The sequence below is a fragment of the Sarcophilus harrisii genome, chromosome 1 (assembly GCF_902635505.1).
Source record: "Sarcophilus harrisii chromosome 1, mSarHar1.11, whole genome shotgun sequence".
Taxonomy (NCBI): domain Eukaryota; kingdom Metazoa; phylum Chordata; class Mammalia; order Dasyuromorphia; family Dasyuridae; genus Sarcophilus; species Sarcophilus harrisii.
The window spans coordinates 287,164,895-287,741,610 of record NC_045426.1 but is presented as its reverse complement, the minus strand read 5'-3'; the positions used below and the strand labels follow the sequence as shown (position 1 = coordinate 287,741,610).

Here is a 576,716-nt window from a genome sequence, read left to right as displayed (position 1 = left end):
GCATTATTTGCGTTTGTGTGCGAATGTGTTACCCATAGAATCCTTAGAGGTAGAATAGACCCTAGAGATCATTTCACCCCAAACCCTTCATTTTGTAGATTAAGGCCTGGAGAGAAAAATGGACTTTTCTATGCTTACATACCTTATTGTGGGTTCTGAAATTCTAGCTCTGAGTAGCAAAAAGCAACAACTAAATCTTTACACTCAACAAAAAGTATAAGTAAATCTGAATCATTTTTAGATAACAAAAGTTTTCCCCATGGCAAAAAAATTCCTATATCTCAGATGATTAATATATATATATGATATTAATATATTAATAACACTCTATTTTCTACATATGATATTACACAATATAATACAACAAATGTTTATGCAAGGTACCAGGCAAGACAAAATAGTTTAGAGAGGACATAATCCTTTATTTTGTAGTCTAGTAAAACTACCCTGCTTTAAGATACATCATGCTATCAGTTAATCAGCTATCAACAAGCATTTATTGAATACCTATTATATTCTAAACAGCAGCTAGGTGCTAGGTATATGAAAACAAAAATAAAACTCTCCTTGTCCCTAAGGAGCTTACATTTTCTTAGAGAAGACAACGTGTCATTCCCCAACTCCCCAACACTGTTTGCCAAATAAATAATGAAGGAAGGGTAGCACTAAGAGAAATTAGGAAAGATTTCACAAAGTTGAAGCTAGGTACTTTAAATAGAAACCTCTGTTGCAATTCAAAAATTCTATTTGGTTTCCTTATTTTTTTTCTTTTTGGTCATTGCTTTGTTACATTGAGATATGGACTCCAAAATTCTTCTGGGACTCTAGAACAACAGTTCTCAGAGTGTGATCTAGGGGCCAAGCCCCTAAAACCCTTTTAGGGAGTCAGCAAGGTCAAACTATTTGTGTAATAAGACTAAGATTTTAATTTCTAATATGGTAAATATCAGTAAATATAATCCACATAAACAAAAGCTCTTTGAGAGGGTCTTCAGTAATTTTTAGCATGCTGAGATCAAAACATTTGAGAACTGCTTCTTTAGAAGTAAAATGGGGAATAGTCAGGTAGTATTGCATTCTATAAACTTCAATTGCTTTTTTCTGGAAATCGGTTGAAGTCTCTGAACTTTCCCAATTCAACCAACCTCCCTTTAAAAAATAGACTTTTATTATATCTAGTTTTAATGATATTGTTTGTATATAAGTAGATTTCCCTTCATTTCTCTACCAACCTTCTTCTTTGCCACCATCCTCTTATGAGGAAATATCTCTTATAAATTCAACAAAACCAATTAACACATTAAAAACAGTCATGATATGCAATGTTCTATAATATGGATTCCAACCCCTGCAAAGAATCAGGAAAAGGATTCTCTAGTATCTTCTTTGGACAACTTTATTTTTCAGTTATATTGTTGTAATTATTGCATATATTGTTTTCTTAGGTCTTATCTTACTTTGCTTGAGTTCTTCTAAATGTTCTCATGATTCTCTGTGTTCGTTATTTTTTATTGTATGACAATATTCCATTATACTCATATGACATATGTTTTTTTAGCCACCCCCCCCCCCAACAACTACTTTGTTTCCAATTCTTTTTTGTTACTATGGAAGGTACTGCTATAAATATGTTAGTGCATACAGAGACTTTTTTTTAGTGATCTCCCTGAGCTATATGCTTAGCAGTAAAATCTGTGGGTCAGAAGATACAGCCATTTTTGCATTTTATTTTCATAATTCCACTTTGCTTTCCAGAATGTTTATGCCAATTCACAACTTCACCAATCATACCCTTCTAAACTGGGCCACTTCTACCCTTGTTAAAATAATCCTAGGAACTTTCATTTGAGTTTTGGTTCCTATAAGGAGTTGGGAAATATTCCCTAGAGCACTTTACTGTATCATTTAAACCAATGAACATTAGGAATAAACCTCTCTTCCACACAAGATAAATTAACTGATCCTGGGCTATAAGGTACTATTTAGTGCCCTTAACTACTATTTAGATTTACAAACACCTATCATCATCATGGGAAAAATGTTAAGAATTTTTCTCCTTAGAGTCTTAGCAATACTCTTATTTTATGTGACCAATTGTGGCAGAAAAGTTCTAATATCTCATACCATTTGGCCCACCTGTTCAAATTTATTTTTAAGATGTAAAGTCACTTAGACTTGGGGAAGTTTTATTTTGATAGTTTTTTTTTCTTATAGGTCCACTGCTTTGTGGAGTAAATGTGGTAAAAAGAGTGTGTTTTCCCAAATACTATAGGGAGATTTAATGCCTTAAAACCATAATATTTAAATGTGATTACTAGAAAACATCAATCATGGTGACAGAAGGAAAGGGAGAGAGACAGACAGACAGACAGACAGAGACAGAGAGAAAGAAGAAAGAAAGAGAGAGAGTGAGAGAAAGGGAAGGGTGGAGAGAGGAAGGGGAGGAGGGAAGGAAGGAAGGAAGGAAGGAAGGAAGGAAGGAAGGAAGGAGTGAGAGAGTGAGGGAAGGAATGGAAGGAGGGAAGGGGGAATGGAGGGAGGAAGGGGAAGAAGAAAGAAAGGAAGAAAGGAAGAAGGAATGAAGAAAAGAGTTAAGGAAAATGTCAAAAGGGAATCATCCCTCTCCAACCCCCTGAAACTTGTTAGGTAGAGGCCTTTTAAATAAGTCAAAATGATTTACCTTTGCAGGAACATGTTCATATGTTCATGCTGGAACATATAGTTAGATGCCTTATTATTTTGAGATTTTGGGAATATGCATTCTCTTAAGTAGATGATTATCAACTCATATTCTGACTCTGAGCTAAATTAGACTCTCATTAGGAAGGATTTTTCATGATAACTATATAAGAATTTTCTGTAGTTATTTTGTTTGCAAGTTTCATCTTTGTTCATTTTTAATATGGAAGTATTACCTCATGTAGATCAATTACACAGGAGATTAGCCCAAAAAATGAAACCCCCAAGTTCTCTACCTATAGAATAAAGCAACTTTAGAATGTTATGACTCTATATATATATATATATATTTTTTTATCATCTGAGTGTCTTACTTGGCAATCTTGTCAATTCCATCATGTCAAATCTTGCTGATTCGATGAAAAAGCAATTGTTAAGTGTCTCCTATGTCCAAGATTTCTTCTTTTGGGTATTCATTGGATCATTTTATGGTTGAAAGGAAACTTAGAGGTCATTTAGTCTAGCTTAATCATTATCATCAGGAAATACAATGAGAGCTTAAATGGCTTTACATATAGTAGTTTTGAACTATTTGAACAAGAACCAAGATTTGAACCCAGGACCTTTGAGTCCAAATCCAGAATTCTTTACAAGCATACTACTTTGTTTTTGTCTCTTTGTTTTACAATCAGAATCAGTTTGTATTTGTGTGTGTATGCTTTTCAAACTTTTGATTTCACTAGGATAGGAAACTCCCAGTGAGGGAATTTCCTTTCCTAATGCAAATCCACAAGTATTCTGAAACTTATAGTTTACAGAGTTGCCCTAGCACCTAGAGACTACTAGGTTCATCATAATACATATTCATAAATTCATATATATATATATATTCATATATGTGTCAGAAGTGGGACTTGGAATAGGCTTTTTTGTCTCCAAGGATGATTTATCACCTACTACAACAAGCTGTTTCTATCAAATATTTTTTAGAAAGCAAAGCTATTAAGAGACTATTCATGAATTTTTTTTCAAAAGAAAGTTTAAGCATTTAATATAGCTGATAGAATATGAATTGCTTATAGCAGCAATTTCCCCTTAAAAGTTCACAAACTTATTGGTATTTGCAACTCTGGTATGCAACTTTGTTTTTACAGAGATTCAAAACCATCATGATCAAGTGCACAATGATTATGGCATTTATGCAATAATTAGATGAAAGACTGATTATTTCTGACAAGAAAAAAAAATCTTGCAGTTTCTCAACCTGTCATCAAATTGTTTCCAAAGTATCATTAGAGTTTGAAATTCAATCATAAATTGCTTATCTTCTAAACATTGCACTAGAGTAGCCCCTCTGTCTCTTACCCTATAATCATATCTCATCAGCTTAATCATATGATAAAGGATGGTACATATGTTTTTTGTTCTTACAGTACAATGTCAGGATGTTTGAAAATCATTATCCCTGGGCATGTGTTTACAAGTCATCCTGAAACTCTTGCAATCAACCACAAATGTTTTGCTGAAACAAATCTTATATTTCTTCTTACTGTAATAAAATTCATGCCTTTTCAACTTTACAATTAGAATTATCATAATCTTTTTATCTGGAAAGATAGTGTAGAGCTAGATTGTGAAGGTCTTGACAAATTATGGAGTTCATACTTTATTCTGAAAACAATGAGGAGTTGCTGAAATTTTGGGGGCAGAAGAATGATATGCTCAGTCTTAAACTTTAGGGTTTGGCAAGTATGTGGAGGATACATTGGAGAAGAGAGGGAATGGTTACAGAGAGACCAGTTGGAAGATGATTTACAATAATCCTAACAATAGGTGATGGTGGCCTGGCCTACAATGGTTGTGTTGAAACTAGAGAGAATGGAATGAATAAAATTATGTAGAGATGAAAGAATTGACAAGGTTTGGCAAATTATGTTATATATATTTATTTGTGAGTGAATATAAAGAGACAAGGAGGTTGTAAACCTAGGTTACTAGTACCTTTAGACAGAAATAAGGAAATTAGAAATATGAATGAGTTCAGAGAACAGTTCATTTTTGGATTTGTTTGAGATGCTTATGGGACAACTAAGTACTTAATAAATGTTTATTGAACAAAACTAAAAAGCATAGCAAAAATTAGGGCTAAGGGGTTGAGTCATGGATTCATGAAATACAGGATGGGCAGGAAGAATGATTCTCTAGAGATCTATCAGAATATAATAACAACCTACTCTGATTTGGGCTACAAAACAAAAAACAAAACAACAAACCAACAAATATAAGCCTTCAGGCACACAATGAATCCATGCAGGAGTAGAATTTTCTGAATGCTGCCCATAAATTCACCTCCATATAATTCACTTCTGAACATTTAGGAGTTGGCTACATGTCAGTAGTTACCAAATATTTTTGCTGAAATAGATATGATGGAAGTGATGGATAGGGAAAATACATATATAAATCTGAACAGTTATTTTTTCCCTTCAAGGATAATATTCAAAATGCTGAATATTTTCTTCAATGACTAGGTGATTTATTTGGCTCTTTTTGGCTTCAATCTAATATAATTTCTAGTTTTCATTCTTTGTTATTCTAAAATATTTTACAGAATTCAATACTACTTCAAAAGCCAGTTCCTTCCCTTGTATTTGCATTTCATTAGGTTTTCTAGCTTTTAAAAAGTAGAAACAATTGAAGTTTTTTCTAAGGCCATGAGACAGATTTTCCTCACCAAACTGTTTGCAACAGTATTTTGGTCCCTATGGTTGGAAATGTTTATCTATGTATTTTTGTAATTCCCAATAACATGGTATCTAAGCACCTGGAAAATCTAATTAGCCTTTTTTTGATTTACTGTGGAGGAGAGAATGTCATAATTCTAGCTCTCTTCTCCATCTCCATTAACACCATTATTGAAAATGAAGACTTAGTAAGATTTTTCATTTATAGTATCACTGTAGGCTTCTTGTGTGATCTTGTCTGTGTAGAATAATTGCAAATAAATGATAAGGCAAGCTTACCAACCAGCAACTAGAAGGAAGGCTCTTCTTGAGGAGAAATCCTGGCAGTACACTTTATTAAAATCCAGTTTTGCCATTGGCAGCAAACATCTTTCCCACATCCCACTCCCATCCCCACTTCTGTGTAGAGAATAGCTTCAAATCAAACTGCCTGGACTAGTGTTTCATCGCTAAAACATTGCAAAGAGGAGAATGAACTATGGCTTTTAATAATCCATAGTAATAATCTTAATAATAAAATAAAGTCACCAAATTTGACACAGGCCATGAAAGGATGCCAGAATCCACCACACAAGCTGATGGGTCATAGCATTCGCTCACCACTTTTTGTTTCTCTTCCAAACTGGCTTTGTTCCTACTATGTCAGACTTATCTTGCAGTGAAGGCAGAGGAAGTACCTTTTTTGTCACGATGCACTAAGTTTAAGCTTGAAAAGTGAGTAAATGGATATTAACCAAAATACTCATTTTATGCATACCATTTGTCTAGGAAGATTGTGCAGTAGACTTATACTTTGTTTATGTTTGCAATGAAATCAACTAAGAAAAGTTTTACATGCATTTATTAATGGCCTTAGAAGAAGTGTTAGAACATTGCATCTTATTTCTAATTATCTTGATGTAAAAGGAAGTACAACTAAGTGGATGGGAATAGCTTAAACATTATATACTTTAAACAAGTATTTGGAATGATAGTCATTTTCTGAAATCAAAACATAACAACTATATGTGTATCTAGAAATGTATATAGAAATAATATATTTGAGTGTATGTATGTATAATACATAAACACTCTCCCCTTCCCTCAGCTTCTCTCTCTGTATATGTACACACACGTATGTATACATATATAAAGACACATAAATATGCATGTATATAACACACACACACATATATATGCAATGAAACAATGAAAAGAATCTATGATTTGGGGAAACAAGATATGGAATGTATTTACCCCTATCTATTACTGTAAATGAATCAGATACCAGAGGAATGATAGGAAGGAGTGTTGCTTGTTCTGTAGCATCAAAAATATGATTTCATGCATAGATAATTGGTTATTTGAGTAACTTATGTATTCTATACTATAGTATATACTGCACACATACACTCTCTCTCTCATATACACACATACACACATATATATGATATGTAATCTATACTATGATCTTTATATATTAGACTATATGTACTATATATAATATATGATAATATATATCTAACATACTACACAAGTATAGCATAAACTATAATATATAAGTATATATGTATACACATTTATACATACATATATAGTTGCTATTTTATGCTTTCAGAAAATAAATATCCTTTTAAGTACTTGTTTTCACAGTTTTTACAGTTTTTAACCTGTTCCCATTCATTATCTATATATATGTAGATATCAACATTTCTCTCTATGTGTATATCATTATCCACTATGATTTTATTAATTTTGTCAGTGTAAGAAAAATCTTAGAGTTAAAATTCTCTCCATCAATGTAGATTGATAATTTGTCTTTAACTTGTACCCCTATAGTCACCTGGAAGCACTGATAGATTGAGCAATTTGTTTATCAGTCAGGACTAGAACCTGAGTCTTCCTGACTCCAAGTTCAGGACTCTAAATACAATGCTAACACAACTCTTAACAGCAATTTAATAGAGATAAATGTATAAGGGAATATTAATTAGGATAATCTTTGATTAATTTAATAAGTTTCCATGGGATGAGACTTTGTCCTAAGCCAAGAAGGAATCCACTTAAAGAGAGTAGACATACTCAGTGGATAATGTGTTTTGAGGACACAAATAATTCATTACTATAAGAAATCACTCTTTTGTGCTGGCCATAATAGAGAAGGGCAGACTAATCTCTTTTTTAGTATTTTAATTTTTTTAAACTTTCTTTTTTTATGTTAAAGTATAGGTTAAATACAATATATGTAAACATATCCATACAGTTATTTTGTTGCATAAGAAGAATCGGACTTTGAAATAACGTGTGAAGGAAATCAAAAATGCAAGCGAACAAAAACACAGGGACTGAAAATGCTATGTAGTGGTTCACACTCATTTCCTAGAGTTCTTTTTCTGGGTGTAGCTGCTTCTATTCATTATTGAACAAATGGAACTGATTTGGTTCATCTCATTGTTGAAGAGAGTCACATCCATTGGAATTGATCATCACATGGTATTGTTGTTGAAGTATATAATGATCTCCTGATCCTTCTCTTTTCACTTAACATCAGTTCATCCAAGTCTCTTCTATCCTCTCTGTATTCATCCTGTGGGTCATTTCTTACAGAACAATAATATTCCATAACATTCATATACCACAATTTACTCAACCATTCCCCAATTGATGAACATCCATTCAGTTTCCAGTTTCTAGCCACTACAAAGAGGGCTGTGGGCAAATCTCAAAACTTTTAAACTCTATTTTGTGTGTTTTTATACTTTCCTCTTTTTTTATCTTCTAGATTTCAATGAGGGTGGGCATGGGGAAAGTATTTCTCCCTTTCTCCTCCAGGAGCAGTTGATAGTAACTTTCAGAGTATTAGAGGAAGAAATGTGCTTTCATGTGGCCTACAAGAAAATTCTTGAGAATAGATTTTCCCAGTAGTCTGAAGCACATGGCATAAGTTCACATAAACAAATATAGCCTATGGAGGGAGTTCATGGACAATATTCTAGAACCCTGACCATTTAAGGGATGGTTTTGATTTCTTAAGCACTGTGATAGATAAAAGAATTACAAGAGAGAGGATGTATAGCCAGATAAATAGTTCATGGAAAAAGTGTTGGGGGAGAGGAGGGGTCTAGAAACCTGAAAGCTTTATATGTATCAAATGAGATATGGCTGTTGTAAGAGCTAATGGATTTGGACTATGTTAAAAAAAAGTTACACAATCAGAAAAATGTAGGTCAAAATCTCGTTGTGTTTTGCCCTGATCAAATATATGTTCAGATATAGAAACTACATGCTAGCGAAGAGTTTACAAACTGGAGCTTATATCAAGGAGAGCAACCTGGATCACATGGAGATAAGACATCATTATGTACAGATGATAAAACTAAGGATATTTAAATTAAACATAACAAAGCTTGAATAAATATTGTTTTCCTTAAGATGATAAGCAACATCTATCTAAAACCATCATCAAGCATCTTTATTATCATCACTATTATGCAATATTGTACTAGAAATATTGGCTTTAACAATAAGAAAAGAAAAAGAAATTAAAGGAATTGGAGTAGGCAATGAGGAGATAAAACTATCACTCTTTGCAGCTGATATAATGGTATACTTAGAAAATCCTAGTGAATCAACTAAGAAACTACTTTAAACAATTAACAATTTTAGCAAAATTGCAGGATATAAAACAAATCATCACTATTTCTACATGTTACTAACAAAGCCCAGAAGCAAGAGGTAGAAAGAGAAATTCCACTTAAAGTAACTATAGACAAAAATAAAATATTTGGTTGTCTACCTGCCAAGACAATTATATGAACATAATTATAAAACAATTTTCACAAAAATAATCAGATCTAAACAATTGGGAAAATATAAATAGCTCATGAATAGGCTGAGCTAATATAATAAAAATGATAATTCTACATAAATTAGTCTACTTGTTTAGTGTCAAACCAATTAAATTGCCAAATTTAGGGAAAAAAATAACAGAATTCATCTGGAAGAACAAAGGGTCAAGAATATCAAGGGAATTAATTTTAAAAAAGAAAAGGCTGGTGGCCTAGCAGTACTAGACATAAAGTTCTATTATTAAGTAATGGTCATCAAAATCATTTAGTACTGGCTAAGAAATAGAGATCCATGGAATAAGTTAGATACACATGGCACAATAATCAATGATTACAATACTCTACAGTTTGATAAACCCAAAGACTCCAGCTTCTGGGATGAGAACTTAGTATTTGACAAAAATTTCTGGGAACACTGGAAAATAATATGTCAGAAACTCAGTATAGGCCTACATCTTATGCCCCACATCAAAAAATGTCAAAATGAGTATGCCAACTCATATATAATATAATATAATAATATTATAATATAAATTATAATATTTATAATATTATAAATAATATAATATAATATAATAACAATATTATTATTATATATTATATCATATAAATAATATAAATATAAATAATAAAAATAATATAAATAAATTAGAGAGAGTTTCAGAAAAGGGAGGAATTTATGGCCAAAGAAGAATTAGAGAACATTATGAAATACAAAATGGATAATTTTTATTACATTGAATTAAATTACATATAACTGCAGAAAATAAAAATAACCAAAAAAAGTGCATTGAGTTCAAGAGTGGGGAGGAGACTTGTTTTGTTTAGTTCCAAAGGAATGACCAGAATAGGAGCATGTTGCAAAGAGGACAATTTAATGTTAATTTCAGGAAGGGTTGTTTAATAATAACAACTGTCCAGAAGTGAAATGGGTCAAAAGTGGAAACATAATGCATTTATTCCCTACAATTCAAGAAGAAGCTGGCCTCATAAGGACATGAGGATTTTTTGAAAGAACTAGGGATGGTACTTAGCTCTCACAAGAGACTTGAACATAAGTGGAAATTGTTTTCAAACATTTGAAGATCACTTAAGTAGAAAAGGAAGAGTTAGGCTCAATATGCTTGATGCTGGTGAGGCTTTTGAGCATTGAATGAAAGTTGCAGAATTAAATTTCAACTCAGTCCTGTTATGAGCCAGAACTTGAAACAAGGTGATAACTCAAGGGAGATGTTAGAATCCTAGTGATAACTCAATGGAATTGATACAATGCTTATTGGTTCACACATTAGAGCAAATCCTTACAAGGTGTTAAGTCACTAGTACTGCTAGAAATAATGCTTAACACCTTTGAGAGTTCACACATTAGCTCACACATTAGTTCACACTTTTGGGAGATTTCAGGGTTCAGTATGAGATATCCAAATTCACACCTCCCATAATCCCACTCTCAGAGGAAGAGTCAATCTTTAAGTTTACACCTCTAAAAGAGCATAAAAAGAGCTTCAGTCAGTCAGTCAGTCAGCCACTTCGGAAGATTGCCAGGAGTCGGAGTTGAGCTAGAGGCAGAAGCTGGCAGAGACAAAAGACAAGCTGCAAAAGTTCTAACCGGGCTCAAGGAAAGAGATAAGACTTGGAAGGAGAAAATAAACATTTGATTTTATCAGCTGGCTGCATTTGGAGTGATTATTATTCTGAACTGAAACTAAGGCAGTCTCCAGAAAACCTCCATAAGAAACCTGCTCCCAGAGAGATCCATTATATTATATAACAGAAGAACACCACACAGTCCAAAAGTATATATATATAAATTCAAGCTGTTTTCAAGTGCACAGTGTTAGAGGCATTAAACTCTTTCAGAGTTCTTTGAAACAGCCACTTGCCAGGGATGTCAAATAAAGAGGACTCCTATTCAAATCCAGGCTGATCTAGGTCTGTGAGGATCTATCTGACTGTGCTTCTATAATTCTTTGAAAGGAAATTTGAAGCAATAAAGAAACATCCATAGAGAATTTAAAAATCTACCTGAGGAGAGAAAAGTATACATTAGAGAAAGATTAAGTTTTAAATTATTGGTACTGACTAAAGTTCAATATAACTCAGAGAAAAATGCTATCTAAACAGCTTGTTTAGAACAGTAGTGATAAACTCAAATAGAATCAAATGCTTGCAGGGTGTATATTGACTTAGAAAACCATAAATTAACATTACCTATGTTGCATTGTATAGGGCAGCTAGATATAGAAGTGGATAGAGCACTGGCCTTAGAATCAGGAAGACTCTTATTCATGGGTTCAGATCTGTAGTGAGATACTAGCTGTGTGATTTTGGGAAAGTCACTTAACCTTGTTTGCCTCAGTTTCTTCATTTGTAAAATGAACTGGAGAAGGAAATGGCAAACCACTTTATTATCTTTGCCAAGAAAACTGCAAAATGGAATCATGAAGAGTCAAATATGACTGAATACCAACCGACAATGATATTTTCTCACATTTTTTCATTTATTTTGTTAATTTTCCAATTACATTTTAATCAAGTAGTTTGGGCCACTTAGAGTTGTACCTTAGAGTATAGAAAGTTGAACTTTCAAACTGAAGATTTGGATTCAAATTCTGATTTTAATCTTTATTAGCTAGTTGTGTAACATTATATACTCAGCCTTTTCTAGTCTGCTCATTTTCAAAATGAGAGAGTTGGACTAAATGTACTCTAAATTTCTAATCTTATTGTGCTAACAAGACCTGGAATATTCAGAAGGGACTTCATGTAAGAGCTAAAAACTAAGGTGGGTCTGGAAGGATTTATTTTTGAGAAGATGAGGAGAGTGGGAAAAACAGGATGATGGAAGTTAGAGAGGCAGGAATGAATATGGCTTATGTAGGAAACAATGTGAGAGCCTGATCTTAATACATTTTAATAAATGTTCTTTCAGATCAGGGCTGGGAAAAGGCAATTATGGCAGCTGGCATGATAAAAACAAGTATCTCATCTCATTAAACAAATGGCCTGCCCTGAGTTTAGGTTCCAAGTCAATAATGAAAAGTTCAAATGTGAGAGGCCCATACCATAGACAAACAGAAATGCTGTCATTCTTTTAAGCTGGTGATTCTCACACTCTCTTGTCATTCTTGGGCCTCTTCCTTCTCTTTTCTCTCTCTTTCATTTTCTCTATTTTTGTTGTGAATTTCTCATCAGCTTAAATTCTCAGCAGAACAAACTTAGAATTATGTGAAGCTTCCCCTCCCCCCCACATTTACATACATACAGACCTAGACCTGGATGAGGAAGACTTAGAGTGGCCTTTTGGCTCTTACTAGCTGTGTGAAATGAGCAAGTTGTCAAACCTCTAGAGGCCTCAGTTTACTAAAGAATAGCTAAAGAATAGCAATATTTATTTAACTTAAAGATATACAATTTTATCTTATCAACCATTTAAGAGGGAATGATTATAGCCTGGGTTTGAGGGCAGAACAACTGGTAGGTAGGTAGACCTTTATCTCATCAAACATTAAGAGGGAAAGGTTACAAACTGAGGCAGAATAACTAAATAGGACAATGGGGAAACTAGGTCAGGACATCAAAAGGGAACTTTGGCACAACACAACATAACAATATTCCATTATCTTTAAATAGAGACCCTAACTCTTTAGGCACTATTCTCTGAAGAGCGTATGTAGAATGAATTTAAGTGAGTTTAAGAGATCTGATAGGGCTAGGTGGAAGAAAAAACTTGGTTTCCGCAATACCAACATCAGGGCCAGGGTCTCTTTCTTTTGTGTTGCCACTGAAGTATGTAAGGATGTTTGTTAGGGACCAGAACTCTGAAACAAGGATTCTTACAAGGTATTAAGTCAGTGGAATTGATAAATACAAGGGTTATCTAGTTTAACATGGTGCTTAATAGTTGTCTAGTTCCATACATGTACTTAGTATTTAATATAATTGTACAAGATTCACACCTAAGAGCATATAAGCTTGGACAAACTCGGACATTGAGAGCCAGAGACAGACTCCGAAGGGCTCAGAGCAAGACTTGGAAGAGCCAGGCAAGGAGGAACTGAGAGCCAGATTCACTCACTTCATCTCACACCACCGTGGTGTCTGGCCTAGCATCCTGCACTTCCCCCACTGAGACCACAACCTGTCTGAAAGGCCCTCCAGAAATCAGGTCCCAGGCAAGGAAACTAGATTGTGAAGGAGATAATAAAGGATTTGGACTTTAACATCTGGCTATTCTTATAGTGATTACTCTGCTGGAAAGAAGGCTGCTCCAAGAGTTCCAGAAAACCAAACAAGAACATTAAATTTTGGAATCTGAACTGGGACTAAGGACCTACATCTATGACCCAGAAATTAGGGTGAGTACAAAAACAGACAAGAAGGAAACTTTGTTAAGAGCTAAATTAGTGTTTCAGCTGAAATGGGACAAATGTTTAGAAAACAGCCTTCTTTTCCACCTCAAGGAAAATGTGTTGAAAGCTTAGTTAAATTCATAAAAAAAAAACCAAGGTTTGATTGTACCTTGGATGCAGATCATTGAACTCTCTGACATATTAAAATATACATTTCTTTGGTTCTCTAAGGAAAAAGTATTAGATCCAGAGGAGTGGAAATTAGTAGGAGAGCAATTATATGAATATTACAATGATAATGGTCCTAATTCAATTCCCAAAGAAACATTTTATACATATAACTTAATACAATTGACTTTAAGGAACTATATAAGTATTAGAATAAGGAAAAAGAAGAACAAACAGGAGGGGGAAGTTACTAAAAAAACAGTTTAAAAAGATGAAGAATTAAACAAAAAAGGAGTTAAGTACAATTCTGATGAAATTAAGGAGTATGGTGCTTCATAGAAGTCATTAGGGCATTCTCCATCCCCTAACACTCCTGCCCTCAATTAGCCCGTCCTGGGTGGAGGAAGAAGGAGGCGGGGGAGGAGCAGTGGCACAATCAGCACCACCTATAAAGCAGCTTATGACAATTACAAAAGGCACTAGTTAAAGTTAAAAAAGGACAGGATATATCTGATTTGATAAATGCATATCCTGTTATTGAGGAGTTTGACTCTTCAGGTCAACAAAGGAGAAGATATACTCCTTTTGATCTGGAAAAAATCGAGTATTTGAAAAAGGGTTACACTCTTTATGGGGCTACATCATCTTATGTTAAGATGGTATTAGAGAATTTGGCTTAAGAAATTTTAACCCCAAGTGATTGGAAATCTATATCAAGGTCATGTTTAGAATCTAGACAAAACTTATTGTGGCTTTCAGAGTATAGTGAACTATGTAGAATATAAACCCAATGAAATAGGCAAACTGGAGTTAATATACAAATCACCTTTGACCAATTAGCAGGTAAAGGTCAGTATGCAGACACTTCAGTACAGATTAATTGCCCTTTGATAGCATATGAATAAATTGCTGCTTCAGCTATAAAAGCTTGGGGCTCCCTCCCAGGAAAAGATGGAGGTGAAGCCTTCAAGAAAATAGAGCAAGGTCCAAATGAAGCCTTTTCTGATTTTGTGGGATGTTTGCAAACAGCTTATTGTCATATGAACAATTGGAGAAAGTGCAGCTATAGGAATTATAAGACAACTGGCTAAGGAAAATGCTAATGAGGTTTGTAAAAGAATTATTCTGGGACTACACAAGGATGCTCCTTTAGAGGAGATCATAAGATGCTGTGCCACAATGGGCACAAATGCCTTTTATACCCAGGCTACGATGCAGAACATGGGAAGACAGAGTCCCTCTTGGCAAGGGACTTCCAGAGAGACTTGTCAATGCTTTCAATGTGGTAAAGTAGGGCATCTGAAAGCTCAAAGTAGGCACAGAGATAGAATGAAAAGACAGGATGAGAGAAGACCCAAAACCTTATGTTCAAAATGCAACAAGGGCTTCCACTGGGCCTCAGAATGTACATTGACCCAGGGAAATGAGAAGTGGAGTCTAGCTTCAAGACCTCAAACAAAAAATAGGTGGGGGATGATGGCAGCCGAGGTTACACCCAGAGAGTCTTTGGAAGTTCAGGACTCTTATATGATCAATCATCAGAGAAGCAGTCAGATGGGAGAAAAGGATTACAATTGGGGAGAATATAGGCTTTTTAACCAAACAGAAGGGCAGTGTCCAATGCAAGTAGCTCCAATGTAATCCAGGAGTGGAGAGATCCAGAAAGTGGTGAATAGAAGGGACTAGATAGGTTAACTGCTTGTGGGAAAGGATTTGCTTGTATCTCTACAGATAGAGAAGGAATCAGATGGGTGCCAATGAGCTGTATTCACCTTGTGCATCAAAGAGAGACAGAAAAAGAGAAAAACCTCAAGACAAAGGAGAAGACCTAAGAAACATCTGACACTGAAAGAGCATGGCTGATAATGAGACTGTTGCAGAACTTCAAAACCCACAGGAATCATTAGATTCTCTGAGATGAAAAATGGTTGATAAGACTATTTCAGGACTTCAAAATCTGCAGGATCATTGGATTCTCTAACACAAAAATAATGAGATTATTTTAGGACTTCAAAACTAGCAGGAATCATTGGATTCCTGACACATGAAGTAATGAACAACAGATTGGTTTTGGACTATTTCTAGGACTTATGGACATGTATAATTTCCTCATGTTGTATTGTATAACAATCCACCATGTTGGTGGATTTATGTATACCTGTTTCAAGTGAGACCCTTCAGAAACCTGCTAATCTGGTTTGATTCCCCATTTCCTTTGGTGTTTTCATCTCCCTTCCTGAGACGTCAGGGAGAGTGTGATCACCTCCTTTTTTGGTGTTTTCACTCTTTTTTTGAGGAGTCAGGGTAGGCTTATTCACCAATTCAGCCAAAGGAGGCAGAGACAGATTCATTCCATTGTCCACCTTTCTGGTGGCTGGAGGCTGAAGCACAAATCCTTGGACTCAGACTCACTTCATCTCACAACACCATGGTGGCCTATCCATTTTCTCCATTGAAACCAAGTCCCCTCTGAAGGCCATGAGAAAGCTTGCTGAGCACCAGGGGAAGGAGACAATAAAGACTTAAAGATTTTAACACTTGGCTATTCTTGTGGTGATTATTCTGCTGAAAAGAAGGCTGTTCAAAGACTTCAAGAAAAAACAAAAAAGAACATTACACTGGTATTCTTGTGGTAATTAATCTACTGAAAAGAAGGCTGCCACAGAGACCTCCAGAAAAAACAATAAGAACATTACAGGTCTTAGGTCATAATTTGTGCTGTACCAGAATGTACACAGAGTGCTTCAGAAATGGTAATGATAATGAAAACTATGACTGGATTCAATCAGGAGTTACCTATGTGAATTAAACCCACTTGCTCTCCTAACTTTCTGTCCCTAGAAAAGACATTTAGTGCATTTAGGTGTACTAAAATGCAAATTATAATGAAGGCTAGAAAAAGGCAAAGTAAATTAGCTTTTTTTTTTTTTTTTTTTTTTTTTTTTTTTGTGGGGGAAGAGGAGGAAAGGCACAACATCATTTTATGCATATGCTTTTTTATAATTCTGTTTATCACCAAAATGCCAAGGACTTCAGTTTCTGTTAGGAGTAAAGGAGGCAGACTTAATTAAAACCATATGCAGTAAGCAAATGACATATTCACTGAACAGCAGGATTACAGGGTTGCACTCAACACAAAGAGAAAAGGGGAGTGTGTGGGCAAAGTAACCAAGCAAGGTCTGCAACTATCTAGGGCCTCCTTAACTTGTTTACTGTTAACTGATATAAAAGCTTTGAGTAAACAGAGAATAAAATCCCAGGGCAGAGATGAATGATGCTGGTAGAGTTAGAATTAGAGATGGTTGACTTAGGATAGTCGGGGCAAGTTTTTGGATCAGGATAGATATGGAATTTGTGGAGGGAAAACTTAAGATAGAAAGATTTAGGAGATTTTGTTTGGTGGTTTTGGATTAGTTTTTCTTCACATGCCTCATATGAGCTCACATACCTCCCCAATGTTAATTTCTGCCAGGTGTGGATTTAGAGAGACATCTCCTGTCTACTTGGCCCTGGAATAGAGACCTTTGGGTAGCAAAGTGTTTGCTATTCTTGTCAGAAACAAGAAAGCAGGGCCCTGTCCTGGGCAGATTAGATTATAAACATAGGCAGGTAGCAATGATATCTGGTCACAGACTCTGATGTTGTCAGAGATGGTGTGTGTGTCTGGAGGTCCTTCTGTCTTGATTCTTGAAAAATGATTTTTGGCATTGAGAGAAGTTCTTTCTGACATTTTTATTTAAATATTATTTACTTCATGAGCAGGTCACCCATAAATAGACTCATTAATGTTGTGTCTTTTTTTGTGAGTGCTTTATTGATACCTAGTATTCTAGGATTATGATAATGAGGAAATGTATCAGATTGCTAAAATACTAGAGGCTCCATACTGAGATTTAGTCGGCCTGCTATAATCCCAAAGAAAATAGTTAAAGATTCTTGAACAAATTGTTTGCAAAAAATCCAGAATATGTTAGGAGAATTAAACTATTCTAGACATTTGAGGGAAGAGTGGTGAGCAGGAAGTTACTTACAGGGTGGATAGTCCTTGTTCAAAGCTGTGTTTTGCATTGTTTCTGGGATGACCAACAAAGGAGTTGAATTTTTATATTCACAATAAGTATACATAACTAGTACCACGATACAGAGACAAGTAGAGACTGAATTAATTTAAAGGAGAGACTGAATTAATTTAAATTGCCAGTGGCCTAAGGGGGTTCAGTTTACCTAAATCAAATGGCACCAGAAAGAAAACGCAAGATTTATATAGAGTGTTCTAATTAATTATTGGGCAAGCAGGATACAGAAGCTGAACAAGCAGCTAGCCTAATATCCTTGCAGCTATTATCATTAGTGAAATGCTTCAAAGGTCTGAGTAGAAAGACAAGGGAGGAACCATGACTCAAGGTTTGTCAGGCCAGGAGACAAGGGAGATAAAGTAAGGTCCCTCCTGGTATGATAGGCCCTGATTCTAATAAGCTTGTTAAAATATGAAAACATAACTGGAGTCTTGATAGGACAGGAGGTAAGATAGGAAAACAAAACTCGATGACTTGTCAAGGACAGGAGGAGACAAGGAGATGAGGGGCTACAACTCAAGTCTTAGGGAGGTCAGAACAAGGAGTCAGAGAGGCAGACACCTGAACAATATTTTTCTTTGCTATCCTTTCTTGTGCCAGAACGGTATGTGAATGGAGGGTCAGAGCCTCAAGATTTAGGGTTTTCTTTTAAACTCAGTTTTCCCAGACCTAATTGCAAGAAGGGATTGGGGGGGTGGGGGGTAGGGGTGGCAACCCTATATCCAGGGCTTAACAACATCTATCCACTTTTCAAGGAGATATGGTAAAAATTATAACCATAACCAAAAACAAAAACCACTGGGGTCAGAATGCATATTTAGTCAATTGTGTATGAGTTTAAGAAAATAATAAATAGTAGCTTAGATTTTAAATATGTGGACATGGTTCTAATTCATATGTAATTAAATCAGAGATCTATAAAATGTAATCAAATCTAGTTCTTTGGCAGAAGTAGGATTCAGGGAATAAGAAGAATAACAGCTTTTTTATCTAGTGCAAGTTAAAAATTTGATATTGGAAAAGAACAAATTATAATAATGAAATGCAATGTTCTAGTTCAGTTTTCTGGGGGTCTCTGGAGCAGCCTTCATTTCAATTAAATAATCATCACAAGAACTTTATTGTCTCCTTTTCTGGGCTAGACAGCTTTCTTAAAGGCCTTCCAGAGTCTTGGTTTCAGTGGAGAAAATGTAGGAGGAGAGCCTGTCACCAGGAGCCTGACCAAAAATCAAATGATACCTGTTTATGCTGGCATCTATATGTTTATATATCATTATATATTAGTTAAATCTTATATAAAAGGGAAAAGATTATACAAATTTAATTTATCCTGATTCCTATTACTTTAATAGGAATAAACATGAACACTCACTAATAATTCAAGAAAGATAAGAAATCTATGATTTCTCCAACGTGAATAAGTTTCTAAGTTCATATATTTTATATTTTTCATATTTACTTATTGTTGGAATCTTTACAAAGTGCTAAGACATTGGAGTTGATAGAGACAATAATTATCTAATTTGGCATGGTTCAATATGAATGATTTGATCTTAGAAGGAGATATTTTGGGCCAGAACTTGAAACAAGGTCCTAAGTACAACTGATAGAAACGATGCTTGTATTCACACCTTTAGAAAGCTCATAAGTAAGTACTCAATGGAGTTCACACGTTTGGGAGATTTCAGGGCTTAGTATAGCTTAGTATGAGATATCCGAATTCACACCTCCTTTAGGACCAGAGAGCACTCTGGGAGATAACCCAGAATCCCTCTCTCTCCAGAAGGAGGAGTTAACCTTTGGGAGATCATATATATATACAGGAAGCTCTTAGAACTTGAGAGAGTTTTCTTGGGAACATTGACTGGGGTCGGAGAGGAGCACTCTGGGAGGAAGCCCACAAGCCCTATCTTCGAGGCAAGAGATTCATTGCATCTTCCAACTTGGTGCTGGCTGGAGGCTGAAGAAAGCAGAGGCAGAAGCCAAGGACAAAGCTGCAAGATCTCTTGGAACCAAGCAGAGAGATAGGTCTGAGCTAACCCGGGCTATATTGTAGGACACAATAAAAGATCTGAACTTTTATCACCTGGCTGTGTTTTGGAAAAAGAACACCACAACTTATTTTATTTTTAATTTATGGAATAAAACAAGCATTTCCATAAAATATATAATAAAAAATGATTTCATATGAAACTGCTAATCTATTATATAAAATTTGGTATTCCTTTTAAATATATAATAAAGTTATCATGTAAATTTTTCCCCCTTTTTTCTCCCCCCTCCAAAATGGCTACCACTTGACATATGTATGTGTATGTGTGTGTGTGTGTGTGTGTGTGTGTGTATAAAATTATATATATTTTCTATATATTTCTATTTATAAATTTTTTCTCTGGATGTAGTATGTGTCTTTCTTCATATGTCTTTTATAGCTAATTTAGATATTTATAATAGTCAAAATGACTTATTTACTCAAAATAACTCTTTTTTCCCCAAAAATAATTCTTAAAATAATATTGCTGTTATTGTATTTTCTTGGTTTTACCCATTTTATTCTTCATTATCTCATGAAAATCATAATCCAAAAAAGATTATGGAGCTCTTATAGCATAATATTATTCCATCACAATTATATACCATAACTATGTTCAGCCATTATTTCCAATATGATTAGCCTTATATGTTTAATTTTAATTTTGTTTTTCTTTTATTTTTTTCTAACACAAATTTTTTTTTTCAAAGCACTTTCATTTGCTCTCCTTTAGTTAGTCATACTATTTAGTTTCCTTTAGTAAAATAATGATAATGATAATAATAATAATATTTCTGGAGTTACTTTGATCTTTCTGGGAGAAAAGCCATTTCTTCTCTGTGAACCCATGATGATTTCAATACAGGTGTGTGTGTGTGTGTGTGTGTGTATGCACAGACACAAAGTGACTGGGGGAGGAACAAAAAGGGTTTTGTATGGAAGGTGACTCTTAGGTTAAGCTTTGAATGAAGCTAGTCATCCTAAGAAGCAGAAGAGAGGAGTCAGAGCATACTCATTATGAGGGTGTGGGGACATGGCCTTTGCAAAGGCACATAAATTGTAGATGATGAGTTTAAAAGATTTAAAGCCTGTTTCTTTTGCATCCTTCCACAATGTTGAGCAGACTAATTAGCATTCACAGTAGTGCTATAATTAGTAAACTAATTTTTCTTAAGTCTCTGACCTAAACACTATTACTGAGGAGGAAGAAAGTATGTACTCAATTTTACCCCCTTTAGACAACTAAGGAATGCACATAAAGCTCCTTGGAATAAATGCTATACTAGGTGATGGAGGAGCTACATTCACTTCCAGTCTTTTTTCCCTCCCCCAAACACTCAAAACACATTCAAAGAGTCTTCAACTTCTCTTGCTTTGTTGTTGGTTTCAACTATTTTCTGATGGGTCTGTTTAAAAACCTCACTAGGATGAGATAACTCAAATACAATGGGAAAACAATCTAAACCAGGGCAGTCTAGTTTATCTAATCAGGAGAGAGCAGAGACATGACAGCCAACTAGAGCTAGTCCATCCAATAAAAAATAGCTTTAAAGAGAAGTGTTTCCAGATTTTCAGGAGAACCATTTTGCCAAATAAATGTTCATTCAGGGATGTAATTTTTTAGTTGTCTGCTTAGAAAACTTCCCTTCCTGAATATGCTTAGAGAATGTGAGACTTGCTAATCCAATCAGGGATTATACTTTATGGAAGTTAATGATGCCTTCAGTTGCTATTGTCACCAGGTAAGAGAAAAGAAGTGAATGGGATAGAGTGAAGACTTCTCATAAGAATGTGGCCTCCACCTATGCCATCACTGAGGGTTTGCAATAGCAAGTTGTGCTATAGACAAAATTGCAAATGTTTAATTACCTTAGATAAACTTATATTCTCCTTCTGTCTGTCCTCACGTTTTTATTAGCATTAAGTTCCTAATATGGTAAAAGGTGTGTCATTGGCTAGTATTCTTTGTCTGCAGGGTAGATTTTCACATTCAGTATGAGAATCCAGATTCCCAGCCAATGGGAAGAAGGGAAAGGGTGGGTTGGGTTTCTGAGTTAGGGTCTATATAATCCTTTATTTTGCAGCTTGTGCTTTGTGCTCCTCTGCAGATGACAACTTATCTATTGTGAGTTGCCCTTTTTTTTTTTTTTTTTTTTTTTTTTTGAGATAGTAATGAATCCTTTTTGCTTTTTATCTTGAAAGTTTCTGATTTTAAATTGGGTAAGGATTGCTGATCCACACAGGAGGGATAGAATGGCTGATATGGCAAAAGAGAGAGTGTCTTCCCTTCTGTTTAGAAGACTTCCTTACTCTATGGGTTTTACTAGTTGGGTGCTTTAGTTTCAACTCTCAGATTTCTTGATCCTATGGATAAAAAGTTTCCTGTGTTCCTTTCTTCCTTCCTCCTTCCCTTTTCTTTTCCTTCCCTCTCCCTTCCTTCCTTCTCCCCCCCCCCCCACTTTTCCCCTCTCTCCTTTATTCTTTCTTTTTCCCCTTAATTTCCTTATTTGTAATTTGAGCAATTTTGACTAGATAAGCTCTAATGTTTCTTTCAACTTTAAAATTTAATCCTTATTTGAAGGCATAAATAATTGGTGATTTTATTACTATAATGGAAAAGAGCATGGGATGTAGGGTCAAGAAGACTTGGGTTCCAATTCCACATCAGATACTTTTATAACCCTCCATAAGTACTTAATCTCTTTGAACTTTTGTAAACAGGAGATGATAACACCTACTTTATAGATTTTCTTTTTGTGTAAGGATCAGGTGAAGCGTTTTGTAAATATAAGGCATTTTTAAAAACTTATTAAGGTTCCATGTAAATATCATTATTATCATTGTTGTTATTACTTTGTTGGTGTGAATACTCACACAACCTATGCAGATTGCAATCCCTCTATCAGTTAGAACCTGAGCTCTTAGCCAGGGGACTGAAAATTTAGTTTGGGATTTGTTTTTTTAAGTATTTTGATAATTGTTGTCATTTTCTACTTTTAATGACTGGGATTTTCTTGGCAAAAATATTAGAGGAGTTTGCTATTTCTTTCTCTAGCTCATTTTATAGATGAAGAAACTAAGGTTAAGTGATTTACCCAATGATTCACACAAAGTAGTAAATGTCTGAGACCAAATTTGAACTCAAGATGAGTATTCCTGACTCCAAATCTGGCACTCTGTGTGCTATGACACCACCCACCTGCCCTTCAATATCTTGATTTCTTTTATAATCCTACTTTTTTTTTTGCATTAAAAAATACAGTAATGAGGAGAGATCCAAAGGTTTAATCAGATTTTCAAAGGAGTCTGCAGCCCACAAAAGGTTAAAAATATCTTACTTTGGGGAGGGTCTTTGAGAAAGGCTGTGGCCACAAATCCTATCACCATGTGAACAAATAGGTAATAAGTCTCTCCAATTTATGTTAGTAGGCAACAGACATGTGTGGCCCAAGCCTTCCTGGCTTGGTAAATCCTGCCCAAGCTTGGGCTTAAAAGCTAGCATAGATTCAGAGGACCTAGGATCAACTCCATGCTATAACAAAGCATTATAGTAAAAAGGATTGCTGTTGGGGCATTTATATAGCAGCTACTATTGCTTTCCAGGCACTGCTCTAAGTGTGTTTACAAATATAATCTTATTTGAGACTTTGAATAATCCTTGGAAGAAAGTGTTATTTTTATCCTCATTTTATCATGAGGAAACTGAGGTAAATTGAAATTTGGTGACTTACCCAGGATCACACAGTTCATATCAGAAGTCAGATTTAAATTCAGATCTTCCTGATCTAGGCATGATGCTCTATTAAGCCACAAATTACTTTCAGGAAAACGGTCAACTTTCAGTAAATTATGTCCTAAAATGTTTACATCATTTTGTATTTGCTCTTTGTTTCTTTTCCTATCTTCTAGTTTCAAATTCTAGGGATATAGGGATCAAATTCCCTTATTACTCAAGGAATATAAATTGTCCAGATTTCACTGGGAGGAAAGGCATGTCCTACTAACCTTTCCCAATGTTCTATTCAAGAAAGGATCCAGGATCCCTCCATAACATCTAGGGCCCCTGAAAACTATTCTAGATGTGAGATTAGCAGCCACCCAAAGCTATAATTCTCTGGCCAACCAGAAAGCACATTAACTCAAAGCAAAATAGACTGGTCAGAAAGACCAAAGACAAAGAACTTCAAAGTCCTGCCATTTAACTGTATGCTGAATGCAAGTTGGTTGTGTAGCTAATTCTTTTATATCTCAGTGCCCTGGGCAACTGTTACAAAAGACGTTTTGATCCTCTTCTGGCAGAGGGAATTTACTCATTTAAAAAGTTTTTTATTTGTTTTTGGTGGGCCATCTAGCTATCCCAGGAGTTCTTTACATTAGTGAAACCATAGGTCTAGTTTATTCTTCCCCATAGCAAATACAGTGACAAGAATAGATCTCACTATGCAAACATGGACTATTCTTCCTATAGATTATCATACCTCCAATGTATAGGAACACATTCAGAGGACTTGCATGATGAAGAAATACTCATGGAGTGCACACATAATAGAAAACAGAGGATACCTTTTATTTACAACACTGCAACTAGCTTTAGTGATGTCTCTGTGCTGATGATATCTATTAGCCATTTTATGTTTCTTCATGCCCTTCAGCAACTCCTTGCTGCCATCTACTGGGCATGAGCTGACTGGTAAGCTTCTCTCTAACAAAGATAAGATGCTCTTTGGTAAGAATCCTAAGGCTACAAGTTATCACAAGAAGCCCAGAAACCTTTCAAATTCCCCAGGATAAGATTTAAATCTTTAAAAATTTTTTTTAATTTTTTGAGTTCTTTCTCTACAAAGTCCTTAGGCCCAGAAAAATCATTTGTCTTAGTTTAAAGAAATTTTCCATTAAATCTCCAAGTCTCTGTTCCCAAAATACATTTTATGTACTCCATATCTAGTCAATAAATCAGTCAACATACATTTATCAACTGCCTCCAATGTACCAGGTATTTCCCTAAAAATACTACAGGATCTGAGGGAAGGGAAGGTAGCTACTTTGGTAATGCCTCTTAATCAGGATGTAAACACTGGACCAGAAACCAAAGGTTTGGTGAAACAGGGAGGTCCATTAGAGCGTTATCCTTGAACAACACTCTTGCCTTTGTTGTATATACATACTACAGTTTAGGGACACAAAACTCCTGGACTTAGGAGGACCTGAGTTTAGATTTGGCCTCAGACACTTACTAGCTGTTTGACTCTACACAAGACATTTAACCCCAATTGCCTCCAAAAAAATTCATGGATGGGGTCATTTTATAGATGAGGAGACTGAGGTATCCAGAGGTGAAATGACTTGGTTTCTAATGTCAGAAAAACTGAGACAAGATAGAGATTAGAGTTTTTAATATTTTAATAGTGGAGAATGTGGAAGCCATGGCCAAGCAGCTGAATGGGACTCTTGTCTCAAAGCATCCAGCCATAAGCAAATAATTCCAAATAAGGCTCCAGCTATATAAAAGGGGGAATAAAAAGGGGGGGGGGGGAAGAGCACTGGGTGAGTGGAAATTCCAGGAAGGACCATAACTTTTTAATTCTGACCGGTTGGGAGTCAAAAGCCTGAGACAGGAAGTCTGAGCCAGAAAGAGAGAGTGCCATCTAGGTATTTGAGATAAGCCATCTGGAGTTTTATGACTCTTTGGAATGTGAGAGCAGTTAGAGACCCCTATTCTCTCAGTCCTAATGGGGCAAGGAAGGGAGGGTTGCTACCAGGGAAACTGAGGCAGAACAATTCAGGGAAACTGAGGCATAACATTCCATATTATCTCTCCTGAATATTCAAATAATTGAATTATCTTGGAGGGTCTCAGCACCATGATTTTGACAGACTGTACCTGGAATGGATAAGTCAAAATAAAATTAGAAAAAGTGCAAGAACCTATGGTGAAGGCAAGTCTCCCTGATAATCCAAAGTTGCTAACAGCATTCCTTGTTTAGGGCAGCACAGAGGTCTCCTTGTTGCAAGCATGTCCTTTTTAGTTCTGGAGCACCATCTCAGCCAGGGAATCCAGTTTGAGATGGGCAATTCAATGTGAGTTAGTTCTGCAGTCATTTGTGCACTTAATTCAGCATCTGCTTATAGAGGGAGCACCAGTGCTCAAGCAGTTGTACTAGCCCTTCTAGCAGGGGCACTGCATAGCTGTCAGAGACTCTAAGGGGGTAAGGGTGAGGCCTGAAATTGCTCCACCTGTCCCTGCCCAGAGGAACAGGCAGGCTATGGAATACTACTACAGAAAGGATCCAGATTATTGAGCAGAGTATGAGAATATGCACACTTAGTCAGACCATCAAGGCAGGCAAACCATGAACTTTCAGGGGCTTGACACCAGATTGCAATGTATCTTCGAGGATACTGAAATACTAATTGAGGAACTGGGGTTACAGGACTGGAGAAGTGGATCAGAGAGACAGGTGCCTGTACCTTGAAGATTTCCAAAGTTGATTTCTGGTTGTTCCCAAGAACAAGTGATCAAAAAGTGGTCCCAGAAACTGAGTCTGCCAGGGCAATTTCAACAGAATAAGGGGTTCAAAGTTAAAGCAGAACCAGCAATCACAGTCCAGCTGGGGCTACAAATAATAAACCAAGCAAAGAGTAAAGACAAAAAAGGACTGCTGGGAGGGCTTCCAATTTGAACTGGTAGGTTGGGAGTTAGGCAGAAGTGCCTGGGGCAAAGTGAACAGGAATTAATGGCATTATGGGTGATATGGGCTGAACAGAGTTAGACAGGACTGAGATTGTGAGAAGGATTACTATGGTGGCCAGAGAGATGACTGTAACCTGCTGCCTGAAGTTTAACTTTTGTCTAATGCACTTCCCACCTCTCCCTCGGCTACTGTCCTTTTAATCTAATCCCTAGGTGAGTTGTTTGATGAAGGTGTTTTTCTTTCTAGTGCTTTTGGGAAAACCCACCAGCTTTCCTGGTCCTTTATCTCTTATTCTCACCTTTTGTTTTACCACAGGAATCATCCAAGGGGAAGTAAACAGGGCTCCAATTGTCAAGTAGCCACCTCACATACAAATCCTGAAAGTGAATTGAAGTTCTTTACATAAAAGACTAGTACAATAGGGGTTTTCTACCCTGGAACTTATCCAAAGATCCCTCAAATAATTACATGTTCTGAAGGGAAGATTGTGGTCAATTAGATAATGAAGATACATACTATGAGCATCTTTTACAGCAAATTACCCAAATTTTTCCCAACATTTTTCATCCTAAATCCTAAATACACAGTAATAAGGGAAATCCTAAATACACAGTAGTAGGAGACTCAATCAGAATTTGGCATTCATTCATTCATCAACCACTTTCAACTCCCAAATCAATGAGGCTCAAAGTCCATTAGGGGCAGGGGCAAAGATGGTTTCATCTTCTGAAACTGCTTCCTACTGAGAATGATCACAGTGCTGAATCCTATTCCAGGGATGGGATGTGGTGTGGTGTGCTGAAAGCATCCAACGGGCTAATCTAGGTCCCAGAAGCAGGTCAGTACAGCTGTAACATGACCAAAATCTAGAACAGAAAACAAATCTATCAAATAAAAGTTAGAATAATTTGATATATAATATGTGTATTATATATATAAAACATATATATCAATAATTACTATATAATTTAATATTACATATATAATTATAATAATAATTCACAAGGACTGCTACAAAATGTGGAAAGGCCTATATAGATTAATTAACCCCAGCGAGATATGAGATCTGAGAGCAAGATTAGAGATTAGAGAACAGATCTCTGTAATGTTCTCTTGTTTCAGTTTTCTTTGGGTCTCTGGGAACAGCCAGTTTCAGTTCAGAGTAATCAGACTCTGAAATATTGTACAATTAGCCTGTGAAGGAAATTAAAAATGCAGGCGGGCAAAAATAGAGGGACTGGGAATTCTATGTAGTGGTTCATAGTCATCTCCCAGAGTTCTTTCACTGGGCGTAGCTGGTTCAGTTCATTACTGCTCCATTGGAACTGATTTGGTTCATCCCATTGCTGAGGATGCCCAGGTCCATCAGAATTGGTCATCATATAGTATTGTTGTTGAAGTATATAATGATTTCCTGGTCCTGCTCATTTCACTCAGCATCAGTTCATGTAAGTATCTCCACGCCTTTCTGAAATCATCCTGTTGGACATTTCTTACCGAATAATAATATTCCATATTATTTATATACTACAATTTATTCAGCCATTCTCCAATTGATGGGCATCCACTCAGTTTCCAGTTTCTGGCCACTACAAAGAGGGCTGCCACAAACATTCTTGCACATGCAAGTCCCTTTCCCTTCTTTAAGATCTCTTTGGGATATAAGCCCAGTAGTAACACTGCTGGGTCAAAGGTGTGGGGAATAGATAAGGTGAAGAACTTACAGGAACGTATTAATTCTTTTTCTGTATTTTATTATTTCTGTGTTCCCCCTATGACCTGTATAATATGTGCAGGCTCATATCTACTTGAGCCTTGGCCAGCTAGAAACATATTTGCTTAACCTGAGCTGATGACATTTATTGGTATTTGATATTTATCGATATTTAGTCTATTAGTTAGACCACTATCTGCTTGATTAAGCCTGAAGGCCTGATTTTCTGTTTCCCTGAAATCAGGAGATTTCAGGGAAACAGAAACCTTCCATTCCAATCTCCCCAAATAGCAACAACCAATTAGATGCCTCCCCCTCCCCTTCTCAATGCTCTCTTACTTGTGATGTAATTTCTTGTATAAAAGCTATGTATCTTTACTACTTCTTTAACCCTCCTACCACGAGCTTTTTCTTTCTTATCTCGTGATGGGATGGCTCATCCTCTGGAGGTTTTAAATAAACAACTTTTCTGCCTTCTACTGAGTGATCTCTGAGTAGTCCTTTTGGGTAAGGGTCTTCTACATCCCTCACAAAGGGTATGCACAGTTTGATAACTTTTTGAGCATAGTTACAAAGTGCTCTCCAGAATGGCTGGATGTATTCACAATTCCACCAACAATGTATTAGTGTCCCCGTTTTCCCACATCCTCTCCAACATTTCACATTATTTTTCCCTGTTATTCTAGCCAGTCTGACAGGTGTGTAGTGGTATCTCAGAGTTATCTTAATTTGCATTTTTCTGATTAATGACTTGGAGCATCTTTTCATATGGCTAGATATAGTTTCAATTTCTTCATCTGAGAATTGTCTGTTCATATCCTTTGACCATTTATCAATTGGAGAATAGCTTGATTTTTTATAAATTAGAGTCAATTCTCTATATATTTTGGATATGAGTCCTTTATCAGGACCTTTGACTGCAAAAATGTTTTCCCAGTTTATTGCTTCCCTTCTAATCTTGTCTGCATTAGTTTTGTTTGTACAAAAACTTTTCAATTTGATATAATCAAAATTTTCTATTTTGTGATCAGTAATGATCTCTAGTTTTTCTTTGGTCATAAATTCCTTCCTCTTCCACAGGTCTGAGAGGTAAACTATCCTGTGTTCCTCTGATTTATTTGTAATCTCATTCTTTATGCCTAGGTCAACAAGGGTACTTATAACAAGGTGTTAACTCAGTGGAATTGATGAGATGATGGTTCTTTGGTATACATATGTTTCATACTTATGATGATGTAATGGTTCTCTAGTTCACACATATTCAGTATGCTGTAATGATGTAATTGTAATAGGGTATATAAGGGCTGAGAGGACTGGAAAGGAGACATTCCATTTTTGACCATCCTCCTGGTGGCTCTCCTGCCTCCTGCACTCCTCCACTAAGATCAAGACTGGGCCAGAATAAAGAATCTAGCCTCTATTCCTGACTATTCTCATGTTGTCTATCCTGATGAGACCAAGGCTCATTCAAAGAACCTTCAGAAAGCTAGCCCAAACATTACACTTCATGACCCTTGTGGAGCATAGTAGGTTGATACTATTGTCCATGAAGTTTTCTTGGCAAATGTATTAAAGTGCTTTCCCATTTCTTCCTCCAATGAATTAAAACCAATAGGATTAAGTGACTTGCCTAGGATCACACAGATGATGTTGAACTCAGATCTTTCTGACCAGTCCAGAATTCTTATGTATTGGGCCACCTAAATAGCCATTTAACGATCATTTTGATTATTTTCTTTCTTAAATTACACACAGAAGGACAACAAATGTGAATATTCAGTCCCATAGCCATGAAATACCACATAAACAACAGCATAAATTTAAAAGCAATTACATAAAATTAGAGACACAAAATACTGTTCTGTTCAGAAAGAGATTCCTAGGAAGAACAACAAATTTTAAGGTCTGTCAATACAGAATAAGGAAACAGGAGGAGGGGAGGAGCTCTGTGGAAAATCAGCCAAAAGGAAGTAACTTTTGGTGCATCAAGTAGATAGACTTAGACATGCAAAAAGAACACCCAATAAATCCCCAACCTCAAAGAAATTGTTTTGCTTTGGACAAAATCTCTTAGAAAAACTGTGATAGTGTACATAACTTTGTATCTTCTAAAGTCATAAGCAAAATGCCTGGCTCTGTCTCCTACATTATTTCTCCCAGGATCTTATATCCTTTTAGAGACTTCTTAGAGATTTCTTAACCTGGAGTTTGTGAATTAAAAACAAAAATATTAATAATAATTTTGATAATTATATTTCAATTATTTATTATCAAATAATAAATTTAATCATTTTAATTTTGATACTATATTTTAGTGTGATTGATTTCCTTGGTTAATACTATGAGTATCCCAAAAGTCTTAGCATTGTTGAATTTTATGCATTAAAAGAATTATTCCAAGAAGGGGATTATAGACTTCCCCAGGCTGCCAAAAGAGTCCTTGACTTCAAAATATAGATTAAGAGCTCCTGGTCTAGAGGTATGCATGCTAATTAATCCTTTTTATTCATGCCTTCTCCTCCACTTTCTCAGTTTTGTTGGGTCTAGTTCGGGCTAGTCCAATGATTCAGACTAAGGACTGGAATGAAAGGAAAGACTAGTGGTCTTTCAAAGACTTGTGGTCATAAGATGCAATAAAACTTATTTTACTTGCAATGAAAGATTTAAAAGAATACTTTCTATAATTTACTAAAGTATAGATGCTGCTCCCATTTGCCTGTATATTCATTGCCACAGTACTGAATCAGAAAGACCTCTAGTAAGGCTGTAAGAGTTCCAGAAAAACCTCTAGCACTTTAGCTTTCCATAGATTTTGCTTTATGTCTCCCAAGTGACAAGGAAGACCATCAATGGTTCATGCCCAAATCCTGTGGAACAGCTAACCCTGTGGCATCTCTGCCCCCTTCTTGGGGAATCAACTCAACGTATATGGGACAAATAAAGTCCTTCCTATACTCCCTTTTCCCCATAAGAGATACTACCGTTCAAAATTCTCTATACAAAGGGTTATGTTAGTAAACAATTTAATTGGGTTAGAAATAAGGAATAATAAAATGTAAACAGCAAACACATATATGTCAGCAGTAATACCTCCTACAGGGCAAGAATTCTCTGTCCAGGCTTGAATTTCCTAATGAAAGAAACAATGGTCCAATACTAATGTATTGTTGGTGGAGTTGTGAAATGATCCAACCATTCTGGAGAGCAATTTGGAATGATGTCCAAAGAGCTATCAAACTGCACATACCTTTTGACCCAGCAGTATCACTACTGGGTCTGTATACCCAGGGAATCATAGAGGAGAGGAAAGGACCCACATATGCAAAAATGTTTGCAGCAGCTTTTTTTGTGGTTGCAAAGAACTGGAAAATGAGTAGATGCCCATCAGTTAGGGATTGTAGATGGCCAATATTGAATAAGTCCATGATCAGCAAGAGACTGGTCCAAGTATTATTTGAGACCTGCTCTTTGTTAAAGCTAGTGATTCAAAATATTGGCTCACCATCTCCCTAACCATGAATTATAAAAAAATACTTGATAAATTGGGAATAATCTTGATGGAGAATGCATGCCATAGGAACAAGGCATTTCAACTATACAATTTATCCCTTAATAATGAATTAAAGACATACTTGAAGTAAATACATTAGTATGATATTTCTGCTATTTACTACTCTTTTTCAACAAGTACTTTTCTACTGATAAAACATCACAACTATTTACAATTCTGTGTTGATGAGTATTAATACTGAAATGTCAAAGTATGGATTGTGCTGGATACCTAGAAGGTATATGATGTCACCTAGAGTTAGCTAATAATATTATAACACTAGCCTAATAGATACATAAACACTGGCACTCAGATTAATAAATGGAGATTGCAAAGCATATTTTCTGCCTGGCCTCAAATATTCATTCATACTCAGTATTCACTAGAGCTGGACTCTAACAGATGTCACCTGAACAGACAGGACTTTTAGATGTCCTGGCAGAAGAATGCCTTCTTGGTGAGCTCAACACTTAAGGCGAAGATAAATTACATGGGAAATAAGATAAAGTAAGGAAGAGATGATCACGAAAAATAATTTATCACCAGGGTGACACAAGGAATAAGATATAAAATATCACATATAAAATATAAATGATAATGTGAGGGATAGAAATCCTATCCAAAAATGATTACTCAGAGACCTCTCAAAGTAAAAAGCAGAAAAGTTGTTTATTTAATTAATTCTCATGAGAATGAGCAGTTCCACCGCAAGGAGGGAAAGAGAGAGAGCTCACGGTAGAAGGGCTAAAGAAGGGGATAAGGTATACAGTCTTTATAGGGTCTTTTAGATTACATCATGTGTTTGAGGAACATTAAGAGGTAGGTGCCCCCCCCCCTTTTTTATTGGATGTTTTTCGTACCAAAAACAGCAGACTCCTAGTTCCGGGAGGAACCACACATCAAGCAACCATTTGTTTAAACATCAATGGTTTGAACAGCAATAAACCCCATCATTCTAGGTTGGATACATCCTTTGAAATTCTTTACCTTATCTTTACTGCAGGAAGCTGCTGGAAGTTCTTCAATTACACACACACACACACAGAGCTCTCCCCCTCTTATATGTAAATGATTTTTATCATGTTATCTATGAAGAACTTACACATTGCTCAAAGTCAGTTAACAGACTTACACATTGTTTGTCAAATTCACTATCAGAATCATCTCCTTCTAGCGCCCTCCTTCCTCTTTTCTGGAGAATCATCATCTTAATAGCATCCTCTGGATGCAATAATTTCGATAGGGACCGTTGAACTATTCTGGTTATTAATGTAATTATACAGGGCAAACATAATGGTAACAATGTAATATCACTGATTGCAATTAGTCCATACCATAAAAATTGTTTCCACCAGCTACCATCAAACCAGGACCACCAACTATTAGAAAAAGGGGATTTCCACTCTTGGCAGGGCAGGCATGAACTATTCTCTGAATGCCTTTTGTAATTTCTTTTACTACTTGCCCATTATCATCAATTTGCATGCAACAAGTAGACAAATTTAACTTTCCACAGACCCCTCCTTCCTCTGCTTAGCAATAATCTAAGAAGAGTCGTGTGTATAAAACAGCTTCTACGTTTTGAGTGGCTTGATCGGCTAGCAAATCAAAAGCTTGAGCAGTTTGATTAGTTATTATCTCAGAACTTTGTAATCTAATTAGCCTATTTAATATATATATGGTGTCCTATAACCCCAGCTTCCATCCTAGAGCCCATGTATTGGCCCATACTCTTTGACTAATTCTTTCTGAGGGGCCTATGTATCTCCCCATCCATTAGCATCACCTGTTTGGATCAGAAGTATCTATACTAGTCATATTCCTAATTGTTTGTCACTATCTTCTGGAAGGAGGAAAAACTTGGGTCTTATTGTACTTACATAACAACTCCCAGTCCAATTTCTTGAGAGGCGAGTATATGCCATCTGGCCACAAATCCAATAGTGTCCCCTTAAAGCTGGGTTTTTCCTCATGCCAGAAGATAAAAACTCCTGTTGAGGGTGGGAAATATATAACATCCCATGGGCCTAACGGTCCCCCTTTCATGGTTTTTGAATTACGCTTCCAAAGTTGCTTTTCAGACATCCAAGTGCAATTACAATAATTTTCCCCAGTAAAATCTATATTACTCCAAAAGTTGCCAAACATTTTTCTAATAGTTCCATTACTATTTTCCCACTTCCATCTCATTACAATACTAGCAGTACCTGACTTTGTACTATTTAACCTTAAACATCTCCATAAATCTCAGGGTGTTTGACAAGTTGGTTTCTTTCTAAATTCCCTCAAGCATTCTTCACTCCCCTCTATTGCATGTTGATGAGTATATTTAATCACTGACCCATCATCACAAACAATACTTGTTTTATCCCATCTATTTTTATATTTACTACAATCTATAATATCTATCTTTTCTGGCCTGCGCATTTACTTTCTCCCATCCAAGGCCCTGTGCCTGTTTGATTTAAATAATGCCCTCCTGGGACAGCATTAGTCAGTCTACACTGATGTTCCTCCTGATCTGACCAAAATCCTGCACCATCATGTACAATAATAATAATAACTCAATATCCAGGCTGGAAATAAAGGGACAAGTACTCATGTGAGTCTGGTCCCCTCCATATCCAGCAGTCAGTCAATTTAAAACTAGTGGCTATTGTTTGGATCAGGGTTTGAAAGATATTTTCATATCTCACTGTTCTCGAGGTACCAATACAAAAGGTGTATCTGCATAAAATCATACATGCATATATACAAGACACAGTCTCCAACCCCTTGGGTTTGGTTCACATCCCATTCTTCCTGATAGTATATAATACCCCTAATCCTAACAATACAGTTCAACAAAATGTAATATCTAGTACAAACAAGAAAAGTCCCAAAAAAGTTCCCCAGATGAGACAAGTCAAAAAGATTTTACATGCACAATTCATCAGCCACACTTTCAATGTTCCTGGATCAGTCTCTCCCGCCCACTTCTTTGGTGCATCCACGGGACCTTTGACTCAAGTGCGATGTGTCCAACCTCTCTCTTTGGTATGTATTGCCGTATCTGAAGTCAACAGGATCTGGAACAGTCCTTCCCAGCTCAGGGTCAGCTTGTCTTCCTTCCACATCCAAAGCAGGACCCAGTCTCCAGGCTAGAACTTATGCACTGTGAATCCTAAGGGAGGAGTCTGAGCAATAAGTCCTTTCAGTTGTAAAGTTTTCAGATGTTACAGTAAAGACAGAACACATTCCTTTAAAAAAACAAATCCTTGGTCTCAAATATCGGATCCAAGGAAGAATTTTGAATCCCTTTTGGATAAGGGTGACCATACAATAATTCATAAAGTGATAATCCTACATCCCTTTGGGGTTTTGCTCTAATTCTTAAGAAGGCAAGGGGAGGGCACTTGGTCCAGGGCAATTGTGTCTCTAACGCCAATTTAGTCAGTTGCTGTTTAATTTCCTTATCCATCCTTTCCACTTTACCTGATAAGGGCAGATGCCACAGGGTATGTAAGTCCCAGGATATTTCTAGAGCTTGGGCCACAGATAGGAGGATCTTAGCTATAAAACAGGTGCCTTGGTCCGAATCTACCTGCTCCACCATCCCACACCTCAGAATGATATGCTCAAGGAGGACTTTTATGACTGCTGAGGCAGTTGCCCAGGCAAGGGGGGAGGCCTCCATCCATGAAGTCAGATGGTCCACTACGACCAACAGGTATTTGAGACGCCCCACTAATGGCAGCTCGGTAAAGTCCACCTGAATGCTTTGGAAAGGCCTGATACCAGGGGGCCTTCCTCCTTTCTGGACTTGTCATTGGGCCGCCCTATTTGTCCTCTGACAAACAGGACACCCGCTGACCTATTGCCTGCTATTGTGTACAAGCTGGTGCCACCAACTTAGCACCACATCACACAGGTCTTGGACACTTCAATGACTACCCTGATGTAAATGTGGGAATACATGTCTCATACCTGCTGTGGTCAGTACCTCTCTGCCGTCAGGGAGGAGCCAGTGCCCCTCTTTATCCTCCTGAGTGTCAAGGCTTTAGATTTCCTGCTTCTCTTCTGGGTAAGGGAAGGTGGAGGCATTGGAGGCAGGAATGCCAGAATTAGCACCATCATCTCCTTCGTACTTACAGATTCCTCTTCTCCAGCCCGTTTCCCCTCCTATCCGCAAAGCAGTTTCCCCTTGTCTCAAATGAATCTCCTCTTTGGTGCCCCTGCACATGAATCACTGCAATGTTCTTAGGTAACATAAGATTAGTCAAAATTTTAATGACCAATGCCCTGTGTGCCAATCCCTTACCTTTACTGTTTCCATTCTTTCCCTCAAATAATTTACAGGATCTAATTTCTTTCTTTTTTTCTTTTTTTTTTATCTTCACTTATACAATGAACTAAAATGTTTTACCTCACGTTTCACAAATTGCAATTGGTCTTGAGAAATTCTCAGTCCCTGTGCTCCTAAATAATTTAACAAACTGATAGTGACTTGGACAAGGTCACTCTTTTCCCTCCCTGCTACAAGAGGATCATCTACATATTGTAAGACTTTTAACAGTAAGAAATTTATCCCAGAATGTTCACACAATTTTTACATACCCAAGTAGATGTTTCATAAATTGAATATTATACCAATCATTTTGCTTTTAAAATATCCAATACACAGAAAAATCCCAAACTGCATATTGTCCATAACAAAAACATTACCAAAAGGACAGAGGCAAAAACTATTATCCTTGGAGTCCCTTTTAAATAATTGGCATCAATACAGTTAATTAAACCTTCCTATTTTTACATAAAAGTATCTGAAAAGTTCTTTAAAACATCAATTAAACCTTTTTGAAATAACCCTTTCAAAGTATATATCACATTTCTGATTATATTCTTTAAACACAAAAACCATTATGTATCTAAAGAAACAAATGTTCAATCAATTAACATCTTGTAAGAGCAGTGTGTTCCCTTTAAATCAGTTTCAGCCAAAAATGGCTCAAGCTTTCCACTGCTCTCTCCCCCTGCAAAAACACATCCTGTCTCACAGCCGTCTCTCTGTGACCCTTCTGACTAGATGCTCCATTTAAACTATTAATTGCTTTTATAAGTCAATCTCTCTTTTCCCTTGTCTTTAAATCACCTTTTTTTTTAACTTTAAACTTTAAGATTCACAATTAATTTTGAACCAAATTTCATAAAACTTATAATATAGTTTACAAATTACCCAATACTTTTAAAAAGCAATATACCATTTAAGTAGGGAGATACAAACATGACTCCCCCAAGGTAAACTACTGGCATATTTTGTTTAATAACAATACTTTTGAATTTCAATTTGAAGTCCAACCAAATAATAAAAAAAGAAAAGTTTTTCTTTCTTTAGTTGTAAAGGCCACAATATTCAAACAATTCTTAAAATTTTTACCCAGAATAAATCTAACATGTGCAAGGCCACAGTAAAATTATTTTCCCCAATTTCAGTTTTATTTCAATTTCAAAATTATAGTATCTCTTTAAAATATAGTAAATTCCCAAAATTCTTAATCAAATGTTGCAGACAAACAATTACCCAGTTTAGTCTTCTTAAACTCTCTGTTCTAATTTCATGAAAACAAACTTGCTACTAATGATTTTTCTTTCTTCTCCTGGCACAATTTTTAGAAACACGCTTAGTTTTCCCACAAGTCCAAGAAGTCAGAGAGCCCCCATGTTCAGCTACTTTACCTCTCATAATCTATTTTTATTTCTCCCTTCCAATACCTGCAGTTTCTTGTTTCCAATTTAAAATTATTTTAAAATTAACCCATACTTTAGTTCATGAGATTTCCTGAAATCTACCTAGATATTCCATTCAATCTTCTTTCCTTTAGTAAGCCTTCTCCCCACAAAGCTGAAGCTGTTAGCTAGAGGTAGAGGGAGAGAGAAAAAAGATTTTTCAAACTTCTTTTCTTACCTAACCCACTGCCTGCAACACAGAGGCTGGATTCGTATCTCTTATGCGCTCGCTAACTTTTAACACAGAACAGAATGCAGAGCAGACAAACATACACACACAGACAGACAGACCCAGAGCTCTATTTTTCTTGAATTTCCTAGCTAACGTCCTGACATATATCTTTGGACTGCTTCTGCCCCATTTTACAACTTGGTTTCAAACCAAGTTGTCAGCGGAGGGTCCTTCGTTACCCTCACGCCTGCAGTCACCCGAGAGAGGCCTCCTTAGAAAGTCCTTTACATTGGGTTAATAGCAGCCCACCAAAACAATTTTTAGGAGGGCTAGTCCCTCGGGTCTCCCTTGACCCAGCCAATAGACCCCAGACTTTCCAAGCTCACCTCGGGAACAATTGTTTCTTTTCAGACTGCCGCCGGCTGTCAGGACTCTATTTCTCCTTTTCGTCTTCAATTCTGCTTTTCACTGAGTATCTCTGCCTCGGGTCATTTGTCAGAGAGGGAGGGAGGCTACACACTCAGAGCCATATTACAGATGAAGAGAGATTTAAGTGAGGGATGGCAATAAATAGGATGAGGGTTATAAGTATAAGGGCTCATGTTTGACCAAGGTTATTATGTATTGTTATTATTTGCTTGGTGATGAGGTGGATAAGTCAGATTTGTAGAATTTGGATTCGATTAGGAAGTCAACTTTTGGGTGTTGTAAAAACAAGAAAAGGGAAAAGTATAATAATAGGTAAGGTAGAGATGCGTATAATAGTAGGGCAGATGAAAGGGGCAAATACATTTTTGTTCATTTTTTTTCTCAAGGGAATGGAATTTCTTGGAGTTTGAGGATTTCTTCTGGAGGATAGATATAAATTATTTCGATACTGATGAGTTGTAGTTGGAATAAACAGAAAATGTTAATGATGGTTAGGCCGGAAACATGAAATCATGCTGATGCCTCTAATTGAGGCATGGCTTTGAGGAGATATTAAGCTCTGCTAATACTTAAGTATCATATTAGTTTCTCAAAGATGTTTGCATTATATGTGACCAGCTTTCAAAATATTTTAGGGTCGACATTTCTAGTATGATAGGCATGAAGCTGTGGTTGGATCCACAAATCTCTGAACATTGACCAAAATAAACTCCAGGGCAAGTGGAGGTTATGTAATGCCGGAGAAACTGAGGCATAGTCCCAGGAGGCGGTGTCTGACCCCAGGTACCATGTCTCCCTCCTTAGTGTTCTCAAAGCCTAGCACGCCTTCCTCCTTCTTCTTGGGCCAATCCCATTATGCCAGCTTCCTAGAGGACCTCCCCTTCCCCCAGAACCTCAAGGGGGTATAAATATGTGCTATCTAAGAATAAAGTTCTCTTTCGCTTCCTCCTCCTGGTGGTCTGTCTCTATGGGATCCAGGTTGGTGCCCGAAGGTGGGTAAGTGTGGCCTAGCCGTGCTGTCAATGGACCGGCATTAAGAATAGCTCAAAGAGGAGCTACTGGGTTAGAGTAGTCCATAGGGGCGTAACAGGGTTGAAAATTTCATCTATTATATAAAGAATACGGAGGGAAGGGAGGGCGATTAGGACTAGGATGACTGCTGGTATAATTGTTCAAATAGTTTCGACTTCTTGGGAGTCTATAGTACTGGTATGTGTTAGTTTTGTTGTAAGCATTAAAATTAATACATAAAGTACTAATGAGCTAATTAAGAAGACGATTATGAGTGTGTGGTCATGAAAATATATGAGTTCTTCTATGATGGGGGAGCATCTTGAAAGCCCAGCTGTATAGGATATGGCATGATAAGATATACAGGCTTAAACCTATAATTTAACTATGGCAAAGTTATGTAATGGTTGTTACTAATATCTTTTGGAGAAAGTCATAATGGTTATGGGGTTGACTTGAAATCAACTTTTTGGGGGTTCGATTCCTTCCTTTCTTGTTCGTTTAAGTTTTAATGAAAACTGGTTGTTCGAATGTGTGGTATGGTGGAGGGTAATCATAGAGTCACTCGATGTTAGTATTAGTTAGCTCTACAGAAGAAACTTCTCGTTTAGATGCAAAAGCCTCTCAGATAATGAAGACTATTAGGATGACGGCTGTGAGAGAGATGAAGGAGCCAGTTGAAGATAGTACGTTTCATGCTGTGTAAGCATCTGGATAGTCTGAGTATCGTCGAGGTATGCCTGAAAGTCCTAGGAAATGCTGTGGAAAAAAGGTTATATTGATGCCTACGAATAATGGAGAAGTGGATTTTTGCCCACATGTCATTTAGTATGTAGCCTGTGAAGAGTGGAAATCAGTGGACAAAGCCTCCTATAATTGTAAAGACAGCGCCTATAGATAGGATGTAGTGGAAGTGAGCTACTACATAGTATGTGTCATGAAGAACAATATCCAGGGATGAGTTGGCGAGTACGATTCCTATTAAACCTCTGATTGTAAAAAGGAAAATGAAACCCAGGGCTTATAGCATAGCTGGAGATCATTTAATGTTACCTCCATGTAGTGTGGCCAGTCAGCTAAACACTTTAACACCTGTAGGGATTGCAATAATTATTGTGGCTGATGTGAAATATGCTCATGTATCAACATCTAGCCCAACAGTAAATATGTGGTGTGCTCATACAATGAAGCCTAGGAAACCAATGGATATTATTGCTCAAACTATTCCCATGTAGCTGAAAGGTTCTTTTTTTTACCTGTATAGTATGTAACAATATGAAAAATAATTCCAAAACCTCATAGAATTAGAGTATATACTTCGGGGTGGCCAAAGAATCAGAATAAGTGTTGATACAGAATTGGGTCGCTTCCGCCAGCAGGGTCAAAAAATGTCATATTGAGGTTATAGTTTGTTAAGAGTATTGTGATGCCGGCTGCTAGTACGGGTAGTGATAGAAGAAGTAGTACTGCTGTGATTATTACGGATCAAACAAATAGTGGTGTTTGATATTGGGACGTTGCAGGGGGGTTTATGTTGATGATTGTTGTGATAAAGTTAATAGCCCCTGAGATAGATGAGATCCCTGCTAGGTGAAGTGAGAAAATAGCTAGATCTACAGATGCCCCTGCATGGGCGAGATTGCCTGTTAGAGGGGGGTAAACTGTTCATTCTGTTCCAGCGCCTGCCTCAACTGTTGAAGACGCTAAAAGGAAAAGGAATGATGGTGGTAGCAGTCAGAAACTCATATTATTTATTCGGGGGAATGCTATATCAGGTGCTCCAATTATTAAGGGGACTAGTCAGTTACTGAAGCCTCCTATCATAATGGGTATTACTATAAAGAAAATTATTACAAAGGCATGGGCTGTGACGATAACATTGTAGATTTGGTCATCACCGATCAGAGTGCCTGGTTGGCCAAGTTCTGCTCAGATTAGGAGATTTAGGACTGTGCCAATTATGCCTGCTCAGGCGCCGAATAGTAGATAAAGAGTTCCAATGTCTTTATGATTTGTAGAGAAAAGTCATCGAGTAATGAACATAGGTAAAATGGCCGAGGATAAGCGATAAGCATTGAACTGTAAATTCAAAGACAGAGACTAGATATCTCTTTTTACCAGCATCTTAAATTGAAGCCAAATGTTGAGGCGCTTAGCTGTTAACTAAGAAGTAGGGGGATAGATACCCTCCAGTTTAGAGGTAAAGGCAATTTATTGAGACTGCCCCGGGACTCCCTGCCTTTTTTTTCTTATAAGGTGGGGAGTCTCTGGATGTCTGCAAAGGCTAGGTGATTTAACACCAGCTTAAGGCTTTGAAGGGCTTTGGTCTAGCTTGAACCTAAGCCTTTAAATGGGCTCTGAAGTATATATTAAGTTGAATTGCAAATTCGAAGAAGTAATTTAAGTGCTGCCAAGGTTTGTTTGGAGAACTTAGCTTAATTAAAGTGTTTAATTTGCGTTGGAGTGATGCAAGGTAAAGTCTTGTAGTTCTTAGTTAAGAGAGTGTGATGAATAGGAGGGTCAGGGGAAGTAGCAGGGCTGAGATAACTGTAGCTGTTGGAATTAGTGTGGTAGTTTGTGTTGAGCTACTGTATCATTGTATTTTGGAGTTATTGGTAGATGGAAATATGGTAAGGCTTGATGCATAGATGATTTGTATATAGAGAAATAGGTTTAGTAGGGTTGAAAGAACTATTGTGGCTGTTATGATGATGTCATTGTTAATTAGTCCTTGTAAGATTAGTCATTTGGGTATAAAGCCGGTGAGAGGTGATAGGCCTCCTAGGGACAGGAGTGTGAGAAGGATGATGATGGTTGCTGGGGCTGATTTATTTCATAGGCCCCCTAGGGATTTGATTTTGGTGGTGTTTGATAGGTTGAAGGTTAGGAATGTGGTTAGAGTGGCTATGACATAAATAGTGAGGGTTAGGATGGTTAGGGTGGGGTTAATTTGTACAATGATTGCTATTCAGCCTATATGGGTAATGGACGAGTAGGCTAGAATTTTTCGTAGGTGGGTTTGGTTGAGACCTCCTCAGCCACCTACGAGGGTGGATAGGATTTCGAGAGTGATGAGAACTTTTATATTTAGGCAAGAGGCAATTTGGAAAAGGATAGCTGTGGGGGCAATTTTTTGTCATGTTAGAAGAATTATTCTGGTTAGGAGTGGAATTCCTTGTGTTACTTCTGGCAGACACTCAGAAGTGGAAAGGGGCAAGGCCTAATTTGATAGCTAGAGCTAAAGTTATTGAAAGGGAGGCTCAATTGTCGGAGAGTTGAAATAGGGCTCATTGGTTCGTTGATCATGCGTTGTAGATGATGGCAAATATTATTATTATGGAGGCAGTAGCTTGTGTAAGGAAGTATTTTGTGGCTGTTTCGGTGGCTCATGGGTTGTTTGGGGCAGTTATTATAGGGATGATAGCTAGTATGTTGATTTCTAGTCCTATTCAGGCTGTGAATCAGTAGTTGCTGAAAAGGGTTAGGCAGGTTCTGATAAAGAGGCTTAGTGTTAAAATAATGAGTATGTAAGGGGACTTCCCCTTACTAATGTATGGGAAGGGTGTGAATCAACATTTTTGGGGGATGGGCCCGATAGCTTATTTAACTGACCTCACTAGGATGTGGTGCAATGGGAGCACAAAGGGTTTTGAGTTCTTTGGTATAGGTTCGAGTCCTGTTGTCCTAGAAATAAGAGGGCTTGTACCCCTATTTTTACCCTATCAAGATAATTCTTTTGTCAGACATATTTCTTTTTTTTTTTTTTTTATTTAATAGCCTTTTATTTACAGGATATATGCATGGGTAACTTTACAGCATTAACAATTGCCAAACCTCTTGTTCCAGTTTTTCACCTCTTACCCCCCACCCCTGCTCCATTGGAAATGATTTGGTTGATCTCGTTGCTGAGGATGGCCAGGTCTATCAGAACTGGTCATCATATAGTATTGTTGTTGAAGTATATATAATGATCTACTGGTCCTGCTCATTTCACTCAGCATCAGTTCGTGTAAGTCTCTCCAGGCCTTTCTGAAATCATCCTGTTGGTCATTTCTTACAGAACAGTAATATTCCATAATATTCATATACCACAATTTATTCAGCCATTCTCCAACTGATGGACATCCATTAAGTTTCCAGTTTCTAGCTACTACAAAAAGGGCTGCCACAAACATTCGTGCACATACAGGTCCCTTTCCCTTCTTTATAATCTCTTTGGGATATAATCCCAGTAGTAACACTGCTGGATCAAAGGGTATGCACAGTTTGATAACTTTTTGAGCATAGTTCCAAACTACTCTCCAAAATGGTTGGATTCGTTCACAACTCCACCAACAATGCATCAATGTCCCAGTTTTCCCGCATCCCCTCCAACAATCATCATTATTTTTTCCTGTCATCTTAGCCAATCTGACAGGTGTGTAGTGGTATCTTAGAGTTGTGTCAGACATATTTCTATATTTGTGGTGGAATGCAGGATAGAGCAGTTGATAGGGAGATGAATCATAGACACATTGCTAAAGTTATAGATAAGAAATTTTTTCATAGACGATGTATTAGTTGGTCATAGAGGAATCGTGGGTACGATGCTTGGACTCATAGAAAAGCTATGGTAAGTAGGAGTGTTTTTAGTATAAATGATAAGAGTGTTTATGTGGGAGAAGTTTGGCGTAAGGGAGGGTCTTAGGAATAGGATGGTTGTGATGGCATTTATAGCAATAATGTTTGCGTACTCTGCTAAGAAGATAGCAAAGGGGACAGCAGCGGATTCTATGTTAAAGCTAAATACTAGTTCGGATTCTCCTTCGGTTAGGTCAAATGGTGCTCGGTTTGTTTCTGCTAGTGTGGAGATATATCATATTATGGCAAGGGGTCATGTTGTAATGATCAGTCAGAAGTTTTCTTGAGTGATTGAAAGTGTTTTTAATGTAAATTACCCATTAATTAGCATAATTGATAGGAGGATAATAGCTAAGGAGACTTCGTATGAGATAGTTTGTGCAACTGCTTGTAGAGCCCCAATTAGGGCATATTTTCAGTTGGAGGCTCATCCTGATCATAAGATTGAATATACTGATAGGCCAAATAGGGAAAGGACGAAGATAAGTCCAAGGTTAAGGTCTAGTAGGGTGTTGGTATAGATAGTGGGGTTCAAATTGTTAGGACAATGGAAAGGGCTAGAATAGGGGCGATGATAATTATTGAAATGGAAGAAGTTAGTGGACAAAAGGGTTCTTTTGTAAATAGTTTTACTGCATCAGTGAATGGTTGTAGGAGGCCATAGGGACCTACAATGTTTGGTCCTTTTCGGAATTATATGTAGCCCAGCACTTTGCGTTCATTAAGTGTCAGGAAGGCTACTGCTAGGAGGATGGGGACGATATAGAGTAGAAGATTTATTGTGAACATTTGTTAAGAAGAGGGTTTGAACCTCTGGGAGTAAAGGCTTAAACTTTATGCGATTATCAACTCTGCCATCTTAATAGCCCTGTTCTTGGGGAGAAGTATAAATTGAGTTAGTATATTTAGATTGATTCATATGTTAGTTCTAGGGCTTATTGGGGACGTTGGCCCTATTTCTCTTGTCCTTTCGTACTGGGAGAAATGAATTTACAGATAGAAACCGACCTGGATTTCTCCTGTCTGAACTCAGATCACGTGGGACTTTAATCGTTGAACAAACGAACCTTTAATAGCGGTTGCACCATTTGGGTGTCCTGATCCAACATCGGGTCGTAAACCCTAATTTTCGATATGGGCTCTCAAATAGGATTGCGCTGTTATCCCTGGGGTAACTTGTTCTGTCAATCAAGAGATGGGTTAATTACTGTTATTGTTACATTTAGATTGGTTAATCTAGGTTATATTCATTCGGAGGTTGTTTTATGTTCCGAGGTCACCCCAACCAAAGACTATAGTCTTTGAACTCAGTGGCTTATACAGTTTGTTCCGATAGGTTGGATGTTAGTATGTGTTGAATTATACGACTTAAGTTCCACAGGGTCTTCTTGTCTTGTATAAGCATTCCTGCCTCTGCACGGAAAGGTCAATTTCACTAATTGGGAATAAGAGACAGTTGAACCCTTGTTGTGCCATTCATACTAGTCCCCAATTAAGAGACGAATGATTATGCTACCTTTGCACGGTCAGGATACTGCAGCCGTTAAAGTCACAACTCACCAGACAGGCAGTGCCTCTAATACTGGTAAATGCTAGAGGTGATGTTTTTGGTAAACAGGCAGGGTTCATGTTTGCCGAGTTCCTTTTATTCCTTTTAATCTTTCCTTTATATGCATTCCTGGGCTGAATTAACAGTATGTGTAATAGGGTGCTAGTATGTGGTTATAATTATTTGTTTGGTTAAGTGTAAGTGGTTGTTCCGATCTATATTTATGCTTGTGCAAGGAGAATATGTTCAGGTTACTCATATTAGCATTATATCTTCTAAATGGTTATAGAATTGTCCAATATAGAGCTTAGGGATTTTGATTGATTAAATATTAGGTATTAAATGTTAGGTAAGTTTGAGCTTTAATGCTTTCTTAATTGATGGCTGCTCTTAGGCCTACAATATTTTGTGTGTGTTTCATTATCCTCTAGGTAAGTTTGTCTACATGTCAAAAGAGTTGTCCCTCTTTTGAGTAACATTTAAATTTAAATAGTGTTGTTAGTACTTGAATTAAATTTAAAGTTGAACTTATATTTGTTTTTTTGATAACCAGCTATCATTAAGTTCGATAGGCTTTTCACCTCTATTGTAAAATCATCTCACTATTTTGTTACATAGACGAGTTCGTTCTGACAACTTAATTTCGGAAAGGCCGGCTTTCATTCTTTTTGTCCGGTTTGACTAGCTAAATCATTATGCAAAAGGTAGAAAGTACAATCTTTGCTTTTTGCCTACAGGTTAGTCTGTTCTATCATCTATACTAGGGCTTATAAATGTTTTGTAGGGTGTTATAAATAGTTTAATTGGGCATGTCTAGGACTAGATCTAGCTCAAAATGGTCAGGATTAGCTGAAATCTTTTAGGTGTAAGCTGCATCCTTTATTTAAGCTACATTTTGATTGTCCAAGTGCACTTTCCAGTACACTTACCATGTTATGACTTTTCTCCTCTTTTTGGCGTATTCTTAATAGGTATTTAAAGTTACTTTATTGAGGAGGGTGACTGGCGGTGTGTACACACCTTATTTCATTATTTATTGCCTTATTTATTGCCTATTTCAATTAAGCTCTCTATTCTTAATTTACTACTAAATCCTCCTTCATGTCTTTGTTTCAATAGACAATCCATTGTGTTCTAACATAGAAAATGTAGCCCATTGCTTCCCCCTTCATATGCTACACCTTGATCTAACGTTTTTTTGGTTTCATGATTTTGCTCACTTTGGAACCCTGTTGGTGTGAGCTGATGATGGCGGTATATAGACTGATAAGCAAGAAGGGGTGAGGTGTATCAGGGTTTATCGATTATAGAAGAGGCTCCTCTAGGAGGGTCTAGGGCACCGCCAAGTCCTTTGAGTTTTAAGCAGTGGCTAGTAGTTCTCTGGCAAGTAGAACTCTGGCAAGTAATTTTGTTATTTAATTACCTTAGTTTACGGCTAAGCATAGTGGGGTCTCTAATCCCAGTTTGTGCCTTAGCTTTAGTGTCTTCAGCATGGGTAAAGTCACGTAAATTGCGTATTTTAATATCAACTAGGGCGTATTACAGCACAGTTGAGGTTTAACTTTATTTGGTAGATTGAATGCTTAAACATCCTTTACGCCGTTCTTCTGTTCAGCAAAGCAGGAATAGTCTTCTTCCATGTCATTTTTGTCCATGTCTGTGTGTGTGTTTCTGTGTAGAATGTCCATGTCATGTTTGTTCTGTAAGTTAGATTTGTTGCCTGGAAAGATTTTTTAACATCCTTAATTCTCATTTTAAAAAAGGAAATAGCCTAACTTTTTCCTATGCATCCCAGTTCCGGTCATATGTGGGGCTGTAGAAAAGAAATTAGCTATCAAAATTATAGAGCTGCAAAAATGACAGCAAATTTTCAAGGTTTTGAGACAAAAGGAATTTGGAAACAAGTCAAAACAACAATTAGGGAAAGCAGCAACTTCTTTCCCCCCAGGCAATTGGGGTTAAGTGAGCTGCCCAGGGCCATACAGCTAGGAAGTGTTAAGTGTTCAAGGCCAGATTTGAACTCAGGTCCTCCCAACTTCAGGGCTGTTGCTCTATCCACTACCTACCTACCTGTCCTGAAAACAGCAACTTCTTACTACTCCTTCTTTGACTTCTCTTTTGTCTGGAGTCTCCTTTTTTCCCATTGGGAAAGCACCCTAGGTCGGATTAAGGATTGTTAACAAGATTGATAGAATCTGAGTCTATTGGCTAACTTCTTTCATCTCAGATCATATTAAGAAAAGAGAATGCTAAAGTATTGTAGAGAAAGCAGCAATAGCCTTGAGCTTACGACCTTGCCCAAACACCTCCCTAACCCTGTTTGGGGGAATGGGGATAGAATAGAGGTCAGGTTCCATGCTCAGCATTTTCTGAGCTCTGGCACCTGAAACTGCCATCAAAAGGAAATCCTTGCTGCAGTTACTCCAGCCTTCATCAGGTTGTGTCCCAGAAGCTGCTTGGCAATCCAGCATAGCAGTATGGGGTGAACTCCTCTGTTTTCAGTAAACCCACTATTCTCTGCTTCAGTTACAGAAATGTAATTTATGGCAAATTATTTTATCTCTGTTCAGTTTTCTGATTTGTAAAGATAATTGATGATTGTTGTTGTGAAAATCACATGATTGCAAAAGTGCTTAGTATAAAATAAATGCTATATGAGTGTTAACTGCTTTATTGGATAATTGCTTCATAGTTGATAACTTTGTGTGCAATGGAGATAAAATGAAGAACTTCCAGGAATGTTTAAATTCCTTTTCTATATTTTATTTTTCATTATTTCTATGTCTCTGTGACCTGCATAAGTTTGTTGTGTGTTAGCCAATATTTACTTAAACTTTAGATATATTTACTTAATCTGAAATGATGACATTTATCACTATTCAATGTCATCAATATTTAGACTATTAGTTGAATGTTGTTAGCTTAGTAATCTAAATTTTGAAGGTCTGTTGGCACCCATGTCTAACATTCAATTAAGGGGAGAGGGCACCTATTTTCTTAATGCTCCCCAACCTATGATGTAATCCTTTGTAACCAAACCTATAAAAACTGTATATCTTTCCTAAATCTTTAGCCCTTCTACCGTGAGCTTTCTCTCTTTCCATTCTTACAGTGGAATTGCTCATTCTCATGAGAATATATAATAAACAACAACTTTTCTGCTTTTTACTTTGAGAAGTCTCTGAGTAGTCATTTTTGGATAGGAGTTCTATCCCTCACAACTTCATGGGTTTTTAAATGTGACCAATATACAATGCCAGTGTTGATAAACAATTTTTGGGTGTATGTAAATTAAATTAAGCAAATTCAACTAAATTTAGGCGTCACTAGGCCTAAGAAGATAGTGCATAGAATCTCTTTCCTTCTCATTCACTCCTTCCCTGACTAGAAGAAGGGGTAAGAGGGAGAGAAAGAAAATATACATAATTCAGTGAAATTTGTTGAGATATGATAATAAAAGCCATTTTAAAGGAATTCTAATCAAAGCCACTAAAGGGAATTATAATTTATTTGCACTAAATTTAGGAAAACAGAAAAGCAATTCACGGCTACTTAAAAACTGCCCCCAAACCAGCCTGCTTTTGAATTATCTAGAGTCAGGCTTCTCAGGGCCCAGTCACAAAAAATTCACATCAACTCTTTCCTGGCTCACAAAAGAGAAATGATTTGTGTAAATTGGAAAATATCCAAATGGCAATTACATTGTCTGGAACATTTAATTGATATTTAGGAAATCTCCTGAACTAAAGTTAAGTAAATTTTAAAATCTGTTCTATCTCAATTTTAAAAGTTATAATATGTATAATATTATATATTATGTAATTACATATTTTATAATTATATATATATATATATAATTATACATATAGTCTTTTTTTCTCTCTAAAACAAAAATGAAAATTATTTAAGAGAATGGAACTTCTCAGTTCAACAGTTTGGAGACAGAATAGATTTGTCAGCTAAAAGAAGATGGAAAGTTTATTTAGCCTTGCTAATCCTGTTTTATATTATTTTGTAAATGCAATTTAGGGAATTAGGTATTTATTAACTAAGTTTTTGGAGCTATTGTTGTCATGTTAAGCTTAAGTCTGATAATTACTATATACAGCACAGCCCATAAAAACTTTAAGAAATGATGGGGGTGGATAACAAATAGCACAACCCCTTCCCTGAGGCCTCTGTCAACTCAATTTGTAAGCTTGACAGTTTTCTTAACCTTCAGGCTAAATAATGTTATCAACCCTGAGAAATGAGCCTGTTTAGAAGATATAGTTATATATATATATATATACATATATATATATATATATACATATATATATATATATATATGTATATATATATATATAATGTTTACTAAAAATCTATAAGGTTGTTTAATGAGTAATCCTTTGTGCCAGGATGAGTTTAAACATATAAAGCAAGTTAAACAATATCCTATGTCTAAGTTTTGGTAAACTTAAAAAATTTTATCTAGCCCTAAGCTGCCGATTAGTAGAATTTCCTATTAGAGATAAAATCTCTTAGGATTGTAACTGATATTCCTTTGAGTTTTGAATTTGATTGCCCTGATCATTAAGTCACTAATCCACCACTTGAGAGAATTATCATAAGTTATTCAGAGAAACTTGATCCTGAACAGGCAGAGGTCTGTATCTGGACAAGAGTTGGTAGCTTCTGCTCAAAGTGGGATCCTTCTGACTCAGTTCCCCAGTTGTGTCTCTTTGATTAAGAACCCACCTGATTATTCCTGAGTCTGATAGGGTAAGAATAATTGGATATGAAACTGAACTAAGGAATCTTTATTTTGTCATATGTATGCTCCTAGGCTGAGGCCTAAAGAACCAATTCTGATGGTATTATAATCATATCCCTGTATTTTCCTTCTATAACAAATAATTTCTATAATCAGAGCAAATGGTTAACACAAGCCATGAACACCATTCAATTATATACTAAATAATTTGGTGAATGAGTATTTGACAGTCATCAATCTATTATAGATACATATAGATGTTTGTGTCTGTATGAAATAAAGTAAGAACAATTCACATGATTGTCCCTAAGATCTGTTATTTTATTGTTTATTGAAACTAAAGCTGAAACATCTTTAACATTTGTATATACTATGTGTCCTGTGACACAAATATAGTTCATTACATGAAAAGTTGCTGGCCAATCTCCACTGGTCTCTCTACATCTTATAGCAGTCCTTGTGGACTTATCTTTTATCTCAAATTATACTAAATTCTATCTGTTAGATTTGTTTTGTATTCTAGATTTTGGTTAATTACAGCTGCATTAGCCAGCTTCAAGATGCCAACTCAAACACTGGATACTTTAGTCAGTTCAATCAACTTACTTCCCCAATCAACAAAGACTGGGACCCTGCAGGTGACTCAGCTCTATGACCATTCTCAGCAGGAGATAGTTTCAGAAGATGAGATCATTGCCCCTACTCCCAGAGGACTTTGGGCCCCAATGGTTTGAGGAGGAAGTGGAACTAATTGGTGAATTGGACCCCAAATTATCCAGTGTCTGGATGGGTCTCCTGTTATTTAGGGTGGCACAAATTTTCACATCTCAGATATGGGATTCCATGATGTTTTCAGTCATCTTAGCAATATACTGTACAAGCATATTTAAAAATATCTACAGACGTTTTTAACTACAGATACTGTTTTAAGAAATGGCACTGGAATCCAAATCATGAATGTGCTAGGAGGATATATTATAAAAATGTTACAATTGTGTTATATCTCAATGTCTTAATTCTATCCCAATGTCTTCTAATTTGCTACCCATGATTCTTATTATTGAACACCCATTCTATGTGATCCATATTGTAATATTCTGGCTTTTAATTCAGTCTGCTATCTGCTTTTATTTTATGGGTGAGTTTACTCCATTTACATTCACAGTTAAAATGACTAATTCTGTATTACTTGCCATCTTATTTACTCCAAATTATGCTTTTCTCCTGACTCTCTTTCCCTCCTCTTCAGAATTTTGCTTCTGACCACCACTTCTCTCAAATAGCCCTTCCCCCTTTAGAGTCCCTTTCCCTTTCTTATACCTTTCCACTACTACTTGTATTTTCCCTTCTATTAGCCTCCTCCTTTCCTTTCCCCTTTCCCCTCCCACTACCTTATAAGGTGAGAAAAATTTCTCTGTGAAATCAATATGTCTACTATTCTCTTTTTGAGCCAAATTTGAGTCACACAATGGAGTAAACTCTCCCATAAACCCTAAATTCGCGCTGCATTGGGTCAGTACTAGTTAACTTCCTATACTGGGTGGGCATTGCCAGGTCCCATGATATTCTAGAGTTTAGGGGCTCACTATTTGCCTTTTGTATTTGCGTTGAATGTTTTATAGCTAATTGGCTGATCTACTGGCTTGCAGCCAGGTCAGAGTAGCCAACACTGCTGTAGATTCCTCCCGGTAGATTATCTGGTGCATGAAGCCCACACCTCCCTGGGTTTGTACATTGACTGCACTCAGGTTTCCTCACAGCTGCCTGTGCTCAGCCACCTCCCTTCAAGCCCAATTGAAACAGACGTTCTCTGGAGATCTTACAAATTATCTTCTGCTGGAAATTTATTACACTCCAAATATTTGTGGGTTCTGTCACTCCAAAAATAGTTCAGAGGCTGGATTTGCTGTTAATTTAAGGGACATGGGAAGAGCTCAGGAATAAATGTGTCTCCTCTTCACCATCTTGGCTCTCCCCCCGACATTTGTTCCAATTCATAAACCTATTTTCTGAAGGGCTATCTTCTGGGACACTAGATAGATTTTTAGAGCCAGCTACCTTAGCTTGTTCCTTTCCCATGGTTCACAATGTCTTGTTCCTTCTGATGGAGGATTCACCAAAAGGAAAAAGGGTGCTCTCTTAGAGATTAGCATTGTTTAAGAGTCTTCCAACACTAAAGGGAAATAGGAGTACTTTTACATATTTAAACTATTTAGAGTCCCTCAGTTTAACAATTTCTTGCTTACCTATGCACAACTTATGTGACTGATTCCAAACTTTTCTCTGCCAGCGTATCTCCTGAGCTGAATTAATTCTCTATCTTCATTAGTCCACTTTAGAGTTCTATTTACTTTAATTTTTGCTTTCTCCAAGTGTCTCTCTTTGGGAATTTATCCGATTGGAGCAGGGGTTCCCAAACCGAGTCCAAGGAGAACTCTCTGGATGGTGTCTGCTCAAGGATTCAGTACAAGAGAGACCCCTCAAGAACAGGAAATATCCCACAACAAATCCTTAAAATTGTGTGGGCTAACAACCATTACCCAAATTAAAATCAGAGACTCTCAAGGTAAAAAGAAAAAATGATTTATTATGATCTCAGGAGAAAAGGCAGCTCCCAAAGCAAGTTGCAGAACATAGAATTATAAAGATGCTAACGTGGAAGCCCCCACGTCCTGCTGACCTTTTTTTTTTTTTAATTGTCTATAAACCCAGGCTTATATTCTAAAACACAAAAATCTACTCAGAAACTAAAAATCTACTCAGAGACTAACAAAAAATCTAGCTAGAGATAAAGAATACCAGTCAATGACATTCTTTTTTTTTTTTTTTTTTTTAATTTAATAGCCTTTTATTTACAAGTTATATGTATGGGTAACTTTACAGCATTGACAATTGCCAAACCTCTTGTTCCAATTTTTCACCTCTTACCCCCCCACCCCCTCCCCCAGATGGTAGGATGACCAGTAGATGTTAAATATATTAAAATATAAATTAGATACACAATAAGTATACATGACCAAACTGTTATTTTGCTGTACAAAAAGAATCAGACTCTGAAATATTGTATAATTAGCTTGTGAAGGAAATCAAAAATGCAGGTGGGCATAAATATAGGGATTGGGAATTCAATGTAATGGTTTTTAGTCATCACCCAGAGTTCTTTCTCTGAGCATAGCTGGTTCAGTTCATTACTGCTCCATTGGAAATGATTTGGTTGATCTCGTTGCTGAGGATGGCCAGGTCCATCAGAACTGGTCATCATATAGTAATGTTGTTGAAGTATATAATGATCTCCTGGTCCTGCTTATTTCACTCAGCATCAGTTTGTGTAAGTCTCTCCAGGCCTTTCTGAAATCATCCTGTTGGTCATTTCTTACAGAACAATAATATTCCATAATATTCATATATCACAGCCAATGACATTCTTTACCATATTAGGAACTTAATGCTATTTATCTAAGATAAGTCAACACCTGTGGCTTTTGGCTATAGCACAACTTATTATTGCAAAATTTCAAGTTATAATTAGGATATAAGTAGAAGCCACATTCTTATGAAAGGTCTTGGGGATTCTACTAGAGTAGATGGCCTCTAAGGTAACTTTTGACTTACTCAGCTTATTAGTCATCATTTAGGATTCTTGATTCTTTTCCTGTTCTCTTCATCTTGGACCATTTTGTAGTAGCTCAGTGCCTTCTTGACTGGGTAGAGAAGACAAGATAATTTTCTAAAAAGTCTATTTTGCTACTAGTTTGGTAGGTAACTTGATTAGGAAACAGAACATTTAGGTTTTAGTACTTATTTAGTTACTGATAAGCTGTGTGACCCCATAAGTCACTTTTCCTCTCTGAGCTCAGTTTATTCATCTACAAATTTGTTTGTATTAGTTGATTTTTTAATAATCTCTTTCAGTGCTAGAATTCTCTGATTCAATTCAGTTCCTTTGGGAAAATGTTGAAAGGAAGAAAAATGAGCACTAGTATTTCATAGGAATGTTTGAATTATCTGGGAACTTAATTTATAAGTTCTTTTCCTATTCCCAGTTATCACTAAGAACTAAAAATTGATTTCATTTCAATTATGATTTAATGTAAGTCTCTGAGAGCAATGCAATTCTATATTTTCCTATTAATTTTTTTTCAATTAGTATTTATTTTGTCTCTCTTTTCTCCCTTCCCACATTGGGAAAAATTGGGGGTACATCTCTTATATAATAAACATGCATAATCAATACAGATGCCCATTATAGTTATGCTCAAAAATATGTCTTGTTTTTCAGGTTGAATCCATCCCCTTTATGGTCAGTAAAGGGGCATTTTTAGATGTGTGAAATTATTTTTTAGACATCAGAGGGCACAAGCATGGCCTCATAGATACATCAGTCCCATTGAAGTTTTGGTTCAATATTTCTTTTTTTCCTTCTCCTTTTCTTTCTCTTTCTTTCTTCCTTCCTTCTCCTCCTCCTTCTTTCCTCTTCCTCCTCCTCCTCTTCCTTCCTCTTGGAACCAAGCAGAGAGGCCTCTAAGAAAGCTAACCAGGCTATTTTGAAAGAGACAATAAAGGATTGAACTTTTAACACCTAGGTGCATTGAGGTGATTATTATTTTGAACTGAAATGAAGGCTGCCTCCAGAAGCCCCCCAAGAAAGCTACTCCCAGAGAACCATTATATTTTAGAAAAGAAGAACATTACACTTCTTTCCATTACAAATTTAAGAAAAAAACTTTATTCTTAAAATGAGATTCAGAAATCAAAGAAACAAATGACAGCAGAAAAAGCTAAGAACCCTGAACTAGGATAAATTCTTATTATGTCATATAATATTGAATCCTGTCATTTATGACTTTATTGAAACCACTGATAAAAGATATTGAACAATAATTTTTCCCCTTAAAATAACTAAGATGAAATTGTTTTTTATTTTTGTGATAGATAGAGGGAATAAAATTTGGAACTCAAAGCTAAAAATATCCCAATTTATATTAAAAATTGCTTTTACATAAAATTAGGGGAAAATAAAATATTCTTTTAAAAAAAGGAAAATAAACTTTTTAAGATACTAAATAAGACCAAGCTGAGGATACTGATGTCATCCAAAGTGACACAAAGCTGGGAGGGACTATATGTTAACTGTATAACAGGATCAATACCCAAAAGATCTTGGCCAATAGACTATAACAGATAGCCTGAGGGTCAAATATATCCTGTTGCCTATTTCTATATGACCTGTCAGTTAGGAATGGGTTTCAAATTTTAAAAATATTATCATACCAAAACATGTTTAGTCTATGGCAGTTTGTGGACCCAGGGCTAAAGAAATGAACCAGATCTAATAAGATAACATTTAGTGGGATGAAAGTAAATCCCTGTATTTATTTGTATTTAAAATCAGCTTCACAAATATAAGATTGAGGAGATGTAGCTAGGCAACAGTTTATATGGAAAAAAAAAATCTGAGGATTTTAGTGAACTACAGTATATATGGTACAATGTAAAGAGTGCTAGTTTTGGATAGAGAAGTGTTATTCAGTCTTCTTTCAGTTTTTTAAACTGAACCCCCCCATTTGGGGAACTGAGACAAACAAGGTACAATGATTTGCCCAGAGTCACACAGCTAGTAAGTGTATGAAGTTAGACTTGAACTCAGAAAGATGAGTCTTCCATTCTGTACATTCTGGAATCACCTAGGCTTACCTAGTTAGAGAATACCTGGATTTAAATGCCAGTTCTGACCTATGTGGTCTTGGGCAAGTCCATTAGACTTTCTGCACCTCACTACTTCATTTGTAAAATGAACAATTTGATCTTAATTGCCAACAATCTTAAATCCATAGGTGCATCATAAGGCTCAGTGAAATTGGGCTGCATGAATGAAGACATAGTGGTCAGAAGAAGGGAGATGACAATTCACCCCTGGATTATTGTATTTAGCTAATTGCCACACTTTAGGAAGAATATTGACAAACTGGAATGTGTTCAGAGAAGGTGAGAAGGTGAGATTGAGAGAAGATATGAGGGTAGTTTGAAGCAGGGAGTGTGCTGAAATTAGCCTGAACTGGCTAGGGAGAGCTGATTGTTAAATGTTTTTACCTTTATTCCCTTTTGTTTATTTTTTCTTTCTCATGGTGTTTTTCTCTTCCAAAATGACTCATATGGAAATAGGTAAAAAATGAATGTACATATATAACCTAAAAAAAAAAGACTCATTCAGTCAAGATGGTGGAATGAACCAAGGAAGTTAGTTGCCCTTGAAAAACACATGAAACCAAACCTCTGAACAGAGTGTAATGAAATGAAACCACTCTCTAGCTCAAGATAGATTGCAAGAACTTCAAGAAATGTCAATCCTTCTGGGATGAAAGGGGTGTTGATCTCAGCTCAGATAGTGTTTTGGAAAACCAGTGAGAGACTCTTAATCACAACAGATCAGCAACTGACATCCTCGGTCCTGGCTAAGTAGCAGAGCACACCAGTGGGATAGCCTTCAGTCCCATCCCAGGAAGCAAATTCTGAAAAACCAAGCTGTTTCTGTGAGCAAGACATTAAACACAAGGTACCTCTGGGCTCAAAGACAAGGCTCAGAGCTACATGGGAAGCTTGGGACAGTGCCTCCTTTACCCCAGGAGCAGAACTCTACCATAAAAGGCACAAAAAGTACTGCAGGCTGCTAGACAAAAACAATTCAAGTATCAAGGAGCAATAGTCATTATTACCCAGGATCTGAAAGTGTCTATAATAAAGAATTGGAGGGCCTAGAATACCATTTTCCAGAAGGATTAACTATCCAGCAAGACTGAGTATCATCTTTCAGAGGAGGAGATGGATCTTCTATGGAATAAGAGACTTTCAATCATTTCTATTGAAACAAATAGAACTAAACAGAAAATTTGATCTTCAAATATGGGACTCAAGAGAATCATAGAAAGGTAAACAGGGGGAAATTTTATACACACACACACACACACACACACACACACACACACATTATTTAAAGATTAAAATGTTAGCATTCCTAGATGTGAAAATGATATCTATAACCCTTGGGGCAGTTAGAGGGAGCATACATGGATAGAAGATATGGTTATGAATGGACTCTGATGTAATGATATCAAACAAAAAGACATTAGGAAGTGGAAAAAGGAATGTAGGGATGTATAATGGTACAAATTAGATCACATGAAGAGTCATAAAGAGCTTATTACAATAGAAAGAAGGGAGGGAAATGAGCATTATCTGAAACTTAACCTCTTTGATTTGGGCTTGGGTATAGAAATTTATCTGACTATAAAGAAATAGAAGGAGAAAGAGGAAAGAAAAAGGAGAAGCTGGATAGAAGGGTGAATAGACTGTAAATTCCCTGAGAGCAGGGACTGTCTTCTGAGACTGGATTTGAACTCTGTTTCTTTTAAATCCAGAGTTGGTATTCTATCTATTGTGTCATCTAGTTGTTCCCCAACCTTCTCATTTTATAAATACAGAAACAGGGGCTTAGAGTGGGAACCAAACATATCCTAGATTATATATGTTGATGGAGTAAATGGGACAAGGATCCAGACTCCTGATTTTCACTCAGTTTGCCTGAGAATCTGGGAGGTAGAGAAGGGAGATAGAATATAATTTTTTTTTCAGGATAAGTAAAGGGATGCAAAGAAGACTAGTTTCGAATCTTCTCCACTGCAGTTCTGCTAACTTGACTCCTTTCTGGTACTGAGCAAAATATTAGCAATCGGAAGACTGGGTTCTATCACAGTGAGAACTGACTACAATGGGGAAGAAGAAATAATATAATCCTGACATACACCTATGTGCCCTACAACATATTTGACATTCAGTCAGCCAACAAACATTTATTAAACACTTACTATTTGCTAGACACTATGATAAGTGCTGGGGACACAAAGAAAAGTTAAAGCCAAAATTCTTGCTATTAAGAGGCTCACATTCTAATGCCATGGATTGTTTGCTCTAATCTCTGTCTGTAGATTTAAGATGCTTCTTAGCAACAAAAGGGACCTCTGCTACCACCTAAACTATGTATGGCCAATATTTGGCTAAATTCTACCCAAACAACAACTGTTAGACAAAATGTTTCTCAGAGACAAAAAAATATAATTCTTTCCCTTGATTTTTAGGAAGATTCATACTCCTAATCCCTGCCCTTAAATGAACAGATTAGTGGTCATTCCTCAGGAGGTTTTAACCAAAATTGTCCAATTAAACATTAAATAATTACAGGGATAAGATTTCATTCTTTTTTGGCAACTTTTTTTTGGGTAACTGTATGGCGATGGGAACAGAATCTGGTCCTCTGATTTCATTGATATAAAGAGATTATAGGATTATAGATTTAAGGGTGGAAGGAACCTTGGTGCCCATATAATTCCACCCTCTTATTTTACAGATAAGGAAGTTTACAAACTCCAGAATATTAAGATTATAGGATTATAGCCAAACATGTATGTGATGAAGGACTTTAAATCAAATAATCCTGACATCACAGTTGATTCCTAATCCAGAGAACCACTCTGCCTGACATTTAGGAGAGCATAGTTTACTAGTTCCTTAAGAGAAACACACACACACACACACACACACACAGAGCAGGACAGAGACACAGAGAGATAGAGATAGAGAGACAGAGACATAGATAAAGAACTCAAAAGCATTCAGCATTTAATTCAGATGAATGTTAAAAATTAGTAAAAATACTAAAATCTCACCCAACAATTAATTTGAAGAATGTCATAATCTTAATGTCTTCTAAATGGGTGCAAAATATTATTGATATTCTAACATTACCATGTTAATATTTAACAATGCTCTAAACTTTATATATAAATATATAAGCACATGCAGTGCATGCTGCATTCTTCTAAAATAGCCTTTAGGTGGTGGTATGACTATATGAATCCCACTGCCCAAAAGCGATCCATCTGAGGCATATCCAAGAGCTTTCTGTTTGAACTATATTTTGCAAATAGGACTCTTCTGACTTCATTTTGTTACTCTGCTCATATCAGATCTACTCTTTATAGAAGTTGAAGATTAGCTTTTTCCAAATGCTTGTGACCTGACACACATAACTGCAGCAGAGTAACTTCAGTGAATGAGTACAATGCAGTTTGCAAAAACTAAACAGAGTGGGCAAGTTATGTCTGGGATCTCTCAGGGTGAGAAGTTATGATGGTTTTTAACATCACAATTTTTTGCAGAAAGGTTAAACCAAAGTGACAAGATGATGATCTTGTTCTTCCCTTGAAACAGTTCTTCCCTTGAAAGAAGGAATATATTGGGCCTTCTAGGCCTGGGCCTCCCACTCCCTTGGATGGTGTCATCTCTGAAGCATGTTTGTTGGAAGCAACTATAAAGAGCGATGCTTTCATAAGCAACTGACCTCTGGACAATATTCTTCACTGCCACTCTTGGCTGAAAGCTTATATGTTGATTAAGTTGAATACATAAATGAGTCCTTTTGGTGGGAAAAAAAAAAAACAACAAACAAACCTTTCTTCATTTTATCTTCATTGTTTTTCTGATTAACAAGAATTTGCTTTCTCTTGGTTCATCCTCCCACCCTCCCCCAAATAAATGGTTAAAAAGAAAACCTCCATAACAAATACACAGTCAAATGAAACAAATTACCACCTTGGCCATATGATAAAATGATACTCATTCTGTGTTTTAATTCTATCACTTCTTTAGAAAGAGATAAGTGGGATGAATTCATCTTCAGTCCTAGGGAATCATGATAGTCATTATACTGATCAAAGTTTTAAAGTCTTTCAAAGTTGTTTTTCTTTATAAAGTTGTCATGGAGTAAATTATTTTCCTAGATCATTCTGCAACTGTACATTTCATTAATTTTTGTGGCACAATAATACAGTTATATATATATATATATATACATATATATGTATTTATATATATGTGTGTATATATACATATATATGTGTATATATATATATATAAATTTGTTTAATCACTCCCCAATATAGGGCACCTTGTAAGCAGCTACTTTTTGCTATCATAAAAAGAGCTGCTGTAAATATATGTATATTTTAAATATGTGTCCTTTTCTTCTTCTTCTTTTTATCTCTTTGTGGTGTATGTTTAGTAATAGTAGTGTCGAGTTGAAGAGCATGCATGTTTTGACTTTGTGGGCATAATTCTAAATTACTTTCTAGAATGGCTGGACCACTTCATATCTTACTACTGTACTACCTCCATTTCCCCACAGCTCCTCTGGCATTTGTCATTTCCTTTTTTTGGTGATATTTGGCAGTTTTATGGGTGAAAAATAAACATCTTAAAATTGCTTTGAATTTCTTTAACTATTAATTAATTGAAGAACTTTAATATGATTTTGATATTTTACTTTGGGAGAAAAAAGCCTGTTCATATCCTTTGGTCATGGTTTTTTGAAAAATGTCTTTTATTCTTATAAATTTGAATTAGTTCCTTATATGTCTTGAATATAATATTCAGAGAAATATAATGATTATAATCTTTCCTATGATATGTTAAGAAGAGGATTTTTTTTTTTTTTTTTTTTTTTTACAATTCTGGTATTCCTCTCACCTCTTCCAATTATCATTTTAAATTTCAGAGTTTGCTATAGTGGAAAGACCTGATTTGAAGTCCTGCCTTAGACACTTTCTAGACACTTAGACACTTTCATTCTCTTCTAAACTTTTTCCAATCTGATTAGTCATCTCATTACTTTATATTTGTTGCAGAGTTAAAAGTGTGCTTTGGCAGTTCATTTGTTTGGGAAGTACATGTGTTCAGAGTTCTAAACTAAATAACTACTCTGACTCAGAGATCTGAGACAGTTGTTGCTTTTTGAATGTGACAAGTACACTATGCTTGAAAGAGGGAAGCTGGAGGGAAGGAGAGAAGAGGAAGGGAGGGAGAGGGAGAGGGAGAGGGAGAGGGAGAGGGAGAGTGAGAGGGAGAGGGAGAGGGAGAGGGAGAGGGAGAGAGAACGAGAACAAGTGTACCCTCTCTAATCTGTTTAAAAATCTCAACTCCAAATTGGTACTTCCATAATTCTCTGATTTTAGCCTTTTAGAAAACAGTGTTTGTTTCAACTCTCCCGTTATGGGCCAGAACTCTGAAACAAGGATTCTTACAAGGTGTTAAGTCAGTGGAATTGATAAAGATAATGGTTATCTAGTTTAGCATGGTGCTTAATAGTTCTCTAGTTGGAAGGGAAAGGGGAATGGGAGGAGTGCTGACTTCTGATACATCCTATGTGATCTTAGGCAAAATACAATCTCCCTGGAACTTAGTTTCTTCCTTTGTAAAATGAATGGGTTTAACTAGATAGCTTTTAAGACTTCTTCCTGCACTGAATCTTATGACCATTTTTTTTTCTTACCCGTGGCTGTTTACATTTTGAAATGATAGTTCTAGGTAATTACTATGAATTGCAACAAATATTAATTAAGAGCTTAACATATTGTGGCACTGTTCTAATTGCTGAGGACATTTATAGGAGATGACATTTTGTAAAATGTACACAGATATTTAGTCCATGATAATTTGAGAAGAGATTAGATAGTAGTCAGAGCCTGAAATACTTAATCAATGTTCACTGACTAAACTAACAATTGATAATTAAAGCAAAAACTATCCAAAGGACCATAGCAACTGAGCTGAGTCAAGAAGGAAGACAAGAATTCTGAGAGGTAGAGATGAATGCATTCCAGGCAGGGGAGAGAGATAGTTTTTGTGAATGTGCAAAAATGAAAGATCGAAAGCTGAGTTTGGAAATGTATATTGGAATTAAATTGTAGAGGGGTTTAAATGCCAGGCTAACAAGTATGTATTCTAAGGGAGTAGGGAGCCTTTGACACTTTTTTGAGTTGTAGAATGACATGGTCAAAACGTAAACTTTAGGAATATTATTTTGACATGTTGGGGATAAAGTGTTAGGGGAGCTACCTGCTAGTGGCTGCTGGGAATCTAATTCTGACCAGCAGAATAGATCCCTTCCTGTGACAGGATGATAACAATACAAGGAGACTGGAAAGCAGTTGCATTCTTTGACCTCTATCACTCTTCCCTCTAGCCTCCAATTTATTTCATTCTTAATTCACAAGCAACACTGTGTCAGTAAAGACTGATTTTCAATTCCTTCAAGTGTGCTATGATTCACAGCTGTGGGGGCTTTTGAAGAACTGACCCACCCCTTCACACTTAGGCAGGGTCCTTAACAATAGAGGAGGAAGTAAGTAGAAGAAAGGAGACCATTTAAGAGGTCATTATAGTAGTCTAAATGAAAGTTGATAAATTAAATGGGGAGTACCACATGAACGGTAAAAAAGGAATTAATATGAAAGAAGCAAAGGGAGAATTGACACAATTCAGTAGCAAATTGCTTATGGTCATTTTTGGAGGGTATGACATTGGATGACTGAGAAGATGATGATAATGGGTAGCAGAAATGTTGGTCAGCAAAATGGATTGATCACATAGGACTGGCTCATTTCCAGAGAATATGGTTTAGTGTTGGACATGGAATCAGGAGACCTGGGTTCAAATTCTATCACAGATGCCAGGGGACTCTGAGCAAGTTATTTAACCTTGTTTTCTTATCTATGAACTGAAGATTTGGACTCCCTTTCTGTTCTAATGATCTTACAGAAAAGTACTTAATTCACTTTTCAGTCTCTTGTTTCCTCATCTAGAAAATGGGAAGGATAATATTGTAAAGGTTGTTGTAAGAAAAATTTTTTCTACCTGCCAGGCAGTACAGAAATGTGAGATAATATAATTACTCCTTGTTTCTCTACTATTCCCTTCACTTTTCCCCAAACATGAAGCCAGTCAAAAGGAAATTATTATTCATTATTATAAGAGAGGATATAGAATGGATTTCTAGGAAATAGCTGGTGTCTCAGAGTCATGACCATATAGTTATTATTTGAATAGAAGGTAGAGGAATGGTCCAGTATTGATGTCTGGCAGACTGTAAATTAAAGGGATCTGTTGGGCTATGATGGGAGAGTGCTTGAAAGTATGGGAAAAAAAGTAAGAAAATCTCATTTCTTTTAGGCTCCTTGTATATTTATTTTCTTATCAAAACCTATTTCACCAACTTCTATGCTAGGAGAGGACATAAGAGAGGTCTATGTATGACACTTGTCTGGATTACTTTTCCATGATTCGGCCCCAGCATTGTGATTCTATAGAATCCAATCTGACTACAGAACTGTCTCATTCATTTCCTAACACTTATAGCTCTTCCTAGAAAAAAAAGAAAAATATAACTTTCTTCCAAGAATTAATTGCACCAATATTTCAATAAACACATTCTCATGAAAGGATAATGCTTTTTTATTTTGGACTTTATAAGCTCCCTTGAAACTGTTTTGTATCCCCTGAGAAGTATTAGCGAACATCAAGATGAAAAAACAAAACAAAACAAAAACACTGTCCTTCCAGCATAAGGGAATCAGGAGATAAGAGGCAAAGTTGAAGTAAGATTTACTAGCAAAATACTGAATAGACTAGAGTCCACAATGGTCTAAAAATGTCAGAAGTTTGGCCTTCCTAAGTCCTCAGAAACAGAGGTGCTACAATATTTTTTCCAAGGGGGAAAAAAAAAAAGGAGAAAAAATGAGTGTTTTATCACTAGGAAATGGCCAAACTGAACCATGTTAAAGTAATAGAATATTATTGCACTACAAAAAATTACGAATATGAGGACTTAAGAGAAATGTAGAAGACATGTATGAATTGAAAGAGAAGTAAACAGAGCCAAGAGGACATGGAGCACGATGATTACAATAATATTATTGAAAAGAATACTAAGGCAGCACTGAACATTGTTTAATTGTAATGATTAATCTTGGTCCTGGAAAATAGAGAAAGAAATGCTTTTCCTTCCTTTTCTTTGGGGAGCTAAGGGACTATGGGATGCAGAACATTGCATATGCTGTCAGATATGTTTGCTGTTTGACTTTGTTTTGTTTAACTGTTCTTTGTTTCAAGAGAAGGCTCATTAAGAAGTGGATTTTTTTTTTTCAGGTGGGTGGGGTAGGATAATGGTAGGGCAGTGGATAGAATGCCAGAAATGGAATCAAGAGAACTGAATCAAAATCTGGTCTACACTAGCTGTGCAGCCTCAGTTGGCCTTGGTTTCCTCAGCTGTATATGGTACAGTAATGGCACCTACCTTCTAGGGTTGTTATTAAGGATCAAAGGAGATAATAATTATAAAGCACTTAGCAAAGAGCCTGCACATAGTAAATACTATATTAATGTTAGTGATGATGATGATGAAAACAAATGTAGTCAATAAAAATCTTAATTTTTAAAATAGGAGTTCTGCAAGATTCTGTGAAGGACTTGGCTCTTCTCAACAATGAGGTGATTCAAGGCAATTCCAATAGACTTGGAATGAATAGTGCCATCTGCATCCAGAGAGAGAACTATGGAGATGAAACAGCATTTTCACCTTTTTTGTTTGTTTCCTTGTGTTTTTTTCTTTCTTGTGTATTTTCTCCCTTTTGATCTGATTTTTCTTTTTCTTGAATACAAATATGGAAATATGTTTTAAAGAATTTTACATATTTAACCTATATTAGATTGTTTGCTGTCTTGGGAGGTGAAGAATGGAGGGAAAAAATTTGGAATACAAAATTTAAAAAATGAATCTTGAAATGTTTACATGTATTTGGAAAAATAATATACTATTGAAAAAAAATAAGTTCTGTGAAGCATAGATTTAGAGCTAGAGAGGCCTTAGAGGCCATTCATAATTTGAGAGTATAAAGAAACCCTAGCTGCCATTTAATCCAACACATACATGAAAGGAATCCTCTAGCCACTTGTTGCTGAAATTTCAAAGAACACACTACCTCTCCCAGCAGCCACTTCCTCTTATGAGCTGCTCTAATTGTAGAGAGATTGTTCTGATTAAAAATTTAAATCTGTCACTTTGTAATGTAGAAGTCCTGGTCTCCTTTTTGGAAATACTAAGAAATGTAATGTAACATTATTGTATCATAAAAAATGATAGAAGGGATGATTTCAGAGAAACCTGGTAAACCTTGTTATGTATTGATGAGAGTGAAGTGACCAAAGCCAAGAGAATAATTCATGCATTAACAGTATAAGACAAAAACTTTTAAAGACTTAAGAACTCTCATCAATGAATTGACCAACCACAACTCCAGAGGCCTAATGAAAAAGCATACTATTGTCATATCAGTCATGTCTGATTCTTTGTGACCCAATTTGGAATTTTCTAAAAAGATGTTGGAGTGGTTTGCTATTTCCTTCTTTAGTCTATTTTACAGATGAGGAAATTGAGGCAAATAGGGCAAAGTGACTTGCTCAGAATCACACAGCTAATAAATGTCTGATGTCAGATTTGAACTCACAAAATTAAGTATTCTCAGTTCAAGTCCAGCACTCTCTCCACAATGCCATCTAGTTGCCCAGGGAAGCATGCTACCCATCTACTGACAGAGCTAGTTGATAGACTAAAAGTGATGAACTCAAGATGCAGAATGAGACATGGATTATTAGACATGACTAATATGGGAATTTATTTTGCTACAAGATTTTTGTTGTTATTTTTATTTTCATTGGAGGGAAGAGGAAGAGGAAGGAGAGAAAACAAATGCTTGTTACTTGGAAAAAAATTTTAAGAAATCAAAAAAGAAAACATTAAAAAGGTATACTGGTCTGTATCCTGTGCTTTAACCCCAAAATTTTCCTGTTCTTCCTTCTTCTGATCAGTCCAGGAAGGGCTCCCCCCCCAAAAAAAAAATAATTAGGGCATTTGACAAGGGCAAGAGGCCTTTGATTGACCCACTTAAAAGTAGTACCCTCTGTTGCCTGACCTCCCTACTGAGAGGCTGTTGCATTGTATGACCTCTTTCCTCTTTCCTCTGCCTCCAATTTATTTAATTCCTAGTCCACAAGCAACATCTGTGTCAGTAAAGGCTGTTTTGCAACTCCTTCATATATTATGATCCACAGCTATGGAGGTTCTCAGAGAATTGACCTGCCCCTTCACTTAGGCATGGTCCTTAACAACTGACTAGCTGTGTGACCTTGGGCAAGTAATTTAATCTCTTTAGGAGCCACTTTCATCATCTATAAAATAAAGGTGTTAAACTTCATTGTCAGGAACCAACACCCCCTCCTTTAACAATCTTTGTTCAGGTGGCCTTCTCCCCTCCCCAAAGGCAACTGCACTCTTAGTTAAACACACCTGTTTGAAGAAGAATGCTTTTAGAGCACAATGATTCGAGGGGTCCCAGGAAGAACATTAACCACAGAGCACAATGACCCAAGGGGTCCTAGGAAGAACATTAACTACAAGGACCATGTGAACTTTGACACAGAGATAATGGTCTCACGTAGCAGTATAGCATAAAAACAAGACCCTTTGCATGAATAAAGTTGAGCCGTGACAAAATTTGCTCGGTCTCCCTCCTCTTTCTCGCCCGTTTCTCTTTCAGGCTGGGTCCCCCTCGATCCCCCGAATAACTGAGTCCTGCTGGACGGGACAGGTGGCGCCCAAACGTGGGGCCCGAGGTACGGACCCTTGCCAGACGGACCCCCACCCGAAGAAGTCGTTGCGACCCCTAATGTGAGGACCTCTTTCGCCACTTGCGGAAGCTCCAGTCCTGGTAAGTTGATTTCGTCCGTCTCATAGAAATGGGCCATAAGTTGTCTAAAGAACAGGCTTTCATAAAGGATCTCAAAGCCTCCCTCAGGGAAAGAGGAGTTAGAATAAAAAAGAAAGATTTGGTGAAGTTCTTTATTTTTATCGATGAAGTCTGTCCTTGGTTTCTCGTTACTGGGCCAGAGATTCATCCCCAGAAATGGCAGAAGGTAGGCAAAGATTTAAATGACAAACTACGAAAGGAGGGACCTGATTCCGTCCCCACAACTGTTTTTTCCTATTGGGGCTTAATTCGTGATATTGTAGATTCAGCATCTGATGACCCCGATAAGCAGCAATTTTTATCAGTTGCAGAGTTTTGTCTCCGCCCGCTTTCTCAGACAGCCTCTGTGGCTTCCATTCCTTCGGCAGATAAAAATCCTTCCAGGCCCCCTTCTATTATTGAGATGCCTGCCATTCAAAGAGAGTCCCTCTCCTTCCAGGCCCCCTTCTATTATTGAGATGCCTGCCATTCAATGAGAGTCCCTCTATCCCCCTCTGCCTCAAGAAACCCCTCCATCAGATTATCCGCTAAATCTCCCCATATTTACTAAGAATTCTGACGATGATACCCTTGAGCCCGGGGACGCGGCCGTCTTAGAAGAAGCGGTCCATTACCATAACCCCGATGGGCCCCCTCTTACGGCCCAGTCCTCGCAATATCCCCCACCTTATGCAGTTCGAACCTGTGCTCCCGCACTTTCTGCCCCTACGCTCCCCCCTGCTACCCTTATTGAAGCTAAAAATCAGCTCTCCGCCCAAGTTAATGATCTCAAGGAGGTCCTTGATCTCCAGCGGCAGTTTGTTCAGCTTTCTACAGAACTTTCTTCCTTGCAAAATTCGCTTAAAGAGACTATCCTCCTCCAGGCTTCAAGCCCAGCAGCCACTCCTCCTTCATTGCCTTACAAAAAGGGCCCCCCTCACAAATCTAAAGACCTGATTAATAAATCAAAAAACCTGAAATTGACTTTCCCTGTCATGACACAGGCTCATAAATCCAGTGCCCCTTCCCTGGATGATCCCCCGTCATCCTCCAGGGAGGAACGTGTCCTTACCTCCCCCTCTAGGGGCTCCCCCTTTCCTTCAGATAGTGAGGGAGAAAGTGAAAATGAAAAGGGAAATGAGGAGGATGATCAGGCAGTGCAGGATGCCCCTCCGAGGGAGTTTTGTAAGCTCCATTTTAAAACCTTAAAGGACTTGAATGCCGCAGTCAAGGCTTACGGACCTAATGCCCCGTTTACTCTTTCGGCCCTTGAGGCCATGTCTTGTGGCTGCTACTTGCTCCCCTCTGAATGGATTCTTGTAGTGCAAGCAGTTCTGTCACGCGACCAATTCCTGACTTGGAAGGCAGACTTTTTTGACCGCTGCCAGTCCACAGCTGCTGCTAACTTAAAATCTCCACACTCGCCCTCTGCGAGTTGGACGTTTGAGAAACTTAGCGGACAAGGGAAATACGCCTCAGAGGCCCAACAGCAACGTTTTCCTGTCGGCCTTTTGGCTCAGACTGCTAATGCTGCCCTTGCGGCATGGAGAACCCTGCCTAACACGGGCTCACCTTTTGCCCCCCTCAACAAAATCGTTCAGGGTAGCCAGGAAGACTTTTCTGAATATGTCAGCCACCTACTTGAGGCTGCTGAAAGGACCTTAGGGCATGAGGCAGCCAGCGACCAGCTTGTCAAGCGCTTAGCATATGAAAATGCCAATTCTGCCTGCAGGGCTGTGTTGCGTGGCAGGTTTAGAGATAAGACCCTTGATGACATGGTACACATGTGCCGCGATATCGACCTCCTCTCCACAAAAATGTCGCAAGCTGTGCATCTTGCGGTGGGCGCGGCCCTCCATGCCAGTGGCCCTCCCATGCCCAAAACTTGCTTCCGTTGTGGTCAACCTGGGCATTTTGCCCACCAGTGCCCTGCCAACACCCCGCTATCCGCGGATCCCCCAGCCCAGCCAAGCCAACCCTCCACTGTATGCCCCCGCTGCAGGAAAGGGAAACATTGGGCTAACGCATGCCGCTCCACCGAGGACATTAAAGGACAGCCTTTGCCCACCCATCAGGGAAACGGCCAGAGGGACCAGCCCCGGGCTCCTCAGACCATTCCATTTGTTCGGGCCTCGGGGACCAGCCCACAGCCTCCTTCTCCCTACTCCGAGCCACAGCAGGCAGTACAGGAGTGGACCTATGTGCCTCCACCTCTACAATATTAAGACCTGAGGACGGGTGCAAATCATTCCCACAGGAGTCCATGGCCCTCCCCCGCCTTCCACCTATTTTCTTATCTTAGGACGGGCCTCCTCTACCCTGAAGGGCCTCTCCGTCCACCCCTCCTTAGTAGATAATGACTACACTGGAGAAATCAAGTTGTTAGTTTCCGCCCCCTATGGCCCTGTTCACATTAGACAGGGACTCCGCCCGGCTCAAGCATTGCCTCTTCCCTTGATCAATGACTACCCCTCTGTCTCCACTAAAAGGGGAGCTTCTAACCCTGGCTCCTCCGACCTCTATTGGGTTCATAAAATATCTGAGGAGCGTCCCACCCTTAGGCTCACCATTCAGGGGAAGGTTTTTGAGGGCATTCTTGACTCTGGGGCCGATTCTACTGTTTCACAAGGTGCTTGGCCTTCCTGCTGGCCTTTGCAGCAGTCCATGACCCACTTGCGCTGTATCGGCCAATCTAAAAATACCCTCCACAGTTCGCAACTGTTAACCTGGTCAGATGAGGAAGGAAATTCAGGCACTGTGCGGCCCTTTGTTGTCCCAGGGCTGCCCATCAATTTATGGGGAGGGGATATATTATCTCAAATGGGAGTATTTATGTGTAGCCCAAATGCGGTTGTAACACAGCAAATGCTCTCCCAAGGATTCCTTCCAGGTCAGGGACTGGGGAAGAAGGGCCAGGGAAGTGTAACACCCATAATGACTGCTCCCAAGACAGATCGTGCAGGGCTAGGCTTCCAGAAGCATTTTTCATAAGGGCCATTGATCCCCCTGCACACCAGGCAGATAAGATTACTTGGAAGGATGACCTCCCTGTCTGGATTGATCAATGGCCCCTCCCCACAAAGAAATTGTCTGCAGCCATAGAGTTAGTGCAGGAACAACTGGCCGCAGGCCACATTGAACCATCCATATCCCCTTGGAATACGCCCATTTTTGTTATTCAGAAACGCTCAGGTAAATGGCGCTTGTTACAAGACCTTAGGGCTGTGAATAAGACCATGGTTCCCTTGGGGGCACTTCAGCCTGGACTCCCCTCCCCAGCAGCTATTCCAAAAGGATTTTTCAAAATAGTCATAGACCTCAAAGACTGCTTTTTTTCCATTCCTCTCCACCCCCATGATTGTAAACGCTTTGCTTTTAGTCTCCCTAGAGTTAATTGTGTGGGCCCTTCCCCACGCTTTCAATGGAGGGTCCTCCCTCAAGGTATGGCTAATAGCCCAACCCTTTGTCAGAAATATGTGGCTCAGACTATTGACCCATTCAGGTTATCTCATCCTGCTATGTATATCATCCATTACATGGATGACATCCTCCTAGCAGGTCCCAATGAGCCACACCTCTCTCAGGTTTGTCAACTGCTTATCTCTGCCCTCCAGACATGAGGCCTTTTGATCTCTCCAGAAAAAATCCAAACCCAACCTCCTCAGCTATTCTTAGGTTTTGAGCTACTTTCCAACAATATCCTTTCCCAAAAACTTCAATTGTGGACAGATCGTTTACACACCCTTAATGCTTTCAAAAACTTCTCGGTGATATCAATTGGCTTAGGCCCTATCTGAAACTTACTACAGGGGAATTAAAACCTCTCTTTGACATACTAAGGGGAGACTACCATCCCTCCTCCCCTGCGCTCACTTACCCCTGAGGTGCGAAAATCCCTGATTACAGTAGAACAGGGCCATCAGCAAACAGCACATAGGATATTACGCCCCTGATAAACCTTTTTGGCTCCTTATATTTCCGATTCCCTTTGCCCCCACAGGCTTGCTTTGGCAACAAAAGCCATTGTTTTGGGTCCACTTACCGGCCTCCCCCTCCAAAATTCTACCCACATATCCTCACTTAGTTGCTCTTCTCCTACGCCTCGGTAGAGGGGTCTCATAAACTTTTTGGAAAGCCCCAACCACGTTTCCCCTACGCTTCCCAAATTTAAATCATTCAGAATGAGTGATTGGGCCCAGCTCCATTTCTTTTCAGGGAACCATTGACAATCACTTTCCCTCTGATAAATTGATCCAATTTCTACAAAAAACGCCTGTCGTCTTCCCTAAAGGAACAAAGTCTAATCCGATCAAAGGTGCCCAACTAGTTTTCACTGATGGGTCATCCTCAGGCATTGCGGCATTCAGTATTGATGGTGAAGTCTCCCGCTTTAGCACAGATTTTACTTCTGCACAGCTGGTTGAGCTTGCAGCCATTATTAAAGTTTTTGAATTATTGGAAGAGCCTTTTAACTTATATACTGACAGTGCCTATGTAGCTCGCTCTGTCCCTCTTTTAGAAACAGTACCTTTCATTAGCCCTTCAACCAATGCATCCCCCCTATTTGCAGAACTTCAGCACCTCATCCTTGCCCGCACTGCACCTTTTTTTGTTGGTCACATTCGTGCCCATTCTGGCCTCCCTGGGCCACTGGCAGAGGGAAATTACAAGGTAGATCAGGCCACTCAACTTATGGCTGCTGCCCTCTCAGTCACCCTGCTTACTGCCGCACAGCAGGCCCATGCCTTACATCATCTCAATGCCCATACACTCAGACTTCGTTATTCCATCACTCGTGAACAGGCCAGACAGATTGTCCGCCAATGCAAGGGCTGTTTAACACTCTTGCCCGAACCCCATTTGGGAGTTAACCCTCGTGGATTGGTCCCTGGCGACCTATAGCAGATGGATGTCACCCACTACCCACCTTTTGGTAAATTAAAGTACATTCATGTTTCCATTGATACCTTCAGTGGTTTTATTTTTGCATCCTTGCAGACAGGGGAAGCTTCCAAACATGTAATCTGTCACGTTCTTGCCTCCTTAGCGACAGTCCCAAAACCCAAGATTCTTAAAACTGACAATGGTTCCGGATACACTAGCTCCTCCTTTAAACAGTTCTGTGCTCAGATGGAAATTAAACACATTACTGGCATACCTTATAACCCCCAGGGTCAAGGGATCGTTGAAAGGGCTCATCAAACCTTAAAAAATATGGTCTCAAAATTACAATTAGGGGGAGAGATGTTATATCCCAAAGCAGGTAATTTTAAAACTCTTCTAAATCATGCAATGTTTGCATTGAATTTTCTTACTTATGATACTGATGGCAAATCTGCCGCTGACCGCCTCTGGCATTCATCTACAGCCAATACTTATGCACAAGCCATATGGAGAGACCCTCTGTCAAATAAATGGCAGGGTCCTGATCCAGTCCTTATCTGGGGTAAAGGACATGCATGTATTTATGACTCACAATCACAAAATGCCAGGTGGCTTCCGGAGCATCTGATAAAACCTTATAATCCACCCAGGGAGCCCCCTGAGAAATCTTTCTCATGTGTTTCCTTTCAGAAGACGTCATGAATCCGTACATCGTCAAGATCCTCCTCTGCCTGCTTTTCGCCCCAGCTGTTCTTCATGGATCCTCTCCATATCGATGTTTTACACTTGGGTATTTTTGGGGCGGATACACTGTTTGGAGCCGTCTGCGTCCAGGTGCGCATGGTGGCCCCCTCTAAACCTCTGTAAACTTGCTCTGGGGGACCTTTGGGATTTGAAGGGGTATGGCCCTGGGTTCCCCATAAAACCCCCCTGGGCGGATGGAGGCCGATCCCGGGGAGGATGCAACCATTTTTGGAGGGCATGTTTGTGTCCCTTTTTATGTATGCCCTGGTCATCACAGAGACCCCTCTTTGGGCCCTAAGTGCGGAGGTATAGGCGACTACTATTGCCGCAGCTGGGGCTGTGAAACCTCAGGTAATACTTACTGGGCTCCCTCCTCTACTTGGGATTTTATTCAAGTTACTTCCAATTACCCACTATCCACTGCTGGCAACCCGGGGTGGACAAGCATCCCTCAATGTGTAGGGTGGTGTCATCCATTACGTATTCAATTCACAGACTCCGGCAAAAAATACAACAATTGGCAAAAGGGCATCTCATGGGGCCTGAGGCTTTTTAAGGAGCGTTATGACGATGGCCTTTCCTTCACCATCAAACTTTCAAAAACTACCCCCCACACCGGTACCGTGGCCATAGGGCCTAACACTGAACTTCATTCGGGCCCTGACCAAGGGAGACCGATCCAGCCCGGTCCTCCAAAACACAGTCCTACCCCTCCCCTTTATACAGAGACAGGGACGTTCCGCCCGACTATCCCCATCGGCCCTCCCTCTTCTGCTACACTCATTCTCTCCTTGGTTAATGCCTCTGTCCACGCTATTCGCAAAATCAGCAATACCTCTCTTGACGATTGTTGGGTTTGTTATTCCTCCTCTCCCCCTTTCTATGAAGGCATTGCTCACTTTGGAAACCTCACATTTACAAATGACTCCTCCATCTTACGTTGGGGTATTAATGATAAGCACAGCCTGACCCTTAGTAGGATTTCTGGCTTGGGATTGTGTCTTTTGGGCCCTCGTATGCTACCCCCCCTTCAGCTGGAAGGGATTTGTAATCGAACAGTCACAATCACCACGTCCTCTACATATGTGGCAGCTCCTAATAACTCCTACTTTGCCTGCTCCTCTGGTCTAACCACCTTTGTAGTCACTTCCTCCTTTATCAGCAATAGGGACTATTGTGTTGAGGTCTCGCTCCTCCCTCATTTAACCATTCGCTATCCAGATGAGTTCCTAAGATTTTGGGAACAGGGTACTGACCATAGTGTAAGAGAAAAAAGGGAACCTCTAACAGCCGTTACCTTGGCTGTACTTATTGGCCTAGGGGCAGTTGGCACAGGCACGGGTATTGCATCCCTTGTAACATCCAATACGCAGTATGCACAGCTAAGTGCTGCTATAGACAGAGACCTCCAGGAACTTCAATCTGGCCTAGAGAATCTCAAAGATTCAGTTGCTTCCCTGGCCGAGGTAGTCTTACAAAACAGGAGAGGTTTAGATCTCCTCTTCCTGCAACAGGGTGGGCTCTGTGCAGTCCTAAAGGAAGAATGTTGTTTCTATACTGATAAGCTTGGCCTTGTAGAAGATAGTTTGCAAAAGGTCAAAGAAAGTTTGGAAAAAAGGAAGAAAGAAAGGGAACAGAAGGAGTCTTGGTACCAAAACTGGTTCCCCACATCCCCCTGGCTTACCACCTTACTCCCCAGTCTTCTGGGGCCCCTTGTAAGTATTCTCCTTCTCCTCTCCTTTGGCCCATGGGCCTTTAACAGATTAACTACCTTTATCAAGTCTCAGGTCGATTCTGTCCTACAGAAACCCGTTCAAGTCCTCTACCACCAGCTCAACACCAATGGATCATGTGAAGATCTCCCCCCTAGTATGGTCTTGGAGGGTCTACAATTTTCTACTCTTGCTACTGAGATCGAGACCCCGTGGTATTTAAGGATGTGGCGGTACCCCCGAAGAACGTGATTTTACTTGTGGGCTAGCGCTGTGAGAGAGCCAACTCCCAGGGGGAGTGGGGGCCACCCACATAGCCTAAGACAGGGATCCTGCCTTCTCTGGCCTTGCTGGTCTAGATATTCGGGTACCAAGCATGGGTGCAAGTCACATAGCCTAAGACAGGCCTTTCACCGAGCCCTCATTTTAACCCTTTGATTTAAAAGAAAAAAGGGGGACATGTCAGGAACCAACACCCCCTCCTTTAACAATCTTTGTTCAGGTGGCCTTCTCCCCTCCCCAAAGGCAACTGCACTCTTAGTTAAACACACCTGTTTGAAGAAGAATGCTTTTAGAGCACAATGATTCGAGGGGTCCCAGGAAGAACATTAACCACAGAGCACAGTGACCCAAGGGGTCCTAGGAAGAACATTAACTACAAGGACCATGTGAACTTTGACACAGAGATAATGGTCTCACGTAGCAGTATAGCATAAAAACAAGACCCTTTGCATGAATAAAGTTGAGCCGTGACAAAATTTGCTCGGTCTCCCTCCTCTTTCTCACCCGTTTCTCTTTCAGGCTGGGTCCCCCTCAATCCCCCGAATAACTGAGTCCTGCTGGACGGGACACTTCATGGTCTCTAAGATACCTTCAAGTTCTAATAATATTATCCTATGAGGCCCTCTCTCCTCTATCTTTGCTTGCTTATGAACATTCCTTCCTTCAAAACTCTACTCAAAGTTATGTCCCAAATGAAGCCTGCTTTGATCTTTCCCCCATGTCTCCAGCTGAAAATGATCTGTCATGAAATTTCTTATAGTATTTTCCATATATCACACTCTTCTTTGTATTATAGTCAATTGTTTGCATATCTTTTGCTTCACAATGTGAAGCATTTTTTTTTTTTTAAATTATAGTAACTTTTTATTAACAGAATCCATTCCAGGATAATTTTTTTACAACATTATCCCTTGCACTCACTTCTGTTCCAATTTTTCCCTCCCATCCTCCATCCCCTCCCCCAGATGACAAGCAGTCCTATATATGTTGAATATGTCCTAGTATATCCTACATACAATGTATGTGTGCAGATCCAAACAGTTTTCTTGTTGCACAGGGAGAATTGGATTCAGAAGGTAAAAATAACCCGGGAAGAAAAACAAAAATGCAAACAGTTTACATTCATTTCCCAATGTTTTTTCTTTGGGTGTAGCTGCTTCTGTCCATCATTGATCAATTGAAACTGAATTAGGTCTCTTTGTCAAAGAAATCCACTTCCATCAGATTACATCTTCATACAGTATCATTGTTGACGTATATAATGATTTCTTGGTTCCGCTCATTTCACTTAGCATCAGTTCATGTAATTCTCTCCAAGCCTCTCTGTATTCATCCTGCTGGTCATTTCTTACAGAATAATAATATTCCATAACATTCATATACCACAATTTACCCAAGTATTCTCCAATTGATGGGCATCCACTCAGTTTCCAGCTTCTAGCTACTACAAACAGGGCTGCCACAAACATTTTGGCACATACTGGTCCCTTTCCCTTCTTCAGTATCTCCTTGGGGTATAAGCCCAGTAGAAACACTGCTGGATCAAAAGGTATGCACAGTTTGATAACTTTTTGGGCATAATTCCAGATTGCTCTCCAGAATGGTTGGATTCTTCTTCAGTATCTCCTTGGGGTATAAGCCCAATAGAAACACTGCTGGATCAAAAGGTATGCACAGTTTGATAACTTTTTGGGCATAATTCCAGATTGCTCTCCAGAATGGCTGGATTCGTTCACAACTCCACCAACAATGTATCAGTGTCCCAGTTTTCCTGCATCCCCTCCAACAATCATCATTACTTTTTCCGGTCATCTTAGCCAATCTGACAGGTGTGTAGTGGTATCTCGGAGTTGTCTTAATTTGCATTTCTCTGATTAATAATGATTTGGAACACTCTTTCATATGAGTGGTAATAATTTCAATTTCATCATCTGAAAACTGTATGTTCATATCCTTTGACCATTTATCAATTGGAGAATGGCTTGGTTTCTTATAGATTAGAGTCAGTTCTCTATATATTTTGGAAATGAGGCCTTTATCAGAACCTTTAACTGTGAAGAGTTTTCCCAGTTTGTTGCTTCCCTTCTAATCTTGTTTACATTAGTTTTGTTTGTACAGAAGCTTTTTAATTTGATGTAATCAAAATTTTCTATTTTGTGATCAATAATGGTCTCTAGTTCATCTTTAGTCACAAATTTCTTCCTCCTCCACAAGTCTGAGAGATAAACTATTCTATGTTCCTCCAATTTGTTTATAATCTCGTTCTTTATGTCTAAATCATGGACCCATTTTGGTCTTATCTTGGTATACGGTATGGGTCCATGCCTAATTTCTGCTATACTAATTTCCAGTTATTCCAGCAGTTTTTGTCAAATAATGAATTCTTATCCCAAAAGTTAGGATCTTGGGGTTTGTCAAACACTAAATTGCTATAGTTGACTATTCTGTCTTGTGAACCTAACCTGTTCCACTGATCAACTAATCTATTTCTTAGCCAATACCAAATGGTTTTGGTGACTGTTGCTTTATAATATAGTTTTAGATCAGGTACAGCTAGGCCACCTTCATTTGATTTTTTTTTCATTAATTCTTTTGAGATTCTTGACTTTTTATTATTCCATATGAATTTTGTTGTTATTTTCTCTAGATCATTAAAATATTTTCTTGGAAGTCTGATTGGTATAACACTAAATAAATAGATTAGTTTAGGGAGTATTGTCATCTTTATTATATTCGCTCGACCTATCCAGGAGCACTTAATATTTTTCCAATTGTTTAAGTCTGACTTTATTTGTGTGGAAAGTTTTTTGTAATTTAGCTCATATAATTCCTGACTTTCCTTTGGTAGATAGATTCCCAAATATTTTATGCTGTCGACAGTTATTCTGAATGGAATTTCTCTTTGTATCTCTTGCTGTTGGATTTTGTTGGTGATGTATAAAAATGCTGAGGATTTATGGAGATTTATTTTATAACCTACAACTTTGCTAAAGTTATGGATTATTTCTAATAGCTTTTTAGTAGAATCTCTAGGGTTCTCTAAGTATACCATCATATCATCTGCAAAGAGGATTAGGATCTTAAACCTCTGAGTCAGGGGTCCTCAAACTAGGGCCTGTGGGCCAGATACGGCAGCTGAGGACAATTATCCCTCTCACCCAGGGCTATGAAGTTTCTTTATTTAAAGGCCCACAAAACAAAGTTTTTGTTTTTACTATAGCCCCGGCCCTCTAACAGTCTGAGGGACAGTGAACTGGCCCCCTATTTAAAAACTTGCTATTAAGATGAAATCTCTTGGGATTATGACTGATACTGTTCTGACTTTTGAATCTGGGAATGATTATCTGAATTAAGTTAGTAACTTACCATTTGAGAGAAATACCATTAAGTTACTCAAATGAATTCCTGAGTTGGCTATAATGTCAGATTGTTAGCTATTATAATCAGGCCCCTGCTTTTTCCCCTTATAGCAAATTTCTATAATCAGAGTAAGTGGTCAATAGAAATCATAAGCACAGTTCAAGTATATAATCTCTTGCTGTTTTTCAATCTAAAAACATGTAGTAATTATATTTTATAATTCTGTAAATGAATATCTGGCCTAGTCATCTTATTTGTTGCTATATATATATATATATATATATATATATATATCTGTATTAAATAAGGTCCTTAATATGTAAATATAAGAACAATTGATACAACTGTCTGTGGGACCTGTTATTTTATTGATTAATGAAACAACAGCTGAAAAATCTTTCATATGGTTTAGAAAAGAGGATGTTCAAGTTTTCTTAGAGGGATGTAATTCATGGAATATTTTGTCACAACAATGAGAAAATCACTTTTATTTAATTTTGTTACCAATGTGGAAATAACATTTGTTTGTATAGTGTATATAGTGTTTTCTTTTGAATAATTTATATTGAAGATCAATCTACATTGGCCTTCTCAATCCATCCTACAACAGACAAAAGAGGGGTAATATTAAAAAAAATACTGGCAGAGGCTTTACACATATCCTTCATGCAGATGTCTGGGTTAATTTCTATCACTATCCCACTTTTGACCAGTAAATGAGACCTGTTAATGAAGGATTTTGTGAAAACCTCTGTTATTCTGATGGGCTTCCCCTTTTCTCAAAATTGCTTTTGGGTTATAATGTAATCCCTATTAAAAGGAAATGATGCTTAACTAACTTTTTGCAGAATCTTCAGGGAAAATATAAGCATACCTCCCAGTAAAGGGGATTCTGTTCTTTGTACTTGCTATTTCTCTCTTTTTCTTTTAGATTTGTTTTCCTCTAGGCTTTGAGCAATTCACCTTCAAATGACCAACACTAGATAGCTATATTGACCAGCTTCAGGAGTTTTATTCAACCCTGTTATGGGCCAGAATTCTGAAATAAGGATTCTTACAAGGTGTTAAGTCAGTGGAATTGATGAGACAATGGTTACCTAGTTTAGCATGGTGATTAATAGTTCTCTAAATTCAGTATGATTGATTTAATCTTGCAACAAATAATAGTTTCCTAGTGATATGATTGATTTCTACTCAGTGTAGAGCATATAAGTTGGGACCCAGATCAGAGACAGACTCAGAAGGACTTGGAGAGAGAGATTCATTCCATCTTCATCAGCTTCATGGTGGCTGGTCTGGCCTCCTGCACTTCCCCCACTGAAACCAAGACTCTGGAAGGCCTCTATGAAAGCTAAACTGGACCCCAGGAAAGGAAACTAGATTGTGAAGGAGATAATAAAGAACTTGGACCTGGCTGTTCTTGTGGTGATTACTTTACTGAAAAAGAAGGCTGTTCCAAAGACCTCCAGGAAAACCAAACAGAACATTACATTTTGGCGTCCAAACATGGGGCTAAGGACCTACATCTGTGACCCAGAAATTAGGGTGAGTACAAAAACAGACAAGAAGAAAACTTTGTTAAAGGTTAAAGTAGTGTTTCAGCTAAAATGGGACAAATGTTTAGAAAGGAGTTCTTTCCACCTTAAGAAAAATGTGTCAAAAGTTTAGTTAAACTCATAAAAAAAACAAAGTTTGATTGTAACTTGGATGCAGATCATTGAACTCTTCAAAATATTAAAATACACATCTCCTTGGTTCTCTAAGGAAAAAGAATTAGATCCAGAGGAGTGGAAATTAGTAGGAGAGCAATTAAGTGAATATTACAATGATAACGGTCCTAATTCGATTCCTAAAAAAACTTTTATACATAGAACTTAATACAACTGGCTTTTAAGGAATTGTATAAGTATTAGAATAAGAAAAAAAATAAAGAACAGAAGGGGGAGGATGCTTACAAACTAGGTGAAAATCATGAAGAATTAGACAAGAATGGAATTAAGTACAATTCTGATGAAATTAAGGAATGTGGTGCTTCACAGCAGGAGCCATTAGGACATTCCCCAACCCCTGACCTACCCCACTCAATTAACCCTTCGTGGATATAAAGAGAAGGAGGAGAGGGAGGGGCAGTGATACCATTAGCACTACCCAAGCAGGAGTTTTGTCTACTCCTTATGACAAGATTACAAAAGGCACTAATTAAAGCTAAAAAAGGACAGGATATATCTCATTTGATAAATGCATACCCTGTTATTGAAGAGTTTGACTCTTGAGGTCAACAAAGGAGAATATACACTCCTTTTGATCTGGAAAAAATCGAGGATTTGAAAAAGGGTTACACTCTTTATGGGGCTACATCATCTTATGTTAAGATGATATTAGAGAATTTGGCTTATGAAATTTTAACCGCAAGTGATTGGAAATCTATATCAAGGACATGTTTAGAACCTGAACAAAACTTGTTGTGGCTTTCAGAGTATAGTGAATGTGTAGAATATAAGCCCAATGAAATAGGCAAACTGAAGTTAATATACAAATCACCTTTGACCAACTAGCAGGTAAAGGTCAGTATGCAGACACTTCAGTACAGATCAATTCCCTTTGATACCATATGAGTAAATTGCTGCTGCTATCAAAGCATAGGGCTCCCTCCCAGGAAGACATAGAGGGGAAGCCTTCAAGAAAATAGAGCAAAGTCCAAATGAACTCTTTGCTGATTTTGTGGGACATCTGCAGACAGCTGTCATATGAATGATTGGAGAAAATGCAGCTACAAGAATTATAAGACAACTAGCTAAAGAAAATGCTAATGAGGTTTGTAAAAGAATTATATGGGGACTATACAAAGATGCTACTTTAGAGGACGCTGTGCCACAATGGGCACAAATGCTTTTTATACCCAGGTTATGATGCAGAACAGGGTCCCTCTTGGCAAGGGACTTCCAGAGAGATTTGTCAATGTTTCCAGTGTGGTAAAGTAGGGCATTTGAAAGCTCAATGTAGGCAAAAAGATAGAGTGAGAAGACAAGGTAAGAGAATAAGACTCAAAACCCCATGTATAAAATGCAACAAGGGCTTCCACTGGGCCTCAGAGTATAAATTCACCCAGAGAAATGGGGGCAAAGCCCAGCTCCAAGACCTCAAACAAAAAAAACACGTGGGGACATGATGGCATCCAAGGTTACACACAGAGAGTCTTTAGAAATTCAGGACTGTGATACAATCAATCAGCAGAGAAGCAATCTGATGGAAGAAAGGGATTACATGATCAATTAGCAGAGAAGCCATCAGATGGAAGAAAGGAATTACAATTGGGGAGAATACAGGGTTTTTAACCTGACAGAAGGGCAGTGTCCAGTGCAAACAGCTTCAATATAATCTCCAGGTAATATGGAGAGATCCAGAAAATGGTGAATGAAGGGACAAGATAGGTTAACTACTTGGGGGAAAGGGTTTGTTTGTATCTCCACAGATGGAGAAGGAATCAGATGGGTTCCAACGAGCAACTTGGAGACAGAAAGAGAGAAAAAACTTTGAAACAAAAGAGAAGACCTAAGAAACATCTGACACTGAAAGAGCATGGCTGATAATGAACTGTTACACAACTTTAAACCAGCAGGAATCTTTGGATTGCTTGAAAGAAAAAATTGTTGATAAAAGTATTGCAGAACTTCAAAATCCACAGGAATCATTGGATTCCCTAAGATGAAAAATTGTTGATAAGACTTTTTGCAGGACTTCAAAACTTGCAGGAATCATTGGATTCTCTAACACATGAAATAATGGACAATAATAGATTGGTTTTGGACTATTTCTAGAATTTATGGACATGTATAATTCCTCATGTTGAATTTTGTTGTTTGATACATCACTACTAGCCTGTACTATATTGCTTTGTGCTTATATAATACCTCCCATGTTGATGGATTTATGTATATCTGTTTCAAGTAAGACCCTTTAGAAACCCACTAATCTAGTTTGATTCCCCACTTTCCTTTGGTGTTTTCATCTCCCTTCCTGAGATGTCAGGGAGGATGTGATCACCTCCTTTTTGGTGTTTTTGCCCCTCTTTTGAGGAGTCAAGAAGGGCTTGATCACCTACCTTTCCATTCTGTGAGAGAATAAATCAGGCTATATTAGTCCCTTAGTTCTGGAGATCAATGAGCTTGCCTTTCATGGAAGGGTAAAAGATTCTAAAACTGCTTTGCCTAGGAAGTGAATGGGCACCTGTGCACCAATCCAACTGGCTATTCCTTTACCCTGGTATTCAATGAAGTAAGAAAGACTGAATCAGGAAGAATTAAGTCAAGTATAGTAACTGATGGATTCAAGGCTAGAAATCTAGTTGTGGATTAAGATCATTTCTACTCTGGTGAGTAAATATTATTGGATAAGTTACACCAGAGAAGCAGTAAAGGGAATAACAGAGTATAGCAGAATGGCATGAAAAAATAGAATAACTCTAGAAAAGTTATTGACAGGAACATAATTTACAAATAAAAGTAGTTTCACTTCTGGTACAGTCCTATCAGAAGAATTAGCAGAGAATTCAGGGATTAATTATCCTGGGTAAGGAGATCTGTGAAGGGATTAATAGATTTTTATGAAGTGGAATGTGAAAAGTATTACCCACATTTGAGGAGTTCAGAAAGTATGTGGAAACCAAATTATTAAAAATAAGAAAAATGGGGAAATTGTGAGAAATGAACTGGTATTTGGTTTCCACAGTAATGAAAATTAAATTGGAGAAATGAAACTGAAATTAGAAAACTGAAACTCACAAGGCCATCAAAGAATAATCAAGGGTGGAAGTTATCTTCCCTCAAATAAGCTCCTTGGGGGCAGGGATTGACATTTGTTAACAAATGTTAACAGAGGTGGTGACCTGAGATTTGAAAAGAATCTTTTGTTCTTTGTCCTTAGCCCCTTGGGAGCAAGGACTGGATATGTAATGAGGGTGGCGATTCATGTCTTGTAAATTGTGTAACATCCAATTAATGGGGAATAGGGGAGGGACTTGTGCTTCAGGATAGGAAATAAAATGCTGCCTTTGGAGTTTCAAAGGTATGGCTATTCACCTAGACACCTATTCTTACAGGAATGCAAAATAAATATTTCATACATTTATCAGTGAGTCAGTGGAGTTCTTGATATTTTATTTCTTACATTGTCACCTGAATTCTAGGACAATTGGGAGATATATAATCAATTAAACACAGATTTATTTCACTAACTATTCTGAAGTAAGCACTTAATAGATTCTTGCTGACTGATTGATTGATTCGAGAAAACTCTTTCTTTTTTAAATAGATTTTTATTTTAAAAATATATGCAATGATCGTTTTCAACATTCATCCTTCCAAAACCTTTTGTTCTAGTTTTTTTTCCCCTCCTTTTCTCTCTCCCCTCCCTTAGATAGCAAGTAGTCCAATATATGCTAAACATGTGCAGTTCTGCTATATATATTTCCACAATTATCATGCTGCACAAGAAAAATCAGATCAAAAATGTGTGGTTCACATGGGGCAGTGACCCACTATGTAATAAAATAGTCAGAGATATCTCTAGGAGCAAAATGAAGGTTTATTATACATTCTCATGAGAAGCGGGTATCACTCCAGTGGAATAAGCAATCGAAGGGAGTAAGTACTTTACAAAGGCAGAACAGCAAATTAGATAGTCCCTACTGCAGAAGGTTCCTCCCACCACTTATCCTCATCCTCCCTGGCTAAAGGAATGTGGTCTTACATTCTAAATGAAGGCACAACCATCCTTCCTATTGATTTTTTAAAAAAATTCATTGGATGGATTTAAAAAGTAACCATTGACCAATGGCTAGCTACACTGTCTACTTTCTGTGGACCACTTGACTTCTTAGAGCTTATACCTAAGATCTGACTTTTTCTGCCCTACAATCCTTTGAGAATAGGGATCATATGACTTCCTGAAACTTAGCCTAAGGTTGACCCTTCAGCCTCTGAGAAATCTTTACTTGGTCCATTCACTCCCTCCTCTTTATTTCATACCTTTGAAGATTACTCACACAAATTCTGATACATTTCTTCCACTAGGACATACTTGTTATCTAGGCCTTCAGGTTTGTTCCTCTCTTCAATATGAACTATAACCCAGTTTTTACCATTTAAAACCAACACCTGCACATCAGTGGAAGCTTTCAGGAACCATTTTAACTAAGAAAACTTAATTTATTCTAATGATTAAGTGCATAAGCAAGTGGGTGATAGGATAATGCTGCTTAAAACTATGAGCAGGAATCAAAAACCTCACTTCCACCAACTCCCACAATTTGTCTTGAAACCTTGTCATCACGGACCAACAGACTGGCATCTGGCAGCCATTGTTATTCATGGAACTACAGCATTATAGAGACTGGTGACCTTAGAGCCATTATCCCATCATTCTCTTCTCAAGCAGTCCAGATCCAAATTCACTGGGACAAAAGGATGAGAGTCTTATTTTCTGGAGCTGCTTCAGGCTGATAAGGGGTGTAGAGCTGAGCCTGCCTAATGGGGTCCAGATTGAAACAGCATGCAGGTGCTGCTGAATGTCAGAATTAGGTATTAAATGATTTCAGGTTGATCAAGTAATTGTATTTCATGACTTAGAGTCTGGAAGAAACAACTCTCTGGGAGAGAATTGTTTCTGGGGGAAACAACTCTCACAAATAGATTAAAAATGCAAGGACCAAATATAAGCAAAAAAAAAGAATAAACAAAAATAGAATTAGTATGGAGGTTACTAGGAAATCCCAGGAAACCATCCAGAGGAAGACTAGGGTGGGGTGAGGATGAAGGAGATGAAGCTATCATGAATATTTCTCATTCAGATAGCATTTCCTTGAATAAATACTAAAGAATATTTTCCCCAAATTCCTGGTTTTGTTTCCTTAAGAGATGCGGCAATGGGTGGAACACTGTGGCCCTATACACAATGAAAGGAGTGCTCATGCAGAGTGAAGATAATGATTAATCTTAAGTAGATATGATCTTTTTTTTTTTTTTTTTTTTTTTTACAAGGGATTTAGTAAAAGTGTCAACAAAACCCAAAAGCAGTTTGAAGCCTATGCCAGGGAGCATATGTGCAAAATTCATCTGCTAATCCTCTCCTAAGTATGTAGTTCTCCTCCAAATAGGCTTCAGTATGGGAGGTTTAACAGCTCTTTTGAAATTTACTTGCCTGGGAGATATATGAGGGAGTATAGGAGTCGGGAATTAAAGGTGCCATAGTCAAGGGCAAACAGGCAGCAGCATGGGCAGCTGAATCTCCATGCCTTTTTCCCTTGGCCTGAAGTGAATCCTCCTTCTGTTGTCCTTTACAAAACATAACATAAATCTCTCTAAGTCCAAGGACAACTTGCAGTAATTGTTCCCCTGCATATTTAAAGGGGGAATGTTTGCTGTCACAAAATCCCCTTTCTTAGGGACCCACATGTGCAAAAATGTTTGTGGCAGCTTTTTTTGTAGTGGCAAGAAACTGGAAATTGAATGCATGCCCATCAGTTGGAGAATGGCTGAATAAGTTATGGTATATGAATGTTATGGAATATTATTGTTCTATAAGAAACTCTCAGGAGGATGATTTTAGAGAACTCTGGAGAGACTTACATGAACTGATGCTAAGTGAAATGAGCAGACATAGGAGATCATTGGACATGGCAACATCAATATTATATGATGGTCAATTCTGTTGAATGTGACTCTTTTCAGCAATGATATGACTGATGCCAGTTTCAATGAACTTGTAATGGAGATAGCCATCTACACCCAGAGAGAGGACTGTGGGAACTGAATGTGGGCCACAACATAACAATCTCACCCTTTTTGTTGTTGTTCACTTGCATTTTGTTTTCTTACTCATTTTCTTTCCTTTTTGATCTGATTTTTCTTGTGCAGCAAGATTTAATATATATTTTAGATATGTAGATTTAATATATATTTTAACATGTATAACATAGACTGGATTGCTTGCCATCTAGGGGAGGAGGGAAAAATCTGAAACACAAGGCTATACAAGGGTCAGTGTTGAAAAATTATCTGTGCATATGGTTTGAAAATAAAAAGCTTAAAAAAATCCCCTTTCTTTCCATATAGCCCCCATGAGCATGCAAAACATGAAAGGTAGTATAGATATTCACTCTAGACAAAAATGCTCTGAACCTGGTGGGGAGCTAGGATCTCCAATGATAGACCTAGGGTCAGTTTAGAGGTGTTGTGCCACAGTTTTATTGTCCTGATTCAGTTTCCCTAATTTTCCTGATTCACTTTCCCTAAATTGTTCTGCCTCAGTTCCTAATTGTAATGCTCAATCCTGCAACATCACTCTTCCCTCTTAATCATCAGAATGTTTGATAGGATAAAGATCTTATATCTTAGACATCATTAGAACATCAGGTGTTTCTCCCCATCACAAGGCCTGGAGAGGCTGGCCCTCTGGATTTTTTTCCAGAGTCTCCAGGGAAAGAGAGTTTTCAGCTTCAGCCATGTTGATGGTGGACACCTTAATTTGGCCACTGGAGTCTGGATGTCTTAGGACGTAATCTGATCTGTTTACCTGTTCTGTCTGTCTGTGCTAGCATCTAAATTCTCAGAATAATAAAATGACGATGGGCATTAAATTCTGAGAAGGGTATATTTCCAGGACACTGGATGATCCCTTCTGGTTTGGGTGTCTTCTAAGACACATCTGGTCTGATCTGATTCTGAGAGCCTTTTTGGGCACTCTCTGGTTAAATGTGTGTGTGTGTTTTTTAATTATACCTTTTTATTTACAAGATATATGCAAGGGTAATTTTTCAGCATTGACAATTGCAAAACCTTTTGTTCCAATTTTTCCCCTCCTTCCCTCACCTCCTCCCCCAGATGTCAGGTTGACCAATACATGTCCATACAGGAGGGAATTCAGGTTAGATTATGAACCCCTCAAATAGGGAAAACTATCATCTGCAGAAGTTTATCTTAGAAAGGACTTTCCCCTAATGTTTTAATGTTCTCCCTTCAATATCCATCATTCTTATGTCATAAGAATAACTGACCTTTCTTTTTAAGGTTTTAACTGACTTTTTTTAAAGGTTTACAAAGTATTTTTCATATTATCTCATTTAATCCTTATAACTCTCCTAGAAGCTAGATGCTTCTGGGATTCTTATCTTCCTTTTACAGATGAGGAAAGTGAGGCTCCAGAGAGATTCACAGACCAAGAATTGAATGGCTTCCAAGACCATCTAAGCCAAACTCTTCTTTTCATGGAGGAAGAAGATATAACCAAGGACAGTTAAATAACTTTTCCAAGATCATACACACAAACAAGAAATATCAGAAGTGAGATTTGTATCTAGGTTTTCTGAACTCAGAAGCCAAAGTATCCTTCCTCCCCTCAAAGACTTGTCTAGTATTCCAGAGAAAGTAATTGTCAGATAACAAATTTGAAGCTTGGTCTTCCTGACCCCCAAGGTTCACGCTATCTCCATTAAACCATGTTGTCCTCTATTCTCCATGTTTGTTTGCTTGGAAGCTCTAAAAGATGAACCGAGAAAAAAATTTCAAAGGACTGAAACTCTTTTGGAGGCATTTCAAATATTTGATGTCTGGCTCAGGGGGTTGGTAGAAGTGCAGATTTTTTGGTGCTGGGTATCTATTCTCCCACCCAAATCACATCATTGAGAGAAGTGTTGTTTGTGCCCATGGATGAGTCTGGTCTTGCCCCCTCCCTCCCAAAAGAGTCATAGATCCTGTTCCTCATGAAAAAAAAATGTCCTAATAATAGACATCTTGGCAAACTCTAGCAAGCTTAGCTATTCAGGCTGTGCTCCAATTGGAGATCTGCCTTTCTTTCCATCAAGGGTAAGCGAGGATAATGATTTTCAGTACTTTACATAGGTGACTCTGAGTCCTGGGTGTATTTACACCAAGAAAGAAATAGTCTGAGCTATTTTTGAGTGATGACTGAGAAGAATGCTATACAGTAGATAGCTCCTTCAGCTACTTGGCCTTGGCCCTGATAATATTTGGAGAGGGGTTTTTGGTTACAAATAACAGTTCCTGCTCTGTTGTGGTTACAAGGCCACACTTATTTTAGGTCCTATCATGGATAGGTCTATAAATACAAAGCTGAGCAAAGCTCTCTTGTCACTCTTGCCCCACCCCTTTTCTCATTCATGACAGAGAAGTCAAGATTTATAGCTGAGGAAAATTGGAAGTAGAGGGATAAGATAAAAAAAAAAAAAACAGCTTCAAAAGATTTTTTTACGATCATTGAAACTTATCACACTTTTTATCACTCTATGCATTTTCCATATTCAATTTTGTAGTGTAGCTATGGGTGCATGATAAGTGATGACTAAGGTAGAAATTGTTTTTTTTTAAATGTATCTCTTGCAAAGGGCCTTGAATATAGTAGATGTTTGATGAAGATATTGTCAATGAATAAATAAATAAATGAATGAGTGAATGAAACAAACAGCAGGAAATTATCTTTTTTTTTTGCCAATGAAAAGCAAATTACACGTGTTTTCAGCCATAAACATGCTGCCATTTGCAGAAGACTATTGGGACACTTGCTTTGAAAACGATCTTTTGTCTATATGGTTTTGTAAAACCAAGTGATTATGATTATTACTGCAAGGTTGGTCATTAGATCATTTTCTTCAGTCATAGCAGCCCATCAAGTGGACAATAACTTAGTCCTATGCAGTTCCTTTCACTTCTGCTGAATCACACAGGTCTTGGGCCGTGTGCAAAAATTAATTGAACTCTTAATAATCTTAAAGAATCATCCTTATCCAGCAAATTGCACGTTAACACAGTTTTGGCCTTGGGGAACTCCTTATAACCAGGAGAGGACCTGTTTGTTAAAGTTATGGAAAGAAAGAGACAAGATGAGAAGATATATTGATTATATTATAGAACTATTCAAGTACTTCAAGTTAAGGACTTTGAAAAAAAATGGGAAGTGGCTGGTACAGAGTATCCATACTCTTTCATCTTGCACTTAATATGTCTTAATGGTGAAGGTCTGGACCAATTGGCTTCATGGGTTAGAACAGGGGTCCATAAACTATACTCCATGGGGTGATTTTGGGCTCTGAACCATATTTTGGAAATTCCTGGGTTGAAGTATTGTTAATATCAGAGATTGTTTGGAATGGTATTATAATCCCAGGTTTATTCTCTGAATGGTGTCATTACTCTGAACAGAAAGGAATTGTTTCAATGTGCTACCATGAAAACAGAGGAGGTGGGTTCAAATTCCAACTGGGATACTATTTGTGTAACCTTAGGGGAGATACTTAACTTCTTAGACTTCAGTCTCCTTATCTAGAATATGAGAAGGTTGGAGTAGAGAGTTTCCAAGTCTCTTTCTAACTCTAGATCTTTGACTCTATGAACTAGAAATTTAATCTTGATAGGCATCTAAAGAGAATATGTCAGTGATAGAAAGTGGGAATTAGCAAGATGATGTGGTTGAGTCAGTAGCACTATCTCAAACCAAATCACATAGATAAGGTGATGAAAAAGGATGTCTATTTCAAAATGAAAATTTCATTAGTATTGGCATCATCTGAAGCAAATTTTTGAAAGCATTTTCATATGTCTATGTGTGCTTTATTGAATAGGCCAGATTTTTATCTTTCATCTTATCTTCATAAGCATTGATTTTGAAAAGCAGATCTTTCTGGAGCAGGAGACCTTCAACATTCCCCCAGCCCTGTATACTGAGAGCAGACTACAATGCATGAACAACACTGACAGTCACTGAGATATCCTACCATCCTATGAAGTTTCAGTGAGAGGCATGTTGGTGGCAGAGATGGCTGCTGTAGTAGCAATAGAAGGAAGAGGAGGAGAAGAGGCAGCAGGAGAACAAGGCCAAGAATGCCTGAGACATTAAGAGCTCCCAGGGACTTGTGACACATGTGTACCAAGAATTAGGTGCTAGTAATAAGAATTGTCAAAAGACTTTGGAAGGAAAAACCATGTCAGTTATCCCAAGTTAGAGTTAGTAGTGAGAAGATACCACGTATAAAAATATAATGGTACTTGAAAGGACATGCCAGAGCATTCATACAACCCATGGCAGGGTCGATGTTTTGGTGACAGGACTGGATGTAGACATTTGAGACTGCCCAAGAATTGAAAATGAAGGGACTAAGCTTTAGCTTATAAAAGAGATACCTAGGGAAAGAGCAATCTCAAGAATTGCTTGCCTCTTGCAGCCAAATCCATATAAAGCTATACAAATATTCTTTTCTTATTCATGTTGAGAAAAATGAAAATGAACCAGTAAAGATCTCAACTGTGACTTTACTACTTCAAGGGAGAAAGAGGATAGGAAATGCATTGTTGTTATTTTCCCCCTGGATGAGAATACTGAGTTTAATAGTTTACCATCTCATCAGGCAAACCCAATTTCACTAATGCCATGTTAGTAACAAATTCCACTGGGCTATTGTGATCCATATCTTTTTAGGACTCGATGTGATTACAAATCCTGTAAATATTTAAAAGCGACAAAGATATTATTGGACATTCCCTCCTATGAAGAACCAATAATATAACTCCTGGAGGAGTAAGAGATCAAGTACCATTTGTTGCTGAGTTTCTAGGGCCTCTCAAAAATAGGAAGACAATACTCAATGTTTTTTGCTGCTTTGGTTCATTCCCAGAAGAAGCTACTTCAAGAGGCATTGATATTACTTCCTCTTTTTTTTTCACTAATAATTTCCCTAGGGTGTTGTGCCATAATTCCCTTTTATTGTCCTGACTCAGTTTCCCTAATTGTCCTGACTCATTTTCCCTAAATTGTTTTGCCTTGGTTTCCCTGAATTGTTCTGCCTCAGTTCCTAACTGTTCTACAACACCGCCTCTCCCTCCTAATTATGATGATCCAGATCTATCTTCTATTTTAGACATCTTGATCCCAGCCCTTCCCTACTTATCAGAATATCTCCCCCTACCCTGTCAGAACCAGATTGATAGTCCTGTTCCTGCTCTCAGCTCTCTGACTCCACCCCTGCCTCAGTCTACACCTGTGGCTGAGCCACGTGTATATATAAGTCATTGAGAACTCACATTGAGAACTCACAAGAACTCCATTCTTGGGAGACCATAGTCTCATTCAACCCTGGACCAAACCATGGATCCATTTGGTCCCAGTAAATCTCTCCCTTTCAAATAAAATATTAAAACTCTGTAATCTCTATCTTGCTTCAGTTTCTCCAACATTACAAGGGGTGGACAAATTGAACCTATTTCCCTTACAAGACCTTCTCATCTTGGCTACAACATTTTCAGCTTTATAAATTATTCACTTTCTGGCACCCTTTGGTCCATTAAAATTAGTCTTCTTCTTGTTCCTCATACATGGCTCTCTATCTACGGTTTCTGTGCCTTTTTAATGTCTGGACACTCTATCCCTGGGAGGCTCTCCCTCCTCCTCATCTTAAGAAATCCCCAACTTAATTCATAACTCAGTTACTGTCTTTTCCAAATGCGAAGACCGTGTATTTTTAAATCAGCAGGAGTCCGGAGTTCAGGTTAGGGGAAAATCGTCAGTCTTTATTCTCAGTGAAGAAGGATCGGAGGTGGAAGAGAATCGGCGATAGCAATGTGTGCAGCTGAGTCAAGAAGCTAGCTAGATCACCAGCCACACGACCAGCAGCTAGGAGAATGGAACCCAGGCCCCATCTCTCCCAGCTTCTCTTCCTGTTCCTCTCTCTGCCTCCACCCACCAAAATCATCATTTCCTGTACAACACATCAGGACTTGCACAGAGAGTGGGCAGGGACCATTCTTTATCCAATCATGTATAGAGTATAGTCCAATTACTATTTAGCCTCATGTACTTGGGACCTCAGTGCATCAACTCAAACCTCAGCCCATTACATCCAAATGAAGACTTTCCCAAATCTCTTCTCCCTTCAACTGTGTTATCCTTCTCTACACTTCCTTGTATTTATTTTTCATATGTGTTCTCTATATGGTTATATGTACATGTTATATCTTTGTATAAATTATAAATAACTTCTTGAGAGCAGAGACAGATTTTTCTTCTTCATTTTTTCGTATCCTCAGAGCTTAGCCAGTGCCTAGCATATAGTAGCTATTTAATAAATGCTAGTTGATTAATTTAATCAATAGTTTTCTTCCCAGTCAATATGAGAGGATTTTTAAAATAAATTCTATTGATTACCTAAAGATGGGAACCTCAGGGTATCTGCCACTTGTTCTTCCTTTGTTCTTCGAGAAGACCAGCGGCATCAGGAAAATGATATTTTGACTTGCAAGTGAATTGTATTTCAGTGAGGCAGAGCTGTGCAAAGTCATCAGCCTCACTCTCTCCTCCAAAGTCATTAAAATCTAGTGGCAAGTCCCAGGTCAAGACTACTTGTGATAGTTCTGGATGCAGTGAAAGAACTCGGCCTTTTTAAGCTAAGTTCTTTCCCAGGTTTTTTAGTTTGTGGCAAAGCCCATTCAGTAATTAAAAACTAAGTAAGAACTGAGGCAAACAGTGGCCTGGTTTGCCTCCATAAAAGATTCAGTCTAGGAGGGATTTTGCTCACTCTTCCAGAGCAGAGGAGCCTCGAGTAAAAGTTATCTCTAAGAAATACAAAAAAATAGAACATATTTGAAAATTTTAAGTTTATTTGGGAGACACATGCAAGGGTCAATGTGGTAGAGGGAGAGGTCATTCTATATAATGTAAAGAGAGGCATAAAGTTCATGGCAAGGTGAGAGAAAGGGACCTGAAACTAAGCTTTTGTTTCTCTAATAATTAGAAATGAATATACAAAGTATCCCAAAAATCTTAATGTAGGCTTAAGTTTTAAAGTTTTAAAATGCACTAAGACTTTTGGGACATGCTGTATAATCACAAAATACCTCTATAAAATCTTTATTCTTAACATTAAAGAGATAGCATGTCAATTGTTTGCATAGCAATGAGAGGATAAATGAGCAGAGTTGGGAAATAATCTCAGACTCTGGTTTTACTGATAACTAGCTGTAGTAGAAGGTGACATAACCACTCTAGGCATCCATCTCTCCACTTATTTATAAAGGGTATACACCACAGGGTCTTTAAAAACCTTCACAACTTTAAGCTTTTATGATTATAACTGAAGGTGGGAGGGGAGAATAGGGTTGTAATTGAGGAAGTCCACCAAAGATAATATTCTATTCAAAATTGTCCTGAGGCTAGCTCTGTTCCCCTTCTCTCCTTTTGGAAAATGAGGTCAGAGAGAGAAGCTCCATTTCCAGGTATATTTTCCTCCCTTCAAAGATCTGAAGTATAGTTAAGTGCTGGGTGGGGAGTGAAGGGTGTGGAAGAAATAGAGAATACATTTGCTTTGAAAATCCTTTCTTCCAAGGGCAGCTAGGTGGCACGATGAATAGAGCCACAGTCCTTAGTTCAAATTTGGCCTCAGATACTTGACACTTGTAGTTGGATGACACTAGGCAAGTCATTTAACCCTGATTACCTCACCAAAAAAAAAAAAAAAATTCCTTTGTAAATATCCAGTTGATGAGGTTCGGCTTCCCTTGATTCCTGGTCAGGGAATTCCCTGACCAGGAAACCAAAATTGATGAGGTTCAGTGTAGGGCAGAGAGTTGTGGGAATCCCCTTCTGGTTGGTGCAGGTCCTTCATAAATGAATTTACAAACCCAAAAAGTTAGACTGGCAAAAGAAGTTTATTGGCACTAGGAAGTCAGCTTTTGCAGGCTGACTTCCTTAGTGGCAAGGTCTCGACAGAGAAGTAAAGGTGTAGCAGAGAAGTCCTGGCAGAAGGAGAGAGATAATGTTCCTAGAAGAGAAATCCCCTAGCAGAGAAATTTCCTAGCAGAGAAATCCTGACAGAGAGGTAAATAGGGGTATAGTCCTGTTAGGGAAATGTGTGAGAGAGACAAAGAGAGGTTAATGCTGAAAAGAGAATGTCTTTTCAGCAGGCAGAGAAATCTTTGCAGGCAGCTATGCCAAGGGAGGTTTCTTGGCCTGGCATGATTCCTGCTTTGGCCTCTCTGCAAGATGTTGAGCCCAGTTGTCCCTTTTTATAATTGAAACTTTAGCTAGGGGCTGGGTGCAGTTTGAGTTGAAATCAGAGATTTTCACAAAGTGAATAGAAATTTTTCATTTGAATGTGTGTCCCTGGACTAATCTCCAGCTCAATGGAAGTCCATAGAAATCTAGATCTACAGCTCAGGCTAAGTAGGAGTGGTCCCGGAGTCAATTAGTCCCACCCAGATAAACAGAATGAAACCACTTATCTTGATTCCCTGGGGTGGGTCTTTTGCAGAGGGAAGGGTTCAATCAGACTTTCTCCTTCAAGGAGTTTCTATCTCAATCCTCCCCCTCCCCAAGTCAGAGAGAGAGAGAGAGAGAGAGAGAGAGAGTGTGTTTGGGGGCTCCCCTCATCACAATTACTTCCACATGTTTAAATAGATACTGTACATAGATTGTTGACATCTAATGGAGAGATGGATTGATATGGAGGGGAGCCAGAGAGCAAAAAAGAATTAATTTCTGAGAATTTTGGGGAAGAGCGAGTTACCTCTGAGAAGGTTCTAAACATTTGGAGAGCAAGCTGAAGAAACTGAAGCAGAAAGAAGGTAATGACTTGGTCAGGAATTACATAGCTGGTAAGTGTCACAGATTGCCTGGATCTGTAATGCTGGAGAAACTGAGCAAGACAGAGATTAGAGACCAATTCAATAGTTTATTAAATGGAGAGATTTACTGGGACCAGAGTCCAGCCACTAAGTATCAGAGGGCAAGGTTTTTATAGGATAGCAAGAACAATGACATAATGGGAGAGGTACCTGGATAGGGATAACCTAATGCGGGGGGGGGGGGGGGGGGGGGGGGAGGCCCCTAGGATGACATAATGGAGGGATATTCTAATGACATCTAAAATGGATAAATCTTTATCCTGTCAAACATTAAGAAGGAATGCCTATAACCTAAAGATATAAAACCTTTATCTCATCAACCATGTAAGAGGGAATGATTATAGCCTGGGGTTTTGGAGCAGAGCAGCTGAGGTAGACCTTTATCTCACCAAACATTAAGAGGGAAAGGTTATAACCTGAGGCAGAGTAAATAGGACAATGGGGAAACTAGGTCAGGACAACAAAAGGGAACTATGGCACAACATTCCACACACTCTCTCTTTGAACTATTCAAATTTTTGAATTACCTTCCTCTAGAAGGTCTTAGCACCATAATTTTAAACAAGATGATATGAAGTAAATAGACCAAATCAAAATAAAGCTAGAACAATGCAAGGATAAGTCTTCCCTAATAACCCCAGAGTTAATCATCAATACACAAAATTCCTTATTTCAATCATGTCAGATCCTCTGCAGTTGGGGAGCACATGCTGTGGTTATTTGTGCATGACTAGGCCTCTGCTTACAGAGCAGCAGGGCTCAAGACAGTTGTGCTGCCCATTCAGAGGGGCAACCTGCTCCAGGGGAGAAGGGTGAGATTTGGAGTAGCTCCACCTGTCCTTGCCCAGAGGAACAGACAGTGCTGCAGAAAGGATCAGATTTCTGAGCAGATTATGCACAGTTAGGCCAAGGCAGGCAAAGCCCAAACTTTTAGAGGCCCAATATTGACTACAAGATCCTTTTAAGTACACTGAAATACTAATTAAGGACCTGGGGTAAGAGGAGTGGAGAAACAGATCAGAGAGACTGACAGTTCCAAGACAGGTATCCAATTTCTGGTTGTTTCTAAAAAATAATTCCCAAAACTGAGTCTGCCAGGGCAAGTCCAACAGAATAAGGGATTTCAAAGTTAAAGCACAATCAGCAAATCATAGTCTAGTAAATTTAAGCAAGGAGTAAAAAATGAAAACGACTGTTTAAAGGACATCCAATTAAATCCGAACTAGTAAGATAGGGGGTAGGGCAGAAGTGCCTCAGAAAATATACAAGTTTCGAGATGTCAGGGGTGGAAGCCAAGATGGCGGAGAAGGTATTTAGGGTTAGCTCCTCTCATTCCCTTCATAACCAACTATTTAATGCAGCCTCAAAAATAACTCTTCACTGCTTAAATTCATGAAGATCAGCAAAACAACTTACCAGCTGAAATCAATCTGGAAGATCGCCAGAAAAGGTTTGTCCTGAGGGACCAGGAACAGACTAGCACAGGTAGTGAGAGACTAGCGTCCTGAGTAGACCAAAGGCTGGGGTGATCTCTGTGGCTAGAGAAGTTATAGAGACCACTCTGCTATAGGCTAACTGCTCTGCCTTGATTACAAGGCAGTAAACTGGCAGAGAAATTAAAGCCTAAAACAGAGGGTACTCTAAAAAAACTGCCAGAACCTAACAAGACCTGGCTGTAGCTACTCAAACCCGGAAGTGACTCAGGCAGACTGAAACGTAGCCCTGCAGCCACATCCTGCAGTTCAGGGCTTTTGCGGGGGCAGTTACAAACCCTCAGGACAGGGGGGCACAGCCTGGGCAGCCTCTAATCAGCACAGTGGGAGCTCAGCCTAGGGCAATAGAACTTCCCCAAAAGGACTGTGATTCCCCGGGCAGAGACATTTCTGGTCCCTGCAAATCCATTCACTGCTCAACTGCTAATACCAACAGCCCCAGGGCGGGATTTGGCTTGGGGTAATGAAACTCTCACTGCTCAGCGTCTAGCCCCAGGGCAGTCATTATCTCACACACAGGGATTCTTTGCAGGGCACTTTCCCAGCTCTGCCCTGCAGGCCTGAGTTACTTCTGGGTGGGGAACTCTTTCCCAGAGCACTCCAGTACCTCACTGCTTTTTGCAGCTGGATAGCAGGACAGCTACCCATCCATACACCTTTCACTGCTCTGCAGAGGAAGCTGGTAACCTCCTGGCCTTGAAGGCAGACCCTACAGACTTTAACAAAATGAGTAAGAAAATCAAAAGGACAATTGATAGTTTCTACTCAGAAAAAGAACAGCTTTTCAACCCTGAAAAGACTAATAGCAGACAGTCTCCGACAATTGTTGGTCCCCAATACAAAAGGCTCTCCTAGAAGAGACTATTAAAAACCTTAAAAGAGAACTAGAAGAAAAATGGGGAAAGGAAAGAGAAGCTATGCAAGAGAGTACAGAAAAGACATATAACTCACTAAAAGAAAAATTTGATAAAGTGGAAAAAGAAAACAACTTCCTGAAATGTGAATTGGAAAAGGTAAAAAACTCCCATGAAGTGCAGGGAAACAGAATTTGTGAAATGGAGAAAGAAAATAACTCACTAAAAAAGAAAATTAGTGAAATGGAAAAAAATTCCATAGAGCAAAATGACTCATTTAAAAACTCAATTGGACATATACAAAAAGAAGTAAGAAAAGCTAATAAAGAAAATAACTCACTAAAAATCAGAACTGAACAAATAGAAATGACTGATTCATTGAGACAGGAATAATCAGTCAATCAAAACCAAACAAAAATGAAAGATTGGAAAAAATGTCAAATATTTACTTGGAAAAACAACAGACTTGGAAAATAGATTAGGAGAGATAACCTGAGGATCATCGGACTACCTGAAAATTACGATGAAAAAAAGAGCCTAGATAATATTTTACAGGAAATCATCAACAAGAACTGCCCAGAAGTAATAGAACCAGAAGGTAAAATAGGTGTTGAAAGAATCCATCGAACACCTTCTGAAAAAGACCCTAAAATAAAGACTCCGAGGAATATTGTGGCCAAACTTCAGAATTTTCAGACTAAAGAAAAAATTCTACAAGCAGCCAGGAAAAAACAGTTCAAATTGACACCATAAGGGTCACACAAGATTTGGCTGCCTCAACATTAAAGGATCGAAGGGCTTGGAATTTGATATTTTGAAAGGCAAAAGAACTTGGAATGCAGCCAAGAATAAACTACCCAGTTAAGTTGAGTATTTTTTTCCATGGAAGAAGATGGACATTTAATGAAACAGAGGAATTCCATCTGTTTCTAAAGAAAAAACCAGACTTAAACAAAAAATTTGATATCCAACAACAGAACTCAAGACAAGTAGAAAAAGATAAAAGGAACTCTTGAGAACTGTATTTCTGTTATAGATATACATAAAAACCACATGTACAATTTGATTTTAACTGATATAGAATAAAAAAAGGGAAGTAGAAATGGAAAGGGGATAGTGTCAGAAAAAGGGAAAAGGGGAGATAAAAAGAGGGAAACTACATGTGACAATGAGGCAAAGGAAATATATCATATCTGAGGGAACTTAGAGAGGGGGAGGAACATTGTGCAAATCTTACTCTTATCAGAGTTGGCTCAAAGAGGAAATAATTGACACATTTGTTTTACAGAGAATTTTCTCTTACCTCATTAAAAAGTGGGAGAGGAAAAGGGAAAAGTAAAAAGAGTAATAGGAAAGGGTACAAGAAAGGGGAAGGGATTCAAAGGGAGGAGGGAGAGATACTAAGGAGGGAGAGCTGGGTGACGCAAGTGGGACCAATAAGTTTAATACTAAAGAAGGGGGGAAGGAGGGCAAGAAAAAGAAAAGCATTATCTGGGGATATTAGAATGGCAGGAAATACTTAGTCATTTTAACTATAAATGTGAATGGGATGAACTCCCCCATAAAGAGGAGGCAGATAGCAGACTGGATCAAAAGTCAGAACCCTACAATATGTTGTTTACAGGAAACACATTTAAAACAGGGAGATACATACAGAGTAAAGGTAAAAGGCTGGAGCAGAATCTATTATGATTCAGGTGAAGTCAGAAAAGCAGGGGTAGCCATCCTTATCTCACATCAAGCAAAAGCAAAAATTGATCTAATTAAAAGAGATCAGGAAGGAAACTATATCTTGCTAAAAGGTACTATAGACAATGAAGCAATATCAGTATTAAACATATATGCACCAAGTGGTATAGCACCTAACTTCCTAAAGGAGAAGTTAAGAGAGTTGTGAGAAGAAATAAACAGCAAAACTATAATAGCAGGAGATCTCAATCTTACACTCTCAGATTTAGATAAATCAAATCACGAAACAAATAAGAAAGACATTAAAGAGGTAAATAGAATATTAGAAAAATTAGGTATGATAGATCTCTGGAGAAAATTGAATGGTGACAGAAAGGAGTATACTTTCTTATCAGCAGTTCATGGAACCTACACAAAAATTGATCATATAGTAGGACATAAAGACCTCAAAATTAAATGCAGGAAGGCAGAAATAGTAAATGCTTTCTTTTCAGATCATGATGCAATAAAAGCTACATTCGACAAAAAGTTAGGTGTGAATAGATCAAAAAGTAATTGGAAACTAAATAATCTCATCTTAAAGAATGATTGAGTGAAATAGCAAATTATAGACACAATTAATAATTTCACTCAAGATAATGACAACGGTAAGACATCATACCAAAATTTGTGGGATGCAGCCGAAGTGGAAATTTTATATCCTTAGAGGCTTACTTGAACAAAATAGAGAAAGAGAAGATCAATAAATTGGGCTTGCAACTAAAATGCTAGAAAAGGAACAAATTAAAAACCCCCAGTCAAACATTAAACTTGAAATTCTAAAAATAAAAGGAGACATCAATAAAATTGAAAGTAAAAAAACTATTGAATTAATTAATAAAACTAAGAGTTGGTTCTATGAAAAAAACCAATAAAATAGATAAACCCTTAGTAAATCTGACGTAAAAAAGGAAAGAGGAAAATCAAATTATTAGTCTTAAAAATGAAAAGGGAGAACTTGCCACTAACAAAGAGGAAATTGGAGCAATAATTAGGAATTACTTTGCCTAACTTTATGCCAATAATTCAACAACTTAAATGAAATGGAAGAATACCTTCAAACATATAGCTGGCCCAGATTAACAGAGGAAGAAGTAAATATTCTAAACAGTCCCTTTTTAGAAAAAGAAATAGAACAAGCTATTAACCAACTCCCTAAGAAACCTCCTCCCCCCAGACCAGATGGATTTACATGTGAATTCTACCAAACATTTAAAGAACAATTAACTCCAATGCTATATAAACTATTTGAAAAAATAGGGATTGAAGGGTCCTATCAAACTCCTTTTACGACACAGACATGGTACTGATACCTAAACCAGGCAGGTTGAAAACACAGAAAAGTTGGATTCGTTCACAACTCCACCAACAATGCATCAGTGTCCCAATTTTTCCGCATCCCCTCCAACATTCTGCATTATTTTTTCCTGTCATCTTAGCCAATTTGACAGGTATGTAGTGGTATCTCAGAGTTGCCTTAATTCGCATTTCTCTGATTAATAACGACTTGGAGCATCTATTCATATGGCCAGAAATAGTTTCAATTTCTTCATCTGAGAATTGTCTGTTCATATCCTTTGACCATTTATCAATTGGAGAATGGCTTGATTTCTTATAAATTAGAGTCAATTCTCTATATATTTTGGAAATGAGACCTTTATCAGAACCTTTAAGTGTAAAAATTTTTCCCAGTTTATTGCTTTTCCCTAATTTTGTCTGCATTAGTTTTGTTTGTACAGAAACTTTTCAATTTGATATAATCAAAATTTTCTATTTTGTGATCAATAATGATCTCTAGTTCTTGCATTAGTTTTGTTTGTACAAAAACTTTTCAGTTTGGTATAATCGAAATTTTCTATTTTGTGATCAATAATGATCTCTAGTTCTTCTTTGGGCATAATTTTCTTCCTCTTCCACAGGTTTGAGAGGTAAACTATCCTGTGTTCCTCTAATTTATTTATTTATTTATTTTTTTTTTAATAGCCTTTTATTTACAGGATATATGCATGGGTAACTTTACAGCATTAACAATTGCCAAACCTCTTGTTCCAATTTTTCACCTCTTACCCCCCCCCCCCCTCCCCTAGATGGCAGGATGACCAGTAGATGTTAAATATATTAAAATATAAATTAGATACACAATAAGTATACATGACCAAAACGTTATTTTGCTGTACAAAAAGAATCAGACTCTGAAATATTGTACAATTAGCTTGTGAAGGAAATCAAAAATGCAGGTGTGCATAAATATAGGGATTGGGAATTCAATGTAATGGTTTTTAGTCATCTCCCAGAGTTCTTTTTCTGGGCATAGCTAGTTCAGTTCATTACTGCTCCATTAGAAATGATTTGGTTGATCTCGTTGCTGAGGATGGCCTGATCCATCAGAACTGGTCATCATCTAGTATTGTTGTTGAAGTATATAATGATCTCCTGGTCCTGCTCATTTCACTCAGCATCAGTTCGTGTAAGTCTCTCCAGGCCTTTCTGAAATCATCCTGTTGGTCATTTCTTACAGAACAGTAATATTCCATAATATTCATATACCACAATTTATTCAGCCATTCTCCAACTGATGGACATCCATTCAGTTTCCAGTTTCTAGCCACTACAAAAAGGGCTGCCACAAACATTCGTGCACATACAGGTCCCTTTCCCTTCTTTATAATCTCTTTGGGATATAATCCCAGTAGTAACACTGCTGGATCAAAGGGTATGCACAGTTTGATAACTTTTTGAGCATAGTTCCAAACTACTCTCCAAAATGGTTGGATTCGTTCACAACTCCACCAACAATGCATCAATGTCCCAGTTTTCCCTCATCCCCTCCAACAATCATCATTATTTTTTCCTGTCATCTTAGCCAATCTGACAGGTGTGTAGTGGTATCTTAGAGTTGTCTTAATTTGCATTTCTCTGATTAATAATGACTTGGAGCATCTTTTCATATGACTAGAAATAAGTTTCAATTTCTTCATCTGAGAATTGTCTGTTCATATCCTTTGACCATTTTTCAATTGGAGAATGGCTTGATTTTTTATAAATTAGAGTTAATTCTCTATATATTTTGGAAATGAGGCCTTTATCAGAACCTTTGACTGTAAAAATATTTTCCCAGTTTATTGCTTCCCTTCTAATCTTGTCTGCATTAGTTTTGTTTGTACAAAAACTTTTCAGTTTGGTATAATCGAAATTTTCTATTTTGTGATCAGTAATGATCTCTAGTTCTGCTTTGGTCATGAAGACCTTCCCCTTCCACAGGTCTGAGAGGTAAACTATCCTGTGTTCCCCTAATTTATTAATAATTTCATTCTTTATGCCTAGATCATGAACCCATTTTGACCTTATCTTGGTGTATGGTGTTAAGTATGGGTCAATGCCTAATTTCTGCCATACTAGTTTCCAATTTTCCCAGCAATTTTTGTCAAATAATGAGTTCTTATCCCCAATTTCTTAGTCAATACCAAATGGTTTTGGTAAACGCTGCTTTATAATATAATTTTAGATCTGATACAGCTAGGCCACCTTCAGTTGATTTTTTTTCATTAATTCCCAAGAAATTTTTGACCTTTTGTTTTTCCATATGAACTTTGTTATTTTTTCTGTTATCAAAATAGTTTTTTGAGAGTCTGATTGGTATAGCGCTAAATAAATAGATTAGTTTAGGTAGTATTGTCATCTTCATTATATTTACTTGCCCAATCCAAGAGCATTTAATATTTTGCCAGTTGGTTAGATCAGACTTAATTTGTGTGGAAAGTATTTTGTTGTTTTGCTCATAAAGTTTCTGATTTTCCCTTGGCAAATAGATTCTAAATATTTTATACTATCAGTAGTTACTTTAAATGGAATTTCTCTTTGTAACTCTGACTGTTGGATTTTGTTAGTGATATATAAGAATGCTGATAATTTATGTGGCTTTATTTTGTATCCTGCAACTTTGCTAAAGGTGTGGATTATTTCTAATAACTTTTTAGTATAATCTCTGGGGTTTTCTAAGTATACCATCATATCAACAGCAAAGAGTGATAATTTGGTTTCTTCAATGCCTACTCTAATTCCTTTAATCTCTTTCTCAACTCTTATTGCCAAAGCTAGCATTTCGAATACAATATTGAATAGTAACGGTGATAGTGGGCAACCTTGTTCCACTCCTGATCTTATTGGGAATGGTTGCAGTTTATCCCCATTACATATGATGCTTACTGATGGTTTTAAACAGATGCTATTGATTATTTTAAGGAAAAGTCCATTTATTCCTATGCTCTCAATTGTTTTTAATAGGAATGGATGTTGGATTTTATCAAATGCTTTTTCTGCATCTATTGAGATGATCATATGTTTTTTGTTAATTTGGTTATTAATATGGCCAATTATACTGATAGTTTTCCTAATATTGAACCAGCCTTGCATTCTTGGTATTAATCCTATTTGATCATGTGGTATTATCCTGGGGATGATTTTCTGTAGTCTTATTTAAGATTTTAGCATCAATATTCATTAGGGAGATTGGTCTATAGTTTTCTTTCTCTGTTTTCAACCTACCTGGTTTAGGTATCAGTACCATGGCCGTGTCATAAAAGGAATTTGGTAGGACTCCTTCATTCCCTATTTTTTCAGATCGTTTATATATCACTGGGGCTAATTGTTCTTTGAATGTTTGGTAGAATTCACATGTACATCTATCTGGTCCTGGGGAGTTTTTTAAGGGAGTTGATTAATAACTTGTTCTATTTCTTTTTCTGAAATGGGACTATTTAAGCAATTTACTTCCTCCTTTGTTAATCTGGGAACCCTATATTTTTGGAGGTAGTCATCAATTTCACTTAGGTTATCAAATTTATTGGCATAAAGTTGGGCAAAGTAACCCCTTATTATTTTTTCAATTTCCTCTTCATTAGTGGAAAGTTCTCCCTTTTCATTTTTAAGACTACTAATTTGATTTTCCTCTCTTATTTTTCTAATCAGATTTACCAAATGTTTATCAATTTTATTGTTTTTTTTTTCATAAAAGCAAAGTTTTATTTATTACTTCAATAGTTTTTTTACTTTCAATATTATTAATTTCTCCTTTTAATTTTAGAATTTCAAGTTTAGTTTCAATTGATCGGCGGGTTTTAATTTGACTTTTTGCCTAGCATTTTAAATTTCAAGCCCAATTCATTGATCTTCTCTTTCTCTATTTTATTCAAGTAAGCCTCTAAGGATATAAAATTTCCCCTTATTAGGGCTTTGGCTCCATCCCACAAATTTTGGTATGATGTCTCATCATTGCCATTATCTTGGGTGAAATTACTAATTGTGTCTCTAATTTGCTGTTTTACCCAATCATTCTTTAAGATGAGATTATTTAGTGTCCAAATATTTTTTCGTCTATTTACCCCTAAGTTTTTGCTGAATGTAGTTTTCATTGCATAATGATCTGAAAAGAAAACATTTACTATTTCTGCCTTCCTGCATTTAATTTTGAGGTCTTTATGTCCTAATATATGGTTAATTTTTGTATAGGCTCAATGAACTGTTGAGAAGAAAGTATACTCCATTCTGTCACCATTCGGTTTTCTCCAAAGACCTATCATATGTAATTTTACTAATATTCTATTTACCTCTTTAATTTCTTTCTTATTTGTTTTGTGATTTGATTAATCTAATTATGAGAATGCAAGATTGAGATCTCCCATTATTATAGTTTTGCTGTCTATTTCTTCTTGCAACTCTCTTAACTTATATGTTTAATAGTGATATTGTTTCATTGTCTATAGTACCCTTTAGCAAGATATAGTTTCCTTCCTTATCTCTTTTGATTAAATCAATTTTTGCTTTTGCTTGATCTGAGATAAGGATGGCTACCCCTGCTTTTTTGACTTCACCTGAAGCATAATAGATTCCTCTCCAGTCTTTTACCTTTACTCTGTATGTAATTCCCTGCTTTAAATGTGTTTCTTGTAAACAACATATTGTAGGGTTCTGACTTTTGTTCCAATCTGCTATCTGCTTCCGCTTTATGGAAGAGTTCATCCCATTCACATTTACGGTTAAAATTACTAATTCTGTATTTTCTGCCATCCTAATATCCCCAGGTTATGTTTTTCTTTTTCTTACTCCACCTTACCCCCTTCTCTCGTATTAAATTTATGGGTCCCACTTGCATTATGCAGCTCTCCCTCTTTAGGATCCCTGCTTCCTCCCTTTGAATCCCTTCCCCTTTTTTGTACCCTTCCCTTATTACTCTTTTTCCTTTTCCCTTTTCCTCTCCCACTTTTTAATGAGGTGAGACGAGATTCTCTGTAAAACAAATATGTCAATTATTTCCTCTTCGAACCAACTCTAATGAGAGTAAGATTCACACAATGTTCCTCCCCGTCTCTAAGTTCCCTCAGACATAATAGGTTTCCTTTGCCTCATCGTGTGATGTGGTTTCCCTCTTTTTATCTCCCCTTTCCCCTTTTTCTGACACTATCCCCTTTCCATTTCTACTTCCCTTTTTAAAAAAACATTATATCAGTAAAATCAAATTATACATGTGGTCTTTATGTATATCCACAACAGAAATACAATTCTCAAATGTTCATTTTACCTTTTTCTGCTTTACTTGAGTCCTATGGTTAGAGATCAATTTTTTTTGTTTAAATCTGGTTTTTTCCTTAGAAACAAATGGAATTCCTCTGTTTCATTAAATGTCCATCTTCTTCCATGGGAAAAAAAAATGCTCAGCTTAGCTGGGTAGTTTATTTTTGGCTGCATTCTAAGTTCTTTTGCCTTTCGGAATATGCGATTCCAGGCCCTTCGGTCCTTTAATGTTGAGGCAGCCAGATATTGAGTGACTTTTATTGTGGCACCTTTTTCCTGGATGTTTGTAATATTTTTTCTTTAGTCTGAAAATTTGGAAGTTTGGCCAGAATATTCCTCGGAGTCTTTATTTTAGGGCCTTTTTCAAAAGGTGTTCGATGGATTCTTTCAACGCCTATTTTATCTTCTGGTTCTATTATTTCTGGGCAGTTCTCATTGATGATTTCCTGTAAAATATTATTTAGGCTCTTTTTTTCATCACAATTTTCGGGTAGTGCAATGATCCTCAGGTTATCTGTCCTTGATATATTTTCCAGGTCTGTTGTTTTTCCAAATAAATATTTGACATTTTTTTCCAATCTTTCATTTTTTTTTTTGCTTTTGTTTGACTGATTCTTGATGTCTCAATGAATTGGTCATTTCTATTTGTTCAGTTCTGATTTTTAATGAGTTTTTTCTTCATTAGTTTTTTTTTTTAAACTTATTTTTGTATATGTCCACTTGAGTTTTTAAATGAGTTGTTTGGCTCAATGGAATTTTTTTCCATTTCATTAATTTTTTTTAGTGAGTTATTTTATTTTTCCAATTCACAACTTCTGTTTCCCTGTACTTCTTGGGAGTTTTTTATCTTTTCCGATTCACATTTCAAGAAGTTGTTGCTCTCTTGCACAGCTTCTCTTTCCTTCCCCCATTTTTCTTCTAGTTCTCTTTTAAGGTTTTTAATAGTCTCTTCTAGGAGAGCCTTTTGTGTTGGGGACCAACAATTGTCTGGAGACTGTCTGCTATTAGTCTCCTTGGGGTTGAAAACCTGCTCTCTTTCTATATACAAACTATTGATTGTCCTTTTGATTTTTTTACTCATTTTTTAAAGCCTGTAAGGTCTGCCTTCAGGGCCAGGAAGTTACCAGCTTCCTCTGCAGAGCAGTGATAGGTGTATGGATAGGTAGCTGTCCTGCCAACTGGCTACAAAGAGCAGTGAGGTACAGGAGTGCTCTGGGAAAGAGTTGCCTAACTGTAAGTAACTCAGGCCTGCAGGGCCGAGCTGGGAAAGTACCCTGCAAAGAACCCTGCTGTGCGGGTTCTTGGGTTCTTACAACTGCCCTGGGACTAGAAGCTGAGCAGTGAAAGTTTCACTATCCCAAGCCATAGCCTGCCCTGGGGTTGTGGGTATTAGTGGTTGAGCAGTGAATAGCCATGCAGGGACCGGAAGTGTCTCTGCCCTGGAACCACAGTTGTGCTGGGAAAGTTATATTGCCCCAGGCTGAGCCCCACACTGTGCAGATTAGAGGCTGCCCTGGGCTGTGCCCCCCTACTGTGCAGATTTGTAACCCCTTCTCTCCCCCCCCCCCCTCCCCGCCACCATCTCCTCCTCCCCTGCAAAAATCCCATACTGCAGGATGTGGCTGCAGGGCTGTGCTACAGGTCTGCCTGATTTACTTCCAGGGTTGGGTGGTTAAAGCCAGATCTTGGTAGGTTGTGGTGTTTTTTAGAGTACCCTCTGTTTTAGGCTTTAATTTCTCTGCCAGTTTACTGCTTTGTAATCAAGGCAGAGCAGTTAGCCTATAGCAGAATGGTCTCTATAGCTTCTCTAGCCACAGAGATCAATCCCACCAGTGGTCTGATCAGGGTTCTCCCTGACTGCGCTGGTCTGTTCCTGGCCCCTCAGGACAAATCTTTCCTGGTGATCTTCCAGATTATCTTCGGCTGGTAAGTTGTGTGCTTCTAATCTTCATGAATTTTAGCAGTCAAGCGCTATTTTTGAGGCTGGATTTAATAGTTGGTTGTGAGGGGATGAAAGGAGCTTAGAAAGTCGTATGTGCTTTCTCTGCCATCTTAGCTCGGCCCCTCAAATTTTCTATTTTGTGAACAATAATGATCTCTAGTTCTTCTTTGGTCACAAATTCCTTCCTCCGCCACAAGTCTGAGAATCCTATGTTCCTCTAATTTATTTATAATCTCGTTCTTTATGCCTAAATCATGGACCCATTTTGATCTTATCTTGGCAGACAGTGTTAAGTGTGGATCCATACCTAATTTCTGCCATACTAATTTCCAGTTTTTTCAGCACTTTTTATCAAATAATGAATTCTTATTCCAAAAGTGGGATCTTTGGGTTGCTCAAACACTAATTTGCTATAATTGTTGACTATTTTGTCCTTTGAACCTAACCTATTCCACTGACCAACTAATCTATTTCTTGGCCAATACCAAATGGTTTTGGTGACTGCTGCTTTATAATATAGTTTTAGATCAGGTACAGCTACGCCACCTTCATTTGATTTTTTTTTTTTTCATCAATTCCCTTGAACTTCTCGACCTTTTGTTCTTCCATATGAATTTTGTTGTTATTTTTTCTAGGTCATTAAAATAGTTTCTTGGGAGTCTGATTGGTGTAGCACTAAATAAATAGATTAGTTTAGGGAGTATTGTCATCTTTATTATATTTGCTCAACCTGTCCAAGAGCATTTAAAATTTTCCAATTATTTAAATTTGACTTTATTTGTGTGGAAAGTGTTTTGTAATTTTGCTCATATAAATCCATCTGGTCCTGGAGACTTTTTCTTAGGGAGTTGATTAATAGCTTGTTCTATTTCTTTTTCTAAGATGGAACAGTTTAACCAGTTTACTTCTTCCTCTGTTAATTTGGGCAAGCTATATTTTTGAAGGTATTCTTCCATTTCATTTAAGTTGTTGAATTTATTGGCATAAAGTTGGGTAAAGCAACTCGTAATTATTGCTGTAATTTCCTGTTCATTAGTGGTGAGTTCTCCCTTTTAATTTTTAAGACTAACAATTTGATTTTCCTGTTTTCTTTTTTAAATTAGATTTACTAAGGGTTTGTCTATTTTTTTTCATAGAACCAACTCTTTGTTTTATTAATTAATTCAGTAGTTTTTTTTTACTTTCAATTTTATTAATCTCTACTTTTATTTTTAGAATTTCAAGTTTAGTGTTTGATTGGAGTTTTTTAATTTGTTTCTTTTCTAGCATTTTTAGTTGCAAGCCCAATTCATTGACCTTTTCTTTTTCTTTTTATGCAAGTAGGCCTTTAGAGAGATATGAAATTTCCCCTTATTACTGCTTTGGCTGCATCCCACACATTTGGTATGATGTCTCATTATTGTCATTTTCTTGGATGAAGTTATTAATTATGTCTATGATTTGCTGTTTCACCCCATCATTTTTAGTATTAGATTATTTAGTTTCCAATTATTTTTTGGTCTATTTTCCCCTGGCTTTTTATTGAATGTAATTTTCATTGCATTGTGGTCTGAAAAGGATGCATTTACTATTTCTGCTTTATTTCATTTGCATTTAAGGTTTTAAAATCCTAATATATGGTCAATTTTTGTATAGATTCCATGAACTGCTGAAAAGAAAGTGTACTCCTTTCTGTCTCCATTTCGTTTTCTCCAGAGATCTATCATATCTAACTTGTCTAGATTTCTATTTACCTCTTTGACGTCTTTCTTATTTATTTTGTGGTTTGATTTATCTAATTCTGAGAGTGCAAAGTTCAGATCTCCCACTATTATAGTTTTGCTGTCTATTTCTTCTTGCAGCTCTCTTAATTTCTCTTTTAAGAATTTAGATGCTACATCACTTGGTGCATAAATGTTTAATATTGATATTGCTTCATTATCTATGCTACCCTTTAGCAAGATAAAGTGCCCTTCCTTATCTCTTTTAATTAGATCAATTTTTTCTTTTGCTTGATCTGAGATCAGAATGGCTACCTCTGCTTTTTTGACTTTACCTGAAGTGATCTGCTCCAATCTTTTACCTTTACTCTGTATGTATCACCTTGCTTCAAGTGTGTTTCTTGTAAACAACATATTGTAGGATTCTCACTTCTAATCTAGTCTGCTAAGTGCTTCCTCGTTTTGGGGGAGTTTACCCCATTAACATTTATGGTTAAAATTACCAATTCTGCATTACTTGCCATCTTGTTAACCCCTGCTTATGCTTTTCTCCTTTCCTTCCCTCTTAACCCTCTCCCCAGCATTAAACTTGCACCATTTGCTCCTCACAGCCTTCCCTTTTTAGTATTCTTTTCCCCACCTTAGAGTTCCTCCCTGTATCTTACCCCTTCTCCTCACAATTTCTGTATTCCCTTCCTCTTACCTTACTCCTTCCCTTTTCCCTTTTCCTTTCTCACTTTTCAATGAGGTAGAAGAAGTTTCACCATAAATCGAATATCTAATATTTTTCTCTTTAAGCCAGTTCTGATGAGAGTAAGATACCCACAATGTTCATCCCCCTCCATTCTTTCTCTGAGATATAATAGCTTTCCTGTCCTTCTTTGTGAGATGTAGTACTTCCACTTTACTCTTTTTGTGGTACAGTTTCCTTTACACCTCTAGTTTCTAGAACAAATTATACATGTATTCTTTATATATCTTCATAACAGAAATATAGGTCCCAAGATTTCTTTTTACCTTTTTAGGTTTCTCTTGAGATCTATATTTGGAAATCAAAGTTCTTGTTTAGTTCCAGTTTTTTCTTCAGAAATAGATGAAATTCCCCCATTTCATTGAATGTCCATCTTCTTCCCTGGAAAAAAAAATGCTCCTTTTGGCTGGGTAAGTTATTTTTGGCTGCATACCAAGTTCCTTAGCCTTTTGGGATATCAGATTCTAGGCCCTTTGATCTTTTAATGTGGACACTGCTAGATTCTGAGTAATCCTTATTATAGCTCCTCTATATTTGAATTGCTTTTTTCTAGCAACTTATAATATTTTTTCCTTGGTCTGATAGTTCTGGAATTTAGCCACTATATTTCTTGGTGTTTTGATTTTAGGGTCCCTTTCAGTAGGTGATTGATGAATTCTTTCAATGTCTATTTTACCCTCTGTTTCTATAACATCTGGAAAATAGTGTCCAGGCTCTTTGTTTCATCATGTTTTTCAGGAAGTCCAATATTTCTCAGATTATCTCTCCTAGATCTATTTTCCAGGTCTGTTATTTTCCCAAGAAGGTATTTGACATTTTTTCCATTGTTTCATTTTTTTGGTTTTGTTTGACTGATTCTTGGTGTCTCCTTGAATCATTCAATTCTATTTGTTCAATTCTGATTTTTAATGAATTATTTTCTTCACTCACTTTTAAAATATCCTTTTCTAATTGTTCAATTGAGTTTTTAAGTGAGTTGTTTTGTTCTATGGAACTTTTTTCCACTTCACCTATTTTATTTTTTAGAGAACTATTTTCTTTTTCTAATTCATTAATTCTGCTTTTTAAGGATTTGATTTCTTTATCCACTCTATCTTTAAATGAGTGGGATGACTCATACAGACTCTCTTGCCAAGCTTCCCTTTCCTTTTCTCATTTTTCTTCTAGCTCTCTTGTGAGAGCCTTTTAAATTTCTTCTATGAGATTTCTGATTGTTGAGGACCAGATCATATTCCCCTTTGGGGATTCATCTATAGACAGTCTGTTTTTAGTCTCCTCAGGGTTTAAAGTGTGCTCTTTATCCATATAGAAGGTATCAATAGTTAGAGCCCATTTTAATTTTTTGCTCATTTTGTCAAAGAAGAATCAAAGAAAACAAATTAACAACAACAACAACAAAAAAGTAACAAACGCAGTCTGCTTTTCTTTGGGGGGGTGGGGTGGGGCTGGATGGTATTACTGAGTTTCCTTTATAGACTGCAGGGGGTAGCAGTGAGGCATAGCAGAACAGCAATGACTGTGCTGTGTATGCACTCTGAGATTCTGAGAGGGTGCTGAGACACTCCAGGTGGGTGTGGACAGGTCCCAAGAGACCCTAGCTTTTTGGGGTTATAGTCTTTACCCCCTGTGTTTATAGCTTTCTGTGCTGATCTACTGGTTTACTACCAGGGCAAAGTGGCCATACTGTGGTAAAATTCTCCCTGAAGAAACGGCTGAGATCACATCCTACCCCCTTTCCAGTCTGCTCAGTGTGAGCTGCCTGCCATACTCTTGCTAGCTGCCTGTCTTCAGTCTGTGCTTGATCTAACCATACCCACCCATGAGCTTTTCTGAAGAATTTCAAGGATATCTTCTATTGGTAATTATTTGTGTTTTTTTTCAGTCAAGTGTTAATTTGGAGGCCTTGTCATGAAATAAAGTATTCTGAGAGCAAAGAAGAAGTTTAAGTAGAGACGTGTGTCCTTTCCTCCATCTTGGTCAGAAGTCCCATGAATTTTTAAAAACACATTTTCCTGAGTGTATTTCAATATAAATGATTTGCTTTGCATTCCTCTGTATTTTAGTTTATGGATCTAGAAATATTATTTTGAAAAGGGATTATCTTTACTAGACTTCCAAAGGGTCCATGACACAAGAAAGGATAAAAAATTCTTTTTAAAGTATCACTTTGAGAAATGGTAGAGGAAAAATTCACAACTCTTGATGTAGACTGAAATATAGCATTCCAATTTTTAATTAACTACTAAATATCATTGTGAATTTTGACAGATGCATACATAGAAAACAGGAAAATTTTTACTTCTTGGGGACATTTTTCCAATCGAGCACACTTTCACCATAGCCATAAGTATTTTACCATGCAATCAGACTACCCCAAGCTATCTCCATAAGTGAGTTGATGAGTGTGTTTATTCCCAAGGAAGCAAAATATGCAAATAAATCTCATGCATAAGATGTTTGTGTTTCTTGTGGAATACAGAGGCATGTCACTACAACTGCAGTATCGTTTCCCCAGTGAAGAAAGCAAGATGTGTCCATCTGTTTTCCAAATTCTTACAAGGATTTCCTGGCTCTTTTTCTATCCCAAGGTCTATAAATAAGTCAAGTGTCACTCTCAGCAGCCATTTCAAGGTCAGACGGATACACTATTCAGCATAATCAACAAGATAGTGTTGGGGGATTTTGACCTCCCAGAATGACGTGTCTTATGACATGTTCAAAGCTTGGGAAAATTAAATATGCCTATTTCCATATAGATTTCCCAATGAAGAGTTTCTCCTCATTGCCAACAAATGATAGATTTGTAAGTTTAGGAGAACTTTGGTATTTCAACCAAAATTCTCATTTCTTTCCATTCTTTAGATAGTAAATGGTTAGATACCCCATTGATATGTACTATTAGAAGAGTGCAAATGTATTTGAGAGGAAGCTTTGGTGGGGATTCAAGAAGAAGATAGGAAGATAAGAATTGATGGGAACAGGCAGCTAGTGATCAGTGGGGTCTTATGGAAACAGTCTGCTCTTTCCATATGATCTGCTATAGACACTGAAATCCTCCTCCAAATTACTGAGGTCCAGTTGCCCTGGATAACTACTTCTAGTTGCCCCAGGGACTCTATGGTTTTTAAATTCATTTAGCACCCTCCATACTGGCACTGCTTTTACTCTCTCTCCTTAATTATGAATGTTTTGTCATGCTGAGCTAGTATAAAACAAATAGGCCACTCAACTTGTTTCTCAACTCACTTCTTTTCTCTTTGTGAGTGCTGAGATCTAGAGATGGAAAGGGGGAGGGGGGAATTTAATTGTTTATTGTGAATTACTTATGAGGGAAGGTCTGAAAAGATATTGCAGCTCTAATAGACTATTAAATACATAATTGCATTAGTGAGCCAATGCAATTGGCTAAGGCTGAAATGAAATTAAAGTCTTCTTTTCCCACCCATCTCACTTCCCTTCCCAACAACAAAATACCATTTCAAAGTCATAAAAGACACAGTCAGGTAGCAAGAAGGCATCAGGAAAGACAGGTCTCCCTCTTGATGCTCTCTTGTGACCCTGGAGCTATGAGCCATCCTTAGTTCAGGTGATGACAGTAGGTCCCCGACGACCTGTCCTCTCATGGATCTGAGAAATTTTCAAAGCAATAGCTATGAGAGGACTCAGCACAGCCTGAAATGGAAAAAAAAACATGGTAAACAAAGTTGTATTCATTCTTATTTTATATTAAATTGCTTGGTTATTAATTAACCTAGCAATTAAAATAAAAATTGATAGGTTATACAGTATGGGCAGCAAGGTGGCACAGTTGATAAAAATACTGAAACTGGAGTTAGGAAGATCTGAGTTTTAATCCTGTACCAGATAATAACAGCTGTGTGACTTTGAGCAAGTCACTTAGCCTCTGCCTCAGTATCTTCATTTATAAAATAAAGATGATAATAGGTTGGAATAACAGCATACAGATATGGTATTGAAAGGGTGAGCTAGAATACTTTGGTGGATCTATCAGGTCCAGTGGACTTTAACTATTCCCTCTCACTACATAATGCTGGCTTTAGGCTAAACGAATATGTAGCCCAAAGTCAAGAAAGGAAGGGATGGCTAAGACTTTAAGCATAAGCAAAAGACAAGAGATTCAGGAGTATAAATCAGAATCCTAGCTTTGAGTAGTTTAAGGCTAGTTATGAGCACTGGCATAGGCTGAATGCTATTAAGAGCCTAGGACACCAACCCCTGAGGGCAGAGACCCTATAACAATACAGGGTTTCTGTCATGGAAGTGGGTCATTCAGCAGCTTTCTATTCTAGTTGGTTCATCTTAAAAATTAAATTCTAAAAAAAGTTGTTTCTTCCTTTGGCATCCAAGAAGCTTGTTTACTAGAGTTAAGAATAGAGTGAATGACATCTACAAGTAAGGTATTAATTTGTCTTTCAAAAGGTGATATATACTAAGTACTTTCACTAACAGTTTATTTAAGGAAGAGACAACTGAGTTCAAATTCAGCCTCAGACTTTGACAAATGGATTTACTGGAGAAGAAAATTTTCATTATTTACATCTTGGACACCCCTGAAATTATCTAAGACACAACTTTGAGAATCTGCACAAAACTTTCTAGCTACCTCATCTTCCCCTTATTAAACCTACTTCTAAAGCCCAATGGGATGTAAATTTTCATTTCCTAAAAAAATTGTTTCAATTGCAACAAGAAGAAAGTGCAAAATCATACTATGGCAACAATAGTTAACTACAGAACTATACTATATTTACAGAAAAAAAATACAGTTGAATAATGTGACTTATTTGTCTCAAATGATGATGTTTCAATTGACTTTAATTCAGCCAACATTTTTTTAGCATCTGCTATATATGAGTACTATCCTCAATTCTAGACATAAAAAAAGAAAATGAATTTACATCCCATTGGGCTTTAGGGGAAGTAGGTTTAATAAAAGGAAGGTAAGAGATAGCTAGAGGGTTTTGTGTAGGTTCTCAAAGTTGTGTCTTAGATACTTTGAGGAGTATCCAAAATATAAACAATGAAAATAATTATTTTATATTAAGCAAATATATGTATGAAAAGATGAAATGAACATGCAGCCTAGCATAAAAGAAGTTCAGAACTCTGATTTCAAGCAGCTCAAATTGCAGATTCAGTTCAGTTTGTCACTTTACATTCTATTTTACTCCTATCTTTTCTTTTTGCTCCCTTATTTTTCACTAAAGATTTCTTTCACCATATCATAGCCAGATTTTTGTTTGTACCATTATTGCTCTGTGAATTGATGGGACTATTCTGAATAGACAAATAGATTGGAGATAGATGGATGGATGGATAAATCTAGATAAATTTGATGTGTTGTTTAGTCATATTTTCAGTCACATTCAACTCTTTGTGATCCCATTTGGAGTTTTCTTGGCAAAGAGAGTCTAGTGGTTTGCCATTTCCTACTCCAGCTCATTTTACAGATGAGGAAATTGAGGAAAACAGCATTGAGGACTTACCCAGAATTACATAGTTAGAGAAGTGCCTTGGGATTAGAAAAGTGCCTTGGGATGGATTTGAACTTAGGAAGAGTCTACCTAACTCCAGGCCCATCACTATAGCCACCGCAGCACATTGATAGATAGATATGATAGATAGATAGAGGGCTGGATGAATGCATAGATAGATAGATAGATGATAGATTGATGTATAATACACACACACATATATATATATATATACATATATATATATATATATGATAGATGGATGTATACATAGATAGATAGGCAAAATAGAGAGATAGACAAAGAGAGAAATCAAGCCTTTCTTAAGCATGAATGGTAATTCATAGTGCACTTTTACCCTTGGGTACCTAACACAATGTCTTGACCAAGAAATTAATTGCTCAAGGAATATCTATGGACTGAATTAATAGGGGTCCGAAGAGAAGGAAGGAGGCTAAAAAGTATGTTTGCATTGTAAGAAGTACCATCTAAGGCAGAATGAAATTAACTATACAAGGTCAAGGAAAGTGATAGGACCTGTTATTAGGGAACTACCAAGTGAGGAAAGGCCATCTATGGAAGTTGGCAGCTTCATTTCATCTTAAATAGTTGCCTATAGCATTGAGAAGTTAAGGACTTGCCTGGGGTCATATAGCCAGTATGTGTCATAGGCAGAACTCGAACCCAGATCTTTCTGATTCTGAGATCAGCTATATATCTATTACACCACTCTGCCCATTGATTTTTTAAGAGGTGGAGAAGGGAAAAGGAAATGATCTATGCAAAATCCCTGAGAGGTAAGAAAGCAGATGGTGGAAAAGAGAGGAAAGCAGTATTTCTTTTTTCGTTGTTTTTCAGTTATGTCCAATTTTTTTGTAACCTCATTTATGGTTATTTTGATTTGCCATTTCCTTCCTGAGCTCATTTGACAGATGGGGAAACAGGCTAAATAAGTGGATAAAACAAAGGAAAAATCAGTGGAGAAAGACACTTAAGTTTTCTAATTCTTAAGCAGCAGCACTACTAATTGGAAAGTCAAGCCAATAAAATTCTGATGAATAATAATTAAATTCATTCAATTTTTTTTTATTCAGCACTATTTGGGGAAATATATGCTTATTCTGAAATGTAACTAAAATTAACAATATCACTTTCCTGGAATTTTTTTTAGACTTTCCATAATGGTCTAAATGCTAGCCAAGAGGAGGAAAAATATTTTTTCCTCCAAAGCTATAAGCCTAAAGAATCATATTCTGACTCTATCATCAACATCTCAAAGTTTAAAGTCATTCCTAATTACATTGACCTTCAAATCCACAGATATTTTTAAGAATCAAGTATAATGTATCCAGAAACTAAGTCTTAAGAATTCCAGGTTGATTATCAGTTTATAGGGTTCTAGGTTTCCAGAAATAAAGTAAATTATCCCCCAACAGTATAATACACTGAAATGGAAATACTGAATATGGGAGCAATTTACATCTATTATAAATCAACTCATTATCATCTGAAAGAAAATGCCATTTTTCCATAGTGTAAGCCTATTTAGCAGTCTTGAATTGGAATAGGCCTGAAGTTGTTAATCAATATGGACATTGTAAAAGATTAGTGAGGATAAAGTGAAACAAAATTAAATTGCTCCTGGCTCACATGGACTGAATTATTTCTCAAAATACAAAGCTGTCCAAAAGTCCTTGTGTGAAGAAAGGGGGAAGGGATGTTATTTCAAAGTTTGAAGTGAATAAAACATTCCAAAAAAAACTTGAGCAGAACTAAAAAGAAGCTATAGTTTTGAACATGCTCAGCAGTAACAAGCCTAACAAAAACCAGACTGGCCAGACAAGGTCTATTTTTTTTTAATTTACCCTTTCCTGCCTTTGATAATTGTTTTGGAATTCCAGGAGCTGGATAGCATTTAGATGACAAATCCAAACACAAATGAAAGTATATGAAGTGGCTTTTTTCTTTATTCAAATATAAGCTCTATTTGGCTTTAAGAGCACAGGAGTTGTGTCAAGATAGAGAGAAGAAAGAGAGATGCTCTAATCTGACAAGAGATATATTTACTCATACATCTGAAAGATATTAAGGGAAATCCTACTGTCCTCTTTGAATATAAATGAGCTGATGCTACTAATTTGCAAACGAGGCATAAATACTCTTTTCTATATCCCTCTCCTTTCCACCTTCCTTTTGAGAAGAGCTAGATTCTTCCAAAAGCTGAGACCAACCAGGAGATCATCACAACCCCTGTATAGTTTGGAGTAAATAGAAAGTTGAACCAAATTCCTGTGAAGATAAGAACTGTGGACCAAAACAGGACAATCAACAACCAGGTGGACAGTTACATAACTGAAAAGTTAAAAAGTGGAAATCTATATCTGAAATCTTTGAGCATACCCTAGGATGTGTGTGATGGCTCCATACTCCAAAGTCCAATAGAGTTCCTTTAGCTGGAGAGCTTATGGTACCACTGCCTTACTGATGATTGGAAATCTGGACAGCTTCAGCCACTGCCATCATGCTGTAGAATTTGTTATTATTATCCTGTAAATTTCTGTGGATGCTATTATTATTTCATTGACTTTTCCCCCTTCCCAAACTATAATTTAAAAAGGGGTAGACTCAATATTTGAAATAGCAACATCTTTATCCTTTGTTGCTCCCACATATCTCTCTTTTGGGAGGATATTTACTGAGTATGAGAGCTTGCTTTTATGAAGAATATGCATGGGGACATCAAGAGAAACTAAAATCAAGTTCATTGCTATAAAATGGTCAACAGAAACGAGATTGCATAATTAAAACCAGAATTAAATTAAAACAACTGGAGGCTTCTACTCTGCATTTTTTTCAGTCTTGAAAGACTCACCTTAAACACCTTGCCAACATTTGGTTTATGATTTGTTTTATATTCCTTTATGAATTCCAAAGGAACATTTCCATGATGTAAATCACTACAGTCAGTTTTTATTTTCTTTAAAGAGTGACTTATATTTGGAATAATAATGACACTTACCTCATAGGGTTGCTATGAAGACAAAATGAGATAATATTATAAAGTGCTTTGTAAACCTTAAATTTCAAGAAATGAATCAGTCAGCTAAAGTAAATATCTTTTGGAGAACGATTGCCCACATCAGGGATCTCCTTGACATTTATATCGATCTTTTCTCACTCTTAATCTGCTCCCTATCCCATGTGCATTGGTGTCATTCAATTAAGATTTCAAGTGTCCAGAGAAGTTAAAGTTACAGCATTTCCAAATTAATGATGATAGTTTGCATGGGCCTGTGCTTTCCATCTAATTCATTAGGATAAATGAGTAGGTAAAAGGATTAAGGGATATGGTGTGGAGTTAAGGGATGTAAGGAAATGAATATGATTTTTGATGGAGAGTCCAGTGGCTTAAAAGCCAGAAGACCTGAGTTCTAATCCCAATTCTGTCACCAAGAATGTGACCTCGGTCAGACACTGAGTTTCTATATTAATATACATTAATATTAATATTAATATATTAATAACAGAATCCTGTCATGGGATAAAATAAGATCACAAACATCCAAAGTTTTTAGTTCTGTGAGGGAAAAGGAGATTAAAATCAAAGGCATTATGTCTAAGTGTAGAAAATAAGTTCTTCCATTCTTTATATGGGTACTCTCCCCAGTTCAATCAATCAGCTAGGAGAATATAATCAGATCTCAGGTGGATAATACAATGCATAGATTTCCTGACTTTGGAAGTTATTCTTTTGTTAGTTTCTAAAGTAGCAAGTAAGTTGTAGAAGCACATTGGAAAGAAGACAAAAGGATTTCCTTTAAATGCTACCCGAGACCATCAGAAAGACCCCATTTACCAGGATTTGCCATATCTAGTAACTATAAAGGTACTGAGAAGAGGATTAAAAGAAAGACATGTCACTGTGATCAAAACAATGATCCAAAAGAATTTCAAATGACAAATGATGAAGGCTATGTACCTCCAGAGAGGGAAAACTGAAATATAATTTTCTAATTTTTAAAAAATTCTTTTTTGTTGATAAATGGTCAAAGGATAGGAACAGACAATTTTCAGATGATGAAATTGAAACTAATGCCCATCCATTGGAGAATGGTTGGGGAAATTGTGGTATATGAATGTTATGGAATATTATTGTTCTGTAAGAAATGACCAGCAGGATGAATACAGAGACTTGGAGAGACTTACATGAACTGATGCTAAGTGAAATGAGCAGAAGCAAGAGATCATTATATACTTCAACAATGATACTGTATGAAGATGTATTCTGATGGAAGTGGATTTCTTTGACAAAGAGACCTAATTCAGTTTCAATTGATCAATGATGGACAGAAGCAGTTACACCCAAAGAAAGAACACTGGGAAATGAATGTAAACTGTTTGCATTTTTGTTTTTTTCCTGGGTTATTTTTACTTTCTGAATCCAATTCTCCCTGTGCAACAAGAGAACTGTTTGGTTCTGCACACATATATTGTATCTAGGATATACTGCGACATATTCAACATATATAGGACTGCTTGCCATCTAGGGGAGGGAGTGGAGGGAGAGAGGGGAAAAATCGGAACAGAAGTGAGTGCAAGGGATAATGTTGTAAAAAATTGCCCTGGCATGGGTTCTGTCAATAAAAAGTTATTATAATAAATTTTAAAAAATTCTTTTTTGGGGGATGGGGGAGTGGAGCCAAGATGGCAGAGAAGACACACATGACATTCTAAACTCCTCTCATACCCTCAGTACTAATTACTAAATTCAGCCTCAAAAATAGTGCTTCACTGGTAAAATTCATGAAGATTGGAAGTACAACTTACCAGCCGAAGAAAATCTGGAAGAACGCAGAAAAGGTTTGTCTTGAGTGACAGAAGCAAGCCAATGCAAGTAGGGGATAGAACCAGAGGCTAGCATACAGAGCGGACTGGGGCGGGGGTGGTCTCTGTGGCTGGAAAATTTACAGGGAGGACTCTAGCACAGGTTGGCTGCTCTGCTTTGGTTGCAAAGTAGTAGATGAGCAGAGAAATTAAAGCCAAAGGGAGAGGGTACTGCAAAAAATGCCAGAATCTAACAGGACCTGGCTACACCCACACAGCACCGGAAATGAGTGACTTACCACAGACCACAGTACAGCTGTGCAGCCCATAGCACAGGGCTTGTGTTCCAGGCAGTCACAAATCTGCACTGCAGGGGGGCTCAGCCCAGGGCAGCCTCTAATCTGCACTGGGTGGGGGGGTCTCATCCTGGGGCAATAGAACTTCCACAGTGCGACTGCACTCCCCAGGGCAGAGACACTTAGTGCTTTGAAAAGATGAAACTGAAATTTATTCTGAGACTGTCAATTCACTATTTCAAAATTTTCAATTTGATTAGTATATCACTGAAGAAAAAGATGGTTGATTGGGTTTTTTTATAATGAAATTCATAGGCTTTCTATATATTTTTTGCTTACTGAGCTAAAATTAGACATCTGCCCAGATCAAGAATCAAAAAAGAGCCTGGTGTTTCTGCCCATACTGAGTGATACTGTCCTGGAGGAAATCAAATCCTAATAAGAAGAGACCCAAGCAGAGGCTACAAAGGCTGTCCAAAATGATTTTAGTAGTATGATGAAAGCAAGTGACTTTTCAAATGATTGACTTGTGTACAGAAGACAGTGAATTATGTATAACTTATAATTTTTTAATAATAGCTTTTTATTTTCAAAATACATGCAAAGAGAGTTTTCAATATTCACTTTTGCAAAATCTTGTTCCAATTTTTCCCTCCTTTCCTCTCACCTTCTCCCCAAGACAGCAAGTAATCCAATATATGTTAAACATGTTTCCATAATTATCATGCTGCACAAGAAAATTCAGATCAAAAAAGGAGGAAAAAAGAGAAAGAAAACAAAAATTAAGCAAACAAAACAAAAAAGGTGAAAATACTATGCTGTGATTCACATTTAGTCCCCACAGTCCTCTTTTTGGCTTTCTCCACCACAAGTTTATTGGAATTGTCCTGAATCACTTTATTATTGAAAAAAGCCATATGCATCAGAATTGATCATCACATAATCTTGCTGTTGCTGTGTATAATGTTTTCTTGGTTCTATTCACTTCACTTAACATCAGTTTATGTAAGTTTCTCCAGGCCTTTCTGAAATCACCCTGCTGATCATTTCTTACAGAATAATAATATTCCATAGCATTCATATACCATAACTTATTCAGCAACTCCCTAAGTGATGGGCATCCATTAAGTTTCCAGTTCTTTGCCACTATGAAAAGAACTGCTAAAAACATTTTTGCACATATGGGTTCTTTTCCCTTTTATGATCTCTTTGGGATACAGGCCCAGTAGAGACACTGCTGGAATGATCTCTTTGGGATACAGGCCCAGTAGAGACACTGCTGGATCAAAGGGTATGCACAGTTTGATAGCCCTTTGGGCATAGTTCCAAATTGCTCTCCAGAATAGTTAGATCAGTTCACAACTCTACTAACAATGCACTAAAATATCCCAGTTTTCCCACATCCCCTCTAACATTTATCATTATTTTTTCCTGTCATTTTAGCCAATCTGAGAACTGTTTAGTGGTGCCTCAGAGTTGTATGACTTACAATTTTGAGAAATTTTAGTGCAAAGTATATATATACCAGGGCATAGATTTAGAATTACTGCTAAACAGCTAATGTGTAAATTCCTACAGCATCAGGAGTTTTAATAATATGGCAGAATTTTCGTAAAACTTGATTTAAAGAAGTGTTGTATTGGAGTAACACTGGAGTAACCATTCCATGAATGTTTCAAAAATGTTTTAAAAAATGATTTTTAAAAATTTAACCTAAATCATGGATTTACTAAAGAATTGTTTTTTTTTCATAGTAGAATCTGGAGGAACTTTAGAGAATATTTTGTCTAACTCCTTTATTTTATATGTAATTGAAGATATGGGAAAAACAAATAATTTGACCAAGGTCAAATGGGTAACAATGAGGGACAGAGCCAGAATTCAAACTCTGATCTAATTCTAAATTTGGTGCTGCTATACCACACAGTATCTGTTGGAATTAAATTTGGTTATCTCTAAGAACACTTTAAATGATTTGGTTGCAAATTATTAAGTATTAATTACTTGGTTGCAGATTTTGATTATTCACAGGGGGTCTTCTTTGAAGTTTTCTATCTATTTGCCCATATGTACTTTGTAACTATCTTTTCTTTGTCCTTAGGTATCCTTGAATCACTGATCAACTGAATATTAATAAAAATTTTTTAAAATTGCAAATCTCCTAAAAGAAACCAAGAACTTAAAAAAGTGATTTAACTCCATGAGTGAAAAAATACTCTATAAAATGTTCTTTTATAAATTCAAAAAATCAAGAAGAGAGCAGTTCTATCTTGAGACAGCATCTTAAAAAAATCAATTTCCAAGGCTACTTCACATCTTTTCCAAAGTCCTTTAAATTCCTTCTAATATCTTTAAAAATACAAATGGAATTTTATTTTTTTGTGGAATTTGCCACTTAGGCTCTACTGGAGAACTACTTCCCTGCAGTTAATCAGAAATACTCTATGGGCATACTCTATGCTATATATCCAACTTATAGGGGATCAGTTTTGGTGCTCAACATACTGAATGCTTCAGTGCTTCACTTTAGTGAAAGGTTCTCCTAAAGCTGCATTGAAACAAGCCATTCTTCACATCTTCCCCACCCTCTGAATCTCTTTCCTTTACACAATAAGATAATACCATTCAATGAACAGTAAAGTAGATTTGTACCATGAGAAGTATGACAATCTCCCAGCCCTCCCCAGCCCCAATTTCTTGGGCTCTAAGTTCAAGTTCAATGAAAAACTCAAACAATAAATCCTAAATATTCCTTAACTCTTGTATAAAAGGAAGAAACAATGACAATAATGATTACCCACATTTATGTTGTAAGAACCAAATAATATAACACATGGAATAAGCCCCAAAGGAGCCCAAAGATATCACTTTATTTTTAAATCACCATATAGATTCTAGCAATTATTATTACATAATGGCTTAAAGTTTGCAAAGCATTTTTATTTTTTAAAAAAATGTCTCTATGAGTTAGACAGCATAAATCTCATTATTATTCATCATACCAATTTTTTCATATGATGAAACTGAAGTAGATTAAGCCAGTAAATTTGAACTCAGAGTTCAAAACCAGGTCGCTCCATTTTTCTAGCACTGTTATCTTGTAAAGAGGAAAATTAGGTATCATCACCTAAAAATCTCAAAGCATTTTGAAAACATTTTAGTATTATCTTGACCTAGGATCGAGGTTACCAGGACATTGGGCACCCTGGCATCCTATGCTAGGTATTTATGTACTGTCAATGAAAGTAGTACCAAGGAGAGGAACCCATTTCCTTGTCCAGTCAACTATCTAAGAAGGAGAAAAGAGAAGAGCAGACAAAACAAATGGACTTATTTATACAGCTTCTGTAAATAAAAGGACACCAGAATTGAAGTTGGGTGACCTGAATTCTAATCTAAGTTTTGACATGCATCAGCTCTGTGACTCTGGACACATTTCCCCACCTCTCCAACTTTCAGTTTTCTCAAATATGAGATTAGATTAGCCCTACTCTAAATGTTTTTATCTTATATAGCTAAACCTGAGATATCTCCACCAACCTGTAGGATTGACACTTGTTTTTATTCACTCTTATCACTTTCTCTGAAGTGGCTACCTGACTCTGCAGATAGATCACTGGGCTTGAAATGAGGGAGATGTTGAGTTCAAATCCATCTTCAGATACTGGTTGTATAATCCTGGTCAAATCACTTAACCCTGTTTGTCTCAGTTTTCTCATCTGTAAAATGAGCTGGAAAAGGCCATGGCAAACACTGATGTGTCCCAGTTTTCCCGCATCCCCTCCAACATTTATCATTATTTTTTCCTGTCATCTTAGCCAATTTGACAGGTGTGTAGTGGTATCTCAGAGATGTCTTAATTTGCATTTCTCTGAAGATCAATAGTGATTTGGAACACCCTTTCATATGAGTGGGAATAGTTTCATTTTCATCATCTGAAAATTGTCTGTTCATATGCTTTGATCATTTATAAATTGGAGAATGGCTTGATTTCTTATAAATTAGAGTCAATTCTCTATATATTTTGGAAATGAGGCCTTTATCAGAACCTTTGACTGTAAAAATGTTTTCCCAGTTTATTGCTTCCCTTCTAATCTTGTTTGCATTAGTTTTGTTTGTGCAAAGGCTTTTTAATTTGATATAATCAAAATTTTCTATTTTGTGATCAATAATGATCTCTAGTTCTTCTTTGGTCACAAATTCCTTCCTCTTCCACAAGTCTATGTTCCTCTAATTTATTTATAATCTCATTCTTTATGCCTAGATCATGGGCCCATTTTGATCTTATCTTGGTATACGGTGTTAAGTGTTGGTCTATACCTAATTTCTGCTATACTAATTTCCAGTTTTTGTCAAATAGTGAATTATTATCCCAAAAGTTGGGATCTTTGGGTTTATCAAACACTAGATTGCTATAGTCATTGACTATTTTGTCCTGTGAACCTAAACTATTCCACTGATCAACTAATGTATTTCTTGGCCAATACCAAATTGTTTTGGTGACCATTGCTTTGTAATATAGTTTTAGATCAGGTACAGCTAAGCCATCTTCATTTCAGTTTTTTTTTTCATTAATTCCCTTGAAATTCTTGATCTTTTGTTCTTCCATATGAATTTTGTTGTTTTTTTTCCTAGGTGATTAAAATAGTTTCTTGGGAGTAGCACTAAATAAATAGATTAGTTTAGGGAGTATTGTCATATTTATTATATTCGTTCAGGCTATCCAAGAGCACTTAATATTTTCCCAATTATTTAAATCTTACTTTATTATGTGGAAAGTGTTTTGTAATTTTGTTTATACAATTCCTGACTTTCCTTTGGTAGATAGATTCCCAAATATTTTATGCTATCAACAGTTATTTTGAATGGAATTTCTCTTTGTATTTCTTGTTGTTGGATTTTGTTGGTGATGTATAAAAATGCAGAGGATTTATGTGGATTTATTTTTTATCCTGCAACTTTGCTAAAGTTGTGAATTATTTCTAACACCTTTTTTAGTAGAATCACTGGGAGTTTTCTAAGTATATCATCATATCATCTGCAAAGAGTGGCAATTTGGTTTCCTCATTACCTTCTCTAATTCCTTTCATCTCTTTCTCAAGTATAATTGCTGAAGATATCATTTCTAATACAATATTGAATTAATGGTGGTAGTGGGCAACCTTGTTTCACTCCTGATTTTACTGGGAAAGGTTCCACTTTATCCCCAGTACATATGATGTTTAATGATGGTTTTAAATATATGCTCCTGAGTATTTTAAGGAAAAGTCCATTTATTCCTATCCTTTCAAGTGTTTTTATTAGGAATGGATAAAGCATTTTATCAAATGCTTTTTCTGCATCTATTGAGATGATCATATGGTTTTTGTTAATTTGGTTATTGATATAGTCAATTATACTAATAGTTTTCCTAATATTGAACCAGCCCTGCATTCCTGGTATAAATCCTACTTGGTCATTGTGTATTATCCTGGGCATGATTTTTTGGTAATCTTTTTGCTAATATTTTATTTAAGATTTTTGCATCAATATTCATTAGGGAGATTGGTCTATAGTTTTCTTTCTCTATTTTCAACCTACCTGGTTTAGGTATCAGTACCATGTCTGTATCATAAAAGGAATTTGGTAGGACTCCTTCAATCCCTATTTTTTCAAATAGTTTATATAGCATTGAAGTTAATTGTTGTTTAAATATTTGGTAGAATTCACATGTAAATCCATCTGGTTCTGCAGATTTTTTCTTAGGAAGTAGATTAATAGCTTGTTCTATTTCTTTTTCTAAAATGGGATTGTTTAACCAATTTACTTCTTCCTCTGTTAATCTAGGCAAGCTATATTTTTAAGGTATTCTTCCATTTCATTTAAGTTATCAAATTTATTGGCATAAAGTTGGGCAAAGTAACTTCTAATTATTGCTCTAATTTCTTCATTAGTGGTGAGTTCTCCCTTTTAATTTTTAAGACTAACAATTTGATTTTCCTCTCTCCTTTTTTAAATCAGATTTACTAAGGGTTTGTCTATTTTGTTGGTTTTTTCATAGAACCAACTCTTAGTTTTATTAATTAATTCAATAGTTTTTTTACTTTCAATTTTGTTAATCTCTCCTTTTATTTTTAGAGTGCCTTCCTTCATGGAGGGAAAAAACTGGATTCAACTTACTCCACTTTACATTTCTGTCCTTCCTGGTTTGAACTCCACAAAACAAGAAGCCCCTGAACCAAGTATCCCCATCCTATCACTAGCCCTCTTTGTTACCTTCTTTTGTGTGTTGTCTCCCCCTTTAGGTTGTAAGCTCTTCGAGATCAGAGACTGTCTTTCTTTTTATTATATCCCCATACATAGTACAGTGCCTATACATAATAGTTACTTAAACTTTTGTTGAATCTAAAATATTTTCAAATTTATCAGTTTTAATTCCTAACATGGTAAATATTGATAGGTATAACCCACATAAACAAAAGCTTTTTAGCATCCTCAATATTTTTTAAGAATGTAAAGGGTTTTTGAGATCAAAAAATTTGAGAAGCACTGCCCTATACCAACAATATCAGATAGTCCCTATCTCCTAACCCCAACTCAAATAGAACTGGGGGGCTACTAAACCATTTATAAGAATCTTTATCTGTATATTTAGACTTATAAAATTACTTATTACACCCAATTATATTTGTATTTATTTTGTTAAATATTTCTCAATTACATTTCAATCTGGTTCAGGTTGCCTTCCAGAGTGTTGTAGGCTAAATAGGGTTAGTGAGGGATGAATTTGATACCTCTGTTCTATATGCACAATAGTCATTATCAAAATAAGTACTTGTGCCTTGTCACAGAGGAAAGGTAACATCTGCAATCAAAACCTTTGGAATGATGGGCTAATTTTATCATGGCTACTAAATGGCTGTATATGGTCACCATGAGGCAAGGCAGCATTTATCTTCTAATTTGGGACTGAGTTTCTTGAACTTTCCAAGGGAAAAACTAAGCATGCTTCCTGTTTCAGGAGTACTACCATCCTCAAAGACTCCTTACTTACATTTACCCTTGTGTGCCTAATCAATTGTCCAATTTGTCATGCTTAATTCCACAACAACTCTAGCATAAATGTCCTCCCTTCCATTTACATAACCAGTACCCTAATTCAGGAATTCATTACCTCTCTCTTATATTATTTCCATAACTTCCTATTTGGTCTTTTAACCTTAAACTTTTCTCTGTAGAGGGTCGGAACTCTGAAAAGGTATACTTGAATCAAGGACAGGAGGGCACTTATATAGTTAAGCACCTACTCAATGTGAGATAATTGTTCTCTAAACATGTACTTAATGTGATATGGTGATGTAATGATTGCACAATCTCAGTGTGCTGTATGATGTAATCATACTGAGGTATTTAAGGGAGGCTCAGACACAGAAGGAGTCTCTCAGCCACAGACACAAGAGAAGACGCCAGACTCCAGACTCCAGACTCCATTTTTGACCAGCCTCGTGGTGGTCTTCCTGCTTCCTTCACTCCTCCACTAAGACTAAGGAGGATCCTGAGGTCCTCCAGAGAGCTAGTTCAGACATTACATTTCCCCATACCAATCCATTTTTTACCCAGCTGCCAAATTGGTTTTCCTAAAGTACAATTCTGATTATATAACCCTCATACTCAATATATATCATCAGTTCTCTATTACCTCTAGGATCAAAATTAAATTTTTGCCCCTCAGAACCTGGCTCCACCATATCATTCCAGCATCCTTCCATATTAGTTCCCTTCACATACTCTAAATCTGGCCATGTTGATCTTCTTGCAGCTCTGGGTACACACAATGTTCCCTCTCCTACCTCAGTTCCTTTCAATGGTGATTTCTCATGCCTAGAAAGCTTTACCTTCTAAACTCTGCTTCTTCAAATCTCTTGTCTTCTTCAAGACTCAACTCAAATGCTATCTTCTATAAGAAGACTTTTCTGAATTTCCTAACTGCTAATGTATCCCTGCATCAAGCTATCTAATATTCATATTTCATATTTAATTTACATATTTACATGTTGTCTCTTATAGAATACAAGCTCTTTCATGGTCTGTTGAATTTTTGCCATTGTATTTTCAGTGCTTAGAATAATGCATGGTATACATAGGCACTCAATAAATTCTTACTGATTGATTGATTTGAACCTCAACTTTTCATTCAGTCACTTATAAGATCCAATTATTACCTCCACAATACCTTTTGCAGCCATGTACCCCCTTCTCTCCACCTACCTTTCTAACATCTCAATTCAGTCCCCTATGCTCTCTTTCCCAGACTAGTACAAAAATCTCCTCCAGAGAAAAACCAAGCAACAAAGAAAAATCCTAACATGCTTTTGAAATAGAACAGGTATCATGTTGCATAAAATATCACAAAATTTAAAGTCAGACATATGCCAGGTGCCAAAAAACCCATTTGCTTTTGTTACCTGTGGTTCTCTATCATGATTGCATGGGTCCTTCTCATAGCTTTCTGCATAGATCCTGATTGTAGTTCTCCTGCCACTGGATGAACTGAGCCTAAATATGAGCCTGGAGGCATTAGAGAAAATGATTCGGAGTCCCTAGGAAAGAGGAAATACAAAACAAGTGAATTAATAAATAAATACACAAAATAGAAACCAGCTGTGGAAACCAGTACATAACTATGTCCTCAAAGACATCACAGCTGGTTTTGAACAAAAAAAGACAAATCTACACTAAATGTGGCCTAGAAAGTACTTAATGTTCTGTAGAGAATAAAGAGAGAATAAAAACAAAGTTTAGGGAATTATCATTAAAATGGTATTTAATAGATATTTATGTAATCAGTTAATTTTATGGTATAGTATTGTCATCAAATTGCCACCATAGAATGATTTTCTCTAATCTCAGGGGCTTAAACTTGTGTGGGGAGGAATAGGTAAATTCATAACCCTTAGGCTAAATCTATAGGACACATCATTATTACTCAAGCTCCCTTTTAGATGTATTCTGTATCCTAGAGATTTACAGGATAAGAGTACAGATCATACCAGATAAACTCATCTATTAACAGATGAGTTCTTAATAACTTTGGCTAAAGGGACACTAGCCAAGATTGCATACAAAATTAAGTAAGACAAAAGGGCAAATGAGTTGCTGCAAGTTTGGATCTATGTATTCAAGCTTCCCAACTTCGACTCATCTAGATTACATTAGCACTCAAAGTGACACAAAGCCTTTGTATATGATTGCTTTTCCCCCTAATTAGGTATGAGTGGGAATTCAGAAGCATCTTTTCCTAAAATCATTGTCAACAGATGTTTAATGGATAACATCAATATAGTAGCTAATATTTATATAGTACTTACTATATGCCAGACCTTGTGCTAAGCACTTTACAATTATTTCATTTGGCATTTGCAAAAACTCTGGGATGTTCAATACTTTTATTACCTCCATTTTACTGAGAAGGAAACCAAAGCAAATAGAAGTTATGTCAATCAGCCAGCATACAGTAATAGAAATTAATGCGTTAACCATGTTAGAGTAACTTAATTTGATGTTAAACTCTTCCTCCCCACTACTATTATCCCCACTAACACCTTTATTTCTAATTAAGTTTTATTTTTTCAATAAACAAAAATCCTGTTTCTTATACTCCCACATTCCCATCATCACTGAAAAAGAAAAAGTTACAAAATCTTGTAACGTGTCTAGTCAAGAAAAAACCAAATTCCCACACTGATTATGTCCCACTACAAAATATTTCTCAGTCTGCACTCTGAGTCCATCACCTCTTTATCAAATAGTGGTTCACATTCATCATGAGTCCTCTGAAACCATGGTTGGACACTGTTGATTTGAGTTCTCCAGTCTTTGAGATTGTTTGTTTTCATGCTATTGTTGTTATTGCACAGATTATTCTTTTAGTTCTGCTTAGTCCACTTTACTTCAGGTCATACAAATTTTTCCAGGTTTCTCTGAAGTTATTCCCTTCATCATTTCTTACTATATCATCACATTCATATAACATTCATAACTTGTTCAGCCATTCCTCAATTGATGAACACCCCCTCAATTTCCAGTTCTTTTCCATTATAAAAACAGTTATTATAAATATTATTGGTCTTTTATATATAAATATAAAATATATATGTATATATAAATATAAATAAATATGGGCCCTTTTTAAAAAGTCTTGGATTTAGTCTTCATATCAACTGCCTCCTATTAATGCATCTCTTTCTGTTTTGGCTAATTTCCACATTCCAGTTAGATGAAAGGGTAGAATTGATTGCTCAGTGCCAGAGCCCCACTGGCTCTAAAAAGGACCACTGGGTACCTCTTCAGATCTTTGATCTACTCTCATTCTTACCCCAAAATACTTGTTACTAAGATAGGTCATAAAGGCAAAGATATTGCTACTTCACTTTGACCAAGAAAGTTCAAATTCTATTTCCTTTATAAATCCCTGTTGTATTTCACTTATTTCTGATTCTTGCTCCTTCCTTCTCCAGCTCATCTTATGGATGAGGAAACTGAGGCAAATAATCATAAGTGATTTGTCTAGATTCATTCTATGAAGATGAGTCTTCCTATTCTAAACCTGATGCTCTATCAATTGTACCACCTAGTTGCCCCCTTGTAAATACCTACCTTGAACCTAACTGCTGATGTTAACTAGTTTTGTGACTTTAAGTTCCTTCACAATTGTGGGACATCTTTTCTCATTTGTAAAATGAAGACATTCAAAGAAATGATCTTTCTGTGCCTTTAACTTCTATGAATTTTTCCTTTTTTGTGATTACATAATATTTAGAAGTTATACTGTGCTTAAAGCTTTAAAAAATGCCTTTCACTAGTTATCCCATTTGGAATTCAAAACACCTTTGAAGTAGGTGCTGCATGTGGAGCCAGATCTCAAAAACAAATTGTTAAATTTTCAGTATGAGCATTTATAACTTAGAAATCAATAAATGCTACAAATCTGAGTTCAATTTATTATTGATTATTTAAACTTCAGAAAATGATAGAAAAAATTAATGATACAGATTAAAATGAAAACTATGCACCGTTTTTTTGCCCTAGAAAGCCAGTTAAACATTTATCAATGCACCACTGCCTATTTTCATTCCCATTGATAGATGGAGGAAATGTAGCTAAGATTAATTGACCCATTTAGGGACACATATCTATTTAAATATCTTTTTTAAAATGAAGTAGGATTCAAGGATTCTAAATTGAGTACCCTGTCCAGTGTAGCTACTATCTAGCTTCCTGGGATTCTTTTTGTTCTGCTTTTCTTAGACTTTTCCATTAATACCCAGCTTTTGGGATGTGATAGTCCAACTCTATCTCATTGAACACTGTCACTTGAAAAACACCATAAACATCTTTTCATCCAATTTATTCAGGCCAGGAATCAGTGACTAGCTGATGGCTGGAACCTAATTGCCCATGGTTGGATTGAGTGGCCTTAGTTTTTTTTTTTTTTTCCTATAAAATAGAGACAAGAACAATTGTACTAACTTATAAGATTGTTGTGAGGATCAAATGTAAGATATATTATTCACAGCTGTAAGGCAAAGAGCAAGGACTATCCTATCTATATATCCTTTATATTATTTCTCTCATCTCATCCCACCCCACCGAAGCTTGGAGATAGTCATCAGCACAATTCTAGATAAACTTTGGTGTAATGAATGAACAAAAGATTGTAAGATGAGAACAATAAAAAGAGAACATTCTTTACATGTGTGTTGTAATCCTCCTATTTGCTCTTCTCTTCTTGCTGACTAATGAGAATAGTGGCTCATGAGAATTGTATCCTAACAGAATTCCTAGAAGAGAGAAAATAATATGGCGGAAGGAATGAGGCCAAGAAAATACAAGGATCTCAGGAGTGAGGGAATTAATTACTTTAAAAGAACAGCTAGTCTTGATTAGCTATCTAGACTTAAGTCCCAGTATCCTCCATACTGAAGCCTATTCATGTTGAAAGAAACCTGAACATTCAATTTTGGATCCAGGAGAACAATGTTCTTATAAATTCTAATCATCTGGGACATTTGTTTATGCCAAAAAGAACTACAGAGAGGAAGGCATACAAAATTAGAATCTTGGTGAGAGACTAGAATCCAAATCCCTTGGAGGGATACGAGACAATAACACCAAACACTTAAAAACTAATAGTAAAGATGATGATGATGATGATAATTTTAACAATAATATTGTATCCACTTTAAAATAGATATTGCTCTTTGGTATATTGTGCATAATGCAAGTATACATCAAAGAGCTCTAAGATTTTTGAAGCATTTTGCACATCTTATTTAATCCTCAAAACAAAACTATAAAGTAGGTGCTATTATATTTTATACATAAGGAAACTGAGGCACAAAGAATTTAAATTTCTATTTGTCCATAGTCACATAGCTGATAAGGATCTGAGATGGGATTTGAACTCAATTATTCATGATCCCAAGTCTGGCACTATATCTTCTTTGACACCTCCCTCTCTCCATACCAGTCATGCTTAACTTTTTTGTGTCATGGACCCCTTTAGCAATCTGATGGGGTAACCCTACTGTGATTACTGATTACATTCATAATTGAAGGAAATGCTAAATTTAAGTAATAAAATAAAGATATAACATTTTCCCCATTCAGATTCAAAAATCTTTTAAAATACTTCTGTGGACTCCACCCACAGTCCCTGAATTAAGAACCTTTAACTATATAGAACTGACATGTATTGTATAAGACAGAAAAACAGGGATTATAGGCCAACAAAGACCCAAGCACCAGGTGGAGGAACAAGGAAATTTTCTAATATAAATACATGAATGGTATTAATAAGAAACCTTTGCTTTCATCAGCTCTCCTGCTGAAATTACCTCGACCAGTTGTCTACACAAGTAATATGATTCAAGGAGGTCAGAAAAACCACAGTGAACAAATAGCTGAACTTAAATTAATATATTATTATTTTAAGTTTGACAAAAGCCCTTTATACACACTCACTCAATGAAGTCTTTATGAATGTATACTATATGCTAGGGCATTTCATTAATTACTCAGATGATCAGCATTTGCAGTGAAAATTTCTATTTACATTTTATTATATATCATGATATCCAGTCTTGTCCCTGAAGAAGTAAAAAGAAAATATAACTTCCTCTTTTTTGTGGGAGAGAGAGGGCAGTTGCAATAGAAAATTGCGTGTTTAGTCAGATGCATATTTAATCATTGCTTTCAATTGTCTGGTTTCCTTATTACAAAGTAACAAGTATAAACAGGTAGATGGGTTGAGGATATATGCAGAAATATTCCCAACAAATTCCCAAATATCAATAAAACTTTTTTAAAAAATAAGAAGGATCATTCAAATCACCGTTAGAGAAGTTTCTATTTGAATAGACTGTAAGTTTATCAAGGGATAAATCAAAGAGATAATTTTGTCTTTTCTTTGTCTCAGCAAAAGTTATTACAGCTTGTGGGGTGAAGCCAAGATGGCAGGGAGGACACATGCTGTGTGCTCTCAGCCAACGGAAAATTTGTGGGGAGAACTTTACAACAGTGTGAGCTATTTTGCCCTGGCAGCAAGCCAGTAGATGAGAAGAAAAGCTTTAAACACAGGAGGTAAAGACTATAACCCCGAAATGCTAGAGTCTATCGGGACCTGGCCACATCCACCCAGAACCCAGAGTGCCTCAACATGGTCTCAGAGTCTCAGAGCACAACTGCTATGCAAATACAGTGCAGCTATTGCTGTTCCACTGCTGCTTCACTGCTACTTCTTGTTGTGTGTAAAGGAAGCTTGGTAATACCATACTGCCCAAAAAGCAGACCGCACTTCCTTTTCTTTCTTTTTTTTTTTTTTTTTTTTTTTTGTTTGTTTTCTTTGTTTCTTTTTTGCCAAAATGAGTAAAAAGTTAAAGTGTGCTCTAACTATAGATAGCTTCTATATGGATATGGACTTCCAAGCCTGAGGAGACTAAAAACAGATTGTCTCTAGATGAAACCCCCAAGGGGGACATGATCTGATCCCCACCACACAAGACTCTCATAGAAGAAATTAAAAAGGCTCTCACAAGAGAGCTAGAAGAAAAATGAGGAAAAGAAAGGGAAGCTTGGCAAGAGGGTCTGGATAAGTCATCCCACTCATTAAAGATAGAGTGGATAAAGGAATAAAATCCCTGAAAAACAGAATTATTTCAAGGAATTGAAATTCCAAAGAAAACAGAATTAGTGAATTGGAACAAGAAAATAGCTCTCTAAAAAATAAAATCGGTGAAATGGAAAAAAATTCCAAAGAACAAAACAACTCATTTAAAAATCCAATTGGACAATTATAAAAAGAAATAAAAAAGCAAATGAAAATAATTCATTAAAAATCAGAATTGAACAAATGGAAATGAATGACTCAAGAAGACACCAAGAATCAGTCAAGCAAAACCAAAAAAAAATGAAAAAGTTGAAAAAAAAATTTAAATACCTACTTGGGAAAACAACAGACCTGGAAAATAGGTCTAGGAGAGATAATCTGAGAATAATTGGACTTCTTGAAAATTATGATGAAAAAAAGAGACACTATTTTTCAGGAAATTCTCAAAGAGAACTGCCCAGATGTTATAGAAACAGAGGGCAAAATAGACATTGAAAGAATTCATCGATCACTTACTGAAAGAGACCCCAAAATCAAAACTCCAAGAAATATTGTGGCTAAATTTCAGAACCAAGGAAAAAATACTATAAGCAGCTAGAAAAAAATTCAAAGACAGAGGAGCCACAATAAGGATTATTTAGGATCTAGCAGTATCCACATTAAAGGATCAAAAGGCCTAGAATCTGATATTCCAAAAGGCTAAGGAATTTGCTATGCAGTCAAGAATAATTTACCAGCCAAAATGAGCATTTTTTTTCCAGGAAAGAAAATGGACATTTAATGAAATAGATGAATTTTATCTATTTCTGATGAAAAAAAAAAAAAAAAACAGAACTAAACAAAAAGTTTGATCTCTCCAACTATAGGACTCAAGAGAATCACAAAAAGGTAAAAAGAAATCTTGGGAATTATATTTCTGTTATGAGTATACATAAATAATACATGTATAATTTGGTTTTACTGTTATAATATAAAAAAGAAACTAGAGGTGGAAAGGAAATTGTACCAAAAAAAGAGAAAAGTGGGGGTACTACATCTCAACAAGAGGTAAAGGAAACCTATTATATCTGAGGGAAAGAAGGAAGGCAGATGAATATATTGTGAATCTAACTCTCATCAGGTTTGGCTTAAAGAGAAAAATATTAGACATACTCCATTTACAGAGAAACTTTTCCCACCTCATTGAAAAGTGGGAGGGGAAAAGTGAAAAGGGAAGGAATAAGTTAAGGAGAAGGGAATACAGAAATTGTGAGGAAAAGGGGTAAGAAAAGGGGAGGAACTCTAAGGTGGGGGGAGGGATCCTAAAAATGGAGAGCCGTGTGAGGCAAGTGGTATTCACAAGTTTAATACTGGGGTGGGGGGTAAGGGAGAAGGAAAGGAGAAAAGCATAAGTTGGGATTAACAAGATGGCAGGAAATACAGAATTAGTAATTTTAACTATAAATGAGAATGGGATGAACTCCCCCATAAAGAGGAAGTGGTTAGCGGACTGAATTAAAAGCAAGAATCCTACAATATGTTGTTTACAGGAAACACACTTGAAGCAGGGTGATACATATAGAGTAAAGGTAAAAGAATCTGCTATTCTTCAGGTGAAGTCAAAAAGCAGGGGTAGCCATCCTGATCTCAAATCAAACAAAAGCAAAAATTGATCTAATTAAAAGACAGAAGGAAGGGCACTATATCTTGATAAAGAGTAGCACAGATAATGAAGCAATATCAATATTAAACACATATGCACCAAGTGGTATAGCATCTACATTCTTAAAAGAGAAATTAAGAGAGCAGCAAGAAGAAATAGACAGCAAAACTATAATAGTGGGAGATCTCAACCTTGCACTCTCAGAATTAGATAAATCAAACCACAAAATAAATAAGAAAGAAACCAAAGAGGTAAATAGAATGCCAGAAAAGTTAGATATTATAGATCTTTGGAGAAAACTAAATGGAGGCAGAAAGGAGTACACTTTCTTCTCAGCAGTTCATGGAACCTATACAAAAATTGACCATATATTAGGACATAAAAACCTCAAATTCAAATGTAGTAAGGCAGAAATAGTAAATGCATCCTGTTCAGACCATAATGCAATGAAAATTACATTCAATAAAAAGCCAGGAGAAAATAGACCAAAAATAATTGGAAACTAAATAATGTCACACTAAAGAATGAATGGGTGAAACAGCAAATCATAGGCATAATTAATAACTTCACCCAAGAAAATGACAATAATGAGACATCATGCCAAATGTGTGGGATACAGCCAAAGTGGTAAGAAGGGGAAATTTTATATCTCAGAGTCCTATTTGCATAAAATTGAGAAGGTCAATGAATTGGTTTTGCAACTAAAAAAGCTAGAAAAGGAGCAAATTAAAAACCCCCAATCAAACACTAAACTTGAAATTCTAAAATTAAAAAGAGATTAATAAATTGAAAGTAAAAAAAAAACATTGAATTAATAAATAAAACTGAATTGGGTCTATGAAAAAAACAACAGAATAGATAAACCCTTAGTACATTTGATTAGAAAAAGGAAAGAGGAAAATCAAATGGTTAGTCTTAAAAATTAAAAAGGAGAACTCACAACTGATGAAGAGGAAATTAGAGCAATAATTAGGAGTTACTTTGCCCAACTTTATGCCAATAAATTCAATAACTTAAATGAAATAGGAGAATACTTTCAAAAATATAGCTTGCCCAGATTAACAGAGGAAGAAGTAAATTGGTTAAACAGTCCCATTTTAGAAAACAAGCTATTAACCAACTCCCTAAGAAAAAATCCCCAGGAGCAGATGGATTTACATGTGAATTCTAAACATTTAAAGAACAATTAACTCCAATGCTATATAAATTATTTGAAAAAATAGGGATTGAAGGAGTCTACCAAATTCCTTTTATGACACAGACATGGTACTGATATCTAAACCAGGTAGATTAAAAAGAGAAAGAAAATTATAGACCAATCTCCCTAATGAATATTGATGCAAACATCTTAAATAAAATATTAGCAAAAAGACTACAGAAAATCATCCTCAGGATAATAATACACCATGACCAAGTAGGATTTATACCAGGAATGTAGGGCTGGTTCAATATTAGGAAAACTATTAGCATAATTGACTATATCAATAATTAAATTAACAAATACCATATGATCATCTTAATAGATGTAGAAAAAGCATTTGATAAAATTCAACATCCATTGCTACTAAAAACACTTGAGAGTATAGGAATAAAAGGACTTGTCCTTAAAATAGTCAGGAGCATCTATTTAAAACCATCAAAAAGCATCATATGTAATGGTAATAAACTGGAAACATTTCCAATAAGATCAGGAGTGAAATAAGGTTGCCTACTATCATCATTACTTCAGCAATAAGAGTTGAGAAAGAGATTAAAGGAATTACAGTAGGTAAGGAGGAAACCAAATTATCACTCTTTGCAGATGATTTGATGGTATACTTAGAGAACCCCAGAGATTCTACTAAAAAGCTATTAGAAAGAATCCACATCTTTAGCAAAGTTGCAGCATACAAAATAAATCCACATAAATGCTTAGCATTTTTATACATCACCAACAAAATCCAACAGCAAGAGATACAAAGAGAAATTCCATTTAAAATAACTGTTGATAGCATAAAATATTTGGGAATCTACCTGCCAAAAGAAAGCCAGGAACTATATGAGCAAAACTACAAAACACTTTCCACACAAATAAAGTCAGATCTAAACAAGTGGAAAAATATTAAATGCTCTTGGATAGCCCGAGCGAATATAATAAAGCTGACAATACTCCTTAAACTAATCTATTTATTTAGTGATATACCAATCAGACTCCCAAGAAACTATTTTAATGACCTAGAAAAAATAACAACAAAATTCATATGGAAGAACAAAAGGTCGAGAATTTCAAGGGAATTAATGAAAAAAAAAATCAAATGAAGGTGGCCTAGCTGTACCTGATCTAAAACTATATTACAAAGCAGCAGTCACCAAAATTACTTGGTATTGGCTAAGAAATAGACTAGTTGATCAGTGTGTAATCAGTAGAATTAAGTTCACAGGACAAAATAGTCAATAACTGTAGCAATGTAGTATTTGACCAACCCAAAGATCCCAACTTTTGGCATAAGAATTAACTCTTTGACAAAAACTGCTGGGGAAACTGGAAATTAGTATGGCAGAAACTAGGCATGGACCCACACTTAACACTGTACACCAAGAGAAGATCAAAATTGGTTGATGATTTAGGGATGAAGAACGAGATTACAAATAAATTAGAAGAACATAGGATAGTTTATCTCTCAGACTTGGAAGAGGAAGGAATTTGTGACCAAAAAACTTGAGACCATTATTGATCACAAAATAGAAAACGTTGATTATATCAAGTTAAAAAGCTTTTCTACAAACAAAACGAATGCAAACAAGATTAGAAGGGAAGCAACAAACTGGAAAAACATTTTTACAGTTAAAGGTTCTGATAAAGGCCTCATTTCCAAAATATATAGAGAATTGACTCTAATTTATAAGAAATCAAGCCATTATTAACTGTGAATACATCCAACCATTCTGGAGAGCAATTTGGAACTATGCTCAAAAAGTTATCAAACTGTACATACCCTTTGATCTAGCAGTGTTACTACTGGGCTTATATCCCAAAGAGATCATAAAGAAGGGAAAGGGACCTGTATGTGCACGAATGTTTGTGGCAGCCCGCTTTGTAGTGGTCAGAAACTGGAAACTGAGTGGATGCCCATCAATTGGAGAATGGCTGAATAAATTGTGGTATACGAATATTATGGAATATTATTGTTCTGTAAGAAATGACCAACAGGATGATTTCAGAAAGGCCTGGAGAGACTTACACGAACTGATGCTGAGTGAAACGAGCAGGGCCAAGAGATCATTATGTACTTCAACAACAATATTATATGATGACCAATTCTGAAGGACCTGGCCGTCCTCAGCAATGAGATGAATCAAATCAGTTCCAATGGAGCAGTAATGAACTGAACCAGCTACGCCCAGCAAAAGAATTCTGGGAGATGATGACTAAAAACCATTACATTGAATTCCCAATCCCTATATTTTTGCCCACATGCATTTTTTATTTCCTTCACGGGCTAATTGTATAATATTTCAGAGTCTGATTCTTTTTGTACAGCAAAATAACAGTTTGGTCATGTATATTTATTGTGTATCTAATTTATATTTTAATATATTTAACATCTACTGGTCATCCTGCCATCTAGGGGAGTGGGTGGGGGGGAAGGAGGGTTTGGCAATTGTCAATGCTGTAAAGTTCCTCATACATATAACCTATAAATAAAAGGCTATTAAAAAAAAAAAAAAAGAAATCAAGCCATTCTCCAATTGATAAATGGTCAAAGGATATGAACAGACAATTTTCACATGATGAAACTGAAACTATTACCACTCATATGAAAGAGTGTTCCAAATCACTATTAATCAGAGAAATGCAAATTAAGACAACTCTGAGATATCACTACACACCTGTCAGATTGGCTAAGATGACAGAAAAGATAATGATGAATATTGGAGGGAATGCATGAAAACTGGGATACTGATGCATTGTTGGTGGAGTTATGAGCAAATCCAATCATTCGGGAGAGCAATCTGGCATTATGCCCCAAAAGTTATCAAACTGTGCATACCCTTTGATCCAGCAGTGCTACTATTTGGCTTATTTCCCAAAGAGATACTAAAGAAGGGAAAGGGACCTGTATGTGCCAAAACATTTGTGGTAGCCCTTTTTGTAGTGGCTAGAAACTGGAAAATGAATGGATGCCCATCAATTGGAGAATGGTTGGGTAAATTATGGTATATGAATATTATGGAAAATTATTGTTCTGTAAGAAATGACCAGTAGGATGAATACAGAGAGTCTTGGAGAGACTTATATGAGCTGATGATAAGTGAAATGAGCAGAACCAGGAGATCATTATATACTTCAACAACAATAGTATATGAGGATATATTCTGATGGAAGTGGATATCTTCAACAATGAGAAGATCCAATTCAGTTCCAGTTGATAAATGATGGACAGAATCAGTTCCCCCAGAGAAAGAACACTGGGACTACTTGCATTTTTGCTTTTCTTCCCAGACTATTTTTACCTTTCTGAATCTGATTTTCTTGTGCAACAAGAGTACTGTATGGATCTGAACACATACATTGTACTTAAGATATATCTTAACATATTTAACATGTATGAGACTGCCTGCCATCTAGGGGAGAGAATGGAAGGAGGGAAGGGAAAAGTTGGAATAAAAATGAGTGCAAGTGATAATATTGAAAAATTACCCATGCATATGTTCTGTCAATAAAAAGCTATTTAATAAAAGTTATTAGAGCTCCTAGCACATTCAGTTCAGTTGTTTTTCAATCATATCCAACTCTTTGTGATTCCATTTGGGGTTGTCTTGGCAAAGATATTGGAATGGTTTGCCATTTCTTTGTCCAGCTTGTTTCACATATAAGAAAAATGAGGCAACCAGGGTGAAGTGACTAGCCCATTACTACCTTTGGCACGCTATCCACTGTGCCATCTACCTGCCTGGCATATAGTTGGTACTTTCAAAATGCTTATTAATATGAATTTAGTTAAACTGGATGCTTTTCAGTGTCCAGAACATATTAACCTCATCACAATCTCAAATCACTAAATCCAACTTGCTTATGACCTTCCCCGAAACTTAATATTTTCCCACAGAGGTTTCTGTTTTAGAATTATAAAGTCATAAATTTTATTGTTCCATATGTGGACTTTCTGTTGAAGTTGTCCTCTAAAACATCTAATAAAGTAGTTTATAATAAATATCCTATATATACTCCCATATCACCTCCTCTCCAATATCTAGGAAAATTGCCAAAATATAATAGTGTTCAACAAACATTTTATGAGTTAATATAGAATAAAATTCATATATTAATCAGGACAAAAAACTGGGCATGATTTTATTAGATTTTTTGTTTGAAGAGCCCAAGACATACATATATGTACTAATACACACATATATCTATAAACAATTATACATAACATACATATTAGAAGTAAATGTAGAATGAGGATAATTTGGAGGGGGGGGTGAGCAATTTGTGAATGGGATGTTAGAAATTCAAGTGAATTTAAGTCATGTAGTTTAGGAGTTTTAAGCTCTTTTTTGTATCATAGACTCTTTTGGCAGTCTGGTGACATATCTGAGCCCCTTCTAAGAACAATGTTTTGTTGCCCATATCAACAATGAAAGGAAATGCTACATTTCAGCTTGCAATTAATGAAAATAAAGATTTAATTTTTTATCATCTAAATTCACACACATCCTGAAATCTATCCACCAGACTGTTTTAGAAGAGAGTATGTTCTATATGCCCAACTTAAAAACCCTTGTTCATTTTCCCCTCATTTTTAAGGTAAAGAGACTCAAGACAGATCAGTGATGTACCCAATATTATATTGGTAATAAGGCCTGAGCTATGATTTAAACTATGTTTATCTAGAGGTAGCTACAAATTGCAATGTGTGGAGTGCTAAGACTGGATTCAGGAAGACACTAGTTTAAATTTGACCTCAGACATTTACTTGCTGTGTAATCCTGGGCAAATCAATTAACCTCTATTTGCCTCAGTTTCCTCAACTGTAAAGTGGGTATATCTTGTAGGCTTGTTGTGAGGATCAAATAGATAATTATTTTCAAAGCATTTAGCACAGTGCCTGGAACATAAATGCTCATTCCCTTCCCATTGTGTCCAAAATGAGCACCATTTCCTTGATAGGCTCTATTTCATATATTATCTCTCACAGGACATCTCATATGTCTCTAAAGTGTTAAGGGAAAAATATTGCTATATAACATGTGAACTATATTTCATAAAGGAAAGCATTCAGTCTCTTAAGGATACTATAAAAGGCTTGGATTAAAATGATACATTCTCCAGTGAAAAGACTGGTCAGAACTCTCCATCCTTTTTTAGTTTATATCACAGAGTTAACCATGAGCTCTCATTCAGAACTTATTTAAATCAGGTTTCTTAAAAGAGCTCATATTGCAAAAATACTTTAAGAGCCTTTTTTATGTTAGCAAAGAATTGGAAACTGAGGAGTTGTCCCTCAATTGGGAAATAGCTAAAGGAAGCTTGGGTATATGAGTATGACAAAATATTATTGTGCTGTATAATAAGGGAATGGTTTCAAAAAAACCTTGGAAGACTTGTATAAGCAGATGCAAAGTCAAGTAAGCAGAATCAAGATAACAATTTATATAGTAAGAGCAACTTTGTAAAGATAATCTATCTTGAAAGACTTAGTAACTGATCAACCCAATGACTAATCACATTTCCAAAGAACTCATGTTGAAACATGCAATCCAACTTCAGTTAGAAAGTTGATGAAATTGGACTACAGACTGTGACACATATATTTTCACAAACATATTTATATATGTGCACACATACAGACATGTTTACACATGTTTATATATGTACATAAAATAGTTTTTTATACATGACAAATGTGGGAATTTATTTTGCATTATCTTGGAAATGGGTTTTATTTTTCTTTCCTTCTCAATGGATAGGAGGGATGTGGAAAGGGAGTGAACTGGAAATAGAAAGAAAGTAAAATTGTATTTTAAACATATATGTATATAGTATGTATACATATATTTGCATATATATATATATGTGTGTGTGTGAGAGAATGTAAAATTTTTCCAAATTATATCCTGCTCTCTTCTATAACTCAACACTGGAAAGATGCTAAATCTTAACCTATAAACTTGAAACTTGGGGAAGAATGACTGCCTGAAGCTCATATATCTAAAATTGAAGCCTCCAGAGTCATCTTGTCCAACACACTGATTTTACAACTGAGTAAACCAGGCTAGAAGGATTTACCCAAGGAAATAAACATCATAAATATTATTGATCAATCAGTCAATAAACATTTATTAGGTGCCTATTATGTGCCAAGCACTATTGTTAAATTCTGGGGATAAAAAGACAAAAGACAGTTCCTGCCTTCATATCTTCTATATTCAGGATAATATTCAGGCATTGTTGAAAATTGAATAAAGGTAGACACTAGGTGCTATTATGCTCTGCCTAGCAGTTTGAATCTGAACTTTGGAAACAATTAGTCATGCCATTTCTGGAGTGAAACTTAAATAACCTGGATTCTTTTCATGTCTCTTCTAACTTGGGTTCTTCAATCAAGAAAAGGCCCAAAAGTCATGAAATTTTACCAATTCTGAAGTCATTTGTAGCATTTGATTGACATTGGAACCAATCAATAATTAAATAAAAAAAGCAGGCTGCCCAAATATGTATGCCAATCGGCTGATGTGGGAAAAAATCCAATTTAATTAGGACTGTTAACTGTCCTAATACTAGATACTAGAACCCCTTTAAGTTATACAGGATAACTAAATATTTTTTTCCAACTTTGAAGCTTAAAACAGAAAGGGATTTCTTCTTAGGTCTGAACTAAATAGGAAATTAATTTAGACATGGCACCCTTTTCACCAAGCTTCTATTAATATGCTCTTCTTTACATAGGGAACTCGATATAAATACTTTCATAATCCTCCAAAGTCTGTCTACTGGAATGTCAATTAGGGTAGATTTATGTAAGCCCCTGGGTCACACTTCAGGGAATGAGAGAGACAAGTTATTATTAGTCATTGTCAGTGGGTTCAGTTGAGGATAGAGCCAAAGTGGTGGGTTTTGTTTTGTACATTGAAAAATTCCACTTCACAGTTATGATCTATACTCTGATTCCAGTCAGCTTCTCCTACATGGAGCCATGGCTCATGGCAACCAGGTTAGAAGGTAGATAATTCATGGACCATACAGACAACTAGAAAGCAATTTAAAGATTATGTTATAAAGACTGTGGAGATAATGCTATTTTCTTTGCACACAGGATCAAATACTCCAGAACTAGAAATGATGTTAGAGATCATCAATTTCCAAATTTTACAGTTATATAAATAGAGGCTGAGATTGGTGAAAAGATTAATACAAGTCTATCCAAAACTTGATCCAGGTCCTAGGGGACGCCTAAAAATTGCAGGAGATAGAGCACTGGCACAGGAGTCAGGAGGACCTGAGTTCAAATGTAACTTTATACTCTTCCCAGCTCCTCGATTCCTCATTTGTATAATGAGCTGAAGAAGGAAATGGCAAATCACTCCAGTAACTTTGCAAGAAAGCCCCAAATGGAGCCATGAAGAGCCAGCTACAACTGAATAACAACAACCACCTCTGTTTCAAAATTTACTGTTTTCTACATTAATACCATATTGCCTTTTCAATTGAATTGCATCATTAGTTTAGGCAATAATTTATCAATATAATTTGTATTGATATATTATAATGCAAGAAACATTAAGCATCCACTGTGAATGAAAATATAAACTGAGATAGTCCCCACCCTTAAGGATCTTACATTCTCTGAGAAGTATATGTAATGTTCATAGATAAGTAAACACAGGATAAAATGCATATAAAATGTTTTTTGGCAGGACTCTAACACCTAGGAGAATCAAGAAAAGGTGGATTTCACATGGGAGAAGTGAGGATTTTGGAGTGATAAAGGTACAATGATGACAGCAGGTCACTTTGGCTGAAGCATATAATATATAAGGGGAAGTGATATGAAATCAATATGGCAAGATAAGTTGGAGCCAGATTGTAGAGGGCTTTAAATGCTAAACAAAGGCAATGGGAAGCCCCAGAAGATTCTTGAGCAGATGAATGAGATGGCAGGACTGGAAAAAGGACAGAGTGGAGACAGGAAGAGTGATTAGGAAACTATTGCAATAGTCCAGATAAGAAGTGGTGAGGTCCTAAATGAGGGTGATTGTGATATGGGTAGAGAGGAAATATAAGTGTTTCTGAACGGAAAGAATCAACAGAGCTTCTCAACATATTTCACAAAGGGCTGAAATAAAATAATTTTTCTTTAGAAAAAAATGCTAGTTCTAAAAGCTTGGCAGCAACCAACACAAAATTGAAAATGTATTTTTCTCTCAGTTCATTTCCAAAAAGCAATAGGGCAAACTGGATTTAAAGTTAAGTAGATGGATTCAAAATCTGCCTTGTATAAAACAGCTGCTTAATACATGCTAGTTGGCTTGACCTGAATAGATACATGACCCTGACTCACTTAACTTTTTTGTTTCAATGTCCAAAAGGAAGGATCTGGACTTATTTAAATCTCCTTCTAGCTCTAAATGGATTTAATTTAGACTGAAAACAACATCAAAATACTTAGCTATCCTGTATAACTTAAAGGGCTACTAATATCTTCATAGTTAACAGTCTTAATTAAATTGGATTTTTTTTCCACATCAGCCCATTGGCATGCCTTTGTGGGCAGTCTGCATTTTTAAAATTATTGATGGGCTCCAATATCAGTTAAAGTGCTACTTAAAAATGACTCAAAATTGATATAATTTCATGATTTTTGGGTCCTTTCTTGATCAAAGAACCTAAGTGTTAAAAGAGACATAAAATAAGAATTCAGGTTATTTAAGTTTCACTCCAGAAATGGCAGTATTTCTTTTTTTCCCCAAAGTTCAGATTCAAATTGTTAGGCATAAAACAACAGCACCTAGAGCTGATCTTTATTCAGTTTTCAACATGTGTATGAATGTGTGAATATTGTTTGAATTGACTCAGCCCAAAACACAATAAAGGAAACCCTTACATTTATATAGGAGGTAACCAAAACTGGATGCCTGGTCTGAAGGGGAGATCTCTAATGTGAGAAAACCTGAGTTCAAGTTCAAGAATCATAGATTTAGAGCTGGAAGAAATCTCTGGAGCCTTCTGGTCCAACCCCTTTATGTTAGTTCTTATACTAGCTTTGTGACCCTAAACAAGTTATTGAACATCTCTGCACATCGTTGTCTTGTTTGTGAAACAATGAAAGACTAGAGCTGTTCTTATGTCTTTAGATAGTTGAAAAAAAAAACCCACAAAAAATTCTTGCATTCCTTAAAGTGATTTATGAATGCAAGCTATTATTATTAATTTCCATGTGTGGAATCCAAGACCTAAGCATCACAAATGTGACTGGACTTTGTGAATAAATAAATAAATAGATAGATAAATAAATATAGCAAGCAACCAACACAAAACTGAAAATGTGTTTCATGAATGAATACATAAGCAAATAAATAAACGAATAAAAAGATAAGTGAATAAATGAACAAACAAATAAAAAATAAATTAATTAATAAGTGGACAAATGAATATATAATAAGTAAATACTCATTTCCTTCATTGGGAAAACCTAAGAAAAGATGGTAAAAAACATTGCCTCTTTTATTTGCTTTGACCTCAAAGAAACTATATCTCTCAAACCATTTTCAATAGCACACAAACATTGACTTTTGTCTTCATAATTGATTTATGTCTTCATAGTTTGATTTAATTGTTTTCAAATGATTTAGAGTTGAAAAGGGGTGGTTGAGACCCTCAAGTTCAACCACTCTCACCTCCAGAATCAAATATAAATTCCTATACTTAGCATTCAAAGCCCTTTGGAACCTGTCCCTTTCCTTTTTGAGGTTCCTTGCTACTCTCCTCCACATACTCCATGATCTAATGACTTTGGACTCTTTACTATTTCTCATTAAAGATACTCCAATTCTTGACTCTAGGCATTTTCTCTGACAGTCCCCCCTGCCTAGAATGCTTTCCCTCTTTATGATCTTGACTTTCCTGCCTTCCTTCAAATTCCAGCTAAAACCCCACCTTCCACAAGAAGCCTTTCCTAATCCTTCTCAATCTAATGTTTTCCCTTTACAGACAGTTTCCCAACACATCCTATATATAGTTATTTTGTTCATAGATGTTTCCATGTTCTTTCCTCCATTAGACTTGAAAGCATCTCAAGAGGAGGTATTATTATTATTATTTTTTTTGCCTTTCTTTGTATCCCTGATGCTTAGTACAGTATCTGGCACATAACAGGCACTTAAAAGCTTTTTAATTGACTGTGTGTGTGTGTGTTTCATATTACATTATATCACATTTTATATTAAATCATATCCTACTAATTATAATATATTAATAGTACAATAATTATAATATTACCTATAATAACAATTGTATTATAATTTCTATATATGTATAATACTGGATTTGGATTCAGAAGATTTGAGTTTTGTCATTTGATAGCAAATTATGGGCAAGTCACTCACTTCTGTATGCTTCATTTTCTTTCTTTTATTATGAAGCAGGGTTGATTTAAATGACCTCTAAGGCTTCTACCAGTTTTAACATCCTATGGTTCAACACATGATCAATTCTATTGACCCAATTGACTGAGGCAAATATCTGGGATCTGACTTTTGCTTTTAAGGATTTTTGTAGTCTCCTTCTTGTTCCCTGAATGAGTCCCTGGAATCCTACAGGTGGAGAAGATTATACTGAATGTTTCTAGAGAAAAGAGGAAAAGCTTTATCACATTTTAACATCCTTTTGGATGGAGAAAGATTTCTGCCTTATCACTAGAGACGTGTATGAAACAATTTTTTCCACTGCTGGCTTCCTGACTTGGGAAATAAATCAGATTTAAGGGGAAAAAAATCCTGAGCTGCCTGAAAACCTTTTTCTTTTTGTGAAACTAAGGAAGGGATATTCTAAGTGTGAATCTGAGTAAATCTGAAGGATTTAGATAGCAAGTAAGAGTTATTATTTGTGAATGAGTAATGAGAAAAAGCTAGGCTTGTATTTTTCTGTTTCTAATAATTTCTTATTTGTTAAAAGTGTCTCCAATGAGCATATTTTAATAGTATCAGGTGTTCAACAGACAGTGAAAACTTGGATTAACTTAAATGAGGTAATTAATTATAATAATAAATAGCTAGTATTTACATAGTATCAGGTTCTATATTAAGTACTTTATAAATATTATCTCAGTTGATCCCATAATTGCTCTTGGAAGCGAATGTTGTTATAACCCTTATTTTACAGATGAGAAAACTAAGGCAAGTAGAATTAAGTGACTTACCAAATTCATACAGCTGGTGTCTGAGATTGGATTTGAACTCATCTTCCTGAATCCTTAGCACTCTACTAACCTAGCTGTCAGGGAATAGAAACCTGAGATCAAAACAGTTTTCTAATCAATCTAAGGTTAACCTGAAGTCACTTTTGTATTACACTTTCCTACTAAAAATCATATATATATATATATATGTATGTATCTCACTTTTTTGATTTAGTAAATATTTTTGTTTAGTTGTTTTTCAATCCTGTCCAAGTCTTCTTGACCCTGTTTTGGAGTTTTCTTGGCAAAGATAGTGAAATGGTTTGCTATTTCCTTCTCCAGCTCATTTTACAGATGAGGAAAATCAGACAAGGAGGATTAAGTGGTCAGGGTCAGTAACTGAGTAAGTAAGTAACTGAGGCTGGATTTGAATTCAGGTCTTCCTGATGCCAGCCAAATCCAGCACTCTATCCACTGCTCCACCTAATAAATATATAGAAGCCAACCTAATTTAAGAGTATCATTAAAGAATTAAAATTAAAAGAGATCTCAAAGGCTATAGACCTAGTCATTTTCTTAGGTTCATTGAATTTATTTTTAAAATCATAAAACATTTCTTACAAAAAAGCATTACATTCTTTACACTACTCTGAATGTATGCCAGTGACACCTCCCTCCCCCCAAAAACTAATTTACATGACCACAAAACAAATCCAAACTCTTCATTTTACAGACAAGGAAACTGAGGTCCAGAGGTTCAGTGACTTATCCCGTCACACAGCAATATCAGCTAGACAGCTCTCAGCTAAACCTGCAATGTAGCTCTTCCTAGTACCATTTAATTCTTCAATCAGCACATATTCTGTGCTGATTTGCAACAACATAAATCTTGTCCTTAAAACAGCAAAAACACTTAGAAACACCTCTAATTTACCACAACAAAGCCACAAAACAACCATACAAACCCTAGTATAAAGGATGGCAGTTGTGGCTTGTCTGGTATCTAAAAATGCATTGGGGTATAATGGAAAGAGAGGCTGGACTTGTAATCAGAGAATACGGTTAAAATCTCATCTCTGATGTTTACTGACTGCGTGAGTCTAGGCAAGTCATTTAATCCCTGTACTTAAATTTTATATAACCCAACTGACTCAGGGAAATGCTTATTGATTTGAATTCTGTGGTTGATACTTCTATGGCTCTCTTCCTTTACAGATACATTTCCTTATCTATAAAATAAGGGACTTGGAAGCAATGACCTCAAAGATTTCTTCCAATGTTAAATCTATGATCCTATTAACTCTCTCCAAATATTTGTGGCACCTCTTTGGCAATTTCTTCTAACAGAGCCTTTGCTGTTCTTTGATATAAACTAAGAAATAATGTATCGTGGATTATGTCTTAAAATAGCAACAGTATGTGCTTTAATGCTAATGTACATTAATGTATACACACCCAGAAGAAGGTTTAGAGGGAGAATAATTTTTGGAACTAATGTGCTATATTTTGTATATGCTTCTCCTCTCCTCTCATATGAGATTTTAACTTATTAGTGAAAATATTTTATTAATTTTATAAAGCTAGAAAACTTTAGCTGTTATGATGAGAGTGGAGACTTGAAAATCTCCCTCTGAATTCTATTAGTGAAGCAGATGGAATAAGCAGTGGCATAAGAATCATCATTTAACAGGGATGAGAATGGATGCTAAGTTGCCTCTTTCTGGATCTGTGATTTCACTGCAATAGGGAATTTCTGATAAGAAGCTTCCTCTACCAATGTTTCTACTAGAGTTCCCTAATTAGCTGAGAAATTAAGTAACTTGCCAGGATCACACAAGCTATTGCTTTGTATATCATGGGTGGAACTTAAACCACATTTTCTAGACTTCACAATCCTATCTCTAATAATTTTTTAAAAAAATAAAGAAAAATGTCCCCCATTAATTGAGAAAACAAAATGATCAACAAGCCCCACCACATTGTGTCTATGCTGCAACCCAACTACATTATCTAATAAAGATGTCATTTCGGCCTTGAGTTTTTTGAAAAATGAACCATATTCTTAGATTCATTCTTGGGTCTACCCAAAAAACCAAAGTTTTGGTAGCATCTATCTCCTTATAGCTGTTTGATCTCATACCAAAGAGCTTAGCCATGCTGAAAACAGATTCCACATGTAAATTTTACTCAGAAAAGTAAAAAAAAAATCAATAAATATCTCAGTGTAAAAATAAAAACTGATTTTCAATGTGTTCTGATGGTCATGAAGAAATAGGATAGGAGGTAGTTATGGAATAAATGAGTCAGTCTCAGCTTTACCAAAGCAATTAACCTGATACAAAACAGCTAAACAAATAGAAGAAAATTGAAGAGCATCAAAATGATACCTCATATTTTTTATATTGGACCTATGATGTCATTGGTGTAAGTAATTAACAGTTATGAAAATTCTATCAATGCAGTCAAAGAACTATTTTCTAGCATCATTGGCAACTTTTATAAGCAAAGTAATTTCTGATGAATGGTGTTTTTATGCTACAAAAAGTTTCCCCATCATTCTCATAAAAATCCTTTACTATATGAGTTAAAATATAATATATTAAAGTTAAATATTCGAAATATTCGAAACTATTGTTTGCTTGTATTTTTGTTTTTCTTCCCAGGTTATATTTACCTTATTTCTAAATTCGATTTTTCTTGTGTAGCAAGACAAATGTATAAATATGTATACATATATTGTATTTAACATATACTTCAACATATTTAATATGTATAGGACTACCTGCCATCTAGGGGTGGGGGTGGAGAGAAGAAGGAGAAAAGTTGAACAGAAGTTTTTGCAAGAGTCAATGTTGAAAAATTATCCATGCATATGTTTTGTCAATAAAAAGCTATAATAATAATAATAAAAGATGAATTCTGGAGAGGTATAGACAACAAAAGGTCAGGGTGAAACATTTTTTAATCCAAGATAACTCAGAAGTTTGAAAGAAGAGGTATGTGACACCAAGGTGAAGGTTGGCCCAAAGCACATGTGTTGGCAACATTAGTAGTGGATCTTGAAGGTGGCATGATAATAGCAACAGCTTAGGAAGCTCTTCAACCCTGGGATGGTAAAGGAGTCGTCAGATAGCTGCTCAAAAAAAAGATTACTTGAGCTGATAGACAATGTTGGGCAACTCCATTGCCCACACACAATCCTGGGCTACAGTTGCAGAAGAGAGGAGTGCCAACTCTTGCCGTTAAAGGGAATTAGGGGTCCTTCCTGGGTAAAGATTAAAACACAGAACAAGAGAGCAGTGACCTTACCGCTTTCTTAGATCACACCACTTTGGAAACACTGAACAATTACAGACACCAAGAACTGGCTCTGAAAACAACAGCACATAAGAGCCTGAAGCTTGGAACAGTGCCTCCTTATCTTCACATGACTAGAGTTGGGAGCCTCAATCTCTAAGCTGATTGGCAAAGCCCAGCACTGAGATCAAATGTGCATAGCACTCATGTAGGAACAACATTTCCTTCTATGATTCTCATTAGTGGACTACTATTTCCTATATTATTTATAATTGGCTTGATTACAGCACTAAAATATTATCTAAAAAAATCTGGTGACAAGGGGAATTTGGGCAAATTAACTAGAAATGATTCCACATGCATATTCTGTCCTAATTAATTTCTCACTGAGACAAATGATAAAAGAGAGAACATTATGGAAAGCATTGTCACTATCAGAGAGAATCCAAAGGTCCAAGAAATAATGGTATTTACCAACTTAGATTCAGAAAAGATCTAGGAACCAAAAGATGGTTAAAGTATAACTAGGAATTGCCCTAAATGCCTATGTACATGGTTCCAAGTCAGGGAAATAGAGGAATCAAATAATCCATAGGATTGACAAAGAAGACATAAGTAAATTAACAAAATTCACTGACCTTTAACCTTGTATAACATTTACATTTTCATTATTGGCTCCATGTAATGCAATCAATAATTAACACTTAACCATAAAAAACTTACTCAAATATTAAATGTCAAATGTAGTAAAGGTCAATAAGTCAGTCACATGTCTATGTTGACCTAAACAAAAGTTTATGATCATGACATAGTATAAAAATAAAGCCTGAAGGAGACTGAGAGAAGTGGGAGCATCACTTCCATCAGTTCCTCACACAAACTACCCCACAATTCCTGTCTTTCTTTGATGCCGACCCTATTCCTCCTGCTCAGCTCCCTGGATCCCTTGCAGAGGCTGGACCCCTGCATAAAGTTAAACATTAAAATAAAGTCCAAAGTCAGGAAATGAATTGGGAAAATGAGCAAACAACAACAACAACAAAAGAACCTAACCATAGCAGTTTACTGTGATGACAGGGAAGATTAAGACTCAAACTCAGAAGACAACATAAAAAGATCTATAAGCAAATCCTCAAATTAAAATGTGAATTGGACAAAAGTAGCACCCACCAATCACCTCCTGAAAGAGATACCAAAATGGAAAAAATGAAAACTCCCAAAAATATCATAGTAAAATTCCAGAGCTCCCAAGTCAGGGAGGAAATGCTGCAAGCAGTTAGAAAGAAATTTAAATATTGTGAAGCAAAAGTCAGAATTACACACGATTTAGCAGTTTCCACATTAAAGGAGAACAGGGCTTGGAATATTATATTCCAGAAGGCAAAGAATCTAGGGTTACATTCAAGAATGACCCATTTAGCAAAATTGAGTGTTATCATTTGGTGGGAAAGACACATTTAATGGAATTGCAAACATTCCTGATGAAAAGACCAGACTGGAGAGAAAATGTGACATTCAAACACTACATGTCAAGATAAGTTTAAAATGGGTAAATGATTTATTTTTTCCCTCTCAATAGTATTTTATTTTTACAAGTACATGTAAATACAGTTTTCAACATTCACTTTTGTAAAACTTTGCATTCCAAATTTTTAAACATATTTCCATATTTGTCATTTTGTGCAAAAAAATTCAGACCAAAAAAACAAAAACAAACAAAAAAGATGAAAATACTACACTTTGATTCATATTCAGTCTTTATAATTGTTCCTCTGGATGCAGATGATATTTTCCATCTTAAGTCTATTAGAATTACCCTGAATCACCACAATGCTGAGAAAAGCTAAATCTATCATAGTTGACAGATCATCACATAATCCTACTATTACTGTGTACTTTGTTCTTTTGGTTCTGTTCACTTTTAGTTCTGTTAACTTCATTTACCATCAGCTCAGTTAAGTCTTTCTAGGCTTTTCTGAAATCAGCCTGCTCATCATTTCTTATAAGAACAATAATATTCCATTACCTTCACATTTCTTACTCAGCCATTTCCCAACTGATTATCATCTATTAAATTTCAACTTCCTTGACACTACAAAAAGAGCTGCTACATGTGATTGCACATGTGGGTCCTTTCCCCGTCTTTTATGATCTCTTTGGGATATAGACTGTGACACTGCAGGATCAAAGGGTATGCACAGTTTCATAGCGTTTGGACATAGTTCCAAATTGCTCTCCAGAATGATTGGATCCATTCACAACTCCACCAACAATGTATTAGTGTCCCAGTTTTCCCACATCCCCTCCAACATTTGTCATTATTTTTTCCTGCTGTCTAAGCCCAATCTGAGAGGTATGTAGTGGTACCTCAGAGTTTTCTTAATTTGTGTTTCTCTGATCATTCCCCTGTTGAAGGGGTCATGGAAAACTGGGACACTAATACATTGTTGGTCAAATTGTGAACAGATGCAGCCATTCTGGAGAGTAATTTGGAACTATACTCAAAAGGTTATTCAACTGTGCATACCCTTTGACCCAGCAGTGTTTCTATTGGGCTTATATCCCAAAGAGATCTTAAAGGAGGGAAAGGAACCCATGTGCCAAAATGTTTGCATCAGCCCTTTTTGTAGTAGCAAGAAACTGGAAACTGAGTGTATGCCCATCAACTGGAGAATGGCTGAATAAGTTATGGTATATGAATATTATGGAATATTATTGTTCTATAAGAAACAACTAGTAGGATGATTTTAGAAAGGCCTGGAGAGAGTTACATAAACTGATGCTAAGTGAAATAAGCAAAACCAGGATTTCATTGTACACAGCAATAGTAAGATTTTATGATGATCAATTCTGATGGACGTGGCTCTTCTCAACAATGAGATGATTAAGGCCAGTTCCAATCATCTTGTGATAATGAGAATCATCAACACCTAGTGAGAGGACTGTGGGAACTGAGTGTGTATCACAACTTAGCATTTTCACTTCTTTTTTTGTTGTTTGCTTGAATTTCATTTTCTTTCTCATTTTTTTTTCCTTTCTGATCTGATTCTTTTTGTGCAGCAAGATAACTGTATAAATACATATGCCTATATTGCATTTACCTATTTAAAAAAATGAATAGAGATTTAGAGCATTTTTTTCATAGACTTGAAATGGCATTAATTTCTTCATCTGAAAATTGTCTGTTCATATCCTCTGACCATTTATCAATTGGGGAATGACTCGTATTATTACAAATATAAGTCTGTTCTCTATATATTTTAGAAATGAGGTTTTTACCAAAATCATTGGCTGCAAAATTTGTTTACCTGTTTTCTGCTTCCTTTCTAATTTTGGCTGCATTGATTTTGTTTGTGCAAACCCTTTTTAATTTAATGTAATCAGAATTACCATTTTGCATTCCACAATGTTCTCTTGTTCTTCTCTGGCCATAATTTTCCCTTTTCTCCACAGATCTAATAGAGAGACTATATATCTTGATCTACTAATTTGCTTAGAGTATCACCTGGTATGGATGCATCGACCTTATCTTGGTAAAGGATGTTAGATGTTGGTCAATGCCTAATTTCTGACAAACTGTTTTCCAATTTTCCCAGAAATTTTTGTCAAATAGTGAGTTTTTATCCCAAAAGTTGGAGTCTTCGTGTTTATCAGGCACTAGTTTATGATAGTCATTGAGTATTGTGTCTTGCATATCTAGTCTATTTCACTGATCCCTTACTCTACTTCTTAGCCATTACCAAATGGGGTTGTGAACTTGTCCAACTACTCTGAATTGCTATTTAGAACTGTGCTTAAGGGCTATAAAAGTGTGCATATATTTTGACCCAACAATACTAGGTCTGTATCTCAAAGAGATTAAAAAAAAAAAAAAAAAATGAAAAGGGCCTATGTGTATATCGTGATGGCAAAGAATAGGAAATTGAGAGGATGCCCAACAATTGAGGAATGACTGAATAAGTTGTGATATGTGATAGTGATGAAATACTATTGGACTTTGTCTTACTATAAAAAATGATAAAGAGGATGGTTTCAGAAAAATGTGGGAAGACTTAGGTGAATTGATTCAGAACCAGGAAGAACTAGAAAGAACATCATATACAGTGGCAGCAATATTATAATAATTACCAACTGTGAAAGACTCTGATCAATACAATGATCCAAAACAATTCTGAAAGACTCAAGATGAAAAATGCTACTCACCCTCAGAGAGAAAACTAATGAACTCTTGAGTGCAAACTTAACTATAATTTTTCACTTTATGTTTCTTACAGGGCTTTTTAAAATTTTTGCAACATGGGCATTATGGAAATATGTTTTGCATGATTTCACATGTATAATTGATATAGTAATGTTTGCCTTCTCAATGGATAGGGGAGGGGCTAAGGGGAAAGAATTTAGAACTCAAGAATGTCTTAAAATGTTAAAAAGAAGTAATACATTTTAAAAAAGATTAATCTTTTCAAGGGAAGTTTTCATATGTCCATCATGAACATTACAATTAACATTTTCTATCACCTTAAAGTTTATAAAGCAGTTTATTTCATCAGTGAAACAAAACCACATATGATTTTACAAATACTGTAAGGATCTCTCTATTTTTTTTTTGGACTCTTGTACAGAAAGACAAGATAAAGTTCCCTAAAGTTGAATTAGGGACCAAGAGTGAAAAGCAAGAAGGAACTCTGCTTTAAGTGGTGACAGAATTTAAGATGATGGTGAATTGAGTTGTGAATATTAACTTTAGAATAAAGAAAAATGTGTCTAAAACTTAAAAAAAATGAAAAAGGCTTTACCTAGAATTGGCACAAAGGTAGTTATAAAGCAGTTAAATGATTCAGTTATCAAGTTCTCACTCTCCAATATAATAGCTTCCCCTATATTGGTATTAATTATTTCAAAAGACCAATTCGGAGACTAGATGCAGCAGTGGATAGAAAACTGGTCCTGGAGTCAGGAGAACCTAAGTTCAAATCTGGCCTCAGACACTGTTAACATTTCTTAGTTGTGTGACTCTGGTCAAGTTGCTTAACCCCAATAGCCTCACAGAAAAAAAAAAAAGCAATTCAATCCCATCTCCTAAAGTCATTATACAGATGCTAGTATTTGACCAAAAGAATGGAAACAAAAGCAAAGATGAGTTTAGTTGTTCAGGTAACAATAGAAGGGCCTTTTGGAAAAAAAAAAAGTATAAAATTCTACTGATAGAAAGAGCAACATCTAAAGCACAGATTGTGGTGATCTTCTTCTTTAAAATAATAATAATAGTTCTCTCTGGGAGAAAGCAGGTTTCTCGGAGAGGTTTTCTGGAGGCAGCTTTAGTTTCAGTTACAAGTAAATAATCACCCAAAATCGCATCCAGCTGATAAAAGTTCAGATCTTTTATTGTGTCCTTCAACAGTTAGCTCAGAAGGCCTATCTCTCTGCTTGGTTCCAAGAGTTCTTGCAGCTTTGTCCTTTGCTCCTGCCTCTGCTTTCTTCAGCCTCCAGCCAACACCAAGGTGGAAGATGCAATGAATCTCTCTTGCCTCAAAGAGAGGACTTGTGCGCTTCCTCCCAGAGTGCTCCTCTCCAACCCCAGTCAATGTTCCGGAGAAATTCTTCTAAGCTCTAAGAGCTTCCTCCAAATATATGATCTTTCAAAGGTTAACTCCTCCTTCTGAGAGAATGGGATTCTGGTTTATCTCCCAGAGTGCTCTCTGGCCCTAAGAACTTCAAGGGAAGTATGAACACAAGCATTATTGTCTGGCCCAAAATATCTCCTTCTAAGATCAATTCAATCATATTGAACCATGCTAAATTAGATAATTATTGTCTCTATCAACTTTAATGACTTAATTTGTAAAGATTCCAATAACAGATCATCCTTCTTCTTGAAACTTGAAATTGGACATATATTAAGACACAAGACAAAATAAAAATAGTAGTGACTACAACTTTATCCTTTATGTTTTGAAAGGTCTAGTATCCATAACAATTCATTTGCTTTTGTCCATTTTGCTTATAACAAATGGACAAGAATGGGAACTCTAGGAATTCAGATAGAACTTTTCTTAACCATATAAGGATTTTTAAAAATTGCTCATTCGTACACTAAGCCTAAAAATTCTACCACAGGCAATTCAGTCATAGGCATGCCAAATAAATAAACAAAACTCTGTAGAAAATTACAATGTAAATTTATTAGTTGGTTCCTGTGTGTTTTAACAAAGACAGAAGCACCAAAAAAGCCAACATCAGTAAGGCACAGTTGCAGACTTCTTATTGACCCATTTCTCCCTTTGATATGATCTAGAAGGTATTTGATGATTTGAAACAATATTCCAATTGCCAGAGGTAAGTGGTGGGGAAGCCTGTCTCCACTTCTCATGAGGAACACACAGAAAAAGCTATCACATTCTGAGATGGCAGGGAATCAGGAACTCCCAGGCACACTACAAGGGAAGGGAAGCATTAGATGGCACACAGCTGTTATGAGTCCTAATCAACAAGCAACTTCCTCCTCCAACCTCAAACCAGAAACTGATGAAAGGCAATCTCACTCTTGCCTTCGACTTAGTCATCTGACTTGGCCTCTTCCCCCAGTTTGCCCCAGTTTAGCCAGTTTGCCCCAGAATCTGGAGGTCTAGACCATGGTAAAGTTATTATTACCTTTATTTTACAGGTGAAGGAATTGTGGCAGAGAGAAGTTAAATAACATACCCAGGATCACACAGCTAGGAAGTGTCTGAGATAAAATTTGGATTCAAGTCTTCTTGACCATAGCTCCAAAACTCTAACCACTGCACGACTTGGCTATCTAAATGTCTTTGCTCACTGTATCTCCCCGTATCTCAAAAGTCTTTATATTATTTTTTCTCCTAAGTATTTCTGCCAATACTTTAAATTGCATCTCAAATAACTATGTGTATCTTTCATTTTTAAATGTATAGACAATATAGATGTACAAATGTATAGACAAATATATAAATGTATAGACAATATATTGCTGGATTCTAATTTTAATCCATTCTGTTTCCTTTTTTATAAATGAGTTAATCCCATTAACATTATAATTATTTGTGAATTCCCATCCATTTTATTTTTACTTACTATTGTCCTTCTCAGCCTTTCTTTTTACACTTTTTACACTATTCCAATTACCTTACCCTCACTTCTTATCCTCCTATTCCACCCATCCTTCAAAGAATCCCTTGTGTTTATATTTACATAAACTTAAGTTCTTCCTGAAAGCCTTCCCATGTGCCTTTACTCAATGATGACATTTCACATCCAGAGCTTATGCAAATGCTTTGCTTACATCCTCCTATGCATTTATGTAATAGCTATCTCTTTCACTAACTACTTTGTATTTTGTGAAGGTTTTCTGGAGGCAGCCTTAGTCTCAGTTGAAATAAATAACTACTCCAAAATCGCAGCCAACTGATAAAAATGCAAACGTTTATTTCTCCTTCCAAAATAGCCCGCTTAGTTGAGGCCTAACTCTTTGCTTGAGCTCTTGCAGCTTTGTCCTTGGCTTCTGCCTCTGCTTTCTTCAGTCTCCAGCCAGCACCAAGTTGGATGATGCGATGGATTGAGTCGCTCACTGGAACTGTATTTATGCTACTTCTCTGAGAGGGGGATTGTGGGATATCTCCCAGCATGCTTTCTGAAATCTCCCAGACATGTGAACTCCATTGAGTACTTAGATACTTATGAGCTCTCTAACGGTGTGAACACAAGCATTGTTTCCATCAGTTGTACTTAGTACCTAGTTCAAGTTCTGGCCCAAAATAACTCTTTCTAAGATTAAATCAACTCCAATGGCTTAATACTTTGTAAAGATTCCAACAGTATTTGTTTTGCATATATTTGTTCTGCATATTCTTGTGTATGGAACATGTTGTCTCCCTCAATAGAATGTTAGTTCTTTGAAGGGACTGATTCAATTTTTTTTTCATGACCTCAGCACCCAATATAGTGTTTGGTACATAATATTGATTATGTTTATTTGAGAATGCATTCTATTCCATTTCCTAATAAACGTCCTGAAGTTAGAGACCACATTTTCAAAACCTTATATCTCTCCCACTCAGTGTATACATAATGTTCATTTAATTGAATTCCAGAATTGAAGTCTTCCTTAAAATGAAATGGTTGTCAGTTTGAGACACATCAAATGCCTTGACTCCCACCCAGTACCTGTTTTTTGGTCACAGTGCCATCCACAGGGTCCACATATTCAAAACTGTCTGTTTTTTCCACATTGTAGATATGGTTCCCCACAGCAAACTGCTGGCCAGTGAATGACTTGTCAGTGACCAAGGCCTCCAGATCTTGCATGATATAATACGTCATCTTTGGCTCTAGCTCTTCATAATCAAACCTGGTATGAAAGGAGAGAGACAGTTAAAGTAATCATAGAACCAGAAGGTTGGAAGGAACTTCTAAGCCCATCTGATTTTTTACCATTCCTCCCAGACACTAGACTGAACTGAAAAACATTTCAATAAAGTGAGGAGAGGGAGACTGCAATGATGTTATGGGCCAGAACTCTGAAACAAGGATTCTTTTTTTTTTTTTTTTTTTTTTTTTAATTTATTTAATAGCCTTTTAATAGCCAGGTTATATGTATGGGTAACTTTACAGCATTGACAATTGCCAAACCTCTTGTTCCAATTTTTCCCCTTTCCCCCCATCCCAGATGGCAGGATGACCAGTAGATGTTAAATATATTAAAATATAAATTAGATACACAATAAGTATACATGACCAAACCGTTATTTTGCTGTACAAAAAGAATCAGACTCTGAAATATTGTACAATTAGCCTGTGAAGGAAATAAAAAATGCAGGTGGGCAAAAATATAGGGATTGGGAATTCAATGTAATGGTTTTTAGTCATCTCCCAGAGTTCTTTTGCTGGGCGCAGCTGGTTCAGTTCATTACTGCTCCATTGGAAATTATTTGGTTGATCTCATTGCTGAGGATGGCCAGGTCCATCAGAACTGGTCATCGTATAGTATTGTTGTTGAAGTATATAATGATCTCTTGACCCTGCTTGAAACAAGGATTCTTTACAAGGTGTTAAGTCAGTGGAATTAATGAGACAATGGTTATCTAGTTTCGCATGGTGATTAATAGTTCTCTAAGTTCAGTATGATTGATTTAATCTTACAACAAATAATGGTTTCCTAGTGATATAATGATGGGTTTATACTCAGTGTAGAGCATATAAGCTGGGATTCAGAGACAGAGACAGACCCAGAAGGGCTCAGAGAGAGACTCAAAAGGGCCAGACACAAACTTGGAAGAGACCCAGAGCCAGATTCATTCACTACATCTCACACCACCATGGTGGCAGGCCTCTCCTACTTAGCTTCTCCATAGAAACCAAGACTCCAGAAGGCTTCTAAGAAAGCTAGCCCAGGCCCCAGGCAAGGAAACTATATTGTGAAGGAGATAATAAAGGATTTGGACTTTAACACCTGGCTATTCTCTGGTGATTACTCTATTGAAACAAAAGCTGCTCAGAGACCTCCAGAAAACCAAACAAGAACATTGCACAATTCCATCATTAGCAAGAATTTAACGATTTTTTACAATTGTCCAAGCAAACCTTACAGAAAATAAACACTTTCTTATAACAAATTTCTTCAGAGTTGTTACACATTTGAAACCGTGTTATCTCTTCCCAGAAAATCAATTTGGGAAAGAATGTCCTTTATGATTACCTTGCAGTCATATCAACCTATCTGTATCCTCTAGTCTAGGATGATAGAAAGGGCTGGCTAAGCCAGTAAATAAATGGAAGCTCTTGGAAAAATACCTGTACTTAGTATTGCTGCTACAAGCAGATGATCTTATTTTCAGATCTTGGAGAGGATTTACCTAAAGAGGGTGGCTGTACATATGAAGCAGTCAGAAGGCATTAAATGCCTGAAATTGTTGTAATAAAGGTTCACAGGACAATCGACTAGGAACTGGGAGGGACTTTAGAGATAGTCTAGTTCAACCATATCGAATTATAAATGAGAAAACTGAAGCTCAGAGAATGATAACTGGTTTGTCCAAGGTCATGCAGGTAGTAAATTAGAATGTAAACTCCTTGAGGGCAGGCACTGTCTTGCTTGCTGCTATTTGATACTTAGCATAGTGCCTGGCACATAAGTGCTTAATAAAGTGTTCTAATTAAGTTATCTAAACCAAGATTTGAACACAGGGTTTACAATTCCAATTTCAATGTTCTTTTCTATCTACAATTCTCCAAAAATTAGCAATGATCTCTTAATTACAAAAACTAATGTTTTTTTTTTTTTTCAATTCTGATGCTTCTTGACCTCCCTGTAGCATTTAATAATTTTGATCACTTTTTCTTCCAGGATGCTTTCTCCTCTCTGTTCTCTCCTGGCTCTTCTAAAAAAGTCTCCTCTCTGATTATGCTTACAATTGTAGAGATCTTTTCAAGGCTCTGTCTTTGGCAACTTTTTCCTCTCTATGCTTTTTGTTATTTCACTTGTTGATTTTATCATCTCCTCTAGGTTCAATTATCCTCTTTATGTAGATGCTTCCCAGACTAATATATTCAGCCCTGTCTTCTCTCCTGAGCCACAGTCATAGATCACCAATTTCCTTTTAAACATCTTAAACTGTATGTTTTGTAGGCATCTCAAACTCAACATATTCAAAATAGAATTCTATCACTATCGTTCTCCTCAAATCCTCTCTTGACAACTTCCCTGTTACTATCAAGGGAATGACCACCCTTCCAGATATCCAGCCTTGAAATACTAGTGTCAAGCCCAGTAGTAACACTGCTGGATCAAAGGGTATGCACAGTTTGATAACTTTTTGAGCATAATTCCAGATTGCTCTCCAGAATGGCTGGATGTATTCACAACTCCACCAACAATACATCAGTGTCCCAGTTTTCCCGCATCCCTTCCAACATTCATCGTTATTTTTTCCTGTTCTCTTAGCCAATCTGACAGGTATGTAGTGATATCTCAGAGTTGTCTTAATTTGCATTTTTCTGAGCAATAGTGATTTGGAACACCCTTTCATATGAGTAGAAATAGTTTCAATTTCATCACTGAAAATTGTTTGTTCATATTCTTTGACCATTTATCAACTGGAGAATGGCTTGATCCCTTCTAATTTTGTTTGTATTAGTTTTGTTTGTACAAAGGCTTTTTAATTTGATATAATCAAAATTTTCTATTTTGTGATCAATAATGATTTCTAGTTCTTTTTTGGTCGCAAATTCCTTGCTCCTCCACAAGTATGAGAGGTAAACTATCCTATGTTCCTCTTATTTATTTATAATCTCATTCTTCAAAAGGCTCTCTTAGAAGAATTCAAAAAGGATCTTTAAAAAGTTAGAAGAAAAATGAGGAAAAAAATGAGAGCTTTGCAAAAGTTTGGAAAAGAAAAAACAGAAATTATCTGAAGAAAATTCCTTAAAATAGATTTGATGAAATGCAAAAAGCATATAACTCCTTACAAAATAGATATGAAAAAGAAACCATTTCTTGAAAAGCAGAATTTGTGAAATGAAAAAAAAATGGCTATGAACAAAACAAAATACAAACATTTAAAAATTCAATTGGCCAAAAGCAAAAGGAGACAAAAAGAAGCTAATTGAAGAAAATAATTCACTAAAAATTAGAATTAAACAAATGAAAGTGAATACCTTAATGAGACTTCAAGAACCAGTCAAACAAAACTAAAAGAAAATGTAAAATACATCATTGGAAAAAAACAACTGACCTGGAAAATAGATCTAGGATAAACAAAGTTATTGGACTTTCCAAAAATCATGATGAAAAAAAGAGATTAGACATCATCTTTTGGGAAATTATCAAGGAAAACTACCCTAATATCCTAGAACCAGAGGTTAAAATAGCTATTGAAAAAATTCACTGATCACCTCCTGAAAGAGACCCCAAAATGAAAACTTAAAGGAATGTTGTAACTAAATTTCAGAATTATCAGATCAAGAAGAAAATATTGCAAGCAGCTGGAAGAAAACAATGTCAAATATTGAGGAGTCACAATCAGGATTACTCAAGACTTAACAGCTTCCACTTTAAAGGATTAAAGGGCCTGGAATCTGATATTCCAAAAGACTTGAATTACAATCAAGAATCAACTATCCAGTAAAATTGAGCATTATCTTTCAGGGAAAAAAGATAAGAAAAAAAGTTAAAGAGGTAAATAGAATTCTAGAAAACTTAGGTATGATAGACCTTTGGAGAAAATTGAATGGAGACAGAAAGCAATATACTTCAGATCATGATACAATAAAAAGTACATGCCATAAAAGGAAAATAGACCAATAATTACTTGGAAACTAAATAATCGAATCCTAAAGAATGAGTGAGTGAAAAAACAAATCATAGACTAATTAATAATTTCATCCAAGAAAATGACAATAGTAAGACAACATACCAAAGCCAAAGTGGTTATTAAGGGAAATTTTATCTTTAGATGCTTACTTGCATAAAATAGAGAAAGAGAAGATCAATGAATTAGGCACGCAATTAAAAAAATCTAGAAAAAGAACAAATTAAAACCCTCTGATTCAATATCAAATTTAAAATTCTGAAAATAAAAGGGGAGATTAATAAAATTCAAAATAAGAAAGTTATTGAATTAATAATCAAAAGTAAGAATTGGTTTTATGAAAAAACCCACAAAATAGATAAACCTTTAGTTAATTTGATTCGAAAAAGAAAAAAGAAAATAAAATTGTAAGTATCACAAATGAAAAGGGAGAACTTTCCACCAATAAAGAGGAAATTAAAGCAATAATTAGGAGTTATTTTTCCCAACTATATGTCAATAAGTTTGGTAATATAAGTGAAAGAGAGTAAATATTTACAGAAATACAGATTGCCCAAATTAACAGAGAAATTATTTTAATAGCCCCATTTTACAAAAAGAAATTGAACAAGCTATTAATCAATTCCCTAAGAAAAAATCTCCAGGAGCAGATGGATTTACATGTGAATTCCACCAAACATTTAAAGAACATTTAATTCCAATACTATGCAAACTATTTGAAATAATAGAAAAAGAAGAAGTTTTACCAAATTCTTTTTCTGACACAGATATGGTGCTGATACCAAAACCAGGGAGGGTCAAAACAGAGAAAGAAAATTATAGACCATTTTCCTTAATGAATATTGATGCAAAAATCTTAAATAAAATATTAGCAAAGAGATTACAGAAAGTCATCCCCAGGATAATACACTATGACCAAGTAGAATTTACACCAAGAATGCAGGGCTGATTCAATAGTAGGAAAACTATTAGCATGATTTACTATATCAACAACCAAACTAACAAAATCATGATCATCTCAATAGATGCAGAAAAATAATTTGACAAAATCCAACACCTATTCTTATTAAAAACATGAGAGAGTATAGGAATAAATTGAGTTTTCCTTAAAATGATCAGTAGCATCTGTTTAAAATCATCAGCAAAAATCATATGTAATGGGGACAAACTAGAACCTTTCCCAATCAGATTAGGGGTGAAACAAGGCTGCCTCTTATCACCATTACTATTCAATATAAAATGTTAGCTTTGGCAATAAAAGAAGAAAAAGAGATTTTAAGGAATAGGTAACAAGGTAATGGGAAAACTAAATTATCACTCTTTGCAGATGATATGATGGTATACTTAGAGAATAAACTAAAAAACTACTAGAAACAATTCACAACTTTAGCAAGTTGTGGGATACAAAATAAATCCACATAAATCATCAGCATTTTTATATATTACCAACAAACTCCTGCAGCTAGAGCTAGATAGAGAAATGCCATTTGACTTAACTGTAGATAATATAAAATATTTGGGGGTCTACCTGCCAAGGCAAAGTAAAGAACTATGTGAATTACAATTACAAAACACTTTCCACACAAATAAAATCAGATCTAATCAATTGGAAAAATATAAAGTGTTCATGGGTGGACCAAGTGAATATAATAAAAATGACAATACTGCCTAAATTAATCTACTTATTCAGTGACACACTACAGATCTGGAAAAAATAATAACAAAGTTCATCTGGAATAACAAAAGGTCAAGAATTTCAAGGGAATTAATGAAAAAAAAACTGCAAATGAAGGTGGCCTACCTGTACTGGATCTAAAACTATATTATAAAGCAATGGTCATCAAAACTATTTGGTACTGGCTAAGAAATAGAGAAGTCAATCAGTGGAAAAGATTAAGTTCATAGAACAAAATAGTCAATTACTGTTGTAATCTAGTGTTTCACAAACCCAAAGATTCCAGTTTTGGGGATAAGAACTCACTATTTGACAAAAACTGCTGGAAAATTGGAAATTAATATAGGAGAAACGAGGCATTGACCCACACCTTAGACTATATACCAAGATAACGTTGAAATGGGTTTATGATTTAGATATAAATATTATAAGCAAATTAGATGAACAAAGGATAGTTTACCTCTCAGTTCTGTGGAGAAGGAAGAAGTATATTACTGCACATATTTAACATATATTGGATTACTTGCTATTTAGGGGAGGGGGATGGGGAAAGGGATGAATATTTGGAACACAAGGTTTTGCAAGGGTCAATGTTAAAAAATTATCCATGGATATGCTTTTTTAAAATAAAAGCTTTAATAAAATAAAAAAAATTTAAAAAGAACAATAGTATTCCATGTATTCCAATAATTACATGTCACAGTTTATTCAACCATTCCCTAATTGATAGGAAACCTCTCAAATTCCAGTTATTTGCCCTAAGAAAAGAACAATATATTTTTGTATATATTTTTGTACATATAAGTCCTTTTCCTTTTCCTCTTTTGGGATAAAGAACTTGTAATGGTTTTGCTAGGTCAAAGGGTAGGCATGATAATCCTTTAGAATGGATCAGTTAACAACCCTATCAATAGTGCATTAATGTCTCATTTTCCCCACATTTCCTATGACATTTGTCATTTTCCTTTTCTGTCCTATTAGCTAATCTACTAGGTATGAGGTGGTACCTCAGAATTATTTTAATACGCACTTCTTTAGAGCATTTTTTCATATGGCTATAGTTAGCTTTGATTATTTTATCTGAAAACTTCATATCATTTGATCATTTATCAATTGGAGGTATCTTTTTTAATGACTGTTTTCTATATATTTTAGAAATGAGCCCTTTATTGGAGAAACTTGCTTCAAAATTCTTCACACTTATTATTGCTAATTGCATTTCCTTCCATCCCCTTTCACCACCCCTGTATTCTATTCTCTCTCTCTCCTTTCACTCTATCCATCCCCAGTCTTGCTTCTGATTGCCTCCTCCCTACCCTCCCTTCTAACATCCTCATCTCCTTTCTTCCTACTGAATTGTAGGGTAAGATAAATTTTTTTTTTACACCCTTGTGTATATGTTCTCTCTTTAAGCCAATTTAAATGAGAGTAAGGTTCACTTACTGCCTTTTACCTAGTCTCTTTTCCTCCCCTTCACTCTAAAACCTTTTTCTTGTCTCTTTTATGGAAGATAATTTACCCCATTTTACCTCTCCCTTTCCCTTTCTTCCAGCATATTCCTCTCTCACACCTCAATTTTATTTTTTAAAATATTATTTCTTCACATCCAATTCACACCTATGTCCTGTCTATATGTATTTCTTCTAGCTGCTCTAATAATGATAAAATTCTTATGAGTTATAAGTATCATCTTTCCATGAAGAAATATAAACAATAACAAAAACACACTAAGTATTGTTACGCCCCTATAGACTACTCTAACCTGGTAGCTCCTCTTTGAGCTGCTCTTAATGCCCATCTGTTGACGGCATGGCTAGGCCACACTTACCCATCTTCAGGCACCAATCCAGATCCCACAGATAGAGACCACCAGGGGGTAGGGGTGAAGCAAAAGAGAACTTTATTCTTAGATAGCACATATTTATAATTCCCTGAAGATCTGGGGGAAGGGGAGGTCCTCTGGGAACCTGGCATAATGGGATTGGCCCAAGAAGAAGGAGGGGGGCGTCCTAGGTTTTGAGAGCACTAAGGAGGAAGACGTGGTACCTGGGGTCAGACACTGCCTCCTGGGGCTATGCCCTACCTCCACATAGGACTCGCCTACACCTCGGTACCTCTCATCCCTCAAGTCCTCCCACATGCCTTGAACTGCATTCCTTGATCCTAGAGGCTTTTTAACCCTTACAAGTATTGTTCTAAGAATTTTGCAAATATTATCTAACACATCTTCAGCACATAGTAGGTGCTTAATAAATGCTTACTGACTGACTACATCATGCTGTTTTTCTTTTACTGGGGTTCTAGTCAGAACAAAGTTATTAGTCAAACTGGGACTTTAGGAATTTCATTCTGTCATTCTAAAATAACCTGTCAAATTTCAGCTTGATATTCTTTATTTCTTGCATAGTTGTAGTTTTAGTATCTTCATCACCCTATCTCTCCTCCCCCAAAAAAGAAACCTACCAAAAATAGTTATACTTTACCTAGTAAGACTGTATATTTCAAAAGTGAATTTTTTATGTCATTGACAGTTAAAGATAAAAACACCTAACAAATTAGGTGTTTGCTACTTTCCCATTTGCAAAATGACATAGCAATAATAAATTTCCATTCAATTGCCTTAGCAAAAAAAAAAAAAAAAAAAAAAAAAAATGAAGAAGCTGGGCACATGATTTGGACAGAAAGGATGATACCATAAACAAATTAGGAGATCAAGGGATAATTTACCTATCAGATCCATGGAGAAGGGGCAATTTATTATCAAAGAACTAGAGAACTTTATGAAAGGCTAAATAGACAACTTTGATTACATTAAATTTAGAAGTTTTTGCATAAACAAAACTTCCCTTTTAATCTTGTTTGGACAGAAAATGTTACTTGCATCCAGAAAAAGAACTATGGAGATTGAATATAAATCAACACATGCTATGTTCACTTTTTTTCTGTTTTTTTTTTTTTTCTCTCCCATGGTTTTTTCCCTTTGCTTTGATTTTTCTTTCCCAACATGATTCATAAAGCAATGTGTATTAAAAATAAACAAATTTCAAAAAAAAGAAAAGAAAAAAATTGAAGAAGCTTTTAGTTATGCAGGACCACAGACATAGAGAATATTGTCATCATTAGATAGGAAATGCTCAGACCTCAGACAGATTACTTATTTGCTGTTTACAAATATGTTTCCTCCATTCACCAGTGTGACTCACAATCTAATAGAGGAGACAACATGCTAACAACTATGTGCAAACAAGTTATATCATGGTAAAAATGAAATGAAGAAAAGACAAAAAAACTGAGAGATTGGGAAAGGTTTTCTGTAGAAAATGACAATGTAAGTGGGACTTGAAGGAAGGAAGCCAGGAAAGCAAAAAATAAGGAAGAAGGCTTGGATGATGGCCAATGAAAATGCCTAGAACCAAGAAATGGAGTTTGAGGAACAAAAAGCTCATTGTCCGGTGTCAATCCCGCACCGGACTGAAGAGTATGTGACAAAGTATAACATATAAGAATGCTGGAAAGATAGGTTTGATAGGAGAAGAGGGATATTATTGAGCAATTAAAATGTAAAACAGAGAGGATTTTATACTTAAACCTGGAGGTGAGAGGGAATGACCAGTTTATTGAGTAGAAGGGAGTGATATGATATCACAAACAAGGTCATAGTCAGATATGACTGAAATAACTGAATAACAATAAAATTTATAAAGCTGATAACTGGCAAAGACACTACTAACCACTCCTATGATTTCCTAATGTCTTAACTGAGACCTCCCTATAAGAATTCTAGTCATCTAAAGCATTGGAAACCACTTTTTAAAATGTTTCTCCAAACTCTATATTTGTAACCTTGGTCAAATTCTCACCTGCAGTAGTAGTGGCGACCAAATTTGGCCCAGTGATCTCGAACAATTTCCTCCACACTCTGTTTTCGGGCTGCAATGATTGAAAGCCAGACCAAGACTGCCCAAAGTCCATCCTTTTCACGAAGGTGATCAGAGCCTAAGAAGAAAAAAATACTCTACTTAGAGCTAAATTTTGTAAAAGCAAACTTTAAGCATAATCAGAAGTCTATCTTAGAAATTTTTGTTTGATTTTTAATGAAAATAATTGGCTGTATCCTTTGAATTATACTGATATCCATAAATATATTTGCATTTCTATAAAAGCAAAAGCATTTGCATTTCAAATAAAATGCACATGCCTGTACATGTCGATATATACAAATATATACAATGTGACTTAATATTTCCAATCTGTAATGAATGAAATAAAAGAGCTAAGAAAAAATGCATATGTATAGTAATGTCACTCATGTATTGAGACAAAATCTTACTGGACAAATGATGAAGTGAATAGCCATTAGTTTTATTTCACTATTGGGTCACTACATTTTTTTTTAATACTTTCCTGATATAAAAACCTAAATAGTAGATAATATAAATATTATTCATTCTATTTAACAAAAGAGAAAACAATCTAAGAGTACCTAAGTACCCTTTCTAGTATCCCACAGTAAATAAAGGAGGCATGATTGAATGGTGGTGTTTTGAACCAGGAAGTTATGAGTCATTGGTTTTCAGAGAATGAGACTTTGGGGATTAAGATACTAATCCTCAAAAATGGGCAAGTCTTTGAGTACTCTCAGACTCTAATTAGTCCTAATACAGTGAAAGAGAAGAGAGAGGAGAGATTTTTAAAAAGAAAGGAAAAAGAAAAGGGAAGGGAACAAAAGGGTAGGGAAGGAAGAAAGCAAGGAAAGAAAAAGGAGGAAGGAAGGAAGGAAGGAAGGAAGGGAAGAAGGAAGGAAGGAAGGAAGGAAGGAAAGGAGGGAGGGAGGGAGGAGGAAGGAAGGAAGGAAGGAGGAAGGAAGGAGGGAGGGAGGGAGGAGAAAGGGAGGGAGGGAGGAAGGAAGGAAGGGGGAAGGGAGGGAGGAAGGAGGGAGGAAGGAAGGGAGGAAGGAAGGAAGGAAGGAAGGAAGAAGGAAGGAAGGAAGGAGGAAGGAAGGAAGGAAGGAAGGAAGGAAGAAGGAAGGAAGGAAGGAAGGGAAGAAGGAAGGAAGGAAGGGAGGAAGGAAGGAAGGAAGGAAGGAAGGGAAGAAGGAAGGAAGGAAGGAAAAAAAGGAGGAAAGAAGAGAAAGAGAGAGAGGGAAGGAAGGAGGGAAAGAAGGAAGGAAAGAAAGAAAGAAGAAGAGAAGGAAGGAAAGAACAGAGGGCAAGGAGGGAGGGAGAGAGGAAGGAAAGGAAGAAAGAAGGGAGAAAAAAAAAAAACTACTTGAATCTTGCTCACTGATGCTGTGCTGAAAGACTCTCTTTTCTACCTAGTTGCAATTCTATTTCTCCTTATTATATATCTACCATGTCATTGTTGTTGGCTCAGGGAATCTTAGTGGCAAGATATAAAAGCACCTACATGATTGAGAGGCAGGCACTAGCCAAGGTGGTTTAATTCAAAAGGAAAATGAATTACCTGTCCTGCTCTTGCCAATGCTCATGAATAAGCAGCTGATAAAATATCTGATCCCGGTTGCCTCTTTAAACTGGACTCTCAGCATTACTCATCATGTTACTTTAACCTCATCTAACAAACTCTTTGCACTGCTACAAAAATGGAAGTCATTTGGAAGGCATTGGTACAGCTTCATGATTAGCTGCCAAAAACAACAAGGCTGGGAAACACTGCCCAATAGGACCACTTCAAAACCTTTTCTCCTTTTATAGCTGAAAAATTACATTTATTTACTGACTATAGCAAAATACTCTGTTGTCTTAAGATATGAGCTTTGTTTCTTAAATAATAATAACTTTCAGCTGGATTACATTACCTAGAAATCTAAACATTAGTGGCCATTAAGCTTCTATAATAAGACATCATAATTTAGCATCAGAAAGATATGAAGTGCTTTTAACTACTTCAAAATAACACTCCAATCATTTGTAGCCTAGTAAACAACCTAGTAAATTTTCTCTTGGCTTAGATTTTCCCTTGTAAGTGTTAAAGATTTGCCAAGTTTCACAAAGAATCAAGTGGAAAACAAAATAACCTAGTCCAATCTAATTATGGGATTGAAGTTGGTTTGAACTACAAGGAAACTACATAGATCTTTTCTTTGGAAGATTTTGGTGTGCTTTTGAGAAAGGGGAAAAAACAACCTTCCTTAAATGTCTATATGAGGTTGTTGAAGCATATTCTTGCTTCACTGATAATAACCTAAGCCAAAAAGCTGGAATTTGAAGCTTCAAACAACTTGCAGTCATATAGGGAAACTGGTGCTTGGAAACATTAAATTTAATTTGTAAAAATTTTAGTTGAGATCCTCAAGCAATCAGTTCCTCTTGTGACCACATCTTAGATTTACATCTACTGATATCTCCAGATCATAGATATTTTCTGTGTTCACTACTATCTAGTTATACTGTAAGCCCACTAGGCTAGTGAAAAAGCTAACTTTTGTTTTGGGCACTTCCTATATCTTAGTCCATGTACCTGAGAAGGAAAAGAGATAGTGACAAGAAGGCAACTATGAACTGAGCTCTGAGATACTTTTCCCATCTAAATCCTAGATCTTATGATATAAGGTAAAATAAGGAGAACTAAAAGAACAACATTGACAATGACCAGAATTCAGATGAGTGCAGATATTCAAGCAATACAGTAATTCATTAAATTGATGCCAAATACCAGTTAATGAAATATGAATTTCTTCCCCTCAGTCAGGAGGCAGTGGGCCACAAGTAGGGAATGAAGCATGTGATATTACATATAGCCAATGTGTCATTTTGCTTTGTTTAACATTGGGGTTTTTTTGTTACAAGAAAAATTTTGTGGTTGGTGGAGCTATAAATAGGATAGTACAATATTGTTTTTTTAAAAAGGTATCAGCACATTGTTGGTGGAGCTGTGAATGGATGCAACCATTCTGGAGAGCAATCTGAAAAGCGATTTGCTCAAAAAAAAAAAAAAAAAAAAGTATGCAAACTCTGCATACCCTTTGACCCAGCAGTGTTTCTACTGGGCCTATGTCCCAAAGAGATCTTAAAGGAGGGAAAGGGTCCAACATGTGCAAAATCATCTGTGGCAGCCCTTTTTGTAGTGGCAATAAACTGGAAACTGAATTGGATGCCCATCAATTGGAGAATGGTTAAATAAGTTATGATATATGAATGTTATTGGAATATTATTGTTCTGTAAGAAACGACCAGCAGGATGATTTCAAAGAGATCTGGAGAGACTTACACGAACTGATGCTAAGTGAAATGAGCAGAACCAGGAGATCATTATACACTGCAACAATAAGAATATACAATTATCAATTCTGATGGATGTGGCTCTCTTCAACAAGGAGATGACTCAAACTAATTCCAATTGTTCTAATGAAGAGAGCCATCCACACCCAGAGAGAGGACCCTGGGAACTGTGTGGACCACAACATAGCATTTTCTTTCTGTTGTTTTTGCTCACATTTTGTTTTCTTTTTCACTTTTTTTCCCTTCTTGACCCAATTTTTCTTGTGCAGCAAGATAACTGTATATGCTGATGTTTCTAATTGAGGCATGTCTTTGAGGAGGTGTCAAACTCTGCTAATACTTAAGTACTATGTTGGTTTCTCAAAGATGTTTGCATTATATGCGACCAGTTTTCAAAATATTTTAGGGTCGACATTTCTAGTACAATAGGCATGAAGCTGTGGTTAGAGCCACAAATCTCTGAACATTGACCAAAATAAACGCCAGGGCGAGTGGAGGTTAGAGTGGCTTGATTTAATCGTCCAGGGATAGCATCTGCTTTTAGCCCTAGAGAAGGTACTGCTCATGTATGGAGTACATCCTCTGATGAAATTAACATTCGAATTGGAAGTTCTAAAGGAAGAACTACTCGATTGTCAACCTCTAGTAGTTGTAGTTGTCCAGGGGTTAAGTCTTGGGTTGGTACCATGAATGAGTCGAAGGATAAATCCTTGTAGTCAGTGTACTCGTAGCTTCAGTACCATTGATGTCCTATGGCCTTAACTGCAAGATAAGAGTTGAAAATTTCATCTATTCTATAAAGAATGCGAAGGGAAGGAAGGGCGATTAGGAATAGGATAACTGCTGGTATAATTGTTCAAATAGTTTTGACTTCTTGGGCATCTATAGTACTGGTATGTGTTAGTTTTGTTGTGAGCATTAGAATTAGCACATAAAGTACTAAGGAGCTAATTAAGAAGATGATTATGAGTGTGTGGTCATGGAAATATATGAGTTCTTCTATGATGGGAGAGGTAGCATCTTGAAAGCCCAACTGTATAGGGTATGGCATAAGATATACAGGGGTTAAACCTATAATTTAACTATGGCAAAGTTATGTAATCGTTATTACTAATATCTTTTGGAGAATGTCATAATGGTTATGGGGTTGACTTGAAATCAACTTTTTGGGGGGTTTGATTCCTTCCTTTCTTGCCATATATTGGATTTAACATATATTTTAATATATTTAACATATATAGGAGATTTAGGGAAGAGGATGAGGGGAAAGAGGTGATAATTTGGAACAAAAAGCTTTGCAAGGGTCAATATTGAAAAATTACCCATGCATATGTTTTATAAATAAAAAGTTTTAATTAAAAAAAGGTGTCAGCAAAATTTTTTTAAAGAAATGGATATAGAATCAATCAATAAATAAACATTTATTAAGTGACTAAGGTACAAAAAAGAGGCAAAATGCAGTTTATTCAATAAAAATTTATTAAGTGCCTACTATGTGCTAAGTAGTAGGGATGCAAAAGAAGGAAAAAGACAATATTTGGCTTCAAGGAGCTTATAGTCTAATGGAGGAAACAACATGGAAACATATATATATATAAAGCAAACTATAAATAGAATAAAAAAAATTAACAGATGCTGGAATCAAAAGGTGTTGGGGAAGGCTTCCTTTTAGTTTTTTAATTTAGTTATTTATTTTACATTATTTCATTTAAAGAAAACCCTGGAGATCAGAAAAAAGAGGAATACTTATTCTTTTAGAGGATGAAACCGAAGCCCAAGAAAATTAATTAATTTTTTTCCTCCATTGAGGGAGTTGAACTAAAAATATTTTAAAAGTCTTACATAGTAATATATGCACAATAAGGAAGAGAGAGGGGGGAAAGAGGGGAAAAATGAGAGAGAAAAGAAAGGCGGAAAGAAAGACAGGAAGAAGAGGAAGAGAGGAGACAAAGAGATAAAATGAGAGAGAGGGAGGGGAGGAGAGAGAGAGATAAAGAGAACTCCTTGCAATATGTACAGCAAAAATGTGATCCAGAAAAAACCCTGGCTTTTAAGTTAGGGGACTCGGATTCAAATTCTCCCACTGATCCATCTGAGTGAGTGTTCTTATGTGTGTGAGGCTCTCTCTGTCTCTCTCTGTGTATCCCTGTCTCTGTCTTTGTGTCTCTTCTTTGTCTATCTCTCTTTATCTGCCTTTGTATTTCCCTGTGTGTCTCTCTCTCTGTCTCTGACTCTGCTCTCTATCTCTGTGCTCTATCTGTTTCTCACTGTCTCTCTCTGTGTCTCCCTTTATATCTGTCTCTGTCTTTCTCCTGTGTCTCTCATTGTCTCTGTATGTGTTTCTCCTTCCTCTCTCTCTGACTCCAATCAAAAACATCAGATCAAAGATCTGAAAAATCAAAAAACATTAAGCTGAGAAATATTAAATAATAGTCTTGTTATGCCAAAGTTCCCTTTTAATGGGGTGACCCAGTTCCTCCAATTGTCCTATTTCGTTATTCTGCCTTAGGTTATAACAGTCCCCTCTTAATGTTTGAGATAAAGGTTTTATAGACATTCCTTAATGTTTGACAAGATAAAGGTTTATCCATTTCAGATGTCATTAGACTATCAGTAATGTCATTGTTCTTGTTATTCCATAAAAAGCTTGCTGCCCCAATACTTGGGGCTAGACTCTTTGAGATGATAGTCTCATCTAGCCCTGGGATCAACATGGATCCATTGGTCCCAGTATTTCTCTCCATTTAATAAATTATTGAATTGGTCTCTAATCTCTGTCTTGCTCAGTTTCTTCAGCATTACATTTGGAGGCCCCCCAATGAGATAATTAGAAAATGAGCAGGATTAGAGATAAGAGACTTTCCAGTCTCTGCTTTGGGCAGGGTGGCTGCGTATCTGAATTCTTGGCCTGGAAAGGTCAGGCCCTCCTGGATTTTTTTCCAGAGCCTCCTGGAAAGAGAGCAGTTTCCAGCCACAATAGCCTGATGGTAGACAATCCCATTTCGGCCACAGGAGAGTAAGTTTGTCTGGGTACCTTTTGGGGTACTATCTGGTTATGTCTTAAGACTTGTTTTGTTTGTTTGGTTTGGTTGATTAGTGACTAACCGGACATGGTTGCACGGTTGTCACTTGGGGTGCCCTTTTTGGGGGTACCAGTTGGTTTGGGTAGTTTGGTTGGTTAGTGACTAACTGGACATGGTTGCACGGTTGTCACTTTTGGGGTGCCCTTTTCTTGGGGTACTGGTTGGTTTGGTTGATTAGTGACTAACCGGATGTGGTTATCACTTGGGGTGCCCTTTTTGGGGGTGCCATTTTCTTGGTTGATGAGTGGCCTACTGGACGCAGGGGTCGCTACTGGAGTATGAAATACGGAATTCTGGACGAGGTAAAAGACTTTTTCTTTCCTTATTTTGTGGTGGACACTGCAGTCATCAAGACTGCAGTCATTGTTTGGAGCTCTTGGGAGCTCTGGCACAATTCTTTAGGAATTGCTGCAGCTCTATCTCTAAAAAGAGATATGAGGGAGGCTACAAAGATTTGGAAAACTACGTTTTTACCTGTCACAATCTAGACACTCCGCTGCCTCAAAAATCTTTTCCTGGAGCAGATGCTTTGCTTGAGGAAACTCTTTCTGTCCGAACCTTTTTCCAGAGACACAGGCCCGTCCTTTGCATCTCGATGCATTTCTATGAGAGGTCCTCCCACTTCTTCCATTGAGTGGGAAGTATATACATTTGAAAACGGGACTCGGTTTCCCTGCTTTGGTCATCCTGTGTTAGTTAGAGCAATGCCGGCCCCTCCTGCTTTTGCATGCTCAGGGGGCTAGCTACAAAGACTGGGGATTTTAAAACGCCATTTGGTTTGACTTTAATGTTAGTGTCCTAATGAATGTTGTAATTGTGCAGTCTAAGTGTGATCAGTGTTCTGTATGTCTTGTATGTTATTAGACAGTCTAGTTGTGCTCTGTGTTCTATGTGATTTTTGTGAAATTGTTTGTAATTTGTTTGTCTGTTTCGGTAACTTAAGAGCTTTGTTAAATTTAAGAACAATGATCAAATTTGGGAATTGGTTATTTCAATACTGAACTCCAGCTGGTGAAAACATTTGATTAGGAATTTAAAGATAATACTAAATTTGGGAAATGAATTGGTTATCCTTAAGTATAAGATCTTAAAGGAACAATAACTTGTTAAAGAAGTTCTGTTAACTTTCCTGAAAGAGTTCATGTGCCTCTAATTTTACCTAAAGTATGTAACAAGGACTTTTCCGAAAGCTTCATCTCTGGCCAAGCTGGGCTTTGGAGAAGTCCATTGGGAATAATAGCCACATGAGGCCAGAAGGAGAGAAAGAGACTATGTTGTTTTATTATTTGAAATGAGATAGAAATGGATTATATACTTTAAATCCAGCCCTGCTGGACATGTAGGTTTTATGGGATTCCCCCACCCACCTACTGATTTCTGCTACTTTAAATGTTGGGTGGGGTAGGGATCTTTTGTAAAGATTTAAACTCGCCTCCCACTGCTGCTACTTCAGCTATAGGAGCATTTAGTTAGCCTGGAGTGAAGTTTAGTTCAACTTCGCTCCCCATCCTTGTCTCTTTGGAAGTGTATTTGGGGGAAGGGTAGTCACATGGAATTCTATTCTTCCCCCTCCCTCTAAACTGTTCCAGATATTTTTTAATCAAGTTGTAGCTACCTGGTTCTTGGTTAAAAGCAGCAAACTGATAAGGTTATGGTAAATATCTGTTTAGGATTTGTTACTAGAGATAAAATTTCTTGGGTTTGTAATTAATATGTCGCTGTTTTTTCCTCCTGTAACTGATTTCTATAATCGGAGCAATGGTCAATAAGAAATTGTTGATCCAATTCCTGGAGCATCTGCTCCAGGAAAAGATTTTTGAGGCAGCGGAGTGTATAGATTGTGACAGGTAAAAACTTAGTTTTCCAAATCTTTGTAGCCTCCCTCATATCTCTTTTTAGAGATAGAGCCGCAGCAATTCCTAAAGAATTGTGCCAGAGCTCCCAAGAGCTCCAAACAATGACTGCAGTCTTGATGACTGCAGTGTCCACCACAAGATAAGGAAAGAAAAAGTCTTTTATCTCGTCCAGAATTCCGTATTTCACACAATTTCACACACAATTAATTGAATCAAACATACCTTGCTGTTTCCAATCTGGTTATCTGTAATCATTATATCCTAAATACCTGAGCAAATAAGTATTTAGTCTAGTCATCTATTGGTTACTAGATATTGTGTCTGGATATTCAAGTTTTTTTAAGGTTTATAACTAACGAGAGGCCACATCTTGTAGCAGTCCTCGTGGACCAGTTTTTCTATCTCAGACCGTCCTAACTTTTCTTTGTTAGGTTTGTTTTTATTTCTAGATTTTGTCAAATTGCAGATATATTGACTTGCTTCTGGGACCTAGATCAAGCTTTGATTGTCAGCACACCACACTGCATACACCCATCCCCCTTGCGGATTGAGCATCGTCCCTGTTCAGCATGAAGAAGCAATTGACAGCCATCACCCACTTTTCCTGATGTAATTTGGACTGATATGGGGGAGTGAAAAGGTGGTTGACTTATTAGAATTTTCACTGTATTACTGTGCTGTGTTTAAGACTTGGGATGGAAATTGTTAAACTTGTGTAACTATTGCTGTTATGTTTGAGGGACTTTTAGTCTGTTATGTATATGCATATGTATATGATTTATATGTGGGATGGTCATTTGATAATTCCTTTCCAAAAGAAAAAAAGGGAGGAGAAGAAATAGGAAATTGGGAAAACTGGTATCTTGCTAGTTCAGATTTAATTGGAAGTCCTTTACTCCTTGCTTAATTTACTAGACTATGATTTGCTGGTTGTGCTTCTTTTGGAAATCCCTTATTCTGTTGGAATTGCCCTGGCAGACTCAGTTTTGGGGATAATTTTTTAGAAACAACCAGAAATTGGATACCTGTCTTAGAACTGGCAGTCTCTCTGAGCTGTTTCTCCACTCCTGTTACCCCAGGTCCTTAATTAGTATTTCAGCGTACTTAAAAGGACCTTTCTATTTCTATTTGATATCGAGGCCTCTAAAAGTTTGGGGTTTGCCTGCCGTGATCTAACTGTGCATAATTTGCTCAGATATCTGATCCTCTCTGCAGTCTCTGGGCCGGACAGGTGGGGCTACTCCAAGCCTTGCCCTTCTCTCCTGGAGCTGGCCCTCTGAATGGGCAACACAACTGCCTTGAGCCCTGCTGCTCTGTAAGCAGAGGCCGAGTCATGCACAAATGACCACAGCTGTCCATATGCTCCCCAACTGCAGAGGATCTGACAATTGATTGTCAGAAATAATTGAAATAAGGAACTTTGTGTATTGCTGATTAACTCTGGGGTTATGAGGGAGAGACTTGACCTTGCCATAAGTCCTTGCATTTGTCTTGCTTTATTTTGATTTTTATTTGGTCTATTTACTTCACATAGGGTTGTTCAAATTATGGTGCTAAGGCCTTCTAGAGGAAGATAATTCAAAGATTTGAATAGTTCCAAAAGAAAAAGGGGGGAATGTTATGCCAAAGTTCCCTTTTAATGGGGTGACCCAGTTCTTCCAATTGTCCTATTTCATTATTCTGCCTTAGGTTATAACCGTCCCCTCTTAATGTTTGAGATAAAAGTTTTATAGACATTCCTTAATGTTTGACAAGATAAAGGTTTATCCATTTCAGATGTCATTAGAATATTAGAATATTAGAATACCTTGTTATTCCATAAAAAGCTTGCTGCCCCAATACTCGGGGCTAGACTCTTTGAGATGATAGTCTCATCTAGCCCTGGGATCAACATGGATCCATTGGTCCCAGTATTTCTCTCCATTTAATAAATTATTGAATTGGTCTCTAATCTCTGCCTTGCTCAGTTTCTTCGGCATTACAGTCCAAATAGGCAAGAGGTCTCCATTGTTTTGCATTTTCTTATGCTCATAACTGCCTCATAACTATAGGTATTAAAATACCATTTTTGCATATATAGTTTTAAAACCTACCTCACTAATGATTATCAGTGAAGTAGTTATATCTCTGTGTAGTTTTATCTCTGAACATGTATCACTGATGATGTAATTTTCTGAAACTTTCATAGCACAGATTACTGATTTCTTTTTTGTCCTACTGTTGATTGAATACTAATCTAAGAAATAGGTTGTAAAGAAGCACTGATTCATATTCTTAAAACTGGCTCTGCTCCTGCCTGCCTCTCTAGACTTTTTAGCCACCACCAATACCCTTCTCACCTTGGAAAAAGACTCTGTCCCTACTATTTTCTCACTCTGGAAGATCCCTTCACCCCTGTGGTCCTCTCCTCTGAGTGGTGAGTTCCTTCTGAAACCCCATTTTGAGCAAATGCCCAAGCCAGTCAAGTTCATTCCTTTCCCTAACATATTCTGGACTCTCTAGAGTGACTTCTCCATCCTCTCTCCTTTTAAGTTCTTTTATGTGCTATCTTCCTTCATTAGAATGTAAGCTTCTCAAGGGCAGGAACTTATTTTCTTTTTGTTTCTATTTATATTCCCAGCACTTAGTATAATGGCTGACATATAGTGACAAATAAATGTTTTATAAACTAAAGGTCCATGAAAAAATATCTTAGAATGGTGAACATAAATAACCTTCCTGTGTGGAAGAGAATTCTTGGAGAAGATTGCTGTGAACTAGGGCCCTTCTTTTTTGTTCAAATTTAGTGGTGAAGGAGACTCTCAACTTGAGCTGGATGCCACTGGCTTTCCTTCCTCAGGAAGTGATTCATTCTGTAATCAGCCACAGGAACATGACTTCACCTAACATTTTTGCCTAAATAACTTGTGAAGATTTTGACTAATTGTGCTGATCTAGAAAAATCATTCAAAAATGGTCACTTAGCAGAAGTTTCTGGCAAGTTTTTTCATCTGATAATAAGATAGGAAACATTAATTAATAGCACATGACTTAAATTGTGCTTTATATGAAGCCAGTAAGAATCAGCTATTTTCTCTAAATTAGACAATTACAAACATAAAATTCTATACAGAGAAGTGGAAAAAGGACTGAGCCAGAAGTCACAAGACTCAAGTTCTACTCCAAACTCATTCTCCAGTTAGTTAGAGGTGCTTGACTCTTTTGCATAGTATTTCTGGGCCTCAGTTTCCTATAAAATGAGAAGATTGGATCAGATGATCTCTCAGATCTCTTTCAGCTTTATGATCTTATGAATTCTATTAAAAATTATTTTTAAGTTATGAAACAGACTGATAAAAATTTAATAGCCCCATGAATGAACAAGAGGATTTCAAGGCCACACACATAGCCAAGAATCTCTTCTATGCTCTCCCCCTTAAATGGTCATGTAGCTTTTGATTGAATTTCTACAGTGATGGGGAGTCACTTACTTCCTGAGATAACCCAATCCATTTTGTAGTGACTAACTGTTAAAAATATTAAGCTGAAATCTTATTCAATGAAACAATGAAACTTTGCTCTCAGGAGCCCAAAGAGTCAAATCAAATTGCTCTTCCATGTGACAGTCTTTCATATTCTTTAAAATACTTACTTTCCCTTAAAGTTTTCCATATTAAACAAACCATATAAACATACCATATAAACATTCCATATTAAACATTCCTTTTGATCATATTTCAGATTGGTTTCCTTTCACCTTTTTGATAGACCTCTGATTCTCTCCAGGCTATCAATGTCCTCCTTAAAATATGGTAGTCCCAAATGAATGAAAAGCATTCATTAAGCACTTGCTAGATGCCATATACTGCTCAAAACATAGAAAATATTAATCCAAAAGTGAGATATTCCTTGAACTCAAAGAGCTTACATTCTAAGATATTTTCAATGAAATATTATGTGCAAACTGATTATTTTATAATCTACTGCAAGAGCTTAGGATAAGAGGCACATTTGGAGAAAAACTCTAGGCTCAACTATCCCCCTGCATTCCTAATGATATTCATGCTTAATACTATTACCTCTCTTTGCAACTTTCAAATTAGAACTATATCTCTATCTACATATGTATATATATATGTATGTACATGTATGCATATATACAGATGTATATACATATATACATGCATACACACCACACACATATGTGTATATATATACATATGATTAAAACAGCCAGGTGACATAGTACCAGACCTGGAGTCAGGAAGACTCATCTTCCTGAGTTTCAAACCTGGCTTTAGATACTTACTAGCTGTGTAATTCCGGCCAATTCGCTTAATCTTGTTTACCTCAGTTTCCTCAACTACAAAATGAGCTAGAGAAGAAAATAGCAAACTACTCCAGTATCTTTGTCAAGAAAGTCCCAAATGGGGTGGCAAAGAATTGGACACAGCTACAATGACTAAGAATAACAAAAAATGTGCATCTCTATAACAGCATATACATACACATCCCTGTCTATACACATCCATAATGGATAGGAAAGAGAAGCAGGCTCAGAATCAGAATGAACTGAATTTGTTTCCCTTCCTTTTGAAACATATAAACTGAGTGAATGTATAACACTGGGCATGCCATTTAATTTTTTTGTACCCAAAGGGACTCTCAAAGCCTGTAAGTTGTAGAAAGTACCAGTTCCTATTAATGGACTGATTTAATCACACTACACTGATTTAATCATAGATCTGACTAAATTTTATATCATTGATTTAGAGAACTTCTCTATAAATAAACTCTCTACCATCACTGATAGGCAATTTTTTTTTTTTAACATATTCTTAAAGCATTGCCTGAGAAAATGGAATTTTATGAGCTCACCCAGGGTAACATAGTCAATCAATATGTATCCTAGACAGACATGAATACTGGCCAATCCTTTCTCCACTATGACATGCTGCATTCACTTATTCTGACCCTCACATATACACAAATATCTCTATCCAGCTATCTTCTTATCCCTAAGTAAATATGTTTTATAAATATAACTAATTAAAAATTTTTTCCCATTTCCCATCTGAAACATTATTAACATTACCTGAAAGAAAACTATTACAATTAAAGATGCTGCATCTTTGGAGCAAGGAAAAGTGCCAGCTACCTGCCCTACCCTTTTTCACCCCAGATCTATTTATCTTTCTAAAAAAGTGTGCTTATTAGCTTTTCTTTTATACTTCTCTAGCCCCATTATTCTCTCACAGAGGATTGTGTTGATATACTGGTTTCCTAAGAACCTCAGCAGGCCCCAGGATAAAAGAATCTCATTGTGGATTTATTTGTTTTTTGTTTGTTTGTTTTGTTTTTGTCTTTAGCTCTCCTAGAATACATAACTTGGGTTACTTCCTCTTGATACAACTTGAGACTGTGGTCTTTATTGGAACATCCTAGTAAGTAATAATTCCCTTAGGAGGCAACATGTTATTGTAGACAGTCATGTAGATAGTCATAAATGCCCATGTTCAGATCCTGCCTCAGACACTAATTAGTTATGTGACTGAGAACAAGACATTTAATCTTCTGTGCCCGAATTTTTTAAATTGTAAAATAAGAGATTGATTTCAATAGCACCTAATATGCCTTCTGGATCTAAATCTATGATTCAATCCAATTTTAAGAGAACTAAACTTTTGATTTTGGAGGGTCACATTTGAATGATGAGGGAAGGGCTTGCTCATATAAAGTCTCCATGCTGACACTGGAATAAGAAATGCTAACTTCTCTAGAGCTAGTGATCTTTAATTCAATGTTCTTACACCAAGGGTTTGGGATTCTTCCACATGCTGTAATGTCCTGGCCAGCAAGGCTGGCATGCAATTATCTTCCTTCCCTATCATTTTGTGTCAAACAATAAGCTGATAGGGAAACAATAAGACCTTAACTGCTACACCAGCAGACCTAATACTGTGGTTTTAAGTGGTTTCAGATTTAACATTAGACCCCATCTTTTTCTAGCACAGAATTTGATAGTTTTTAAAGAATTCAGAAAGGAGTTTCAGTTTTCAGGCTATTTAAGGAAGCTCCTGGGGATGTAAGTTGTAGCACTGTTGAGCAATGCTCACTTCATTCAGGATTGCACATGTGTTCAGACTGACCACTGCCTTCAAAGAAATGGCTCTTCAGTGCTGGAAATGCTATCAACATAACCTACTTCTGTGCCCCAGTTAATAAATATTCTTCTGGTCAATGTTAGCAAAAATACTTTTCCCCCTTCATATAAATTCTTGAGAATCTCTTGAAATTTAGAAAAGTTTATAAAGCTGGCCACAAGTTAAGAAAGTATAACATTTTCCATTAATTTAGAAAGCACTTCCTGAAAAAAAATTAACATTTGAAAGACAGTGTGGTACAATGGAAAAACCCTTGGGTATGAAGTCAAAAGCCATGGCTTCAATCCCCAGTTCTGCCCAGTGTGACCTGGAGCATATTGCTTCATTTCTCTGGGCCTTTGCTTCCTTTGATATAAAGTAGAGAAGCTGCAGTTGATGACCTTTAAAATTTTATTCCAGTTCTAAATCTATGATCTTTCTAATCTAGATAGACAAAGTGTTTCATTCAGAATGCTAGATGATAGAGTGGGTCAGAAATACTGTCTTCTTTAGGATATAAATTCCTTGAGGGGAGGCTCTCTTTTTGCCTTTATTTTAATCCTAAGTACTTAATAAATCTATCTTTACTTCATTATGCTTTATATATAATAGGTATTTAAATAATTATTAAATAATTATTGAATAGGTATAGAAATATAGATCATTGTAAGCTAAGAGTGTGAGAAAGTCTTAAATAGATTATGTGTATTGACTTAGGCCACTTGGAAACCTTTTGATAGCATCATTCTGCTTGGAAATACCTAAAGAAGCTTCATTTATCCATTAAACTAAGCCTATTTTCAATACTGTGGTAAAGTGGAGTCCCAGATATTCAGCATTCCACTTGACTTGGTTAAACCCCTTATACTCTCTAAGATTCAGTTTCCTCATTGTCAAAAAGGAGGAGTGGACTGAATGACTTCTAAGGATCCTTCTAAGTTTAATTTCATGATTGTGTAGTTCTAAGGAGTATTGTTAAGTCTGAATTTATCTTTGACTTCCACCTGTGTGACCTTGACTTAGCCTCTTCAGTTCTCAGTTCTTTCATTTGTAAATAAAGGGCACTGGGATTTTCTTTATAATTCCATACCTTAGGTCATTTATTCAATACTTTATCATCTTGTTCAAAGTATCATCAAAGTTTCTAAAATATATATGTTGCAACAGAATTACTTGCAACCACTCCTATGATTCTGGAAGAGAGTGAGGCTGTCAACTTTAGTTGCCTTATTTAAAACCAATTCATGGGCAAGTCAAGATATCATTGGGATGTCACTGGTCCTCTTATGAAACAAAGGATAAACAATCAATAACAGCTGTAGCTCTCTATAAAGTCATATGAAGGAGTCGAGAAAAAAGGGAAAAAAGAAATTTACATAATAACTTTATTATATATTTAGAGGGAATAGCAAGTTGTATATAGTAGATTTGCAATTTCATACACAATCATGTTTTTTATTGTACTGAGTTTTGTAAATGCTTATTTTGTTCTGTGAATTGAAAATGAAATAAATTTATAATACAAAATAAATAACTAAAATTTATGAAGGCAAAAAAAAGTCATTTCTGCCATTTGGAAGGTAAGTATTATATGAAAAGAATAGCAAAAGTTGAGTAATATCACATTACCATAGATTTAGAGTTGGAAGGAAATTTGTAAATCTTTGAGACTCCTCATTTTAAACATGAGTTTGGACTCAAAGATCTACAAAGAGTTTTAATGACTTGCCCAGAGCCACATAGTTAGTCTTACACATAGTTTGGATGACTGGTTTGTCATTATCTGAGAAGGAAATTGACCAAATAGACATCCTAAGATCCTTTATAGTCCCTTAAGACGCAATGATTCTATGAAACACAAAGCAACATTATTAGACTAATCATACTTGATGTTTTTGAGCTCCAAATATTCACAGATATATGTTCCAAGAGTTGTGGTAAAACTGATAAAGCATTGGATTTGGAGTCAGAGGTCTTCTTTGGGCTCTGCTCCTAATTTCCAAGACTGTGCCCACATATCATGCCAGAGTAGCCTTCTCATCCTAAAAATTCAATCTTCCTCCTGCAGTCTCCTCAGCTTAGGAACAGACTTTGTTGCTGGCCTTCTCATCCTGAAAATACATTCTTCCCCTTCCTTTTATTGGCTGATTCTTCCTAGAATCTCCATTTTAGGAAAATGCTTAGGCCAGCCATGTCTTCATGCCTTTCTGAGTTCCTTCCCCCCATTAAAATGTAATATTCCTTGAATTGTCTTAGGAAGATTCTGAAGATCACCTGGCAGGATAAGAGACTAGATACTGAGGTCCTTTCTTGAACTAAACTGCCAAGCATTCCAACTCTATTGAAGAGAGCACAATTCCATTGGGCTAGTCACATTGTTTGAATACCAAATGTACATTTGCCAAAAGAAAATTATGGAAACCTCACTCTGGGCAAGTGCTCACAAGGTGGTAGAAAAAGTGATACAAGGACATGCTTAAGGTATCTCCTAACTTTAGAAATGATTGCATGACATGAGAAACACTGGCATAGGACTGCCCAGCATGGCATACCCTCATCAGAGAAGTTGCTTTACTCTATGAGCAAAACAGAATTGAATTAGTCCAAAAAAATGCTTGATGTGCAAAATTACAGAAGGTACCCAAAATGTTCATATGGACTATTTGTGTCTGACCCATGGCAGAGCATTCTGAGATTGTTTTGGTCTAATCAGCCACAGTTGGACACAATGTAACTTAACTCTAACTTAGTGATGTCATTTTGATCCACTTTGAGAACGAAGGACAACAACCAAACACACTCTTTGAAGGGAGAGACTATCTTTCTTTCTTCTTCTATCTGTTCTCCCAGCACTTAACACACAGTATCTAGCATACAGTGATGTTTAATACATGTTGTCCTCTTTGGGCCTTGGGTAAATAATTTAAGTCTATTGCTATTCTTTATATTATTATACTTTTATGGAATTTGGGTTAATCTAAGTAGTAATATCAGATCTAAACACAGTCACAGTATAGAATATATAATTCTAAGTTATATATAATGCCTGCCTTCCAAATAGTTGAAATGAATTTATCTTTTTTATATATTCATATATTTCATTTATTTATTTATTTTGTTTTGGAAATTATTTTATTTTCAATTTCCAGAACAAAATAATTTCCAAAACATAGTACATTGAAAAAGATAATTGCACACAAAACTGCAAATTTATCATGTATAACAGAAATTTATATTGTGTATGTTAGAAGCACTGTCCAAAGAAATTGGTCTGCCTTCTCCTTTCTTCTTTCCTCCCATACAGACCAGTCTGAAATGCCAGGGCTTAAAGGTACTTGGTAAGAATAGAAAATACTCAAGAATGAAATCATTTGGAATGCAATCTCTCTGAATTATGAAAGGCAATTTCAGACTCAGCTAAGGGAGGTCACTAATTTGCCTAAAACCTAATCACACCATTCAGAGATCATCATTTCACTGGGTTCTTTTTTTTTTTTTTTTAAATAAAAAGATAAATAGGGTAAAGAATAGGTTTAAGCAAATTTTAGCAGAAACATCCCACTAAGAAGGACTCCTAAGTCTTGCCCTTATATAACATGTCACTGGTATTAATAAATATACACACACATAAAATACATATATACCCACATGGACACACCATAATATATGTATACACATATACTTATGTATTTTACATATATACACACATGCATATGTTTGTGTGTATATGTGTGTGTATGTATAGATCTCCAGGCCTCAGTCAGGGAATCTCAAGAAGTTGCATGTTACACTTGCCAAATGTCCTTAATAATAATAAAAAAATGAATAAATAGAAAGGATATATTAAGCCATTATTACATATCTATCACTATGCTAAGCACTGAGTATACAAATATAAGCAATCAAGACAAGTCCTGACTTCAAGGAGCTTACATTCTAATGGGGATAATAAAACATATAATAAGTAACTAGAAGAGGAAAAGACAGTAATAACTCATTCAGTGGTTTGGAGATGTCCAAGAAAGGAATGAAGATAACCTTTATACATAATCTTTGTTTTACAAAGAGCTTTCCTTATGTCAAATGTATAAGATTTTCATTCTATTTTATTATACATAAGTATAAATGTTTATTGTATGTGTGTGTACCCATAAGGAAACATTCTCAGAGGGATTAATTGACTTTTCCACAGATACATAGATATTAAGCATTACTGGTTGAAATTGAACTCATATTTTTTTATTCCAAGTCCAATGCTCTTCCCATATGCCATGTTGTCTTTCATAACATCAGATATAGCAAAGCTTACCTGTGCCAAAGCTTTCTTCTCCACACAGAGAACATCTTCCAGAGTCCATCAGATTTGAAAAGAATTTCCAACCTGCTGGGGTCTCATATACAGGGACTTTAAGTGATTTGGCCACCCTAAAAAAAAGAAGAAAAAGTAATACAACAGTTAATTCATATACTCCTTTCCCTTTTCTTTGTATAGATAAAGGCACCCAGAAATTATTGAACCAGTGCCTATTGTTCATAAGTTTATGGGCAGCATTTGATAATTTATCTATATTGAGAAATGGGAGAAGCTGTTGAATTTAGTAGTTACTTGAGATCAAATTCTACTGTAATACTTAATAATCCTGTGATCATGTACATAAATTCTCCATACCATAATTCCCTTATTTAAAATGGGAATAATATTATCTGCAGAACTTAACTCACAGAGTTGTGAGACTCAGCTATGATAAAATATGTAAATCATTTTGTAACCCTTAAAGGACTATATAAGTGATAAATTAAATGTTATTGCCATTATTATAAAGTTCAGGATATCACACTATGGAAAGTGGTTAATTAAATCAATAAATTATATCTGAATTTTTCCTTTATAGTAATGATTCATGATCCTGTTTTTAATGATATGAAGATATAATATAAATAATGAGAAGTCTGAACTTTATCTCTAAGCTTCCTTCAGGTTTAAAGCTATGATCCTCCATCTTAACTTACTGATTTGCACCTCTATTTTGGATTTTTCCCAAGTAATTTACCTTCCACTTGTTCCTGAACCTCTCCTTCCTATGAAAATAGTAGTGATCTTATAATTTTAGATAATAGAGAACTTGTAAGACAGTAGAAGTAAGTGTTGTGTCCTTTGTTCCCTAAGCTTAAGAAGGCCTTGGATGGTGGGTGACATGGAGAAGAAGCAATGGCAAAATACTGCATTAGATCATGGACCTCACTTAGCAGTCACTATCTATTAGAATACCAAGACAATTCCCAGCTTAGAAGATGAAGTTCAAACCAATGACCCAAATCTCATTTTTCATCTAAATTAACAGTTTTATTTGGCATTTACTCAGGCAAGATGTTTTCCAATAGTTTCCTTTATTTCATCTTCAATTATGAATTCCCCTTTTTATTTTTGATATAATCATATTTTCTTCTCTTTTTAAAATTTAAAAATCAAACAAACTTTATTAGTTTTTTTTTAAATAGCTCTGGTACTTTTTTTGCTTTCAGTTTTATTAATCTCTTCTTTGATTTTCAGAATCTCTACCTTGATATTTAGATAGATATCTTTTTATGTTTATTATTTCAGGTTTTAAAAAAAATAACATGGCCAATGCATTTCTTTTTTCCCCTTGTTTTTCTGGTGAAGAGGTTTAGGGATAGAAAATGATTTTTTTTTTTTCCTAAGGACTACTTCACCTGGAGTATCTGTTATGTTTGGGTACACTATTGCACATTATTTAATGACATTTTTCTATTGTTTCTATGCTTGGTTTTTTGACACATCAATTCTTCAGGATTCAAATATTTAGGGTCTCATTGATTTTTATTACTTTATTTCTAAACCCCTTATTGAGTGTTATTTTTATCCAAAGAAGCCCTAAGTATCTATTATCATCACATTCCAATAAGGAATAGAATAAACTTGCCCATTGATGTGGCAACAGTGATTTAGTAAGGTTAAGACTTAGGAATTTTCAGAATTTAAGGAAATTTTAGAAATACTGAAAACTTGTAAGAAAGGAAGATTTCATATTTTTGAAAAAGCTAAATAACTCTAGATCTCTTATTTTCCCTATTTTCCCTAATATTATTTATTGCCATAGCCCTTCTTGCAATAAGCTGTGACCCTGAAAAACAGTTCTTGGGGTTATCTTTCAACACCTTATGAACAAAGATGATGTATTGTTTTAGATTACATTTTGCAAGAGTATTGTCAATAAGTAATTCAAAACACTTCTGGAACCCTAATATATAGCAGTGCACTTCATACTAACTTATTAACCAAATAATCATTCTATATATTTCATCTCAATTGTCTAATCCTAAAGAGAAAATAAATATTTTCTTATAATGGTAGGCTAATGGTTTTCAATCTACCATGGCTGTTTTTAAAATTAGTAGCAGAAAACTGACTATGGTATAAAAATATTAAAGGTCAAAGTTATTGAGCCTATATATAAATAGAATCATAGAATTTTAGGTAGGGTAGCAAGGAACAACAAAAGTCATTTCTATCAACTGTCTAGTCTTTGCAGAAATCTAATAGACAACATATCTTACTTAATCTCTATTTGAACATTTTAATTGTTGGACAGTTCTAACAATATTTTTATGTTCCCCTTATAGTGAACTAAAATCCATCTTCCTTCCCATCAATACTGATTCTTTTCTCTGGAGTAATGCAGAGTAAGTTTATTATCTCTTTCACCTGATAGCTCTTTAAATGTTGAAGGACAACTACTCTTTCCTCAGTTTAAGCTCCATCAGCTCTTTCAACCATTTCTCATATGACAGTTTTCATGATTCTCACCATTCTGACCACTCTTCTCCATGTGCACTCCAGTTTGTCACTCAACCCAAACTGAATTCATCTTTGTGTATACAACTTTGAGATCTCATTTATGGTTTTAAATAGAAGAAGAAAATAACATAAATTCATTGTTGGTAGAATTGTAAAATGATGCAATCATTTTGGAGAGCAATCTGGAATTATGTCCAAAGACTTATTAAAATATCTGTTATACTATTTTAGCCACTAATACCATTACTTGGATTATTTCCAAAGATTACTAAGGAAAAAGGAAAAGAAACTATATGTTCTAAAATGTTTATTTCAGTTCCCTTTGTGGTGACAAAGAACTGAAAATTTCAGGATGCCCACCAATTGGGGAATGGCTGAACAAGCTGTGATATATGATTCTGATGGAATACTATTGTGCTATAAGCAATAATGATTTAGAATCAGTGCCCTTAGAAAGACATGAAATAATGAAGAATAAAATCAGCAGAACCAAGAAAACACTGTATACAGTAATAGCAGTATTGTTTTAAGAATGATTTTGAGCAACTAAATCAGTATGGCTATTATAAATACCCAAATTAACTACAAAAGATATATGAAGGAAGCTGTCACTTTTATCTAGAGAAAGAACTGACAAACAGAAGTATGTATTGAATAATTTTACACACATACACATATACACACACATAAAACACCATATAACTATATGTGTAATGGTATCCATCTCTAGGGCAGTGGTGGAGAAGGAAGAAAAAAAGGAATTTATATGGTAATTATGTTGCATATTTGAAAAGAATAGTCAGTTGCATACAGTAGATTTGCAGTTTCATGTGAAATCATCTTTTTTATTGTACTATGTTGTGGAAATTCTTATTTTATTCCATAAGTTAAAAAATCAGTGGAAATGAGTTTAGCATGATTTATTCTTTGTGAATCAACATTGGATTCTAAATGATCAAAGGCTTCCTGATTTCAAAGGTAATCACTAAACTTTAAATTTTTCAGATCTTTCCCATGCTACACAGAATTTTCTTTTTCTTTGTTTTTTAATTACACCTTTTTATTGACAGAACATATGCATGAGTAATGACTTATACATGTTAAACATGTTAAAGTATATCCTAGATACAATATATGTGTGCAGATCCATACAGTTCTTTTGTTATACAAGAAGAATTGGATTCAGAAGGTAAAAATAACCTGGGAAGAAAAACAAAAATACAAATAGTCCACATTCATTTCCCAGTGTTCCTTCTCTGGGTGTAGCAGCTTCTGTCTATCATTGATCAATTGGGACTGAATTAGATCTTCTCTTTGTCGAAGATATCCACTTCCATCAGAATACATCCTCATACAGTATTGTTGTTGAAGGATCTCCTGGTTCTGCTCATTTCACTCAGCATCAGTTCATGTAAGTGTCTCCAGGCTTTTCTTAAATATTCCTGCTGGTCATTTCTTATGAAACAATAATATTCCATAACATTCATATACCACAATTTACCCAGTCATTCTCCAATTGATGGGCATCCGTTCATTTTCCAGTTTCTAGCCACTACAAACAGGGCTGCCACAAACATTTTGGCACATACAGGTCCCTTTCCCTTCTTTAGTATCTCCTTGGGGTATAAGCCCAGTAGTAGCACTGCTAGGTCAAAGGGTATGCAATGGTTTGATAACTTTTTGGGCATAATTCCAAATTGCTCTTCACAATGGTTGGATTCGTTCACAACTCCACCAACATTGCATCAGTAGCCCAATTTTCCTGCATCCCCTCCAACATTTATCATTATCTTTTCCTGTCATCTTAGCCAATCTGACAGGTGTGTAGTGGTATCTCAGAGTTGTCTTAATTTGCATTTCTCTAATCAATAGTGATTTGGAATACCCTTTCATATGAGTAGAAATAGTTTCAATTTCATCATCTGAAAATTGTTTGTTGATATCCTTTGACCACAAAATTTTCTTTTTCACAAATGAAAAGTAAAAGGAAACCTGAATTATGTCTCATTAAAAACCAAATCCCCTTAATATGATGTTTTCTTTATTCTATCTGTACCTCTGCCTGGAATATTCATCACACCTGACCTAGTCAAAAATGATCTGTCACCTTTCTTTAAACTACTACAGAAAGTTCAATAAACTAAAGGATGCAAAGTACTGGGCAAGACAAATATAGTGTAAGACTTTTTGACAAAAATTTCTGGGAATACCAGAAGGTAGGCAAAAAGAAATTAGGTTCAGATCACCATTTTAGATCATATATCACAATAAGTTTCAAAGAGATATATGGCCTAAATATAAAAGGTCATATAATACAAAAAAATAGAAGGAGGTATCTTAGAACACTCTGGTTAGTGAGAGGATTCTTAACTAAGTAAGACAGAAATAGGGTCACAGAAGATAAAGTGACAAATTTCTTTTTTTTTTATTATAGCTTTTTATTTACAAGATGTATGCATGGGTTATTTTTCAGCATTGACAATTGCAAAACCTTTCGTTCCAACTTTTCCCCTCCTTCTCCTCACCCCTTCCCCCACATGGCAGGTGGACCAATACATGTTAAATATGTTAAAGTATAAGTTAAATACAATATATGAATACATGTCCATACAGTTATTTTGCTGTACAAAAAGAATTGGACTTTAAAATAGTGTACAATTAGCCTGTGAAGGAAATCAAAAATGCAGGTGGACAAAAATAGAGGGATTGGGAATTCTATGTAGTGGTTCATAGTCATCTCCCAAAATTCTTTCACTGGGTATAGTTGGTTCAATTCATTACTGCTCTATTGGAACTGATTTGGTTCACCTCATTGTTTTCTTTTTTTTCTTGTTTTTTTAATTTTATTTTTTTATTATAATAACTTTTTAATTGACAGAACCCATGCCAGGATAATTTTTTACAACATTATCCCTTGCACCCACTTCTGTTCCGATTTGTCCCCTCTCTCTTTCCACCCCCTCCCCTAGATGGCAAGCAGTCCTATATATGTTGAATATGTCGCAGCATATCCTAGATACAATATATGTGTGCAGAGCCAAACAGTTCTCTTGTTGCACAGGAAGAATTGGATTCAGAAGGTAAAAATAACCTGAGAAGAAAAACCAAAATGCAAACAGTTTACATTCATTTCCCAGTGTTCTTTCTTTGGATGTAGCTGCTTCTGTCCATCATTGATCAACTGAAACTGAATTAGGTCTCTTTGTCAAAGAAATCCACTTCCATCAGAATACATCTTCATACAGTATCGTTGTTGAAGTATATAATGATCTCCTGCTTCTGCTCATTTCACTTAGCATCAGTTCATGTAAGTCTCTCCAAGTCTCTGTATTCATCCTGCTGGTCATTTCTTACAGAACAATAATATTCCATAACGTTCATATACCACAACTTTAGCAAAGTTGCAGGATACAAAATAAACCCACATAAGTTATAAGCATTCTTATATATCACTAACAAAATCCATCAGAGTTATAAAGAGAAATTCCATTTAAAGTAATTACCAAGAATATAAAATATTTGGGAATCTATCTGCCAAGGGAAACTCAGGAACTATATGAGCAAAACTACAAAACACTTTCCACACAAATAAAGTCAGATCTAACCAAATCGGAAAATATTAAATACACTTGGATAGGGAGAGCAAATTTTGAGATAAAGTGCAAATATAATAAAGATGACAATACTACCTAAACGAATTTATTTATTTACAGCTATACCAATCAGGCTCCCAATAAACTGTTTTAATGATCTAGAAAAAATAACAACAAAGTTCATATGGAAAAAAGAAAAGGTCAAGAATTTCCAGGGAACTAATGAAAAAATCAAATGAAGGTGGACTAGCTGTACCAGATCTAAAATTATATTATAAAGTAGCAGTTACCAAAACCATTTGGTGTTGGCTAAGAAACAAACTAGTTGACCAGTGGAAGAGGTTAGGTTTAAAGGACAAAACAGTCAATAACTTTAATAATATAGTGTTTTACAAACCCAAAGATCCCAGCTTTTGTCACAAGAATTCACTGTTTGACAAAAACTGCTGGGAAAATTGGAAATTAGTATGATAGAAACTAGGCACTGACCCTCACTTAACACCATACACTCTTTGCACTTTTGAATAAGATAATGTCAAAATGGGTTCATGACCTAGGCATAAAGAATGAGAGTATAAATCAATTAGAAGAACATAGGATAGTTTACCTCTCAGACCTGTGGAGGAGGAAGGAATTTATGACCAAAAAAAACTAGAGATCATTATTGGTCACAAAATAGAAAAATTTGATTATATCAAATTGAAAAGATTTTGTACAAACAAAACTAATGGAGACAAGATTAGAAGGTAAGCAATAAACTGGGAAAATATTTTTACAGTCAGAGGTTTTGATAAAGGCCTCATTTCCAAAATATATAGAGAATTGACTCTAATTTATAAGAAAACAAGCCATTCTCTAATTGATAAATGGTCAAAGGATATGAACAGGCAATTCTCAGACGAAGAAACTGAAACTATATTTAGCCAAATGAAAAATGCTCCAAGTCATTATTAATCAGAGAAATGAAAATTAAGACAACTCTGAGATACCACTTCACACCTGTCAGATTGGCTAAGATGACCGGAAAAAGTAATGATTGTTGGAGGGGATGTGGGAAAATTGGGACACTGATACATTGTTGGTGGAATTGTGAGTACATCCAGTCATTCTGGAGAGCAATTTGGAACTATGCTCAAAAAGTTATCAAACTGTGCATACCCTTTGATTCAGCAGTGTTATTATTGGGCACTGTCTAATATTATATTATCACTGTGTCCCAAAGAGATCTTAAAGAAGGTAAAGGGACCTGTAGGTGCAAAAATATTTTTGGTGGCCACTTTGTAGTGGCCAGAAACTTTAAACTGAGTGGATGCTCATCAATTGGAGAATAGCTGGATAAATTATGGTATATGAATGTTATGGAATATTATTCTTCTGTTAGAAATGACCAGCAGAATGTTTTCCGAAAGAAATCTGGAGAGACTTACATGAACTGATGCTGAGTGAAATGAGCAGGACCAGGAGATCATTATACACTTCAACAATAATACTATATGATGATCAATTCTGATGGACGTGGCCTTGTTCAACAATGAGATGAACCAAATCATTTCCAATAGAGCAATAATGAATTGAACCAGCTACACCCAGGGAAAGAACTCTGGGAAATGAGTGTGAAGCACTACATAGAATTCCCAATCCCTCTATTTTTGTCTGCCTACATTTTTGATTTCCTTCACAGGTTAATTGTACACTATTTCAAAGTCTGATTCTTGTGCAGCAAAATAACATTTTGGACATTTATACATATATTGTATTTAACATATACTTTAACATATTTAACATGTATTGGTCTACCTGCCATCTGGGGGAGGTGGGGGGGAAGGAGGGGAAAAATTGGAACAAAAGGTTTTGCAATTGTCAATGCTGAAAAATTACCCATGCATATATCTTGTAAATAAAAAGGTATAATAAAAAACATCAAATTTGAAATTTTGAAAATGAAGAGGGAGATTAATAAAATTGAAAATAAGAAAACTATTGAATTGATAAAACTAAGAGTTGCTTTTATGAAAAAACCCAACACAATGGCTAAATTGTTAGTTAATTTTATTAGAAAAAGGAAAGAAGAAAATGAAATTGTAAGTATCAAAAATGAAAAGGGAGAACTTTCCACCAAGGAAGAGGAAATTAGTGCTATAATTAAGAGTCATTTTGCCCAGCTATATAGCAAAAAATTTGGTGATCTAAGTGAAATGGAGGAATACTTACAAAATATAAATTGTCCAGATTAACATAACAGGAAAGAAATGACTTAAATAGTTCCTTTTTAGAAAAAGAAATTGAGCAAGCTATTAATGAACTGTCTAAGAAAAAAATCTCCAGGGCAAGCAGTATTTACATGTGCATTCTATCAAACATTTACAAAACAATTAATTGCAATACTATGCAAACTATTTGGAAAAATACAGAAAGAAGTCCTACCAAATTCCTTTTATGACATAGATATGATGCTGATACCTAAACCAGATAGAGTCAAAATAGAGAAAAAATATTATAGAGCAATTTCTCTAATGAATATTAATGAAAAAATATTAAATAAAATATTAGCAAAGAGATTATAGCAAGTTATCCTCAGGATAATACACCATGACCAAATAGGATTTATACCAGGAATGCAGGGTTAGTTCAGTATTAGGAAAACTATTAGCATAATTGATTAAGTCAATAACCAACTAACAAAAATCATATGATTATCTCAAGAGATGCAGAAAAAACATTTGACAAAATCCAACACCAATTCCTATTAAAAACACTAGAAAGTATAGGAATAAATGGAGTTTTCCTTAAAATGAGTGGTAGCGTCTATTTTTTAAAATCTATTAAAATTAAAATATATAAAAATAAATTTTAAAAATCTATTTTAAAAAGCATGTTATGTAATGGGGACAAACTAGAATCCTTTCCAATGAGATTAGGGGTGAAACAAGGTTGCCCACAATCATTATTATTATTTAATATTGTATTAGAAATATTAGCTTTAGCAATAAGAGAAAAAAAAAAGAGATTAAAGGAATTAGACTAGGTAATGAGGAAACCAAATTATCACTCCTTGCAGATGATATGATGGTATACTTAGAAAATAACATAGATTATAACTTAGTTATAACTTAGAGAATCAACTAAAAAATTGCTAGAAACAATTCACAACTTTAGCAAAGTTGGGGGATATAAAATAAATCCACATAAATCATTAGCATTTTTATATATTAACAACAAAGTTCACAGCAAGAAATACAAAGAAAAATTCCATTAAAAATAACTGTAGATAATATAAAATATTTGTAACTTTACTTGCCAAGGCAAAATCAGAAACTATATGAAAACACAATTACAAAACACTTTCCACACAAATAAAGTCAGAACTAACCAACTGAAAAACTATCAAGTGCTCTTAGACAGACTAAGATAATACAATAAAGATAACAATGCTACCTACATAAATCTACTAATTCAGTGCCATGCCAATCAAACTTTTGAGAAATTACCTTACAAAGCTAGAAAAAAATAATAACAAAGTTCATCTGGAATAACCAAATATTAAGAATTTTGAGGGAATTAATGAAAAAGTGCAAATGAAGATGACCTAGTGTACCAGACCTAAAATTATATTATAAAGAAGTGGTCATCAAAACTATTTGGTATTGGCTAAGAAATAAGAGTAGTCAATCAGTGGAATAGGTTAGGTTCACAAGACAAAGTAGTTAATTACTACAATAATCTAGTGTTTCATAAACCCAAAGACCTCTTATCCTAAAAGGGATAAGAATGCACTATTTGACAAAAACTGCTGGAAAAAATGGAAATTAATATGGCAGAAACTAGGCACTGACTCACACCTAATACTGTATATCAAAATAAAGTAGAAATGGGTTCATAATTTAGACACAGTGATATTATAAGCAAATTAGAAGAACAAAGGATAGTTTACACCTCTCAGCTCTGTGGAGATATAAGAAATTTGTGGCCAAAGAAAAACTGGAGTACATTATTTAATACAAAATAGATAATTTTGCTTATGTTAAGTTAAAAAGGTTTTGTACAAACAAAACTAACGCACATAAGATTAGAAGGGAAGGAATAAACTGGGAAAGCATTTTTACATTCAAATGTTCTGATTAAAGGCCTCATTTCTAAAATATAAGCATTCAAGTCATTCTCCAGGTTGATAAAAGGTCAAAGGATATGAATAGTCAATTTCCAGATGAAGAAATTGAAATCATTTCTAGAGAAATGCAAATCAAGACAACTCTGAGATATCATTACACACCTCTCAGATTGGCTAAAATGATAGAAAAAGATAATGACAAATGTTGGAGGGGATGTGGGAAAACTAGGACACTAATATATTGTTCGTGGAGTTGTGAATTGATTCAACCATTCTAGAGAACAATTTGGAACTATGCCCAAAGGGCTATCAAACTGTCCATACGCTTTGAGTCCAACAGTGTTTCTATTGAGCTTGTATCCCAAAGAGATCATAAAAGGGAGAAAGGGATTCACATGTGCAAAAATGTTTGTGGCAAGCTTTTTATAGTGGCAAGAAACTGGAATCTGAGTGGATGACTATCACTTGGAGAATGGTTGGATAAGTTATGGTATATGAATGTTATGGAATATTATTATTTCATAATAAACGATCAGCAGGATGATTTCAGAGAGGTCTGGAAAAACTTACATGAACTAATGCCAAGAGAAATGAGCAGAACCACGAGATCATTGTACACAGCAACAGCAAGATTATATGATGATCAATTCTGATGAATCTGGTTCTCTTCAATGATGAGAGATGATTGAGGCCAATGGTCTTGTGATGAAGAAAGTCATCTATCTATAGCCAGAGAGAGGACTGGGGAAACTGAGTGTGGGTAACAACATAGTATTTTCATTTTTTTTTGTTCTTGTTTGCTTGTATTTTGCTTTCTTTCTTTTTTTTCTTTTTTGGTCTGATTTTTCTTGTGTAACATGATATTTATAGAAATGCATATAGAAGAATTGAACAAGGGGAGGAGGTTGGAGAAAGGGAAGGAAAAATTTAGAACACAAGATTTTGTAAGAGTAAATGTTGAAAATTATCCATGTATATATATATTTAATAATTATAACTTTTTATCACAGAGCCAATGCCTGGGTAATTTTTTACAATATTATCCCTTGCACTCACTTCTGTTCTGACTTTTCCCTCCCTCCCTCTACCCCCTCCCCCAGATGGCAAGCAGTCCTATACATGGTAAATATGTCACAGTATATCCTAGATACAATATATGTGTGCAGAACCAAACAATTCTCTTGTACAGGAAGAATTGGATTTAGAAGGTAAAAATAACCTGGGAAGAAAAACCAAAATGCAAACAGTTTACATTTTTTCCCAATGTTCTTTCTTTGGGTGTAGCTGTTTCTGTCCATCATTGATCAATTGAAACTGAGTTCTTTTTCAAAGAAATCCACTTCCATCAGAATACATCCTCAATACAGTATCGTTGTTGAAGTATATAATGATCTCCTGATTCTGCTCATTTCACTTAGCATCAGTTCATGTAAGTCTCTCCAAGCCTCTCTGTATTCATCCTACTCGTCATTTCTTACAGAACAATAACATTCCATAACATTCATATACCTCAATTTACCCAATCATTCTCCAATTGATGGGCATCCATTCATTTTCCAGTTTCTAGCCACTGCAAAGAGGGCTGCTACAAACATTTTGGCACATACAGGTCCCTTTCCCTTCTTTAATATCTCTTTGGGGTATAAGCCCAGTAGTAGTACTGCTGGATCAAAGAGTGCACAGTTTGATAACTTTTTGGGCATAATTCTAGATTTCTCTTCATAATGGTTGGATTTGTTCTCAACTTCATCAATAATGCATCAGTGTCCCAGTTTTCCCACATCCCCTCCAACATTCATCATTATTTTTTCCTGTCATTTTAGCCAATCTGACAGGTATGTAGTGGTATCTCAGAGTTGTCTTAATTTTCATTTCTCTGCTTAATAATGACTTGGAGCATCTTTTCATATGGCTAGAAATCGTTTCAATTTCATCATTTGAAAATTGTCTGTTCATATCTTTTGACCATTTATCAATTGGAGAATGGCTTGATTTCTTATAAATTAGAGTCAATTCTCTATATATTTTGGAAATGAGGCCTTTATCAGAACCTTTAACTGTGAAGATGTTTTCCCAGTTTGTTGCTTCCCTTCTAATGCTGTTTGCATTAGTTTTGTTTGTACAAAGGCTTTTTAATTTGATGTAATCAAAATTTTCTATTTTGCGATCAATAATGATCTCTGGTTCATCTCTGGTGACAAATTTCTTCCTCCTCCACAAATCTGAAAGGTAAACTATCCTATGTTCCTCTAATTTATTTATAATCTCATTCTTTATGCCTAAATCATGGACCCATTTTGATCTTATCTTGGTATATGGTGTTGTGTGGGTCCATGCCTAATTTCTGCCATACTAGTGTCCAGTTATCCCAGCAGTTTTTGTCAAATAATGAATTCTTATCCCAAAAGTTGGGATCTTTGGATTTCTCAAACACTAGATTTTTATAGTTGACTATTTTGTATTATCAACCTAACCTATTCCATTGCGCAGCTAATCTATTTCTTAGTCAATACCAAATGGTTTTGTTGACTGTTATAATATAGTTTTAGATCAGGTACAGCTAGGCCACCTTCATTTGATTTTTTTTTCATTAATTCCCTTAAGATTCTTGACCTTTTGTTCTTCTATATGAATTTTGTTGTTATTTTTTCTAGATCATTAAAATATTTTCTTGGGAGTCTGATTGGTATAGCTCTAAATAAATAGATTAGTTTAGGGAGTATTGTCATCTTTATTCCATGTATATATTTTGATAATAAAAAGCTTTAATTAAAAAATAAGCTACATCAGGGCTTTGAGTGATGTAGTTCTGTTCAAAGAGTCAGAGATTAAAGTCTTAATTGGATTTGAGAACTTATATCTCCAACCAAAAATTAAACCCCTTTCAATGTCAACCCACTCATTGGATGGGCATATGTGACAAGTTTCCATATGTACAACTTATAGCTAATGGAAAAAGGTGATTTCTCCTAAGACTATGCTCTTCTCTTTTGTCTCATGTTACTGTTGCCACAATCTCCTTCACCCCCAACAGCAATACCTTTTTCCAGTTCTTGCCGATGTTTCTTATTTCAGCATATTTCTGTATAGGAAGACAAGGTTCACAATAACTCTAGGGCCCCTTTGGCTTCCTTGAGAATTTATGACAAACTGATTCTCAGACTGATTAAAAAAAATCATAACATGCAAAGTCCAGAATTAGTAAAAGCCACATAAGTGAAATGTGTATAAAAGGAAAACTGAGAATAATTCACCTTCTGTCTTACATGAATTTTATGATGAGAAAGGGCTTTTGAGACATGACCATTTTTGGAAAACCTTAGAGATATGTGGACGTTGTATAAGTCAAATATATTTAGTATAAGCAGTCATTTTAGTGCATTTGGAGGTACGTTAGTAATAGCAATTAGCAGGTATGTGGCACAATAAAGGTTACAAAGTGTCTCATATTTCTGTGAAACAGACATTGCCAATATTATCAATATGTTATAAAAGAGGAAACTGAGGTACATAACAACTAACTGAGGCAGCAGGGTATGGGAAGAGCATTGGACTTGGAAATGGGATTTGAACCCCTGCCTTCTGACTTAACATTTACTATTTGCACAAGTCTGAGCAAGTCATTTTAGATATTTAATTTCCTCACCTCTAAAATAGAGATGCTAATAACAATATAATGTATCTCATAGGATTTTTACAAGGAAAGTCCTTTAAAGCACTATAGAAATGTGAATTATTGTTGAAGAATTTCAAGCTGAAGATCTCAAAGACTATCGAGTTTCAGTTTTTATTTAAATAAAAGTCAATTGTATACTATATGTAAAACTGAGCATCCAACTAACCCACTCCCTTTAATGAAAGCTTTTGGAGAGCTTTTTTTGGATAACTATTAGGAAGTTTCTTACTTTCTTACATCAAACTTAAGTTTGTCTCTATGCAACTTCACCTCTTGTCCTTAATTTTGCTCACTAGGACTAAGCAGAACAATCCAAAACCTTCTTTACATATTCATAAAGAGCTATCTCTTTATTTATTTTTTTATTATAGCTTTTTATTTAGAAGTTATATGCATGGGTAATTTTATAGCATTGACAATTGCCAAACTTTTTGTTCCAATTTTTTCCCTCCTTCCCCCCACCCTCTCCCCAAGATGGCAGGTTGACCAATACATGTTAATTAAGTATAAATTAAATACAAAATAAGTATACATGTCCAAACAGTTATTTTGCTGTACAAAAAGAATCGGACTCTGAAATAGTGTACAATTAGCCTGTGAAGGAAATCAAAAATGCAGGTGGATAAAGATAGAGGGATTGGGAATTCTATGTAATGGTTCTTAGTCATCTCTCCTAGAGTTCTTTCTCTGGGTGTAGCTGGTTTGATTCATTTCTGCTCCATTGGAACTGATTTAGTTCATCTCATTGCTGAAGATGGCCAAGTCCATCAGAATTGATCATCATATCGTTATTGAAGTACATAATGATCTCCTGGTCCTGAAGAGCTATCTCATTAAAGTCTTTTCTTTTTCAGACTATACATCTCCAGTTTTTTAACTACTCCCATATAGCATGATCTCAAAGTTGTTTGCCATTCTGGTCAAACTTCTCTGAATGTTCTGTAGTAATTTAATGTCCTTAAAATACAAAACCCAAAACTCAATACAGTATTCCAGGTATTGTTTGATCATAGCAGAGAAGAGAAGAATCATCATTTCCATAGAACTGGACTCTATACCTTTCAATAAATTATATCACATTAATTTTTGTGATTTCTGTATCACACTGTTCATTTGTATTTGCAGTCCATTCAAACCTCCAGTATCTCCTTCAGCCAAACTCATGTAGCCATACCTTCTTCCATTTTGTGTTTGTGAAATTAATTTTTTGAACCAAAATGTAAGATGGCATGTATCCCTATCAAGCTTCATCTTTCTAGATTATGCTCAATGTACTAGTCTATGGAAGTCTTTAGGAATAGGAATAAACTATTTCTTCTATTTTTTTCACTTACTAACAAAAGCATGTTGTCTATCTATATCTTTATACAAGTTATAAAGATATACCAAAAACAAAATAATGTTAAAGCACATTAGGATAAGAATAGATGTTTAGAATACTTTGTTGTATAAATGTTTATTGGCTGACTGAAGTCTTCCATTTGGGTTCAACCAATCAACTATTTCTGAACTCGCCTAATTGTACTAACAACTAGACCACATTTCTCCATATTGCTCATAAGAAGAGTATGAGAAGTTAGATGCTTTGTTAAAACATAAACTACATCTGTAACAATTCCCTGTTCTATTAATCTTGTAACTCTGTCAAAAAAGGAAATTAAGTTAATCTGGCATATTATCTTTTTGATAAAACCATTCTGGTTCCCTGTGATCAGTATTTTCTTTTCTAAATGTTCACTAATACACCCTTTAATAATAACATTTTTAACATTTTGCCAGAAACAGAATTCAAACTCACTGCCTATTATTTGCAAATTCTATTTTGTCTTATTTTTAGAAAAAAAATTAATACAACATGTACACATCTTCCAATCCTGGGAGAATCTTTTTTTTCCCCATTCTCTATGACTTTCTAGTATATGTCAGCATTTGTTCAAATCTTCTTTTTTAATTGTAAAAGGGCAACAGGTAGATATTGGCAGTCTTGATGGTAATATTTCTTCTAATAATTTCTTATTAACTATTCAACTTGTAATTTTATCTATGTAGGACATTCCCAGGAAGGAAACTCACTTTCCAAAGTAGATCAGCAACTGCTTTGCAAATTAAAGTCTGAAAGTTCCCTGAAGCCTAAAAGATTCAATAATTTGCCTAAGGATGACATTGCCTCTATGTGCCAGGTGCAGTATTTAAACTTCAGAACCAGTCTCCTCTGATCTCTCCTTCAATGTCTTTCTCTTCTGGACACTTCAGTGGGTAACTAGAGGAAGAAACGTCTATGAGTACTTTTCACAAATGAGTGGACACCCTTTTTCCATGAAATCTTGACATAACAAAAAAGTTTGAAAATCTGGAATGTTTAAGTGTCAAATCTATTGTAAATGGTATCATTGTTTGGTAGATTTTGGATTTTGGATGCCATTGGGGTTGAGTGACTAGCTCAGAGTCCCATAGTATCTGAAGCTGAATTTGAATTTCAGTCCTCCTAACTCCAGAGACAATTGCTTTATCCACTGTACCACCACTGCACAGAGCTGATCTTAGTATCCATTTTTCTAAGGCTCAGGTATTCCTTGATGGGGTAATAAACTTAGAGTTACAATCTCTATGTTTAAAGAGCTCATTTGAAAAATCATAAGGGTAGAGATGGATGGGACTTCAGGGCCTTTTAACATAAGATTGAAAACATAGAACTGGAAGTGTCCTAAAGACTATTGAGGGAAACCCTCTCATCTTACAGAAGAGAAAACAGTGTAAGTGATTAGCCCAGGCTCACACATTATCTAAGGCAAGATTTGAACCAGGAGTCTTCCTGACTCCTGGGTTAGGAGTCCATTTATACTGTTTTTACTCCAGTTCAGATATTCTATCCTCATCACTTCAGAGTTGAGGAAACTGAGATTAAAGTGGTTAGTCCAAGGATACACAATTAATAACTGGCAGGGCAAGCATTTGAACCTGTCTTCTGCCTCCAAATCTAGTGTCTCTGAAATTTCAGTGGTTGAGAGGTACACTCAATCTTTTTTTACCTTTTTCACTTGTTTAAGACACAGACAAGAGATCATTAATTGAAATTACTGAAAAACTTAAAAGAGTAGAGCATACTAATAAACATATATACTGAGGGAGAGAGGGAGGGAGAGAAACAGAGAGAGAAACAGTCAAAGACAGAGACACAAAGACAGAAATAAAGAGAGATTAAATTAATTTAACAAATAAGAATACAAACTACTACCAAACAAGGTGAGGCATAAGAAAAGGGTACAGTGTTTGGGGAATCACATTCTCTGGCAAAGAATGAAATTACATGCTAAGGAATGAAAAGTTTAAGGGGGTGGAGGAGAGGATTTACTTGGTTCCCACGCTCACCAATAAATTATTGTCAGGAGCAAGAGGTCATTGTAGCTTGATTTTAAAGGACCGGAGGGATCCACTTTTATAACTATTAGCTACAGTTGCAACTATGCAAGCTAAATTAATGCATTGGATAATTGGATCTCAAGTTCCTATTCATGAGCTGATTGCCTTGGTCCAGCTAGGAAGGAATCCCCCTCTTTCCTCCCTCTCCTGAAGCTGGGACCCATTCCAAATGCAGCATTCAGTAGATACTAGGCTTTAGGCTAGTTGTTGTCAGGAGCCCACCCTTGTGTCTCTCTAACACAAAAGGCACACACACACCCATATCCAGGGTCTGCTCTGCTCTCTTTCCTCTGTGACTGCCACATGCTAAGAAACAGAGATGTAGGAACAAAGTGGACTTGATGGGAAAAGCCTGGAATGAAGGAGAAACAAATGAGGCAGTGGATAGAGCATTGACTCTGGAATCTGGAGGACCCAAGTTCCAATTGGGCCTCAGACACTAAACACTTACTCGGCTATGTCACTCTGAGCAATTCACTTAACCCCAGTTGCCTGAACAACAATAAAAACAAAAGCTAGAAGTGGAAGAGATAAGAAAGGGAACTGAAGAAAATTGACAAGTAATAGGAAAACCATGTTATCTATAAAGTGCCAGCTTTTGGTACTGTGAGGGGAGGGGAGATGAGGGAGTGACCAAGGAATAGTAGTATCCTGAAAGTTACTGATTAATCCTGCTCCCAGCCTGGGCCAAGGGCCTTAGTCTCCTAGATATCACCCACATCATTTGCCTCCTATGGGCAGGTGAGCCCAAGAGCCTTGAGAGTGTCATCAATTTCTCCATACCTCATTTCTGGTCCTTTCTGCAGTCATTCTCACAGTCATCATCTTGGAGATGAGGCCTGACAATTGCTCTGCCCATCCTGCAGGCCACAATTACTGATAATCCAGAAAAGAAAGTTCTTGCCACTAGTCTTTAGCACTACCAAATGGTTCAACATCAGAAACTCATGTTTTTCTCAAGGGAAATGACACCAAAGATATGTTGCCATTTGCTTTGCTTCTATATCAGCAGGAATTTGTCCATTTCTCTTACAAATGAAACCTTCTGTATATGTTGCCTCTCCAATTAGAATGAGAGCTCTTTGAGAACAGGGATTATTTAATTTCCATTAATCCCCAGCATTGAGCACAATTCTTCATACATAGTAAGTACTTAATAATTTTTTTCATTCATTGATTCGATAGGAAATCTTCCTTTTTAAAGGACCATTATACCTTCTTCTTTATAAAAGAAAAATTGATGTTATCCTGTGATTTAAAGAAATGCATCTTAGATTTGGGGCTGAAAGGGATATTCGAAGTGATCTAGTGCAAGTCCCTCATTTTGAGAATAAGAAAACTGAGGTCCAGAGGTTAGGGTGATTTGCCCAAGATCACATACATGGGTTGTAGGTTTCAGAATTAATATTTGAACACAGGTCCTCTGATTTTAGAGTTAGTGTTCTTCACTCCCTATTATGTTGTTCTTCAGAAGCAGTTCCAAAATTTATTTTTAAGTGTGAATGATGGAATCAGATACATTCATTTTGAATTTTCTAGTCCCAGTGAACCCAGACTGAAAGAACTCCCCTGTCCAATAGCTAAGAGGGATAAAAAGGGTAGACAGTCTTCTGAAGGGCAGTGTTCTAAACAATAGGGGAAGAGTAAATGAACAAGAACCACATCTTGGGCTCACCTGCTCTTAAAGGGAAGTGCTATGAATGAAGTCTAAGATAATTTGTTTCCTTAAATGTGGTGGTCACCAATAACCCAGAACCTTAAATAGGGCAGAGCATCTTGACCTTTATGTAGGGTGGGCAGGTCAGGAAATTTGTCCCACATTGGAAGATTTTCAGGACTACTGCTCAGTGTTTATATTCCTCTAAGGAAGAAGACCTGAGCAAAGTTTTGATAGTCAAAAGAGCAAATGGTTTTCATAAGGGGTTACAGAGCTGCTGCCCAGGACAGTGAAAAGTGGGATAGTGTAGAGGGCCAGAACTCTGGAAAAGTATGCTTGAAAGAAGGATATTTACAACAGGATATTTACTCAGTGTAATTGATGAGATAATGGTTTTCTAGTTCACATGTACTTAATACTTAGTATGGTGATGTAACGGTTCTTTAGTTCACACATACTTAGTGTGCTGTAATGATGTAATCATTCTGAGGTATTTAAGGGCTGAGAGGACTAGAAATGAGACTTTCCTCCTGGTGCTTCTTCTGCCTTCATCACTCCTCTACTAAGACCAAGGACTTAAGCTAGTCCCAAGATCCTCCAGAAAGCTAGCCCAGACATTACAGCATGGCAGTAGTTTAATTGCCATACAATGTTCACTGGGCAGAGAGGAAGTTGTTAAGCCCAAATTCTAACCCTGCCTAGAGGAGAGGAGAGGAGAGGCCCTTCCTCTGGTTTAGATCTGTCTCCTCAGTGGGAGTGACATTTTCTTCTGCCTAATAGATGGGGATAGCCCATGAAACAAAGATAAGTTGGGAAAGGGGCTGAGTATGCACATGAATGAATTGTGAAAAGGCAAGAATGAAGGCAGGCAAGGGAAAGAAAGAGAAACAAGAATGTGGTCAGTCAGTCAATTAAATGCATGACTTTATCTGCTTCTTTGGAGAGCTGTGCTTCTCTAAAGATATCTCTGTTTCTCCAATTCCAGGGACCCTATCTTTCCCTAAAAATGTTCCCTTCTCCATTTTCTCATACTTTCCAAGGCTTGGAGTTAAGAGTTGAGCAATAAAATTACCAATGCGGGGGAAGGGAAAGTGTTCCTGAGGTAACAAGTTCTCCATAGTCACTCAGTTTGGCTAAGTTTAGAAGAATGGTAGTAAGAAAACTTTGCCGGGGTACAGCAGAGGAGGGAGCCAGTTCCTACTGAAGGACCATGTTTTCTTCTGGCATTGCCTCTGCATGTCTCATGCTCAGAACTTTCTTTTTGCCTTAAAGCTTTTTTATTTTTAAGCTGGTAGTGCAATGACTGAGAATCCATTTGAATCCTACTTTAGACACTTACTAGCTATTTGAACCAAATAAATGACTTTGTTATTGTTATTGTTAACAATAGTTGATTACTAGAAGATTAATAGTCACATATCCTAAATTAGCTTGAACCAGATTAAGAATACACAGGATGGTTAATAATATAATTTTGTATGATACTCCAACTGCCCCTGTGCGATGCTATTTCATAAAAACTGTAAGAGAAATAAAAAGGAGCTATAACTCCTATAAGACTTTTTGATAACTACAAACTCTTGCTTTATTGAAAATCATGTAGGAGATGATCCCACTGATGATCCTTTGATCCTACTGTCTTCTCTACCTAATGGTAGAAAGTTACACACACATACACACACACACACACACACACACACACATGCACACGCACACACTCACACTCACTCATCTACTTATTCTATGGTATTTACAACTAATTACATGTTTGTTTTGCACATGCTTATAAGGTGTGGGAAAATGTACCACTAAAATGAGAATTCCACAAAATCCAAGATATTCTAGCTAATATCTAATCAGACATTAAACAAAAACAAATTCAAACTCTCTTTCCTTCAACATTTCCATTGATGAGTTTATTCCATAACACCTTCTTTACTGCCTGTATGGGTTGGTTACAACCCAAAAGATTACATATAATTTGCTAGTTAGAAAACATAGCCAGTATCATGAATATGAAGCAATATAAATCACTCTGTCTAACTTCCTTTCACAATCATTGCCAATATTATATGTTTGCTTTATATTGGCACCAGAGTAAACAATCTTCAATTCCTTCCATCCCTACCACTTGATATTTTATACAATTAAGTTTTCAAGTAGAAGAAAAGCAATTACTAAAATCTGGGCCTGTCACAACAGATTTACAACAGCATTAGTTCAAAAATAGCCAGAAACTTTATATACCCTAGACTTCCAGATGCTGGAGTCTCTATTGTTTGGACTTGTCCAAACCAGCTCCTCAAAATGTCTTATTAAATGATGGGGGATGGGGGGACAAAGAAATGGAGAGAATGCTATTCCCCTATTCATGCTATTCATGAATCAAGTTTTAATACCACTGAAACCTTGGACAAGAAGTTGGAGCTGGAAGGAATCTTAGAATTAACTATGGCCAAGATCATATACTATCTCTCCTTAGCCCCCTACTCCCATACCCAATGCAAACTCAATTTTACTGAGGGAATTTTTACTTAGGAAACTGAGATCAGGGAATATTGATCATTTTGGACAAGGTCCCATCAGTAGAAAGCAGTAAAATGTGATCTTGAATCAAACAAATAACTTAATATGGGATAACAAAAGGTTTTGGGTCTATACATATGTTTCATTGGTATAAAAATTCATAGTATAAAAACACCCTCCAATGATGTATCCCTATAGATTTTAGGCTTAGAATTACTTAGGGGCCTTAAGATAAATGACTTGTCATTAATTGAACCCAAACCTTCCTAACTTCAACAATGGGACTTTATTATGAAATAATGAATCCTCTTTAATGGTTAATAGATATATTATTTAATACATAATATATTTATTAAAATATTATAATATATTGTAAGAGTCAGATAATATACAACATATAAAGTACTTGAGTTTCTAAATACTGTAAGTATCAGTTTTATCATCATTGTCACTGCCATCTTGGCTCAATCATCTTTTTAGAGTTCAGATAGAAATGGTTCCCAAGATATGCCCCTATTGTGCTATGATCCCTTCATAACTAATGCTCTGTGGACTATTGTACAGATAGATAAATTACTTTTTGTAGTTGCACAAAAGCATATATGTAATACATATATATTTAAAATTATTAAAAATATATTCTGCCCATAACATATATTGGCTGCACAACATATTTCAGTAAACTCTTGATTAATCAGCAATCTTTTTTAAGTACTTACTATGTGCCAGGTACTATGCTAGGCCCCTGGGAAACAAAGACAGAACTAAAACAATGCCTATCTTTACTGCCTGTATAGGTTGGTTACAACCCAAAAGATTACATATGATTTGCTAGTTAGAAAACATAGCCTGTGCTAATTTCTAAGGAAATTAGGCATAAATCAATGTTACATTTCAGAGACAAAAGTATTAGGAATATGATTTACCAAGCTGCATAATTGGACAAATTACTCACATGATGAGTTCTCTTTGCTGATGAAATTTCAGGTCCAAACCAAACACGCACACATGTTCCTTTCTGTAAAATTTGAGACCTAAAGATGTATTTCCCTAAAAAAGCTATCACAGTTAAAATCCTAAAGCCATTAAAGGGATGCTTGACATATCCATAATAACTGATGAACTGAAGGAGATAATCACTTATACTTCATTAAACACACACACACACACACACACACACACACACACACACCTATCAACTTTGATTACTTAAAACAGCCATAGCATCTAATCAGCTTCAAAGGATCATGCTGCCATATGCAACAGAGTTAGAAAGCAAAAATACCTGAGACCTCCTTCAGTCAATTAGTTCTAACTCACTTTTTCTGAAAATAAATTGAACACAGACCACCAAATATTGCTCCACTATTCTCTTCCATGATCATTAGAAAGGATAAGGGTCTAGTCATCTCATCCTGCTTCCCTTTTCTCATCCATATTGAACAACAGTCTAGCATCAAAAAGTCTCACATCATTACTTATCATAAGCAATATAATCTCCTTAGTAATACTGTGAGCCTTGGGGCAGAGTCTGAACATAAACTGAAAAACTGAACTGCCAAACACTGTTTCCAGAACACATAGGCAAGCAGTTTTATGACAGTTGTCCACTCTTTTATTTTCAACATGGCATTGTGAATAGGTTATTGAATTTGTAGTCAAAAATATCTGTTTCTTTAGATATCTATAAGCTAAGTAGCCTTGGATAAATTTATTTATTTGTTTATTTTTGTTTGTTTTTTGGTCGGGCAATTGGGGTTAAATCAGTTGTCTAGGGTCACATAGCTAGTATGGGTTAAGTGTCAGAGGTCAAATTTGAACTCATGTCCTCATGATTTCAAGGCCTGTGTTCTATCTATTACACCATCTAGCTGTCCCTAATTGCTTTATTTCTTAAAGACTCAGTTTTATCATCTGTAACATGGACAAAATAATATCTGCAGTGCTTGTGCCACATGTGGCTGTCTCAGATAAGATACAATATATAAAATACTTGATGAGTTTCCAAACACAGTAAATGTTTTATCATCATCATTATTGTCATTACCATCTTAACTCAGTTATCTTTTTAGAATTCAGATAGAAATGGCTCCTAAGGCATGCCCCTTCATATCCCTTGATACCTAATGCTTTGTGGATTATATTACTGGAAGATAAATAAATTAATTTTTGTAGTTGTATAAAAGCAGGTAGATGGCATAGTGGATAGTGTACCAGGCCTGAAGTCAGGATGACTAATCTTCCCTGAGTTTAAATCTGGCCTCAAATACTTACCACTTTTGTGACCCTGGACAAATCATTCAACCCTGCTTACCTCAGTTTTCTCATCTATAAAATGAAATGTAAAAGGAAATGACAAATCACTCTATAATCTTTGCCAAGAAAACCTCAAATAGAGTGACAAAGAATCAAACACAATTGAAAAGACTGACCAATAACTGAATTTTAAAATCTCTAATATATGTTGCACAGTCTCCATCATTTCTTTATAAAATCTAATAAATCCAAGTCTTTTAGGGCTAATTTTTCTTTATTTTCTGGTGCAATGACCTGCTCTAAAATTGTTATTTTATTTCCATAACAAATCCATCTGACTCAGTTGTTTGATTCTTCTTTGGGAAATATTATATCATTGACTGGTTTCATGAACCATAGGAGGATTTTTGATCAAATGTTTAGATTTTAGTTATTTCAGAGCCTCCATCAAAAAGTGAGCCACTTTGGTTACATAACAAATCCAATGATGTGCCTGCCATATGTTGTCAACTAATTCTTGGTGCAGTGATGTCTCCTAATTTCAAAAGGATTTCTGTGGGTTTTATAACCTATTTATCTCTAAATTTGGCTATAAATCCTTTCTCACTTTTTTTGAGTAAGTTAGTATTCATCTTCTTACACTTGCTTTAGGAAGATGGGATCTAGATTTCATTACTATTTATGATCTTTGTTAAAATATTTCCCATATTTGTTATACTCTATTTTACAATTCTGAAGGTAACATCAAGATAGGTTTTTCCTCAGTGTTATTTGCTTTAAATATTTTCTTGTGAGCTTTGGTTTCAGAATGCCAGTACATTTCTTATTTCTCATCTAGAAAAGATCAAGATGTTTGTAAGAATCATCTTTATCCAGTGTTTACTAATATTATTAATATCATCAATAGCTAAAGTAGAGAAATTAGATGTAATTTTGTATTTTATTTAGTATGTAAGAAGAAACTTTTAATGGAAACTGACCTTGGAACACTGGACAAAACTTGGCCTTGTGGAACTGGCTGGACATCAGAGAGAGAAATAAGTCAAATAAGTTGCCAGGAGTAATTGCAGGTATACAGTTAACTCATTAGTGATCTCAAATCTTGATATCTGAGTAAATGATAATATATGGATTCCTATCATGATGCTCATGGATGGTTCAACTACACAGAATAAGAAGAGTCAAAGGTCAATGAACCCAGAAAGGAGTAGTGGGCCTAATTCAAATCATCAATTGTACAGAATCTGTTGAGGTTGGTCCCAGAATAGTTTCTTTTTGTCCTCTTTTACTATTTTACTATTTTGTAAGCATCCCTCTTCTTCAAAGTGGTTAACTGGGTTTTTTGGCTAATTAATTTAAAACTTAAATGCAAAATAGAAAAAGAAAAAAAATTACCATGTGCATAGCAGAACATTAATGAGGATTCAAAATATTAAACAACACATTTCCATTTCAAAAAAGCCTACATAATAAAAATTACATATTGTGTTCAGAGTTGTCCATCTTTTCTTTGCTTTCTTGATTTTCTTTTGTTTTCTTCTCTGTACTTTTTGCTTTAATGCTTTTTTCCTCTTTTCCTCCCCCCCCCCCCCATCTTCCTCAAGAAGACTACAATTAAGCATGGATAAATTTATATCTACCTATACACATATGCGCAAACATATAGATAGATAGATAGATATACATATCTATAAACATGCACACACATACACACACACATATATATACACACACACACATATACTTTCATATGCATCTATATAAGATCATACACTTGTTTTTCCTTTTTCTCTGAAACGGGATAACATCATCCTTCATAAGGTCAAGTCTTCCTAAATTTTTCTAAATCTACCAATTCATCATTTCCTATACTAGTGCAATATTCCAATCTTATACTATTTAGTTATTTTAATGATATAAAACAATACTGATTAATATGGCTGGTCCCTTATTTTTTCTTCTGATTAAATCTTAGCTTTAACTTTGTCTGAGATCAATGAGTACTATCCTTGTTTTTTTCTAATAAATTCTACTCCTAATCATTAATGTTATGTTTTTATATATTCTTATTTCCTATCCCTGATGACTCCTCTGCTTTATTTCCACACAATCTTGCCTTGCTATTGTGTGGAAAGGTGAGACTGTTAGCTAAAGTAGATCAAGCCTATAGGCCTCAGTTTCGGCTATTCCGGTCACATGATTTTAGATAAGGCCTGGATTACATTCCATTGTCCAAAGAAGGGATTAAAAACATATGTGGCCAAAGAAGCTGTATATCACCTTATCTACTGCATTCCACTGACCAAATAGGGGAATACAGGCTTATGCGACCAATCACAACATATAGAGGGTGGGATTTTAGAGGTTCTTTGTCTGAAATGTATTTGCTGTAAGCATTTTCAAGGTTTTAGCCTTATCCTGCTATAAATTTGGCTCGCAGACCAGGATTGGGTCTGCTTCTCAAGATTCTAATAAATAAGTCTGTTTTCTATGAGTGATTTCTGTAGTAGTCAATTTGGATAGGTCTTTTTGTCCCAAACACTATTACTTAACTTACCCCTCTCAAAGGATCCCTCTCTTATTTTTTCCCCTCACTTTTTTCCTCCCCCTTTATCCCATTCCCAGTTATCTACATGACTTTTCCCATTCCTGTCAATCCATACACAAGGGTGTATACTTCCCCTCCTTATCCTACTCCCTCTCCATGTTATATAGACTTTTATACCCTTCTAGATAAATATGTATTGTTCCCTCTTTAAGCCATTCCTGATGAGAGAAGATTCCAGAACTACTAGCCCTTCTACCCCAACTAATTCCTCTGTATCGGTTCTTCCTCTTGCACCTCATTCCTATAACAAAATTACTTTTTATCTTTTCCTACACAGTTTTGCTTTTTTAGAATCACATTATACTCAGCTCTACCCCAATCTGTCTTTCTAATTATCTCAATACTACTGACAATCTTAGACAAACATTACCACCTATAAAACATAATTTGGCCTTATTGAGTCCCTTGTAATTAGCCTTTGATGTTTATCTTGCTTTTCTCGTTGAAATTATATATCAAATTTTTTTATTAAGTTCAGGATTTTTGCAACAAAATCCTGAAAGTCTGACAATTCTTTGACTCTCTTTTTTCATTCACCCGACCTTGCTGGGTATGTAATCCATTATTCTAACAACACATAAAAGGAAGGATTTGAAACAACTTATCAAAATCTTATAAATAAAAAAACATATCAGGAACTGATATGGCTTCTCCAACTAAGATATGTCATTTCACTAGAATCTAGCATATCCTATTTTACAAGATAATTAATACATTGTGTTCTGTTAACACAGCAATTTTTCCTAGAATTTGCTTTATAGATGTTGTTAAAGAGGAAATTCTATTAGGCCTATTTTTTAATGAGCTAAAGGGATGGGCTAAATGAATTTTATAAAATCTAATTGTGAATAGAAAAATCCAGAAGATATTTCCAGTCTCCAAATTCCTATACAAGTCATTAATTCTTGATATCAGAAAATCTCTAGATTTCACATTTTGCAGATAAGAAAACTTGAATTTAGCATAGCCAAGGAAAATTACCTGCCCAAGTTTACACAGATGCTAAAGGACAAGACTGAGTTTTAGGGCTCCAGAACCAATATTATTCCCACAACTTTTGACTTCACTTTGTTTTTCATACTAGATTTTGTTTTTTAGCTAGTCCTGGGATTTTATCAACACATGGAGGTCCTCCTTTTCAGATGTCATTACATTAATTCCAGCAACTTTTTGGCTTGTTTTTCATAATCTGTCTTGATTACAATTGTTTCTATAGAAATGCTATAACAGATGTGTATAAAATTGAATCAGTTTTCTTTTCAAAAAGATTATTGACTTTTCCTTTGTAATCTACAGAGCTGAGAAAGATAGCTGCTTTCTTCATTTAGAAAGATTCCAAAGAGTCACGTGGGGTGCTAAAAGGTCAAAGGATTTGTGCAGAATAACAAAGCCAGTATGTGCTCAGAAGAAAGACTGGAATCCCAATTTCCTTGACCCTGAGTCTAATTTGCCATCTTTCCATTCCATTCCAAATTTGTTCATCACTTTATCCTCAGATTCACTGAAATTGTCCTTAAGCTTCCAGTGGATTGATTCTGTTCCAAACACAATCCTGAACCCAGGGCATTGACAACTCCTCTCATCAATGAAATACTTCAAGGCCATCTTGAAACTCCTACTCTGGGGGACATAAGCTATGAACTTCAGGAAAGAAGTCTAATAGCAGCATGTGACCCCTCAACATATAGCTAGCAGTTGTCTAACAGCCCTGCATTAAGGGCTCCAAGCTGTCAAATTTAAAATAACTATTAAAAAAATTTAAAAAAAACTTAATACTTCAGACTTAAGATCATAATATTCCCAAATTTGTTTTCTCTCCCATAAGAGTTATGAGGTAACAGGTTGAATAGATCAGAAGAAAAAAAAAGAAAAAGAAAAGAGATGGCCAGTTGGGGGCAATGATGATAAATGTCTATGCTGCTAAGAATCCTAAAAAAATTTCAGAACCAGCAAGTAACTCCCAAAGGCAAATATCTCTACTTACTCTTTGGCTCTCCCCAACTGTTAGCAAGTCCTTAGTGGCTTTCATTTAGATGTGTTGATTCTTTGCAACATTTTTTTTAATGATAACAATGCTGATGATTGTTTGAATCATCAAACATCTTACACCAAAATGAATCTCTGTCTACAAGAATACTAATATTTCCCTCTACCTCCACTAACTTTTTCCTCCAGCGTCAGAGAGAAAAATGTATAAAATTCTTTCATTTAAGGTCTACTATATGGAAATAACATATATGATAGAAAGATAAAATATTTTCCTGGGCCAAAAGTGTTTTAGACCCCAAGGGAAAAAGCTTGAAACATTCCCAGACAAATATATGTACTTTCATGTCTACCAGGGCTCCATTAAAGATATTTCTCAGTATTCAAAAATTATATATATTAAGATCAGTTGTCAGTTTGCTTTTGAAATACTTAGGACTATAGCAGTATCATTTCAAAGATATATAGTCAAAGAACAAGCCCTATTAGGCTTCCAATTTATAAAGTTGGAAAGAACTTCAAAGCCTGATTTTACTGAGACTTCATTTTGATGTTGTTGAGTTGTTCAGTTATATCCAACTCTTTGAGACACTATTTGGGGTTTTCTTGGTAAAAATATTGCAGTGATTTGCTATTTCCTTCTACAATTCATTTTACAGATGAGAAAACTTCAGCAAATAGAATTAAGTGATTTGCCAAAGATCACAGCTAGTATGTATCTAAAGCTAGATTTGAACTAAATTCTAATTCTAAGGCCAATGTTCTATCTACTTTACCATCCAGCTGCCCTAGGCTTCATTTTACTGGTAATGAAATCAAGATAAGGAGAAATTAAGTGATTTGTCCACGGAGTGTCTGACTTCTATTTCACTATTTCAACTTGTTCTCGAAGAGAAGCTCCTTATACCAATCACAGATCTGAATCTAAAGTTAAAAAAAAAAAAAAAAAAAAAAAAAAGCCTTACATTTACATAGCACTTCAAGACTTACAAAGCACTTAAAAAAAACAGACTCAGATTTAACAGGTAAGGATACATATTATTTCTCATTTTACAGATAAGGAAAGTGAGGCTTAAAGAGATGAAACAATTATATTCAGGGTCACACAACTGTAAATAGCAGAGTTGGGACTAAAACCCAAGGCTTCTAGCTCTAAATCCATGATCATTTTCCCTATATTAAGCTGTTTTTGAAAGCAGGGATTTATTCACTTTTAAAAGTTTTATTTATTTTATTCTGAATTTAAGAAATAGAACAAGTACTTCATAATACAGGGAAAGAGGGAAAAAAAGATGATTGTACATGAAATCCCAAATATATTATGTACAATGTGCTATTCCTGTTGAATAGAACCAAGAGAAAGTTATATATAACAACTGTATTATTTTAGAACAATTCTGAGTGACTAAGTCATTTTGACTATTATTCATGCTTTTTAATCATGGGGGCAGGCTCAAAGATCCAAGACTAGTACTGGGGTGGAAAAAAGAGTAGGGACTCTCAGGCTGACAAAATTTCTAGTAATAAAAACTCCAATAGGACACATGAAACAGAAGGTGGAGAGATGAATGGAAAAGGGAAGAAGAGAAATGTTTCCAAAAAACTGACAGCTGGTCCTATATAGGGGGGTCAGTCCTATATACAGGGGTCAGATGTTTATAAGTCAGTGCTTTATTAACAGTAACATCAACAATTCTCCTTCTCCTACCACTTAATCCTCATCAAACATACTGCAAGTCAAGCAAGTCTTTTATGATTGAATTCAACCCCATAATGGGCTAGCTTCCCTGACTCCTGACTTCCAGTAGTTTAAGGCTTCTTACAACAACAACTGACCCAGAGCCAAGGCCTGGAGAAATATGGGAGAACTATGGAATGAGAGGACATGGAATGGTTCTTCTGATAACATTTCATTTCTCTTCCACCCTGCTCAGGAAGCTTAAAAAGGCATGATGTAGGTTACTTTCAGAGCTACACTTACATTCCTAAAAGGATTGTTATACTTCCAGAGGCTTTGGGAAAGATCATTGAACCAGCTTTACACACACACACACACACACACACACACACACACAGGAACAGAGATAGAGAAAAAGAAAAAGAGACTCAGAGACAGAGAGAGGCAGGAAAAAAAACAAGTAGACACAGATAGAGAGACGGAGAAAAAGACCCACAGGAAAGACAGAGACAGACTAATAGAAACAGAGAAAGAAAGAGAGAGAGAAAGAGAGAGAGAGAGAGAGAGAGAGAGAGAGAGAGAGAGAGAGAGAGAGACAGGGAGAGACAGAGATACAAGAGACAGAGGCAGAGACAGAGATTTAGAGAGACAAAGACAGACAGAGACATAGAGAGAGATCATTTCTAACTCTGGATTGCTAATAGCTTAGGAAACAGGCATTCATTGAGAAGAAAATCAGATTTTTCTACCTTTCCAATTTTATATATTTGTCCTCTCTCTTTAGTGCAGGTCCAAATGCCATTTCAAACCCTAACTAGCAAGCAGTGTGACACTGAACAAGTCTTTCAATTTTCCTGGGCCTCAGTTTCTTCATCTGTAAAATGGAAGGAAGTATTGGCTTTTAAGGTCCTTATGAGTTTAAGCACAAAGCCAGACTGGAATGGAACCAAAGGTTTCTTGCAAGTGTGGAAAACTAAGAAGTTCAATGTAAAGCAGGATCAGAGATTTGGGTCAGAAGACCGTAACTAACTCAGCAGGCAAAGACTGAAGGTTATACAAGGAACTGGTTATTTATCCCATTTCTCACACACAGTGTTCCACCTCCTGACTTCCTACCTTTGCATAGGCTGGCCCCCATACCTGGAATAATCTCTGGCCTCACTTCTGCCTCTTGGAATTCCAGGTTTCCTTTAAGACTCAGCTCAAGTGTCATCTTCTGCAAGGTCCCCCTAGCTACTTGTCTTTTCTAAAGTGACTCAACTTCTACTTTGCATGTATCTTGTTGTTGTTGCTCAGTCAGTTCAGTAGTGTTTGAATCTTTGTGACCCCATTTGGAGTTTTCTTAACAAGGATACTAGAGTGATTTGCCATTTCCTTTTCCAGCTCATTTTATAAGAAAATTGAGACAAACAGGATTAAGGTCACACAATAAGTATTTGAGGTTGAATTTGAAATTGGGTCCTCTGACTCCGGACATGACACTCTATGTACTGTGCTATGTAAGTATGTGTACTAAAGCTATGTCAGTATGTACTGTCTCCATAATAATTTTCTTTTTGTTGTTTTTGTACCTCCATAATTTAGTACAATGACAGAACATAGTAGGTTCTTTCCAAGTACTCATCAATTGATTGACTGAAAATACATTCTTTTTTTATTAAAGCTTTGTATTTTCAAAATATATATAGATAATTTTCAACCTTCACCCTTGCAAAAATTTGTGTTCCAAAATTTTTCCCTTCCTTCCTCCCATCCCCTCCCCTAGATGGCAAGTAATACAATATATGTTAAACATGTATAATTCTTCTATACATATTTCCACAATTATCATGCTGCAAATCAAATCAACTAAAGAAACTCAAATTAAAACAATGAGAAAACAAAATGCATGCAGGCAACAATAAGAAAGTGAAAATGCTATGTTGTGATTTACATTCAATTTCCATAGTCCTCTCTCTGAATGCAGATGACTTTTCATCACAACACTATAAGAGCTGGCCTGAATCATCTCATTGTTGAAAAGAGACAGAACCGATCATTGTATAATTTTGCTGTTGCTGTGTATAATGTTCTTCTGGTTCTATTCACTTCACTTAATTCATTTAAGTTGCTCCAGGCCTTTCTGAACCCATTCTGCTGTTATAAAACAATAATATTCCATAACATTCATATACTACAACTTATTCAATAATTCCCCAAGTGATGGGCATTCACTCAGTTTCCAGTTCCTTGCCACTACAAAAAGGGTTGCTAAAAACATTTTTTGCATATATGAGTTCTTTTCCCTCTTTTATGATCTCTTTAGGATACAGGCCCAATAGAGACACTGCTGGATTAAAGGGTATGCATAGTTTGAGAGCCTTTTGGGCATAATTCCAAATTGCTCTCCAGAATGGTTAGATCAAGTTGGATCAGTTCACAACTCCACCAACAATGTATTAGCTTCCCAATTTCCCCCATCTCCTTCAATATTCATCATTATTGTTCTTGTCATCCTAGCTAATCTGAAAAGTATGTAATGGTATCCCAGAGTTGTCTTAATTTGCATTTTCTGGTAAATAATAAAAAAAAATAAAAATATTCTCATAAAAGGTGAATCTTTTGACCAAAACTTTCCTTTTTTTCTCCCAATCTTTCCAGACAAATTATTGCCCTTGTGGTGTTCCCATTCTATTTTTGGATATGCAAAGGTGGAGAAGAGATATCACTGCACAATGTTGCTGTGTATTGTAAACAATGTTCCTTCATTTCTGTTCACTTCACTCAGTATCAATTTAAAAAATTAAATAAAAATTTAAAAAATGTCTTTTCAGGTATTTTTAAAAAATCCACCTGTTCATCATTTCTTATAATACAATAATATTACATTACATTCATATACTTCAATTTGTTTGGTCATTCCCCAATTGATAAGTATTTCCTCAATTTCTAATTCTTTGCCACCAAGAAAAGAGCTGCTATAAATATTTTCTATATATGTGAGCGCTTTTTCCTTTTTTATGATCTTTTGGGAGACAGACCGAGGAGTGGCAATTGCTGGAAGTATGAACAGTTTGATTATGCATTGGGAGATCCAATATTTACCTAGTTAAATAACTACAGAGAAGCATCAAGGTAATAGAAATCCATCTTGAAGTCCAAAAGACTTCTATTCTGTCCTGCCTCTGACACAAGTTACTGTGTTACTGAATGACCCTCAGTAATTCATCTAACCTCAGAGCCTTTTGAAATTTCCAAATTATGTAAGCAAGCTCCCAAAACCAAAACCTACCAATTTGCATCAACAGAAGGAATTTTTACAAGGGAATTCTCCAAACTAATGAAGTTACATGTCTGGACTTAAAAAAAAAAGTGTGTGTGTGAGAGAGAGAGAGAGAGAGAGAGAGTGAGAGAGAGAGAGAGAGAGAAGGAAGGAGGGAGGGAGGGAGAGAGGGAAAAGAGGCAGAGAAAGAGACAGAAAGACAAAGAGAGAAAGATGTGATGATGATTATGATGATGATGTAATCTGATTTTGCTTACATAGAACACTCACCAGAAGGATAATGATAGGTTTCTCAAAGGAGATAGCATCTGGAAATATATTCCTCTTCTCTGGCACTAAAAAATTGCCAGGAACACCAAGTATTTAAATAACCTATGACAATATGGAAAATATTATAGAATTATAAAATCATAGATTTATTTTTAAGAATGTTTTTATTTTTTAAATTACATCTTAACATTATTTTTTTTTTTGTTTTTGAGATCCAAATCCCCTCTCTTCTTCCTTTCTTTCCCACTGAGGGACAAATACTTTGATGTATATTATACAGATACAGTCATGCAAAACATATTTCCATAGCCATGGTGCAAAAGAAAACACAGACCAAAAAAACCAACAAAAAAAGCAAAAATAATTTTAAAGTATTCTTTCATTTGCATCCCGATTCTTTATCAGTTCTTTCTCTGGAGGCAGAAAGCATTCTTCATCAGAAGTCCTTCAGAATTGTCTTGTCTTGTTGTTTTTAGTCCTTCATTTTGAAAGAGGACCAATGACATCATGAGGTGATGTCTTGACTTCTTCTGAATTGGATTTAAGTGAGGCAGAGTTGTACAAGGTCATCAGCCTCATTTTCTCTCTTCCAGAGTTATTGAAAGTCCAAAAGAAAAGCAAAAGTCAAGATGATTAGTAATTACCCAGGATATAGTGGATGACTGTGGCATCTCCAACGTCTGACCAAGATGCCTTCGTGGTTGTTGGAATAAATTGTTCTCATCTATCTATTCCACTGGGGAAAATCTTCGCATGTTTGATGTAAATATTCCTTTAATTCACCAATGGGTTTGAAGTCCATTGGTTGCCATCAATCTGTTTTCAATCTGGTTACAATCAATACTGTCTGCTGAAACAGTATGGCTACTACACATGCTACAGCTTCTTGGAACCATGGGCCAGAGTTGAATAACAGACACAAAAGGCAGGTAGAATAGCCCAGAAAAAGGGACACACCAGAAGTGCTAGTTTTCCCTATACACACTGTATTGTTGAGAATAGCTAATCATTCATAGCTGATCACTGTATAACATTGCTGTGTTGTGTATAATTGTTAGGAGATCATTACACAAAGTATCAGCAATATTTTAAGATCATAGATTTAAAGCTAGAAGATATTTCATAAATCTCTCTTTTTACAGATAAGGAAACTTAGGTAAACAAAAATTAAGAGATTTTCCCAGGATCACAGAGAAACTGTATTTCTGAGGCAGTGTTTGAATTCAAATCTCCCTGATTCTGGACCCAGTATCACCCACAGAATCACTGATCTAGAAAAGATCAACTAGTCTAATCCTCTCAATTAACATATGATAATGCTAAGACGTCGAAAAGAAGGGTAACTTACCCAAAATCACATAACTAGGAAGACAAAAGACCCAGAATTCAAACCCAAATCTCCTTAATCCCAAATCCAGTAGTTTTTGCCACTCCAGGCCATCAAATAACTCCTAATTGAAACACTACTGCAGCTAATAAATATTACACAGCATTACTAGGAATCTAGGAAAATGGGCTCCACTCTAAAAAGTTGTAGGAATTTCAAGGAAACAAGTCAGAGTTTGGAGAAGTGAGGTACAGATTGCAATCAGCTATGATATCTTTTGTTTTTTATATTGTCTACGTTTCCCAATGTTTTCCATTTCCTGTCCCCATCCCAGAAAACCATCCCTTTTTGACAAAGAATAAAAAAGAGGTAGAGGAAGCAATTCAGCAAATATGGACATTTTATGCAGCATTCTACACCTGCAGTCTGCTTCCTCTGCACCTGCAGTCTGCTTCCTCTGCAAAAAGACAGTGTGAGTTGCCTTCTCACATTCCTTCTTTGGTATCAAGTTGGGTCATTATGATTTCATAATATTCTTTTTGGGTGGATTTTTAAAAAAAAATTTGTTAAGCACCTACTATGGATTAAGTGCAAAAGAAAAAAACACAATAAGAAAAAATAAGAGTTTTTTCTATTAAAGAAATTACAACATGAATAAATATAAGGGATGTAGACAAAGGGCTTTAGGAAAATTTGAAGAGAGAACATTGTAAGCTGGAAGAAAAGAGGAAAATTTCTTTGAAGAGTCAAGATAAACTCTGAAGGAAGAGAATTCCAAAAAGTAAAGCCATGAAGGGAATGTGCTCAGTGTGAACAAATATAGGTATAATAGAGCAAGGCAAAATTTTGGGTAACAACTAAATCTATGAAAGTGAAATAATATAAAATAAGATTGAATAGATATCTTAGATTGGAGTCAGTTAATGGAGAATGTCAAAGGTCAGGCAAAGGAGTTTGAATTTTATTTCCCAGTGATAGAGAGCCTCCAAAGTTTTCTGAGTAGAGAAGTGATATGAACATATCTGTGTCTTAAGAATTTAATTTAGGGGCACCTAGTTGGTGTAGTTTAGAGCACCAGCCCTGAAATCAAAGGACAGAAGCTCAAATTTGGCCTCAGACACTTAACTCTTCCTGACTGTGTGACCCTGGGCAAGTCACTTAACTCCAATTGCCTCAGGGAAAATATTATTTTAACAATTGCATAAAAGAGGCATTGTGGAAAGGAGAGAGAAAGCAGAGGAAATTATCACAATAGTTTAGGAGAGATATAGTAAATAACTAAACCAAAAAAAAAAAAAAAATACCATCCACAAAGCCCAAAAAGATTTTGGAAAAAAAGTTAGCCAACTAGAAAAAGAGATACAGAGTCTTGAAGATGAAAATAATTCTTTGAAAATTAGAATCAGGAAAGGGAAAGCCAATGAAGATATGAGAGACCAAAAAATAAGAAAAAGAATTATAATGAATGAGAAAATAGAACAGAATGTGAAACATCTTGTAAAAAAATGACAGTTGTGGAGAACAAATCAAGAAGAGAAAATATAAAAATAATTGGACTGCCAAAAGTTGCAACCAAAAGGAGAACCTTGACACAATAATGCAGGAAAATTGTACTGGAATGATAGAACATGAGGGGAAAATAAAAAAATTCACTGATCACCATCTCAGTGAGATTCTTTATGGAAAATACATGGAAATAGTATTGCTAAATTTCAAAATCCCCAGATCAAAGAAAATTTTGCAAGAAGCAAGAAAAAAAAAAAACAAATCAAATATGCTAGTGCTACAATTAGAATTGTACAGAACTGATCAGCAGCTACCATAAAAAAAATCACAGATCCTGGAATTTTATCTACTGACAATCCAAAAGAACTAGACATGCAGCCAAAAATATATCCAGCAAAATTATCTATAATGCTAAATGAGAAAAAAGGGACATTCAATGAACTTGCAAATTTTCAGGACTTTCTATCAATGAAACCTGAACTTAACAGAAAATTTAACATATAACAGCTAATATCAAAGATCAATTTCAAGGAACTAAATAGAGACAAAATTGAATGTTTTTTTTTAACATGGGAAATGTATACCATATGTTTAAGATTCATATCAACAAGAGGGTAGCTCAAAAGAAAGATTGACAATTAACATAAAAATAGTAATTATGTTATACAAATGAGGTGCAGAGGAAGAATAGACACAGTGGCATTAGAGGGGGGAGGAGGGCTCATAGTTATGAAAACATACTCACATCTGGGATACATTAACTAGGCAGCATTGCAAATATATCAAGAAGGGTATAGCACCCTCCAAAATCTATAAAGAAATAGGGAGGAGGGGCAGCTACATGGCACAGTGGATAGAGCATCAGCCCTGAATTCAGGAGGACCTGAGTTCAAATCTGGCCACTTCCCAGCTGTGTGACCCTGGCCAAGTCACATAACTCCAATTGCCTCACGGAAAAAAATAAAATAAGGCGGGAGGGATAGGTGGATGGAAAAGCAAAGGGTGAGGAAAGAAGACAAGAGAGGGATCCTTGGGTGGGGGGAGGTTAAGTTAACTTAAGAAGCAGAATTAAAGCAGAGAATTAGCAGGGATAAGAAAGATATGTGTGTGCTTGTGAGATATGTGTGTATGCATGTATGTATATATCTACATATGTATACATAAATATATCTTTTTTTTTTAACTATAGCTTGCTTGGGGGTGGTAGAAGAGATGAAAGGGGGAAAAGAATAAAGTAAATAAGGTGTACAGCAGAGAACAAAAGAGCAACTGACAAGGAAGTAAAGAAAAAATGGACATTTATGAATCTAATTTCTTAATCTGGTAATTTGCTGTTATATATTTTGAATCCTCTCATGTTCTGCTGGGCACATGACAATGTTCTCTTTTGTTTTGCCTTTATTTTGTATTCCTTTTTGGGTTTTCTTTTTTTATTATTCTATTTTTTCAAATGAAATAATTTTTTTTAAAAAAGTAAAGAAAAAGATTTAGGTGTTGGTGTGTAATGTCTGGACTAACTCTCTGGAGGACCTCAGGATCAGCCGAAGTCCTCGGTCTTAGTGGAGGAGTGAAGGAGGCAGGAGACTCACAAGGATGGATGGTCAAAGATGAAGTCTGGAGTCTTCTTTGTGTGTGTGTCTGTGGCTGAGAAAATCTTCTGTGTCTGAGACTCCCTTAAATAACTTAGTACTATTATATAATTTTAGCACACTAAGCATGTACCAACTGTTAGAGCCATTACATCACCATATCACATTAAGTATATGTTTAGAGAACCATTATTTCACATTGAGTAGGTGCTTAACTATAAGTACCCCGCTACCCTTGATTCAAGTACACCGTTTTAGAATTCCTGCCCTCTACATTGGTGGGACATTGAGGTATATGTGTCCAGCAGTTAATTAGAGATCTGGACCTAGATTTGAGGGGAGAAGCTGGGGCTACATATATGAATTTGGGAATCATTTACATAGAGGTGATCATTGAATAGACTTCTGGCCAAGATGGCGTCGAGGAGACACACAGTTGTGTAAGCTCCGCATTTTCTCTCAGAATCCATCTCATTACAAGCCTCTGAATTAATGCCTGACTGAAAAAAACCCCACAAATAGTTACCAAGAGAAGACATCCTTGAGATTCGCCAGGAAAAGTCTGTTTTTGCTCAAGGGCGGTAAGGTTTTAGATCCAGCACAGGCTGAGGGTAGCGGCAGCAAGAACTTGGCAGGCAGCTCACAGCTGAGCAGACCAGAGGGGGTTGGGGTGTGATCTCAGCCATCTCTGCAGGGAGAGCTTTGCTACAGGCTTGGATACTTTGCCCTGGCAGCAAGTCAGTAGCCCAGCAGAGAAGCTAAAAACACCGGGGGCGGGGGGGGGGTGAAGAATTCAACCCCAAACAGCTGGAGTTTCTCGGGACCTGGCCATCCCTCCCCCACAGATGGCACAGACATCACTGTCCTGCTAGTGCCTCGCTGCTGCCCCCACAGTGGGTAGAGGAAACTCGGCAACACCACCCAGCCCTTCCCCCCAAAAAAGCAGATTCCATTTGGGTTTTTTTTTTTTTTTTCTTTGCTAGTTTGTCTCTGATTCTTCTCTGACAAAATGAGCAAAAAATTGAAAAGGACCTTAATGATTGACAGCTTTTATACGGACAGAGAGCAGACTCTAAACCCTGAGGAAACTAAAAGCAAAATGTCTCCAGGTGAATCCCCACAGGAGGAGATCATCTGTTCCTCAGCACAGATGAATCTCATAGAAGAAATTAAAAAGGCTCTCAAAAGAGAGCTAGAAGAAAGATTGGAAAAGGAGAGGGAGGCTTGGCAAGAGCATCTGGAGAAATCGACCCACTCACTTAGAGACAGAATGGATAAAGAAAACAAATCCTTGAAAAATAGGACTAGTGAACTGGAAACAGAAAATAGCTCTCTAAAAAATAAAATAGGCGAAATGGAAAAACATTCCATTGAACAAATTGGACAATTAGAAAAAGATATAAAAAAAATGAATGAAGAAAATACTTCATTGAAAATCAGAATCGAGCAAATGGAATTGCATAACTCAAGGAAACAAGAAGAATCAGTCAAGCAAAAGCAAAAAATTCAAACAATGGGGAAAAATGTGAAATACCTTCTTGGGAAAACAACAGATCTGGAAAATAGGTCTAGGAGAGACAATCTGAGAATTATTGGACTCCCAGAAAAATGATGAAAAAAAGCCTGGACTATTTTGAAATTAAAAGAAATTTCCCAAAAATAAAAAGGGAAGAAAACATTGAAAGGTTAGATAATGAAGGATTAAAATATGACCCAAAAAATATATGGAAAGGAACCCTCAAACAAAAAAAAATTAAAGGGAAAAACCTTCAAAACAGAGGAAAAGAGTCCAAGATCTAAAATCCAAAAAAGATAAAAAACCTGGAAATTTTGGAAATAAAGGAACTCAGTTAAACAAAAATAACACCCACCAGAAGGATCTTTTCCAAAGAAAATGGTCATGCAACAAAAAAGGAATTTATCACTTAAAAAACAAATTAACAAGGATTACAAATAAGATCAAAAAACCTAAAAATAAAAAATCGGGGATATATTTTCGGAAATAAAAGAATCAGTATACAACAAAATTAAAAGGGGAAAGGACTTTCCAGGAAAAGGGTAAAAGTAGGGTAATCCACAAAAAGGCAAAAAGAAACCTAAATATACTAAGAAAAATAAGGGGAGAATTAGGGGTTTTTCTGCCCCAAAATTGTATAAAAAATCTTTTAAATTTCAATTTAGTAAAACTTTCCCATTATTGAAAATAAAAGGGGGGAAATTTCAAGAGAAGGGAATATGGAAACTGAGGAAAGGAGTAAATAGGGGGAAACTCTAAGGTGGGGAGGAATACTAAAAGGAGGGGTTAGAAGCAAGGGTTGCTCCCAAAGAAATAAGGGAAAGGGGAAAAAAGGAGAAAAACAAAAAGGGGTTCGTGGGTTCGTTTTAATTTTAACCTAAATTGAATGGGTAAACTCCCCCATAAAGGAAGTGGTTAGCAGAATGGTTAAAAGCCGAATCCACAATGAACTTTTAAGGAAACACACCAACCGGAGATACATGCAGAATAAAAGTAAAGGTTGGACAAAATCACTATGCTTTGGGAAATCAAAAAAGCAGGAGTGCCATCCTGATCTCAGATCAACAAAAAACAAAAATTGATCTAATTAAAAGAGAATAAGGAAGGGCACTGTATCTTGCTAAAGGTAGCATAGATAATGAATATTAAACATATATGCACCAAGTGGTGTAGCATCTAAATTCTTTTTTTTTTTTTTTTTTTTTTTTTTTTTTTGTTTTTTAATTTAATAGCCTTTTATTTACAGGTTATATGTATGGGTAACTTTAAATTAACAATTAAACCTCTTTTCAATTTTTCACCTCTTACCCCCCCCTCTCCCCAGATGGCAGGATGACTAGTAGATGTTAAATATATTAAAATATAAATTAGATATGCAATAAGTATACATGACCAAACCGTTATTTTGCTGTACAAAAAGAATCAGACTCTGAAATATTATACAATTAGGTTGTGAAAAAATCAAAAATCGGGTGGGCATAAATATAGGGTTGGGAATTCAATGTTGGTTTTATATCACCCAGAGTTCTTTCTCTGGATGTGGCTGTTCTTCATTCCTCCATTGGAAATGATTTGGTTGATCCATTGCTGAGGATGGGGGCCATCAGAACTGGGTCATCATATAGTATTGTTGTTAAATATATAATGATCTCCTGGTCATCTCATTTCCTCAGCATCAGTTCATATAAAAGTATCTCCAGGCCTTTTGAAATCTCGTGGTCATCCCTTACAGAACAATAATATTCCATAATTTCATTCCAATTTTTAGCCATTCCAATTGATGGGCATCCACTCAGTTTTCCAGTTTCCGCCACTACAAGAGGGCTGCCACAAAATTCTCCTGGTCCCTTTCCTTCTTTATTATCTCTTTGGGATATAAGCCCAGTATCCTGCTGGATCAAAGGGCATGCAAGTTTGATAACTTTTGAGCATAGTTCCAAACCTCTCCAGAATGGTTGGATTCGTTCACAATTCCACCAACAATGCATCAATTCCCAGTTTACATCCTCCAACAATCATCATTATTTTTTTCCTGTCATCTTAGCCAATCTGATGGTTGTAGTGGTATCTTAGGTTGTCTTAATTTGCATTTCTCGTTAATAATGACGGGCATCTTTCTATGACTAGAAATAGTTTCAATTTCTTCATCTGAAATTGTCTGTTCATATCCTTTGACCATTTTCCAATTGGAGTAAAGCGATTTTTTATAAATTCTCTTATATTTTTGGAAATAGGCCTTTATCAGAACTTTTGACTGAAAATTTTTCCCAGTTTATTGCCCCTTCTAATCTTGTTCCATTGTTTTGTTTGTACAAAAATTTTCAGTTGGTATAGTGAAATTTTCCATTTGTGATCAGTAATGATTTCTAGTTCTTCTTTGGTCATAAATTCCCCCTTCCACAGGTCTGAGAGCTAAACTATCCTGTTTCCTAATTTATTAATAATTTCATTCATGCCTGGATGAACCCTTTTGACCTTATCTTGGTTACGTGTTAACTTTGTGGATCAATGCCTGTTTCTATATTATTTCCAATTTTCCCAGCAATTTTTTATCAGACAGTAATCTTATCCCAAAAGCTGGGGACTTTGGGTTTTCAAAGCTGGTTGCTATAGTTTTACTTTTGTCCCTTAGACCTAACCTATTCCACTGATCAACTAATCTATTCCTTAACCAATACCAAATGGTTTTGGTACCTGCTCTCTATACATAATTTTTAGATCTGGTAAGCAATCCACCCCATTTGATTTTTTTTCATTAATTCCCTTGAAATTCTTGACCTTTTTTTTCCTATGAATTTTGTTGTTATTTTTCAGGTCATTAAAATAGTTTTTGGGAGTCTATTGGTATGGCTAAATAAATAGTTTTAGGTAAAATTATTCTTATCATTTGCTCACCCTATCCAAAAGCATTTAATATTTTTTTCCAATTGGTTAGATCAGACTTAATTTTGTGAAAAGTGGTCTGTAATTTTTCATAAAGTTTCAGATTTTCCCTTGAATAGATTCCTAAATATTTTATTTTTGAGTTACTTTAAATGATTTTTCTTTGAAATCTGACTGATGGTTTTTTATGATATAAAGAATGCTGATGACTTATGTATTTTTTTTAAAGCAACTTTGCAAAGTTGTGGATTAATTTTAATAACTTTTACTGAATCTCTGGGTTCTCTAAGTATCCATTATATCTCGGCAAAGTGATAATTTGGTTTCCTCAGCTATTCTTATTCCTTTTAATCTCTTTCCAGCTCTTATTACCAAAGCTAGCATTTCTAATCAATATTAAATGTAAAGGTGATATGGGAAACCTTTTTCATTCAATCTTAAAATGGTGCAGTTTTTCTCCATTACATAAATGCTTACTGATGGTTTAAAAGATGCTGATTTTTTTGGAAAATCCAAATTTCCTATACTCTCAAGTGTTTTAATAAAATGGATGTTGGATTTTGTCAAATGCTTTTTCTGCATCTATTGAGATGATCATATTTTTTTGTTAATTTGGTTATTAATATGGCCAATTATATTGATATTGAATCAGCCCTGCATTCCTGGTATAAATCCTACTTGATCATAGTATATTATCCTGGGGTTGATTTTCTGTAGTCTTTTTGGTAATATCTTATTTAAGATTTTAGCATCAATATTCATTAGGGAGATTGGTCTATAATTTTCTTTCTGTTTTCAACCTACCTGGTTTAGTTCAATAATGTCTGTTCATAGAAGGTGGGTGGGACTCCTTCATTCCCTATTTTTTAAATAATTTATATACATTGGGGCCAATTGTTCTTTAAATGTTTGTAAATTCCATTAAATCCATCTGCCCCTGGGGATTTTTTCTTGGGGAGTTGTTTAATTGCCTGTTCTATTTCTTTTTCTGAAATGGGACTATTCAAGCAATTTACTTCCTCTTCTTTTAGTCTGGGAATTATATTTTTTGGGGTATCATCCATTTCCTTAGGTTATCAAATTTATTGGCATAAAGTTGGCAAAACAACTCCTTTTATTTCTTAATTTCCTCTTCATTTGGAAAGTTCTCCCTTTTCATTTTAAGACTACTAATTTCATTTTCCTCCCTCCTTTTTCTAATAGTTTCCAAAAAGCTTGTCATTTATTGGCTTTTCTGAACCAACTCTTGGTTTTATTAATTAGTTCAATAATTTTTTACTTTCAATATTTTAATTTCTCCTTTTAATTTAAATTTCAATTTATTATTTGATTGGGGGTTTTAATTTGCTCTTTTTTTAGTTTTTTTTAGTTGCAAGCCTAATTCTTAATCTTTTCTTTCTCTTTTTATTCAAGTAAGCCTCTAAGGATATAAAATTCCCTCTTTTCCTTTGGCTGCATCCCCAAAATTTTGGTTGCGTCTCATCATTGTCATTATCTTGAGTGAAATTATTAATTTATCTAATTTGCTGCTTCACCCAATCATTCTTTAAGATGAATTATTTGGTTTTTTACTTTTTTGGTCTTTATCTTTTTATTGAATGTAGTTTTTGCATCATGATCTGAAAGAAAGCATTTACTATTTCTGCTTTTCTTTTTTAATTTTATCTTTATGTCCTAATATATGGTCAATTTTGAATACGTTCCATGAACTGCTGAGAAAAGTATATTACTTTCTATCTCCATTCAATTTTCTCAAGATCTAACATACCTAATCTTTCTAATATTCTATTTACTTCTTTAATTTCTTTCTTATTTGTTTTTTGATTTGTTTGTCTAATTCGGGTGCAAGGTTGAATCTCCCCATTACAGTTTTGTTGTCTATTTTTCTTGCAACTCCTTCTTCTCTTTAGGAAGTTGGATCCCATACCATTGGTTATATGTTTATTATTGATTTGCTTCATTGTTTATTACCCTTTAGCGGATGTAGTTTCCTTCCTCATCTCTTTTAATTAGATCAATTTTTGCTTTTGCGATCGAGATAAGGATCTTCCCCTCTTTTGCTCACCGGCATAATATATTTCTCCACCTTTACCTTTTCTCTTGTATCTCCCCTTTTTAAATGTGTTTCTTGTAAAAATTTTTAGGGTTCGCTTTGTCATCTGCTATCTTCCCTCTTTATGGGGTTCATCCCATTCACATTTATGTTAAATTACTAATTCTGTATTTCCTGCCATCCTTAACCCAGTTATCTTTACTTTTCTTGCCTCCCCCAATCCTCTTTCCCCTGTTTGAACTTATGTACCCCCTTGTATACGATGATACCCTTTCAAATCCCTCCCTCCCCTTTGAATCTTTTTCCCCCTTCCCCCTTATTACTCTTTTTTCTTTCCCTTTTCCCTCCCCTTTTTAATGGGCGAGAGAATTTTCTCAAAACAAATGTCAATTTTTTTCTCTTTGGCCAACTCTAGGGTAAACATTCCCACAATTTTCCTCCTCCTCTAAATTCCCTCAGATAATAATTTCCTTTCCTCTTCCTGGGATTGGTTTCCCTCTTTTTATCCCCTCCTTCCTTTTTTTGCCATCATCCCCCCATATCTACTTCCCTTTTTGATGGTATATCAGTAAAATCAAGTTATACATTATTCATTTTGTATATCAACAGAAATACAATTCTCAAGGTTCTTTTTACCTTTTCTGCATCTCTTGAGTCCTATGTTGGAATCAATTTTTTGTGTGTTCTGGTTTTCCCTTTAGAAACAAATGGAATTGATTTGTTTCATTAAATCCATCTTCTTCCCTGGAAGAAAATGCTCAGCTTTGCTGGGTAGTTTATTCTTCTGCATTCAAGTTCTTTTGCCTTTCGAATATCAATTCCAGGTCCTTATCCTTTAATGTGGAAACCCCAGATCTTGGGTGATCCTTATTTGGCACCTCTTTTTAAATTGTTTTTTTTGGGGGCTGCTTGTAAATTTTTCCTTAATCGATAGTTCAAAATTTGGCCAATATTCCTAGGGTTTTTTTATTTTGGGTTCTTTCAGAAGGTTTTGATAATTCCAATGCCTATTTTACCTTCTGTTCTATTAATCTGGGCAGTTCTCTTTGATGATTTCTTGAAAATATATCTATCCATCATAATTTTCGGAAAGTCCTAATCCTCAGATTATTCTCCTAGATCTATTTTCCAAGTCTGTCGTTTTTGCAATAATTTTTTTTTCAGTTTGTATTTTTTGGTTTGCTTGATGTTTTGCTGTCTCAATGGTCATTAGTTTCTATTTGTTCAGTTCTAATTTTAAAAATTATTTTCTTCATTACTTTTTATTTCTTTCTTATATGTCCAATTGGTTTTAAATGAATTGTTTTTGATCTTGGAATTTTTTTCCTTTATTTTTTTTAGTGAATTATTTTTCTTTTCAATTCACGATCCTACTTTCTTGCCGTTCTTTGTCTTATCAATTTACAAATCCACTTTCTAGTAATTCTTTATTTTTTTTTTCAATTCCAAATTCTTTTTAAATTTTTTTTTTTTCCAATTTGTATTTCAGGAAGTTGTTGCTCTCTTGTAAAACCCTTTCCTTTCCCATTTTTCCTAACTCTCTTTTGCTTTTAATGGTCTCTTCTAAGGAGCATCATGTAAAAGGACAGTCTGGTGCATGTTTGTTATTAGTCTCTTCAGGTTTTGCTGGTGCTCTTTTTCTGCATAGGCTTCATTCTTTTCATCTTTTTATTGTTTTAAAGCCTTTAGGGTATACCTCCTAGGCAAGGGGGTTACCAGCTTCCTCTGCAGAACAGGAGAGATGTAAACCGGTTTCCAGCTCCGAGGTATGGGAGTGCTCTGAGTAAGAGTTTTCCCTTCCCCCAACAGGAGGTGGATTCAGCATGGCCTCTGAGCAATTGAAGTGCCCAGTTGGGCTGTGTGGGTTAGCGATTACCCTAGGCTAGAGACAAAGGGGTGAAAGTGTCACTGCCCCAGGCCAGAGCCTCTTCTAGGGCTGTGGGTATTAGCAGCTTACTGCAAACCGCCCGATTCTACCGGAATTCTGCCCTGCAGTCTCTGCCCCAATGTCTCTACTCAACAAATTGGCCCTGCAAAAGCTCTATGGCCCCAAGCTGAGCCCCCCACTGCACAGATTAGAGGCTAACCTGGGCTGTGCCCTCCTGCTGTGCAGGTTCGCAACTGCCCCAAGGAATAGCCCCGTACTGTGGGTTGGGGCTGTGAGCTTGTGCTAAGATCTGTGCTTTCACTTTTGGTTTGAGGCTCTCCTTGGAACCTAATTTCTCTCCCAATCTACGCTGATCTCCCCCCCTAGCCCGGGAACAAACCTTTTTTGGCGAGATTGCAGATTTTCTTCGGCTGGTGAGTTGTTATACTTTTTATCTTTATGAATTGTAGCAGTCAAGACTATTTTTGAGGCTCGATATAATATTGATAAAGAGGGTAAGAGAAGAGCTTAGAAAGTCGCGTGTACCTTCTCCTCCATCTTGGCTCCCCCCCCTCAGCATCTAAATTCTTAAAAGAGAAATTAAGAGAGTTGCAAGAAGAAATAGACAGCAAAACTATAATAGTGGGAGATCTCAACTTTGCACTCTCAGAATTAGATAAATCAAACCACAAAATAAATAAGAAAGAAGTCAAAGAGGTAAATAGAATACTAGAAAAGTTAGATATGATAGATCTCTGGAGAAAACGAAATGGAGACAGAAAGGAATACACTTTCTTTTCAGCAGTTCATGGAACCTATACAAAAATAGACCATATATTAGGACATAAAAACCTCAAACTCAAGTGCAGTAAGGCAGAAATAATAAATGCATCCTTTTCAGACCACAATGCAATAAAAATTACACTCAATAAAAAGCCAGGGGAAAGTAGACCAAAACATAATCAGAAACTAAATAATCTCATACTAAAGAATGATTGGGTGAAACAGCAATTCATAGACATAATTAATAATTTCACCCAAGAAAATGACAATAATGAGACATCATAACAAAATGTGTGGGACGCAGCCAAAGCGGTAATAAGGGGAACTTTCATATCTCTAGAGGTCTACTTGCATAAAATAGAGAAAGAGAAGGTCAATGAAATGGGCTTGCAACTAAAAATGCTAGAAAAGGAACAAATTAAAACCCCCCAGTCAAGCACTAAACTTGAAATTCTAAAAATAAAAGGAGAGATCAATAAAATTGAAAGTACAAAAACTATTGAATTAATTAATAAAACTAAGAGTTGGTTCTATGAAAAAACCAACAAAATAGACAAACCCTTAGTAAATCTGATTTAAAAAAGGAAAGAGGAAAATCAAATTGTTAGTCTTAAAAATGAAAAGGGAGAACTCGCCACTAACGAAGAGGAAATTAGAGCAATAATTAGGCATTACTTTGCCCAACTTTATGGCAATAAATTCGACAACCTAAATGAAATGGAAGAATACCTTCAAAAATATAGCTTGCCCAGACTAACAGAGGAAGAAGTAAATATCCTAAACAGTCCTATCTTAGAAAAAGAATTAGAACAAACTATTAACCAAGTCCCTAAGAAAAAATCCTCAGGACCAGATGGATTTACATGTGAATTCTACCAAACATTTAAAGAACAATTACCTCCTTGGTATATAAACTATTAGAAAAAATAGGGATTGAAGGAGTCCTACCAAACTCCTTTTACGACACAGACATGGTACTGATACCTAAACCACGTAGGCTGAAAACAGAGAAAGAAAATTATAGACCAATCTCCCTAATGAATATCTATGCTAAAATCTTAAATAAAATATTAGCAAAAAGATTACAATAAATCATCCCCAGGATAATACACTATGATCAAGTAGGATTTATACCAGGAATGCAGGGCTGGTTCAATATTAGGAAAACTATTAGCATAATTGACTATATCAATAACCAAACTAACAAAAAACATATGATCATCTCAATAGATGCAGAAAAAGCATTTGATAAAATCCAACATCTATTCCTAATAAAAACACTTGAGAGTATAGGAATAAATGGATTTTTTCTTAAAATAGTCAGGAGCATATACCTAAAACCATCAGTAAGCATCATATGCAGTGGGGAAAAACTGGAACCTTTCCCAGTAAGATCTGGAGTGAAGCAAGGTTGCCGACTGTCACCATTATTATTCAATATTGTATTAGAAACACTAGTCTCGACAATAAGAGTCAAGAACGAGATTAAAGAGGTGATCATTGAACCTATGGGAACAGACAACATTACAGAAGTCAGAAAGGATCTATATATGTCAAAACATTCATAGAAATAAATTTTGTGTTGAGAAAGAAATAAAAACAAAGTGGGTGCCCATCAATAAAGGAATGTCACATAGGAATGCCATGCTATGATGAGCAGCAAATATGAGGAATTTAGAGATATACAGGAAAATTACATAAATTCTGAAGAGAGAAGTTGACTTATTTACTAGGAAAATAATAGATGCAATATTATAGGCAATAATATGAAAGAAAAGAACAATAAAAGTAGATTGTTGTCTAATAATAATTATCAACCCAGAGCTAAGAAAATAAATGAAGAGTTGTACCATGATCCTTTCATTAGAGAGGCAGAAGCTATGAGTGTGGAATACTGCATACTATATAACTTATTTGTGGTAATTTATTTTGCTTAATGATTAGTCTTTTTCCCCCCAAAGGAAAGTTAAGTAGAATAAGGCAAAAAAGAAAAAAAAAAAAGGAAAAAAAAAAACCAGTGGTGGATTAGAGTGAAGGAGAATGGAATGTGTTTTTTGAAATGAAAGTAATATTAGAAGGAGAAGAAGGAATATGAGAAGGAGGAGGAGAAGGGCTAGTATTTATATGCCATTTAAGGTTTGCAAAGTGCTTTCACACATTCGAATTGGATCCTCATAATAACCCTGTAATGTAGATGCTATTATTATCTCTATTATATAGATAGGGAAACTAAGACTGAGAGAGGTTAAGTGACTTGTCTAACATCACACAGCTACAAAGTATATGAGGCAAGATTTGAACTCAGGTCTTCCTGACTCCAAATTCAGCATTCTTTCCACTGTACTACCACACCATATGCAAAGGAAACAAAAAAGCATCAATAGAACTGTTAAAAAATTTTTTTTTAATGTACATGCTACCCTAGTGCCATCCACCAACTTTTCTTTCACACATACTCTTGAAGTTTTAATATGATTTCCTACCTTCTTTTTTATAAATAACATACTGTCAGGAGCCAATATGGTGGAGAAGGCACACATGACTTTCTAATAAGCTTCTCTCATGCCCTCAGGACCAACTATTAAATTCAGCCTCAAAAATAGTGCTTAACTGCTAAAATTCATGAAGATTAGAAGCACACAATTTACCACCTGAACATAATCTGGAAGATCACCAGAGCAGGTTTGTCCTGAGGGGTGGGAATAGACCAGCATAGGCAGGGAGTAGGAGAGACTGGCGTCCTGAACAAACCAGGGGCAGGGGTGATCTCTGTGGCTACAGAAGTTATAGAGACGACTCTGCTTTAGGCTAACTGCTCTGCCTTGATTACAAAGCAGTAAACTGGCAGAGAAATAGAGCCTAAAACAGAGGGTATGCTCTAAAAAATGCCAGAACCTAATAAGATCTGGCTGTAACCACCCAAAACTGGAAGTGACTCAGGCAGACTCATAACACAGCCCTGCAGCCACATTCTATAGTATGGGCAAAAAAAAAAAAAAGAAAAAAAAATTAAGAATTAGGAAAAATGGTAAATATGTACTTGGAAAAACAGCAGACCTGGAAAACAAATCTAGGAGAGATAATCTGAGGATTATTGGACTACCCAAAAATTATGATGAAAAAAGCCTATTTTCCAGGAAATCATCAAAAAGAACTGCCCAGAAGTAATACAACCAGAAGGTAAAATAGGTGTTGAAAGAATTCATCAAACACCTTCTGAAAAAGACCCTAAAATAAAAACTCCAAGGAATATTGTGGTCAAATTTCAGAACTATCAGACTAAGGAAAAAATATTACAAGCAGCCAGGGAAAAAAATTTAAATTCCGAGGTGCCACAATAAGAGTCACGCAAGATCTAGCTGCGTCAACATTAAAAAATCGAAGGGCCTGGAATATGATATTCCAAAAGACAAAAGAACTTGGAATGCAGCCAAGAATAAACTACCCAACTAAGCTGAGCATTTTCTTCCATAGAAGAAGGTGCACATTTAATGACACAGAGGAATTCCATTTGTTTCTAAGGAAAAAACCAGATTTGATATCCAACCATAGAACTCAAGAGAAGCAGAAAAAGGTAAAAGGAACACATGAGAACTGTATTTCTTTCATGGATATACATAAAGACCACATGTATAATTTGATTTTACTGATATAACATTAAAAAAAGGGAAGTAGAAATGGAAAGGGGATAGTGTCAGAAAAAGGGGAAAGGGGAGATAAAAAGAGGGAAGCTATATCCCATGATGACGCAAAGGAAACCTATCATGTCTGAGGGAACTTAGAGACAGGGAGGAAAATTGTGTGAATCTTACTCTCATCAAAGTTGGTTCAAAGAGGAAATAATTGACTTATTTGTTTTACAGAAAATCTTGTCTCACCTCCTTAAAAAGTGAGAGAGGAAAAGGAAAAAGAGTAATAAGGGAAGGGTACAAAAAAGGGAAAGGGATTCAAAGGGAGGAAGCAGGGAGATCCTAAAGAGGGAGAGCTGAGTAATGCAAGTGGGACCCATAAATTTAATACTAGGGAAGAGGGTAAGGTGGGGCAAGAAAAAGAAAAGCATAACCTGGGGATATTAGGATGGCAGGAAATACAGAATTAGTAATTTTCACCGTAAATGTGAATGGGATAAACTCTCCTATAAAGCAGAGGCAGATAGCAGACTATCAAAAGTCAGAACCGTACAATATGTTGTTTACAAGAAACACATTTAAAGCAGGGAGATACATACAGAGTAAAGGTAAAAGGCTGGAGCAGAATCTATTATGCTTCAGGTGAAGTCAAAAAAGCAGGGGTAGCCATCCTTATCTCAGATTAAGCAAAAGCAAAAATTGATCTAATCAAAAGAGATAAGGAAGGAAACTATATCTTGCTAAAGGGTACTATAGACAATGAAGCAATATCAATATTAAACATATATGTACCAAGTGGTATACCATCTAACTTCCTTAAGGAGAAGTTAAGAGAGTTGCAAGAAGAAATAGACAGCAAAACTATAATAGTGGAAGAGCTCAATCTTGCACTCCCATAATTAGATAAATCAAACTACAAAACAAATAAGAAAGAAATTAAAGAGGTAAATAGAATATTAGTAAAATTAGGTATGATAGATCTTTGGAGAAAACTGAATGGTGACAGAAAGGAGTATACTTTCTTCTCAGCAGTTCATTGAACCTATACAAAAAATGACCATATATTAGGACATAAAGACCTCAAAATTAAATGCAGGAAGGCAGAAATAGTAAATGCTTTCTTTTCAGATCACAATGCAATAAAACTACATTCAACAAAAAGTTAGGGGTAAATAGACCAAAAAGTAATTGAAAACTAAATAATCTCATCTTAAAGAATGATTGGGTGAAACACCAAATTATAGACACAATTAATAATTTCACTCAAGATAATGACAACGATGAGACATCATGTCAAAATTTGTGGGATGCAGCCAAAGCAGTAATAAGAGGAAATTTTATATCTTTAGAGGCTTACTTGAATAAAATAGAGAAAGAGAAGATCAATGAACTGTGCTCGCAACTTAAAGAGCAAGAAAAAGGCCAAATTAAAAATCCCTAATAAAATACTAAACTTGAAATTCTAAAATTAAAAGGAGAAATTAATAATATTGAAAGTAAAAAAAAACTATTGAATTAATAAATAAAACTAAGAGTTATGAAAAAACCAATAAAATAGATAAACCTTTGGTAAATCTGATTAGAAAAAGGAAATAGGAAAATCAGATTGTTAGTCTTAAAAATGAAAAGGGGGAACTTTCCACCAATGAAGAAGAAATTAGAGCAATAATAAGGAGTTACTTTGCCCAATTTTATGCCAGTAAATTTGATAACCTAAGTGAAATGTATGACTACTTCCAAAAATATAGGCTTCCCAGATTAACAGAGGAGGAAGTAAATTGCTTAAATAGTCCCATTTCAGAAAAAGAAATAGAACAAGTTATTAATCAACTCCCTAAGAAAAAATCTCCAGGACCAGATGGATTTACATGTGAATTCTATCAAACATTTAAAGAACAATTAGCCCCAATGCTATTTGAAAAAATAGAGAATGAAGGAGTCCTACCAAATTCCTTTTATGACACAGACATGATACTGATACTTAAAACATGTAGGTTGAAAACAGAGAAAGAAAGTTATAGACCAATCTCCCTAATGAATATTGATGCTAAAATCTTAAATAGGATATTAGCAAAAAGATTACAGAAAATCACTCCCAGAATAATACACCATGATCAAGTAGGATTTATACCAGGAATGCAGGGCTGGTTTAATATTAGGAAAACTATCAGTATAATTGGCCACATTAATAACCAAATTAACAAAAAACATATCATCATCTCAATAGATGCAGAAAAAGCATTTGATAAAATCCAACATCCATTCCTATTAAAAACACTTGAGAGTATAGGAATAAATGGACTTTTCCTTAAAATAATCAGTAGCATCTGTTTAAAACCATCAGTAAGCATCATATATAATGGTGATAAACTGCAACCATTCCCAATAAGATCAGGAGTGAAAGAAGGTTGCACACTATCACCATTATTATTCAATATATAAAATATTTAGGAATCTATCTGCCAAGGGAAAATCAGAAACTTTATGAGCAAATCCACACAAATAAAACCAGATCTAACCAATTGGAAAAAATATTAAATGCTCTTGGATTGGGTGAGCAAATATAATAAAGATGACAATACTACCTAAACTAATCTATTTATTTAGTGTTATACCAATCAGACTCCCAACAAACTATTTTGATGACCTAAAAAAAATAACAACAAAGTTCATATGGAAAAACAAAGGGTCAAGAATTTCAAGGGAATTAATGAAAAAAAATTCAAATAAAAGTGGCCTAGCTGTACCAGATCTAAAATTATATTATAAAGCAGTGGTTAGCAAAACTATTTGTTATTGGCTAAGAAATAGACTAATTGATCAATGAAATACGTTAGGTTCAAAGGGCAAAACAGTCAATAACTTTAGTAATCTAGTGTTTGACAAATCCAAAGACCCCAGCTTTTGGGATAAGAACTCACTGTTTGACAAAAATTACTGGGAAAATGGGAAATTAGTATGGCAGGAACTAGGCATCGACCCACACTTAAAAACATACACCAAGGTAAGTTCAAAATAGGTTCATGACCTAGGCATAAAGAATGAGAGTATAAATAATTTGGAAGAGCGTAGGATCGTCTACCTCTCAGACCTGTGGAAAAGGAAGGAATTTATGAACAATGAAGAACTAGAGATCATTATTAATCACAAAATAGAAAATTTTGATTATATAAAATTGAAGTTTTTGTCCAAACAAAACTAATGCAGACAAGATTAGAAGGAAGTATTAAACTGGGAAAACATTTTTATAGTCAAGCCTCATTTCCAAAATATATAGAGAATTGACTCTATAAGAATTCAAGCCATTCTCCAGTTGATAAATGGTCAAAGGATATGAACAGACAATTCTCAGATGAAGAAATTGAAACTATTTCTAGTCATATGAAAAGATGCTCCAAGTCATTATTAATCAGAGAAATGCAAATTAAGACAATTCTGAGATACCACTAAGCTGTCAGATTGGCTAGAATAATAGGGAAAGATAATGTGGAATGTTGGAGGGGATGTGGGAAAACTGGGACACTGATAAATTGTTGGTGGAATTATGAATACATCCAGCCATTCTGGAGAGCAATTTGGAACTATGCTCAAAAAGCTATCAAACTGTGCATACCCTTTGATTCAGCAGTGTTACTACTGGGCTTATAGCCCAAAGAGATTTTAAAAAATCTGTATGTGCAAGGATATTTGTGGCAGCCCTGTTTGTAATGGCTAGAAACTGGAAACTGAGTGGATGCCCATCAATTGGAGAATGGCTAAATAAATTGTGGTATATGAATATTATGGAATATTATTGTTCTATAAGAAATGACTAGCAGGATGCTTTCAGATAGGTGTGGAGAGACTTACATGAACTGATGCTGAGTGAAATGAGCAGGACCATTATTTACTTGAACAACCATACTATATGATGATCAATTCTGATGGACGTGGCCCACTTCAACAACGAGATGTCCCAAATCATTTCCAATAGAGCAGTAATGAACTGCACCAGCTACACCCAAGGAAAGAACTCTGGGAAATGATTATGAACATAGAATTCCCAATTGATTTTCTTCACAGGCTAATTATACACTATTTCAAAGTCTGAGTCTTTTTATACAGCAATAACTGGACATGTATATATATATATTGTATCTAACTTATACTTTAACATATTTAATATGTATTGGTCAACCTGCCATCTGGGGGAAGGGGTGGGGGGAAGGAGGGAAAAAGTTGGAACAAAAGGATTTGCAACTGTCAATGCTGAAAAATTACCTATGCATATATTTGTAAATAAAAAGCTATTAAAAAACACTTCAAAAAAATAAAAGTCACGAAAATGACATTTTAGAAATAAAAAAAGAACATACTGTCAACTTTTTAAATTAAAGAACATATGCTTTGATGTACTAGCAAAAAATAAGTGGGACAGAAATTCTCAATCCTTCTATCCTTCATTCATGTATATTTGTTTAAAAGAGTAGCAGTTAGTAATCAATCAATAACCATTTATAAAAAACCTACTTTGTGCCAGGTACTAGTACAGGTGCTGCAGATACAAAAAAGAAAAAGATATGCGTCCTCAAGAAGCTTACAGTCTAATAGGGGAAGACAATACATAAAAAGAAGCTGAAGATGGGGTAAGGGGCGTTCTTAGAAGGTATCTAGAAGAGGGAGAGGGAAGTGGTGCATGATATTGATAGTAAATCGGAAATGAAGTTATCTGGAAAATCTCAGTCATCCATAAAGGGAGGCCTTGGGAAGAGTTCATTGCTCTGCCTTCTAGTCCTTCAATCAGAGAGGAAAGACAACTGAAGGAGATGAGGAGATAGTGAACAAAGCACAATCAGTGTCCAAGAGGATAGCATAAGCTTATCCTTGGAAGAAGTTTGATGTTCCTAGAATAAAAATTAAGCAGAGTAGTTAATAGTAAATGAATGGGTCCCCAGCGGAAGGGTCCTTAGTCCAGTGGAGAACCATTTGAGAACTTAAGTAAAAGCAACTACTTGAGTGATAAGGTACAATAACAGGGCTGCAAGGAAATGGAGAAGCTGTACTGTAGGAAAAAGATCACCAACCTGCCAGGAAGAAGGCTTCCAATCAATCAATACAAATTTATTGGACAGTGGATAGAGTGCCTGGCCTGCAGCCAGGATGATCTGAGCTCAAATTTGCCCCAGACACTTACTTGGGTAATCCTGGGCAAGTCACTTTACCAATTTTGTCTCAGTTTCATTACTTGTAAAATGAACTGGAGAAGTTAATGGAAATCCATTCCAGTATCTTTGCCACAAAAACCCCAAATGGGGTCACAAAATGCCAAAAACTGAAAACAACTAAACAACAATAAAGCACCTTTTATGTGGCAGACATTAGAAGAAGTGCAGGAAATAAAACTTAGTCATTTCCACACTTTTGCTGAAAGCCAGCCACAAATACTTCAATAATTAACCTAGTGTGTTTATCTTCGATGTTTTTACACTATTAGTGGCCCAGTGGGTCAGTCAGCAGCTCAGAACTATTGGAGTCACAGCTTGGAAATACAGAAGGTAGCTCATGTTTGTGCATTTGGCTGCACAGTACTTCATTTTAGTTGACAGGAATCTTGCTAGGAGATATTACTCCAGGAGGCAGAATTCAACCCCAACTGTGATTGAAAGATAATCTAGGAACAGTCCATCTTCCTGAAAATGAAAGTGTTCTACTTTGTATCATTTATCCCTTTCATCTTTCTTTACCAAACTGTTCTTTCTTAGCTACATAAACCTCTGTTAGCTCTAGTCCCTAAATGCTGTTTTTTAGCTTTTACTTTCACTGCCTTATAAAAATAGAAGAGTTGAAGGTCAATTACTCTTGTTGTTATTCAGTTGTTTTAGTCATGAATGACTCTTTGTGACTCTTTTTGGGGTTATCTTGGCAAATATACAGGAGTGGTTTGCTATTTCCTTCTCTAGTTTATTTTGCAGATGAGGAAACTGAGGCAAAGAGGGTTAAAGGGTGTGCTCATGGTTGCACAATAACTAAATGTCTGAGGTCATATTTGAATTAAGACAAAGCCCTCTATCCATTCTTTTTTTTTTTTTTTAATTTAATACCTTTTATTTACAGGTTATATGTATGGGTAACTTTACAGCATTAACAATTGCCAAATCTCTTGTTCCAATTTTTCACCTCTTACCCCCCACCCCCTCCCCTAGATGGCAGGATGACCAGTAGATGTTAAATATATTAAAATATAAATTAGATACACAACAAGTATACATGACCAAACCGTTATTTTGCTGTACAAAAAGAATCAGACTCTGAAATATTGTACAATTAGCTTGTGAAGGAAATAAAAAATGCAGGTGGGCATAAATATAGAGATTGGGAATTCAATGTAATAGTTTTTAGTCATCACCCAGAGTTCTTTCTCTGGGCGTAGCTGGTTCAGTTCATTACTGCTCCATTGGAAATGATTTGGTTGATCTCATTGCTGAGGATGGCCAGGTCCATCAGAACTGGTCATCATATAGTATTGTTGTTGAAGTATATAATGATCTCCTGGTCCTGCTCATTTCACTCAGCATCAGTTCGTGTAAGTCTCTCCAGGCCTTTCTGAAATCATCCTGTTGGTCATTTCTTACAGAACAATAATATTCCATAATATTCATATACCACAATTTATTCAGCCATTCTCCAACTGATGGGCATCCACTCAGTTTCCAGTTTCTAGCCACTACAAAGAGGGCTGCCACAAACATTCGTGCACATACAGGTCCCTTTCCCTTCTTTATTATCTCTTTGGGAATTCTGGATCAACCTCTATCCATTCTTAATCCCTTATTTCACAGAGAAGGAAATTGAAGTCTAGAAAAATAAAATGACATTTCCAAGGTCATAACACTAGTTAGTGATAGATACAGGACGAATACTCACATTGCCTGACTCCTTCACTACTGTTCTTCAACAGGATGGAGTGGAAAGAAGCTTGGGAGTTGGAGGGATCTGGGCCCTAAGCCCAGTTCTGTTCCTAACTATCTATATGAGGTTAGGAAATTCACTTTACTTCTCTGAAATTCAACTCTAATTTTTATAAAAGGAAGGTGCTAGACCAGATAAGGACGAGGAATAAGCATTTACATAGCATCTATTATGTGCCAGGCACTGTACTAAGCACTTTAAAATATTATGCCATTTATCCTCACAACAATTCTTTTGGATAAGTGCTATAATTATCCCCATTTTATAAATGAGGAAATTGAGGCATACAGAGATTTAGTGACTCGCCCAAAGTCACACAGACCATAAGTGTCTGAGGTTGAATTGAAACTCAGGCTTTTTGCCTCTAGGCTCAAGACACCTTTGCACTGTGCTGTTTAGATACTTAGATGATTAGATGACTACCTAGATAATTAGATATTTCTAAGGCTGCTTCTGAGTCTGACCTCCAATGACATTTGGCAAAGAAACTCTGAAATGATCTTCATTTTTGTCTTCATTTCTCTAGAGCCCAGTATGGGTATCTTGTGTTTCATTCAATAAATATTTGTTAACTTGAATCAAATTGTTTCTTGGAGTGTTGTCTTATGTATTCTTATCCAGGGAAATTTAGGTGTGGCCCAAGTTGAAAACTGTTTTAAATTGTTTTATGGAGAAGTATCTTATCATCACTGTGTGATACTGTGGAAAGTACTCTTGATTTGGATTTAAAACCTTACTCTGACCCTTCTTACCAATCTGACTTTGAGTAGATCTTAGCTGGCTACTAATCTGTACCTTCATTTTCTCATCTGGAAAATGAGAAAGTTTGATTGGATGGTTTCTGAAATTCCCCCAAACTCTAAATCTGTAATGTGAGGCTGAAGCAACATATAAAGAATCCTACAAATTTCTACCATGTGCTGAGGAGACCCAAATTGTATCACACTTTGATTAAAGAAAATTACAAAACAACTAAGTTTTGTACACAAAAAGCCTCCAGTACTATGGACACAATTTTCAAAACTTCCTATAACAGTAACTATTATATGTAATTGTTCCTATTGCTGATTTGTGATTGTTTTGGCAATTAGTTGGTGCACTGCATAGAGTGCTAGACCTGGCATCAGGAAAACTCATATTCCTGAGTTCAAATCTGGCCTGAGCCCCTAGCTGTGTGACCCTGAGCCAGTCACTTAACTAAGTGTCTCAGTTTCCTCAACTGTAAAATGAGCTGGAGAATTAAATGACAAACAACTTTAGTATCATTGCCAAGAAAACTCCACATAGCATCCCAAAGAGTCAGACATGATTAAAACAAATGAAAAGAAATTGTTCAATTTATTTTTGTATTTCAAAGGCCTTGGGGTTGATTCCTCAATTTGATGGGAAACACAACAATGCTGTAAGAATGTGTGACATTTGAAGTGTGAATAGAATCATAAATTGAGGACATCAAATCTAACTCTGTTTTTGCAGATAAGGAAACTGAGAAACAAGGATGTTACATAATTTGTCTAAGGCCACACAGATAAAAATTAGATGAGGCAGGAGTTGAACCCAAGTCTTTCTTACATCAATTCATATATTGATCCATTGCATGCTATCTCTCTCCACATAAGATAGCTCAGAAGTTTCCCATGTTGTCATTCCTTTAAAAACTACCTAGACAAGGTGTGACACGAACTTTTCATTAAACATAAAAATGTCATTGTAAAACAGTTAGCTTGGTCCTCTGTGATCTCCTTCCTACACACTGAACCTTGGTCTTTTTTCCTGATTTATACTATTGAGTCACACAGACAGAGTTTGCAAGCCATCCCCAGCACCACATGAAATAGAAGGAAGGGATGTTTGGGGTCATTCCTTCCTGCATGGCACTACATTCCCTTAAAAGGTTTCAAATGTACACACAAGCCTGACATTAGAGCAGAACTAAACAATGGCTTAGTCTCTCTCCCATATAAGGTCAAGTATCAAATTGGTACCACCCCTCCTAGTTTATGAAGCAAAAAAAGTAGAGGAATGTGGAGCTCCAGCACACAGAACAGAGGACTCAGAGACATCTCCTAAACTGGAAGATAAAAAGCTCATCTCGTTGGCAAAGGATTCATAAGATTAAAAGGAACCAAGTGCTTGCACAGAGTTTTGATAATTGCTATTTCCTTTATAATAAATTATTTTGCCCTTTACCAAATATCATAGCAATTGCACAAAGCCAATTCATTTTCAGTGTTTTACTGTAGCAAGACAACTAGTTAAGACAATATCCAAACGGAGATTCAGAGGGGAGAAAAGCATAAATAAGAAACCCCAGGCTTAATCCTTCTTCTCACTGTAAACATGCACACACACACATACCCACAGGCAAGCACTGTATTTAAACCCTACCCACTCATTAAACCCTACACACACAGACATACACATGTACATACCTATATATACAATGCAACTATACACATACACCTGCATTCATATACATTATGTGTCATTAATTCCCAAGAATGGAAGAAAATTTTCATTTCTAGACAACTATGGTGATAGGAAAAATACTTTTTTTAAGGTACAAAGAGAACTTTTAGCAATAACAATATTTTTATCTATGTCTTCTGTTGATTCAAAACAAATTTTTCATCCAATATCTGTCCAAGACTGAATTCAATAAAGCCAAGAAAACTCTGGATGGACATTGGATTTTGTGAGACATAGTTCATTTATGTCTTGATGTAAGTTTTACTATTTATTATCATTTCTTTAAGACACAAATAAGCCTCTTGGATCAAACTAAATATAAGCTATGCCATCACTTTCCACTCTTGCAATAATTCACTTTCCTTAGGTCAGATTCTTTATTTATTATGGAGTCCAGGTAATGCTATCATGCTACCATTTACATCAGTCTTTTCTGTCTCAGAGGGCCAAATAATTTCAATTGTACACCACAGAATCTCAGAACTGAAAGGGATACCAGAAAATACATAGTCTGACCCACACCTAACCCAGAATGCCCATGATATCATCCATGAATAGTCACTGAGTTTTTGCTTGAAGATTGTTAGTGAGGGAGAATCTAGTGCCTATATAAATCCCAATATAGCCTATTTTAATGGAATAATGGGCAAATAAGAACAGGAGAAATTCCATAGTATGGGCCCCTTCAACACACACAAAACATATACACAAAGCACTGCTAAGAAGACCATATTGAGAATACTTATAAAATAATTGGAATATTTCTAGAGAAACAGTGTCCTGAAGATAAATAAGCATCAAAACTAATTAGCAGCACTTTAAAAAAATTTTCCAACTTGGAAGAGGGAATTTAAAGTAAAATTAAGCATGGAACGTCAAATTCTTAGAACCAAAATATTGGTAATATGAAATCTTATTTAAGTAAATTTCATTTTTGGACTCAAATGAAAAGTCTTTGTTGAAAAACATCATGGGATTGAAACAATAATTAATATACTCAAGGTATTCATGTACCTCTGAGCCTTAGAATGAAATACTCTGTGCCAGGCCACCACATACTTGTTTACCAAGTAGTCTCTAGATTTATTAAAGGGGCTGAGGAAGTAGGTAGGGATGGGAAAGGGGAAAGAGCAGGGAAGTCTACACAAGCACTTACTTGCTAAAATAAAACATCCCAAAGCCTTCACTTAATCCTCACTTCATTCCAATGACTGGAAGTACAATAAAGTTTCCAATTCTCCTATTGGTCTGCAAGGCAACATGGTACTGAGGAAAGAAGATGACAGAAGATTTACTCTTCCTGCCCAACTCTACTACTAATTAGCTAGGTAACTTTAGACATATCTCTTAAACCTTCTAAGCCTCAGTTTCCTCAAAAATAAATCATAATAATGTTACTTGAACAAACCTACTTCAAAAAGTTCTTGTAAGTAGTTTTACAAATAGAATGATAAATAAAAGAATTTGAAAATTGGACTTTAGTGGACACCTAACCCATACCTGAAAGAAATTCCCCAACTGTTACATGCCCAACAAGTAGTCATCTGGCCTCTGCTTTAAAGACCTCCAATAAAGGGGTGTCCACTATTTCTCTAACAAGTCTGTTATACACTTATACAGCTGTAATTATTAGGAAACTTTCACAAAATTTGTTTCTTTGCAACTCAATTCAATGCTCCTGTGAGAGAAGACCAAGGATATACTTGAGTTCCAGAAGAAAGAGAGATATCAGCTTCCCAGATTGACATTCCAGACTTTATAATGGAGGCATTATTCAACTAATTCTTAGCTCAAATCAGAGTCAACCTAACATTTGCCTTCCTAGCAGCATCCTTTAGAAGAACATAATTCTAGTTTTACATAGATCTGAATGATTTTCTAGAGTTGAGGAGCATCAGTTTGTCAATTTTACAAAAAAGGCTTCAATCATGGGCAGATTTCCATGATTTGCCATAATAAACACATTTTCTTTAACAAAGTAATAGATTGTGTAATTTCAAAGGCCTTAACTGAGTTTAGCTTAGGGAGAAAAAAAAGATAATTGGAACACGAGTTGAGGCCAAGTTGCCCAAGCTTATTGCTATAGTCTTTCCCCTTTTCTGCTAATTGATGGTTATAAACATTTTAACAGTCTAAGCAAAACAAAGTAATGACAAACATGAAAATTTAGTCATTAGAAAATAGACATTTTCCACCTGGTATCATGGACATTGATGATAGAAAATTCAGAACTATACATAGCTTTCCTCCTTTTAGAATGTAACATGTTGGTGAGGGAGGAAGGAAGAGGTGAGGAATGGAGTCACTTTGCCATGCCTGTTCAAAAACCTTGTTAGACAGTGGTAAGTCACCAACAAGCATTTATTAAGTGTGGAGGTACAGTGGACTAACAGAAGAAATTGGATCCTATTGAGGAAGAGCTGATTCAATTCTTACAAATACGGGATCTATGACCCAGGGTCAGTTAACTTCTGAAAACCCCTAAGCAATTTTTAAGACAGTATTTGATCTATATTAGTAAAGAGAATTTACTCATTAGGAACTCCCAGTATCAGTGAAACTACCTTTTTAGTTTAAAAAAAAGGAAGGGAAAAAGAGAAGAAGGAGAAGGAGGACAGAGGATGAGGTAAGAGAAGAAAAATGAAAATAAAGAGAATGCATCAGAAAGATCAGTAATGCAAAGCTACCTCCAAATACCCTAATTCTACAAATGCTACAGATGCTCCCAACCACAAAGTTAGATACAATGTTTCATGCAACAGCTTTACATCCTTTCTTATGACATCCCTCATCTCCTCTTTTTCAGGTTCATCACTAATTTTTGCCTTCATACTTGGGTTCTGTTACTGCTTGGAAATCTGACCCACTCTTACAATGTGACCTGAACCTTTTATCTCTGGCCTCTCTACATTTTGTTAGCTGAGCCATTGAATATTTTTCCACTAGAGAAAAGGATGCAAACCTTACACCTCCTTTATTCAACATCCTGGGACCACAGTATCATGAAATTCAAACAGGACCCTAGAGAATCCTTAGTTACTTTAAGAGGGTCCTACTTGGGGTAGATTTTTGGTCTCTGGTAAAGATCTAGAACTTCAAAAAAGCTTCAAAGGGATTCAATTCCAATATAGATTTATATACCTACATCCATTCAGTTCAAAGTCAGCCAAATTTAGATTAAGTAGGAACTAAGATATTATATAAATTTATAAACATAAGATATTTAACCTATTAGGTTAAGTCCTCAGTTGTATATAGGCATTATATTTCTTTATGTCTTGTTCCATAATGTACACCATTTTAAAATGTCAAAATAATACCAGTTAATATTTAAACAGCTGTTTTAATAAAGAATTTTACTTTTACTAAAGAAAACCTTATTATTATCTTAGATATATGTCTCAGGAATTAAATGGAATAAATAAGTACTAAAGACCCTTACAACTCCGGAATTCTATGATTGTTAACTTATGATGCCTAAGAAAAAAGCATAAATTCTCAGACCAAAAGGCAATAATAGACCAAGCACATCCACCTCATGGCAAGAAACTTCTGAAAATTTATATGAAGGAAGGATTCACCAGGGGAAGTTATATAGCACAGTGGATAGCATCTTGGGCCTGAAGTCAGGAAGATTCATCTTCCTGAGTTCAAATCTGATCTCAAACACTTTCTAGCTGTGTGATCCTGAGTAAGTCACTTAATTCTGTGTTTCTTAGTTTCCTTATCTGTAAAAATAAGTTGGAGAAGCAAATAGCAAAACACTTCAACATCTTTTCCAAAAAAACCCCAAATGGGATCATAAATGATTGGAATGACTGAACAATAAAAAGGGCATACCAGAAACATATTTTATTCAGGTACTATCCCATATTTATAAAATGAGAAGATTAACATATTTCAAGAAAACATAAGACATTAAAAATGATCAGAAATATAGATCTTCTTTGTGATCCCTTTTACAATGTTGTTTATGTCATTGGTATTGGTAGGGGAGTGGGGATGGGGGTGGGTTATTTCTACACTAACCAAAAAAAAAATGAGATAACAGAACAGGAATTTTTAATCTTTCTGTTGTCATGGATCCCTTTTGCAATTTAGTAGAAACTATGGAATAGTACAGAATCATATCCAAGTTAAGAAGCCCTGATGTAAAGGCAACTAATAGTTCATAATCTTATGTGATAGTGAGTTCCTCTCACTAAAAGTCTTTAAGGACATATAAGACACATGCTCAAGAATACTGAAATAACAATGAAAAAATTGCACAAATTTAATTGAAAATATCATAATATCAAATAATGTAAACTGTCTTTGCAAGTTGGAAAAACTCCAAATTGGGGGATGGGATGGGGAGAGAAATGACTGAATTACAGTAAGGGAAGTGTGGGGGAGTTGGTCAGTCTGAATCTGATTTAAGTATAATCGCATATAAAGATCATGGAATGATAATTTCTAATTTCTACAAAATACAAATAATCTTAGAAATTTCATAAATTAATCTGCTGTGTATGAAACTCTGGAACTATAACTGATAGCTTTAGGTTAACATTACAGGGGCAGCTAGGTGGCACAGTGGATCTAGAGCACCAGCCCTGAAATCAGGAGGACAGAAGTTCAAATCTGATCTCAGACACTTAACACTTCCTGACCCTGGCCAAGTCATTTAACTCCAATTGCCTCAGGGGGAAAAAAGATTAACATGAGAAGCAATCTCAAGAAATAAGGAATAAATTGTATATCCAAATAACCCAAGACAGTAAATTACAAGAAAAATTATTAAGACACAGAATATAAGGCAAACTACAAAAGTGTTTTTTCTACATATGCCAACAAATACCAAGAAAAATTCATAGAGAAATAGCCTGTCTGAAGATAAAAAATATTTTTAATTGAAGTTAACTTATTAAAGAAATTTGTGACATCTACATAAAGACATCTTCAAAACTGATGTTAAGAGAAATTAAGGAATAATTGAACAGAGAAGGTGTTAGTTTCTGCATATAGTTAGGTTGAACAACTATAGTAAAAAAAAAAGTCAATATTTCACAAATTAATTTAAAGGAATAACACAAATTAAATAAAATGCCAAACGCAATCAAAACTCTAGCAGACTATTTCACGTAACAAGAAATAGCCACAAACAAATTCATATTAAAAACAAAAACAAAATTAAAAAAAACAACCTAGGTAGGCAAGAATAATAAAATGAAGTAGGGAAAAAAGAATGGTTGAAGGAGAATTTCAACTATCAGGTTTCAATGCTTATTCTAAAGCAATATTCATTAAAATTACTTTATGCCAGAGGAGAAAAAGAAATATATGAGTGGAACAATAGCGACACAAGAGGGTCAATCATACTCAATAAAAACTACTGGGAATAATAATATATGACAATATATAATGACAAGGTTTTAAAAAAAATAGGTTTAGAGTTATGCTTCATATTCTGGGTTACAATAAACTCTAGATAAAATATGTAAATATTTAAATGATTTTTTAAAACTTTGCTTTAATTTTCATCAATCAAACCAAAACAATTAAGTTAAATATTGATATAAATAATGAATATAGCTACTTAAAAGAAACTATGGATTTGACTATACTAACATAAAAATATCTCACATCAAAAAAAACTGACATCCATTAAAAAAAGAAATAAAAGAAACACAGGTAAAATTAGAAGAAAATTGGGAGTGCAACAAATTACCAGCAGAAATTTCAAAATACCTACCAGCAGAAGATAATTTCAATGATTGCCAGAAAAGGTCTGTTTTAATTGGAAATGGAGAGAAGCTGCCATGCACAAGCAGGCTGAGCACGGACACCAGGGCATGGTGTGCAGACTTGGGATAGGGTGCGGACTCCATGTGGTGGTGCAGACTCTGCATGGTGGAGAATCTACGGGAAAGAATCTACAGCAAGGTTGACTACTCTGCCCTAGTTGCAAGCCAGCAGAGAAGCAAAGAAGTTTAAAAAAAAAAAAAAAAAAAAAAACAAACATCTAACACAAACACAAAAGATAAATAGTGAATCCTGAAAAGTCAGAATCTCATGGGATCTAGCCACATCCAGCCAGCACTAGGAGCAAGTCAGCACCAAATCATCATAGCCATGGACATTTATAGACGAAGCTGCTGCTTGTAGATGAAACCTGCCATGTGTAGAGGAAGCTACTGCTTGTAGAGGAAGCATGGAAAATCTCCCTTGCCTTAAAAGCACACCTTAATCTTTTTTTTTTAAATGAGTAAAAAAGCAAAGAGAATTCTGACAATGGACAGTTTGATGGTGAAAGAGGACAATAGATTTCAAATCCTGAGGAGACTAAAAGCAGATTGTCTACATATGAAGACCCAAAGGGTGATATAAATTGGGTCCCACACAAGTCTCTTCTAGAAGAAATTAAAAAGGATTCTTAAAGAGAGCTAGAAGAAAAATGGGGAAAGAAAAAGACAATTTTGCAAGAGGATTTGGAAAAGGCACATAACACATTAAAAGATAGATTTGATAAAATGGAAAAAGAAAACCACTCCCAGAAAAACAGAATTTGTGAAACAGAAAAAGGAAATAATTCCTTAAAAATAGAATTTATGAAATGGAAAAATAAAATAAGTCCTTAAAAAACATTACCTGTGGAATGGAAAGAATTCCATAGAACAAAATAACTCATTTAAAAATTCAATTGGACAAATAAAAATGAAGTAAAAAAATAAATGAAGAAAATAATTCGCTAAAATTCAGAACTGAACAAATGGAAATGAATGACTCAGTGAGACAACAAGAATCAGTCAAGCAAAACCAAAAAAATGAAAAAGTAGAAAAAAGTGTAAAATACCTAATTGGGAAAACAACTGACCTGGAAAATAGATCTAGGGGATATAATCTAAGGATTATTGGATTCCCTGAAATTCATGATTAAAAAAGAGCCTAGACACTATCTTTCAGAAAATCACCAAAGAGAACTGACCAGAAATCATAGAATAAGAAGGTAAAATGACCATTGAAAGAATTCACTGAACACTTCCTGAAAGAGACCCTGATATTTAAAACCCCGAGGAATATTGTGGCTAAATTTCAGAACTATCAGATCAAGGAAAAAAATATCACAAGCAGGCAGAAAGAAACAATTCAAATACCAAGGAATCACAGTAAGGATTACCCAGGAGTTGCTAGGTCCACTTTAAAGGATCAAAGGGCTTGGAATCTGATATCCCAAAAGGCAAAGAAACTTGGAAATGCAGGCATTTTCTTTCAGGGAAGAAAATAGACATTCAATGAAACAGGTGATTTCCATTTATTTCTGATGAAAAGAACAGAGCTAAACAAAAAATTTGACTTCCAAGAGAAGCATAAAAAGGTAAAAAGAAAAGAGAATTTTGAGAATTATCTTTCTGTTATGGGTATACACAGTGAGTGCATATATAATCTGATTTTACTGTTATAATATAAAAAAGAAACTAGAGATGGAAAGGAGAATGTACTGGAAAAAAGGAGAAAGTGGAGGTAAAATGAGGGAAATTACATTTCATGAAGAGGCAAAGAAGACCTATTATAATTGAGGGGAAAAAAGGGAAGGTGATGAACATTGTGTGAAACATAATCTCATCATATCTGGCTCAAAGAAAGAATATTAGACATATTTGGCTTCAGTGAGAAACTTCTCTAACCTTACAGAAAAATGGGAGGGGAAAGGGAAAAAGGGAAGGGGTAGGCTAAATGGAAGGGAAAACAAAAATAGTAGGGGAAAAGCCTAAGAAAAAGAGAGGGTCTCTAAAGGGGGAGGACAGCTTGAGGCAAGTAGTGCTTATAAGTAAAATACTGGGGAGGAGAGAAAGGGGAAAAGGAAAGATAAAAATATAATTTGGGGTTAATAAGATGGCAGGAAATACAGAATTACTAGTTTTAACTGTAAATATGAATGGGGTGAACTTTCCCATCAGAAAGCAGACTGGGTTAAAAGTCAGAATCCTGCAATATGTTGTTTACAAGAAATATATTTAAAGCAGAGTAATACCTAGAGAGTAAAGGTAAAAGGCTGGAGCAGGATTTATTATGCTTCAGGTGAAGTAAAAAAAAGCAGGGGTAGCCATCCTTATCTCATATCAAGCAAAAGCAAAAGTTGATCTAATTAAAAGAGATAAGAAAGGAAACTGTATATTGCTAATGGATACCATAGATAATGAAGCAATATCAATTTTAAAAATATCTGCACTAAGTGGCATATAATCTAAATTCCTAAAGAAGAAGTTAAGAGAGTTGTAAGGAGAAATAGACAGCAAAATTATAATAGTGGAAGATCTCAACCTTGCACTCTCAGAACCAGATAAATCAAACCACAAAATAAATAAAAAAGAAGTTAAATAAGTAAAAAGAATAATACTAGAAAAGTGAGGTATGATAGATCTTTGGAGAAAATAGAATATAGAAAGAAAGTGTAAAGGGCTAAAACTCTGAGTAGGTGCACTTGGACAACTGAGCACTTAAGACTAATTACTTGCTGGACAATACTCTATTAGAATATTCTTGGAAAATGGCCCTTCCCCCTATTCTGTGCTGGCTCAATCGTTTGGTGTATATAGAGAATTGTAGGAGGGACTAGAGGGGTGGAGTAAGAAAGGACAGAGGGACTTTGGTGGTGGAGAAAGAGAAGAGAGGTGGTGGAGATTCTGCATCCATCCGCTTCACTTTTACCCCTAAAGACCAAGAATAAAGATGAAGCACATTTGCTTATCCTGACTCCAGCTGATTCTAAGGTATCCAGGGTGCTAACTTGGTCCTCACAAGAAAGGAATATATTTTCTTCTCAGCAGTTCATAGAACCTATACAAAAATTGACTATATATTAGGACATAAAACCTCAAAATCAAATGCAGAAAGGCAGAAATAGTAAATGCATTTTTTTTCAGATCATGATGCAATAAAAATTACATTGAATAATAGGCCAGGGGAAAATAGAGCAAAAAGTAATTGGAAACTAAAAAAATCTCATTCTAAAAAATGAATAGGTGAAACAGTAAATCATAGACACAATAAATAATTTCATCCAAGAAAATGACAATAATGAGACAACATACCAAAATTTGTGGGATACAGCCAAAGCAGTAATAAGGGGAAATTTTATATCTCTAGATGCTTACTTGCATAAATTAGAAAAAGAGAGCAATGAATTGGGCTTACAACTAAAAATCTAGAAAAAGAACAAATTAACACTTCCCCAGTCAAATACTAAACTTGAAATTCTAAAAATAAAAGGCGAGATCAATAAAATTGAAACTTAAAAAAAACTATTGAATTAATAAATAAAACTAAGATTTGATTAGAAAAAGGAAAGAGGAAAATCAAATGGTTGGTCTCAAAAATGAAAAGGGAAAACATTCTAACTTTCCACCAATGAAGAAGAAATTAGTGAAAAAACTATTAGAAGTAATCCACAATTTTAGCAAAGTTGCAGGATACAAAATAAATACACATAAATTATCAGCATTTTTAGACATCACTAACAAAATCCAACAGCAAGAGATACAGAGAGAAATTCCATTTATAACTGTCAATCCAGCTTTGGGGATAAGAATTCACTATTTGACAAAAATTGCTGGGAAAATTGGAAATTAGTATGGCAGAAACTAGATATTGACCCATACTTAACACTATACATTAAGATAAGCTCAAAATGGGTTCATGATCTAGGCATAAAGAATTAGATTATAAATAAATTAGAAGAACATAGGATCGTTTACCTCTCACACCTGTGGAGGAGGAAGGAATTTGTGACCAAATAAGAACTAGAGGTCATTATTGATCACAAAATAGAAATTTTCGATTATATTAAGTTAAAAAGCTTTTGTACAAATAAAACTAACGCAGACAGGATTAGAATGGAAGCAATAAACTGGGAAAACACTTTTACAACTAAAGATTCTGATAAAGGTCTCATTTCCAAAATATATAGAGAACTGATTCTAATTTATCAGAAAACAAGCCAATTGATAAATGGTCAACGGATATTAACAGACAATTTTCAGATGAAGAAATTGAAACTATTTCTAGTCATATGAAAAGGTATTCCAAATCATTGTTGACCAGAGAAATGCAAATTAAGACAACTCTGAGATACCACTATACACCTGTCAGATTGGCTAACATGACAGGAAAAGATAATGACGAATGTTGGAGGGGGTGTGGGAAAACTGAGGCACTGATGCATTATTGGTGGAATTGTGAATGGATCCAACCATTATGGAGAGCAATTTGTAACTATACTCAAAATTATCAAAGTGTGCATACCCTTTGATTCAGCAGTGTTACTATTGAGCTTATATCCCAAAGAGATATTAAAGAAGGAAAAGGGACTCGTATGTGCAAAAATGTTTGTGGCAGCCCTTTCCATAGTGGCTAGAAACTGGAAATTGAAGGGATACCCACCAATTGGAGAATGGCTGAATAAATTGTGGTATATGAATGTTATGGAATATTATTTTTCTATAAGAAATGACCAGCAGACGCCCAGCAAAAGAACTCTGGGAGATGACTAAAAACCATTACATTGAATTCCTAATCCCTATATTTTTGCCCACCTGCATTTTTGATTTCCTTCACAAGCTAATTGTACAATATTTCAGAGTCTGATTCTATTTGTAAAGCAAAATAACGGTTTGATCATGAATAATTATTATGTATCTAATTTATATTTTAATATATTTAACATCCACTGGTCATCCTGCCATCTGGGGGAGGGGGTGGGGGGGTAAGAGGGGAAAAATTGGAACAAGAGGTTTGGCAATTGTCAATGCTGTAAAGTTAGCCATACATATACCCTGTAAATAAAAGGCTATTAAATAAAAAATAATTAATTAATTAATTTAAAAAAAGGAACAGAGAAGACAAAATAGTAATTATCCTAATTTGGAGATTGTGTTTCTTTAACCTTATGCAAGTGATATTAAGAGCAGCAGGATCTCAGACTCACATCTGTAGTCAACATTAACTAACCAAAAGAATGGAATAACTGTCATGGCCCAGGGGATGTTTAGTAGAATTTATCAATTCAATTATGTCCTTTGATAGCAAACCATGTATAAATGTTGAGTCATAGGGAGTTTACCAAGGGTTGAAAGGTTAAAAAAGGATATAAATTATTAAGTGTCAGAGAGAGGAGGTGAATGCAGGTCTTTATTACACCAAATCTAGCAGACTACTCATTATACATACTGATGCTCAACTACCGCAATACTGAATTGTAAGACACCTATGAAAGTTCTTAAAGAGTCAGAGCTTGTGAGGGAAAATAAAAAAAAACATGTGACAGCTATAATATTAGGTCATTCAAAGTACAACTTATAGACTAAGATACCCAATGAACCTCTCTCTATTCTGGGTAGACCTACTGAAAGCCAGGAGGCAAGAGCAGATGGCTGTAAGCATAGGCACAAATTCAAGGATGTCATACAATCTAATTAGATTTTTTCATTGTATTATTCATTTACAGTTGAACAGGCAGCACAAGGCCTAAGCAAATTATGAAGAATAAGTATTATTGTCTGTTACTAACCTGTTCTTTTAGCATTCCTGTTTAAACACCAGGTACCCTTGATGCACTCCACTTATTCCTGGCATTCAATTAGTTGTACAATAATTACTAATGATATATTCAGCTGATAATGGTTTAATATTTCATGTCTTCTGGTGAATTAACATTATAAGAAGGGATTTAAAAGGCAAAAAATAAAATTAAAAGAACAATAAAAAAAAAAAATGACCAGCAAGATGAATACAGAAAGGCTTCAAGAAACACAAATGAACTGATGCTAAGTGAAATGAGCAGCACCAAGAGATCATTATAGACTTCAACAACAATATTACATGATGATCAATTTTGATGGACGTGGCTCTCTTCAACAATGAGAGGATCCAAATCCGTTCCAATTGATCTGTAATGAACAGAACCAGCTACATCCAGAGAAAGAACACTGGGAAATGAGTACGGACCACAATGTAACATTTCCTCTCTTTCTGTTATTGTTTGCTTGCATTTTTGTTTTTTCTTCTCAGGTTATTTTTACCTTCTTTCTAAATCTGATCTTCCTTGTACAACAAGATAACTGTATAAATATGTATACATATTTTAACTTTATATATATGTATATATATATTTATACTTTGACATATTTAATATGTATGAGACTACCTACTATTTAGGGAAGAGGGTGGAGGGAAGGAGGAGAAAAGTTGAAAGAGAAGCTGTTGCAAGGGTTAATGTTGAAAAATTACCCATGCATATGTTTTGTATCTAAAAAGCTATAATAAAAAAATGTCGATAGGATAAAATATTTGGGAATCTATCTTCGAAGGGAGGGTCAGGAATTATCCGAGCAAAACTACAAAACACTTTCCACACAAATAAAGTAAGATCTAAGCAACTGGAAAAATATCAAGTGCTCCTGGATAGATGGAGCAAATATAATAAAAATGACAATACTACCTAAACTAATCTATTTATTTAGTGCTATATCAATCAAACTCCCAAGAAACTATCTTACTGAACTAGGAAAAATAACAACAAAATTCACCTGGAAGAAGAAAAGGTCTAGAATTTCAAGGGAATTAATGAAAAGAAAAGCAAATGACAGTAGCCTAGCTGTACCAGATCTAAAACTATATTATAAAGTAGCAGTCATCAAAATCATTTAGTACTGGCTAAGAAATAGAGCAGTTGATCAGTGGAATAGGTTAGGTTCACAGAACAAAATAGTGAATGACTATAGCAATCTAGTATTTAACAAACCCAAAGACGCCAGCTTTTGGAATAAGAATTCACTATTTGACTAAAACTGCTGGGAAAATTGGAAACTAGTATGGCAGAAACTAAGCATAGACCCATACATGACACCATATACCAAGATAAGGTTGAAATGTGTTCATGATCTAGACATGATATTATGATATTATAAACAAATGAGAAGAACATAGGATAGTTTACCTCTCAGATCTGTGGAGACAAAGGAATTTGTGACCAAAGAAGAACTAGAGATCATTATTGATTACAAAATAGAAAATTTTGATTATATCAAGTTAAAAAGTGTTTGTACAAACAAAACTAATGCAGACAAGATTAGAAAGGAAACAAACTGGAAAAGCAGTTTTACATTCAAAGGTTCTGATTAAGACCTCATTTCTAAAATATATAGAGAATTGACTCAAATTTATAATAGTTCAAGCCATTCTCCAGTTGATAAATGGTCAAAGGAAACGAATAGACAATTTTCAGATGAAGAAATTGAAACTATTTCTAGTCATATGAAAAGGTGCTCCAAATCACTAGATCAGAGAAATGCAAATTAAGACAACTCTGAGATACCACTACACACCTGTCAGATTGGCTAAGATGACAGGAAAAAATAATAACCAATGTTTGAGGGTATATGGGAAAACTGGGACACTGATGCACTGTTTATAGAACTGTGAATGGATCTAACCATTCTGAAGGGCAATTTGAAACTATGCTCAAAAAGTTGTCAAACTGTGCATACCCTTTGATTCAGCAATGTTTCTACTGGGATTATATCCCAAAGAGATCTTAAAGGATGGAAAGGGATCCACATGTGCAAAAATGTTTGTGGCAGCCCTTTTTGTAGTAGCAAGAAACTGGAAACTGAGTATATGCTCATCAATTGGAGAATGGCTGAATAAATTATGATATATGAATATTATGGAATATTATTGCTCTGTAAGAAATGACCACCAGGTTGATTTCAGAGAGGCCTGGAGAGACTTCCATGAACTGATGCTAAATGAAATAAGCAGAACCAGGAAATCATTATACATGGTAACAACAAGGCTATACAATGATCAATTCTGATGGGTGTGACTCTCTTCAATGATGAGATGATTCAAATCAGTGCCACTTGTTCAGTGATGAAGAGAGCCTTCTACACTCAGAGAAAGGACCGTGTGTACTGAGTGTGGACCACAACATGGCATTCTTACTCTCTGTGTTGTTGTTTGCTTTCGTTTTGTTTTCTTTATCAGTTTTTCTTTCATCCTTCTTGATCTGATTTTTCTTCTGTATAAATATGTACACATATATTGGATTTAACATATATTTTAACATATCTAACATGTATTGGACTACCTGCCAACTAGGGGAGGGGGGGGAAGGAGGGAAAAATTTGAAACAAAATATGTTGCAAGGGTCAATGCTGAAGAATTATCCATGAATGTATTTTGCAAATAAAATGCTTTAATTAAAAAAAAAAAAAAAGTAAAACTGGCCAAATGGGGATTGGGAATCAATTGAATAAAACAATGTTCTTATATGTTTAGAAGGATTGCATATGCTTGATCTATATTAACTTGTTATCTAAAAAAGGGGAGAGGGGAAAGGGAGAGAGAAAAATTTGGAATACAAGATTTTGTAAGGCAGGACGTGGAAAACTATTTTTGTATTGCATGTATTTTGAAAAATAAAAGCTATTTTAAAAAAAAGAAAACGATTTATTTAAAAGTAGAATTGGACAAATGGAAAAAAGTACATACAAAAGCTCATTGAAGAAAACAAGACCTTAAAAATTAGAATTTGTCAAATGGAAGCTAATATCTTTCTGAGAAATCAAGAAACAATAAACCAAAAAATGGAAAGAAGGAGGAGGAGGAAGAAGAAGAGAAGGAGCTGGAAGAGAAGAAAGCAACAATAAGAAATATGTCATTGGAAAAACAACTGACCTGGAAAATAGATCCAGAAGAGATAATTTTAATATTATTGTACTACATGAAATCCATGATCACAAAAAATAATAATCCAGACATCATCTCTCAAGAAATTTTCAAGGAAAACTATCATAATAATCTAATATTAAAAGGCAAAGTATAAAATGAAAAAATTCCATCAGTCCCATCTTGAGAGTGTCCTCAAAATGAGAACTGCCAGGAAGATTATAAGCAAATTCCAAACTCTCAGGTCAAGAAGAAAATATTTCAAGCTGCCAGAAAAAAACAATTCAAGTACAGTGAAGTCACAGAAAAGATAATACAAGATTTAAAGAATTGTACTAAAGGATCAGAAGGCTTGGAATATAATATTCCACAAGGCAAAGGAACTAGGATTGCAAACAAGAATCACCTAATCAGCAAAAATGAGTATAAGTCTCCAGGGTAGAAATGGATATTCAATGAAAAAGAGAATTTTCAAGTACTCTTTTTTTCAAGAATTTTTTTTTAATTATGGCTTTTAATTTTCAAAATATATACATGAATAATTTTCCCTCTACAAAACCCTATGTTCTAGTTTTTCCCTCCCTTCCCCCTCTCTCCCACTTGGCAACTGATCCAATATAAGTTAAATATGTGCAATTCCTCTATACATATTTCCACAAACATCATGATGCACAAGAAAAATCAGATTCAAAAGAAAAAAAAAAAGAAAAAGAAAACAAAATATAAGCAAACAAGAACAAAAAAGTTCCCCCAGTCCTCTGCCTGTAGATAGCTCTCTTCATCACAAGATCATTGGAACTGGTCTGAATCACCTCATTGTTGACAAAAGCCATGTCCATCAGAATTGATCATAATATAATCTTGCTGTTGCCATAGATAATGATCTTCTGGTTCTGCTCATGGTCTTTCTGAAATCTGATCATTTCTTTTTTTTTTTTTTTAATTTAATAGCCTTTTATTTACAGGTTATATGTATGGGTAATTTTACAGCATTAACAATTGCCAAACCTCTTGTTGCAATTTTTCATCTCTTACCCCCCCACCCCCTCCCCCAGATGGCAGGATGACCAGTAGATGTTAAATATATTAAAATATAAATTAGATACACAATAAGTATACATGACTAAACTGTTATTTTGCTATACAAAAAGAATCAGACTCTGAAATATTGTACAATTAGCTTGTGAAGGAAATCAAAAATGCAGGTGGGCAAAAATATAGGAATTGGGAATTCAATGTAATAGCTTTTAGTCATCTCCCAGAGTTCTTTCTTTGGACATAGCTGGTTCAGTTCATTACTGCTCCGTTGGAAATGATTTGGTAGGTCTCATTGCTGAGGATGGCCAGTCCATCAGAACTGGTCATCATGTAGTATTGTTGTTGAAGTATATAATGATCTCCTGGTCCTGCTCATTTCACTCAGCATCAGTTCATGTAAGTCTCTCCAGGCCTTTCTGAAATCATCCTGTTGGTCATCTCTTACAGAACAATAATATTCCATAATATTCATATACCACAATTTATTCAGCCATTTTCCAATTGATGGGCATCCACTCATTTCCAGTTTCTAGCCACTACAAAGAGGGCTGCCATAAACATTCGTGCACATACAGGTCCCTTTCCCTTCTTTAGTATCTCTTTGAGATATAAACCCAGTAGTAACACTGCTGGATCAAAGGGTATGCACAGTTTGATAACTTTTTGAGCATAGTTCCAAACTGCTCTCCAGAATGGTTGGATTCGTTCACAACTCCACCAACAATGCATCAATGTCCCAGTTTTCCCTCATCCCCTCCAACAATCATCATTATTTTTTCCTGTCATCTTAGCCAATCTGACAGGTGTGTAGTGTTATCTTAGAGTTGTCTTAATTTGCACTTCTCTGATTAATAATGACTTGGAGCATCTTTTCATATGACTAGAAATAGTTTCAATTTCTTCATCTGAGAATTGTCTGTTCATATCCTTTGACCATTTTTCAATTGGAGAATGGCTTGATTTTTTATAAATTAGAGTTAATTCTCTATATATTTTGGAAATGAGGCCTTTAAACTGATCATTTCTTATAGAACAATAACATTTTGTAACACTTGTATACCATAACTTGTTTAGCCATTCTCCAATTGATGGGCATCCACTAAGTGTCCGGTTTATTGTCACTACAAAAAGGACTGCCAGAAACATCTTTGTGGATATAGGTCCCTTTCCTTCCTTTATGATCTCTTTAGGTAACAAGTCCAGTAGAAACAGTGCTGGATCTCTTCCCCCTACCTGGTTTAGGTATCAGCACCATGTCTGTGTCATAAAAGGAATTTGATGAAATCCCTTCTTTCACTATTTTTCCAAAGAGTTTGCATAATATTGCTCTTTAAATGTATGATGTAATTCATATGTAATCTGGCCCTGGAGATTTTTTTTTTCTTAGGGAGTTGATTAATAGCTTCTTGAATTTCTTTTTCTAAAGTGGCACTATTTAATAATTTTGATAACCCTTTGGGCATAGTTCCAAATTGCTCTCCAGAATGATTGAATTAGTTCGCAACTCCAACAACAATATATTAGCGTCTCAATTTTCCCACATCCCCTCCAACATTTGTCATTATCTTTCCCTATCATCTTAGTCAGTCTGAGAAGTATATAGTGGTATCAGAGTTGTCTTAATTTGCATTTCTCTGATAATAATGATTAAAAGCACCTTTTCATATGACTAGAAATAGTTTTAATTTCCTCATATGAAAATTGCCTGTTCATACCCTTTCACCATTTATCATTTGGAGAATGGCTTGAATTCTTGTAATTTGTTTTCAATAATGTAATCAAGTATTTTTTTGGCCATAAATTTCCTCTTTCTCTACAGATCTAAGAGGTAAACTCTCCTTTGTTATTCTAATATGCTCATAATATAACACTTCATGTCTAAATCATAAACTCATTTATATTTTATCTTGGAATAGGATGTTAGGTGTGGGTCAACACCTAGTTTCTGCTATATTAATTTCCAATTTTTTCCAGCAGTTTTTCTCAAATAATGAGTTCTTATCCCAAAAGTTGGGGTCTCTAGGTTGGTCAAACACTGGATTACTATAGTTATTGACTATTTTGTCCTGTGAATCTAACCTATTCCACTGATTGATTACTAATTTATTGGTTGATAAGCCATTTTACCAAATGGGTTTGATGACTACTGCTCTATAACATAGTTTTTAGATCTGGTACAACTAGGCCACCTTCATTTGCATTTTGTTTCATTAATTCTCTTGAAATTCTTGACCTTTTATTCTTCCAGATGAACTTTGTTATTATTTTGTCTATGTGAAGTAATTTCTTGGGAGTTTGCATTCCTGGTATAACTCTTACTTGGTCATGGTATATTATCCTGGGGAAAATTTGATGTAATCTTTTTGCTAATATTTCATTTAAGGTTTTTGCATCAATAGTCATTAGGGAAATTTGTCCATAATTTTCTTTCTGGTTTCCCCCTACCTGGTTTAGGTATCAGCACCATGTCTGTGTCATAAAAACAATTTGGCAAAATTCCTTCTTTCCCTATTTTTCCAAAGAGTTTGCATAATATTGTTCTTTAAATGTATGATGTAATTCAACATGTAATCTGGCCCTGGAGATTTTTTCTTAGGGAGTTGATTAATAGCTTATTCAATTTCTTTTTCTAAAGTGGGACTATTTAAGTAATTTCTTTCCACCTCTGTTAATCTGGCAATCTATATTTTAATAAATATTCATTTATTTCACTTGGATTGTCATATTTATTGGCATACATTTGGGCAAAATAATTCCTAATTATTACTCCAATTTTCTCTTCATTGGTGGAAAATTCATTATTTTATTTTTGATAACAGTTTGATTTTCTTCTTTCCTTTTTCTGATCAAATCAACCAAAGGTTTATCTATTTTGTTGTTTGTTTGTTTTTTTTAAAAAACAGCTTTTAGTTTTGTTTATTGGTTCAATAGGTTTTTTTTTTCTATTTTTGATTTCATTAATCTCTCTTTTTATTTTCAGAATTTGAAATTTGGTATTTACTTAAGGATTTTTTAATTTGCTCTTTTTCTAGCTTTTTTACTTGCATGCCAATTTATTGATCTTCTCTTTCTCTATTTTATGCAAGCAAGCATCTAGAGCTATAAAACTTCCACTAAGAACTTGCTTTGGCTGCATCCCATACATTTTGGTATGTTGTCTCATTATTGTCATTCTCTTTGATGAAATTGTTGATTGTATCTACGATTTGTTGTTTCAACCACTCATTCTTTAAGATCAGAATATTAGTTTCCAATTAATTTCTGGATTTTTTCCCCTGGCTTTTTAATTACATGTAATTCTTATTGCATCATGATCTGAAAAAGATGCATTTACTATTTCTGTCTTCAGTTTAATTTCAGGTTTATGTGCCCTAATATATGGACAATTTTTATATAACTTCCATGAACTTCTGAGAAAAAAGTATACTTTTTTCTGGCTCCATTTAATTTTCTCCAAAGGTCTATCATACCTAACTTTTCTAGAATTATATTTACCTCCTTAACTTCTTATTTATTTTATGGTTTATGGTTCTAATTCTGAGAAAGCAAGGGTGAGATCCCCCACTAATATAGCTTTGCTGTCTATTTCTTCTTGCAGCTCTCTTAACTTCTCCTCTACGAAGTTGGATGCTATACCACTTGGTACATATATATTTGATATTGATATTATTTCATTATCCATGGTACTCTTTATTTAGCAAGATATAGTTTCCTTCCTTATCTCTTTTAATTAAATCTTATTTTTGCTTTTGCTTCATCTGGGTGATCCCTGCTTTTTTTACTTTACATGAAACATAATAGTCTGCTCCAGCCTTTTACATTTATTTTAAATGAATCATTTTGCTTTAAATGTGTTTCTTTTAAAAACATATTGTTCAATTCTGGCTTTTAATCCAGTCTGCTATACCCTTCTGTTTTATGGGAGAGTTTATCTCATTCATATTCATAGTTAAAATGACTAATTCTGTGTTTCCTGCCATATTATTTACCCCAAGTTATACTTTTCTCTTTCCTTTCCCCCCTCCCCAGTATTTTGCTTCTGGCCATCATCTCCCTCAAACAGCCTCCCTCCCCCTTTATAACTTTTCTTCCTTTCTTATAACTTTCCCCTTCTACTTTTGTTCTCACTTCTATTAGCCTCCCCTTTCTTTTCCCCTTTCCTCTCCCATTTCCCTATAGGGTGAGACAAGTTTCTCTGGGAAGTTAAATATAGCTGATATTCTCTTTTTGAGTAAAATCTGATGAGAGTAAGGTCCACACAATATTCATCCCCCTCTCTCCTTTCCCTCAGTTATAATAGGTCTTCTTTGCCTTTGCATGAGATGTAATTTTCCCCCATTTTACCTCCATTTTCCTCTTTTTCCAGAAAAATCCCTTTTCTACCTCTAGTTTCTTTTTTATATTATCACAATAAAATCAAATTATACCTATATTCAACAGAGATACAGTTCTCAAGAGTTCTTTCATTTTTACCTTTTTATGCTTCTCTTGAGTACTGTATTTGGAGATCATATTTTTTGTTCAGCTCTGGTCTTTTCATTAGAAATAAATGAAATTCACCTGTATCATTGAATTTCCATTTTTTCCCTGAAAGATAATGCTCAGTTTTGCTGGATAGTTGATGCTTGGCTACAATCCAAGTTCCTTTGCCTTTTAGAATATCAGATTCCAGGCCCTTTACTCATTTAAGGTGGAAGATTCTAGGTCCTGGGTAATTCTGATTGTGGCTCCTCAATATTTGAATTGTTCCTTTCTGGCTGCTTGCAATATTTTTTTGGGGGGGCGGAGCCAAGATGGCGGAGAAGGCACACGTGACTTTCTAAGCTCCTCTTATTCCCCTCATAACCAACTATTATCCAGCCTCAGAAATAGCTCTTCACTGCTTAAATTCATGAAGATCAGAAGCATACAACTTACTTGCTGAAGACAATCTGGAAGATCTCCAGGAAAGGTTTGTCCTGAGGGGCCAGAAACAGACCAGCACAGGCAGGAGAGGCTAGCGTCCTGAGCAGACCAGGGGTGGGGGTGATCTCTGTGACTAGAGAAGTTATAGAGACCACTTTGCTATAGGCTAACTGCTCTGCCTTGATTACAAAGCAGTAAACTGGCAGAGAAATTAAAGCCTGGAACAGAGGGTACTCTAAAAAAAACGCCAGAACCTAACACTGGCTGTAGCTACTCAAACTCGGAAGTGACTCAGGAGACTGAAACACAGACCTGCAGCTACATCCTGCAGTTCGGGGCTTTTGCAGGGGCAGTCACAAACCCACATGGCAGGGAGGCACAGCCTGGGTAGCCTCTAATCAGCACAGTGCGGGGCTCGGCCTGGGGCAATAGAACTTCCCCAACAGGACTGTGCTTCCCGGAGCAGAGACACTTCAGGTCCCTGAAAATTCATTCACTGCTCAACTGCTAAAACCCACAGCCCCAGGGCAGAAGGATTTGGCTTGGGATAGTGAAACTCTCACTGCTCAGCATCTAGCCCTGGCTAGTCAGGGCAGTCATTATCTCACACAGCAGGGGTTCTTTGCAGGGCACTTTCCCAGCTCTGCCCTGCAGGCCTGAGTTACTTCCAGGTGGGGAACTCTTTCCCAGAGCACTCCAGTACCTCACTGCTTTTTGCAGCTGGCTAGCAGGACAGCTACCCGTCCATACACTTCTCACTGCTCTGCAGAGGAAGCTGGTAACCTCCTTGCCCTGAAGGCAGATCCTATATGCTTTAACAAAATGAGTAAGAAAATCAAAAGGACAATTGATAGTTTCTACTCAGAAAGACAGCTTTTCAACCCTGAAGAGACTAATAGCAGACAGTCTCCAGACAATTGTTGGGCCAACAATTGTTGGATTCTGTCAATAAAAAGTTATTTAATTAAAAAATAAATAAATAAATAAAAATTTAATAAATAAATAATTTTTTTTTTTTTTTTTGGTCTGATAATTCTGAAATTTAGCTATGCTATTCCTCGGAGTTTCATTTTGAGGTCTTTCTCAGGACATGATTGGTGAATTCTTCCATTGGCTATTTTATCTTCTGGTTCTAGGATATCAGGACAGTTTCCTTGATGATTTCTTGAATGATGGTATCTAGATTTTGTTTTTTCATCATGTATTTCAGGAAGTCTAATAATTCTTAAATTGTCTCTCCTAGATCTATTCTCCAGGTGAGTTGCTTTTCCAGTGAGGTATTTTACATTATCTTCTTTTTTTTCCATTTTTTAAAATTTTGTTTGACTGATTCTTGATGTCTCATTAAGTCATTCATTTCCATTTACTCAGTTCTAATTTTTAGTGAATTATTTTCTTCAGTTAGCTTTTTTATCTTCTTTTGCATTTAGCAAATTGAATTTTTAAATGAGTTTTTTGTTTAATGGATTTTTTTTCCATTTCACAAATTCTGCTTTTCAAGGAGTTATTTTTTTTTTCCATTTTGTCAAATCTTTTTTGTAAGTAGCTATATGTTTTTCCATTTCATCAAGTCTATTTTGTAAGGAGTTATTTGCCCTTTGGAACTATGCTCAAAAAGTTATCAAACTGTGCATACCCTTTGATCCAGCAGTGTTACTACTGGGCTTATATCCCAAAGAGATTATAAAGAAGGGAAAGGGACCTGTATGTGCACGAATGTTTGTGGCAGCTCTTTTTGTAGTAGCTAGAAACTGGAAACTGAATGGATGTCCATCAGTTGGAGAATGGCTGAATAAATTGTGGTATATGAATATTATGGAATATTACTGTTCTGTAAGAAATGACCAACAGGATGATTTCAGAAAGGCCTGGAGAGACTTACACGAACTGATGCTGAGTGAAATGAGCAGGACCAGGAGATCATTATATACTTCAACAACAAAACTATATGATGACCAGTTCTGATGGACCTGGCCATCCTCAGCAATGAGATCAACCAAATCATTTCCAATGGAGCAGTAATGAACTGAACCAGCTATGCCCAGAGAAAGAACTCTGGGAGATGACTAAAAGCCATTACATTGAATTCCCAATCCCTATATTTATGCACACCTGCATTTTTGATTTCCTTCACAAGCTAATTGTACAATATTTCAAAGTCTGATTCTTTTTGTACAGCAAAATAACGTTTTGGTCATGTATACTTATTGTGTATCTAATTTATATTTTAATGTACTTAACATCTACTGGTCATCCTGCCATCTGGGGGAGGGGGTGGGGAGTAAGAGGTGAAAAATTGGAACAAGAGGTTTGGCAATTGTTAATGCTGTAAAGTTACCCATGCATATATCCTGTAAATAAAAGGCTATTAAATTAAAAAAAAAAAAAAAGGAGTTATTTGCTTTGTCCATTTCACTAAACCTATTTTATAAGGAGTTTTCTTCAGATAATTTCTGTTTCCTTTTTGAAACCCTCTTGTAAAAATTTTCATTTCATTTTCCTATTTTTCTTCTAACTCTCTTTTAAAATCTTTTTTGAATTCTTCCAAAAGTGCCTTGTGAAATGGGGACCAATTCATATCACTCTTTGGAGTTTTATGTGGAGATGATCTGCTTTTAGTGTCCTCAGGGTTTGAAATCTATTCTTCTCTTTCTCCATAAAAACTAGTTACGGAACTTTAATCTCATGAGAATGGATGAGGAAAAATAGCACACACACTAAATTGGTATAAAAATCTATTTTATCCTACTGAAAAATAAAAAAAGAATAGGATTTTACAGAAATCTATTTTACCCTACAGGAAAATAGGGATAAAGGGAAGGATAATAGAAGGGAGGATAGATTGGGGAAGGGAATGATCAGAAGGAAAACATTTTTGAGGAGGAACAGGATGAAAGAAGAGAAAAAATAGAATAAACACAAGGTAAATACAGTTAGCAAGAGTGTGAAAAAATTGAAATAACTTTCTCTGATAAAGGTCTTATTTCTCAAACATATTGAAAATTGAGACAAATTTATAAAAAAATAAGAACAATTCCTAAATTGATAAAATAATGAAAAGATATGAAGTTTTCAGATAAAGTAATCATAGCTACCTATAGCCATATAAAAAAGGTCCAACTCACTATTGATTGGTAAAATGCAAACTAAAACAATTCTGAAGTACTACCACATACCTATTAGATTGACTAATAAGACAGAAAAGGAAAATGACAAATTTTGGAGATGTAGGGAAAATGAGACATCAATGAACTGTTGGTGGAGTTGTGAACTGATCCAACCATTCTGTAAAGAAATCATGTTCATGTTCAAGGATTATAAAACCATGTATACCCTTTGACCTAGAAATACCACTATTGGCTATATATCCCAAATGAGATTAAAAAACAAAAAGGAAAAGGAAAAAAGATATACGCATATACAAATATGTGTATGTGTTGGATCAATTGATAGATAATGTGTCTTTATTGGGGACAAAGAATTGGAAATGGAGGGGAGATCCATCAATTGGGGAATGGCTGAATAAATAGTTTTATATGATTATGTTGTAATAGTATTGTGCTATAATATTAGCAGGATGCTCTCAGAAAAACCTGGAAAGACTTCCACCAGCTGATGTAAAGTGAAGTGTACCCTGTACAATCTAACAGCAATATTGAAAGATGATCAGTTGTGAATGACAATGACAATAACCATTCTCAGCAATACATTGATCCAAGACAACTCTGAAGGACTTAAGATGGAGAATGCCATCTTTACTCAGAGAAGAAATAATGGTATCTGAAGATACCATTTTTTTTTACTTTTTTTAAATTTTATTTTTCTTGAGGGTTTTTTTGGGGGGTATCTATGCTGTCTTTCACAATATCAACATTTTGGAAATGTTTTGCATAACTACACATATATTGAATTACCTTCATTCTCAGTGGGGGTGGGGTGGGGAAAAGGAGGACGAGAGAATCTGGAACTCATAATTTTAAAAACAAATGTTAAAAATTGTTTTTATATATAATTAAGGGAAAGTAAAATACTAAATAAAATAAGAAAGAAAAGTAATTTGGAAACTTACACAAAAAGTTACTGTACTGTATATGCCCTTTAATTCTTTTTTTTTTTTATTTTATTAAAGCTTTTTATTTACAAAACATATGCATGGGTAATTTTTCAACATTGACCCTTGCAAAACCTTCTGTTCCAAATTTTCTCCTCCTTTCCCTCATCCTCCCAAGATGCAGGTAGTCCAATACATGTTAAATGTTAAAATATGTTAAATCCAAAATATATATATATATATATATATATGTATATATATATATATATACATATACATATCTATACATTTATCTTGCACAAGAAAAATTGAATCAAGGAGGAAAAAAAAAACCTGAGAAAGAAAATTTAATGCAAGCAAACAACAACAGAAAGAGTGAAAATGCTATGTTGTGGTCCATACTTAGTTCCCACAGTCCTCTCTCTGGGTGTTTATGGCTCTCTTCATCATTGAACAATTGGAGCTAGTTTGAATCATTTCATTGTTGAAGAGAGCCACGTTCATCAAATTGATCATCGTATCATCTTGTTGTTGCAATGTATAATGATCTCCTGTTTCTGCTCACTTCACTTAACATCAGTTCATGTAACTCACTCCAGGCCTCTTTAAAATCATTCTGTTGGTCTTTGCTTACAGAACAAATAATATTCCATAATATTCATATATCATATTTTATTCAGCATTCTCCAAATGATGGTATGCCCTTTAATTTGAAAAGATCAATACTAGGCCTACATCCCCAAAGATATTAAAGAAAGAACAAAAGGTTTTATTATGTGCAAACATATTTAGAGAAGTGCTTTTGGTAGTGACAAAAGAACTGGAACCTAAGGAAATGTCCATCAGAATGGGAATGGACAAATTATGACATATGATTGGAATGGAATTCTATGATGCTGTAAGAAATGAAAATAAATTGTTTCAGAGAAATCTGAGAACTGATGCAAAGGGAACATCAACATTGTAAAACTGAACAATTTTTAAAGGTTCAAGAACTCTGATTAATGCCATAATTTACCATGATTTCAGAGCATCAAACATAAAAAATGATACCATTTGTTGATAGAGGTGATGGACTCAAAAAGGACATATATTTTGGATGTAGTCAATGTGGAAATTTGATTTTGTATGTTAGTCACAAAGGTTTTTGCTTTTCTTTATTATTTCCCAGTGAAGAAAGGAAATGTAGAAAGGAAAAGAAAATAAGTATTTGATAATTGAAAAAAAAATGTAATTTAAAAAGAAAAGCAAACTAGAAAAATATTACAATAATATGTGGGACAAAGAAGCCTGACACCTAAAATATAAGATGAATTGGAAAATTTGCAATATGCTCTTCACAATGCAAAAATCATCAAAGAACATAAAAATATGCAAAAAAGGTAAAAAAAAAACATAAAAATACAAAAAACATAAAAGAACATAAAAAACAATTTTCCAAGGAAGAAATACAAAATGATAATAACCACATTTAAATACAATATATATATATATATATATAATATGTATATATATTTGTGTGTGTGTGTGTGTAATTGAAGAACTGCCAGCAGCTTCTTGCAGTAAAGATAAGTGAAGAATTTCAAAGGATGTATCCAACCTAGAATGATGGCGTTTATTGCTGTTCAAATCATTGATGTTTAAACAAATGGTTGCTTGATGTGTGGTTCCTCCCGGGACTAGGAGTCTGCTGTTTTTGGTACGAATGACATCTAATAAAAAAAAAAGGGGGGGGGCACCTACCTCTTAATGTTCCTCAAACACATGATGTAATCTAAAAGACCCTATAAAGACTGTATATCTTATCCCCTTCTTTAGCCCTTCTACCGTGAGCTCTCTTTCTCTCCTCCCGGTGGAACTGCTCATTCTCATGAGAATTAATTAAATAAACAACTTTTCTGCTTTTTACTTTGAGAGGTCTCTGAGTAATCATTTTTGGATAGGATTTCTATCCCTCACAGTTTTGGGGGCTCAGTCCGGGATGAGTCTTTGGGGGAGACGGCTGCCCACCTCAAACGGGGATAGGCGCGCCCACGGCTAGTTTTTCTGTGGTCTCTGGCTCTGAGTGTGTAGCCTCCCTCCCTCTCTGACAAATGACCCGAGGCAGAGATACTCAGTGAAAAGCAGAATTGAAGACGAAAAGGAGAAATAGAGTCCTGACAGCCGGCGGCAGTCTGAAAAGAAACAATTGTTCCCGAGGTGAGCTTGGAAAGTCTGGGGTCTATTGGCTGGGTCAAGGGAGACCCGAGGGACTAGCCCTCCTAAAAATTGCTTTGGTGGACTGCTACTGACCCAATGTAAAGGACTTTCTAAGGAGGCCTCTCTCGGGTGACTGCAGGCGTGAGGGTAACGAAGGACCCTCCGCTGACAACTTGGTTTGAAACCAAGTTGTAAAATGGGGCAGAAGCAGTCCAAAGATATATGTCAGGACGTTAGCTAGGAAATTCAAGAAAAATAGAGCTCTGGGTCTGTCTGTCTGTGAGTGTATGTTTGTCTGCTCTGCATTCTGTTCTGTGTTAAAAGTTAGCGAGCGCATAAGAGATAAGAATCCAGCCTCTGTGTTGCAGGCAGTGGGTTAGGTAAGAAAAGAAGTTTGAAAAATCTTTTTTCTCTCTCCCTCTACCTCTAGCTAACGGCTTCAGCTTTGTGGGGAGAAGGCTTACTAAAGGAAAGAAGATTGAATGGAATATCAGGTAGATCTTATGAACTAAATCTAGGAAATCTTATGAACTAAAGTATGGGTTAATTTTAAAATAATTTTAAATTGGTATGTTGGAAACAAGAAACTGCAGGTATTGGAAGGGAGAAATAAAAATAGATTATGAGAGGTAAAGTAGCTGAACATGGGGGCTCTCTGACTTCTTGGACTTGTGGGAAAACTAAGCGTGTTTCTAAAAATTGTGCCAGGAGAAGAAAGAAAAATCATTAGTAGCAAGTTTGTTTTCATGAAATTAGAACAGAGAGTTTAAGAAGACTAAACTGGGTAATTGTTTGACTGCAACATTTGATTAAGAGTTTTGGGAATTTACTATATTTTAAAGAGATACTATAATTTTGAAATTGAAATAAAACTGAAATTGGGGAAAATAATTTTACTGTGGCCTTGCACATGTTAGATTTATTCTGGGTAAAAATTTTAAGAATTGTTTGAATATTGTGGCCTTTACAACTGAAAGAAAAACTTTTCTTTTTTTATTTGGTTGGACTTCAAATTGAAATTCAAAAGTATTGTTATTAAACAAAATATGCCAGTAGTTTACCTTGGGGGAGTCATGTTTGTATCTCCCTACTTAAATGGTATATTGCTTTTTAAAAGTATTGGGTAATTTGTAAACTATATTATAAGTTTTATGAAATTTGGTTCAAAATTAATTGTGAATCTTAAAGTTTAAAGTTTAAAAAAAGGTGATTTAAAGACAAGGGAAAAGAGAGATTGACTTATAAAAGCAATTAATAGTTTAAACGGAGCATCTAGTCAGAAGGGTCACAGAGAGATGGCTGTGAGACAGGATGTGTTTTTGCAGGGGGAGAGAGCAGTGGAAAGCTTGAGCTATTTTTGGCTGAAACTGATTTAAAGGGAACACACTGCTCTTACAAGATGTTAATTGATTGAACATTTGTTTCTTTAGATACATAATGGTTTTTGTGTTTAAAGAATATAATCAGAAATGTGATATATACTTTGAAAGGGTTATTTCAAAAAGGTTTAATTGATGTTTTAAAGAACTTTTCAGATACTTTTATGTAAAAATAGGAAGGTTTAATTAACTGTATTGATGCCAGTTATTTAAAAGGGACTCCAAGGATAATAGTTTTTGCCTCTGTCCTTTTGGTAATGTTTTTGTTATGGACAATATGTAGTTTGGGATTTTTCTGTGTATTGGGTATTTTAAAAGCAAAATGATTGGTATAATATTCAATTTATGAAACATCTACTTGGGTATGTAAAAATTGTGTGAACATTCTGGGATAAATTTCTTACTGTTAAAAGTCTTACAATATGTAGATGATCCTCTTGTAGCAGGGAGGGAAAAGAGTGACCTTGTCCAAGTCACTATCAGTTTGTTAAATTATTTAGGAGCACAGGGACTGAGAATTTTTCAAGACCAATTGCAATTTGTGAAACGTGAGGTAAAACATTTAGTTCATTGCATAAGTGAAAAAAAAAAAAAAAAGAAAGAAAGAAATTAGATCCTGTAAATTATTTGAGGGAAAGAATGGAAACAGTAAAGGTAAGGGATTGGCACACAGGGCATTGGTCATTAAAATTTTGACTAATCTTATGTTACCTAAGAACATTGCAGTGATTCATGTGCAGGGGCACCAAAGAGGAGATTCATTTGAGACAAGGGGAAACTGCTTTGCCGATAGGAGGGGAAACGGGCTGGAGAAGAGGAATCTGTAAGTACGAAGGAGATGATGGTGCCAATTCTGGCATTCCTGCCTCCAATGCCTCCACCTTCCCTTACCCAGAAGAGAAGCAGGAAATCTAAAGCCTTGACACTCAGGAGGATAAAGAGGGGCACTGGCTCCTCCCTGACGGCAGAGAGGTACTGACCACAGCAGGTATGAGACATGTATTCCCACATTTACATCAGGGTAGTCATTGAAGTGTCCAAGACCTGTGTGATGTGGTGCTAAGTTGGTGGCACCAGCTTGTACACAATAGCAGGCAATAGGTCAGCGGGTGTCCTGTTTGTCAGAGGACAAATAGGGCGGCCCAATGACAAGTCCAGAAAGGAGGAAGGCCCCCTGGTATCAGGCCTTTCCAAAGCATTCAGGTGGACTTTACCGAGCTGCCATTAGTGGGGCGTCTCAAATACCTGTTGGTCGTAGTGGACCTTCTGACTTCATGGATGGAGGCCTCCCCCCTTGCCTGGGCAACTGCCTCACCAGTCATAAAAGTTCTCCTTGAGCATATCATTCTGAGGTGTGGGATGGTGGAGCAGGTAGATTCGGACCAAGGCACCTGTTTTACAGCTAAGATCCTCCTATCTGTGGCCCAAGCTCTAGAAATATCCTGGGACTTACATACCCTGTGGCATCTGCCCTTATCAGGTAAAGGGGAAAGGATGGATAAGGAAATTAAACAGCAACTGACTAAATTGGTATTAGAGACACAATTGCCCTGGACCAAGTGCCCTCCCCTTGCCTTCTTAAGAATTAGAGCGAAACCCCAAAGGGATGTGGGATTATCACTTTATGAATTATTGTATGGTCACTCTTATCCAAAAGGGATTCAAAATTCTTCCTTGGATCCAATATTTGAGACCAAGGATTTGTTTTTTTAAAGGAATATGTTCTGTCTTTACTATAACATCTGAAAACTTTAGAACTGAAAGGACTTATTACTCAGACTCCTCCCTTAGGATTCACAGTGCATTAGTTCTAGCCTGGAGACTGGGTCCTGGTTTGGATGTGGAAGGAAGACAAGCTGACCCTGAGCTGAGAAGGACTGGTCCGGATCCTGTTGACTTCAGATACGGCAATACATACCAAAGAGAGAGGTTGGACACATCACACTCAAGTCAAAGGTCCTGTGGATGCGCCAAAGAAGTGGGCAGTAGAGACTGATCCAGGAACATTGAAAGTGCGGCTGATGAATTGTGCATGTAAAATCTTTTTGACTTGTCTCATCTGGGGAACTCTCTTGGGACTTTTCTTGTTTGTACTAGATATTACATTTTGTTGAACTGTATTGTTAGGATTAGGGGTATTATATACTATCAGGAAGAATGGGATGTGAACCAAACCCAAGGGGTTGGAGACTGTGTCTTGTATATGCATGTATGATTTTATGCAGATACACCTTTTGTACTGGTACCTCGAGAGCAGTGGGATATGGAAATATCTTTCAAACCCTGATCCAAACAATAGCCACTAGTTTTAAATTGACTGACTGCTGGATATGTAGGGGACCCGAACAACTCACACGAGTACTTGTCCCTTTATTTCCAACCTGGATATTGAGTTATTATTATTATTGTATTATTATTATTGTACATGATGGTACAGGATTTTGGTCTAATCAGGAGGAACATCAGTGTAGACTGACTAATGCTGTCCCAGGAGGGCATTATTTAAATCAAACAGGCACAGGGCCTTGGATGGGAGAAAGTAAATGCGCAGGCCAGAAAAGATAGATATTATAGATTGTAGTAAATATAAAAATAGATGGGATAAAACAAGTATTGTTTGTGATGATGGGTCAGTGATTAAATATACTCATCAACATGCAATAGAGGGGAGTGAAGAATGCTTGAGGGAATTTAGAAAGAAACCAACTTGTCAAACACCCTGAGATTTATGGAGATGTTTAAGGTTAAATAGTACAAAGTCAGGTACTGCTAGTATTGTAATGAGATGGAAGTGGGAAAATAGTAATGGAACTATTAGAAAAATGTTTGGTAACTTTTGGAGTAATATAGATTTTACTGGGGAAAATTATTGTAATTGCACTTGGATGCCTGAAAAGCAACTTTGGAAGCGTAATTCCATTCCAAGCGTAACATTCCATGGAATGTTATATATTTCCCACCCTCAACAGGAGTTTTTATCTTCTGGCATGAGGAAAAACCCAGCTTTAAGGGGACACTATTGGATTTGTGGCCAGATGGCATATACTCACCTCCCAAGAAATTGGACTGGGAGTTGTTATGTAAGTACAATAAGACCCAAGTTTTTCCTCCTTCCAGAAGATAGTGACAAACAATTAGGAATATGACTAGTATAGATACTTCTCTGATCCAAACAGGTGATGCTAATGGATGGGGAGATACATGGCCCCCAGAAAGAATTGTCAAAGAGTATGGGCCAGCCACATGGGCTCAGGATGGAAGCTGGGGTTATAGGACACCAATATATATATTAAATAGGCTAATTAGATTACAAGCAGTTCTGGAGATAACAACTAATCAAACTGCTCAAGCTCTTGATTTGCTAGCTGATCAAGCCACTCAAACACGAGAAGCTGTTTTACAGCACCGACTCGTCTTAGATTATTTGCTAGCAGAGGAAGGAGGGGTCTGTGGAAAGTTAAATTTGTCTAATTGTTGCATGCAAATTGATGATAATGGGCGAGTAGTAAAGGAAATTACAAAAGGCATTCGCAGAATAGTTCATGTGCCTGCCCAAGAGTGGAAATCCCCTTTTTCTAATAGTTGGTGGTCCTGGTTTGATGGTAGCTGGTGGAAACAACTTTTATGGTATGGACTAATTGCAATCAGTGATATTACATTGTTACCATTATGTTTGCCCTGTGTAATTACATTAATAATCAGAATAGTTCAACGGTCCCTATCAAAATTATTGCATCCAGAGGATGCTATTAAGATGATGATTCTCCAGAAAAGAGGAAGGAGGGCGCTAGAAGAAGATGATTCTGATAGTGAATTTGACAAACAATGTGTAAGTCTGTTAACTGACTTTGAGCAATGTGTAAGTTCTTCATAGATAACATGATAAAAATCATTTACATATAAGAAGGGGGGAGCTGTGTGTGTGTGTGTGTGTGTAATTGAAGAACTTCCAGCAGCTTCCTGCAGTAAAGATAAGTGAAGAATTTCAAAGGATGTATCCAACCTAGAATGATGGGGTTTATTGCTGTTCAAACCATTGATGTTTAAACAAATGGTTGCTTGATGTGTGGTTCCTCCAGGAACTAGGAGTCTGCTGTTTTTGGTACGAATGACATCCAATAAAAAAAAGGGGGGGGGGGCACCTACCTCTTAATGTTCCTCAAACACATGATGTAATCTAAAAGACCCTATAAAGACTGTATACCTTATCCCCTTCTTTAGCCCTTCTACCGTGAGCTCTCTCTCTTTCCCTCCTTGCGGTGGAACTGCTCATTCTCATGAGAATTAATTAAATAAACAACTTTTCTGCTTTTTACTTTGAGAGGTCTCTGAGTAATCATTTTTGGATAGGATTTCTATCCCTCACATATTTAAATTCCCTAATGAAAGAAATACAAATCAAGACTACCTCAAGATATCACTTTATATTCACTAAATTGGAAAATTTTTAAAAACAAGTACAAAATAATTTTATAAGATTGAAGATAAGTGGTAACAATGTTTATGGGATTCAAACTGTTGCTAAAGTGACAAGAACATACAAAGGCATTATACAATTAGAGTCCCCAAACTGGTATCTGCTAACCCACTGATCGAATTGTAGAAATCTCATTCTCAAGATTTCACTGAAAGGGAAGATTTCTACACCAAAATATTCAGTTACTTCCTTTCAGACATTTCTGGAAATTCTACTTCCATGTAGCATCACAACCTTTGGATATATATTTCCATAATATTGACAATTTGCATCTAAAGGATAAGAAATGCTCAGTCTTGAATGTATAATATATATTGATACTCCTTAACAATTTAGAGTGCAAAGAGTATAAACTATACTTCTCAGTAATAACAATGAGAACTAACATTTATATAGCGTTTTAAGATTTTCAAAACACTATACATTACCTCAGTAATTTACACTACCAAGCTGCTTGGACCACCACTCCCCCATATCTGTTGTCTTTCCAATTAGAATGTATCTCCTTGAGGACAAATACTATCTTGCTTAATTTTGTATCTTCAATGGCAGGCACATAGTAGTCACTTAATAAATGCTAGTGAATTTACTGAATTCAATTTCTGCTCTTCTATTTAAATCCTTGTAACCTTAGACAAAGTCTCTTCATCAATCTGGTAAAATGGAAAGTACATTGGATTTTGAGACAAATCACTGTCAAGGTTTGTTCAATTGTTACTTAAACTCTAAATATGAGTCTTGAATAAGATGAATTCTAAAATTTCTTCTAAAAATACAATATTTTTTTTATGTGGCAGCCAGGTGAAATAGTATATAGTGTCAGGCCTAGAGTCAGAAGGCTCTGAATTCAAATTTGACCTCAAACATTAACATAGTTAATTAGATTTGACTAATTCAATGACTTTTTCAGCCTTCCTCTAAACTAATCACCTATATTTGGCCTCTTAGCAGATTTAATCTCATTATGCTTTCATTTCTCTATGGGTAGAGGAAAAGGAATAACAATAATGCTTTCCCCCTGTTAAACCCCTGCCTGTTCCCCCTGTTAGACCCCTGTCTAGTTTGCATGCATAATGGGGTAAATGAATGAGTTCAATGTCTCCAAAAGCTTTTTAATAAGTTCTTCACATAGAAAAAAAAAAATATTAACATAACCACAGGAGCTAACAAGTAAGTCAATTTCTTAGCATTTCAACTGTGATGAAGGGATTCAGAAAACTTGAACCTGCCATTTGCAAGCTTTGTAGTCAGTCTTAGGCAAATCTCTTAACCACTCTGAATGCTGATATTCTCACTTCTTAGCATTTCATAGGGTTGATGTGAGAAAAGAGTTTTATAAATTGAGAAACACTTAAGTGCCTACTATATGCCAAGCGTTGGGGATACAAATACAAATGTAAGGCAGTTCCTGACTTCAAGGAACTTCCAGGAAGTATCCAAGGATACTACCAGGAAGATATAATATGTTCACATAGAAGTAAATTCAGAATTGAGGGAGAAAATGAATAGTAGTTGTGTCAGGGTTGGTGAGGAGTATTCCAGGAACTGGGTTAGGTGGGGAGAATAACCAATAAGAGAATCAGGAAAGATCTCTTTGAAGAGGTAAATTGAGCTGAGTCTTGAAGGGAACTAAGGAATTCCAGGAAATAGAAGTAAAGATGTAAAGCATTATAGAAACACCAAATTTTAGAATTCCAGAGCTGAAAAGAATTTTAGAGATAATTGTAATAGTGCTCAGGAAATAATCCTTGATTGATAGATTTAGTCCAACCCCAAAAGAGAAAATTAAGACCCAGAGAAAAGAATTCATTTGCCTGTGGTTACATTATAATTAACAAAGCTTGGACTCAAACACACATTGGTTGATTCTAGAATTCTTTCCAATAATATTGTCACAGCTCTTTGGCATTTGAGAACAGTGAGGTTTCTCAGACACACACTCTAACCTGCAAAACCATCCAGTCACATCAAGTTAACAAGTATTTTTCAAATACTTAATACCTTCTGGGCACTATGCTCAGTGTTGAGGATTCACAGAAAGCTCAAAACAGTCTTTATCCTTCAGGACCTCACAATCTGACGTGGCTTCTATAAACTCTTTTAAGACTCAGTCTTCGTTTTTGGGTTTGATTGCCATCAGTAAGAAAATTCAAGAGCCTTCATGGTCCCAGATATAGCTAGAAAATATATGGTGGCCCATCCACCACTTATGGGAAAAACTGAACCTCTGTCACTGAATGCACCAGCCCTGAAGTCAGGAGAATCTGATTTCAAATCTGGCCTCAGACACTTAATACTTCCCAGCTGTGGGCAAGTCACTTAAACCCAATTGCTGCTCAGCAAAAAAAAAAAAAAAAAAAAAAAAAAAAGAAGAAGAAAGAACAGAAAAGGATCATCCTTTATCTCTCTCCCTATACCAGCCTCTACCCCTCCCCTTTGAGCCATTATTTCTTCCATACAAATATCTGAAATGATTACATTTTCAGTTTTATCCTTAGCACAACTGTTCTTGGAACTGATCCTGGCCCAAGGTCTAGTATTATCTCTGCCACTCAACTGAACTTTCCCCAAGGCCCATCAACTTCCAATCAGTGGGATTGAAACTGAACTATTAATGAGGTGTTGTCACAGGAGCTCTAAGCTGCTATTCCTGTCATGGCCAATGACACAGTCATAGAGTCAGAGTTGGGAGGGATCTCTCAGGTTATCTAGTCTAACCCTTTCATTTTGCAGATGAGAAAAGGAAGTTAGATGACTTTCTTAATGTCACACATTTGAATTACCATTTTTTGTTATTGCTGAGTCATATCTGCCTCTATATCATCCCACAAATTTGTGTGCATGGGGTTTTCTTGATGAAGACACTGGAGTTGGCCTCATTTTAAAGATGAAGAATTGAGACAAATAGGGGTTAAGTGAAATGTTCAGGGTCATTCTGTTAGTGTCTGAGGCCAGATGTGAATTCAGACCTTCCTAATTCAAACCCAGTCCTCTATATACTTCACCACTTATGTATGTAATACAGTGCCACTGTACTGTGTTGTCACTTTATGGAACCTAATAATTAGGTGACCAAGTAAAGAAGTGCATTGAAGATTCAGAGGGAGAAGGAACACCAGAGGACAATTCTCACTTATAATGAGCGTTTATCTTCACTGCCATTTACAAGGCTCTAGGGAACATGACAAGCATTTTATTGAAACATAACTAACATAATAGATTCTAATTTAATTTACTTTGGATTTTTTTTAAGTAACTGGGTTAACTTCCCAGATTTCTCAATTGTATAATGTCTACTTTGAGGGGTTATTGGGAGAATGAAATAAGAAAATATACTTTAAAACCATAAAAAGTAGGCAACAACAACAACAACAATAAAATAACTAGCATTTATATGGCACTTTAAAGTTTCAAAGCATTTTACAAATATTTCATTTTATCTTCACAACAATCCTAGGAGGTAGATGCTTTATGGGTCTACATCATCTTGTGTTAAGATGGTATTATAGAATTTAGCTTATGAAATTTTAACCCCTAGTGATTGGAAATCTATAGAAAAGACATGTTAACAACCTGGACAAAACATGTTCTGGCTTTTTGAATATAGTGAACTCTGTAAAATACAAGCCCAACAAAATAGGCAACCTGGAGTTAATATACCAGTCACCTTTGATCAACTAACAGGTTTAGGTCCTTATGCAGACACTTTAGCACAGATTAATTGTCCTATAGCAGCATATGAGTATTTTACAGACAAAGAAACTGAGACAGATAGAAATTTAAGTGACATACCCAGGGTTACAAAACTAGAGACTAGATATAAATTTAGGACTTCTTGACTAACCATTAAAGCCTCTAGCTGCTTAAGCCTTATAATTCTTTACAGTTGAGAATGAGAGACAAAGAAAGATAAAAGAGATTCACATGTCCATGAGAAAGCAAGTGTATTGGAAGGCAAAGGGAGCTAACTTCCAAAACAGAAAGATGTGAGTTCAGTCTTTGATTGACATATATGGGCTGCATGACTGCAATTTACTTCTTCTCTCTGGGCCCTAGGCTACTCTCTAAGACTTATATAAAGGGCAAAGTAAGCACAATATTGGTTGAAATAGTTTCCTCACTAGGAATTCTCTCTCTCTCTCTTTTTTTTTTTAAGGACTATATAAACAGGATAATTTAGTGCCTTTAATTAGATTTCCCTATCTACAACACACCTAGAAGTGTTAGACTCCTTAAAATATGACTTTTGTAAATCAAGCCATTCTCCAATTGAAAAATGGTCAAAGGATATGAACAGACAATTCTCAGATGAAGAAATTGAAACTATTTCTAGTCATATGAAAAGATACTCCAAGTCATTATTAATCAGAGAAATGCAAATTAAGACAACTCTAAGATACCACTACACACCTGTCAGATTGGCTAAGATGACAGGAAAAAATAATGATGATTGTTGGAGGGGATGCGGGAAAACTGGAACATTGATGCATTGTTGGTGGAATTGTGAACGAATCCAACCATTCTGGAGTGTAGTTTGGAATTATGCTCAAAAAGTTATCAAACTGTGTATACCCTTTGATCCAGCAGTGTTACTACTGGGTTTATATCCCAAAGAGATTATAAGGAAGGGAAAGGGACCTGTATGTGCACAAATGTTTGTGGCAGCCCTCTTTGTAGTGGCTAGAAACTGGAAATTGAGTGGATGCCCATCAGTTGGAGAATGGCTGAATAAATTGTGGTATATGAATATTATGGAATATTATTGTTCTGTAAGAAATGACCAACAGGATGATTTCAGAAAGGCCTGGATACACTTACACGAACTGATGCTGAGTGAAATGAGCAGGACCAGGAGATCATTATATACTTCAACAACAATACTACATGATGACCAGTTCTGATGGACCTGGCCATCCTCAGCAATGAGATCAACCAAATCATTTCCAATGGAGCAGTAATGAACTGAACCAGCTACGCCCAGAGAAAGAACTCTGGGAGATGACTAAAAACCATTACATTGAATTCCCAATCCCTATATTTATGCCCACCTGTATTTTTGATTTCCTTCACAAGCTAATTGTACAATATTTCAGATTCTGATTCTTTTTGTACAGCAAAATAACAGTTTGGTCATGTATACTTATTGTGCATCTAATTTATATTTTAATATATTTAACATCTACTGGTCATCCTGCCATCTTGGGGAGGGGGTGGGGGGTAAGAGGTGAAAAATTGGAACAAGAGGTTTGGCAATTGTTAATGCTGTAAAGTTACCCATACATATAACCTGTAAATAAAAGGCTATTAAATAAAAAAATAAAGTTTTGATAGTGATAAATGCTTTACAATATTATCTCATGTAATCCTTACAACAACCCTAAGAGAAAAGGTTCTATAAGATCCCCATTTTACAGATGAAGTAACTGAAGTAGGCAGTCACTTGCCCAGTATTATATAGATAATATTTGAAGCCAGAATTGAACTCAGGCTGGATTTATTGATAATTCTTCTTATATTACTGAGTCTTTTTCCCCAGAACACATTCAACATTAAATAGTAGAAATTTTGGGGAAAAAAAATATGGCTTTTGTGGACTGTGCCACTTAATCTTCCAAACATTACTCTTTTTTTCATCCAACAGGAATGAGTTAATCTCACTTTCTTTGACTTTCTCAGACTTTACATTAAGACCTCTACTCTTTGATATTCTAAACCAGGAAACTTTGCAGAAGCTTTTGATGAGGATTAAAAGGATAGAGGCAAATGACTTAGCAGTTGGGATACCATTTCTACTCAGTACGATAAAAGAATAGAAGGAGGGGGATTTGGCAAAGGTCTTGCTGTTTCCTTAGCTTCCTCTAAAAAGAACTTATAAAACTGACTCCCCTTGGCTCAGACAGGATTAAGTGAGGTGCTGTAACAGGCTGGGAGAGGTTGGCATAGTGCTACAAAGCTTAAATAGAGAGTACATCTAAGATACCACTACACACCTGTCAGATTGGCTAAGATGACAGGAAAAAATAATGATGATTGTTGGAGGGGATGCGGGAAAACTGGGACATTGATGCATTGTTGGTGGAGTTGTGAACGAATCCAACCATTTTGGAGAGTAGTTTGGAACTATGCTCAAAAAGTTATCAAACTGTGCATACCCTTTGATCCAGCAGGGTTACTACTGGGCTTATATCCCAAAGAGATTATAAAGAAGGGAAAGAGACCTGTATGTGCACGAATGTTTGTGGCAGCCTTCTTTGTAGTGGCTAGAAACTGGAAACTGAATGGATGCCCATCAGTTGGAGAATGGCTGAATAAATTGTGGTATATGAATATTATGGAATATTACTGTTCTGTAAGAAATGACCAACAGGATGATTTCAGAAAGGCCTGGAGAGACTTACACGAACTGATGCTGAGTGAAATGAGCAAGACCAGGAGATCATTATATACTTCAACAACAATACTATATGATGACCAGTTCTTTTTTTTTTTTTTTTTATTTAATAGCCTTTTATTTACAGGATATATACATGGGTAACTTTACAGCATTAACAATTGCCAAACCTCTTGTTCCAATTTTTCACCTCTTACCCCCCCCCTCCCCTAAATGGCAGGATGACCAGTAGATGTTAAATATATTAAAATATAACTTAGATACAATAAGTATGCATGACAAAACATTATTTTGTGTACAAAAGAATCAGACTCTGAATTATTGTACAATTAGCTTGTGAAGGAAGTCAAATGTAGGTGTGCATAAATATAGGGATTGAATTCAAGTAATGGTTTTAGTCATCTCCCAGAGTTCTTTTTCTGGGTATAGCTAGTTCAGTTCACGTTCATTAGAAATGATTTGGTTGATCTCGTTGCTGAGGATGGCCTGATCCATCAAAACTATGATGACCAGTTCTGATGGACCTGGCCATCCTCAGCAATGAGATCAACCAAATCATTTCCAATGGAGCAGTAATGAACTGAACCAGCTACACCCAGAGAAAGAACTCTAGGTGATGACTAAAAACCATTACATTGAATTCCCAATCCCTATATTTATGCCCACCTGCATTTTTTATTTCCTTTACAAGCTAATTGTACAATATTTCAGAGTCTGATTCTTTTTGTACTGCAAAATAACTGTTTGGTCATGTATACTTATTGTGTATCTAATTTATATTTTAATATATTTAACATCTACTGGTCATCCTGCCATCTGGGGGAGGGGGTGGGGGGGTAAGAGGTGAAAAATTGGAACAAGAGATTTGGCAATTGTTAATGCTGTAAAGTTACCCATACATATAACCTGTAAATAAAAGGTATTAAATTAAAAAAAAAAAAGATAAAAAAATTAAATAGAGAGTACAGCCCTGCCTGATTATTCCAAATAGTGAAACCTACTCAAACAATTAGGCAGCATGGGGAAAAACTATGTCAAGAGAATATTTTCATGACAACTCTAGGTATCTCTGAGTTTTCTCCCTTTTACACAAAGCAAGCTTTTTTTTTTCTCTTGATACCTCTTCCATTGAGTATACCCAGGGCAAGCTATAAGTAACTAGGTATAATTTCAAATGTGCATTTTCTCTCACATTCCTTAACCAGTAAGATGCAACCTAAAAGATCTGTGAGCTAAAAATAATACCACTTCTCTCCAAAGATGAAAACAGAAAGAACACTTTCAAAGTTCAGAAAATACTTTCATCAAACGAAAAACAGACATTTAGTGACCACTGAGGAGGGTGGGGAAAATTTGAGCCATCCCTGCTTAGGAAAACATTTTTGGTATATGCAAAGGTATTTCAATCTAATTTTTTTTTTTTTTTTTTTTTTTTTTTTTTTTTTTGCATTGCAAGAAACTTAGAGATCACTGGGGAATTTGACTTTGGCCCAGATAAATTCAAATGAGATGAGTGACAACTCAACCCATTATAATAACCATTCAGAACATTCAAAAAATAAGTTTCCCCCAAATCACTAAATCTTAGCATTAGAAAGGATCATCAGGACCGTCTAGGCTAACTCTGAACCTGAAAAAGAATCTCTATAACATTCTTAACAAGTGGTCATTCAGATTCTGCTCAGAGACTTTTAGTGATGTAAAGCCCACTATGTCTTGAGACAAGAAGCCTATTCAAGATCTGGCCAACCCTTAATTATTTTAAGACATTTCCTTTTATGAGGCTTATTGCTTCTAACTCTGTCCTTTCTGGCCATTTGAAATGAGTCTAATAGCAAAGACTGGGAGTCAAAGGAATTGGGTTCAAATCTTGGCTCATGTTCTTACTACATGTGTAACATTGGGCAGCTTACTTTACCCTTCTGGTTTCATTTTCTTCAACTATAAAATGAAAGGATTGGATCTTTTTCTAAGGTCCCTTCTAACACTAAATCCATGATCCTATATAGGATCCTGTATATTATTCCTTTTTTTTTTTTAAATTTAATAGCCTTTTATTTACAGGATATATGCATGGGTAACTTTACAGCATTAACAATTGCCAAACCTCTTGTTCCAATTTTTCACCTCTTACCCCTCACCCCCTCCCCCAGATGGCAGGATGACCAGTAGATGTTAAGTACATTAAAATATAAATTAGATACACAGTAAGTCTGTATATTATTCCTTGTGGCAACTCTTCAATAATTGAAAAGAATTAACATATCTCTTCTAAATCTTCTCTTTTCCAGTCTAAACATTCCAACTTCTTTCAATCAATAAACAAACATTTATAATGCTTTATCCCTGGCATTGTGCCAGACACTAGACAAAGAAGGACAAAAATGAAACTGTTCCTGACCACAGAAAATTTCTGTTCTTTTGGGGGAAACAAAGATGAACATGGTTTCTAACCTTCATGGGTTTCCAATTTTCTGAATAAATACGATCATTTGTCCTAAAATGTGGCACAACCAGTGCAACACATAGTCTAAATGTGGATTTATCAGAGACAAAGTACAATAGTACTCTCACTGATACTTCTTCAACGGTGGCTCATTCAAATTTCATCTCTTACATGAAGTCTTTCCTTTAACTGCCATTAACCCCTAGCAAAAATTTCTTTGTATTTATTTTGTATGTATTCCCCATTTACTTATTTGTTATACCTTTACCAGGATATTCATATGCCACTTAAATCATAGGTCCAATTCCTATTCTTCTCCTTATTTCTATATGCCATTAACTCCCCAATAAAAATGCAAGTTCCTTGAGGGAAGAGACTATTTTACTTTTAATGTTAATTTCTTCTGTATCTAACACAGCACCTGGGAGGAACTTACAAAATGTTTACCGTTGGATGAAGTGCAGACTTAGAACCAACACTTTTTAGGAAGCTTGTCCTTTCCTGGAAATAATGTAAGCTACAGTAGAACCTACTATGTGCAAGGCCCTAAGCTAAGTATCTGACGGTCCCTCCCTTTAAGGAACTTACACTCTAATTAGGAAAGAATACTCAAAAGGAAATTGAAAAGGGGAGAGGAGGTGCCATCACTTAGTGTTGGAGTAAGCAAAGGAGCTAGTGGCAAATGAAGAGAAGGTTGGCATTTTGAGACTTCTAAAAAGAAAGGTTAAGGAAGAAGCTTTTTGCCTCATTTCCAAAATATATAGAGAATTGACTCTAATTTATAAGAAACCAAGCCATTCTCCAATTGACAAATGGTCAAAGGATATGAACAGACAATTTTCAGATGATGAAATTGAAACTATTTTTTTTTTTATTTAATAGCCTTTTATTTACAGGATATATACATGGGCTTTGCATTAACAATTGCCAAACCTCTTATTCCAATTTTTCCCACCCCCCCCCCTCCCTAGATGGGGATACAGTAGATGTTAAATATATTAAAATATAAATTAGATACACAATAAGTATCATGACCAAAACTTTTTTGCTGTACAAAAGAATCAACTCTGAAATATTGTACAATTACTTGGGAAGGAAATGAAAATGCATGTGGGCATAAATAGGGATTGGAAATCAATGTTGATTTTAGTCATCTCCCAAGGTTTTTCTGGGCATAGCTAGTTCAGTTCATTACTGCTCCTTAGAAATATTTGGTTGATCTCGTTGCTGAGGATGGCCTGATCCATCAGAACTGGTCATCATCTTATTGTTGTTGAAGTATATAATGATCTCCTGGTCCCTGCTCTTTCCTCCATCAGTTCATTAAAATTCTGGGTTTCTGAAATTATCCTGTTGGTTTTCTTACGAACAGTAATTTCCATAATTTTCTATACCACAATTTTTCAAACCATTCTCCAACATGGACATCCATTCAGTTTCAGTTTTACCACTACAAAAGGGCTCCACAAACTTCGTGCACATAGGGTCCTTTCCCTTTATAATTCTTTGGGATATAATCCCAGTAGTAACACTCTGGATCAAAAGGGTTAACGTTTGATAACTTTTAGCATAGTTCCAAACTACTCCCAAAATGGTTGGTTGTTCACAACTCCAAACAATCATCAGTGTCCCAGTTTTTCCGCATCCTCAACAATCTATTTTTTCTGTCTCTTAAATCTGACGGGTTGTGTGTATCTTGGTTTCAATTTGCATTTTCTCTATTAATATTGGAGCATCTTTTATGACAGAAAAGTTCATTTCTTCATCTGAAATTGTCTGTTCATATCCTTTGACCATTTTTCAATTGGGAAAACGATTTTTATAAATTAAGTTAATTCTCTATATATTTTTTAAAAGGGTTTATCAGAACCGACTGTAAAATATTTTTCCCAGTTTTTGCTTCCCTTCAATCTTGTCTGCATTAGTTTTGTTTTTTAAAAACTTTTCAGTTTGGTAATCGAAATTTTTCTATTTTGTGATCAGTAATGATCTTAGTTCTGCTTTGGTCATAAAGACCTTCCCCCGGGTCTGAAGGGGTAAACTATCCTATGTTCCTCTAAATTATTAATAATTTCATTCTTTTGCCTGGTCAGGAACCCATTTTTGACCTTTCTTTTCGTTTTATTGGGTATTACCCCAGCAATTTTATCAAACTGTTCTTATCAAAAGCTGGGATCTTTGGGTTTTCAAAGACTAGGTTGCTATATATTGTTGACTGTTTTGTCCCTTGAACCTAATTTATTCCACTGATCTAATCTATTCCTTAGCCAATCCAAATAGTTTTGGTAACTGCTGCTCTTAATATAATTTAGATCTGGTACATAAGCCACCATCATTTGATTTTTTTAATTCCTTAAATTCGACCTTTTGTTTTCCATTGAACTTTGTTGTTATTTTTCTAGGTCATTAAAATAGTTTTGAGTCTAATTGGTATGCTAAATAAATAGATTAGTTTATAATATTTCATCTTTTTATTTGCTCGCTATCCAAGAGCATTTAATATTTTCAATTGGTTAGATCAGACTTAATTTTTGGAAAAAATGGTCTGTAATTTTGCTCCCAAAAGTTTCTGATTTTCCCTTGGCAGATGATTCCTAAATATTTTATATTATAGTAGTTACTTTAAATGGAATTTCTTTGGTAACTCTGACATTGGATTTTTAGTGACATATAAGAATCGATGACTTATGTGGGTTTATTTATAACCACAACTTTGCTAAAGTTTGGATTATTTCTAATAACTTTTAGCAGAATCTCTGGGGTTCTCTAAAGGGATCCATCGTGTCATCGGCAAAAGAGTGATTTTGGCTTCCTCATTGCCTATTTTATTCCTTTAATCTCTTTCTCAGCTCTTATTCTATAGCTGCGTTTCTAATAAATATTAAATATAACTGATGGTGGGCAACCTTGTTTCCTCAGATCTTTTGGGAATGGTTGATTTGTCTCCTTCATATGATTTACTGATGGTTTTAAATAGATGCTGGATTATTTTAAGAAGAAGTCCATTTATTCCTATACTCTCAAGTGTTTTTAAAGGAATGGGTGGGTTTTATCAAATCTTTCTGCATCATTTGAGATGATCATATGGTTTTTTAATTTGGTTATTAACATGGAATTATTTGATAGTTTTCTAATATTAACCACCCTGCATTCCTGGGTTAAATCCCTACTTGATCATGGTTTATCTTGGAGATGATTTTCTATTTTTGCTAATATCTTTTTAAGATTTTAATCAATATTCTGGGAGATTGGTTAAATTTTCTTTCTCTGTTTAGCCTATCTGGTTTTTATCAGTACCATGTCTTTCATGAAGGTTTGGTAGGACTCCTTCATTCCCTATTTTATAAAAATTTATTAGTTGGGGCCAATTGTTCTTTAAATGTTTGGTAAAATTCATTTAAATCATCTGGTCCTGGGGTTTTTTCTTGGGGTTGTTTTTCCTATTCTTTTCTTTTTTAAAATGGGACGATTCAAAACTTTATTTCCTTGTTAGTCCTGGGAAGTCTGTATTTTTGGGGTAGTATATTTCACTTGGTTATCAAATTTATTGGCATAAAGTTGACAAAATAACTCCTTATTTTTCTCTAATTTCCTCTTCATTGGTGGAAAGTTCTCCCTTTTCATTTTAAGACTACTAATTTCATTTTCCTCCCTCCTTTTTCTAATCGATTTACCAAAACATCTATTTTTTGGCTTTTCATAAACCAACTCTTGTTTATTAATTAGTTCAATGTTTTTTTACTTTCAATATTTTTTAATTTCTCCTTTTTTAATTTTAGAACAATTTGTATTTGATTGGGGGGTTTAATTTGGTCTTTTTTAGTTTTTTTAATTAAGCCCAATTCTTAATCTTTTCTTTCTTTTTATTCAAGTAAGCCTCTAAGGATATAAAATTCCTCTTTTAACCCTTTGGCTGCATCCCCAAAATTTGGTTGATGTCTCATCATTGTTTATCTTATGAAATTATTAATTTATTATAATTTCTTTCAAATCATTCTTTAAGATGGATTTTTAGTTTCAATTACTTTTTGGTCTATTTCCCCCTAACTTTTTGTTGAATTAGTTTTATTGCATCATGATCTGAAAAAGCATTTACTTTTCTGCTTTCTTGCATTTAATTTGGTCTTTATGTCTAAATATGGTCAATTTTGAATAGGTTCCATGAACTGGGAAGAAAAATTCCCTATCTCCTTCAATTTTCTCCAGGATCCAACATACCTAATTTTTCTAATATTCTTTTACTTCTTTAATTTCTTTCTTATTTGTTTTGTGGTTTGTTTGTCTAATTCTGAGGTGCAGTTGAGATCTCCTACTATTACAGTTTTTTTGTCTTTTCCTTTTCCAACTCTCTTCTTTCCTTTTGGAAGTTATGCCATACCATGGTGCATATATTTTAATATTGATATTCTATTTTAATATATTTAACATCACTGGTCATCTGCCATTTAGGGAGGGTGGGGGGAAGGTGAAAAAATTGGAACAAGGGTTTGGCAATTTTAATGCTGTAAAGTTACCCATGTTATATCCGAAATAAAGGCTATTAAAAAAAAAAAAAAAAAAAAATAGAATTTAAATATAAAGTTAATAACTATATTTTAGATAATTACATAAATATAATTTTCAAAAATTAAAAAAATAATAATAATAATAATAATATTATTTTTTTTTTAATTTAAGGTTAGTTTCCTTTTATCTCTTTTAATTGATAATTTTCTTTGCTTGATCTGGATGGATGGCTACCCCCTCGACTTCACCTGAGCATAATTTTTCTCAGCCTTTTCCTTTACTCTATATATCCCCCTGCTTTAAATTGTTTCTTTAAACAACATATTGTGGGGTTCTGACTTTTTTTTTTGATCCATCTGCTTCCTCCTCTTTATGGGAGTTCATCCCATTCACATTTCGGTTAAATTACTAAATCTGTTTTCTGCCATCCTAATAACCCCGATTGTGCTTTACTTATTCTTTTTCCCCCAACCTCTTTCCCCTTTTAAACTTACCCCTCTTTGTCCCTCTTATCCTCTTTATAATCCCCCTCCCCCCTTTGGTCTTTCCCCCCTTCCTTCCCTTATTACTCTTTTTCTTTTTCCTTTTCCTCTCCCCTTTTTTAATGGTGAGAAATTTTCTCTAAAACAAATGTTTATTTTTTTTAAAGGCCAACTCTGAGGGAAGTAACTTCACAAATGTTCCTCCCCTCTCTAAATTCCCTCAGAATGTAAGTTTCCTTAGCCTCTTTGTGGGATTGGTTTCCCTCTTTTTCCTTCCTTCCCACCTTACTCTGCCATCATCCCTTTTTCCATATCTACTTCCCTTTTTTATGTTATATCAATACAATCAAATTATACATTATTCTTTTTTGTATATCCACAACAAAATACAATTCTCAAGAGTTATTTTACCTTTTCTGCATCTCTTCAGTTCTTCTTGGAATCAAATTTTTGTTTTAGTTCTGGTTTTTTCTTCAGAATCAAATGGAATTCTTTTGTTTCATTAAATTCCATCTTCTTCCCTGGGAAAATGCTCAACAGCTGGGTGTTTATTCTTGGCTGCATCTCAAGTTCTTTGCCTTTGGGTTCATATTCAGGCCCTTCTTTCCTTAATGTGAGGCAGCCAGATCTTGGGTGATCCTTATTGTGGCACCTCAGTTTTAAATGGTTTTTTGGCTGCTTGTAAAATTTTCCTTAATCTGATAGTTCTAAATTTTGCCCCTTTTTGGGGTTTTATTTTAGGGTTTCTTTCAGAAGGTGTTGATAATTCTTTAATGCCTATTTTACCTTCTGATTCTATTTCTGGGCAGTTCTTTGATGATTTCTTGTAAAAATAGTATCTAGGCTCTTTTTTTCATCATAGTTTTTCAAAGTCCAAAAAATCCTCAGATTATCTCTCCTAGATCTATTTTCCGTCTTCGTTTTTGCAAGTAGATAATTCATGGTTTTCCAGTTTGTCATTTTTTTTTTTGTTGACTGATTCTTGCTGTTCAATGAATCTTAGTTCCTTTTGTTCAGTTCAATTTTAAAAATTATTTTCTTCATTAGCTTTTTACTTCTTTCTGTATGTCCAATTGAGTTTTGAATGTATTGTTTTGGTCTGTAGAATTTTTTTCCATTTCAGTAATTTTTTTTTAGTGAATTATTTTCTTTTCAATTCCCAAATCCTACTTTCTTCGTGTTCTTTGTCTTTCAATTCACAAATCCACTTTCTAATTTTTTTTTTTCAATTCACAATTCTTACTTTCCTGAGATTTTTAGTTTTCAATTCCTTATTTCGGGAAGTTTTTTCTCTTTAAGGCTTTTCTTTCCTTTCCCCATTTATCTTTAACTCTCTTTTTAGACTTTTAATGGTCTCTTCTTGGAGCATGATGTAAGGAGGACAGTCTGATGCATTTTGCTGTTTTAGGTCTCTTCAGGTTTGCTGACCTGTCTTTTTCTATAGAAGCTGTCGATCGTTCTTTTCATCTTTTTATTCATGTTTTAAAACCTTTGGGTGGTCTCCTAAGGCAAGGGGTTTCCACTTTCTCTGCAGAGCAGGAAGATTAAACCATTTACTCCGGAGGGGTGCTCTGGTGAGTTTTCCCTTTCCCCAACAGGAGTGGATTCAGCACTGGCGGGGCTATCAAACTGTTAGTAGGGCTGGTGGGTTGCGTTGCCCTCGGTGGGAATAAGGGGTGAAAGTGTCACTGCCCCAGGCTGGAGCCTCTTGTGGGACTGGAGTATTAGCAGCTGACCGCGCCGACCCGCAGACCACAGACCGCCAGACCACAGCAAACTCTGCCCCAGTGTCTCTCCCAATCAAATCCCCTGGAAAGCTCTATTTAAGGGGAGCTCCCCACTCGCCGTTGGGCTAACCTGGGCCATCTTGCCATGCAGGATCACAACTCCCCCAAGGGCCTGTACTGGGGTTGGGGCTCGGCTTTGCTAGATTTGCTTTCACTTTGGTTTGAGACTCTCCTCCAACCTAATTTCTCTCCCCGTCCCCATCCCCCCGGCCCCGACCAACCTTTTTTAGGGGGCTGGATTTCTTCGGGGGTTGCTACTTCTTATCTTTACTTGAGCAGTCAAGACTATTTTTGAGGCTCGATATAATATTGATAAAGGGGTAAGAAAGGCTTAGAAATCGGTTTTCTCGCCATCTTGGCTCCGCCCTAAATGAAACCCACTCATATGAAAGTGTTCCAAATAACTATTAATCAAAAATGCAAAATTAAGACAACTCTGAATACCACCCAACACGTGTCAGATTGGCTAAGATGACAGGAAAAAAAATGAGTTGTTGGAGGGATGCGGAAAACTGGGGGCTGATACAGTGTTGGTGGGTTGTAATAATCCAATTTCTGGAAAACAATCGGAATTATGCCCAAAAGTTACCAAACTGTGCATACCCTTTGACCCAGCAGTGCTACTACTGGGCATACAAGGAGATAAAAGGGGAAAGGGACCTGTTGGCCAAAATGTTTGTGCAGCCCTATTTTAGTGGCTAAAAACTGGGAATGGATGACCATCAATTGGAGAATGGCGGGTAAACTTGGTATGACGTTATGGGAATATTTTTGAAAAATGACCAGCAGGATGAATAAGAGAAGGCTTGGAGAATTACAAGAACGAAGCTAAATGAAATGGCAGAACCAAGAGATCATTATATACATCAACAATGAACTGTTGAAATGTATTCTGGTTTCTTACAAATGGTTTCTTAGAAGTGGTTTCTTCACAAGAAAGGTCTAACAGTTTCAATTGATCAATTGGACAGGCCTAAAAAAAGAATACGGGAAATGAATGTAAACTGTTTGCATTTTGTTTTTCTTAGGTTATTTTTTCTTCTAATCCAATTCTCCTTCAACAAGAAAACTTTTGGTTCTGCCCACATACGTATCTAGGATATACTACGACATATTCAACATATATGGGACTGCTTGCCATCTAGGGAGGGGTGGGTGGGGAGGAAAAATCAGCGAAGGAGTGCAAGGGAAATGTTGTAAAAAAATTACCCTGGAGGTTATGTCAATAAAAATTATTAAAAAACAAAAACAAAAAAAAAGGAAAACTTTGCCCCTCCAGCTGAGAGGCACTGATGAGGTATGAATTGCACAGCCGAGGGAAATTCCATGATGATGAGTTTATTCTAAGCTGGGCATGAATAAAGAAAATAGAGTCAAACCAAGGCAGGAAGCTGTTAGAAAATGCCTTCTATAAGGTTTCTGAGTATAATTCTACCATTACAAATAATCTCCAGTTAGATACCAGAGCAATGTTTCCATCTGAGTTAACCTAATTTAAAATTTTAAGATATCTCTTACGGATTTAACAGCAGAGTCAGCTAGGTGGTACAGTAGTTAATGGACTGAGCCTAGAATCAAAACTCCTGAGTTGAAATCTAGACTCGGACACTCCCTGGGCAAAACATTTAACTTCAGTTTGCCTCAGTTTTCTCAACTATAAAATGGACATATTTCTACTTACTTCACAGGGTCACAGTGAGTATCAAATGAGATAATATTTATAAAGGACTTAGTACAGTGCCTGGCACCCAGTAGGCATTTAATAAATGCTTGTTCTCTTCCTTCCATTCAAATAAAGTCTTAAATAACATCCCCAAAGAACTATCTATATTAGACTGTAAAATAAATCCTGGTTCCATTTTTCTCTTTGGTAGCAAAACAGCAGAAGAAACTCACAAAGGGGCATGCTGTCTCCCAATTCCCAAATATTTAAATAAGATCACTATGTTTCTGGTTTTTCAGACAGTCTGGTGTCCTTCATCATGAAAACAACCCTCTTTTAGCACTAAGACTAGGGAAAAAATAACTTTATAAGACACAATTCCTTTCATGGTGATCCTATTTTTCACTGGATTTGCAGAGTGCCTTTCCTTGGCAAACTTGACTTTATAATTCAATAGAGTGTCTCTGCACTACAAGAGATCTGAGGAGAAGAGGTGGGAGAAGGGAATACAAATAGAGGTATTTATCTGGGATCTTTTTTTGTAAGTAATCTCATTTTGTTTCTTCTAAGAGTCTTATTGAGTCTCATTTCCTTTCTTCTCCATAATGTTGTGGTGTTATTGTTGTTGTTTTTAAAATCATCAGATGTGCACACACAGGAACATTTTTGAATTGTAAAAATCATACACAACATACACACATATACATATGCATGCACACACAAACAGAAAAACAAAAAAAATGGAATTTATATCTTATTCTTTTTCTCTTCTTGTTTCAGCATGTTTTTTTTTCTTTCTTTTTTAAAAATTTTAATAGCCTTTTATTTATAGGTTATATGTATGGGTAACTTTACAGCATTGACAATTGCCAAACCTCTTGTTCCAATTTTTCCCCTCCTTTCCCCCACCCCCTCCCCCAGATGGCAGAATGACCAGTAGATGTTAAATATATTAAAATATAAATTAGATACACAATAAGTATACATGACCAAACCGTTATTTTGCTGTACAAAAATAATCAGACTCTGAAATATTGTACAATTAGCCTGTGAAGGAAATCAAAAATGCAGGTGGGCAAAAATATAGGGATTGGGAATTCAGTGTAATGGTTCTTAGTCATCTCCCAGAATTCTTTCGCTGGGTGTAGCTGGTTCAGTTCATTACTGCTCAATTGGAACTGATTTGGTTCATCTCATTGCTGAGGATGGCCAGGTCCATCAGAACTGGTCATCATATAGTATTATTGTTGAAGTATATAATGATCTCCTGGCCCTGCTCATTTCACTCAGCATCAGTTCGTGTAAGTTTCTCTAGGCCTTTCTGAAATCATCCTGTTGGTCATTTCTTACCGAACAATAATATTCCATATACTACAATTTATTCAGTCATTCTCCAGTTGATGGGCATCCATTCAGTTTCCAGTTTCTGGCCACTACAAAGAGGGCTGCTACAAACATTCATGCACATACAGGTCCCTTTCCCTTCTTTATGATCTCTTTGGGATATAATCAGCGTGCTTTACAAAGTGAATTCAGAAACGATAAAAAAAAAAAAAAAAAAAAAAAAAAACACACAAAGATTAGGATGCTAATGGAAAAAAATTATCTTGGATTATTTGCCTTTCCTTTAATGGACTTAATATTTCTATATATTAATGATCCTATCAATGTGCTGGAGACTTCTTCTCAACCTTTTTATTGTTACTGTTTATGCATGTTAGCATAGCACTCAGGACTTCCATCTCTTATCCTTTCTTTTCAATATATGACACTCCACTTTCTTGTCCAATCCACATATTTATTTAATAGTTTCCCTTACATAATTTCATCAGCATGAACAATGTAGTTTATGTATATATTCTGAAGACAATTCTAATCACTTGTAATTTGGTCACCATAACTTAAACATTAATTAAGTTCTGAATCTTATCTTTGATGGCTATGAGTATATGACTTCAGGGATGTCTCAGTTTCAGTTTACTTTATTTGTAAAATGGATATAATACTTGTTGCATTGAGGCATTCCAGTCATCATTCCCATTATCTTCCCCCCACTATCACACACACACACACACACACACACACACACTCCTTTGTACTCTACTCCTGGACCATCCTGCATTTTGATAACAATTTTTACTTCATCTTCCCATGAATCAGGTCTATGTATTACCAACAATGTTCAGCAAAAATGAAATACAAAGAAAAATTTCATTTAAAATAGCTATAGATAATATAAAATATCTGAGATTCTATTTATCAAGACAAAGTCAGGAATTATATGAAAAAATTTTAACACCTTCTACATAAATAAAAATCTAAAAAAATTGGAAGAATATAAAGTGCTCATGGGTAAGCTGAGCTAATATAATAAAAAAATGACAATTCTACCTAAATGAATGTATTTATTCAGTGCCATACCAATCAAACTCTCATGAAACTACTTTAGCTACTTTAGAGCTAGAAAAAATAGTAACAAAGTTCATTTGGAAGAACAAGAATTTCCATGAAATTAATGAAAAAATGCAAATACTAGATCTAAAACTATATTAAAAAGTAGCAGTTATCAAAACCATGTGGTATTGGCTAGAGGATAAAAGGAATAATAGATTAGGTTCACAAGACACAATAGTCAGTAACTATAGTAATCTAGTGTTTGATAAACTCAGACTCCAACTTCTGGGATAAGAATTCACTATTTGACAAAAATTGGAAAATAGTATGGCAGAGCTAGGCACTGACCCACACCTAACACCCTATACCAAGATAAGGTAGAAATGGGTTCATGATTTAGATATAAATATGATGAGGGCAGTTAGGTGGCACAATTGATAGAGAACCAGCCCTGAAGTCAAGAGGCACTGAGTTCTAATCTGATCTCAGACACTTAAGACTTCCTATTTGTGTGACCCTGGGAAAGGCACTCAATGGCAATTGCCTCAGTAAAAAAAAAAAAAAAAAAAAAAAAAAAAAGGATACTATAAACAAATTAAAAGAACCAAGGATAGTCTACATCTTAGATATTGGAGAAGGAAGGAATTTATGATCAAGAAAAATGAATACAGTATGAAATGCAAATGAATAATTTTGATTATATTAAATCAAAAAGATTTTGTACAAACAAAACCAATGCAGACAAGATTAGAAGGGAAGCAATAAACTGGGAAATTTTTTTACATCCAAGGGTTCTGATAAAAGTCTCAATTCTAAAATGTATAATTGACTCAAATTTATAAGAATACAAGCCATGCTTCAATTGATAAATAGTCAAAGAATATGAACAATTTTCAGATGAATAAATTAAAATCACTTTTACTCATATAAAAAAAGCTCTAAATAAATATTGATCAGAGAAATGCAAATTAAGATAACTGAGGTACCATTACATACCTCTCAGATTGGTTAAGATGACAGGAAAAGATAATGATGAATGTTAGAGGGGATGTGAAGTGATCCAGCCATTCTGGAGAGCAATTTGGAACTATGCCCAAAGGACTATAAAACTGTGCATACCAATATCTAGAACTGTTTCTACTGGGTCTGTGTCCCAAAGAGATCATAAAAAAGAGAAAGGGCCCAACATATGCAAAAATGTTTCTGGCAGCCCTTTTTGTAGTGACAAGGAACTGGAAAATGAGTGGCTGCCCATCAGTTGGAAATGGCTGAACAAGTTATGGTATATGAATGTTATGAAATACTATTGTTCTATAAATGATCAGCATGCTGATTGCAAAAAGATCTGGAAAGACATATTAACTGATACTAAGTGAAATGAATAGAACCTAGAGTACACTGTACATAGCAATAACAAGTTTATTTAATGATCAATTCTGATGGATAAGGTTCTTTTCAACAATGAGATGATTCAGGCCAATTCCAATACAATTGTGATGGAGAGAACTATCTACATCCAGAAAGAGGGCTGTCAGGGCTGAATGTGGATGACAACATAGCTTTTTCACCTTTTTGTTGTTGTTTTCTTGCTTTTTGTTTTTTTTTCCTCAGTTTTTCTTTTTCTTTCTTCTTGATCTGATTTTTCTTGTTCAACAAGATAACTGTATAATTATATATACATATATTGGATTAACATATATCTCAACATATTCAACATGGTTCTCTCTCTGGGTGTGGGTGGCTCTCTTAATCATTGCACAAGTAGAACAGGTTCTGCTCATTTCACTAAGCATCAGTTCATGTAGGTCTCTGCAAAATTCTCTGAAATCATCCTGTTGGTCGTTTCTTACAGAACAATAATATTCAATAGCATTCATATACCACAATTTATTCAGCCATTCTCCAATTGATGGGCATCCTCTCAGTTTCTTATCACTACAAAGAGGGCTGCCTTTTTTTTTTTTTTTTGCACAGTGGGTCCCTTTCCCTCCTTTAGGATCTCTTTGGGATATAATCCCAGTAGAAACAGTGCTAGATCAAAGGGTATGCACAGTTTGATAATTTTTGGAGAATAGTTTCAAACTGCTCTCCAGAATGGTTGGATCCCTTCACATTTCCACTAACAATGTATCAGTGTCCCATATTCCCACGTCCTCTCCAACATTCATCATTATCTTTTCCTGTCATCTTAGTCAATCTGACAAGTATGTAGTGGTATCTCAGAGTTGTTTAATTTGCATTTCTCTGACCAATAGTGATTTGGAATACTCTTTCATATGAGTAGAAATAATTTCAATTTCATCATCTGAAAATTGTCTGTTCATATCCTTTGACCATTTATCAAATGGAGAATGGCTTGATTTCTTATAAATTATTCAATTCTCTGTATATTTTGAAAATGAGGCCTTTATCAGAACCTTTAATTGTTAAAATGTTTTCCCAGTTTATTGCTTCCCTTCTAACCTTGTTTGAATTGGTTTTGTTTTCCCAAAATCTTTTTACTTAATATAATCAAAGTTATCTATTTTATGATCAATAATGATCTCTAGTTCTTTTATGATCACATATTCCTTCCTCCTCCACAAATCTGAGAGGCAAACTATCCTATGTTCCTCTAATTTATTTATAATCTCATTCTTTATGCCTAAAGAACCCATTTTGACCTTATCTTGGTTTACGGTATTAAGTGTGGGTCGATGCCTAGTTTCTGCCATACTAATTTCCAGTTTTCCCAGAAGTTTTTGTCAAATAGTGAATTCTTATCCCAAAAGTTGGGATCTTTGCGTTTGTCAAGCACTAGATTGATATAGTTGTTGACTATTTTGTCCTGTAAACCTACTCTGTTCCACTGATCTACTAGTCTATTTCTTGGTCAATAAAAATACCAAATGGTTTTGGTGACCACTGCTTTATAATATAGTTTTAGATCAGGTACAGTTAGGCCACCTTCATTTGATTTTTTTTCATTAGTTCCCTTGAAATTCTTGACCTTTTGTTCTTCCATATGAGTTTTGTTGTTATTTTTTCTAGGTTATTAAAATAGTTTCTTGGGAGTCTGATTGGCATAGCACTAAATAAATAGATTAGTTTAAGTAGTAATGTTGTCTTTATTATATTTGCTTGCCCAATCCAAGAACACTTAATATTTTTCCAATTGTTTAAATATGACTTTATTTGTATGAAAAGTGTTTTGTAGTTTTGCTCATATAATTTCTGACTTTTCTTTGGCAGATATTTTTCCAAATACTTTATGCTATCGACAGTTATTTTGAACAGAATTTCTTTTTATATCTCTTGCTGTTTAATTTTGTTGGTGACATATAAAAATGCTGAGGATTTATGTAGATTTATTTTGTATCCTGCAACTTTACTAAAGTTGTGGACTATTTCTAATAGCTTTTTAGAAGAATCTCTGGAGTTCTCTAAGCATACCATCATATCATCTGCAAAGAGTGATAATTTGGTTTCTTCATTACATACTCTTATTCCTTTAATCTCTTTCTCAACTCTTATTGCCAAAGCTAGCATTTCTAATACAGTATTGAACAGTAATGGTGATAGTGGGTAGCCTTGTTTCACTCCTGATCTTGTTGGGAATGGTTCCAGTTTATCCCCATTACATATGATGCTTACTGACGGTTTTAAATAGATGCTCCTGACTATTTTAAGGACAAGTCATTCTCCTGTATGAAATTATTGATTGTATCTATGATTTGCTGTTTCACCCATTCATTCCTTAGGATGAGATTATTTAGTTTTCAATTACTTTTTGGTGTATTTTCCCCTGGCTTTTTATTGAATGAAGTTTTTATTGCATTGTGATCTGAAAAGAATGCATTTATTATTTCTGCCTTTCTGCATTTGATTTTGAGGTCTTTTTGTCCTAATATAGGGTCAATTTTTGTATAGGTTCTAAGAACTGCTTAGAAGAAAGTATATTCCTTTCTGTCTTCATTCAATTTTCTCCAAAGATCTATCATATCTAGTTTTTCTAGTATCCTATTTACCTCTTTAACTTCTTTCTTATTTATTTTGTGGTTTGATTTATCTAGTTCTGAGAGGTTGAGATCTCCCACTATTATAGTTTTGCTGTCTATTTCTTCTTGAAACTCTCTTAACTTCTCCTTTAGGAATTTGGATGCTACATCACCTGATGCATGCATGGTTAATATTGATATTTTTTCGTTATCTATGGTACCCTATAGCAAGATATAGATTCCTTTCTTATCTCTTTTAATTAGATCAATTTTTGCTTTTGCTTGATCTGAGATAAGGATGGCTACCCCTGCTTTTTTTACTTCATCTGAAGCATAATAGATTCTGCTCCAGCCTTTTACTTTTACTCTCTATGTATTACTCTGCTTTAAATATGTTTCTTGTAAACAATATATTGTAGGATTCTGGCTTTTAATCCAGTCTGCTATTTGCATATGTTTTATGGGAGAGTTCACTCAATTCACATTTACATTTAAAACTACTAATTCTGTATTTCCTGCCATCTTATTTACCCCAAATTATACTTTTTTCTTTCCTTTTCCCCTTTCCTTCCTCTCCAGTATTTTACTTATGAGCACTACTTGCCTCAAGTAGTTCTCCCCCTTTAGAGACTCTCCCTTTTTCTTATACCTTTTTTCTACTATTTCTGTTTTCCCTTCTATTTAGTCTATACTTCCCTTTTCATTTTTCCCCTCCCACTTTTCTTTATGTTAAGAGATGTTTCTCGGTGAAACCAAATATATATAATATTCTTTCTTTGGGCCAAATCTGATGTGAGAAAGATTTACACAATATTCGTCATCCTCCCTTCTTTCCCTCAATTATAATATGCTTTCTTTGCCTCTTCATGAGATGTAATTTCCCTCATTTTACCTCTAATTTCCCCCTTTTTTTCTGTGACAATCCTCTTTCCATCTCAGTTTCTTTTTTATATTATAATAATAAAATTACACATGTACTCTCAATGTATACCCATAATAGAAATACAGTTCTCAAGGTGTCTATCTATAGTCAGAGTTCTCTTTACTTTCTTACTCATTTTATAAAAAAAGTTAAGGTCTGCCTTTAGGGCAGGGGAGGTTTTTCACACCTGAGGGGGGAGGGGAAGGTTTTCCAAGTGGCCACAGCTGCGCTGGGTCAGTGCTCGTTCATTCCTGGTACTGGGTGGGCATGGCCAGGTCCCATGAGATTCCGGCTTTCAGGGGTTCACTATTGATCTTTTGTGTTTGTGTTGGATGTTTTATAACTTCTCTGCTGATCTACTGACTTGCAGTCAAGGCAGAGTGGCCAACACTGTTGTAGATTCCTGTAGATTCCTCCCCATAGATTCTCTGCCATGTGGAATATGCACGACCCTGGGACTCTGTGTTGTCTGAGCTGGCATTTGTACTCAGCTGCTTGTGCTTGGCTGCCTTCCTCCCATTTCTAATTGAAACAGACCTTTCCTGGTGATTTTCAAAATTATCTTCTACTGATAATTTGTTGTACTCACAATATTTGTGGGTTCTTCTGGTCCAGAGCTAATTCAGAGGCTGAATTTCATAATTAGTATGAAGGTTGTAGAGAAGATCAGAAAAAAACATGTGTTGTCTCCGCCATCTTGGCTCCACCCCACCCCCTGTTTTTTTTTTTTTCTCATTTTTTTTCCTTCTTGATTTTTTTTACACAGCATGATAAATTTGCAAATATATATAGAAGAATTAAACATGTTTAACATATATTGGATTATTTGCTGTCTAGAAGAGGGGGTGGAGGAAGGAAGGGAGAAAATTTTAGAACATAAGGTTTTACAAGGGTGAATGTTGAAAACTATTTTTGTATATATTTTGAAAATAAAAGCTATTATTTAAAAAAATACAAGAACAAATCATAAACTCCTTAAAGACTTGAGGGCTGTTTTTGCTTGCTTATAGCTGTATTTTTAACACTTGGCTCACTGCCTGGTAAGTGCTTAATAAATGTTGTGTCTATCAATACATGTAAAGTATTTTAAAGTGCTACATAAATGTTAGCTATATATCACCTACCATATGCAGAGAAGTGTGATAGACCCTGAGGTAAATATAGAGTTAAAATAAGACAAACAGTCGAGTAAAGGAATAAGACACAAACACACACTACTGTAATACAAAAGCATATATAACATGCATTTAAAAGATGTAAAACAAAGTATTGTGTAAGGTCAGAGGAAGGAAAGAATATTACTGACAGGCAGGGTCAGAGCAAGCTTCCTGGAGGATAGAACATTTGAAATGCATTTCCAAGATCAAGTTGCAAGCAATTCAATAGCCAAAAATGGAAAAGGCAGGCATTCTGGACATAGGGAACAGCATGAGCAAATGTACTAATGTAGAAAAGTGAAGGTAGGAAGCAAAGTAAGAAAGTCTTTGTTTAAAAAGCAATTTCTTGTTTGGCAATACCATAGAATACATAGAAGGAAATTAAAGGAAATAAAGCAGATTATGGCACTAAGGCATAGTGACCTCAATTATCAGGGAATCTGAATATCAAGTAAAGGAATTTGAATTTTATTTAGTCCATCAATAAGCATTTAAATTCTTACTATATAGTAGGAACTATGCTGAGCACTGGGAGAAGAGAGGAAAAAGTTATTGAAGTAGTTTGAAATACTATGGAGCTCTGAAATGTAAGTCATTTTTTTCATGGGGAAGTCTGGAAGGGCAAGAGAAAAAGTAAGTTCAAAGGGCCAAGAAAAATTTTTGAGCAGACTACTAACATAAAACATAAAAGAAATATTAATTTAATAATATAAAGAATGTTTCAAGAGAAATAACCCTGGTTCCTACATATTCCCTATTAGCACAACCTCGGGATTTCATATACTGTATTTTAAAGTAATTCTATTCCCTGATCTATAAAATGAATGTCTTCTAGCTCCAGATCTATCAGCTAAAGATACTGTTATGACATGGGGGAAGGGTGCTTAAATACACTGAAATCTTAAATATGACAAACCTGAGAAATAAACTTCTTTTAAATTATTTCTAAGTTTTGGAGAACACATGGGCTATTTCAGGGTAAGTAAGATAACAATCGAGTAGCTCATACCTAATAAAAAGTTTAGTTCACACTATCCAAGCCTCTTTTCCAGTGATAAAGAAATCCACACAACCTTTGCCGATTGGTCAAGTACAAATATCAAGAATCAGCCAGATTCCCACAGCTACAAAGTGATTCTTTTATTATCCCTTCATTGATTTTATCATACTCCTTAGAGCAGTTGTTTCAAACTTCTCCATTAAGATCTATACCAGTGCCTCTCCTCTACTTATTAAAGGATTACACCTCCAACTTTACTGAGAAAAGAGCTCTTCTGTCATGAGCTCCCGTTTTTTCCTGTTTTTCACATGAAAACCTTTCTTCAGTGTCCCCTTTCTGTAATCCTTTCCTCTAGGCCATGCCAGAGCAGCGGCCCTTTTCTTTGCCTAGGAGAACTTGTGCCTTTAATACTACCCTTTCCCTTTTCTTCCAAGAACTCACCCTTTCAATTATTCATCCCTTTCATATTTTGATATCTCTCCAAGGATTCTTTCTCTGCTTCCTACCAATATGCCCATCTTCCCCATCCTTAAAAAATTCTATTTTGACACTGCCGTTTCCTCAATTTGTTTTCCTATATCTTTTTTTTTTCCTTTCCTTAACCAAACTTCTTGAGAATTTTTCTTCCTTTCTTGTCTCCTTTTCAGTACTGTTTGCTGGAACATCATTCCATTCTCTAAGCATGGATCTTATCTAAGATTGTGCTTTCCACCTTCTCATCTCTCAGTAGCAGTGATCTTCTCCATGTAAATTACTCTCAAACATATATATCCTGGCTTAATGTCTCTCTTGAACTTTAGTTGTGCTGACCAACAACCTCCTGGATATCTGCTCCTTCCTCCATGAGACCTTTTTTCATCCTCCTAGCTATTTATAACTTTCTCTTAAAATTACTTTGAATTTATTTTGCATAATTTTGGACTTATAGAAATACCTCTGTGTCTCTTCTGACAGAATGGAAGCTCCTTAATGGCAGGTATCTTTTCATCTATGTATTACAGATACTGAAACAGGCCTAATACATTGTAAGTGAATAATAAATGCTTGCTGATTATCTTCATACTTCTAACACCTAGAAATGTGGTTTGCATATGATGGCTACTTGGTAAATGTTTGTTGAATTGATTTGGATGACTTCCCTCCTTTTTTGTAGAGTAGTATGTGGCTATGAAGTATTTTATGTAATAGCAGGTCTTTACTATCAATTTTATTAAACAGCTGCTGGGTGATACAGTAAAAAAAATCTGACATGGAATCCGGAAAACCTAAGTTCAAGTCCCTTTCAGATACCTACTACCTGTGTGACCCTGGATAAATCACTCAATCTCTCACTCTCAGTTTCCTCACCTGTAAAATAAGGATAACAATACACCTACCTCACTAGGCTGTTGTGAAGATCAAACAAGATAATGATTGTAAAACACTTAGCACAATCCCTAACACATAGCTATGGAAATGTTGGCTATTATTTTTTCTCCTTTTTAGGCTTGTTACACAAAATGCCTCTTTAGTTAAGATAGAAAGGCCGTTGGAAAAAGGCCATATGGAATAAGATGTCATAAAAACAAAAAATGTCAAAAATTTTACCTAATTGAATTACATGAGCAATATTGATGAGTTGATCTAAGAAAACAAAAGTAAATGCTCTAAATTCCCAGAAGATAATTTATTTGAAGGAAGATGATTTTAAGCTACAAATTGCTTTTGATTTAATTTAAAAAAAAACACAAAAACAAGAGATTGACCTTAGGGCCAGACTTTTCTTGTTGCATAGGAAGAATTGGATTCAGAAGGTAAAAAATAACCTGGGAAGAAAAACAAAAATACAAACAATTTACATTCATTTCCCAGTGTTCTTCCTTTGGGTGTAGCTGCTTCTGTCCATCCTTGATCAATTGAAACTGAGTTAGATCTCTTTGTCGAAGAAATCCACTTCCATCAAAATACATCCTCATACAGTATCGTTGCTGAGATATATAATGATCTCCTAGTTCTGCTCATTTCACTTAGCATCAGTTCATGTAAGTCTCTCTAAGCCTCTCTGTATTCATCCTGCTGGTCATTTCTTACAGAACAATAATATTCCATAACATTCATATACCACAATTTACCCAATCATTCTCCAATTGATGGGCATCCATCCATTTTCCAGTTTTTAGCCACTACAAAGAGGGCTGCCACAAACATTCCTGCACATACAGTTCCCTTTCCCTTCTTTAGTATCTCTTTGGGGTATAAGCCCAGTAGAAACACTGCTGGATCAAAGGCTATGCACAGTTTGATAACTTTTTGAGCATAGTTCCAAACTGCTCTCCAGAATGGCTGGATGTATTGACAATTCCACCAACAATGTATAAGTGTCCCTGTTTTCCAACATACCCTCCAACATTCCGCATTATCTTTCCCTGTCATTCTAGCCAATCTGACAGGTGTGTAGTGGTATCTCAGAGTTGTCTTAATTTGCATTTCTCTGATTAATAATGACTTGGAGTATATTTTCATATGGCTAGAAACAGTTTCAATTTCTTTGAGAATTGTCTGTTCATATCCTTTGACCATTTATCAATTGGAGAATGGCTTGATTTCTTATAAATTAGAGTCAATTCTCTATATATTTTGGAAATGAGGCCTTTATCAGAATCTTTGACTATAAAAATGCTTTCCAAGTTTATTTTCCCTTCTAATCTTGTCTGTATTGGTTTTGTTTGGACAAAAACTTTTTGATCAATAATGATCTCTAGTTCTTCTTTGGTCATAAATTCCTTCCTCTTCCACAGGTCTGAGAGGTAAACTATCCTATGCTCTTCCAATTTATTTATAATCTCATTCTTTATGCCTAAGTCATGAATCCATTTTGACTTTATCTTGGTGTACGGTGTTAGTGTAGGTCAATGCCTAGTTTCTGCCATAGTAATTTCCAATTTTCCCAGCAATTTTTGTCAATAATGAGTTCTTATCCCCAAAACTAGGGTCTTTGGGTTTGTCAAACACTAGATTATTAAAGTTATTGGATGTTTTGTCCTTTGAACCTAACCTATTCCATTGATCAACTAGTCTATTTCTTAGCCAATACCAAATGATTTTGGTAACCACTGCTTTATAATATAATTTTAGATCTGGTACAGCTAGACCACCTTCATTTGATTTTTTTTTTCATTAATTCCCTTGAAATTTTTGACCTTTTGTTTTTCCATATGAACTTTGTTGTTATTTTTTCAACCAGAAAGTCCCCAATCATATAAGCCTAAAAGACTTAGAGCTAGAAGGAATCTCAAAGCATCATAGTTCATGGATCTAGGGACAATGAGAGATTCATCTAAGCCAAGTATTTCATTTAAAGAAAAGGAAACTGAGGCCCAGGGAGATTAAGTGATTTGTCCAAATCCACATTGTTTTCAGCAGGTTTCAAACACAGCTCCATAGATTTAAAATCCTGCTCTTTCCACTATACTTTATTTAGCTCTTGGAAGATCAGTCAACAAAGAAAGAAGCAACAGAGTCGATCTTTGACTTTCAAGGGAATAACATTTCTAGAAAATGGTGCAAAAGTCAAAAACATAAAAAGGAAAAAAAACATAAAAAGGAAGTTAGCTTCCTATGACCATTAAAAATGTAATCTATCACTAGATGCTGCTAAAAACACACTTTTTTGCATATTCTTTATATGTAAATTCTTTATAACAAATTCTTTATAACAAAACATTAATTCTCATAACATGCACTTTTCCTAACACAATAATAATGAAATAATTCATAAAGCACAGTACACAAAATAAAATTGGTAATAGGTAAAATCTTTTTTCACAGGTAATTCCCAAAAATTCTGTGACCTTTTATGCTAACATTTTAATCAAAAAAAATTTTCAAACAAAATTCATGAAATCTATAGTACATCAAGACATTTTAAACTAACACATTTTAACCTGAATCTTACCTTCCACTATGTCAGATGGCAGTGTGAGAGCACTGTACTATAAACTCTATTGCTGTAAACCTCTCTACCTTGGTTACTCTCTAAAAATCAAGGGAGAGGTTGCTGCAACTTTTGTTGCTGCTGTCTAAAAGACGTCAAGATGGCAAGGTCTTGGTATCACTTTGGACACTCTGTTCTTCATGGTTGGTAGATAGTGTTGAAGATCATAAAGGACACACTAACTTGAAATAATCTGTCAGCAAAGACTATTTTGTGTGCTGCTTGGAAACCTCAAGGGTCTGAAAGCAGAGCAGAACTGACATTGAATTTTGAAGCTGTCTTGTAGGATATCAGCCATTCCACAAACTTGCATGTACTCTCAATTTTTTTCTTTTCTGCATATAGCCACAAATGTGCAGGTTGCCAGTGGGAAAGTAAAAATGAAGTTTCTGATAAAATAATGTGAATGCTTGAGATTTCAAACTGCCTGCCAGAGAAACTCCTTAGTGAGATGTAACCAGATAAAGAAATGAAGAAATGCTTAAAAATAAATAAAAATACAAGCAAGTAGGCCTGTTTAGTGGGAAGGGCCAATGAGAGAAACCAAATGCTATATATTAAAAGAAAAGAGGGAAAGACTAAAGTCAGATCATGCAGGATTTTAAATGTTCATGTATATTTAAATATATCATTATGGCAAAAGGGAACTACTGCAATTTCTTAAACAGAGTAATGGCATGGTCAGATTATTTTTAGGAAAAGAACTATATTTGTGATTTAATTTATTTGGAGCTCCCAGATGCGTTAATTCCTTTTACCAATGCAGGTGGGAACCTTTGCTGAAATTTGTAATCCCATAAGAATAATGACTTGTCTGTGCTCAAACAGTGAGAATATGTCAAAGGCAGATCTTTAACCAAGGTCTGGTTTTTGAGGTCAGATCTCTACCTAGTACATCCTAGCTTCCTATTAATCTCTTTTAGAATATCAATCTAGACTTCCGGCCAAGATGGCAGAGAGGACACACACATCTATCTTGGCTCCTTCTTACCCTCAGAATACTTTTTTTTCATTATATGGCCTTGGAATTACCGCTTGACTGAAAAAACCCATGAATACATTACCAACAGAAGATATCCTCGAAATTCACCAGAAAAGGTGTGCTTTTGCCTGTGGGCAAGGACAGTTAGACCAGGCACAAATTGCAGGCAGGCAGTGAGAGCATGGAAGGCAGCTCACAGTGAGCATATTGGAGGGGATGGGGTGTAGTTGCAGCCTTCAAAAAACTTGCAGGGAGAACTTTATATAGTGTGAACTGGTAAAGCAAGCCAATAGATCAGCAGAGAAGCTATCAGGGGGTAAAGACTTCAATCCTGAAATAGTGGGGTCTCTCGAGACATGACCACACCCATCCAACACTCAGAGTGACTCAGCATGCTCTCAGTCTCAAAGATAGCCGCTGTGAGGCTGTTCCACTGCCACTTCATTGCTACCTCTTGTAGTTTGTAGAGGAAGCTTGGTAATACCATACCGCCCAAAAAGCAGACCGCATTTACTTTTTTGGTTTGTTTGTTTTCTTTGATTCTTTTTTTGTCAAAATGAGCAAAAAATTAAAGCATGCTCTAACTATAGATAGCTTCCATACAGATAGAGAGCAGACTTCAAAGCCTGGGAAAACTAAAAACAAAGTGTCTCCAGATGAATCCCCAAAGGCAGATATGATCTGATCCCCACCACACAAGGCTCTCATAGAAGAAATTAAAAAGATTCTTACAAGAGAACTAGAAGAAAAATGGGAAAACAAAGGGAAGCTTGGCAAGAGGGTCTGGATAAGAAATCAAATCCCTGAAAAAGAGAATTAGTGAATTGGAAAAGGTAAACAATTCCAAGGAAAACAGAATTAGTGAATTGGAAAAAGAAAATAGCCCTCTTAAAAATAAAATTGGTGAAATGGAAAAAAAAATTCCATAGAACAAAACAACTCATTTAAAAATTTAATTGGACAATTACAAAAAAAAATAAAAAAAGTAAGTGAAGAAAATAATTCATTAAAAATCAGAATTGAACAAATGGAAATGAATGACTCGAAGAGACATCAAAAATCAATCAAGCAAAGCCAAAAAAAAAAAAAAAATGAAGCAATAGGTAAAATGTTAAATACCTATTTGGAAAAACAACAGGTATGGAAAATAGATCTAGGAGAGATAATCTGAGAATTATTAGACTTGCTGAAAATTATGATAAAAAAAAAAAAAGAGCCTAGACCCTATTTTCCAGGAAATCATCAAAGGAACTGCCCAGATATAGAAATAGAGGGCAAAATAGACAATGAAAGAATTCATCGATCACCTACTGAAAGAGATCCCAAAATCAAAACTCTAAAAAATATTGTGGGTAAATTTCAGAACTATCAGAACAAGGAAACAATACTACGAGCAGCTAGAAAAAAAAAACATTCAAATATAGAGGAGCCACAATAAGGATTACTCAGGATCTAGCAGCATCCACATTAAAGAATGGAAGGGCCTGGAATCTGATATTCTGAAAGGCTATAGAAGTTGGTATGCAAGCAAGAATAACTTATCCAGTCAAAAGGAGCATTTTTTTCCAGGGAGGTAGATGGACATTCAATGAAATAGGTGAATTTCATCTATTTCTTATGAAAAAACCAGAAATAAACAAAAAGTTTGATCTCTAAATATAGGACTCAAGAGAAACATAAAAAGGTAGAAAGAAATCTTGGGAACTATATTTCTGTTATGAATATACAAAAGAAACACATGTATAATCTGCTTTTACAGTTATAATATAAAAAAGAAACTAGAGGTGAAAAGGAAATTGTACCAGAAAAAGGGTAAAGTGAGGGTACTACACCTCATGAAGAGGCAAAGGAAACCTATTGTATCTGAGGAAAAGAAGGGAGGGAGATGAACACAGTGTGTATCAGATTCTCATCAGAATTGGCTTAAAATAGAAAAATATTAGACATATTCAATTTACATAGAAACTTCTCCCACCTCATTGAAAAGTGGTAGGGGAAAAGTGAAAAGGGAAGGAGTAAACTGAATGGAAGGGAATACAGAAATTGTGAGGAAAAGGGGTAATAAAAGGGGAGGTACTCTAAGGTGGGCAAGAGATCTTAAAAAGGGAGGGCTGTGAAAGGCAGGTGGTGCTCACAAGTTTAATACTGGGAATACGGGGTAAGGGGGAAAGAAAGGAGAAAAGCCTAAGCAGGGGTTAACAAAGTTAGGTATGATAGATCTTTGTAGAAAACTAACTGGAGACAGAAAGGAGTACATTTTCTTCTCAGTAGTTCATAGAACTTATACAAAAATTGACCATATATTAGGACATAAAAACCTCAAATTCAAATGTAGTAAGGCAGAAATAGTAAATGCATACCTTTCAGACCCTGATGCAATGAAAATTACATTCAATAAAAAGCCAGGGAAAAATAGACCAAAAAATAATTGGAAACTAAATAATCTCATCCTAAAGAATGATTGGGTGAAACAGCAAATCATAGATATAATTAATAATTTCACCCAGGAGAATGACAACAATGAGATAACATACCAAAATGTGTGGGATGCAGCCAAAGCAGTAATAAGGGGAAATTTTATATCTCTAGAGACCTGCTGGCATAAAATAAAGAAAGAGAAAATCAATGAATTGGACTTGTAACTTAAAAAGCTAGAAAAGGAACAAATGGAAAATCCCCAGTCAAACACTAAACTTGAAATTCTAAAAATAAAATGAGAGATTAATAAAATTGAAAGTAAAAAAAAAAAAAACTATTGAATTAATAAATAAAACTGAGTTGGTTTTATGAAAAAACCAACAAAATAGATAAACCATTAGTAAATTTGATTAAAAAAGGAAAGAGGAAAATCAAATTGTTAGTCTTAAAAATGAAAAGGGAGAACTTGCAACTAATGAAGAAGAAATTAGAGTAATAATTAGGAGTTACTTTGCCCAACTCTATGTCAATAAATGCAATAACTTAAATTAAATGGAAGAATAACTTCAAAAATATAGCCTACCCTGATTAACAGAGGAAGAAGTAAATTGGCTAAACAGTCCCATTTTAGAAAAAGAAATAGAACAGGCTATTAATCAACTCCCTAAGAAAAAATTCCAAGGACCAGATAGATTTACATGTGAATTCTACTAAATATTTAATGAATTATTAACTCCAATGCTATATAAACTATTGAAAAAATAAGGATTGAAGGAGTCCTACAAATTTCTTTTATGATTCAGACATGGTACTGATACCCAAACCAGGTATGTTGAAAACAGCGAATGAAAATTATAGTCCAATCTCCCTAATGATGGGAGATAGGGATCTCCCAATCCCTATTGATGCTAAATCTTAAAATAAAATACTAGAAAAAGATTACAGAGAATCATCCCCAGGATAATACACAATGACCAAATAGGATTTATACCAGGAATGCATGGCTGATTCAATATTAGGAAAACTATTAGTAGAATTGACTATATCAATAACCAAATTAAGAAAAACCATAGGATCATCTCAAATACTTGCAGAAAAAGCATTTGATAAAATCCAACATCCATTCCTATTAAAAAACACCTGAGAATACAGGAATAAATGGAATTTTCCTTAAAATAATTAGGAGCATATATTTAAAATTATCAGTAAACATCAGTACCATTCCCATTCCCAATAAGATCAGGAGTGAAACAAGGTTGCCCACTATCACCATTACTATTCAATATTGTATTAGAAATGCTGCTTTGGCAATAAGAGTTGAGAAAGAGAGTAAAGGAATTAGAGTAGGTAATGAGGGCACCAAATTATCACTTTTTGCAGATGATATGATGATATACTTAGAGAACCCCAGAGATTCTACTAAAAAGCTATTAGAAATAATCCACACTTTTAGCAAAGTTGCAGGATAAAAATAAATCCACATAAATTCTCAGCATTTTTATACATCACCAACAAAATCCAACAGCAAGAGATACAAAGAGAATTCTTTCAAAATAATTGTCGATAGCGTAAAGTATTTGGGAATCTATCTGCCAAAGGAAAGTCATAAATTATATGAGCAAAGCTACAAAACACTTTCCACACAAATAAAGTCATATTTAAACAATTAGAAAAATATTAAGTGCTCTCGGAAAGGCTGAGTGAATATAATAAAGATGACAATACTACCTAAACTAATCTATTTATTTAGTGCTATGCCCATCAGACTTCCAAGAAACTATTTTAATGGCCTAGAAAAAAATAACAACAAAACTCATATGGAAGAACAAAAGGCCAGAATTTCAAGGGAACTAATGAAAAAAAAATCAAATGAAGGTGGCCTAACTGTACCTGATCTAAAACTATATTATAAAGCAGCGGTCACCAAAACCATTTGGTATTGACCAAGAAATAGACTAGGAATCAGTGGAATAGATTAGGTTTATAGGACAAAATAGTTAACAACTATATCAATCTAGTATTTGACAAACCCAAAGATCCCAACTTTTGAGATATGAATTCACTATCTGACAAAAACTGCTGGGAAAACTGGAAATTAGTACGGCAGTAACTAGGCATGGACCCACACTTAACACCGTACACCAAGATAAGACCAACATGGGTTCATGATTTAGGCATAAAGAATGAGATTATAAATAAATTAGAGGAACATAGGACAGTTTACCTCTCAGACTTGTGAAGGAGGAAGGAATTTGTGATCATAGAAGAATTAGAGATCATTATTGATCATAAAATAGATAATTTTGATTATATTAAGTTAGAAAGGTTTTGTGAAAACAAAACTAATGCAAACAAGATTAGAAGGGAAGCAATGAACTGGGAAAACATTTTTACAGTTAAAGGTTCTGATAAAGGCCTAATTTCCAAAATATATAGAGAATTGACTAATTTATAAGAAATCAAGACATTCTCCAATTGATAAATGGTCAAAGGATATGAACAATTTTCAGATGATGAAATTGAAATTATTTCTACTCATATGAAAGAGTATTCCAAATCAATATTGGTCAGAGAAATGCAAATTAAGACAACTCTGAGATACCGCTACTACACCTGTCAGATTGGCTAAGATGACAGGAAAAGATAATGACGAATATTGGAGGGGATACGGGAAAACTTGGACACTGATGCATTGTTGGTGCTGTTGTGAACAGATCCAGCCATTCTGGAGAGCAATTTGGACCTATGCTCAAAAAGTTATTACACTGTGCATACCCTTTGATCCCACCACTGTTACCACAGGGACCTTTATGTGCCAAAATGTTTGTGGCAGCCCTTTATGTAGTGACTAGGAACTGGAAATTAAATGTATGTTCATCAACTGGAGAATGGTTGGGTAAATTGTGGTACATGAATAGTATGAAATATTATTGCTCTGTAAGAAATGACCAGCACAATGAATATAGAGAGGCTTGAAAAGACTTACATGAACTGATGCTAAGTGAAATGAGAAGAACCAGAAGATCGTTCTACTCTTCAACGACAATGCTGTATAAGGATGTATTCTGATGGAAGTGGATATCTTCGAGAAAGAGAAGATGCAATTCAGTTCCAATTGATCACTGATGGAGAAAATGAGCTACACCCAGAGAAGGAACACTGGGAAATGAATGTGGACTACTTGCATTTTTGTTTTTCTTCCCAGGTTCTGAATCCAATTTTTCTTGTGCAACAAGAGAACTGTACAGATCTGCACACATATATTGTATCTAAGATATACTTTAACATGTTTAACATGTATGAGACTGCCTGACATTTAGGGGAGGGGATGGAGGAAGGGAAGAGAAAAGTTGGAACAGAAGTGAGTGCAAGGGACAATGCTGTAAAAATTACACATGCATATGTTCTGTCAATAAAAAGCTGTAATTTGAAAAAAGATATTAAAAAAAGAATATCAATCTACAAATTGTTTGGAGGACACTTTGGACAAGTGAGAGACAGACCAATTAGCAGACTCTGCAAAGTAATAGGATGATTTCTCCATTATGATTTCTTGAAAGATGTTGCCCAGGCTCTTTTTTTCATCTATAATGAAATAATTCTTAAATTCTTAAGTTCAATAATTCTTAAATTATCTCTCCTAGATATATTTTCCAGTTCAATTCTTTTTCCCAATGAGATATTTTACATTTTCTTCTATTTTCATTTCATTTTTTTTGTTTTGTTTGACTTCCATTGGTCCAATTCTAATTTTTGGTGAAATATTATCTCATTTTACATTTGATCAATTATACTTTGATTTTTTGGCCAATTACATTTCTTCAGGAATTATTTTTTCAATGGATTTTTTTCCATTTCACTAATTCTTTTTATGAAGTTGTTTTCTTCAGTATTTATTTTGCCATTTCACCAATTTTTCTTTTCTGATAGCAGTTTAACTTTATTAATTGGAGATGGGGAGGCAGGATATTACCCTGAATCAAGTCACTTGTGATTTAAAAAAACAAAAAACAAAAAAACCCTGTGCTGAATAAAAGGGAGACAAGGATTTGATTAGCTGGTAACTGCAATAATTGACTTTCCCGATGGTTGCATCTGTACAGGAAGCTGGGGTGTGGCAAAGAGCTCAGAGGTTAGGTACAGAGTCTGTGGATGTGTGGGGCGCAGAAAAGACAAGACGTCAGACTGCTGGTTAGCATGTTCCAGCTGCTTCTGAAGGGACAGAGTGTTGTCAGGTTGTAGGAATCCTGCTTGTGTTGGCTGATAGTGACCATGCATTGTGTAGGACTGTGGCTGAGGCTGTGACAGTTGCTGAACAGCAGGAAAAGCTGAAGGAGCTCTAAGCTGTTGGCTGGGATCATAATCTGGCCGAGTAGTTCCATAGTGAGTTGGGGCTGGGCTGCTCCATAGGCTTTTCCAGGGCTACCCTGGAATTGACCATATTCCCGAAAAAGCTGTTGACCCCACAAAATGAATGTGAGTACTTGGGGTCCAAACATCTGCTTGGCCTTATCAGCAGACATGAGAGTTCCTGGTCTGTTGTGTTCTCCAGGGGATTCCTTGAATGCTGAGATGTGTCCTTCTATGTACAGTCAAATCTTGACATACTGCAGATTTAAGTGTTGTCAAGTCACTTTTCTCCTTACAGTGCCTTTTCTCCTCCTCATGTAAAATATTCTTGACCTGCAGGAAGAGTTAGTGCTTTTCCTATTGAAAGGCCAGGAGTTTCTCATGCAGTTTAAGGATCTCTTCTTTGGTCTCTTCCAGTGACATCTTTTCTCTCATTTCCTTTTTCTTCCTCCTCAACTGTTCCTCCTTCATTTTCTGTTCCATTATATGTTTACCACCTCTTTCTCCTGTCACTTTCTCTCCTATTCCATCATTATATTTCAATGCAAGGCCCTACCACAACATTAAAGAGCTTGGGGAATTCCAGCAAGGCTACTATGATGACCCACAGGGTGCTGTCACACAGAAAGGGGTACAGATCATGACAATCCAGTCTTGGAAATGAATCTCGTAATCCTGAAGAAATCAACCTGAGAAATGAGGTGGGAAAACCAGACTCCATCTACATCCAACAGTTAGGCAGGGAGTGGGGGTTGAGTGCTCTGTTCCTTGGAGGCAGGGCAGAAACCCTCTGCCCCCCTCCCACCCAATCCCAGATATGGGTTCCAAATTTATTTTTTAAGGAGTTGTTTTCTTAAATCATCAGAGCCAAGATGGTGGAGAGCAGATATGCATCTATCTGAGCTCCTCCTAGTATCCTTCAGATCAACACCAAATCAAGCCTCTGAACTGCTTTTGGAGACAGAGAAGCCACAAATATTTGGAGAACAACAAATTTCCAGAAGAAGAAACTTTTTTTTTTTTAACCAATTTCCCTTAATTTTATTTTATTTTTATTTTTAATTTAATAGCCTTTTATTTACAGGTTATATGTATGGGTAACTTTACAGCATTGACGATTGCCAAACCTCTTGTTCCAATTTTTCCCCTCTTACCCCCAATCCCTTCCCCAGATGGCAGGATGACCAGTAGATGTTAAATATATTAAAATATAAATTAGATGCACAATGAGTATACATGACCAAACTGTTATTTTGCTGTACAAAAAGAATCAGAATCTGAAATATTGTACAATTAGCTTGTGAAGGAAATCAAAAATACAGGTGGGCATAAATATAGGGATTGGGAATTCAATGTAATGGTTTTTAGTCATCTCCCAGAGTTCTTTCTCTGGGTGTAGCTGGTTCAGTTCATTACTGCTCCATTGGAAATGATTTGGTTGATCTCATTGCTGAGGATGGCCAGGTCCATCAGAACTGGTCATCATGTAGTATTGTTGTTGAAGTATATAATGATCTCCTGGTCCTGCTCATTTCACTCAGCATCAGTTCGTGTAAGTGTATCCAGGCCTTTCTGAAATCATCCTGTTGGTCATTTCTTACAGAACAATAATATTCCATAATATTAATATGCCACAATTTATTCAGCCATTCTCCAACTGATGGGCATCCACTCAGTTTCCAGTTTCTAGCCACTACAAATAGGGCTGCCACAAACATTCGTGCACATACAGGTCCCTTTCCCTTCTTTATGATTTCTTTGGGATATAAACCTAGTAGTAACACTGCTGGATCAAAGGGTATGCACAGTTTGATAACTTTTTGAGCATAGTTCCTAATTGCTCTCCAGAATGATTGGATGTATTCACAGTTCCACAATGTATTAGTGTCCCTGTTTTCCCACATCCCTTCCAACATTCCACATTATCTTTCCCTGTCATTCTAGCCAATCTGACAGGTGTGTAGTGGCATCTCAGAGTTGTCTTAATTTGCATTTCTCTGATTAATAATGACTTGGAGCATCTTTTCATATGGTTAGAAATAGTTTCAATTTCTTCATCTGAAAATTGTCTGTTCATATCCTTTGACCATTTATCAATTGGAGAATGGCTTGATTTTTTTATAAATTAGAGTCAATTCTCTATATATTTTGGAAATGAAGCCTTTATCAGAACTTTTGACTGTAAAAATATTTTCCCAGTTTATTGCTTCCCTTCTAATCTTGTCTGCATTAGTTTTGTTTGTACAAAAACTTTTCAGTTTGATATAGTCAAAATTTTCTATTTTGTGATCAGTAATGATCTCTAGTTCTCCTTTGGTCATCAATTCCAAGAAGATACTTTGGAAGAACTTCAGAAAAGTTCCATTTCAGTCAGGAAGGGGGAGAGGCTGCTGAGCCCAAAGGCAACTCAGAGAACTGAAGCAGGGAGTCAGGGCATTGTGGTGCCCATGCACCAGAGAATCTGCTCCTAGCCTCATAGGCTATTCAATCCTGATTACAAGCCAGTGGTTCAGCACGTTTGCTGTGAAACACCCAAAGGAAATAAAAAAGGCAAACAGTGAACCTCTGAACCCCAGAAAAACATGGGACCTGGCCACACATAACCAGCAACAGAAGTCAGTCAGTAGCACCAGTCCCAGTGCAAACTAAAATAGCTGTCAGACCTTTACCTTAAGAGCAGATTTAACCTTTTTTTTTTTTTTTAATAGCCTTTTATTTACAGGATATATGCACGGGTAACTTTACAGCATTAACAATTGCCAAACCTCTTGTTCCATTTTTTCACCTCTTACCTCCCACCCCCTCCCCCAGATGGCAGGATGACCAGTAGATGTTAAGTACATTAAAATATAAATTAGATACATAATAAGTATACATGACCAAAACGTTATTTTGCTGTACAAAAAGAATCAGACTCTGAAATATTGTACAATTAGCTTGTGAAGGAAATCAAAAATGCATGTGGGCATAAATATAGGGATTGGGAATTCAATGTAATGGTTTTTAGTCATCTCCCAGAGTTCTTTTTCTGGGCATAGCTGGTTCAGTTCATTACTGCTCCATTGGAAATGATTTGGTTGATCTCGTTGCTGAGGATGGCCTGGTCCATCAGAACTGGTCATCATATAGTATTGTTGTTGAAGTATATAATGATCTCCTGCTCCTGCTCATTTCACTCAGCATCAGTTCGTGTAAGTCCCCCCAGGCCTTTCTGAAATCATCCTGTTGGTCATTTCTTACAGAACAGTAATATTCCATAATATTCATATACCACAATTTATTCAGCCATTCTCCAACTGATGGACATCCATTCAGTTTCCAGTTTTTAGCCACTACAAAAAGGGCTGCCACAAACATTCATGCACATACAGGTCCCTTTCCCTTCTTTATAATCTCTTTGGGATATAATCCCAGTAGTAATACTGCTGGATCAAAGGGTATGCACAGTTTGATAACTTTTTGAGCATAGTTCCAAACTACTCTCCAAAATGGTTGGATTCGTTCACAACTCCACCAACAATGCATCAATGTCCCAGTTTTCCGCATCCCTCCAACAATCATCATTATTTTTCCTGTCATCTTAGCCAATCTGACAGGTGTGTAGTGGTATCTTAGAGTTGTCTTAATTTGCATTTCTCTGATTAATAATGACTTGGAGCATCTTTTCATATGACTAGAAATAGTTTCAATTTCTTCATCTGAGAATTGTCTGTTCATATCCTTTGACCATTTTTCAATTGGAGAATGGCTTGATTTTTATAAATTAGAGTTAATTTCTATATATTTTGGAAATGAGGCCTTTATCAGAACCTTTGACTGTAAAAATATTTTCCCAGTTTATTGCTTCCCTTCTAATCTTGTCTGCATTAGTTTTGTTTGTACAAAACTTTTCAGTTTGGTATAATCGAAATTTTCTATTTTGTGATCAGTAATGATCTCTAGTTCTGCTTTGGTCATAAAGAGCTTCCCCTTCCACAGGTCTGAGAGGTAAACTATCCTGTGTTCCTCTAATTTATTAATAATTTCATTCTTTATGCCTAGGTCATGAACCCATTTTGACCTTATCTTGGTGTACGGCGTTAAGTATGGATCAATGCTTAGTTTCTGCCATATTAGTTTCCAATTTTCCCAGCAATTTTTATCAAACAGTAAGTTCTTATCCCAAAAGCTGGGATCTTTGGGTTTGTCAAAGACTAGGTTGCTATATTTGTTGACTGTTTTATCCCTTGAACCTAATCTATTCCACTGATCAACTAATCTATTCATTAGCCAGTACCAAATAGTTTTGGTAACTGCGAGCAGATTTAACCTTTAAAAATTTTAGCAAAAAAGCAAAAAGAATTCTGACCATAGACAGTTTTTATGGAGAAAGAGAAGAACAGATCTCAAACCCTGAGAATCCTAAAGGCAAGTTATCTCCACATGAAGCCCCAAAGGATGATATGTGTGGTCCCCATTTCACAAGGCTCTCTTGAAAGAATTCAAAAAGGGTAGGAAAAGAAAGAAAAAAAATGATGAAAGGAAATCAGATCTTTTCAAGAGAATTTGGAAAAGGAAAAACAGAAATTATCTGAAGAAAATTCTTTAAAAATTAGGTTTGGTGAAATGGAAAAAGCACATAACTTCTTACAAAATATGAAAAAGAAACCAAATCATTGAAAAACAAAATCTGTGAAATGGGGAAAAAATGGAATGAACAAAACACCCCATTTAAAAGTTCAATTGGCCAAATGCAAAAGGAGATTATAAAGCTAACTGAAGAAAATAATGCAATAAAAATTAGAATTGAAGAAATGGAAGTGAATGACTCAATGAAACATCAAAAATCAATCAAGCAAAACCAAAAAAAATGAAGAAATAGAAGAAAATATAAAATAACTCATTGGAAAAACAATTGACTTGGAAAATTGATCTAGGAAAGACAATCTGAAAAGTACTGAAAACCGTGATGAAAAAAAGAATCTAGACATCATCTTTTAGGAAATCATCAAGAAAACTGCTTGTATGTCCTAGAACCAAGGGGTAAAATAGCCATTGAAAGAATTCCCCGATCAGCTTTTGAAAGAGAACTCAAAATGAAAACTTCAAGAAACATTGTATCTAAATTTCAAAATTATCAAATCAATGAGAAAATATAACAAGCAGTCAGAAGGAAACAATTTAAATATCAAAGAGCCACAATCAGCATTAACGAGGACCTAGCAGCTTTTACTTTAAAGGATTGAAAGCATGGAGTCTGATATTCCAAAAGGCAAAGGAACTTGAATTGCAGCCAAGAATCAACTATCCAGCAAAACTGAGTCTCATCTTTCAGGAAAAAAGATGAGCATTCAATGAAACTAGGTGAATTTCATTTATTTCTGATGAAAAGACTAGAGCTGAATAGAAAATTTAATCTTCAAATATAGAACTCAAGAGAAGCATAAAAAGGTAAAAAGAAAAAAAATAACTTTCTTTTAAAAGTTAAAAATCTTATATCCCTATACAGGGAGATGATATTGTGAGGGATGTAGAAGACCCTTACCCAAAATGACTACTCAGAGATCACTCAGTAGAAGGAAGAAAAGTTTTTTATAGAAAACCTCTGGAGTATGAGCTGTCCCATTGGGAGATAAGAAAGAGAAACCTCTTAGTAGGAAGGCTAAAGAAGTAGTAAAGATACATCGCTTTTATACAAGAAATTATATCACAAGTAAGAGAGCACTGAGAAGGGGAGGGGGAGGCATCTCATTGGTTGTTGCTATTTGGGGAGATTGGAATGGAAGGTTTCTGTTTCCCCAAAATCATCTGATTTCTAGGAAACAGAAAATCAGGCCTTCAGGCTTAATCAAACAGATAGTGGTCCAGCTAATAGACTAAATATCGATAAATGTCATCAACTTAGGTTAAGTAAATATGTTTTTAGATGGCCAAGGCTCAAGTAGATATGAGCGTGCACATATTATACAGGTCATAGGGGAAACACAGAAATAATAAAATACAGAAAAAGAATTCATACATTCCTGTAAGTTCTTCACCTTATCTCTCTATTCCCCACAATATGTTTAACTCTTGAGATCTGTATTTCTATTATGAGTATACTTAGAGTGTGCAGGTACAATTTGATTTTATTGTGATGATATAAAAAAAGAAACCAGAGGAAGAAAGGTGATTCTATTGAAAGAAGAGTTAAATTAAGAGGTAAAAAAGGCCTATTACAATTGAGGGAAAGAAAAAAGGGAGATGAGCATTGTGTGAATTTTATTCTCATCAGATTTATCTCAAAGAGAGAACAGCAAACACATTTAGCTTCACAGAGAAGCTTTTCTCACCTTATAGGGAAGTAGGAGGGAAAAGGGGAAAAGAAAGGGGGAGGCTATTAGAAGGGAGACCATAAGTAGAAGGAAAAAGGTATAAGACAGGGGGAGGGGCTATAAAAGGGGAGGACTGTTTGAGGAACTGGGTGGTCAGTAACAAAACACTTGAGGGGGGAGGGAGAAGGGGAAAGGGAAGAGAAAAATATAACAGGAGGAAAATAAGATGGCAGGAAATCAAGTTAGTAATTTTATCTATGAATGTGAATGGGATGAACTCTCCCATAAAACAGAAGCTTTTGGCAGACTGGATTAAAAGGTAGAATCCTACATTTTGTTGTTTACAAGAAACACATTTAAAGCAGAGTAATACATTCAGAGTAAAGACAAAAGATTGGAGCAGAATCTATTTCACTTCAGCTGAAGTAAAAAAAAAAAAAAAAAAAAAGGCAGGTGTAGCCATACTGATTTCAGATCAAGCAAAAGCAAAAATAGATCTAAATAAAACTTAAAGTGACCATAGATAATTAAGTAATATCATTACTAAACATATATATATATATATATACACATATACATATACATATGTACATATATATATATATATATATATATATATATACACCAAATGGTACAGCATCCAAATTCCTAGAGGAGAAGTTAAGAAAGCTACAAGAAGAAATAGACAGCAAGACTATACTAGTGGGGGATCTCAATTTTGCTCTCTCAGAACTAGATAAATAGAACCACAAAAATAAATAAGGAATAAAAAGTTAAGGAGGTAAATAGAATCCTGGAAAAGTTATGTATAATAGACCTTTGGAAAAACATAAATGGAGACAGGAAGAAATATACTTTTTTCACAGCAGTACATAGAACCTATACAAAAATTGACCATATATTAGGACATAAAAACCTCAAAATCAAATGCAGAAAGGCAGAAATAGTAAATGTATTTTTTTTCGGATCATGTTGCAATAAAAATCACAGGTAATAAAAGGCCAGGGGAAAATAGACCAAAAATTAATTGCAAACTAAATAATCTAATCCTAAAGAATGAGTGGATGAAACAACAAATCATAGACACAAATGATAATTTCATCCAAGAAAATGACAATAATGAGACAACATACCAAAATTTGTGAGAGGCAACCAAAATGATTATTAGGGGAACTATTATATCTCTAGATGCTTACTTGCATAAAATAGAGAAAGAGAAGATCAATAATTGGGCTTGCAACTAAAAAGAGCTTTTAAAAAAAAGAACAAATTAAAAATCCCCAATTAAATACCAAATCTGAAATTCTGAAGCTAAAAGGGGAGATTAATAAAATTGAAAGTAAGAAAACTATTGAATTTATAAACAAAACTAAGCAAGTTTTATGAAAAAAACAACAAAATAGATAAACCTTTAATTAATTTGATTAGAAAAAGGAAAGAAGAAAATCAAATTATAAGTATCAAAAATGAAAAGGGAGAACTTTCCACCAATGAAGAAGAAATTAAAGCAACAATCACGAGTTAATTTGCCCAACTATATGTCAATAAATCTGATAATCTAAGTGAAATGGAGGAATACCTACAAAAATATAGATTACCCAGATTAACAGAAGAGGAAATAAATTACTTAAATAAATAAAAAATACTTAAATAAATTTTAGAAAAAGAAATAGAACAAGCTATTAATCAACTCCCTAAGAAAAAAAAATCTCTAGGGCAGATAGATTTACATGTTAATTCTACCAAACATTTAATAAACAATTAATTCCAATACTATGCAAATGATTTTGAAAAATAGAGAAAGAAGTTCTACTAACTTCCTTTTATGACACAGATATGGTGCTGATACCTAAACCAGGCCGGGTTAAAACAGAGAAAGAAAATTATAACTCAATTTCCCTAATGCATATTGATGCAAAAATCTTAAATAAAATATTAGCAAATAGTTTACAGAAAATCATCCCTACAATAATATACTGTGACCAAATAGGATTAATACCAGGAATGCAGGGCTGGTTCAATATTAGGAAAACTACTAGCATAATAGACTATATCAATACTCAAACTAATAAAAATCATATGATTATCTCAATAAATACGGAAAAAGCATTTGATAAAATGCAAAACCCATTCCTATTAAAAACACAAGAGATCTGTAGAGGACTACAGATAGTAGGGAATCCTGAGTGAGGTATAAGACCCTTATTTATACCTCAGTTCAGTAAAAGGAACGCTCATGCGTCTGGTTTGACTCCCCATCTACCCTAGGGGTGTCTCGGCCTTCCTGAGAAGTCAGGGGGTATGCCAACTTCTGTTATAATTAAAGCAGAGTTATGCTAAAGTGGCAAAGAAATATCTGCACACAATAGTAAATTGTTTATGTGGTCCTGCATGCATAGTATCCTATAGTTAATGCATTCAGGATGCTATAGTTATGTGTGTATTAGGATACATAAAGATGAGAAAAATTTGAATAAAATTTGACAATCCTGTTTGACCCAACTCTTTGTGAGTTCTACCCCTTCACTCCTCACCCATGAAAAGGATTTGGTCTGGTACCTGCTCTAGCTAGTAAATCCAGACAGAGAATATAGAAATAAATGGAGTTTGGTCAGTAATTTGGTTTATTTAAAACCATCAGCAAGAATCATATGTTGTGGTCTCAAACTAGAACTATCCTCAATAAGATTAGGTGTGAAACAAGGTTGCCCACTCTCACCATTACTATTCAATATTTTATTAAAAATATTAGCTTTGGCAATAAGAGAAGGAAAAGAGATTAAAAGAATTAGAGTAGGTAATGAGGAAACCAAGTTAGCACTCTTAGAAAATCCTAGAGAATCAACTAAAAAACTACTAGAAACAATTCACATCTTTAGCAAAGTTGCAGGATACAAAATAAATCCACATAAAACATGCATTTTATAGATTACCAACAAAGTCCAACAGCAAGAGATACAAAGAGAAATTTCATTTAAAATGACTGTTGATAATATCAAATATTTGGGAGTCTGTCTGCCAAGGCAAAGCCAAGAACTATATGAACACAATTACAAAATACTTTCTACACAAATAAACTCAGATCTAATCTCTTCAAAAAATATCATGTGCTCATGGGTAGGCCAAGCAAATATAATAAAAATGACAATACTATCTAAATTAGTCTACTTATTCAGTGCCATACCAATCAAACTCCCAAGAAATTATTTTACAGATATAGAAAAAATAATAACAAAGTTCATCTGCAAGAACAAAAGGTCAAGAATTTCAAAAGACTTCATGAAAAAAATGCCAACGAAGGTAGTCTAGGTGTGCTAGACCTAAAACTATATTATAAAGTAGCAGTCATCAAAACCATTTGGTACTGGCTAAGAAACATAGTTAATAAGTGGAATAGGTTAGGTTCACAGGACAAAATAGTCAATGACTATAGTAATCTAGTGTTTGACCAACCCAAAGACCTCACCTTTTGGGATAAGAACTCACTATTTGACAAAAACTGCTAGAAAAATTGGAAATTAGTATGGCAGAAACTAGGCACTGACCCACACCTAAAACTGTATACAAAATAAAGTTGAAATGGGTTCATCATTTAGACATAAGAGTGATATTATAAGCAAATTAGAAGAAGAAAGGATAGTTTACCTCTCAGATCTGTGGAGAAGGCAGAAATCTGTGGCCAAAGAAGAAATGGAGTTCATTATTGAACACAAAATAGATAATTTTGATTATATTGTTAAAATGTTTTTATACAAACAAAACTAATGAAGTCAAGAGTATAAGGGAAACAATAAACTGGGAAAACATTTTTACCTTCAAGAGTTCTGATAAAGACCTCATCAAGAACTGACTCAAATTTATAAGAATTCAAGCCATTCTCCAATTGATAAATGGTCAAAGAATATGAACAGACAATTTTCAAATGAAGAAATTGAAACCATTTTTAGCCATATAAAAAGTGCTCTAAATCACTATTGATGAGAAAATGTAAATTAAGACAATTCTGAGGTACTACTACACACTTCTCAGATTGGCTAAGACAATAGGAAAAGATGGCAAATGTTGGAGGTGATATGGGAAAACTGGGGCACTAATACATTGTTGGTGGAGTTGTGAATGGGTCCAACCATTCTGGAGAGCAATTTGGAAGGACACCCAATGGGCTATCAAAATGCCCATACCCTTTGATCCAGCAGTGTCTCTACTGAGCCTATGTTCTAAAGAGATCTTAAAGGAGGGAAAGGGACCCACATGTGCAAAAATGTTTATGATATCCTTTTTGTAGAGGCAAGAAGCTGGAAATTGAATGGATGCCCATCAGTTAGAGAATGGTTGAATAAGTTATGGTATATGAATGTTATAGGAATATTATTGTTCTGTAAAAATTGATCAGCAGGATGATTTCAGAGAAATCTGGAGAGGCTTACATGAACTTATGCTAAATGAAATGAGCAGAATAAGGAGATCATTGTACATTGCAACAAGAAGATTATACAATGATCAATTCTGATGGATGTGGCTCTTTTCAACAATGAGATGATTAAGGCCAGTTGCAATGATCTTGTGATGAACAGTCATTTATACCCAGAGGGAAGACTAAGTTGAGGGTAGATCACAACTTAACATTTTTATTCTTTTTGCTGTTATTTGCTTGCATTTTGTTTTCATTATCTTTTTGTTTCCTTTTTTATCTGATTTTTCTTGTGCTGCAAGATAATTGAATAAATATGTATACATATATTGGATTTAATATATATTCTAACACTGTTAATATATATTCGATTACTTGTCATTTAGGGGAGGGGTGGGAGGAGAAGGGGAGAAATTTGGAACACAAGTTTTTGCAAGGGTTAGTGTTGAGAAATTATCCATGCATATGTTTGAAGATAAAAAGCTTTAATTAAAAAATGGAGTTGTTTTCTTCAGTCAATTTCTGTTTCCTTTTCCAAGTTGTTGGTTTTCTCCCTACCCCATTCCACCCAAAACTTTTATAATTCTCCTGCATAGCTTCTATTTCTTTTCTCCATTTTTCTTCTAACTCTCATTTAAGGTCCTTTTTGAATTCTTCCAAAAAAGCCTTTTGAGGTGAAGATCCTTTGAGGCTTACCAGAAAACATTTTGCCTTTGCTGTCCTCTTCCATTTTATTTTTCCTGTTTCATAGTAGCATCCTGCAGTCAGAGCTCTTTTTGCTTAATTTTTTTTTTTTTTTTTTTTTGTTTTTGCTCATTTTCAAAAGTTGAGCTATGCTCCTATGGCATAGGGGAAATTGTCCTAAGTTTCTTTTATCAGGGAAACAGGGAATTCTCACTGACTGTGCTGGGACTGAGGCTGGGTGGGCCTGGCCAAGACCCACCTATTGTTCTGGGATTTAGAGACTCACAATTTGACTTCTGTAACTGTGTTGGAGATCTTACAGCTGTTCTACTGATCCACTGGCCTTCTGAACCAGGATAGAGTAGCCAACATTGCTGTATTTTGGCTAAGAACCTCCCAATAGATTTTCTGCACAAGGCCTCCCCACCATGCAACACCTGCACTGGACTGCTTCCCCCTTACCCCACCGAAACAGACCTTTCCTGAAGTTCTTTCAGGATATCTTAAGCTGGAAAATTATTACATTCCAAATGTTTGTGGGTTCAGTTACTCCAAAATCCATTCAGAAGCTTGATCTAGCATTTATTTTGAGGGGGAGAGAGCTCAGGCGATGTTGTCTACTTTCCACCATCTTCTCTATAGTCAGATTGCTTCATTACGAATGGAGAAAAGTGAGTAGATAAAAAAAAAAATTGTTGTGAAGATAAAATTGACAAGACTTAGGAAATTACTGAATATGGGGTGAGGGGAAGGAGAAAGATAAGGACAAAAGTAGGAGAAAGAAAAATGACAGTGAATTATAAAAGATGACTCCTGTTGAGGGCAACAGAAACAGGGAAGTCAGCAGAAGGGATGGAATCAGAGAGAAAGTAATGACACAGTGAGTTTGAGAAAGTTAAGAAGAAAACATTTTATAGACAGTTGGAAGTATAGAAAGAAGCTTAGGAAAGAAATGATAGATAGGAAAATTCATGAGAGTTGTTGAAATCATACTTTCAAAATAAAGTATAAGATTCTAAATCCTTCACTACTAGAATATGATTTTAGAGCCAAAGAGGATCTTAGAGATTTAAGTAACAAATAAGAACTTGGAGCCAGGAAGAACTGAGTTCAAATTTTTGTGATCTTGGTCAGGTTACTTAATCTGTTGATTTCCTCATCTGTAAAATGGGGTGAACAATAGCAGCTACTTTATTAGGTTGCTGTGAGGATCAAATGAAATAATATACAGATAAAGCACTATCTAAATGTTAGCTATTGTTATTAATATTTAGTTCAACCTCTTCATTTTACAAATGAGGATATTAAAGAAGCTGACAATATGGGCCCAAATCTTATTTATTTAATGGGATTTGTGTGTAATCCTAAATCAAAAGCCTGTCACCAATGGAGTTACTAATGGGGGAGGGAAATGTCTTTTAATTTCTGTTCAGAAAATAATGGCTTTTATTCAGGAAACAAATGCAAACAGATTTTTTTTTTCAATAGAGAAGAAAGCAAGCAAGAGAGAATGGGAGGAAGGAAGGAAGGAAGGAAGGAAGGAAGGAAGGAAGGAAGGAAGGAAGGAAGGAAAAAAGGAAGGTATGGCATCTGCCCAAAGATAAATTACTTTCATAAAGAGATGCCTACATTCAAATCTTGAATTTGCCACTTAGCTAAAATGTTGGACTATAAGTCAGAAAGAATAGGTTCAAATTCCTGTTCCTTTACATGACTTATGATTTTGTAGCACTGAACAGATGAGAATCATTCAAAATGCCAAGCAATTTCCTAGATATAATCTAACTCCATCTCTTCAATTTTAAACTAGTCCATCTGCAGCTCCCATCCAAGTCCATGCTGATTCAATGAAATACACACTTAAAAAGGTGACATCAAGCAATCTTCATCCACTTTATCTTTTGTACAGAAGTAGCTGGTCCACTCTCTTTTTATTGGCAGTATTTATTACAATACTTTTTTATAAGATAAGGATTCAGCTCAATCCAATTCACCAAACACTATGCTAAATATTACATAATCTCTTTTTGTGGAATTCATGTAGGAAACATTGAACATCTAGAGATAATTATAATTCTATAGTGACCACAGATGGATACCAAAGGGACAAAGTGCTACTTAGGCCAGATGAAGTAAAGATCAAGAACTCCAAATGAGTGTTGCATAAACATGAAAAATAAAATACAATTTCACCTATCATTAAGGATTCTCTCATCACAGTATAGTCCCTTGCTGATTCAGTATATTTTTCCCCTTCTTTTTAATGTTGTATTGGATATTTCCATTCATCACAAATGTATATAAAATACTGGAAGCAGGGGAGTGAGAAATGAAGACTCCCAGGTGTCTAGACTGCTTTTTCCAGGCTTATCTTAAAAAAAAAAAAAAAAAAAAAAAAAAAAAAAAAATGTGCAATAGACAATAGTTATTATTAACAAGAATTTGTACTCTAAAACACAATTAAGATTGACACCTGTCCTCATCTATGAAAGTCAAGTTCTTAAACCACAAGACCTGATTAAATTTTCTGCTTTATAGAAAATTCAGTGAATTAAGGTGTATGATTGTAAATATTTAACAAAATATACATATAACACACTGGAATGCTTAATCTGCATCTTAACATTTTCTCTATCAGTTACTTAAATCTAAACAATTACTCAAAATAATAAACCAAGTCCAGATTTATAGCATTTGTTGATTTCCTAAGTGGAAATGCTCATTCTGAAAATTTAACAATAGATGATGGCAAGCTAATACAAGTTTATTCCAGCTCAGCTCATCTTTGCCCTTCTTTCTCTTCCTAGGAGACTACCTCCAGTAGGAAGACTAATATAACAACATAATGATGGATGTTTTCATTCTGAGACTTTCTTTTCCCTGGTACCACCTTTTCCTCCCTGCTTCCCAGAAGTTTTAAAACATAACAGCATAAAACAGGAGTCTGGTTGAGTTTTATAGAAGCTCATTTGTTGGAATCCTTACAAAGTGTAAACTCATTAGAGTTGATAGAGACAATAATCATCTAATTTAGCATGGTTCAGTATGATTGATCTGATCTTACAAGGAGATGTTAAGGGCCAGAACTTGAAACAAGATGATAACTCAAGGGAGATGTTAGAATCCTAGCGTTAACTCAATGGAATTGATACAGTGCTTATTGGTTCACACATTAGAACAAACCCTTACAAAGTAATGTCAGTTGCCTAATTTAGCATGGTATTTAGCAAATTCTCTAACTCACTAATGTATTTAAGTACTCATTGGAGTTCACAAGTATGGGAGATTCACAAAGTTAACTTTGTAACTTTGTGGATTCACACCTCCCTTAATCCCTCCCTCAGAGGAGGAATCAACCTTTGGGAGATCATATATAAAGAAGCTCTTAGAGCTTCAGGTTAGTTCAGAACATTGCCAGGAGTCAGAGAGGAGCACGCTGGGAGGAAGCCCACAAGCCCACTCTCGGGGGTGAAGTCAGATTTATTCCATCTTCCACCTTTGTGGCTGGAGGCAGAAGAAAGCAAAGGCAAAGGACAAGTTGCAAGAGCTCTTGGGACCAAGGAAAGAGATAAGAAATAAGCATTTGGATTTTAATCAGCTGGCTGCATTTTGAAGTGATTATTACTTTGAACTGAAACTAAGGCTGCATCCAGAAAACCTCCCCAAGAGACCTGCTCACAGAGAACCATCTTATATTATAAAAAAGAAGAGAACACCACATTCATTAGTTTGTGATAGCCAATTATTAAATTTTAACTGTGAGAATATCCACTTTGGAAATCAGCAAACATATCAAACCAGGCTTGATTTTGTTGATTTCTAGATTTAAGAAAGTATTCATGTATAATATAGAACACACACACATATATCTAGATATCAAAAGCTTGTTGATAAACATTTACCAACACACCACTGACATAAAAAGAAACAGGAACCATGGCAAAGTTCCCTTCCTAATTTTTCTTGTCCAAGAGATTTGTTTTACCAAATCTACTGTCTGCATTCCTGAAGGCTTACTGATCTGAGATGGCTGTTCTTGTGCTATTTGCATACCTCTGCTAACATATTTTATATGAATATAGGGAAGTATTTGCTCCTCCAAAAGACAATCTCCCCATTTTCTTTAACTGGAAATCGAGCAACAAAACATTCATTTTCAAAGAAAGAACTCAGGAGCCACTTCCCTGACAATAAAGAATAGATAAGAGAGTTATATCTCAGTTGTTGTGACTTATTTGTAGGCCCTGAAAACTCTGAACCTGATTTGCATCTTCATCATTTGTTTTTCCTGCAGTAGAATGTAAGTATCTCAAGGGGAAGGAACTGTCTCAGTATCCCCAAAGCTCCCAGAACAGTAGCTGTTACATGGAGACAGAGATTGGGCTGAAATTTCATTAGTTTAAGGAATTTATAGAGGAGAAAATTTCCTTTAAAGGAAATCAAGGATCTTTGACGTGTGAAAAGAAATTATTGGCAAAGGGTGATCCATGATGTTTAGTAACCACTTCAGTTCTGCTGTAACAAGAATGCCATGTTGTTTTGTAAATTGTATAGAAACCATTGTGAAAACTTTGTGTGCAAGTTGTAAAATATTTTTGAAAATACAAAATACATTATTCAATAAGTAATATACACAGGAAGAATCTTGGCACTTTTGCTCAAAAAGTATCTTCTATATAACTCTATTGTTGTTGTTCTCTTCATTATGAAGCTTTGCCAAATTCCTCAGATCTTGATGCTCTGGCGTGACAAGGTATATGGTTCAGAGTTAGTGTAGGTTATCCTGTGTATTCCTTACATCTTTTGTGTCATTAATAAAAATGACTAATGACCAATAAATGTCAAAACCCTCAACTTTAAACATAACTTGAATCTTTGCCAAAGAGGAAGATCTTACACTAATGTTAGTACATAAGCCTACAACAGGAAAGAATTCAATTAACAGTGAATTCAAAGATATGAAGATATAAAAATGAATTGAGGAGCTCTGTTATTGTGCTATTAGGGTGATGAATGGATATGTTCTGTTATAAGTATCATGGGGAGGGAGGTATTTTAAATACTGGAATTCAACAAATATTTATCAAGTACTTACAAGTACTCAGATTTGTAGACACTCTTGGGCCTCTCATCCATTCTTTCAGAAGCCTTAGGACTTGTGGGCCTTTCCATCTGCCCTACAACTCTTATGTACTGTCTTCCCCAATTAGACCATGAACTCTTGAAAGGAAGGAGCTCTCAGTCTAATTGTTTTCTTTTTGTTTTATCTTCAGAACAGTGCCTGACATATAGTCAGTGTTCAATACTTTATTTTTTTTTTAATTTCAATATTTATTTTTGTAAGATTTTGTGCTCCAAATTTTTTTCTTCCTTCCCTTACCTCCCCCCACACCATGACAGCAAGCAATCTGATATGTCATACAAGTACAATATTTTAAAATACATTTCCACTTTTGTCATGTTGTCCAAGAAAAATCAGAAGGAAGGATGGTTTTTACCAAAAACCATCATAAAGAAGAAAAAAAAGATGAAAATACTATGCTTTGATCCACATTCAGCCTCCATGTTTCTCTCCCTGGATATAAGTGGCATTTTCCACCTCAAGACTATTGGAATTATCTTGGATCACTGCATTGCTATGAAGAGGTAAGTCTAAATAGTCTAAATAATCATACTGTTACGGTGTACAATGTTCTTCTGGTGCTGCTTTCTATTCAGCCATTTCCTCACTGATGGGTATCCACTTAATTTCTAGTTCCTTATCACTACAAAAATGGCTGCTACAAACATTTTTGCACATGTGGGTCCTTTTCCCTCTTTTATGATCTCTTTGGAATACAGACCCAGTAGTGTACACTGCTGAATGAACAATTTGGTTGCTCTTTGGTTATAGTTCCAAATTACTCTCCAGAATAATTGGATCATTTCACAACTCCACCAACAATGCATTAGTGTCCTAGCTTTCCCACACCCCTTCCAATATTTATCATTATATTTCCCTGTCAGCTTAGTGCTTAATAGTTTTTCATTCATTCATTTAAGCTAATGTGTGCTAGGTTGTTGAAGGTATACACTGTAAACATATATAAATAAATACTGAGCATTTATAAAGTAATCCAAAATAATTTTACAATCAGACAGCAAGTGGGAGGAAATCAGGAAAGGCTTTTTCTAGGAGATAGCATCTAAGCTGTGTCCTTTGTCTAATTAAATGGCTAGTGGCACAATAGAAAGAATATCAAATGGACCCCAATGTGGAAGATTGCAAAGGAGAAATATTTATCCAATATTGTTTCAACAATGTACTCAAACAAGATGGATTGAAATGAGGATAATATAAAACTAATTTATACAACTTAAGTTTCATTGAATGAACAGTAGACCCAAAGCACTTCCTGACACTTCTACTCATTTAGTAAGTGATATTGTTATGCCTCAGTTCTCTTTAACTGTTCTGACTTGGTTTCCCCTGAACTAGTTTCCTTTGTCTCAGTTTCCTTAGCTGTTCTGTTAAATCCCCTTAGTCGTAAAAACCCACTCTAGTCCATTAAGACTGGGGACCGTTTACTCTAAGGTTATAAATTGCTAGCAAGATAAACAAGAGAGCAGAACTCCTGACCCTCCCCTGTCCTCAAGAATTTACAATATCCCTCTAAAATATTCCAAGATATCTCACTGACATCTTTATCTCTGGGTATTCAGACATCCTGTCTCTGGGCTTTTAGGAGTTATGGTCTCCCCCCAACCTAACAGAAGCCTTCGCGCCTTTTTTACCTTCTTTGTCTCTAGGGTTATTTAAAGAAGGGGCCGCTCTTATTCGGGGCTGCTTCCTTCTTTGAGATGACAGCCCTGGGACCAACATGGATTCCTTGATCCCAGTATATCTTTATCTCTATCTGACTGGATAATTTGAGACGAGAGTCCTGTCCAGTCAATTATACTCTCCAATTAATAAACTATTGAAAACTCTCTAATCTCTCTCCTGCCTCAGTTTCTCCAGCATAACAATATTTTCCACTATGACCAACTGTGACATATGATTATTTCCTTATCAAATGGGATCACAAAGTTATAAAATTTAAAAATAACTTTTTATTACTCTAGGCTTTGCAGAAAGACAGCTTATTCACGGAAAAGACCTCCACTATGCTTCCTTTTCAATTGCTACAAAGAATGTGGCAAACTAACCTATCAGAAAATGACGAGGAGCATGTAATCAGCAGCATTGTACAGCAGATATTGTACTAAGAAAGACAACAACTGAATGATAAAAATTCCAAAATAGGCTTTTAATTCTTTTTTAATTTTTAATTTTAATTCTTTTTAATTGCTACTGTGGACTTGATAACCAATGAATAAGAATCCAATCTCTTGATTGTTCCTTAACATTTCAGTGTAACTGCTATATAGTCCAAGAATTTCAACACTGATTTATCATTATTGAGGCTGAAATAAAAATATGATCCTAAATAAAATTATATTGTATTTTAAAATGTAAAAATGTCTTTAACATACCATACAAAAAAAGAGAGCAGGAAAGATTTGGCTCTCAGGGGGAAAGTCTTTGGACTCCTGGTACCATCAGATACCATTAGTTCTTTAGAGAGAATAAAAATCAAAAATAGTGACATATACATGTCAAAATTATCCTGTCAATACTCTAAAAGTGATTTTGGAAATAAAAATGGGGCTTTACAATAGCAATTGTACAATACAATACAATAAATACAGATCCTGCTTTTCTGAATTAAGGAAGGAAGAAAGGAGGGAAGGAAAAAAGGAAGGAAGGAAGGAAGGAAGGAGGGAGGGAAGGAGGAAAGGAGGGAAGGAGGGGAAAAGGGAAGAAGGGAAGGAAGGAAGGAAGGAAGGAGGGAAGGAGGGAGGGAAAGAGGGAAGGAGGGAAGGAAGGAAGGAGGGAAGGCTTCATGATCTGGACATAAAGAGTGATATTGTAAGCAAATTAGAAGAACATAGTTTAACTCTTAGATCTGTGAAGGAGGAAGAAATTCATGACAAAAAAAACCTAGTTATCATTATTGATCACAAAATGGATAATTTTGATTATATTTAGTTAAAAAGTTTGGGTACAAACAAAACTAATGCAGACAAGATTAGAAGGGTAGCAATAAATTACGAAAATATTTTTACATTCAAGGGTTCTGATAAAGGCCTCATTTCCAAAATATATAGAGAATTGATTAAATTTATAAGCATTCAAGCCATTTTCCAACTTATAAATGGTCAAAGGATATAAATAGACAAATTTCAGATGAAGAAATTGAAAGCACATATAAGTCATATGTTTTATATTTAGAATGCTCTAAATCATTATTGATCAGAGAAATGCCACTACATCCTTGTCAGATTGGCTAAGATGACAGGAAAAGATAATGATAAATGTTGGAGGGGATGTGGGAAAACTGGGGCATTAATCCCTTGTTTGTGGAATTGTGAAAGGGTCCAACCATTCTGGAGAGCAATTTGGAACTATGCCCAAAGAGTTATCAGTTTATGCAATTGATATTTGACCCAGCAGTGTTTCTATTGGGGTTATATTCTATAGAGATCTTAAAGAAGGAAAAGGGACCCACATGAGCAAAAATGTTTATGGCAGCCTTTTTGTAGTGGCAAGAAATTGGAAACTGAGTGGATATTCATCAGCTGGAGAATGGCTGAATAAGTTTTGGTATATGAATGTTATGGAATAATTTTGGTCTGTAAGAAACAACCAGCAGGAAGATTTCAGAGAGGCCTGGAAAGACTTAACACAAACTGATGCTGAGTGAAATGAGCAGAACCAGGAGATCATTGTACATGGCAACAACAAGATTATACTATGATCAATTCTGATGGACAAGACTCTCTTCAGTAATGAGATAATTCAGACCAGTTCCAATGATCTTGTCATGAAGAAAGCCATCTATACCCAGAGAGAGGATTGTGGGAACTGAGTGTGGTTCACAACATAGCTTTGTTGCTCTTTTTAAAAAATTTGCTTGCATTTCATTTTCTTTCTTATTTTTCTGATTTGGCTTGATTTTTCTTGTGTAGCAAGATAATTGTATAAATATGTATGCATACATTGATTTTAACATATATTGGACTACTTATCATCTATAGGAAGGGGGAGGGGGGAATTGAAACACAAGGTTTTGCAAGGGTTAATGTTGAAAAATTATCCATGCATATGTTTTGAAAATAAAAAGCTTTAATAAAAAAAGAAAAGAAAACCAATTCCTCTTTGTTTGGTGCCACCCTTAAATTTATCAAGAGCTCTGGGTGGGTTCTTTCAATGAGCCCCTGACACCTCTTCTCCTATTTCTATGAGGGAATAGATCTTTTGGTACTTCTTCCTCCTTGGCCAATCCTTCCTCATATGTCCTTCTAGTCCACAATCGAAACAAGTTACTGGAGTCCATACTAGGAGACCCATTCCCCTTTCTTTTTCTAAATCTCCTGTTGGCTAGGATTCTGGCCAAAAATCCCCCCTTCCCATCTTTACCAGGTTGCTCTTGATTTTTTATTACAGATTTAGCAACTGTTTGCACCATCTGAAGCATAACTTTAGTTTGCTCTTCCTATTAGAAGGTCTATAACATAATTTCTCTTTCTTTCTTCTCCTCAGTCCCTCTGGCTACATATACTTTGGGGCTATTTCTAATAATTCATCCAAGGGATTGATCTGCCACCCTTCTTGCTTCTGGAGCTTTTTGTTTATATATGGCCATGAATTGGTGACAAGACTGCACCATGGCATCATTTTCTAACCCAGAATACTTTCTCATACATTTCTTGAGTCTATTTTTAAAAGGCTGAGAGGGTCTCTTCCTTTTATTGTTTAAATTCTGTTACTTTACTCATATTTTGACTTCGAGGAACCACATTCCCAATACCCTGAATAATCATTTGTTGTAGGTCCCTCATACTTTATGAGTTGGATTGTTCTGATCCCAGAATCATTGGGATTCTGAAGGGGAAATTTTTGTTCTTCCCTGGGTGGGCATTATCCCAGGTCCTCCCTGCTCTTCTCCAGTGAAGAAGACCCCTAAAATTGACATCAATTCAGGCCAGGTATAAATGTTAGGATGAAGGAATTGATCAAACTGTTCCACTAACCCAGAAGGATCTTCTAAAAGGACTTTCATCACTTTTTAAAGTTTCTCACCTCCATGTGACTCATGGGAACATTTACAATCTTGATTCCTCCCTGGGAGAGTGGGACCTCTCTAAGTGGGAACAAGCTAGTCTTTGTGGTGAGTGGAAAGTTTTCTTGATCCTTTAATATTTGCTTAAGCTCCCTCTGAAGAAGGTCAGGAGGATAGGAAATAATTAATGGTTTTAAATCAATTGATCTCCCTTCTTCATCTCCCTTGGTGTGGAATTGAGGAAAGGAATTCTGGAATGAAGGCCTTAGGAGCAGTGGTCTGCTGCGGGGCATAGGGAGGAGGCAGTGCCGAGAAGGGGTCCCAAGGATAAAATTTCTCTGGCTCCTCTCCATCCTCCCTCAAAACCGATTGTTCCACAGTTAGCAACCACAGGGCAGCATATTCACTTCCCTCAGAATTAACAGGCTCTTTTGAATTTACATACTGATTAAATTTTTCCAACACCCAAATCTCAAAAGATCCATATGTTAGCCAGAAGACATTTCCTTCCAGTGGGGCGCTTGCCCAAACAAAACAACAATATGTAATCATTTTCTTTTCTTCCTTCCCTATACATTTTGGTACATTCTCCAAGATCTTAAGCCCACTTTCTAGAGTGCTATCTTCTAGGATATTATATTGTTTCTCAGGGCCAGCTACTTTAGATTGTTCCTTTCCTATGATTCAGTTTCCTTGTCCTTTCTAATGGAAGACTCACCTGATCTTATCAAAGGAAAATAAGAAAATCCTAATGGACTGAACTGCCTAGGATTTCCTCAATATCAAAGAGAAATTGCCTAAATTCTCCCAATTCCAAACCCAGTCATCCAAATACCTCACCAGTTTTGGGCAGAATCTCTCCTCCCCTCATCAGTTAGGTTTTTTAATAGCTTTTTACTGACAGAAACATATGCATGGGTAATTTTTCAACATTGTCCCTTGCACTCACTTTTGTTCCAACTTTTGCCCTCCCTCCTCTAGGGATGGACCTCCTCCCCTAGATGGCAGGCAGTCTCATATATGCTAAACATGTTAAAGTACAATATACAATATATGTGTATAGATCCATACAGTTCTTTTGTTGCACAAAAAAAAAAAAAAAAAAAAAAAAAAATCAGGCAGAAGGTAAAAATAAGCTGGGAAGAAAAACAAAAATACAAGCAGTCCACATTCATTTCCCAGTGTTTTTTCTCTGAGTGTAGCTGATTCTGTCCATCATTGATCAATTAGAACTGAATTGGATCTTCTCATTGTCAAAGATATCCACTTCCATAGAATATATCCTCTTATAGTAGTATTGTTTTTGAAATGTATAATGATCTCCTGGTTCTGCTCATTTCACTTAGCATCAGTTCATGTAAGTCTCTCCAAGCCTCTCTGTATTCATCCTGCTGGTCATTTCTTACAGAACAATAATATTCCATAACATTCATATACCACAACCATTCTCCAATTGATGGGCATCCATTCAATTTCCAGTTTCTAACCACTACAAAAAGGGCTGCCCCAACCATTCATGCACATACAGGTTCCTTTCCCTTCTTTAATATCTTTTTGGGATATAAGCCCAGTAGTAACATTGCTGGATCAAAGGGTATGCACAGTTTGATAACTTTTTGAGCACAGTTCCAAATTGTTCTCTAGAATGGTTGGATACAGTTTTCCTCTATCCCCTCTAACATTCGTCATTATCTTTTCCTGTTATCTTAGCCAATCTGGCAGGTATGTAGTGGGTATCTCAAAGTTGTCTTAATTTCCCTTTCTCTGATCAATAGTGATTTGGAACATCCTTTCATACGAGTAGAAAGAGTTTCAATTTCATCATCTGAAAATTGTCTGTTCATATCCTTTGACCATTTATCAGTTGGAGAATGGCTTGATTTCTTATAGAGTCAATTCTCTATATATTTTGAAAATGAGGCCTTTATCAGAACCTTTAAAAATGTTTTCTCAGTTTATTGCTTCTCTTCTAATCTTGTTTGCATTAGCTTTGTTTGAGTTAATTTTTTAATTGTACTAAGTTTATTTATTTTTAATACATATTGCTTTATGAATAATATTGAGAGAGAAAAATCAGAGCAAAAGGGAAAAACTATGGGAGAGATTTAAAAAAAAACACACACAGAAAAAATAAGTGAATATAGCATGTGGTGATTTACATTCACTCTTCTTAGATCTTTTTCTGGATGCAGATGGAATTTCTGTCCAAAATCTACTGGGATTGCTTCTAATCACTGAACCACTGAGAAGAACTAAGCCTTTCATAGTTGATTATCGCATTGTTATTGTTATTGTGTACAACACATTCCTGGTTCTGCTTAATTTATTCAACATCAGTTCATGTAAATATTTCCAGGCCTTTCTATAATCAGCTTGTTCATCATGTTTATAGAACAATAATATTCCATTACCTTATTCAGCTTATTTGTTACCTTATTATAGCTTATTATACCTTATAGCTTATTCAGCTATTCCTCAATTGATGAGCATCCAGTCATTTTCTAATTATGTGCTACCACAAAAAGAACTGCTACAAACATTTTTGCACATGTGGATCCTTTTCCTTCCTTTATGATTTCCTTGGGATACAGACCCAGTAATGGCACTGTTGAGTCAAAGGATATATACAATTTTATAGCCCTTTGGGGATTCCAGATCACTCTCCAGAATGGTTGGTTTGTTTCACAACTCCACAAACAATGAATTAGTAGTATTGATGAGAGTAAAACTCTGTATGACCTGAGTGAGCCCTGTAAAATTATGTAAAATTACCAAAAAAAAAAAAAAAAAAAAAGTCTCCTTTGATCTACAAACCCAAATGGTCTTGCATCCTCCCAAAGCAAGATAAGCTTTCTTGGGGGAAGTCACGACTCCAGGCAAGATTTCACATTCACTTGAGAGTTCCCTTAGACTCATGCATAAAATAGGTCTTCAGAAAATGACTCTTTGCAGATCACTTCATTCTTGAGAATGATATGCCTGCCAAGAGAATTCCTCTAGGTGTTTCTTTAACAATAAAGCTTTTTACCATAACCTCTGGGTTTAGGGAATTCCTTGCTTTGAACTCCTGCCTTGGAGAATGGAACCCCATCCATTCCTGCCTAATTTCTCCATCAGTACCCTCATCTGTCATCATTTGGTGGCCCTTCCATGGTGGCCATCCACAAGGGTTTTTCCAGCTGAGGTAAACCATACCATCCTTTTTTAGAGGGGTATAGCTCGAATTTCCCAGGGCATGTGAGTGAAACTGTCTAGAGCCTTGCACTCATGCAGATTTGTCTCTCTGAGACAGACAACCTTCTGTGGGATGAGAAATAGCCCTCTTATTGAGGAAAGCTTTTGTCACATCTTTCTGTCTCTTTGGGAATGCCTAAAGCAAGCGAGAGCTATAGAATTGGGAAAGTTTGGAGCTTGTGGCAGGATGGGTCAGTTTCCTTCCTCCATTCCTAAAAATTCTCCCTTAGGCTGTGTCTTAAAAAATAGAGACAAATTCAGCTTGAGAGAGATTTAAAATCGAAAAAGTTCATCTATTTTTGCAATACTGTCTGGCCACAGTATAAGTTAGACAACCAGGAGGCATGGCCAATTAATGGCTCAATCAATTTCACTACTATTAAAAAATTAGATTTATTTTGCAGGAGACAGGGTAGATGGACCGAGGTTCCCCATGTTCAGGGCTTCATGGGTCTGTCTCAGGATCGTAAATTAAGATTAAGTTGTAGAATGTTGTTACTTAAGTTTACTGTGGGGGAACTGGAGATAGACACTGATCCCCTGAATGATCCCCTCTTTTCCACTCCTTTGGGGGTGCAAGGTGCATCTGCCCTCCAATATGGCCCTCAGAAAGATGCTCCCGAATCTCCTCCAGAGCCATCCCCTTATCAGATGGGGGACCTTGGATCCCACACTATCCAACTCCCCTCTCCCCCAGAACCAGTCTCAGGGACTATCCCACTCCTTAGTCCTTCTCGAATGAGAAGCAGTGCTCAACCTGCTCCTTCCCTCCTCTTCTGAGCCTCTTTCCTTCTCTTACACCTCCCCACAAGACTGATTCAGTCACAGCTGCTCTCAGGACCTTGATTTGGCTACTTCTTCTAAACTCTGCCCCTTGAGGGAAGTGGCTGACGGGGGGTGGGGGTGGGGTGGGGAATCTTTTAGAGTGCAGATACCCTTTTCCATGTTGGATCTTTCCAAATTAAGAAGAAATTGGGCAGGTACTCTGAGGATTCCACCAAGTATATTGAGGGGTTTAAAGCTATTACCCTCCAATACGATCTGTCCTGGGGAGATGTTAATATCATTATCTCCTCTCCTTGTACCATAAAGGAGAAAAGGAGGATCTGGTACCTGGCTCAGAAGTTTGGAGATGACATGGCTGCCTCTTCCCCTGGTAGATATCAAGCAGAGGCCATAGCTGTGTCCATCTCAGACCTGTGGAACTACCAGGAGGGGAGCAAGGACAGAAAGAAGAGGGATCATCTCTTAACCTGCCTCATTGAGAGCATGGAAAAGGAGATTAAGAAGCAAGTTAATTACAACAAGCTTAGAGAAATCATCCAAACAGCTGAGGAAAACCCTGCCCTCTTTCAAGATCGCCTTGTAGAGACCATGAGGAAATATACTAATCTGGACCCCATTTCTCCAGAGGGGACCACTGTCCTTAGCATGCATTTTATCAATCAGTTTTTCCCAGACATAAGACGGAAGCTACAGAAATTGGCTCTAGGGCAACCATACTCCCATGACTCAGTTATTGGAAGTCGCCTTTGGAGTATTCAATAATAGGGACCAAGAGGAGGATCGAAAGGCCAGAACAAAGAGCAAAGAACAGGCCCAGGTTCTGGCTGCCACTATTTCCAAAGAGCCCAGGGCTTGTACTTTAGGTGCAAAAGGCAAGGCCATTGGGCAAGGAATTGCTCTCTGAAAAGTCAGCCTCCAGGCCCTTGCCCTAGATGCAAACAGGAAGGACACTGGAAGAGCGACTTCCCAGAGAGCTTTAGAGCCACTGCTTGCACACACACACCGCCACCCCCATCTCACCCTCTAGGCTTCTCAGGACCTGGACTGATGAAGCCCAGGGTTTGCCCATGGCTCCCTTTGCTCCATCCCACTGCCGAACCCAGGGTCACTTTGGACATAGCAGGTATGCTCATCTCATTTCTCTTTGATCTGGGGGAGGAAGGAGGGCCCTTGGGTCCCACTCCTCCCTCCCCAAAAGGTTATGGGAATTGATGGAGAACACCAGACCTGCTTGTGATGCGGAAAGATTCCAATCTTTGATTCCCAACCCCCCCCTAGCTAATGTAAATTACCTTTTGACTCACAAATCCTGGTCCCTTTGAATTCCAATAGAAGATTGGGACCTGTCCCAGCCCCACCTGGATCTGAGCCAACTTTGGGGCTATACCCCAAAGCCCCTCGAGCTAAGTCTCCGACTTAAAAGGACCACACTGGGAACCCCTCTTTGCAGAGATTCCAAACATGGTCGCCATGTGAGGACCCTCTGTCCACTGGACCCTCTGTCCAGTGCCCTCCTTATCTCTACCTTCACCTATCTCCTACTTCTAAACTCAGTAATAAACCTCTTTTATTAATCTAGCTCTCCGGGCCAATAATGCTTTTATTGGGAATTCTGCGCCGCTACTAGACCTCATATACCACCGTATCCTTGCGCCGAATCCAAGGGAGTTTCAGGGGAACTCTGTTTGACTCCCTGTACCCCAAACCTGCCACTAGACCTTAATTAAACCCTAATTTCATTTAGGTATCCCAAATGTAGACCTCAACATGTGGTCTACACCTCAACATTTGGTTCCTGACCTCAACATTTGGTTCCCTGACGAAACGAACACCGGAAGCTAGATAATTTGGCAACCAAACTGAACCCCAACCTTTTTTGGGGCACTCAGAACCAATCTGGGTTTTGAGCTGTTCAGGCAATATTCTTCTGGGAAGAATCTGCGTTCTTTCTTTTGTTTCTCTCTCTAAAGGTAGTGGGGAGAATATCTGCGTTCAGTCTCACCCTATTTGACTTTCAGGTGAAAAAGGCCTCTATTCTTACCAGGCAATCCGGAACTCTGGATAAGGTAAATGACTTTTTTCTTTCCTAATCTTGCAGTGGACGCCCAACGCCCTCAGGTCGGGCTTGGGTCGTAGGTGGGAGCTCTAAACTCTGGCACAATTCTTGAGGAATTGCTGCGGTTTGACAAAAGGCTTCTTTTGTAGGCTCTCTGTCTCTAAGAGATATGAGAGAGGCTGCAAGGATTTGGAAAACTAAACATTTTTACCTCTCCACAATCTAGACACTCCCCTGCCTCTAAAATCTTTCCTGGAGCAGATTCTTTACTTGAAGAAACTCCCTCTGTCCAAATCCTTTCGAGAGACAAAGGCCCTTCCTTTGCATCTCAAAGCATTTCTAATCTTTTTTTATCACTAGAAAGCCCTGCTCTCTGGCAGGGACTCCCAGACACGAGAGGAAGTGTCTCTTTAACACCCCTCCCCCCAGACCAAAGAGACACATGGCCATTCTGGGGACCCCACCCTTCTCGGGGGTCCCAGGCCAGTGCTCTCTTTGATCTGTGTTGGGGAGATAACTGGAGAAATGTAAGAGGAGTCGTGTTTGAGCCCTTCTCCCACTCCACTGTTAAATGCAATGAAGTTTCTAATGGTCAGACCCCAGCCACGAGGAGAAAGGTCCCTGACTTGGGGTGAAGTTAGAGAATGTCTCTGTCCATGGCTGCTACTCCCTGGACAGGGGTGAGCAGTCTCTCCTTCAGGTCTTGCTCTCCCAGTAAGATTTGGGGGTTTAGATGAGCTGCCCCGCCCTCAAGTTCCTGAGCGGAGTCACCAGAGGAGCCCTCACCATTCGGGACACACCACGCTGGGTAAGATGGCATCTCTTTCTTCCCTACCCTCGCTCTGGCCTTTCCTCTCCCCTTCCATGGAGTGGGAAGTGTAGAACTCGAGGCCTGTTTCAGACCTCTCCCATGTGGCTTGGCAACCTGCTGTTTAAATACTCCTATCCTGTCACCTTCTTGGGGTACTGTACACAGTGGGGAGATTGGAGACTCAATTTTAATCTCCTCAAATCTCTGGCAAGGTTTTAAGAACTTTGCTGGCAATCTGAATTACCTGGCTCTTAAAGCCACAGCTTCCAGCCCTCTGGAAGCGTGCTCAGCCCATACATTTTAAATGGGACTCAGTTTCCCTGATTTGGTCATCCTGTGTTAGAGCAATGCCCCCTCCCGGCACAGCCTTCTAACTGTAGAAGCCTCAGAATTACTCTTTTGCATGGAGACTGTCTACAAAGACAGGGGATTTTAAACTGCTCTTGGTTTTTTTCTTAGCTTCAGGGCACTACTTAAAACTTAAAACCTTTTCTCAGCTGCTTGTGGAAAGATAACCTAGGTAAACCAGGCTAGGTCTGTTTCTCACTTTCCTACCTAACCCTACAGGTGGGAACTCTTACGCTCCTAATTTTCTCAGTCCTAAAACCTTTTGCTCTTAGCACACTCTGTTCTATTTTCTGGATTGGCATTTGATGTCCCTGCCAACAATTAAAAGGTTCTTTTCTGGGCTCCAACCCTGGCCAGGTTGCAGCTTCAAGAAAGACCTTTGGAATGATGGCTGGGGAATAAAATTCCAGGTCGAGGCAAATTAAACTCTATAGAAGATGGCTTTTTTTTTTTTTTTTTTTTTTTTCTTTTCTCCCCTCATTCCTTGACTGCAGCAAGAAATGAGTTAATGGGAGAAACTGAAGCCATTTAAAAATTCGGTGAACGCCTTTAGGAAAGAAGTCTGTCTTTCTTGTCTGTGCTTTTCTCAAGCTCTCTAGACTTGTACCCTGTTTTCCCTCCCCCATTCCTTGAGACACTACGGCTCAGGGAGGGGGGGGCTATAGAATATGCATACTGTCTAGAGTTAAGTGAGGAGCCATTGAAATGGAGATCACACCCACTCCTACTACACCACACCCACTCCTAGCACACCTCTCCTTTGCTACCTTGCCCTCAGTGATGGTGGCCCTCTGAGGAGGTTTCCACTGAGGCAAGCCCACCACATCACCCTTATATAACCGGGGGCGGCTCAAAGTCTCGAGCAAATTTGAGCTTGCTGGCAGACTCCGGGAGTCTTGGGGAAATTAGTCGCCTACGAGACGTTGTAGGGACGAAATCCTGGTTTTTCTTTGGCAAACGGCCTTCTAGGAGGCCCTTTGTGACACATTCTAGAGACGTCTATGAAGGTTACGTTATAGAATGGGAAAGTCTTCGGGTTTTGCAATGAATTGACTTCCTTCCCCCATCCCTGGAGATTTTAAACTGTCTCAATGCACTGGGCTTGAGAAAAATGCCTTAATCTCAACACCTGAATTCTGAATAGATTAGCTGAATTCCAATCTCTCTCCAGACAAGTCCATCCTTTAAAGTGTTTTTTTTCTTTCTAATCCTGGGACTGATTAACACTTGTGCCCTCAGGCAAAAGCGGCGAGCCAAAACACACCCAGCACACTTGTTTCTTTTAAAGCTGAAAAACTGAACCTAATGAAACCTAGGACCCACCCACCACCTCAACTTTTTCCGGGGTCCAAACCTCAAGGTTTCTGCCACTGCTGCTAACAGCTGTTTGTCGGTTTCCCTTTACCTCCAACCTGAGACTCTCAGCTCTTTTCTTCTCAGGGCAACTTCTGCCTCCTCAAAAAAACACTCGGAGCAGAAGCGCCTTTTAATACAAATCTCTCCCAGACTTAGGCCTGTAGGTGTCCCAGAAACTGTCCGAGGAGACCCCAGTCTCTGTCCTGAGTTAGAGCAGGAGGAACACTGGAGAAACTGCGTCACACCACAGGGGCTGAATTGGTCCCTGGCGTCCTGCTCCCCGGTAGGGAATTGGGGTCTAGCCCTGTTTCCCCTTTTATCCCAGGACAATCCCAACACCTCAGGGGCCGGTAAGCTGGGTTGGCAGTGCTGAGATACTTTATATTCCCTCTGACCCCTTCTACCCCTCCCCCATAAGAGTGGGGAAAGTGGGGGAAGGCTCAAGGTCTTTTCTTATTAAGGAACCAACTCTTTTTAAAGAAAGGCAGCATAGTTAAAAGATTTCTAAGAGCTTAAATTGCATTCTTATCTTGACTAGATGTATAGGCCTCTTGCCTACCCTGACTTATTAGTCCATACCCTTTAATACCAACCCCAGGAGAAATTAGCTTTCCTGGAAATTAAGAATGAAAGGGCTACTACTTAACACTTTTTACTATAGACAAATAATCTTTTGCTCCCAGCATTTTCTCCTACTTCTCCTTGTTAGATGGGCCATCAGCGTTCTTACAGGCAGCCCACAGAAGGGACTGATGCATTTCCTGCTGCATCTCCATCCTGTATGACACCCCGGGTTTAACCTGCTCCCAAGATCTGGGCTTCAATCTTTGGACTTGCAATTGCCCTTCAGCCTGGAGAACATGGGACAACTGACTGGGACAAACACCCCTTAAATGCCCTGCTGCCATCCCCAAATCCCACACCTCACGCCTCACCTCCTGGCATGAACCCCAAATCTCTACGACCCTTGCCAGCTCGAAGCAGTTAAGAGGAGATCAGCGCCCCTTTTCCGACATGCCTTTGGAGGTGACTGCTTGAGGGGGGGATGAAGAGGGGACCCCTGAACTTGGAAAATCTTGGAAGGAGAAAATCTTCAATTTTGTCTCAATAACTAACTTTGCCCCATGTCTTTTTCCTTAAATGAATTTAAGTTCCAATTGCTTGAGGGGGGAATGATGCGGGAAAGATTCCAATCTTTGATTCCCAACCCCCCCTAGCTAATGTAAATTACCTTTTGACTCACAAATCCTGTTCCCTTTGAATTCCAATAGAAGATTGGGACCTGTCCCAGCCCCACCTGGATCTGAGCCAACTTTGGGGCTATACCCCAAAGCCCCTCGAGCTAAGTCTCCGACTTAAAAGGACCACACTGGGAACCCCTCTTTGCAGAGATTCCAAACATGGTTGCCATGTGAGGACCCTCTGTCCACTGGACCCTCTGTCCAGTGCCCTCCTTATCTCTACCTTCACCTATCTCCTACTTCTAAACTCAGTAATAAACCTCTTTTATTAATCTGGCTCTCCGGGCCAATAAATGCTTTTATTGGGAATTCTGCGCCGCTACTAGACCTCCCACCGTATCCTTGCGCCGAATCCAAGGGGGTTGCAGGGGAACTCTGTTTGACTCCCTATACCCCAAACCTGCCACTAGACCTTAACTAAACCCTAATTTCATTTAGGTATCTATCCCAAATGTAGACCTCAACATGTGGTCTACACCTCAACATTTGGTTCCTGACCTCAACACTTGGAAATCTTCCTCCTGCCTTGCCAGTTCCGGGACATATTGTTTCTACGTACATTTTTAATTTTCACTTCCTGTCCCACCCCGTTAATGGGGAGAGACTTGATGGTGAAGCTGGGAACCCAATTCTCTCTGCTCAGACCTCCAAATAATCTCTTTGCACTTTTTTCAAGACCCTCCCATATTCCATATGAAATCTGGGAGGACATAGACTCTTCTGTGTGGGATAAGGGCATCCTTAGAAAAGCCAACATGCTCTCACTCTGATTAAGCTGCAGAATCCTAGTGTATTTCCCATACAATATCCAATTAAACAGGAAAACAGGATAGGGTTACAACCTCTGATTGAAAAGTTCCTTAAGTTTAAACTTCTAATTCCCTGCCAGTCTCCCTGCAATACTCTGATTCTTTTCCTCAGAAAGGTGAACAGAAACTACCGCATGGTGGGGGATCTGAGGGCAATTAATGAAGCAATCATTCCAATCCATCCCTTAGTGCACAATTCATATATGAGTCTCACCCAGATTCCTGGGAATACACAATGGTTTTCTACCCTGGATCTTAAAGATGCCTTTTTCTTCATTCCTTTGTATAAAGACTCCAGGTTTCTCATTGCCTTTGAATGGGCCAGGGGAACTCCCCCACCAGTTAACCTGGACTGTTCTGCCTCAAGGCTTTTGAGATAGCCCCCGCCACACACACCTGTTTGGGCAAGAATTAGCTAAAGATTTAAGGGAACTGGAGCTGCCTGGCAGTAGCCTTATCCAATATGTGAATGATATTTTGCTCTGCAGCCCTACCAGAGAGGAGTCCCTCAAAGCAGCCACAAAGATTCTAAATTTTCTATCCTGGCAAGGCTACAGGGTCTCCCTACGAAAGGGCCCACATTGCCCGCCAATCTGTCAAATATTTAGGGCACAATCTCACCCCCACCTCTCGCTCTCTAACTGAGGACAGGAAACAGGCTATCCTAAGACTGCCAGACTCTGCCTCAAAGAAGCAGCTGCGTGCATGGCTGGCTTTTGCAGGATCTGAATTCTCAATTTTCGGATTATTGCCAAACCCCTCTATGATTATATTCAAGGTCCCAATAACCTTTTTCTTTAATGGGGATCTGATCAGGCCAAGGCTTTTAAAACCCTGAAAGCCAAACTGACCTCTGCCCTTGCTCTTGCCCTCCCTCACTTACAGAAACCTTTCATCCTGTATGTGGTTGAGAGGCATGGGCAGGTGTTGGGAGTCCTTACCCAGCCTCTAGGACCTGATCCTAGGCCTATGGCTCATTCCTCAAATAAACTGGACTCAGTTTCCCTAGAATGGCCATCCTGTCTCAGAGCAGTGGCTGCCATGGCCCTATTTATTGAGGAAGCCTCCAAACTGACCTTAGATCATTCATTAAAGGTTCTACCCTCCCCCGAGTCCAGAGCATTTTAGAAGCCAAAGGGCATCAGTGGCTCTCTAATGGGAGGCTTAGTAGGTACCAAGTCCTCCTGTTAGATACCCCTGACCTGACTCTCCAAGTCTGTCATACTTTGAATCCTGCCATTCTTCTCCCTGATGTCTCTCAACTGGGAGAGATTGTCCATAATTGAGAGGAAGTTATAGATTCTGTCTACTCCAGCAGATCTGACTTAAGGGACACTCCCCTTAAGAACCCAGATGGGGAGTGGTTCACAGCTGGATCTAGCTTTCTTGAGAATGGGAAGAGAAAAGCAGGTTATTCTGTGGTGACCCTTCATACTACCCTTGAGACTAAGCCATTACCTCCTGGGACTTCTGCTCAGAATGCTAAGCTCATAGCTCTAACTAGAGCTTTAGAATTGGGGAAGGGGATGAGAGTCAACATCTACACTGACTCCAAATATACTTTTCATATTTTGCATGCTCATGGAGCTATTTGGAAAGAAAGAGGTTTGTTGACAGCAAAAAACTCTCCCATTAAATATGTGAGAGAAATTCTGCATCTATTGCAAGCTGTCCGTGAACCCAGAGAGGTCTCAGTTATGTTCTGTAAAGGACATCAAAAGGGAGATTCACTTCAAGCTAAAGGGAACAGGCTTGTAGATTTAGCTGCTAAAGCTGGGGCCCTTTCACCATTGACTATGGCACCTTTAATTCCCCAGCTGCCTGAGTCTTTTGTTCCTTCCTACAGCTCACAGGAAAAAGCTTTTACAGAGGAAAGGGGGTATATCCTTTCTCCCTCCGGTTGGTTTCAAATGTCCTCAGATCACCTCTTAGTCCCAGAGGCAAGTCAGTGGAAACTGATCTCTGGTCTTCATCAGGCTAAGTTCCTAGGGGAAAATGCCCTCTATTCCCTGGCGACACGCGTTTTCACTAGCCACAAGCTGAAAGAAACGATCAGACAGGTCTGCCAGGCCTGCCCAATTTATGCCCAGGGGAATCCTGAGTGAGCCAATAAGCCCCCACCTCTCCTGAAGCCAGTCCAAAGGAGAGGCATGTACACTGGTGAGGATTGGCAACTAGACTTTACACATATGCCCCCTTGTAGAGGTTTCAAGTTGTTTCTGGTATTTGTTGATACATTCACTAATTGGGTAGAAGCTTTTCCTTCTAGGACTGAGAAAGCTCAGGAAGTGACTAAGTGCTTGTTGAAAGAAACTATACCATGTTTTGGCTTGCCCAGCTTTTTACAGAAGGATACAGGCCGGCCTTTATTTCTCAGGTAACCCAAAGGGTAGCCAAGACACTTAACATTTTCTTACCATCTCCACTCTGCCTGGTGTCCTCAAGCCTCTGAGAAGGTGGAGAAAATGAACCACATGCTTAACAGAGTCCTTACTAAACTATGCCTAGAGATTTGAGAGGACTGGATAAAGAATCTCCCATTGGGTATACTTTAAGTCAGAATTGCCCCCTAGGAGATAATTAAGCTGAGCCCCTTTGAACTTCTGTATGGATGGCCTTTCTTAACCACTGATATCCTTGTGGATTCTGACTTGCAAGGAGTCACTCAGTTTGCTATTCAGCTCAGTGCATTTCAAAAGACATTCTCTGAACTCGCAAATGGGCACCTCCCTAGGCCCTTGGAGGCTCAGGCTCAAATTCCATCCCCTGTCAATCCAGGTGATATGGTGTATTTGAAAACCTGGAAGGCCCAGGAATCCACCCCTTTAGGTGTAAAGTAGAAAGGCCCATCAATGTCATTCTGACCACTCCAATGACAGTTAAACTGGAAGGGTCCCCCAGATAGACTCATATTTCTTGAATTAAAAATGCTGCTTCTGTTCCCTCTCCTTCAGATACCCCAGTATATTCCTATGAGCCCATAGAGGACCTGAAGTTTCTCTTTCGCAAGAATCCTGAAAAATCTCTGCAGAAGGAAGGGTGACATTGTCTATAATCTTCTTCCCTCCTCCTCCTGAGGACACTACTCCTGATGCTCTCTTTCCAGCTTTCCTAGTCTTACTCTGTGGGCCCTCATCAATGGGGTGACAACATCCTGATCAGACTAGAGGACACTAGGGGACTCTATGGTCCCTACTGGCCCCTATACTAACTCCTCTTTTGATTATCATCCTTTTGCTCATCTTTTGCCCCTGCATTTTCAGATTTGCTTGTGAGATTTGTTTCCTTTAGGCTTCGAGCTTCAAAATTCCAACTTCTCCTGCGATCTGGGGATCATGAGACAACTGATGGGCAAACTCAACATCTACTGAATGCTGTAGCTGCTGTTTTCAGATCTCATTTCTCTCATCTAAGCACAACTCCTCATTAGGATCAGCTCTACAAGACCATTTTCAGCGGAAAGTAGCTACAGAAGACCTGAGACCCTCGACCCTTTTCCCAAAAAATTTTGTGTTTGTTACTTGAGGGGGAAGATGATGAGAGTAAAACTCCATATGAACTGAGTGAGCCCTGTAAAATTATGTAAATTCACCAAAAATAAGTTTCTTTGATCTACAAACTCAAATGGTCTTGCATCCTCTCAGAGCAAGATAAGCTTTCTTGGGGGAAGTCAAGACTCCAGGCAAGATTTCACATTCACCTGAGATTTCCCTTAGACTTATGCATAAAATGGGTCTTCAGAAAATGACTCTTTGCAGATCACTTCTTTCTTGAGAATGATATCCCCACCAAGAGAATCCTTCTTGGTGTTTCTTTAACAATAAAGCTTTTTACCATAGCCTTTGGGTTTAGCAAATCCTTGGAGAATGAAACCTCACCCACTCCTGTCTAACCTCTCCATCTGTACCCTCATCCCTTATCAGTACTAGTACCAGTATCAACTGTATTCCAATAAATATGATAATCTAAGTGAAACAAATGAATACTTACAAAAATATAAACTTCCCAAATTAACAGAAGAGGAAATAAATTACTTAAGAAGTTGCATTTTAGAAAAAAGAAACTGAACAATCAATTCCCTAAGAAAAAAATCTCCAGGGCCAGATGGATTTATATGTGAATTCTACCAAATGTTTAAAAAACAATTAATTCTGTTCTAACAATAAGTCAGTAATCTTAAATCTTCTAGCTTTGGAATCTGCCTCAGATTTCCTACACTCCCAATCTAAGAACAACAATCTATCTTATTCTGACCATCAGATAACTTCTGGCCTCAGGATAGTCTCAAAGACCAAACTTCTGAGACCACTCCCTGGTCCTAACCCTATCTCTGAGCCAAAGAATGAGCACATCAATGACAGAAAACTGGATAAAGTTGTCTCCTCTCTCCTAGGACTTTGCTAAATTCTCTTGGAATTTAGTCCCCTTGTAATGGCATTTTAATTACAATAAAACTTTGCCCCTTGACCAAGAAATGAGTTAAAATCTACAAATTCTTTTGAGACACCTCCCGAAACTGGATCTATGACCCCAAATTTTTCAGTTCCCCTTCCCAATCTCAACAAAAGTATTGTGCTAAACAATGGGGATACAAAGAACAAAATAATCGTTGCCTTCCATTAACCCAAAATTTTAACCTCACTCTAATGTAGGAAAAAAAGAATCAAGGCAAATGGAACTAAAAAAAGTCATTCAATTTGAGTCATGAAAATAGAGTGGGAAGAGGAGTGCAGGGGCCAGGGAAGGAAGGGAAAAGAGAATAAACTTTATGTGCACATTCTTAAAGAATGGGATTCTCTTTTCAACAATGAGGAGATTTGGGACGATTTCAATAGATTTGTGATAAAGAGAGGCATTTGCATCTAGAAAGAAGACTAATGGGACTGAATGTGGATCAACAGCATAGTTTTTCACCTTTTTTATTGTTGACTGCTTGTTTTTTTCTATTTCTCATTTTTCTCCCTTTTTGATCTGATTTTTCTTGTGCAGCATCATAAATATGGAAATATATGTAGAAGAATTGCACATGTTTAACATATATTGGATTTATTGCTGTCTATGGGAGGGGTGGGAAAAAGGGAGGGAGAAAAATTTGGAACACAAGGTTTTGTAAGGATGAATGTTGAAAACTATCTTTGCATATATTTTGAAAATAAAAAGCTATTATGTAAAGAAAAAGAAAGGGACCAAATATGACCCTTTTTAAAATAGAAATATGTTTATTAGAAGCCCCTTAAAGAAACTATTGTATCTGATCTCAGACACTTAATACTTCCTAGCTGTGTGATCCTGGGCAAATCACTTAACCCTAATTGCCTCAGCAAAAAAAAAAAAAAATTGTGAACCCCATTTTAGATTGTAAATATTCCAATTGCTGCGACTAGAGTTTGCCAAGGCAAACACAAAGATTGCAAAGAACAAACTTGTTGGGATCCAGAACCCCAGCCCTCCTCTGCCCAGTACCATCTCTTAATTCATCGCCAGGGAATCATATGAGCTCACAGTGCTTGCACTTTATCCCAGTACCCTGAAGTATGTGCCCTATACCTTTAGTGCACAGCAGAGTTGGCGCTTTCACCTATCTTGCTTCACTGCATGCCCAGATGTGCTGGCTCCCTCTCTCTTAGGCTACTTCTCAAGGTTGGAAATCCCATCAATTCTGCTGAATATTGAGTACCAGGTATGTGATGGCGTCTAATTGATACAATCTTTGGCAATGGTTGCCAGTTTCATGAGCTGTTTTGTAAGACTGAAGCTTACTGGCTTGAATGAAGCACCAAAAAAGATTCCTGGTTTCTGATTTTGATTCCTCCAAGACTTCATACTTATCATACATATCATACTTGTTGAAGAAAAAGTATAATAATAAATAAGAATGTTTTTTTTTCTTTTACACTGTAAAAAAGGGGGGGCAGCTAGGTGGGGTGCAATGGATAAAGCACCAGCCCTGAAGTCAGGAGGACCTGAGTTCAAATCTGACCTCAGACACAACACTTCCTAGCTGTGTGACCCTGGACAAATCACTTAACCCCAATTGTCTCAGCCAAAAAATGTTAGTAAGTTCCTAACTGATGACTATATTCATATAAGAGCCCTTCATAAGAGGATCACATTGAAAGCTGATACAAGCTAATGTAACATTTTGGAATGGGGTGAAGAATTTCAGATTAGTAAACCTCCAATTTGTTTTTCTTGGAAAAACATTCCCTTGCAACCCCAAATCGTACTCATCCAGAATGACAAGGACTCAAAAGAATGTTATGTCCATGACTGAAAAACTGTCTAATCTCTCATAAATGGAGACCTCATTTGAGTAAGCAGAAACAAAAGACACATATATAGGTATATAGATACCTTGCCTCAGGGAACTGCAACTGATCACCCAATAACAACAACAAAAAAAGTTTGTCTGAATAATTCATCAGTATCAAGGGTGCTTTGAATTCTAAGATTCTGCACACCTCATATCACACAAAAATATCACTAGTAAAAGGGGAAAGTGCCAGGGACTGTCCCTTTCTTTTACACGTCTGAGGCTTTAGAATTTTAGTCCTATAAATGCCTGCCTGATATTTTCTTGGCAAGTTTATATCATCTTCTTCTTAGCAAATGAACAAATAAATAAATTATATGGCAAACCACAATCAAAGACTTATACTCAGCACTGAGCCTTAAAATATTTCCTTTACCTACAAGTAAGAAATTTACAAAGCATCCATCAAAAACCCACTTGAGAGCTGTATAAGATATCAAATTAGCCAAAACAAATCAGCAAGTCAGAGCCCTACAAAATTCAGAATTCCATCCAGCAAGCACAACAATCCTTTTAAATGGTCACTTACACTCTTGGATAGGCTGAGCAAATATAATAAAGATGACAATACTCCCTAAATTAATCTATTTATTTAGTGCTATAACAATCAGACTTCCAAGAAAATACTTTAATGATCTAGAAAAAATAAAAACAAAATTCATATGGAAGTACAAAAGGTCTAGAATTTCAAGGGAATTAATGAAAAAAAATTAAATGAAGGTGGCCTAGCTGTACCTGATCTAAAACTATATTATAAAGTAACAGTCACCAAAATTATTTGGGATTGGCTAAGAAAAAGATTAGTTGATCAGTGTAATAGATTAGGTTCACAAGACAAAATAGTCAACTATAGCAATCTAGTGTTTGACAAACCCAAAGATCCAATTTTTGGGATAAGAATTCATTATTTGACAAAAACTGATGGGAAAACTGGAAATGGCAGAAATTAGGCATGGACCCACACTTAATACCGTATACCAAGATAAGATCAAAATGGGTCCATGATTTAGGCATAAAGAAAGAGATTATAAATAAATTAGAGGAACATAAGACAGTTTACCTCTCAGACTTGTGGAGGAGTAAGAAATTTATGACCAAAGATGAACTAGAGATCATTATTAATCACAAAATAGAAAATTTTGATTATATCAAATTAAAAAGCCTTTGTATAGTTTTGTTTGTACAAAGAAGGGAAGCAATAAACTGGGAAAACATTTTCACAGTTAAAGGTTCTGATAAAGGCCTCATTTCCAAAATATATAGAGAACTGATTCTAATCAAGCCATTCTCCAATTGATAAATGGTCAAAGGCTATGAAAAAATTTTTGAATGAAATTGAAACTATTTCCACTCATAGAAAGGTTCCAAATCATTATTAATCGAGAAATGCAAATTAAGATAACTTGAGATACACTACAACCTGCATTGGTAAAATGAAGGAAAAAATGATGAATGTTGAGGGGATGGGGAAAATGGGAAGTGATGATTGTTGTGGAGTTGTGAAGAATCCAACCATTCTAGAGAGCAATTCAATTTGCCCAAAAGATAAACTGTGAATACCCTTTGATCCAGAGTTTATATTTTCCCCAAAATGTTTGTGGGACCCTGTTTGTGTGGCTAGAAACTGAAAATGAATGATGCCCCAATTGAGAATGATTGGGTAAATTGTTATGAATGTTATGGAATATTATTGTTCTGTAAAGATGACCAACAGGATAATTTCAGAAAGGCCTGGAGACTTAATGAACTGATGTGAGTGAAATAGGGACCAGGAGATCATTTATACTTCAAAACAAACTATATGATGACCAGTTCTGATGGAGGATCCCGCAACGAGATCAACCAAACATTTCCAATGGAGCAGTAATGAACTGGAACAGCTATGCCCAGAAAAAGAACCTGCAAGATGACTAAAACTATTCATTGAATTCTAATCCCTTTATTTATGCACACCTGATTTTTATTTCCTTCACAAGCTAATTGTACAATATTTCAGAGTCTGATTCTTTTTGTACAGCAAATAAGTTTTTTATGTATACTTATTGTGTATCTAATTTATATTTTAATATATTTAACATCTACTGATCATCCTGCCATCTAGAGAGAGGGTGGGGGGGTAAGAGGTAAAAATTGGAACAAGAGGTTTAATTGTTAATGCTGTAAAGTTACCCAGTATATCCTGTAAATAAAAGGCTATTAAATTAAAAAAAAAAAAAAAAAAAAAAGGATGACCAGCAGGATGAATAAGAGAGGCTTGGAGAGCTAATGAACTGATGCTAATGAAATGAGAGAAGAGGAGATCATTTATATACTTCAACAATGAAACTGTATGAGGATATATTCTGACAGAAGTGGATTTTTCTGACAAAGAGAAGATCTAACTCAGTTTCAATTGATCAATATGGACAGAAGAGTATACCTAAAGAAAAACTGGGAAATGAATGTAAACTGTTTGTATTTTTGTTTTTCTCCCAGGGTTATTTTTACCTTCTGAATCCAATTCTTCCTGTGCAACAAGAGAACAAGAGATATATTGTATCTAGGATATACTGTGATATTTAACATGTATAGGACTGCTTGCCATGTGGGGGCGGGGGTAGAGGAAGAGAGGGATAAAGTTGGAACAGAAGTGAGTGCAAGGGATAATGTTGTAAAGAAATTTTTTTCAAAAATAAAAAAAAAATTTGAATTAAATTAAATTAAATAGTCATATCACTATAGGTCTTTTGTGAAATTTCTAAGGAAGGCCTACAGATTCAGACTTAAATGGAGATTTACTGGGAAGGCCAGGATAAAGCAAAATCAAGAATTAGGAAATTTCCACAACAAAGAGGCCAAATGTGTTCTATTGTCAGAATAAAAGCAGCTTCTCCCAAGTCAGATTCTTGGATTGCTAGTGACTAATTCCTCTCTGGTAAGGCAGCTGCCTCAAAAGTTTTTAGGGGTTAGAGGATAGAGCATCATTCTAATTTGTGGATGTGGAATCTCAGAATCATACTGCAGGAATGAAAGGGGATCTCAAAGAATATCTAATTCTATACTCCTAAAAAAATCTCCTCAACCACACACACAAGGACTCAATGAACCCCTACTTGAAGATCTGAAGAGAGAAGGAAAAAATTATAACCTGAAGCATCCCATTTCACTTCCAGAGACCTCTGATAGCCAGGAAGTTTCTCCTTATATGAATTGAACTTTTTCTTCACTACTACCCATTTCTCTTATGTCTGCTGTCTGGGTGATGCGGATGTGGTCCCTTTAAGATTTCTATCTTTCTGATTCCCAACCCCTCCTAGTTAATGTAATTTACCTTTTGATTCACAAATCCTGGTCCCTTTGAAATCCAATAGAAGATACAGACCTGTCCCAGCCCCCATCCAGATCTGAGCCAACTTTGGGGCTACACCACTGGCCCCTCTAGCTAAATCTCTCATTATAAAAGGGGCCAAGTGGGGACCCCCTCTTTTCAGAGGTCCCAAACATGCTAGCCATATCAGAACTGTCTGTCCACTGGACCCTCTGTCCAGCGCCCTCCTTATCTCTACCTTCGCCTATTTCCTTAATTATGCTTTAACCTTGCTTCCAAACCCAATAATAAACCTCTTTTATCAATCTAGCTTTTTGGGCCGATAAATGCTTTTATTGGAGACTCGCACCACTACTAGATTTCATTTACGGCCGCATCTGGAGCTCTCTTTGACTCTCTGTACCCCAAACCTGCCACTAGACCTCAACTAAACCCTAATTTCATTTAGGTACCCCATAGCTAGACCTCATCATTTGGTTCCCTGATGAAAGAACCTCAAAACTAGATAATTTAGGGACCAACCTAACCCCAACCTTTTCAGGGCACTCAGAACCAATCTGGGTTCAGAATACTGTTCGGACAGTATTCTTCCAGGAAGAATATCTGTGTTCCTTCTTTTGTCTCACTCTATCTCTAAAGGTAGTGGTTAGAATATCTGCGTTCTCATCCTACTTGCATTTCAGGTGAAAAGGCCTCTATTTTTACAGATAGCAGGACTAGGAAATCCGGAACTCTGGACAAGGTGAAAGACTTTTTTTTTCCTTATCTTGCAGTGAACTCCCAAGTCACTAGGGTCAGGCTCCTGTCATTGTTGGAGCTCTAAGCTTGTGCACAATTCTTTATCAATTGCTATGGATTGACAAAAGGCCTTCTTTGGTCTCTCTCTTTGTCTCTAGAGATATGAGAGAGGCTGCAAGACCTTGGAAAACTAAAAGCTTTTACCTGTCTAGACACACCTCTGCCTCTAAAATGTTTCCTGGAGCAGATGCTTTGCTTAAGGAAACTCCCTCTGTCCAAATCCTTTCCAGAGACAAAGGCCCTTCCTTTGCATCTCAATGCATTTCTAATGTTTTTTTCTCTCTCACCAGAAAGCCCCGATCCCAGGCAGGAACTCTGAGACACAAGAGAAAGTGTCTCTTTAGCACCCCCCCACCCCACCCCACCCCTGACCAAGGAGACACTTGGCCATTATGGGGACCCCACACCTCTTGGGGGTCCCAGGCCAGTGCTCTCTTTGATCTGTTCTGGAGAGACAACTGGAGAAACTTAAGAGGAGCTGTGTTTGAGCTCTTCTCCCACTCCATGTAAATGCAATGGAGTCTCTAATGGTCAGGCTCTAGCCATGAGGATAAAGGTCACTGAATTGGGGTGAGTTTAGAGATATGTCTCTCCCCACGGCTGCTACTTCCTGGACAGGGGTAAGCGGTCTCTCCTTCAGGTCTTGCTCTCCCAGCAAGATTTGGGGGCTTAGATGAGCTACCCCGCCCTCAAATTCCTGCGTGGAATCGCCAGAAGAGCTCTCGCCATTCGGGACGCACTGTGCCAGGTAAAATGGCATCTCTTCCTCCTCCACCCTCGCTCTGGCCTTTCCTCCCCCTTCTTCCATGGAGTGGGGAGTGTAAAACTCAAGGCCTGTTTCAGACCTCTCCCATGTGTGGTTTGGCAACTGCCATTTAAATGCTCCTATCCTGTCCCCTTCTTGGGGTACTGTACACAGTGGGGATGTTGACGTGTAGACCAAATGTTGAGGTCTAGATTTGGGGTACCTAAATGAAATTAGAATTTAGTTGAGGTCTAGTGGCAGGTTTGGGGTACAGGGAGTCAAACAGCTCCCCTGCAACCCCCTTGGATTCGGCGCAAGGATACAGCGGTAAATGAGATCTAGTAGTGGTGCAAGTCCACATTAAAAGCATTTATTAGCCCAAGAGCTAGATTGATAAAAGAGGTTTATTATTGAGTTTAGAAGTAGGAGATAGGTGAAGGTAGAGCTTCATAAGGAGGGCACCGGACAGAGGGTCCAGTGGACAGAGGGTCCTCACATGGCTGGCATGTTTGGAATCTCTGCAAAGAGGGGTTCCCAGCGTGGCCCTTTTGTAATAGGAGATTTAGCTCGAGGGGCTTTTGAGTGTAGCCCCAAAGTTGGTTCAGATCCGGGTGGGGCTGGGACAGGTCTGGATCTTCTATTGGAATTCAAAGGGACCAGGATTTGTGAGTCAAAGGGTAATTTACTTTAACTAGGGGAGGTTGGGAATCAAAGATTGGAATCTTTCCCACATAAGGGAGATTGGGGACTCAATCTTAATCTCAAATCTCCAGAAAAGTTTTCACCAATTTTTAAAACTTTGCTAGCAACCTGGACAAGGCGCACCCCTCCCAGACCTTTACCTGGCTCTTAAAAGCTGCAGCTTCCAGCCCTCAGGAAGCATGTTTGTCCCAAACACTTTAAAACGGGACTTGGTTTCCCTGATTTAGTAATCCTGAGTTAGAGCAATGCCTCCCACCACAGCCTTTTAATTGTAGAAGCCTCAAAATTATGCTTTTACAGGCTCATGAGGATTTTAAACTACTCTCTGTTTTTTTCTTAGCCTCAGGGCACTACTTAAAACTTTTTCTCAGCTGCTTGTGGAGAGATAACCTAGCTAAACCAGACTATGTCTATCTGTCTGTCTGTCTCTCTCTTTCCTACCTAACCTTAAAGGTGGGAACTCTTTCGCTCCTCATTTTTGCAGTCCCAAGACCTTTTGCTCCTAGCACACTCTGTTCTATTCTTTTCTGGATTGGCATTCTATGTCCCTGCCAACAATTAAAGGTTTCTTTTCTGGGCTCCAACCCTGGCCAGATTGCAGCTTCAAGAAAGACCTTTGGAATGATGGCTGAGGAATAAAATTCCAAATCAAGGCCAATTGGATTCTTTGGCTTCTCTCTTTTCTCTCCTTCCTTGACTGCAGCAAGAAATGAGTTAATGGGAGAAAATGAAGCCATTTAAAACTCAACTTCAATTCGGTGTACACCTTTAAGGAAAGAGGTCTCCGTCTTTCCTGTTGTCCTTTTCTCAAGATCTCTAGACTTGTTCTCTGTTCTATACTTGGTCCCTGACATATTCTCCCTTGCTCTGTCATGTTTCTACCTCGGTTTCTCTGGTATTATGACTAAAGGAGCCCAGGGGCTATAGAATATGAATACTGTCTAGAGTTAGGGGAGGAGCTATTCAAATGGAGACAAAAGCAAGGTCTTTCTAAGCTAGAAGCAGGATGCCTTATTCTACGCATGCTGTGCATGCTCTTTTGCATTCTGGATAATTAGACAATTAGATCTCCACACTGTACTTCTCAGATGCCTCATTGTGGACAGTGAAGTCTAGTCTTTTAAAGGTTAGGATAGTGGAACAAAAGCTTTGGTAGGTCCTATTCAAGTGGCACAGTGGATGTAAAGCACCAGTCCTGAAGTCAGGAGGACCTGAGTTCAAATTTGGCCTCAGACATTTAATACTTCCTAGCTGTGTAACCCTAGGCAAGTTAACCCCAATTGCCTCAGGAAAAAAAAAAGAAAAGAAAAAGTTTGGTAGCCATCAAAACCAACCCCCTTAATTTTTTTTTATTAAAAAATATTTTTCTCCCAGTTATCTGTCAAGAAAATTTTTGACATTCATTTGTCTCCATTTTAAAGGTAAAACAACTGAGGCATAGAGAGGTTAAGTAATTTATCTATAGTCACATAACAAATAAATATCAAAGGTAGGATTATGAACCCAAGTCTTCTTCATTTGAAGACCCAGTGCCCTATGTACTATTCTGTTTAAAGATTCTGTCAAGTTAAAATTTCAACTCTACAGGAGCATAGTAGATAGGTTTTATTTTACTTTACTTTGAAATTTTGCTTAGTTTTATGAAAGTACTTAATTTTCTAATTATGCAAATCACATGTAAATATCATTGGCTCTCTCTTCCCTCCTCTTCAACCCAATTCCCAAAAGAAGCTTTGGAAACGTAAAGTTTTTTCTAAGGTATGAAAAGTTAATTTATGGCTACCATCCAAACAAATCCCCATTCCAAATTCAAAATCACCTTTAAGAAAATGATGATTTTTAGATCATATCTTAGACACCTTTCTTTTTAAAATTTTATTTAAATTTATGTAATAAAACAAGCATTTCCATAACATAATATAATAAAAAAGATTTTTGTACATGAAACTGAAAATCTATTATCTACAACTTGTTATTCCTTTTAAATATATTATAAAGTTATCATGTAAATTTCTTTTTTACTTCCCTCTCTTCTCTTCCTTGTCTTCCTTCACTTTCATAGAGATGGCTACTATTGAAACAAATACATATATATGTGTAAAATTATTCTATGCATATTTCTATTTAATTTACCAGAGATGCCTTTCTAACATTATTTTCTATGTTTGACCTCTCCTATTCCTTTCTTTCTTCAGCAAGAATTCTGAGAAAGCTAACCCAATTTAAAATGAGACAACATAAATTCATCTTTGTACTTCTGCAGATTGCCAGCCTAGTTTTCCTAGAATCCGAAAGTTTGGGTCAATCTAGCACATTCTCCACCAATTGTCAAGCATAGTACTGACTGAAAGCTGCAGCAAGTGGAATCAATGGGCCTAATAGCCACAAACAGAAAAAATGCAAGCTCTTAAATCCATTCTTTTACATCAGATAATGAAAGCAAAATTCACACAAGTCACCTCAGTCCTATAGTATCAATAAAGTCCATACAATCATGTTCAATGAGTAGAGAAAATGAAATAATAGTTCCAAAGGTATGATTGAAACCTCAAGATTGTAAGTCTCAAAGAATGAAAGCTGTTCATGATGAATACTTCTTCCTTACCTATCCAAGGCTGTGCTGGTTGGCATGCTCCTACCAAATCCTCGAATTCCCATCTGACGAAAATATGGAATGCAAGCGAGGTTGGCAGCGATGATGGCCAGTGAATCAGAAGGACTCACAAAAAAGCCATTTTGGCCTAGAATCATGTAACGGTCCTGTAGGAAGTAAAATATAGACATTACCAAGTAGAGACATCATAGCAATCCATCCCAATTATTATAGCCAGCTGATTTCTTGCCTTTCCTGTGCCAAAAGTATTTGTAGGGCATTTTTTCAGCCCTAATGGTGGCATCTCAGGTTTGCTTCTCAATCCCAGGCTTGCTTAAAGTATTGAGATTTGTCTAACTAAAATCTCTTTGGGAAGAAAGGTCTGAATATACCAAAATGTCAACCAATTCAGAAACACTTATTAAGGGCCTATTGTGCCAAATCTAGATGGTACCCAGATAGTTCAGTGATTAGAGTGCTTGGCTTGGAGTCCGGAATACCTGAGTTCAAATCTGGCCTCAGATAGTTACTTGCTATATGACCCTGGACAAGTCACCTAATCTCTGCAATCCACTGGAGAAAGAAATGGCAAACCCCTCCAGTATCTTTGCCAAGAAACTTCATGGACAGTATGGTCCATGGGATCTTTGAAGAATTAGACATAACTGAATGACTAAATAACAACAACATGCCAGACATTCTACTAATCCTGGAGTACAAAAAGAGGCAAAAGACAGTTCCCGTCCTCAGGGAATTTATAATCTATTGGAGAACCTATTATGTGTATGCAATATAAATTGAAAATAATTAACAGAGGGAAGGCATTGAATTAAGTGTGGTTAGGGAAGACTTCCTATGTAAAATGTGAGATTTTAATTGAAACTTAAAGGAAGCCAGAGTAATCAGTGGTTGGAGAGGAGAGGTGACAGCATTCCAGGCATGGGAGGCAGCCAGAGAAAATGCCAGAAGAAAGTAGGAGCAACTTGTTCATGAAAGAGCCTTTTGGCCAGTATCATTGGATCAAAGAGCACATGCACAAGAGTAAAGTATAAGAAGGCTAGAAAGGTAGGACAAGATTATATTATAAAGGGCTTTCTTTGAATGACCAACAGAGCATTTTATATTTGCTTCTAGAAAACTGGCAATAGAGACCATTAGAGTTTTTTTTAATAAAAAGTTAGTATGGTCAGACCAGTGTTTTAGGAAAATCACTTTAGTGGTTGAATGGAAAATGGACTGGAGTGGGGATAGATTCAAGACAGACAGACCCACCAGCAGTTGCTATAATATTCCAGGTATGAGACAATGACAGCTTGCATTAGAGCAGTGGCAGAGGAGAGAAGGGGACACATATTAGAGAAGCTGCAAAGATGAAATATGTTCATAACATCAGAACAAAAAAAGCAAGGGAACAGCCAAACAAATTTTGACACATGATTATAACAAAATATTACTGCATTATAAGAAATGGTGACTAGACAGAATTCAGCAAGGCATGCAAACACATAAATGAGCTGATGCTTAATTAAGTAAACAGAAAGAAGAAAACAATATAAAATAATGTAACCAGAAAGAGGGCAGCTAAATGGTACAGGGAAAGGAGTGCTAAGCCTGAAGTCAGGGAGGCTCATCTTTGTGAGTTCAAATCTAGCCTCACACACTTGTTAGCTGTGTGATCCTGGGCAAGTTCCTTAACCCTATTTGCCTCAGTTTTCTCATCTGTAAAATGAACTGAAGAAGGAAATAGAAAACCATTCCAATATTTTTACCAAAAACAAAGAAACAAACAAAGCCTACTCAAAAGGGATCACAAAGAGTTGAACATGACTGAAACAACTTAATGACAACAAAAGGCAAAAACAACAATAAAATCTGAACAATGCATAAATATAATGACCAAGGTTGATCTCAGAGTTGAAAAATGTACCTCCTCTTTATTATAGAAATGGGAGATAATGAATATAGAATATTGCATATACTGACAAACATGATCAATGTGTCCTGCATGCCTATAAAGTGCCATGATTAAATGTTTGAAGTTGCCTCAGACTTTTATTAGCATTCTTTCTCATAGCTGCATAGGCACTCCTTTAAGGTACCAAAACAGATTGAAAACATAATGATCAAATAACAAAAATCTTAGACTGGGAGGGTGGAGGTCAATCTGCCAAGTAATCAATAAGCAATTAAATCTAAATGCTTGTCCCGTTTAGTCAGTAACCAAACAAGAAACCTTTAGCAAGTCACCTAATTTCTCTAAGCTTCATTTTCCTTATTTGAAAAGCATAGAGTTACTGTTTTTTTAATGTTAATTAAGATTTCGAGCTATTCTGAGATTCTCTATTTGTACCAAGGAATGAATGAAAAGCATTTATCAAGCATTGATCAAGCACTTTGGATAAATGCTCCAGATACAAAGAGAAGAAGACAGTCTCTGCCCTTAAGAGGCTTACAGTCTAACTGGGAAAGATAATACATGTAGGAAAGTTCCACTCCAGAGTGGATGGAAAAGTCTGAAAGTCCAAAAGGTTCATTACAAAGTCAAAAGCAAGACCTGGGAATCCTTTGGCTTCATTAATGTGACTATCCCATAGAAATGCTTACCACTATTGACAAGGATGTCATGGTCCCAAGGTCCAAGTGGAGAAGGATTTCTAAAATGCCTTGCCATTGACCCTAACATGGTCCTTTATACAAAGTAGGTAATTTGTACACAGAATGGAACCAGTGAATAGATATTGAAAGAAATCTAAGAAATATCTATACTAAGCAAAATTTAACAAAAAGTAGATTGAAAAAACAATCAATTCAATCATAGGTGTCCACTTATGCATTTTCTATGTGTTCTGAAACTCATCACACTCATTAACTCCCTGGTTATAGTTGGCATTATGGAAACAGATTTAAAGCTAGAAGAAAGTCAAGATCATAAAGAGGTCATATATTCTAAAGATATCCAAAACAGAGTCCCATGGGTCACCTGTGATCCACAAGACTCCCAAGTATAACTCAAACTAGATTTAAAAGCCACTGAGAAATATTTAGCAAAATAAATAAAAATATAATAACATATAGATAATACTAAAGTCATTTAAAAACCCTTTGGGAAATTTAAAAGCCATTGGGAAATAATTTAACAAAATAAACAAAAACATAATGACATAAATAATATTACATTTGAAAACTAAGTCAATATGCAACCTATAGGGATCCCTATGTATGAATTACTAGCACCATATCCTTGAGTTTGATATCACCTGCTCTCGTCCAACTCCTTCATTTTATAGATAAAGAAACTGAATTCCAGAAAAGTAAAAAGTGACCACACAGGTTGTAAGAGCAGACTTTGAATCCAGGATGTCTAATTCTTAATACATCACTATTTCCACTATACCACAAACAATTAAGTATTTTAGAAAATGATTAGGAGGGAAGAGAACCAGTCCTTTATACTAACCCCATCAGCATCAAATGCAGCTCCAAAACCATATTCTCCTCCTTTCATTGCCTCCAGAAGTGTGGTTGCATATGTTAGGTTTGGGTCAGGAGGCTGTCCTCCAAAATCCTCCAGAGGAACACAGTTTATTGCAGAATTTGCTGGGGCTCCTAGCTCATCACACAGGATCTTCCTTACATAGGGTCCCATAACTGTGGGAGAAAAGACAATGTGTCATCCAAACTCCAAATTTTTGCAGAAGAGTGGAGATCTCTTTGTTCCAGCTCAGAAATACATAGCAACCCACTTAATACCCCCGAAGAAGAAAAAAATCCATTGGTCATAATTCAAAATATAACATGAAACAAGACATGAAAGTTCCATGACCCTTTTCCCAAAAAATATCTTTGTAGGCCCACATGAAGAACTATCAGAGACTGTCCTCTAGTACCCCAGCCTTTAAGAGCCCAGAAGTATGAAGCGTCTCCTGATTCCACCACCCCACAAATGCTAATGCCTTCCCTTAGTACTACCTTGTATTCAAGTACCATATATTTATTTGTGTTTATTCTGCATATCTTTATATTTATTTATTAACTTCCCTGATTAGATTTTTAGTTTCTTTAGAATAAGGATTATTTCATGCTTTTGTATTTTTATCCAATGAGCTGAAAATTCCTGGCACATAATAGGTACACAATAAATGTTCAAAGATAAAGCAAAAGAGTAAAATGAGTAGAGTTCTGAGATTTATATGTTTGAAAAAATTATCAGGAATAAGTGGGTTACTTGATGCTTGATCAGTTTGTTTACAACATCTCTGCAAATGTATTATACTTTGCAATATATCTGAATTTTGCATCAATATGTTTTTTGCTTTCTAAACTGTAACTCAACATCAATAAAAATAATTTTAAAAGAAAAAAATGTTTTCAGTTCTTGTACAGTGTTATGCAGTATTATGCTAGGTTCACTATAAAATCAAGATAATTTATCATCATATGAAAAATGTTCCATATAAGCATGGATTAAAAAAACGCAAATTAAAACAGCCTTGAAATATCGTTTTACCCTTATCAAAATGAAGGTTACTGTTCAAAATAAATATTGAAGAAAGCATGTTTTGGCTTAACCTTTTTTCTCTGTAAAGCACAAATCCCACATGATGCTAATTTCCTTTTTTATGTATAAACATATTTATACAATTCTCTTGCTGCACAAGAAAAATCGGATCAAAAAAAGAAAGTAAATGAGTAAGAAAACAAAATGCAAGAGAATAACAACATAAAGAGTGAGAATGTTATGTTGTGATCTACATTCAGTTCCCACAGGCCTCTCTTTAGTTATAGATGGCTCTCTTCATCACAAGATCATTGGAAGTACCATCAATCATCTTGTTAGAAAAAGTCACATTCATCAGAATTGATCGTCATATAATATTGATGTTTCTGTGTACAATGATCTCCTGGTTCTGCCCGTTTCACTTAGTATCATTTCATGTAACTCTCTCTAGGCCTCTCTAAAATCATCCTCCTGATCATTTCTTATAGAACAATAATATTTCATGATATTCATACACAATAACTTATTCAGTCATTCTCCAAATGATGGGCATCCCCTCAATTTCCAATTTCTTGCCACTATGTAAAGGGCTGCCACAAACATTTGTGATGGTAATTTCCAAAGTGAGCTTCATAAACTTTAGCTCAGACATACAATCCTTCAAATTGCCACTGAAAGGGGATAGAGCAGATGAGATTCATGATCTAGGGTTGGACTCCAAATACAAGAGGTTCTCAAAGACTCAGAGCAAAGCTGAACATTACCCTGACATATAACCTATTAAACTTTAACACACTCCTAAGACTTTTGGAACACTTTATTGATGCTCAAAAATAAAAGAACCAAAGATTGCTGTTTCATCATATCCACATATAATAACTTCACTTTTTTACACTATTTTCACCATCATTAAAAGAAATGAAACTAAAATGCTAAGGTTTTCTAGCGCATTTTTCATATTGGAGAATGACATGATCAGAATGACAATGAGTCTATTATTCTTCATTATTAGAAGAAAACAAAAAGAACTGGTTAAGGGCCTGAGGGGCCTATCTTAACTTGTCTTTCCAAACCACTGAGCTCACCTCCATGCATAGCATCCACCCGGATCTTAAGTTGATTAGGTCCAGTGAGCAAACTCTTAATGGTGCTAAAGTCAAAGATGGTCTGAAGGAGATTGAGATAGATGTCCACTGGATCCACTATCTCCACTAAAGGTAGGAAACAAAAGGAAATCAATGTAGTGAGTCACCTCCTCATCAGATTGTGAATCTACTGAAAGTAGGTACTACTTTCAGCTTTTCTTGGTATCCCCAGTACTTAGTATGGTGCCTAGCACATACTAGATATTTAACAAATATTTGTCAACTAGACTGGACTTGATTTGACTAAAAAGCTAGGAGATATTTTTCCACATTATAGATGATGCTAAATCTACAGGTACTTTAGTTGATCAAATTAACTTCTGGTGCCTTAGTTCCTTTAACTATAAAATAGGGCCAATAACAACAACTATCTCCCAGAGTTATTTCAAAGATCAAATGAGATAATATATTTAAAGTGTCCTGCATAGAACCAGGTATATAGTAGATACTATGTACATACTATTTATTATTATTTCCAGATGCACTTTACAAATTAGAACACAATCATTATTTTATAGCATGGTCATTCAGTCAGGCACTAAGTAATTATAATAACCATCTCAGTATCAGAACAATAGATAGGGGCAGCTTGATGACCTGAATTCAAATTTGACCTCAGACATCTAATATTTGGTAGCATGTGACTCTGGGCAAGTCACTTCACCTCAATTTCCTCAAAAAAAGTAGATAGTAAAATGTATAAGGGCAGAAAAATGTTACAAACACTGTCATTTTATTAATTGGTTTTTACTAAACTGGTTTTCCTTGTTATAATGTAACTTAAAGGGGGGAAGGTTGTGGAGGAATATTTCCAGAAATGACTGTGTTTTTAAAAATTGAGAGCATCAATATAAATGATCATAAATAAATAAAACGGCCTTTAAAATTACCAGTAGGAACTCAATTATTCTTAACATAAAATTATTTTCACCAAGGTGAGAGGGGGATTATCCACAGTTTAAGTGTTTCTGTCTCTTATTCTGTGATCTTGAATCAGTTGTTTCTCTATTTTAATTTCTTTTTTAGACTAGATAATCTTGAAGGTCTCTTTGATACCAGATATTTTTTAGTTTAAATGAATGTATCTACACACTATACAAATATTTTTTCATCTACTAAAATATTCATTCAGTCTGATGTTCACTTCTACAAGCAAATATTTAAAGTATATTTTCTGGTGTAGTAAAACCTATAAGTAGAGGAGAAGGGGTGGTCCTCACTTTTCTCTGTGGAAATGCTGGCCAACTTGCCAGCCTGGATCCTGTAGGAAATGGGCACAGATCTTGAGCAGCACTCAAATCTTGCCACTATTTATAGTAATATATATGTTAATAATTTACTATGTATAAAACTGTTTAACCATTTTTATTACTTAGGTATCTTTTCTTTTTAATGTGTCATTGATGAAGGTTTTGAGTGCTGTATCCCAACCTCATTTTCTCTTTAAGCATTATGGGTTTTAGTGCATGCTTTTGCCTAGCAAAAAAAAAAAAAAAAAAAAAAAAAAAAAAAAAAAAAAAAGAAAGAAAGAAAGAAAAAAAAGTGTTTTTTGGGAACATATATGTTGAATTACAACAGAACTGACTATAAATTCTGAAAAGACACAACCTTATAGAAAGCAGTTTGGTAGTAATTGACTGAGCATTAAACCTTCAAAGCTCCATATTCTCATTCCACTTAAAAAGGCCCCACTGCATCAAGGGCCATCACCAGTTGTCCTGATCTTTGATTTACTCCTGACTCTGGAGGAAAACAGGAGGCTGATGATTTTGCTCAGCTTTGCCTCACTTAAATCCAATTCAAGACATCATCTTCCTGAAGTCACTGGTTCTCTTCAAGAATGAAGATCCAAACTATTTACAAATATTGTTCATTTGGACCTTATAATAACTTTGTTAAATATTATTATTATCCTTATTTTACAGCCAAGGAAACTGAGGTGGACACAAGTAAAATATCTTTCCTAAGGTCAAATAACTTAATGTCTAAGGCTACATTTGGATTCATGGGCTCAGCCTTCTACCTATGCTATCATAAATGATATCCTTAGGCAAGGTTGGATCAATGCCTGGCATAGAGTAAGTTTCCTTCTTTCCTGAGAAAGTACAAGCTTCTTCAAGAGGCCTTTCCTGATTGCATCCTCACACAAAAAAATACTTTATGTTTACTTTTTATTTGGAAATTCCTGTATGTGTGTTTTTCATGCCCCCCTTGATAAATCATAACATATATAAATACAAGGATATCTTTACATTCAACTATGTATCCCCAATGCCTAACAAAGTATGTGGCACATAGTAGACATTTAATAAATGCTCAATGACTAACTCATAATTTAGAAGGACATAAAGCAGTTAAGAAAATTGTTTCCACTAAGGGACTGTCTAATTGAGGAAATGGCTCTACACAATGTAGTGTAAAAGAGTAATGAAATATTTGTGGGCCATAAATGATGAATATGAATATGAAGAATTCTGGGAAACTTAGCTGGACTTGTATGAACTATGCAGAGAGAAGGGAGAGAACAATTTAAAAAATGACCACAGAAATGTCAAGGAATACAACTCTTATCAATGGAGTGACTGATTGCGACTTCAGTGAACTGTCACTGAAGCATAAAACTGCACTAAAACTTTTGAGACACTTTATATAGAAAAGATCCATGATTCTTCTTTCACAAGTGAAAAAACCCCTCACAAGCCATCTTCAAAGAAATTGTCTGAGGCACATAGAGATTAAATGATTCAACCAGAGTTACTGGATAATAAGTAGAAGCAGAATTATTATCAGCAATTTCATTCTAAATTTTATAAAATTATTTTTCAAAATGAAGGACTATTCATGCTTAATATTTCTCTAGGTGAAGGCAACTCCTAGTAAGAAAATTCTCTCTACCAATGCACACTGGCAAATGTTTGGCAACTTATCAATTCAGTCCCATGATAAAATATTGCATTTGGCACCTTTGTTCCTACACTAAATCTTTCCTGAATTATCTGAAGGTTGTATAACATATTCCCATTTACTGTTGAGGGAGAGACTGACACAGAGGAGGGGGGGGTAGAAGGGGAAAAGAGAAAGAGAGAGATAAAGAGGAACAGAAAGGAGAGAGAACAAGGGAAGTAAAAAAAAAAAAGGGGAGGGAGAGGGCAGGAGGGAGAATGTTTGAGCAGATCATTTAATGAGATTTTCTAAAGTTTCATAAAAGCAAAGTCAATATGGCTTTTCAAAGTGTTGTCCAAAAAAGAATAATTATGATAATAGTTATCATTTACATAGTTTTTTAAGATTTGCAAAGCACTTTACATATGGTACTTCACTTGATTTGAAATCTCACATGGGATATGAAAATAGATTTTGAAAGAATCTACTAAACTTCCTTATCAAGCTTCCAGGCAGCACCATGGTTAAATCCAGAAAGAGTTCAATGTACTTACTTATTTAATAGCTTACTTACTTACTAGCTGTGTGACCCTACACAAGTCACTAATCCTCTGTCTGCCTCAGTTCCCTCAACTGCTAAAGGAGCATAACAGCATTTATTTCCAGGGTTATGTAAGGATCAAATGAGATTATATTTTTAAAATTCTTAGTAGGGTACTTGGCCCAAAGTAGGCTTTTAATAAATGCTTGTTTACTTCTTTCCTTTCTCTTAACAACACACAGATGTCATATATCAATAGCTGTTATTCAGAGGTTTAGTTCAAATCTCTAATTTAGTTTCCAACACAGTAAAGATTCTGAGACAGTCCCAATTCCCACAATCCATAGAGTTGCTGTGCCATATCATTTGAATTTAAGGTTACTATTACCTCTGAAAGGTTTGAATTTGTTCTCCAAATCAAATTCTTGTCTTCCTAGTCGAGATAAATCAATTCGGAGATCTGGACAGATGGCATACTCCTCAATTGTTCTGCTGATCTGGTAGATCTTATCTGAAACTACATCTGGTGCAGGACCTAAAATTAAAAAAAAATATGTGCATGAGCACACACACACACACACACACACACACACTTCAATTTTAGAAGCAATAGCTTACCATCCCTAACCAGCAAAGAAAATGATCCATTTGTCCAATACTTATACTCAAAAGAATTCATACTCAGGAGAAAATTGCTCAAATAACTTAGTTTTCTGATGTTCAAATTCCCTTTAGCAAAACCATGGTATTTCAGATTAATAATTCACATGTTTGAGTAATTTTTTTATTGGAGTTTGTTTTTTTATATCCATTTCTGTGGAAAATAGTTTTACACCTATCAAGAAGAACTGATTATATAATCTATTCCCATTCAGGCTAAGAGATAGAAGCAGAGTATGAAGATCACCAAGCTTAAGAATCTGAGAATATAATTTATATTTTAATATATTTAACATCTACTGGTCATCTTGCCATCTGGGGGAGGGGGTGGGGAGTAAGAGGGGAAAAATTGGAACAAGAGGTTTGGCAATTGTCAATGCTGTAAAGTTATCCATACATATAACCTGTAAATAAAAGGCTATTAAAAAAAAAAAAAAAGAATCTGAGAATAAAACTAATTTTGCAGGTACCCTTGAAAAGGGTTATATTGAGTTTTACAGTTTAGTCCAGTTTGTTTAGCTGGCTTATTTAATCAACCCTCATATTTCAGTCAATTTGGATGTAACTACAAATGTTTGATATTCTCCTTCAAAAAGAATGAAATAATCTATTTCAGATTGTTTGCCATTTAGGGAAGGAGGGAGGGAAAGAAGAGAAGGAGAAAAATTTGGAGCTCAAAATCTTTCCAAAAATGAATGTTGAAAATTGTCTTTACATTTAATTGGAAAAAATAAAATACTATTTTAAAAAAGAACATGAGATTTTACTTCTGATATACTCTGAACTTGGTGTCAGGTTGTTGTGATGATGCTTGTGAAATGGATTTCAGTGAAGAAGAGTTGTACAAAAGTCATCAGCCTCAGTCTCTCTTCCTGAGTCATTGAAGTCCAGGAGCAAAACAGAAGTCAAGAAAACTGTCAAATGTCTTGGTATGCACTGGATGACCTTGGCATCTTTGATACCTGACCAAGCTAAGCTCTAAGTGCTCCATCTCATCTGCTTCAACTATCTTCATGGCCATTGAAACAAATTGTTTTCATCTGCCTATCCCACAAGAAAAAATCTTCACATGCTTGGATTAGGCAACATTCCCCTAACTCACCCATAGATTTGAGGCCTGTGGTTGCCCTAAAACTGGATTTAACCCATCTGCCAAGATGGTTTTACCAGGGTGGCTGCTGTACATGCTACAGTTTCTTGGAGCCACAGGTGAGATTTGGGTAGCAAGTAGATACCAAAGGCAGATGAGCTGTTCTAAAAAGGGTTCAACAAGTCCTCATATCAGATACTAGTCCTTCCTGAACACTTCGTACACCCTGGAGTCAGACAGACATGGATTCAAATCCTGTCTCTGCTGCTTACTGACTTCTTCATCATGAGTAAATCTTTTAATCTCATTTGTAAGATGGGAGAATAATGCCTGTAATATGCAAATTTTAAGGTGCTAGATAAATGTGAATTGTTGTTTTAAAACATGCTTATTTTTATTTTTATTGAAGGAACAGAAACTAGTTCTTTTCTAAGTGTAAGACTTACTTTTTAACCTCAAGAAAATACTGAACAAGACCATATATTTTCACTTTAAAAAATTCCTAGTCAGCACCTAGCACAATACTGAACAAAGAAGCTGATCTCAGTTCATTAAGTGAAGAATGTTACAAGATCAAGATCTGTTTTATTAAAAGGAAAACCAAGGCCTAGAGAGAAGCTCAATGACTTGCACAAGGTGACACAGATAATAACTGGAAAACTCAGACCCTGTGAATGAATCAAGTATCCTTCATATTAGTACTGTTTTGCTGACCAAGACACCACTTGAGCTGGTTCCAACAGAAGAAGACTGAGGAAGCCAGAGAACAATTCCTAATTTCTCAACTTTAAAATGTGTTGGGGTTTCTTTGTTTATGTGTTTGTTTTTATGGTTGCTGGATGAGAGAATATTAATCTCCCACTGGCTCCTATCCAATCCATGTTTTCAAAAAATATTTCTGGCTGAATATTGATGCCAAAGTCATGGCCAATTTCTCATACCTAGAATAGAATTAGCAGAATGATGCAAGCTGTACATATTTGCAACAATGTTATGAGTAATGTTTATGAATTAGACAGCCTTTTAAGGCTCCAGGCTTCTTATTTTTATGAATCTTTTATTGTTCTTTGGAGACCTTTCTGACATTATGGACTTAGTAGTATAAGTGTTACTTCCATTGACTCAGATAACAATCCTTTTGTAACTTAAGAGATTTTAGTAACAAACAAAATTCATAATTATATAATTAACCTGGCAATTTCTTCTCTGAATCTTGCTAATCTAGTTCTCATACAGCAACATTTTGTACACCACCCAGCCCTTATTCAAAATCTTTCCAGCTTGGTAGATTTTGCCAATCTTTGGCTTCTTTTAGCAAAATCTTTAATTACTTAGGGTTATTTCCTTCCACTTTACAATGAAGCATTAGATTAGAGTTGTGGCTGAGGAATGTTCTAGTTAATAATTGCTAACTTTGACCTTCTACTACCCTCATCACCTTCTCCCATATCCAAACTTTCCTAGAGAAAACCTCCTAGTTACTGCAAATTCATCTGAGACCTCAGTACTCTTAATTCGATCTTTTAAAACATTAAGTATGTAGAATGTGAAAAGTATTGTGATAGGTCCTGAAGGTTCAAAGGTTTTTTAAAAGTCTGGACCACCCTCAAGTAGATAGTATCTATTATTACTATTGAGTTATCTTAATCTTGTCTGACTCTTCAGGACCCAACTGGGATTTTCTTGGCAAAGATACTGGAGTGGTTTTCTATTTCATTCTCCAGCTCATTTTACAGATGAGAGGAACTAAGAGAAGCAGGATTAAGTAGTTGCTTAGGATCACATAGTAAGTATCCAAGCCAGATTTGAACTCACAAAGATGAGTTCTTTGACTTCAGGCCTGGCACTCTCTCCATTGCATCACCTAGTTTTCCTAGTAAGAATCGCTCAATTTCAGCAGCTAATTCTGCTTCTTAATTTACTGAGATTAAAGCTCCATGACAAACTCCTACAACTTCTCTCCTATTTATCTCAAAATTTCTCTACATTTTCACCTAATTTCTCTTCTCCTTTCCAAAACTAACCTCTCTCAATCTATGTTTTGACTTCACTTCCCTGCCTCCAAAGAGGTCTTACTCCATAGGTTCTCTTTCACAGATCTTCAACCCTAGGGCTGTTAATCTGAGGCCCATGAAGTGGGTTTTAAAAAATATATTTTTAAACTTTGTTTCAATATAATTTATTTCATATATTTATGCATTTTAAACATTATTTTGAGGAGGGCTTCAGTGGCTTCACTCATACTGCCAAAGGGATACATGACATTAAATTAAACTCTTATATTAATCACTCCTTCAATGGATTCTTACCCTCTATCCACATTCAGATATATTTAAGTCTCTCTATTTGTATTGAGGGGAAATATCTTTCCCCAATCATGCTACCTCAGTCTACTCAATCTATTATCCAATCTTACCTTTCCTTTATTGCCAAACTCCTAGAATGGTCTACACTATTTATCTTCACTTCCTTACTATTCATTCAGTTATTTCTGAATTCTTTATAATCTAGTCTCTGGCCCCACTTGTTTTTTGAAACTGCTTTCAACTTACTCCAAATTTAAAAATTCTTTTTCTTCAATTTTTTCTGACATTATCACCATCCTCCAAATTCCCCCTTGAAACTTATTTTTCCTTAGGTTTTCCTGGCACTATAGTGTCTTAATTCTCCTATCATTGTGTCTATTTCTCTATCTAAATTGATTCCTCTTCTCTTGTCCCTTAATTTTTGGCTTTCCCTAAGATCTATTCTTGGATTAAGTCTCTTTCCTCTCTATTCTCTATTTTCTGTGGTGATTTCATTCACTCCTGTGTCTTGTTATCACCTTTGTAGGGATAAATTTCAAATCTCTATATCTACCTGAATCTCACTCAAATGCTCTAGGTTCAGCACTTCTTTTTTTTTTTTTTTTTTTTTTTTTTTTTTTATTTAATAGCCTTTAATTTACAGGATATATACATGGGTAACTACAGCATTAACAATTGCCAAACCTCTTGTTCCAATTTTTCACCTCTTACCCCCCCCCACCCCCTCCCCTAAATGGCAGGATGACCAGTAGATGTTAAATATATTAAAATATAACTTAGATACACAATAAGTATACATGACCAAAACATTATTTTGCTGTACAAAAAGAATCAGACTCTGAATTATTGTACAATTAGCTTGTGAAGGAAATCAAAGATGCAGGTGTGCATAAATATAGGGACTGGGAATTCAATGTAATGGTTTTTAGTCATCTCCCAGAGTTCTTTTTCTGGGTATAGTTAGTTCAGTTCATTACTGCTCCATTAGAAATGATTTGGTTGATCTTGTTGCTGAGGATGGCCTGATCCATCAGGACTAGTCATCATCTAGTATTGTTGTTGAAGTATATAATGATCTCCTGGTCCTGCTCATTTCACTCAGCATCAGTTCGTGTAAGTCTCTCCAGGCCTTTCGGTTCAGCACTTCTAAGTACATTTTATTTTTTTTAAAACCTGAAGTTTTTTATTTGCCCAAAATAATACATGTACAAAATGATACAAAGGGTTTATAATATTTAGGTTTTTTTCATAATTATAACTTTTTATTGACAGAACCCATGCCTGGGTAATTTTTTACAATATTATCCCTTGCACTCACTTCTGTTCTGACTTTTCCCTCTCTCCCTCTACCCCCTCCCCCGGATGGCAAGCAGTCCTATACATGTTAAATATGTCACAGTATATCCTAGATACAATATATGTGTGCAGAACCCAACAGTTCTCTTGTTGCACAGGAAGAATTGGATTCAGAAGGTAAAAATAACCCAGGAAGAAAAACAAAAATGCAAACAGTTTACATTCATTTCCCAGTGTTCTTTCTTTGGGTGTAGTTGCTTCTGTCCATCACTGATCAATTGAAACTGAGTTAGATCTCTTTGTCGAAGAAATCCACTTCCATCAGAATACATCCTCATACAATATTGCTGTTGAAGTGTATAATGATCTCCTGGTTCTGCTCATTTCACTTAGCATCAGTTCATGTAAGTCTCTCTAAGCCTCTCTGTATTCATCCTGCTGGTCATTTCTTACAGAACAATAATATTCCATAACATTCATATACCACAATTTACCCAATCATTCTCCAATTGATGGGCATCCATTCATTTTCCAGTTTCTAGCCACTACAAAGAGGGCTGCCACAAACATTTGTGCACATATAGGTCCCTTTCCCTTCTTTAGTATCTCTTTGGGGTATAAGCCCAGTAGTAGCACTGCTAGGATCAAAGGATATGCACCGTTTGATAACTTTTTGAGCATAGTTCCAAATTGCTCTCCAGAATAGCTGGATATATTCACAATTTCAACAACAGTGTATTAGTATCCATGTTTTCCCACATCCCCTCCAACATTCCGCATTTCAGTGGTATCTCAGAGTTGTTTCTAAGTGCATTTTAAACAACTCTTCCCAGATGTCCCATGTGTTCCTCAGATTCAACCTTTTCAACACTGAAATAATCCTCTTCCTTTTCCTAAAGGCTTTTCCTACAGTCCTTATTTCTGTTAATAACACCATCATTCTCCTAGTCACCTAGACTCAAAATCTGTCATCTTTGGTCCTTCTCCCAACTTCTAAGTATATTTATGACATATATGTATGCATATATGTATGTCCATGCATATATGTATGTATGTATTGATACATATACATATTAAAAGATGATATATACATATATGTGTATATCTATAGATAGATATGCATATATAAATATAGACACACATATGTGTATATAATTACACATATACATATAAAAGATGATATATATACATATATGTATGTGTATCTATAAATAGACATGAATGCATGTGTATCTATAAGTAGATATGAATATACATGTGTGGATGTATATGTATCTATACATACACATATAAAAGATGATATACACATATATGTGTATGATAGATAGACAGATAGATTTAAAGGAGGGAGAAGTGATCCTGAACAAGTCATTGAATCTCTTTACTTTCTGATTTCTTTATTTGCAAATTTAAGGATTTGAACTAGAAAAAGACTTCTTAACCTGGAGTATATGGATTAAAAAAAAATGTTTTGATAACTGTATTTCAATATAATTAGCTTCCTTTGTAATCCTATATATTTTATTTTATACATGTAATAACATTATTCTGAAGAATTCATGGGTTTCTGTGTATTTTCCATAGACTGCCAAAGGGGTCTATGATGCAAAAAGGTAAAGGACTCCTATACTAGATGATCTCCAAAATCTCTTGCAGCTCTAAAATAAAGTAAACCTATAATTCTATTAAGAATCTCCCCCATTACAATGTGAGCTTTTTGAAGGCAGGAATTATGGTTTAAACTGTATTATTCCTGTAATTTAACATAGTAACTGAAATTATTATAGGCATTTAATAAGTGCTTATTAACCAACTGTTAAGAGGGAAAGAAGCAAGTGAGCATTATGTTAACATATTTCAGATACACAAATTTGTTTCATTTATTTTAAGTCTACCTACCTCCATTAGAAATGTTAAACTTGACTCCAAACTCTCCCCCTGGTCCTCCAGGGCAATGACTAGCAGTAAGAATGATTCCACCAGCTGCATTTATCTTCCTGATAATGCATGAAACAGCAGGCGTGGACAAGATGCCATTTTGGCCAATGATCAGCCGACCAATCTAAACCAACCCCCCCCCAAAAAAAAACCATCAACCAACTTGAATGAGTCTGAAGGCAATTAAACCATGAAGATTCATATTCAATAGTAGTCAGAAATCTTTGCCCATAGGATTATTTAGGGGAAGGCCTAGTGGGGCTAAGTCAAGAACCTAAAAAGTCAAGAGGGAAAAAGCATCAGCTCTGAAATCAGAAGACATGGGAACAAATCCCATTTCTGATGCTTGCTATTTATCATCTGAACTTGGATAAGATACTTAATCCCCCAAGACCTCTTTCTTCATTTGTAAATGAGAGATTTAGTATGTGAAAGTATATTCTAAATAACAAATAACTAAATAATAAATAGTAAAAGAAATATAATATAAGTGACTAATGTTTATTTCATGCTGAGAAAATTGACAAAAATTGGGAATAGTCAACTTCTGAAAGAGAGGCACAGTAATACACTATTAGTAGAACTGTGAATTGGTCTGTCCATTCTGAAAAACATGGAATTATACCAACAAAGGACTGAATTGTCCATATTTTTCCCTCAAGTATTTTCTTTGCTAATTGTTTATCATACTCTGCTCACTGAAGTCAAAGACAGAAAGAGAGATTCCATATGTACCAAAATAGTCATGATTCACAAAAATTGTTTTGTGATAGCAAAGAACTAAAGGGGAAAGTAGATTTCCCTCAATTGGTGAATGACTATCCAAATTGTGATGTAAGTATGTAAAGGAATATACTATACCATAAGAAGCAAAGACTATGAAGCATTCAGAGAAACTTTGGAAGATCTAAAAATGTGTATGCATATTGAATACAACAATGGAGATAAAAAGGAAAAAAACAAGTCCTAAACACTATATAATTTATGCCAAGCTGAACTCAGGAGAAGAACTTACAAAATGCATCTCCCTATAGAAGCAACAGATGGATATGGAATATTACCTATATTGTCAGATATCAGCTGATGAATTGTTTGACTTTACTAAGCTACTTTTTTCAGGGTACTTTTGTTTGTTTATTTTGGGGTTTTTGGTTATAAGGGACAGATCATGGAGTAGGGAAGGAAAAAAACATAATAGAAAATGACAATTTTCAAACAAAAGACAATCTAAAAATGTTCATGAAGCTATTACCCTGAAGAGCCTCTAAGGTCCTTCCAATTAGATCCTTTGATCTAGGACTTCAGCCATCTTCTTGTTTCTCACCCTTTCATTTCACTCCTCTGGACCATAGACCCATTCAGCTTTCAAACTCTATGCCATCCTGAATGTTAAATACCTCACATGGTCCACCATATCTATCCACCCTTATTCATGCTTCACTTAAATTAGCACCCTCTAGAAATTATCTTGTTTTTCCTATCTCTTCCCCAACTTTCCAGTTCTAAAACCATGATCATATAAATTATGTTGAGATATAGTACCTTATGGTAAGTTGTGTCCACATGAATTATCTATTATCTCAACAAGTGAATGTGAGCACAAATTGGGAAGCATCCTGACTGTATTTCACCCTGGCCATCTTCCTGCTATATTCACATTGTGAATGTCATAGATAGATATCATCTTGGCTGTTTCTATGGAGAAGAAGACAGTCAGAAAGTTAGGGGAAGGGATGGGGAAAGGAGGCAGATCCTAGATTTTGGGCACTATTTCCTCTTGTCTCAAAAGGATTTTCAGCTAGAGTAATATCTATGATCTAGAGGTACAAGTCTTAGTTTAGAAGGAAAATCTAATCTGTCTTAATGGAGAAAGTGGCCCTTAGTTTATTCTTGACATTTTAACTCCTCCTCACTAAATGCTAATTACACAAATGATCACTACAAATACCTACTATTGATAATAGCCAATATTATCCAAGGTATAGAGTTAGGAGATAGAGTTGTGAGTTTGTGAGTAAAGAACAGCAAAAAGGTCAGTATGGATAAACCGTAGGAGAGTAATGTATAATAAGGTTGATTTCATGGAACAGTTAAGTGGTGTAGTAGATAGAGCACAATGTGCTTGCATAGTGGATACAACAAAGGAGATAAAAAGGAAGAACTAAGTTCAAATCTGGCCTGAGACACTTATTAGCTGTGTAACCCTGGGCAAGTAACTTAATTCCAAATGTCAGAAAGGAAGGAAGAAAGAAAGCAATCATTACCATGTAATATTGCTATACCCCTTGAATTAGAGCAATAGACCCAAGTCCTGCAGAGGTTATGCTTTAGATCCCCCCAATGGAGAACTACAATCCCAACAAGTGAGTGTGTGAGCACAAATTCACAATCTACTTTATTTAGCAGACCCAAGCATCCTAACCATGTTTCACCTTGCCCATCTTCCTGCTATACCGCTCCATGTGCCATTCTTCCCACTTGTTTCACCTTTTGCTTTGAGAATACAAATCCACGACTCCTAAGAGGGTATGTCAATCACTTACCCTTCATTCACCACATCTCAGTGACTTTGCAGATGAAAACCATTAGAATAAAGCTGTTCTTTATAGTTGTATTTCTAGTGCCTAGTTGTTGTTCATTTGTATCTACCTCTTCATGACCTCATAGACCATAACATTCCAAAGATGTTCAGGGATTTTCTTGGCAAAGATACTAGACTAGTTTGTCATTTTCTTCTCCAGTGGATTAAAGTAAACAGGGTTAAGTGACTTGCCCAAGGTCAAGCAGGGTCTGAGATCAGATCTGAACTCTAGTCATCCTGACTCCAGGCCTAGCACTCTTTCCACTGAGCCACATTGCTGCCTTTCCTCATGCATAAATACTTGTTGGTTAACTGAAAAAAAAAAAAAAAATACAAAGCATATTATAATCATTAAGTAAAAATAAACATTGGAGTCTTTAAAGGACAAATATCTATTCATTTTGGAATACATAATTTCCTCCCAGTCAGATGGAAGAAAAGGGTAAACGCATACATAAAGTAAACTATATTGGAGGAGGCTCTGGACTAGCAATTAGGAAGCCTGAGTTTCCTGGTCTCTGCTATGACATTTACCAAGTATATGATTTTGAGGCAGCCATAATATCACTGGACCTGATTTTCCTCACATGCAAAAAGAGGATCTTGAACTAGATTGTCTCTAAAGTATCCTCCACTTCTGATATCTGATGATTTTGGAGTCAGTACTTGCTATAATGATATGCCCTAAAGAAATACTTCATCCTAGAGAACCAGGATTGGGGAATAGGCTGGGTAATACTACTTCCCACTCCCTCCACCATAGTTGTAGTTTGTAAAATCCTAAAAATACTAACCCCACCCAGCTGCTTTAGTGAGATTCTTTTAGATTTGAGAGATAATTAGAAACTAAAGTGCTTTGTGAGCTCCTGAAAAAGAGAACACAGAACAATGGAAAGATGATTGATTCTGGAATTAGAAGGTGAGGATTCAAGTTTTACTTTTGATGCTTATTAGTTGTGTGAAATTAGATAACTTAATCTCCTGGTGCCTCAGTTTCTCCATCTGTAAAATGAAGGAAGAGGTGACCTAGAAGGCCTTTCTAGGCCTATAATGTTATGCTCTTATGATCCAAATGTCTGACCATCAGAAAGAAGCTGTCTAAGCATTCATCTGGCCTTTAAATAACTTAGCTTTTTTTTTTTTTAAGTTTTATAAATTACATGATAGCATGAGAAGTTAGTATCAGTATACAAGATGACATTAAGTAGTTATTTTTTCAGGTTTTCTGGATAGGTTAGAGACTAGTAGTAAGAAATACCTTAAAATGAACCAGACCTTTTGGGTTCTATTACAAGCATTCCAGATCTACTCTATGAATAGACTAAAATATATTGTGCCCTCTCTTTTATTTTTTAAAGATTATTTTCTCACTGAATAGAGAAGTGAGGATTACAAATTTTGAATGTTTCACATTTATTCCTTTCTGATTTATATGTCCTAGAGAAGACATTTCTGTTTCCCTTAAAAATTAGTTTTTCTCCTTCTAGAATTGTTTTTGATATTTACTTAATCTCTTTTATGTGTTGCACCTTCTAAGAAAATGTAAACTTCTTGAAGATAGGACACTGATTTTTTTTTGCACTCCTTCCCTCTTATGCCTAGTTCAATGTCAAACATATTTTAGGTGTTTACTAAATGCTTGTTGAACTGATGAAGAAGTCTCCACAAGCACTTAGAATGTTAAAAGAGATCCTCTTGCCCCCTCCACCATGAGATTAAGGCAGTCTGTACTTTATACATTCCAGAAAGATGGGCTATAATGAATTTCTTAAACGTTTTTTCTGGAAAAAATCTCTCTCTCTCTCTCTCTCTCTCTCTCTCTCTCTCTCTCTCTCTCTCTCCCTCCTTCCCTCCCTCTCTCTCTCTCCCTCCTTCCCTCTCTCTTTCTTTCTCCCCCTCTATCTCTCTCTGTCTCTCTCTCTCCACTATCGATTTTTTAAAGTTCCCTATCTCATTGTCTCTGCCTCTCTCTGTTTTTATCTGTCTATGTGTCGTTCTCTCTCTCTGTCTCTCTGTCTCTGTCTCTCTCTCTCTCTGTCACCCTCTCTGTCTGTATGTCTCTTTCTCTTTATCTCTCCGTCTTTCTCTCAAAAAAGACATCACCCACTTAGATCAACCCAAGCTGTTTAGAAAGCACTGTCCATTTGCTTAATCTGACAAATGTGCTGCTTTGAAACAAACATGCACGCGCACATACACACACACACACACACACACACACACCCCATAGTCTTCAATTTATGTCACAGGTATCAGAAATCAAATACCTCTGGTAATCAAAGATTTACAACTCGGAAAGATTTACAACAATTCACTGTTATTTAGGACAGCAGAGTGGTGCCTTGTATATTCCTCATGAACTTCTGTCACTTTGCCTTAGAGAATTCAAATCAGAAAAAGACCATGACTCCTACCCAAACATTCATTGGGATTGCAGCAGCAGTTATCCTGACAAAGATCCTGCCTGAATCCTCATAAGCACTAGGAGCTTGGGCAGCTGGACATTTTTAGACATTTCAGGAGCTTAGCATGGAGCCACTTAGCTTCTTCTGGCTCCTTCCTCCCAGTAATCTCTTACGTGTTTCAGCCAATTAGTCTGGAAATCCTTGTGAAACAAGAAATTAAGACCTAGACATGGTCCAGGGGGTGGTGCAGTGGAAGGAGGGGGGGGGGGGTGTCTCTTGCATTTGCTGCAGCTGGGCATTTGAGATGGCTTGAGGAGGGAAGTCATAGTTGTGATTATGAGAAGTGATAATTATAGATCAGATTTTAAAGCCATAAAGGACCTTCAAAGATATTTAGTATAGACCCCACCCACCCATTTGACAAATCAAGACCTTGGCAAGGTAACATGATTTGTAGAGATATCCCTTCTGGAGAACTCTCTGAATCAATTTAAAACCTCATGTAAGGACAAAGTAAATGCTAACTCACTGCGAATTAGCTACAGATGTATTAGGTAAGGTTATGAAAAATCACTATCACTGAACATAAGATGATGTATATGAATGGGTGTAAATTCAAGTAAACAGAATCTATCAATTGAACAGAATGGCCTCCCATCCCACACAAAGTCTGTGATCCTTTGACATCATGAACTATGAAAACAATATATACAATGATTGCAACAATGTAAACAAAAACAGCCAAATCACTGAAGCTAGAGATTACAAAGGATCCCTGTCTAACTGTTGAGAAAAAGCATTAGAAAATAACTCCTCCTTTCCTATCCTGTTTCTTTACAGAAGTCCGAGACTTTAGCTATGGAGCACTACATAAACTGTTAGATTTGCTCCATGTGCTCATTGTTTTACTGAATTTTTTTCTTTTTTAAAAAAATTCATTATTATAAGTAATTGCTCTCTGAAAGGGAATATGTAAGGATTATAAAAACAAAAAATATCAATCAAAATTTATTTTAAGATGAAATAAGGAGCTGCTTCTATTACCCCCTCAAAAAAAAAAAAAAAAAAAAACTATCCTGGATATGCTAGAAGAAGGGAAAGAAAGGAGATAAGCTTGATTTTTTTTATAAGCTTTTTATTTATAAAGCATATGCGTAGGTAATTTTTCCAACATTGACCCTTGCTTAACCTTTTGTTGCAAAATTTCCCCTCTTTCCCCCTACCCCTCTCCTAGCTGTTGCAAAAAAAAAAAAAAAAAAAAAAAAAAAAAATCAGATCAAGAAGGAAGAAAAAGAAAAACTGAGAAAGAAAACACAATGCAAGCAAATAACAACAGAGAGAATGAATGCTATATTGTGTTCCACACTCTGTTCGCACTTCTCTCTCTGGATGTAGATGGCTCTCTTTGTCACTGCATAAGTGGAACTGGTTTGAATCATCTCAATATTGAAGAGAGCCACTTCTATCAAAATTGATCCTTGTGTAGTCTTGTTGTTGCCATGTATGCCATGTAGAATCTTCTGGTTCTGCTCATTTCACTTAGTATCAGTCCATGTAGGTCTTTCTAAGCCGCTCTAAAATCATCCTGCTGGTCATTTCTTATATAGAATTCATATATCATAATTTATTCAGTCATTCTCCAATTGATGGAGTTTCCAGTTTTTTGCTACTGCAAAGAGGGCTGCCACAAACGGACTTTGATTTAATGTAGCAGTGGCCACCCACAATCTGGCCCTGGGAAGTGACCAAAGCCAAGAAGAAGCCTTATGAAAACAGCTATGATTTCCAGATCACTGATGGACTCTGAATAGTAAAACCATTTAGATAAAAAGTCACATATCCTTCTTGTATTTTACTCAGAGAAAAATACTTTGAAAGCAGTCTCTCTCTCTCTCTCTCTCTTTTTTTTTTTTTTTTTTTTTTTTGGTTTTACAAAAGTTTTTTCCATTTACATATGAAATTAAATTTTAACATATTTGTATTTAATTTTGAGTCCCAAATTCTCTTCCCCTTCATTGAAAAGGCTAGCAATTTGATATAGGTTGTTATGTAGAATATATTTCCATTTTAGCCATATTATTAAAAAAAAAAGAGATTTCCCCCCCCCAAAAAAAAAAAAAAAAAGAAAAATAGCAGGCTTTACTCTGCATTCAGGTGCCACTAGTTCTTGGAGGTGGAAAACATTTTTCACCACAAATCCTTTGGAACTGTCTTGAATCATTGCAAAGTTATTGAGCACAGCAAAGTTATTCACATCATTGTACAATGTTGCTATTAATGTGTTCAATGTTCTCTGGTTCTGCTCACTTCATGTTGCTTCAGTTCATGTAAGTGAAACAGGTATTTTATAGAAAGTAGATGCCACCAGTTTCCAAGGAGCAGAAAGAACAATGGAAGAGACATGGAGACATGGGAATTAAAACTAAAAACTCTTCTAAGAATAAAAATAGTTAACATTTATACAGTGCTTTTAAAGTTAACTTATTATCTCACTTGTTCTCCCTAACAAACCTCTAAGATTGTGCTCTCACTGGATAGGGATTACATCGGTCGTTTTGTTCATATAGTAAATTGGAAAGTGAAAAGATCCTCTCTGCCCATGCCTTTCGGTACTTTCTCTTCTTAAGGAGAGGTGACTTGTTAAGTATCATATTCCCAATATGTACCTGTGGCAGAATTTGAACCTAGATTTTCTTGGACTTTTGAAATCAGCTCTCCAATACACATCATACTGCCTCTTGATATATTTTCTATCACTCTCAATTTGCAGATAAGGAAGAAGTTAATAGGACTTTCCCAGATTGACAAAGCTGGTATCTGAAGTAAAACATGGACCCAGCTTTCCTTTCCACATAGAGTGCTAAATCTGGAGTCTCATTTTCCTAAGTTCAAATCTGGTCTCAGACACTTTGGACAAGTCACTTAACTCTCATTTAGAAAATGAGCTAGAGAGGTAAATGGCAAACCACTTTATTATATTTGCCAAGAAAATCACAAATGGATCACAAAGAGTTAGGTATGATTGAAACAACTGAAAAAAGAAAATCAATCCTGCCAACCATATTTAGATACATAATCATACCTGAAATAAAAGCAAGCATATACACTGTATATATGTACGTTTATATATATATATATAGTATATATGTCTATACTTTTAATGAACACAGAATCAAAATACAGCAGAGGTTGCCCACATATAGTGAAGGTGAATAGGGATTTCATCAACACAGGGAACATCTAGGTGAGGAAATTCCCTATACCAAGACAAGTTTGTATTTTGCAATTTACAGAGTTGCTATAAGAACTAAGAGGTTCTTTAATTTAGTTTGGAATCTTGCCTAGCCTATAATTTTTTTTAGGTGGGAACTACTTCTTAAGTCTCTGTTTTATATATGTAGCTCCTAGCCAATTATTGGAGCTCCTATCATGCTCAAAAAGAACAAATGTTTTAGGAAAAATCCTTACACCATCTTCTCTTGGATTATATGTATCTGATTTTCAATAAACATAATTAAATTTCTTTACAAAATCTAATAAAGCAGCATTTTTAAAAATGCCATCTGAGTCTCTGGATACATCTAAACAAAGCTTAAAATAACACATGCCAGCAGCTGGGAGCCCCCAGCTGTTCACTAAACCTCCCTTCCCTTTCAACTTCTCCATAAGAAGAATGAATGAGGAACAAAGATTAAAAGAGCCAAGAATGGACTGACCAAAAAGAAGACAATTGGATCTCAAAGGCCAATTTCTAATACAAAATCCTCAAAGACAGCCTACTCACAAAATTACTAAAATGGTAATACTCTCTGTTACATATGCTATTGGCAATGCCCTAACTATGAAAATGAGTAATGTTGCCATTTGTTCTGCAGTAGATAATTAGGAGAAAGAAATCAGGGAAAATAGTATCTGCCCTTGGGTTTAAATTCTTCCTCAGTGGATTACCTATGTGACTATAGGCAAGTCTAGGGGGCATAGTAATTTAAAGTGTTGGGCTTCCTGAACTCAAATCCTAATTCAGACACTTAGCTGCTCTAAAAACAATTAGCTCTTCTCAATCTTAGTTTTCTCATCTGTAAAATGGGGATAATAATATTAGCTAATGCAAAAGATTCTTGTAAGGACAAAATGAAAAAATAAGTTAAGTACATTGTAAATTTTAAAGAGCCATATAAATCTTAGCAATTAAGCACTCTGGGTCTTAGTTTCTTCATGTATAAAATGAGTGGAGCAAAACTGTCTAATGATCAACTGTGACAGACTTTGCTCTTCTCATAAATACAATGTTGTAAGACAATTCCAAAAGATTTATGATGGCAAAAGCTATTCACATCCAAAAAAACAAAAAACAAAAAATTATGGAGTCTGAATGAAGATTGAAACATATACAATTTTCACTATTTCTTCTTTGTTTTTTCTTTCTTATGCTTTTCCCCTTCTGTTCTAATTCTTCTTTACACATAATAATATGAAAATAATTAATATGATTGTACATTTATAACCTATGTCACATTGCTTGTCATCTAGGAGAAGGGGGAGGGAAGAAGGAAGAAAAAATCTCCAGCTCTAATTCTATGATCTTACAATCCTATGCCCAGGTCAGCTCCAGGAAAGGGAGATTGAATTACAAAAACACCTTTTATATTTTTCCTCTCTTCTTCATCTACTCCATCCAACTCTGAACTGACACAATTAGCATTCACCACCATTTGAAATATTCCTTGTTCTTTGAGCCAGACCAAGATCTATTTGACCTAGATTGCAACTAACATTCTCATTACAGAAGCCCATCAAGCAAGAACTTCTCTCTGGTCTAATAGAACCAACTAATCCACCTCTAGGACAATTCGTATAAGCAGAAGCAACATTTCCATATCTCATAATCTCATATCATTGGCAGTTGAGACGGAAGCACAGAACTGAGAAGGTAAATAGAATAATAAATTCAGGTCAGATACAGATGAAGAAAATGAAGCTCAAATGGACTAAGGGATTTGCCCAAGTCCATATAATCAATAAGTGGCAGAGCTGAAATTTGAATTCCTTTAATTCTATTGCTCTTCATATCTTGATGCCCCAATAGTTCAGTCAATGATTTTAGAAAAACCTGTAAAGGCTTACACAAAATAATGAAAAGAATAATGAGCAGAATCAAAAGAATTTGTATATAGTAAATTTAAGAGAATAAGCTATTTTGACTATTATAAATATCAAAATTAACTATAAAAAACACATGAAAAAGACACTATCTGCATCCAGAGAAATAACTGATGAATAGAAGGTCCAAAATAATTTTAAAAACACACACACACACACACACACATACACACACACTACACATATGGATTTACAGATATATGTGTATTCATATATATGTGTATATATATATATATACATATATGTATGTATGAGTATATATAAATATGTGTATGTGTCTAATGGTAGCCATCTCTAGAATGGGGCAGGGTGAAAGGGGAAAAAAGGAAGGGGGAAATTTAAATAATATTTTTATTATGTATTTCATAGGAATATATGCAGTTTTGTATGCAATCATCTTTTTATTATATTATGTTATGGAGTTGCTTGTTTTGTCCCATAAATTAAAAAAAAAACTTTTAAGTGCCAACTATATACCAAGCCCTCTACTAAGCACTGAGCATACCAAGAAATGCAAAAGTGTTGCTGCTTTCAAGAAGCTTACAGTCTAATGAGAGACACAACCTGTACACAAGTGTGCATAAACAAGATATACATGGGATAAATTGGAAATAACCTCAAAAGAAAGATTGTAGAAGGTGGAATTTTAGCTGGGACTTAAAAGAAGTTCGGAAAGTAAGGAGATGAAATAGAAGAAGGATAGCATTCCAGGAATGGAAGGCAGTCAGTGAAAATGCCCAGAATTTGAAGGTGGAACATCATAAGCCAGGAACAACAAAGAGGCCAGAATCAGCACAAAACTTTAAATCAGACTTTATGGTCTTCAAGAAAGCTGTCCAAGTCAAAGGTTCTAATAAAGGCCTCATTTCCAAAATATATAGAGAATTAACTCTAATTCATAAAAAATCAAGCCATTCTCCAATTGAAAAATGGTCAAAGGATATGAACAGACAATTCTCAGATGAAGAAATTGAAACTATTTCTAGTCATATGAAAAGATGTTCCAAGTCATTATTAATCAGAGAAATGCAAATTAAGACAACTCTAAGATACCAGTACACGCCTGTCAAGATTGGCTGACAGGAAAAATTAATGATTGTTGGAGGGGATGCGGGAAAACTGGGACAATTGTTGGTGGAGCTGTGAACGAATTCAACCATTCTGGAGAGTAGTTTGGAACTATGCTCAAAAAGTTATCAAACTGTGCATACCCTTTGATCCAGCAGTGTTACTACTGGGCTTATATCCCAAAGAGATACTAAAGAAGGGAAAGGGACCTGTATGTGCACGAATGTTTGTGGCAGCCCTTTTTGTAGTTGCTAGAAACTGGAAACTGAATGGATGCCCATCAGTTGGAGAATGGCTGAATAAATTGTGGTATATGAATATTATGGAATATTATTGTTCTTTAAGAAATGACCAACAGGATGATTTCAGAAAAGGCCTGGAGAGACTTACACGAAGTGATGCTGAGTGAACTGAGCAGGACCAGGAGATCATTATATACTTCAACAACAATATTATATGATGACCAGTTCTGATGGACCTGGCCATCCTCAGCAACGAGATCAACCAAATCATTTCCAATCGAGCAGTAATGAACTGAACCAGCTACGCCCAGAGAAAGAACTCTGGGTGATGACTAAAAACCATTATATTGAATTCCCAATCCCTATATTTATGCCCACCTGCATTTTTGATTTCCTTCACAAGCTAATTGTACAATATTTCAGAGTCTGATTCTTTTTGTACAGCAAAATAACGGTTTGGTCATGTATACTTATTGTGTATCTAATTTATATTTTAATATATTTAACATCTACTGATCATCCTGCCATCTGGGGGAGGGGGTGAGGGGAGGGAGGGGAAGAATTGGAACAAGAGGTTTGGCAATTGTTCATGCTGTAAAGTTACCCATGCATATAACCTATAAATAAAAGGCTATTAAATAAAAAAATAAAAGAAAAGAAAAGAAAAAGAAAGAAATTCCATTAAAAAAAAAAAAAGAAAGAAAGAAAGCTGTCCAGCAAGGTTTTCTTTTGCATACACAATCAGCTTTTATCTATCTGGAAATTAGCCATCCACCCTTCAAACTGGATCTCAGGTTACCTGTAGGAGGGCTGACTCAGAAGGGCATAATTTTTTTTTATCATGTGCATAGAGAAATTTATTTTGTGATTGTTTTAAGTATCTGTATTTGGTAGTCTAGCTGAGTTCCATCTCTTTGGTTTTGTTATAGAATAGTCTGACTGCATTAAGAATTCAGGTTATAAAGTGTTGTTATAACTTATCTTTCATCCAGGGAGAATCTTAGAAAGAATTAGGAACAACTAGGAACACAAAGGGTAATATCACATCTTTATCTTAAAGGAAATTCAGAAAAAAGGAGATGAAGAAAGAAAAGAGAAATGTTCATGAATAGGCTGATCTATTTAGAAGAAAGACAAATAAAGCTGATGTGGCATTGAGTATTTAAATTCTGGCAACACAGATTAGAAAATGCATTTAAGAAAGAAAAACTGATCCGGAAAAAAGTAGGGAAGAGAGCCTGAGACAAAATTTTAAGTCAAAGTGAGATAAATAAAGGAAATATTTGGAAATTTTATTTTATTAAAGCTAAGTAGTAATACAGTACTTATAAGTCTTTTTTCCCACTTTGTGTGTTTTGTACTCATTTGGCTCATTTTGTAGTGCAAAAGATTTATATTTTGGATTACATAATAATTGTAAGGCACATAGCACAGTGTCTGGCACATAGTAAGTGCTATGTAATGTTAGTTGTTATTAATCCCATCCTGAATTTCTACTATCAGTGTAATCTTGTCAGATATATGGCAAAATAGATAATAGCACTAGATCTGAAATGAGGAAAAGCAACTTTTTGAGTTCAAATCCACCCACAGATATTTACTAGTTTAATGACTCTGAGCAAATCATTTAACTGTTTGCTTCAGTTTCTTTATCTGTAAAATGAGATGGAAAAGGAAATGGCAAAACACTCCAGAATCTTTTCCAAGAAAACCCCAAATGGAGTCATGAAGAGTTAGAAACAACTGAAATTGACTCAACAAGGATGTAATCTTGAATAATTCACTTAACTTTGTGGATCTCATTTTCCTCATCTGAAAAATTAGAATTGAATTGGATGGTATCTGAGCACCTTTGCAGTTTTAATTTCTATGATCTAAGGTCTTTCAAATATCACTAAGAGTAACTCAGGAATTACATCTACTAGTTCTTTTAAGATTGGGATGTGTTTTTTTTTTTCAGAGCTTAATGACTTGGACTTATCCAAACCAGTTGGAGCCCTCTTGTTACCTTCTTATGTATCATTAATAATGAGGTTCAACTCTTTAGTCAATTGTGTTTCCTTTTTTCACAAAAATTATTCTATTTAAAAAGTTTTTAAAAATTGTTATTCAGTCATATCTGACTCTTTGTGACCCTATTTGGAGTTTTCTTGTCAAAGATACTGGAGTGGTTTACCATTTCCTTCTCCAGCTCATTTTACAGATGAGGAAATTGAATCAAACAGTGACTTGCCCAGGGTCACACAGCTAGTAAATGTCTGAGGCTAGATTTGAATCTAGTTCTTCCTGACTTCAGACCCAGCACTCTATCCACTACATCACCTAGTTGCCCTTATGCAAACACACACACACACACACACACACACACACACACACACACACATATATAAACCACATATATATATATATATATATATATAGTAAAGTAAAAGTTGAATAGCCCTATCTTTTTTCAACTATCTGTTGCTATCTCATCCACCTGAGAGGTATTCACCTGTATCATTATATAACTCCTCTTTGATATTTTTTCCTCCAATATAATTTTATAAATACTTTCATGATTTTTGAGTGTTTTTATGCTAGGCAACATACAATAGAGAACCTCTGCAGACTACAGGGGTTGGAGTGTGGAAAATAGATTAGAAAGGGGATGGATTAGTTAGTCTTGTACCATATAAGGCTGGTAAGAGCTAATTAGTGCCTAAACTTAGGTTCTTTCCCTTAGAATGAAAGTTGTGATGGGACAGATACAATAGATATCATGATGTTAGTCTGTTGAGAAGGGAGAAAGGAGATGGAAGAATTTTAAAAGACGGATATATCAAGGCAGGGTGACTTGAATGATAATCCTGTCTTCAATAGTAGGAGTGACAAATTTAAGGGAGATACAATTGGGCAATTTTTTAGTTAGAGGCATTGGAAAGACTTTTAGGGATTTGGAGATATAAATCTGGGAAGAAATTCAAACTACAGAGTTGAAAGATAGTTTTCTGAAGTTGTCGTCATCATCGTCGTCGTCTTCTTCTTCTTTTTCTTCTCCTCCTCCTCCTCTTCTTTTTTCTTCTTCTCCTTCTCCTCCTCTTTCTTCTTCTTTTCCTTCTCCTCCTCTTTCTTCTTCTTCTTCTCCTCCTTCTTTTCTTTTTCCTCCTCCTCCTTCTCTTCCTCTCTCTCTCTCTATGTCTTTGTCTCGTTGCCTCGTTGTCTCTTTCTCTCCCCCCCTTTTTTTGCTTGTATCACATTATCCTTCACCATGAGAAATAGTAGGACTTTGAATGTTCAAGTTGGCCACACAAAAGGATGCTCAAGAAACACATACAATGGTTTCTCTTCAATAGAACAGCTGCTTTAAGAATTTTTTTGCAAGCTCATAGTGTGGCAGGTTTTGGGCTGATGCACACATGTAACAGGCAAGTTTTGTTTCTTTTTCAAATACCGTACTAATAGTTATACTGAACAAAATCACAAATTTTCTTTTATCTGAAATAATATATAAAAATTTTCATGACATATCTCTGGAAATTTTACAGTACATTTTAAAAACTTCTGAATTAGGAAATCTTAACTTCTAACAAGAGCTCAAAAGCCCTCACAATAAAGGAAACGAAGAAACTTCCCATGCAAATCAATGAAGGGTGATTTTAAAAATATTCCTGTGCTCAGTCAGTAACAGACAAGCTCTGTTTCTCTCATTCCCTTGAAAAAAATGGCTCAAGAAAGATTATGAAAGTCATACATCTCCCAAAACTAGTTATTCACAATCATTCCACAGAAAATGATTTCGTCAGACCAGAGTAAAAACCTATTTACTAGCTTCCCTCCAACTTCCTGCTTAAAGCCAACGTTCATCAAGTGCAAATGAGGAGGCAGATCATTGGTATTCCAAAAGCAGTGTGCAGGCTATGGTCACCTCTCAAAACTGCTCCCTTGTTTTCCCCAGTCTCTTTGGTTATTCATCAAAAACTTCTCTTTTCCCTACCATAGGTAATATATGCTTAGGAAGGGTGAGCCTGAAAGTACAAACTACAATAAAGTTAGCCTTTTTTAAACAATCAGCAATGAAAAAATGAGAGGGAGGGAAGGAAAAAGAAAGAAAACAGGATTCACTACCAGGTTATGTTTCCCTTTTAAAGAGGCTTATTCTTGCTCATGAAGAGGTAAAGAAATTTCACTTAAAGAAGAGTTTTATTAGGACAGTCTGGCTTTACCAACAACTTCCTCTAAAAATAAAGATTTAGGTACTGAAATCTCTGAAGGTCCAGAATGATTCTTATAGGATATCCCAAGATTTGCTCAAAAGTTTGAGGGGGGAGAGAATGTGAGCTGAAGGGATAATTTTTTTAAAAAGCAAGGATGAAGCAACTGTGACCATGTGGAGAAGAGAAAATGGGAAAGGGAAGATAGGGATTGAAAGCCTAGAGGTACATATTGGAAAGGAACATTGATATGGAAGTGAAAGAAAATAACCATGAAAACTCCAGGAGAGTGGGGAGAGAATTCATGAATTGTTAAATCTGTCAGTTAATAAACATTTATTAAATGTCTCCTATGTGCCAGCATTCTATGAGTGCTAGAAAAAAAAAAAGATTAAAAAAGGTAAAAAATGTTCCCTGCCCTCAAGTAGTTCACAAGTTAATGAATCAAATGCCAAGAGGAAAGAAATGACAATAAAAACTTAGAATCATTTTGTAGATTTATGACCTAAAATCATTGTCATATAGACATTGATATAGATTGGTAGATATCCTCAATCCACTTGACATATTATACATGTCACTGATGGCTAGCACATAGCCTGATGCCTCAGGATCATCCATCCTATCCTGCCCCCATCCTATCCTGAACAAATAAATGGTTAAAGAAAGCCCACTAGTTTAACAGTTCATTAACACAAATAAGTATGGACAGTGTTTTTAGAGACTAAATGGGCTAGAGAAATCACTGGGGGCAAAAACTGTAAAAGGGAAAGAGAACTGTAAAATTACGTAATAATTTGGGTACTACCATGGAATTACCTACTCCAATTTCCTTTGACTAAACTAGTTCTCCTGTCTGGGAGGCCAGGGCTCTTCCCTTGGGAAAGGTCGGGGGGAGGTAGGGAGGGAGGGAGGGAGGGAGAAAGTAGAGTGGTGTAACTAAAATAAAAAGTAACACGGAGGAGGATAGTGTTTACAGGTGTCTTATGGAAGTAAGAGGGGAGCAGGGCGAGCTTTGTTGTAAATCAAGGAAAGTAACTAGAGTTGAGCAGAGGATGCTTAGATGTGAGCAGAATGAGGCACAGTACATAAGGAAAATTAAATTTAGGTAGCACATACTGTGAACCCTTAATAAATTGAGATGAGGAAAAGATGTATGAAGCATTACAAAAATTGGATATAATAGTGAGAAAAAAGGCAGCAGTGGGAGTCAATGCCGGGGAAAAACGTGAATGGCAATGATGATTATTAAATAGAGACTAAGAAGTGTGGGGTGAGTTGCAATAAAGAGAAGGTGGATTATCAGGATGCCTAGAAATGGAGGCTGGGGGAAGCTGAAGCAGGAGGTGGCTAAGGGAGGAAGGCCAACTTACCCCGTTGGCCGCAGCCATCTGGACCACAATCTCGGTGGCTGCCTTGCTAAAGTATCTGCCATCACTCCCCACCACCATGGTGCAGCCCTGGCGGTCTCGAAGGTCGATGGACGAAAGGACACTTTGCACAAAATTGGGCAAGTAGTTGCGCTGGCTCTCAAAGAGGCCGGTGGGTCTACGAAGCCCCCAGCCTCCCGTCGGCTTCTGATCCTCGTAGGGAGTAGTTTGCACCGTCAGCACCGGGATGGGACTCCCCTCCATTGCTGCCTAGTCCTGATCGCCACTAGCCCTGGACGTGAGTCTTGGACCGAAATCTCTGAGCCACTGACGCTGATCACTCCCTGTAACCTGGAGAGCGCTCTTACTTCTCTCTGTCCCAGCCTAAACTTTTCTTTTACTCATCTGAGTCTTTCCTCACCTCTCACTCTCCCCTCACACACAGCCATGAGTCCAGATGTTCCCACCCTTGTCCCCTCCCTGCCGCTGCCCCGCAGTTTAGCTACTGCCTTCCAGGAAAATGTCCCCCTGCTCCCAGAGATAGCCAAACTTCCCCTCCCCTCCCCCTCCCCAAACCTGCCCTCTCTGGGGCTGATTTCTTCCCGGCAGAAAGAAGCAGCTGTATTCTCTTTCAAAGTTTCCAATACACTCTTCTCCCAGTCCTCCCCTCCCCCCTTCCTCCCGGGATGCCTTCTAGGGGGTGTCCCGCCCTTTCTAACTCTCCCACTGGGACTCTCCATTCCATCCAAACTCCTCCTTAAAATTTAGCCCGGAGGTGAGAGGGGGGAGGGGCGGGGGGGGGGGGCGGGGGGGGGGCGAGGGGGGGGGAGGGAGGGAGAGGGGGGAGGGGGGGGGGGGGGGGGGGGGGGGGGGAAGAGGAAGGAGCTATTTGAGAATTACAAGACTTCCCTCCCCACTTCCTGCAGTTCCTGCCCTCCAACTTTTTCAGTCTCTTCTCCCAGTCTCCCCAGGAGTGCATTGTGGCACTCACGGGTTTCCCTTTTGTACAAAAGCAGGGAGAGGTTGGAGAGAGGGCTGAAATCTTTCGCCATCAGCTAGCAGGCTCGGCCAAAAATAACCCTGGAAAGAGGAGCTGAGAATTGTAATCCCCTGCCAGCACTGAAATTGGAGGCTGTGTGTGTGTTTGTGTGTGTGTGTGTGTGTGTGTGTGTGTGTGTGTATGTGTATGTGTGTTCCTGCACTGACATTTGTTACTGGGAATCACATACTCTCAAGCCCTCCAAACAAATGAGAATTAGAACATACAGCTATCTATCCTCAGCAACTAACCACACACACACACTCACACCCCATCTCTATCCCTCACATACACATAAAATCTTTGGCTTTCTAATTTATAATTAGGAAAAACTAGAAAAGTCATTAAAGGTAAGTTCTTCCTTTTATAGATGTTATCTTGGATAGCTAACCTTGGATAGATATAGTAAATTACAAGAGGTGACACTATACAGTTAAATTGTGTCCCTGAATCCTCATGGGCCCTAAGATGTTTTGGTAGGAGAAGGGGAAAGCCAGGAGAGAAACATCTGCATCAAGAAAATTCTGAATCTCTGCTCTTTCTACCTAATAGAGTCATTTTTCTTTCATTTTCCAACTTTCCCTAACAAAGTTCACATCCAAGAAAGAAGTTTGTCATCTACCTTGTTTGTTTTTAAAATGTTAGAATTTATAGCTTGTCTTCATACATATATTCTGATTCAAAGGGGCTGAAGCTGATTTTGGTCTGCAGATGCTGGGAAGTTTAGGACTCTTCTGCTTAACTTGTAATAAAATCCTAAAAACAAGAACATACCACATACCCCTATCTGTCCTGCCTCCAATCTACCCTGTACTACTATATTAATCTTTCTAACATCCTGTATTGATTATATAATTCATGAACTCAGAGACTTTCAGGTTTTAGAGTTGCCAACTCTATAACCATTGCCAACTAAATAAGTCTAAACTCCTTAGCCTAGCATTTAAGGTTCTTCATACTACCTATTCAGTCTCACCATTATTAACACATATAACAAATTCCAACATGACTGATCTACAAATAAATTTTTATACAGGTCTTCTGCATACTTGCATTTACTCTTTGCCTGATATATCTTTCCCACTACCTATAAATCTTAAATGCCATCTCCAAGAAATCTTTGCTGATCAGCCCAAATTGAAAACAATCTGTCCCCTGAATCCCACTATCCCAAATGAATGAAAGTAGCTTTGAATCATTCTAGTCATGTTTGACACTTTGTGATCCCTTTTAGAGTTTTCTCTGCAAAGATACTGGAATATTTGCCATTTTCTTCTCTAGTTTATTTGACAGATGAGGAAAGTGAGGCAAATAGGATTAAGTGACTTGCCCAGGTTCACCCAGTAAGTATCAGAAGTCAGATTTGAACTCAGATAATCCTGATTCTAGGGCTAGCGTTCTATCCTTTGCCTCATCTAGCTGTCCATTTATGTGGTATTATAGACAAAATATATGTAAGATGATTTATGAGTAAAGCACTAGCAACTGGAAAGATCAGGAAAGATTTCATATAAGAGATAAACTTAAACTAAATCTTGAAGTAATTAGGGATTCCAAGAGTCAAATATAAGGAAAAGTACATTGCCAGGCAAGAATATCCAAACCCATTGAGATGGGAGATAGAATTCTATGTATACAAACTAGTAAGAAGGCCAGTTTGACTAGACTGTAGTATTCATGAAAGACAGCAATGCAGAATAAAACCAGTAAGAAAGATTGGGTTAGGTTGTAAAGGACTTTAAATGTCAATCAATCAACAAATATATTTATGCATTACTGTGTCCCGGTATCTATTGTGCTGTGTATACAGTGAAAGAGTAAAAATAGATCCTACCTTCAAAAAGTTTAATTTCTTACAGACCACTTTTCACACAAATTAAGTCTGATCTAACCAATTGGAAAAATATTAAATGCTCTTGGATAGGGCGAGCAAATATAATAAAGATGACAATATTACCTAAACTAATCTATTTATTTAGTGCTATACCAATCAGACTCCCAAAAAACTATTTTAATGACCTAGAAAAAATAACAACAAAGTTCATATGGAAAAACAAAAGGTCAAGAATTTCAAGGGAATTAATGAAAAAAAAATCAAATGAAGGTGGCTTAGCTGTACCAGATCTAAAATTATATTATAGAGCAGCAGTTACCAAAACTATTTGGTATTGGCTAAGGAATAGATTAGTTGATCAGTGGAATAGATTAGGTTCAAGGGACAAAACAGTCAACAAATATAGCAACCTAGTCTTTGACAAACCCAAAGATCCCAGCTTTTGGGATAAGAACTTACTGTTTGATAAAAATTGCTGGGAAAATTGGAAACTAATATGGCAGAAACTAGGCATTGATCCATACTTAACGCCGTACACCAAGATAAGGTCAAAATGGGTTCATGACCTAGGCATAAAGAATGAAATTATTAATAAATTAGAGGAACATAGGATAGTTTACCTCTCAGACCTGTGGAAGGGGAAGGTTTTTATGACCAAAGCAGAACTAGAGATCATTACGTCACAAAATAGAAAATTTCGATTATACCAAACTGAAAAGTTTTTGTACAAACAAAACTAATGCAGACAAGATTAGAAGGGAAGCAATAAACTGGGAAAATATTTTTACAGTCAAAGGTTCTGATAAAGGCCTCATTTCCAAAATATATAGAGAATTAACTCTAATTTATAAAAAATCAAGCCATTCTCCAATTGAAAAATGGTCAAAGGATATGAACAGACAATTCTCAGATGAAGAAATTGAAACTATTTCTAGTCATATGAAAAGATGTTCCAAGTCATTATTAATCAGAGAAATGCAAATTAAGACAACTCTAAGATACCACTACACACCTGTCAGATTGGCTAAGATGACAGGAAAAAATAATGATGATTGTTGGAGGGGATGCGGGAAAACTGGGACATTGATGCATTGTTGGTGGAGTTGTGAACGAATCCAACCATTTTGGAGAGTAGTTTGGAACTATGCTCAAAAGTTATCAAACTGTGCATACCCTTTGATCCACAGTGTTACTACTGGGCTTATATCCCAAAGAGATTATAAAGAAGGGAAAGGGACCTGTATGTGCACGAATGTTTGTGGCAGCCCTTTTTGTAGTGGCTAGAAACTGGAAACTGAATGGATGTCCATCAGTTGGAGAATGGCTGAATAAATTGTGGTATATGAATATTATGGAATATTACTGTTCTGTAAGAAATGACCAACAGGATGATTTCAGAAAGGCCTGGAGAGACTTACACGAACTGATGCTGAGTGAAATGAGCAGGACCAGGAGATCATTATATACTTCAACAACAATACTATATGATGACCAGTTCTGATGGACCAGGCCATCCTCAGCAACGAGATCAACCAAATCATTTCCAATGGAGCAGTAATGAACTGAACTAGCTATGCCCAGAAAAAGAACTCTGGGAGATGACTAAAAACCATTACATTGAATTCCCAATCCCTATATTTATGCACACCTGCATTTTTGATTTCCTTCACAAGCTAATTGTACAATATTTCAGAGTCTGATTCTTTTTGTACAGCAAAATAACGTTTTGGTCATGTATACTTATTGTGTATCTAATTTATATTTTAATATATTTAACATCTACTGGTCATCCTGCCATCTAGGGGAGGGGGTGGGGGGGTAAGAGGTGAAAAATTGGAACAAGAGGTTTGGCAATTGTTCATGCTGTAAAGTTACCCATGTATATATCCTGTAAATAAAAGGCTATTAAATAAAAAAAAGTTTAATTTCTAATAAAGATGCAACATATATAAACCAGAAAATACAAGATAAATACAGAATGTATGAAAGAGATGATAATAAAGCAACTGAGATGAGAGTCCTAGGAAAGGTCTCTTGGAGAAGATGTCATTTGAATTAAATCTTAACAAAAGTCAAGAATTATAAGAGAAAGAAGTTGGAAAGGAGAACATTTAAGCCACGGGGAATGGCTAATGCAATGGCTCAAGTATGAAAGATGGAGGCTCATGTGGGACGAACAAATAGGTCATTATGGATGGAACATATAGAGGGGATTAGAATATAAGAAGATTGGATAAGTAAGAAGGGGCCAAGCAGTGAAAAGCTTTAAAAGGCAAATAAATTTGAATTTAAACCTGGAAGTAACAACTAGAAGTTGGGATTGGGAGTGAGTGGGGATAAAAAGTGGGGAATGATGTGTCCACTTTATTAAAATTATTTTGACAATTGAGAAGATGAACTGCCATGGAAATATACTTAAGACAGACTATTGCAATAAGACAGAGCAGATCTTTTCCTGGTCATCTCCTCATCATGCTTTCCCTACTCAGATGGAAACTCAGACTCCTTCCTCTGAATCACCTCTGCCACACTTTCTTCTGAGTGATAAATGAGGTTTCCACTTATTTTTGTGGGATACAGGCCTTTGTGCAACTGGAAACCTGAGAAAATTTGCTGTACCCAAAACTCCTGAAAAAGACTCTCATCTTCAAGTCAAAATATAAAAAAAGTTTTTTTTTTTTTTAAAGGAAAAAAAAAAGCAGAGAATCCTTTTTGAAAATTTCAACCTTTTTTTTTGTTTTGAGTTCCAAATTTTTTCCCTCCCACCAGTCCCTTCTCCAAACAAAATTTTGCTTTCCAGATTTTACTGAAACTATCCCCTACGTGATTTTTAGAACACAATCATGTACCACAACTTGTTCAGACATTTCCCAAGTAATGGGTAAAATCTCAATTTCTAACTCTTTGCTACCACAAAAAAGGTGCTATAAATATTTTTGTATATATAGTTCTTTTGCTTTTTCTTTGATCTCTTTGGATAAGACTTATTAGCAATATTATTGGGTCAAAGATCATGCCCAGTTTTATAACTCTTTGGGCATAGTTATAAATTATTCTCCAGAAGAAATACATCAGTTCACAACTCTACCAATGGTATATGAATAAACCTATTTTTTCACATCCCTTTCAGCATTTGCATTTCCTTTTCTGTCATATTAGCCAACCTAGTGGGTATAAGCTTGTTTTAATTTGCATTTCTCTGATCAATAGTGATTTAGAGCATTTTTTCTGAAAACTACCTGCTTATATATCCTTTGACCATTTATCCACTGGAAAGTAACTCTTATTTTTAAAAATTTGGCTCAATTGAAAAATGAATTTTTTTTTGCTTTTTCTTAGTAACATTTTATTATTTCTAATTATAGTAATTTCGGCCAATTTCCACATGACCATATTGATTTCTCCTTCTGAAAACTGCCTGTTCATATCCTTTGAACCTTTTATCAGATAGAAAAATGGCTTTTATTTTTAAAAATTTAATTCAATTGAAAAATGATTTTTTCTTTTTTAAATATCATTTTATTGTTTCTAATTATACATAAAGATAGTTTATATTTAATATAAATATAAATATAATAAAATAAATATAACTACAGCCCACGGGCCAGATGCAGCAGCTGAGGACATTTATCCCCCTCACCCAGGGCTATAAAGTTTCTTTATTTAAAGGCCCACAAAACAAAGTTTTTGTTTTTACTATAGTCCGGCCCTCCAACAGTCTGAGAGAGAGTAAACTGTATAAAAATTTTGAGGGCCCCTGGACTTTATAACATTCATTTTTATCAGATTTTGAATTTCAAATTTTTCTCCTTCATTTCCTTTCTTCCCCAAAACAACAAGCAATCTGATATAGGATATACATGTACAATTACTTTAAATATATTTCCATATTTGTCATGTTTTGAAAGAAAAATCAAAACAAAAGGGAAAAGCCATGAGAAAGAAAAAAACCAAAAAAAAAAGGTAAAAATAGTGTGCTTTGATCTACATTAAATCTTCAAACTTCATTCTCTGGATGCAGATGGCATTTTCCATCACAAATCTATTGGAATTATCTTTGATTACTGTATTGCTGAGAAGAGCTAAATCTGTCACAGTTGAATACCACATAATCTTGTTGTTTCTGTGTGTAATATTCTTCTGGTTCTGCTCACTTCATTTAGAATCATTCATGTAAGTCTTAACAAGGTTTTTCTGAACAATAGTATTACATTATATTCATATACCACAACTTATTTCCTAATTGATGGACATCCCCTCAATTTCTAATTCCATTAATTAAACATAATCAAAATTACCCATTTTATCTCCTGTGATCCTCTTTATTTCTCAGTCATAAAAGAAACTCTTGAATGCATTTCCCACAGAATAATTTAGAGTCTAAAACATGAAGGCTTTTCCTTTCATGAGTTTTGCAAAGAGCTTCCACTTATAGGAAAGACCATAAGTATATATCATATAACATATATCATGTTCTTGTCTGTATATGCAGAATAAAAACAAGAAAATAAAAAGAGAAACTACACAAAATTTTAAAAGAATAAAAAAGAGAAATATAAATAAACACAGTGGTTAAATACAAGCTAATTTGGGGAAAAGGGACTGGGAGTTGGAGGAATCAGGAAAGGCTTTAGGTAAATCAGGGCTTCTTTAACTTTTTTCACTATATCTCCTTTTTGCCAGAGAAATTTTTACCTGATCCCATCTTGAATCTGAACTAAGGTATTTTTGGCAGTATTCATGCTTGTACAGTGCAAAGTTACCACATCATGTGTTCAGAACCAAGGCTGCAGTAAAGTTCCGTGATATAACACTGGCAAGAGTCATCAGCAGTACCTCAGATTCATTACATGCTTGATTTTGAATTAATTGCATTTAATTTTACTGCTACCAATTTTTTTTTTTTTTTTTGGAATCCCCACATTCAGTTATGTGGGATCATGATCCAGAGTTTAAAAAACCTTTAATATGGATAATAGCTCTTTGGAATCATTTTGAAGGAAGAGAAAGAACTCTGGGTAGGTGAGTAAGTAGTTCATTCCAGACATGGGAAATGACTGAAACAAAGGCAAGGAGGTAGAACCACGGAGAGTGGAGGGTGATATTTCAGAAACAAAAAAAGACCAATTTGGCTGTATCCTAGAATGTAGGAATGAGAATAATATATAATGAGACTAGAAAGATATATTTTGGTTAAGTTGCAAAGGGCTTTAAAAGCCAAATAGAGAAAATTAAATGTTAACCTAAAAGCAATAGGGATCCAGTGGAGTTTATTGAGTAGGGGAGTGAAATGATTAGATATACCCTTAAGGATAATCACTATATCAGTCTTGTGAAGGATAGACTGAAATGAAGAGAGACTTGGTTTAATTATTTGGTCTATTGACCAAATGCTATTGAGCTTTCATATGACCCTCTCACTTAGCAGCAGTCAGCTTTCATCAATGTATGTATAGGGGAAAAGGAAGTCAATTGTTGAATTAAAGAGAGAAAGGCTATAAATTACATATATACATATATATATATATATATATATATATATACATATATATATATATATATATATATATATATAATAAGAAAATATGTAGGCATACCTCTTTTATTGTTCAGTGGTATCCAACTCTCTGTTACTCCATCTCTGGGTTTTCCTTAGCAAAGATACTGGAGTTTTTTTTGTTTGTTTGTTTGTTTTGTTTTTTTTGCCATTTCCTTCTCTAGCTCATTTTACAGATAAGGAAACTGAGGTAAACAAAGTTAAGTGACTTGCCCGGGATCACATAGCTAGTAAGTGCCAGATTTCAACTCAAATCTTCTAGACTTCAGGCCTTGTGTTCTAGACACTGCATTACCTAGCTGTCCAAGCCACATCTCAGATTACACTAAAACTCAGGCATAATGAGAATGAATATATGATAAGTAGGCTGGTTTTGAATTCAAATCTTCATGATTCTAACATAACACTTCTCCTTCAGCCTGGTTTTTCATCTATCTATGAACTTCTCTGCAAATCCCCCTTTTCAGTTTAATTACATTTATTTTAATTACTTAATTTTTCAATTCATAATTTATAAAGTTGATTGGGAAGTAGATCAGGAAGGGAAGTCAGGGCTTCTATCCTATTATGGCTCTGCTCCACTATTTCCCCAATTTCCTGGTTTAACACCTGGATGGAATAATTCAAATTTTTGTAGGTTGTCAACAATCTCTGCTGTGCCAAGTGGGAACTCCAGTTTTTAATAGTTCTTTAGTCATGCATGATCTTAGACTGATGTTTTCCCCTAAATCAGTTCAAGGGGAAAGGGGAATGAAGGGAAAATATCAACAATGACTAGATTCGGAATTCTAGTGTTTTGTATGTAGTAGATATTCAATAAATATTTATTTTATGAATTCCTCATATGTGTCTATGATTTCTGGGATTGTAATTTAATATAAAAATACCCATCTATGAGCTCCACCAACTGAAACCTCAGTCTATCCACTTATCTATCCATCATCCATTCATTTATTCTCTCATTCATTCTATGAGGGAGTCCTTCACTTTTGGGGAAGTTTCTTCTCATTCTAATCTACACAATACAGTGGAAAGACTATTGTATTTAGAACACAGGAGCAGGATTAGAATCTTCTTTTGCCACTTGCTACTTGACTATAGTTGGAGTCAAGAAGATTTAAGTTTCAGCCTCATCTCAGGCATTGGTTGTAAACCTAAGGCAAATCACTTAATTTTTCTGTGCCTTAGTTTGATTATTTGTAAATTGAAGGAGCTAATTTAAGAGACTTTCTAGTTCAAAATCTATAACCTTATTATAAGTTACTTAATATCTCTAGGCATTACTTAAATTAAAGGAGTTGTTGTAGATGATTGTTTAGGTTTATTTGTCATCCTAAATGTACTGCTTCCCTTCCTTTTTGCCAGTTAATTTTTCTTTCAGTATGAAATTTTTAAATGTTTACTGACTATCTTTAGAACCTACAGGAAAGTCCACTCACTTCCAAAATGGAAGTAATACAAACATAGCCACATGCCTTCCTAGCAACTCAGAGGACTGGATCTCTCATTAACTATCCGTGTAATTTAGGTAACTCCTTTCTCTCTGTGTCAAAGATTAGGTTTCTATCAAATTAAAAGGTTGGGTAGATGGAAATTCATCATGAATCAGGGGTTACTAGAAACAGTCAGGACTGGAAATCAGAAGGTCTGACCTTGAATCCTTGCTCTGTTAGTTAATACCCATATGTCTTCAGACAAATTCCTCCTTAACTCTGGTCCTCAGTTTCCTCAAGAGGTTTTGACCACACAGTCTCTCCCAACTTCACTTCAAATTTCGATATTTAGCAGGTGTTCAAGGAAATAGTAAGCAGGCATCTGAGGTTTGTTTAATTGTTTCCTGGGACAGCATCACACAGTTTATATCTGCAGGCTTCTACCTATAAACTTTTCTTTCTATTGGATTAAGAAGGTTAGAAAGCGGGAGAGGCAAGAGTAGAAGAGTGGAACTAAAACCTTTCAATAATGCAGTCTGGCTGCTGACTATTAATCAGCATCGTCACTTGGTATATAACCAGCCAATTAAAATCATCACTAGCTGATCTAATGCAAATTAATAACTCTGTTTAGTTCTAGGCTAGTTATAAATGGAAAGAAGAAGGTATTCCTGCTGCCTTTCTATAGCTATTTCTGTAGCCTCCCTACAAAATCCTGCAAACAGCTCAAGATTCTCCAAGTTCTAAAATTAGGTTTATTTTTCTATACAGCACAAAGACAACTATTTTTGCCAGACTTCTTCCTTCTAGGAACACCTAATTATCATAGAAATTATCCATATTTATATAATGTCTTAATGCTTACTTTATCCAAAAAAGGTAAAGAGAGAAGTGCCAACTTATCTTAACTAAGAAATAGAATAGAAATAGCTTCAATGACCTTAACTGGGAGGGAAAGCTTCCCCAAGATATCCCATACTTTGAATATGTATTTAATAGGGTCCTGGCCAATAAACCCAAGTCTTTATAAAAGCATATCCAGAATGCCTCTGATACCATTCCCACATATACATGTGTTATTCTTTCTTTTGTTAAAAAAAAATGAATTGAATTTATTTTTGGTTATAGTTTAAGTTCTGAATTACCTTCTTTCCTCCCTCCCTACTCCCCACTTGAAAGGACCACTATTTGCCAATGTATTACCCTTTCAATGTGCTCTTCTGAGTGATATTGGGCAAGTTTATTAATTCTTCTAGGTTTCAGCATTCTCATTTGTAAAATAAAGAATTATGTAGCCTCTAAGATCCTTTCTAACTCTAATCTACAAATTTATGATTCTTCTGCCTGGAATCCATGAAATGTGTTTATTCACTTTCATTGTTTAACAAACAACAATGATCCTTCTAAATCTCTGCAAACATTAGTTTTTAATTCAATATATGCGCAGGAGTATAATCTGAGAGCTGGAAGCAACTCTTTAAATCATCTATTCTGCTATCACCACTGTTTGGGACAAAAAGACCTACCCAAATTGACTACTACAGAGATCACTCATAGAAAGCAGAATTATTTATTAGAATCTCGAGAAGCAGACCCCATCCTGGTCTGCAAGCAAAATTTCACAACAGGATAGATCCAGAGCCTTGAAAATGCTTACAGCTTTTATACACTTCAGACAAAGAACCTCCAAAATCCCACCCTCTATATGTAGTGATTGGTCACATAAATCTACTATTCCCCTAGTTGGTCAGTGGAATGTAGTAGACAAGGTGATTTACGGCTTCTTCGGCCGTGTAGTCCAGGCCTTATCTAAAATCATGTGACTCCAGAGAAGCCAAAACTGAGGCCTATAAGGCTTGATCTACTTTAGAATTTGTAAGTTCTTCACCTTTTCCCAAACACCACTTCTCATCATACAGATGAGAAAACTGAAGCCCAGAGCAGTAAAGGAAGTCCTCTACTTTGATGCCCACCCCACCTTCTAAATTCAGTCTTCTTTCCATTATACCAACAATTATAAGAAGGAATACAAGCAGTATAAGATGAGGGATACAGAAGCAGGTGGCATAATGTCAGTAGAGAGCACTCCAGTCCTCTTTTTGAAAAAGTTCAAAGCCCTATAGTTATCTGCCAGATTTATAGATAAGAAAAGGATGAAGGTCAAGAGAAGATATAGAGAGCATTATGCAATCATAATACAAAATGGATAATTTAATTAAATAAAATTTAAAAGATTTTATACAAACAAAACCAATGCAACCAAAATCATAAGGAAAGCACAAAACTGGGGTGGGAAGAATTTTGCAATTAGTGTCTTTGATAAAGGTTTCATTTCATTAATATAGAGAGAATTGAATCAAATTTATAAAATTGATAAGTTATCAAAGTATATAACAGGCAGCTTTCAGACAAAGAAGTCTAATCCATCTGAAATGCAAATTAAACAATTCTGAGATACCAAATCACACATATCAGGTTGGCTAATAGGTGGGAAAACCGGAATACTAATGCACTTTTGGTGGAGTTGCAAACTGATCCAGCCATTCTGGAGAATAGTTTGAAACTATGCTCAAAGGACTGAAGCTGTGCATACCCTTTGATTCAGCAAAATACTGTTAAGTTTATATCCCAAAGACTCCCCCCAAAAAAGGGGAAAGGAGCTATTTGACAAAAATATTTACAGCAGCTCTTTTTGTAGTGGTTAAGAATTGGAAATCAAAGGGATACTCATCCTTTGGGGAAAGACTAATGCAATTAGGGAATGACTGTGATATATGACTTTAATGGAATATTATTGCGATAAAAGAAATGACAAGAAGGATGATTTCAGAAAAATTTTGAAAGACTTACATGAACTGATGAATAGTGAAATTAACAGAATTAGGAGGGTATTACATGGTAACATCAATATTGTTTGAATGACTTACATATTCTCAGCAATACAATGATTCAAAACTATCCAAAGACTAATGATGAGGCCTACTATATGCCTCCTGAGAAAGAACTGATATTATTTGAATTCCAGATTGAAGCATGTTATTTTTCTCTTTCTTTCTTTTCATTTTAGTATTTTTATACAAAGTGACTAACATGGAAACATTTTACATAATTGCATAATTATAACCTATACAACTTGTTGAGCTTACCTTCTCAATAAAGGCTGAGGGGAGGGAGTGAGGGAGGAAAGGATAGAATTTGGAACTCAAAACTTTAAATAAAGATTTTTTTAAATGAAAAAAAGAACAAGAAAAAGTTCAAAGTCCTACTATTGATAAAAGGTTATTTACACTCCTCAAACTACTCTTAATATACCACCTTCCCAATGATGCTTTCATAAAATAAGTGAAACAACCACCAATATATAACATCTCTCACCTCTGTTCTCTAAATATCTAATTGAACCTTGCTTTCACTTAAGTCAAAAATATATTTAACTGAATTACTTTTTTTAGTTTGTGAATTTGTTTATCATTTGTTCATGAACCTAGAATCTGAATGTTTGAGCTGGAAAGGAACTTGGCTTATCTGGTCCCAAATGATAGATCTAATTGAATGATATTATAATGGAAAGGGTACTGGAGTTGCATTATATTAATGATCCCTCCTTAGCTTCCCTAAAAATTCAACTTAAGTACTATTTTCTATAGGAAGTCTTTCCTGATTTTCCCAGTTGTTCATACTCTATCCTCAAACTACTCCATATTATTTCTCTATATACATATAAAATCCCCCAGTAAGCTCCTTGAAAATGTGAAATATTTAATTTTTATTTTCATATAATGTCCAGCTCCTACTACAGTTTCTTGCACATAGAGAAGATTTAACAAATGTTTCTTGAATTTCACTATTAACTAGTTGTAATTTTGGTCCCCAGTTACTTAATGACTATAAGACTGTTCCCTCAACTAAAAATGTAGAGAGTAATATCTGTCCTACCTCTCCAGACTCTTGGGAAGACTAAATAAGATAATATGTGTCAACTTAAATACTCAAATGATCCTGTGATCTCATGAATTCAGACCTTCCTTTCAATGAGGAAGAACACAATCCATTCACGTGCAACTCTTCTACATATTTTTTCAAGAGCTGACTACAAGGATCCCACCCTAAATACTGGAGCCTCTTCTCTCTTACTCTAACACCACAACATATTTTCATGGTAACTTGTGAAATAGATATGAATGTATTTTGTAAATTGTAAGATGCCATAGAAATATAAGCTATTATTTTTACTAGCAATGAAACTTGTTATTCATCAATAATTATTATTTCCCCACGAATTTCCTACTCCAACAGTTTATTATGGCATGAAAGTGACCTTGTGTTACTTGTTATGGGGTTTGTTATGCTAACAAAGCATAAATCCTAGGCAAGACTACTATCGAGAAAAACTTTGAGTAGATCAATTAACAAAAAAGTATTTGTAAAGTATTAGGTATCTGATTGTGGTAGACTGTTTTCCAGGGGTCAGCCTAGCTAATCATGCTTGTTATCATTAGTAGGCTAATCATCTGGTGATATAACCAATGAAAAAAACAAACAAAAAATTTTAAAAATTGACCTCATTTTCTAAATGAAAGCAATTAAATTTAGTTAGATTTCATGAATGTAAGTTGGAGATCACACTAGTATGTTATGGTAGATAATAGAACTGTAAATAAATCTGAAAAGTAGCACAGGGTTGTCGTTAATAGCTCTCTGCTGCCTACAGAAGAAATTTCAAACTTCTTTAACCAGCAAACTCATTTCCCCTACAGAATCACTTTACCAACCTCATCTCAAATCTTCAACACTCCATCCAAATTAGACTCTTCAATTGTACATATAATTTATTCCAGATTGTTTGCTGTCTTGGGGAGACAGTGTGCAGTTTTGGGGAGATAGTTTTCAACAATGAAATGTTGAAAACTATCTTTACATATATGGGGGGGGGGATATATTTTTTTAAATAGAAAAAATTATACCGTCAGATTGTATTCTACATTTTCCTACCTTTACCTTTGTTCATGCCAAGCAAAGGCTGAAAATTCCTCCCTTCCCTTCTATATATATGAAATATCTTTCATAATTTTTTTCAAACTCACTCAAATCAAAGTCTCCCGGAAGAATTCCCTAATCTCTTCAATTTGACCTAACATTTCTACTTTCTCTAATACACTTACTGTGTATTTTTTTATTACATTCTTTTGGGAATGTGTGCAAAGATTGTCTCCTGTATACATAATTGCAACCCTAATACTTAGCATATGCTCTGCACACAGCAGGCATTTAATAAATGTTTGTTTGATTATATGGAATGCGATGAAAGTTATTAATTCCCTTAACTGAAATAAGGAATTTTATTTTATTTGTTATTTTATTTTTTGTTGTTGTTGTTTAAAAACAAGGAGACTTTAATTTATATAAAACAAAACATGTATATCACAGTTGAATTACATTTACTGTACAAAGAAATAAAGTCAAATAGAACACAGGAATGGTACAAGTGTCAAAACAGCAGCTAAGAATAGTGTTGATATCATAAATGTCAAAACCATTCCTCAATCCCTTTCTCCCCACACCACTCCATTCCCAATCCCTAGGTCAATTTGATTTTGTTTCAGATTTTCAAAGAAAATAGATTCCATTTTGTCTAGACGTCTGCAGGATCTTCCAGGTTTGACTTGTAGCATAGAAAGGCTAGGGAGAGCGTTAGAAATGAGAGAAAGAGGACATAATGATCCTTAACCATCATCTCATTTCCCTCTGCTGCTATAAAGGCAAGAAACCCAATCCCTGTCCTCACATAGAAAACTGCAATCAGTTAGTAGATGGGTGTTCCCCAAAATCATAGGATGATAAGAATTCAGAATTCCCCAAGAGGCAGTGAGAGACTGTTCCAGAAAAGGCTCCCTAAATCCAACAACAATCAACTCCCATGATTATCCCATTTCATTCATCAGTCCATGCTTCCCTCAATATTCGGTTTTGAAGATGATGATTGTCTTCTGCTCCACTGAATTTGAGGGAGTTGATGGCTATGGGGTTCTTAAACATCGATAGCCTTTATTTCCTAGGAAGGCTTAATAAAAAGCCATTTGTCCATAGAGACTAGGCCTATTTATTCTGTCCACAAATTCCATGGATTTCTATAAAGCAGTGGGACTTGATTTGGGAAATTCATGTTTGCGATTTGTTATGGAGAAAGGTAAAGGAGATGAAGATACAACTAGTCCATTGAAGGAGGCAAGGAATTTTATTTTAAAGGAATAGAGATTCTGGAGGCAATGTGATACAAATAAGTGTTTTACAAATAACCCTGTTATCATTCCTTTCTATGAGGTTGGTCCATGAATAAAGTCAATGCCTGTATTCCACTTAAAAATGAAACTAGCAAAGGTACAAAAAACTCACTGAGGAAAATAATTCCTTAAAAATCAGAATTGAGTGAATGGAAGCTAATGCTTTTATGAGAAATATACAATAAAGCAAATGCAAAAAATGCAAAATATCTCATTGGAAAAACAATTAACCTGAAAAATATATTCAAGATAGATAATTATCAAGGAAAACTGTCCTGATATTCTAGAACCAGAAGATAAAAGAGAAATTAAAAGAATTCACTGATTATCTCCTGAAAGAGATCTTTGAATGAAAACTCCCAGGAATATTATAGCCAAATTCCAGAACTCCCAGGCCAAAAATATTACACCCACCCAGAAAAAGCAATCCAAGTATATAGTAGAGCCACAGCCAGGCTAACACAAGATTTAGCAGTTTCTATATTACAGAATAGGAGGGCATGGAATATGATATTCTCATGAGCAATGAAGTATAAACCTTCAAGGGATAAGATTCAATGAAATAAAGGATTTTCAAGCATTTGTGATGAAAAGATCAGAGTTGAATAGGAAATTTGATTTTCAAATACAGGTCTCAGGAGAAGCATAAGGAGAATCAGGAAAGGAAAAATATAAGGGACTTCACAGGAATTTCTGTTTACATTTCTATATGGGAAGATGATACTTGTAATTCAGGACTTTTTCATTATTGTTGCAGTTAGAAGCAGTATATATAGGTATGAGTTGAACATGAAGTTCTTTTAAAAATAAAATAAAGTCAAGGAGTGAGAGGAATTTCTGTGAAAAGGGGAAAGAGAGAGGTGGAATGGTGTAAATTATCTGCCATAAAAGAGGCAAGGAAAACACTTTTGCAATGGAAAAAAAGAGGGGAAGGGTAACGAGTGAACATCAGAACTGAATCAAGAGAAAAATAACATACATTCACTCAATATGGGTATCGAAATCTATCTTACTTTGCAGGAATATAAGAGGGGAAATGGATAAGAGAAGGTGATATAAGAAAGAGCTCCTTGGAGGAAGGGTTGGTCAGAAGCAAGACACTTATGGGGAGAAACAAGGTGAAAGAAAAGAGAGAATAGAATAAATGGGGGGAAGATACACTTAACAATAATTATGAAAATAATTTTGAACCAAAAGTTTCTCTTATGAAGGCCTCACTTTTCAAATATATACAGAATTGAATCAAATTTATTAAAAATAATAATATGATCTATATCCAAAGGCATATAAAAGCATGCACATCGTTTGATCTAACAATACCATTTGTAGGCATGAATTCCAAAAGAGATTTTTAAAAAAATCCATATGTGTAAAAATCTTTATAGGAATTCTTTTCTCAGGGCAAAGAATTGGAAATTGAGGGGATACTCATCAATTGGGGAATGAATGAATAAATTTGATGTAATTATGAAGGAATGCTATCAGAAAAACCTCAAAAGTCCTCTGAGCTCCAGGAAAGTGAAATTTACTGTACACACAATAACAGCAAAGTTGTGGGAAGATTAGCTGTGAATGACTTTGCTATTCTCAGTAATACGATGATCATTGTATTATATATACGATATATATGTATATTTACATATATATATATATATATATATATATATATATATATACACTTTGTACCACTTACAAAGATTAAAGTATTTTCTTTTTTTTTTTCCCTTTTTGATCTGATTTTTGTTGTGCAACATGATAATTGTGGAAATATGTGTAGAAGAATTGCAAATGTTCAACATAATTGATTACTTGCCCTGTAAGGGAGGGAAGAGGGGAGAGGGAAAATATTTGGAACATTAGATTTTGCAATGGTGAATGTTGAAAATTATGTATGCATATGTTTTGAAAATAAAAAGCTTTCATAAATTTTTTTTAAAAAAAGAAAAGGGAAAATGAGGGAAAAAAGGAAATCAGTTTTTCATTACACATTTATAACCTATATCACATTGCTTGCCTTCTCAGTTAAGGGAGTAGAAGGGTGGGAGAGAATGTGGAACTCCATTTTAAAAGTGAATATTAAAAATTGAAATATTATTACATATGTATATTACATATATTTTTTCACATATAATTTTTTAGGGAAAATAAAATACTAAATTTAAAAATAAGTTACTTCTCAACCTCAGGTATGCATCCCCTACTTTGAGTAAATTAGGAGAGTATTTGTTTTATAGAAGAGGGAGTATCCAGAGGAGTTAATTAACTTGTTCAATTATTTGACTAACAGAACAAAAAACAGAATTCTTCTCTTCCATTCTCACTTCTCTCCTATCTTTCCACCAGACCACATAACAAATTTTAAATTATTAGGTCTTTTACCTTATAATTGGGTTGGGAGAAGACTACCTCTAAATATAACGTTTATATTAGAAAAGAAAACACAAAAAAATTTTAAGTTCATGTAGTTTATTATATGTAGCAGAATATTTATGGGGCAAAGGACTACAAGAAAGGAGAGAATTTTTCTAATTCTGTTTAAATGATAAAGCCACATTTATTATTTTATAAGCCTTGAAACACCTGCAGATATTGTATGATATTACTCTTCCTTTCCCCACATATTTTCCTTACGGAAATTAATTTCTATCCAAATTAATATTAGAAATCCTCAGTTGCAATAGTCTGCACAAACACAGCTATTAATCTTTCCTCAGTCTTTTGGCTTTTCGATTTTATTTCAACAGAAATTACCTAAAAGTCACCCTTATGTAATCCATACTGCTTCATTTATTTATCTGTTTATTTATTTGTTTGTTTATTGGAAATTCAGCTGAAAGGAATTTGAGCAAGACTAGCTAAGTTGACATAGACTTTTGTACCACTTACAATAAGAGAAGAGTATGACTTTTTTTTTTTTTTTTTTTTTAATGAAGTCAGTTATTCTGCTTATCAAAAGGAATGGTTTCAAATGACAGAGAGCTAACCCTCCTAATGGTCCTTTATCTCTTAGTAAGCATATTGAAAGTTAGATAAAATATTCAATTAGTACCACCTAGTGTCAGAATATGGAACTGCAAATTTCTTATAGCTTTTCAGTTCTGAAAAAGGGAAGAAAGAAATCTCAGAGCTGATAGGGTCTCAGAGCTCAGTGGTTGAATTCTGTGTCTGAGTAATCTCTCTTCCGAGAGCAATGATCTCCTCTCTAACACTCTCAACTATTCAACCATAGGGTTTTTGTTTATTATTTTTCTTAGAAGACGTCCACTAAGGAGAAATCATTATCTTCCAAAACATTTCTATCTCTGATTAGGTCTAATTGTTAAACAGTTTTTATATCAAGTTACAATCTCCTCTACCTCTTTTTTGCTGTCATAAAAGAGGGGAAAGGACCCACATGTGCAAAAATGATGGAAATTGAGTGAATGCCCATCAGTTGGGGAATGACAATAAATAATGGCATATAGAAGGTAAAGGAATATTATTGTTCATATACCCAAAGAACTAAAAATTCAACTCAAGATAATACATTCTGTTAATGCCAGTGGGAAAGGAAGGCTTAAGTGAAATAGAAAGTAAGAAAAATCCACTTTCTTGTTTTTTGCAATGCTCCCAATCCAATGAATCTTTCTACCTTCTTCAAGAATCCTCCTTTCCTTACTCTAATTTTTCATATTCTAAAGTACTTCTTTTCATTGCAAGAAGATTTTGGCACTGAATTATCAATGAGAAAGATCAGGCGAAGTAACTACACAAATTCTTCCTCATAATATATTCCAACCCTAAAACTGTCTTTCTCATATTTACTTCCTACTTGGAATATGCTTTTACCATGAATGTATATATTTTGAACTGATTCTCAACCTTGGCTTTTGCAACAAAGATCCATTGGGAAAAGACTATTCCAAGAGGCTATTGCCATGACTACATTTCCATACATATAATATAACTTTTTTTCTGGCTTTCTAAGTGTATTTTAAATATTAGATAAATGGTATTATGTTCCATAGAGAATGCCCCAATTTCATTATTCCCAATGGCAATCATTGCACTTTAGTATCTTCTATTCCTTGTAAGCTAGATAAACAATAATGAAGTAGAGTACATTTACCTAAGGAATCAGGGCACCTCCTAGGAAAGCTTCAATCTTTGGCATAGTTGAATATAGTTTTTTGCTCTTCCTTGTCCCAATTGCCTGGACTGGCTCTGATTAAGCCATATCATAATAGAACTTGTTTCTTGTCAACTTGTTTCTTTTGGCAGGAAAGATTCAATTCAATGGGGTGCATTCTGCTAATACCAGGGGGGAAAGGAGACTTAAGTATAATAATCAATAAACAAATCTACTTTCTCAGTCTATAGCAATGCTTTCAATCCAATGAATCCTCCCATCTTCTACAAAAATCCCATCCTTTCCACACTCTCATTTTGCAGATAAGAAACAACTTCTTTTCATTGCATAAAGACATTGAAATTAAATAAAAAAAACCCTGAAAGAATTAGGTGAGCTATTGATATAGCTCTTCCTAATATCATTTTCAAAGCCCGAATTCCTCTTTTTCACATTCATTACAATACAGTAGGAAAATCACATCTTTCCCTTGGTTGTACTTGGAATATGCTTTTGTCCTGAATGCATGTCTTCTGTGGTAATGCTAGACCTTTGCAGCCAAAGTCTGTAGGGGAAAGACTATTCCAAGTATTGTTGCCATGGCTTCAGTTCCAAGCAGCACCTTCTCTATTATTTTTGAAATGCATTTGGAAAAATGAAAAAAAGAGCCATATTATATCAATGGCAATGAAGCCATGGCAACAGCCAAGTAAAATAGTGTTGTTTTAAAAGACTTTGGCTGCAATTGCAAAGGTTCAGAATCATTGAAGAATTTATTCATTCAATGAAAGAGTGTATTCTACTTAAAACCAAAGGAAAGAAATGATCTAGTCAAAAATACTGAAATAAGCTTGAGAAATGTGATTTCAGGCTTCAATAATAATATCAGGAAAAGGGTATCAAGTATAATCTGTGTGATTTATTTGCCTTATCCTTTCCTGCAAGTCATTCAATTCCAATGTCCTCATGCAATGAAAAAGAGTACTTTCTTATGCTAAAAAAAAAAAAAGTGAGAGAGATTTGGGATTACATCAAATTCTTGAAGAATATGATAGTATTCATTGTATTGGTAACATTTCAGTACAGGGGATTGGATTTTCCTTTATTGACTACTGTACTTTGCCTCCTGGCATTAGCAGGATGCATTTCCTAAAAATGAGTTATTGCTGCCAAAAAAAAAATAAGTTAACAATAAATAAGGCATATTTCAAAAGACTAAACCCAAATCAATGGCAGAACAGAGAGAAGAAAGTAAGAACAGGAAGTGATGGTTAGAAAAGGAGAAATATCAAAGTTTCTTATGCATGAGAATAGATTCCTTAGGAAACATGCTCTGCTTTGGAATCTTTCATCTAACTTGAATGATGTAGAAAATATAGCAGTTTGTTGATTTCCAAGGAGGAAAGAAATTTGGGCATTCTCAATGACACAAAGCAATGACTTCTCAGACATTTCAAAATGCACTTGGAAAAATGGAAAAAGAGACATAATACAACTGTAACAATGAAGACACTGCAATAGAAACATGAAATAATGTTTTCCATAAGGATGTTGACTGCAAAGGCAAAGAGTAAAACCAAAGAAATGAAATAACCTGCAAAGATGTATTGAAATGACTGTGAGAAATGCGATTTTGGCTTCAAGAATAATATCAAGAAAAGTGGCATCAAGCATAATCTGTGAAGTTTCTTTGCCTTATCTTTTCATGTAAGTCATTTAATTCCAACATCCATATGCAATGTAAAGATGTGTAATATTCAATGTATTGGAATCATTGCAATACAGAGAGGATTGCATTTTTCTTTAGTGACTACTGCCATTAGCAGAAAGGGGAAATAGTGAAGCTTCATGTGCTGGTGCATTGATTCCTTTGGAAACATACTCTCCTTAGGAATCTTGAATCTAATTTAAAAGATATAGAAGATACTTCAGTGTGATGATTTCCAGTGAGAAATTCCAGCAGAAATTGTGGGAGTTCTTTAAATTGAGTAATTCCTCCCATAGAAAACAAGTTAGTACTGACTAAGATGTATTGTAAGAAGGGTAAATACCAGTCAATTACAGAATAGGGAGAAGAAAGTATGAGCAGGAAGTGATGGTTGGAAAGGAAAAAGATTTAAGTTTCTGCCCAGGTGCAATGATTCCTCAGGAAATATGCTCTGCTTTGAAATCTTTGATCTAATTTGAAAGATAAAGAAGAAATATCAGTGCAATGATTTTCAGTGAGAAGAATAAAATTTGAGCATTCTCTATGACACAACAAGTTCTCAGGTGTTTTGAAATGTCCATTGAAAAATGTAGAGACATAATATACCAATGAAGCCATGGCAACAGCCACATGAAATAGTGTTCTCCATAAGGACATTGGCTGCAAAGGCAAAAGTTCAGAATCATTTCAGAACATATTCATTCATTGCAAGATCATTTAACAAGTAAAATCAAAGGAAAGAAATGATCTGGACTGATGGATTGAGATGAACATGAGACATGTGATTTCAAGCTTTAATATTAATATCAGGTAAGGTGGTATTAAGTATAATCTGTGTAATTTATTTAAATAATCCTTTCATGCAAACTATTCAATACCAATGTCCTTAAGCAATGAAAAAAAAAATGCTTTCCTCTGCTAAAAATGAGAGTTGGGAGTGCAACAAATTTCTGCAGAAGATGGTGGTATTTATTGTAGCATTTTCCTTTATTGACTACTGCACTTTTCCCCCATGGAATTAGCAGAATTCATTTCATGAAGTGAGTTATTCCTGCCAAAGAAAATAAGTTAATAATGAACAAAAATAGGAGGCTAAACTGAAGCCAATTGCAAAATAGGGAGGAGAAAATAAGAACATAAGGGATGGTTAGAAAGTGAAATGATTTAAGGAAGCTTCATGTGCAAGAGTATTTACTTGAGTGCGTCCTGCTTTGGAATCTTTGATCTAGCTTGAAAAGTAGATGAAATACTGAAGTACAATGATTTCCAGTGAGAAGAAGGAAATTTAGGCAATCTCTGTAGGACAAAGGAAAGATTTCTCTATGGCTTAGAAATACACTTAGAAAAATGGAAAAAGATATCACATCTATAAAAATGAAGCCATGCTAATGACCATGTAATATAATGTTGCCCTAAAACTCTTTGGTTGCAAAGACAAAGGGCCAAAGTAATTGTAGAACTTACTGATTTGTTGAAGGACCATATACCAAGTAAAACCAAAGGAAAGAATTGACCTACCCAGTGTATTGAAATGAACATGAGAAATGCAAATTCAGTAGAAATATCAGGGAAAGTGATATAACGTATAATCTATGCAGTGTGCAGTCTTATCCTTTCACGTAAGTCATTGAATGCCAATATCCTTATACAATAAAAAGAAGTGCTTTCTTCTGCTAAAAAAGAGTGTTAGGATTGCAACAAATTCCTGAAGAAGATCAAAAAAATTCCTTTTCTTGGAAGCACTGCAATTCAAAGATCATTGCATTTTCCTTTATTGACTACTTTACTTCCCCTCCCAATAGGATAATGTATTTACTTGCATTGAATTATTCTTGCCAAAGAAAACAAGTTAATGGCAAATAAGGTGTATTGCAAGATGATGAAACTCAAATCAATTGAAATGTAGGGACAAGAATGTGAGTACAATAAATGATGGTTATAAAAAGGAAAGATTGAAGTCTTCTAAATGGGTGCATTGATACTATAGAAAATGTGCTCTACTTTGGAATCCTTTGATTTAGTTTGAAAGGAAGAGAAGATACTGTAGTATGATGATTTCTAGTGAAAATAATGAAATTTGGGTATTCTCTATAACCTAAAGCAGTGACTTCATAGACATTTTTAAATGCACTTGGAAAAAGTCAAAAAGAACCCAGATACAGTTATAATAATGAAGACATTGTAACAGAAACTGGAAATAGTGTCCTCAAGGATTTTGACTGCAATGCCAAAGGTTCAGAATCATTGAAAATGTATTTATTCATTGCAAGATCATATAACAAGTAAAAAGGAAGGAAATGACCTGGCCTGATTTATTGAAAGGAACATGAAAAGTGTGATTTCAACCTTCAATAATATCAGGAAAATTATATCAATTATGATCTCTGAAGTTTATTTGCCTTATCATTTCATGCAAGGACATTCAAATCCAAGTTCCTTTAGCAATGAAAAGTGCCATCTAATACTAAAAATGAGAGTTAGAAAAGCATCAAATTCCTTCAGAAGATGATAATATTCATTGTATTGTAAGCATTTCAGTACTGAGAAAATTGCATTTTCCTTTGTTGACTGCTGCATTTTCCCCCCTGGTATCAGCAGAATGCATTACCTTGAAATGCATTTGACTTGCTGAAAAAAATAAATCAATAATGAATAAGATGTATTAGATGTTGGCAAACTTCAATTCAAAGGCAGTTTAGGGAGAGAAATGGAAAAAACTGAAAAAGATGTTTAGAAAGCAGAAACTTAAATTTTTTGTCCTTAGGAAACATGCTCTGTTTTGAAATTTGGGATCTAATTTGAAAGATATTGAAGATACAGCAATGAAACAGCAGTATGATGATTTCCAGTGAGAAAAATAAAATTTGGCCTTCTCTAATGACAAAGAAATAGCTTCTCAGAAGTTTCAAAACGAACTTGGAAAAAATGAAAAAGAGACATAATACAACTATAACAATGAAGTCTTTGCAACAGAAACATGAAATAGTATTCTCCTCAAGGACTTTGGCTGCAATGGCAAAGATCAGAATCATTGCAAAATGTATCCATTCATCACAAGACTATATTAGATGTAAAACCAATGGAAAGAAATGACTTGGACTGATATGTTGAACCAACCTGAGATAAGTCATTTCAAACTTCAATAAGATCTGGAAAACTAGTAACAAGCATAATCCTTTAAATCCTTTCATCTTTAGGAATTTGATGCTCCCTCAACTTTTAGCATAAAAAAGCATGTCTTTTCAATGAAAAGAACATTGACATTGAATTATTTGCATGAAAGGATTAGGTGAATCAGCTGCATAGATGATGCATGATACCAGTTTTCCTGATCTTAATGAAGTCTCATTTCTCATGTTACACTACACAGAGGATTGCTTCTGTACTTTCTCTCATAGAAACATCAGAATTAATTTCCTTGAATTGGATTATTCCAAAGAAAACAAGATCATACCAAACACATTATAAAGGAATAAGCCTAAACTCAATAGAAACACACAAAGGGAGGAGGAAGCAAAAACAGTAAGAGATGGTTAGAAAGGGAAGAAACTAAAGATTTTAATGGAGGTTTCTTGACTCTGCTAGAAACATGCTCTTCTTGGGAAACTTGGATCAAGCTTTAAAAATAGAGAAGATAATGCAGTGCGAAGATTTCCCATGACAAAAACTAAATTTGTGCCAGTATTATGGGAGAAAGGATGGGTATCTCTCACTTTTCCAAAGGCACTAGGAAAAATTGAAAAAGTGCCAAATTTATAAAAATGAAAGAATTGCAAGAGCCACATAAGAAAATGAGTTCTTAAAGGATTTTTGCTGCTGAGGCAAAATTACAGAGCACATTCTGCACAACACATTCATTTGTAAGGCAAGTTAAACAAAAGAAAAGGAAAGACAGTGACTGATGTATTAAAATGAAGGTCAGAAAAGCCATTGAAGGCTTCTATGATATTGTCTGAAAAGATGGCATCAAAGTCAGTCTATTCAGTTCTTCCTTTAATTCACGTAATTCAATTTGAACATCATTATACAGGGAAAAGTTCTTTTCAATGAAAAAAAGACAATTGTGTACGCATCAAAATTCTACATATGATGGCAATATTCAATATATTGGTGACATTGCAGTACAAAAATGATTGCACATTTGGAACTATGCTCACAAAGTTCTCAAACTGTGCATACCCTTTGACCCAGCAGTGTTACTACTGGGCTTATATCCCAAAGTGATCTTAAAGAAGGGAAAAGGACCCATATGTGCAAGAATGTTTGTGGCAGCCCTCTCTGTAGTAGCCAGAAATTGGAAACTGAGTAGATGCCCATCAATTGGAGAATGGCTGAATAAATTGTGATATATGAATAATATAGAATATTATTGTTTGGTAAGAAACAACCAATAGGATGACTTCAGAAAGGCCCGGAAAGACTTACACAAACTGATGCTGAGTGAAATGAGCAGGACCAGGAGATCATTATTATATACTTCAATAACAATACTATATGATGATCAATTCTGATGGACCTGACCATCTTCAGCAATAAGATGAACCAAATCAGTCCTAATGGAGCAGTAATGAACTGAACCAGCTACACCCAGCGAAAGAACTCTGGGAGATGACTAAGAACCATTACATAGAATTCCCAATCCTTATATTTTTGCCTGCCTGCATTTTTGATTTCCTTCACAGGCTAAATGTACAATATTTCGGAGAGTGATTCTTTTTGTACAGCAAAATAATGGTCTGGACATGTATACTTATTTTGTATTTAATTTATACTCTAATATATTTAACATGTATTGGTCATTCTGCCATCTAGGGGAGGTGCAGAGGGAAAGAGGGGAAAAATTGGAACAAAAGGTTTGGCAATTGTCAAAGCTGTAAAATTACCCATGCATATAACTTGTAAATAAAAAGCTATTAAAAAAAAAAAGATGACTACACCATTCTTTATGGACTATTGTACTGTAGAAACATCAGAATGACTTCCCTTGAATTATTCCAAAGGAAACTAGATCATAACACATACAGTATAAAGGAATTAGCCTAAACTCAATAGAAACACACAAAGATAGGATGAAGTAAGGATAGGTTAGAAGCAGCTGAAATTTTCAGTGAGGGTTCTTTGTTCCCACTGGAAATAGGCTTTTCTTAAGAAACTTTGCTCTAGCAGTGTGAAGATTTCCCATGACAAGAATTATATTTGTGCAAGTATTAAGGGAGGAAGGAAAAATATCTCTAACATTTCTAAAGGCACTAGGAAAAATTTAATAATTGCCAAATTATATCTATAAAAATGAAAGAATTGCAAAAGCTACATAAGGAAATGATATCTTAAAGGACTTTTGCTGCAGAGGCAAAGTTATAGAACCACTGTACAACATATTCATTTGTAACAAGAAAGATTAGCAAGTTAAACAAAAGGAAAGAAAAGACCATGATGGATATATTAAAATGAAGGTGAGAAAAGTTATTTCAGGCTTCTATGATGTTGTCCAGAAAGATGGAATATAGTGCAGTCTATTTAGATTTTTCTTTATTTATGCAATTCAATTTGAATGTACTTATGCAGAAAAAAGTGCTTTCATTTACTAAATATGACAAATGGGAGCACATCAAAATCCTACATAGCATGGTAGTATTCATCATATTAAAGGCATTACAATACAAAGAGGATTGCATAAAACTTTCTTTGTACTACTGTACTTTCTCTCATAGAAACATGAGAATGAATTTCCTTGAACAGGATTATTCCAAAAAAAAAAATCACCCAAAATGTGTTTTTGAGATCATAATGCAATAAAAATCACATGCAACAAAAGGCCAGGGGAAAATAGACAAAAATTAATTGGAAAATAAATAATCAAATCCTAAAGAATGAATGGGTGAAACAACAAATAATAGACACAATCAATAACTTCATTCAAGAAAATGACAACAATGAAACAAAATACAAGAATTTGTGGGATGCAGCCAAAACAGTTATAAGGGGAAATTTTATATCTTTAGATGCTTACTTGCATAAAACACAGAAAGAGAAGATCAAAGAATTGGGCTTACCCCAAAAAAGATAGAAAAAGAACATATTGAAAACCCTCAATTAAATATCAAACTTGAAATTCTGAAAATAAAAGGTGAGATTAATAAGAAAATTACTGAATTAGTAAATAAAACTAAAAGTTGGTTTTATGAAAAAACTAGAAAAGAGAGAATACTTATGTTAATTTGGTTAAAAAAAAGGAAAGAAGAAAATAGAATTTTTAGTCTCAAAAATGAAAAGGGAGAACTGTCCACCAATGAAGAGGAAATTAGAGCAATAATTAGGAGTTACTTTGCCCCACTATATGACAATAGAGTACTTTACTATGCTGTTTCTTTACATTGTATGATCTCATTTCTTTTATAAAAATCCAATTCAAAGAAATGCCTTTTTACATTTTTGACCAAAAAAATACCATAGGCAATAAAGGATTGTGCAATAATTGTATACATCAAAATTCTATATTGGATGGTGCTATTCAACATATTGGCAGCACTGATGCACAAAGCAGATTGTACAATCCTTTATTGGCTACTGTACTTATTCTTATTCATAGAAACATAAGAAGGAATTTCTTTGAGATGCATTTTTCCAAAGGAAACAAGATCATACTGTGTAAAGAAATAGTGCTAAATTTAAAAGAAATAAATAAAGAACTAAGAATGTAGGGAGGAGAAGCGATGGTTAAAAATGTTTAAAGAAGTTGAAGATTTCTGTGAAGGTGGATGGATTCTGCTGGAAACATCCTCTTTTTAGGAAACTTGGACCTAATCGTTAAAATAGTGAAGAAAATGCAGTACAAATACTTTCCATGAAAAGAATCAAATTTATGCATTATGTGAGAATGGGTGGATACCTCTAAGATTTCCAAGACCAAAAGACAAAATTGAAAAAGTGCCAAAATATATCTATAGAAATGGAATCATTGCAAGAGCCACATGAGGAATGGACATCTGAAAAACTTTTGCAGCTGAGTTAGGGAGCAGAAAAATTGCACAACATATTCTTTGTAACAAGGAATAACAGGAAGTCAAATCAAAAGAAGGGGAATTCAATGATGGCATATTGAAGTGAAGGTGAGAAAAGACATTTTAGTCTTCCACGATATTGACCAGAATGATGAATCAAGTGCAGTCCATTTTGATTTCCTGTTCATTCCCGTAATTCAGTTAGAACACCTTCATACAGAGAAATGTGCTACACTATGCAAACTATGGCATAACTTAGATGCTCTTCTTAGGAAAATAGGATTTATCTTTAAAAACAGAGAAGATAATGCAGGGAGATTACCAATGACAATAAATCAATTTGCACAAGGATTCTGTGAGAATATATTCTATGTAAGAATAGTTGGATTTCACAAAGGTGAAACAACACAAAAATAATTGAAAAAGTGGCAAATGATGTGTGTAAAAATGGAAGACAATTGCAAGAGTTGTGGCTTTTGATGTCTATAAGGACTTTAGCACTGAAGTGAATTGATAAATGTATCGCACATCATATTCATTCACAAGAGAGAAAGCAAGGTAAACAAACAAAAAAAAATTGGTTTGTAAGGTTGTATTGAAAGGAAAATGAGAAAGGCATTTCAGTGTTCCATGATACTGTCCAGAAAGGTGGCACCAAGTGTAATGTATGTTGCTTTTCTTTACCTTTATATATTTCAATTTGAACAGTATTATACTGGGGAAAAATGCCTTACTATGCTAAAAAAGACAATTCTATGTGCATCAAAATGCTGTATAGGATGGTACTCTTCCACATATTGGCAGTACTGCAGCGGTTTGCACAATCCTTTATTGTCCACTATACTTATTCTCATAGAAACATAAAAAGGAATTTTCTTGAATTGGAATTTTCCAAAAGCAAAAAGATTATACTGAACACAGCATAAAGGAATTACTGTAAATCTATAGAAATAAATAAACACTAAGGAACTCAGAAAAAAAGTGATAATTGGAATAGGAAGAAGCTGATATTTTCATTTGGAGGTCCATTGAACCTGCTGGAAAGATACTCTTTTTAGAAAATTTGGATCTAGTCTTAAACATAGGGAAGATAATTCAGTCCAAAGATTTCCTATGAAAAGGATTCAATTTGCACAAGTATTATGTGAGAAATTTTATATATCACTAATGTTTCTAAAGTGACAAGATAAAATTGGAAAAGTGCCAAAGTACATCTATAAACACAGAAAAGGCTTTGAGGAATTGATGTCCTACAGAGCTTTTGCAGTTGAGGTATAGTTATAGAAGTATTCTACAACAGATTCATTTGTAACTAGAAAGACTAGCAAGATAAAGTAGAGGGAGGTAAAGATGATGATGGATGTACTGAAGTGAAGGTGAGAAGAGTTTTTTTTAAGTCCTTCATGGTAACGTCTGGATAAATGGCATCACATGCTATCAATTCAGCTTTCTTTCATACACATAATTTAATTCAAACATTGCTATACAGGCAAAATGCTTTACTATGCTAAAAAGACAAAAGTGCATACAGCAAAATTCTACATAGGATGGTGCTATTCAAATTATTGGCAGGTTGGCAGTACAAAGCAGATTTGCACAATGTTTACTTCCTACTGCACTGATTCTTATTTATAGAAACATAAGAAGGAATTTCCTTGCATTGCATTTTTCCAAAGGAAACAAGATCGTACTGTGTAAAGAATTTACCCTAAATTTAAGAGAAATGAATAATGATTAAGGAAGTAGGGAGGAGAAGCAATGGCTGGAAATGCTTGATTTCTTTGAAGGTGGATGGATTCTGCTGGAAACATGTTCTTTTTAAAAAGTTGGACTTAAATAGAGAAAAACTTGGACTTGTAAAATAGAGAAGAAAATGCAGTACATATATTTCCCATGAAAAGAATCATAAATCATAAATTTTTCCAACTATTATATGAGTATATTTGGATTACTCTAAGGTTTCCAAAACCAGGAGACAAAATGGAAAAAGTGCCAAAATTATATCTATAGAAACAGAATCATTGCAAGCATCACATGAGGAATGGACATCTTTAAAACTTTTGCAGCCATGAGCAGGACCAGGAGATCATTGTATACTTCAACAACAGTACTGGATGATGACCAGTCCTGATGGATCAGGCCATCCTCAGCAACGGGATCAACCAGGTCATTTCTAGTGGAGCAGTGGTGAACTGGGCTAACTATGCCCAGAGGGGGAACTCTGGGAGATGACTGGAAACCATTGCATTGGATTCCCAGTCCCTGTGTTTGTGCACACCTGCATCTTTGATTTCCTTCACAGGCTAATTGTGCAGTGGTTCAGAGTCTGATTCTTTTTGTACAGCAAGGTGGTGTTTTGGTCATGTATACTTGTTGTGTATCTAAGTTGTATTTTGGTGTATTTAACATCTACTGGTCATCCTGCCATTTGGGGGAGGGGGTGGAGGAGGGTGGGAGGTGAGAAATTGGAACGAGGGGTTTGGCAATTGTTGGTGCTGTAAAGTTACCCATGTATATATCCTGTAAATTAAAGGCTATTAAATTAAAAAAAAAAAACTTTTGCAGCCTAGTTTAGGAACAGAACAATTGCACAACAACTTGTTTCATAACAAGAAAGAATAGCAACTTCAACCAAAAAGACAGAAATTCAATGACAGCATATTGAAGTGAAGGTGAGAAGAAGAATTTTATTCTTCCATGATATTGACCAGAAAGATTAATCAAGTGCAGTCCATTCCGCTTTTCTGTTCATTCCCCTAATTCAATTTGAACACCTTGATACAGGAAAATGTGCTACACTATGCAAACACTGGCAATAGTATGTATATCAAAATTCTGTTCCACATAATGCCAGCACTGCAATACATAGTAGATTACACAATCCTTTATTGCCTATGGTACTTATTTTGTCAGAAACATAAGAAGGCATTTCTTTAAATTGGATTTTTACAAAGGAAACAAGATCATACAGTGTAAAGAAATTACCTAATCTCAAAAGAAATGAATAAAACACTAAGAAAGCAAGAACAAAAAGCAATGGTGGGAAATGGAAGAACATGGCATTTTAGGTAGAATGGCATTGATTCCACAGCTTGCACACTCTTCTTGGGAAACTTGGATTTACCTTTAAAAGCAGAGAAGATAATGCAGTAAGAAGATTACCCATGGCAACAAATCAATTTGCACAAGGATTCTGTGAGAATATATTCTGAGAATGGTTGGATTTTGCAAAGGTTTCCAACAACACAAAAATAATTGAAAAAGTGGTAAATGACAATTGCAAGAGCTGTAGCTTTTGATGTCTATAAGGACTTTAGCAGTCAAAGTGAATTGATAAAAGTATTGCGCATCATATTCATTCACAAGAGAAGAGCAAGTTAAATTTTAAAAATGTATATGGTGGTATTAAAAGGAAACTGGGAAATGCAATTCGGTGTTCCATAACACTGTCCGTAAAGATGGCACCAAGTGCAATCTATTTTGCTTTCCTTTACCTTTACAAAATTCAATTTGAAGAGTGTTATACTGGGGAAAATGTTTTACTATGCTAAAAAAAGACAAATCTATGTGCATCAAAAATCTATATAGGATGGTACTCTTCCACATATTGGCAGTGCTGCAGTACAAAGCAGTTTGCACAATCCTTTATTGTCTACTGTACTTATTCTCATAGAAACATAAAAAGGAAATTTTTTGAATTGGAATTTTCCAAAGGGAAAATGATCATACTGAACACAGCGTAAAGCAATCACTGTAAATGCTATAGAAATAAATAAATGCTAAGGAACTCAGAAGAAAAATGATGATTGGAATGGGGAGAAGCTGATATTATTTTCTGAAGGTCCATTGAATCTGCTGGAAATGTACTCTTTTTAGAAAACTTGATTCTAGCCTTAAACAGAGAGAAGATAATTCAGTCTGAAGACTTCCCATGAAAAGGATTCAATTTGCATAAGCATAATGTGAGAAATTTTAGATATCACTAATGTTTCTAAAGTGACGAGATAAAATTGAAAAAGTGCCATAGTATATCTATAAACACGGAAGGGGCTCATGAGGAATTGATATCCTAAAGAGCTTCTGCAGTTGAGGTATAGTTATAGAAGTATTTTACAACAGATTCATTTGTAACTAGAAAGATTAGCAAGATAAACCAGAGGGAGGTAAAGATGATGATGGATGTACTGAGTGAAGGTGAGAAGAGTTTTTTAAAGTCTTTCATAGTAACTCTGGATAAATGACATCACATGTTATCCATTCAGCTTTCTTTCATACATGTATTTTAATTCAAACATTGCTACACAGGGCAAAATGTCTTACTATGCTAAAAAGACAAAAGTGTGTACAGCAAAATTCTACACAGGATGGTGCTATTCAATATATTGGAAGAAGAACAGTAAAAAACAGATTTGCACAATCTTTATTTTCTACTGTACTGATTCTTATTTATAGAAACATAAGAAGGAATTTACTTGAGTTACATTTTTCCAAAGGAAACAAGATCATACTGTGTAAAGAAATTACCCTAAATTTAAGAGAAATGAATAATGACTAAGAAAGTAGGGAGGAGAAGGATGGTTGGAAATGCTTGAAGAAGCTTACGATTTCTTTGAAGGTGGATGGATTCTGCTGGAAACATGTTCTTTTTAAAAAGTTGGATCTAAATAGAGAAAAACTTGGACTTGTAAAATAGAGAAGATAATGCAGTATGAATATTTCCCATGAAAAGGATCATAAATCATAAATTTATGCAAGTTTTATGTGAGAATGGTTGGATTACTCAAAGGTTTCCAAAACCGGGAAGCAAAATTGAAAAAGTGCCAAATTATATCTTTAGAAATGTAATCATTGCAAGATCCACATGAGGAATGGACGTTTTCAAAACTTTTGCAGCCTAGTTAAGGAACAGAACAATTGAACAACAAATTCTTTCATAATAAGAAAAAATAGAAAGTTAAACCCAAAAGAGGGAAATTCAATGATGGCATATTGAAGTAAAGGTGAGTAAAGGCATTTTATTCTTCCACAATATTGACCAAAAAGATGAATCAAGTGCAGTCCTTTCTGCTTTCCTGTTCATTCCCCTAATTCAATTTGAATACCTTGATACAAGTGTAGATGTGCTACATTATGCAGACAATGGCAATAGTGTGTCCATCAAAATGCTACTCGAGATATTGGCAGCACTGCAATACATAGTGGATTGCACAATTCTTTATTGTCTATGGTACTTATTTTGTCAGAAATATAAGAAGGAATTTCTTTCAGTTGGATTTTCACAAAGGAAACAAGATCTTACAGTGTAAAGAAATTACCTAAACTCAAAAGAAATGAATAAAGCACTAAGAAAGCAAGAACAAAAAGTGATGATGGGAAATGGAAGAAAGTGGCATTTTAGGTTGAACATCATTGATTCTGCAGCTTACCCGCTCTTCTTAGGAAATTTGGATTTATTTTTAAAAGCAGAGAAGATAATATCCATGACAACAAATCAATTTGCACAAGGATTCTGTGAGAATATGTTCTATGTGAGACTGGTTGGATTTCACAAAGGTGAAACAACACAAAAACAATTGAAAAAGTAGCAAATGATGTATGTAAAAATGGAAGACACTTGCAAGAGTCGTAGCTTTTGATGTCTATAAGGACTTTAGCAGCTGAAGTGAATAGATAAAGGTATTGAGCATCATATTCATTCACAAGAGAGAATAGCAAAGTAAATGAACAAAAAAAATAAGTGTGTAAGGTTATATTGAAAGGAAAATGAGAAAAGGCATTTCAGTGCTCTATTATATTGTCCGGAAAGGTGGCACCAAGTGTAATCTATCTTGCTTTCCTTTACCTTTACATAATTCAATTTGAACAGTGCTATACTGGGGAAAATGCTTTACTATGCTAAAAAGGACAAATCTATGTACATCAAAATTCTATATGGGATGATACTCTTCCATATATTAGCAGTACGCAGTACAAAGCGGTTTGCACAATCCTTTTTTGTCTACTGTACTTATTCTCATAGAAACATAAAAAGGAATTTCCTTGAACTGGAATTTTCCAAAGACAAAATGATACTGAAGACAGCACAAAGGAATTACTGTAAATGCTATAGAAATAAATAAACGCTAAGGAACTCAGAAGAAAAACAATAATTGGAATAGGGAGAAGCTGATGTTGTCTTCTGGAGGTCCATTGATTCTGCTGGAAATGTACTCTTTTTAGAAAACTTGGTTCTAGCCTTAAACGTAGAGAAGATATTTCAGTCCAAAGATTTCCCATGAAAAGGAATCAATATGCACAAGTATTATGTGAGAAATTTTAGATATCACTAATATTTCTAAAGTGACAAGATAAAATAGGAAAAGTGCCAAAGTGCATCTATAAATGTGGAAGAAGTTCATGAGGAATTGATGTCCTAAAGAGCTTTTCCAGTTGAGGTATAGTTACAGAAGTATTTTACAACAGATTCATTTGTAACTAGAAAGACTAGCAAGATAAAGTAGAGGGAGGTAAAGATGATGGTGGATGTACTGAAGTGAAGGTGAGAAGAATTTTTTTAAGTCCTTCATGGTAAAGTCTGGATAAATGGCATTGCATGCTATCCATTCAGCTTTCTTTCATACATGCAATTTAATTCAAACATTGCTCCACAGGGCAAAATGCTTTACTATGCTAAAAAGACAAAACTGCATACAGCAAAATTCTACATAGGATGGTGCTATTCAGTATATTGGAAGAATGGCAGCACAAAGCTGATTTGCACAATCTTTATTTCCTGCTGTATTGATTCTTATTTATAGAAACATAAGAAGGAATTTCCTTGAGTTACATTTTTCCAAAGGAAACAAGATCATACTATGTAAAGAAATTACTCTAAATTTAAGAGAAATGAATAATGACTAAGGAAGTAGGGAGGAGAAGTCATGGTTGGAAAGGCTTGAAGAAGCTGATGATTTACGTGAAGGTTGGACCTAAATAGAGAAAACTTGAACTTGTAAAATAGAGAAGAAAATGCAGTACAAATATTTCCCATGAAAAGAATCATAAATCATAAATTTATGCAAGTATTATGTGAGAATGGTTGGATTACTCTAAAGCTTTCAAAACCACTAGACAAAACTGACAAAGTGCCAAATTATATCTATAGAAATGGAATCATTGAAAGAGCCACATGAGGAATGGACAATCTGCTTTCCCGTTCATTCCTGTAATTCCATTCGATCGCCTTGATACTGGGAAATGTGCTACACTATACAAACAATGGCAATAGTGTGTACATCAAAATTTTATTCCACTAATTGGCATTGCTGCAATACATAGTGGATTACGCAATCCTTTATTGCATTTTTCCCAAAGGAAACAAGATCAAACTGTGTAAAGAAATTATCCAAAATGTAAGAGAAATAAATAATGATTAAGGAAGTAGGAGGAGAAGCCATGGTTGGAAAGGCTTAAAGAAGCTGACGATTTCTGTGAAGGTGGATTGGATTCTGCTTGAAACATGCTATTTTTAAAAAGTTGGACCTAAATAGAGAAAAACTTGAACTTGTAAAATAGAGAAGAAAATGCAGTATAAATATTTCCCCTGAAAAGAATCATAAATCATAAATTTATGAAAGTATTATTTGAGAATGGTTTCCAAAACCCAGAGACAAAATTGAAAAAGTGCCAAATTATATCTATAGAAACAGAATCATTGCAAGAGCCACATGAGGAGTGGATGTCTTAAAAACTTTTGCATCCTAGTTAAGGAGCAGAACAAATGCACAAGGTATTCTTTCATAACAAGAAAGAATAGCAAGTTAAATCAAAAAGAGGGAAATTCAATGACAACATAGTGAAGTGAAAGTGAGATGTACTTGTTTTGTCAAAAACATGAGGGCATTTCTTTGAGTTGGATTTTTACAAAGGAAACAAGATTATACAGTATAAAGAAATTACTTAATCTCAAAAGAAATGAATAAAGTGTTAAGAAAGTAAAAACCAAATGCAATGGTGGAAAATGGAAGAAGATGGTGTTTTAAGTCAAATGTCATTGAGCTTATACACTGTTTTTAGGAAACTTTGATTTATCTTTAAAAACATAGAAGATAATGCAGTGAGATTACCCATGATAACAAATTAATTTGCACAAGAATTCTCTTGAGAATATATTCTATGTGAGAATGGTTGGATTTTGCAAAAGTTCCAACAACACACAAAAAAATTGAAAAAGTGGCAAATGATGTGTGTAAAAATGGAAGACAAATTGCAAGAGCTGTGGCTTTTGATGTCAATAAGGACTTTAGCAGCTGAAGTGAAATGATAAAAGTATCACGCATCATATTCATTCACAAGAGAGAATAGCAAGGTAAACGAACAAAAAAAAATGTATATGGTTGTATGGAAAGAAAAATGACAAAAGACATTTCAGTGCTCCATAATATTGTCCAGAAAGGTGGCACCAAGTGAAATCTATCTTGCTTTCCTTTACCTTTACATAATTCAATTTGGGGAAAATGCTTTACTATGCTAAAAAAGACAATTCTATGTGCATCAAAATAATATATAGGATGGTACTGTTCCACATATTGGCAGTACTGCAGTACAAAGCAGTTTGCACAATTCTTTATTTTCTACTGTACTTATTCTCACAGAAATATAAAAAGGCATTTTCTTGAATTGGAATTTTCTGAAGGCAAAAAGATCATACTGAACACAGTGTAACGGAATTACTGTAAATGCTACAGAAAAAACACTATGGAACTCTGAAGAAAAACGATGATTGGAATAGCAAGAAGCTAATGTTTTCTTTTGCGGTCCCTTGAATCCACTGGAAATGTAGTCTTTTTGGATTTAGCCTTAAACATGGAAAAGATAATTCAGAAGATTTCCCATGAAAAGGATTAAATTTGGACAAGTCTTATGTGAGAAATTTTAGATATCAGTAATGTTTTAAAAGAGATAAAATTGAAAAAATGTCAAATTACATCTATAAACATGGAAAAGGCTCATGAGGAATTGATGTCCTAAAGAACTTTCGCAGTTGGAGTATAGCTACGGAAGTAATTTACAACAGATTCATTTGTAAGTAGAAAAAATAGCAAGATAAACCAGGAGATAAAGACGATAGATGTATTGAAGTGAAGGTGAAAATAGTTTTTTTTTTTTTTTAAGTCCTTAATAAAGTCTGGAAAAATAACATCACATGCTATTCATTCTGCTTTCTTTCATATACGTAATTTAATTCAAATATTGCTATACTAGGCAAAATGTTTTACTGTGATAAAAAGACAAAAGTATGTGCAGCAAAATTCACCATAGGATACTGCTAATCAATATATTGGAAGAATGGCAGTACAAAGCAGATTGCACAATCTTTATTTCCTATTCTATTGATTCTTATTTATAGAAAAATAAGATGAAATTTTCTTGAGTTGCATTTTTACAAAGGAAACAAGATTATACTGTGTAAAGAAATTATCCTAAATTTAAGAGAAATGAATAATGACTAAGGAAATAGGGAAGAGAAGCAATGATTGGAAATGCTTTAAGAAGCTGACGATTTCTATGAAGGTGGATGGATTCTGCTGGAAACATGCTCTTTTTAGCGAAGTTGGACCTAAATAGAGAAAAACTTGGATTTATAAAATAGAGAAGAAAATGCACCATGAATATTTTCCATGAAAAGAATCAAATTTATGCAAGTATTATGTGAGAATGGTTTGATAACTCTAAGGTTTCCAAAACCAAGAGACAAAATTGAAAAAGTGCCAAATTATGTCTTTAGGAACATAATCATTGCAACAGCACATGAGGAATGGATTTTCGCAGTGAATTTAGTTAAGGAGTAGAACAATTGTACAACGTATTCTTTCATAACAAGAAAGAATAGTAAGTTAAACTAAAAAGAGGGAAATTTGATGACGGCATATTGAATTGAAGCTGAGAAAAGGCATTTTAGTCCTCCATGATATTGCCCGGAAAGATGAAATAAGTACAGTCCATTCTGCTTTCCTATTCATTCCCATAAATTTGTGGGATGCACGCAAAGTGATAATAAGGGGAAATTTTATATCTTTAGAGGCTTACTTGAATAAAATAGACAAAGAGAAGATCAATGAATTAGGCTTACAACTTAAAAAGCTAGAAAAATAGCAAATTAAAAACCCCCAATCAAATACTAAACTTGAAATTCTAAAATTAAAAGGAGAAAATGATAAAATTGAAAGTAAAACAATTATTGAATTAATATATAAAACTAAGAATAGGTTTTATGAAAAAGCCAATAAAATAGATAAACCTTTGGGAAATTTGATTAGAAAAAGGAAAGAGGAAAATCAAACTGTTAGTCTTAAAAATGAAAAGGGATAACTTTCCACCAATGAAGAGGAAATTAGAGCAATAATCACAAATTACTTTTCTCATCTTTATGTCAATAAATCTGATAACCTAATTGAAATAGATGACTACCTTAAAAATATAGGCTTCCCAGATTAATAGAGGAGGAAGTAAATTGCTTAAATAGTCCTATTTTAAAAAAGAAATAGAACAAACTATTAATCAACTCTCTAAGAAAAAATCCCCAGGACCAGATGGATTTATATGTAAATTTTTACCAAACATTTAAAGAACAATTAATTTCAATGTTATATCAACTATTTGAAAAAATAGGGAATGAAGACTCCTACCCAATTCCTTTTATGACACAGACATGGTACTGATATCTACACCAGGTAGGTTGAAAACAGAGAAAGAAAATTATAGACCAATCTCCCTAATAAATATTGATGCTAAAATCTTAAATAAAATACTAGCAAAAAGATGACTATATCAATAACCAAATTAAGAAAAACCATATGATTATCTCAATAGATGCAGAAAAAGCATTTGATAAAATCCAACATCCATTCCTAATAAAAATACTTGAGAGTATAGGAATAAATGAACTTTTCCTTAAAATAATCAGTAGCATCTATTTAAAACCATTAGTAAGCATCATATGTAATGGGGATAAACTGGAACCATTCCCAGTAAGATCAGGAGTGAAACAAGGTTGCCCACTATCACCATTATTATTCAACATTATATTAGAAATGCTAGCTTTGGCAATAAGAGTTGAGAAAGAGATTAAAGGAATTAGAGTAGGTAATGAAGAAACCAAATTATCACTCTTTGCAGATGATATGATGGTATGCTTAGAGAACCCCAGAGATAATACTAAAAAGCTATCAGAAATAATTCACACCTTTAGCAAAGTTGCAGGATATAAAATAAATCCACATAAGTCATCAGCATTCCTATATATCACTAACAAAATCCAACAGTTAGAGTTACAAAGAGAAATTCCATTTAAAGTAACTGCTGATAGCATAAAATATTTGGGAATCTATCTGCCAAAGGAAAGTCAGGAACTATATGAGCAAAACTACAAAACACTTTCCACACAAATAAAGTCAGTTCTAACCAACTGGAAAAATATTAAGTGCTCTTGAATAGGGCAAGCAAATAAAATAATGATGACAATACTACTTAATCTATTTATTTAGTGCCATACCAATCAGACTCCCAAAAAACTATTTTAATGACCTAGAAAAATAACAACAAAATTCATCTGGAAGAACAAAAGGTCAAGACTTTCAAGGGAAATAATGAAAAAAAAAAATCAAATGAAGGTGGCCTAGCTGTACCAGATCTAAAACTATATTATAAAGCAGCGGTTACCAAAACTATTTGGTATTGGCTAAGAAACAGACTAGTTGATCAGTGGAATAGGTTAGGCTTAAAGGACAAAATAGTCAATAACTTTAATAATCTAGTGTTTGACAAACCCTAAGTCCCCAGCTTTTGGTATAAGAATTCACTGTTTGACAAAAACTGCTAGGAAAGTTGGAAATTGGTATGGCAGAAATTAAACAGTGACCCACACTTAACACCATACACCAAGATAAAGTCAAAATGGGTTCATGACCTAGGCATAAAGTTTGAGATTATAAATAAATTAGAAGAACATATGATAGTTTACCTCTCAGACCTATGGAGGAGGAAGGAATTTGTGTCCAAAGAAGAACTAGAGATCATTATTGATCACAAAATAGAAAATTTTGATTATATCAAATTGAAAAGCTTTTGTACAAACAAAACTAATGCAGACAAGATTAGAAGGAAAACAATAAACTAGGAAAACATTTTTAGAGTCAAAGGTTCTGATAAAGGTCTCATTTCCAAAATATATAGATAATTGACTCTATAAGAAATCAAGCTATTCTCCAATTGATAAATGGTCAAAGGATATGAACAGACAATTTTTAAATGAAGAAATTGAAACTATTTCTAATCATATGAAAAGGTGCTCCAAGTCATTATTAGAGAAATGCAAATTAAGACAACTCTGAGATACCATTACACATCTGTCAGATTGGCTAGGATGACAGGAAAAAATAATGCTGAATGTTGGAGGGGATGTGGGAAAACTGGAACACTGATACATTGTTGGTTGAATTGTGAATATATCCAGCCTTTCTGGAGAGCAATTTGGAACTATGCTCAAAAAGTTATCAAACTGTGCATACCCTTTGATCCAGCAGTGTTACTACTGGCCTTATATCCCAAAGAGATCTTAAAGAACGGAAAGGGACTTGTATTGCAAAAATGTTTGTGGCAACCCTTTTTGTAGTGACCAAAAACTGGAAACTGAGTGAATGCCTATCAATTGGAGAGTGGCTGAATAAATTGTGGTATATAAATATTATTGTTCTGTAAGAAATGACCAGCAGGATGATTTCAGAAAGGCCTGGAGAGACTTACATGAACTAATGTTGAGTGAAATGAGCAGGACCAGGAGATCATTATATACTTCAACAACAATACTATATGATGATTAGTTCTGATGGATGTGGCCCTCTTCAACAATGAGATGAACCAAATCAGTTCCATTTGTTCAATAATGAATAGAACCAGCTACACTCAGAGAAAGAACCCTGGGAAATGAGTGTGAACCACTACATAGCCTTTCAAATTCCTCTACCTTTGTCCACTGCATTATTTTTGCTTTTCTTCACATGTTAAGTGTACATTATTTCAAAGTCCGATTCTTCTTGTGCAGTTTTAAAATAACTGTATGGATATGCATACATATATTGTATTTAACATATACTTCAACATATTTAACATGTATTGGTCTACACTGCCATCTGAGGGAGGGGATTGGGGGAAGGAGGGGAAAAATTGGAACAAAAGGTTTTGCAATTGTCAATGCTGAAACATTACCCATGCATATATCTTGTAAATAAATATCTATAATTATAAAAAATAGAACCATCTTTAAAAATAGATAATTTTGATTATATTAAGTTAAAAAGCTTTTGTACAAACAAAACTAATGCAGACAAGATTAGAAGGGAAGCAATAAACTGGAAAAATGCTTTTACATTCAAAAGATCCGATAAAGGACTCATTTCTAAAATATATAGAGAATTGACTCAAATTTATAATAGTTCAAGCCATTTTCCAGTTGGTAAATGGTCAAAGGATATGAATAGTCAATTTTCAGATGAAGAAATTGAAACTATTTTTAGCCACATGAAAAGGTGCTCCAAATCACTATTGATTAGAGAAATGCAAATTAAGACAACTCTGACATACTAGTACACACCTGTCAGATTGGCTAAGATGACAGGAAAAGATAATGTGGAATGTTGGAGGGGATGTGAGAAAACTGGGACACTGATACATTGTTGGTAGAAGTGTGAACAGGTCCAACCATTCTGGAGAGCAATTTGGAACCATGCTAAAAAAGTTATCAAACTCTTCACACTCTTTGATTCAGCAGTGTTTCTACTGGGATTATATCTGAAAGAGATCCTAAAGGAGGGAAAGGGATCCACATGTGCAAAAATGTTTGTGGCAGCCCACTTTGTAGTGGCAAAAAACTGGAAACTGAGTGGATGCCCATCAATTGGAAAATGGCTGAATAAATTATGGTATTTGAATGATATGGAATACTATTTTTCTGTAAGAAATGACCAACAGGATGATTTTAGAGAGGCTTGGAGAGACCTACATGAACTGATGCTAAGTGAAATGAGCAGAACCAGGAGATCATTATACATGACAACAACAAGACTATACAATTATCAATTCTGATGGAAATGGCTCTCTTCAATATTGAGATGATTCAAACCAATTCCACTTATGCAGTGACGAAGAGAGCCATCTACATCCAAAGAATGAATCGTGGGAACAGCATGGAACACAATATAGCATTCTCACTGTCTGTTGTTATTTACTTGCATTGTGTTTTCTTTCTCAGTCTTTTTCTTCCTTCTTTGATCTGATTTTTCTTATGCAACAAGATAACTGTATAAATATGTATACATATATTGGATCTAACATATATTTCAACATATTTAACAAGTATTAGACTACCTGACATCTATGGGAAAGGCTGGGGGAAAGAAGGGGAAAATTTGCAACAAAAGGTTATGCAAGGGTCAATGTTGGAAAAAAACATTCATGTAGATGCTTTAAATAAAAAGCTTCAATAAAAAAAAGAATGAAATTTGGGTATTCTGTATTGGGGAAAGTATCAACTTCTTGAATGTTTCCAAATGCACTTACAGTGCTGGAAAAGTGCCATATTATATCTATAAAAATTAAGCCATAGCAACAAGCCACTTAATCAAGTCTTTTCCCAAAGGATTTTGGCTGCAATGGCAAAGGGTCAGAATCATTACCAATACATGCTTTCACAGCAAGAGCATTTTCCAAGCAAAATGGCAAGAATGAAATGGTGTAGCCTGATGTGTTGAAATAAAAACAAGAAAGACAGTTTCAGACTTTGAAAATAATGACTGATCATTTCATGCAAGTTTTTAAATACCAACATTTTTATGCAATGAATAAAGGTCCTTTCCTATGCTACACAAAAGTTGAGAGAAGATATATTTTTGCAGAATTTGGAAGGATTCATTGTATTTGAAGTTTTGTAATACACATAGGAGTGGAATTTTCTTTATTGATTACTGTACTTCCCCCCATTCCGGGGGGAATTAGCAGAATGCACGACCTTGAATTGAGTTATTCTTGCCAAAGAAAACAATTTAATAACGAGAAGGTATTGGAAGAAAGTGAAACTCAAGGAAATGGAAGCCCTAGGATCAGAAAGAAAGATCAGGAATTAAAGCTCAGAAATGAAAAACATTGAAACTTTCTGCGCAGGTACATTGATTCTACAGGAAATATACTCTGTTTTGGGATCTTTGGTCTAGCTGGAAATGTATAAAGATTACTGAAATGCAATGATTTCCATTAAGAACAATGAAATTTAGACATTTCCTATTAAACAAAGCAATGTCTTCTTTAACATTTTGAAATGCACTTGGAAAGCTGGAAAGAGGAGCCATAATATATCTGTGGAAATGAAGCCATAAAAACAGGTACTTGTAATAGTCATTTCTTAATGGACTTTGACTGTAAATGCCATGTTTCAGAATCATTGCAGAACATAAGCATTCAGAATGATAGCTTATTCCCAGGAGCATCAAAGAAAAGTCATAGCATATTCAGATGTAATGGAATGAAAGTGAGAAAGACAAATTCAGGCTTGGAAAATTATACGAAGTGGTATCAGGTATAATCTGTGGAGTCTCCTTCTATCAGAATTGACTCAAAAGACAGAATAGCATCCACACTCAATTGGGTATAGAAATCCATCTTATGATAAAAAAAAAAATGGGTGGGGAAAACTATGAGACTAATGTGGGGGTAATAGTAGAACAGGCAGATTGGGGGAGAGGGTAGTCAGAAATCTCACACTTTTGAGGAAGAACAGAATTAAAGAAAGAAGAGGGATAAGATGAGGGATAAATCCTTAGCAATAGTAAGTGTGAAAAAATTTTTGAAGAAAGTTTCTCTGTTAGAGACCTTATTTATCAAACATACTGAGAATATATATCAAACATAAAGACTCAAATTTCTACAAATAAGAATATTCTACAAATAACAAATCATTCATTTATATATATATATAATACATGAAAAAATGCTGTCACAATTAAAAATAGTTTTTTTTTTTTTAATTTTTCTTTTTTGCAACTCACTTAACTTTTCCTCTAAGAATTTGGGTGCCATACAACTCGGTGCATACATTTTATTCTTGATATTGACTCATTTTTTTTTTTTTTTGGCAAGATGTAGTCTCCTTCCTTATTTCTTTTAATTAGATCTATTTTTGCTTTATCTTTACTTGTGATCAGGATCGTGACACCTGCTTTTACTTCAGTTGTAGCATAATAGCTTTTGCTCCAGCATTCTACCTTTGCTTTGTATGTATTTCTCTGCTTTAAATGTGTTTCTTGTAAATAGCATATTGTAGGATTCTAGATTTTAATCCATTCTGCTATCTGCTTCAGTTTAATGGGAGAGTTCATCTAATTCACATTCATAGTTAAGATTACTAGTTTTATATTTCCCACTACCCTATTTTCCCTGGGTTATTCTTTTCTTTTTACTTTCATCCTTTCCCTCCTCACCAGTGTTTTGCTTCTGACCACCACCATTTTCAATCTTCCCTCTTTTTTTCACCACCACCACCCCCTTTTCTTATCTCTTTCTCCTTTTACTTCTGGCTTCCCTTTTAATTAGCTTCATCCTTTTCTTACCTCTTTCCCTTCCTACTTCCCTAGAGAGTGAGACAAGTTTGTATAGCAAACTAAGTATGTATGATAATCCCTTTTCAAGTCAAATCTGATGAGATTAAAGTTCAAACAATGCTTATCTTCCTCTCTTCTTTCAATTGTAATATTTTTTTTGCCTCTTCATGTGATATAATTTATCCCATTTCATCTTCCCTTTCCTCTTCTCCCAGTACAATCCCCTTTCCATCACTAATTTCTTTTTTATATCATCACATTAAAATTAAATTATACATAACTACATACTCTAAGTATACCCCTTCTAACTGCCCTGATAAAAATACTGTATTTTAGAGGTACAAGTATCATTTTCTTATGAAATTTAACCTTTAAAAACAGGTTTTTCTTGCCATTTTTTTATGCTTCTCTTGAGGCTTATATTTGAAGATCATATTTTCTGTTAAGCTCCAGTCTTTTCATCAGAAATGATTGAAAATTCCCTATTTCATTGAATGTCCATCTTTCCCCTGAAAGGTAATGCTTATTTTTTCTGGGTAATTGATTCATTTCTAGTCCAAACTCCTTTGCCTTCTGAAATATCATATTTCAGGCCCTTCAGTCCTTTAAGGTGGACATAGCTAGGTAATACTGATTGTGGTTCCTCAATATTTGAATTATTTCCTTGTGGCTACTTGCAATATTTTCTCCTTGATCTGGTAATTCTGGAATTTAGCTACAATATTCTTTGGATTTTTCATTTTGGGGTCTCTTTTAGGCAGTGATGGGTGGATTCTCTCAATGACTATTTTGCCCTCTGTTTCTAGGTTACCAGGGCAGTTTTCCTTGATGATTTCTTGAAGGATGTTTTTCTGGATCTTTTTTTCATCATGGCTTTCAAATAGTCCAATTCTTGGAATCTTGGATTGTCTCTCCTGGATCTGTTTTCAAGTCAGTTGTTTTTCCAATGAGTAATTTTACATTTGCATTTATTTTTTTCTTTTCTTTTTCTTTTTCCTTTTTTTTTTTTTTTTTTTTTTTTTTTTTTTTTTTTTTTTTTTTTTTGGTTTTTGTTTGACTGATTCTTGATGTTTCATTGAGCCATTCACTTCCATTTTTCAATTCTAATTTTTAGTGAATTATTTTATTCAATTAGCTTTGTTTAACCTTTTTTTGCATTTGGCCAATTGTACTTTTAAAGGAGTTGTTTTAAGTGAATTTTTTTTTCCATTTTGTCAATTCTGTTTTTAAGGAGTTGTTTTCTTTTTACATTTTGCCAAATTGATTTTTTAAGAAGCTGTTTTTTTAGTATATGTTTTCCTATTTTGCCAAATTGATTTTTTTTTAAAGGATTTGCTTTCTTCTGTAAATTTTCTGTGTTTCCTTTTCCAAACTGTTGGTTTCCCCACCCAAATTTTCATAATTCTCCTGTTTAGCTCTCATTTCTTTCCCCTGTTTTTCTTCTATCTGTTTTAAGATACTTTTTGAGCTGGTGATCACTTCCTATCCCCTCATGAGGCATTTTGCCTTTGCTGTCTTCTGGGTCTGTGTTCTGATCTTTCATGCCTCCATAGTAGATTTCTATAGTCAGAGCTCTTTTACCATTTTTGCTCATTTTAAAAAGCTGAGCTCTGCTCCTAGGGCACAGGGGAGATTTCCCCCAAGCTTCTTTTGCAGGGTGGCAAGGGCCTCTCATTGACTGTGATGGGACTGGTAGTATAGCAGAATTTTCTATTGCTCTGGGTGGGCCTGGCCAAATTCTATCTGTTATGCTGGGGTTCACAGGTTCATAATTTGCCTTCCATATTTGCAACGGATGTTTCATAGCTAGTCTGCTAATCCATTGGCTTTCTGAACCAGGACAGAGTAGCCTACACTGCTGCATTTTGGCTAAGAGCCTCCTGCTACTTTCTCTACACTGGGCCTCCCTGTTTTGGGTTTCCTCACACTGTGCCTGCACTGGACCATGTTCCTCCCTGTCCAATTGAGATAGATCTTTCCTCAAATCCTTCCAAGACATCTTAAGCTAGCAAATTTATCACGCTTTGAATATTTGTGAGTTCTTTCACTCTAAAATTCATTCAGAAATTTGATCTAGTGTTGAAGGAAGCTAGGGAGAGCTCAAGAAATGTCCTGTCTATTCTCAACCACATTGACTCCACCTCCTTAATGCATTATTGGTTACAGAAATACCAGTTAAAACAATTCTGAAGTCCTACCTCCTTAGTAGATTGACTACAGAAAAAGAAAGCATGTGAGAAAAACAACACATTAATGACCTGCTGGTAGAACTGTGAAGTGATTCAGGCATTCTGTAGAGCAATTTGGAACTATTCTCAAAGAGCTATAAACCACTGATTATAAAATCTTTTGACCTAACCATACCAATTATAGCTCTGTATCCCAAAAGAGATAAGAAAAAGGACCCATGTGTACAAAAATATTTATAGCAGCTCTTTTCTGAATAAATGGAGGGGATGCCCATTAATTGGGGAATAACTGAATGAATTGTAATATGTGATTATGATGGAATAATATTGTACAATAAGAAATTTAGGATGCTGTCAGAAAATCCTGGAAAACTTATATAAACTGATGCAAAGTGAAATGTTCTGTGTGCAGAATAACAGCAATGTTGTAAGATGATCAGTTGTAAATGGCTTACATGTTCTCAGCAATATAATTATCCAAGATAAGTTGGAAGGATTTGTGATGAAAAACTGTTATCCATCCCCAGAGAAAGCATAGAATATGTCTGTATAGAGATTGAAAGACTGAAGTACTTTTTTTATTTTCTTTAGTTTGCTGTAGTTGTGTTTTTTAAACAACATGATTAATATGGAAATGCTTTGTATAACTATATATATAAAACCTTTATCAAATTATTTGCCTTTTCAGTGGGAGATGGATTGAGGAAGGAGGAAGGGAGAGAATTTAGAACTTAAAGTTTTAAAAATGAATGTTAATTTTTTTACATGTAACTGGAGGAAAAGAAAATCTAAATAAAAATTTAAAATTTATCAAAAACTGAATTCATCATATTGTCTTAACATAGAGAGAAAGATAAAGAAAGAGAGGAAGAGAGAGAAAAGAGAGAGAGAGAGAGACAGAGAGAGACAGAGACAGAGAAAGAGAGAGAGAGAGAGAGAGAGAGAGAGAGAGAGAGAGAGAGAGAAGTTTCTTCTGAACATTCTTATTACTTTTCAGGTCACACCACCATCCTCCCAGTCACCAACACTGGCAATAATCTTTAACCTCACCTCCCCTAATCTTCTCTGCTTCTCCTACCCCCATCATATCCAATCTATTTTTACCTTCATAATATACCTTCACATATTTTCCCTTTTCTCCCCTGATACTGTATTGCCCTGGTGAAAGTCCTCATTATCTTACACTGGACTATCACAATAGCTTTCTGATTAACCCCCATGACTCAAGATTCTTCCCATCCAGTCTATCAAAGTGATCTTAAAGTACAGATACGTTCATATTACCCTTTGTTAATGAAATATTAGTCAGTCTTTAAACTGTAATTAGCTGGAGTAGCAAAAGGCAGACTGAGAAACAGGTTTTAAAGATCAAGTATCAGTTTAATTAATCACTTTCAGAGTGAGGAATACAATTTGCAAACTGGAAGTTCACCTAGGCAGGAGATCTTTACCTGTGGCAGGAAATACAGAGATTCTATACACAAATCATAAGTTGGAAGGAAGGAGGAAGGTGAATTACAATACTATTATTTTCCTTTAACAAACCCATGAATGCAGAAAAATGATAGGTATTCTCCAATACTGTGAGAACAGTTCTTAAGTGATTGTTTCAAGTCATGGGGACCAGAGTTCTATGACAGGAGCAAGTTCTACAATCTTTGATTGCTTTGATACTTCACTTAACCTGCACAAGAGAGCATTGTCAAGAATTGATTGATCATTTCAAGCTGCATTGTAAAACTCTGGCTCCCAAGCCAGAAAAATCAGTTAAGAAATATCCAAATTATTAGCATATTCATTATACATGTCATCTTGATAATTATGAAAATCATAATCATATTTTTTTCAAATTCCCTCCTTTCAATCAAAAGGTTGTGATGACCTTGATATCAATGAGAAACATTCATTTGAGAAATTACTTCTTTTATGTTAAAATAAGTGAGTTAAAAAGTAAATTTACAAGGCAAATAAGGAAGAGAAATATTAGATCAGGGAGGGAAAAATGGCAAATGCTGCCAAAGTTTTCAGGGAACCTAGAGAGTAGATCAAAGGAAAGTAAGGAGAAGACATTCTTCAGAATGTTCTAACCCGTATTCCATAAATCTCCTGCTTGCTTGTTTAGAACACAAAATCTTTCTCTATCTGAGAGGATTGGTTGACATAGAAACAACATTCTTCCAAATAATGGCACAGAGTGTACCCTTATTCTCAGCCATTAGTGTCCAGCACCTTACAAATGAATCAACCTGCATTTGGAGCTTGGGGACGAGTGTCCTGTATGCTGCAGGCCCATGATGGCTAGTTCTGTCAAGAGATTCTTAGCAGACAGATATAGTGTGCCAAAGGTGGCTGCAATACCAGTCAGGGATCCAACAAATGCTAATAGGACTGCAATTTACAAAGAAGCAAATCTCCACTGGACATGAAGGGACTACTCTAAGCAGAGAGGAACTTCAGCAAATTGAATCCTTGGAAATAGAGACAACTTAGGTATAGTATAGACAAAAGCACAGAGGCCTTCCCAGAAAGGAGGAAAGTTGTGGTATAATGTAGAAAGACATAAGAAAAAATACAGTATAAAAGTGGAAGAAAGAAAATTGCTACTTCCATGAACATTAAAATTGATACTGAGAGGATAATAGTTGCAAACCTCAGGCCATGTTCGTTTCTTAAGTTCGTGGTCTTTATCTGATATCATCTACTTCTCATTCTGGGGTCTTGGAAACAGTTGTCTATCTCAGACATAGACTGCTTTGGATCTATTTGATTTTCATGGCTAAGTCACTATAGGTTCTGCAATTTAGGTGGGCAGTACTGTCCTTTTAAGATGTGGCAAGTGGATCCAGGATTCCACTCTTTGGAATTTGGCAGCAGTGGGGGGTGGTGAGCAGGACTTCAAAGGGACCTTTCCACCATTGAATCATGGAGTGTTTTTTTTTTTTAAATATGGCATTTCCAGTAGAATTGTTCTATAAAGTTGCATCAGGGACTAAACTTCATCTGTGATTCCTAAAGAATGGGATTGTGAGACAATTTGGTAAGTGTTTAATATTTTCTGAGCCAACACAATAGAGTATTGTAAGAAGGATTCTTTGGCTTCCCACCCATGAGTACAAGCTACCTTAGGCATCCTATTATTATATCATAGAGACTAAGTTTATGGGAATAAACTGGTCTAGATCTACATCTTAGATCTAAAGGAAGGGTATTCCCTCTTCAGAGAATTTATCAAGAAAGTAAATATATCATTAACTCTCATCAATCACTGATGACTGGGGGTGATAGACCAATGGAGGTGCTGAGTGATTGGACAAGATGATAGCAGCTTAACTAATGAAGTTCTTGTAAAATGTGTAAGTCTATTGCTACGAATTTCCTTAGGAATTGTCCTAAAATGAAATAATTTTTCCTTTTTTTAAAATATAAAAATAGCTCATTTTTCCAAGTACATGCAATGATAGCTTTCAATATTCACCCTAGTAAAAAGAGTGTTCTAAATTTTTCTCCTTCTTTCTCCTCCTCCCCCCTTTTCTAGACAGCATGTAATCCAATATAGGTTAAACATGTGCAATTATTCTAAACATATTTCTACATTTATTATGCTGCACAAGAAAAATCATATCAAATGAGAAAGAAAAAACCAAACAAGTAAACAACAACAACAAAGATGAAAATATTATGTTGTGATACACATTCAGTCCCCATAGTCCTTTCTTGGGTGCAATTGGTTTTCTCCATTACAAGATCATTGGAATTGGCCTGAACAACATTGCTGTTGAAATGAGCCATGTCCATTAGAATTGATCATCACATATTCTTGTTGTTGCTGTGTACAATATTTTCTTGGTTCTACTCACTTCACTTAGCACCAATTCATGTAAGTCTTTATAGACCTTTCTGAATCAGTCTGTTGACTGTTTCTTATAGAACAATAATATTCCATAACATTCACATACCATAACTTATTCAGCCATTTTCCAATTGATAGGGATTCACTCATTTTCCAATTCCTTGACATTTCAAAAAGGGCTGTTACAAACATTTCCACACATGTGGGTTCTTTTCCCTTTTTTATGATCTCTTTGGAATACAGCTCCAGAAGAGACACTGCTGGATCAAAAAATATTCACAGTTTGTTAGTCCTTTGAGCATAGCTCTAAATTGTTACCCAGAATGGTTGGATAAGTTCACAACTCACCAACAATGTATCCCAGTTTCCCTATATCCCTTCCAGTTGTACCTCAAAGTTGTCTTAATTTTCATTTTTCAGATTATTAGTGAGTTAGAGCATTTTTTCATATGACTATAGATGACTTTAACTTCTTCCACTAAAAATTGCCTATTTATATCCTTTGACTATTTCTCAATTGGGGGATGGCTTATATTCTCATAAATTTGAGTCAACTCTCTATATATCTTAGAAATAAAGCCTTTATTAGAAATCTTCTATGTCAAATCCCCTCCCCCAATTTTTTTGCTTCTCTTCTAAACTTGGTTTTGTTTGTTCAAAAACCTTTTAATTTAATATAATTAAAATTACATATTTTGCATTTAATAATGTTCTCCAGTTATTCTTTGGGCATAAATTCCTCTCTTCTCCACAGATCTGAGAAGTACACTATTCCTTGTTCTCCTATTTGTATCACCCTTTATATGTAAGTCATGAACCCATTTTGATCTTACCTTGGTATAGGATGTTAGGTATTGGTCAATGTCTAATTTCTGTCATGGTGTTTGGAACGATTTTTTTTCCTGAGGAAATTTTTGCTAGCTTAGAGGCTATGGCAGTATGATGGGAACACTTCTACCCACCAGAAAAACATACAGACCATAATCGAAGCATATTTGTAACCATGGGCTGGTGACAATTGAATGAAGTCAATCTATTAGATTTCAAAGAGTGAAACTTAGAGAGGAAACTGCCCCCAAGCTGGCTTCAGAAGTTTGGACACATTATGATAGCGGTAGATGGGACACATCTCATAGGTGGTTAAAACAGTTCTGTGAAAACTCTCTCACTAATATTTCTGGGTTAATTCCACCAATTTGTCAGGTCGCCAATAGCTGAATTAATGAAGATGCTTTATCATGGGGAGGGATAAGTTCTTAGGGAGTATTACAAATCTGTAATGGGTTGAAGCTCGAGTTGATGCACTGAGGTCCCAAGCACGTGAGGCTAAATAGTAATTGGACCATACTCTATTAATATATATGCTTGGAGAAAGAATGGCCCCCGCCCACTCTTTGTGCAAGTCCTGATGTGTTGTATAGGAAATGACGATTTTGGTGAGTGGAGGCAGAGGAGAGGAAGAGAGGCAGGGAGAGACTGCTGGCTGGCTACTTGTTGCAGCTGCTCATATTGCTATCATGATCTCCCTTCACCTTCGATCCCCATTCACCTCCACAAAGAATAAAGATCGAAGATTTTCCCCTAACCTGAATTCCTGACTCCGGCTGATTTTAAGTACGCAGTCATCACACAAACATTTCAGTCAACTCATAATCCCATAGCTTAATCAAATTTTATCACTCTCTGTGAAGCTTTTCTTGCTTTTTGATAAGCATTACCTTTTGGATTGTAGCTATCTCTTCTTCCCTTAATCTAAGAAGCTTAGTCAAGCCATTTGGGTAAAACGGATATGCTAAGGTCATACCTATGGGAAAAAGTGAAAGTTCCATAAGGACTTCTGCTATAGAAGCTGTCCCTTACCCTAGTAATTTAGAGAGTTAAAAATGCAGTCAAATAATTTCAGTCATATCATTTCCATGGGCATGAATGATGTTTTCTCAGTTGTGTTGTGCTTTAATTGCCATGGCCTGCCGAAACAGTAAACAGTTTAATAGAGTAGAAACTTGTTTTTTATCATTAATCCTTATCATAAGGAGGGAAGAAGCTCTATTTCCATAACATCCCAATGTCATGTGCTCCTCCAAATGCATATGTGCTATCAGTGTAGATATTAATTCTTTACTGCTTTGAGTTCAGCTTCTTGTGCTGAATAGACATTAGGTAGTGATGAATCTTCAACCAATTCTGTGATTGTGGTGATGCCATAGCAACCAACCAAATCTCCTTCCTCATTTCTGAGGCAGGAGCCATCAGAAAACCAGTTAAAGTCTGCTTTTTCCAAGGAAGTTTCCTTGAGATCCTTCCAGGGAGAAAGCAAGATATAAATGACACAATAATGTTCTCAAATTTCATCCTCACTTTCCACCTTAGGCAGAAAAATGTGTTTACATGTTTGATGGTTAGATTAGGCTTGGATAATAATCATTTCCAGATTGGCTAGCTTGCTAGAAGACAAATGCTGACATGACATGAATTCAGGAGTGTGTCAATGGCATGGGGAATATGTTTCATTAAGGGAGAATGAAGACAAATGTTCTCAGTGACACAGACAGTAATAGTTTTGATCACCACTGCCCAAAGGGCAGCTTGGGGGGCCTTTAATAAAATTGTCCAAAGTTTTATTATAGTATCCCACAGGACAAAAGTTTTCTTTTCTTTTCTTTTTTTTTTTTTACCATATTTCTGTGTTAGTATACCCATTAGATTTCTTCTTTTCTCAGAGATGAATAAATCAAATGGGAGAGAGTAATTAGAGAGGCTTAAAGTTGGTGTGTGTTGAAGGACAAACTTCAAAAAATCAAAAGAATGTGAACTTCTGAAGAAAAAGCCAAGGGCTCAGGTACAGAATCCTTTAGGAGTTCCTAAAGGGTTAAGGTAATACCCAAAAAGTTAGGAATTCAGTGACAGTAATAGCCTGCCAGATCAAGGAAGGCACTGATGTTTGGTGTGGGGCACAAAAAACTGAGTGATAACTTTTAGATGGAACAAGTCTACACAAAGGCTGAAGACAGAAAAGAACTTTACAGAAGGGAGGGCAAACTAGAGTTTGTCCCTAGATATCTTATAACCTTTTTCTGCTAAACCATTAAGATATACAGAGTGTTGAACAGAAAGGTCTTGGGAAAGTGAACAAAAGAGAATGGGGACACTTTCATATGTGGATGGTGTCAGGAATAAGAGTCAAAGGAGTGGTCCCTACTGGGTGGCCTATAATTTATAGAGAGCAGCCTCAGACACCAAGACAAAAGATGAAAGGCACCAATCCATAAAATAAAAATAAAAAGAAGTACTGAAATGTGTGCTGCAATGGTCTTATTAGCAATCCTCACAACTGAGATACACTCTTGACTCTAGGGAAAGAGAATGGGGAAGGTAGAGGTATTTAAAACTAAGAGTGCGGCAAAAAGTGTCAACTAGAACAATCACCTCTTGTCCCTGTAAGTGTAAGGAGACATCACCAACAGGAGACATAAGAATAATAAGCATGATCTCAATATCCCCCTTCAATATTTTCTGGGATGCTTTCTCTTTTTTCTCTTCAGCATCCAATCCAGTCCCTTTTAACATTCTTTCCTCTAGTGATCAGTACAAGTAAAATAAACTTCTGGCCTGATTGATTTTGATGCTATAGGAGGGAAACAATAAGGGATGAGGAGCTGAAGAATGATAAGGGTGGGGATGGTAAAGAAAGGAGCTGCAAGAAAAAAAATTTCCTTTTTGTTTCCCTAAATTCTTTTTCACTGTTTCCCCCTATTTTTTCTGGTTATACATGTATATTAGTATATTAAATACATATTTCTTTATGAATCATGTTGGGAGAGAAAAATCAGAACAAAAAAGAAAAACTATGGGAAAGAAAAAAAAACAGAAAAAAGAAATGGACATAGTTCATAGTTCCCTTTCTAGATGCAAGTAGAGTTTTTTATCCAAAATTTTTTGGGATTGCCTTTGATCACTAAACTACTGAGAAGGATCAAGTATTTCATCGTTGATCCTTGCATAATCTTGCTGCTATTGTGTACAATGTATTCCTAGTTCTGCTTGTTTCACTCAGCATCAGTTCATGTAAATCTTGCCAGGACTTTCTAAAATCAGCTAGTTCATCACTATTTTATATAACAATGATATTCTATTACTTTCATATAACATAGCTCAGTCAGTCATTCCCCAATTGATGGGCATCTGCTCATTTTCCAATTCTTTGTTACCACAAAAAGAACTGCTACAAATATTTTTGCACACTTGGGTTCTTTCTCCTCCTCTATGATTCCCTTGGAAGACTCATTAGTAGCATTGCTGGGACAAAAGTTATACCCAGTTTAATAGCCTTTTGGGCATAGTTCCAAATTGCTCTCCTGAATGGTTACGTCATTTTCCAACTCCACCAACAATGCATTAGTATCCCAGTTTTTCCAAATCCCCTCCAACATTTAGTATTATCTTTTCCTGTCATCTTAGCTGTTGGAATCTTTACAAACTGTTAAGCCATTGGAGTTGATAGAGACAATAATTATCTAATTTGGCATGGTTCAATATGATTGATTTGATCTTAGAAGGAGATATTTTGGGCCAGAACTTGAAACAAGGTACTAAGTACAACTGATAGAAACGATGCTTGTGTTCACACCCTTTAGAGAGCTCATAAGTATCTAAGTACTCAATGGAGTTCACACATTTGGGAGATTCATTGCATCTTCCAACTTGGTGCTGGCTGGAGGCTGAAGAGTGTTCATCTCCGACCCCAGTCAATGTTCCAGAGAAATGCCTTCCAGAGTGCTCCTCTCCGACCCCAGTCAATGTTCCCAAGAAAACTCTCCCAGGCTCTAAGAACTTCCTGTATATATATGATCTCCCAAAGGTTAACTCCTCCTTCTGGAGAGAGAGGGATTCTGGGTTATCTCCCAGAGTGCTCTCTGGCCCTAAGGGAGGTGTGAATTCGGATATCTCATACTATTCCCTGAAATCTCCCAAATGTGTGAACTCCATTGAGTACTTAGATACTTATGAGCTCTCTAAAGGTGTGAATGAAAGCATCATTTCTATCAATTGTACTTAGTACCTTGTTTCAAGTTCTGGCCCAAAATATCTCTTTCTAAGATCAAATCAATCATATTGAACCATGCCAAATTAGATAATTATTGTCTCTATCAACTCCAATGGCTTAACAGTTTGTAAAGGTTCCAACATCTCCCCTTTTCTTTTGATTTAGAACATAGGTGGTCATAATCTCCTTCACTTCCCAAGGAGGTGAGAACCCCAAAAAGGTGATCACACCTTCCCTGACTGCTCAAAAAGGAGTGAAAACACCATAAAAAGAAGGTGGTCACGCCCTCCCTGACATCTCAGGAAGGGAGATGAAAATACCAAAGGAAATAGAAAATCAAATCAGATTAGGGGGTTTCTAAAGGGGCTCACTTGAAACAGGTATGAAACAAGGTGTACATAAATCCATCAATATGGGAGGCATTACACATAGTTACATAAGCACATAGCAATATAACACAGGCTAGTAGAAATGTTAACAAATAACATGAATCAACATGAAGAATTTACACATGTCCATAAGTCCTAGAAATAGTCCAAAAGGAACCCATTGTCCATTAGTTCATGTGCCAGGAATTCAATAATTCCTGTAAGTTTGAAGTAAACAATTTTTCATAACATGAATCAATATACAAAATTATACATGTCCATAAGTCCTAAAAATAGTCCAAAGGAATCCAATGATTCTTGCTGGTTTTTCAACAACTTGAAATAGTCTCATCTTGTGTTAGAAATCCAATGATTCCTGAAGATTTTAAAGTTCTTTTAATGTCTCATTGTCAGCCATGCTCTGTCAGATGTTTCTTGAATCTTCTCCTTTGTTTTGAGGTTTTTCTGCTTTCTCTTTGATGGACAAGGCAAATATGGCTCGTTGGCACCCATCTGATTCCCTTCTCCACCTGTGGAGATACAAGCAAACCCTCTTCCCCAAGCAGTTAACCTATCTAATTCCCTTCTATTTACCACTTTGGGGGTTTCTCCTTATCATCTGATAATTACATTGGAGCTGTTTGCACTGGACACTGCCCTGTTGGGTTGAAAAATCTGTATTCTCCCCAACTATAATCCTGATTGCTTTTCTGTTGATTAATGACATCAGAGTCCTGAATTTCTAAAGACTCTCTGGGTGTAAACTCAGCTGCCATCATGCCCCACCTGTCCTTTGATTGGTACTTAGGAGCTGGGTCCTGCCTCTCACTTCTCTGGGTCAATCTACAGTCAGAGGCCCAGTGAAAGCCTCGGTTGCATTTTGGACATGGAGTTTTGGGTTTTCTCTCACCCTGTCTTCTCATTCTATCTCCATATCTACAATGAGCTCTCAAATGTCTAACTTTTCCACACTGAAAACATCGACGAGTTTCTCTAGAAGTCCCTTGCCAAGAGGGACCCTGTCTTTCCATGTTCATCATAGTTTGGGTATAATAAGCATTTGTGCCCACTGTGGCACAGCATCTTATGATCTCCTCTAAAGGAACATCTTTGTCTAGTCCCCATATAATTCTTTTGCAAATTTCATTGGCATTTTCCTTAGCCAGATGTCTCGTCATTATTTCTGTAGCAGCATTATCTCCAGTGGTTCTGATTACAGCTGTTTGCAAACGTCCCACAAAATCTGCAAAAGGTTTATTGGGACCTTGCTCTATTTTTGTGAAAACTAGATCCAATTCTTTTTCCAGAGAGAAACAAGGACATATGTTCTTAAAAGTTTGTAAAAGTTCAGTGATCTGCTCCAAAATTATAATCAAACCTTGGCTTTCCATAACTAGGACAATGCTCTCTAAACATTTTCCTTGTACAGAAACAGAAGGCTGTTTTCTAAACATCTGTCCCATCTTAGCTGAAATTCTACTTTAACTCTTTTAACAAAATTTCTTTGTTGTACTCACTCTAATTTCTGGGTTGAGGAGACTTTTCCACTTGATCAAGGTCACAGGCTTTTCCACTGAAATCAGGATCAGAGGTTTTCTACTGAAATCAAGATCAGAGCTTTTCCACTGAAATCCACTGAGGGGCCTGTCAGCCCCATGTTCAGGGCGCCAAAATGTTGGTGGGTTTTTTTTCTTCTTTAAAATATAATATTAGGATTCTCTCTGGGAGAAAGCAGGTTTCTCAGGGAGGTTTTCTGAAGGCAGTCTTAGTTTCAGTTAAAAGTAAATAATTACTCCAAAATCGCAGCCAGCTGATAAAAGTTCAGATCTTTTATTGTGTCTTTCAATATAGCCTGGTTAGCTCAGTGGCCTATCTCTCCACTTGATTTCTGTTTCTCTCTGATGGACAAGGCCAATACGGCTCATTGGCACCCATCCTTTCTCCACCTGTCTATCTAATTTTATCTCTATATTTCCATTGGGCCCTGGTTAACTGCTTGGAGAAGAGGGTTTGCTTGTATCTCCACAGGTGGAGAAGGGAATCAGATGGGTGCCAACAAGCAAAATGTTGGTGTTCTTTTTCCAAAACACAGACAAGTGATAAAAGTTCAGATCTTTTATTGTGTTCCTCAATATAGCCCGGTTAGCCCAGAAGCCTGTCTCTCTGCTTAGTTCCAAGAGCTCTTGCAGCTTTGTCCTTGGCTTCTGCCTCTGCTTTCTTCAGCCTCCAGCCAGCACCAAGGTGGAAGATGCAATGAATCTCTCTTGCCTCAAAGATAGGGCTTGTAGGCTTCCTCCCAGAGTATTCCTCTCAGACCCATGGGAATGTTCCCAAGTAACTCTTTTCAGCTCTAAGAGCTTCCTGTATATATATGATCTCCCAAAGGTTAACTCCTCCTTCTGGAGAGAGAGGGATTCTGGGTTATCTCCCAGAGTGCTCTCTGGCCCTAAGGGAGGTGTGAATTCGGATATCTCATACTAAGCCCTGAAATCTCCCAAACATGTGAACTCCATTGAATACTTAAATACTTATGAGCTCTCTAAAAGTGTAAACACAAGCATCGTTTCTATCAGTTGTACTTAGTACCTTGTTTCAAGTTCTGGCCCAAAATATCTCCTTCTAAGATCAAATCAATCATATTGAACTATGCCAAATTAGATAATTATTGTCTCTATCAACTCCAATGGCTTAACAGTTTGTAAAGATTCCAACATTAGCCAATTTGAGAAGTGTGAGGTGGCACCTCAGAGTTGTTTTAATTTACATTTTTTTTAGTTAATAGTGATTTAGAGCATTTTTTCATATGATTATTGATGGCTTTAATTTCATCATCTGAAAATTGTCTGTTCATATCCTTTGACCATTTATCAATTGGGGAATGTCTTGCATTCTTATAAATTTGATACCGTTTTCTATATATTTTAGGAATGAGATTTTTATCAGAAAATACTGACTGTAAAAAAATTTTTCCCCTGTTTTGTACTTCCCTTTTACTCTTGTTTGTGCAAAGCCTTTTTAATTTAATGTAATCAAAGTTGTCCATTTTGCATTTCATAAGTTCTTTAGTTCTTCTTTAGGCATAAATTCTTCCCTTTTCCAGAGGTCTAATAAATAAATTATTCCTTGCTCTCCTAATTTGCTTATGGTATCACCAACTATGCCCAAATCATGTGTGCATTTTGACCTTATTTTGGTATGGGGCATGAGATGTAAGTCTATGCCAAGTTTCTGGCATATTATTTTCCAGTTTACCCAGCAATTTTTGTGAAATAGTGAGTTCTTATCCCAGAAACTGGAGTGTGGAGTTCATCAAATACTAGATTATTACAGTCACTGATTATTGTGTCATGTATATTTAATCTGCTTCTGGAATAAATCTCATTTGGTCATTGTGTATAATCCTGTTGATAAATTGTTTTAATTTCTTTGCTAACATTTTATTTAAATTTTTTGCATCAGTATCCATTAGGAAGAATTTTCTTTCTTTGTTTTGGCTCTTCCTGGTTTAGGTATCAGTACCATATTTGTGTCATAGAAGGAATTTAGAAGGACTCCTTCTTTATCTATTTTCCCAAATAGTTCACAAACTATTGACCTTAATTATTTTTTCAATATTTGGTAGAATTCACTTGTAAATCTATATCGTCCTGGAGATGGCTTGTTTAATCTCTTTTTCTAAAATGGGATCATTTAAGTGTTCTATTTCCTTATCTTCATCTGGGCAATCTTTTTGCAAGTATACTTTAATTTAACTTACAATCAAATTTACTGGATATAATTGGGCAAAATGACTCCTCATATTGCTTCAATTTCTTCTTCATTGGTGGTAAATCCATACATTTCATTTCTGATACTGGCATTTTGGTTTTCTTCTTTTCTTTTTCCAATCAAGTTAATCAAAGGTTTATCCACTTTGCTATTTTTTTTCATAAAACCACCTCTTAATTTTGTTTATTAGTTCAATAGTTTTCTTGAAGATAACTCTTACTTGGTTATACTGTATTATCCTGCTGATAAATTGCTGTAATTTCTTTGCTAATATTTTATTTAAAATTTTTGCATCAATATTCATTAAGGAAATTGGTCCATAATATTATTATTCTATTTTGGGCCTTCTTTGTTTAGGTTTCATCACCATATGTGTGTCATAAATAGAATTTGGTAGGACTCCTACTTCCCCTATTTTCCCCAAATAGTTTATATACTATTGGAATTAATTGCTCTTTAAATGTTTGGTAGATTTCACTTGTATATAAGTTTGAAAATTTAAAAAAATATTCAAGAATAGAGTCGAGATGGCTGAGTAAAACCAGGAAGCTGCTTGAGTTCTTCCAATTTGCCTTGAAAACCATATGAGGACTTCCGGCCAAGTTGGCGGCGAGGAGGCACACAGCTGTGTAAGCTCCGCATTTTCTCTCAGAATCCATCTCATTAAAGCCTCTGAATTAATGCCTGACAGAAAAAAAAACCACAAATAGTTACCAAGAGAAGACATCCTTGAGATTCGCCAGAAAAGGTCTGTTTTTGCTTGAGGGAAGGACAGTTTTAGACCAGGCACAGGCTGAGGGCAGGCAGTGGCAGTGAGAGTTCGTCAGGTAGCTCACAAATGAGCAGACCGGAGAGGGGTAGGGTGTGATCTCAGCCGTCTCTGCTAGGAGAGCTTCATTACAGGATTGGATAGTTTGCCCTGGCAGCAAGTCAGTAACCCAGCAGAGAAGTTAAAAACACTGGGGGGGGATGAAGAATACAACCCCAAACAACTGGAGTTTCTTGGTACCTGGCCACCCCTTCCCCACAGTGTCTCAGCACGCTCTCAGAGTCTCAGAGCGCAGGTGCAGCACAGTCCTGCTAGTGCCTCGCTGCTGCCCCCGCAGTCTGTAGAGGAAGCTCGGTACCACCACCCAGCCCCTCCCCCAAAAAAAGCAGATTCCATTTGGGTTTGTTTTTTTTTTTTTCCTTTTCTAGTTTGTCTCTGATTCTTCTCTGACAAAATGAGCAAAAAATTGAAAAGGACCTTAACGATTGACAGCTTTTATATGGACAGAGAACAGACTCTAAACCCTGAGGAGACTAAAAACAGACTGTATCCAGGTGAATCCCCACAGGAGGAGATCATCTGTTCCTCAGCACAGATGAATCTCATAGAAGACATTAAAAAGGTTCTCACAAGAGAGTTAGAAGAAAAATGGGAAAAGGAGAGGAAGGCCTGGCAAGAGAGTCTGGAGAAGTCATCCCACTCATTTAAAGACAGAATGGATAAAGAAATCAAATCCTTGAAAAATAGGATTAGTGAACTGGAAACAGAAAATGGCTCTCTAAAAAACAAAATGGGTGAAATGGAAAAACATTTCATAGAACAAATTGGACAATTAGAAAGAGATTTAAAAAGTGAATGTAGAAAATGCTTCATTGAAAATCAGAATCGAGCAAATGGAATTGAATGACTCAAGGAGACAAGAAGAATTAGTCAAGCAAAACCAAAAAAAATCAAACAATGGAGAAAAATGTGAAATACCTTCTTGGGAAAACAACAGACCTGGAAAATAGGTCTAGGAGAGACAATCTGAGAATTATTGGACTCCCAGAAAAATATGATGAAAAAAAGAGCCTGTACACTATTTTCCAGGAAATTATCAAAGAGAACGGCCCAGAAGTCATAGAAACAGATGGTAAAATAGACATTGAAAGGATTCATCTATCCCCTACTGAAAGGGATCCTAAAATCAAAACACCAAGAAATATAGTGGCCAAATGCCAGAACCCTCAAACAAAGGAAAAAATACTCCAAGCGGCTAAAAAAACCCAATTCAAATATAGAGGAGCCACAATAAGGATCACCCAAGATCTAGCAGCATCCACATTAAAAGATCGAAGGGCCTGGAATATGATATTCCGAAAGGCTAAGGAACTTGGTATGCAACCAAAAATAACTTACCCAGCCAGAATGAGCATCTTTTTCCAGGGAAGAAGATGGTCATTCAACAAAATAAGTGAATTTCACCTATTTTTGATGAAAAAACCAGAACATAATAAGAAGTTTGATCTACAAATATAGAATTCAAGAGAAACCTAAAAAGGTAAAAAAAATCTTGGGAACTATATTTCTATTGTAAAGATGTATAAAAAATACATGTACACCTTGTTCTAGAAATTACAGGTGGAAAGGACATTGCACCAGAAAAAAGGTAAAGTTGGGGTACTATATCTCACGAAGAGGCAAAGGAAACCTATTATATCTGAGAGAAATAACGGAGGGGGATGAATATAGTGGGTATTTTACTGCCATCAGAATTGGATTTAAGAGAAAAAATTTTAGATATATTCAATTTAAGGTGAAACTTCTTCCATCTCATTGAAAAGTGAGAAGGGAAAAGTGAAAAGGGAAGGAATAAGCTAAGTAGAAAGGAATATGGAAACTGTGAGGGAAAGGAGTAAGATAGGGGGAGGAACTCTAAGGTGGGGAGGAGGGATACTAAAAAGGAAGGGCTGTGAGAAGCAAGTGGTGCTCACAAGTTTAATACTGGGAAGGGGGATAAAGGGGAAAGAAGGGACAAAAGCATAAGCAGGGATTAACAAGATGGTAAGTAATATAGAATTGGTAATTTTAACCATAAATGTGAACGGGGTAAACTCCCCCATAAAGAGGAAGTGGTTAGCAGAATGGATTAAAAGCCAGAATCCTACAATATGTTGTTTACAGGAAACACACCTGAAGCAGGATTAAGGTAAAAGGTTAAAAGAGTAAAGGTAAAAGGTTGGAGCAGAATCTACTATGCTTCAGGTGAAGTCAAAAAAGCAGGGGTAGCCATTCTCATCTCAGATCAGGCAAAAGCAAAAATTGATCTAATTAAAAGAGATAAGGAAGGGCACTATATCTTGCTAAAGGGTAGCATAGATAATGAAGCAATATTAATATTAAACATATATGCACCAAGTGGTGTAGCATCTAAATTCTTAAAAGAGAAATTAAGAGAGCTGCAAGAAGAAATAGACAGCAAAACTATAATAGTAGGAGATCTCAACCTTGCACTCTCAGAATTAGATAAATCAAACCACAAAATAAATAAGAAAGAAGTCAAAGAGGTAAATAGAATACTAGAAAAGTTAGATATGATAGATCTCTGGAGAAAATGAAATGGAGACAGAAAGAAGTACACTTTTTTTCAGCAGTTCATGGAACCTATACAAAAATAGACCATATATTAGGACATAAAAACCTCAAACTCAAAGGCAGTAAGGCAGAAATAGTAAATGCATCCTTTTCAGACCATGATGCAATAAAAATCGCACTCAACATAAAGCCAGGGGAAGTAGACTAACAGCAAATCATAGACATAATTAATAACTTCACCCAAGAAAATGACAATGAGACATCATACCAAAATGTGTGGGATACAGCCAAAGCGGTAATAAGGGGAAATTTCATATCTCTAGAGGTCTACTTGCATAAAATAGAGAAAGAGAAGGTCAATGAAATGGGCTTGCAACTAAAAATGCTAGAAAAGGAACAAATTAAAAACCTCCAGTCAAAAACTAAACTTGAAATTCTAAAAATAAAAGGAGAGATCAATAAAATTGAAAGTAAAAAAACTATTGAATTAATTAATAAAACTAAGAGTTGGTTCTATGAAAAAACCAACGAAATACACAAACCCTTAGTAAATCTGATTCAAAAAAGGAAAGAGGAAAATCAAATTGTTAGTCTTAAAAATGAAAAGGGAGAACTCGCCACTAATGAAGAGGAAATTAGATCAATAATTAGGAATTACTTTGCCCAAATTTATGGCAATAAATTCGACAACTTAAATGAAATGGAAGAATACCTTAAAAATATAGCTTGCCCAGACTAACAGAGGAAGAAGGAAATATCTTAAACAGTCCCATCTTAGAAAAAGAAATAGAACAAACTATTAACGAAGTCCCTAAGAAAAAATCCCCAGGACCAGATGGATTTACATGTGAATTCACCAAACATTTAAAGAACAATTAACTGCAATGCTATATAAACTATTTGAAAAAATAGGGATTGAAGGAGTCCTACCAAACTACTTTTATGACACAGACATGGTACTGGTACCTAAACCAGGTAGGCTGAAAACAGGTAGGCTGAAAACAGAGAAAGAAAATTATAGACCAATCTCCCTAATGAATATCGATGCTAAAATCTTAAATAAAATATTAGCAAAAAGATTACAGAAAATCATTCCCAGGATAATACACTATGACCCCAAGTAGGATTTATACCAGGAATGCAGGGCTGGTTCAATATTAGGAAAACTATTGGCATAATTGACTATATCAATAACCAAACTAACAAAAAACATGATCATCTCAATAGATGCAGAAAAAGCATTTAATAAAATCCAACATCCATTCCTAATAAAAACACTTGAGAGTATAGGAATAAATGGACTTTTTCTTAAAATAGTCAGGAGCATATATTTAAAACCATCAGTAAGCATCATATGCAATGGGGAAAAACTGAAACCTTTCCCAGTAAGATCTGGAGTGAAGTAAGGTTGCCCATTATCACCATTATTATTCAATATTGTATTAGAAACATTAGCCTCGGCAATAAGAGTCGAGAAAGAGATTTAAGGAATCAGAATAGGCAATGAGGAAACCAAATTATCACTCTTTGCAGATTATATGATGGTACACTTAGAGAACCCCAGAGATTCTACTAAAAAGCTATTAGAAATAATTCATAACTTTAGCAAAGTTGCAGGTTATAAAATAAATCTCCATAAATCCTCAGCATTTTTATACATCACCAACAAAATCCAACAGCAAGAGATACAAAGAGAAATTCCATTCAAAATAACTGTCGACAGCATAAAATATTTGGGAATCTATCTACCAAAGGAAAATCAGGAATTATATGAATAAAAGTACAAAAAACTTTCCACACAAATAAAGTCAGACTTAAATAATTGGAAAAATATTAAGTGCTCCTGGATAGGCTGAGAGAATATAATAAAGATGACAACACTCCCTAAACTAATCTATTTATTTAGTGCTATACCAATCAGACTTCCAAAAATATTTTAATGATCTAGAAAAAATAACAAAATTCATATGGAATAATAAAAGGTCGAGAATCTCAAAAGAATTAATGAAAAAAAAATCAAATGAAGGTGGCCTAGCTGTACCCTGATCTAAAACTATATTATAAAGCAGCAATCACCAAAACCATTTAGTATTGGCTAAGAAATAGATTAGTTGATCAGTGGAACAGGTTAGGTGCACAAGACAGAATAGTCAACTATAGCAATCTAGTGTTTGACAAACCCAAAGATCCTAAGTTTTGGGATAAGAATTCATTATTTGATAAAAACTGCTGGATAACTGGAAATTAGTATGGCAGAATTAGGCATGGACCCACACTTACAACACGATACCAAGATAAGATCAAAATGGGTCCATGATTTAGACATAAAGAACGAGATTATAAATAAATTGGAGGAACAAGTCTCTCAGACTTGTGGAGGAGGAAGAAATTTGTGACCAAAGATGAACTAGAGACCATTATTGATCACCAAATAGAAAATTTTGATTACATCAAATTAAAAATCTTCTGTACAAACAAAACTAATGCAAACAAGATTAGAAGGAAAAAAACTGGGGAAAACATCTTCACAGTTAAAGGTTCTGATAAAGGCCTCATTTCCAAAATATATAGAGAACTGACTCAATTTATAAGAAACCGCCATTCTCCAGTTGATAAATGGTCAAAGGATATGAACAGACAATTTTCAGATGATGAAATTTAAACTATTACCACTCATAGAAAGAGTGTTCCAAATCATTATTAATCAGAGAAATGCAAATTAAGACAATTCTGAGATCACTACACACCGTCAGATTGGCTAAGATGACAGGAAAAATAATGATGATTGTTGAGGGGATGCGGGAAAACTGGGACACTGATACATTGTTGGTGGAGTTGTGAATGAATCCAACCATTCTGGAGAGCAATCTGGAATTATGCCCAAAATGTTATTGAACTGTGCATACCCTTTGACCCAGCAGTGCTACTACTGGGCTTATACCCCAAGGAGATAGTAAAGAAGGGAAAAGGACCTGTATGTGCCACAATGTTTGTGGCAGCCCTGTTTGTAGTGGCCAAAAACTGGAAACTGAGTGAATGCCTATCAATTGGAGAGTGGCTGAATAAATTGTGGTATATAAATATTATTGTTCTGTAAGAAATGACCAGCAGGATGAATACAGAGAGGCTTGGAGAGACTTACATGAACTGATGCTGAGTGAAATGAGCAGAACCAAGAGATCATTATATACGTCAACAATGATACTATATGAAGATGTAATCTGATGGAAGTGGATTTCTTTGACAAAGAGATCTAATTCAGTTTCACTTGATCAATGATGGACAGAAGCAGCTACACTCAAAGGAAAAAAACACTGGGAAATGAATGTAAAATGCATTTTTGTTTTTCTTCCCGGGTTATTTTTAACCTTCTGAATCCAATTCTCCCTGTGCAACAAGAAAACTGTTTGGTTCTGCACACATACATTGTATCTAGGATATAGTACGACATATTCAACATATGTAGGATTGCTTGCCATCTAGGGAAGGGGGTGGAGGGTGGGAGGGAAAAATCCTAACAGAAGTGAGTGCAAGGGATAATGCTGTAAAAAAATTACCCTGGCATGGGTTCTGTCAATAAAAAGTTATTATAATAAAAAAAGAAAAAAAAGAAAACCATATGAAACTCTGAACAGAGTCTGACAGAATGAAATCACTCTCAAGTTCATGATAGATTGGAATAACTTCAAGGAAAGTCCATCTCACTGGGGTAAAAAGAGTGTTCAATCTAGCTCAGATAGACTCTGGAAAAGTCAGTGAGAGTGTCTTAACAACGGCAAATCAGTAAGTAAGACCCTCATATCTAGCTCAATAGAGGAGCAGATCACTGTGTGGCAGTATCCAGTCCCATGTCAGAGGACAAAGTACAAGAACTAGACTGTTTCCTGAAAAAAGCAGGCAAAGCTACCCCCTGCAAATACAAGGGGCTCTTGAAAACAAAGTCAAGACTTAAAGCTGCACAGGAAGCTTGAGACAGCACTCCTTTTATTCCATGAGCAGAGCTTGACTATAAAAGTAAAAAAAAAAAAAAGAAAAGAAAAAGAGGAAATACCAAAAGAATGGTAATAGGGAAGGGAACAAAACACCAACTCAGATGGGGACAAAATGCCCACAGAGGAAATCTCTAGGGGTGATATGAATTGGTCTCAGACTCAAAGAGGCTTCTTGGAAGTGCCCATAAAAAACTTTAAAAGGCAAATAAGAGAGATAGAAGAAAAAATGAGAAGGAGGATGAGATGTATCCAAGAGTCAATAGCTTGGAAAAGAAAGGCAATTTCTTAAAAAATACTATTGGCCAAATGAAAAAAAAATGCGTTGAAGAAAACTACACCTTCAAAGGCAGAATTAACCACATGCAAAAAGAGATGCAAAGTTAACTGAAGAAAATCTAGTTTCTTAAAAACTAGAATGAGGCAAATGGAAGCTAATGACTCTATGAAACATGAAGAATCAGTCAAACAAACTAAAAAGAATTAAAAAATGGGAAAATGGGAAATACCTCAATAGAAAAACAACCAACCAGGAAATTAGATCAAAAAGAGACAATTTAAAAATGATTGATCTACTTGACAGCCATGACCAAAAAAAAAAAAAAAAATAGAGCTTGTATAACATTGTTCAAGAGATCATGAACACTCTATTCTAGAAACAGAGGGGAATTAGTCATTGAAAGAATGCATTGATCACCTCCCAGAAAGAGATCCTACAGAAACATTATTGCAAAACTCTAGAAATATAATCTCTAGGAAAAAAATACTGCAAGCTGCCAGACAAAAGCAATTCAAGTATCAAGGAGAAACATTCAGGATTACTCAGGATCTGGCAGCTTCTACAATAATGGATTAGAGAGCCTGGAGAACCATATTCTGGAAGGAAAAGGACCTAGAATTATAACCAAGAATTAACTACCCAGCAAGACTCAGAATCACTTTTCAGGGGAAGTATAGATCTTCAAAGAAGTAAGAAATTTTCAATTATTTCTATTGAAAAAAATAGAACTCAACAGAAAATTTAATCTACAAACACAGGATTCAGGAGAAGCATAGATAGGTAAATAGGCAAAAACACATATACACAGATGGAAAAATGATATTTATAACTCTTTAAAATTGTATCTCTTACTGGGGTAGACAGAGGGGGACATAATGGATGGATGGTGTAGTTATGAATGGACTCTGATGTGATGATATCACAGAAAAAGACATTAAAGGATGGGAAAAGTCTATTAGAAAAAGAAGAAAGGGGAAGTATAATGGGACAAATTAGATTACATGAAGAAGCACAAAAGACCTCTTACAATCAAGGGAAAGAAGGGAGGGAAATGAGCATTATTTGAAGCTTGATCTCATCCATTTTGGCTCTAAGAGGAAATAACAATAATTAAGCTGAGTATAGAAATTTATGAAACTATATACAGAAGTAGAAGGAAAAAAAGAAGTGAAAAGGGAGAGGTTAAATAGAAGGGTCGGCAAAAACACTAGGAAAAAAGGTAAGAGAAATTGGGAGATGATAGAAAATAAAGTAATGGACAGAGTGAGTAAAAAAAAAAAAAAACACTACTAAGGACAGGGTGGAAAGAAAGAACCAAAGTATATACAGGAGAGAAAATAGGATGGAGGGAAATATAGAGCTGATAATCATAACTATGAAGGTAAATGGGATGAATTCTCCCATAAAACAAATGAATAGCAGAGTAGATTAAAAAATAGGACACTAAAATATGTTGGTTACAAGAAAGACATTTGACAGAAAGATGTATTTATGTGCGAGCAGAGTAAAGGTAAAAGGCTGGAAAAGAATTGATTATGTTTCAGCTGAAGGGGTATCAGGTATAGCAATTCTGATCTCTGATAAAAACAAAAATAAAAATTAATTAAAAGAGATAAGGAAGAAAAGTAAATTTTGATAAAGGCAACCATAAACAATGAAGAAGTAATGATACTAAATATATATGCATCAAGTAGTAGAACATACAAATTCCTAGAGCATATATTAAGCCAGTTACAGGAAGAAATAACAAAACTATACTAGTGGGGGACCTCAGCCATCTGCACTCAGAATCAGCCAAATCTAACCACAAAATAAGCGAGAAAGAAATTAGGGAGGTTAATAGGATTCTAGAAAAATTAGAAATAGAGATAGAAAGGAATACACCTTTTTCTTGGCAGTACATGGCATTTACACAAAAGTTGACCATGTATTAGGGCATAAAAACATCATAATCAAATGCAGAAAGGCAGAAATAGTAAATGCTTCATTTTTAGACTATAAGTAAATAAAATTATATTCTATAAAGGGCCTGGGAAAGATAGAATAAAAACCAATTGAAAAAGAAATAATCTAATTGTAAAAATTGAGTGGGTGAAACAACAAATCTCAGAAATAATCCATAATTTCATCCAAGAGAATAATGACAGAACATACCAGAACTTATGAGATGCAGTCAAACCAGTTCTTGGGAGAAAATTTTATCTCTAAATAGGTACATTAATAAAATAGAGAAAAAGGAGATCAATGAATTGGGCATGCAATTAAAATCACTAGAAAAGGAGTAAATTAAAAATCCCCAATTAAATACCAAATTAGAAGTTCTGAATCTTGAATTGAAGATTCAATTGAAATTGAAACTAATTGAAACTAAGAGTTGGTTTTATGAAAAGTCCCAACAAAATAGATAAACCTTTGGTTAATTTGATTAGAAAAAGGAAAAGAGAAAAAAAAAACCTAAATCACTACATCAAAAATGAAAAGAGCAAACTTATCACCAATGAAAAAGAAATTAAAGCAATAATCAGGAGCTATTTTGTCCAGCTGCATAGCAGAAAATCAGACAATCTAAACAAAATGAATGAATATTTACAAAAATATAAATTGCCCAGATTAACAGAAGAGGAAATAAATTACTTAAATAGTCCAATTTTAGAAAAAAGAAATTGAACAAACCATTAATGAACTCCCAAAGCAAAAATTTCCAGGGCTAGATGAATTTACAAATGAATTTTACCAAACATTTAAAAAACAATTAAGGTCAATACTTTGGAAAGTATTTGGAACAATAGGAAAAGAAAGCGTCCTGCTAAATTTCTTCTATGACACAAATATGGTACTGATATCTAAACCAGGAAGAACCAAAATAGAAAAAGAAAATTACAGATCAATCTCCCTAATGAACATTGATGTAAAAACTTCAGATAAAATATTAGTAAAGAAATTACAACAACTTAATAGCAAGATAGTATACTGTGATCAAGTGGGATTTATACCAGGAATGCAGGGCTGGTTCAATATCAGGAAAACTATTAACATAATCAATCATATCAATAACAAAATCAACAGATATCATATGATAATCTCAATAGATGCAGAAAAAAACTTTTTACAGAACACTTCCTATTAAAAAACACATTAGGGATTAGGGATTAGAGAACATAGGGATAAAGGGAGCTTTCCTTAAAATAATAAGCAGTATCTATTTAAAATTTGAGATGAGCATAAACTGGAATACATTTCCAATAAGATCAGGGGTGAAACAAGGAAATTCATTATCGCTATTATCACTATTATTCAACACTGTATTAGAAATGTTGACTTTAGAGCAATAAGAAAAGAAAAATAAATTTAAGGAATTAAAATAGGCAATGAAGAAATAAAACTATCATTCTTTGCAGATGATATGATGATATACTTAGAAAATCTTAGAAAATCATCCAAAAACGTACTTGAAACAATTCACAGATTTGAAAAGTTGTAGGATAAAATAAACACGTGCAAATCCTCAGTATTTCTGTATATAACTGACAAAGTCCAGCAGTACGATATAGAAAAAGAAATTCCATTTAAAGTAACTGTACACAAATTAAAATGTTTGGCTATCTATCTGCTAAGATAAACCCAAGAACTATATGAACACAGTTACAAAACACTTCTCACACAAAGTCAGATCTAAAGAATCAGTAAAATATCAATTGCTCAGCTAATATAATAAAAACAACAATTCTGTCTAAATTGATCTACTTGTTCAGTGTCATACCAATCAAAACTGCCAAAAATTATTTTATAGAACTAGAAAATGTTTTTTTTTCTTTTTCTTTTTCTTTTTTTATTTAATAGCCTTTTATTTACAGGATATATGTATGGGTAACTTTACACCACTAACAATTGCCAAACCTCTTGTTCCAATTTTTTACCTCTTACCCCCCCACCCCCTCCCCCAGATGACAGGATGACCAGTAGATGTTAAATACATTAAAATATAAATTAGATACACAATAAGTATACATGACCAAAACGTTATTTTGCTGTACAAAAAGAATCAGACTCTGAAATATTGTACAATTAGCTTGTGAAGGAAATCAAAAATGCACGTGTGCATAAATATAGGGATTGGGAATTCAATGTAATGGTTTTTAGTCATCTCCCAGAGTTCTTTTTCTGGGCATAGCTGGTTCAGTTCATTACTGTTCCATTGGAAATGATTTGGTTGATCTCGTTGCTGAGGATGGCCTGGTCCATCAGAACTGGTCATCATATAGTATTGTTGTTGAACAATGATCTGGTCCTGCTCATTTCACTCAGCATCACTTCGTGTAAGTCTCTCCAGGCCTTTCTGAAATCATCCTATTGGTCATTTCTTACAGAACAGTAATATTCCATAATATTCATATACCACAATTTATTCAGCCATTCTCCAACTGATGGACATCCATTCAGTTTTCAGTTTTTAGCCACTACAAAAAGGGCTGCCACAAACATTCGTGCACATACAGGTCCCTTTCCCTTCTTTATAATCTCTTTGGGATATAATCCCAGTAGTAACACTGCTGGATCAAAGGGTATGCACAGTTTGATAACTTTTTGAACATAAGAACTAGAAAATGTAATAAAATTTGCCTAGAAGAACAAAAGGTCAAGAATATGAAAGGGATTAATGAAAAATAATACAAAGGATGGTGACTTAGCAGTAGGAGACTTAAAACTAAATGGCAGCAGCCATCAAACCCATTTGGTACTTGTTGGAATCCTAGTGTCAACTCAACTTGAAATGAGGTGAAAACTCAAGGGTGATGTCAGGGGCCTGGTGTTAACTCAATAGAATTGATACAGTGCTTGTTGGTTCACACCTTAGAGCAAATCCTTGCAGGGTGATGGGTTGCTAATACTGACAGACAATAATGCTTATGTTCACACCTTTAGAGAGCTCATAATTATTTAAGTACTCAATGGAGTTCACACGTTTGGGAGATTTCTGGGCTTAGTATGAGATATCCGAATTCACACCTCCCTTGAAGTTCTTAGGGCCAGAGAGCACTCTGGGAGATAACCCATAATCCCTGCCTCCAGAAGGAGGAGTTAACCTTTGGGAGATCATATATAGAGAGGAAGCTCTTAGAGAGAAAAAGAATTTCTCCGGAACATTGACTGGGGTCTGAGAGGAGCACTCTGGGAGGAAACCCACAAGCCCTCTTTGAGGCAAGAGACATTCATTGCATCTTCCACCTTGGTGTTGGCTGGAGGCTGAAGAAGGTAGAGGCAGAAGCCAAGGACAAAGCTCCAAGAGCTCTTGGAACCAAGCAGAGAGACAGGCTTCTGAGCTAACTGGGATATACTGAAGGACACAATAAAAGATCTGAACTTTTATCAGCTGGCTGTGATTTTGGGTGATTATTTACTTGCAACTGAAACTAAAGCTGCCTCCAGAAAACCTCCCCATCCTCTCCCCCAGAGAGAACTCTTATTATTTTAAAGAACAAGATCACCACAGGTACTGGCTAAAGAAATAGTGGTGGATAAATAGAACAGATCAGATATATACAACACAATCATTAAGGCCTATAGCAATCTAGAGTTTGATAAATCCTTATACTCCAGCTTCTGGAATAAGAACTTACTATTTGACAAAAATTGCTGGGAAAACTGGAAAATAATATGCCAAAAACTTGGCATAGACTTACATCTCACATCCCATGCCAAAATAAGGTATGCGTACATGATTTGGGCATAAAGGGGGATACCACAAACAAATTAAGAGAACAATTCATCTATTAGATCTTTAGAGAAGGAAAGAATTTACAACTAAACAAGTAAAGAACATTATGAAAGGCAAAATGGTCAACTTTGAATACATTACATTAAAAAGGTTTTGCATAAAACCAACAGAAACAAGATTAAAGGGGAAGTACAAAGCTGGGAAAAAATTTTATAGCCAGCGTTTCTGATAAAAGTTTCATTTCTAAACTATATAAGGAACTGTGTCAAATTTATAAGAATACAAGTCACTCCCTAATTGATAAATAATCAAAGGATATGAACAGACAATTTTCAGATGATGAAATTAAAGTCATCTATAGTCATCTGAAAAAAAAATATGCTCTAAATCACTATTGATTAAAAGAATGCAAATTAAAACAACTTTAAGGTACCAACTCACATCAAAAAATGTTTGTAGCAGCTCTTTTTGTGATAACAATAAATTGGAAAATGAGTAGATGCACTTCACTTGCAAAATAGCTAAATAAGCTGTGGTATATTAAGATAATGAATATTATTGTTCTTTAGAAAATGATGAACAAGCTGATTTTAGAAAGACCTAGAAAGATTTACATAAACTGATATAAACTGAAGTGAAACAAGCAAAACCAGGAATGCATTGTACACAATAATAGCAAGATTGTACAATGATCAATTATGAGATACCTGATTCTTTTCAGAGGTTCAGTGATCCAAAGCAGTCCCAATAGACTTTGGACAGAAAATGTCCTCTGCTTTTAGATAAATATCTATGGAGATTGAATGTAAATCAATACATGCTATGTTCATTTCTTTTTTCTCAATTTTTCTAAGAATTTGGATGCTATACCAATTGGTGTATATATATTTAGTATTGATATTACTTCATTATCTATGGTATGCTTTAGCAAGAGGTAGTTTCCTTAACTTTTAATTAATTACTTTTGATTAAATTAGTTAATTAATTAATTAATTTTGCTTAATCTGAGATCAGGATTACTACCCCTGCTGTTTGTACATCATATAAAGTATAATGGATTGTGCTGCTGCCTTTATCTTTATTTTGTATATATCCCTCTCTTCAAGTATGCTTCTTGTAAACAACATATTGTAGTATAGAATCCTTTCTGGCTACTATGTTATCTGCTTCCATTTTATAGAAATGTTCATACCATTTACATTTATACCTAAGATTATTAACTGTAATTTCCTGTCATTCTATTTTCTCACTTTATGTTTTTCTCTCTCTTTTTAGCCTTCCCCGCCTCGCCATTGTTTTCCTTCTGATCACCACTTCCCTCAATTTGCCCTCCTTTTTTCATCTTTTCCTCTTCCTAATCTCTTTTCCCTTCTACTTCCCTATAAGGTGAGATGAATTTCTATGTCAAACAAATATGTGTGTTATTTCCTCTGAGCCAAATCCAATGAGATTAAGATCCAAACAATGCTCATTCCCCTCTCTTCTTTCTGTCAACTGCAATAGAATTTTTATGCCTCTTCACATGATGTAATTTATTCCATTTTACCTCCCTTTTCCTCTTCTCCCAGTACAATCCCTTTAACATCCCTAATTTCTTTTTTACATCAATAAAAGTCAATTTATACTTACATCCTGTAAGTATACCCCTTCAAACTGTAAGATAAGTTAGCCTAACTAAAATACAATTCTCAAAAGTTACATGTATCATCTCCCCATCTAGGAATGTAAACATTTTAATCTTTAAAAATGCAATTTGGGAGGGGGGCAACTAAAGGCACAGTGAATAGAGTCCTGTCCTTGGAGTCAAGGGGGGACCTGAGTTCAAAATTAGCCTCAGACACAACACTTACTAGCTGTGTGTCCCTGGGCAAGTCACTTAATCCCAATTTGCCTCACAAAAAAGGGGGAAAAAATAAAAAGCCATAGGTTTTTCTTTCCATTTTAACCTTTTTATGCTTCTCTTGAGTCTTGTATTTGAAGATAGATGTTCTGTTCAGCTCTCATTTTTCATCAGAAATAACTGAGAAAACCCTATTTTAGTGAATGTCCATCTTTTATCCTGGAAGATAATACTTAATTTTCCTGGATAGTAGGTTCTTGGTCTTTCAGATCTTTATTTTTGCCTTTGGGAATATTATATTTCAGGCCCTCTTACCCTTTAATATAGAAGTTGTTTAGGTCTTAGGTATTCCTGATTGAATTTCTTCAATATTATTTCCTTCTGGCTGCTTGCAGTATTTTCTCTTGATCTGATAATTCTGGAATTTAGCTACAAAACTCCTTGGAGTTTTCATTTTGAGGCCTCTTTTAGGAGGTGATGAGTGGATTCTTTCAATGATTATTTTGCCCTTTAGTTCTAGGACAGGGCAGTTTTCCTTGATGATTTCTTGAAAGATTTTGTCCAGGTTCCTTTTTTCATCATGACTTTTAAGTTGGTCCAATAATTCTTCGATTGTTTTTCGTGGATTTTTTTTCCAGGTCACTTGTTTTTCCAATGAGGCATTTTACTTTTTTTATTTTATAATTTTGTTCAACTGATTTTTGATATTTCATTGAGTCATTCAATTCCATTTGTTCAATTATAATTTTTAGTGAATTATTTTCTTTACTTATCTTTTTTTTTTTTAATCTCCTTTTGCATTTGGCCAATTGTACTTCTAAAGGAGTTGTTTTGTTAAGTGGATTTTTTTTTTATGTTGACGAGTTTATTTTTTAAGAAGTTGTTTTCTTCTGTATATATTTTTTCCATTTTGTCAAATTACTTGTTAAGGAATTCTTTTTTTCAGTGTTTTTTTTATTTCACCAATTTATTTTTTAAGGAGTTGTTGTCTTCAGTCAAGCTGTTGACTTTTTTCTCTAAACTATCACAATTCTCCTGTATAGCTTTCATTTCTTTTCCCCATTTTTCTTCTATCTATCTTTTAAAATCCTTTTTGAACTCTTTCAAGAGAATCTTTTTGAGCTGGAGATCACTTCATATTTTCCTTTAAGGCTTCACCTGCAGGCATTTTACTTTATCTATCTTCTTCTAGGTCTGTGTTCTGATCTTCCATGCTCCATAGTAGCTTTCTGTAGTTGTTGTTCTTTTAACTTTTTTGTTCAATTTAAAAAGCTGACCTCTGCTCCTAGGGCACAGAGGAGATTGTCTCCAGTTTCTTTGGCAGGGGGCAAGGGCCTCTCACTGTCTGTGCTGGGACTGGTGGTGCTTCAGGATTTCCCACTGCTCAGGGTGGGCCTGGTCAAATTCTGTCTGTTTTACCGAGGTTTATGGGCTCACAATTTGCCTTCCATATTTGTACTGTGTGTCTCATAGCTAGTATGTTGATCCATTGGCTTTCTAAACTAGGACAGAGTAGTCAAAATTTTTGTAATTTGGATAAGAACCTTACTCACACTGCTTTTGCACCTGGCTCTCCTGCTCATTTGAGACAGACCTTTCCTATACCAGTCAAACTCCCAAGAAATTATTGTACAGACCTAGAAAAAATAACAACAAAATTCATCTGGAAGAACAAAAGATCAAGAAATTTTTCATTAATTGAAAAATGCAAGTGAAGGTGACTTAGCTGTACCATATCTAAAATTGTACTATAAAGCAGAGATCATCAAAACCATTTGGTAGTGGGCTAAGAGAGTAGTCGATCAGTGGAATAGGTTAGGTTTACAGGACAAAACAGTCAATGACTATAGTAATCTAGTGTTTGACAAACCCAGACCTCAGCTTTTAGAAATTAGAATTCACTATTTGACAAAAAGTGATGGAAAAATTGGAAACTAGTATGGCAGAAACTAGGCATTGACCCACACCTAACACCGTATACCAAGATAAGGTTGAAATGGGTTCATGATCTAGAATAAAGAATGATATTATAAACAAATGAGAAAAACATAGGATAGTTTACCTCAAAGATCTGAGGAGGAAGGAATTTGTGACCAAAGAAGAACTAGAGATCATTATTGATCATAAAATAGATAATTTTGATTATATTAAGTTTAAAAGTTTTTGTACAAACAAAACTAATACAGACAAGGTTAGAAGGGAAGCAATAAACTGGGAAATCATTTTTACATTCAAAGATTCTAATAAGGGCCTCATTTCTAAAACATATAGAGAATTAACTCAAATTTATAAGAACGCAAGGCATTCTCCAATTGATAAATGGTCAAAGGATATGAACAGACAATTTTCAGATGAAGAAATTAAAACCATTTCTAGTCATATGAAAAGGTGTTCCTATTGATCAGAGAATTGCAAAGTAAGAACAACTCTGAGATACCACAACACACATCTGTCAGATTAGCTAAGATGACAGAAGGATGGGGATGTAGGAAAACTGGGACACTGATACATTGTTAGTGGAATTGTGAATGGATCCACCCATTCTGGAGAACAATTTGGAACTATGCTCAAAAAGTTATTAAACTGTGCATGCTCTTTAACCCAGCAGTGTTTCTACTGGGCTTATATTCCCAAGAGATCTTAAATGAGGGAAAGGGACCCACATGTGCAAAAATGTTTGTGGAAGCCCTTTTTGTAGTGGCTAAAAACTGGAACCTGAATGGATGCCCATCAATTGAAGAATGGCTGAATAAATTATGGTATAGAATGTTATGAAATATTATTGCTCTGTAAGAAATGACAAACAGGATGACTTCAGAGAGGCCTGGAGAGATTTACATGAACTGATGGCTAAGTGAAATGAGCAGAACTAGGAGATCATTATACATGGCAACAAGAAGACTATATGATGGTCAAGTCTGATGGATATGGCTTTCTTCAACAATGAGATGATTCAAACCAGTTCCAATTGTTCAATGATGAAGAAAGTCGTATACATTCAGAGAGAGGCCTTTGAGAACTGAGTGTAGACCACAACATAGCATTTTCACTCTTTCTATTGATGTTTACTTGCATTTTGTTTTCCTTCTCAGGTTTTTTTTTTCTTTCTAGATCCAATTTTTCTTGTGCAGCAAGATAACTCTATAAATATGTATGTGTGTATATATATATTGGATTTAACATATATTTTAACATTTAACATGTATTTGACTACCTGCCATCCAGGGGAGGGGGTGGGTGGAAGGAGAGAAAAATTCAGAACAGAAAGTTTTGCAAGGTCAATGTTGAAAAATTGCCCATGCATATGTTTTGTAAATAAAAAGCTTTAATTAAAAAAAAAAACATATTGAATGTTGCTGTTCAGCTAATTAAAAATGGTAACACAATAAATTAAGGAGTCTGCATTCCTTGGGACCCAGCCTAATAATTTCAGGTGGTAAGATTTTAATAAACTCTTTGCAATAGGAATTTGAAGAGAGAAATTTATCATTTTCAGGTGAGCATTAAAAACAAAATTCTGGATATATGAGCTCAATTCTACCACAGACTCTTTAATCTTTGTAAACTAATCTCAGTCACGCAAATCACAAGTCCTCATTTTCACTTAATACTTTTCCAGAGGTCTTGGCCTAATTTTCTTGATTTTATATATATATATATATATATATATATATATATATATATGTATATATATATATATATATATATATATATATACACACACACACACACACACATATATATATATATCCTAGTTGATAATCATGTTTGGCAGTAGTTCAGAGAATTCTTGGGCGCCAAATATTCTCAGTATTGTGGTATAGATACATGAGTCTTTTATATCTCTGAAGGAAATCATTTTACCAATGTGCTCCTTGAGGTAACATAATGCTCTTTGGACAGTACAAATCAGAGAACAGATTAATGTCCAGAGTAATGCCAGAGTAATGATGATAAATCTTACCTCTCTAATTACTTTTACCCCTTCTTCTCTTCATAGCAATAGCATAGGCTTTAGAAACATCACTACTCACTGTTTTCTACATTTCAGCAAGAAAAATGGAGAAATTTTTTTTTCACCTTGATATTGTTGGGTAGGGCTATAGGACTCATTCAGAAGAGTTCCTTTGATGTGTTCCTTTGTCAGCCATATCAGAAGCTCTTTATTTCCAACTGTATGTTATCTGTATAGCAAAAGTGACAAAAAGACAGACTAATCTCTTTGAAATGTGTAAAGAATTTCCACAATTCAAGGCAAGTTAATCATATATCAACCTTTTCCCAAATTGAAATTAAAGTTAACAAACCTTTATCTTCCGTTAGGATTCACATTGGAGAAGCATGAATTAGGCTTTAAGTCTGTGAATGGGGATGGGAATAGGAAGAGTTTCTACTACCTTTGAAAAGTCCCTTCTCAACTTTTCTCACTTCTCAGTTATCAACCAATTCCTAATAAAGTGTTAGCTGATGTACCCAGAATTTATATCTCTCCAAGGGAGATTTTAATTGAATTTCTCCTGCTACTTGGCTTCTTAGCTGTCTTCCTTCCAAGTTCCTCCATACTCTTACATTCTTATCTAATATATCTAAAAGTTAGTTATTAACTAAAGGCTAGTTAATAAGTTGACATTCTTAACTTTTAGCTTCACAATTGTACTCGTAATGGTTCAGGCAGCAGTAAGAAAAAAAATCTCAAGCTCTTGATCTTAGCTTATTTGGGTGACATTCATGCTAAGTACCCCATGTACTGCAAGGCTAAGAATACAATTTTGGCATCCTCCCTACTCCAAGCACCTCTTTCTTGAATTTTTTGGAAGATGGGGAGAAACAATCATTCTCTTTTTCATTTGATATGTTGATACTAGACATACTCTGGCACGAAGCACTTTGCCATGCAAGTTAGAAATACTAAAGGGTAAAAACACAAACTTGCACTTTCTTTCAAATTCCTGACACAAGCAAAATTTGTTCTTGTTGCTCTTATGTTTATAAACTGTGTAAGTTTATATGACCTATCAAAAAAGGGAGATCTTGCAAGAGTTGAACTTTCAATTAATAAAACTGAAGTACATTGAACTTGAAAAAGGTTCTAAAATGAAAATTCTAGGAATATTATTGGCAAGTTCCAGAGCTCCCAGACTAAGGAGAAAATATTGCAAGCAGCCATGAAAAAAAATTTAAATATAATGGGGCCATCCATAGTTGGGTTAACACAAGATAGGGAAATTTTACAAAAACAAATGTTGAAAACTATCTTTACATGTATTTAGGAAAAAAAACTATTAAAAAAAGAATCTTTCTTTTTAATAGCCTTTTATTTACAGGATATATGCATGGGTAACTTTACAGCATTAACAATTGCCAAACCTCTTGTTCCATTTTTTCACCTCTTACCCCCCACCCCCTCCCCCAGATGGCAGGATGACCAGTAGATGCTAAGTACATTAAAATATAAATTAGATACACAAAAAGTATACATGACCAAAACGTTATTTTGCTGTACAAAAAGAATCAGACTCTGAAATATTGTACAATTAGCTTGTGAAGGAAATCAAAAATGCAGGTGTGCATAAATATAGGGATTGGGAATTCAATGTAATGGTTTTTAGTCATCTCCCAGAGTTCTTTTTCTGGGCATAGCTAGTTCAGTTCATTACTGCTCCATTAGAAATGATTTGGTTGATCTCGTTGCTGAGGATGGCCTGGTCCATCAGAACTGGTCATCATATAGTATTGTTGTTGAAGTATATAATGATCTCCTGGTCCTGCTCATTTCACTCAGCATCAGTTCGTGTAAGTCTCTCCAGGCCTTTCTGAAATCATCCTGTTGGTCATTTCTTACAGAACAGTAATATTCCATAATATTCATATACCACAATTTATTCAGCCATTCTCCAACTGATGGACATCCATTCAGTTTTTCAGTTTTAACCACTACAAAAGGGCTGCCACAAACATTCGTGCACTACAGATCCCTTTCCCTTCTTTATAATCTCTTTGGAATATAATCCCAGTAGTAACACTGCTGGATCAAAGGTATGCACAGTTTGATAACTTTTGAGCATAGTTCCAAACTACTCTCCAAAATGTTGGATTCGTTCACAACTCCACCAACAATGCATCAATGTCCCAGTTTTCCGCATCCCCTCCAACAATCATCATTATTTTTCCCGTCTTCTTAGCCAATCGACAGGTGTGTAGTGGTATCTTAGGTTGTCTTAATTTGCATTTCTCTGATTAATAATGACTTGGAGCATCTTTTCATATGACTAGAAATAGTTTCAATTTCTTCATCTGAAATTGTCTGTTCATATCCTTGACCATTTTCAATTGGAGAATGGCGATTTTTATAAATTAGAGTTAATTCTCTATATATTTTAAATGAGGCCTTTATCAGGAACAACTGACTGTAAAATATTTCCGTTTATTGCTTCCCTTCTAATCTTGTCTGCATTAGTTTTTTTTGACAAAACTTTTCAGTTTAGTATAATCAAATTTTCTATTTTGTGATCAGTAATGATCTCTGTTTCTACTTTGGTCATAAAGACCTTCCCCTTCCACAGGTCTGAGGGTAAACTATCCTGTGTTCCTCTAATTTATTAATAATTTCATTCTTTATGCCTAGGTCTTGAACCCATTTTGACCTTATCTTGGTGTACGGTGTTAAGTATGGATCAATGCCTAGTTTCTGACATATTGGTTTCCAATTTTCCAGCAATTTTTATCAAACAGTAAGTTCTTATCCCAAAAGCTGGGGTCTTTGGGTTTGCCAAAGACTAGATTGCTATCTTTGTTGACTGTTTTATCCCTTGAACCTATTCCACTGATCAACTAATCGATTCCTTAGCCAATACCAAATAGTTTTGGTAACTGCTGCTCTATAATATAATTTTAGATCTGGTACAGCTAAGACACCTTCATTTGATTTTTTTTCATTAATTCCTTGAAATTCTTGACCTTCTGTTTTCCATATAGATTTTATTTTTATTTTTCTAGGTCATTAAAATGATTTTTGGGACTCTGATTGGTATAAACTAAATAAATAGATTAGTTTAGGTAATATTGTCATCTTTATTATTTTGCTCCCTATCCAAGGCATTTAATATTTTCAATTGGTTAGATCAGACTTAATTTGTGTGAAAAGTGGTCTGTAATTTTGCTCATAAAGTTTCTAATTTTCCCTTGGCAGATGGATTCCTAAATTTTTATATTATCAGTAGTTACTTTAAATTGAATTTCTCTTTGTAACTCTGACTTTGGATTTTATTGTGATATATATAAGAATGCTGTTGACTTATGTGGGTTTATTTATAATCCAACTTTCTAAGTTGTGGATTATTTCTTAACTTTAGTAGAATCTCTGGGGTTCTCTAAGTATACCATCATGTCATTGGCAAAGAGTGATAATTTGGTTTCCTCATTGCCTATTCTTATTCCTTTAATCTCTTTCTCAGCTCTTATTGCCAAAGCTAGCGTTTCTAATACAATATTAAATAGTAAGGGTGATAGTGGCAACTTGTTTCACTCAGATCTTATTGGAATGGTTGCAGTTTGTCTCCATTACATATGATGTTACTGATGCTTTTTAAATAGATGCTGCTGATTATTTTAAGGAAAAGTCCATTTTTCCTATACTCTCAAGTGTTTTAATAGGAATGGATGTTGGATTTATCAAATGCTTTTTCTGCATCTATTGAGGATGATCATATGGTTTTGTTAATTTGGTTATTAACATGGCCAATTATATTGATAGTTTTCCTAATATTGAAAACCTGCATTCTGGTATAAATCCTACTTGATCATAGTGTATTATCTTGGAGATGATTTTCTTGTCTTTTGCTAATATCTTATTTAAGATTTTAGCATCAATAATCATTAGGGAGATTGGTCTATAATTTTCTTTCTCTTGTTTTTCAACTACCTGGTTTGGTATCAATTACCATGTCTGTGTCATAGAAGGAATTTGGTAGGATCCTTCATTCCCTATTTTATCAAATAATTTATATATAAGCATTGGGGAAATTGTTCTTTAAATGTTTGGTAAAATTCACTTATAAATCCATCTGGTCCTGGGATTTTTCTTAGGGAGTTGTTTAATTGCCTGTTCTATTTCTTTTTCTGAAAATGGGACTATTCAAACAATTTATTCCTCCTCTTTAGTCTGGGAAGTCTATATTTTTGGAGGTAGTCATCCATTTCACTTAGGTTATCAAATTTATTGGCATAAAGTTAGACAAAATAACTCACTTATTATTTCTCTAATTTCCTCTTCATTGGTGGAAAGTTCTCCTTTTCATTTTTAAGACTACTAATTTCATTTCCTCCTTCCTTTTCTAATCAGTTTCAAAGGCTTATCTATTTATTGGCTTTTCATAGAACCAACTCTTAGTTTTATTAATTAGTTCAATAGTTTTTTACTTTCAATATTTTTAATTTCTCCTTTTAATTTTAAATTTCCAATTTAGTATTTGATGGGGGTTTAATTAGGTCTTTTTTTTAGTTTTTTAGTTGCAAGCCCAATTCATTAATCTTTTCTTTCTCTGTTTTATTCAAGTAAGCCTCTAAGGATTATAAAATTCCTCTTATTACCACTTTGGCTGCATCCCACAAATTTTGGTATGCGTCTCATCATTGTCATTATCTTGAGTGAAATTATTAATTGTATCTATAATTTTGCTTCACCCAATCATTCTTTAAGATGAGATTGTGTAGTTTCCAATTTACTTTTGGTCTATTTCCCCTAAGTTTTTGTTGAATGTGTTTTATTGCATCATGATCTGAAAAGAAAGCATTTACTATTTCTGCTTTCTTGCATTTTAATTTGAAGGTCTTTATGTCCTAATATATAGTCAATTTTGAATAGGTTCCATGAACTGCTGAGAAGAAAGTATATTCCTTTCTATCTTCATTCAATTTTCTCAAAGATCTAACATACCTAATTTTTCTAATATTCTATTTACTTCTTTAATTTCTTTCTTATTTGTTTTGTGGTTTGGTTTGTCTAATTCTGAGAAGTGAGGTTGAGATCTCCCACTATTACAGTTTTGTTGTCTATTTCTTCTTGCAACTCTCTTAACTTCTCCTTTAGGAAGTTGGATGCCATACTACTTGGTGCATATATATTTAATATTGATTTGCTTCGTTGTTTATGCTACCTTTAGCAGGATGTAGTTTCCTTCCTTATCTCTTTTAATTAGATCAATTTTTTGCTTTTGCTTGATCTGAGATAAGGATGGCTACCCTACTTTTGACTCACCTGAAGCATAATAGATTTTGCTCCAGCCTTTTACCTTTACTCTATATGTATCCCCTCTTTAAATGTGTTTCTTGTAAACAACATATTGTAGGGTTCTGACTTTTGATCCAGTCTGCTATCTGCCTCCCTCTTTATGGAGTTCATCCCATTCACATTTTAGTTTAAATTACTAAATCTGTATTTCCTGCCATCCTTAACCCCCAGATTATGCTTTACTTATTCTTGCCTCCCCCAACCCTCTTTCCCCTTTTAAACTTATGTACCCCTCTTGTTCACGTCTTCCCTCTTTATAATCCCTCCCTCCCCCTTTGGTCTTTCCCCTTCCTTCCCTTATTACTCTTTTCTTTTCCTTTTCCTCTCCCCGTTTTTAATGAGGTGAGGAGGAATTTTCTCTAAAACAAATGTCAATTATTTTTTTTTTTGAGCCAACTCTGATGAGTAAGATTCACACAGTGTTCCTCCCCTCTCTAAATTCCCTCAGATATGATAAGTTTCCTTTGCCTCTTTGTGGGATGTGGTTTCCCTCTTTTTACCCCTCCTTCCCACCTTATTCTGCCATCATCCCTTTTCCATATCTACTTCCCTTATGTTATATCAGTACAATCAAATTATATATGTATTCTTTTTGTATATCCACAACAGAAATACAATTCTCAAGAGTTATTTTTACCTTTTCTGCATCTCTTGAGTTCTATGGTTGGAATCAAATTTTTGTTTAGTTCTGGTTTTTTTCCAGAACAAATGAATTCATTTGTTTCATTAAACATCCATCTTCTTCCTGGAAGAAATGCTCATAGCTGGGTAGTTTATTCTTGGCTGCATCCCAAGTTCTTGTGCCTTTCAGAATATCATTTCCAGGCCCTTTGTTCCTTTAATGTGGAGCCAGATCTTGGGTGATCCTTTTGGCACCTCGGTATTTAAATGTTTTTTTTTTTTTTTTTTGGCTGCTTGTAAAATTTTTTCCTTAATCTGATAGTTCTGAAATTTGGCCACAATATTCCTTGGGGTTTTTATTTTAGGGTCTCTTTCAGAAGGTGTTCAATGAATTCTTTCAATGCCTATTTTACCTTCTGATTCTATTACATCTGGGCAGTTCTCTTTGATGATTTCTTGTAAAATAGTATCTAGGCTCTTTTTTTCATCATAGTTTTCGGAAAGTCCGATAATCTGAGGATTATTAAGATCTCTCCTAGATCTATTTTCCAAGTCTGTCGTTTTTGCAAGTAGATAATTCATGGTTTTTTCCAGTTTGTCATTTTTTTTTTTGTTTTTGCTTGACTGCTCAATGAATCATTAGTTTCTATTTTTTCAGTTCTAATTTTTAAAGAATTATTTTCTTCATTAGCTTTTTTTTACTTCTTTCTTATTATGTCAATTGGGTTTTTAAATGTATTGTTTTGGTCTGTGGAATTTTTCCATTTCACTAATTTTTTTTTAGTGAATTATTTTCTTTCAATTCACAGATGCTACTTTCTTGCGAGTTCTTTGTCTTTTCCAATTCAAATCCTACTTTCTAATTAATTCTTTATTTTTCCAATTCATCAATTTTGTTTCCTGCACTTCCTGGGAATTTTTAACTTTTTCAATTCCTATTTCAGGAAGTTGTTGCTCTCTTGGAAGGCTTCTCTTTCCTTTCCCATTTATCTTCTAACTCTTTTGAGGAGCATCATTAAAGGGGAGGACAGTCTGATGCATTTTTTGCTGTTTAAGTCTCTTCAGGTTTGCTGGCCTGCTCTTTTCTCAATAGGAAGCTGTCGTTCTTTTCATCTTTTTATTCATGTTTTAAAAGCCTTTGGGTATGTCTCCTAGGCAAGGGGTTACCAGCTTCCTCTGCAGAACAGGGAGAGATGTAAACCGATTTCCAGCTTTGAGGTATGGGAGTGCTCTGGTGAGGGTTTCCCTTCCCCAACAGGAAGTGGATTCAGCACTGGCCAGGCATCAGAAGTTGCCAGTGGGGCTTGTGGGTTAGCGATTGCCCTCGGCTAGAGACTAAGGGGTGAAAGTGTCACTGCCCTAGGCCCGAGCCTCTTGTGGGACTGTGAGTATTAGCAGCTGACGGCAGACTGCCGATACCCGAACTCTGCCCGGGCAGAGTCCCCTCGTCTCTGCCTGATGCAAATCGGCCCTGGGAAAGCTCTATGGCCCCAAGCCGAGCCCCCCACTGCGCAGATTGGAGGCTAACCCAGGCTGTGTCCTCCTGCCGTGCAGGATCACAACTGCCCCAAGGAAAAGCCCCGTACTGCAGGTTGGGGCTGTGAGCTTGTGCTGAGATCTGTGCTTTCACTTTCGGTTTGAGGCTCTCCTCGGAACCTAATTTCTCTCCCAGTCTGCACTGATCTCCTCCCTGGCCCCGGAACCAAACTTTTTTTGGCGAGACTGCAGATTTTCTTCGGCTGGTGAGTTGTTCTACTTCTTATCTTTACGAATTGTAGCAGTCAAGACTATTTTTGAGGCTCGATATAACATTGATAAAGAGGGTAAGAGAAGAGCTTAGAAAGTCGTGTGTGTCTTCTCCGCCATCTTGGCTCCGCCTCTAAAAAAAAGAATCTTGCATCTAATAAAGAAATACATATGTGAATATATTTTAAAACACAAAAATATATGACATTAATATAAACAACTCTGGTAATAAAAGAGGATTTGGAATCATATAGTAAGGAACATTTCATATAATGATGGAAGTGAGAAGAATCCTGTATTCACTTCTTACTTTAACATTAGCTGAATAATACTGGAGGAGGAATGAGGTAGTAAGTAACACTTCATGTAATGATGGAAGTTAGAAGAATTCTGTACTCACTCCCTTACTTTAACATTAGCTGAGTGATATTGACTAAGTTCCTCAGTTTTCTCTTTAGGAAAATAGTAGTAATGAAAGCTGCAATGCCTTCCCCACATTTATGAGGAACAATGCTTTGCAAATCTAAGAGATGTTTGTAAATTCAAGTTCTAATTATTCTAGATCAAAAGTCTCCTGAAATTCTAAGTCCTTTGTTTTTACAGGGATAGAATAGAGAAGGGGAATCAGCTTGCAAAGAAGAAACGAAAGCATGGGAAAAAAAGAATAAAAAGGCTGATGGATTTGGAATGAGAGTAGCTAGGTTCAAGATGCAGCTAGATGGCTAGAGTGAATAGAACAATGGGCAGAGAGTCAGGAAGACCTGAGTTCAAATGCAGCTTGAGACACTTAGTAGATGTATGATCCTGGGCAAGACACTTCTGTTTGCTTTAGTCCACTGAAAAAGGAAGGGATAAATTACTCCAGCATCTTTACCAAGAAAATCCCATGGACAATTTTAGCATACAATGGTCCATGAAACATAAAGAGTTGGAAATGACTGAATAACAGTAATAACAGCAATAACATTAGCTTCAAATCCAGGTTTTTCCATTTGCTAGCTATATAATCTTGGGTAAGTTGTTTAACTTCTCTGTACTTCAGTTTTCTCATTTGTGAAATGAGAGGATTGAAATAAAATACCTTTACTTGACTTTCCATTTCCAGATTAGTTATGTTTCTTCCTTGTTGGTCTTTATTCTATAACTGAATAGAACAGAAACACTGGAAAGGTATCATCACATAGAAGTAGGGAAATCCAGAACCTTTTGAAAACCTTTGAAACCAGTGGTTTAAGAAAGTTGAAAAAACAATGAATAGAATAAAGAATGAAGTAAAGACAAAGAGGCTATGAAATGGGCTGAACAGGAAAGAAAAAATATTGTTTAATTCTTCTGACCTAAGTCTGGACTACATGTGAAAATCTGATGTTTGAAGGCAATGTAGACACATTATTTAAAAATAATCTTGAATTTTAAAATTTTGGGTTTTTTTCTACCATGTTAACACTTCTTCAAAAAGTAAAAAACTTCTTCAAAAGACTCTACTGTGATCATTTTATATAAATTTTATATATATAATTATATAAGTATGTTTTATATAGATTATGTAAATATACATTTATGTAAAATTTAATATATGCTATATAATAAATATATAAAAATATAAATAAGTAAATATAATATGTATAAATAAAATATAAATATATATAATTATATATAAATTTTATTTATTTTTTATTTTTTCTCCCCCAAATTTGTGGTCAATCACAAATTACATTTGTTCCTTACCTCTTTTAACTTATCCTCTCCCTAAATAGTTAGAGTTTATAGACCCTTTGATTCACCTTCCTCTCACCCCCGCCCCCCACACAAAATCTTCTAAAATAACATATCTCTTCCCACAGGGTGATTTTTATGACTATCAATTGCTTGTTTGACCATAAGCTAGTAGAGAATCCACTCTAACTCTTTGCTGACAGTTTGTAGTACAAATAGCTAGAACTGTGGGTTTAAAATTAGAACAACTTTGCAAATAGAAAGAAAGTTGAGACTTCTTCTCAGTCAAAAGATTCTTTTAGCTTAAACCAGAAAAAAAAATGCTACTTCCAGGAAGAACTGTTATTATATAAGTGGGCCCTGAACTTCCAACTTTTCTTTAATTTATCAAAGTAGTCCCCTTTTCCAAAGACTAATTTACTTTAATCTAATAATTTATGTTTCATGTGAAGTGGAGCAGCAAAATAAAATTCATTTCTAATATTCAATATAAATGTGAAGAATTTCTTAGAATTCTACTATTTTTGGCTTGACTGTCTATTTCTCTTTACTTCTGGCTCTCTCCTAAGGAAAATAATTTGCCTACTAAATCATCAGACATTTATTTGTGCTTAAAATGTGCCAGACAGTGCTGGGCACAAAAAAAAAGGTCCAAATTTTCTCTGGCATCTCTAGATTTAGAATTTTAATTTTAAGCTAATGAATTTCATTCAATTAAGAAAAAGTACATTTATCTTGCAACTCATATATAGAGTGGCTAAATAATTTTCCCAGTGCTACCGCCATCTCCAAGAATCCATGTCTTCTCTTAGAAGCAAGCCATCCCTTTTCTCTTGATCCTTATTCCTTGCCCTGCTCCTTTCCCATTTTAAGTATTTTCTTTCTTAAGTTCTTTATTTAATTAGCATATATACAATACACCTTCCCAAACCCATCCATTGTTACTCTATTTCTTAGAGTGAAAGATCATAGAAGGAAGGAAATAATATTTATTGCCTACTATGTGCCAGACATTATTTTAACTCCTTTCAAAAATTTTTATTAATTCTTTGATCCTTAAAATAATCCAGGAAAATAATACTATTATTATTCCCATTTGACAGATTAAGAAACTGATACAGTTTTAATTTTAGTGACTTGCCTAAAATTGAGAAACTAAAAAGTATATGTGGACTGCTTTGAGAGCACCAGGTCTGGAAGTTCAAATCTAGGTTCAGACACTAGCTATGTATCCCTGAGAAGTCCATGTAAAATCCTGTTTGTTTCATTTTCTTCATCTGTCAAATGAGCTGGAAAAAGAAATGGCAAATGACTTTAGTATCTTTACCAGTAAAATCCCTAATGGTATCACAAAGAATTGGATATGATTTCAATGACTGAACAACAAGTACAATGAGCCTATAATCTCTGATTGAGCCATAATCTTGAGCCTAGACTCTTTGGTTAGCTCATTTCCTATAAAACTAGAGGTGTGTGAAGGAAAAGAGGAGGAATGTAAAGAAGAAAAAGGGCACATTTCCTGCATATCTATATCTGATGATAAAGTACATGTTAGAGATAGGGACAGGAGCTGTGATTTCACTAGGATAAAGAATTCTTTCTTGAGGAAATTCACTTTTTCAATGCAATTCAGCAAGTAGATTCTCTGAAGCTTTGCTTCTCTTCTTGTAGCATTTAGAAGTTAAATGATCACACAATTAGTATGTGCCAGAGGAAGGACATAGAATCAGGTCTTCCTGGCCTTTAATACAACTTTCTGTTGTGCCAAGCTCTCCCTAAAGTATGTGATAATTAAAAGAGCAACAACATATAATAAAAATGAATACAGGACTTAAACAGGAGTTTGATATAGAGTCCTAATGATGAAATGGAATAGATTCCATTAATTTTTTTTTAAATTTGGTGGAAAAATTCAATCTGTTGCAAAAGTAATAATGTATATGCCAACTCCTAAATGAGGCAATCTACTCAGAATATTTTGAATTCTTCTAAGCCACATATCAGATTCTAAAGTGTATGATATCTATTTATTTGTCCTATAATTATAATGCTGTTGTTGTTCAGCCATGTCTGACTTTTCATGACCTCATTTGAGGTTTTCATGGTAGAGATACTAGAGTGCCTTGCCATTTCCCTTTTAAGATGAAGAAACTAAGACAAAGTTAAGTGACTTGCTCAGGGTCACATAGCAAATAAGTGTATGAGGATTAGATTGAATTCAGTTTTCTTGACTCCAGATCTCATTCTTTATTTACTGTACCATCTATTATTAAATATTCAACTTCTCCTCAAAGGAGAAAGCACTTTCCTCTTTATGACTCTATGGCTATTAATAATTGTATGGCTATAGTAACTGTATTAATAATTGCTATTAATTTGCCTCTGATCTTTATTTGCTTAGGAAAAAATTGAGCTTACCCCAGGAAATAATACCTCATATTTATACATTTATGATTTGTAAATATAACATTATGTAATGTTTTAAAATAATATTTCCTCCCAACTTTGGGAAGCAGTTAGTATAAGAACTAGAATACTATTTTGTCAATACAGAAGAAGATTCAGAGAATAGGTTGTAAAGAAGGTACAGAGATTAGGTTGTCCACAATTAAGAAACTTAAGTTTCAGAGATGGGAATTAAATTAAGACTTTTTGTTACCAAGAGTAGTGCTTTTTTTTCCTTACATTTAACAGTTTAGTTTAGTATAAGTTTATATGTTAGCATAAGCTTTTGACAAGTTTATAAAACATCATATTTTAAACAAAAGACTAAGTTATTTTGAAAATAGAGATATAGTAGCAGACATAAGGCAGCTAGATGGAACAGTGCACTAAATGCTCATTCTAGAGTCAGGAAGATCCGAATTCAAATCTGTTCATAGACACTGTGTGACCCTGAGAAAATCACCTAACCTCTGCCTTCTTCAGTTTCTTCATCTGTAAAATGAGAATAATAATAACATCTATCTCCCAGGGTTATTGTGAGAATCAAATGAGATAATATTTATAAATAGATGGGCAAAAATTAAAGCATTATATTCTAGCTATTATTAATGTAGTTTTATTATTACAATTATATTACTAAATAGCAGAAAATGTAGATGTTAGTCAAATTATTTGCCTCTTGATAGACTGAGGAGACAGGAGTCATCATCCACAGCGATGGCTAAAGCAAACAAAAGATACCATGGTTGCTGATAGACAAGAAAGATGGCAATATGTTGGCATAGCAGGTTCTTAGATCAACAGCTATGCCAACATCTTGCCTCCTCTCCAGTTCTGAATAAATGAAATGATCCCTTTCTTTATAGCTTGTCCATTTTTGTTGGATATTATTTATTGTAGCTCTTCCATCTGAGAGAAAACACATTCGTTAATTGAAAATGCAAGTTTATTTTGAAACAGTCTTTCTTAGAGAGACAAAATTTGAAAATTCATTTAAGACACAAAAGTTGTGAGAGCTTTGATCCAAACGGATCCTGAAAATGTTTACTGAGGCAAAATAATTAACAAAAATTTGAAGTCAGTAAATTAAAAATGATGATAATTAATTACAGGTTGTTACAACCACATTTAAAGTATAACAAAATGACTTTAAGAACACATATTGTTTTTAAATTCAAAACACTCTATATCAACTATTTGCCGTTGAATTGCATCACAACACCATTTTTTCATTTAAATAATTTATTATTAGATCATTTACTCTTAAAAATACCCTTAAGTTGAGCATGATAGTGTATACTTATAATTCCAGTCAATGGGAGACTAAGGCTGATGATTTCTGGAACTCCAAACTTCTGAACTTAAATAGGTTAAGCCATTTGGATGTCTACACTAAATCTGATAATTATATAGTGAGCTTCTGAGACTAGAAGCCCATCAGGTTGGGTAAGGAGTATTACATAGAACCAGAACTGAGTAGTAATGAGATCTGCTAGTGAGTAGTTGCTCAATAACTTCCAGTCAGGGAAAGATAGTTCCAAACTTTAATTTTTTTTAGTCTCAAAACTACACACTTTATTTACACAAAATCGATAAGATACCCATTTAATAGTGTAAAATCAATTTAAACATGGGAACTAATCTTAACATTCTTCCCAGCTACCAGTAAACAGAAAATTCATAGTTTATTAGTATGGATAATTCAAATCTTAAGCACATACATACATATAAACATATATTTTTTGAGAGGAAGATTAGAAGGCCCCTAATATAATCATTTATGTATTGAACTAAATACAAAATAAGAAAAAACAAAACAGAAAAAAGACAGAAAAGGAAAAGAAACAAAACACTGTCATGTACCCAGCAGAACAATAAATTTCCATATCAAGAAAGCATATATAATAGAAGAAATTATATTCATGAGCATCTATCTTCGCTTCCTTGTAGGTGCTTGTTCTCTGTTGCATATTTTATTTTATTCTTTTTTTCCCTTTCATTCCTTCCCCACCTCCCCCAAACAGGTCACAGTTAAGCACAGATATCTCTATCTCTTCTCTATCTCTATCTATCTATCTATTTATCTATCTATCTATCTAAATATTCATACCCACCTACAGACCCATACACATAATTAAATCTTTAAGTTAGACTTTGTCTAAGATAAGTGATTATTAGTCCTACATTTTTCTAATAAATTTTACTTCTGATGCCTGTTGTAGTATTTCTGTAAATCTCTTATTTCCTATCCCTGTTAACTCTTCTACTTCCCTCTTTATCTCACTCCCCAATAATCTATATACTTTGTCCCATTCCTGTTAATCTAAACACTCTCCCTTATTCTACACTACCCTTCCTTCCCCTTTGTCCCACTGCCAAAAATTTACACATCTTTCTATATCTCATCTTATCCTCTTCCTTCCCCCTTTATATTTTTTATAGACTTGGATGGTGCTGTACCCTTCATGGTGTACACACACACACACACACACACACACAAATATATATATATATATATATATATATATATATATATATATATATTGCCCCTATTTAACCCATTCCCTATGTGAGTAGATTTTAAGACCTACCATCCCTATTCTCCACTCTAATGATTCTGTGTGGTGGTTTTCTGGGAGGCAGCCTTAGTCTCAGTTAAAATAAATAATTACTCCAAAATTGCAACCAGCTGGTAAAAATGCAAACGTTTATATCTCCTTCCAAATTAGCCCAGATAGTTGAGGCCTATCTCTCTGCCTGGCTCCAAGAGATCTTGCAGCTTTGTCCTTGGCTTCTGCCTCTGCTTTCTTCAGCCTCCAGCCAGCACCAAGTTGGAAGATACAATGAAATCTCTTGCCTCTAAGATAGGGCTTGTAGGCTTTCTTCCAGAGTCTCCTGTCTCTGACCCCAGTCCATTGACTCAAACCCCCCAAAACTCTCTCTCGAGTCACTCACTGGAACTGTATTTATGCTACTTCTCTGAGAGTGGGATTGTGGGATATCTCCCAGCATGCTCTCTGAAATCTCCCAAACATGTGAACTCCATTGAGTTCTTAGATACTTATGAGCTCTCTAAAGGTGTGAACACAAGCATTGTTTCCATCATTTGTACTTAGTACCTAGTTCAAGTTCTGGCCCAAAATAACTCTTTCTAAGATTAAATCAACTCCAATGGCTTAACACTTTGTAAAGATTCCAACAATTCTGAATTGGGTTTTCCTCTCTACCTCATTAGTATTTTTACCTCTTTCTAGATGGCACTGCTTTTTGGAATTAGATCATACTCAACTCTGCCCCAGTCTTTCTTTTGATCTATCTAATTACTGAAGTCAATATTAAATACATGGGGTCAGAGTCAAAGAGTAGAGAGGTCTCTATATGAGCTCCTCCAAGTTTCCTCAAATCAGCAGCAGATTAAGCCTCTGAACTGATTTTGGAGTGATAGAAGCCACAAATATTTGAAGTACGACAAATCTCCAGAAGAACATACGTTGAAAGAATTTCAGAAAAGGTCTGTTTCAAACCGAGCAAGGAGAAAGACTGCTGAACCTAGATCACAGTGCAGGGAACCCGAGGTAGAGAGCCAGGGCATTGCAGATTAGGATTTTGCAGCATCCACACATTGGGAGTCTACTGCAAGGTTCTTAGGCTACTCAGTCCTGGTTATAAGGCAGCAAATTAGCTGTGAGACACCCAAAGAAAACAGAAAAGGCAAATTGTGAGTCCCTGAACCCCAGAATATGGGACTTGGACATGCTTACCCATCAGCAGAAGTCAGCAGCACTGGCCCCAGAGAAAACTGGCTGTCTCTCCTTTGCCTAAGAGCAGACTTCAACCCTTAAAAATGAGCAAAAAAGGCAAAAAAAAAACTCTGACATGGGAAAGCTTTTATGGAGGAAGAAAAGAACAGACCTCAAACTCTGAGGATTCTAAAGGCAAATCAGCTGCAGATGAATCCCCAAAGGGTGATATGATTTGGTCTGCATTTTACAAGGATCTCTTGGAAGAATTCAAAAAGAACCTTAAAAGAGTTAGAAGAAAAATGAGGAAAGAAAATGAAATCTTTGCAAGAGGGCATGGAAAGGAAAAACAGAAATTATCTGAAGAAAACTCCTTAAGAATAGATTTGAAGAAATGGGAAAAGCATATAACTTCCTACAAAATAGATTTGATGAAATGGAAAAGGCAAATGACTCCTTACAAAATAGATTTGACGAAATGGAAAAAGCATATAATGCCTTACAAAATAGATATGAAAAAGAAACCAATTTATTGAAAAACAGAATTTGTGAAATAGAAAAAAAAATGTAATGAACAGAACACTCCATTTAAAAGTTCAATTGGCCAAATGCAAAAGGAGGTAAAAAATCTAACTGAAGAAAATAATTCACTAAAAATTAGAATTGAACATATGGAAGTCAATGATTCAATGAGACTTTAAGAATCAGTCATATGAAAACAAAAAAGAAAAAAGAAAAGAAAAAAAATCAAAGAAAATGTAAAATACCTTATTGGAAAAACAACTGACCTGGAAAATAGATACAGGAGAGACAATTTAAAAATTATTGAACTTCCTGAAAACCATGATGGAAAGAGAGCCTAGACATTGTCTTTCAGTAAAGCATCAAGGAAAACTGCCTAACTGTAAAATAGCCATTGAAAGAATTAATTGATCATCTCCTGAAAGAGACCCTAAAATCAAAACTCCAAGAAACACTGTATCAATCAAGGAAAAATATTACAAGCAACCAGAAGAAAATAATTCAAATATTGAGGAGCCACAATCAGGATTACCCTGGATGTAGTAGCTTCCACTTTAAAATATGGAAGGGCATAAAATCTGATATTCTGAAAGGAACTTGGATTGCAGCCAAGAATCAATTTTCCAGCAAAATTGAGCATCATCTTTCAGGGAAAAAGATGGAAATTCAATGAAATAGGTGAATTTCATCTATTTCTGATGAAAACATCAGAGCTGAATAGAGAATTTGATTTTCAAATACAGATCTCAAGAGAAACATAAAAAAGGAAAAAAACTGTTTCAGAAATTAAATTATATCCCTATGTGGAAAGATGATATGTTTAATTCTTGAATTATCTCTACTATGGGTATACTTAAAGGCTTCAGGTATGATTTGATATTAATTGATAATTTTAAAAAGAAACAAGAGGAAAAAAAAGATGATTCTACAGAAAGAAGAGGAAAATGAAGTTAAAATGGGGTAAATTACATTTCATGAGGAAGCAAAAAAAGACCTATTGCAATTTAGGGTAAGAAAGGAGGGGGATGAGCATTGTGCAAATGTTACGGTCATCAGATTTGGCTCAAAGAGAGCATATCAGACACATTTAGCTTCACAGAGAAGCTTGGCTCACTCTGTAGGTAAATAGGAAGGGAAGGGAGGAAGGAAAGGGAGAGGCTAATAGAAGGGAGAATAGAAGTAGAAAGGGAAAAGTATAAGAAAGGGGGGGTGGGTGGAGCCAAAATGGCAGAGAAGGCACACATGACATCCCAAACTCCTCTCATACCCTCACTACCAATTACTAAATTCAGCCTCAAAAATAGTGCTTGATTGGTAAAATTCATGAAGATTGGAAGTACAACAATTTACCAGCTCAAGATAATCTGGAAGATCACCAGAAAAGGTTTCTCCTAAGCAGCAGGATCAGGCCAGTGCAAGCAGGGAGAGAGGAGAGGCTAGCATATGAAGTAGACTGGGGTGGGGGCGGTCTCCGTGGCTGGAAAATTTACAGGGAGGACTCTACCACAGGTTGGCTGCTCTGCTTTGGTTGCAAAGCAGTGGACCGCAGAGCAATTAAAGCCAAAGTTAGAGGGTACTCCAAAAAACAACCTAACAGGATCTGGCCATACCCACCCAAAACTGGGAGTGAGTGACTGAGCACACACCACAGCATAGCTGTGCAGCCACATTCTGCATCATGGGGCTTTCACCTGGGGCAGTCACAAATCTGCACAGCAAGGGGACACAGCTTGGGGCAGCCTTTAATCTGTATTGTGGGAGGCTCAGTCTGGGGCAATAGAAGTTCTGCAGCTTGATTGTGCTCCCCAGGGAAGAGACACTTCTGATGTGCAGGGCCATTCCCAGGGCAACTGCTAATCCCTTGCCTGAGGTAATGACACTTCCCCTGCTCAACCTCTAGCCCCAGGGCAGTCACTAATCTGCACAGCAGGGTTCTTCCCAGGGCACTTCCACAGCTTGTGCTACAAAGGCCTGAGTCACTTCCAGTGTGGAGCTTTTCCCAGAGCACTTCTGCAGCTTGGCCACTCTTTGTAGCCCATTGGCAGGATAGCTACTGTCTATATACCTATCCCTGCTCTGCAGAAGAAGCTGGTAACCTTCTTGCCCTGAAGGCAGACCTAAGAGCTTAAAAAATGAGTTAAAAAGCCAAAAGGACAATCAATAGTTTCTATACAGAAAGAGAACAGGTTTTCAACTCCAAGAAGACTAATAGCAGACAGTCTCCAGACAAAACCTCAAAGAGGGATGTAACCTGGTCTCCATAACACAATGCTTTCCTAGAAGAAACTACAAAAAATCTGAAAAGAGAGCTAGAAGAAAAGTGGGGAAAGGAAAGAGAAACTATGAAAGAGAGTACAGAAAAGGCTTTTAACTCACTTAAAGAAAAATTTGATAAAGTGGAAAAAGAAAACAACTTCCTGAAATGTGATTTGGAAAAGGTAAAGAACTCCCAGGAAAGTAGGATTTGTCAACTGGAAAAAGAAAATACCTCAGTAAAAAAAAAAAAAAAATTAGTGAAATGGAAAAAAATACCATAGAGCAAAACAACTCATTTAAAAACTCAATTGGACATATTTGAAAAGAAATAAAAAAGCTAATGAAGAAAATCACTCATTAAAATTCAGAACTGAACAAATAGAAATGAATGATTCATTGAGACATCAAGAATCAGTCAAGCAAAACCAAAAAAAAAAAATGAAGAATTAGAAAAAAATATTAAATATCTACTTGGATAAACAGCAGACCTGGAAAATAGATCTAGGAGAGATAATCTGAGAATTATTGGACTCCCTGAAAATTATAATGAAAAAAGAGCCTAGATACTATTTTACAGGAAATCATCAAAGAGAACTGCCCAGATGTAATAGAATCAGAAGATAAAATAGGCATTGAAAGTATTCATCAAACACCTTCTGAAAAAGATCCTAAAATAAAAACTCCAAGGAATATTGTGGATAAATTCCAGAACTATCAGACTAAGGAAAAAATATTACAACCAGAAAAAAACAATTAAAATACCGAGGAGCCACAGTAAGGATTATTCAAGATCTAACTACTTCCATATTAAAAGGTCAAAGGGCCTGGAAACTGATATTCCAAAAAGCAAAAGAATTTGGAATGTAGTAAAGAATAAACTACCCAGCCACGCTGGACATTTAATGCAACAAATGAATTTCATTTATTTCTAAGGAAAAAACCAGAACTAAACAAAAAATTTGATCTCCAACTATAAGATTCAAGAGAAGCAGAAAAGGTAAAAGGAACTCTTGAGAATTGTATTTCTGTTTTGGATATAAAAAAAGACTGCATGTATAATTTGATTTTACTGATATAACATAAAAAAGGGAAGTAGAAAAGTGGAAAAGGGATAATGTCAGAAAAGAGAGAAAAGGGGATAAAAAGAGGGAAACTACATCCCACAAAGAGGCAAAGGAAAACTTACCATATCCGAGGGAATTTAGAGAGGGGGGAGGAACATTTTGTGAATCTTACTCTCATCAGAGTTATCTCAAAGAGAAAATAATTGACATACTTGTTTTACAGAAAATCTTCTCTCACCTCATTAAAAAGAGGAAGAGGAAAAGGGAAAAGGAAAAGAGTAATAAGGAAAGGATACAAGAAAGGGGAAGAGACACAAAGAGGTAAGGGAGGGATCCTACAGAGTGTGAGCAGTGTGATACAAGTGGGGCACATAAGTTTAAAACTGGGAAATAGGGTTGGGGGGGCAAGTAAAAGAAAAGCATAATTTGGGGATAATAAGATGGCAAGAAATACAGAATTAGTAATTTTAACCGTAATTGTGAATGGGATGAACTCTCCCAGAAAGTGGAGGCAGATAGCAGACTAGATCAAAAGTCAGAACCCTATAATATGTTGTTTACAGGAAACACATTTAGAGGAGGGAGATACATACAGAGTAAAGGTAAAAGGCTGGAGCAGAATCTATTATGCTTCAGGTAAAGTCAAAAAATCAGGGGTAGCCATCCTGATCTCAGATCAAGCAAAAGCAAAAATTGATCTAATCAAAAGAGATAAGGAAGGAAACTATACCTTGCTAAAGGGTTGCATAGCCAGTGAAGAAATATCAGTACTAAGTTACATGCTCCAACTGGTATAGTATCTAACTTCCTAAAGGAGAAGTTAAGAGAGTTCAAGAAGAAATAGACAGCAAAACTGTAATAGAGGGAGATCTCAACCTTGCACTCTCAGAATTAGACAAATCAAACCACAAAACAAATAAGAAAGAAATTAAAGAGGTAAATAGAATATTAGAAAAATTAGGTATGTTAGATCTTTGGAGGAAATTGAATGGAGACAGAAAGGAATATACTTTCTTCTCAACAGTTCATGGAATGGAACCTTTACAAAAATTGACCATATATTAGGACATAAAGACCTCAAAATTAAATGCAGGAAGGCAGAAATAGTAAAGGCTTTCTTTTCAGATCATGATGCAATAAAAACTATATTCAACAAAAAGTTAGAGGTAAATAGACCAAAAAGTAATTGGAAACTAAATAATCTCATCTTAAAGAATGACTGGGTGAAACAGCAAATTATAGACACAATTAAAAACCTCACTCAAGATAATGACAACAATTAGACATAATACCAAAACTTGTGGGATGCAGCCAAAGAGATAATGAGAAGAAATTTATATCCTTAGAGGCTTACTTGAATAAAATAGAGAAAGAAAAGATCAATGAATTGGGCTTGCAACTAAAAAAGCTAGAAAATGACCAAATTAAAAATCTCCAATCAAATACTAAATTTTAGATTCTAAAATTAAAAGGAGAAATTAATAATATTGAAAGTAAAAAAAAACTATTGAACTAATAAATAAAACTAAGAGTTGGTTTTATGAAAAAAAAAAACAATAAAATTGATACCAAAAAAAATTTACCAAAGGTAAATCTGATTAGGAAAAGGAGAGAGGAAAATCAGATTAGTAGTCTTAAAAATAGAAAGGGAGAACTTTCCATCAATGAAGAGGAAATTAGAGAAATAATGAGTTACTTTGCCCAACTTTATGCCAATAAATTTGATAACCCAAGTGAAATGGATGACTACCTCCAAAAATATAGGCTTCCCAGATTAACAGAGGAGGAAGTTATATTGCTTAAATAGTCCCATTTCAGAAAAAGAAATAGAACAAGCTATTAATCAACTCCCTAAGAAAAACTACCCAGGACCAGATGGATTTACATGTGAATTTAACATTTAAAGGACAATTAGCCCCAATGTTATATAAACTATTTGATAAAATAGGCAATGAAGGAGCCCTATCAAATTCCTTTTATGACACACACATGGTACTGATACCTAGACCAGGTAGGTTGAAAACAGAGAAAGAAAATTATAGACCAATCTCCTTAATGAATATTGATGCTAAAATCTTAAATAAGATATTAGCAAAAAGACTACAGAAAATCATCCCCAGGCTAATACACCATGATCAAGTAGGATTTATAGCAGGAATGCAGGGCTGGTTCAATATTAGGAAAACTATCAGTATAATTGGCCATATTAATAACCAAATTAACAAAAGCCATATGATCATCTTAATAGATGCAGAAAAAGCATTTGATAAAATCCAACATCCATTCCTATTAAAAACACTAGAGAGTAAAGGAATAAATGGACTTTTCCTTAAAATAATCAGCAGCATCTATTTAAAACGATCAGGAAGCATCATATGTAATGGGGACAAACTGGAACCATTCCCAATAAGATCAGGAGTAAACAAGATTGCCCACTATCACCATTATTTAATATTGTATTCGAAATGCTAGCTTTGGCAATAAGAGTTGAGAAAGAGATTAAAGGAATTAGAGTAGGCAATGAGGAAACCAAATTATCACTGTTTGCTGATGATATGATGATATACTTAAAGAACCCCAGAGATTCTACTAAAAAATTATTAGAAATAATCTACAACTTTAGCAAAGTTGCAGGAATCAAAATAAACCCACATAACTCATCAGCATTCTTATATATCACTAACAAAAGCCAACAGTCAGAGTAACAAAGAAAAATTCCATTTAAAGTAACTACTGATAGTATAAAATACTTAGGAATCTATCTGCCAAGGGAAAATCAGAAACTTTATGAGTAAAACTACAAAACACTTTCCACACAAATTAAGTCTGATCTAACCAATTGGAAAAATATTAAATGTTCTTGGATAAAGCAAGCAAATATAATAAAGATGACAATACTACCTAAACTAACCTATTTGTTTAGTGCTATATCAATCAGACTACCAAAAACTATTTTAATGACCTAGAAAAAATAACAAAGTTCATATGGAAAAAGAAAAGGTCAAGAATTTCAAGGGAATTAATGAAAAAAAAAATCAAATTAAGGTGCCCTAGCTGTACCAGATCTAAAATTATATTATAAAGCATCAGTTACCAAAACCATTTGGCACTGGCTAAGAAATAGATTAGTTGATCGGTGGAATAAGTTAGGTTCAAAGGACAAAACAGTCAATAACCTTAATACTCTACTGATTGACAAACCCAGAAACCCCAGCTTTTGGGATAAGAACTCACTGTTTGACAACAATTGCTAGGAAAATTGGAAAGTAGTATGGCAGAAACTAGGCATTGACCCACACTTAACTCCATACACCAAGATAAGGTCAAAATGGGTTCATGACCTAGGCATAAAGAATGAGATCATAAATAAATTAAAGGAACAACACAATAGTTTACCTCTCAGACCTATGGAAGAGGAAGGAATTTATGACTAAAGAAGAACTAGAGATCATTACTGATCACAAAATAGAAAATTTTGATTATATCAATTTGAAAAGGTTTTGTACAAACAAAACTAATGCAGACAAGATTAGAAGGGAAGCAATAAACTGGGAAAACATTTTTTACAGTCAAAGGTTTGGATAAAGGCCTCATTTCCAAAATATAGGAAGAATTGACTCTAATTTATAAGAAGTCAAGCCATTCTCCAGTTGATAAATGGTCAAAGGATATGAACAGACAATTCTCAGATGAAGAAATTGAAACTATTTCTAGCCATATGAAAAGAAGCTCCAAGTTATTATTAATCAGAGAAATGCAAATTAAGACAACTCTGAGATACCACTACACACCCATCAAACTGGCTTGAATGAGAGGGAAAGATAATGCAGAATCTTGGAGGGGATGTGGGAAAATAGGGACATTAATACATTGTTGGTGGAATTGTGAATACATCCAGCCATTCTGGAGAGCAATTTAGAATTATGCTCAAAAAGTTATCAAACTGTGCATACCCTTTGATCCAGCAGTGTTACTCCAGCAGTGTTAGTACTGGGCTTATATCCTAAAGAGATTTTAAAGAAAGGAAAGGGACCTGTATGTGCAAGAATGTTTGTGGCAGCCCTCTTTGTAGTGGCCAGAAAATGGAAACTGAGTGGATGCCCATCAATTGGAGAATGGCTGAATAAATTGTGGTATATGAATATTATGGAATATTATTGTTTGGTAAGAAATGACCAATAGGATAATTTCAGAAAGGCTGGAGAGACTTACACGAACTGATGCTGAGTGAAATGAGCAGGGCCAGAAGATCATTATATACTTCAACAACAATACTATATGGTGATCAATTCTGATAGACCTAGCCATCTTTAGCAATAGATGAACCAAATCAGTTCCAATGGAGCAGTAATGACCTGAACCAGCTACACTCAGCAAAAGAACTCTGGGAAATGACTAAGAACCATTACATTGAATTCCCAGTCCCTATATTTTTGCCTGCCTGCATTTTTGATTTATTTGACAAGCTAATTGTAAAATATTTCAGAGTCCGATTATTTTTGTACAGCAAAATAACGGTTTGGTCATGTATATTTATTTTGTATTTAATTTATACTTTAATATATTTAATATGTATTGGTCATCCTGCCATCTAGAGGAGGGGTTGGGGGGAAGGAGGGGAAAAATTGGAACAAAAGGTTTGGCAATTGTCAATACTGTGAAATTACCTATGCATATAACCTGTAAATAAAAAGCTATTAAAAAAAATAAAAAACGAAATGACCAGCAGGATGATTTCAGAAAGACCTGGAAAAACTTCCATAAACTGATGCTGAGAGAAATGGGCAGGACCAGGAGATCATTATATACTTTAACAACAATACTATATGATGATCAATTCTGATAGACCTGGCCATCTTCAGCAATAAGATGAACCAAATCAGTTCTAATGGAGTAGTAATGAATTGAACCAGCTACACCCAGTGAAAGAACTCTGGGAAATGAGTATGAACCACTACATAGAATTCCCAATTCCTCTATTTTTGTCCACCTGCATTTTTTATTTCCTTCACAGGTTAATTGCACACTATTTCAAAGTCCGATTCTTTTTATACAGCAAAATAACTGTATGGACATATATACATATATTGTATTTAACATATACTTTAATATATTTAACATATATTTGTCAACCTGCCATCTGGGGGAGAAGAGAGGGGGAAGGAGGGGAAAAATGGGAACAAAAGTTTTGGCAATTGTCAATGCTGCAAAATTACCCATGCGTATATCTTGTAAATAAAAAGCTATAATAAAAAAAAGAAAGGGGAAGTGGCTGCAAAAGGGGAGGGCTGCTTGAGGGAGAGGGTGATTAGTGAGAAAACACTGAGGAGGAGGAAAAGAGAAAGGGAAGAGAAAAGTATAATTGGAGATAAACAAGATGGCAGGATATACAGAGCTAGTAATTTTATCTGTGAATGTGAATGGGAAGAACTTTCCCATAAAACAGAAGTAGATAGCATACTGGATTAAAAACCAGATTCCTATAATTTGTTGTTTGCAAGAAACTCATTTAAAGCTGAGCATACATTTAGAGTAAAGGTAAAAGGCTGAAGCAGAATCTATTATGCTTCAGCTGAGGTAAAAATAAATAAATAAATAAAGCTTGGGTAGCATGTTTTGATTTCAGATCAAACAAAAGCAAAAAAGATCTAATTAAAAGAGCTAAGGAAGGAAACTACATCCTAATTAAAGATACCATGGATAATGAAATAATATCAATACTAAACATATATACACCAAGTGATAAAGCATGCAAATTCCTAGAAGAAAAGTTAAGAGAGCTGCAAGAAGAATTAGATTAAAAAGTATTCTAGTGGGGAGGGGGGGATGTCAACCTTATTCTCTCAGAACTAGTTGAACCAAACTACAAAATAAATAAAAAAGAAGTTGTCAGTAAAAAGAATCTTAGAAAAGTTAGGAATGATAGACCTTTGGAGAAAATTGAATGGAGATGGAAAAGAATATACTTTTTTCTTGGTAGTAGGTGGAATCTATACATAATTTGTATTAGGGCATAAAAACTTCAAAATCAAATTCAGAAAGGCAAAAATAGTAAATCATTTTTTTTTCAGATCATGATATAATAAAAATTACATACAATAAAAGACCAGGGATAAATAGACCAAAGTTAATTGGAAACTGAACAATCTAATCCTAAAGAATGAGTGGGTGAAACGGCAAATCATAGAAACAATCAATATAATTTTATCCAAGGAATGACAATAATGAGGCATCATACCAAAATTTGTGGGATGCAGCCACAGTGGTTATTAGGGGAAATTTTATCTCTCTAGATGCTTACTTGCATAAAATAGAGAAAATGGGCTTACAACTGAAAAAAACTAGAAAAGAACAAATTGGAAACCCCCAAATAAATAGCAAATTTGAAATTCTGGAAATAAAAGGGTTAGAAAATAAGAAAACTATTGAATTAATAAATAAAATTAAGAATTCTAAGAATTTGTTTTTTGAAAAAAACAACAAAATGGATAAACATTTAGTTAATTTGATTAGAAAAAGGAAAGAAGAAAATCAAATTGTCAGTCTCAAAAATGAAAAGGGAGAACTTTACACTAATGAAGAGGAAATTAGGGTAATAGTTTGGGGTTATTTTGCCCAATGATATGTCAATAAATTTTATAATCTAAGTCAAATGGAGGAATATCTATAAAAAATATAGATTGCCCAAATTAATAGAAGAGGAAATAAATTATTTAAATAGTCCTATTTTAGAAAAATAAATAGAACTAGCTATTAATCAACTCCCTAGGAAAAAATCTCTAGGGCCAGAAGGATTTACATGTGAATTCTACCAAACATTAACTTCAATACTATACAAACTATTTCAAAAAATAAGAAAAGGAGTCCTACCAAATTCCTTTTATAACACAGATACGGTGCTAATACTTACTAGGTAGAGTGAAAACAGAGAAAAAAAATTATAGACCAATTTCTCTAATGAATATTGATGCAATAATCTTAAATAAAATATTAGCAAGGAGATTACAGGAAGTCATCCCAGTAGGATTTATACCAGGAATGCAGAATAATTGACTATTTCCATAATCAAAGTAACAAAAATTTGATAAAATCCAACACCCATTCCTATTAAAACATTAGAGAGTATAGTGATAAATGCAATTTTCCTTAAAATGATCAGTAGCATCTATTTGAAACCATCAGCAAGCATCATATGTAATGGGGACAAAGTGGAATCATTCCCAATAAGATCAGGGTGAAATAAGGTTGTTCACTATCATCTTTAATATTAAATATTGTATTAGAAATGCTAGCTTCAGCAATAAGAGTTGAGAAAGTAATTAGAGTAGGTAATGAGGAAACCAAATTATCACTCTTTGCAGATAATATGATGGTATACTTAGAGAACTCTAGAAAATCTACTAAAAAACTATTAGAAACAATTCACATCTTTAGCAAAGTTGTAGGATACAAAATAAGTTCACACAAAACATCAGCATTTTTATATATTACCAACAAAGTTCAACAGCAAGAGATACAAAGAAAAATTGTATTTAAAATAACTGTCGGTAACATAAAATATTTGGGAGTCTAACAGTAGTATCTAATCATCTGGAAAAATATCAAGTGCTCCTGGATAGGCCAAGCAAATATAATAAAAATGACAGTACTACTTAAATTAATCTACTTATTCAGGGCCATATCAATCAAACTCCAAAGAAATTATTTTACAGATCTAGAAAAAATAATAACAAAATTTATCTGGAAGAACAAAAGTTCAAAATTTTCAAGGGAATTAATGAAAAAAATGCAAATGAAGGTGGCTTAGCTGTGTCAGATCTAAAACTATATTATAAAGCAGCGGTCATCAAAACCATTTGGCATTGGCTAATAGAATAGTCGATCAGTGGAATAGGTTAAGTTCACAGGACAAAACAGTCAATAACTACAGTAATTGAGTGTTTAATAAACCCAAATACTTTGGGGATAAGAACTCACTATTGACAAAAACTACTGGGAAAATTGGAAACTAGTATGGTAGAAACTAGGCACTGACCCACATCCAACACTGTGTACAACAGTGTATAAGTTTGTATAAGTTTGTGTACAGTATCTTGTACAAGATAAGTTTGAAATGGTTTTATGATTTAGATATAAGGAGTGATATTATAAGCAGATTAGGAAAAAAAAAAAAGGATCGTTTACCTCTCAGATCTATAGAGAAGAAATTTGTGACCAAAGAACTAAAGTTCATTATTGAACACAAAATAGATAATTTTGATTATATAAAGTTAAAAAAGATTTTGTACAAACAAGAAATGCAGACAAGATTAGAAGGGAAGCAATAAACTGGGAAAACATTTTTACATCAAAGCGTTCTGATAAAGGCCTCATTTCTAAAATATATATAGAATTGACTCAAATTTATAAGAATTCAAGTCATTCTCCAATTGATAAATGGTCAAAAGATATGAGAAGGCAATTTTCAGATGAAGAAATTGAAACTATTTTTAGTCATATGAAAATCACTATTGATCAGAGAAATGTAAATTAAGACAACTCTATGACACCACTACACAGCTCTCAGATTGGCTAAGATGACAGGAAAATATAATGATGAATGTTGGAGATGTAGGGAAAATGGGATACTAATACATTGTTAGTAGGATTGTGAACTGATCCAACCATTCTGGAGAGCAATTTGGAAGTGTGCCTGAAGAGTTATGATCCAGCAGTTGTTGGAATCTTTACAGTGTTAAGCCATTAGAGTTGATAGAGACAATAATTATTTAATTTGGTTCAATATGATTGATTTGATCTTAGAAAGATGGAACCAATGCTTGTGTTCACACCTTTAGAGAGCTCATAAGTATCTAAGTACTCAATGGAGTTCACACGTTTGGGAGAATTCAGGGTTTAGAAAGAGATATCTGAATTCACACCTCCCTTAGGGCCAGCGAGCATGCTGGGAGATATCCAATCCCACTCTCAGAGAAGTAGCATAAATACAACTCCAGGGAGCCACTCGAGAGAGTTTTTTCTTGGGAGCATTCCCAGGAGTCGGAGAGGAGCACTCTGCAAGAAAGCCTACAAGCCCTATCTTCGAGGAAAGAGAGATTCATTGTATCTTCTACCTTGGTGCTGGCTGAGGTCAGAAGGACAAACCTTTGGATTTGGAGACATTTGGGCAGAGGCTCTTAGAACTAAGCGGAGAGATAGGCCTCCGGGCTAACCGGGCTATATTGAAGGACACAATAAAAGTTCAGATCTTTTATCAGCTGGCTGCGATTTTGGAATAATTATTTATTTCAACTGAGACTAAGGCTGCCTCCAGAAAACCTCTCCAAGAAACCTGCTTTCTCTCAGAGAGAACTCTTATTTTAAAGAAAAAGAAGTGTTTCTACTGGGCCTATGTTCCATAGAGATCTTAAAAAAGGGAAAGGGACCCACTTATGCAAAAAATGTTTGTGGCATCCCTTTTTTAATAATGGCAAGAAACTAGAACCTGAGTAGATGCCCATCAGTTGGAGATTGGCTGAATAAGTTATGGTATATGAATTTTATGGAATATTATTGTTCTATAAGAAACAATGAGCAGGATGATTTCAGAAAAGTCTGGTGAGACTTACATGAACTGATACTAAGTGAAATGAGGAGAACCAGGAAATCATTGTGCGTGGCAATAAGATTATATGATGATCAATTCTGATGGACATGGCTCTTTTCAGCAATGAGATGATTCAGGCCAATTCCAATGATCTTGTGATGAAGAGAGCCATCTACATCTAGAGAGATCTTTGTGGGAACTGAGTGTGGATTACAACATAACATTTTCACTCTTTTTTGTTGTTGTTTGCTTACATTTTGTTTTCTTTCTCATTCTTTCCTTTTTGATTTGATTTTTCTCGTGCAGCAAGATAATAGTATAAATATATATGCATACATTGGATTAACATATAGTTTTACCATATTTAACACATATTGACTTGCCTTTTAGGGGAGGAGATGAGAGGAAGGAAGAAAAAACTGAAATACAAGGTTTTGCAAAGATCAATATTGAAAAATTATTCCATTCATATGTTTTGAAAATAAAAAAAAACTTTAAAAAAGAAAAGAAAAAATAATATTAAAAATATAGTATATATTTTCATTCACAACATCTAAACAATTTGTCCATGTTGAGTTCCTTAAAATTAATGTATGATATTAGCTCTTTTATATTAAGTATGGGTTTGGTTAAGACATAGTCCTGAAAATCTATTAATTCATTGAATGTCCATTTTTCTCCCATTCAATATTATGGATAATTTTGCCAGGTGTGACATTTTCGGCTGCAGGCTTAGGTTTTATTTGTGTGTGTGTGGGGGGGGGGGGGGGGGGTGGAGCCATGATAGTAGAGCAAACCCAAGAAGCTGTTCAAAGTCTCCCAGTTTCCCTTGAAAACTACATGAAAAATATGCTGAACAGAGTCTGATGGAATGAAACTATTCTCTAGCTCAAGATAGACTGGAAAAACTTCAAGAAAGTTCAGTCTCACTGGGGTGAAAAAGGTGTTCAGACAGACTCTGGGAAAGTTGGCGAAAGGGTCTTAACCACAGCAAATCAGCAGCTAAGATCCTCAGTCCTGGCTCATTAGAAGAGCAGATTTGTGGGGCAGCCTTCAGTCCCAGCTGAACTCTGGGAAATGAGGCTGTTTCCTGAAAAGAGAAGGCAAAGCCGCCCCCTGCAAACACAAGGGGGCATTATACTGAATGTCAAGGCTCAGGTCTGCACAGGAAGCTTGAGACAGCACGCCCTTTATCCCAAGAGCAGAGCTCAACCATAAAAATTTTTTAAAAAGAGGAAATACCAAAAGAAAAGGAAAGAAAATGAGTAAGAAACAGAAAAGAGCCTTGACCACAGAAAGCTACTATGTTGACAGGGAAGACTAAAAACCTACTCAGGTGATGACAAAATGTGCACAAGAAGAAATCTCAAAGAGTGATATGAATTGGTGTCAAGCTCAAAGAGACTTCTTGGAAGTGCTTATAAAAGACTTTAAAAGGCAAATTAGAAAGGAAGAAGAAAAAAATCAAAAAGGGAATGAGAAGTATGTATGAGACAATCTTGGAAAAGGAAGGAAAAACTACTTGAAGAAAACAAGTCCTTAAAAAGTAGAATTAACCAAATGAAAAAAGAGATAACAAAAGCTAACTGAAGAAAATTACACATTAAAAAGTAGAACAGGGCAAATGGAAGCTAATGACTCTGTGAGACAGCAAGAATCAGTCAAACAAATTTTTAAAAATGAAAAAAATGGAAGAAACCGTATTGAAAAAAAAAAAAAAAAAAAGCTGATCTGGAAAATAGATCCAGAAGAGATGATTTAAAAATTATTGACCTACTTTAAAGGCCATGACAAAAAAAAAAGAATCTGGATACCATTCTTCAAGAGATCATTAAGGAAAAGTGCCCTAGAAACAGAAGGGGAATTACTCATTGGGAAAATCCATTGATCACCTTTGGAAATAGATCCCACGAGGATAATCCCAAGGAACATTGTTGTGAAACTTCAGAACTACAACCTCAAGGAAAAAAATGCTGCAAGCTGTCAGATAAAAACATTTCAAATATCAAGTAGTAACTGTCAGGATTACCCAGGATCTGGCTGCTTCTAAAATAAAGGATTGGAGGTCCTAGAATACCATATTCTAGAAGGCAAAGGACCTAGATGGCCAGTATATTTTATTCCAGAACCTATGTTACTTTATTTGCTGCTAATAAGTCCTATACAATTCTAAGTGTAGCTCTAGTATATTTGAATTGTTCTTTTTTTGTATTTGTTTGTTTCTTGAAAATTTTTCTTTTTAATCTGAGGAATTTGAAATTTGGGAATAGTATTCCTATGTGTTTTCTACAAAGGATCTCTTTGAGATGGTAATCAGTGGATTTTTAAATTTCTATTTCCTCCTATTACTACAGGAAAATTTTCATTGATAATTTCTTGCATTATTGTGTCAAGATTTTTTTTTTGGTCACAGTTTTCAAATAATCTAATTATTCTTATATTTTCTCTTCTTGATATGTTCTCTAGATCTGTTGTTTTTCTTAGATGTTTCAGATTTTGTTATTCCTTGGTCTCATAACTTCACTGGTTTCCCCTTGCTCAGTTCTAACTTATAAAAATTTAATTTTCTTTCTTTAAGATCTGGATCTCCTTTTCTAGTTGATTAACATCTTTTTTCTTCTATGGCTTTTATTTTTAATTCCCTTTTCTGTGGAGCTAGTCTGAAGGTGTTTGCACTTCACACTGGGTAATCACTGTTCTGGGGTCTTTCTTTAGCTCTTCTTAAGTTATCCCAGGAGGATCCCTGTTCTGCCTCAAGTCTTTGTTTTTTTTTTTTTTTTTTTAATCAGACTATGTTCACCCTGAGATACAAATTTGTTCTGTTTGTGGGGGGAATCTGGAGAGCGTGAAATTTTCTAACCTATGCCATTATCTTCCCAGAATCTTCTCTCTGTAACCATTTTTCATAAATTTTCAAAGTCCAGACCTGGTGCTGACAGAATTGTGAGTTACTTTTGCACATGAATTTTGAGACTGAAATTCAATGTAATACTTAGAATCATTGTTACAAAGATATTTTGGCCTTTTGGTTCAATAAATATACACTATTAAATGAGATTCCACAGAAGAACAGATAGAATGTGTTTAATTAAAAAGACTCATGTTAGTCATTTCCCTCATGTTAGTTATTCCCCCCACAAAACAATTGTTTGATAGATTTTTGAGAGATTCACTAGAATGTCTCACTAGGACAAAATATGAAATTAATAATCCATATGATAATAATGAGAGAGAGGAAGATGCTATAAGGAAGATTCAATTATGAATGAAACTGGGCTGGGAGATAGGTTGGCCATTGAATCCATGAGACATAATGAGCTGAGCTGGCCAAAAAAAAAAGTGTGAAGTGTGAAACAGTATCTCATTTTAGAAGTACCTTGAACATCAGTCAGAGGAGGGAGATGACTAAGAATGAAGACAGAAACTGAGAAACACTTCAATCAAAATGTAAGAGAAAATACTAGGTGATACAATTACCTCAATTCATTACATCTTTCTGTTGAAGATAGCTTCAATAATAGAAAGAAAAGCCTTTTCAAATTCTCAATAATTTCTCAATTTTTGAATGAATGTCCAAAGGAAGAAAAATTTCTTCTCACACTTAAAAAAAAGCAACTGATGTTAAGGACTGAGTAATTATACCAACAATTCTCATCTCTATAACTCAGATTATTGCTATAACTTTCTTTGAAACATTATCAAACACCACTTTTTGGGAAAATGTTGCTCTTAATTTTTATATTTGTTATAGCAGAAAGTCATTAAACTAGGTAAACTTAATTATAAAATGTCTTATTTTATAAATGTGAATAAAAGTTGCCAACTTTATATTATAACCACTGAATACTCCAAGCAGTAATGAAAATAAACAGGAAGGTATATCTAATGGATGTCTATGAAAAATGAAAGTTCATTTTATTTATTGATTGTTTCTCAAAGTTGGTATTATGGGGGAGATTACAAATTCTTATATTATAATTCATTAATTAAGAATTTACCTCAATAGTAAATATAAAGAATGTAAGTAGGAAATGAGTTAGAAATTATGTATATCTCTTTTCAGCAAAATTATGTATATCTCTTTTCCCAAACATGTTATATGAATGGTTTTCAATACTAGATGATATAATTAGATTATTTATTACATAATAAGATCTTAGTTATAAACATATGCAAAATCAAACTGTCTTTATATAGATTTTGAAAATTTTTCAAGAGAAATTTTCAATACAATCCAAATGACTGATTAAATACATTTTTTAAAAAAGTGATGTGTGTCTACTCTGGCAGCAACATATTAAATTTCACAAAATGATGGGACAGATATGTAAAGCTTGAAATATAATATACTTCTAACATTAAAAAATCTGCAGCTTATGTTCAAAAAGCTTGAATCCATTTTTCAACTATAGTATATGGAAAATTTTGTGGTTCAATCAAGTATATAAATGGAGAGAAAAGGTTAAATTTACTGAATGTGTTGGTATTGCTTTGGAGAATAGACAATTTAAAAGAATGTGCTCAAAGATGCTCATTTACTAATGTGAGATTGCCTCAAAAGGAAGATTGCTTCACAAGAAAGTGAATGAATTAATATAAAAAATAAACTGAAATGAAAAATCCTTTTGCTGTTTGACAATGTGATAAAAAAAAAAATCTAATGGGACCAAAATAGGAAGGTTAAAAATATGAAGAATACATTACTTTTCTTCCCAATACAAGGACACATAACATGATAACATGATATCCAAGTCCCCCAAATAGCATTCAGGTTATTTATGTTTAAACCCTAAGAGCTGCATCTCTCATTAGATGAGAAAATACCAAAAAAGAGAATAACCCTCTTTGTGTGTATATGCCTATATGTTGTATCAGACAGAGACAGAAAAAAAGAGAGAAACACCCATCAGAGACAAAAAAGACAGAGAAACAGATATATAGAGAAAAATAAAGTCAGAGATAGATACAGAGATAGAATCAGAGAAAGAGACAGAGACTGAAAGAAACATTTAATTTCTTATATTTGTCTACAACAAATAGCTTTATTGTAGAATGAAATGATAGTCATGGAATTTATTTTATCTATGTACTCTAGGAGAAAAAATTAAAGGAAAATAATAATTTAGTTGGATTTAATGTAACAAATATTGACAAAAGAAAGTTTAAGATCTAAATTAAGCAATAAGTAGGCTGGGAACACCAAGACTTCAGGCAAATTCACAAATGTGTAAAAGTTTAAGGACTTCTCACTTCCTGTCCCCAAATTCTTGTTGTTATTGTTCAGTTGTCTCAGTTGTGTCTGACTTTTCATTAACTCATTTGGGGTTTTCTTGGCAAAGATAATGAGTTGTTTGCCATTCTTTTTCTAGCTCTTTGACAGATGAGGAAACTGAGGCAAATAGAGTTAAGTGACTTGCTCAGGGTCCCACAGCTAGTGTTTGAGGCCATATTTAAATTCAGGAATCTTCTTAATTCCAGGCTCAGCACTCTATTCTTTGTGCCAACTAGCTGCTCTCCCCCAAAGCTCTAAAGCCTCAATAAATATATGTTGTTATTATTTTTTGTAATTTATCAGGATATTTTCTAAAGGGTAGCAATATGATAAAATGATACTGAACTGTTAAAAAAATTTTATAAACATCCCAAAGCAGACACAAAAAAGAGTGGATTTGTGATGCTTTTGTTGTTATTGCTACTGTTGTTTTGTCTTCAGGAAAAGGTTACTGTCTGGTAGGTGTGTATTGTTCTTTCATTGAACTCCTCTTCCACCATACAGTGCAGAGATCATTCTCTGAAAGGATGGAATCAAAGTCAACAACTAAAGAAACTAAAATATCTCGTGTAGAAGGAAAATAGGAATGTCTAGACCTAGCAAGCAGTACCTGTGTTTCAAAGGTAAGGGCTTGGGAGGGAAGGAGTACATTCTTTAATTTTCACTTTTAATCTCTAAACCTATGTAGAACAAAGATTAACTTGGCATCATGAAGTCCAAGCATAGCATGAAAAACAAAAACAAAAACAGAGCAAATAATACATATGTATCCATGATTTGTATGAGCTAAATATGAAAGAAGATGGGTGACATGTTTGGACATCGTAAAATAGATAAATTATCTAAAAGGTGTCCAATGTAAAGACCTATACAATATTAACAAAGCTCACAGCTTAGATTCAAAAGTGAATTCAAAAGGCACTCTCAGGCAACTTCAATATGAACTCAACTGAAATATATTGACAAAGAGGCATTGAACAATGTTAGTACAGATTTTTTTATAGAAATGGAGGGGTTTGTAATATAATTCAGGATTAGGAATGGAAATTACAGAAAGATTAAAAAGAGTCTTAAGTAGTCTATTTTTATTGATTGAAGCAGATTATATAGGAAAGTAGTAGAAATTATACAATTGGCTATAAAGAATGTGCTCTGCCAGATATTTAGAAATATATTACTACTTAGTAATAGCTAGGGATACATACCATAAATTCATTTTGTTATATAAAGGAATAGACCCCATAATATACCTACAAATTCCAAAATATTCTTGAAAATTCAGAAAACTTTACTGAAATTGGAGCATCATTATAAAAAGAGATGGCACTGATTGGCCCATAAAAAAGTAAGAATAGCATTTTAAATTAGATGTCATCATATAAATTTCACATAGTAAAGGTGTCATATTATAGTCTTCAAAATTCCCAAGTGTAGCATGAATCAGATTAAAATGTAATTAGGAATGATTAAATAAATAAAATACAATACAACATAGATAGTATTAATTTGTGGTATTCTAAATCAATATATAATTCACAGGGATCTGTTTGAGTTTAACCCCACTACCGTTTAGTGTAATACTAGCACAGCCGAAAAGAATCCCTAATTTTTAAAATCTCATTTTGCCTCACATAACATTTTTAAATTATATTTTTGTAAAGGTTACTTAATCTCACCAAGCCTCAATTTCCTTACATATCATAAATGAGAGAGTTGGACTTAATGATTTCTAAGTTCTCTTCCAGTTTTAAATCCATCTTTTGGGAAGAGAATCTTTAGGAAAGTGGTAGGATTGTAGGGTGGTACAAGAAATAGGGAATGTATGACTGTGAGTGATAGTAGCTTCATATTCCTCAAGTGCTAGCACAGCAACTGATGTTGTTATTGGTCCTTCATTTTTAAAAATGACCAGTGACATAAGGAGGGTGACTTCTTGACTTGACTTGTAGTAGAGCTGTACAAAGTTATTAACCTCACTCCTCCGAAATCATTTGAGTCCAGTGGCAAGACAGAGGTCATGATAACTTAGCAACTGACAGGAAGAACTTAAAGCTACCACAAGTTCTGGGTTTTTTAATCTTTTTTTTTTTCTTTTTAATGAGACAACAGGGGTTAGATGACTTTCTCAGGGCCATAGAGTTAGTACATGTCAAGTGTCTGAGGTCACATTTGAATTCAAGTCCTCCTGACTCCATGGTTAGTGCTCTATCCATTGCACCACCTAGCTGACCTTGACAATTTGTTTTATGGCCTTTATACAGTGATGCAGGAACTGTGGAGTACACAGAGCTTGGTCAGTGTTTGGTATATCAAACAAGTATAAAAAATGCAAAGGCCATCACTGCATTCCAAGCCATTGACAGTTATCTTGCCTTTTGTCTTGTCTCTGAACTTCAATGACTGGAAGAAACAGTGAGGCTAATAACTTTGTGCAACTCTGCCTCATTTAAATTCAGTTCAAGAACCAGTCAATATATCACTCTGAGATGTCATCAGTTCTCTTCAAAAATGAAAAACAAATAACAACTATGTCCAAAGCACTGTATTATATGATCTAGAAAAAGCCATGTAGATATGTATAGAAATTCACAAAGTCAAGTGATAATGAAACTCCATTAACACAAGTCCATCTGCATTACTGAAGAAATCTTTTAGGGGTCCATTTGCAACTTCCTGGGATGAATACTGAATATCATAAAAATCTCATAGTCCCTGATAGTTTTTCATAGAACCAGTTTACCTGAAGATTTTGTAAGGCTATTTTGCATATTCTGGTTCAATAAAGTGACACAGTTGACAGATTGTAAGACTTGAAGTGAATATGAATTTGGAATCCTGTCTCAGGCACCAGTTTGGTGAGCCAAGGCAAGTCATTTAATCTTTCTCATCTTCTGATTTTTCAAATATAAAATGAGCACAAGTCACAGGATAGTTGTGGAGATCAATTGAAATAATAATTTCAACACCACATTAAAACTTTGGGGACATTCTGCATTTGCAATATACTTTGTAAACATGAAAATTATCTTAAATGTAAGTGTTAAGTGCCACTATTGTTAAACAATGTCTACTGCATGCAAGGGGGAAAAATCAGTTCATTCAAGAAGTTGTGTATTATAAACAAAACGAATGCAGACAAGATTTGAAGGGAAGCAACAAACTGGGAAAAGATATTTACATTCAAAGGTTCTGATAAAGATCTCATTTCTAAAATATATAGAGAATTGACTCAGATTTATAAGAACTCAAGCCATTCTCCAACTGACAAATAGTCAAAGGATATAAAGAGACAATTTGCAGATAAAGAAATTGAAACCATTTCTAGTCATACAAAAAGGTGCTCTAAATCACTATTGATCAGAGAAATGCAAATTAAGACAACTCTGAGATACCACTACATACCTGTCAGATTGACTAAGATGATATGAAAAGATAATGACAAATGTTGGAGGGGATGTGAGAAAACTGTGACACTAATATATTGTTGGTGGAATTGTAAACAGATCCAACCATTCTGGAGAGCAATTTGGAACTATACTCTAAAAGTTATCAAACTGTGCATACCCTTTGACACAGCAATGTTTCTACTGGGCTTATATCCCAAGGGGAACTTAAAGGAAGGAAAGGGACTCACATGTGCAAAAATGTTTGTGGCAGTCCTCTTTGTAGTGGCAAGAAACTGGAAACTGAATGGATGCCCATCAATTGGAGAATGGCTGAATAAATTGTGGTATATGAATGTTATGAAATATTATTGCTCTGTAAAAAACGACCAGCAGGATGATTTCAGAGAGGCCTAAAGAGACTTACATGAACTGATGCTAAGTGAAATGAGCAGAACCAGGAGATCATTATATATGGCAAAAACAAGAGTATATGATGACCAATTCTGATGGACATGGCTTCTTCAACAATGAGATGATTCAAACTTGTTCCATTTGTTCAATGATGAAGAGTCATCTTTGCCTAGAGAAAGGACAGTGGGAACTGAATGTGGTTCACAACATAACATTCTCACTCTTTTTGTTGCTGTTTGCTTGCATTTTATTTTGCTTCATTTTTTTTCTTTTTTTACTAGTTTGATTTGATTTTTCTTGTGCAGCACAATAATTGTATAAATATGTATGCATATATTGGATTTAATGTATCTACCATGTTTAACACATTTTGGATTACTTGGCATCTAGAGGAGGGTATAGGAGGAAAGGGAGAAAATTGGAACATAAGGTTTTGCAAGGGCTAATGTTGAAGAATTGTCCGTGCATATATTTTGAAAAATAAAAAGTTTTAATAAGAAAAAAAGAAGTCCTATACTAAATATCTCAGAAACTAAACTTTCCTTTTTGTAATTTTCCTTATACTTTTGGACTGACCTAGAAAGTTTCCTTTCAATTTTTCCAACTCTCTAAATATTTCCCATCTTTCAAAGCTTCACTAAAAACTCATCTTTTCCACAATTACTTCTTGGGTTAGTTCAATACCTAGAGATTTTTCTATTTCTTGAACTCTATTCCTTAATGCCTTACACTACTCACTTGCAAATTTACCATATACTATCTCCTGTCATTTTGTGTGTGCATTGCTTTCTTGGATTGTTTGTTATTCAATGGTTGCACTGTTTAGTTTTTCATGTTGTGTGGTATAATATGGTATAACATACAAAATCAAAATCAAAATAAAGTGGGAAAGGTGAAAGAAGATGATAATTAATTTGTGGAAAGAAAAATGTCAAACGATTTACAGGTAGATTCAGATCATGGCATGATTCATGATTATATCATGAATGACATCCCTCAAGCGAATGTAGAAGAATTGGGTTTCCTTTTGAAAATTCACTCAGAAAAGCATTAAAGATTTAGAATCAGAAGAGAGGCTATGTATTCCAGCTTGATCACTTTACAAATAGGGAACTATGATGTAGAAAAATTAAGTTTACTTGTTTGACTTGATGATATACAACAGAGCTAGTATTTGAATCAGGGTTCTGTGAATATAAATCTAGCATTCTTTTTTTTTTTTTTACATTTCAACAGCTTCTCTGTAATTTCTAGTCTTATTTATTTATTATTTACAAAACATATGCATGGGTAATTTTTCTTTTTTCTTTATATATATATACATATATATTATTATACCTTTTTATTTACAAGATATATGCATAGCTAATTTTACAGCATTGACAATTACCAAACCTTTTATTCCAATTTTTCCCCTCCTTCCTCCCATCACCTTGCCCCGATGGCAGGTTGACCAATACATGTTAAATATGTTAAAGCATATATGTCCTAACAGTTATTTTGCTGTACAAAAAGAATCGGAGTTTGAAATAGTGTACTATTAGCCTGTGAAGGAAATCAAAAATGTAGGTGGACAAAAATAGAGGGATTGGGAATTCTATGTAATGGTTCACCCAGAGTTCTTTTGCTGGGTGTAGCTGGTTCAGTTCATTACCGCTCTATTGGAACTGATTTGGTTCATCTCATTACTGAAGATTGCCACATCCATCAGAATTGATCATCATATAGTATTGTTGTTGAAGTATATAATGATCTCCTGGTCCTGCTCGTTTCACCCAGCATCAGTTCATGTAAGTCTCTCTAGGCCTTTATGAAATCCTCCTGCTGGTCATTTCTTACCGAACAATAATATTCCATAATATTCATATACCACAATTTATTCAGCCATTCTCCAAATGATGAGCATCCACTCAGTTTCCAGTTTCTGACCACTATAAAGAGACCTGCCACAAACATTTGTGCACATACAGGTCCCTTTCACATGGGTAATTTTTCAACACTGACCCATTCAAAACCTTCTGTTCCAACTTTTCCCCTCCTTTCCCCACCCCTTCCCTTAGATGGTAGGTAGTCCAATACATGTTAAATATGTTAAAATATATGTTAAATACAATACATGTATACATATTTAAACAGCTGTCTTGCTGCACAAGAAAAATCAGATCTAAAAAGAAAGAAAAAAAGCCTGAGAAGAAAAACAAAAATGCAAGCAAACAATAACAAAAAGAGTGGAAATGCTATAGTGTGTCCATACTCATTTCCCATAGTTCTCTCTCTCTGGGTGTGACTGATTCTCTTCATTACTGAATAAATGGAATAGGTTTGAATCATTTCATTGTTGAAGAGAGCCACATCCATCAGAGTTGATAATTGTATAATCTTCTTGTTGCCATGTATCCCCTGGTTCTGCTTATTTCACTTAGCATCAATTCATGAAAATTTCAACAAGCCTCTCTGAAATCCTCCTGCTGGTCATTTCTTACAGAACAATAATATTCCATAACATTCATATACTACAATTTATTCAGCCATTCTCCAATTGATGGGCATCCTTCAATTTCCAGTTTCTAGCCACTGCAAAAAGGGCTGCCACAAACATTTTTGCACATGTGAGTCCCTTTCCCTTTAACATCTCTTTGTAGTAGCAGCAGTAGTAATACTGCTGGATCAAAGGGTATACACAATTTGATAACTTTTTGAGCACAGTTCAAAATTGCTCTCCAGAATGGATGGATTCCTTCACAATTGCACCAACAATGTATCAGTGTCCCAGTTTTCCCACATCCCCTCCAACATTTGTCATTATCTTTTCCTGTCATCTTAGCCAATTTGAGAGGTGTGTAATAGTATCTCAGAGTTGTCTTAATCTGCATTTCTCTGATCAATAATGATTTGGAGCACTTTTTATATGACTAGAAATAGTTTCAATTTCTTCATCTGAAAATTGTTCATATCCTTTGACAATTTATCAATAGGAGAATGGCTTGCAAATCTAGCATTCCTTCCTATCTGCCACACTGATCTCAAAACATTCTGTTGTGCTTCTGGATTTTAAAGAAAACTCATGTTAATTAAAACAACACCAACTCCAGATTGGATCTATGATTCTGTCAGTGTAGTGAGCTCCTTTTAAGGAGCACTTTCTCTGCAACTCTTAGAATATTTCCTGCAGGCACTGAAAAATTAAATGATTTCCTTAATACCATGGTCAGTTAATATTTATATTATTTTCAAATAAACTACCTTCTTTGACCTTAGGTTTGTTGGAATTTGAATTGGAAAGAACTCTCTTTCAACATTTTGTCCAAACCCTTATTTTATTTTATACATATGCTTTCCTAAGCAGCTGGGTGGCTCAGTGGAGTACTAGGCCTGGAGTCAGGAAGACTTGTGCAAGACAGGACCATGTAGATATCTCTGCAGTAGAGTTGTACCACATGTCTCATAGGTCTCTTATAATGAAAGAACTTTGTAAAACCTAACTATCTATATTACCATAAACAATTATTATCATCGTAAAATTTTTTACTCAAGGATACTCTTCTTTCTGAGCTCAAATTTGGGTTTAGGTACTTATTAATCATGTGATCCAGGGCAAGACATTTAACTCTTTTTGCCTCAGATTTCTTATCGATGGAATGAGGTGGAGAAGGAAATGACAAACCATATATTTGCCACTGAAAATGATTGAACAACAACAACAACAAAATTGACTAGAACCTAACTTAGTAAGCAGCATCAGATATTCCTGCTCCATATCTTAATTTTTTTTTTCAAAATCAATCAATACATTTAAAAAATCAGTATAATATATACAATGTTCCTCAGTGATTGCAACCCTAACCTCAAACCCCTGAGAAAGTGTAGGAAAAAGTGCTTTTTTCATATCTCTTATTTGGGGACATGCTTATTCTTCCTAATTTTACTACAGTCATTTTTTATTATTCTATGATTTTGTTTTTTTCATTTACATTGTGGTAGTAATTGTGTATATTGTTTTCCTGGCTATGTTTACAGCTTGACTTTGCATTAGATCACGTTAAGTCCTTCCATCCTTTTCTGTGCTTATAAAAGACTAATGTTAGTCTTTTATTACAGAACAATAATATTCCACAAATTCATAAACCAAAATTTGTTTAGTCACCAATCAATGAGTCTAATACATACTTTCAAATCATTTCAACACGATGAACCTTTAGTGTCCTATATTCTCTCCATATATCTATTTCTTGTACAATCTTCTTCTCTCTTTATAAGAGCAGTGTGATTCTTGAAATGGCTATTTTCTCCTACCCCATATATCAATATGTTGAAGTTCATACATTTCTTCAAGGGCAAATTCAGATGGCATCCCCTCCCCAACTATCTCTAGAGCCTATGAAGTCTTCCCTAAGGCTCCCAGCTTAAAATGATCTCCTATTCTCAGATTTCCCAAAACTCTTTATTTAGGCTTACTTCTCCCTTTTCCTCTTATCACCTCTCCTTTCTATCACAGTTCTCTATAAACATATCTCACTTTCCTATTAGACTCTAAGCATGATAGATGTTATAATTGTCCTTTTTGTTTAAAACTTCATGCTTAACAGCATATCTTAGTTTCTTAAAAATAAACTTTATAGGAACTCTATGAGGTAGTACTTCCATTTTAAGAAAGCCTATATAATAAACACTGTTTATTATATAAACACTGTTATATTATATAAACATTATTATTATTATTTATTTATATTTATTATTATAAACATTGTTTTCAGAACTGCCCAGCTTTTCTTTGCTTCCTTATAGATTTTCTTTTGTTCTCTGTTGTGAACTTTTTAACTTTATTTAACTCAATTTGACTCAATAAGGAATTTTTATCTATTTAGATAACTTAAAGTATAGGCATGGACTTTAGGGGAAAAGAACATTTGAAAATGAAGGGTCTCCCAAGGAGCATATACACTGTTTTAATGGTTTCTTAGAACTGATATAATTCCCAGCATCCTAAAGAACGTCTGGAGTCACTAAGCTCACCTTGGTAGGGAGCAACAAAACCCTGAAAAGCTTTCCTGACCAAGTGTCTTTGTAGCACTGCTTTAGTATTATATACTTTACATCAAAGTAAATCATCTGCTTGTTTGCATACCCAGATTCCAAGTACCTCATTGTGTTAGATTTGATCCTGTTCAGAAACACATATAAAATATCAATGAATAAACACATACACACATAATGTGTATACACATGTATGTATGAAGGATGAACAACACCAATAAAAATATGTAAATATTGATTTATCAATGTTTCGTGCTAGTAGCAAATAAAGTATATAAACATATATACACACATATCAATCATATTCATGTGTATTGATTTATCACTGGGTATGTATGTACATACAAAAATACATATAAATGTAAAAATAACTTTGTTATTGTGTATGTGTTTCTATCCAAGAGCAAATAACATAAACATAGATATAGGCATAAATATATATGTAAACACATAATTCCAAGTTCTTTATATCATATAATATATTCATGTATTTGTACATGCAATAGACACACATAGATACCTATAATATATTTAAGACAAACATACATATTTGTTATATGTATACAAGCATATATAGATATATAAACATGTTTATATATATCTACATATGTGTATATGTGTGTGCACTGTGTAAATCACTATAGCAATGTACTTAAAAACATTATTTTTATTTTTCTCTAGTATACTCATGGCTCTTTATACATTATGCATATGTTTATATGAAAGAAGATTGTCAAAAAGGTGGCTGAAAATTCTTCACTATAGTAGACTTTAAAATAAAAAAGGAAAATTCTAATTGATTAATTCTGTCATTTCTCACTTTGTATTTTCTTTAATTAATCATTTTTAACAAAGTAAAAATAACTGACCCACTAAAGACATTAGCATTTTTAAAACAATTTTACTTCAAATAGAAACATATTAGATTTGTGGACTTTTCACAAAGCATCAAAACCAAACAGTGTTGAGGAAAGATAAATGTTTTTTTATGACCACTAAGCAATCATTGTAAAATACGCTTTGCTTATTCAGTTGATGACTTAAAAGAACTTGGAAGAAGCTCTTGAAAGCAATAATTTTTTGTAAATTCTAAATTAAAAAAAAACTTTTTTACATAAAATTTAATTTTAGTTTTAAAAAAATGATATTTACAATGAATAGTTCTGTTATCTTCTTTTAAGTTTAAAGTAAACCTGATTTAGGACCACACCAGGGTATATGTCCACTGAACCACAAACCCAGATAAAGGGAAGAAGAAAACTAGAGCAAATTATGAATAATTGAGGCCACATAAAACCCCAGATCCCCAAAAGAAAGAACACATCATTTCTCCCAAATTTAAACTATTCTATAAACAATCTTACTTTTTGGAGTGAAGTAAAGTTGGAACATGCAAAATTGAAAAAATACATATATCTCAAAACAATCATTTTGCATAATTCAAAAAGGTCTACTGTGCTCTCAAGATACAATATGATTATTTTATTTTAATAAATTTTGTTTTCAGCAGGTAGGTTATGACTCTTGACACTTCCAGAAGAATTCCAGAAAAGTTTCTAATAAAATGTAGCAACAAAAAAATATAAGAAAACAAAAACAAAAACCCTCATATAACACAAAAATCTTCACTTTTGCCTCTATTTGCTATTTTAATAAAATTGCTTTCAATTATATATTTTACATCATTTCCCCAAGATCTATCAGTAATAGTAACTCCAATATTACTACAGTTTTGCATTTTAGAAAATAATGAGGACCCAGTTTTCTCCAAAGAATTTTATTTCTGATATAAACTACTTAACACCAATCTGCAAAAGAATTTTAATAATTACTAAGTAAAATGGAACTATACCCAAAGGGCTATCAAACTCAGCATACTCTTTGATCCAGGAATATCTGGGCCTGTATCCCAAAGAAATCATAAAAAGGGAAAAGGACTCATCTGTGCAAAAATGTTTGTAGCAGCCTTTTTGTAATGGCAAAGAACTGGAAACTGAGTGGATACCCATAAGTTGGAGAATGTCTGAATAAGTTATGATATATTAATATTATGGAGTATTATTTTTCTATAAGAAACTATCAGTAGGATGATTTCGGAAAGACCTGCAGACTTATATGAACTAATGTTAAGTGGAGTGAGTAGAACCAAGAGAATATTGTACAAAGAAACAATATTATATGATGATCAATTCTGATGGACATGGTTCTTTTGAACAGTGAAGTAATTCAGGCTAGTTCCAATGGAATTGTGCTAGAGAGCCATCTGCACCTGTCTGACATATATTGCATTATTTGCTGTATAAAGGAGGGGATGGGAAGAAGGGAAGGAGAAATAATTTGGAACACAAGGTCTTGCCAGGGTGAATGTTAAAAACTATCTTTGCATATATTTTGAAAATAAAAAAGCTTTGAAAAAATAATCATTGAGTGATACAAACAATCTATTTCCACTGAAATCTGAGTCCTTAGCAATAGCACATAACTGGTTTCTTAAGTACAGCCTCATTTTTTTTTTTTTTTTTTTTGGAAAATGTACATACCACATACTATTTCAGAGAGAGAGAGAGAGAGAGAGAGAGAGAGAGAGAGAACTCAAAGCTACCCCTCACTTTCAAATTATCTCATATCAGAATTTGATATTCACTATTTTCCCAGTCCAAAAAAACCTGAGGCCTACAGAATTATTTGACATGCCAAGGTCAAGTGGTTAGAGCCAACTTCTGTTTCTAGGTCTACTGATGTAAGTCTAGTGTATTTTTTCAAATATGCTATGTTATCCAAAATTCTTAATACTTTTTTGGTTAATTTTAATCAACTTAAACCAGATGTAAAACAAAATAACGTAGCAACACATATTTTAGTTTTAATCTATGATAAAATTTTAACACTAGTTACAAATTAGAGAAAAATGTGAGGAACTTGCTAGAGATTCCCACCATTTCATTTATGATAGGTCCCAGCATAATAGATGTATGAGGATAATGATAGTGCAAAACTATTGGTGGGCTACTCCAATACTATTGTTTTAGGCTCTGGTTTTTTTTTTTTTTTTTCTTTATTAGACATATAACCAATGGGAAAATATCAAAACTATGGGAAAATCCTTAATTCAGCATTTATATAAAAGTTCTATTTCTGTCTCCAGAATATTAAAAATACAATTTTCTTTCTTTTTAGAAATATAGTTGGTTATTTTTTCCTTGTCTCATTTTCTGGGATCATTTAATTGAACTGTTCTTTGTAACCCTTGAGAAACACTACTTTTTCCATTCTACTCTGATATTTCAGAAAAGGGACAAATATATGTGTGTGTGTGTGTGTGTGTATACTTACACAATATATGTATGAGTGTACATACATATGTATATATTTTGTATATATAATATATACATATATTTCTTTTTTAGAAATGCTCACATACCAAACTGAAGAAAATTTATTTCAAAGTGCAGTTTTCTCAAGTAAGAGGGTTCAAACTTTACATCATGGAAAACATGATTATATATATATATCCCTTCCCAACCCTAATATTAATTCTTAAAAAAAAAAAAAAGAACTCTAGGTAAAGGGACAAAGGAATCTATATATTTCTTAAAGCTATGCACACAAGATAAAGGTGTGAAAGAAAGGAAGGAGAAATGGCCTAGTCAGAATATTATTGACAATATCATGATGACTACCTTAATCAAAAAAAATCTTGATATATGGGGAAGTCATATTTTTGTATGACTTTTCTATGAAACAATGAATGAAGGAAATAAGAGAAAGAGACAGAAAAACAGACACAGGAAGACAAAAAGAAATAGAAAGGTGAGAAACGCCTTAAGAAACAGAGACAGAAACACACACACACACACACACGGACCCAGACACAGAACCAGACCCAGAGACAGGGACAAAATGCCCTATTCCGGCCCTACTGACTTACAGGAAACGCAGCTTGGGATCCGTGTCCTGGTATTCCCATACAGTTTACCCCATTTCCTCTCTTACCTGCTCCAGTAGCTTTGGGGCGGGAGAAAGAGAGGGGGCGTAAAGCTGACGAGCAGAGAGGTCCCACTTGCCTGGTTGGAGTGGATGAGGGGCCGATGCTAGGTACAGGGAAAAGACACTGTTGCGACTCTTCGGTAATCTGCTCCTTTTTAACTGCTTCAATCTCGTTCTTTACCAGTGGGCTAGGGAAGGCATCCTTCCCTCTGCAGCACAGCTCGCTCCCCGCCGCTCCTTTCCCCAGTCAGCGCCCACTGACCGAAAGCGGCGTCAGACCTCCCTCTCTCTACATCCCTTCTCTCCCAGATGATGCTCAATATCCCCCCTCCCCCAATCCTTTTCGTGCTGCCGCCCGGGCAGACCGTTTAGTTCTCGGTCTCTTGAACCTTTTCTGCTCAAGTACCTGGGCTGGAGACTGTTGCGAAAGAATGAGAAAGAGCTGGGTACCTCGGATGCCCCGCCGCCAGCTCTCCCAAAGGTCCAGCCGACCCCAAATTATATCCGTGGTGTAGCGTTCCCTGACGCAACAACCTAAGTTGGTCCCTAAGAGTCCTCCAGGGAAGGCCGGGGTTGCGGCTGCAAACCAGAAGGTGGAAATGCGGTGGAGGATGAGGGGTGGGGGGTGGGGGTGAGAGTGGGAGTGGAGTGTCTCACGAGAACCTAGAGTGGCAGCGACTAGCTTGCAGAAAGAAGTGGAAGAGAAAGCAAAGGGCAATCGCTCTGTCTCCGTTGTCTCACAAACGTCGCCAGCACACCTGCTGCTGCTGCCTAAGCCTTCAATGTCGCGGCCCCAGCCACGGATTGCCACTACAGAATCTGCAGCTCCTCCTCTGGCTCCTCCTCTCCTCTTTCGCACGCCAAAAAGACAGGGAACTAGGGAGCTGCAGAGCTGCCGTGGCCCTGAAATTGAGAAACTGCGCTGAGAGCTGGTTCTTCCACAGGCAAGAGAAGGATATTGGTACAGAAGAGCTTGCGGAAATCCTGCAGGAGAGAATCTGAGTTGGCTCAGGTGGGTTTCAAAGGAGGGCACAGCTGGAGCCCGATAGGAAGCTACTGCAAGTAGTGGCCATATTCCCAATGGACAGGACTTGGTTTACTTTGGTCTGAAAAGATGCGTGAATAACTCGGGGGAAAAGTGAGAGTGGAAGAGGAAGGAGAAGAAATCTTTAAAAAAAAATGAATGAAGCTTTAAGCCCAGGAACAAGTCTACCTATGTGAGCCTTAGCTCACTTAGCTCACATGCCTTTACTGGGATGATGCTGAATCCCAGGAACTTTTATTACTGAGCAAAGTAGCGGCGACGATACCTAGATTTTCCACGTCGGGGCAGCATCTTCTTTGCTTCCAGGTAACAAGAACATGTATTGATAATCATTTGAAAAAAAATCTGCTCCGGAATCTGTTCAGCCTCTCAGATCTTAATCATTGCTTAGATCTGGACTTTGTTTCCTGGTGCTTTTGTGTTATTTTTATTGCTCTTCTTTTTAATCCTCCTTAGGAAAGGAAGAAATTCTAAAAAATAACTTTACTTTAACTAGCAAAATGTATTGTGAATGTTGCTAATTCAAGTAACAGTCAAATCTGAGTCATATCTACTGGTGCTACCACTAGTTCTTAGGTTCATAGATTTTAAAACTGAAAGGAAACATAGAAGTCATCCTTTACCAACTATCTCATTTTACAGATGAGAAAACTGTGACGACAAAAGATCGTGCAGGTAGTACACATCAAAAAACGTTTTAAGTCCAGGTCCTATATATAATTCCAAAACCTCTCTCCCTCCCTTCTTTCCTCCCTTCCATCCTTTTTTCCTTCTTTTCCTTCTGTCTTTCTTTCCTCTAGTCAAAGAAATGCATTTTTTTTTTGATTGCTGAAATCTCCCAAGATATCTTGGGGGTTTATCTAGCTTTCTATTTTTAAGTACCATATCTTAAACCCAAATTACTCTGGCTCTACAATAGGTCCAACTCCCAACTGGTAATTGTTCCAACCCTAATTGATTCAAAAATAGCAATTATTTTCGTTTTATCCAGAAAATCTGAAGGTCTTTCCCTCCCAAATTGATTTTTTTTTTTTTGACTAGCTAAAAAAGGCCTCAGTCAAACTGAGTTTTGAAAAAGATCTTAGCATATATAGGCCATGAGTTGCCACTAGAGTTATCTTCAGTTATCCTGATTTATAACTTGCTCTAAACCCAGATGTTTCTGAAGGTGAAAGAGAGACTGGTGACTTTGTACAGTCCACCCTCACTTTAAATCACTTGCGTGTCATGGCATCAGCTTCTTGGTGTCATAGTCCTCTTTCAGAATGAAGGACAAGCAACATGTAAGAAACTTCCTTCCTTCCAAATTTGTAACAAAAAAAAAAATTATAACTTTTTCATATTAAGTTTTTAAAATTTTCAAGTTCCAAATTGTCTTCCTCCTTCCTGCTCCTCCTCCACTGTTGAAAAGGCAAGCAATATGATATAATTGTATATGTGAAATTATAGTAGTTTTGCTACTATAGGTAGCAAGAAGTAGGAAAGTAGCAAAGAGTTAGTCAGGACCTCTCTCTCTCTCTCTCTGTCTCTGTCTCTCTCTCTCTCTCTCTCCCCCCACCCCCCATATTTTATTTCAGAGACAAAGTAAAACAAAGGAAGGGTAGGGAGTTCTGGATATGTGCTCAGCACAAAGAAGAAAAATAAATGTTTTAGCCAATATTGAAAATATTAAGAAAAAAATAATTTTATGTTTCACTATGCTACATCTCTGCACTCTGTACCATTTTATTGGATATCCCCAATGCCTGGAATGCTCCCCCTCCTTCTTCTCTCTGCCTCAACTAAAATATTTTCTTCTTTTTTGGGGGATATATTGTATTTCTTCTTTTAGACAATCATAAAAATTATTTTAATCAATCATTCAATCATGTTCCCAGGCATTGTGCCAAGTGCTAGGGATACAAAGATAAAAACTTAATCTCTGTCTTCAAGGAACTATCATTCTAATGGAAGAGACAACATATACACAAATAATTACAGATATATACAAAACTAATATAAGACAGTAAGTCTTCTGGTATCTTTCAAATGTGATGAAGTTCCTAATGTATGTTCAGAGTTGTTTCTCTAGTGATGCCAGTTATAACTTTATATTTTAAAGATTAGGCCAGAAAAACTCAATTCTGATTAGTTTTATAAACCTGAAATAGTTTAAAGTGTGGGGCCAGTAATTGTTTATATTTGTTGTCTGAGAACCATTCTAGCTAAGTTTGTTGAACCTCATCAATAAAGTGTTGCCTAGGAAATGGTGAATTATTTTGGCCACAATAATTTGAGAAGCCACTAGCTAAAATGTGTATGGGTTGCAGTCTGAGTTGCTGGAAGGAATATCCACACTTATAATGTCAAGTTTTTGTGTGTGTGTTTTTTTTTAATCCACTCTTCTATTTGCTTCCACTTTATGGGAGAGTTCATCCCATTCACACATTCACAATTATGATTACCAGCTATGTGTTTCTCTCCATCCTATTTTCTTTTCTGTATATAGTTTTGTTCTCTTTTTCCATCCTGTTCCTCCTTGGTAGTGTTTTGTTTCTAACCTACCTGGTCCTCTACTTACCCTTCCTTTTATCACGTCTTCTCCCTTCTCTGATTCCTTCTTCCTAGTATTTCTACTCTCCCTTTTTTCAATTCCTCTTTTCCCCCCTCCTTTCTCCTTCTATTTCTTGATAAGATCAGATTAATTTCTATACCCAACTAAGTTTGACTCTTTGAGCCCAAACTGATGAGACAATGCTGATCTTTCTCCCTTCTTTTTTTCTCTTCTATTATAATGGATGTCTTATGCCTCTTCATGTGATCTAATTTGCCCCATTATATGTCCCCTTTTCTTTTCTCCCAGTACAATTCTTTTTCCATCCCTTTAATGTCTTTTTCTTTGATATCATCACATTAGAGTGCATTCACAACCACATCCTCAGTCCATGTATGCTTCCTTACAAATCTGAGTTGTAGATATAATTTTCCCATCTAGGGATATAAACAATTTAACCTTTAAATTTTTTTATATATATTTCCCTCTGTTTAGCTTCTTTTGAGTCCTGTGTTTGAAGATCAAATTTTATGTTTAGTTCTTTTTTTTCAATAGAAATGATTGAAAGTCTCTTACTTCATAGAAGATTCATCTTCTTCCCTGAAAAATGATGCTCAGTTTGGCTGGATAATTCACTTTTGATTGTAACCCCAGATCCTTTGTCTACTTGAATATGATAATCCAGGTCATCCTATCCTTTATTGTAGAAGCTTTCAGATCCTGGGTAATCCTGACTGTTTCTCCTCAGTACTTGAATTATTTTTGTCTGGAAATTTGCAGTATTTTTTTCCCCTTGAGATTATAGTTTTGGAGTTTTACAACAGCGTTCCATGGGGTTTTCTTTATGGGATCTCTGTCTGGAGGCGATTGATGGATTTTTTTCAATGACTATTTCCACCTCTAGTTCTAGTAAGCTAGAGTAGTATTCCTTGATGATCTCTTGAAGAATGTTTTTTTGTGGTCATGGCTTTCAGGTAGATTTAAATTTTTAAACTGTCTTTCCTGGATCTATTTTCCAGATCAGCAGTTTTTCCAATATTGCCCTAGTGCTCTTTTTATTATATAACTCTGACTCTTCCAACTGATAAACTAATTGGTTTGTGTGTAGTGTTGAATAATCCAAGTTTTTAGGTTCAGTTTGGGGGGACAAAAATTGTGTCCAGAATATTTTTTTGGATGTGTGTGAAGACTGTGTATTTTTAAAATCAGCAGGAGTCCGGAGTTCAGGTTAGGGGAAAATCGTCAGTCTTTATTCTCAGTGAAGAAGGATCGGAGGTGGAAGAGAATCGGCGATAGCAATGTGTGCAGCTGAGTCAAGAAGCTAGCTAGACCCACAGCCAAACGACCAGCAGCCAGGAGAATGGACCCAGGCCCAATCTCTCCCAGCTTCTCTTCCTGTTCCTCTCTCTCCCTCCACCCACCAAAATCGTCATTTCCTGTACAACACATCAGTACTTGCACAGAGAGTGGGCAGGGACCATTCTTTATCCAATCATGTATATTAATAGAGTATAGTCCAATTACTATTTAGCCTCATGTACTTGGGACCTCAGTGCATCAACTCAAGCCTCAGCCCATTACAGATGTGAATCTAGTTGAAATGTGAATAGGGGTTTCTTCAAAAAATATCAAGACCAATGATAGTTTGCTTTCTTAAACATGAAATTATGTATCAAACATAATTATTACTTGTGTTATTTTTTCAGAAGGAAAATAAACTGGATTTCTCTTATTTTGTCTCCAAAATTTTCTAGTCCCTTTCCTTTTGTCCAGTTTTAATTATATACGTCAATTGTATGTTTTATATCCTAGTATAATTTTTATGAATTCTATTAACATGTTTCTAGCCCTGCCTTTTGGGGGCAGTCATGTTTACATGGGAAATGTTGATGTAAAGGCATGTATGTGCCTTTTGTACACAGCTATAAAGTCTTTTCTGCAGCTGTAGAGGTGTACAAAAATGACTATATCAGTTTCCCGATAATGGGACAATATATGTAATATATGTATGACAATATGCACCAAATATTTATACTAAATTTTAAAATAGTTTCCTCATCAATATCAACAGCTCATGAGTCCCCCTTCCTAATCACAATCTGATTTCTACTCAATGTTTTTGCTTCTTTGTCTTATCACTACACATCTCTTGCCAAATTCTAACTCAGTATAATTATACCATCTACTTCCTTTTTTCTTATTCAGTCACTAAACAGATGGAGGAAGTAATTTGCCTTACCTAATTTCTGGCTACCTGAAGGAGGAAGACAATATTTTTACTCATCTCTTTTTGATTTTGTATCCTATAGTAACTATCACAAACCTCTTTTCTCCTTTAGCTTCCTATTTACTTTTTTTATGCTTTTTCTGAGTCTTGTATTTAAAAATCAAATTTTCTAGGAGTAGATGCCTATTAATTGAGGAATGGCTGAGCAAGTTGTGGTACATGAAGGTAATGGAATATTATTGTTCTATAAAAAATGATGAAGAAGCTAATTATAGAAAGGCCTGGAAAGATTTACCTAAACTGATGGCTAAGCGAAACAAACAAAACCAGAAATACATTGTACACAATAACAGCAAGAATATACAATGATCAACTGTGAAAGGCTTGGTTCCTCTCAGTAGTTCAGATCAAAGCAATCCCAATAGACTTTGGACAGAAAATGCCATCTGCAACCAGAAAAAGAAAAACTAAAGAGCTTGAATTTAAATCAACATATGCTATGTTTACTTCTTTTTTCTGTTTTATCTCTCCCATGGTTTATCCTGTTTGCTCTTATTTTTCTTTCCCAACATAATTCATAAAACAATGTGTATTAAAATAAATAAACTAAAAAAAATCAAATTTTCTATGTATCAGGACAGTTTGAAAGCTCTATTTCATTAAACGTCCATCTTTTCCTCTGAAAGATCAACTTTGTTGGATGGTTGATTTTTAGGTGTAATACAAGCTTCTTTGCTTTCTGGAATGTTATATTTTAATCCCTCTGATAATTTAATGTAGAAGCTGCAAAATCCTGTGTAATCCAGACTATGCTTTCTTGCTATTTGAATTATTTCTTTCTGGCTGCTTGTAATATTGTCTCCTTGACCTGAGAGTCTAGAACTTGGCTATAATATTCCAGATTTCATTTTGGGGGTATCTTTCAGGAGGCAATGAGTGGATTCTTTCAGTGACTATGATACTCTTCTGGTTCATCAGGGTAATTTTTCTTGATACTTTCTTGAAAGATGCTGTCCAAGCTCTTTTTAATTATGACTTTCAGAAAATCCAATAATTCTTTTTAAAAAAATAATAGCTTTTTCAAAATGCATGCAATGATAAATTTCAACATTCACCCTTGTAAAACCTTGTGTTCCAAATTTTTCTCCCTCTCTCCTCCTCTCCCCCTTTCCCTATATAGCAAATAGTCCAATATAGCTTAAACATGTAAAATTCTTCTAAATATATTTCCATATTTGTCATTCTATACAAGAAAAATCAGATCAAAAGGAAAAAATAAGAAAAAAGCAAGCAAAAAAACAACAAAAAGGTGAAAATACTATGTTGTGATCCACATTCAGTCCCCATAGTTCTCTTTCTGTATTCAGATGGCTCTCTGGGTCACAAGTTTATTAGAATTGGCCTGAATCATCTCATTGTTCAAAAGAGCCAAGTCGATCACAGTTGATTATCATATAATCTACCTGTTGCTGTGTATATTGTTATTTTGATTCCCCTCACCTTTCTTAGCATCAATTCATATAAGTCTTTCCAGGCCTACTGATCACTTCTTATAGAAGAATAATATCCCAATTCATTCATATACCGTAACTTATTCATTTTGCATTTCATAATGTTTTCTCATTCTTCTTTGGCCATAAATTCCTTCCTTCTCCACAGATGTGAGAGATAGATTATTCCCTGTATCCTAATTTGCTTAACAGTATCACCCTTTATGTCTAAATCATGAACTCATTTCAATTTATCTTGGTATAGGTGTTAGGTATTGGTCAGTGCCTAGTTTCTGCTATATTATTTTCCAATTTCCCCAGAAATTTTTGTCAAATAGTGAGTTCTTATCCCAGACATGGGAGTCTTTGGGTTTACCAATCTCTAGATTACTATAGTCATTGACTATTTTGTTTCAGGAACCTAATCTATTGCACTGATCAACTACTTTATACCTTAGACAGTACCAGATGGTTCCAATGACTACTGCTTTATAATATATTTTCAAGTCTGGCACAGCTAGGCCATCTTCATTTGCATTTTTCATTAATTCCCTTGAAAATCTTAACCTTTTATTCTTCAAGATGAATTTTGTTATTATTTTTTCTATCTCTATAAAGTAATTTCTTAGGAATTTGATTGATATGGCACTAAATAAGTAGATTAATTTAGGTAGGATTGTCATTTTTATTATATTAGTTCAGCCTGTCCATGAGCACTTGATATTCTTCCAGTTGTTTAGATCTAATTTTATTTGTGTGAAAAGTGTTTTGTAATTGTGTTCACGTGATTCCTAGCTTTGTCTTGGCAGGTACATTTCTAAATTTTTATATTATCTATGGTTATTTTAAATGGAATTTCTCTTTGTATCTCTTGCTGCTGGACTTTATTGGTAACATAGAGATACTTATGATTTATATGGATTTATTTTATATCTTACAACTTTTCTAAAGTTAATTTTTCAAGTAGTTTATATTGATTTTGATTGATTCTCTATTCTCTAAGTCACAATCATAATATCTGCAAAGAGTGACAATTTACCTACTCTAATTCCTCCAGTTTCTTTTTCTTCCCTTATTGCTAATGATAACATTTGTTGTTGTTTTTGTTAATTTATTTATATTTAATACACAATGTTTTATGAATTATGGTGAGAGAGAAAATCAGAGCAAATGGGAAAAACCATGAGAGAGGGAAAAAAACAGAAAAAAGAATGAGCATAACATGTGTAGATTTATATTAAATCTCCTCAGTTCTTTCTCTGGTTGCAGATGCCATTTTCTTTCCAAAGTCTATTGGGATTCCTTTGGATCACTGAATGACTAAGAAAAACCAAGCCTTTTGTAGTTGATCATAGCACATTCTTACTGTTATTGTGTATAATGTATTTCTGGTTCTGCTTGTCTCACTCAGCATCAGTTCTTATAAACCTTTCCAGGCCTAACGCTAATATTTTTAATGCAATATTGAATAGTAATGGTGATAGTGAGCAAGTTTGTTTCATCCTTGATATTATTAGGAATGCTTCTAGTTTATCCCTATTACATATGATTCTTGCTGATGATTTCACATAGATGAAAGTTTTCGTTATTTTAACGAAAACTTCATTTATTCCTATAGTCTCTAGTGTTTTTGATAGGAATGGGTGTTGAATTTTTGTCAACTGCTTTTTCTTTATCTATTGATATAATCATGTAATTTCTGTTTGGTTACTGATGTAGTCAGTTATGCTAATAGTTTTTCTAATATTGAACCAGTCCTGCATTCCTTGTATAACTCCTACTTGATCCTAGACTATTATCCTGATAATAAGTTGCTGTAACTTCTTTGCTAATAATTTATTTAAGATTTTTGCATGAATATTCATTAAGGATAGTGTTCTATAATTTTCTTTCTCTGTCTTGGCCCTTCCTGGTTTAGGTATCAACATCATCTCTGTGTCATAAAAGGAATTTGGTAGCACTCCTTCTTCCTCTATTTTTCCAAATTGTTTATTTGCTTAGAATTAATTGTTCTTTAAATGTTTAGTAGAATTCACTTTTAAATCCATCTGGTCCTGGAAATGTTTTCTTAGGGAAGTTTATTGATAGCTTGTTCAATTTCTTTTTCTAAAATGAGACTATTTAAATAATTTCTTTGTTAATCTGAGCAATCTATTTTTTTTTGAGAATTCATTTCACTTAGATTATTAGATTTACTGTCATACAGTTGAGCAAAATAGCTCTTCATTATTGCTTTATAAATCCTAGAAATACTTATTTACATTTTTATTTTTTTTAAATTCTTAACTTAAATATCAAAAAAGAGCACTTCCATACACAGGACAAAACATGAAAATTTTATTGTATATGAAACCTTGGATTTTTGTTTTATAATGCCACTTGCTTTTTTAAAAAATTTACTTTTGAAACCGTCCTATGTTTGAGCCTCAATTTCCTAATCTGTAAAATGCAACTGGACAAGTTCATCTTCAAGACTTCTTTCAATTTTATATCTCTGGAAGAGAGTGAGGCTGGCCACTTTGTGCAACTCTGCTTCACTTAATTCCAATTCACTTGCAAGTGAAGATATTACCTGTGATGTCCTTATTCCTCTTAGAAAATGAATGACAACAATAAAAGGAGGTAATGGAAATTATATAAGCTTCTGAGAATAGCAAGGAGGGTGCAAATCTTATGGTTTGAATATGGGAGCTACATTTTACAGACGAGCAAATTGAGGCCCAAGGAAATCAAATGACTTGTCCAAAGTCACACAGATAATAATTGCTAAAAGAGAAAATATAGAAAAAAGAAAGATTGGTTAGAGGAATAAGAAAAAAATAGGAGGTCATAATGCCTTTGAACCCAAGGAAAGAGAGTATCTGGTAGATGATGTGGTCAATAGTATTAAAAAAAAAAACAAAAAAAAAAACTACAGAGAGGTCAATATAGATCAGGACAGAAGAAAATCCAATAGAGATATTAAAAGGTTACTTGTGACCTTTGAGAGAAATCTGAGTAAAGCAGTAGAGAAAGAAACAACAGTACTAAGGGTAGAAAATTTGAGGAAGTGGGAGAATAAGATATAAAGAACTTTTTTAAAAAGAGTTTATCAGTAGAAAGGAGGAGAGATATAGGTCTATAACAAGGACTACAAAGATCAAACAAATGTCTTTTTAAAAAAGATTGAAGATAATTTAATATGCTTGTAGGCTAGGGGAAGCAGATGAGAGAGGGAGGAACTGAAGATGTGTGAGAAAGAAATTACCATTGGATTAAAGTTATTGAGGAGAAAAATTTAAGAAGTGGTGGTGTCAGGGGCCCAGGAAGTAGAGTTAACTTGATTAAGAATTGGTTATAATATTCTCTTTATCAGAAGAGAAAGAAAAGGGAATGATGACACTGGGACATTTTGGGAAATAAGGGGAGAATGAGTATAGGATGATTTCAAAGAGGGAGATATATTAAATAAGGAAGAATGATTTAGGAGACAAGTCCATGAAAACCTAAGCCAGGGATTGAAAGAGAGTGTTATACTCTAGTGATCCATATGGGAGTAGGTTTGATAATGGAATAAAATAGTTTTACTCAACATTAAATTCTTTTTAAAAAAATATATGTTAAATCCAATATATCTATACATATTTGAATTATCTTGCTGCACAAGAAAAATCAGATCACAAAGAAAAAACAATGAGAAAGAAAACAAAATGCAAGTAAATAACAATAAAAAACAATTTGTGCTCCATACTTAGTTCCCACAGTCCTCTCTTCATCACAGGATCATTAGAACTGGCCTCAATCATCTCATTGTTGGAAAAAGTCTTGTCCATCAGAATTGATCATCATATAATCTTGTTGCTGCAACATCAAATTCTTGTATAAATACAATTTTTATTTTCTTATTGGACTATTTAATATTTGTTAAGCATCTACAGTTTTTAGGAACTATATAGAGCACTTCAAAGGTTTTAATTTCTTTGAGCTGTTGCTTTTAAAGCTGAAAAAGTCAACAGAGCCTGAAACTACATCAAGGTCTCCAGTCCACACTCTTCATCCAACAAATGACTAACAAATAGAAAAAAAAAATTCAAGCCATTCCATTTGCAAGAAAAGACAAGTTCACAACAAGTGGATCCTAGCATAGTGTCCAATAACCTGTCTAGCTCTGGTAGAAAAACTATAGTTAAGTTTTGGTTGAGACATAAGATTGGGTTTCTCATGAGTATGCACATATGTATTTTGTCATTTGTTTTCAACACTCCATGAAAAAATTTGAAAAACCTAATCATAAGCATTTAATGTATATACATAATTGATATTTAAGTAAACCTGATAGATGATGAAATAAACCATAGTGGGCTTTATCATGGGTCGCAGATTTCTAATCCATAAAATGAAGAGATTAAAGAGCTTCTGAGATCTCTTTCATCTCTAGAGCCATAATATTATGATGTTATATCTATTAACAAACATTCAAAACAAGATTTTTTTCTGTCCTAAATAACTTTTGTCTAGTTCTCCATAGGAAATTTGTGATAGGGTCCCTCTCTCCTGCTACTGATTGATAACATTAAAATTTCTGGGGCAATAATATATTATGATCTTGTTCTAAAGGCTGTCTCTTAATCTAAACAAAACCAATAAGCACATTCAGTATATGAATTTTTACTCCTTTTGTGATATAGCTTTGCATGTATAGGCATACAGGTCAACTTCTCTCTCACCAAATAATAATATAACAAAAATATCTTTTCAATGAAAAAATTCCTAAGCCACAGAAGACAGCCTATTGATCTTCAACTCCTTTAAATGCAGAAAAATTACAGCACAATGAAGCAAATTGGGATGCCTAGTTGGAGACCACTGAAATAGGATTTGATTTGTATATGATATGTAATGTGAAATTGATTTTGTCTTGAGTAAGTAACACAAGGATGAAAGAAAATATTTGGCAGAATGTTTTCCAAATGATGGAGTCAGTATAGCAAATATAGTTACAGCCCTGATTTTAGAAACATGCCATATTCTTTACCGTGATTTGCTTAACATGTTCATTGATTACTTTCTTTTGAATAATGAGAGTAGACACACTGTAGAAAGAAATGGTCTACTACAAAGGTATTTGTGTTAAATCATGCAAGTCATATTTTCCTCCTCTCTCCAAATTAATTGAATTTTAATTCACAATAGCTTGTTTTGTTTTTGTCCTCTTTTGTAACTTCTTTTCCTCCTTCCTTTATAGGTCATTTTCTCCTTTTTCCTCTTGAAGCATCCAGACTATATAGTCACTCATTCCTTTGTCATACTGTGATAGTGCTAGTAAATGCTGATGAAACAATATAACATTATTATAACATCAAGGAAATTTTGAATACAATGTGTTTTGAGATTAAAAACAAAAACACTTTTTTTTCTGTTAGCCAACACTGACTTTAGAATTCCAATTCCATTTTGGAAGGGTAAAGTAAAAAGGGTAAAAGAAAATGAGAAAAGGTCAGGGAATGAAGGTTTGAGGCCCGTGTACATTTACTCAAAAGTCTTGAAACAGAATAAAATCCAATGAAGAGTGATCTAGTTCAATTGTCATGTCTGTAAAGAACATGAAGTTCTTTCACTATTATGAAAGTCTTGGGATCTTTTGACCTCTTCTGAATTATTTTTATATTTTATCATTTTCATAAATATTTTCAAGGTTCTCTATAATTTCTCTGTTGCACATTAAATTTTCATAATGAACATTGTAGTAGGGGAGATGAGGTGCTATATTGGATGTCAGGAATATATAGATTCAAATCTGCCTCAGCCACTTATTAGCTACAAAACCTCAGCAAATCACTTAACCTCTCTGAGATTCAGCTTCCCTATCTGTTAAAAAAAAAAATTATAATAACATTTATCTTGCAGGACTATTATGAGAAACAAATGCAATAATGTTAGTAAAATACTCTGTAAAACTGAAAATATCTTATGAATGCTAGCTAATATTATTAATTGTTATAAGTATTTCATTTTAGTACTAAGACATGCTGTGTGAAGGCATTAACTTACATTTTTAATAGATTGGTGACAGAAATATTATCATTATTTTGTCTCAGTGAACAACTATAACATCATTCTTTTATAGCTGGAAGAAACTTTAGAGTTTATTTTGTACAACCCTCTCATTTTCCAGATTAAAAAAACTAGACCCAACATCATCTATAGGACAAATGATTTAGCACTGTTTTCTTTGTAATAAATCAATGCCCAGTTAAAAAGGTGATGTCAAAATGGTTATTCTTCTTTCTTTTCTGGATGTTCATGACATTACTTTTTTTCTAGTTCTTCTACCTGTATGATTTCTCCTTTTTAGTCTCCTTTGCAGGCATTTCATTTGTATCTTCTTAGCAGGCATTTCATTTGTATCACTCATACCTCTATTCCTTAGTCCAGTATTGTCAAAGATTCCATTCTGGGCTCTCTTCTCTTTCTCCCTTTATAGTCTCCCTCTTGTTAAACTCATCAGCTTCTATAGGTTCAAAGATCATCTCTATAAAGATGACTCAAAGGTCTATGTATTTATCCTAGCCTCTCCCCTGAACTTTGTTCCCAAATCACTGCATATCCCAGACATTTCAAATTCTACACAGTTAAAACAGAATTTATAATCTTTATTCTCAATTCATCATTCTTCCAAACATTAAGGTTTTTGTTAAAGTATTACTACTTTTTTAGTCTCCCTGAATTATGTTAGTAGTATTTTCAACCTCCCAATTTCTTCTATTTCACATAACTAATTAATTATGTACATACACAATTGTCTCCCCATTAAGATCTATACTCCTTGAGAGATTGTTCCATTCTTTTTCTTTAGCATAGCACCTGGCAAATAGTAGATGGTCAATAAATGTTTGTTGATTGATTATTTACTTTATTTTCTTTTGAAAATCTCTTGTGATCATTTGAAATATAGAATCATTCTACTAATTCTGATAAATTCCAAAATATATTACAGTAGGTCACATAATTTAACCTATGCAAATAAATCAATAAAATTTCCCCTAAAATCCGCTAAATACTTTATATCTTTAAACATAAAGAGTCACTACATATTAGCACAACAAAAGATTTTTAATTTAACAAAAAACTTGCTATATAGCTGTTAACTTAGTTGAATTTTAAAGCTGAAATTAGGTCCCTAAACTGGGGGCATTTTAAAAGAATAATCTAATGATGTCATCTTTTTAAAGTCTTTTTCAAATCATTATAGTATGCATGTCCTTATAAAGGCTAAGGTTGAAATAATACAAAAAAAGGGAAAAGAACAGTATGCATGTCCTTACAAAGGCTAAGATTGAAACAATACAAAAAAAGGGGAAAGAACATGTGTGTACAAAAATATAGCAGCTCTTTTCTGAGGCAAAGAATTGGAAATTGAGGAGATATGCATCAGTTGGGAAAATGACTGAACTAGTTGTGCTATTTGAATTAATGGAAAACTACTGTGCTATAAAAATGGTGAGTAAATGAGTTTCAGAAAAATCTGGAAAAATTTATATGAACTGATACTTAGTGAATGAGAAGAATCAGGATATCACTGTGTATCCCGATTAGCAACACTGTATGATGATCAGCTATGATAGACTTAGTTCTCAGCAATATAGTGATCTAAGACAATTTCAATAGACTTAGGATAGAAAGTGCCATTTTTTAAATGATTTCTTTGAGATACAGACTTAGTAGTGGAATTTCTAGATCAAAGGGTATACAATTTTATAGCCCTTTGGGCTTAGTTACAAATTGCTCTTCAAATGGTTGGCCCAATCCACAACTCCATTAATAATGCATCAGTGTCCCAATTTTTCTATGTCCTCTCCAAAATGTAACATTTTCATTTTCTGTTACACTAGCCAATCTGATAGGTGTGAAGTGTTATCACAGAGTCATTTTAATTTATGTTTCTCTAATCAATAGTGATTTAGAGAATTTGAGAAAAGAAAATTTAAAGTTTAGAATGGAAATTTAAAAATAACCATTTGTATAAGGCATTGAAGAAAGTGGACTTAAAAAAAGAATAGAGTCAGAATCAAAGATTCTAGGCTGAAAAAAGTGATTTGGGGGTGAGGAATGAAAATATGATTGAAGTTCAAAATAAAATCATGATCAGCACAGATAGGGTTAACATGGGTTTGTTCCCTAAGTCTTAGAATATTATGATTATTGATAACTAGAAGATTATAACCTTGAATCTTGAAAAAAAGTGATAAATATTTATCTAGTTTGGTGTGATAATAGTTATCACATACATATTCCATATATAGATTTATAATTTTTTTTAAAATATATGACACAACACTAAAATCTTACTGAATATAATTTTTAGAGTATTTCAAGATATTATTACCAATACCAGTTATCATTATATTATACATAAGTTCCAGTTAATAAAAATTTCTTCTTTAAGATAAAATTTCATATAAACATTTTTTCTTATTGTTTATATACTGGACAAATCAGTTACACTGGAGTTTTAGAACAGATACTTTACAATGAAAGTAAACTTGTGAAAACTATTATTCCAAAGAATATAGACTAAAATATATAAATAGGTTTTATTAGCATGACTGTATACATAACAACTTAAGTAGCAGCTAAATGGGTCAGTGAATAGAGTTCAAATCTGGCCTAAGATACTTCCTTTTTTGTGACCCTAGTCAAGTCATTTAGCTTTTGTCTATTTCATTTGAGGAGACAGTAAAATAGGAATAAAAATAGACTATTTTGGGGCAATATTATAAAGGTTAAAAGAAATATTTACAAAGTGGTTGGTACATAGTAAGCACATAATAAATGTTTTTCTTCTTCCTTAATAGAAAGCATCTACTTGTTGAAATGATGAATTAAGGGAATAAGGGTTACACATTTAAGAAGTTTCTAGGGTCAAATTTGAACTTAGGTTTTTTCTGACTCCAAGTTCAGCATTATATGCATAGCACACAAAAGAATGGATAAATGAATGAAGTTATTCTAGTAGTTAATATTTGCACAGTCCTTTATCTCATCTGATACTCAAAACAGCCATAACATGGGTAGGGCATGAAGTCTAGTTCTATTTTAGGTTATTAGATGGCCATCCAGCATCTTAATGACCTGAGACTTAAAACAATCTTTGTCCAAAACTAGCACTCTCCACCATGATACAACTATCTTACTAAATTCATATATCACCTCATCATAAAAAAAAACATATAATTACATCAACAGAAGGAACTAAAAGCATGTTGAGGTGAATGTACATATATATATGGGAAAAAGAGAAGAAAGAAGTGTTTGACTTCATGGAAGATCATTATCACTCAATCAACAAGCCCCTGTTATATGGCAGGCACTGTGCTGTGCTTTCTGAAACAAAACTGGGTAGACTAAAAGTCTGGTGGTGATGTGATTAGGGTAGCAATTCCAATTTAGAAATATATATGTGACAAATTAACAATGATCTTTCTCTTTGCTAAAAGTGACATTTATTTAGGGGAATAGGTTACAGACAAAATGAAGAGGTAAAATAGGAACCAGGAGTGGTAAATATGAAAATAGAGTTGGGAGAGCAACATGTTTCAAAGGAAAGGAGTTTGAAAGAATCTGTTAAAGGAATATGCCATAAGATGTGAATATGCCATTGACTGTCAGATTATATCCAGAAAGGAGTTTAGTCTGCAAACTAAACTAAACTAGAATTAGTTATAGTAAGGAGAAAAGTGCCAGTAAAGGGAAAACACTGTGGGGGAGGAGGAGGGAGAAAGAGATTTAGTATCTCATAGAAGGTTTAATCCTGGAAGAGAATTAGCAAAATCCTTGAGCACATCTTTTATAGAGAAAATTTCATCTTTTGGGTTTCTCAGGGAAGAGAAGAAGTATCAGGGAAGAATTTAGTAGCTCAGAGAGAGGAATCAAGGAGGAGCCAGATGGAATGAACCTGGAAGACCAGGTCCCAGGCCTGATTAAAGATACATAATCAATATCTGAAAGGTTGTTTAAAGAGGCACACAGGATGAAGGGATAGACAATAGAGGCTGAGAAAGAATTCCATTCTTGCAATCACTCTACATAAATGGGATAGTCTGGGAGTTGATTGTGCCTGATAATAGTCTGATATGCTACTTCCTGTTATGAGAAAAGAATAAGCTCAAAATCCATATCAGTGGCACATTTTAAAGATTTTTATGTGAAGGTGGGAGGGAGAGGAAGTGGTACTAAAAAAAATCACATATTTTCAATGAACAACTTCCTCTATTAGAATATAGTCAGATCAAATATTCTACCCCTCTCCCTTTAAAAATTAGAAATAAAACTTCCAGGCTATTTCTGATTTTCTAATATTGCTTAAATGTGTTTGGATAATTACAAAAAGAGGACTGTTTCTTGGAAAAGTGACTTTTAGCACTATATATATATATATATATTTAATTTGGTAAGTCTTTTATTGCTTCTATTCAATTTGTCTTAACGTATATATTCAATATTAGTTTTCTAATAACTCACCATCCCAATTATCCCTTTTCCAATTTAGAAAATGTTGTTGACTTTGTTTTTTTGGAAAAGCAAGAGTTGTTATATTGCTACTATGTTCCTTCTTCCCTCAATGAGTCTATGACCTTTTGCTTTTGAACATGTTTTGTTTTCATGCTTTGCCTTGTCAATGTTTAGTTTTGATTTTTCTTTTTTTAACTAAAGCTTTTTATTTCCAAAACATATGCATTGATAATTGTCAACATTCACTCTTGCAAAACCTTGTGTTACACATTTTTTCTCTTCCTTTTCTTCTACTCCCCTAGATAGCAAGTAATGCAATATATGTTAAATATGTACAATTCTTCTTTATGTATTTCCACAATTATAATGCACACAAAAAAAATCAGATCAAAAAGAAAAAAATGACAAAGAAAACAAAATGCAAGTAAACAACAAGAAAAAGTGAAAATACTATGATATGATCCAACCCAATCCTCACAGTCCTCTCTCTGGGTACAGATGGCTCTCTCCATCACAGGACCATTGAAACTGGCTTGAATCACCTTGCTGTTGAAAAGAGCCATCTTCATCAGAATTGATCATTGTATAATCTGGGTTCTACTCACTTCACTCAACATCAGTTTACATACGTCTCTCCAGGCCTCTCTGAAATCATCTTGTTGATTACTCCTTATAGAACAGTAATATTCCATAGCACTCATATACCATAAATTATTCAGCCACTTTTGAACTGATGGGCATTTGCTCAATTTTTAGTTCCTTGCCACTACAAAAAATAAAATCAAAAAACCAAAAACAAAACTACTACAAACATTTTTGCATATATTGGCCCTTTTTCCTTTTTTAATGAACTTTTTGGAATACAAGCCCAGTAAATACTACTGGATCAAAGGGTATGCACTGTTTAATAGCCTTTTGGGCATAGTTCCAAATTGCTCTGCAGAATGATTGGATCAGTTCACAATTCCACCAATAATGTATTAGTGTCCCAATTTTCCCACATCTATTCCAACATTCATCATTATCTTTTCCTGTCATCTTAGCCAATCTAAGAGATGTATAGTGGTATTTCAGGATTGTCTTAATTAGCATTTCTCTCATCAATAGTGATTTAAAGAATTTTTCATATGGCTAAAAATGGTTTTAATTTCTTCATTTGAAAATTGTCTATTCATATCCTTTGACTATTTATCAGTTGGAAAATGGCTTGTATTACAAACTTGAATCAATTCTTTATATATTTTAGAAATGAGGTCTTTATCAGAACCCTTGGATATAATTTTTTTTCCCAGTTTACTGCTTTCCTTTAATCTTGTCTGCATTAGTTCTGTTTGTACAAAAACTTTTAAACTTAATATAATTAAAATTATCCATTTTGCATTCCATTGTGGTGTTCTTTTTCCAAAACACAGCCAGGTGATTCAATATAGCCCGGTTAGCTCAGAGGCCTATCTCTCTGCTTGATTCCAAGAGATCTTGAAGCTTTGTTCTTGGCTTCTGCCTCTGCTTTCTTCAACCTCCAGCCAGCACCAAGTTGGGAGATGCAATGAATCTGTTGCCTGAAGATAGATGGCTTGTGGGCTTCCTCCCAGAGTGCTCCTCTCCGACCCCTAGGAATGTTCCCAAGAAACTCTCTCAAGAAAACTCTTCTCCAAGCTCTAAGAGCTTCCTGTATATATATGATCTCCCAAAGGTTAACTCTGCCTTCTGGAGAGAGAGGGATTCTGGGTTATCTCCCATAGTGCTCTCTGGCCCTAAGGGAGGTGTGAATTCAGATATCTCTTTCTAAACCCTGAACTCTCCCATTGAACTCCATTGAGTACTTAGATACTTATGAGCTCTCTAAAGGTGTGAACACAAGCATTGTTTCCATCAGTTGTACTTAGTACCTTGTTTCAAGTTCTGGCCCAAAATATCTCTTTCTAAGATCAAATCAATCATATTGAACTAAATTAAATAATTATTGTCTCTATCAATTCCAATGGCTTAACAGTTTGTAAAGATTCCAACATTCCATAATGTATTTGAGTTCTTTGGTCGCAAATTCCTTCCTTCTTTATAGATATGATAGCCAGACTATCTAATTTGCTTATAGTTTCATTCTTTATGTCTAAATCATAAATACATTTTGATCTTATCTTTGTATAAGATGTTAGATGTGGATAAATGTCTAGTTTCTGACATACTAATTTCCAATTTTCCCAGCAATTTTTGTCAATGAGTTTTTATCCCAGAAGCTAGAGTCTTTGGGTTTATCAAAAATTTAATTACTATAGTCATTGAATATTGTGTCTTGTGAGCCTAAACTATTCCGCTGATCAACTACTTTATTTCTTAGCCAGTATCAAATGGTTTTGATGACTGCTGATTTAGAATATAGTTTTAGATCTGGTATAGCTAGGTCACCTTCATTTGCATTTTTTTCATTAAGTCCCATTTTATTCTTACAGATGAACTGTTATTATTTTTTCTAGCTTTGTAAAATAATTTCTTGGGAGTTTAATTGGTGTGGTACCAAATAAGTGGACTAATTTAGGTAGAATTGTCATTTTTACTATATTAGCTTGGCCTATCCATGAGCATTTGATATTCTTCCAGTTGAATAGATCTGATTTTATTTGTGTGGGAATTGTTTTGTAATTGTGTCCCTGACTTTATATTGACAGGTAGACTCCCAAATAGTTTATGTTATCCACAGTGATTTTTAAATAAAATTTCTCTTTGTAACTCTTGTGGCAGGACTTTGTTGATAACATAGAAATGCTGATGATTTATGTGGATTTATTTTGTATTTTGAAACTTTGCTAAGGTTGTGAATTGCTTCTAGTAGTTTTTGAGTTGATTATTTAGGATTCTCTAGGTATACCATCACATCATCTGCAAAGAGTGATAATTTGATTTCTTATTATCTATTCTTTAATTTCTTTTTCTTCTCTTTTTGTTTTTTAAAAAGACATTCTCTCAAGAAGTTTTACACTTCAATTTCAATTCAATTAAATAATTCCAGTCATATAATCATAGAAATTAGAAATGGAAAGCATCCAGCTAGGTTACCTAGAGCCTATCCTCTTCTTCCTATCCCCAAACAGGACTCCTCTATACTGAATATAATGCTAAAATTTAATTCATTTTCTTTGCAATAGGGATATGGTTTTTTGTAGTATTGACAGAATTGCAAGTAATAGCCTTCAGGTATGTCAATCCTTTTCCTGTTTATACTGATTTCTTGAAACTTTCTAAGCCACAGGGTAATTTTTATGGCCTTGCCTAGTTAGAAGGCAGAAAGTATGACAATTTAAAATGACAAAACAAGGGTGGTAAGTGTTAATTGTTTTTCATTGTCAAAAAGACAGGAAAAGAGTGTTGTTCCTGCTCTGAATCAAGAATTAAATGAATGAAATCTACCCTGTCTAACTCAGTTTGAAGTAAGGGTTTGAAATATCTGGTAGGGCAAGTTGACGTGGATCTGAAATAATCATTTGTTTGCCCTGTGATAACTTGTAAACCTGACTACCAGCAGAGTTGAAAGTGTGTTGAGTAGCCCTGGAGCATTCTGAACCAGGTGTTCTTGTTGGGATTCAAAGGAGACCACCAAAAGTTTGGGGTTCCATACCAGTGTTACAAGGTGTCTCAAAAGAATTTGCAGGATTGGGCTCATCTCCAAGTCAAGGGACAAAGTTTACTATAATTGTAACAACAATTAAAGTGGGCTAAGTTCCAAAAGAATTTAGCAAAGAACCAATAGCAAGAAGATAAATTTATAGGAAAAAAGATAGAAAGATCCGGTGCTTCATGTCACTGATAAGCTAATTTTATGGCTTAGAGGTAGAATTGAGGAGTAGTCTTAGAGGTGGAGTTAAGAAGTATTGAATTTTAAGTCTTAGAGGTGGAGTTGTACCCCATTATTGAATTCTGTGACTTCGATCATCTGAAACTTTGTTATTACTGACTTTCAGATTATTATCTGACAACTAGCATTTTTTGTGAGATGGTAGCCTTAAGGTTATTGGTATATTCTTCCTAGGAGCTATATTACATAAGTCTCATTCTTAAAGCAATATAAATATGTAGGCAGTAGCAAGTGAAAAAGTATGTCAGCTAAAAAAGTATGTGAGGACCTGGAAGATACAGGTTCTTTTAGTGTAAATTCCTAAACTAACAGTGAGTGAGACTGGGTGAGAGTAGGTAATAACAGTAATGAAGGCCTTCCTAGGTGCAGAGTCATTATATAGAGGAATAAATACAGATTTTAATACCTACTAGGCACTTTGATTCATGGACACCAAGAAAAAGAAGACCCCTTTCTGGTAACCTCAGTTCCTTCCCCCCCCCCCCCCCCCCACACACACACAAAGAAAAGTAGGCCTTGTGGAAAGAACAATATTCTAAGTTTTTCCCTAAGCATGTTACACTATTTTTTTTTTTTTTTTACTTAAAGGGCTTTGAAAGTGTTGAATGGGACCGGGTAAAGATTTCTCACAAAATCTATGAGATGGAGTGGATCTAGGTCTAAGCTTCAGGAAGTTATGCTTTCTATAGGAAGTAGACAGCATTGCTGACCATTGATCAATGGTTACTTCCTTTTCAGTCCATCCAATGAACCCAAGTTTTTTTGCTATTTAATCAATTCACTATTTCTGGTTCCCACCAGACATCATTCTGGGAGATGAGAGCAGAGAGATTTTGTGTCTGCTCAGCTGATGTGTTTGAACCTCTCCTTGCAAGGAATGATAAATGCCTCTGAGTAGTCAATTTGGGAAAAGGATCTAGCATCTGACCCACACAGTGTCTTTGATATTTAAATGACTCAGGTGACTAAAACTTGAGCTATTAATGTGGCTTTTCTAAAACTTGAGTAACTTCTCAGAAACTTCTGTCATTTTTTGTCTACTCAAGTTTCTGAAGTTATATGAATAAGTGTTTTTCATTCATTCTAGAAATTTCTTGACTGATTTTTCATAATCTTCCTTGACTACAGTCATAGTCATTCTAGATAAGTTTAAAAGAGAATCAACATGACAATACCAACAGGGGTGGTCATGTTCTATAATGGTGGGAAATTCTTCCTTTGGGGAGAAGTTAATTAATTCATTAATCATGCATACTCAGTGCTTGCAGTTATCTTTCATGAACTTTTTACTTAAGGATGATTTATCAGTTCAGTTGTTCAATATCTTGTCTTGTACAACTAACTCTGTCAGCTGACGTGACCTTTCTCTAAATTTTTATTCCTATATAGAAATATAATTCTATAGGTTGTTTACAATTCCCCACTTATTAGAAGAAAATTATGTTAGAAGAAATCTGTTGTGTTTCCATACCTTTTTATTTTTCTCATATTTTGCTAGGAGGATTTGTTCCAAGGTTCTTTTCTTTTTCATCAACACTATCATTCTACCGTTTACTTTTTATTTACCCTTTGTGAGCCTGCATCTTATTTCATTATGTCTTAAAAAGAATATTATTTCACTTCCCTTTTCATAATAAAGGGTAGCTTCAGTCTCTTTATCTAATAGGCAGAGATTATTTGGTTGGATTTTAATGGCATTTGTTTTATTGATGCTGTTTCAATTAAATTCTGTACCAACCTCTTTAAACAAAGTATTATGCAACAGCCTATAGTCATCAATACCCCAGCAACTACTATTCAGGAGATTAAGATAGAGACTGATTTCCACTTGCCAAACCATGATTCTAACCATTCTGTCTATGAATTATATGAATTATGCCAATTCTTTAGCTACACTGGTTAAACTTGGCAATCCCTTAATAATGGTTCCATCCAATGTTGGGAATAAAGGTGCAACATCTTCCCTCCAACATCCCTTCTCCATCCAAAAGGGAAAGAATCAAGCCATTGGTTGGCTTGAGGCAAAGCATAACAATTACTTTCATTTAAGCTCTTAACAGTATATTTTATGCATTCTACCTAGCCCTTTGTACCCCCGCATTCTGTTTCTGTATGGTCTATCTTAAGTGCTTAAATTGATTATCATCATAATGTTAAGATCATTCAGGAGTTTCCATCCCTTCACTGGGGACATTATGGTTACACTAGGGCTTCCCTGTATCTCCAAGTTTCAAACCACTGTCCTAAGTCTTGCTATTGGATCTTGACCCATCCTGTCTGTTTCAAACCCATAGGTCCCATTCACTTCCCAATGTATAACTTTTATCATTAAAATTATGATATTACATTTTAACTCTTGACAAGTGGGCCTGCTTTCTCCCTTGAATATGTTCAATTTTGATTTTAGTAGATTTTTTCTGTATGTGGAGTGGTCGGTGCCTTATAAGCTGTGGTGAACCAAACATCATTCCAACTCAAACAAGAGGTTCCCTATAAGTCCTAGGCTAAAGTACTGTTTCTGAACACAAGTACTTATCATAACTACTTAATTGTCTTTGACTGTCTCCACATTCTATAATTTAACATGTATCAAAGTGAAATATTTGTGAGATATCTTCTTCAGTATTGAATACCCAAATCCTAACTGAATTTCCCCTGGTCTTTAGCTCTAAATACTATTGGAGCAGGAAGAGCCTTAATACTATATAAGCCCCTTCTAATAGGGTCAATAAGCTCATAACTGGGGACTCACTGAGACACAGAGTAGTATGGAGTCCATTCATCAATAAGTTCTAGTCTCTCTCCCTGCCCTAAACACATGGGGCTCGTTTGGGGTGTGAGGTGATGTCTCATCTTCTGAAACTACTTCTTGCTGAATAGGTGTAGAGCTGAGTCATCCAACAGAATCCCCATTTAGAATGGTGCTAAGCTTAAGGAGTGGACCAGGACATAATTGAAGCAGCATCTAATGAGTTCTGAGTCAGATCCCTGAAATTGGTCAATACAGCTGTAATTGACCAAAACTTAGAAGAAAATAGATTTAACAAGCAGGGATTAGGAGAGTCTGAGATAGAAAAACCAGTCCACAAAAGACTACTATAAGATAGACTGGAGAGGTCATTATAGATTGGACAGCATTTTTTTTTTCATAGCAGCATAAGTTTGGTCTATACATAAGCACAGTACATATAGATGTTATTACACATTAACTGAAATTAAATTAACTTTTTTTGCATGGATGTAACAGAGTACTCCATAAATTATATCTTCTGAGAAGACTGTTTACACTAATATATACTTTGTTATACTGCATTAGAGTGGCAGTTGGGTTCTCACAAATTATTGTATCACTAGCTAAGTTCTCCCATTTTGAAAGATTTAAAGACCTTCTAGAAGTATATTTATAAGATGTATACATATATACATACACACACACACACATATATATATAGTATGTAATATATATGTATGGTAACAGCAGATGACTAGGCCATGTATTCATCTACCCTATGATTTATATTTTCAGATGGAAAACAGTCGTATACTTAATGACTACACATTTTCAGAAAGAAAACAGCAAAATATTCCATACTTGCATTTTGTTCATGACTTTTAAACTGACTACTTGCTCTGAATATAGAAATTTGCTATAAGAAAAAAACAGGGACATGATTATGACAGAAAAGTTCTTTAGATCTGTTTGATTTCAGATATGAATCACAACCACCATCCTCTATATCTGAATTCAAATTTAGTTATAATCCCAAGATGGGCTACTGACTTGCTGCCAGAGCAAAGTATCCAATCCTGTAGTGAAGCTCTCCCTGCAGAGACGGCTGAGATCACACCCCAACCCACTCCGGTCTGCTTGGCTGTGAGCTGCCTGCCAAGCTCTCGCTGCCACTGTCTGCCCTCAGCCTATGCCCGATCTAAAACTGTCCCGCCCTCGAGCAAAAACAGACCTTTCCTGGCGAATCTCAAGGATGTCTTCTCTTGGTAACTGTTTGTGGGGTTTTTTTTTTTTCAGTCAGGCATTAATTCAGAGGCTTGTAATGAGATAGATTCTGAGAGAAAATGCAGAGCTTACATAGCTGTGTGCCTCCTCGCTGCCATCTTGGCCGGAAGTTCGCCTAATGGATTTTTAAGTCAGTAACTTTCCATTCCAGAGAAATGCCCTAAGTTATTCAGAGAGATGCCTTCTTGAACTGTCACAAGTGGTTGTCTTACCTGGCCAAGAGCTAAGAGGACAACCTTAGCCTCTACTAAATTTCCCATTTCAGTTTCTTTGCTTCCCACCTGATTATTTCTGAGTCTGACTATGAGATGAAATTGTTACTGCATGTTTGGTGGTCAGTGCTATTATAATCATGTCTCTGCTTTTTCCTCTTATGTCAAATTTCTATAATCAGAACAAGTGTTCAGTAGAAGCCACAAGCACAATACAAGTGTGTAGATGATATCTTGATCTACAGCCCAAGCTGAGGGGCTTCTCTGGCTGCAGCCATAAAAACCCTTAACTTCCTGGCTTTCCAGGGCTGTAAAGTTTGTCTAAAGGCCCACATTGTTTGTCCTGTTTTAAGTGTTTGGGCCATGAATTAATTCCCATCTCCCACTGGCTCACAGCAGAGAGGAAGCTTGGTTCAAAGAAATTGTGTATTTTCCTGGGAATAGCTGGATTTTATAGGCTTCTCAGAGAAATTTGGTGTCTTTAGGATGACCCCTTTCCCCCCCCCTCCCCGCCTTAAAGCATAGTCCTAATTGAGGAAGCCTCTAAGCTCACCATAGGCCACTGGAGGTTCTAAATTCTCATTAGGTTCAGAACATTTTTGCCCTCATCAGAGATGTAGAATTGGGGAAAGAAATGAAAGTAAACATCTATACTGACAACTATACTGACTGCATTTCATATTTTGCATGCTCAAAGTGCTACAGGAAAAGAAAGAATACTTTCAACAGCAAAATAAATCCCTCCCATTAAGTATGCAGGGGAAATACTACAATTATTGCAAGCTGTCTATAGAACTAGAGAGTTTTCTGTTGTTTTATAAAGGGATCTACTGTGAACTAGTAGGGACTGCCTCATAGGTGGGAACTCTGGTCACATTGAGATCCACATCATTAACAGGAGACATCTCCTTCTCTGATTGGCTGTGCATGTGACCTCATAGACCTTATTTAAGCTGTGGGGAGGAGGAAATCTCTCTCTTTGACCTGTAGTTCACTGGGAGTCGTCAGGAGGTCAGTTAGGCAGGATATGAACATGTGAAAAAAAGATATTGAGCTTGCACATGGCTGTTCTCAAGCTCTCTATTGTGTGTTTAAACCATCATTCTTATGAAATGATGGCCAGAGATCTCTGAAGACCTCAGACAGAGGTATGCTTGGTAAAATTGGTTTAAGCACTGCAAAAGACAGTGACTGGAGATTTCTCTGAGGGTCTGAGAATCAGGAGAGACTGGCAATAGTGAATGCAGAATGGGCATTAACAAGGATATTCACAAAAGTAGTGAATGCCTTAAGTTAGCATTTATGTATAGCTCCTAGAAACAAGCTCTTACTAAAGAAAAGAGTACACACTTTCTCCTTCTGGATGGTTTCTGAAGATGTTCTTCAGGCCAACTTCTAATCCCATAGGCCAGACAATGGAAATTTCTCTTTGGCCTACACCAAGCTATTCACTTGGAAAAAAATGTTCTCCAATCTCTTGTAAAACCTATTTTCACTGGTCACAAGCTAGGAGAAACAGTTAAATAGGTCTATTAGGTCTGCCAGTTTGTGCCCAAGAAAATACTGAAAAGGCTATTAACTCACTCCCCATTCTGAAACTCATCTAAAGGAGGGATATATACCCAAGGGAGAGCTGGCAGATAGATTTTATACACATGCTTTCTCACAGGGGCTTCAAACTGCTTTTGATTTTTGTTGACACTTATACTAATTAGATAAAAGCCTTCACCTGTAAAACTGAAAAGGCTTAAAGTTTTTGCTAAAGGAGATTATACCTACTTAAGATTAATTATTATTTCCAATCCGCATGTCATCCTCTCTACTCAATACTTAATGTTTTTTAAACATTATGGTGTTTGTACCCTAGGCCACCTGAGCACTCCTTTCACTATACTACTGCCCCTACTTCTTTGAAGATACAAAAGCAAGGATTTGGGGGGTATGTTCTTTGGTATTTATCCTAGAAAAAGCTGTCTGGATGAGAGACATTCATGATAGCCTCATCTTCCCTTCCACTCTTCCTCTGGGTAGGGTTTCTGGTTACTGTCCCTAGTAACCCCCATACTAACTCCCCCCACTTTTTTTAATCTACTTGAGAGAGTTGTTTCTTCCAGACTCCAAGCCATGAACTTCCTACCACTTGGTCAACCTTAACATCATTTGATACTTGATTCTGACACTTGGCATTCCCAGGATGTTGCTGCTGCCATCTTCAAGTCCCATGCCTCACCTCCTCAGTCTGGACCCCATGAGGCAGGAGCAGCTCTACATCCCTTATCAGTATGAAGCAGCTTCAGAAAATGAGATCTCTATCACTTTATCCCAAATGAAGGGGATGAATATAGTGAGTATTTTACTGCGATAAGAATTGACTTTAAGAGAAAAACATTTTAGACATATTCAATATATGGTGAAACTTCTCCCATCTCATTGAAAAGTGAGAAGGGAAAAGTGAAAAGGTAAGGAATAAGCTAAGCAGAAGGGAATACAGAAACTGTGAGGGAAAGGAGTAAGATAGGGGGAGGAACTGTAATACTAAAAAGGGAGGGCTGTGAGAAGCAAGTGGTGCTCACAAGTTTAATACTGGGAAGGGGGGTAAGGGGAAAAGAAGGGAGAAAAGCATAAATAGGGGTTAAGAAGATGGCAAGTAATACAGAATTGGTAATTTTAACCATAAATGTGAACGGGGCAAACTCCCCCATAAAGAGGAAGCGATTAGCAGAATGGATTAAAAGCCAGAATCCTACAATATGTTGTTTACAGGAAACACACCTGAAGCAGGGAGATACATGCAGAATAAAGGTAAAAGGATGGAGCAAAATCTACTATGCTTCAGGTGAAGTCAAAAAAGCAGGGGTAGCCATCCTGATCTCAGATCAAGCAAAAACAAAAATTGATCTAATTAAAAGAGATAAGGAAGGGCACTATATCTTGCTAAAGGGTAGCATAAATAATGAAGCAATATCAATATTAAACATATATGCACCAAGTGGTGTAGCATCTAAATTCTTAAAAGAGAAATTAAGAGAGCTGCAAGAAGAAATAGATAGCAAAACTATAATAGTGGGAGATCTCAACCTTGCACTCTCAGAATTAGATAAATCAAATCACAAAATAAATAAGAAAGAAGTCAAAGAGGTAAATAGAATACTAGAAAAGTTAGATATGATAGACCTCTGGAGAAAACGAAATGGAGACAGAAAGGAGTACACTTTCTTTTCAGCAGTTCATGGAACCTATACAAAAATAGACCATATATTAGGACATAAAAACCTCAAACTCAAATGCAGTAAGGCAGAAATAGTGAATGCATCCTTTTCAGACCACATGCAATAAAATTACACTCAACAAAAACCAGGGAAAGTAGACCAAAAATAATTGGAAACTAAATAATCTCATACTAAAGAATGATTGGGTGAAACAGCAAATCATAGACATAATTAATAACTTCACCCAAGAAAATGACAATAATGAGACATCATATCAAAATGTGTGGGATGCAGCCAAAGCAGTAATAAGGGGAAATTTCATATCTCTAGAGGCTTACTTGCATAAAGTAGAGAAAGAGAAGGTCAATGAATTGGGCTTACAACTAAAAATGCTAGAAAAGGAACAAATTAAAAACCCCCAGTCAAACACTAAACTTGAAATTCTAAAAATAAAAGGAGAGATTAATAAAATTGAAAGTAAAAAAACTATTGAATTAATTAATAAAACTAAGAGTTGGTTCTATGAAAAAACCAACAAAATAGACAAACCCTTAGTAAATCTGATTAAAAAAAGGAAAGAGGAAAATCAAATTGTTAGTCTTAAAAATGAAAAGGGAGAACTCACCACTAATGAAGAGGAAATTAGAGCAATAATTAGGAATTACTTTGCCCAACTTTATGGCAATAAATTCGACAACTTAAATGAAATGGAAGAATACCTTCAAAAATATAGCTTGCCCAGATTAACAGAGGAAGAAGTAAATATCCTAAACAGTCCCATCTTAGAAAAAGAAATAGAACAAGCTATTAACCAACTCCCTAAGAAAAAATCCCCAGGACCAGATGGATTTACATGTGAATTCTACCAAACATTTAAAGAACAATTAACCCCAATGCTATATAAACTATTTGAAAAAATAGGGACTGAAGGAGTCCTACCAAACTCCTTTTACGACACAGACATGGTACTGATACCTAAACCAGGTAGGCTGAAAACAGAGAAAGAAAATTATAGACCAATCTCTCTAATGAATATCGATGCTAAAATCTTAAATAAAATATTAGCAAAAAGATTACAGAAAATCATCCCCAGGATAATACACTATGATCAAGTAGGATTTATACCAGGAATGCAGGGCTGGTTCAATATTAGGAAAACTATTAGCATAATTGACTATATCAATAACCAAACTAACAAAAACCATATGATCATCTCAATAGATGCAGAAAAAGCATTTGATAAAATCCAACATCCATTACTAATAAAAACACTTGAGAGTATAGGAATAAATGGACTTTTTCTTAAAATAGTCAGGAGCATATATTTAAAACCATCAGTAAGCATCATATGCAATGGGGAAAAACTGGAATCTTTCCCAGTAAGATCTGGAGTGAAGCAAGGTTGCCCACTGTCACCATTATTATTCAATATTGTATTAGAAACACTAGCCTCGGCAATAAGAGTCGAGAAAGAGATTAAAGGAATCAGAATAGGCAGTGAGGAAACCAAACTATCACTTTTGCAGATGATATGATGGTATACTTAGAGAACCCTAGAGATTCTACGAAAAAGCTATTAGAAATAATCCATAACTTTAGCAAAGTTGCAGATTATAAAATAAATTCCCATAAATCCTCAGTATTTTTATACATCACCAACAAAATCCAACAGCAAGAGAAACAAAGAGAAATTCCATTCAGAATAACTGTCGACAGCATAAAATATTTGGGAATCTATCTACCAAAGGAAAGTCAGGAATTATATGAGCAAAATTACAAAAAACTTTCCACACAAATAAAGTCAGACTTAAACAATTGGAAAAATATCAAGTGCTCCTGGATAGGTCGAGCAAATATAATAAAGATGACAATACTCCCTAAACTAATCTATTTATTTAGTGCTATACCAATCAGACTTCCAAGAAAATATTTTAATGATCTAGAAAAAATAACAACAAAATTCATATGGAATAATAAAAGATCAAGAATCTCAAAAGAATTAATGAAAAAAAAAAATCAAATGAAGGTGGCCTAGCTATACCTGATCTAAAACTATATTATAAAGCAACAGTCACCAAAACCATTTGGTATTGGCTAAGAAATAGATTAGTTGATCAGTGGAACAGGTTAGGTTCACAAGACAGAATAGTCAACTATAGCAATTTAGTGTTTGACAAACCCCAAAATCCTCACTTTTGGGATAAGAATTCATTATTTGACAAAAACTGCTGGGATAAATGGAAATTAGTATGGCAGAAATTAGGCATGGACCCACACTTAACACCGGATACCAAGATAAGATCAAAGTGGGTCCATGATTTAGACATAAAGAACGAGATTATAAACAAATTGGAGGAACATAGGATAGTGTATCTCTCAGACTTGTGGAAGAGGAAGAAATTTGTGACTAAAGATGAACTAGAGACCATTATTGATCACAAAATAGAAAATTTTGATTAAATCAAATTAAAAAGCTTCTGTACAAAAAGACTAATGTAAACAAGATTAGAAGGGAAGTAACAAACTGGGAAAACATCTTCATAGTTAAAGGTTCTGATAAAGGCCTCATTTCCAAAATATATAGAGAGCTGACTCTAATTTATAAGAAACCAAGCCATTCTCCAATTGATAAATGGTCAGAGGATATGAACAGACAATTTTCAGATGATGAAATTGAAATCATTACCACTCATATGAAAGAATGTTCCAAATCATTATTAATCAGAGAAATGCAAATTAAGACAACTCTGAGATACCACTACACACCTGTCAGATTGGCTAAAATGACAGGAAAAAATAATGATGAGTGTTGGAGGGGATGTGGGAAAACTGGGACACTGATACATTATTGGTGGCGCTGTGAACGAATCCAACCATTCTGGAGAGCAATCTGGAATTATGCCCCAAAAGTTATCAAACTGTGCATACCCTTTGATCCAGCAGTGTTTCTACTGGGCTTATACCCCAAGGAGATACTAAAGAAGGGAAAGGGACCAGTATGTGCCAAAATGTTTGTGGCAGCCCTGTTTGTAGTGGCTAGAAGCTGGAAACTGAGTGGATGCCCATCAATTGGAGAATGGTTGGGTAAATTGTGGTATATGAATGTTATGGAATATTATTGTTCTGTAAGAAACGACCAGCAAGATGAATACAGAGAAGCTTGGAGAGAATTACATGAACTGATGCTAAGTGAAATGAGCAGAACTAAGAGATCATTATATAAGTCAACAATGATACTGTATGAAGATGTAATCTGATGGAAGTGGATCTCTTTGACAAAGAGACCTAATTCAGTTTCAGTTGATCAATGATGGACAGAAGCAGCTACACACAAAGAAAAAAACACTGGGAAATGAATGTAAACTGTTTGCATTTTTGTTTTTCTTCCCGGGTTATTTCTACCTTCTGAATCCAATTCTCCCTGTGCAACAAGAAAACTGTTTGGATCTGCACACATACATTGTATGTAGGATATACTAGGACATATTCAACATATATAGGACTGCTTGCCATCTAGGGGAGGGGGTGGAGGGTGGGAGGGAAAAATCGGAACAGAAGTGAGTGCAAGGGATAATGTTATAAAAAAATTACCCTGGCATGGATTCTGTCAATAAAAAGTTACTATAATAAAAAAAAAATTTAAAAATCCATTAGGCAATCATAGTCTAATTCAAAACTCAAAATAATATCAGTTACAGTCCCAAGACATTTTATTTCTAATAGCAAATTCTGATAATCACAGCTTAGGGCTAGATACATTATTTTTTAAAGTTTATCAGGATTTACACATATAGGAGATTTTGTTTAACATATTTTACATGTTTAAACTCATCTTGGTGCAAAGAATCTCATTAAACAAGATTATAGATTCTTAGTAAACACATTCCTTGTTTAGGAACTATACATCCCAAAAAGTATTTTTAGGGATCAATTTCTCAGGGCTGATGACCATATTTATCCTCATGGTTTCAAGAAAACTGTCAAGCTCACAAATTAAGGGAAATTAACAGAGATCCTAGGGAAGAAACTGAGCTTGCTGTTGCCCACCCCAGCTATTTTTAGTGTTTTCATGGGCTGTCCTGTTTGACATCTCCCCTTACTGGTGAAGAGGGGAAAAAGGTGCCATACTTGAAGACAAACTGATAAGGCTTACACCTCATACCTCTTGTTCCACACACAATAATTCCCAATTTTAGGTTTAACATCATGACAATAATTCCAAGTAATTTAGTTAACAATTTTTCGATTTTCATAAGGAATAGCCAAATAATCTTCTCTATAATTTCCTCTTATTTTCTAGCAAAGGTGAAAATACCTAATTCCCTAACGTACATTTATAAAATATTATAAAACAGGATTGGCAAAGCTAAATAAACTTTCCACCTTCTTTTATTTGTTCAGTTGTTTCTGTGCCCAACTGTTGCAACTTTGAAAGTTCTCAGGGAGGATTTCTATTCCCTTAAATAACTTTCCATTTTGTTTTAGGGAGAAAACAAGACAATTCTCTTTATTTGTTTATTTATTTATTTAATTTTAAAAGAATTCTTAACATTGAAATAGAACAGATTTAAAATTGACTTAAGTTCATCAGATTCCCTAAAATCTAATTAAATGTTCCCGACAAAATGAATTGCCATTTGATCATTTTCCAATTCACACAAACCATTTCTGTTTTGTAAGCAAGGAAAGTGTTAAGGTGCCAGTTTCTACTGACAGGGTCCTCAGAAGTCTGATTCTTGATAACTCAAAAGCAGGCTGTTTGTTGCCAGAGTTTTTAACGTAGCAGTGAACTGTTTTTCTGTTTTCCTAAAGTTCCCAAACTTCTAAATCTTCTGTTAACATAGTCAGAGCAAATAGATTACAATTTACATGTCCCTTTAGTAGGCTTTGATTAGAGTTCCTTTCAAACTGCTTTTACTATCATATCTCAAATTTCACTGAACTGAGTATATTTTCTTTCTCTTCAAACCCATTTGTCCACATATCCCTGATGCAGTTAGGGAAGGAAGGAAGAAGGAAGAAAGAGAACAAGACTCTCTGGGGAGTGGAATATGCTGAGTAATCAGGATTGTGGAGAGGAACCCTTAATTAAATTTTAGAATAATTAAAAAACCCTTGTGGGGTGCTTTCCAAATGGAGCAGAAGGGGACTCCAAAAAAGACAAAAGCCAAAGAAGAATTAGCAAAGAAGTTGCCATTTACCTAATTTTTTCTTTTTCTTTTTCTCTCCCTTCTTTCAGAATGGGATAAGTTCCTGGAATTAACCCAATGTCTCAGGAATTTTTCTTGCAATCTTAAAATGACTAATTGCCAAATTTTAATCATTGTTCTCAAAACCTTAAGAATTGATTAAGATGTTATTTTAGGAGTTCTATAATTTTAATTACCTAACTTTATTTCTATAGCCTCTACTTTAGGCAGAGCTGGGGTTCACAGAAAAAGTCAGGATTTTTCCCTTTGTAAGGTGAAATCAAGTATATAAAGAAATCTTTCCCAGCCTTCTAACTACATATAGGTACATACTATACATTTAGAATTTTCTCTTATTGGATGCACTTTGGATCTTTCTAGGTAACAAAATCTAGCTCACAGAACAAACATGGCACACACATTCTGCACAGAAATGTAGACACAGACAAAATTGACATGGAAGAGGACTATCCTATCTTTGCCAAAAGCCATAAAAATTTCTTTGCCAAAAAGCTACCTCTTCTCCTCTGATGTCCAGATATGAAGCCAGAGGCCAGATTCTTCCTCTACAGGGCCACCAAATGTTGAGATTCAAAAGGAAACCCCAAAAAGTTGAGGTCATGAAGTATCTCAAAAAGATTTGCAGACTTGAACCCATCTTTAAGTCAAGAAGAAAAGATTATTCTAATTGTAATGCTAATTGAAGCTGAATAATGTCCAAAAGGATTTAGCAAAGAACCAGGAGAAAGAAAATAAATGTATAAGACAAAGTTAGAGACACCAGAACTTCATGTTACTTGCTAATTTTATGGCTTACAGGTAGATTTGAGTGATGGTCCAGTCACTATTGTCTTAGGAACTTGGTTATCACAGACCAATATATTATCTGTCTGACAGAAGGCAATGTTTATAGTACTATCTTAAGGCTAGAAGCCTTTGGAATCATTGACAGATTGTTAGAACAATAGCACTCTAAGGTTAGGGGACCTCATAATCACTGCTGTAGTTCCCCTAGAAGTTGTACCCCATCACACAGAAATTTATATTACATTTTCAGGCAAAATTTTTTTGTCTTTTGTAAACCAGGGGAAATGTTAAATATGCCATTTTTTTATTCCAAAATGGGTAGATCTTTAACCCCTTTATATTCCATTTTTCTAAATTATTCCCTCCCCCCATTTTTAAAAGGCAAAGGTTCATGTTTTTTCAGAGGGTGCCTGGGGGCAAAATGGCACTGGCTTGGGTATCCCCAAGGATCTGTTTTTAAGATTTTAAGATTCTCTTTACTCTCCAGTACTGCTGTAGCCAGAAAAAGAGGGAAGGAGAGGAGAGAGGGGAAAAATATTTTCTTTATCATCCTTTTGGATGGAGTGCTGGGTGACTGAGCCAATTGGAAGGCAATCTCCTATGTAGGTGGGGAGACTGCTGGGGTCAATAATCTAGGGAGAACTGAAAAAGCTATACCTTTCTATACATATAGAGTGAAAGATTTTACGATCCTAAGGTCAGGACACATGGGAATCCCTATGTAGAGAGAAATTGAAGCAGAAGTCAGGTCCTGGGGATGGAGAGTCTACCTTTAATCTGAGAGGTGGATTATGGATTAGATTTTGCAACAGCCTACCTAATTATCAAGCCAAAGCATAGGTTTGAATGATTCCAAAAGCCTCTTTAAAACACAAATGCTAATGCTCAGGTAGTATCACCCTTTTTTAGACAGTAGCCAAGAGGCTAAGTTTTTGTTTCTTTAAGAAAATTCAGATGACCTAGAAAAAATAACAACAAAGTTCATATGGAAGAACAAAAGGTCGAAAATTTCAAGGGAATTAATGAAAAAAAAATCAAATGAAGGTGGCCTAGCTGTACTTGATTTAAAATTATATTATAAAGCAGCAGTCACCAAAACCATTTGGTATTCCACACTTAACACCATACACCAAGATAAGGTCAAAATGGGTTCATGACCTAGTCATAAAGAATGAGATTAAAAATAAATTAGAGGAATACAGGATAGTTTTTTCTCAGGCCTGTGGAAGAGGAAGAAATTTATGACCAAAGAAGAAGTAGTGATCATTACTGATCACAAAATAGAAAATTTTCATTATATCAAATTGAAAAGTTTTTGTACAAACAAAACTAATGCAGACAAGATTAGAAGGGAAGCAATAAACTGGGAAAACATTTTTACAGTCAAAGGTTCTAATAAAGGCCTCATATCCAAAATATATAGAGAATTGACTCTAATTTATAAAAAATCTAGCCATTCTCCTATTGATAAATGGTCAAAGGATATGAGCAGACAATTCTCAGATGAAGAAATTGAAACTATATCTAGCCATATGAAAAGATGCTCCAAGTCATCTACTATATTTAACATGTATTGGTTATCCTGCCATCCAGGGGAGGGAATGGGGGGAAGGAGGGGAAAAATTGGAACAAAAGGTTTGGCAATTGTCAATGCTGTAAAATTACCCATGTATATAACTTGTAAATAAAAAGCTATTAAAATAAAAAAACAGTTAAAAGTTCGGATAAAGGCCTCATTTCCAAAATATATAGAGAATTGACTCAAATTTATAAGAAATCAAGCCATTCTCCAATTGATAAATGGTCAAAGGCTATGAACAGACAATTTTCAGATCATGAAATTGAAACTATTTCCACTCATATGAAAGAGTGTTCCAAATCACTATTGATCAGAGAAATCCAAATTAAGACAACTCTGAGATACCACTACACACCTGTCAGATTGGCTAAGATGACAGGAAAAAATAATGATGAATGTTGGAGGGGATGCGGGAAAACTGGCACATTGATGCATTGTTGGTGGAGTTGTGAATGAATCCAACCATTCTGGAGAGCAGAATTATGCCCAAAAAGTTACATAGTCTTTGATCCAGCAGTGTTACTATGGGGCTTATATCCCAAAGAGATAATAAAGAAGGGAAGGGGACCTGCATGTGCCAAAATGTTTGTGGCAGCCCTTTTTGTAGTGGTTAGAAACTGAAAAATGAATGGATGCCCATCAATTGGAGAATGATTGGGTAAATTGTGGTATATGAATGTTATGGAAATTATTGTTCTGTAAGAAATTCATCCTACAGCAGGATGAATACAGAAAGGCTTGGAAAGACTTACATGAACTGATGCTGAGTGAAATGAGCAGAACCAGGAGATCATTATATACTTCAACAAGAGGATGTATTCTGATAGAAGTGGGTGTCTTCGACAAAGAGATCTAATTCAGTTCCATTTGATCAGTGATGGACAGAATCAGCTTCACCCAAAGAAGGAACACTGGTAAATGAGTGTAAACGGTTTGCATTTTTGTTGTTTTCCCATGTTATTTTTACCTTCTGAGTTCAATTCTCCCTGTGCAACAAGAGAACTGTTTGGTTCTGCACACATATATTGTATCTAGGATATATTATAACATATTTAACATGAATAAGACTGCCTGCCATCTAGGGGAAGGGGTGGAGGGAGAGAAGGGAAAAGTTGGAACAGAAGTGAGTGCAAGGGATAATGTCGTAAAAAATTACCCATGCATATGTGCTGTCAATAAAAAGTTATAATTAAAAAAAAAAGAAAGTTCAGGTTAGTTTGAAGCACAAGCAGCCAAATCCTGTCACCAGCAGTCTAGGTGATAGGGAGGAAGAGAGATACATAGAGAGAAACTGAGAGAAAAGAATGTTTAAATTCCTTTTCTTTGTGCAAGAATATCCCTTCTACTTCTCTAGCATTCTTTCCTAAAGGACAATCTGTGAGAATAGGATCTGGAGAATCTCTTTTCTTTTCCTGACATCTTGCTACCTTGATTGCCTGTGTCTGGAGAAAACTATATCCAAGACTAAAATTGACAGGTCCTACCTGTAGCAAGACCTACTGGCTATTTAATGTCCCCCTTACATTTTCTCACTGGCAAAATGATCCTTTAATTGTCCAATTTTCTTTCTCACCTTGCCCCATGCAGCAACTTATGCAGTGACCATGGTTCTTTCATTGCACTCTCTTTTTGTTCATTCACTCCTTTTCTAATGCAAAAATCTCCGATCTGGGCAGTCAGGTGGGGAGGGCTCTCACTTAGGATTCACAAAACCTCCAAATTTGGGCATCTTCATTATTCAGTGATGATGAACGCCATCCTCTCTTGATGTTGGAATCCTGGTGAACCCCTCAAAAATCTAAAACAGGAGTGTGAAACCTTTTTTTTTTTTTTCCAATAAGGGCCATTTCAAAATTTATAATATCATTTACAAACCGTACAAAATTTTCAAAATAATTAATCAGGAATATTTGGTCTAACATTTAATTTATTCACCTCTAATGTGATGACTGGAACTTCTCTTTAGTGAGGCATGTGATAATATGTGGTATTGATGTTGATGTGAATTCTGAACTAGCTGATTCTCAGGAATTGCTTGAGTGAGCCATGCTGCTTCTTTGTCCATTATGATCAGCTAAGTTTCTTAGACTGTACTGCTTGTGTAGAATAATGTGAAGCCAAGTCTATTGTTAATTCATCTATTTTGTCTCCAATCTAGTTAATATCTTTAAAGACAGTCAAAACAACCTTTGAGACAACCTGGCTAGAAACTTAGCCATAGTACCATAAATTAAGACAATTATACTTGTATACAACCAATTTGTATACAACTTGCAACAAAAATTATCTTGATTGGCATATTTTTAGGCAGAACTGGGACCCAGTCAGTCAAATGCATTCCATCTGCTTTTGACAAAATTTATGCATGACACTGCTGTGGATATCATATTGTTGAATTGCAACGACTATGAACAGAGACTTTCTTGGTTTATGATGCATATAATTAAATCACTTAAATCTAGACAAAGATGATTCAATTCTTTCTCAAATTATCATCACCATTGTAGTTTTGCCACAGCGTATTAACATTTTCACAACATGTGTACTCCCATCTTGCCTGATATTAATTATTCTCTGAGTCATTACTTTATAGCCAGATGGGCCAGGGGTAGCCAATAAAATACATGTCTGTCCCATCATGTACATCATGTATGTCTATCCTGTAATGAATGTTCCTTGCTTGTCCCTCAAAATTTACTTTATTATTATGATTCACTTACTAAAAATTTATGTTGTTATGAAAAAAGTTCCTAGATGTATTGAATTTTGAATCCCACATGCAGTTGCCTTTGGCAGGGCCAAACCAAATGATTTCAAGCCTCTTATAAAGCCTACGGGTCAAACGTTCCCCACTCCTGGTCTACTGTGACTATATATGTCTCAGGGGAATGTGGGATTCATCAAAAGGGAAAATATTTTTAATTGAGTATGGGTTCAGGTAGGTGTTTTTGTTTTGTTTACTAAATTGATTCTATAGTCTTTGTTTCATTAGCTTAATGGCCGCAAAAGAACTTAGAATGCCTAAAAACAAGTTAAATATTCCCAGATTTAATAGGTGTGCTGCTGTTAATTAGTTTCTAAATTATGAGCTCAATACATCTATCCTTGATTTGCACATAGATAGCAAGCACCATGAATTTAAAATTGTTTTGGAAACAATTTTACATTATAGTAGCTCTCATTTCCTCTTGTGGTATTTAATGATTAATTTTATTTCATTGTTTTATTAAATATACACTTTTAAAATTTGTTTGTTTTCTTCTACCTGAATACTTGAATTCCTTTCATTTTACTTTATTTGGGGAAATTAAATTTTGGTTAACATGGCTATCAAAGACAAAGAAAACGATAAAGATGGAATAGAAGTAAATCCTGTGGGCCAGAGATAAAGAGAAGAAGGTTTAGTAAATCTACTCTTTCCTAATCTTCCTGACACATACAATAATATTTTTATTTTTTCTTAAGAAAATAAAAAAGAAATGAAAATTAAAATAACAATGCCGTGGAAAACTAGGGTGGAGCCTAGTGGTTTTAGTGAAAGAAAATCTGGGATCAAAGAAATTCAGTTTAGCTTGAGGGGTTCAAGGAAGTATAGAGCTGAATTAGAAAGTAAAAGACCAAATGGCATTGTAAAGAGAATGGGACGAAAGTGAGAAAGGAGAAAGACAGATAGATAGATTCAGAGAGAGACAGAGACAGAGAAAGTGACAAGGCTAGAATTCTTGAAAATTTGACACCTTTATTTCCTCTTAGGTCACAGAATTTTTGAGACAAAAAGGGGTCTCATAGGTCATCTCATCTAATCTATTCTTGAACTTTCTTTGTAACACATTATTTAACATTTTCTTTACCCACTATTGATAAGCTCATTTGGTAAAAGTAGTTTGATTTCTCCATAGCCAAACATTATTCAATACTTCACAGATCCATATTTTCATAAGCATAGCTATTAGAGCAATAAGTAAAATTTATTAGACCTAAGTCAATTATTTACCTAGATCAATTCAGTCTCTTTGAAAAGAATGGACAGAGCATAATTTGATGGCAGACATAGTTGTGCTAGGAAAGGGAGCCGATTTTTCCCCTAAAGATTTTGGCCCTCATACCTTTCTGACTTGAGGTGAAGGTTGCATAAGAAAGTGGGCCCTAGAAGGAGATGCCACAGTGAAGTATTTTTAGAGATTTGATGCAGGACTGAGAGGTGAAGTATAGAAGTAAGCATGTTACCCCTTTGAGATGACATTCAGTCTCAGGCAGCATTTTATCTGCCGTGTTGATTAATGTGTCAGGTATATAGTACCAAAAATGATCACACATTATCATCTCAATAGACAGTTTAATGATTTATCACTTTTAAATTACTTAATCATAAATAAAGTAAACGTCAAAATTTTGATATGAAATTCTTCAACTTTAAAAAAAACATAGCTTTGCCGGTCTTACCAAGGATTGTGGTAAAAATTAAGATCTGTTTGACAATGAAATATTTTAATTTGAGTTCCCTTGAGTTTTTCAAGGGAAAGAAGCTATGTAAACATAACATCTGAGTAATATAATGGCAAGACCTGAAATTTTTTGACATATTGTTTGATAATGAGAATGAATGAGAGAATGAAAAAGCATTTATTAAGGGCTTAACAAAATATCATGCTTAGTGCAGGGTATATAAATAGAAAAAACGGGTTACATTCTATAAGGAGTAGGCATGGGTTGAAATTTTTAGCTGCAATTCAGGGCTCATAGTTTATAGGGTACAACAGCAAAGCAGATATTTTTGAATGACATTTCTACTGAAAAAAAAATCATGTTGTTGTTTTTTTTTTTTTTTTAATATTGAGCCCTTTGAGAGCTCCAAGGCCTTTGATTACAAGAACTAACAGCAAAATGAACTAACAGCAAAAAATCTGACCACAAAAAGTTATTATGGTGACAAGGAAAATCAAAACGCACACTCAGAAAATGATAACAAAGTTAAAGTTTTTACATCCAAAGTCTCGAAGAAAAAATAAAAACTGGTCTTAAGCCATGGTCTCAAGCTCAATGTTTATTGCTTGCTTGATCTTTTTTATCTGCCAATTATTGGGAGTTGGCCATCAGTTGTCACCATCAGCTGAGAGTGAAAGAGGTGAGCCACCTTTGCCACAATAATTTCTTTCACCAATCATGTCTGTGAGAGCAGAGTTGAAGCAGATCTGGTGATTTGAGGGGCACTGCTAGTTCCAGTGCTCTTGAGTTCAGAGTCCTAAGGCATCTCCATCAGGGTTGGAGAAGCTCAGAGGGAGCACTAAAGTTTGCAACAAAAATTGATGAGTTCTTTTGAACTTTCAAAATGGGATTTCAGGCTGGAATTGGATCTAGGTTTGTTAGATGTGTAAAACATACCAAAAAAAATTCTTACCTTTCACTTTCTTAAAATTAATCTTTTCTCTCATTTCAGCTCAAAATAGGAACCAAACAGGTGAAAATTCTGAGTGTAAAGAGTGCTAAACTTGGGAGTCAAATGACCTATATTTAAAAACCAATTCTATCCTCTTTGGACCTTTTTTCTTTACCTTCAAAAAAAAGATTAGATTAGTTGATCCCTAAGAATCATTTGGACTCTAATGTTCTCTTCTGTCTAAACTAAGAATCCAAAAGCAGCAAAGAACATAGTCAGCTAGAGCTAGCACATTTTTATTATTTTTTCCTTCATTTTCAAAGAGATTCAGTAAAACCAGGAAGGTGGTATCTTGACTTGGATTTAAGTGAGGCAGGGGCTCTCCTCCAGAGCTATCCGTTGTCCACTGGCAAGACATAGTCAATACTACTAGAGAGGGCCCTGGATGCAGTGGGAGACCTTGGCCTTTTTCAATTAAGATTTTTCCCAGGTCTCAGTTTGTCTGGGACTGCCCATTTAGTGATTAAGGATAGGTAACAAATGAGGCAAAAAATGGCTTTATTTACCTAGTCAAAAAAAATTAATCATTTGGGAAAGGAAAACCTTCAGGGTTTCTGGCTAGTCACACTCATTCAGCACCATCAAAACCCAAAAACTAAGTGAGGCTTTGGCTGGGATCTATTGCTGGCTAATGAAAACTAACTGACTGTTAAATTTTCACTGTGAATATTTATACTTCAGAAATTAGTAAATGCTACAAAATGTGGGCTAGATTTATTGTTTTGTTGATTTCTAGAGTTAAGAAAATGATGGATAAAATGTTAAAACCAAAATTAATTAAAATTATTTCATGATTGCTCCTTTCTCCACCTCCCCTCCTTCTTGGCAAAGCAATTGTTAAATATTTACTAGCACATTCCTTGCTAGGGATATACAGAGAGATTAGGTAACTGATGCCTAGTTTTCCTTTCTTAGCATTCATTTAACTTTTTTTTTAAAGCCAATTTAACTATTTGTTTGCACTCATTTAATGACACAAGGCCTTTGAAATAAATTTGAATAGCAGAAATATAGAGCTAGATAGATGGAAGCAATAGGAATAACTGACTCAAGAAAATTCTATGGATTTGATACTTTGACTACATTAGGAGGTATTCTCTTCTTTATAGTTATATAAATTATTTTTGTTATTAATAAAACAAATTTTTTTTGGGGGGGGGGAGATTTGAGATTTCTCTCTACCTCAGCAAGCTTGAAGTATAGCTGTCACATAAGGTCTGTTTACTGGCAAAAAAAGTTTTGACCCAGTCTCTTTCCTCCCTGGACCCTTTTGACCTCCTTATATGGTCAGGTGCCTTATCATATAGATGTCTGATAGATAATCAATAAGTTTTAGTACTATTGTAGCCTGGAACTCTGAATCACAAATGGCCCCCTAAGCTTAGCCTTTTCATCTAGCAGAGATTAAAGGTGTGCACCACACTCCCAATTTAAATAAATTAATTTTTATATTAGTTTTTTGTTTTAACCACATATTCTACAATATAGTGAACACTGAGTTTTTCTCTTAGTTTAGTTTACCTGAAATAATAACTATTTCAAAAAAAAAGAAAAAGAAAAAAGAAAAGAAAAACTGGTGTGCTTATGGCAACTATTGTGCATTACATAATAAAAAATGTTTTCTATTTTACATATTATGTAAATATGATGTTTTTTTCCCCTCTACTTTTGGTAAGTAATATGGAAGAGGTATAATTGAGGAAGAAATTGATTTTCCTAGTCCAGGATATATTTGAATTGTCATTATTGCTATTTTATGTGCTTTAATACTATGTTCTGAAATTCTTACTAAATTTATTCTCTCTATAACTCAGTTTCCTTGATGATTAAAAAAAAAAAAAAAAACAACTAGATATTTTTTACTTAGTAAACCAGTGCCATAGTGTGGACTACGAGAACATTCATCCAAATGTCATCACCTCTCAGTCATGAAGAAAACTGAAAATAGCTTTTTAATTATCTAATCCTTACTTCCCAGTTTTCAGTTCTCAAGCAGAAATTTTCTTGGTTATGTTTTATTTTTTACTTTTTCTTGTTCAGTGATCATATTGAAATTTTCTTTTTTTTTCCAAAATAGTATTTAATTCTTTTGATTAGTTGAGAAATAGGTCATCAAACACATTTTGAACCTCAAGCAAACAAACACAAAGGGAGAGAACCCTTAGATTGTTCAGCCAGCAATACTCATACCAGATCAATAGAACAACATCAGTGTTAGGACAATAAAGAGATGGCTATTATCCTGTAAATTCTTTTAGGCATATTCATTAATTAAAGAACTGGACATGGTGATTAATGGAAATATTTTCACTTCACCACGACATTATTTCAGAATTCATATTCTTTAAAAGTGAATTGAAAAGGGAAAAAAAAAATCTGCTTCATCTTTCTTGCTGGCTAATGTGGATAGGTTTACTCATCTGAGGTCTCTTTTTGCTTTGTGAGGCATTAGTGAGTCCTTTTGTTTCAGTTTTCCCTGGGAGGTCAGCCAGTATGGTCCTCCAGCTGATTTAAAATGGCTTGAGATCAAATGTTTTGGGCCAATGTTACATTAACTTTTCTTCACTTGTCTCCAATCTTTCTTTTGTTAATTCTGTATCCCCTGATAAATTTTAAACATTTTTCTTCCTCAACTGGATTATCTATTGCTCACAGTCAATTGAACAATCATGGAGTCTAAAAACTGAATAAGACCTTAGAAATCAGGTCCAATTAGCCAGTGCAATAACAGCAACAACTAATATTTAATATAGTGATTGCAACATACCAGGCAATGTGTTAAGTACTTCAGAACAACCTTGGAAGGTGAGTGATACTATTATTCCCATTTTACAGACAAGGAAACTGAGGCAACTCATGATTAAATGATTTGTCTGAGATCACAAAGTTGATAAAGAGCAAAGTGTCTATTTACATAATTTTTCAAATCAATAAAACACAAGTTCCTTAAGAGCTAAAAGTTTTATTTTTGTATTTGTACTCTCTAGTGACTGTTATACTTATCAATATGTATTTATTTACTAAGAACCTATTGTGTATCAGGAACTGTGCTAGATATTAGGAATACAAAGATAAAAGTGAAACAATGTGAGCCTTCAGAGTTTACATTCTATCAATATGTATATGAATCTGTGTATACATATATATGTATATGAAGATGTGGATATATGTGTGTATGCATATATATGTAAATATATATATGCACACATATGTAGGTATGTATAAGTTTATGTGTATATATGTATATGTAATGTATATTACATTGTATTTGGGAATGTATGTGTTTAAAATGTAGATTAAATTTTCAAGTGTTATATGTTTAATTTAAGCAGATAAAATCTACAAGAGTTAAGTACTTAAAATGCAAATTAAATTTGCCAATGTTTCATGGATTTTTTAAAAATATCCATTTGCATATGTACTTATAGGGTGGCTAGCTGGTGTGGTATATAGAATTTCAAATACAACCCTGTCAGACACTTACTAGCTAGACAAGTCTCTTAAAGCAGTTTACCTGAGTTGTTCCTTTGTAAAATAAATTGGAGAAGGAAATAGCAAACCATTTCAGGATCTTTGTTAAAACAAAGCAAAAAAGCCCAGGAAAAAAAAAAGGTCAAAAAGTTGGACATGACTGAAATGACTGAGCAACATAAATATGCAGTGTGTGTATATGTATATATACATATATACATTTATACACATATGTAAATTTATACACATTTATTCACAGAGAGGTATTTTTAAGATATATACAGAATAAACAAAAAGAAATTTTTAGGGGGAGGTAATAGTAACTAAGGGGAGGGTTCCAGGAAAAGCATTCTGCAGAAGTGATGCTTGATCTGAACTTTGGGGAAATTTAAGATTCCTTTTTTTTTTTTTTTTTTTTTTAAGTGGAAGTGAAAAGCAAATACTTTGTAGGAATAGGGCAAATTCAACATAAGGTCAAAATTGGCTTAATTCATGATTATCAGAACTATGGAGTGGAATTCAAGAGATCTGCCAGTATTATTTATTGTGATAGCAAAAATCAACAGACACACTACATCTCATCTAATCCTAGTTTCTATTCTTATCCTTTTCAACAAGATATTACACTATGAATCTTCTTTTTTAAAAAAGTTATTAATTATGGGCATCTAGGTGCTAACATGAATGAATGCTGAGCCCAGATTCATTGAAGACTCCTCTTTCTGAGTTCAAATTTGTCTTCAGACAGTAACTAGCTATATGACCCTGGACAAAGTTTCTTCATCCTATAATAATGAGCTGGATAAGAAAATGTCAAATCTCCACTATAATTACCAAGAAAATCCCAAATAAGGTCACAAAGAGTTAGACACAACTGAAATGACTAAACAATAAAATTATCATTCAGGAAATATATTGATTATAGTAATATAATGGGATAGAAAGCCTATTATATTTTGAATCTAGAGACTTGGGTTCAAGTTTCCTCATATGTAAAATGAGATTTGAATCATATTGATGAGGTGAAGTTCAGTTTTGGGAGCTCCCAGTATGGGAACCAAATATATGATGAGGTTTAGGTTTTGGGGTTCCCTTTAGTAAGGAGCCAAATGATAAGGTTTAGATTTAGGGAACCAAAATGAGATTAGGGAATTAAATGATAAGGTCTAGTGGCAGGTTCGGGGTTCAGGGAATCAAATAGAGAGGTTTGGCTCCTCTATACCCCCTTGGGATTTGGCAGAAGGATAGGGAGTTTTGGGGAACCCCCTTCTGGCGGGGCAGGGATTCTCTGTAAAGGAATTTACAAACCCGAAAACCTAGAATGATAAAAGAGGTTTACTATAGGGGATTGGGAAGTAAGGTTAGAAATCCTGACAAGAGACATAAAGTCTCGTTAGAAAAATAGCTGAGGATAAAGAAAGGGTAAAACTGAAAGAGAATATTATTCCAACGGGCAAAGGTTTCCTTGGCATAGCATGACATGTCTAGAACCTCTGCAAAGAGAGGATTTTAGTTGGCTCTTTATATAACAGGAGCTTTGGCTACAAGCTGAAGAGGGCTAGTAGATGGAGTCCCAAGTTGGCTCATTTACTAGCTGGGTTTCAGCTTGAGCTGGAATTTGAATGGAATTGAATGAGTTTCTTTAATTCAATAGGGTTGGAATTCTTTTGCTCAGGACTGAACCAACCCCACCTAGATAATAGAATGAAACTGTCTTGTTTCCCTCAAGCGGGGTCCCTCACTGAGGCAGAATTGAAGGAGATTTTTTCCTTCAAGAAGTTTTAGAGTTTCAGGGTCCCTTCTTCAATATTTGCATTTATTTATATCACTCAGCTTCTGTGAGAAAAAAAAAATAACTTGCTAAAAGATACAACTCTATTTAATTTTGAGCTTTTATCATTTGCAAGAGTGGAATTGGTGGATAAAATCCAAGAGACAGAAAGGCATATATTTTCCACAAATATTCAGGATCCTCTATCACCTTCTTGTTCTTGTTCTTATTCTTCTTGCTTGTTTCATTGCAACTGGATTTATTACATAACTGAAAAAATATAAGGTCATGGAAAAAGCACTGGACAAGGAGGTTGAAGGTTCAGGTTTGAATCCTTGCCTTTGAAAATAATGAAATCATCTAATTTATTTCACAAAGCATCTATGACAAATGATCATCAAGTTTTTGCTAAAAGGCTTCCAATGATGGAGTATTCACTATCTTTTTGAAGTATTCATTCCATTATTGATTCTGATATGTTTTTCCTTATAACTAAATTTTGCTTCCCTGTTGACTGCTGCTGTTCATACTCTGCCATTTGGGACCAAATTCTGCTGCTACACATGACAGCAGGAATTTGCCAAGGACATTAATAAAGACATTTCATTTCAAAATTTTAAAAAATATAGTCATTGTGTAGTGAAAAGAACATTGTACTTAGAGTTAAAAATGCTGAGTAATTTCAGACAAATAATAATTCATTTCTTAAACTCTATGCAGTATTTGGATCTTTCAATGAATACATTCCAATGGATTGGAATTCCAATGGAAATTGAATTTCAATTAATTCATTGAATTCAATAACCCTGACAGTTACAAAATGGGTCATGAAAGATACATGACATGTTGCCTTTATGTCCTGCAAATTTTTGAAGTTATAGTTATTAGCTTTACCTGTCCTTCAATATTTCATTAATGTAATTGTTTGTAATTTTCTGGCTAGAAGAGGCATTATTTATTTGTAAATTTCTAGGAGCTATTTACTCAATTTATTGAATTTTGTAATACTGGTAAATGACATTTTCACATGTCTTGGGCAATATTAAGAAGAATAGGGGGGGAAATGGGAAAAATAGGGCAGCTTTGAATTTATACATTATAATACCTTATATTTAATTAATAGAGCCACCTTATTTTTATGATGCTTTGAAGGTTTAAATTAATTTTCCTTAATAGTTATGCTTCTGATTCTCATGATAGTTGTTAGGTTGGGAAAACTTATTTCCCCACAGAGAAGAAAGTAGATTCTGAGAATGACTTGTTTAAACTTAGAAAGACAGTAAATGCCAAAAGTCAGACTTGGACCCAATCTTTTAACTCAATTTTTTTGTGCTCAACTTCAATGATTTTTCCATTTGGCATTGAAAATATTGCTGAAGATTTTGTAAAGAAATGTCCTAAGAAATGTTATGCATAACTTCACATGTGGTTTCTTAATTGTGGATAGAATAAAGGAAAGAACCTAGAATTCAAAAATCTTAAAAACAAATAAAAAAAATTGTTTTGAATGTAACTGGGGAAAACAAATAAATAAATAAATAACAAAAAAGGAGAAAAAGAAAAAGAAAAAAAGAAATGTCCTAAGAATATGCCACTTAAATTCTCAGCAAATTCTGTTTTTCTCAGGGCAGTACTCTGACTTAGTAGACACTGTTTTTAGCAGGATTCAGCCTGATACCTTCTAATCTCTTATTTTCCACATCCACCAAGAGTTTCAGACCAAAGACATTTTTATGTGTAAAAAATAGAGTAAAGCATTAAATAAATAATATCATTTATCATACTGATTACATTTTAAACACTGCAAGCACTCCTAAAATTGTAGAATGAGACCATAAGATTGTAGGATGAGACTTACATTTTCTTATTACCTTTCCACCCTCCATCAGTATGTGCAAACATTCACACATTTGAATATTTATTTAATTATCACAATGTTAAATAAATTAAAACGAGTTATACAAATAGACAAATTGCTTATTGTAATAAGAATATTATTTAGTTATTACTTGGGAATAAAGACATTAAAAGATGTAAAGCAAGTAAAATGAACATTGAAACATGTTCTAAATTGTTGTAATTTGATTAACACATATTGCTATTTTTGTTACCTTATTTGAGTTATTTATTTTGCTCTTTATCCTTTGGTTCTTTTTATTTTTAACCTTATTTGATGTAAGAGAAAAAAGAATGCCACCTACTCATCTCTTTAATTTATATTCTTTTTCTGACAACCTGTTTTTCCTTTTATAGACTTACAGGTATACTTTGAGCGAAAAGAATGAAACTATTCTCCAAGCAAATAAAGTAGAAAATTGAAGAATCAGATCAAAGCCAGCAAAAAAAAAAAAAGTCCTTTTACCATTCCCCTAAAGAGTTTGTTGGCTTTCTCTTGTGTGTAAAAAATGGAATGTTCATTGTGTTTAATTTGGGGTTGTTTTAAAACAATATCAGTAATAATAAGTCATCATCGGAACTAGGATTTATATAGCATTTTAAAGATTTGCAAACCATTTTACATATATTATTTGATCTTCAAAACAAGTCTTTGATATAAATGCTATTATTATTCAGATTTTATAGATGAGAAAATTGAAGCTGAGAAAGATTATTTGATTTGTCTAGGGTAATAAAAGTAGTAAGCATCTGAGGCAGCATATGAACTCAGGTTCTCCTGACTCCATTGCTCTATCCACTTGGCTCTTGGTCTTAAAAAGGAGAAAGAAAACATATCAACAAAATGAATATTTGCAGAACTAAATGTGATTTTTAAATCATACTCTAAATGACAATTTGTTTAACTTGTAAC

At 35.4% G+C, this 576,716-nt stretch overlaps 1 protein-coding gene and 1 pseudogene across 1 annotated transcript; both read right to left on the bottom strand.

The window, feature by feature from the left end:
* Positions 1–111,714: 111,714 nt before the first annotated feature.
* Positions 111,715–400,120, bottom strand: PGM5 (phosphoglucomutase 5). Its single transcript, XM_031943510.1, has 11 exons — positions 399,534–400,120; positions 382,473–382,635; positions 375,610–375,756; positions 371,738–371,863; positions 369,612–369,802; positions 366,167–366,321; positions 188,199–188,314; positions 169,448–169,583; positions 159,771–159,954; positions 128,569–128,703; positions 111,715–113,181 (listed from the first exon to the last, which is right to left on the bottom strand). The coding sequence occupies exons 1-11, from the start codon at positions 399,792–399,794 to the stop codon at positions 113,092–113,094; spliced, it is 1,704 nt and encodes a 567-aa protein (XP_031799370.1). The 5' UTR covers positions 399,795–400,120; the 3' UTR covers positions 111,715–113,091.
* LOC100922365 lies at positions 318,925–320,499 on the bottom strand (annotated as a pseudogene).
* Positions 400,121–576,716: the final 176,596 nt, after the last annotated feature.

Excerpts from the sequence above, each read along its gene's own strand:
- PGM5 (XM_031943510.1), bottom strand. The coding sequence starts at position 399,794 with ATGGAGGGGAGTCCCATCCCGGTGCTGACGGTGCAAACTACTCCCTAC. Across the intron at positions 369,803-371,737 it reads GGTGGATGCTATGCATGGAG|TTATGGGACCCTATGTAAGG; the intron begins GTGAGCTCAGTG and ends TTTCTCCCACAG. Across the intron at positions 159,955-169,447 it reads GGTCGCCACTACTACTGCAG|GTTTGATTATGAAGAGCTAG; the intron begins GTGAGAATTTGA and ends CTTTCATACCAG.